This window comes from Muscardinus avellanarius (genome assembly GCF_963383645.1).
Source record: "Muscardinus avellanarius genome assembly, chromosome: 19".
NCBI classification, from domain to species: Eukaryota; Metazoa; Chordata; class Mammalia; order Rodentia; family Gliridae; genus Muscardinus; species Muscardinus avellanarius.
In genome coordinates this window covers 735,994-1,312,709 of record NC_137805.1, presented here as the reverse complement: position 1 = coordinate 1,312,709, position 576,716 = coordinate 735,994, and the positions used below count along the sequence as shown (strand labels likewise).

Genomic DNA, 576,716 nt, shown 5'->3' with positions numbered 1-576,716 from the left:
CCTTACCTCAGGGCAGGCTCCGATACCGGCCTCACTGGCCCCAGCACCGGCCTAACCCCTCGCAGGCTCCGATCCCGGCCTCGGAGGCCCCAACACTGGTAATGCCTCACGGCAGGCTCTGATGCCGGCCTCGCTGGCCCCAGCACCGGCCTAACCCCTCGACAGGCTCTTATCCTGGCCTCAGAGGCCCCAATACCGGCCTTGCCTCACGGCAGGCTCCGATGCCGGCCTCACTGGCCCCAGCACCGGCCTAACCCCTCGGCATGCTCCGATCCAGGCCTCGGAGGCCCCAGCACTGGTCATGCCTCACGGCAGGCTCCGCTGCCGGCCTCGTTGGCCCCAGCACCGGCCTAACCCCTCGGCAGGCTCTTATCCTGGCCTCGAGGCCCCAGTAACGGCCTTGCCTCAAGGCAGGCTCCGATGCCGGCCTCGCTGGCCCCAGCACCAGCCTAACCCCTCGGCAGGCTCCGATCCTGGCCTCGGAGGCCCCAGCACTGGTCATGCCTCACGGCAGGCTCCGATGCCGGCCTCGCTGGCCCCAGCACCGGCCTAACCCCTCGACAGGCTCTTATCCTGGCCTTGGAGGCCCCAGTACCGGCCATGCCTCAAGACAGGCTCCGATGCCGGCCTCGCTGGCCCCAGCACCGGCCTAACCCCTTGGCAGGCTCCGATCCCGGATTTGGCGGCCCCAGCACTGGTCATGCATCAAGGCAGGCTCCGATGCCGGCCTCGCTGGCCCCAGCACCGGCCTAACCCCTCAGCAGGCTCTTATCCTGGCCTCGGAGACCCCAGCACTGGTCATGCCTCACGGCAGGCTCCGATGCCGGCCTCGCTGGCCCCAGCACCGGCCTAATCCCTCGGCAGGCTCTTATCCTGGCCTCGGAGGCCCCAGTACCGGCCTTGCCTCACGGCAGGCTCTGATGCCGGCCTCACTGGCCCCAGCAGCGGCCTAACCCCTCGGCAGGCTCCGATCCCGGCCTCAGAGGCCCCAGTACCGGCCTTGCCTCAAGGCAGGCTCCGATGCCGGCCTCGCTGGCCCCAGCACTGGCCTAACCCCTTGGCAGGCTCCGATCACGGATTTGGAGGCCCCAGTACCGGCCTTACCTCAAGGCAGGCTCCGATGCCGGCCTCACTGGCCCCAGCACCGGCCTAACCCCTCGGCAGGCTCTTATCTTGGCCTCGGAGGCCCCAGTACCGGCCTTGCCTCAAGGCAGGCTCCGATGCCGGCCTCACTGGCCCCAGCAGCGGCCTAACCCCTCGGCAGGCTCCGATCCCGGCCTCGGAGGCCCCAGCACTGGTCATGCCTCAAGGCAGGCTCCGATGCCAGCCTCGCTGGCCCCAGCACCGGCCTAACCCCTCGGCAGGCTATTATCCTGGCCTCGGAGGCCCAGGTACCGGCCTTGCCTCATGGCAGGCTCTGATGCCAGCCTCGCTGGCCCCAGCACCGGCCTAACCCCTCAGCAGGCTCCGGTCCCGTCCTCGGGGGCCCAACACTGGCCTTGCCTCACAACAGGCTCCGATGCCGGGCTCGCTGACCCCAGCACCGGCCTAACCCCTCAGCAAGTTCCGGACCCGACCTCGGAGGCCCTAGCACAAGCCTTGCATCATGGCAGGCTCCAATGCTGGCCTCCCTGGCCCCAGCATCAGTCTAACCCCTCTGCAGGTTCCAATTCCAGCCACAGAGGCCTCAGAAGTGGCCTTGCCTCACAGCAAGCTCCGATGTCGGCCACTGGCCCCGGCACCCGCCTAACCCCTCAGCAGGTTCCGATCACTGTCTCTGTGGTTATTATTTCAAAGGTTCCAGTTGTAATGTATCAGATCTCTGCCTCCCCCGAATATTGGCCACTGGCATTGCCACTGCCTCCACCGTTTCAAATCCTTCCCAGGCTCTTTTTCCACTCTGAATGTTGTCCAGTGTTCCTAAGCATGCGTGATGGTAGCATTCGACATTTGGTATAATTTCTCCAAAAAAATAAAGTTGGTAAGATCCGGTTTCTGCTTCTCCTGAATACAAGTCTCCACCACCATTGCGGAGAACTCTTTCAACACCGCATTTCTCCTTGGTCTCCGCTAAACTCTCTCCTTATATGTGATGTCTGAGATTCTTAACAATATAGAAAAATAGCAGTCCTCTTTCAAGGCGAATTTTTCCATAAGTTCCAGTGCATTTAGATAAGTTTTGTCTGCATCTCCAGTGTCCTGGCATCCATAACGGCTTTCTTACCACCTCTCCGATATTTTTCTTTATCTTTTTCTGTTCTGGGCCCGGTTTCTCCAGGGGTCTGGCGTGCTACTCGCAGTTTGGCCAGGGGCCTAGAATCCCGCGACCCGGGCCCCAGCTGGCGTGCCCCGCGCGAGACCCCTGCCCAGAACCCAGCATCTTACTGGGCCTGGTTTCTCCAGGGGTCTGGCGTGCTACTCGCAGTTCTGCCTGGGGCCCAGAGTCCCGCGACCCGGGCCCCATCTGGCGTGCCCAGCCCGCGACCCCCGCCCAGAACCCAGCGTCTTACTGGGCCTGGTTTCTCCAGGGGTCTGGCGTGCTATGCGCAGTTCGGCCGGGACCCAGAGTCCCGCGACCCGGGCCCCAGCTGGCGTGCCCTGTGCTCGACCCCCGCCCAGAACCCAGCGTCTTACTGTGCCTGGTTTCTCCAGGGGTCTGGCGTGCTATGCGCAGTTCGGCCGGGGCCCAGAGTCCCGTGACCCGGGCCCCATCTGGCGTGCCCCGCCCGCGACCCCCGCCCAGCTGGGTGTTGGATTTTGTCAAATGCTTTTTCAGCATCTACTGTTATGATCATGTGGGGTTTTTTTCTCAGTTGTATTTATGTGGTGAATAATGTGCATTGATTTGTATATGTTGAACCAGCCTTGCTTTTCTGGGATGTAACCAACTTGGTCATGGTGTACAATTTTCTTGATATGGATTTGAATAAGCATAGGTAGTATTTTGCTTAGAATTTCCGCATCTATGTTCATTAAAGATATTGATCTGTAATTTTTATTTCTTTAGGTATCTTTATTTGGTTTGGGGGTTAATGTGATACTGGCCTCGAGAAGGAATTTGGGAGAATTCCATCTCTTTCAATTTTCCAGAACAAGTTGTGAAGTATTGGGATTAGATCTTCACTGAAGATTTTGTAGAATACAGCTAGAAACCCATCAGGACCTGGGCTTTCCTTTGATGGCAGAATTTTTATTGCTTTTTTTATTTTTTGCTTGCTATTGGTTGATTTAGGCTTGCTATGTCCTCTTGGTTCAATTTAGGTAGGTTTTATGTGCTTAGAAATCTATCAATTTCTTCCATGTTTTCCACTCTATTGGAGTATAAATTTTCAAAATAGTTTCTGATAATCCTTTTAATTTCTCCATGGTCTTTGGTGATGTCTCCTTTTTTTATTTCTGATTTTAATAATTTGATTTGATTCTTTTTGTTAGGTTGGCCAGGGGTTTGTCAATCTTATTAATTTTTTTTAAAAAACACCAGCTTTTTGTTTTGTTGATTCTTTGAATTGTTTGTTGTTGTTGTTGTTCTCTATTTCATTTATTTCTGCTTGATTTTAATAATTTCCTGCCTTCTGCTGGCTACCATTGACTGTTGCAGTCTTTCTAGATCCTTGAGATGTGTCAGTAGGTTGTTTACTTGGCAACTCTCTGTTCTTCTTATGTGGGAATTCAATGCTATAAACTTTCCTCTTAACATGGCTTTCAAAATGTCCCATAGATTTTGGTAAGTTGTGTCTCTATTTTCATTTAATTCCAGAAATTTCTTTATTTCTCCCCTTATTTCTGATCTTACCTGCTCATCATCCAATCTCCATGTGTTTAAATAGTTTCTTTTGGTCTTCCTATTGTTGAATTCTAATTTCATTCCATTGTGGTCTGAATTATATTACATCGTTTGAATTTGCTGGTGCTTGTTTTGTGGCCCAGGATGTGACCTATTTTGAAGAAGATTCCATGGGCTCCTAAGAATGTATATTCTGTTGTTCCTGGTTGAAATATTCTGTATATGTCTATCAGGTAAGTCATTGTCTTTACAAGGTAGTAGCTTTGCTGTCACTGCAAAATTTTATGTTCCAAAAATTTATGAATTATTTGTGATAAGTCATTTTTTACTTTGTAAACTAGTTAATTACATCATATGAACTGCATTTGAGTAGGCAATTTTATGACCCATAAGCAGAGGCCAGCCATTGGCACATGTCAGTTTATTACAGATTGGCAGTCGAGAGCATTACAAAGAATGAGAAATCTAATTTAGCTTTTAAAACATAATAATTTATCAGCTCCTTTTACTACCATTTATGAACTCTTTACCTTTCAAATAAAAAGTTACTTCCCATTTAAAAACTGAATGGTCTGTTTATTTAAATATAACCTATTAGGTTTTGAGAAAAGTTTTGAGTAAAAATTACTCACAAATTCACCTCCTCCGGAGATAACATTGGTAGCACTTTTACTTTCAGTAGAGCTTGGGAGTAATGATTGAATGAAATGTGTTGTATTAGAGAAGGGTGATATATTTAGTTAAGAATAAACACAAGGCTCAGTTGCAGAGCACTCACCTTTCAGGTGGAGACCTTGGGTTTCATCCCCAGAACCTACAAAATTAAAGAGAGAATAAATATGTAAATAAAAATTTATAAACATATAAATATAAATTTGTAGGTTAAATTGGGATTAAATTTTGTATGTGTTTAATGTGAAGAAGACTAGAATGTCAGGAACGAAGAACAGATAAGCAAAGAGAGTCTGTACAATATTTCTATTTTTGAGATAATAAAAAAATAAAATGAGCCAGATATTAGTTGTGGAGGTAAATCACCTGAAGCAGAGGTCCACAGTTGTCTGAGATGGAACCAAGCAGGTATTAGGTACAACTCCTTTTTGTCCTAATTACATGGCCCGGCTCCTCATTTATTTATTTGCAAGTGAAACACTTATATACCATTCACTATGTGCCACATACTTCTTTCAATGTTTCCAAATTACAGAGAAGGAAATTGGAACACAAAGAGGTAAAGGAATTTGCCCACACAGTTGGTACGTGGTAAATCAGGACAATCGGCCCAGTCTAATCCCTGAGTCTGTGCTCATAGCTATTCACTCTGGCTTCTGATATAGAAATTATTTTTGGTGGTACTGGGGTTCCTTGAAACTCCTCTACCTCTGGTCTACATTCCCAGACCTATTTTATATTTTTATTTGGAAACAGGGTCTCTTAAGCCACCGTGGCTGGCTTTGAACCAGCACGATCCTCCTGTCTCCACCTCCCAAGCATGGGGATTACAAGTGTGCACCACCACGCCTGCCCTGATATAGAAATTTTAAATATTAGGTCATGAGCAATATTGGTGAGGGGCCTCACTAAGTTGTTGAGGCTGTGATTCTATCCAAATATGAATGTGCTTAATATTAACAATCTGAATAATAGTTCAGTGTATGATTGCATCTTTGTGTACTTAAATATTGACTGTTAGAAATTTTATGGATTGTGATATTTTCATGTCAAAAGTAATGTGGCAATGAACCATCCTTTTTATTGGTGTATTATTGTCATAAATCTTAATGGGATATAAGATAGTAGAGGCATACACACACACATCACTCATTTAGCCCTTCTCCAATTCCCACACCATTCCCTTCCATCCCTCCTTCTCATGTTTGGCTTAGTGATTGACTTTGATATATTTATGAATGTACATTATGTACACTAGGAAATTTTCCTCTTCCCCCATCCCATTCCCCTTAGTTAGGTCACCTTATTTGCTCAAATATGGTTTTTCCTTCTTCAGCTAGAGTTCCTCCTGTGACCCATTTTTCCCTAGCTTTCACATATTAGGGGTAGGATCTGATTAGCATAATGTTCTCCAATTTCATTAATTTTCTTGCAAATGACATAATTTTGTTCTTTATGGCTGAGTAAAATTTCATTATGTACATATCTCATAGTTTTGTAATCAATTCATCTTTTGATGGACATTTTGGCTGGTTCTATACTTTGGCTAATGATGGATTGTGCAGCTTTGAACATAGATACACATACATTAGTTTGGTTGTTTGGTTTCCATTCTTTTGAGTAGATATCCAGAAGTCATAATGTTGGATCATATGGTAGGTTCATTCTCATTTTTCTGAGAATCCTTCATACTGTTTTCCAGAGTGGTTGCACTAATTTGCAATCCCACCAACAACAGGTGGCCGGTATCACTGGTGCTGATTTTCAATGCTTTCCACAGACCCTGAGCTTATCTCTCCCCACCTCCATAGGTGGTGAATACTTCTGGGACCAGACCCAGTGTATCCATAGGAGTTTGAATTCTCCACAGCTAGGGCTGTGTTGATCTGACATCTCCCCAGATACCATAGGCCCTATTAGGGCACTGTACCCTGTGGACTGTAGGCTTCTTTGTCTAATTGGCCCTGGGGGCCATGTCAGACAGCAGACTCCATTCCCACCCTCACCGGGGTGAACCACAAAGTCTCAGATCCTGGCAGTCTGAGTCTATCGCTAGCTGCACAGATGCCTGAGGCCACACCAAGCAATCTCCCACAAGAATGACAAGTTTACTTACAGTATTGTTGAATGCTTCTGTGGATCTTCAGAGACCACATGGAGCTCTACCGCCACTGCCACAGGTCTATCTGGGGTCTACACAGAATGATCTCTGTGGATCATGGGACAGAGAGTCATCTGCTTACAATTCCACTGAGCTGAAACTTCTTACTTCACTTCAAGGCTTTCTGCTGGGGGTGGGGGGGGGTCTCTGACACTGCTGTGACTTCTGCAGCCACAGCCATTGGAGGCAAATGAGGAACTTTTCTGCTCTCTGTTCTGCCTTCTAGGTTTTTATTTTTCTGGTGTCTTTCAATTCTCAGTGCTTTGTTCAGTTTTATTCTGTTTGTTATCTCTTGAAAAGATTCTGTTTTTATGTTGATAAAGATCAAGTGTCATCAGTACTGAGATATGCTGCTTCCCTTGGTTGCCATTTTCTCAGAAGTCTCTATATTTTTCCTCCAGTCCTAGCCCCTGGGAGCTTCACTTTCAGCTGGCATGGTTGACATTCACCAATGGGATGAAACTATTCTTATTTATAAGAATTAGTACATACTACATTCCACATGTAATGGGAAAAACTGGAAAAAATAATAAACCTAACATAGGCAACTATTTATTATCCAAGTGATTGCAATTATCAAACACAAGTTGTTTTGTTTTGATAGAAGGCATAGTTTGAGGATAAGTATTCAAAAGATGTATGATAAGAACAATATTATAATTGAATTGCATGTGATTTCAATGTGCCATTTTATCTTAAACTATTGGTAGGATATAATCATATTCATCAAAGACTTGTCACATGGTAAGAGGAAAAATGAAGTGACAGGGAATAGCTCCAGGTGCCAGCAATGCCATAAAACTCAATAGACACTAGAAAGTGATGAATGCAAAACCTGATCCACTGATTAAATAATGAATCTTGTTCAGTGTGCTTTTCACTAGAATGATAGCCTTTCTTTACATGAATGAACCATAAATTAATTCTTATATTTCTTCTTATAAATAAATGAACTACCTGCTCAGGTTTTTTTAAAGAGACCAACAAGATCTCCAGAGTAGGCCCATGAAGAAAAAAATTGGTTGGCACCTCCTTGGGGTACACAAGGAAGCCACTTTCCTAAGAGGTGAGGGAGTACAAAATCAGATAAGACTGGTTTCATCAGAAGACTACCAAAAAAGCTTAGCTCCTGTTAGCGCCTGTTTCTAAAATTATTTCAGTCTTAAAAATATCTTTCCTCTCACTAATATACTACTAATACCACCACTAATCTATTATAGCAGATAACATTTGTTTTGCTGTTGCTATATACTGATTACCCTATAAAATTTTGCATATATAAACTTGTTAGCTGGGTGTGGTGGTGCATGCTTGTAATCCCAGTATTCAGGAGGCTGAGATTGGATGATCACAATTTGCGGACAGCCTCAGCTACTTAGTGCCCTCTGCAACTCAGTGCGACCCTGTTTCAAAATAAAGAATAAAAAGTAGGGCAGGGGGTGGGGGTTGGAGGTCGAAAGTCCCTGGGTTCCATCCCCAGACCTGCAAAACAAACAAACAAAAAACCATAAACTTGTTGTTATGCCTTTCCTCAAACCAGGGATAGGATATTTTATTGCATCTTTAAAGGGTAAAGAAATAGAGGCTCAAAGGACCTTGACTACACAGGGTCACACAACTACTGTGAATGAAGCAGATGAACTGATAATAACTTTATTTTAAAAACTATTAAAGGTTGTTCAATAATTTATTTGGGTAACAACATAAAAGTTGAATTTCCACATCTGAAATACAAGGTAAGTAGGAGAATTTCCAAAATGATTAGTGTTCATTAACAAAGTTCTAACTTAAGCATCCTTAAGTTCCCAACAATTCAGGATAAAGTTAATCCCAGAACTCAGGAAACTCATAAGGATGTGAACCTATTGCAAAGGTTAAAACACATCAAAGGAAAACTTGAATCTTTCCTTGGAACTATAAGCCTGTCCCGAGGATCCAGACTCATATTCATAGTCTTGCTAATCAAAAATCCCTTTGTATGAGTTGGGTTTAAAATTTTCTCACGTGGTCACTTAAACTACTCAACAAAGAGACCAGGACAGGTCAAATGTGAAACTTCTGAAAGTGAAGAATCAAAACACTCTTTGAAAAATCAGATTGGTAGTACTGCATCTCCCTCTAGCTCCTAAAGCAAACCTCAATTCAGTGAGACCCAAGAAAATCCAGCTCTGTGGAAGGAAGGGCTCATGTCTCTTCCTATTCGTCCAAGTCCTGTCCAAATTCTGGATCAGCACATGAACTGACCTCATTTGGAGTGGAAGCCACTGTTTGCTAGTGGTCCGTAAAGAGTGAAGTACAAATACTGAAAATGTTTAGAAATTTTTATGTCAATTCATCATTGCCACATGTTATGGTAATTATATTACAATGCACTCCAAAATATAGTAGTCTAAAATGAAAATCCATAACTGGGCTATGGTGGCACACACTTGTAATCCCAGTACTTGGGAGGTTGAGATAGGAGGATCACAGGTTCCTGGCCAGTATCAGCAACTTAGTGAGGCCCTCTGAAATGTAGTGAGACCCTGTTTCAAAATAAAGAATAAAATAGGACTAGGGGTGTGACTCAGAAGTAGAATGCCCCTGGGTTCCATCCCTGCTACTACAATAAAATAAAATAAATGAAATGAAATGAAAATCCATTATCATCACTTGTGGTTGTGTGTGTTGCCTGGGATCAGCTGATAATTTCTCATGTGAGGTCTATCATGTGTCTCCTGTCATATGGCAGCTAAAGCTGGAACTAACTACAGGCACACTGGGCTAGATTTCCAAGATGTTTTTGCATTCAAACATCTGGCACTTCATTTGGCATGGCTGGGACATCTGGAGGCTGTGTAGGGCATCAGTTTCCATGCAGCTTCTGTATGTGGTGTTTAGTATTCTTTTCAGTGATATTAGTCAGACCTCTGAACCTGGTGGCTGGGTGCCAATGACAGAGGTGGGAACTGCAAGGCTTCTAATGACCTTGTCTCATAAATCACAGTATCACCTCACTACATCCTATTGTTCTCTTGTATCTGCCGGGCCCATTCAGTTGCAAGAGGAGAGGGCCATAGAAGGACACAAATACCAGAAAGTGTCATTTATTAAGGCCATTTTTGGAAATTAGCTATCATCATGATATCCAAGTGCATGATCAGTGGACACATTTTGTTGAACTGTGTATAAACCAATACAGGAGTGGGACATGTATGGTTTACATTACTTATTAGTAATTGGGACCAGGTATCGTCTCAAATCATGTGAGAACTATTTTACATCTTCTTCCTGCTGCAGCCTTACTTGTTCTTAATTCTATAACTGCACTCAACATTGGTTTTCAAACCCAATGCAATCATGTGATTCTCATGCATGAATTATTTTTTTCTCCAGCAACTCCCTGCAAGTGGATCCTTCCACCATTTTTTAAAAAATCTCAAACTAAATATTCTTTATATGCTCCCCTTCTGCATGACCTCTTTTATTGTTGGCTTTAATTTAATTCATCTTCAATCAAGCCCTGCATTATAGTACTAGACAGTCAGTACTCTAATTACAGACACCTATGCTTTCTGTTTATTTATACTTCATGAAATTCTCCTTTTAAAAATTAAAATTCTGAGCCAGGTGTGGTGGCTCAAGCTTGTAATCCCAGTACTTGAGAAGCTGAGACAGCAGGATTGCACCGGTTCAAAGCCAGCCTCAGCTATTTAGTGCGGCTCTCAGCAACTTAGTGAGACCTTTTTCCAAATAAAGTATAAAATAGGTATGGGAGTATAGCCCAGAGGTAGAAAAGCCCTGGGTTCCACCCCCAGTACCACCAACAGAAACAAATTAAAATTCTGAAGCAGCCTTCTATAATATCATTATATCATTTTTTCTCTTCTGTTACATAAGAGTTTGAGAATACAGAGCTCTCTATTTAAAAAATTAACATTTTTTTATTATGAGAAATTTCAGACATACCTGGCAGTTGAACAGTAAAACCACCTTCTCCCATTTCCCACTGTGATCAATCATTCAGACATTTGTCCACTGATTTTTATTTTTAAAACTCCATTGTCCATTTCTGTTGGGCTGGAGGAAAAGATAGAGCAAACTATTCTTACTCACACACACACACACAGAACATAGAAAGGATCAAAATTTCTAATCAATGGTCAAGTCAGAAGATAAAGTCCTAAATATAGGTTTTAAGAAAGATGTTAATATAAGGGTTTGGGATGAACACTTGCCTAGCATGTACAAAGCCCTGGGTTCATTCCCGAGCAAAGAAAAAAAATTAATGTGACACAATGATGGGGAATATACTGTGTTGCTCGCAACAATTTGTGGCCCCCTCGATATGATATTCAGTCTCAGGGGAAGCACAGTGTTGCCTCATTCTGGAAAGACTAATTGTATTTCTAGATGTACATGGATTTGATAGGGTCAAACAAAAATTTGAAATGTGAAGTTACTATTGATCCATTTGCAAAGCAAAATTGCTTTCTGTAAGTGATTCTTAGCTAAAGAACATTTTAAACAACCTGTATTTCTAAGGCAAATGTGTACATTTTACTAAGTCAAGAGAACACTTGGGAGAACACAATGCCACTCTTCAAATACTTCAAGAACTCTCCTACCAAAGAGATATTACACTTAATCTACTCTTATCCCAAGGTCAGAACTAGGGCAAAACAGTAAATGTTGCTGGGAAGTAAGTAGATTTCACATCAGTTAAAGAAAAGGCAGCACAATTGTCAATAGTTAAATTGTGAAAACAACCCAGGCGTCCATCTTGATGAATAGACAAAGAAACATGGTATACATGCACAACAAAGTTCTACGTAGCCATAAAGAACAAAATCATCTTATTTGCAGGGAAATTGATGGAAATATTAAGCTAATTGAGATCATCTAGTCTCAGAAAAATAAAGGGCTGTGTTTATTCTCAGATGTGGAAGCCAGAGAGAAAATAGGATATATAAGGGATTTGGGGTAAATATAGAGGGAGAACATGGGAAGAGTGGAAGCAGATTGAGGGAAAAGGATGAGAAGGAAGACTGAGTAAAGAAACAGTTCAAAGAATTCTTTGGCATTGGTATTACTATCAGTTCTGCCAGCATGTACAAGGAGAGAAAACGCTGCACAGGGTGAAATGTGGAGGGAAGTTACCAAGAGCTACATGCGTGTGTGCTCGTAGCACTTTGATATATAATTGCAATGCGCTAAAAAAGTATTTTTAAAATTTAGCATTTCTCTAAAGTAGATAGGGCTGTCAGGTGAGTACATGAACTTCCAATCATGGGAAAAGCTAAACATAGTTTTAATAACTGCTTTTGGGGGAGGCCTAAGAGGTATTTATTTAGTATAATGGTCCCTAAGCTTGTGTGTGTGTGTGTGTGTGTGTGTGTGTGTCTGTGTGCACAAGCATGTGTGTGTTTGTTCATGGCAAACATTGAAAAATAAAATTATTGGTGACACCAGAAGAGATTAAAAGAGTCAAAATATCTTTAAATATTGTTAACATAGTATAATCATCCCTGTAGCTTAATCACACCCCAAGTCACTTTAAAATTTTGGGAAATTGTATACATTGTTTTCTTCAGGAACCTTCTAGGAACTGTTTGCATTGAACTTTTTATTGTCACAAAAAAATCTTACTTGGAATTCAGAGGTAAAATTTCAGGATGTTGCCATTTTAGTATAAGTATATAAGTATTATATAAGTATATAAGTATATAAGTATATAAGTATATAAGTATATAAGTATTAGTATTAGTATAAGTATATTTAGTATATCACTAGTGCTAGGTTGATGCTGCTCTGCACCATTTATCATTGGTATAAACCCAGTTTACTACAGCTAAACCTTCCATCAATGGTATTGCTATTATTGATAGAAAAATTTGCCAGTACATGCGAAGGCTGTCAGGACACTAGAATGCTTTACCAGGCTCTGATCATTCCTAAGCGTTTTAAGTTACTTTTAAATTTAATAAAAGTCAGGTGAGAAATGCTTTTATTTTATTATTTTTGTTCAAAGGCTTAAATAAGTACAAAAATCTTAAACAGAAGTTACATGAATGAAATGACATCTACACAGAAGTCATTGATCACTATAGCTTTGAAGAATATGTTTTACCCTTTTTTTAATATTTATTTATTTATTTATTTATTTATTTATTTTGCTATTCTGGGGGTGGAACCCAGGGGCATTATACCTCCAAGCCACACTCTCAGACCTATTTTTTTTTTTATTCTTTATTTTAAGACTGGGTCTCACTAAGTTGGGGACAGCCTCACTAAGTAGCTGAGGCAGCTGCAAACCTTCGATCCTACTGTCTCAGCCTCCCGAATGCTGGGATTGCAAGTGTTTGTCACAATGCCTAGCTTACCTGGTTTTTAAGAGTACATGGTACAGGTCTTGAGTGAGAAAATGGAGTCGTGGAAGAATATTTGCTTTGCTCTCTTCTCTCATCTCTAGTTGAAATTTACATGTTAAAAAATAACCCTGGAGCATCAGCATATTGTATCTGATGCTTTAATGTGATTGTCTGACAACTTCAGTTTTCTCTAATGACAAAAGTAATCAATTATCTGTGTATAAAATTGTAAAAAAAAAGAGATAAGGACAAAAAGAAATCTTCAGCAACCCTTATCATTCAGAGATCATCTTTGTTCACATATTGGTAAATTTTCTTAGATGTTGAACCTAAATTTTATTGGATTTGCAGAAGTACATTGTGTTCAGGATAAAGAGTTATTAATAAGTCAGAAAACCAACTCCTCTGTATATATTATTGCTGCTGCTATGGAAACCAACATCTGACCTGAATGTAATAAGCAAGCTATTTGACAAGAAGGAAATGTGAGTTGGCAGTGCCATGGCGGGACACTGGGAGAAAGGGGCCTGTGCTCTTTGTAGGCTTCCTGTAACCAAATAAAGACATCAATCAGTAGGAAGATGCAGTGAGCACTGGTATCATTCACCAGGCCTGGCTTGAACAGAGGGCGGCCTTGCCTGACCTTTCACAATACCCAGCATTGAGCCCAACCTCCTGAGGTTTTTCACCAATCAGGTCTGCACTGAAGCCCGAAACCGATCAGCAGGGCAGATGCACTCTAAGCATCTGCTAATGGATGAGCAAAACAGTAAGAGTGAGCAAAACTGAAATGGCCTTTCCCCATACCCTGTCTCTTTCACTCATAAATGGGCCTTAATGGGCCCTGTGCTTTTTATTATGACAATAAATACAAAATATTTAACAAACTGGTTTTGTTTTCCCTAAAAAACACATCTCCCTGGCTCCAGGAAAGCCCTCAGAATCATGAGTTTTGAACATAGTATTGAAATTCTAATGAGAGTCATTAGGTACTCCTTAGCAAGAGTGTGTCTGGCTTTGGGCTATAATCTAAATAATGAAAGCAGCTTTGAAACTAAATGGCTATCCCAAATTCATCCTATAAAGTGTTAGAGTAAAACTTCTAAGTGTAATTTTTCTAAGACCTTACATGAGATCTCTGTCACTGACAGTTGCAAATTTTCTTTTCAAAGAATTATTTTGTGGCTTCAAGGAACTATTTTTGGTAGAGAATAAGAAAATAAAACTAGTAGGAAAATGTGAGATGCTAATAACGTCTCTCTCTCTCTCTCTCTCCGCCTCTCTTTCTTCTTAGATTGAACCCAGGGGCATTCTACCTCTGAGCTACATCCTCAGCTCTTTTTAATTTATTTCATTTTAACAGGGTCTCATTAAGTTGTTGAGGATGACCTCAGCCCTGTGATCTACCTGTCTCAGGCTCCCAAGTATTGAAATTATACACATGTGTCACCATTCTTGGCTCAGACTTATAAGCTTTTGTAGACAGTTATTATAGAGGAATTGGGAGCAACACAGTTCTATTATCAGTCACATTAAAAAAGCTTCTTGAGGCGGGCGTGTTGGAGCACGCTTGTAATCCCAGCATTCAGGAGGCTGAGACTGGAGGATTGTGGTTCATACTTAGTGAGGCCCTCTGCAACTCGGTTTCAAAATAAAGAATAAAGACCCGGTTTTAAAATAAAGAATAAAAAATAGGGCAGGGGGTATAGCTTGGAGGTCAAACGCCCCTGAGTTCCATCCCCAGACCCACAAAAAAGAAAAGCTGCTTAACACCTTATGAGGTCTCATTTGTCCTCTCTCAGCCATAATCTGAAAGGTATGGTTCTTTCTCCAATCTTAGAAGGATCAGCCCATTGTCTTGACAATCCAAAGCTTCAAGTAAAACACCAGCTGCAGCTTCCCCTTGTCAATGATTATATAAAATGAAACAGTGCTACTCTTATCACCTATATGTATTTGAGCTCCTGTTGGAGAATGTGCCCAACTTTATGGCTTATGCTGTAAACCATATTGTGGTATTCAGCAGATATCACAATGTTGGATAATAATTTTATGTGCAAGATATTAATTGTATTTTAATATAGCTTTTGAAAGTTGGTAAATTCCTTTATTAGGAGGTTTTTTAAAATTTGTGTATCTTTGCCGGGCGTGGTGGCACACGCTTGTAATCCCAGCATTCGGGAGGCTGAGACCGGAGGATCGCGGTTTGCGGACAGCCTCAGCTACTTAGTGAGGCCCTCTGCAACTCAGTGAGACCTGGTTTCAAAATAAAGAATAAAAAATAGGGCAGGGTGGTATAGCTTGGAGGTCAAATGACCCTGTGTTCCATCCCCAGACCCGCACAAAAAAAAAAAAGAAAAAAAATTGTGTGTTTTTTGTTTTCTTTAATTTTCTGTTCTCCTGTGGTGAGAAGGTTTTTTATTTGTGGGGTATTGAAGATTAAACCTAGGGCCTTTCCCATGCTAGTTAAGCACTCTACCTCTAAGCTACACTCTCAGCTCTTTTTTTTTTTTTATTTCAAACAAGGTCTCACTTGCCTTTGCTGGACTCCAATTTACAATCCTCCTGACTCAGCCTCGTAAGTAGTAGGATTATAGATGTGCTTCATTAGGTCCATCTGGTGAGCAGAATTCTCAAAAGATATCCTAGATCTCTCAGCTCCAGTGTAAACCTTCTCTCCTTGAGTGTAGGCAGGACCTGAGCACACTACAGAGTATCATTCTTAAAATAAACCTATTAAACATTATATAGAAAAGGTGAAAAAGTTTTTAAGATACAGTTAATGTCATTCATTAGCTGATTTTGGATTAATCAAAGGGAGATGACCCAGTGGGTCTGATCTACCCGGGTGATCTGAGTGAAGTTAGAAGTCAGAGGCCTGATCTTGCTGGTTTCAAACATGAGAACTACCATAATGTCTACAGTTTTAAAAATTAAATTCAGCCAATGTCTTGAATGATCTTGGAAGAGGACTCCAAGAATTAGAAGAAACTGTAGTCCTAGCTGACATTTAGAACTCAGCCTCTTGATACCCAAGCAGAGGATTCAGCTAAGCTACATCCAAACTCCTACCCTACAAATACTGAAATCATAAATCGTTCTCATGTTAAGCCACTAAATGTGTATCTGTGTTTTTTTTATAGTGTAACAGAAAACTAACTCATATTCTTTCTCATACATGCACACACGCATACAAACACACATACAACATCTAAGCCAGCAGAAATATTAAAGAAAAAGTTTCTTCAGAAGTAGCTCTCAGTTGGAAAATTATCCACATTTCTGTGGCAAATAGAGGAGAGGCCTCTCTCTCCTGCTGTGGGCACCTCTGATACAGTGGTACTCAATATTAACCATGAGCAAGTTATAACATTTTGTGTCTGGTTCTTCTGCCTAAGCCTGATTACTAAAATATTTGGCTAATAGAACTGCTTAACTCATGTCCTTGTTCATCTTGATGTGCATTCCAGAGCTCTGCCCTTTGACTAAATTTTTTACTTCATTCTAGTAAGCTAGGGACTTTGAGAAATAAAACATCTCCTAATGAGACCATCTTATGGTCCTGTTATATTATACTTAGAACATGTGAAGCCCCAGGAGAAGGTCATAAAATCCTAATCATTACAGAATGGTGTAGTAATTATAAATGAGAGCTCTAGGGTCAGACTTAAAATTAAATTTAAGACATTTCTCAGGAACTTGAGCAGGTTACTAAGTTCCCTGTGCTACAGTCTCTTCAATTATAAAAAATGAAGCACGTGAGCTGGGCGCGGTGGCACATACTTATAATCTCAGCATTCGGGAGGCTGGGACGGGGGATCGTGGTTTGCGGACAGCCTTAGCTACTTAGTGAGGCCCTTTGCAACTCAGTGAGACCCTGTTTCAAAATAAAGAATAAAAAATAGGGCTGGGGGTGTAGCTTGGAGGTAGAATCCCCCTGGGTTCCATCCCCAGTAGCACAAAAAATGAAGCATGTGTTAATAGCTTTTTGTTTCTGTATCAAAATACCTGAAATTAAATTGAAAAGAGGACAGTCTTTACTTCATGGATCCAGAAAGCAAAGATAGAACGAAAAAGGGGCTGAGGTCCCAATATCCCCATCTGAGGCATGCCCCAAGTGAACATACTTCCTCCCCTTAGGATCCAGCTCTTAAAGTTTCCTCCACTTCCCCATAACGCCACATGCTAGCAGCCCAGTATTTAACATATAAGTTCTTGGGGACATTCAAGATCCAAACTGGAGCAAGGTGCCTGTCTCATCTGGTTGAGAGTTGGTGGAGATAATGCTTGTGAAACTCCCACACATAGATGACGGACCATTCAGGAAGTCTTCATGGGAATTTACTGATGCTTCTTCAGTCTAGACTCAAATTAAAGGCCTCCTTCTCATCCTTAGTCTTCTAAAGCTTAGTAACTGCAAGACTCAGTACTTGAACCTTTCTGGCATTGGCCATTGGTTGCATCAAGAACAGGGCCAGAACCAGGTATGATGGTGCATTTTTGTAATCCCAGTACTTGGGAGGCTGCTACAGGAAGACTGAAGTTTTAAGGCTGGCTAGTAACTTATTGAGGCCCTCGGAAACTTAGTGAGCCCTGTTTCAAAATAAAAAAGTTTAAAAAAGGGTTGCAGACATAGCTCAGAGGTAGAATGCCCCATGTTCAAACCTCAGTTTGAACCCTCAACATACAGCAGGGCCAGGAAACCATTGGGTTGATAGCTTCTTGTCTAAATAGATATCAAAGTATGGAAACACCTGGAGGCTTTACACACACACACACACACACACACACACACACACACACACAACACATACATGGGGATATTAAGTATCAGGCAAGTCACTGGTCCCATGCTAAACCAAAGTCCCCTTTCATTTTTTACAAAGTGCTACTCAAACTGGAACCAAGAACCTGAAAGACGAATATGCAGAACTGAAGCAGCCTTTGTCCACTTGCTGTTGTGTATTACACATGAGCAATTTAAAAGAATACCGTGGAAGATCATCTGTGCAGCTAGAGGCATTTTTCCATAGAGACTTTGGAAAGAAGAGATAAATTATCCTAACTTTTAACATATAATTTGTTCATTCTGCTACAGTGTGTGTGATTCTTAACCAGAGTGTCTCCAGATCTTTAAGTCATCCATAGGTAGAAATTGCCCTCCAACGCGGTCTAACCAACACATTTATACATATTCATAACAGTCACATAATCACATCACGTGTTAAGCTCTACATAGCCAAAGCCCAAGAAACAGTCCTACCTCTTCTCTCACTTAAAAAAAAAAAAAATCTAAGCCAGCGTGGTGGTGCACACTTGTAATCCCAGCATTTGGGAGGCTAAGACCAAAGGATCGCAGTTCTTGGACAGCCTCAGCTACTTAGTGAGGCCCTCTTCAACTCAATGAGACCTGGTTTCAAAATAAAGAATAAAATAAGGGCTGGTGGTGTAGCTCAGAGGTATAATGTCCCTGGGTTCCATCCCCAGTACCAAAAAAAGAAAAGAAAAGCTTCAACAGTGTGGGACCTTCATCTGGGTCATGAAAGAGAGGACACTGATAACAACACCAGTGAGACTCGAATAGAGCATGAAGTTTAGCTCAGAGCATTGCACTCACATCAACCTTCTGGTCAATATACGGACCACAGTTATCTACAATGGCAATATTGGAGGAACTGGGTGAAGGTGGTACTGAAATACTCTACATTAGTTATGCAACATTTGTGTAAGTTTAGGATTATTTCAAAATAAAACATTTAAGAATTACATTTGAGAGCTGAAGAAACTAAGAACATACCAACATTATCATAATTTGTTTGTAGAATAGCTTGATAAAAAGTAGTTCAGTGTAATTATTTTTCTTCGAAATCCTGTACATTTTGTGATTTTAAAATGTTATCCTGAGCAGGGATCCATATTTTTTCTCACACTGCCAAAGAATTACAGAGATAAAGATGAAGAATTCCTGACTGCAGGAAATTAAAGCTAAAGATACCAAATGCCAAGCTCGTGTGGTGGCATATACCTCTAAATCCCAGTTCTTGGGAGGCTGAGACAGGAGGAGCACCAGTGTGAGTACAGCTGGTGGTAATGCAGAGAGACCCTGTCTCAAAATAAAAATAATTAGAGCTGATAGTATAGCTCAGAGGTAGAATGACTTTGTGTTCAATCCCGTGTGTGTGTGTGTGTGTGTGTGTGTGTGTGTGTGTGTGTGTGTGAGAGAGAGAGAGAGAGAGAGAGAGAGAGAGAGAGAGAGAGAGAGACAGAGACAGAGAGAGAGACAGAGAAGAGATACTCAATTCAGAACACATGGCTACAGGAACCTCTTTACTTTGGCTTTAGTTTCGATTAAGTTGGCTTGAATCCAAGGTCTTTATTTTAGCATCCTTCTATTGCACTCTACAAAATATATTGCTGAGGGCACCTGAACCAGAATGACAGCTGAGACCAATGCACCAAAAGCCTCTGCTCCACTCCCATTCCCCATCTAAACATTCACGCACAGAAACTTTGTCCTTCTGCCAGGCAATTATGCAAAAACAACCTTGTAGATGCTACTGGCCACATCTGCAGGTTCTGGTGATGGAGCCAAATAAACAGAAGAATCTCATTGGAAGCAAAGTGATAATATCCCCTTAGGAATGGATATTTCTCCAAAAGCTACCTGATACAAGGGACAAGAGAAAAAAAGAAGGGCAAGAAATAAGAAAAGGATGAAGAATTTAGGTGGGATCCTCAGATCTATTCTAAGGATAGCCATGAATTCTTCCCTTAAAAAGAAATGGACATCTGGGCACCAAACCTACTTCCCTTTGCTCTCTTCTTTTGGTCTGAGGAGGCCTTAAAAATCTTACTGGAATATACTTCAGTGCCTCTGAATTAAAACAGGTTTGCTCTACTCAGTACTAAAACAGCTCTTTAAAAATAATCTAATAAAATTTAATGGAAAAAGTACAAGCTGTAGTGGTGATTTAGATTTGACTAACATGTACAACAGTATCAAGCCACTGCTGTCAGGAGAGGTGGGAATGTGCACAATCTTTCCTCTTCAACTCCATCACTCAGTCTTTCCAGGCGGGAATGCCTCTGAACTTTGCCTCTATCTGGCCAGTTATAAATATATGTTCAGAAGCTACAGCTATGAGATCATTACTATCTGTGAGAGCTAGCAATGTTCCTACAGATTCAAACTCCAGAGTGGCAAAAGGGAAATCTTAAAAGGTTTTGGAGATCATAAAGAAGGTATTTAGAAGAAGCACATTTTATTTGTACATTACAAGAGGTTTAAGGACTTTCTAAGTTCTCACCAACCTCCCATACAACATAGACCTTATATCTAGCTATGTGCTTTTTCTACTGGATAGAACTTAAAACGAGGCAAATGTATTTCAGTTACTCTCCAAAGAACCCCTGAACTATGTGATGAAAATGAAGGTGAACTCCTGTTACATGCCAGACAGTGTACTAAAGGCTTTATATGCATTACCTCCTATTGCTATATTCTTAAGAGCTGAGTACTACTGGTCCAGTGTTACAGAAACCTGTGAGTTCTTTGTGGAATAAGTTTCTCTATTTAATACTAAGCCACAGGGAGTGTAGCATTGCTACCTAGGCCCTGTCTTCAAGTGCTTGGCACTCTAAGTCCTTATCTTCTTGGAAATCATAAATTTCTTTTCAAATGAATCCATGCTGTCCTAAGAAAATAATCTCATAAGTATCTTCACATAAGAGATGCCATAAAACTAACATATTTAAAGCTGGTGACATTTTTTATCCATGCAAATTTATTGTGAATAATTTTTCAGATCAATATATTACAGAAAAGAGTTAAAGAACCTGCCAGTTTATGACAGCAAAGATAAACACACCATGAACTTAAAAACAGTGGTGTTGTCTCTGAAACACTGATGCTGGTGAATGTCCTTGTAATGAGCTGGGAGGATAAACACCTCTTTAGGAATTCTCACCAACTCTGAAACTAGTAAAGGGAGCCTGAGAAGTTCAAAGTAAGGATGGCAGGTCTTGGAACATTTCTAGGAAGCTTCCCTTGGGGATCATTCAAGCAACGTGGAGTGTGGGCTGAAGAGAGGATCTTTCCAATACAAGACTGGGCTTTAGGTCTGGAAGCATCAAGAGCCCAGTCAAAATGTTAATATTTTAGCCAAGCGTGGTGGTGCACAATTGTAATCCAAACACTTGGGAGGCTGAGACAGGAGAATTGCTCAGGTTCAAAGCCAGCCTCAGCTACTTAGTGAGGCTCTCAGAAACTTAGCGAGACCCTGCTTCCAAATAAAATATAAAATAGGTCTGGGGGTATAGCCCGGAGGTAGAAAGCCCCTCCCTGGGTTCCACCCCCAGTACCACAAAAAAAGTTATTTTTATTAAGTAGAGTTAATAAATACATTAACATATTAACATATTTTATTAAGTAGAGTTAATAAAAATATTAACATTTTCATTATGGATTCTATTTACTACTTTACTAGAGTAAAATAAAATATCCATGAAAATTAAAGGTTGACATTAGAGGAAGGAGATCGGGGGAGAAAGGAGAGGAGAAAAGGAGGAGGCACTGGGTAATAAAATTGATCAAATTGTATCTATGCATTAGAAATATGTAATTATATATTATACAATTAAACACAAAATTATAGTATGTATAATATACTTATACATATACAATTAAATACATAATTATAGTATGTATAATCATAAATCACCAATAAAAACCCTTAAAATAACCCAAATGAAAAAACTTTCATAGGTTCCCAAATATAATCTTTATTCCTATAAAGTTTAAAGTCCCTCAACATTAAATTTAGTGAAACTTAACTCATAAAGTTGGATAATAATTCTAATGTCCACCTTCTTTAAAAGAAATTACAATAAAGGGCTAAATCCATACTCAGTAAGAACATAGAATTCTTTTTTCAAAGTAATTGTACAATATTAGGTCTATCTTTAGATTTTTATTCTGTAAAATGAATTTTAATCATTTGATAAATTTTATGCAGGGTTACTGAATAATACACTTTTATTATCATTATTGATTAATAAATTACTCAGAAAAAAGTAGTCTGGCAAAATTTTCATACATATTTGAAAGGCTAGTCAACTGAATGTGATCTCTCACTGGTTTGAATCCGTGATGCAAGTTTCTTATCCTGCAAGCATTTATTACATATATACTATGCAATGAGCACTTTGCAGATGTTATAACAAATACCTCACACTCCTACCACAGAGAGAATTTTTTAGCCTTTTATACTTGCATTTTTTGCATGCTAATGGTCTTTGATCCAGGTGATCCAGGCCTTTGTTCCAGGTGAGAGGTAGATATCTAATTTCAGTGTTCTACATATGAATATCCAGTTTTCCCCACACCATTTGCTGAAAAGGCTGCCTTTTCTCCAGCATATATTTTGGCTTTTTTGTTGAAAACCTACTACTCAGTAGTGAGTACATACACTACTAAGTATATGCATTTGTTTCTCTATCTTCTCTTTATTCTGTTGATCTTGTAGGAGGCAGGGCCACTGGAGGCAAGCACAGCACATGCAGATGCATGGAGAAGAGATGGCAATACCTGGAACAAGCCAAGGGTCCAAGGTTGATTCCACCTGTCACACGCAGTACACAGGTGTGAAACTGGAGAAAGAAAGCCACTGTATCCTGTGCTCTGTGTACTGTGAAGTTGGATTTTGCACCATTTCTTTATGGAGTGTCCTTCAACCTTCCTTCTCAAAAGAGTGTCCTCCTTCTGCCCAGCCTCCCTAAACCCACAATGGATATTCTTTCATGTCTGTTTGGCTTTAATCCTAGCTGTTCTTTCTCTTCTAATTCTTCCTCACGTAGGGAAGCAGAAAGCCCAGATTTCATTTGAGGAATATGTACCCACATGTATCTCAATTCCCCAGGTGTGCGACTTTAGCCCCAGTCTAAGTTGCATCCTAGGCAGCTTGCAGGACCAAACCTGGGAGGGACCATGGCAAGAACCCAGCCAGGTCAGGGAACCTGATGGTGTCTCAGTCTATGCTTGGGCTCTGTGTCCTGCTTCTCTCCATGTGACAGCTTTGTTTTCTCCCCCACCATGGCTGATGACAGTCGCCCAGTTTTATATTTTGCAGCTTCATGGAGAGATTTAGAATTTTCCCTTTTATCTCCCTCTGGAAGGATTTGTTGGCCTACTTTGTCTCAATCAAAAGCTCGAAGTAATAAGACAGCAACCCAAAGTTGCCAGTTGGATCATGGGGTTTGGTCTCCCTTGATCCTGCTCCTGAGGGAAGGGAGGTGGAAGGTAGCCTCAGAGATCTTTGGCACTTACTGTCACCATTTTTTATCATTATATAAAAGCAAGTATGTTACTGAATTCACTGAGTACTAAATTATTTCTGGGATTTTGAACAGTTGCCCCTCGCTTTCTGTTTTAATCAGAAGCTCACTGGCCAAAGTATCAGCCCTCCTGCTTTCATCTTTTCTACGTTCTTTTTTCTTCTCTACTACCCCCTCCCTGGATTCTGACTCAAGCTGCCCTGCCTTTCTTGCTCTAATATATTATTAGCTGACACCATTCACCACCTTCTGATTTCTGGCTTCTACCTCTTAATTAGCACCTTTGTACAACTTATTAAGGCAGAATATAATGGCGACAGACATCACATTGCCTTATTAACTAGGTCCTTGTCTAGGTCAACATTCTCACGCAGAACAACTGACCACTCAACGTAGAGGAAGATTTATTTCAGACATTTCAGGTTTAGTCCATTTACAGTTCAGCTCCTTAGGGGTTCTGTGAGCTCTGGATGTGGTGGTGGAAAGCAGAGAGGGGGAGAGCAAGGGCTCTGCTCTCACATGATGGAGGCAAAAAGTGAGAAAGCAAACGAGGGGGCTAAAAGACACAAGTGCAGTCCCGAAGGCCACACCTCAGAGATCCACCGTGTCCAGCCACAGGCCACCTGCCTAGGTTTCCACCCAGTAAAATACATCACAATGGATTTATGCACTGACAAGACTGCAGCCTTCATTACTCAAACACATCAACTCACAACATTAATTCATGTACTCTTTGAGGGACATTCTATACCTGGCCATACCAATCCTATGGCATGGTTCTTGCTTTATACTTCCTTCTACCGTTTCTCATAGCAGAATGTTAAGTATATCAGGTTTTCCACATAGCAAAGCATCACAAAGCTCAGCAGCTTAAATAAGTGCCATTTAGTTTTCTATGTACTTCTATGAATTGAAAATATGACTCAGGCTTTGCTGGGCTGTTCTGCGGGCCTGGTGTAGCTCACTTACACAGATGTGGCTTCTTTTCCTATGGTGGCTCTACTTCTGGGTGTTGACTAGAGTGAAGGGATGGCTGAGCCCAGTGCCTCTCATCACCCCACAGGTGATTCTCGGCTCGTTTAGAGCTGATAACATGTTTCCATGTTTCACATTCACATTGTGTCACAGTCACTGTTGTCCCTTGGACTAAAGCAATTCAGATGGTCAAAATCAGTCCATGTGGGAGAGAATAGTGACAGGGCTATAAAGAGAGGAAGAACTTCTGCCCATTTTCATAATTTAATACATAGGTATATCCTAAATTCTTATAAACATATATCTGCCCACTTAAGTTGTTGTTTTCTTCATTTAAAAACCTGGTTATTAAAAAGATCAGTGTGGGTTCTTCTATAAAAATATTTTTCCTCTGTAGCCACCTCTGTCGCCATAATCTATTTTTTACTGGTCCTTAATATTCCATTTGTTGTATTTTCTCTTTCCCCACCCCAATTTCTCATTTGAGTCTTGCTTGATCCTGTCATTGACTGGCTGGAATATGTTTATCACTTTGAAGTTGGATCCTATACTGTAAAAGTGTGTGTTTTTAATGTGCCTGGTAAATAGAGAAACATTTCTCTTATGCCAAACTTCAACTCCTTATAATCCAAGAACTTATTCTTCAGATTTGAGTCAGAAAAAAATGGAAATAAACTGATATGCTAATTGCATCAATGTTCTATGCTTGTAAAAACCAATTCCAATACTGGTCAGATGGGGCATTTATTACTTGAAATATATACTTTCTGCACCTTCTTTGAAGCTCACTCTGGAATACTATTTTGAAGTAGTGAAGCATTCAGAGTAGTAAAGAACTACGTCTTTTAGAGTGTCCACCCAGAAGCTAGGGGTGTTGCCATTAGTCATTATTTGTGATATATGCCTACACCTGCCAGGGCAGGCCCAAATACATCAACCAACACTTTAGGTCAATATAATACCTAAACTACTTTGACCAATCTTTAATCAATATAAAATTTTGTTCATTTCTTTTAATGGCCCTATTTGGAGAAATAAATTATACATCCAGAAAAATTATTCACATATGTTTCTGGAGAGGCTATGTCAAATTTCAGGCCTTTGGAAAACAAAGGCCAAAATAGTAACTTAAGAGATTATCTTAAGAAGATCTATAGGTGTCAAACTTACACAGACTGCTCAATCGGCTCCTAGCATATTGGTCCAGTCTCCATATTAAACCTTATCTTCTGTCACTCAATAGTGAGTTCTGTTTCTCTGATCAAATGACTGCTAACACAAACATTTCCCTCTTGCCTAGAATTTTACCAATGTGTGCTACCTGAAGCACTGGGAAGAAGTGCACACTGCCATGGTTCAGGCTCTCTCAGATGCATATTCCAAGATAAGTACTTGGGAATAGACAGTTTATTTGGGAGATGGTCCCATGAACCCCAATAAGGGAGTAAATAAGGTAAGCCAGGAAAGAAATCAAATCCAATTAAGATAGGTCAATAAGTGCTACCCTTGTCAACCTCAGACAAAACCCCAGTGCCTGCCCACCTAATCCCATTCTCTGTAGGGTGAGGGTTGCCCAAGGGTGTTGACTCCTTCATATTACCTGGGGTCCTGCTTGCAGCTGTACAAACTCCATGGACACTAGAGACAGCCCTTGGACAGATGGACATAGACAGAGCTGCACATCTAAGAGTGTGGGATCAATGACACCAGCTACATATAATTATTCTAATAAATAAACCCAGGACAGAAAATCAGCAAACCTGAACTTAGACCAAGCCTAAATTTTTTTTTCAGATCACATCCTTAATGATCTATTTTCTTTCTGATTCTGATTCTCACTCCCTGAAGATTTCTCCTTTAAAAAAACACACGCCAGCCGGACATGGTGGTGCACACTTGTAATCCCTGAATTTGGGAAGCTGAGATAGGAGAATTGTGGTTTGCAGACAGCCTCGGGTACTTAGTGAGGCCCTCCACAACTCAGTGAGACCCTATTTCAAAATAAAAAATAAAAAATAGGACTGGGGTGTAGCTCATAGGTAGAATGCCCCTGGGTTCCATCCTGTATCACAAAAAAATAAATAAATAAAAATTTAAGAAATCACATGCATTCAAGACCTTTTCTTTGGGCTTTGTTAAGGAAACTGATCTAAGACAATGCCTTTTGGTATGTCTTTTAGTATTGCCTAAGCACCCAGCACATGTTCCAAAATGTAGCTATGCATGGGATGAATACACACTTAGATATTTTATCCAGATGTGGTAGCACACATTTATAATCCCAGTACTTGGGAAGCTGAAACAGATAATTATGGTTTTGAGGCCAGCTGCAGCAATTTAACAAGACCTTGTTTCAAATTAAAAATGAATGGGTAGGGAGGGGAAGATGGCAACCCAGTAAAGCAGCTTCTCTGAGTACTGCTGACACTTGATCTCCATAGCATCAAAAATAACACCTTACAGAGCCATAAAATACTATCAATAGAGAAATAAAGGCTATAAATACAAGAGACAGAATAAAAAGAAGACTACAACAACCAGAGAAGCAGAAAAGAAACCAGCCCACTGCGGCAGCAGCCACCATGCCGCTGTCATCTTGCCTCACAGAACCAGGGAGGAAAAACAAAGGAGCTGAAGTGACCAGTTGCAATCCAGTCAGATATAATTCAGCAGTTCTTTCAATGCAAAGATGAGCTAAAATTTTCAGAGGCCAAGCCCATCACATTTTCCAGGGATTCAGAGTGGAGCTCAAAACCAGACAGGAGATTCGCCAGGCTCATGGTGGCAGTGACACCATATTGCCAGCAGTGGTGGTGAGTTCACCACACACAGGAGAGCTCCAGCCCAGCACGCACTACAATCATAAGTGAAATTCTGTCCCCTACAAAAGAAATCCCAGCATTGCATTCTCAAGAACTCAACTAGCTTTGATAAACTCCCTGGGTTGAGATCTAGCAGTTCAACGCAGTGCAGGAGTAGGGGTGGCAGAAATTACTACACCCTAGTCGCAGTTCCCTGAAGAAAAGCCCCCAGCCTGGCACCCTCAGAGTCTGGCGTAGCTGTGACTAACTCCGTGAGTCTGAAACTTTGCAATACAACACAGGGAAGGAGATTACCACTGGTGGCGGAGATTACCACAACACCCAGAGTCCAGAGCACAATAAGTGAAGTTGTGGTGAACTGGAAAGAACTCAGAGAAGATGGGAGTGAGATCTGCTGCTGATTATATGAGAAGCTCAGATACTCAGGCTCAGATCAGTGGAAAGTGTGGGGGAAATCTTATGCTTAACTCTAAACCCAATGAGTAGGCTCACTGGGAACACCACAGACATCCTAATTGTGGTGAACAGGAAGAAGTCAGACTAGCCCAGCTATAGCTGTGGAGAACTGAGACTCCTACACTGAGTTTGATCTCAGAGGTATATGCTACCAACAGAGGCAGGGATAGACCTAGACTCCAAATCTGTAAAAAGTGTGGCAGGGGCCTTCACTCAATATTAAATCCAACCACATTTATATTGACCAGCTGCATAGACTGAAAAGACTCAGAGAACCAGACTCACAGAGGGAAAGGTGCCAGTAGCACTCAGTATCTACACAGAGAAAGACTGCTAAATTCATTTGTAGAGTTGCATCAATTTGTTGTTGAGATTGTTTGGTTTTTTTTGTTCTTGTTTTGTCTGTGTAAACCTGATTGGTTTTTTGGATTTTTCTTCTGTTTTTGGAGGGGGGTTGTGTTTTTTTGTGTTTTTGTTTTGTTTTGTTTCTATGAGCTTTGTTTTGCTTTGTTTGTTTTTGTTGTTTTTTAACCCTCATACCAAATCCTCTCCCAAGCTTCTTTCCTTGTACAAATCTACTCTCTCCTCTCTATCCCTCTTCTATCTTTTCTCTTCTTTTTATCGCTCCACTTTTTTGTATTAAATCCAATTCATATCACTATACCAGAAACTCTACATTGGTTACTAGAATTCTGCAACACTGATACTATCTCTAATCTCTAGCATATACTACCTTACCAAACTCATATACTCATACAATTTCACCCTATCTTCCATTTACCCTATTCTTCCATTTACTTCCTCCTTACTCAACCTTCACTGTTGCCTTTGAATATACTAGCTGACACCTAGACACTGAGAGAAATATACCAAAGGCGACAGGTACAAACTTCTGATCTCATAAGAAGGAGGAACAACAGTGGAGCAATGAGCTCTCACAACTCTACAATAACAGAACCTGATAAAATGCAGAAATGCAGAGATTTCCAGATGATCAAATCATGAATTTAACTGTAGAAATAATACAAAATTTTAGAAAATAAATTAGAGAGAGTCTGAAAGAAATAAAGAATTAAATTATTGAAGTAAAGGCATCAATTCAAACTATAAACAATCAATTAGACCACATGGAGAATAGAATCTTGCTCCTAGAAGATAATCACTCCAAAAATGAACATATAGTTTAAAACATAGAAAAAACAGTTCATCAACAGGAATTGGACATTGAAGAAATATGGGACTATCTTAAGAAATCTAACCTAAGAATTATCAGCATAGAGGAGGAAAAAGAAGGTGAAATAAAAGAGATCAACAATCCCTTTAAAGAAGTAATAGCAGAAAATTGTCCAAACATAGAGCAAGAAGTTGATACACAGGTTCAGGAAACTTACAGAGCTCCCTTTAGACAAGATCCAAGAGAAGGTTCCCCACACCACATAATAGTCAAAATAACCAATGTGGAATCCAAGGAGAGAATCTTAAAGGCCACACAAAAAAGGCCAAGTGACATTCAGGGGCAGACCAATTAGAATCATTCCAGATTTTCCAAGCCAAGTCATGAAAGCCAGAAGGGTCTGGAGTAAAATATTCAGAACTCTGAAAGAAAACAAATTCCAGCCCAAAATTTTCTACTCAAGAAAACTATCTTTCAAATTATATGGGGAAATAAGAAGCTTCCATGACAAACAGAAGCTGAAGGAAATTATGTCTTCAAAACTAGCACTAGAGAAAATACTCAAAGAGATTAACTAATAAGAAGAAATAAATAATTCATGCCAGAACCAGAGAAACAAGAACTTCCATCAAGCAGACAACTAAGCAAAAAAGAATAAATACTATTTCAAACATAAATAAAATCTTAACATGTTACAAATTAAAAATCATCTCTCAGTGATCACACCAAATATAAATGGCATCAATTCCCCAATTAAAAGACATAAAGTGGCAAAATGGATTAAAAAGCAGAACCCATATATCTGCTGCTTGCAAGAAAACACCTTACTAGTAAAGATAGTAGCAAACTTAAGGTAAAGGGCTGGAGCAAGGTAATCCATGCCAACAGAACTCAAAGACAAGCAGGAGTAGCAACTATGATATCAGACAAGTTAGACTTCAAGCCCAAGCTTATTAGAAGAGAAAAAAAGGTCATTTTTTTTTTTACTGGTAAAAGAAATAATCCAACAAGAGGAAATAACAATAATCAATATTTATGCCCTAAACTTAGGTGCAGCTATTTTCATACTTTACTCTGTAACATTAAAATAGACATAAGTTCCAATACAATAATACTGGGAGACTTCAACACCCCTCTCACTCCATTAGACCAATCTTCTAGACGAAAGGTCAGTAAAGATGCCTCAGACCTAAAAAACACCATTAATCAAATGGACCTGTTGGACACACATAGATTATTTCACTTGACTACAGTGGAGTTCACATTTTTCTCAACTGCTCACGGAAACTTCTCCAAAATTGATCACATCCTGGGCCACAAAGTGAGCACTAGCAAATTTAAAAAATGTGACATACTTCCCTGTGTCTTTTCAGACCATAATGGAATGAAATTAGAAATCAACTATAAGAAGACCCAGAGAAACCACAAAAACATGTGGAGACTGAACACCACACTTCTGAATGAAGAATGGGTCATAGAAGGCATAAGAGGTGAAATAAAGAAATTTCTAGTAACAAATGAAAATAAAAATACAACATATCAAAACCTCTGGGACACTTTGAAGGCAGTATTAAAAGGAAACTTTGTAGCACTCAGTGCTCACATAAGAAAAACAGAAAATCATCCAATAACCTAATGACATACCTCAAAGCCATAGAAAAACAGGAAAAAATCTAACTCCAAAGCCAGCAAAAGACAGGAAATTATTAAAATCAGATCAGAAAATAACAAAGTAGAGAATAAAAAAATACAGAAAATCAACAAAACCAAAAGCTGGTTTCTCAAAAAACTTAAAAAAGAGAGACAAACCACTAGCCATCCTAACTAAAAAAAAAAAAAAAAAAAAGAGAGAGCATCAACCCACTATGAAGAGATGAAAAAGGATACATTACTACTGAAAGTACAGAAATCCAGAGGATTATTAGAAACTACTTTGAACAACTATACTAACAAAGTGGAAAACCTGGAGGAAATTGACAACTTTCTAATAAATACAACCTCTCTAAACTGAGTCAAGAAGATATAGAACACTTAAACCAACCAAAAACAATCAGAGATTAAAACAGCAATAAAGAGCTTACCATCAAAGAAAAGCCCAGGACCAGATGGTTTCCCAAGTGAATTCTATAAAACATTTATAGAAGAGATAATCCCAATACTCCTCAATCTACTTCATAAAATAGAAAAAATGGAACTCTCCCAAATACATTCTATCAAGCCAACATCACATTAATACCAAAATCAAATAAAGACAGTTCAAGGAAGGATATCTACAGGCCTAAATTTTTGATGAATTTGGGTTTTTTTTCCCTTTGATGAATTTTAATGCAAAACTGCTAAATAAAATACTAGCAACATGCACTCAAAACACATAAAGAAAATCATACACCATGACCAGGTAGGGTTCATCCCAAGGATGCAAGGCTGGTTCAACATACAAAAATCAATCCATGTAATTCATCAAACAGAACCAAAGACAAAAATTACATGAACATTTCAATAGATGCTGAAAAGCATTTGATAAAATCGAACATCCATTTATGATAAAATCACTGCAGAGAATCGGAATAGAAGGAACATATCTCAACATCATAAAGGCAATCTACAATAAGCCCACAACCATCATATTAAATGGGGAAAAACTTCAAGATTTCCCCCTAAAAACAGGAACAAGACAAGGATGTCCATTATCACCACTTCTCTTCAACAGAGTACTTGAGACTCTAGCCAGAGCAATAAGGCAAGAAAAGGAAATCAAAGTACTACAAACAGGAAAAGAAGAACTCAAACTTTCACTATTTGCAGATGACATGATACTATACCTAGAAGACCCAACAAATTCAATCAAAAGACTTATAGAACTAATAAACAAATTCCACAAAGTATCTGAAAATCAATCTAAAAAAATCAGAAGCTTTTCTGTACACCAACTGTAAATCCACTGAAAAGGAAATTCAGAAAATACTTCCACTCAGGATTTCCCCCCCACAAAAAATAAAATACTTAGGAATAAACTTTACCAAGGAGGTAAAAGATCTCTACAAGAAATATAATAAAACATTGAAAAAAGAAATCAAAGATCTTGGAAAATGGAAAATCTGCCATATTCATGGATAGGCAGAATAAATATCATTAAAATGGCCATCTTTCCAAAAGTTATCTACAGATTCAACACAATGCTCATTAAATTACCAAGATCATTCCTCACAGATATACAAAAAAACAGTCCTTAAATTCATTTGGAACAACAAAAAGCCCAGAATAGCCAAAGTAGTTCTCAGCAACAAAAACCATGTAGTAGGAATTACAATACCTGAATTTAAACTATACTACAAAGCCATTGTAATAAAACAGCATGGTACTGGCACAGAAACAGATAAATGGAGCAAAATAGAAGATCCAGAAACAAATCCACACACTTACAGCCAATTGACTTTTGACAAAGGAGCCAAAAACATACACTGGGAAAAAGACACCCTGTTCAACAAACCTTTTGGCAAAACTGGTTAACCATATGCAGAAAATTGGAAATTAATTCCACTTTCTCACCCTGCACAAGAGTCAATTCAAGATGGATCAAAGACTTGGAAATTAGACCAGAGACCTTGAAGCTCCTTGAAGAGGGCATAGGTCCAACACTGCAACACATAGGCACAGATAAACACTTTCTCAACATGACCCCAAAGGCACAACAAACCAAAAAGCGAATCAATACATGGGATTGCATGAAACTGAAGAGCTTCTGAACAGCAAAGGAAACTGTCAAGAACCTCAATTGAGACCCAACAGAATGGGAGAAGATTTTTGCCACCTACTCTTCTGATAGAGGACTAATAGCTAGAATATATAGAGAACTCAAGAAACTCAGCACTAAAAAAAAAAACAAAACAAATAATTCTATCAAAAAATGGGCAAGTGAAAGAAGAAATTCAAATGGCCAATAAAGTCATTAAAAATGCTCGACATCATTAGTAATCAGAGAGATGCAAATCAAAACTCCCTGAGATTTCAACTTACCCCAACTAGAATGGCAACCATTCAAAACACAAAGAAAAACAAATGCTGGAAAGGATGTGGAGAAGTGGGTACTCTAAAACATTGTGGGTGGGATTGCAAGTTAGTGCAACCATTTTGTAAAACAGTATGGAGAATCCTCAGAAGAATGGGAACAAATTTACCATTCGATCCAGCAATCCCACTTCTGGGTATCTACCCAAAAGGAAGGAAAACAAACTACCAAACTAATGCATTTTTATCTATGTTCATAGCTGCACAATTCACCATAGCCAAACTATGGAACCAGCCAAGATGTCCATCTACAGATGAATGGATTACAAAACTGTGGGATATGTACACAATGGAATTTTACTCAGCCATTAAAAAACACAACTGCAGCATTTACAGGGAAATGGATAGATCTTGAGGACATGCTAAGTGAGATTAGTCAGTCACAAAAAGTAAGGAATCGGATGTTTTCCCTAATATATGAAAGCTAAGGTGAAAGGGGTCATAGGAGGAACTCCAGGTGAAAAAGAAGCAAATAATCAACCTAACTGTGGGGATGGGAGGGACGGAGAAACAAACTCTTTAAAGTGCACGGTGTACTTATTCATATCACAGTCAACCACTAAGCCAAGCAGGAGAGGGAGGGATGGGAACGGAGTGGGGTGGGGACTGGGAGGGGCTGGCTGGGGGCTGTGTGCATTTATGTCTACACAAGTTTTATGCTTCATCATGATGTGTAAATACAATGCACCAATAAAAATTTTTAAATGAATGGGTATATAGCTTGGAAGTAGAATGCCTGTGGGTAAAATCTTCCTTACCCCCCCTAAAAGAAACCTTGGTGTTTTGGTTTTTTTTTAACCAATGAGGAATACTAGGTTCCTTCTCAAAGCTTGTAGATAGTAGCCTTGGTTATCTGAAGAATTTACTCCATCTTGCCCACAGGGTATCATGACTTCTTGTTCAATATCTAATAGAACAATACAGCTTAAAAGGCAAAAAGAAAAAAGGAGGACAAGTGCTGTTTCAGGACTGTGATATATTTATGTGGCAAGTTTAAGCAGGATCCTGCATCAGAAGTCTGTCTGGAAATCCTGTTAATAACTTGATATTTTTACATCTTCTTCCCCCTGGTAACAAAGAGCCATTGATCAGTCAAGTATCCTTGACAATGTTTGAAGCTGCCACTTCCATCACAGGAAATGAAGAATGAAGGAAGATAGAGGAATTGGACCAAACACATGTTCAAGCATGTTTCTCAGAAAGACAAAGCTTCACGCATGGCGCTCACTAGAGCATCTGAGCTACAAGGTGCATTTTGGTTTGCTTCCTGAAGCAGTCCATCTTTATCATTCCATCCTGATCTACAGGTCCCATCGATTCTTTTCTGTTTCCAAATGCTTTCTTCAGCCTCTCTATGTTCAGATTGCTGTCTTTCCCTAAATGAATGTCTATAGTTTGGGAGCCTAACCCTAATACAGAGGAAGAAAAACTAAAAAGATAAAAATATCCACCTCTCATTGACACCCAGAAAAATGCATGATGACAACTGCGATTTTCTACAAGGCTGTGAACTCTTACTTGCATGGCACTTATTATCAGTGTCCTGGTTCTGTATGATAGCTCTGTGGGTTTTTTCCATAACTATGTATTACATTGGCACTGTTTGCCGCTATATAAATCTCCAGACACTAAATTCTGCTCTGCAATTCCCAGGGTTGTTCATTTATTATTAATTATGACTATTATTTATATAGAACTGAAGACTTTTACGTCAAAGCTGAGGCCCAGATGGAACACAAAACAGTGCAAGGATTAGCTCAGCAGCAAAGAACATCAGGAATCGGTGTCCCTGTCCCTCCCTACCTCTCCCTCTCACACAAAGGTAGAGGTGATGATGTGAGTAGGTATAGTCAGCAAGCTGAGGGAGGAACAGGTCTTGCATGACTTTTATCTTCTGACAAGTTACCTTTTGAAGCAGAGCATGCAGCTCAGAAGCACAGGGCAATGCATTCTGAAATTTTTATAGCCAGAACAATAGATATTTTCTGCATGAATTTACTCATTTATTTGGCAGCCAGCCAACCATTGAGTTTGACTACAAGATAGGTGTAAAGAATACAGAGATGATCAAAGCAGACATAACCTCTACCTTACTGGAACTTGCTTTCAAGGTCACACCTGAGGACCGGACAGGGTGATAGAAAGAACTGGATGGGAATGGAAAGGATGACAAAGCAGGGTGGCCAGTGTGGCAGGAGTGGAATAAGAAATTAGACAATTAGTCAACAGCAAAAACAGCATGAACGTCCTTTTTCATGGATAGCCATTCTATCTCATAATGGAAGTTTTATAACCCTATATTTTTGTTTTCATTTTCTCTTGGAAAGGGAACTCTGAGGGACTCTAACATCAGTGGAGTCTGGTATCAACTTTATTTAACAAATACTATCCTGATTTACTACATTCCGGAGGGTTTTCCACACATATATTCCCATCATAGTTACATCAGCTTCTAAAGGTAGAAACTATTATTTTTCTCATCTCATAAGTTGGGAAATGCATAAAATGATACCATCCTACTGATATTTAAAGGAGATATATCTGAGGTCCTCCCAAACTCAGACAACCTGGATCCAGAATGAGCCTCTCAAATACAACATATTCTGACCTGAAGACCACAGTCCTGCCCTTTGCTTTTTCTTACAGAAAGTTATTCTTGAAATGTATTGCATGTTGCCTGTTTGCCTAGTGCTAAGAACAGAGATAGAAAGAAAACTAATGGCCACTAGGGATTGAGGTCCTAGATGAAGAAATAGTGCACAAATGAAGAGAAAGGGATGGAGAAAAGCCAGGAGAGGTGTGGCCCTTCATCTCAAAGCAGCCGAGGATGGATTCTAACTGAATCTTTCAGATTATATTGCTGTAGAGACTGAGAGAATCCAGGGATTTGTTCAGCTCAGTGTTCAGGGAAGCTTTCTCTAAAGTTTTTCATTTGAGCTAAGCCTTAGCAAAAATCACAAACCTTTTGAGATTCTCAACTGGATCTTTGAGATCCAGGGCAGTAGCATATGCCAATGTATTGCCAGAGAAATGGCAGCAGGATGTGGTAAAGGTTTTGCCAACCTTATATGTCTATGTCTTCCCCAGGGATATTAGAACATTAAAATTTCAAACATTGTGTTGGGCAAACAAATAAGCATGCTGGCTTGATTTGGACATATTAGGGTTGGTTATTCATCCTTGGCCTTAAAGGATAAAAAAAAATTATTGGGAAAAAACACATGTAGATGAGTGCCTTATTCTGAATTTACCCCCCAAACCAAACCTGAGATGGGGGTTTGGCTGTGAGTGGCTTACCTGGGAGGTGGAAGAAGCATAGTGGGGAGAGAGGAATGCCACAGGGAAGGATGGGTAAATGCCACAGGGAAGGATAGCCACCTCTGTGGGAAACTAGAAGAGGAGACCTCTGGGAAAAGTGAGGATCCTGGGTAAGACACATTACAGAATTACCCTGACGATATAGGTGTATACATACCTGTTCCCAGCAGCTACCAATTCAGATATGAACCAATGCTTGGCAGGCACAGAGACCTCTAGCAGAGAGAGAAAGTTCTCCAGGACAGAACATGGGGAGAGCAGCTGACTGCTGGCCAGGTGCAAGAAATGTTAAGGTTAAAGGATATTTGCAGGGCACCAATAATAGGTTGCACTGGGTGTTCTTGTTGTAGAGGAAACTCAGAGTAGCCAAGCCAAAGCAGAGCGTGCAGGGCTTGTTTGCAGGGTACCAGAATCTGGGCAGGCACCTGAAGGATAATTGGCCAAGTAGGTCTTCTCAGCACTTTGAAGATTGCTGAGAATTAAATTGTGGCTGCCACATAGGCAGTAGAACCAGGTTCGTGGTGATTGGTGGCACCCTATGCAGCCTGATCCCAGACTCCTTGTCTCCCAGGATCCCCTGGACTTTTGTATTGCATGAACCTGATTCTCCAGGCTCTTCTGTTCCTGGGGAGTTTCTTCTACTAAAGTTGCTTTCCCATTGAAATGAGTCAAAGTCCACATCTATTTCTTGCATCTGTGGACCTGACTAGTAAAGATGTAGGACAAGAAAGCTTTCTTGAGGAAAATTATGAAGCTAAATTTTGGATACTAAGAATAGAAGCAGAATTGTGAGATACATCAAGAAATGCAAGTCTAGGGACAAGGTATGAGAATTTGACAGGTGAGAAAAATAGACCCTCAATACAACCAGCTAGGGTGTACCTGGGGAGAATTCTTGCATGAAAAGGGACCAGAGTTCTGACAGGCCCTACAGAAGGTAGCAGAGAAAGAGTTATATTTAGTCAAGATTCTTCATACCAGAATTTCTATAAGAAGTATGAGCTTTTCAGGGGTGACTCTAAGTTGACAATGAGAAAGAAGGGGGTTATTTTCTCCCATTTGATTTTCTCAGATACCTAACGGGCTTTATTGGAATACTCAGCTTCCTTCTTAGCATTTTGTAACTGATGGGAGAATTGGTTTTGTTTATGGTTTTTATCCTTTTGGTGTTATGTACCTAATCTGGCAGGTTTAACAAAATGGCTTGAAATCCAACTATCTCAGCTTTTATTTATTTATTTATTTATTTATTTATTTATTTTTGAGGATGGAACCCAGGGGCATTTGACCTCCAAGCTATACCCCCTGCCCTATTTTTTATTCTTTATTTTGAAACAGGGTCTCACTAAGTTGCCAGAGGGCCTCACTAAGTAGCTGAGGCTGTCCACGAACCACAATCCTCCAGTCTCAGCCTCCCAAATGCTGGGATTACAAGCATGTGCCACCACGTCCAGCTCAACTATCTCACCTTTTAGATGATGCATGAAAGACTACCATTGTAGTCTTATGGTACAAAGCCTCCAAATGCAAAATGATCACCCAGAGTGGTGACATTGATTAAACAGTAGCATCTATCCTTTAGAGATTATTGTGAAATTTAGGTGCCAAACAAAAGTAGATGTACAGGTTACAAGTAGATTCTTTTATTCAATTTTAGAAAATAGTTCAAGAGAAAGCTAAAACTTGTAATAGAGAGGAACCTTAGAAATGGAGGGAGGAAGTGAGGTCTTTGGTTTCGGTTCTACTATCAAGAAAAAGATCAGAAAAAACTGATGTACTTTTCTGGATCTCAGTCTCGTGAATCCAGGGAGAATCAGCTCCAGGAAGTAGACATTTTGAATTTCCCTCCCTCTTAGGGATAAATGCTATCAAGACCAAGCTTAGATAATTTTACCAAAACATTTGTTTAATTGATGTATTAGTGAGGTCATAAATGTTAAATACTTTATTGACTCTTAATGTATACATAGATCAGAAGATTGTATTATACCTCATAAATATACATAATTGTCCATTAAAATAAGATTTAAAATACACTGTATAAACATGAATGATTACTGTACTGGATTATGTATTGGATTATGCCTTATTTTGAATAAAAATAGGAATCCAGGGATCAGATAGATGAGCACATAATGTCATTATGTAAACTGGTCTCATTATAACTGGTCTCCCTTGTTTTTGCATCAATAGGAAATATGCACACGCTTTTAGCCAGTAAGACATTTTAAAAAATCAGTAACAATGATTAAGGTGATAGCATGAAATTAGAAAACATTTCAAAAGTTTTATCACATTAATTAATTAAGAGGAAAATCATATGACTATCTTAAAAAATTTGAAAAGCAAACTCCACCCCCACCTTCGCCAGAGTGAACTGCAGTCTCAGACCCTGCAAGCTTGCTGTGTGGATCCCTGCGACTGCACTGGGTGATCTCCTGGTGGGCATGGCAGATTTACTTAAGGTGTTGTTGAGTGCCTCTCTGGTTCTCTGGAAGGCACAGTGAGCTCAGCCTAGTGCTGCACAGGAGGAGTGGATGCCTTACAATTTTGATGAGCTGCAACTACTTAGTTCATTTCAAGTTTGCTTTTTGTTGTTGTTGTTGTTGTTGTTGTTGTTGTTGTTGTTGGGGATTTCTTTCTTTAGTCAGAACACTGTTTTCAGGGAAAAAAGTGTCACGGATCGAGTGTCAGCAGGACCAATATGTGCTGCTTCCCTCAGTCACCATCTTCCAGGAAGTTCTAAAACCTTATTAAAATGTAAACATTTGCCAGGCGTCATGCTGCATGTTTGTAATCCCAGCATTCGGGAAGCTGAGACAGGAGAATCGCAGTTCACGGCCAGCCTCAGTTACTTAATGAGGCCTTTGGCAATTCAGTGAGACCCTGTTTCAAAATAATGGATGAAAAATAGGGCTGGGGTATGTCTCAGAGGTAGAATCCCCCTGGGTTTCATCCCCAGTACCACACACACACACAAATGTAACATCTTACATGAAAGTTAATGAATGAATGATGCCAAGATCATAAATAAAAGTAATATTTTACTGAGCTGAGTCTCTACTCCATAAAACAGTATGGGGCAGCTCTAGTTATTTACTATCTGAGAAAATTATGGTGAGCAAAGGTAATTAAATATTGCTAGAGTCCCATGGTTGTCATCAGGGATTTAAATCCAATTCTCTGTAATTGTGGACATGTGTAGAATCTATAGCAGGTTTAGTTCTTTGATGAGGAAAGCTTCAAGGCCTGTAGTGGAAAGCCATAGAAGCAGCAGGTACCATCAAAATGTGGAACCTGGAAGACTGCTGGCTGGTTATGATTCTGAGATTGGTGTTAAAGGCTAAAGAACTAATGTGATGTTTCTAATCACAGAGTCATGCTGTTAGCAATTAGGACTGCATTGCAGGAATTACTGCAATGATCTCTGCACCTGAGATAAAATTTAGCTAATTTGCCACTCATATTTTAATTTCCATCAATTAGAGAAATAAATTGCCAATAAAAGTTCATCTTAGAATCATCTTAGAAAAGAGTTTGTTTTAAAGTACTTCGGTGAAAGTATAGTGAAGAGCTTCTTAAGTGAATGCTAATTTATCAAGGAGAGAGAGAGAGAGAAAGAGAGAGAGAGAGAGAGAGAGAGAGAGAGAGAGAGAGAGAGAGAGGATATTGCTCCAAACAACAGCAGAATGGGGATTGAAAATTTTCTAGGGTCTTCTGAAACAAAGATTTTTATTTCACAATGGAAAACTAAAAATTAGGTTTAGAACATAGAAATAAACTCACATGAATAATTGATCAAGCATCAATACTTTTACAAAGTATTTTAATTAAGCAATTAATTATACTTTTATTGGGGCAATACAGTCAGAGACTGACATTTGTGTTCTCACATATATATGTATTGTCAATAGAAGTGCTTTTTAAATTGATCCTTCCTTCCCCTAGACCACCTTCAGCTCCACTGGAATTTCTCCTCCATTATCTGAATTCTCTCTGGTATCCAGGTTACTCCTTAGCTTCCACATATGAAAAAAAATATTACCCTTCACTTTCTGTGACTGGCTAATCTCACTTAACATAATGTTATCCAGGTGTCTTCATTTTCTTAAAATAAAATTATTTTGTTCTTTTTTTATTGATGAGTGGAATTCAATCCATTGTGTGTATATCCCATCATACCTAGTTTACTTCCATGGACTACTGTGAATATGTGTGTGTGTGTGTGTGTGTGTGTGTGTGTGTGTGTGTGTGTATATATATATATATATATATATATATATATATATATATATATACTATAATATTCTGATTTCAATTGTTTTGGAAAAATACTCAGGAGTGGTATTGCTGGATCATATGGTAGATCCATTCATAATTTTCCGAGGAATTTGATCTCCTTAAGTAGCTTCACTAATTTGCAATCCCACCAAAAGTACAGATGAGTTCCTATTTTCCCACATCCTTGCCAGAATTTACTGATGTTTAAGTTCTTCATGATGGCCATTCTAATTTAGTTTAGATGAAAGTTCAGTGTAGTTTTAATTTGCATTTCTCTGATTGCTAATGATGTTGAACATTTTTTAATGTATTTATTGGTCATTTGAATTTCTTCTTTTCTTTTTATAAAGATCTCCCGATTATTTTTTTTTCAATGCTGAGGATGGAACCCAGGGGTATCCTACCTCCAAGCAACAGCTCAAGCCCTATTTTTTATTCTTTATTTTGAAACAGGGTCTCATTGAGTTGCAAAGGTCCTCACTAAGTAGCTGAGGCTGGCTGCAAACTGCGATCCTGCTGTCTCAGCCTCCTGAATGCTGGAATTACAAGTGTGCGCCACCACACCCAGCTTCCCTCTTTAGACTCTTGATGGTTTCTTTTGATAAGCAGAAACTTCAGTTTAATGCCATCTCATTTATTTATTCTTGATTTAATTTTCTGAGCTTTTGGAGTCTTATTGAGAAAGTTTCTACCTACTTCTACATTGGAGTGTTTGACTTATACTCTTCTGTAGTCATTTTATAGTATTTATTCTGCCTATCGGAAAGCATGGGAGATCTATCTTCTAAGATCCTCAATTTCTTTCTTTGGTATTTTATAATTCTCCTTGAAAAGGCCTTTGACCTCCTTGGTTAGATTTATTCCAAGGTATTTTGGTATTTTTGAGGTTAGAGTGCATGAAAATTTTTTCTAGATTTCTTTTTCAGTTAACTTATGATTGACAAATAAAAACGGATTTTTAGATTGATTTTGTACCAGATACTTTAATTAATTTGTTAATCAGCTCTAGAAATATTTTGGGTAAGTTTTTGGGTCTGCTAAATATAAAATATCTCATCTGCAAAAGGATAATTTTAATTTTTTTTCTATTTGAATATTTTTGCTATCCTTCTGTTGTCTATTGCTTTGGCAAGAGTCTCGGGGACTATATTGAAAAGAAATGGTAATAATCAATATAATTATTATTATTTAGCCAGGCGTGGTGGCGCACGCTTGTAATCCCCACACTTGGGAGGCAGAGACAGGAGGATCGTGCAGGTTCAAAGCCAGCCGTGCTGGCTTGAGACCCTGTTTTCACATTAAAAAAAAGTAAAAAATAGGCCTGAGAGTGTAGTCCGTGGGAGTGTATCCCGGAGGTAGAAGGGCTTCCAGGAACCCCAGTACCACCAATAATAATAATAATAATAATAATAATAATAATAATAATAACTATTATTATTATTATTTATAATTTCTGATGATCCTCTGAATTTTATTATTGTCTGTAGTGATGTATCCTTTTTAATTTCTGAGTTTAAAAATTTTGGTGATTTTAAATCATGTGATTTTTGTCCTCAGTTCTACTTATGTGGTGAATGACATATATTGATTTGTATATATTGAACTAGCCTTGCATCCCTAAAACAAAACCAACTTGGTCATGGTGTACAACTCAAACACTGCTAGAAATGAGTTTTTAGTCTTCCAAGCCTGCCTGATGGTTGGCTGAGTTATTTCACCCCACAGTCCTGTAGTGACAGCTGGAGACCCTGTGGGGACATGGCAAACTGATAACTCTAGATCCTGCCTATCTGAGTGTCCCTAAGGACTGTTTTCCAATTAACATTTCTGTATGTCCAACTGTTGTGCCCCCACCCCCACTTCCAGAGTAATAATTGTAATGCTGGTACAATTAATAAACTCATGCAAGCCAGGCGTGGTGGCGCACTCTTGTAATATCCGTGCTTGAGAGGCAGAGACAGGAGGATCACGCAGGTTCAAAGCCAGCCGCGCTGGCTTAAGAGACCCTATTTCCAAATAAAAATATATTAAAAAATAGGTCTGGGAGTGTAGCCCGGAAGTAGAAGGGCTTCCAGGAGTCCCAGTACCACCAAAATAAATAAATAAATAAACTCATGCATATATTATAATATTGCTGGAGCATATAGTAGATACCACCAAAAGTATAGAAGAGTTTCTATTTTCCCATGTCCTTGCCATCATTCGTTGATGCATATATTCTACTGGGATAATTAATAAAATGGTCTTGGCATGAGTGTCATTTGTCCCTGCAGAAAGCGATAAGTTTGGCTGTAGATCCAAGAATGTGCTAGGTGATTTGTTTGATCTGTAGATTCAGTGTTGTCTTGAAGAGCCAGGAGGTAGCCCCTGGGTTCTCTGCAGGATGATCTTTTCATTTCTTGATGTAAGCTCAACCATAGCAGTAGGAGTTCATTGGGCACTTTGGGTGGGTGGTCTGGAGAGTCACAGTCTTGAGGGATTCAAGTGTGAAGAGAGAAATCCAAGTGCCTTTGATTATTGTTCTCTTCAGTCATTGGCTTCAATCTAGGTTCTGCTTCTTTTTTTTTTTTTTTTTTTTGCTGGAGTTAGTCTCTAAAAGCCGCTAGTCTTAGATTTTAATTTTCTGAATTTGGGTTCACCAAGATGTCACTGCCTCCACTTTCCACCCATGAGATGCGACTCAGGGAAACTTTTCAGTCATCTGATTTCAGTACTGCATTAAATTCCACCATATTTCGACTATATTTTCTATTGAGTTCTGATTGCTTTTCTTCTCTTTCCAAGAAGTAATTTTTTTCTTCTGGTTGAGTTCTCAAGTGTCAGAGCATAACATACTATATTTTTTTTTATTCTGTCAGGCTTAAGTTGGCAAACCTATGTATTCCCAAGAACACATCCTTCTAGATATGGCTTCTGTTTAGACCCCCCTTCCTCCTGCACCCATGCATACTAAGTGTACGCTTATGCATTAACCCAGCTATAATGTAGGTAAGAAATAGGTCTGGGTTATAAAAAATACAATTTGCCTGATTAAATAAGTAAATAGATAGACTCCCCCTTCCCAGCCTATCTTCAATCCATAAACCATATCATGCAAGCTCTTGAACATTTTTTTCCTAAGTGACCAGTGACTACCCAGAGATATTTATGGCACAAACACCTAAATAAAAAGAAACTGGTTAGACCTAGTTCTGGACTAAAAGGAATGGTATGGATTGGATTAATTTTAAGACATCAATTTTCTATTTTGTATAATGCAGTCAAAATTAAGCAGCTTATTTTCATTTCCAGCTTTGTGAAGAAACAACATGCATTATTTAAAGAGCAACAACAAAAATAAACCCTTGTAAATATTGCACAGCCATTTGCAAGCAGAAGATTAATATAATAATAAGCCTTAAATATAGAAAACAGTGAAATGCAAACCTGGCTGGGAGAAATTGCCTTTCTTTTGCATGAGAGTCACAAGAGACTGGAAAGCAAATTATTTTCTTGGCTTTGGGTCCTTAAGGGCATCAAAGCTTGATGAAAAACATTATCATGGAAAGTCTTAATGTACCTTATTATTTCATTTCTCTCCAATGAATTCTCTGGAATCAATAAAGGTATTTAACAGTTAAGAATTTTATTAGGCTGCACTGAAATACCAGGAATCTCTTAGATTTTTATAGCACCTATCTTCAGCAAGTTCTTTTGAAACAATCATAGAGATGAATAGGTTCTCCTGCTGTGTGAACCTAGTGAATCATGTTCATTTAGGATGTTTTTCTCTTTTTGGACTCACTGAGCCTTTGGTAGGATGAATCTTATTCAAGTAGTAGTATGCCCTCAAAGAGGAGCAGCAAGGATCTTTGTAATATTTAGCAGGAAAAATAAGACAGGGAGATAGAGAAAGTTGACTAAGTTTGAAAGGCAAGAATGCAAAAGAGTCACAAGCCTGGGAACAATCATTTCATGAAAGAAATAGCTAAAGGAGCTGATAGTTCATGTAAGGGCATTTCCCATTGGGACTGTTTATTCTAAGAGTTGACCTTGAAGGGGAAAATTCTGATTGGCAGAAATGATAATTGAGAGTATTTTAAGAAGTATCCAAGGGTGAGGGAATATTTGTGTTGATTATGCATTTCTTACAATACTTGTCTATTTCAAATTCCTTCATGAAGACAATGATTAATGATGAAATGTAAGGATCTGAATAAGTATCATCAGATAAAATAAATGAAATGAAGGTCAATGTTCTAGCAATGCTGGGATATCAGTTTGATCTGTAGAAGTACCTGCTATACATAATTTTCTCACCTTGCCTACTTTGTAAACCACATATCCATGAAGATCCTATAACTAGAATTATTACTTTTTTGCTGATATAAATAGAATTTTAGGGGGAAGGGAGTGCTAAGGATTTTCCTGGAGCTTTATACCTCCGATCCACATCTCCAGCCTTATTTTTTTAATAGGATGTACCCTTGGGAGAGTTGCCTTGTTAGTTGGGTAGGTAGAAACAGCCTTGCAGCCAGAACTATTGGAATGAGTACAGGATAAGAACCTTCCTACCCAAAACTATCTAACCACTAATAGCAGTTGTGATAAAGGTCTGAACACATTGTTTTACACTGTAAGATTTTGTACTATGACTACAGCTTGAAAAGACATAGGGAGAAGAGGCTGGAAAGGAAAGTCTTCATAAGGAATGAAGGCAAATTCTCTGGGAGGTTATGTTCTTCATGAGAGAAAGTAAAATTGTTTTCCATACATGCTTTCACACATAAACATTTTGCCTTGTCAGGGCTATTTTCATCCTTTTCCCAGATAAAGTAATCTAGGTTATTTGCCTGATGACATGTCAGTCTTAAGATGGTTCTAAAATATTCCTTAATGAGTTGAGGTAGTTACAATAGTTACATCAGGACTTCTTTCTTATTATTTGCTAAACAGGCTTTACCTTGGATCTCACCTGTATGTTTGGTTGGTCCAAGATATCCCTAATTTATTCCTGTTATCCAGTTATAATTATTAACAATATCTCCTTTCCCTGTTAAAGTGTTCTGGCTTGGATACTAAATGATATAGGCATTAATTTTTTTTTTTTTTGGTGGTACTGGGGGTGGAACTCTGAGGCTTTTCTACCTCCAGGTTATACTCCAGGCCTTATTTTATACTTTATTTGGAAACAGGGTCTCACTAAATTACTGAGAACATCACTAAGTAGCTGAGGCTGGCTTGTAACCTGTGTGATCTTCCTGTCTCAGCCTCCCAAGCACTGGGATTACAAGCATGTACCACCACACCTGGCGACATTCAAATTTTACCATGTTGCTTCCAAGAAGTTCTGATTATCTGGTTCTAGATAATGAGTTTAAATTTTTGTACTTGTTAAAGCTGAAAAAAATGAAGTAGTTTGGGAACCTGTGTACATAAAGAGCACAAGAAACACAAAAGTAAAATAATCTCCCCATTTCATTATAAAATATCCATTAACTGGGTACATGGCAAGTCAAAAGTAGAATTAATTTTCCTCATTTGTCCCTGGGACAAGGTCTTGTCATGGTGATGGAGTGAAACTCATCCCAGGGATGACTTTGAGGTGTCAATCGTATTTGTGTGTGTGTGTGCGTGCGCGTGCGTGTGTGTGTGGGGGGGGGGCGTGTGTGGGCGTGTGTGTGGTACTGGGGAAGGAAATCAGGGGCATTCTACCTCTAAGCTACACCCCCAGCCCTATTTTTAATTCTTTATTTTGAAACAGGGTCGGTCTCACTTAGTGGCCTCACTAAGTAGTAGCTGAGATTGTCTGCAAACTTGGATTCTCTGTCTCAGCCTCCCAAATGCTGGGATTATAAGCATGCACCACCACACCCCCCTCATATATTTTTATTATTCAAATATCTGGTCAAAAAAAGTAGTCAAGACTATTGTAGACACTTTGAATCTAACCACATCAATATCCTGAAATGCAGATGATCTGTAAAACTGGTCTTTCCTGGTTTCTTTTCCTAACTTCTCTACTCCAGGCTTCCACCCCCCAATTCTTCATACCTTAAAATTACAAGAAGTAAATAAGAAGCCTAGTTTATATCATTTTTACTAATGGTAAAATTAGAAATATGTAAATCATAACTTTCAAAATGAACCAATTATTTAAATAGTAATGTAGAAACAAGTATTATTAACATGTAACTTATTATCTTGACTTTGTCAATGAGTTCAGAGACTGGTTTGAAGCAGGAGATGTAAATTTGATAGACATTAGACCCATCCAGTTTGTAGAATAATATACTATGCAACTTCACATAATCTTAAAAAGGAGTAATGGTAAGATGTTCTAGGAACTATTTAAAGGAAAAGAGTACTTCTTTCAGGTTAATTTTCTTACGCTCCTGGCCACCAGCAACTTCACCTGAAGACTGGATTACAAACAGGAGCAGAAAACATGTCTCTGGACTTTTGCACTGCTGCTGTAGTCACACTGTGTTTGCTGTGAATGCTTTGTTTGTTGTGCACCTGGAAACAATGACACATTCTGCACACAGGCATTAATCATCGCTGCTAACTACTAGACTTGAAAACAGATGGTGAAACCCAGAGTTTTGATTACAGTGTGGGTAGAGGTCATGGGTGGATTCTATTTATTTTAAAAGTCTTTTTATCTTAGCCAAAAGCAGCAGAACAATCCTGTAATACTAGTACTTGAAGGCTGAGACAGGATTGCAGGTTCAAAGCCAGCATAAAAAATTTAAAAGAGTGGAGGACGTGGCTCAGTTTTAGAGTGCCCCGAGTTTAATTCTCATTAACACACACACACACACACACACACACACACACACACACACACACTCTTTTCTTTTTCTTTGGATTTCATATTCCTGCTGAAAGGATGATTGTTATAGCAGCATTTAAAAGATACACCTGAGTCAGGTGTGATGGTACATGTTTGTAATCCCAGTATCTGGGAGGCTGAGACAGAAGGATCAAAGGTTTGAGGACAGCCTCAGCAACTTAGTGAGACTCAATTTCAAAATAAAAAATACAATAGGGCCAAGGGTATATCTTAGAAGTAGAGTGCCCCTGGGTTCAATCTCCAGTAACACACACACACACACACACACACACACACACACACAAGTAACTATGTTTATGTGTATAGATGTGCCAATGTAAAATAAGCTTTGCTCTATAAGTTAAATTTTCTCAAAGATTAATAAGTATGCTCCTACTTGAGGTGATTTCAACATATATATATTTTTTAATTTTTATATTGGTGCATCCTATTCATACATCATAATGGAGTAAACAACTTGTGTAGAAATACATGCACACATCACTCAGCCCCTACCCAATCCCCACCTCATTCCTTTCCCATCCCTCCTTCCCATGTATGGCTTTAGTGGGTGACTATGATATGAATAAGTACATCATGTGATTTAGAGAGTTTCCTTCTTCCCCCTCTGATCTCCTCAGTTAGGTTGTCTTATTTGTTCCTCTATAGGATTTCCTTATTCATCGAGAGTTTCTCCAATGGCCCATTCTTCCTTATCATTCACATATTAGGGAAAGCATCCGATTTCTTATTTTTTGTAATTGATCATCTCACTTAGCATAATGTCCTACAGTTATATACATTTCCCTGTAAATTATGCAGTTGTATTTTTTAGTGGCTGAGTAAAATTCCATTGTGTATATATCCCACAGTTTTGTCATCCATTCATCTGTTGAGGGACATCTTGGCTGTTTCCACACTTTGGCTATGGTGAATTGTGCAGCTGTGAACATAGATACACATGCATTAGTTTGGTACTTTGGTTTCCTATCTTTTGGGTAGATACCCAGAAGTGGTATTGCTCGATCAAATGGTAGATTTGTTCCCATTCTTCTGAGGATTCTCCATACTGTTTTCCAAAGTGGTTGCACTAATTTGCAGTCCCACCAATAATGTTTTAGAGTTCCCACTTCTCCACATCCTCGTCAGCATCTGTTGTTGTTTGTGTTTTGAATGATTGCCGTTCTAGTTGGAGTTAGGTGAAATCTCAAGGTAGGTTTGATTTGCATCTCTCTGATTGCCAGTGATGTTGAGAATTTTTTCATGCATTTATTGGCCATTTGAATTTCTTCTTTCATGAAGTGTCTATTTAGTTCGCGTGCCCATTTTGTTATTGGATGCTTTGTTTTCTTAGAGTTGAGTTTCTTGAGTTCTCTATATTCTAGATATTAGTCCTCTATCAGAAGAGTAGGTGGCAAAAATCTTCTCCCATTCTGTTGGCTCTCGATTGAGATTCTTGATAGTTTCCTTTGCTGAACAGAAGCTCTTCAGTTTCATGCAATCCCATGTATTTATTTGCCTTTTAGTTTGTTGTGCCTTTGGGGTCATGTTGAGAAAGTTTTTATCTGTGCTTATGTGTTGCAGTGTTGGACCTATGCCCTTTTCAAGGAGCTTCAAGGTCTCTGGTCTAATTTTCAAGTCTTTGATCCATCTTGAATTGACTCTTGTGCAGGGTGAAAAAGTAGGATTAATTTCCAATTTTCTGCATATGGTTAACCAGTTTTGCCAAAAAGTTTGTTGAACAGGGTCTCTTTTTTCCAGTGTATGTTTTTGGCTCCTTTGTCAAAAGTCAATTGGCTGTAAGTGTGTGGACTTGTTTCTGGATCTTCTATTTTGCTCCATTGCTCTATGTATCTGTTTTTGTGCCACAACTATGCTCTTTTTATTACAGTGACTTTGTAGTAGAGTTTAAATTCAGGTATTGTAATTCCTCATACATGGTTTTTGTTGCTGAGAACTACTTTGGCTATTCTGGGATTTTTGTTGTTTCAAATGAATATAAGGACTGATTTTTCTATGTCTGTGAGGAATGATCTTGGTAATTTAATGGGCGTTACGTTGAATCTGTAGATCACTTTTGGAAAGATGGCCATTTTAATGATATTTATTCTGCCTATCCAGGAACATGGCAGATCTTTCCATCTTTTAAGATTGAATTTCCATCTTTTATGATTTGATTCTCTGCAGTGCTTTATCAAGATTTTTATTAAGTTTTTTATTTCTTTTTTAAATGTTTTAAAATTTTCTTTGTGGACATTTTTTACCTCTTTGGTTAAGTTGATTCCTAAGTGTTTTATTTTTCCATGAAAAATTCTAAGTGGAAGTGTTTTCTGATTTTCTTTTTCAGTGGATTTATGGTTGGTGTACAGAAAAGCTTGTGATTTTTTAAGATTTATTTTATATCCAGACACTTTGCTGAATTTGTTGATGAGTTCTATAAGCCTTTTGGTTGAGTTTGTTTGGTGTTCTAAGTATAGGATCATGTCATCTGCAAAGAGTGAATATTTGATTTCTTTTTTTCCTATTTGTACTCATTTGATTTCCTTTTCTTGCCATATTGCTCTGGCTAGGGTCTCAAATACTGTATTGAAGAGAAGTGGTCATAATGGACATCCTTATCTTGTTCCTGTTTTTAGGGGGAAATCTTGAAGTTTTTCCCCATTTAATATGATGTTGGCTGTGGGCTTATTGTAGACTGCCTTTATGATGTTGAGGTATATTTCTTCTGTTTTGATTCTCTACAGTGCTTTTATAAAAAATGGATGTTCGATTTTATCAAATGGTGTTTCAGCATCTATTGAGATGATCATGTGGTTTTTGTCTTTGGTTCTGTTTATATGATGAATTACATGGCTTGATTTTCATATGTTTAATCAGCCTTGCATGCCTGGAATGAACCCTTCCTGGTCATGGTGTATGATTTTCTTTATGTGGTTTTGAATGTATGTTGCTAGTATTATGTTTAGCAGTTTTGCATTCAGATTCATCAAAGATTTAGGCCTGTAGTTCTCCTTCCTTGAATTACCTTTATTTGGTTTTGGTATTAATGTCAAGGTAGCTTCCTAGAATGTATTTGGGATAATCCCTTTTTTTTCTATTTCACCAAATTGATTGAGGAGTATTGGGATTATGTCTTCTATAAATGTTTTATAGAATTCACTTGGGAAACCATCTAGTCCTGGGCTTTTATTTGATGGTAGGCTTTTTATTGCTGTTTCAATCTCTTTGATTGTTATTGTTTTTTTTAATTTTCTATATCTTCTTGACTCAGTTTAGGGAGGTTGTAGTTATCTAGAAATTTGTCGATTTACTCCAGATTTTCCATTTTGTTGGAGTATAGTTTTTCAAAATAGTTTCTGATAATCCTCTGGAATTCTACACTGTCAGTAGTAATATATCCTTTTTCATCTCCTATCTTCATAATTTGGGCTGATTCTCATTCTCTCTCTCTCTCTCTCTCTCTCTCTCTCTCTCTCTCTTTGTTAGGTTGGCTAGTGTTTTATCTATTCTTGTTAATATTTTCGAGAAACCAGCTTTTGGTCTTGTTGATTTTCTGTATTTTTTTATTCTCTGTTTTGTTGATTTCTGCTCTAATTTTAATAATTTCCTGTCATCTGCTGGCTCTGGTGTTATATTGTTCAAAGCAATATATATATTGCTTTGAGGTGTGTCATTAGGTTATTTATTTGATGATTTTCTGTTTTTCTTATGTGAGCACTCAGTGTTATAATTTTTCCTCTTAATACTGCCTTCAAAGTGTCCCAGAAGTTTTGATATGTTGTATTTTTATTTTTATTTATTTCCAGAAATTTCTTGATTTCAACTCTTACATCTTCCATGACCCATTCTTCATTCAGAAGTGTGGTGTTCAGTCTCCACATGTTTTTGTGGTTTCTCTAGGTCTTCTTATAGTTGATTTCTAATTTCATTCCATTATGGTCTGAAAAGACACAGGGAAGTATGTCACATTTTTTTAATTTGCTAGTGCTCACTTTGTGCCCCACGATGTGATCAATTTTGGAGAAGGTTCCATGAGCAGCTGAGAAAAATATGATTTATGCTGTAGTTGGATGAAATATTCTATATGTGTCTAACAGGTCCACATGATTAATGGTGTTCTTTAGGTCTGAGGCATCTTTACTGACCTTTTGTCTAGAAGATCGGTTTAATGGTGTGAGAGGGGTGTTGAAGTCTCCCAGTATTATTGTATTGGGATGTATGTGTGACATAATGTCACAGAGAGTTTTTTTTATGAAAGTTTGGAGCATAAATGTTGATTATTGTTATTTCCTCTTGCTGTATTGTTCCTTTTACCAGTAAAAAAATGACCTTCTTTCTCTCTTCTAAAAAGCTTGGGCTTGAAGTCTAACTTGTCTGTTATCATAGTTGCTAATCCTGTTTGTCTTTGAGTTCCATTGGCATGGATTACCTTACTCCAGGCCTTTTCTTTAAGTTTGCTACTATCTTTACTTGTAAGGTGTGTTTCTTGCAAGCAGCCTATAGATGGGTTCTGTTTTTTAATACATTTTGCCACTTTATGTCTTTTTATTGGGGAGTTGATGCCATTTACATTCAGTTTGATTATTGAGAGATGATCTTGAATTCCTAACATGTTAGAATTTTATTTTGTTTGAAATACTGTTTGTTCTTTGCTTAGTTGTCTCCTAAATGGAAATTCTTGTTTCTTTGGTTCTGGCATGTATTACTTATTTCTTCTTTGTAGTTAATCTCTTTGACTATTTTCTCTAGTGCCAGTTTTAAGACATAAATTAGTTCATCTTCTGTTTGTCATGGAAGCTTCTTATTTCTCCATCTAATTTTAAAGATAATTTTGTTGTGCAGGAAATTTTTGGCTGGAAGTTGTTTTCTTTCAGAGTTTGGAATATGTTACTCCAGGCCCTTCTGGCTTTTATGACTTGGTTTGGGAAGTCTGGAGTGATTCTAATTGGTTTGCCTCTGAATGTCACTTGGCCTTTTGTTTTTGTTGCCTTTAAGATTCTCCCCTTGTCTTCTACATTGGTCATTTTGACTATTATGTAATGTGGGAAACCTTTTCTCTGATCTTGTCTAAAGGGAATTCTATAAGTTTCCTGAACCTATGCATCAACCTCTTGCTCTATTTTTGGAAAATTTCCTTCCATTTCTTCTTTGAAGAGATTGCTGATCCCTTTTGTTTCACCTTCTTTTCCCTCCTCTATGCCAATTATTCTTAGGTTATCTTTCTTAAGATGGACCCATATTTCTTTAATGTCCAATTCCTGCTGTTGAATTGTTTTTTCTGTTATAAACTATGCATTCATTTTTGGAGTGATTATCTTCTAGGAATGAGATTCTATTCTCCATGTGTCTAATTGATTTTTTATAGTTTGAATTGATGCCTTTACTTCACTGATTTCATCCTTTATTTCTTTCAGACTCTCTCTCTAAATTCTTTTTTAAAATCCCATATTATTTCTACAGTTACATTACTGATTTGATCTTTTGGTGATCTCTGGATTTCTTTGTTATCAGGTTCTGTTATTGTGAGGTTATGGGAGCTCACTGCTCCATTCTTGTTCCTCCTTCCCATGATTTCAGAAGTTTGTACCTGTTGCTTATGATAGATTTCTCTTAGACTCTGTGTGTTGATACCAAGTGCCACTGGCACCTTTCCCTCTGTGAGTCTGGTTCTCTAAGTCTTCTCAGTCTATGCAGATGGTCAATATCAATGGGGCTGAATTTAATACTGAGTGAAGGTCACCCTCCACACTTTACACAGATTTGGAGTCTAGGTCTCTCCCTGCCTCTGTTTGTAGTGTGTGCCTCTGAGACCAAACTCAATGTAGGAGTCTCTGCTCTCCACAGCTAGGGCTGGGCTAGTCTGACTTCTCCCTATTAACCACAATTGGAATGTCTGTGGTATTCCTGGAGATATTACTCATTAGGTTTTGTGTTAAGCATAAGACCCCCACACACTTTCCACTGATCAGAGCCTGAGTCTGTTGAAACTTCTGATATGATCAACAGCAGATTCTACTCCCACCTTCTCTGGGTTCTTCTCCATTTCACCACAACCTCCCTTATTGTGCTCTGGATCTCTGGAGGGTGTGGTAATCTCAGCCACCACCACCCCTTCCCTGGGTTATATCACAATGTCTCAAATCCAGGGAGTTAGTCATAGTTGCCCAAGACCCTGGGGGTGCCAGGCTGGGTGTTTTTCCACAAGAAATTGTGACTAGGATGTGGTCAACTCTATCACCACTACTCCTTCACTGGGTTGAACTGCAAGATCTCAGACCCAGGGAATTTATTAAAGCTGCCTGAGTCCCTGGGGGTGCAGCGCTGGAATTTCTCCTGTAGGGGCCACAATTTCACTTATAATTTTTGTGCATGCTGGTCTGGAAGTTTCATGGATGTGGTGAACTCGCAGCTGCTGGCAATATGGCCCTGCTGCCATGCCCTCGGCCATGAGGCTGGCATATTTCTTTTCTTTTTTTGAGCTCCACTCTGAATCTCTGGAAGGTGTGATGGGCTTGGCCACTGGAAGTTTTAGCCGGTCTTTGTACTGGAAGAACTGATGAATTACAACTGACTGGTCTGCAAATGATCACTTCAGCTTCTTGTTTTCCTTTTTGTCTCTGGAGTCTGGTGCTGTGAGGGAATATGGTGTCAATGCAGAGGCCACCACCACAGGTGGGCAGGTTTCTTTTCTGCTCTCTGGTTGTTCTTCTAGTCTTTTTCTCTGTCCCTTGTAGTTAAAGCTTTTATTCCTCTATTGATAGTATTTCCTGGCTATGTAAGGCATTATTTTTTAAGCAATGGAGAATGAGTGTCAGGAGGACTCGTAGACATTGCTTTTCTCAGTCACCATCTTCCCTGTCTTTCAACAGATATTTTTAGAAGAGATACTTTTACCAAAAAAAATTTAAGAATTTCAATCACTCAAATGACTAATTCCAAGTCTCTGAAACACTTTCCATCAATCAAGCCCATTCTCTCTTTCCGTACTCCATTTCCCTTGTTATAAAAGTACCTGGTAAAAGGTGTGGATTCATACTGGATACTGCCATACTACCATGCTACTCTTTTGGCAACAATGATGGATTTATTGTCTGATTTATTATTTTTTAAAAAAAATATTTTCATTAGTGCATTGTAATTATACATCATAGCAAGATTCAAAGGTGTATTTTCTTCCACATCCCACCCTGCCCCCCTCCTGCCTTCCTGTACATGTTATTGAGCTTGGTAGTGATGCTTTTATATAGAGCCATAAAATTATATGAACTATTTCCTGACTCAGGCTTCCTTTTCCCCCTTCCTACTTCCCTTACCCAATGCCCTTCCACTGTCCTACTGGTCTCTCTCCTCCTTTTTCTTGTTTGCTTTATTCTTAAGGTTCTCCTGTAAGTCATTTGTAAGCAGAATTAAGTCTGCTGGTTTTGTATCATTGTGAATTTCCTAGTTTTCTCTCCCATCTTCTCTTTTTTCAGTCACCCTTACTGTATTTTTAAGCATTTTGAAAAAGTTTAATATCAGTTAGATCTTTAAGAGCTGCTTGGTTGATAACCCATTTCAACTGTGCTCAGAAAACAAATGCAATTGCCAAAATGGTTCACAGCAAACCTTGACTCATTCCACTACATGTGTCCCTATTTTGTTTGAGAATTAACTGTTTACAAGGAAATTTCAGAGCCATTTTTCACACTAAAAAATTAACATTGGATCTGGACTCACCTGGTGAAAGCCAGGTCTCTAGTACTTTATATGTCAGAATCTATTCCCCAACACACTGAAAGTGGAGAAAGTACCACCATCAGTTCCACACATTTAGTTATTAGAAGGCAAAGGAGAGAAGGAGAGAGAAGGAGAGAGAGGAGAGAGAGAGAGGAAGAGAGAGAGAGAGAGAGAGAGAGAGAGAGAGAGAGAGAGAGAGAGAGAGGAGAGAAGAGAGAAGAAAGACACACACAGACCTTATCACATGAAAGAGCCACATCTATCACTTTAAAAAACCTTTATTACTGTTAAGAAGCAGACCTTTTGAACCTCCTAATGATTTTATTAGGTATTAAGATAACTGAATAAGCCCCTTTTTAGTGCCTGATGTAAATAATCTGGCTTTTAAACCTCTCTAAAGAGGTTAAATAAATGTGAAATGATATGTTAATAAAAATAAGATTAAGTGTTTTTTTTATTTTACAAAAGTGATAATGCTCAGTTGTCTTACGAAGAATACAACTGTGAGTTGAATCTTTGAGAATCAAATCCAAAAATACTCATTCTAAAAACATGATAGCATCCAACCAACTGGAATTTGTACTTCCACGGAAACTACACACTCTTCACACAACATCCCAGTGTTAATCACACACCCCTTCTGGACAACTCACCAACAAAAGGGCTTGAGAGCTTTGGACCTTGAAACATTTGGACCTCCTTTGCATTTCTGTATAAAGATGAGCATACTGCCACCTCGCAGGCAGAAGAACATGTGTCTAGCCAGCAGTGAAGTTCTGTTTCATGAGGCTATGTGAAATGTGATCAATATTTGTGTTCCTCTAATATTCATATGTTGGAAATTTAATCACAGTATGATGAAATTTGGAGATAGAACCACCAACTTAGACAATTAAGTCATGAGGTTAGAGAATCTCTTGGATATTATGAGTGTCCTAAGAAGAGACTGGAGAGTTCTTTTTAGGGCACTAATCTCCACCTTGTGAAGATACAAGAAGTCTGATGTCTGCCACCAAGAAAAAGGCCCTTATCTGAACCTGGCCATGCTCATCATGAGATCTAAAAGTCAGAGGGACCCCAGGCATTGGTGAGAAGAGACAATCCATTCCCAATCCTGCCCATAGAATCTCTAAGCAGAATCAAATGGTTGTTTTATCCCATTAAGTGGTGGAGTAGTATTTTATGAAGCAATAGTAACTGGGGCTTAGACTTAACTTGTTTGCAAGCTTGAAAACAGAGTCATATTTATCCTGGGGTTTTTTATGGACCATAAAAACCTCTCCTCTCTACAAGTTGAGAGCTTAAGTGGGAACCAACTTGGAATTACATGGGCTCAAAGTGGCTCACAATAAAGATGTGGCTTTCTTCTGAAGCACTAATGTTCAAAAGTAAATAAAGGTCAATTTTATATTTCCTTAAAGCAATTTCTCAATACTAATACCTTGAAGGATTGAATTATCTTTGAAGAAAACCTTAAAAGAGTGATGAGTCTTCCCTGCCTTATACAAATCTGATACATACCTTTATCACCTCTTCTACTGTTTTGTCTTACCCCATGTCATCACCAGCATACGACCTTCTCCTAGAGCCATTGATGCTCAGATTTGGACTGAGCCTTCTGATTGAAACCTTTTTCCATACACATAACTGAAAAGAAAAAAGTCACTAATTCCCTCCCTTCTCCATCCTCACATGAGTAAAGTGATGACATATGCCTCAAACTATTCTTTGGCTTTTTCTCCTCTATAGGGGTCAGGTGGCTCAAGGAGACACCTACAGTGTTTCATTCACATCCAGGTGATTAGCTTCTCCACACACAGCTTCTCCCAAATCCACCCCTATGTAGTTTGGTGGTAAGTGATGCCCACATGCCCAGTTGCCCCTTTATAACCCCAGTGAGGAACAGGCCTCTTCAATTTCCTTTGCCCATCAATCTGAGAAAGCAGAAAACACAATTTCCTCCTACATCAGGCTACAGAGAAAGTGCATCTTGTTTGGAATCAGACACTTGCTCCAGAGGATGACAGTTTGATTCTAATCCCCAGGAGTCAAAAAAGCAATCAAAGCAGGAAGCAGATACAAAGCTCTCACCCTTCAGGCCACCAAACGGAGTTGCTCTTAGGTCAGCTCATCCTGGGAAAAGGAGAAAAACATTTGATGAAATGGCAAATTTCAGTGACAACAGAAAAAACACCTGCATTATAGATGGAAGTTCTCTGGAGAAGACAAAGGAAATATTCAAAGGCCAAGGAATGATTTAAGACGAAGAAAACAACTATAAACAACAATAAAATCTTCAAATATTATCTATAAAGTGGTTGCTTATTACCACTCTTGTTTGAATTGAGCCATCTTTATCAAAAGGTACAGGGACAGTAACAAAGTAACATTTCCCCAAGGTTTTACCCACATAATAAGCCTATTGGGCTGTTTTCAGCCACGTTCAATTTATAGAAAATAACATTGGTCCAGGAATCAAAATATTCTGGTACTATCAGGTAGCAAGCATGGTAGAAACACATGGCAGAGGTCCAGCGTGGTGGCACATGCTTGTAATCCTCGTGCTTGGGAGGCAGAGACAGGAGGATCATGCAGGTTCAAAGCCAGCTGCGCTGGCTTAAGAGACCCTGTTTCTGAATAAAAATATATTTAAAAAATAGGTCTGGGAGTGTAGCCCGGAGGTAGAAGGGCTTCCAGGAACCCCAGTACCACACAAAAAAAGAAACACAAAAAGAAACACATGGCAGGTATTTCTACTCTCGATCACACAAGGATCTTCCCATTTGCTGTTTGATTCTCTCATTTGTAAAATGCTAGGGTAGAGCTCTGATCCCCCACTTTGGCATTCTCCATGCACCCATGGGGAGCCAACACCGTGCATGTGGAAAAGAAATGTCAGCATACTGGCATCTGGGCTAATGAGAAGATCCATTAATTATGTTTTACGTGAAATGTGAAATTCAAGGAAAACACCAGGGGATATTAGCATTGCTAAGCAGTGTCTTGTGTCATTTTAAAAAATATGTTCATTCCTGCTCTATTGCTAATCATTATAGAGAATCTGGGTAATTAGTTAACATCTCCTAGCCTCATTACTTTAGTTTTGTGTTTGTAACATGCTGCTCTTGGTCTTCATGACCTCTGAAGAATGCTACAAACCAGTGGACTATTTGTGAGTGTACACTAAGGCAAAATCAACAACCTGTTATCTACACTTCTACTCCTAGGTATAAACTAAAGAAAATGTATTGTTTACAGAATTAAATGTTTGGTTCGCATAAGCAGAGAGCATTAGCCAGAGTTTCTGCTCTGCTTTGAGCCATTATAGAAATAGGATGGTTGGTTATGGTACTTTTATGAGGAACACTGTAAATGTATACATTCAGTGATCATCATAGTACAGTTATAGGTTTCAAATGTTCACATCTTAAGTTTTTAAATTTAAACATCTAAAATTTTTAAAATTTAAAATAGGTGTATTCATGTAGCAAAAAACAAGGAGACTCTTTGGAGGTGAATTTATGGGTTTCCAAACTGAATATCATAAGCAAATTGGAGGATATAAAACGGCCTCCTGTTTTACAATAGTTCTTTGTGGAGTCAAGTATAGCACAGGCTTACTATCCCTTCTCTCTCTTTTGTAGTATACTGGGCATGAAGAATGGTGTAAAGGTTACCATTCCCTGACTTGTACCCATAAAGATTGGCTCAGGTCTTCTTTATCCCTAAACCTATCAAAATCAGAGAGAGAGAAGGTGACAGATGACAGAGTATACTGTTTTTTTCTCAGACACTTGTCGCATGCAGATCTTCTGTTTTCTCCTGTTTAAGACCTAAAATAAGGTAATGATTGAGAAACTCTCTATCTATGGGTTTCATCTTGGGTTTGAATCCCAGATACTATTGCTCTATCTTGAGTCTTTCTGCAAATTACTGAACATTTCTGTTTCTCGCTTTTCTCATCTTTAAATGAGAATCAGTTTAACTTACTTCCTGGGATTTCTTTGTGGATTAAGTTAAATTAGATGAGTAAAACATGGAAAGTCCTTGCATTTATGTTGTCAGCTACCCAGTGTATGTTTGGTACTCAGTCAGGATTATCACTGCTGTGACACAATAAGCCATACCACACACAATTTAGAGGAAGGAAGATTGATTTGCTCACAGTTTTGGAGATTTCAGTGTTCAGTTCATGTCAGGCTGGATTTGCAGAGCTCAAGGCAGGAAGAAGAAAAAAGGAGAGAACAAGGCCCCTATACCACAGAGCCTGGAACCAAGGTGACACAAAGACACAAGCACAGTCTCTAAGGCCACATCCCCAGGGACTTACCTCCTCTAGCCATATCTAGAGTAAATACCTACCTACCTAGGTTACCACCCAGTAAATTTATTGCAATCCTCATGACTGAATTATATCACCTTGAACATTATTACATGAGTCCTTCAGAGAACATTCTATTCTAACCATAATACCAGTAATAAATAGAAAAATTGGATTTGGTCCCATATATTCCTGGCCATTTGACTATATCACACTCATGTCTAGAACCTGCAAATGTCTAGAGCATGCAAGTAGTTTCTTATTAAGGTGATATTCTAGTTTTTAAAGGCATTTTCTTGTTCCTGTTGTATTTTTAGCAAAGTTTGATTAATGCACTATAAGTGATGCATATACAGTTTTCCAATTAGGGTAATTGCTATTTCATATTATAATCACAATTTTATGCAGATAGTGGGCTGGGAGGCTTTCCTACGTCCTTGCAGATTCACTGTCCACTTCTTTCCACTCTGATCTGTATTACCTGTTAAACTAAAAACACTTTTATGGGAGCAAGAAGGCCTGAAATCTAAAGACCAGTAGGTTTGCCTTTTCCCAATCATGCTGTGTTAATGACTGAAATTGATTTTCCAAGAGTCAAAATTAAGCAGTAAGAGATGATTAAATAAATCTCTCTTGGATACTTATAATTAAAATAAAAAATTCTTGTTTTATATTATAATAAGAGAGCATTTAAAATCTTATAGGAAAATATGACCAAGGAGATATGACCAAAGACCATGCTTTTAGGTGCCCTAGGACAGAAACACATGTTCAAAGGTTGGATTTTTAAAGTTCTGGAGATAAAAAGTAAGGCTAAGTGCTTAAAAGTGCAAAATGGGTATTTTTAGCTGTGGAAATGTGTAATGGAAAAAACAGGTAGGGGGGAATTGATTAGGTAGGCAGAAAGAGAGCAAATATCTGAGTAAACACAGTATATTTGCATGGGCAGAACCAGGGAAAGAAAAGGGGAAATAAAAGGCAAGGCAAAAATAAAATTACTTTCTACAGGTGCCATAAATTTTGCGTAAAGAGAATATATTTGGGGGGTGACCCCCTAGAATGCCCTTCCTTATTTAATAAAATTTTATCCACAAAATAAAATATTAATAAAATTTTAATAAAAGCTTACCTGAAGGCTCGGCTCAGTTTCATAGTTTATTCTTCAACTGGCTGACATTGCTGTAGTCAACCAATCTCTTAGAAATTCACTTCACCAGGGCGGGGGTCGCGGGCTGGGCACGCCAGATGGGGCCCGGGTCGCGGGACTCTGGGACCCTGCCGAACTGCGCGTAGCACGCCAGACCCCTGGAGAAACCAGGCCCAGTAAGACGCTGGGTTCTGGGCAGGGGTTGCGCGCGGCGCACAAAAGCCGGGGCCTGGGTCGCGGGACCCTGGGCCCCAGGCCGAACTGCGCGTAGCACGCCAGACCCCTGGAGAAACCAGGCCCAGAACAGAAAAAGATAAAGAAAAATATCGGAGAGGTGGTAAGAAAGCCGTTATGGATGCCAGGACACTGGAGATGCAGACAAAACTTATCTAAATGCACTGGAACTTATGGAAAAATTCGCCGTGAAAGAGGACTGCTATTTCTCTATATTGTTAAGAATCTCAGACATCACATATAAGGAGAGAGTTTAGCGGAGACCAAGGAGAAATGCGGTGTTGAAAGAGTTCTTCGCGATGGTGGTGGAGACTTGTATTCAGGAGAAGCAGAAACCGGATCTTACCAACTTTATTTTTTTGGAGAAATTACACTAAATGTCGAATGCTACCATCACGCATGCTTAGGAACACTGGACAACTTTCAGAGTGGAAAAAGAGCCTGGGAAGGATTTGAAACGGTGGAGGCAGTGACAATGCCAGTGGCCAATATTCGGGGGAGGCAGAGATCTGATACATTACAACTGGAACCTTTGAAATAATAACCACAGAGACAGTGATCAGAACCTGCTGAGGGGTTAGGCGGGCGCTGGGGCCAGTGGCCGACATCTGAGCTTGCTGTGAGGCAAGGCCACTACTGAGGCCTCCGTGGCCAGGATTGGAACCTGCAGAGGGGTTAGACCGATGCTGGGGCCAGCGAGGCCGGCATTGGAGCCTGCCATGATGCAAGGCTTGTGCTAGGGCCTCCGAGGTCGGGTCCGGAACTTGCTGAGGGGTTAGGCCGGTGCTGGGGTCAGCGAGGCCGGCATCGGAGCCTGCCGTGAGGCAAGGCCAGTGTTGGGGCCCCCGAGGACGGGACCGGAGCCTGCTGAGGGGTTAGGCCGGTGCTGGGGCCAGCGAGGCTGGCATCAGAGCCTGCCATGAGGCAAGGCCGGTACTTGGGCCTCCGAGGCCAGGATAAGAGCCTGCCGAGGGGTTAGGCCGGTGCTGGGGCCTCCGAGGCCAGGATAAGAGCCTGCTGAGGGATTAGGCCGGTGCTGGGGCCAGCGAGGCCGGCATTGGAGCCTGCCTTGAGGCATGACCAGTGCTGGGGCCTCCGAGGCCGGGATCGGAGCCTGCCGAGGGGTTAGGCCGCTGCTGGGGCCAGTGAGGCCGGCATCGGAGCCTGCCTTGAGGCAAGGCCGGTACTGGGGCCTCCGAGGTTAGGACAAGAGCTTGCCGAGGGGTTAGGCCGGTGCTGGGGCCAGCGAGGCCGGCATCGGAGCCTGCCGTGAGGCATGACCAGTGCTGGGGCCGCTGAGGCCGGGATCGGAGCCTGCCGAGGGGTTAGGCCGCTGCTGGGGCCAGCGAGGCCGGCATCGGAGCCTGCCGTGAGGCAAGGCCGGTACTGGGGCCTCTGAGGCCGGGATCGGAGCCTGCCAAGGGGTTAGGCCGCTGCTGGGGCCAGCGAGGCCGGCATTGGAGCCTGCCGTGAGGCAAGGCCGGTACTGGGGCCTCCGAGGCCAGGATAAGAGCCTGCCGAGGGTTTAGGCCGGTGCTGGGGCCAGCGAGGCCGGCATCGGAGCCTGCCGTGAGGCATGACCAGTGCTGGGGCCGCTGAGGCCGGGATCGGAGCCTGCCGAGGGGTTAGGCCGCTGCTGGGGCCAGCGAGGCCGGCATCGGAGCCTGCCGTGAGGCAAGGCCGGTACTGGGGCCTCCGAGGCCAGGATAAGAGCCTGCTGAGGGGTTAGGCCGGTGCTGGGGCCAGCGAGGCCGGCATCGGAGCCTGCCTTGAGGCAAGGCTGGTACTGGGGCCTCCGAGGCCAGGATAAGAGCCTGCCGAGGGATTAGGCCGGTGCTGGGGCCAGCAAGGCCGGCATCGGAGCCTGCCGTGAGGCAAGGCCGGTACTGGGGCCTCCGAGGCCAGGATAAGAGCTTGCCGAGGGGTTAGGCCGCTGCTGGGGCCAACGAGGCCGGCAGCGGAGCCTGCCGTGAGGCATGACCAGTGCTGGGGCCTCCGAGGCCGGGATCGGAGCATGCCGCGGGGTTAGGCCGGTGCTGGGGCCAGTGAGGCCGGCATCGGAGCCTGCCGTGAGGCAAGGCCGGTACTGGGGCCTCCGAGGCCAGGATAAGAGTCTGCCAAGGGGTTAGGCCGGTGCTGGGGCCAGCGAGGCCGGCATCGGAGCCTGCCTTGAGGCATGACCAGTGCTGGGGCCTCCGAGGCCGGGATCGGAGCCTGCCGAGGGGTTAGGCCGCTGCTGGGGCCAGCGAGGCCGGCATCGGAGCCTGCCGTGAGGCAAGGCCGGTACTGGGGCCTCTGAGGCCGGGATCGGAGCCTGCCGAGGGGTTAGGCCGCTGCTGGGGCCAGTGAGGCCGGCATCGGAGCCTGCCGTGAGGCAAGGCCGGTACTGGGGCCTCTAGGCCAGGATAAGAGCCTGCCGAGGGGTTAGGCCGGTGCTGGGGCCAGCTAGGCCGGCATCGGAGCCTGCTGTGAGGCAAGGCCGGTACTGGGGCCTCCGAGGCCAGGATAAGAGCTTGCCGAGGGGTTAGGCCGGTGCTGGGGCCAACAAGGCCGGCAGCGGAGCCTGCCGTGAGGCATGACCAGTGCTAGGGCCTCCGAGGCCGGGATCGGAGCATGCCGAGGGGTTAGGCCGGTGCTGGGGCCAGCGAGGCCGGCATCGGAGCCTGCCGTGAGGCAAGGCCGGTACTGGGGCCTCCGAGGCCAGGATAAGAGCCTGCCAAGGGGTTAGGCCGGTGCTGGGGCCAGCGAGGCCGGCATCGGAGCCTGCCTTGAGGCATGACCAGTGCTGGGGCCTCTGAGGCCGGGATCGGAGCCTGCCGAGGGGTTAGGCCGCTGCTGCGTCCAGCGAGGCCAGCATCGGAGCCTGCCGTGAGGCAAGGCCGGTACTGGGGCCTCCGAGGCCAGGATAAGAGCCTGCTGAGGGGTCAGGCCAGTGCTGGGGCCAGTGAGGCCGGCATCGGAGCCTGCCTTGAGGCAAGGCCGGTAATGGGGCCTCGAGGCCAGGATAAGAGCCTGCCGAGGGATTAGGCCGGTGCTGGGGCCAGCGAGGCCGGCATCGGAGCCTGCTGTGAGGCAAGGCCGGTACTGGGGCCTCCGAGGCCAGGATAAGAGCTTGCCGAGGGGTTAGGCCGGTGCTGGGGCCAACGAGGCCGGCAGCGGAGCCTGCCGTGAGGCATGACCAGTGCTGGGGCCTCCGAGGCCGGGATCGGAGCATGCCGAGGGGTTAGGCCGGTGCTGGGGCCAGCGAGGCCGGCATCGGAGCCTGCCTTGAGGCAAGGCCGGTACTGGGGCCACTGAGGCCGGGATCGGAGCCTGCCGAGGGGTTAGGCCACTGCTGGGGCCAGCGAGGCCAGCATCGGAGCCTGCCGTGAGGCAAGGCCGGTACTGGGGCCTCCGAGGCCAGGACAAGAGCCTGCCGAGGGTTTAGGCAGGTGCTGGGGCCAGCGAGGCCTGCATCGGAGCCTGCCTTGAGGCATGACCAGTGCTGGGGCCTCTGAGGCCGGGATTGGAGCCTGCCGAGGGGTTAGGCTGCTGCTGGGGCCAGCGAGGCCGGCATCGGAGCCTGCCTTGAGGCAAGGCCGGTACTGGGGCCTCTGAGGCCGGGATCGGAGCCTGCCGAGGGGTTAGGCCACTGCTGGGGCCAGTGAGGCCGGCATCGGAGCCTGCCGTGAGGCAAGGCCGGTACTGGGGCCTCCGAGGCCAGGATAAGAGCCTGCTGAGGGGTTAGGCTGGTGCTGGGGCCAGCGAGGCCGGCATCGGAGCCTGCCTTGAGGTAAGGCCGGTACTGGGGCCTCGAGGCCAGGATAAGAGCCTGCCGAGGGGTTAGGCCGGTGCTGGGGCCAGTGAGGCCGGCATCGGAGCCTGCCGTGAGGCATTACCAGTGTTGGGGCCTCCGAGGCCGGGACTGGAATCCTGCCAAGGGGTTAGACTGGTGCAGGGGCCAATGGCCAGCATCGGAGCCTGGCGTGAGGCAAGTTCACTCCTGCGGCCTCCAAGGTCGGGACAAAAGCCAGCTTAGGGGTTTGACCGGTTTAGGGGCCAGCGAGACCAGAACTGGGTCCTCCCATGAGGCAAGGCCGCTGCGTGAGCCAGCGAGGTCTGGATCAGTCCACTGAGTAGCCAGGGCACTACTGGGACCATCAAGAGTGGGATTGGTACTTGCAACGCAGCATGCACAGAGAAATATCGCAGAAAATATAAATCAGACGCTTCCCTTAATCAGCAATAACTAGGAGGAAACGGGCAACAGGAAGAGGTTGAGCTATAGAAAGGGCCCTATAGTGAAGCAACTAATGTGACCAATCAGAGGGTATGTAATACTGGAGGACGGAGCCTCTTTAAAATGCAGGAGGTACATAAACAAATGTATCAAAGTAAATCACCAAAGAAGTGTGGGATGGAGGGAGGGGGAGGGAATGGGACGGGGGCTGCAGGAGGGCTAATTGGATGATGTGTGCTTGTATATCCTCTCAAGTCTTGTACTCCAATGTGATTGATATATGACTACAATGCACCAATTTAAAAAATAAATTAATTAAAAAAAAAAAAGGAGGATTAGTAGAAATTGTTGACACAATATAGAAGGGCTAAAGGCAGAAAACAGGTTGGAAAAGAGCATTTGTGGGATCCTGGAACAAGAGTTTTAACATTAAAGAGATAAGTGTTTTACAAGAAAAAAAAATATATATATATATAAATATATGATAGTTTCACCTAAAAAAAAAGAAAAAATATTCTCTGGTAAGAAAGAAAGCAAAAAGAAATATTGAAATGTTATCCTTAAGTTATCAAAAGCTTGGCATCAGACAAATGAAACTGTTATGTGAGATTATCATTTTTTAATTTTGGATAAATTGCTATAATACTAGATGTCAACCACTAAGCCAAGTATGGGAAGGAGGGATGGGGAGAGAATGGGGTGGGGATCGGGTGGGGGCTGACTGGCGATGTGTGCATGTAAGTCTACAAAAGTTTTTTTTTGTATCCCACTATGATGTATGAATACAGTGCACCAATAAAAAATTAAAAAAAAAAAAAAAAAAAAAAAGAAATTCACTTCACCATGCCTTTCAGAATAAAGCCCCACTTCCTGGCTTTAGATTCACACTTTGTGGCATTCACCTGTCCGGCTTTTCTTCAGCCCCACTTACTCACTGGCAGTTCATTCTCATGTCATGCTATGCCTGAGTTGCTCTACTTCCTCTGCCAGAAATATCCGCATCGTCCTGCTGTCCCATTCTTCTTGCTTATTAAACTGCACCCCAAGACAATTGATGCATTAAGAGGCCAAGAGAACACATTAACTTCCATAGCACCATAACTTAGCAACACTAAAGTTAAAGCCTTTGTTAGATATAAAATATCCTCCCAAAAGCTCATAGATTGGTGTTCAGAGTTGATGAAATTGAGTCTTGAGGGTTGTAATCTCATCAGTAGGCAAATTCACTATTTAGTAGTAATAAAGGATTTATTTATCTGGGTAGTGTGGCCTGATGGGGTGTGGCTAGAGAAGGTGTGTTTCTTGTGGTGTGGCTTTAGGGATTGTGTGTATCTTTGAATCCCTTTGCTTGTAGTGAGAATGTTGACTAAGACATTCTTTTGATGAGACTAAGCTGATGCTTCATGGGGAAGGGCTTAATTTTTGTGGATGACCATTTATTTTGTGGCTATGGTAGACTGAGTCACTGCTATGCACTATTTAGATGGCTCAGGCTGGCAGAGGATTCAGTGCTCAGCTCTCAGGAAACTGGGTCACCTGTGATACCATGTCAAATCTTCAAGAATCCACAGTTTGGGGAGGGAGTGTGCTGGGCACCGCAATCAAATGAATTTACTGCTGGTAGATGGCGATTTGTTGCATTTTGCATTCTCTGATGTACAATGTCTTTGATTGCTAGCACTACCATTTCAGGTTTGACATCTTTTTATGGGGAACATCTGTGGCATGCAGCATATCTCTTCATACCAGCAAAAAAGCAGACAAGGCGCAGCTAATTATTTTTAATTCAGATTGTACAGTGACATATACATACCAGTTATGCTTCAGCTAGTTATGCTTGAATCATCTTTTAACTTTAACAAATCCTTGCTTCTTATCCAGTTTCTTTCTCTTGTTTGTTCTCTCTCATACCTTTGTGTCCACCTGAACTTCTTGGGGTTCTGAGTTGAAACCAAAAAGATGGTTATTTCTCATTTTATTGAGGGACCTGGCTTTTTAAATATGGCTAAGCAGGAAAGCCAAGCATGGCTCAGCAGGACCACCCTTCCCACAGTTGTGCCTGTGCTTCTGTAAATGTCTTTCTTTTGACATTTTCTGTCATTATTGCCATCTGAGACCCTGCCATAGTCCTCAGGAGGTCCCACGGGGGAAAGAAGACAAATAAATATCTCTATATCAAAACAGTTTTTATTTATCTTATTAGTACCAAGGAATGAAGTCAGGGACATTCTACCTCTGAATTACACCCTCACCCCTTTTTATTTTTTACTTTTTTTTCTCGTAAGTATCTTTTATTTTTTTTCAATCAATGTATGTTTTATTTCTAAAAAAAAAAAATCGGTCTCCTCTCAGTTAGATTGACAAGAAGTTCAATGGATCAGTCTATTAGTTGGAAAATTTCGACTTTTGGCATGCCAAACAGAAGACAACAACCAAGTGTATTTGGAATGATGGTCAAGGATTTGATTTCAGCGCTCTTTACTTTGTGGAATTGGTGTCAGTTTGCTTCTGGTATTCATTAGATTCTATCTTGGTTATTCCATTTAAAAGGTATCTTTAGATGTACAAAGACCTCATTGAAAAATAGTGAATTTCAACGAGGCAGTCAATAGAGGAGTTATCCTTTTCCTTTTTATTAATTTTTATTTTTTAACAATTTTTTATTGAACATAAATAGTATACATTTAAACTATATTTGGTGCCCTCTCTCACCCCTTTTTAATTTTTAATTTTGAAACAGGGTATTACCACCCTGAGGGGAGCTTTGAAGCTGTGATTCTCCTGTCTCAGCCTTCCAACTACCGAGCTAGCTGAGGGGAGCCTTGAAGCTGTGATTCTCCTGTCTCAGCCTTCCAACTACCGAAAAAACAGAAATGCACCTCCACACCTGGCTCACAATGACTTTTATTTTTTTAATTAGTCTTTACCAGAAATAATACCAAATGAGTCCCTGTGAGAAGAATTTCAAGCATCAATATTGGTTTTTTGAGAAGCAAAGGAGTATTAGCTCCTCAGCACTGTACTGACGTCCAAATATTAGTTCTAGTTAATGTGCTATTGTTGCAGAATCCTGAGCAAGATGGTTTATAGCTCTGGCCATAGTTGTTTTAGTATAAAAGAAGGAAATATATACCAAATGGTATGCACATTGTTATAGGTCTAAAACTCTGCATAGTAGTGAATGGAAATTTCTAGAACAACTATATTTCCCATACCTTGATTTAGAACATAGCACAGAGCCACTAACAAGGCAATATGCTCTGGAGATGTGTGATTACATCTGGGAATGCCTTGACTAATAGAATATGGCAGACAATACATATCTCCATGCCCAGTTCATAAGAGCAGATTACACATTCTGTCTATTGAAATATTTAAGACTGCTTTCCCAAAGAGAGCCAGTTGCCTCATAAGTGACAGAAGTGTGACATCCCAGAGACCACCATGCCATGAGAAGCCCAAGCCAACATGCTTTGGAGGTTGAGACAATATGTGGAAAGAGAAACAGGCCAAGGAGCTCAGGGACCTAGTATGTGGGTGAAGAAGCCATCCTAGATATAAATCTTCCAACACCTGGTAGGAAGATTTGTAATCTAAAATAGAGAATATGTTGAACCTCAAGATGCTTTGTTCAGCCCGGCATGGTGGCGCAGGCTTGTGATCCCGGCATTTGCGAGGCTAAGACAGGAGGATCTGGGTTTGCGGCCAGCCTCAGCTACTTAGTGAGGTCCCCTGCAACTCAGTGAGACCCTGTTTCAAAATAAAGAATAAGAAATAGGGCTAGGGGTGTAGCTCGAAGGTAGAATGTCCCTGGGTTCCATCCCCAGTACCGCAAAAAAAAAAAAAAAGGATGGTTTGTTCAGCTTGATTCTTTTCAAGTACTGTGTATAGTTTTATGTCTATATTCATAAGTCTTGGTGTGTAGTTTTAATTTCTTATAATGTTAAGCTGGTTTTGGTATTAGGGTAGAAATAGCCTCATAGATCAAGGTAGAAAGTGCTCACTATATTTCTAGATGATACTGTAGAGAATTGGTATTGTTTCCTTTTTATGAACTTGGCAAAATTTACTAGTGAAAAGATTAATTATTGATTCAATTTACTTAATAGCTATAGGGCTGTTTAAGTTATCTATATTTCATTAAATGAATTTGGTAGGTAGTATCTTTCAAGAAATTGGTCCAATTTGTGCAAATTATCAAATTTGTGATTACAGTATTGTTTATACTATTTCTTTATTTTTCATTTAATGTGGATAATTCATTTCTGACATTAGTAAATTTTTATCTTCTTTTTTTGATTAGCGTTGCAAGAGGCTTATGAATTTATTGTTCTTTTCCAAGAACCAGCTCTTTATTTAATCAATTTTTGTTATTTCCTTGTTTTCTCTTGCATTGATTTCTGCTCTAATTTTTTTTAAGTGCAATAACTTTTACTTTTAATTGTGGTACTAGGGATTGAAGAGACATTCTACCTCCAAGTTACACCCCAGCCCTCTTTTATTTTAATTTTTAAAACAATATATTGTTAGGTTCATTAGAGTTTCACTACTTGCTGAGGCTGTCCTTGAACCTGTGATCCTCCTATCTCAGCTCCCCAAGCACTGGGATTATAGCTGTGCACTAGTCATCAACTTTTTTATTTTTTAAGTGGTGCATTATTATCATACAGCATGATGAAGTTCAGAGCAACAGAGACAAACATGCACCTTCCCTTTAGTTTCCCTTTCCACCTTGCTCCCCCTGTCAATACTCAATATTGAAATTGCCATTTTGTGTATGTACATTATTTCCCTTGAAGTGTTTTCTTTGTCAAATACCCCTTCCTGCACACAGCTCCCTCCATAGGCCCCCTCCAGCACTCCACTGAGGTTTTTTCCCTTTATTTAGAGTCCCTTTTGTATCCCAGAAAAACATCTGACTCTTCATTTCTGTGACTGAACAATTTCACTTAGCGTAATATTCTCTAATTTCATAGTTTCCTGAAAGTGACACGATTGTGTTCTTCTTTATGGCTAAGCAGAATTCCATCATGTGTATATCCCTAATTTTAATCTATTCATCCTTTGTTAGACACCTAGGCTGTTTCTATAATTTGGCTATTGTGAATTGTGCTGCTATAAACACAGATATGCATGCATCACTATAGTAATCTTGTTTCAACCAACAATGTATCAAAGCTACTATTTGGTTGAAGTTAGATGAAATCTCAGTGCACTTTTGATTTGCATCTCTCGATTGCTATGATGCTGAACATTTTTTATATTTTATTGGCCATTTGTATTTCTTTATTTATGAAGTGTCTAATTAGTTTACTCACTCTATATTTGGGCATTTTTTAGTGTTAACTTTCTTAAATTCATTGTATCTTCTAGATGTTGATTCTCTATCAGAGAGTAGCTGGCAAAGATCTCTCATTCGAAAATCTTAATAATACTTAAAAATGGCACATTGTAATCATACATCATGATGACGTTCAGAGAAGCAGAGACAGGCATGCACACAGTGTTTTGTGACCTTCCCTCCAGCTTCCACCTCACGCCCTCCTCACTTAAAAATTAAAGTAATTTTAATTTTTAAGATTATTGCTTTCTCTTAAGGTTCTTGATGATTTCCTTTGCTGCACAGAAGATTTTTAGTTTATTGCAATCCAATTTATTAATTCTCATTTCAATTTCTTGTGCCTTCGGGGTCTTATCACTAAGACTGGTAATTTCTACCAGTGGTTAGATTGATTCTGTGCTCCTAGTAATTTCAGTCTGCAGTGTAATTTCCAGGTCTTTGATCCATCTTCAGTTAACTTTTTTGCAGGATGAGATGGGTTGTAATTCCATTGTTCTACAAATGAATAGGTTTTTAAATTTTTTTTTTTATTGGTGCGTTGTAGTCATACATCTTAATGGGGTAAAGATGAAAAGCTTATCTTTTCTCCAGTATATATATCTGGCACCTTTGTCAAAATTAATTGCCAGTTTGTAGATTTGTTTCTGAATCTTCTGTTATGTTTCATTGGTACAGGTGTCTGTTTTGGGCCAATCTTTTATAATTTTTTAAACAAGATTAGGTGTCAAGTACCCATTTTTTTTTTTTTTTCGGGTCTGGGGATGAAACCCAGGGGCTTCGACCTCCGAGCTACAGCCCCTGCCCTATTTTTTATTCTTTATTTTGAAACCGGGTCTCACTGAGTTGCGGAGGGCCTCACTAAGTAGCTGAGGCTGGCGGTGAACCTTGATCCTGTGGTCTCTGCCTCCCGAATGCTGGGATTACAAGCGTGCACCACCACGCCCCGCTTGTCAAGTGCCTTTTCAGCTTCTATTGACATCATCATGTGCACTGCCATCTTTAATCCGTCTCTTTACATCTATTTTTTAGTTTTCTCTGGTTGAATCTTAGGTTGTTTTACATATCTTTCTTTTTATCTCATATATGTATTTGATGTTATGAAATTCCTCTCTAAGCACTTTCAGTGCCTCCTACAATTTTGATGTTTTATTTTCATTTTATTTAGTTCAAATAGTTTTATGCATATTTCTCTTGTTTTTAATTCATTGTTTAATTTAGATGTGTGTTTATTCTTCATATATTTGGTGATTTTTTTTTCAAATATATTTCTCTTATTGATTTCTCTTATTCTATTTCTTATATATATATTTCTTATATATATATGATTTATCTTATGTATTTCTCTTATTAACTCCATTATGGTCTGAGAACATTTGTCAATTTATCATGGTGTAGTATCATTCTTTATCCTTGACAATTTTTTTTTCATGGTACTGGGGTTCCTGGAAACCCTTCTACCTCTGGGCTACACTCCCAGACCTATTTTATATATTTTTTTAAATTTGGAAACAGGGTCTCTTAAGCCAGCCTTGTTGGCTTCAAACTAGCGCGGTCCTCCTGTCTCTGCCTCCCAAGCGCAGGGATTACAAGCATGCGCCACCATGCCGGGCAACAATTTTTCTTGTTTTAAACACTGCTTTATATAAAATTAATATAGTTACTTCAGTATTTTGTGTGTGTGTGTGTGTGTGTGTGTGTGTGTGTGTGTGTGTGTGATACTAGAAATTGAACTCAGGGCTGTACCTCTGAGCTACTTCTATATCAGCATCCCAAGTATATGCTACCATCCCCAGTTTGATTAGCATTAGAAGGCAATATTTTTCTCTATTCTCTAATTTTAACTTTCAGTATTGATATTTAAAGTGGGTTTCTTCCCCTAAGCAGCAAAAACTAGGAGGAAAGGGGCAACAGGAAGAGGTCGAGCTATAGAAAGGGCCCTATAGTGAAGCAACTAAGGTGACCAATCAGAGGGTATGGAATAGGGGAGGATGGAGCCTCTGTAAAACACAGGAGGTACATAAACAAATGTACCAAAGTTAATCACCAAACAAGCATGGGATCGAGGGAGGGGGAGGGAATGGGAAGGGGGCTGGATGAGGGCTAATTGGATGATGTGTGCTTGTATATCCTCTCAAGTCTTGTATTCCAGTGTGATATATGATTACAATGTATCAATAAAAAATAAATAAATAAATAAATAAATAAATAAATAAAGTGGGTTCATGCAAACAACAAAAAGGTTTTGTTTTCTTTGTTCTTATCAGATAATTTCTGTCATTGAGTTGGTGTATTTAGATTGCTTATTTAAAGAGATTGTTGGCATATTAATTTAACAGCAGCCTCAACTAAAAGAGAACATTCTTTAAGTACGAGGTCTTACTACTCATCAAGGCAGAGTACAGTTTCATTTAAGAAGAATCACTAGAATCTTTAAAAAAAAATAATATCCAGTGGCTCTACCTGAATATATTTAAGACTGAATTGTAAAAGTTTGAACAGATGAAAGATTACTTTTCCTTCTTCACCTACTTTGTTGACGTTTGTTACCGTTGTAATTGTCATTGCAGTGAATAAAAGAAAAATGACAATGTGAAATAGAAGATGGTAAACAATTGCCTTTTTATGTCAGAAAGTTTCCTTTGCGCATGGACCTACCTACTTCTGAGTAGGCACTTTGAACTATTCCGTATATGTACAGAATAGGAGACCCTGGAAATCCTCTCTGTAAACGCCTTGTTGACTTATTTTCCCAGGACCTTAAAAAAAGATTGAAAAATTAAAATTGCTTTTATTGTATGGTTTGCCAAGAAATTAGAAAGTTTCATAAATAGAGCAATTATTTTACACTTTTTATACTTTTATTTGTGCATTGTAATTATACATCATAGTGAGGTTCAAAGTGATACAAACATGCATGCCAAGAACAGTTGGTATGTTTCCCTCTGGATCCCACCTCACTGCCCACACCTCCCTATGCATATTACAGAGATTGGTAGTGATACCTTTATAAAATGGCATATCTAAGACTCCAGGGTGTATATATGCTACATTTTCTTTATCTGTTTAGCTGTAGATGGACAGCTAATTTGGTTCCATAATTTGGCTATTGTGAATTGTGCCTTTATAAAATAAATGTGCCTGTATCAATATAAAAAACTTTCTCTATCTCAGCAGAAATAGAAAACCCAATAGCAAAAGGTAGTCTGTAGTAATAGACATTAGGAAAGCTACTTCATACACAGCCCCCATCAGATTTTGTCTTCCTCTGCTCTGGGCTTCCTTTTGCCTTCCATCTATCCCAGTCCTCCTGATTTCTCTTGTTAGATTCTGGGGCGTGTGACATCACCCAAGTGAAATGATTTCTAGAATCCAAGCAATTTTAGATCTAGCAAAGAGAGACACAATACTTGTTTCTCGAAAAGCCAATGCTCTGTAGGAGTTACATGACCTGCCCAAGTTTGTAAAGCACAAGCGAAGCCAGACCTAACAGCTTTTCTCCTTGCTGCCATCTTTCTTTTATAATCACAGACCAACCAGTATATTAGAATGTCGAGTCCCTCCCACAAGTATGGACCTGGCTCTCTAGTTTTATTTTATTGGCAAAAGGAGAGGTCTGAAGGAAGCTTGAGTCACTTTTTATTTCAGCATGTTCTCTCTAGTTAAGCTGTCCTTTGAGTCACGTGTTGTTTTTTCCTTTGGGCCTTTAATTGCTGTGGCACGATGTATAAAAATAACTCAAGTTCTTAACATGAGTACTTGCGGCAAGAACACTTGATTATATCTCTCTTCATCTCTGAAAAGACTTTTCCTCCTTGGGGGCTTTTCTTCTTTGTGGGGAAAGTCAGCTTCTACCTTAGGGTAGCCCAGGTACAGACCTTCTGCTTATATAAAAATCCCTCTTTCCTCTGCAGACAAAATTGGCTCTGGCTCTGTGGCAAAGCTGTGACCATGCTGACTGCTTCTTGAATGGGGTCAGAGTAAGGCAGCCTCTCTATGAGACTCCCTGGCTCCTGGCTGGGCTATGTCCCATGGCTATAGTTTAGGAGCTGGCTGCACTGGTTTATTTTTCTCCTTTTGAGTTTAGTGCTTCTGTCCAGCTTTTATCCTGGGGATGTTTGTTTACTGTATCCAATCCTCTAACTCAGTCAATATTTGTTTTCTGCATCATTAACCCTCTTCCCTTGCTAGGTATTAACCTCATTTTTACATTTCTTGCTCACTTTCATTCCCTTTTAATTCTCCCACTGTTAAATTTATTTTAATATTCTGTAACAAAAATTACCATTTATTTTATCTAGGATCCCATCATCTGACTCCTGACTCTAAATCCCCCTTACTTCCTCTATATAGCCACGTGTTGCCTGAAAGCATAAATCATGAACTTTTTGACACGTTCCTTTTTCTTTTTTTAATTTTTGGTATAAGGCTTTCTAATTAATTTTATCTCTTGATGAAGGCAGAGCCCACCTGGAAAACCTCAAAGGCTATGAAGCTGTCACTTAGCAACAATACCTTCTAAGTTTATTAGCTTCAAAGAATTGCCCCCCTCTGAATGTTGCCTCTGGAATCAGTGGCTTAAGAACTTTTCTGCCTCTGACATCAATAAGAAATGATGCGGACTTCACACCTGTTGTTCCCTTTGCTTAGAAATCTGGGCTTCTACTTCTAGTTTAATTTTTCCTCAGAGCTCAAGTTGTGAATGAGCATCATGACCATGGAGAAGAATGCCTTAGCCCTACATATACCAAAGTATAATTATGTTAATACACTTTGATCAGTCCTCAAGTCTCTAATCCAGAACTCTCCTTTGGATTCCAAACTTTGATACCCAGTAGGCATCTTAAATAAGCACAAGAGAACTCATCTTTGCTTCGCCCCACCTTGTTTATTCCTTAGTGTCTTCCATTTCAAGAAATGCACCACTATTTACTCAACTATATACGCTGCATCACTCAAACCAAGAATCTTAAAGTCTCTAAGGCTGGAATTGGTAGAATATAGCTTGAGGTGGGCATTCTTGTCCACATGATAATGATACATTCTTTTTTTTGGGGGGGAGAGAGAAACATTCATTCTTTAATCATTAAGTATGACATTAGTGATGATTTTTATTTTTTTAATTGGTATATTGTAATCATGTATCACATTGAAATACAAGACTTGAGAGGATATACAAGCACACATCATCCAATTAGCCCTCATCCAGCCCCCATCCCATTCCCTCCCCCTCCCTCGATCCCATGCTTGTTTGGTGATTAACTGTGATACATTTGTTTATGTACCTCCTGTGTTTTAAAGAGGCTCCATCCTCACCTATTCCATATTCTAATGAAGGCCCCAAGGAAAATGCTATAAGGCTACAAGGGAAGCTGGACAGGGCAGGAGACAGAGCTGGCAAAGCTGTGAGTGTAGCTGAACCTGGCTTCAGCCTGATGGCACAGGGAGCTGTGCACTTGGCAACACAGCTTTGTCTTAGCTCCAGGCAAGGGGGCTGGGCTTTGTTATCCCCATATGAGTGTATCACTGTGATAAGCTTTGTTCTCCCACCCAACATTTCTAGGCTCAATTTAATGAGGCTGATTCTTCCAAGAAGGCAGCAGCTGAGCAGCATAAGAAAGCAACACTATCAACACCTGGAGAAGGGTGTGCCCATCTGGTGTGAGGTAAAGGTGAGCTCCAGCAGTGTCCTATATCCTCCTGGATTCTCTTCCTCTTCTCACTGAGCTGTTCCCCCATTCAACCAGTCAGCAAGTCCTGAGACCTCAACCTTCAGTTGTATCCCAGAACACCCTTCTTCTCGCTATCTTAACCAAGATCATCTAAATGCAAACCACTTTTTTTCACCTGGTCTATGGTGGGTCCTTTTCTCGGTAGTTGTACATCAGAAAAGTAGATATTTGCTCTTGTAGGATTATGATAGCTCCCATTATCTAACCTGGATGGATGAGACTGAGTGGACCAGAAATTCCAAAGAAATAACATATCTGTCCCTCTGTATGGTTCCATACCCATGAATTTGATTAACTATAGATTAAAAAGCAATCAAATTTTCACTGAATATGTACAGACATCTTATCATTATTTCCTAAACAATACCATTTAAAATAATTAACATAGGATGTATATCATGTTAGGTATTGTAAGTCATCTAGGGATGATTTGAATATGCAGGAGTATATGCATATGCTATATACCAGTACAATATAACTTTATATAAAAGACTTAGCATCTTGGATTTTGATAGCTTCAAGTGTCCTAGAATAAATCCTCTGCAGAAACTGAGCTACAACTGTATCCCACAGGAGCAGTTGGTCAACTAAGGAAGGCACACACAAAGGAGATTACACAGGGAACATCAAAGCAGTGGAGTAAAAGCAGGCTGCAAGTTCCACCTCCTCTGTATTCAGGAATTAGAAGGAGCTGATTATTGAAATGGGAGACTGAGGGAATGTGCTGGGGTCCAGTATTCCACCGATGGAGACTTGGAGAGGTTCAGAGATTCTGATCACTGGAACAGACAGTTATAGGGAGTTCATAGGTTCCCAATCTGCCCTGGTGTCTCTGGTGAGGAGGCAGGCAAGGAGTGGTGAAAGGGAAGAGAAGATGATAAAACACTGGGTAAATTTCTACAGAGATGGTATTAGAAGAGAAAATTAGACTGAACTTAGTTGATAAAAAAAATTACAGGGGTATCTGCTTCTCTTAGTTGGCTTCTCTTAGTTGCTTCTCTTAGTTCTCTTAGTGAATTCAAGGCTGAAGCGTGCAGCTTTGGGAAAGATAATTTCCTGCATCTTCATCTCCCTTGTAGATAGCAACAGATATTGTCATGGAGGAATGCCTGTGAAACGAGATGTCTGAATAATATATAGTGAGATCACTGCCAGCTGAAGGCTGCTGAGATCTACCCAGAGCAGAGCAGGGTGGGGCACATCATTAAAGTGCATTGGAGCCCTGTGCTCTCCCTTGTACCATGTTTGGAGGTTGTCCTGGACACACACTCACACACACACACACACACACACACACACACAGAGTTCTGTTACTCACACTATGAAGAATTCTGCTGGCTGTGGCAAGAACATGGGCATTGTCATCTCTGTGTAAGCAGACTCACATGGGCTCATGGAGGAGCTCACAAAAGCTACATTAGCAGTGCTGGAGAAGGTCAGGGTGATGACTTGTAACAGCCATGTGCACCTGGGCTCACAAGCTCACACAGCAGAAGGAAGGGACCATGCCACCAAAAATGCACCAGTGCCCTGGATAAATGGTCCTAACATAGCTGCATGAGTGCATCCCAGAGCTGGACAGGGTGAAAAATGAAGACAGACTCTGAAACCAGAGATCCATGCAATTTTTTCTCTTTTGAAGTAGAATACTGACCCAGTGCAGTGTGAGTTGAGTGGTCACCCACTGGACACCTAGAGATATTGAAAGGACTCATCCTCAAGGCACAAACATTTCCCACCCACAACACCTGACACAGTCCCAGTCTGAAAGAACCTGACAATCTCTACCTTAAAAACCTCATCAAGGAAAAATTTTAATATTTTTAATGCTAGTTTTCTATTTTGCTTATATTGTCTGCAGTGCTGGGTTGTTTTGATTCCCCTATTTGTTATTGTATACTTTTATATGTATTTTCTTCTGTTTTTAAAATCAACTCACTAATTTTATGTATTCTCTTTTCTTCTTCATCATCATCCTCTTTTTCTCTACCTCCTCCTGACCCCCCCCCCTGCATTCTGCACTGGGGATTGAATCCAGGGAAATTCTACCTATAGCTATGCCCCCAATCCTATTTTAAATTTTTAAACAGGGTCTCACTAAGTTGCAGAAGACCTCATTAAATTTCTGAGGCTGGTCTCAACCCTGCAATCCTCCTGTCTCTCTCTCTCTCTCTCTCTCTCTCTCTCTCTCTCTCTCTCTCTCTCCTCTTAAATGCATTAATTGGGTGTTCTTTTCTTATATTTTTTCTTATTTTTATACTTTATCTTTTTCTTCATATTCATTCTTTTATCCTCTTCCTTTTATTTTTCTTCTTTATTTCTATGTTCTCTATAGTTTAAAAATAATTTTGCAATCTTTGTTTGTTACCTATTTAGGTTATTATTATATTATTACTACCTGTGTCTTCTCTTTGGTTAGCAGAATTGTAGAGAACATTTTTGACATGGTGCTATTGTATATAGTTTGATTTCCAGATGTCGCTGATATTACTGGTTGTTATCCTCTCCTTTCGAGGCAGTACTATGGATTGATCATATTACCATGAACATGTTGAGTAGATCCTTTGACACTGAAAAATGCCTCTGACATGAGGCACATACTCATTGAAAAGACACTCATGTAACAGCAGAAGATATATTCTTTCCATAAATCTCAACATAGAAATATAGGAGACATGAGAAGATAAGGTAATAAAATGCCTCCAAAAGTCCATCACCTTTTGGTAACTGAACCAAATATTAAAGTGCAGAAAATGCTGAAGAATTAAAACAAGACCTAAAAAATGAACTAATGAAGATAAAATATGATATGAAAGAGCATATTAATGAGACAGAGATCCTAAAGAAGAACCAATCAGAAATCTTAGAAATAAGAAATAGTTTACTAAATAAGAACTCAGTGGAAATTCTCATCAGTGGACTATTTCAAGCAGAAGAAAGTACATCAGAGTTTGACACAAAGTTGGGTAAATTAGAACACTCACAAAGTAATAAAGGGAAAAGTAAGAAACTATGATCAAAAATTTTAAGAGCTTTGGTACAACAGTAAAAGGCTAAACTTAAAACACAGGTCTTGAGAAAGGAGAGGAAATACATATTAAAGTCACAGAAAATTTGTTCAATATAATAACAGCAAAAATATTACCCTAATCTTTGGAATGAGATGTACATAGAAGTACTGGAGGAATTCAGAATCTTTAATAGACATGACAAGGACTGTTCCATAACATATTATAATTAAAATGCCCAAAACTCAGAATACAAACATAATAGTAAAAGCTGTAAGAAAGAGTTGCCAAGTCACTCAAAAATAAACCCACCAGACTTCCGGGAAGATGGCGACCGAGAAAAGCGGGGCTTAAGAGCCCCACTAACAACCAATCTCCATTATCGCAAAATCAGCGCCTTTCATAGCCAGAAAACACCATCACCAGTGAAACAAAAAATCACCAGGCTCCAGAGAGAAAGCGGACTGAGAACAGAGCCACAGAGGAGATAACCAGCCTCACGCCCGAGGACGCGGCAGACGCGGCAGCAGCGCCATACTGCCGGCGGAACCGGCGAATTCACGGGACGGCTACAGCAAGCCGAGGTGAGCCACTGCGGAACAGCCAGGCAGAATTTCTCCGCGCAGAGAGCATCTAAAGCTCCCAGTGGCCGAGCTCAGCACACGCTGCAGGGATTCAGAGTGGAAATCAAAACCAAGAAGAAAAATACCAGCCCCACAGCCGAGGCCGTAGCAGCGGCGCCATATTGCCACCGGTGGCAGCAGCAGAGAATTCACCAAATCCAGTACAGCTACATCTGCGTACTCAAGAACAGTGAGTCAAATTGCGGGCCACAGAGGAGAAATCCCAGTACTGTACTCCCTGGGACTTGACCCAGTGGGGGAGGGGCGGTGGCAGAGATATCACACCATAGGAGAACGTGCAACCTGGCACCCCCCACAGTCTAAAGCAGTCTCTATTGACTCTCTGGGTCGGAGACTCTGTGATAAAACACAGTAAAGAGGTAGTGGGGTCTGAGATACTACTGACTCGAGATCCAGAACACCTTAAGTGAAGTCATAGTGACCCAAGGGAAGAACCCAGAGAAGGTACAAACATCCGAAATCATGGGAAAGAGGAATAATACTGGAGCAATAAATGCCCACAACCCCACAACATCAGAACCCGATAAAACTGAAAATCAGAGATTTCTAGAAGATCAAATCAGGAAAATAACTGTAGAAATAATAGAGGTGCTTTGAAAAGAACTCAGAGAGAGCCAAAAAGAGATAAAGGATTCAATTAATGAAGTAAAGGCCTCAATTCAAAGCACAAACAACCGATTAGAACACATGGAGAACAGAATCTCACTCTTAGAAGATGAGCAATCCAAAAATGAACGCATAGTTTCTAATCTAGAAAAAAATATCCGACAGCAGGAATCTGATATTGAAGAAATATGGGCCCATTTTAAGAGAGCTAACCTAAGAATAATTGGAATAGAGGAGGGAAAAGAAAGTGAAACTAAAGGGATCAACAATCTCTTCAAGGAAGTAATAGCAGAAAATTTTCCAGACATAGAGCAAGAGGTTGATACACAGGTCCAGGAAACTTATAGAACTCCCTTTAGACAGGATCGAAGAAGAGGATCCTCACGCCACATAATTGTCAAAATGACCAGTGTGGAAGCCAAGCAGAGAATCTTAAAGGCAACAAAAGCAAAGGGCCAAGTGACATTCAGAGGCAAGCCAATTAGAATCACTCCAGACTTCCCAAACCAAGTCATGAGAGCCAGAAGGGCTTGGAGTAACATATTCCAAACTCTGAAAGAAAACAACTTCCAGCCCAAAATTTCCTACCCAGCAAAACTTTCTATCAAATTAGATGGAGAAATAAGAAGCTTCCATGACAAACAGAAACTGAAGGAATTTATGTCTTCAAAACCAGCACTAGAGAAAATACTCAAAGAGATTAACTACGAAGAAGAAATAGGTAACACACACCAGAACTAGAGAAACAAGAGTTTCCATCCAACAGACAACTAAGATTGGTTATCTGTGGAGATTCATTATTTATGTTAGTCTTTTACCTATCTCTAAATGGTATTGTTTGCCTTTATTGTTGTTAATTTTTAGGATGTCTAGTTGGAATATTAATATACCTTCAGATATAGCATTTGGAAATATTTTATCTCATTCTATTAGTAACTGTTAACTCTGTTTACATTGTCTTTGGATATACAATTTTTTTTTTATTTTTTAGGGAGTTTGTATACTCCTCTGTTGCCTGTGCCATTGAAATCATAACCAAGAAATCACTGCCAATTTCAATGTTGTGAGGTTTAATGATCCAGATTTTCTCCTAAAAGTTTATAGTCTTAAGATTTATATTTAGGTCTATTATCTATTTTGAGTTAATATTTGTATATGGGATTAGGTAAGGGTCCAATTTTATTCTTTTCCATGTAATTATTATTTTTTAACAATATTTAGTTAAATGATTAACATTTCCACCACCAAATGTTTGTGAAAACCTTGTCAAAAATAACTTGACAATATAGGGAAGAATTTAGCTCTAGGATTTTATTTAACTCCAATGGTTTATATATATGCCTTTAGACAGTACTACACTGTTTCAATTATTGTAGCTTTATATGGTTTGAAATCAGAAAATATATATCTTCTAGCTTTGTTCTTTTTCAAGATCGTTTTGGGTACCTAGAGTCCATATTCCATATTAGGATAGATTTTTTTCTGAAAAATAAATATATAAATATATGATAGTTTCACCTAAAAAATAGGAAAAAAATTCTCTGGTAAGAAAGAAAGCAAAAAGAAATATTGAAATGTTATCTTTAAGTCATCAAAAGCTTGGTATCAGACAAATGAAACTGTTATGTGAGATTATCATTTTTAATTTTAGATAAATTACCATAATACTAGATGTCAACTACTAAGCCAAGCATGGGAGGGAGGGATAGGGAGAGAATGGGGTGGGGTTTGGGTGGGGGCTGACTGGAAAAAGTGTGCATGTATGTCTACAAAAGTATGTATCCTACTTTGATGTATGAATACAGTGCTCCAATAAAAATAAATAAATAAAAAATAATAATAAACCCACCAGAATAAATGTCTATGCAGAAGTACTAGGAGGACATGAAATGATGTATTTTAAGCCATGAACATTAAAAAACAATCTAGATTACTATATCCAATAAACAAATGAAAGGACCTGGAGAACATTATGTTAAGTGAGGTTAACCAATCACAGAGAGTGAATGATCATATTTTTTTCTTATGCCACAATGAAACTCACATTCTGTAAAACTAATATGCAATAATAAAAAAGTGATGGGGAAAGGCATTGAGAGAGACCCCAGAGGTCTTGATCAGAGAATAATTCACATCCCTTTGACAAGACAAATCTCAAATCCCACGTTAACCTCTGCTATTTAAGTCATCGATTGAAATGCCTCATTACTCTGTTCTGATTCTGTTCATCAAGTTCATGGTAGGCATAAAGAATCAGTTTGTATATGTAGTACTAGGGATTGAATCCAAGGGTACTCTATCTCTGAGCTACACCCCTAGCCCTTTTAATTTTTTGTTTGTTTGTTTTTGAAACAGGGTCTTCACTAGATTGTTGATAGCCCCACTCAATTACTGAGGCTGTCCTCAAACCTGCTATCCTCCTCGAAGGTCCAGTGAATCTGTAATCCAGGCATGCACCATCATGCCTAGCTGGCATAATTTAAATAGTCCTATATCAATGAAACTTTATTTTCACTGGGACAGTAATGGCTTTACTATCCCATCTTGATACAAAAGGCCAGCCAATGATAAACTTTCTAACCTGCATGCCTGAGAGCAGATTAAAGTCATGGATCCTGGGTTGTGGAAAATTTGCCAGGATGAATTATGTTACATTTCTAAAACATGACCATGTCGGGCGTGGTGGCGCACGTTTGTAATCCCCGCGTTTGGGAGGCGGAGACAGGAGGATCGCGCAGGTTCGAAGCCAGCCGTGCGCTGGCTTAGGAGACCCTGTTTCCAAAATGAAAATGTAAAAATAGGTCTGGGAGTGTAGCCCAGAGGTAGAAGGGCTTCCAGGAACCCCAGTACCACCAAAAAAAAAAAAAAAATGACCATATCAAGTTATCTAGGTCCACAGGGTATTCCAGAACCAAGATCCTTGCAACTACCTCTCACCTGGTCATCTTGCCTTCACCTTTGCCTCCTACCTGTGATGTACTCTTCATCACAGTGACCTCATCATGTCAGCTCTTTAATCAAACTCTGTCTTACTGATGATTAAAGCTAGTGGCCTTTCAGTAGCCAACCAGCTCTCATCTGATTTATCTATCTGTTTTTCCTCTGACCTCATTTAATTTCTAGATGATTTTGTCCAAACCATGCTGATTTCTTGCTCAGTCCCCACCCCACTCCTTGAGGACTTATCTGTCCCCATTATCTGGAATGCCAGTTTCCCATTTGTTGTGTCTCACATGTGTTGTGTCTTTTTCTTCTTTGGGTCTTTGTTCAATATTACCTTCTCAGTGAACCTTCCCTATACACACTTTCTGTACTTTCAGAAAGTGTAAATCCATCCTATGCATTTTCTCTCTACTACTTTATTCTTCTAAAGGACTCAAACCACCCTATGATACCGTGTCTGTCTCTTATATGACTCCATGTACTAGTATTTTTATAGAAAAATATTTTTTTATCTGTCTATTCACTTGTTCATCATGTCCTCAATGTCCAGAATCATGTCTGGCCTGTAGTACATATCCAATAAATATTTTTGAGTGAATTAAATATTGACAAATATTGATGACTTCCAGATTTCAACCTACAATCCAAACTACTCTCTTTAGACTTAGAAACCAATCCATCTAACAAATATCTCAAATTTGAAGACCCATTAACCCTTCAGATATTACAAAATAAAAAATTACCATCTCTCCTCCAGATCCATTGTTTCTGCTATATTTTCTGGTAGGAATGACATCACTATCTATCCAGATTCTCAAACTCAGAGTCAATGCCAACCACACCCTCCTGACTGGCTACTAAGAGCTACCATGTCTCCGAACCTTCTCATTCTTACTATTGTGCTTTCAGCATTTCATACCTAACCAATCACAGAAGACTTCCCCAAAAGATACTCTCAGTCCACAGGATTGCCCCTTCTGACTCATTTCCAGTGTTATCACACTATATATACCTACAAGGCAATATAGCCACATGCCCCTCTTCAGAAGTCATTGCTGTCTCCTCCATCTCCAAGATATTCAAACCTGAAATTATGATCTTGGGGGATAGTAAGTAGGATAATAACACATCATATTTTCTCCCCAGTACATCCACCTGGCTGTGTTGCTGGAGTGAGTAGACATATTTATCTCTTCTCTTCATCTCAGAACTGCTGATCTCAAACCAATGCCATGATCTTAAAAGAACAGGGGCTTAATGAGAACCTGTGGCGTGAAAAACCTCCCAAATCCCAGACACTGAACTCTATGCTGCTATATTTGATCACCAAATCTATCTTGCCATCCCCACCTGTTATCTTGCTCTGTTCTCCCCATTCTTCCATCTGTTTGGGAGTACTTGCACTACACAATGCTACTGGTATCCAAATAATCACAGAAGATTCTGACAATGTAAAATACTGAAAGTTCAGAACAAAATGATTAATTCATTTAGAACCAATATGGCAGTTCAAGTCTTTTCATTGTATATATCCATACAGATACTTATCTATATATCTACAGATATCTATCATCTATCTGCATGTGATTTAGATATGTGACATATAGAAAGAGGAAAAAGAGACTGAGTGGGAGGGTTACAAAGAATAAATCCATATGGTTATGAACGTAGACAAGTCCCAAGTCCTGCAGGATGAGTTGACAAGCTTGAGAGCCAGGACAGCTGAAGTTTTAGTTCTGGTATGAAGGCTAGGATGATCTAATGTTTTGTTTCAAGTCTAAAGGCAAAAAAAAAATCTCTTACTTGGGGAAAAGTAAGCATTTTGTTCTATTTGGGTCTTCAACTCATTGGATGAAGTCCATTCATATTAGAGATATCAATCTGTTTTATTGAATATCCTGATTTAAATGTGAATTTCATACAAAACACCACAGACACACCAAGATTTATGTTTGCCCAAATACCCAGGAACCCATGATCCAGTCAAAATAGCACATACGAATAATAATCACAGATACCAATTATCATATACATATTTGGACCTCCTTTGACCAGTTCTTGGAACTTCTCTCTTCTGAGTGCTATGGTGTGTATCTGGGCTTCTCTTAAGAAGTTTCCTCGAGACTACTGGGGCCACATTGCTCATGGAACAGAGAGGCTGCAATCAGAGAGCTTACCTTCCTCGTGTAGCCTGCCTCATGGTGATTGCACCTAACTTATGGTGTAGGAGAATGAAACTCTACTTCCTTATTTCAAGTTAGACCTTCTTAGTTCCCTTACTGGGTCTGTCTGGCATGAACACATCTATAACTTGCACATAAATTTTTGTCTCAGATTCAGCTGTCCTTAAGACAGCAGGTGTTCTCATATTACCTTGTTGGTTTTGATAGAGGTGCCGACTTTTGAAGTTGGTTACTGATCAGACTTTTAGAAGACAATCCAAAGTGTCCTAAAGCTTAAAATGTCTTCAAAAGGTCAATTAAAAAACATCCTTTGTAAGCCGGGTGTGGTGGTGCACGCTTGTAATCCCTGCCCTAGAACACGCAGATTCGAAGCCAGCCTTGCTGGCTTAAGAGACGCTGATATATATATATATATATATATATATATATATATATATATATATATATATATATATATATATATATATAGTCTGGGAGTGTAGCCTGGAGGTAGAAAGGTTCCATCCCCAGAACCACCAAAAAAAAAAAAAATTCTTTGTATCCCAGCATGGTTGTGCTCACCTGTGCTCAGTACTTGGGAGGCTGAGAAGGGAGGATCCCAGGTTTTAGGTCAACACAGAGCAACATAGTGAGACTCTGTTTTAAAATAAAATAGAATTAGTGTTAGAACATCTCTGACTTTAATCTCAAGTACACCCCTCCACACACAATTCTGTGTTTGGTATAACTAAAAATCCCACCAAAGAGTTTGGAAGGTATAAACTCTTGGAGTCAGGGAGAATCTCTAATCCTGGTCTTCTGGCATAAATAACATCAACCTAGTTACAATGTTATCTGAAAATTAGCCCCTTTCCCTCAGATGTCCCAGAGTAAGAGTTTGGTATAGGCTTGCATTTGTTAAACAGTGTGCTTTACTGTAAAATGAAAGCAACAGGGAAGAAGTCACCTCTGATAATAATAACATCCAGTTAGAATTTAATCTACACACATGCTGATTTATCTTATAAGAGCAGGTTGCCTAAGAGTTATGTCTTTCTTTTCCAGAGCCCCTGATGATTGCAAGGGGTAATTACTGAAATGGCTCATCTCTGCTCATCACATGGATGCTTTGCATATCTTGAGATGACTTAAACCTTGGAGTCCCTGGATTTCACCTGAAGATAGCTGGGAGTGAGAAACCCACTTTAAAAAGTGGGATATGCCTTTTCTTCAATCATCTGTATGAGCATACCATAATTGCCGTTTTGCTCTTTTCTCTGTATGCAGAGGCCCAGAGGACTAAAAATAATATGACTTCAGTAGGTCTCATAAGTTTTTCAAATCTCCGTTTTTGCGTGTATAAAATGAATGGCTGGACAAGGCTTCTTCCTGATTGCTTCTAGCCCAAATACTCCAAGTCAGCCTTGTCTGAGGATACTGATGTGGCAGCTGCTTTCTCAGGAAATGTTAGCAGAGTTCTTGGAAGAAGATGAGGCTGGAAAAGTGGCTCCTCCAAGGCCCCTCTAAATCCATGGCTAACCAAGAGCCAGCTGCACTTAATGACTGCATTTATGTTACTCAAAGGCACCACCATAGTCATTGTTTCTGTGATTTCCCTTAGTGGGGGAAGTAAAATGCACCCTAGAGTAGTGTTTTCAAGATACCTTGGTTCCAAGGTATTCTTGCTGATGGTATAAAATTGTGTTTTTATTTAAAGTAAATTTCCAGTTGGCTGCATTTATGCCGCCTCTGATACCTGTTCAGTGCTTTGAACACAGTTTCCTTCTCCAGTTCCGTAAAGTGAGTGGGAGGCTATATGGTGAACATTGTGTGCTCCTGGTTTGAAAGAGAAAGAAGCTGAGGTTCTGTGCAGTTCTGCAGGAATGTTGAAACTAAGCCATGAAGACTGTGTGGAGGGCAAGCAGTACTTGCATGTAAGTGGGCTGGAATTTTTCTTGATGAAAGTGCACTGGGAACCCCTGGTTTTAACCTCAAAAGCTCCTCATCTCTACTGCCTCTTACAGGTCAAATATTCCAAGAATTGTACTTCTAGTAAGTGAATAGTCATTATTTCTGATGAGGTTAACACAGAGAAGCCCATCCCTCAAATCCCTCTACTTGTCTGGATGGGAGCTTTCCAAGGTGCTAAAGAGGAAGAAAATAACACTGTGCAAGCTAGGAAAGTTCAGAAAATGAAATAACAAGCTCTTAGAACTCCTTCAGGACAATAGGCCCAAGTGGGATAGATGGTTACCCCTGAAGAACAAAATCTATTGGGTAAGAAGATCCCAGCAAGAGCTTCTCTGTGATCCTTTTTCTGCTCCCTACAGTGCATGTTTTCTACCACTCTAGTTAGTCTTAGGCTGGTATTTGTTCACCAAAAATCACCTAATATTAAAGTTACTATGCAGTAGATTGTTGAAATAATAGCAGCTTAATCTACACTCTTAGGTAGTTTCCTCCCACACTGATTCTGAGTTCAACCATATGACTTTCTTTGATCATTAGGAAATTAGAAAATGATGCAGAAGAAATACTTTCCCATTGGGGCACCATTGCTTGCTGCTTCAGGGGCTCTAAAATTGTCATGAAAATCCATATTAGCCTGCTGGATGATGGAAGGCCACGCGAAACAGGTACAGTATATTCCAGAAGACTCCATTCTAGACTAACCAGACCTCAACCAGTTGAGCTGTTGATCACAGACATATGACAAGCCCAGCTGAGACCATAACATACTCTCAATTGAGCCTATTCCAAACTGCTAATCCACAGAGCCATGACATAAATAAATGGTCAGGCTAATAAGTTTGAAAAGTTTGCTACACAGCAGAAATCCTGAAATACTGTGGGATGTTGTAAAGACTAGAAGATATGGTCCATAAATCAGTACAATATTTGGCACATAGAAAATATTCAGTATCAGATAGATGGTAACTAGCACTATCTTCTTTGGTCAGAGTGAAGAAGAAACAAGGATATTCATTCCTTCAAGCGTTCCTACACTCTGACCATGTGAGTCACCCTGCACAAACGAAGTGATAACAGAACTGTGTCCGTGAGTGCAAAGCTACTTGATAACCTAATATTTTAATATTCCACTGAGGCTTCTTCACAGTATGTACCTGAAGAACAGGAATGATTATTACATGGAAAACCTTGTTCTGACCCCTACGATGAAGCAGGTAGGTTTGATTTCTTGTTACCAAGGCAACCTTTCTCAGTAAGCCTTGAGAAGATAATTGCTCTGTGTGAAGACTTCTGTGTGGCATCACAACCAAGATGTTTCACAGACAATGCATTTACATAAGAAACAACAGACATGGAGTCACCTTGATGTGGGGAAACATAAACATATAAAAGAAGCTAATCAGCACTCATTTATGGAAACTGCGCCTCAATATGTAAGAAAGACATTAGAGCTATAAGGATTTTTAAAAATAAACTTGTCAAACTTTCCCACTTTACAAATGATGAAACTGGGACCCCCCAAAACTGAACTATAAGCTCAATGTGTCAGAGCATATTAAAAGTAGAACTAGGACTAAAGCTTGATCTCCTATAAGTTAATTGATAGAAGCAAGAAACTCTGGAGCACCATTGCACAGGATAGTGACTACAGATAACGATTGTGTATACACATCTCAAAAAGCTAAAAATAAATTTGAAAGTTTTTAACACAAAGCCGATTGAAGAGATAAGTATGTTTAATCTGACCTAGACATCATAGAATATATACATGTATCAAAACCTACATGGTATCCCCATTAATATGTAGAGCTTTTATGTACCAGTTAAAATTTTTTGTGTGTACCAGTTAAAATTTTTTTTAATTTCAAAAAGAATTGGGTCCTTTGACTCCACATCCAGTGTCCTTTCACCATTTTGTGTATTTTATGGCTATGTGCCCATGATCAGAATGCAATTTTAAAACACAATATCAGTTTCAATTCTTTAAGGACAAAAACAATTCAAAACTATAAAAAGCACAAATTAAAGTATAATAGTCACTTCATCCAGAAACAATTATGATTAATTTTATATATTATTCCAATCACCTTTCTACAGATTAAATCCTGTATTTTTAAAAGAGGTTAAAAAAATCATGGTGTATCATAATTTGACCTACTTTTCATTTAATACTTGAAGTATGTGTTAAGTGCTGTTAAAAATGTATTTACAGTATTATCTTGTTCTCATATTTTATCTCCCACCACAGTGGCTTTTACACATGAAGACTCAGTGAACTTTAAAATTGAGACTACCCTGTATGTCTTTTGCACACAAAGTAAGCTTCAATTATTGCCAGACACAATTGTAGAGAGTCCTGGAATCCAAAAAGAGAAAACTGCTTAGGTCATAGCCTAAGGAAAATAAGTCAATATCTACATCTATTAGACATCAGGAAGGGAGTGCACCAGGTGCTGTATGCATGTATGTTTCTATATCTCTGAACCTCGTCAGCATGGACAATTGCAATGCACCAATAACATTACATTAAAATAAAATAAAATTGCCTTTACTGGTTTTGCCTACTAAATGGGAATAGATTAAATAATCTGACAACAAATTGTATTAGAAATCTTGTAGTGGGAAAGAAAACCAGCATTTCCTTGTATTGCTAGTGGGAAGAAAAATTGATGCAGTCTCTATGAAAAGAATTTTTTTAATTACAAGTGCATGGAACTTTCAATTCAGCAATATCTTCATAATTCTTGAAAATATCATTCATACTCATCTTTTCAAATGCAAAATAATATGTACTTGAAGTTAATGACTGCATCATAGTTCCTAATCGAGAGAGATTTGAAACATCTTGCATGCTCATAAATAGGTATCAGTGGCTTATCCATAGAACCCATGGAATGCAAAACCATATGGACAAAAGACTTCAGCTTTATTTGTTCTGATATGTGGCAAGCTTTAAGATTTAATGTAAGTGGGAAAAGGAAAAAATAGGATGATAGTGTGTTGCCATTTTTGTGAGATGAAAATTGCATCAAAGAGCTCTTGAATACTCAAGAGACACCTTTGTCATTCAGAATCTTGGATGCCATGGTAACTGATCTCCTTGAACAGTTAGCAACTTGGGTCCAAGTTTTGACAAATCTTCACCAATTCACAGAAAACAAGTTGTGCTTGTCACAACAAATTTGGTGTTGATACAACAACCTTTTTTGCTCTTTTCCTTCTGATCCAGAGGCTATTTTCCTTATAAAATTGGGCAAATTCAGTAGTGCTTAAGACTAGAAAATGATAACTTCTGTGTGAAAATAATACCCTGATTCTCCAGGTCAACACATTTGGCCTTTTATAAGCAAGCTCTTTGACCTGACCCCTAACTCATCACACAGGAATCTAACCAAATAATGATGTTAAAAATAAAGGGGGTATTAACTCGCCATCTTCTCAGTTGTGGATTATTGAAGGATGCATACGATTTGGGCAGAGTTCTCATACAAATAGAACCTGAACTGAGACAGGGGAGCCTGGACTTACAACCTAGTTATACCTGTGATGAGCAAAGTGTTTTCCCTAACGTCCAAAAGAGATCAGCTTCAATTTGTGCCAGATGCAATTGCAGTGAGTTTTGAAATTCAAAAAGAGAAAACTTTGCCTGTTTTCCAAGTAGTCTCCGACCTTTAAAGGGTAAAGCAATAAGTCTAATGTTAAATAAAAGAATCCAACTGGCTGCCGACAGTTACTACCAGCTCTGTTATGCTGAAGGCTGGCCCATGAGTCAGGGAACTAGGAGGCGTGATGCTACCCTTCTCCAAATTCTGTCTTTATCTCTTCCCTTTATATTGCCATTTGTGCATATGCGTGTGTGTGTGTGTGTGTGTGTGTGTGTGTGTGTGTGTTACTGGGGATTGAACCCAGAGCCATTCTACCACTGAGCTACATCCCCAGCCCTATTTTTGTTTTTTATTCTTTATTTTGAAATGGGGTCTTAGCTGGGCATGGTGACACACGCTTGTAATCCCAGCATTTGGGAGGCTGAGACAGGAGGATCGCAGTTTGTGGCCAGCCTCAGCTACTTAGTGAGGCCCTTGCAATTCAGTGAGACTCTGTTTCAAAAATAAAGATAAAAAATAGGGATGGGAGTGCACTCAGTGGTAGAATGCTTCTGGGTTCCATCTCCAGTACCGCAAAAATAAATAAATAAATAAATAAAATAAAATAAAATAAAATAAAATAAAGAAATCGGGGTCTTACTAAGTTGTAGAGGGCCTCACTAAATTGCTGTGGCTGGCCACAAGCCTGCAATCCTCCTCTCAGTCTCCCAACCACTGGGATTACAAGTGTGTGCCACCATGCCTGGCTACCTCACCATTCCTATAACACAGAATTAGCAAATACTGATGTCTTCTGCACATTCTTATCTTCCATGATATGTACAGTACATATAAATCATAGCTGCACATGAATCTACAACTCTTCAGAGTTTAGTGCTGTTGAAGCTGATTCTATTTAATTAAAATTGTTTTCTCCTATATGTGCATGAATTGCTGGAGGCAAGACACTCAAAACCCATGTTCTTCAAATTAAAGATTTGCATTAATCTTTGTGTCACCTGGTTGATTCCCTGTGACAGATATTATCAGGATCTATCTCTTCCCTAACCTATTTACTGAAAGCAAATACCAGCGATTCTATCCCCGGGAGATGTTTCTTCCTCAGATAAGTCCAAAACTGCCCAAGTCAGTATTTTTGGAAGCAGTCCTCAACCAGGGATGACCATGCAGTGGGCCCATAAAGATCTTGGTTTTCTCATTTTACACTTGTGTGCTACACAGTCTTTCAGAGTTCCTCAGGTACATTACACCCAAGCTGGCCCAACTAGGAGCCTTTTGAGCAGATGCAAATACAGCAAAGATCAATGGTATAGTAAAAAAGGTTCTTTCTAGTAGTATGGTAAAATAAAATACCAGGAGAAAACCTAGTTGTTAATACATGTATTACCCAACACTGGATTTTAAAAATAAGAATCATGAATAAGCTCATTGATGAAAAAATATTGGAAGGATTTGAAGAGTAGAATTAACAGCCCCAGTTTAAAAAAAAGAAAGCAATACTAGAACTAGAATTTTCTCTGTATCTCTGATATTGGATGCTCTAAGCCTTGAATTTCAGTAAGATCTACTTTAGGGAATAGGAAAAATAACTTGGGTCTTAACTGGGTAGAGGTTCTAATGGAAGATCCAACACAAGGTGGGTCCTTTAGAAGACAATGCTCTCAGGTATAGACAAGGAAATAAAACAACCTTCCAAGGAGGTGGTTAAATAAAAACAGAAACAAAACAGGAATTATTTTCCTGATTCTAAAAATAATACAATACACTCAAGTAAAATTACAGTCCCAAGTAAGATGTGACATTTATTGTCACTCAGATAAATACATGCTCTGTGAAGTCTTCAATCATTCTGAGATCTTTTTAAAAAATTTGTATTGGTGCATTGTAGTCATACATCTTAATGGAGTACAAGATGGTGGAGGCATACATGCACACATCACCCAATTAGCCCTTACCCAATTCCTGTCCCATTTCCTCCCTCTCCCTTCTTGTCATGCTTGGCTTATAAACTCTAGATGAAGAAGGAGATACTACAGATGAGCATATCAGGTGACCTGAGGGAATGGGAAAGGGAAAGAGGAAAATTCTCTAATATTCATAATAAACATTAACAAACATATCAAAGTCAATCATTATGCCTGAGGTTTTTTTGTTTGTTTGTTTTTGCAGTTCTAGAGATGAAACCCAGGAGAATTGTACCTCTGCTATACCCCCAGCCCTATTTTTTATTCTTTATTTTGAAACAGTGTCTCACTGAGTTGCAAAGGGCCTCACTAAGTAGTAGCTGAGTCTGTCTGTGAACCATGATTCTCCTATCTCAGCCTCCTGAATTCTGGGATTACAAGTGTGTGCCACCATGCATGGTTAAGCCTGAGATCTTATCTCAGTTCTGAGGCAGGAAGTGTTTCCTATGAGTCTGTGTTCTAAGAGTCAGGTGCATTGTCCACCCCACTACAGATGACCACAGTCCCATTAATGGGGAAGGCCTCTTCACTCCGTTGAATATCTGGAAAGTGACTGGTTTGAAATTGTGTGTGTGGGGGGGGTGTTAAAACATAGGAGGCCAATATATTAACTGAAATTTCAGGATCCCAGAAAGATGAATGTTTCTATGCAATGAAGAACTAGATTTGATAGAAAAGTAAAGCAAATACCGTTCTAATTGACTGGAACTTCTCCAAGTCCCTCCATGAGAAACATGGAGCTTTTAAAGATGAAAACTTAGTTTTGTGTTCTTTGGGATGAATCCTTAGCATATAAAGAAGTTCTTTGGATGATCTCAGTCTTCATTTTCTATTACTTTCATAACAAATGACTGAAAACCAAGTGGCCTATAGAATACAAGTCAGAAACCCAGCCTGGGTTGTCTGGGCTAGAATCAGGGGGTCATCAGGACTCTGTTCCGTGCTGGTGGCTTTAAGAGAACATTTATTTCCTTATTATCTACTTGTGGACAGATCAGTCCTCTTGATTGTAGGCCTGGGAGCTGAGAGCTATGTCCAGCTTCTAACAGCCATCTGCACCCCTTGTCCCACAAATTCCTTTCTCCATCTTCAGAGTCAGCAATGGCAGGTGAGTCTCCCTCGTGCTTCCAGTATCTCCTCTTTTATCTTTCTCTCTCCCAGCTAGGAAAAGTTCTCTACTTTTAAGGACTGGGGCCCTGGATTATCCCAGATATTCTTTCATATCTCACAAGTTCCAATGATTATTGGGTGGAGGTTATTCTGCTAAACACAGGAAGACAAAAGGATATGATCCTTCCACAATTTAAGTCTCGAGTTTGGGACCAAGTTTTCATTCAAGCTGCAGGAATGCCTTTCAGTGGCAGAAGAGGAGTGATATTTCTCTTCCTATTACTGCTATATAGGGGAACCTTTAATGCTCCCTAGATGCCAAGATCCAAGCCTTTGGGCAAGGAAAGTCACAAAAGCAGAGCAATCTTTACTGGGCAGAGAGATGTTGCATTTGCTTACATGACTGATGGCTAAAGAACTCTTCTGTGATTTCTTCAGAAGTCTCTCATGGGACATTTGTTTTCTACAGGTCTTTTGAACAGAGAAGGTTTGTTCCTATTCAGTACAAATGCCTCTAGGAAGGAATTCAGGAAGTCTGCCTGGGGGGCTCAAGCAGGTGGCCACAGGTGAAGGTACAAGCAGGACCTCAACTGTGGGAAATGGGGCTCTAGGGAGAACACAGTCAGCAACTGGGGTGTGTGCAATCAGGGGTTTAGCAGAGGCTCAGCTGCACAGGCCCAGTTCTGACACAAGAGAATTTGAAGGCAAGCAACTTATTTGACAGGTTCCTGCAACACTGGCAGAGAAATGGGGATGTTATTTAAGGTAGAGAAGGCATATAAAGGACGTGTCAAGCCTACAGAGTGGGAGAAGCTATTCCTCTAGTCAGAATGTGAGAAGTTTCTCTATACTATCTGGAATATATGATGAACCCAAAATGTTAATAATAAAAACAAATAACCTAATCAAAATGAACAACTGAAATGAATAGACATTCCTAGAAAGAAATACACATAGCTAACAGTTAACAAAATTATTTAAAAATGTTCAACATCTTTAGCACAGGGAAATGCAAATCAAAATGACACTGAGATTCCATCTAACTCCAGTTAGAATGGCAAACATCAAGAATACAAACAATGATAAATGATGGCAAGGATGTGGGGAAATAGGAACTTTATACACTGTTGGCAATATTATATATTAATATAACCACTATGGAGATCAGTATGGAGGTTCCTCAAAAGACAAAACATGAAACCACCATATGACACAGCTAAGCCACTCCTCAGAATCTCTCCAAGAAAATTAAAGTAAGAATACAATAGCAATAAATGCAAATGCAAGTTTATAGCAGCATAATTCACAATAGCCAAATTGTAGAACCAACCTAGATGTTCATCAACAGTTTAATGAATGGAATGCATAGCATATACACTCAACGAAATTTTACCCAGCCATGAAGAAGAGCACAATTGTGTCATCTGCAGGAAAATGGATAGAAGTAGAGAATATTCTGCTAAGTGAGGTCAGCCAGTCTCAGAAAGTCACAGGCTACATGTCTTCTCTCATATGTGGTAGCTAGAGAGAAAATAAGAAACAAAAGGGACTTCAGATAAATGAGGAGAGAAACCAGAAGAATAGTTGAAGAGGTATGGGGAAGAGAAACAGAAATCTTCATGAAAGACAGTTCAAATAATGCCATGTCCATATAAGAAGGGATCTCCACCAATCACACTAACTTGTACAGAGAGGGAGGAGGGGGAAGCAGGATGGGATGTAAAAGACATCAAGTGCTTGTACTTTGTATCATTTTGAACCTCACTACAATGAATAATTACAATGCACCAATAATTACAATGCATCTTTTTTGCATATAAGAAAGACATGTCAATAAGTCAGCTATAGGATGAACAACTGAAACTGCATCCCGTGGGAGAGGCTAGAGAGACTGTGGATGCAATTCAAGGTGCACTCCCCTGAGAGGAGAGGGAGCTGGGGTACTGTAAACACTTTCCTGTCACTCATTTGCTGAGTGACTGCCCCAAACACTCCTGGCCTGTGTGGGCAAAGCAGCCTTGTGAAAAATCCTCAGTCACAGAAGTGCAAAGCAGGCAGCACACTGACTGGCAGAGCTCTGGCCAAACAACAATGGACCTGGGGCTGGAGGGTGATGGAGGGAAGAGTACCGGTAAAATGTGCACGCTGGTGTCAAGCCTAGAGCTCTTTGGAGATGGACTGTGACCCCAATTCCAAATGGGGATGACTCGAAGTGGAAAAGAGCATTTCAAAGTGGAGGAACAGAAGGTTCAAAAGGCCAAGAGTGTATCACTGTAACCCGGGAGGCAGTAGAAAGCAGAGTGAGCCCAGACCTCATTTAGGCCACATCAATGGGAAGGAGAACTATGGGGATCGGCAAGGCAGAAGCAAGCAAAGCCTTTGCAGACAAAGATGGAGTGTGAGCCGCAGCTCCAGGATGGGTCGAGTTCATAAGACTCTTTCAGTAATTTGTTTCAGTAACCTCTCTTGGCTGTGATGTTTAATCAAAGCCAGGAGGAAAACTGAGAGGGAAAATAGATGTTCCCGGGAAATGGGAGAGAGAAATGAGTGTCTCCCATGGCTCACCCTCAACATGGCTACTGGGCTGCCTCCGAAGCACATGACCCATGCTATCAAAGAGCCTGGCGTTGCTGTGTGCTGAGATCCTCTCAGGAGAGAAGATCCCACGGCGTTATTTCAGGGCTGAAATGGCTTTCTCAGCTCCCTTTTCTTAATTTGCTAGAGACTAGTCCCGAGAAAATAATTAGAGCTCTTTCAATAATGTGTTTGTTTTACCACTTTCAATTAAGGACAAGAATAGAGTGAGAGGAAAAGAGAGCACACAACAGGGAGGCTTGTTTTCAGGCCACCCTCCCTCCATGCACACTTGCACAGCCTTCTTTGGTTATTTGAAACTAATGAGTCCCCAAGGTCATTTATTTTAAGCAACACACACACACACACACACACACACACACACACACACACACAGCAGAGATGAAGAAACAAGTGTACATGCAAGGAGTACCAAGGATAAGCAGCAGCACCAAAACTAAGAGAAGGTTTTAGGACAGATTCTCCCCTGGATCCCTCAGGGGCAGCAGGGTGCTGCTCACACCTCGGCTTTGAACTCTAGCCATGGGCCCTGTGAGAGAATCAAATGTCTGTTGTTTGTGATAAGAAATTAATATTGTGATCATGTCATAAAACTTACAAAATAGATGACCTCATTTTGTAAAACTTTAAGACCAGTTAACAATAAAAAGAAATAAACATTAAAATACAGATGAATATCAAAACAATTATGGTGAGTGAAAGAGGATGGATGTAAAGAAGCACTGAGCACCATGAACCAACCTAGAGTGGCAGCAGGTGGTTGCCTGGAGCAGGGTCCCAGGAGGGGCAGGAAGGGCCAGAGGGGGGTTAGACACACAGATCATTGGCCAGTTCATTATTTTAAATACTTTTTTGGTTTGAAACAGGATCTTAGTAGGGTGTTGGGAGTCGAGTGCTGAAGCATCCTCAGACCTGTGCTCTTCCTTTCTCAGGCTCTCAAGAACTGAGATTAGAGGTGAGTGCCACCATGCCAGGAAGCCTCCATCTTTTTGCAGCATTTTCTCTCAAGTGTCTCTGTCCCCATGTCTTTCTTCTTATAAGAACACAAGTCACATCTACTTAAGGACCATCCCCTATTCCAGCATGACCTCATCTTTACTAGTGATACCTGCAAGGATGCTATTTTCAAATAAGTTCACATGCTGAGCTATTGGACAGGACATGATGGAACTGTGAGGGACAGGGGTAGTAGTGACGCTAACTCGTACAGCCATTCTTTCCCATTAAACTTTATATGGCTCTGTTAAATTAGCAGAAAAATATGGTGATTTTTTAAAAATTTCAAAGTATCTTGAAATAATTTTCTTTTGGTACCAGGGATGGAACCCAGAGGCATTGTACCTCTGAGCTACACCCCCAGCCCTATTTGTTTTTGTCTTTTTTATTTTTGAAACAGGGTCTCCCTGAATTGCAAAGGGCCTTGCTAAGTAGCTGAGGCCATCCACGAACCATGATCCTCCGGTCTCCACCTCCTGAATGCTGGGATTACAAGCGTGCACCACTACGCCTGGCTATCTTGTGATAATTTGAGTCCAGAATCACATTTTCCAAGGTGAGTGCCAAATAATTGCATATGGAATCACTTTCTCTAAGGATAGGATAGTGTGGTCAAATAAGTCTGGTGAATCTGGTTTGACAGGTGTTATTATTTGAAGACACAGCAAATCTTTAACATGCATAATTGAAATAACCTGGGCTCTTTCACCACTGCTTTCATAAGAACTACAAAAGGATTGGAAAGCAACTTTTTTTTTTTGGTACTAGGGATGGAACCTGGGGGCATTCTACCTCTGAAGTACACTTCTATCCCTTTTTCTTATTCTTTACTTTGAAACAGGCTCTCACTAAGTTACAGAGGGTCTCACTAAGTAGCTGAGGTTGGCCAGGAACGTGTGATTCTCCTGTCTCTGCCTCCCAAATACTGGGATCACAAGTGTGTACCACCATGGAAAGCAATTTAAATCACTACAGCAGAACTTTCTAAAAAAAAAAAAACACCAAGGGGAAATACTATATGACATACTATAAAAATGCCCCCAAATCTTCCCTGTTTCCCCAAAGCCAACTGATCGCCTCTTAGCAGCTGCACCCCAAATTGTAGTCTCAGCAACTTGTAAGGCTCTCTTAAAAATCCATGTCCAATTCTTCCCTGAATGAGAATCTAAACTAATGTCTTCTCTTTTGTTCCCCCTGTATCTCCCCTCCCCAAATGCATTTTGCTACTTTTATATGCATCACAGTGAGACTGAATGTGGTACAAACATACATGCATGCATTACCTGACACGTTTCTCTCTAAAGACACCTTTCACTGCTCCCCCTTTCTCCCTCCCAATACAGGTTATAGTGAAATTGGTTGGGAAACTTCTTGTAATACACAGCATTGTGGCCACTTTATATAGCACACAAAGCCTCAATTTGGAAGTTAATATGGCTGGTCCTGACGGCACATTGGGGGCGGGAGGAGGTGGTAGTAAATGGGGTATTTCTTCATCCTTTCTCTACACAGTCTCTGGGCTGCACTCACACACACACACACACACACACTTCACATAAAGTTTGAAATGATAAACATCTATGTATTAAAAGGACTAATTTCTGAGCAGCAAAGCTAATTTTGAGCTTTACATTTTTCGTATTCTCTAATTTTTTACATTGATTATTTTTACTTTTATAGTGAGGAGAAAAACAAGAAAGATGCTTTCATTGAAATAAAATGCATTTCTCTCACATATATGAGGTTGTTTACTCAACATAATTGTGCTTGAGTTTACTGTTATGAAATGCAACAAGGATATTTTTATATTAACTGTAATTTGGTTTCAATTCTGAATTAGATAGCTTTACATATGAATATGTCCATGACAATTTCTAAGCTATCTGTGAGCCAGGCCACTTGTAAATGAGTCAATTTATATTCTCACAATGTAACTCACATTTTTAGTGGTTATAAACAGATTGTAAGTAAATGTATAGTTACACACTTAAAATTTGTCACTACAACAAATATTGTCCACTCAAGCAATAGGAAAACATCCTTAACAGTGAAGTGGCTTCAGTTCCTGATAACATAGCTTGCTTAGTGATATTTGATATGTACATTGTTTCTACACTTTCGAACAATATGAACAGATTGTAGTCTGTATGTTTATTATTTAAGTAAATATTCAGTGAGTTTGCATCAATTCTTCCTAAATTCCATAAGGAGAAAATCTAACTGTTCATCTATTGATGAGACGGGGAAAGGAGCAAGGGCTAAATGGTCAGTGCATATAATGCAATATAATTGTCCACCTTGGGTGTCATGGAGCTTAGAGATGTAATATAACTGTGCAGGAAGAATAATCTGGTGTAGCATTATCTTTTAATTGGAGTTTCTATTTCAGTCACTGTTTCATTTGCCCACCATAATAGCTAAAACACTATCAATTGGCAGGAGAATCATTGTTGGCTTGGACAGTAGACAATAGGACACATGCAAGTGTTTTATTTCCAAAGAGGCTTGAAAAGAAATTTAGGATTTTGTCCAGATTTTTGCTTGGTGAACAAATTAGATATAAATATTGCTAACTGCATTTAAACCAGATTTAAATGCAGATCTCTCAGACACCTGAAAGATGTTTCCCAATTCTTTTCTCTGCTTCTCCCATTTCTAGCTAAAGTTTAACCTTTTTTTTTTAATAAGTTGAACAGTGTATTTTCCTGGAAACAGCAAATGTGGAAACATCAACATGGATCCCCTGTGTTTGTTAGGAGCAATGACCAAAACATTAATACATAAAATGTGAGCAAGCAACTTTGTCCTTACATGAATGCAGAGTGACATTTCCGATGGTTCAAAACAGAAATGAGAAATACTGAGCCCGGGCAGCCTGGAGAACTGTATTTACATCCACTCTTTATGAGTCCACATGAAATATGAAAGAATATTTTGTCAATAGCCTTTTGCTCCCAAATGCTCTAAATGTCATGTAAAGACAATAAAATATGTGTGCAAACAGATTTCTTCTTTTTAAAATAAATCTAGTTGAGTACTTCATAAAATATCAATAGAGGCAAATAACAAAAATTGCAACAAATTAAAATTTGAATGACTAGAAAAGATTTGGGAGGAAAACATTAAAAATAGAAAAAGTCTGCCTTTAGATAATTTTCCTGTGGTTGTTTTTGTTATTGTCATTGTAATTTGGAACAAACACAAATGATACTTCAGAAGAAAAGGACACAATTCTTATTTATTTGTTGGTGCAGTTAGTTATGCATCTTAATAGGATACAACTTGATAGAGGTCTACAGGCACACATCACTTACTTAGCCCTTCTCCACTCCTCCACATACCCTTCCCTCTCCCTCCTGCTCATGTTTGGCTTAATAATTGACTTTCATATGGTTGTGAATGTACATGGGGAATTTTCTTCTTCTCCTCTCCCATCCCCCTCAGTTAGGTCACCTTATTTGCTCACATAAGTTTCCTTCTTCATCTACAGTTCTTCCTGTGATCCTTTTTCTTTCTATATTACACCTTTCAGGACGGGAATCTGATTTTTTACTTTTGGGACTGACTAATCTGACTTAGCATTGTGTTCTCCATTTCTATCCATTCCACTGAAAATGACATAATTGTGTTTTACCTGATGGCTGAGTAAAATTTAATTGTGTGCATAGCCCATAGTTTGGTAATGGTGAATTAGGTGGCTATAAACAAAGACACACATGCATTAGTGTGGTAGTTTGGTTTCCATTCTTTTGGGTCGATACCCAGAAATGGCATTGCTGGATTATATGGTAGGTACATTCTCATTCTTCTGAGGACCTTTCATACTGTTTTCCAAAGTTGTCACACTAATTTTCAATCCTAACAACAATGTACTAGATTTTCCACTTGTCCACATCCTTGCCAGCACTTATTGTTTGTGTTTTGAGTGATTGATATTCTAATTCAGATTAGGTGAAATCTCAGGGTAGTTTTTATTTGCATCACCCTGATTGCCAATGATGTTGAACAATACATGACTTCAAACTATACTACAAAGCCATAGTAATAAAACAGTATGGTACTGGTACAAAAACAGACGCATAGACCAATGGAGCAGAAGAGAAGACTAAAAAACAAACTTACAGCTCATTGATTTTTGACAGAGGGAAAAAACATACAGGGGAAAAAGAGAGCCTCTTCAACCAGTGGTGTTGGCAAAACTGGTTAACCATATGCAGAAAAATTAAAATAAACCCCACCTTCTCACCCTCCCAAGAGTCAATTCAAGAAGGATAAAAGACTTGGAAATCAGACCAGAGACCTTGCAGCTCCTTGAAAAGGGCATAGGTCCAATACTTTAAACACAGGCACAGGTAAAAACCTTATCAACAAGACCCCAAAGGCACAAGAAATTAAAGGAATGTGGAATTGCATTAAACTGAAGACCTTCTGTAAAACAAAGACAACTATCAAGAACCTCAACAGAGAACCAACAGGATGGGAGAAAATTTTGCCGACTACTCCTCTGACAGAGGACTAATATCTAGAATATACAGAGAACTCTAGAAACTCACAGCTAAGAAAACAACCTAATCAAAACATGGGCAAGTGAACTAAACACAGTACCACAAAAACAACAACAACAACAAATCCGAATTCATAAGTGAGTCCAAGCATAGTACATAGTTTTTGTAAGAAACAGGAATAACTTTAAAAAGTAAACACTTGTTGACTGTTTACTGATCCATTTGCAAGATTATTCTTTCATCCTATACACAGAAATGACTTAGGTGGTCTAGACACAGTGAGATATAAACATCTGAATCTTTAAGATTTTTACAAATAATTCTAATGATAAGCTTGAGAACTACTGTTTCAGAACTCTGCTTTTCAAGGTTTTAGTTTTTTAAGAAAGGTATATGAGAGGGGATTTACTAGGTAATTGGATCATAAGAGTATGGCATCTGAGAAGTCCTATAACAGGTCGTCTTCAGGCTGAAGTAACCAGCAAGCTGGTAGTATGGCTCAGTTCAAGTCAGAAGGTTGTTTTTGTTTAATGTTTGTTTATTGTGGTACTGGGAATGGAACCCAGGGGCATTCTACCTCTAAGCTACACTCCTAGCCCTACCTTTTATTCTTTATCTTGAAACAGAGTTTCACTGATTTGCAAAAGGCCTCACTACATAGCCGAGGCTGGCTGCAAACCAGGTTCCTCCTCTTTCAGCCTCCCAAATGTGGGATTACACGCATGGGCCACCACGCCCGGCTCAGTACTTGGTTTGATGCTTAAATCCTAAGAACCCATGGATGGAGCCACAGGTCCAGAGGCTGAAGAGCCTTGTCGTGCAGAACTGAGAACCCCTAATCAAAATAAAATGGCTGTCTTATGCCATTATATTTCAGGGCAGCTTGTTTTGCCTTAAACAGTTATGACTTTCTTACATAATTCATTGTTACTTTATCAGGCTTTCAAGATAATTGAATCATTAAATCTGAAGCTGTAAATTAAGGTGTTTAGAAATCCACATTTACAGTTTATAGTTGCTATAGTACAATAAAAATCGACAGATGCCAGCTTTTTGTCACAGTGACCAAAATACCTGACATGAACGAGCTAAAGGAAAAAAGATTCCCTTTGGTTCACAATCACAGCTTCAGAGGTTTCAGTCCATGGTCAGCCAGTGCCATTGCTACAGGCCTGGAGTGAGGCTGGGTATCACAGTGAAAAAGTATGGCAGAGGAGAGCCACTGGCACTCCAATGAAAGGAGTGAGAGAGAGAAAGAGGAGAGAGAACTATCAAGGAAGCAACCAGGGACAAGATACAGTCCCCAAGATTCACCTCTAGGGACCTTCCAACCAACCATGGCTGGGTGTTGACTTGCTCCAACCCACTTGTAGTGTCCACCACCTCCCAGCAGCCCATTCATATTATGAATCCATCAGATGGATAAATCCATGGATGAGGCCAGAGACCTCAGGATCCAGCCACATCCCCAAAGCCACACCTCTGGGCATCACTGCTTTATGGACCAAGTCAGCAATATATGAGCTTTGGGCAATATTAGAGACGCAACCCATAACAGTGAGTTTAAAATAAAAGAAAAACTATAAATATAAGCCACTGCATTTAGAGTGTAATTGCTAACCATACATTAAATGAGCATACCAATGATAAAGGACAAAGAAATTGTGAATATCAAAGTAAAATTTAGACTCAGTGTAGTATAGAAAACTAGGGAAACGCTTGGTTAGATTTTAAAAACTGACCTACTTAGAGATATCAAAGGCACAATTATGGCTAAAGCTTAATTTTCAAATGACAAAAATATCTAGCCACAATGTATTCAAGCAAAATACAGACAAATAGGTAAACTAATTAGAAGGATTTAATTTTCATACCATTTGTTTATGCATGTAATATTGTTATACTTACCTCTTCCTTTTCCTTTAATATGAAAAATGCAAATTTATGAGTTGAAAAGAGTGTGGGGAAAAAGAGCTTAGAGGAAAAAAAAAAAAATATATATATATATATATATATATATATATATATATATAGTCAGTTCTGCATGTGCATTTTAGCACCTTAAAATATTTAATGAGTTCCTAACATTTACAATTTTAGAAAACTACAAATCTGAGGGTAGCTTATGAATATAATAAGCATGCAAATCAATCACATCATATTGAGTTTCTAGTTTAATTCCTTTCTTTGTTGTTGTTTTGTTTTGTTGTTTATTTTCTCTCATGAATGAAAGAACAAAAAACCAGGAGGTAAATGGGCTGAAGGGAGAGGGCTCATAATAGCCAGCTTCCCCTTCATTCACCTCTCTTTTTAAAGCTTTATTATCTATTGATGAGCCCCAAAGCAGAATAATTTTCTTTGTACTTCCTCTATATGTTTTTCTAATAATCAGTGAATATTAGGAAAATATTATTTCACCTTGCTTCTAAATTTGGTTTTGAAAATCTGTTCCCCTTAGAATCTTCAAACAATTAGCTGGGCGTCGTTCAAAGTCAACTGCACTGGTTTAAGAGACCCTGTTTCTAAATTTTTTTTAAAAAGTATAAAATAGGTCTGAGAGTGTAGCCCGGAGGTAGAAAGGCTTCCAGGGGGGGAAAAAAATCTTAAAACAAGATACAAACCTTTTTTTTTTTTTTTTTTTTTGTGGGTCTGGGGATGGAACCCAGGGACATTCGACCTCTGAAGAACACCCCCTGTTCTATTTTTAATTCTTTATTTTGAAACAGGGTCTCACTAAGTTGCAGAGGGCCTCACTAAATAGCTGAGGCTGTCCGCAAACCGCGATCCTCCGGTCTCTACCTCCCGAATTCTGGAATTACAAGCATGTGCCGCCACGCCCGACTATACAAAGCCTTTTGAAAACCCATATAGTTACAGCTTTTCTGATACTATTCGCATACCTTTGTTCTTTAAACTCAAGCCAAAGGCCATTTCTTTTGTATTAACATTTCTGGGAAAGAATACCTACGCACTTTTGCTGCTCATCGCTTGTTTGTAAACTTGCTAGATGTCATAAAGTTAAGCCCAAAATTCACAGATGTTTTTCCTTTCTTCATTAAGATTAGTAGACATATTAAGATTCCATCTCTAAAAGAATGAGACATAGGATTTCACATGCCTCACGAGAAAACGTGTATTTAACAGAATTGACCAAGAATAGCAAAACCCGAATATAAATGAAAAGGAGGCTCAAATTTTAGTCAGGTGGTTCCTCTTCAACAAGCTGTCCAATAGTCAGCAACACTGATCCCATCGGAAAGGAATTGTAGGCACAACATAGACTTGGATTACTGAGAGAAGAGTGTGGAGTATTTGGCCCAAGGAGCAAAAAACACTTCTACAACTATTTAATATTGCTACATCCTACCTAGTTAAACAAAAGGAGATGGCCTTAGCTGGAGCATTATTTGAAATAAACAAAGCAGATATACACTATCTACAAAAAGAGCTTTCTACACAGGGTGGGAGCGTGGTGTAAAGGATCCTTTAACTAAAATAATTCGCTGTGCTCCCTACATCCAATTTTTAATAATATATATTTACATCCAGCAACACTCAATCACCAAGATACAGATTTAGCAGGGATAGGAAGAATCCAAGCATCCTCTTTAGCATCCATGGGTCACTCAAATGCCCAATCAGAACGGAAGACATGTTTAGGAGCAGGGAGCCTTTTACATTTTTATTTTTATTTATTGATTTATTCATTTATTTATTTTGGGTATGGAGATTAAACCCAGGGGCTAGACCCTGTTTGTATTTATTATCTTGAAACAAGGATTCATTAAGTTGCTGAGGCTGGCCTCTAACTTGGCATTCTTTTGTCCTTGGAGTTCTCCAAGTACTGGGATTACAAGCATGTGTCACCATGTCCAGTTAGGAGAGAGCCTTTGCTGTCTTGGAGAAGATCTATAAGAGGAAAAAGAAAACATTCTAAATGCCACTGTGCTGAGATACCATGCCAGATGTGATAGCAGGTATATAAAAAGGAGAAAGTGAAATTTAGAGCTTTTAAGCATTTCTTTTTTTACTTATGGAATTTTCGTCTCTGAAAAGCTGGTTAGGGAAACGTGTGGAATATAGCGAGTCTTGTTTTTCTTCTCTAAATTTTACCTCTAAGACTCAGTTCCAATCTCTTTGAATCCAAGTAATTTGAACTGTGGATTTATGTGGATCTGGAGAAAGTACAGGAATAATAAATGTTTCTGAGATCGCTAGAAGTTAAATCAAGTAGCATATTTGGGTACCAGAGCATCATCTCCAGTCTAAGAGGCTAAAATCTGCAAAAACATCTAATGAAGGGAAGGTTCAGTTCGCAATTTGTTTTCAGGAAACAGGGATGCACCTGCTGCTTATTTATGTTTTTCCAAATGCAGGTGTTTAGAGTCTAAATTTAAGCTGGCTGGCATTTCTTTCTGACAAGCTGTGCTCAGAAGCTCTGAGTCTTAACCCAACATATGGGCAGGCAAGGCTTTAACCCAGGACATGAATCAAATGTATGGCCATTGCAGTCTGCTCCAGAGTTTTGCCTTTTCAAGAATGTTCTATAGTTGGATTAATACAATACATAATCTTTTTTTCTGGTATTGGGGATGGAACCCTTCTACCTCTGGGCTACACTCCCAGACCTATTTTTATTTGGAAACAGGGTCTCTTAAGCCAGCGAGGCTGGCTTTGAACCTGCATGATCCTCCTGTCTCCACCTCCCAAGCGTGGGCATTACAGCGTGCGCCACCACGCCCGGCACACTACATAATCTTTACAGATGGGCTTCTTTCATTTATTAATGCTCATTGTAGTTTCCTCTATGTCTTTTCTTGGTTGGAAAGTGCATTTCTCCTTAGCACCCCATGGTCTGGAGGTGCCAATTTATTGATCCAATCACCTATTAAAAATGTCTTGGTTGCTTCCAAGTTTGGGCAGTTATTAATAAAATTACTATAAACATCTGCATGTCAGTTTTTATGTGGAGATAAGTTTTCAGTTCCTTTGGGTAAATACCAAATGATTGTTGTAGTGCATGGTAAGAGTAACTTAAACTTTGTAAGAAACTCTAGTAGTGCTTACATCACCACCAGCAAAGAGTGAGAGTTCCTCTTGCTCCACAGCTTCCTCAGCATCTGATGATGTCAGTCGTCTGGATTTTGACCATCCTAATAGATTAGTGGTGGTATGTCATTGTTGCTTTAACTTGCATTTTCTGATAACATTTAATGTGCAGCATGTATTCATTTTTATGTGCCATAGTTCCTTATTTTATTGCCAATTATCTATGAATGTTCCACAACTTCCTTTTCCATTCACCTTTCCATGGGTGTTTGCAATGATTTCGATGTGGGCTATTAATATACAGCTTTGTGAACATCCATGTCATTTGCAAGGTTTTCTATGGACACATGCTTTCGTTTCCCTTAGGTTTTTACAAGTGGAATGGTCAGTGGTATGACAGGTGTCATTTCACTTTTTAAAGAATTGCCAAACTGTTTTCAATGGTTTTCTCCAGATCTTTGTTCAGATTGTCTTAACTCTCTTATCACTCCTCTTTTGACTGATTCTGGACGAGATACAGATTTCTTTTTTTTACAATTTTCCACTAACGCACTTCATGTTCGGGCTCTCACCTCCTGCTACCATGCTATTCCTTGTTCGAGCCAGACACACTCCTCACTCAGTGCTATTCCTCTTCCCAGAACATTGTTTCCACCAAGAGTGGATCCCCCTCCTCCTTACTTGGGTTTCCACTCAACTGGCACCTTAATAGAGAGGTCTTTCCCTAGTGGTATCTGCAAAATAATCTCTTGCTGTCATTTTCTTACCACAGAACCAGATTAATTCTTTTTAGTATTTGTTTATTTTCCTGCTTCTTCAAGGTTTTTAAAAATATACTCTTTTCTATGCATTGTGACCGTACATTGTTAGGTGATTCAGAGTGACTGAAACATGCATACACGCACACAACATTTAGTGTTTCCTTCCGAATCTCACTCCCTTGAGATAGGAACTGGTAACTTCATCTATGTATGTACAAAGTATTATTTGAACTGATTCCTTAGTATTCATTACCTCACACTCAGGTAATATGTTTCTTATTGTCTGTCTCCTCCCATTAAAATTTAACGTGTATAAGAGAAAGAGCTTTGATTGTAATCATTGCTGTTCCCCAGCACTGAACACAGTGTGGGCCCTCAATAACCCCTTTTGTGGGATGAATGCTTTACTAAACCATTCCTGTTTTCCACCAAGTCCTAAGAACTTCTGAACAACCACATTTATAAATGTCTTCGGAAATGAATGAACAAGAAAAAGCTTCAGAAACAGTCGGATAAAACCACTTCTTTTCAAAGATGAGAATCTGAAACCCAGTGTGGGGTGAGTAAAGTGTCCAAGAACGCACAGCTATTCATTGCACGGTTGCTTTCGGCAGAAAATAAAAAACCCCGGCTGAAGCTGTTTACCAGCCTCACAAAGGAAGGCGCCCATGCTGCGTGCGAGCTCTCCTGATTTCAATGGCATCTGCAAGGCTCCACGGGAAGCAGGTGCAGCCGCCTGGCTTTGTTTTCTCACCGGCCAAAGCAATATGTGGCCTCGACCTAAGCATGTTTCTAAAGAAGGGACCAGGCAAGTGGAGAACAGACGGTCTCTCTGTCCCTCCTCCTTGCTGTTATTATATTTGGCTGTACAGAAGGATTAAATAAATATCTGTAAAATAAATTACTCTGATGCCCCTAGAGCCAGAAGTGGGACAGCATGAGAGAGCATGTCCCAGCGCTGGAGTCCTTAAGCCTGGCTTCTCTCCCCAGGAACAAGTGTTTCTGTGCCCTCCCACCTCCTTACCACACATCTGTACTCCCAGAATACCGTGTGCTACAATGACAAATGATTTCCAACTCTTCTGATAACGGAGCTTTATTCTCAAAGAATCCTGATTAGCATCTCATGGATCCTTTCCAACAACTCTGTGAGAAATACTTCCATAATATTGAATCATAAAGCAAGAGACAGTTTTGACCAATCTCCATGGAATGCCTTCAATTTACAAGGGAGGGGACTGCAGTCTAGAAAGTTTACATGACAGATCTGTTGGGATCATCTATCTGGTTATGGCAGAGCATGCCCCAGATCTTGGACTTTTTCATTATTAGACCAGGCTGCCTATTGAATTACACAAGTTTGTGTTTCTGAAGAAGAATAAAATTCTATTGCATCATTCCTATGCTATGTAATATTCCTGAGGTGCTCATAGTAAATGATAAACTTTGCAAAACAAGTTTTGTGATGATTTATTTAATGAAATCCAGCATACACAGACTATTTATGTATTATATATATTAATATGTATATGAAGCTTTATATATACAAGGTATAGAGAATAATATATCGAATACCATGTACCTATCAGCCAGCTTATAAAGCAAAAATAACCTCCTATGTATATACCACAATATATAATCCTCCTACACAACCCACCCTAAAGTGTTACCATTCTAATTTTAATTTCCTTATTACTTTAAAATGAATGTATGTTCCTTGACTGATTATGTTTCCTCTTCATGAGCAGTTGACTGCTCATGTAGTTAGCCAGTTTTTTTATTGGACTGCTCTTCCTGAGTTTTCTATGTATTCTGACATTGGATCTCAATCATATACATTGATATACATTTCACATAACTTTTTCCTTACTCTGTCACTTCTTTTAATGTTTTATATTGAACTATAAGAAACAAAGGTGTTTGGGGTTTTTTTCTAGTAAGGTTTTATTACTTTCTCTTTCAAGGTTGTGATTTATAACTCTAAGAAATTCTTTCCTACCCCAAGACCATAAAGATATTCTTCTAGTTTCTTCAAAAAGCATTTACTTTTTATATTTGAGTCTTTAGCCCAACCTGGAGTGTGGAGGAGGACCCAGGCCTGTAAGGTGTGGCTGGAGAAGGTGTGTTCCTGGAGCTGCAACTCTGGGGATTATATACAGCTCCTCCTCCTTTTCCTGTTGTGAAAGGAAAGCTCTCCCTCATTCCACTTCCGGCAGCTGCCATGCCCTGAAATCCATGGTTCCCAGCCTCACATAGGCTGAACCCAGAACTTCTATATATAATTTTTTTCCTCTAAGTTATAGGATCAGGTCACAGATTATAGCTGTGAAAATGCTAATAATATCCTCAGCCTCTCAAGCACTGGGACTACACGAGTGAGCCACCATGCCCACACCCAGCTATGGGTCCTCTCTTCTCTTCCATTGTGGATATTCTGAGACATAATAGCAGACTGCATTTTATGTTTCTTATTAACAAAATATTTAAATCTGGGTGATATTATACCATTTCCTCTATTTTGTACATATTTTATAATTTCTAAAATAATGTGATAAACAAGTAGCTGTGTCTTAGAATTTCAAATGCTTTGTTGTACTTCAGTTACTGCTTTAGGCCTCCAGATCTTTCCATTTTTGTCTTCTTTTAAAGTATTCTTCTTCCCATTCAGTATTCATTGCCCTGGCTATGGATAGGGTTCTCCCTTAACCCATAAGAAGAATTGACTGATGGCCCTCAGGCTGAGCTGGCTCTTGGCCTACATCTCCTTCTAGCAAAGACCTACCCCTAGTACCTCACTGTGTGAGTCAAATTTTCATCACTGTGGAAAAATACCTGAGAAAAGCAACTTTAAAAAGGAACGATTGATCTTGGCTCACAGTTTCAGAGGCCCAAAGTCAGCTGGCTCCATTGCCTTGGGACTGATGTGAAGCAGAGCATCATTGCAGAAGAACCTGTGCACAGGGCCTGCACAGCCCATGGCAGGTGGGAAGCAGAATGAGAAAGAGAGGGAAGAAATGGCCAGGAAAAGATATCGTCAGTTCCCAAAGACATACCCTCAAGGGCCCACTGCCTTCAGCAAGGCCCCATCTCTTACAGTGTCTACCACATCCCAGCAGTGTACTCAGCTATGGATGAGGATAAGGCTTTCATGATCTAATTACTTCTCCAAATCTCCTCCTCTCAACACTGCTGCATTGAGAACCAACCTGACTGTTGTTTTCAGCAGTTTGTGGTAACTCATAATCTTCCTGACTGTAGCTTTCTAGAAATCTAACTACATGTGGGAAATAATTAAGATAATTTTCTAAAAACACTAAGAAAAACAGCACAGGAGCTATCTACAAAGAAGACAGCACAGTTCAGCAAAGAGCTCGAAGACAACATGACCTGCCCCACCTTGATGACAGTTTGCAATGCACTTCAGAAGAATAATGATCCTTTTACAGCACAATCAATTAAGAGTCAAAGCATATGGATCGTGTCTATTTTGAATGGTGCAGTATATTATTTTTGTTTCCCCAGTCAAGAACAAGTATTTTTTTAGTTGTTATTCTAAATTTTTACCAACAGAGGTTAAAGCCAGATAACAGAATGATGATTCTCTTTGCCGTTTACTATTACATAGCGTCTCTACTTTGATTTCTCCAAAGAAGTAGCGAGATGCTAATTGTAACAAAATGAAAGAACAGCCTATGATCTTAATAAATACCAGGTAGTCATGGACATTATCTTCAGTTTATAGAACCCAGGGCCCAGAGATCCAGCAAAAGGTCACAGGGTCAGCTGCACGATTTCCTGACTGAATCCGTCTCTGGGTTTTCAGTTAGTACTATATCCCAATTAGAACGAACCAAACAGATAGTATGCAATGCCTTTTTGGGAATAGAAGCAAACCTAGACAATTTTTAAAGTGAACTACACATGGAATTGGTGAAGAATTAGAGGAAGACTCCAGGCATTTTTGCTGTGGAATACCCATGCTTCAGATGGTATCACAGGCGATGATTAGGACTAAATTTTCTACCCAGCATCTGAAAAATGTCCTTATCTACCTATTTAGCACGGTATGAGACTAGAGAACGCAGTGAGGTAGAACATGTGGTTTGATAAAAATTGGTAAAAATGGTGCCAGAGGCGAGGGGGGAAGCAAAAACAGATGTGTAAGCATGTATAATCAGAAAGACATTATGTACATAATCCTAGCAGCTTTATTCAATGGCTGGTTCCATTTCAGTAATCATGTTGGTAGATGAGTTAATTGCTAATTTGTTAAATATTCATAACCAGCAATTTCTGCTAAATGACAATGAACTGTCACAGTCAAAAGAATTACAGATTCCCATGTAACATGATTTCATTGGTTACCTCCTGTCATTGCCCTCAAATCATATCTGCCCACTTTGTGCCTATGGCACAGGCAGTAAAGAGCAGGTCATACGCCCAGATGCGGGGGTGCAGAGAGCAAGCAGGGTCCTGTCAGTTGGACACCACGTGGAATACGAAGGGGGATGTCTGGAATTTCAAGTTTAAAGCTCTTCAATGCAAAGGCTTTTGCAAGTAGGCTTGAGAAGTACATTGCTCAGGGTTCTACTCCATCCTCAACTTTTCAATGTAAACACTGTAATGTTCAGGCCGAAAAACCAGACGAATAGCTCAAAAGTCTTTTCACTAGTAATTGTTCTGTTGAGACTTTCTAGTCCAGATTGCCGTGCACAGACAAGCAGCATCACCTGAGAGCATATTGGACCCAAAGCATCTCAAGCCCCAACTCAGACCCGCTGAGCCAGCATCTGCATTTTAACAGGACTTGAAACTCCAGGTGACTCTTATGCACTGAATTCCAAAGAAAAGCACTTCAGATTTTTCAAGTGAAATAATACCTTCTGTGATTCCAGATCACATGAGCATAGAAAAGCATGTGATTCCAATTTTCAGGAGACTTGCTACTCCCCAAAGTGGATTTGGAGGCTAGCTCATCTGTTAGCACATCTTCCTCGGAGTGACAGAAGCTACCGTCGTAACTAAGGCTGGTATTTTTCCTTTATCCACATATGGGAATCTCTCTTTGTCAGATGTCATGTTGCACATGGTGGTTTAGATTACTCATTTCATGTGACACAAAGTACATTTTGTAGGTTAATTTTCATGTAACCTCACTCTTTGCCAGGCAGTTTTCTCACTCAATCACCATCTGCTTATGTCTTTATATACATGCCTGGTCACTGACAATTCTGCATTTGTTATTTGTTAATTTCAGATTAGTCTCTTCATAGGAATTTGCCCTTTTATTTATCTTACATTTACCATGGCAGTTGCAATTGGTCAACCAAGTCATTGCCCAAGCACTCACAGCCACAATTAATTAATCATTCTTTATCAAGCATCTACTAAATGCCAGGTTCATTATTAAGCACTGCATGTATATTATCCCTAATTCCCTCATTAAATCAGCTGCATAGGTAGTAGTTGCCCCATATACAGATGGAAAAAAATAGCCATAGAGCTTATTTGTACAGAGCCACACAGAAAATAACTGATGAAGTCTAAGGAAAGAACAAGTGAGCCTGAGTCTAATTTGGCTTCTTTTCACTGCCACACACTCTCTTATTATATCTGGCAATTTCTATCATTTACAATCACAGTACTGCATGTGTCATATTAATTATTCCTCCTACATGCCAAGAGTATGTAGGAACAGGTATATAGAGATAATGTTTACATAACTTTTCTCATTAAAATAACTATAAACATATGGGACTAAAGACACTTTGAGACATTACATTATTATGTGGTATGCATACTTTTAATTTGGAAAGAGAAATGATCATTTTTTCTTCACTTTGACTCTCAGTTTTTAAGTACCATGTTTAAGAAGGCAGATAAATGTGTAGTGCATATTTAAAGTGTCTTTATTCCCATATATTTATAGTTATTTTAATGAGAGAAATTATGTAAGCATTATCTATATATACTATATCTCTTCCAAAGAGCAGCAAGTGATTTGAATTCATGCCTTAGTTCTTTGGTAACACAAGTTTGATCAACTTTGATCTACTATCACTAGCTTGCTAAGATCTAGATAACTATTTTGGAGGTCACCTGATATTGGAAGAGAAAGCAGTAGGAATAATGTGATAACAATATTTTGAAACATGGGCTAGGTTTTACAGGAGAATTCCAGCAAGATATCACACACAGTTGTTGAGGGTAGGGGGTCCAGGACTTCAAGGACAGGCAATATTCCACAGGTCTCTGTGCTGGCTTTGGTAATATCTCAAATGAAGCAAGAATTATGTTTGTGTATCTTTCAAAAACCGATTAATATTCAATCTTATACATAAAATAAGTAACTATGCATAAATGAGAAAGTCTGTATTTTACACCAATTTTAGTATACATCAAATATCCAGTTGTAGTTTTCAATTAACAATACAACATCTTGGCAAACCTTCCATATCAGAATATATGCAGTATTATGTTTTAAGATGCCGTAATTTAATTTACTCTCCACTGATGGGCATTTGGGTTTTGTTTCCAATCTTAATTTCTAACCAAAAGTGCTGCCGTGTGTAATTTTGATGTAACAGGCTGAAAGACAGTCCCCCAAAGATATCAGCCCTCATTTCTGGAACCTTTAAATGTCATCAAATATGGCAAAGATGTTGCAGGTTTAAATTAACTCTCATGACATGAGAAGATTATTTTATATTTCCCAGATTGGCCTCAAATGCCAATATATCCTTAAAGAAACTGAGGGGATTATGCTAATTACATGTATCATTAAAGAAACAGAGGGAATTACACTGAAAGTTCAGGGAAGTCAGGAGATGAAGAGATATTTGGAATTGGTGGCCTTAAAGACTGGAGCCACAAGGCTGCAAATGAAGTACAAAAGCTACCAGAGACTCTCCTAGAGCTTCCCTGCGACCTGGCCCTGTCAGCACCTTGCTTCAACCCCGGGGTGCTGATTTCAGACTTCTGGACTCCAATGATAGAAGAAAATAAATCCTGCTGTATTAAACCACTAACTGTGTGATCAGTAATTTTAGCAGCCATAGGAAACAAATACATTGGACATGTGTATTTACAGATGTACATGTGCATTTACAGATGGATGAATCTGTAAATAATTTTCCCAAAGAAGGAAGCCTATGTATGTGCATTTATAATCTTCGTGGATTGCTGATTGCTCCACATGGATGTGGCATTTGACATTCCCAGTAGCAAAATAGAAGACTTTCTATATCCTGACACAACGTTATTAAATGCTTTGATTATAGCTTCTTAAAATTTTTTGGCTCTAAGGATTTAACCCAGGGGTCTTCCTCTGGGCTATACCCCCAGCTCTTTATTTTTTATTTTGAAACAGTCGTGTTCAGTTTCTGAGAGTCTTGCTAAGTTCCTGAGGCTGGTGTTAAACCTTATCTCTGTCTCCCAAGCACTGGCATAGTCCACCACACCCAACTGATTATAACACTTAAAATAATATCCTAATTGTGGTTTTAATTTAAATTTTGTTTTTTGTGAGTTATATAGGCATGTTATTGATGAATCATATGTATTTCTTTTCTTTGAAATATCTACTTACAACCATCGCCATTTTTCTATCAGGATTTTTACTTAATTTAATAAATTTGCAGGTAATTAACTCTTTACGTCTGCGTTGCAATTTGTTTTTATTTGCTTATCATGTTGGCTTTGGACATCTTCCCCAACACTAATATTGTTTTCTTTGGATATTTTCTTCTAAGTATTTATTGTTTTAGCTTTAATATGTAAATCTATGGTTTTAAATTTATTGAGGTATATGGCATGAGAGATATATTAAACTTTGTTTTCTTGGTGTCCTGATACTACTAGTATTGATGATTCATTTTTTAATCCTTTATATATTTATTTGGTGTCTTTCTCTCTCCTCCTCCCTCCCTCCCTCAATCTTCTTCCATTACTCTATTGGTTTTTCTCCCAATTTTTATGCAGCCCTTGTTTTTTTTTCCTTTTTTCTCCTGAGCTCCCATGTATGTGGCCCTTTACTTTCTGAGTCTGGCTGATCTCACTTACCATGATGCTCTCTAGTCCCATTCAATTTCTTACAAATCACATAGTTTTGTTCTCTTTTATAGCTGAGTAAAACTCTGTTGTTTAGTTGTAACTTTTTTTTTATTCGTTCATCTGTATAAACATTTAAAATGAAATAAATAAAGCAAGATGTAAGAACTGAATTCTGACCCTATCCCCATGAGTTCCTGGCTCCAGGCTGCTGTGACAGGCACTTGGGCACTGTGGCATTGGGAAATCCCCACAGACAAGCCACACGCTGCACTCGGACAGGTGTCTTCTGCTGTTGTCCCTCCAGTAATCTGGGACTGCAACAGAAGGGCCGGCTGGGGGAAACTAGAGAGCATCCCCACATACTCTAGAGCCTGAGGAGAAAGATTATTTCCATGCAAGGGACCAGGAAAAGGCAGGACAGGACAATTATGAAAGTACTTGAAAGGGAAATGAAGAAAAAACATCACGTTTTTGCCAGTGTTTATAAAAGTGCAAAATGACATTTGGGGCTGGTGATGTGGCCAAGCATAGCCACAGGATGTCTCAGGAATCCTCTAAGCTTTCCACCACAGGAACCATGAAATCTCTAAAGCTGTCCAGGGAGGGAAAAATAAGCTGGGACATAAGGGTCACAAGTAACCAGGATCAAAGACAGGAATTGTGTTAAAAACAGCAGCAGGACATGCTGACCTCTGCTTCCCACAGATCCAGATGCAAGAGGGAAGATGTAAAGAATTTTCTCTGACATTCCTTCCCTGTGGTGGTTTGCAATTTTTTTTTGCTGCTCTTTTATGCTGTGTACAACTTCTTGAAAGCTTTTTGTTGATTCATTGTTTAAGTGTCTTTTAATGCTTAGGCATGCACAGATGATTTGATGTATGCAGGTCTTTTCCTGAAAAAAATAAAGTTGGTTAGATGTCAGTGACAGTCAAATGCAGGCAGGAGAGACAAGCTCACCTCTAGTTTTATTAATATGGAAGAAGCACCTGTCAATCAGCTTCATGATCACATTGGCCTGAGGCATTGTCTCAGAAGCTGATGGCTTTATACAGGGGTACCCATGTGTTACAGGACCTACCCAGGCTAAAAGATGAACCTTTCCATTCTTCAGCAGAAAGGGATGCACCCTCGTAGTTATTCTAAATGGGCCCCACATCAAGAGACCCTATTAAAATTAGCTACAAAAGAGAGATAAATTTTTTCTTCTTTTTTTCTTTTAAGCAGAATGGACTATTCACTGAATTCAGGAAATTGTACAGCTCCTAGGAAACCATATAAGTGGAAGATTTGCCCCAGGTCTTCTGGAAGAGGAAGAAGATCAGAGGAGGAGAAGCTACACACACCACCGCTTAGAGCCACTAAGTCAAATTGCAAACTAACAATAAAGACTTCCCATGACAAAGTTTTTCATCCCTGACAGTTTTGTACATTGAACTATTAACTCTTCCTTTAAAGGGTTATATATGTTTTGATAGAACTGTGAAGAGCATGAGCTGGAGGGCTTTGGGCTTCTGGAATAAAAGTAAAAGATGAGATTGAGAATTCTGCAACTTGGAATCTGAAAATTCACATTCTTGATGATTGTTCTTGCATGTGTGTACATATACACCTACATGCACACATACACACATGCGGTACCTTTTTTTTACACATTGCATAATCAAGAACTGGTTAAATTGAATAGTGTTTTCTCCACAAGTACCTTTTCCTTTATAACTCTGATGCTATCATATCTTTCTTTCCTTTATTGGAGTAAGAAAAAAGTATCCATTCACAGAAAGATAAAGAAAAAAATTGGAGATAACATCAAAATGTGATATCATATCTGTTAGATATATAATGACCCCTAAAGAATTCAGTCATGAGAGTTGTAATCCCAGAAGTGGCTTGTAGGTTGTGGTTGGAGGATGGTCCCTGGGGATTATCTCAGTGGTGCCTCCTCTCCCTGCTCACTCTCTTGCTTCTAGTCTTCATGATGTAAAGAGCACAGCCCTGCGCTCTCCCTCTGCCTCTTGCCTCCATGCTCTGGGACTGGTGGTCCCCAGTCTCACATGCACTGATCCCATACAATAAAAATATAATTCTTTCCTCTAAGTTATGTAGTCAGATATTTAGATTGTGACTGTAAGAATGCTGATGGATACAATGTCCAAAGTATTGATCAATCTTGCAAATTTTGATATTAATAAAAATAAGGATAACACAGAAATAAGAAAGCTAAAGGTACACACACACACACACACACACACACACACACACAGAGATTCCCTTCTTATCTGGCTTTGTTTCTACACACAATATATTTTGGTTTTATTGGCTGATCTCTCCTTTAAGTATCATATTGTAAAACTTCGAGAGGTCAAGATGAAATATCAGGGACGATTTATTTTCTCAGGCAAAACAACTAGAAAGAGTTACGCTTTAAGGAACAATGATTTTCAAGACACTAGATAGTAGGCAATGAAGGAAAATGATCCTCAGGAAAAGGAAAACAATGAAAGTCACTTCTACAATTTCCTTCATTTTATCATTTGAGGAAGTTTCAAACTGTGACATAGTAAAGGGAAATTGTGGTAGAAACCAGCAGACTGTGCTCAATTTAAGAACCCAAGGCAATAAAAATCTATATGATAAAATACTCAAAGAGTGAGATCACTCAGAGAACTGCAAAGATTTGCAGAGAACCTGCTCAAACATTCAGCAAAGTTCTCATGAGCAGACATGAAATTTCCTAAAACCAGAAAAACAAGCATATTAAAAGATTAGAAGGAGGAAGTTCACAGGACCAGGAATACTGCCTTTTGCCCACCAGCCGGGTTGGAAGGCCTCAAATTATAGTAGCCTTGGGTAATGTGCTCTGGAAGGCTTTTCCTTGGTGGCTGAGAAAAGTTAACTACTCTTGCCTTGCAAAATAGATTTTAAAAGTAAGATCTAAAAGGGCAGAAAATGTTTTCAAATAACCAAATTACCTACTATAAAAGATCTTGAGAAAATTTATAGAAATAAAACAACCAACACCATCAAGATAAAATCTATAGTGTATGTCATCTAGTCTATGATTGTCAGACATGAATGTTTCTTAAAATATCTATAGTAAGGAGAAAAAAAAGTCTCAAAAGTGACCCAGAACTGCCCCCCATGTTGAAATCAGCACCTAAGGAAAATAAATAAAACTATATTTATAATCATACTTCAGATGTTCAAAAGTTAAGTAGAATTTCAGAAAAGATAAAAAATCACAATCCAACTTCTGGAGATAAAAATTGTAATATCTGAGATGAAAATGCACTGAATGTCAACAGATCCAACCTTGCAGAAAAAATTAATAAACCTGAATTCAGACGCTATCCAAAATGAACAAATAAAAATAAAAGAGTGATGTTCCATTATTTTTTGCTTATTCTCTTGGTTAAAAGCAAATCACAAGTTGCATTTGTTTTGGGAGATGGCATTATGTAATTACATAGCAATAGATATTACATTGTTTGTTCATAATATTATTAAGAAAACTGAAATGGCACAGTACTTGAGAGGCTGACACAGGAGGATTGCTGACTTGAGGCTAGCCTCAGCAACTTGGAAGACCCTGTTTTCAAAACAAAAAAAGGGATGAAGGTGTAGCTCAGGAGTAGAATACCCCTGGGTTCAATCACCAGTGCCACAAACAAGCAAAGGACATGGACTTATTAATATGAGACAAAGTAGATGTCAAAGCAAAGAATAGTATCAGAGATAAGAGCTGTGGATATAGATCATTGATAGATTATTTGCCTAGCATCCACAAGATTCTAGGATTAATCTCCAGCACTGCAAAATAAATACTTAAATAATAAAAGATATCATCAGAGATACATAAATAACAAAAAGATATTATCAGAGATAAAGCTAGTTTACCAAAATAACAAAAAATCCTATACTTTACCTAGTACATTACCTATTATAGTACCCAGTAGAAGTCCAGACCGTGGAAGAAAACAACTTCCAAACAAAACTGCTATATCCAGCAAGGTTATTATTCAAAATTGATGAAAAAACAAGTGTTTCAAGAGAAGCAGAATCTCAAAAAATTCATGAATACAAAGCCAACACTAGAGAAAATACTTAAAGAAATACATAATAAGGAAGAAAAAAGAAGCAAATTTCAGAACCAGAGAAGAGATGAATTGATCAACAGGGCAAAGAAGAAATAACATCATATCAAACAGAAGCTAGAACACAAAATAGCAGAAGACAAAAATATTTCAATAATAACCCTGAATGACAAAGGTCTTAACTCACCAGTTAAAAGACATAGACTGGCAATGTGGATTAAAAATATAATCAAAATATATGCTGCTTGCAAGAACTTAACATCCAGCTAAAGATATTCATAAGCTGAAAGTGAAAGGATAGAAAAAGATTTATCATGCCAATGAACTAAAAATGAGCAGAGGTGATATCCAACAAAACAGACGTTAAGCTAAAACACATCAGAAGAGAAAAAGGAGGGCACTACCTTTTATTAAAAGGAACAATATGCTTATGCCCTAAATGTGGGTGCATACACATTTGTAAAATAAACTCTTCAGGACTTCAGATCTCAAACAGACTCAAATACAATAATATTGGGAGACTTCAATATACCATTAACACCACTAGATCTATCTTTAAGGCATAAGATGAGGACTCTTCAGAGCTAAAGAAAACTAGAAACAAAATGAATGTAATAGACATATACAGAATATTTCAACCAGGAATATCAGAATACACAGTCTTCTCAGCAACCCATGGAACCTTCTCTAAAATAAATCACATCCTGGGCCACAAAGCAAGCACCACCAAATTCAAAAGATGTAATAAAATTCCCTGCATCTTTTCATATCACAATGGAATGTCCAATACCAAAATCTATGGGACACTTTGAAGGTCATGTTAAGAAGATAGTTTATAGCATAAGAAGAACAGAGTCATCAAGTAAACAACCTAATGGCACATCGCAAGGATGTAAACAACAGCAGCAGTCTAATCCCAAAGCCAACAGAAGTCAGGGAATAATTAAATCAGAGCAAAAATAAATGAAATAGAAAATAAAAATTCAAAGAATCAACAAAACAAAAAGCTGGTGTTTTGAAAAGATTAATAAGATTGACAAGCCCCCAGCCAACCTAACCAAAGGAGAGAATCAACTCAAATCATTAAAATCAGGAATAAAAAAAGAGACATCACCATAGACAGTGGGGAAATTCAAAGGATTAGCAGAAACTATTATGAAAATTTTTACTCTAATAGATTGGAAAATACGGAAGAAATTTATAGACTTCTAAGCACATATAACCTACCTAAATTGAACCAAGAGTACATAGCAAGCCTAAACCAACCAATAGTAAGCAAAGAAATAGAAACAGCAATAAAAATTCTTGCATCAAAGAAAAGCCCAGGCCCAGACAGGTTTCCAGTTGAATTCTACAAAACCTTCAGAGAAGAACTAACCCAATACTTCCCAACTTGTTCCAGGAAATTGAAAGAGATGGAGTTCTCCTAAACCCCTTCTACAAGGCCAGTATCACATTAATACCAAAACTAAATAAAGATACTTCAAGATAAGAAAGTTACAAAGCATAGATGCAATATTCTAAGCAAAATACTAGTTATAATATACGCACATTCAAAATACACATTCAGAACCATATCAAGAGAGCTGTACACCACACCTAGTTGGTTTCATTCCAGAAAAGCAAGGCTGGTTCAACATATGCAATTCACCACATAAATAGAACTGAGAACAAAACCACATGATCATATCAATACTGTAAAAATCATTTGACAAAATCCAACAACCATTTATGTTAAAAATGCTGCAGAAAATTGGAATAGAAGGAACATATCTCAACATCATTAAGGCAATATTCAATAAACCCAAATCCAACCTCATATTGAATGGAGAAAAAAACTGCAAATTTCCTCTAAAATCAGGAACAAAACAAGAATGTCCACTATCAACACTCTTTTCAAAATAGTCCTCAAAACTCTTGCCAAAGCAATAGGACAAGAGAAGGATATCAAAGGAATTCAAATAGGAAATGAGGAATTAAAATTATCCTTGTTTGCAAGTGACACAATTCTTTAGAAGATCCAAAGAACTCAACCAAAAGTCTACTGGAGCTGATTAACCAATTCAGCAAAGTGATGGGATACAAAATTTACAAAAAACTGATTTTGTAAATTGGTTGCTTTTCTATATACCAACAATGAATCCACAATTAAAAAAATAAAGAAAATAATTCCATTCACAATAACCTCAAAGCCAATAAAATATCTAGGAATAAACCTAACAAAAGATGTAAAAGACTTCTACACCATAAAACATTAAAGAAAGAACTTGAAGAAGACCTTGGAAGATGGAAAGATTTCACTTGCTCATAGATAGGCAGAATAAATATAATCAAAATGGCCATTCTGCCAAAAGTGGTCTACAGATTCAAAGCAGTTCCTATATAAAAAACCAATGACAGACTTCTAGGAAGATGGCGACCGAGAAAAGCGGGGCTTAAGAGCCCCGCTAACAACCAATCTCCATTACCACAAAATCAGCGCCTTTCATAGCCAGAAAACACCATCACCAGACCAAAAAAAAAAAAAAAAAAAAATCACCAGGCTCCAGAGAGAAAGCGGACTGAGAACAGAGCTCAGAGCCACAGAGGAGATACACCGGCCTCACGCCTGAGGACGCGGCAGCAGTGCCATACTGCCGGCGGCAGCGGCGAATTCACCAGACGGCTACAGCAAGCCAAGGTGAGCCGCTGCGAAAAAGCCAGGCGGGATCTTTCGGCACAGGGAGCATCTAAAGCTCCCAGTGGCTGAGCTCAGAACATGCTGCAAGAACTCAGAGTGGAACTCAAAACCAAGAAGAAATAAGCCAGCCTCATGGCCGAGGGTGTGGCAGCAGCACCATTTTGTCACCGGCGGCAGCAGCAGCAAATTCAACGATTCCAGTACAGCTACATCTGCGAACTCAAGAACAGTGAGTCAAATTGCAGGCCACAGAGGATAAATCCCAGTACTGTACTTCCTGGGACTTGACCCAGTGGGGGAGTGGCAGTGGCAGAGACATCATACCATAGGAGAACGTGCAACCTGGCACCCCCCATAATTTAAAGCAGCCTCTATCGACTCCCTGGGTCGGAGATTCTGTGATACAACCCAGTAAAGGAGTAGTGGGGTCTGAGATACTACAGACTCGAGATCCAGAGCACCTTAAGTGAAGTCATAGTGACCCAAGGGAAGAACCCAGAGAAGGCACAAACTTCAGAAATCATGGGAAAGAGGAATTACATTGGAGCAATGAATGCCCACAACCCCACAACATCAGAACCCGATAAAACTGAAAATCAGAGATTTCTAGAAGATCAAATCGAGAAAATAACTGTAGAAATAATAGAGGTGCTTCGAAAAGAATTCAGAGAGAGCCAAAAAGAGATAAAGGATGCAATTAATGAAGTAAAGGCCTCAATTCAAAGCACAAACAACCGATTAGACCTCATGGAGAACAGAATCTCGCTCTTAGAAGATGATCATTCCAAAAATGAACGCATAGTTTCTAATCTAGAAAAAAATATCCGACAGCAGGAATCTGACATTGAAGAAATATGGGCCCATTTTAAGAGAGCTAACCTAAGAATAATTGGAATAGAGGAGGGGAAAGAAAGTGAAACCAAAGGGATCAACAATCTCTTCAAGGAAGTAATAGCAGAAAATTTTCCAAACATAGAGCAAGAGGTTGATACACAGACCCAGGAAACTTATAGAACTCCCTTTAGACAGGATCGGAGAAGAGGATGCCCACGCCACATAATTGTCAAAATGACCAATGTGGAAGCCAAGCAGAGAATCTTAAAGGCAACAAAAACAAAGGGCCAAGTGACATTCAGAGGCAAGCCAATTAGAATCACTCCAGATTTCCCAAACCAAGTCATGAGAGCCAGAAGGGCTTGGAGTAACATATTCCAAACTCTGAAAGAAAACAACTTCCATCCCAAAATTTCCTACCCAGCAAAACTTTCTATCAAATTAGATGGAGAAATAAGAAGCTTCCATGACAAACAGAAACTGAAGGAATTTATGTCTTCAAAACCAGCGCTAGAAAAAATACTCAAAGAGATTGACTACAAAGAAGAAATAGGTAACACACACCAGAACCAGAGAAACAAGAGTTTCCATCCAACAGACAACTAAGATTGGGTATCTGTGGAGATTCATTATTTATGTTAGTCTTTTACCTATCTCTAAATTGTATTGTTTGCCTTTATTGTTGTTAATTTTTAGGATTTCTAGTTGGAATATTAATATACCTTCAGATATAGCATTTGGAAATATTTTATTCCATTCTATCAGTAACTTTTAACTCTGTTTACATTGTCTTTGGATATACAATATTTTTTTAGGGAGTTTGTATACTCTTCTGTTGCCTGTGCCATTGAAATCATAGCCAAGAAATCACTGCCAATTTCAATGTTGTGAGGTTTTATGACCCAAATTTTCTCCTAAAAGTTTATAGTCTTAAGATTTATATTTAGGTCTTTTATCTATTTTGAGTTAATACTTGTATATGGGATTAGGTAAGGGTCCAATTTTATTCTTTTCCATGTAAGTATTATTTTTCAACAATATTTAGTTAAAAGATTATTATTTCCACCACCAAATGTTCGTGGAAACCTTGTCAAAAAAAAAACTTGACAATATAGGGAAGAATTTAGCTATAGACTTTTATTTAACTCCAATGGTTTATATATCTGCCTTTAGAACAGTACTACACTGTTTCAATTATTGTAGCTTTATATGGTTTGAAATCAGAAAATATATATCTTCTAGCTTTGTTCTTTTTCAAGATCGTTTTGGGTATCTAGGATCCATATTCCATATTAGGATAGATTTTTTTCTGAAAAATAAATATATAAATATATGATAGTTTCATCTAAAAAATTAGAAAAAAATATTCTCTGGCAAGAAAGAAAGCAAAAAGAAATATTGAAATGTTATCTTTAAGTCATCAAAAGCTTGGTATCAGACAAATGAAACTGTTATGTGAGATTATCATTTTTAATTTTGGATAAATTGCTATAATACTAGATGTCAACCACTAAGCCAAGCATGGGAAGGAGGGATGGGAGGGAATGGGGTGGGGATCGGGTGGGGGCTGACTGGGGGATGTGTGCATGTATGTCTACAATAGTTTGTCTCCCACTAAGATGTATGAATACAGTGCACCAATAAAAAAAAAAACCAATGACATTCTTCATAGACCTAGAAAAATCAGTCATGAATTTTATATGAAGAAAGACCCAAAATAGCCAAGCCAGTTCTCAGCAATAAGAACCATGCAGGAGGCATCACAATCCCTGACTTCAAATTATAGTACAGAGCAATAATAGTTGAAACAGCATGGTATTGGCACAACAGGCATACAGACCAGTAGAAGAATAAAAGGTACAGAAACAAATCCACACACTTATAGTTAATTGATCTTTGACAAAGGGGCCAAACTCATATGCTAGAGAAAAGACAGGCTTTTCAACAAATGGTGCTGGGAGAACTGGCTATCCATTTGTAGAAAGATGTAACTAAATCCTTACTTCTCGCCATGTACTCGAGATGGATCAAAGACTTGGAAATTAGACCAGAGGACTGTGATGCTATTAGAGGAAGGCATAGAGGTCCAACAATCCAACATATAGGTACAAGTAGTAACTTTCTCAACAAGACCTCCAAATCGCAGGAAATTAAAACAAGAATGAGATGGCATCAAACTAAAAAGTTTCTGCTCATCAAAGGAAACTATCAAGAATCTAAAGAGAATCAGATGCTTTCCCTAATATGTGAAAGCTAAGGAGAAATTGGTCATAGGAGGAACTCTAGATGAAAAAGGAAATCCTAGAGAGGAGCAAACAAGACAACCTAAATGAGGAGATGAGAGGGGGGGATGAAGGAAATTCTCTAAAACACACAATGTATTTAAACATATCGAAGTCAACCACTAAGTCAAGCAAGGGAAGGCAGGATGGGGAGGGAATGGGGTGGGTATTGGGTAGGGGCTAAATGGGGTGATGTGTGCATGTATGTACACACAAGTTTTTTACCCCAATATGATGTATGAATATAATGCACCAATAAAAATTTTAAAAAAGAATCTAAAGAGAAGCCAGGCATGGTTGTGCACTCTTGTAATCCCAGTATTTAGGAGGCTGAGACAGGAGGATCATGGTTCTTGGACTGCCTCAGCTACTTAGTGAGACCCTTGCAACTCAGTGAGAGCCTGTTTCAAAATAGAGAATAAAAAATAGGGCTGGAAGTATCGCTTGGAGGTAGAATTCCCAGTATTGCAAAAAAAAAAAAAAAATCTAAAGAGAAAGCTGACAGAATGGGAGAGGATCTTTACCAGCTGCCACTATAATAGAGGGCTAATATCCAGAATCTACAAAGGACTCAAAAGACTCTACACTAGCAAAACAAATAACCCAATCAAGAAATGGGTTACTGAATTGAATAGACACTTCACAAAAGAGATACAAATGGCCAATGGATAAATGAAAAAATGGTCAACATCATTAGCCATCAGGGAGATACTAATCAAAACTACACTGATATTTCATCTAACCCCAATCAGAGTGGCAAACATAAAGAAATCAAATAACAACAATGCTGGCAAGGATTTGGGGAAAGAGGAACTCTTTTATACTCTTAGTGGGAGTGCAAACTAGTTCAGCTGCTATGGAGATCAGTGTGGAGATTCCTTAGAAAACTGGAAATGGATCCACCATATGATTCAGCTATACCCCTCCTGGGTATCTTCCCAAATGGTTGAAATCAGATGAAACATATAGGCACAGGTAGATGTATGCCCTCCTCAGAGCTTCATAGTCACACCCTCCTTGGATCTAACTTCCAGGTGTTTGATCCATCTTGAGTTCTGTTCAGGGTAAGAGTTAAAGATTTAGTTACATTTTTTCTACAAGTGGATAGCCAGTTTTTCCAGCCCCATTTATTAAAAGGGATATCTTTGACAAAATGTTTCTCCCATTATGTTGGCTCTCAGTTGAGGTTTTTGATAGCTTCCTTTGCTTTACAAAAGCAAAGAGTTTAATGTAATCCCATGTATTAATCCTCCTTTAATTTCTTGTGCCTTTGGGGTCTTGTTGATAATGGTTTTATCTGTGCCTATGTGTTGAAGTGTTGAACCTATGCCCTCTTCAAGGAGCTGCAAAGTTTCTGACCTGATTTTCAAGTTCTTGATCCTTCTTGCATTGTCTCTTGTGCAGGGTGTGAAAGTGGGAATTATTTCCACTTTTCTGCATATGATTAAACAGTTTTGCCAACAGCATTTTTTGAAGAGGCTATCTTTTTTTCAGTGTATGTTTTTGGCCCTTTGTCAAAAATCAGTTGGCCATAAATGTACAGATTGATTTTAGTCTTATATTTTGCTCCATTGGTCTATGTGTCTTTTTTGTGCCAGTACTATACTATTTGCAAAGCTATTACTATGGCTTTGTAATATAATTTGAAGTCAGGTATTGTGATGCCTGATGCATGGTTTTTGTTGCTGAGAACTACTTTGGCTATTCTGGGGCTTTTGTTGTTCTGAATAAAATTAAGAACTGATTTTTTAGAAGAAACTCAAATGGCCAATAAATGTATGAAAAAATGCTCAACATCATTAGCATTCAGAGAGATGCACATCAAAAATACCTTGAGATTTTACCTAATTCCAACTAGAATGGCCATCATTAAAAACACAACAACAAATACTGGTGAGGATGTGGAAAAGTGGTAACTCTAATACATTGTTGGTGACATTGCAAATTAGTGCAACCACTTTGGAAAACAGTATAGAGACCCCTCAGAAGAATGAGAATAAATCTACCATATGATACAGCAATACCAATTCTGGGTATCTACCCCGAAGAAGGGAAACCAAAATACCCAACTAATGCATGCATACTTATGCTCATAGCTGCACAATTCACCATAGCCAAACTATGGAATCAGCCAAGATGTCCAAAAACAGATTAATGGATTACAAAACTATGGAATATTACTCATAAAGAAGAACAATATGTGTATACCTGTGAATATATACCAACATTAATCTGGGTACTCTGTACTGGGAGGGAATGGGGTGGGGGCACCAAGAGCATGTGCCTGTATGTCATTGTCAGCATGTGTTGCATTATGATGTGAGACTATAATGCACAAATAAAATCACAGAAATGAATAAATTAAAATTAAAATTAAAAAACAAGAACTAATAAATGGGATAGCATTAAATTTAAAAGTTTCTATATGGCAAAAGAAACCATAAAGACTCTATAGAAAAAGCATACAGAATGGGAGTGGATCTTCATCATCTACCCATCTGACAAAGGTCTAATATGTAGACTATATAGAGCTTTAAAAGCTTAATACTAAAAAAATTATAAAATGAGCAACTTAACTGAATAGATATTTTTCAAAATAAGAAATACAAATGTCCAACAAATATATGAAAAAAATGTTCATCATCTTTAGCCATCAGAGAAATGCAAATCAAAACTACAATGGGATTCCATTTCACTCCAGTTAGAATGTAAATCATCAAGAACAAGTAATAATAAATGCTGGAGAGGATGTGGGGAAATAGGAACCCTATTATACTGTTGGTGAGACTGCAAACTAGTATATCACTTTGGAAATCAGTGTGGAGATTTCTCAGAATATTGGGAACTGAACTACCATATGATCCAGCAATAGCACTCTTGGGCATCTTCCCAAAGAAGATGAAATCAGAATATTATAATCATATTTGCTTATCCATGTTTGTAGCAGCACAATTTACAATAACCAAAATATGGAACCAGCCCAGGTGTCCATCATTGGATGACTGGATCACAAAACTTTCATGTATACATACAATGAAATTTTATTCAGCCATAAAGAACAAAATCATATCATTTGTAGGAAAATGGATGGAACTTGAGAATATTATGCTAGGTGAATACAGCCAGTCCCAAGAAGCGAGTAGATGTATTTTCTCATATGTGGAAGCTAGAGAGATACTTGAAAATAAGGGCAATATGGTATTCTGTACTCCAATATGATGTAAAGTTGCAATGCATCCAGTAAAAATATATAAATTAGGTAATTGATAAGGTCTACCTATCATAAGTTGCATTAAGATTCTCCAGTTTCTTTTCTACCACATAATTCAGTTTTTATTTACAGTATTGAACTTTCAAAATGTAAATGTTTTACTGAGCCAAATTTATTTATTTTCCCATATGTTTTCTGTCTTTAACACTTGTTGGGTCCTTTCCAAGCCTAATGCTATAGAATTATTAAACAATATCTCCTGGAATCATTTGGGATCCTTGATAACACATTAAATATTTGCACTGTGCTTGGAATTTACTTTGGTATAAAATAAGTGTTTTGTCTTCTCTTAAATAAGCCAGTAACTGTACTGAAACATTTCTCGAGACCTATCTTTCCCTTACTGCAAAAACAAAAATTTATCTCTAATTAACTTTAAAAATAAAAGTTTCTTTTTAAAAAATTAACATAAATTAGCCATGATAAAGAATTCACCTGCTCAAGCTTTCTTTATTCTTTGCTCTCAGTTGAGATTTTTTCTCTCTCTCCCCCTCTCTCTCTTTCTTTCTCTTTTTTCCACCAAGTCCACCTCTAACTTTCATGATTTCAGAGGAAACTTTTGTAGTCTCATGTTCATATTTCAGCCTCCCAACATGGCAACATCACATGCCCTAAACTTTCAAGGCATCAACTGCATCAGATGCCCCTTTATTTCCACAATATGTTATTAATTCTAGGCCTCCTTGAAGTTCTTTGCCCACACTCACCCCAGCCTTTCATTTCTCCTGTCCCTTACTTCACAGTATTTTTTCAGATGCCTTCCAGACTAGTCACTGGCTTTTCATCAGACTTATTGAGATACAACTGAAATACAGTAAAGTTCACATTCTTGGCATACAGTTTTATGAGATTAGAGAAATGCATAACATTGCATAACCTTCACCACAATTGAGATCTTAAAATGTCTCATCACACCATAAATTCCCTTGTAACCATCTGTAGTCAACCTCTTTCTCCACCCCCATCCCTGGCGCTACTGATCTGGTTTCTGTCCCTGTGTTTTTACTTTATCCAGAGTGTCGTATAAATGGAATCATACATTATGGAGCCTTTTTAGCTGAGCTCTTTCCACTTAGCATACTGCATTTGAGATATATCCAAGTTGTTTCATGTATCAACAGTTCTTTCCTTTTTGTGTTTTTTCTTTTATTTTTCTTTGCATTATTCTACTTGCTAAGCCCTCTATTACATTAACAAATGAAAATACAGTAGTATATATCCATGGTTTGATTTTTTATCTCAAAGGGAAAAGTTCCATTTTTTTTGCTAGACAAGCTGATGTTTGCCTTAGGTTTTAGTTAAGATACCTTTAACCCGATTAATGAAATCTACTATTTTGCTACTTTGCTAAACACTTTTGTTATTTTGTTTTTTATCATGAATGCTTGTTGTGAACATTTGGTGTGCAAAAGAGTTTTAGATGGGGGAAAAAAAGAAAGATCAGAGGGGTCTTGAATATCTATTAAAATGTCTCCACCTTGCATTCTCTATTATTTATTTCACAACTCTAAAATCATAGAAGACCAGCAGAAGTCCAGTCAGATGTTATTTGCTCTGTGGATATTGATCACATTTGCACTTAGTTGTCAGTGTATCGTTGCTTATCCATCTAGAAATACATGGTAGTTTGACTTCTCCTTTAAACATCTTACTAGTTCACTCAATCAAAGAGTTAAATAAATCTTTGACAGCTGCATCATTTCATATTTTGTTATAAAATATGCTTTAACAGTTGTGAACTATTCTTGGCCATCATAAATACTCAATAAGTATTATTATCCTATTATTATCTTATTATTTGATTAGCATTTTAAGTGTGACTCTTGAATCACACTTTAAATTTCACCTAGGAAGGATGAACTCTGAGGATGGCACTCATGTGCCCAGTCACTTCAGATGTCCCTCCCTCCAATCTTTGAACACTTCCCAGCAGTGAGGCACAGTGTTAGTTGTTAGGTATACAATAAAATAACTTCCCCTCTCCCCATTTTCTCCTGCATTATGTTGAATGCTGGTTCCTGAAAATATCTCCAAAGCCATCTGTTAAGAAAAGTTTAGAAATTTGCTTTCATGCAGAGTGAGAGCATTACCTTGAAAGTCAGTGTCATTTGAGAGGGAGCAAGACAAAGTAGGGACACTTAAGAAGATGTGATGATTAACCTGGACAACCATTGGTGGGAGGGGGGAAGGAAAAAAGGGGGTGGGGGAGAGGGCACCAAATATAGTTTAAATGTACACCATTTATGTTCAATAAAAAATTTTTTTAAAAAATTTTAAAAAGGACTTCCGGGAAGATGGCGACCGAGAAAAGCAGGGCTTAAGAGCCCCGCTAACAACTAATCTCCATTACCACAAAATCAGCGACTTTCATAGCCAGAAAACACCATCACCAGAGAAACAAAAAAATCACCAGGCTCCAGAGAGAAAGTGGACTGAGAACAGAGCTCAGAGCCACAGAGGAGATACACTGGCCTCACACCCGAGGACGCGGCAGCAGCGCCATACTGCCAGCGGCAGCTGTGAATTCACCAGACGGCTACAGCAAGGCAAGGTGAGCCACAGCGGAACAGCCAGGCGGGATCTTTCGGCGCAGGGAGCATCTAAAGCTCCCAGTGGCTGAGCTCAGCACACGCTGCAGGGACTCAGAGTGGAACTCAAAAACAGAGAAGAAAAAATATGCAAGCCTCACGGCCGAGGGCATGGCAGTGGCGCCATATGACACCAGTGGCAGAAGCAGTGAATTCACCGAGTCCAGTACAGCTACATCTGCGTACTCAAGAACAGTGAGTCAAATTGCGGGCCAAGAGGAGAAATCCCAGTACTGTACTTCCTGGGACTTGACCCAGTGGGGGAGGGGCGGTGGCAGAGATATCACACCATAGGAGAATGTGCAACCTGACACCCCTCATAGTTTAAAGCAGCCTCTATCGACTCCCTGGGTCGGAGATTCTGTGATACAACCCAGTAAAGGAGTAGTGGGGTCTGAGATACTACAGACTCGAGATCCAGAGCACCTTAAGTAAAGTCATAGTGACCCAAGGGAAGAACCCAGAGAAGGCACAAACTTCAGAAATCATGGGAAAGAGGAATTACATTGGAGCAATGAATGCCCACAACCCCACAACATCAGAACCCGATAAAACTGAAAATCAGAGATTTCTGGAAGATCAAATCGGGAAAATAACTGTAGAAATAATAGAGGTGCTTCGAAAAGAACTCAGAGAGAGCCAAAAAGAGATAAAGGATGCAATTAATGAAGTAAAGGCCTCAATTCAAAGCACTAACAACCGATTGGACCTCATGGAGAACAGAATCTCGCTCTTAGAAGATGATCATTCCAAAAATGAACGCATAGTTTCTAATCTAGAAAAAAATATCCGACAGCAGGAATCTGACATTGAAGAAATATGGGCCCATTTTAAGAGAGCTAACCTAAGAATAATTGGAATAGAGGAGGGGAAAGAAAGTGAAACCAAAGGGATCAACAATCTCTTCAAGGAAGTAATAGCAGAAAATTTTCCAAACATAGAGCAAGAGGTTGATACACAGATCCAGGAAACTTATAGAACTCCCTTTAGACAGGATCGGAGAAGAGGATCCCCACGCCACATAATTGTCAAAATGACCAATGTGGAAGCCAAGCAGAGAATCTTAAAGGCAACAAAAACAAAGGGCCAAGTGACATTCAGAGGCAAGCCAATTAGAATCACTCCAGACTTCCCAAACCAAGTCATGAGAGCCAGAAGGGCTTGGAGTAACATATTCCAAACTCTGAAAGAAAACAACTTCCATCCCAAAATTTCCTACCCAGCAAAACTTTCTATCAAATTAGATGGAGAAATAAGAAGCTTCCATGACAAACAGAAACTGAAGGAATTTATGTCTTCAAAACCAGCGCTAGAAAAAATACTCAAAGAGATTGACTACAAAGAAGAAATAGGTAACACACACCAGAACCAGAGAAACAAGAGTTTCCATCCAACAGACAACTAAGATTGGGTATCTGTGGAGATTCATTATTTATGTTAGTCTTTTACCTATCTCTAAATTGTATTGTTTGCCTTTATTGTTGTTAATTTTTAGGATTTCTAGTTGGAATATTAATATACCTTCAGATATAGCATTTGGAAATATTTTATTCCATTCTATCAGTAACTTTTAACTCTGTTTACATTGTCTTTGGATATACAATATTTTTTTAGGGAGTTTGTATACTCTTCTGTTGCCTGTGCCATTGAAATCATAGCCAAGAAATCACTGCCAATTTCAATGTTGTGAGGTTTTATGACCCAAATTTTCTCCTAAAAGTTTATAGTCTTAAGATTTATATTTAGGTCTTTTATCTATTTTGAGTTAATACTTGTATATGGGATTAGGTAAGGGTCCAATTTTATTCTTTTCCATGTAAGTATTATTTTTCAACAATATTTAGTTAAAAGATTATTATTTCCACCACCAAATGTTCGTGGAAACCTTGTCAAAAATAACTTGACAATATAGGGAAGAATTTAGCTATAGACTTTTATTTAACTCCAATGGTTTATATATCTGCCTTTAGAACAGTACTACACTGTTTCAATTATTGTAGCTTTATATGGTTTGAAATCAGAAAATATATATCTTCTAGCTTTGTTCTTTTTCAAGATCGTTTTGGGTATCTAGAGTCCATATTCCATATTAGGATAGATTTTTTTTGAAAAATATATATATGATAGTTTCATTTAAAAAAAATAGAAAAAATATTCTCTGGTAAGAAAGAAAGCAAAAAGAAATATTGAAATGTTTTCTTTAAGTCATCAAAAGCTTGGTATCAGACAAATGAAACTGTTATGTGAGATTATCATTTTTAATTTTGGATAAATTGCTATAATACTAGATGTCAACCACTAAGCCAAGCATGGGAAGGAGGGATGGGGAGGGAATGGGGTGGGGATCGGGTGGGGGCTGACTGGGCGATGTGTGCATGTATGTCTACAAAAGTTTGTATCTCACTAAGATGTATGAATACAGTGCACCAATAAAAAAAATTTTTTTAAATTTTAAAAAGCCGGGCGTGGTGGCGCACGCTTGTAATCCCCGCACTTGGGAGGTAGAGACAGGAGGATCGCGCAGGTTTGAAGCCAGCCGCGCGCACTGGCTTAGGAGACCCTGTTTCCATATAAAAATATAAAAATAAGTCTGGGAGTATAGTCGGAAGTAGAAGGGCTTCTAGGAACCCCAGTACCACCAAAAAAAAAAAATTTAAAAAAGAAGATGTAGACCAGTTGGACATGGTGGCGCACGCTTGTAATCCCAGCATTCAGGAGGATTGTGGTTCACGGACAGCCTCAGCTACTTAGTGAGGCCCTCTGCAACTCACTAAGACCCGATTTCAAAATAAAAAGACTAAAAAATAGGGCAAGGGGTGTAGCTTGGAGGCCGAATGCCCCTTGATTCCATCCCCATACCTGCAAGAAGAAGAAGGATGAGGAGGAGGAGGAGGAGGAGGAGGAGGAGGGGGAGGAGGAGGAGGAGGAGGAGGAGGAGGAGGATGTGAAGCCTAGTTTAAGGTGATTCTTTCAATGGGGTTGGTGGGTCTGCTTAGAAATGGGTACGGATCATGCTATAATAGTGTATGATTGGCAGAGGCAGCAGGCTAGTGAATTTGTGGTGAGAGATTCAAAGCCTTGAAGTATAAAGTACCATGTAAAGCTGGGCATGGGTACACATCTGTAAGCCCAGTACTTGGGAGGCTGAGACAGAGGATCACAGCTTCAAGAACAGCCTTGGCAAGTAGTGAGGCTTTCATAAACCTAATGAGACCCTATTTCAAAATAAAATAGGGCTGGGAGTGTAGCTTAGAGATAGAATGCCTCTGGGCTCAATCTCCAGTACCAAAAACAAACAAACAAACTGTCATGTGATGTTGTCTAATGAGGAGCTGATAGATTGTTTAGGAAGTTTCTAGAAAGACCAGTAAAGATGTTGTGCCACTTCTTGGGGCAGAGTCTCCTAGTAAAGTGTTGGCACCTGGAAGAAGACAGCAGAGCAGTAAGGTCATGCTGATGGAAGTCCTGGGCTGTGAGGGTGAAGATGTAGTCTTTTTTTTTTCTGTACTGCTCATCATCCACTGTCTACTTGTGATCATTTTATTTCTGGTACAAGTATCTAAATAATAATAATAACAACTACAGCAACAACAACAACCACTGTGTATATCCCATGCTTATTTGAGTCAGGTCCTAACCCCAATTAGAACTCTGAGACATTGTTAGTGGGATTGAAAATTAATGCAGCCACTTGGAGATCAATGTAGAGGGTTCTCAGAATTATAATAATAAACCTACCATATGATTGAGATATATATCCCAAAAGAATTGAAACCACACTACCATGCATATCTATGTTTAAAGCAGCAAACTTCACAATAGCCAAGTTATAAAATCAGCCTATCAACAAATGAATGGGTTACAAAATTATGAAGTATATATGATGGAATTCTACTCAGTCAAAAAGAACAAAATTACGTCATTTGCAGGAAAATAAATGGAACTGAAGAACGTTGTGCTAAGTGAGATTAGTCAGTCACAAAACATGAAAGGTGAGATATTTTCCCTTATATGGGAAAGTTGGATAGAAACTGGGATACAGGAAGGACTCTAGACAAAAAAGGAGAAATCCTAATGGAGTGATGAAGGAGAGGGGGCCTATGGGAGAAAGGCGGATGGTGGGGAAACTTGACTGAAGAAAACACTTCCAAGGACATGATGTGTAAACACAGAGTTATCAATGCCAATCCCAATGGCGTGCACAGGAGATGAGGGAGGGTGGGCGTTGGAGAAGGTGCACCTAGTGCCCTGTGCATGAATCTTTCCATCTGAACTTCATCATGATGTATGGTTACAATGCACCAATTTAAAAAGGAAAAGAAATAACCCTCTGTGACTCTGAACGTGGCTTTATAAGGTGGAACGCATTATTTCTACTTTAAAGATGATGAGGAAACTGAAATGACAGAATACAACTGAATGTAAGATGACAGGCTGTAAAGTCTACACCAAGCTCCATAGCTAAACGGAACACTTCTAAATTCCAAGTAAAGGCCGTGATTCTACCTAGTACAGTCTGAGTACATTGATTAATAGGTTCACACCAAGTGCTTTCCAAGGATGAAGACAGAGAGATGAGTTGCCCAAAGTAACCCTGAGAAGCCTTCCAAAGTAGGGGCATCTTCTGACCCTCAGTTGAACTTATTTCCATTAGCCACAGCTGCTGTTTACTTGGCTGACCAGGAAGGGTATGGCACGTTTTTACTTCTGTTTTAATGACTGAAGACTTAAAGCTCCCACAGTCACTCAGTCCTTGCTTTGACTGCATAACACACACAGTGAAAGCAAGAGGAGTCTATTTAAGCCACGACATTGGTTCGGCCTAGATGCATTAAAAGCCCAAAGAGAGGTGGAAGCCTTCCTTTGCAAGCTTTTCCCATTATATACAAAAGATCATTGATCCCCAGGGTGATGTAGAGGGAAAAAATGAATTTAGAGACAAAAACAGACAAGGAAAGAGAAGAAAATTTACAATCATATGGACTTTTCACCCCAGTGGTCATGAAATTTTCAGTTCTTGGATATGAGGTCTTGTCTGTCTTTTTTCTTTTATCGGGAACAAATTAATAAGCACATGTACCACAGTGTCATCTAAGCATGATACTCTGTCACTGACGAGATTTGTCTGGTTCATCTCCTTCTGCTGCATCCAGGTTGCCCAGGAACTCTGGAATCCACCTCTGATCTTATTCTCCCATTGGGAATCAAGTTTCTCCTGATGTGTCATGTCAGGTTTTGGAAAATAAATCAAAGTGCAAGAATCAGTGAAGTTTATATTAATTTGTGTGGGATAAATAACATAATAGAAATTTTTTAATTCGTAAAGCAAGGGGAATTTTTTTCACAAATAAAAGGAGAATAATCTCTTGGATTTACACTAAAACATGAATTCTAAAAATTTATAGCACCATTGTATTTTATTTGCAAGTAAAAATGAGAATGAAACTATTTATAGTTTGGAAATTTTCTAGAACTGGCAATGGAAATAGAAAATGGCTAAGGATTACAAAATGCCTTATCAGGGAGGGGACTTGTTTCTGACCAGAATGGTTTTTCAAGTGTCTTACACACTCTTTAGTTCTGCGTGAAATTGATTTAATATATTCCCTTCAAAAAATTAAAAGTGTAAATTATAAGGATTCCAACTTTCAGTAATGAGTGACTAGACTACATTACTTTAACTAAAATATATAAGAAAAAATACACGAAACATCATAAGCATATAAAAAACTAAGAAGACAGTGACGAATTATTAACAAGACAATGAGGAACAAGGTGTAGGAAATGGAAGCAATCCAGTGAGGTGAGCCGAGTACTCCGGGCCACTTCCATCTGGAGGGCAACTGCTCATCCTGGGAGCGTCTGCACTGCACTTTGGATGACCTCACCAGGTTAAGGGAGCATCCTGGCCCTGCCCACAAAACTACTTTCATAACTGTACTTCCTATGTTCAAAAATTAAGAAGAGACATGAAAGATTTTTATTAAATCACAATCCAACTTCTAGAGATTCAGATCTACATGTGGGTCTCACATTTTAGGGTTAGGGTAATATCGAGTCTATAAGGCTTTACCCAGACTGTAGAATGGCTTCAACCCCTCAGGGAAATTCAGGAAATAAACCTTAAAATTGGGTTAAGATTATCTTTGAGTGCCCCTAGGCAAAAACTTGGAAAGCCTTTGGAGGGAGAAAAATGAGTGATCCTATTCTGAAAATTATTTCTACAAAAAAACTTTTTAAACACAATGTCTAACATGAAGTCGAAGACAAGTATAGAAAAACAGAAGACACAATAAGAATCAGCTAAAACAGTAAGTAGGAATAAATGAGAATATATGATTATCGAGGAAAGAGATAAATATTTGGAATATTTCTGGTGGCAATGACTATCTAATACAGTAATAATAAGAATACTATTGCAATTTTAAATAAACAAAGAAGTTAAAGGCAATTAAAATTTCCTCCAGTTGTAGAATGGAGTATTTTGGTTTGGTTTGGTTTGGTACTGGGTATTGAACCCAAGAGGTTTCATTCTATCTCTGAGCTACACCCTCAGGCCGAAATTTTTTAAAAGTTTATTTTTTTTATTTTGAAACAGACTCGCTAAGTTTCTGAGTGTCTTGCTAAATTGCTGAGGCTAGCCTCAAACCTGCAATCCTTCCAACTCAGCCTCCCAAGTATGGATGTGTGCTGCCATGCCTGGCTAGACTTGTGTTTGCTACCTAATTGAAGACTATAGAGCAGAAGTCAGCAAACCTTGACCCAGGGTTCAGTTCTGGCCTATGACCTGCTGTTTTATGAAAAGCAAGCTAAAAGTGGTTTTTACATTTTTAAAGTCTTATTTTGTTAAAAAAAAAAAAACATGACTATGTGAAATCTTACATGACCTGGCATATTTATTCTATGATCCTTTGCAGAAAAAATTTGACCCTTTCTACGGAGAAGTGAAAATGAATGAAAAGCAGGTAGCTATGACAACATGGTTGACTCTTCAACACACTTTACTAGGCCAAAACAGAACAAAACAAAAGATCCAAAAAATAAGCTCCAGTATGATTCCATTGATCTACGTGTAAAAATAAGTCAGAACTCTAACTTGGGGATGGAGTCTCAGGTGGTGAGACTACAAAGAGAAGCAAGGAAGTGGACGCCATGAAGGCCAGGAGAATGGCCACTGTGGGTGGGAGAGGGGTGTGAAAGCGATGGGCAGGGTGGGGCAGCACGATTAACAAGCAGTGCGAACATTCCATCTCTCTCTCTGTGCAACTATTATTTTAGTATTTTGCAGTAATTTGTTAAAGCGCACATTTTGCTTTACTCTTTTTCTACATGTGTACTCCATTATGGATTGATTGATTGATTGATTGATTGATTTTTCAGTGCTAGGAATTGAACCTGCGTGGCTGGGGTATGCTAGACAAGCTTCTTACCCCTAAACTACACTCCCAGCCTATATTCTATTTCATACTAAAACGTTTAAGAGATGAATTTTATATAAGTTAAAAGGAAAGGGAAAAGGAAAAAAGGAGGAAGGGAAGAAGAAAAGGAGGAAGGAAGGAAGGTAAACTAAAAATTTAGTCTTAAATGGAAAAAATAATCCTACGCAACATTTTCAAATACCTCTAGATTTGGTAGGTAATTTCATAGGAAATGACTGCCCATTTTATGTTTATAAAGGACTTAGCTTAGAGAAAAGGTCAGTGTTCTTGCTGTGAATGAAATATTCATGAGTATAGCTTTGGCTTTTTTTGTTTCCCCACCTGTGCAAGCTCCCACCTTGCAATGTGCTAACAACCTGCCTCGCTCTCTCTGGTCTCAGTGCCTTTCAGGGACATTTTCATTACATCCTCTCTAAAAGAACTGAGGTTTCTCCCCAAGTTGTCAAGGCCTTCCTTGCTATTTTTAAATTTCTCTTTCTCTCTGAAAAGATTCCACTTACTTTTACTGTACTGACAAGTGATAAGAATAATGAATGACACTTTCAGAACATGTGCCACAAGAATTTTAGGCTGCCATACTGCACAATTCTAAGGGGGGGAGTCATGTCATGGCAATTCCTACGATTGTGCAGGGCCCCGACTGAAAAATTTATGAAGCAACCTGGCTGGCACTGCATGAAGATGTAGTATTAAGATTTCCATGGGTTTCAAGTAAAAGGGAATTGGTAAAATCTATTGCATACAAAATTTAAGTTAAATAATAAATGAATTTCTTGCTCCAGAAATTCCAAAATAGTAGTAGGAACCATGCATTTGTACTGCTGCTCATAGTACAAGGTTAGAGCTAATTTATGTACCATCTAAACTTTCATATTAATTGTTGGAGTTGGTGCTCACAGTTAAATCTAATGACAGAAGTCAATGTAATTATATATATGTAAACTGTATCAGACAGAGCTGAGCTTAAGTCTGAGCACTTTTACTGATTATGTGATCTTGTGCTAATCTTTCTGAGTCTTGTATTCTTTAGCTTAAAAGAAGTGTGATGACAGTAAGAAGTCTCATTTATAATAGAGAATTGAGATTATTATGTATGTGGCATACATAATTCACAGTCACTATTAGATACTATTTTCATTATCTGTTTCCAGATTCTTACTTGCCTTCAAAAACATGTCATTCCTTGTGCATCTCTGCAGATCACCAGTCCAGCCCTAAATGTGATCTTCTGTCTCTCCTAGTCCTACAGCCCCTGACATGTGGCACTGCCACACCCACCAGGCAATCACCATCTACTTGTCTTTTCCCTCCTTAGACTCTCCCAAGCCTCCTCTGGGAAATATATATCCATGTTGCCTCCTCCACCTGAGCTCTCTGAAGAGAAGACATCTGCTCACCTGGATCAACTGATGGAGTGAGCAGTGACTTTTCTAGGGGAAAAACATTCCAGGAAGAGAAAATGATATGCACGAAAGCCCTGAGAATGATGACCTTGAGGACCAATAAGGAGACAGGGAACCCTTGCTGAGTGCTAGGAGATGTGACTTGATCAGCCATAGGCTGGATCATGTAACAGCCTTCTCTGTGTCCCATGAGCAGAGGGTGACATTTTTATAGCATCACACTCTAGAAGGAGGCAGAATAGATGACCACTGCAGCTTTTATATCTTCTCCCCCCAAAAGCCATCTATGTCTCCCTTCTCTCTGCTCTTCTCCTCTGTGCTGTCTTTACCCCCAGGCCATAAAATCATGATCATAAATAGACTCTGACTGGTAGTGATGGCATACGCTTGTAAGGCTTGAGAGGCTGAGACAGAGAATCGCGGTTCAAGGACAGCCTCAGCTACTTAGTGAGTACTCCACCACTTAGTGAGACTCTGTTTCAAAATAAAGAAATAAAAAACAGAGCTGGAAGTGTAGCTCAGAGGGGAACAGTACTGCCTGATAATAAATAAATAAATAAATAATAAATAAATAAATAAATAATAAATACATTCTGCCCTGAAATGCCCCTTTCAAATCTTTCATCAAAACACTGTGAGGTTTCGCCGGACATGGTGGTGCACACTTGTAATCCCTGCGCTTGGGAGGCAGAGACAGGAGGATGGCACAGGTTCGAAGCCAGCCATGCGCGCTGGCTTAGGAGACCCTGTTTCCAAATACAAATGTAAAAATAGGTCTGGGGGTGTAGCCCGGAGGTAGAAGGGCTTCCAGGAACCCCAGTACTGCCAAAAAAAAAAAAAACATTGTGAGGTTCCAATGTGCATTGCCCCCATATTTTTAATTTTTAAAATTGTTTAAAAATGATACCATGTTTAAAAAAATCTTGGGTTGCTTGCACAATCACTGGTATGAAGAATCACTTTAAGTGGTAATTAATTGGGTGCATTAGTAAACGGGATCTTCCTTCTTTCTGGTAATTCTCCAGCATTACCTGGATTGGCTAGGTATCTCTTGATGTGATTCAGGAATCTTCCTTGACAGCCCTTTTGATTCTTTTATTTCAGTGTTCGAATGTGACACTGAAAGTTGATATATGAGTCCAGATTCAAAATGTGAAAACGAGCATATCTCCTACATTCCTTCTCTCTCTACCTTCTGCCTTTTCCGGGCTCAGTGTTCAGTTTAAGTTGTGGATGTTTGGTTTGTTATGTTTTGAAGTTTAAGTCACATCTGAATGCTTGCCCTCCAGCTATCTCTAGCGGTACTCCTCCCTCTCGAACAAGACCAATAAGCCAGATGCCTTGTCACGCCTACTTGCCTTTGGCTCTAAGAAAATTCTCCCCAAATGCAGCCTTAAATGTTCTGCCCTAAAATTCGCCCTGCACCTCTCTTCGGTCCTTCAGGAGGTCTGTTGCACGCGGGTAGGCTCTAACATGCCACCTGCCACAGGTGTTTCTCCTCGGAAACCCCACAGAAGAGAGGCCAAGCGGTTCTGTGTCCTGTTGTGTGATTCGTTATGGTTTGAACCTGGCCACAGTTTTTACGTCCTGATGTGAATTCCATTTCCTTTTGCTTATCCTGCCTGTTAACTTTCTGCCTGGTAAAATTGTGAATTCCCAATGAAAGCAATCTACAATTGATTAGACCCAGGCCACTTGGCAATTTCTTTCTAATCTCTTTTATTGTGCTTTCCATAAAAATGACAGCCCCGGTATAAATTCTAGTTTAAATCAATACCAGTAGGTACTAATCTCTTCACAGCACTGGAGATGAAAATGTCAAATAGTAACTGCTGGGCATTAGTACTCTCACTGTAAATCATTAAAAATTAAAGCAACATCAAATTGATTTTATTTTCATCATTGAAAGAAATCTCAGATTCATTTTTTTCCATTGAGTTATTCTTTATTTTTTCTTTTCACTTGGAGTCTTGTTGGATGAGATTGATAAACTGAGTTGGGAATAGGAAATGTGTTGATGTCTCCTGGCAAAATACATAGGACCCAAAGCCATAATAGGAGGATTCTTGGGATAAGAGGTTGATAAATATATTTAAGTTACATTTTACTCCTTCTTCATATAATTCTTTAATAAAGTGGAAATACTGGTAAAATCGAGAAAAAATTCCTAGCCATTCCTCTCCCATCCTTGAAGCTACTGACAAAGGCAACACAAGTTATATTAGATGATGATCCCCTAGGGGTTGGCTGCCTGGAACCTGAGCTCTTCCCAACCACAATGCAGACAAGCACACAGCTCCAGCGTTCAGTCTCCAAGCGACCCTGAAACAATAGGGCAGCCAGTTTTTAACTTCAGGATGAATGGCATTAAGCATTTTGTCCAGTTTCCCACCATATTCATTATATTATATAAGAAATCTATCCTTGGAAAACTGAACAACCAAGTCAAGCAAAACAAAAGATCTCTTGATACTTAATCTGTGTCTTGTTGTTGCATCATGAAAATATAAGGACTATATCTACATCAAGCACAGAACAGACGGAAATCTGGTGTTCATAAAAATAATTAGTACACAGAGTTCATATGCGCTAATGAGATACAGAAGTGATAAGATAGTACCAATTTTATAGATAAGACAATTTAACTAGCTTGTTTGGCCATTAATTTGTGTTTCAAATTTACTTCTAGACAAAATACATTTTATGGTTTTTGTATGTTTCCCTGCCATAAAGAATGCTAATTAGCAATGAAATGCCCAGAAGAGTGGCGAGAAAAAAATACATTCTGCGGATAAAGAAGATCACAATGTTGGGAGCCAACCTTTGCATAATGGAAGATCTGGGATATTTCTAATTTCTCCCAAGATTTCTGCAAACCCTGTTTAGTTCGTGAAATAATTCATCATTTTAAGTTCATCAATAGCAATTCTTAAGGTGGAAAGCTTTCAAAATTACCTGTCTCTTCCCATGAGCTTAAGTGTTGAAGAAACAACAAATGCAAGTAAGCCTGCTCAGTTCTGAAAGACTGTTGACATGAAAAAACAGAGAGAATGTAATACACTTTCTAACTTCTGAAGACATGTCAGAAATCAAAAACTTGGCATGAATTCTCCCAACTTATAAATTTGACAGTTAATTTAAAACAGCTTAATCACATCTGTAGACCACCAGTGTTAGACCTCTAACTAAAGAATAAAAATCTTTAGGGTTTAGGTGTGTGTGTGTGTGTGTGTGTGTGTGTGTGTGTGGTGCTGAGGATGGAACCCAGGGGTCTTCTACCTTCAGGCTATACTCCCAGACTTATTTTATATTTTATTTGGCAACGGTCTCACTAAGTTGCTGAAAGCCTCACTAAGTTGCTGAGAGCCTCACTAAGTAGTTGAGGCTGGCTTTGAACCTGTGCGATCCTCCTGTCTCAGCCTCCCAAGTACTGGGATTACAAGCATGCGGCAACATGCCTGGCTTAATCTAGGTTTTATTAAGAAATGGTGAGCCATTTAGGGAGACCTGATCTCTTTTATTTATTTATTTATTTATTTATTTATTTATATCTTGAAATAGGGCCTCACAGCCTCACATGCTTGTAATCCTAGTATTTGAGAGACTGAGATAGGAGGAGCTCAGGTTCCAGGCTAGCCTCAGCAATTTAGTGAGACCCTGCATCAAAATAAAAAATAAAATAGAGCTGGGGATGAAGCTCAGAGGTAGAATGCCCCTGGATTCAATCCCTAGTACCAGATCCTGAGTCTGATCTCTTGACAGCTTGCATTTACCAGTGAGCAAATGCTCGCTGATTTCATGGGTATGTGTCACACGGAAGAATGAATTTATATCAGAAACAGAGAGGTTGGCATTGGATGGCAGGTGCCGGAGAGCAGGCCGGAGTCTGGAATAGACAGTGACGTGGGAATTGAATTGGGGTTGCCCCTAGTTAAGCTGTGCAAACATCAGTGAATCACTCAAGTTCTTGTAGAGTCTTTCTCATTTGTGAATTGGGAATAAAAATACTCAGTTCACTCGACCCACAGCTTTATCATGATAGAGGGTAAAGAAAACATAAAAAGTTTCATAGTAGAAATACATAAGAGAGTCCACCCCCTGACCCTCTTTAGGATGGAGGTCCAAAACTCAGAACTGGAACTTTTAGCTGTACAACTGAAGAAGAGAGACAAATGTGCAAGGGATAAAAATAAGAACAATGAAGGGTGTTGACACACCCATCCTTCATTGAGGTGCGTGCCCACTCTCCAAGGCTGCTCCAGGGCCTCTTTCAGGTACTGCTTCTGGATATTAGAACTGTTTTGTTTACACAGGGAGCCAGACCTGGGTTGCGGGTGGCAAGTGTATCCCAGTGAGCAGTGAGTGAACTAGTTCTTAGCAATGACAGCTCCTCTTTGGCTCCAGCTGAGAGGAGTTCTGAGATGTGGTTGATGCCCAGGGCTCCCTGCAGGGCCAGGCCAGTGAGAAGCCTGTATGAAACCACACTAGGTTTCTGGTCCCTCCCCTGCCCCTTTGTGCCCTGTCCACTCCCTTATCAGTCTCAAGGAGCATGTATCACAAATCACTGACACAAGAAAACTTCTTTTGGTCTGCTTCTAAGAATCTACCCTAAAACACCCCAGATTTCTTGAAACTGTATCAATATATATATATATATATATATATATATATATATATATATATGCACACATACACACACATACATACACATACATATATATTTGTATATATATACATATATATATACAGACATATATATACAGACATAAAGACATATATATATATATATACATATATATATATATATATACACACATATATATGTATGTGTGTGTGTATATATATTTTTCTCTTCTCTATTTGGGAGGATACTTGAAATTGAATCCAGAAAAATTCTACCTTGGAGCTATGCTTTATTTTTGTTTTATTTTGAAACAGGATCTTATTAAATTGTTGAGGATCTCACTAAGTTGGTGAGGCTGGCTTCAAACCTGCCATGGTTACAGGGGTGTGCCACCATACCGGGCTTATTTTTAAATTAAAAATATAAAGTACAGCTGGACGTGGTGGTGCAAGCTTGTAATCCCAGCGCTTGGGAGGCTGAGACAGGAGGATCTCACAGGTTCGAAGCCAGCCTCAGCTACTGAGTGAGGCTCTCAGCAACTTAGGTAGACCCTGTTTCCATATAAAGTATAAAAATAGGTCTGGGAGTATAGCCTGGAGGTAGAAAAGCCTTTGGGTTCCACTCCCAGTACCACAAAAAAATAAATAAATAAAATAAAGTACATTTTCTGTAAAAGAGAGAGAAAGAAGAGAGTGCTAACTACATTTCATCCAAACTTTATAGCATTTTTATAAATCACATTTTTTTGTTTCAATTGGGAGGTAAAATACTCGAAAAAGATTACATTTGTACCAAATGCATAAAGACCTCTTTTCTTGTCATGATTTCCTAAACAATAGACTACAACCATTTACATACATTTGCATTGTGTTTGGTATTATAAGTAATCTAGAGATGATTTAAAGTATAAAGGAGGATGATGCAGGTTATGCAAAAATGTTAAACCATTTTATATAAGAGACGCACATCAATGGATTCTGGTGTCCATAAAGGGTTCTGGAATCAAACACTCAGGAATGTAGAAAAAGTGCAATAGTTACATCCCTCACAGCATCATGTCCAACCAAATAGTAGTGAGTGGCACTAATATCTCAGTGCAATTAGATACATCTAAGCCTTAGACGGGATACAATCTTTTAAGAATAAAGCAGAGCACAGCTGGATGTAGTGGCACAGGCTTGTAGTCCTAGTACTTGGGGGGCTGAGAGGAGTATCGCAGGTTTGTGGTCAGTCTCTGCTACTTAGTGAGGCCCTCTGCAACTTAGTGACACCCTGTTTCAAAATAAAGAATAAGAAATGGGGCTGGGGGCGTAACTCAGATATAGAATGCCCCTGGGTTCCATCCCCAGTACTTAAAAAAAAAAAGAAAGAAAGAAGAAGAACGAAGAGCAGAGCCATTTTAACTTATAAATTAGAGGTGAGGTATACTAAGTCATGACTTAGGTTTAGGGATCAGATATGTTTCTCCCTACAAAGAGATAAGCGAGGAGGCATTAAAATTGCCTTACTTAACTTTGCAAGCATGGTGGCACACTCTTGCATTCTCAGCACTTGGGAGGCTGAGAGAGGAGGATCACAGGTTCACAGCCAGCCTCAGAAACGTAGCAAGAACCTCAGAAACTTAGTGAGACCCTGGTTCAGTATAAGAAATAAAACAGGGCTGGGGGTAGCTTGGAGGTAGCATGTCTATGAATTAAATCCCCAGTAACACGTTAATAATAGTAATAATAATTAATAATTATTATTATTACTTTTCCCCTATTCCAAAATCAAGAAAATGTTTTTGCAATAACATTAGCTCCATCAGTTAACCAATTCCACAGTGATTTGCAAACGCACACATACACTATTGAACTAACAGGTATTTGTGAGCCTATTTGTAGCATAAACAATGCTGAAGTCATAATGCATTTTTCAAAATAACTGTTGAGGCCCCAGGCCGAACTGCGCGTAGCACGCCAGGCCCCTGGAGAAACCGGGCCCAGTAAGACGCTGGGTTCTGAGCGGGGGTCGCGGGCGGGGCACGCCAGATGGGGCCCGGGTCACGGGACTCTGGGCCCCAGGCCAAACTGCGAGTAGCACGCCAGACCCCTAGAGAAACCGGGCCCAGAACAGAAAGAGATAAAGAAAAATATCAGAGAGGAGATAAGAAAGCCGTTATGGATGCCAGGACACTGGAGATGCAGACAAAACTTATCTAAATGCACTGGAACTTATGGAAAAATTCGCCATGAAAGAGGACTGCTATTTCTCTATATTGTTAAGAATCTCAGACATCACATATAAGGAGAGAGTTTATCGGAGACCAAGGAGAAATGCGGTGTTGAAAGAGTTCTCCGCGATGGTGGTGGAGACTTGTATTCAGGAGAAGCAGAAACTGGATCCTACCAACCTTATTTTCTGGAGAAATTACACCAAATGTCGAATGCTACCATCACGCATGCTTAGGAACACTGGACAACATTCAGAGTGGAAAAAGAGCCTGGGAAGGATTTGAAACGGTGGAGGCAGTGGCAATGCCAGTGGCCAATATTCGGGGGAGGCAGAGATCTGATACATTACAACTGGAACCTTTGAAATAATACCCACAGAGACAGTGATCGGAACCTGCTGAGGGGTTAGGCGGGCGCCGGGGCCAGTGGCCGACATCGGAGCTTGCTGTGAGGCAAGGCCACTACTGAGGCCTCCGTGGCCGGGATTGGAACCTGCAGAGGGGTTAGACCGAAGCTGGGGCCAGCGAGGCCGGCATTGGAGCCTGCCATGAGGCAAGGCTTATGCTAGGGCCTCCGAGGTCGGGTCTGGAACTTGCTGAGGGGTTAGGCTGGTGCTGGGGTCAGCGAGGCCAGCATTGGAGCCTGCCGTGAGGCAAGGCCAGTGTTGGGGCCCCCGAGGACAGGACCAGAGCCTGCTGAGGGGTTAGGTCGGTGCTGGGGCCAGAGAGGCTGGCATCAGAGCCTGCCATGAGGCAAGGCCGGTACTCGGGCCTCCGAGGCCAGGATAAGAGCCTGCCGAGGGGTTAGGCCGGTGCTGGGGCCGGTGAGGCCGGCATCGGAGCCTGCCTTGAGGCATGACCAGTGCTGGGGCCTCCGAGGCCGGGATCGGAGCCTGCCGAGGGGTTAGGCCGGTGCTGGGGCCAGCGAGGCCGGCATCGGAGCCTGCCTTGAGGCAAGGCCGGTACTGGGGCCTCGAGGCCAGGATAAGAGCCAGCCGAGGGGTTAGGCCGGTGCTGGGGCCAGCGAGGCCGGCATCGGAGCCTGCTGTGAGGCAAGGCCGGTACTGGGGCCTCCGAGGCCAGGATAAGAGCCTGCCGAGGGGTTAGGCCGGTGCTGGGGCCAGCGAGGCCGGCATCGGAGCCTGCCGTGAGGCATGACCAGTGCTGGGGTCTCCGAGGCCGGGATCGGAGCCTGCCGAGGGGTTAGGCCGGTGCTGGGGCCAGCGAGGCCGGCATCGGAGCCTGCCTTGATGCATGACCAGTGTTGGGGCCTCCAAATCCGGGATCGGAGCCTGCCAAGGGGTTAGGCCGGTGCTGGGGCCAGCGAGGCCGGCATCGGAGCCTGCCTTGAGGCAAGGCAGGTACTGGGGCCTCCGAGGCCAGGATAAGAGCCTGCCGAGGGGTTAGGCCGGTGCTGGGGCCAGCGAGGCCGGCATCGGAGCCTGCCGTGAGGCATGACCAGTGCTGGGGTCTCCGAGGCCGGGATCGGAGCCTGCCGAGGGGTTAGGCTGGTGCTGGGGCCAGCGACGCCGGCATCGGAGCCTGCCTTGAGGCAAGGCCGGTACTGGGGCCTCCGAGGCCAGGATAAGAGCCTGCTGAGGGGTTAGGCCGGTGCTGGGGCCAGCGAGGCCGGCATCGGAACCTGCCGTGAGGCATGACCAGTGCTGGGGCCTCCGAGGCCGGGATCGGAGCCTGCCGAGGGGTTAGGCCGGTGCTGGGGCCAGTGAGGCTGGCATAGGAGCCTGCCGTGAGGCAAGGCTGGTACTGGGGCCTCCGAGGCCAGGATAAGAGCCTGCCGAGGGGTTAGGCTGGTGCTGGGGCCAACAAGGCCGGCATTGGAGCCTGCGATGAGGCTAGGCCGGTGCTGGGGATCCGAGGCCGGGATTGGAATCCTGCCAAGGGGTTAGACCGGTGCAGGGGCCAATGGTCAGCATCGGAGCCTGGCGTGAGGCAAGTTCACTCCTGCGGCCTCCAAGGCTGGGACCAAAGCCAGCTTAGGGGTTAGACCGGTTCAGGGGCCAGCGAGACCAGAACTGGGGCCTCCCATGAGGCAAGGCCGCTGCTTGAGCCAGCGAGGTCTGGATCAGTCCACTGAGTAGCCAGGCCACTACTGGGATAATCAAGAGTGGGATTGGTACTTGCAACGCAGCATGCACAGAGAAATATCGCAGAAAATATAAATCATACGCTTCTCTTAATCAGCAATAACTAGGAGGATAAGGGCAACAGGAAGAGGTTGAGCTATAGAAAGGGCCCTATAGTGAAGCAACTAATGTGACCAATCAGAAGGTATGTAATACTGGAGGACGGAGCCTCTTTAAAACACAGGAGGTACATAAACAAATGTATCAAAGTAAATCACCAAAGAAGTGCGGGATGGAGGGAGGGGGAGAGAATGGGATGGGGGCTGGAGGAGGGCTAATTGGATGATGTGTGCTTGTATATCCTCTCAAGTCTTGTACTCCAATGTGATTGATATATTACTACAATGCACCAATTTAAAAAATAAATTGATAAAATAAATAAATAAATAAAAGAAACTTAAAAAAAAAACAAAATAACTGTTGAGAATGAGAGATAGTTCAGATGTATTTGATTATAATTACCAAAAATGAGTGTAAAATCCACTTTGATGAGACCTCCAGAAATGAGAGAAATTAGTTGAGGAAAAAAACAATAGTCCACAGGAAGTAAGAGTATTCAATGTTTATTGCTGACTAAATAATTAATAAATAAGTATGTCTTTAAGAATATTCAACAAGAATTCCAAATTGTCCCACTATGTGTGGAGATGGAGTGGGGGGTAAAACAAAGATTGATTCATTTTTCCCCTAGAGCAAAGATACATTATTAATAAGCTTCAGGCTTTGAAAGGGATCAATAAGCTCAGTTGGTTTTAACATATCACGAACCAACTCCTAACAAAACAGAATGTTTCCCTTTCAAACCAGTAGTATATCACTAAAATCATAAAAGAAGGAAAAACAAAAATAGCCCAAATGAGTGACTAAAATATGGAGTTTTAATTTTATTTCAACTGATGCGATGTTTTGATGCGTGTACACACTGAATAATGTTTAGATCGGGTTAAACATCCCTATCTCCTTAAGCATTTATCTTTTCACGGTGAAAACATCTAAATCATTTCTCATAGCTTTTGGAAATAAACAGTATATAGTTGTTATCTACAGTCACCCTAGCGTGCAATAGCTCTGTATTCTTATCCAAATGTAAGTTGGGACCCTTGACCAACCTCTCCCCATCTCTCTGTACTTACTAGGGGGAGTCGTACAACTTGCTCATTTCTTCAAAACAATTAATCTCAGCTAAAGTATATATTGGCCACCTAAGTCCTTAAAACATTTAAAAATATTTCATCATATTGTTTTAACTATTATTTAATGGTATATTTTGTATTATATGTAATATGTTAGTAGCTATGTGCATATGAATACTGCATACAGAAACATACACATTAGGTTGAAACTTAAAGTATTTTGTTGATAGGATAGGTGAACAAAAAAGTTTTGTGTACAGGATGAAGGCCAACTTTCTCCTTGGTAATCAGTGCCTGTTCATAATCTGGCCCAAGCTCCATTCTAGCCTCTTCACCCTTCCATCTCTTAGACCTCAGTTCTAACTTTATTGTCTCCTTAGTCCTTATTCTCACCCCTGCATTGATAGCAACTGCTGAAACAACATTCTCATCACTAGGCCCTCACCTGCTTTCTTCAAGGTTTGCCTCCTCCGGGAAGCCCTCCCTACAAATTTCAGTATCTTTACACTGATTTGAACTGTTGCATGCATCCACTTTTCAGCCAATAGTTACTTTTTCATGTGTCCCAACTTTGTCTTCCCAGTTGGGTATTAGGCTCCAAAGAAAGTAAACAGATCATGGCTGATGTTATTCTGGAAGCCTCTTTTATAAAAAAAAGTATATATTATGGCACCATAAATAAATATCTGTTAATGAAAATCTGGCTCATTGACAATTTATCTACACAGTGGATGCAATGAACTCAGAGTTCACTTTTCCTACTTCAGTTTTGATGACCACACCTAGTAAAGCATGATCTCTGTGAAGTCTGATGGTCCTCAGTTTTCCTACCAAGACAACAGGATCATAATGACCAATACTTAGAGTTGTGATTATTAAATAAGAAAAATAATAAGCATAACTGTTCTTTGCTGTCAATGTTTAACTCCAAAAAGCCTTCTGCTAGCAACCTTTAACAAAAATTCAAGACAAGAATGGCTCGTAAGTTCTCCATGGTCTAGACCATACAGAACAATAGTACTTTTTTGTTGTTTTCACTGGGGATGAAATCAGGAGCATTATACTTCCAACCTATACTCCCAGCCTTTTTAAATTTTATAACAAGGACTTGATAAGTTGCTGAGGGTCTTGGACTAACTTGCTGAGGCTGGCCTCAAACCTGCAATCCTTAGCTCTCAGCTTCCCAAGTACTGGGATGACAGGGTTGTACCAAAATACTCAGCTTGTAAAGAACCAGCCAAGATGTCCATCAACAGATGAATGGATTACAAAACTGTGGGATATATACACAATGGAATTTTATTCAGCCATGAAAAAAAACTCAACTACATCATTTTCAGGGAAATGGATGGAACTGGAGGACATTATGCTAAGTGAGATTGGTCAGTTACAAAAATTAAGAAATCAGATGCTTTCCCTAATATGTAAGAGTTAGGGAGAAATGGGTCATAGGAGGAACTCTTGAAAAAAGAAATCCTATAGAGGAGCAAACAAGACAACCTAAAGGAGGAGAAAGGAGGGGGGAAGAGGAAAATCTCTAAAACACACAATGTACTTAAACATATCGAAGTCAATCACTAAGCCAAGCAAGGGAGGGAGGGACGGGGAGGGAATGGGGTGGGAATTGGGTGGGGGTTAAATCAGTGATGTGTACATGTATGTACACACAAGTTTTTTTTACCCCAATATGATGTTTGAATATGATGTACCAATAAAACAATTAAAAAAGAACAACTCTGATTGGAAGATGCTCAGCAAATCTAAGGGGTTCTAGATGAAGGGCTCCTCTGTTACTATGAAAAATAAACTCTAAGTCTGTTTTCTCCCATTTTAATCCCCCTTATGTTATAGTGGGGAAAGTATAAGTTTCTGTCAAATTCTATAGTCACTTAATGAATAACTCCAAATTTTAAAAGCATTGATTTTGCTTTTTCATCAACCCCAAACAGCCAACGCTCTCTTCTCCGTTTCCCACCAAATCCCAGGCCCGTTAGGTGACTCAGTGCAGAATGGTATCCACGTTTCCACTCAGTGACCCACCACAGCTCTTGGGTGTGGCCTCTTCTGATGTGTGGCCAAGCTTTGCCAGTCTCCTCCTGCAGCATCCAATAGGAACAGCCCAGACCACACCCCCAAGCTAAACCACAGAGGTGGGATAGTTAAGGTGAAGGGAGTGGAGAAGCCATACAGAAAAGAGGCTAAGAGCTGATGTTCCTAAACTTTCAAACTCAATTATAAGGAATTGTTCCCCATAGCAGGAGGAAGTATCCACAGTTGAAAAAATAGTTGTAAAAAAAAAAAAAAAACAAGATACAGAAAAAAAAAAAAAGAAAAGGCACTTGACTGACTTTGATTTAAGCCATACATTGAAGGAGTCTCAGCCCCAAAGCAACCAGGTCTCCATTCTGCTGCTCAGTCCTTCCAACCCAGTATGAACCCAGAAGCCTCAGACTGCAGACTCATTTAAGACTTTGTCTTTCATTTGCCCACCCTTGATCTGAAAAGCTTTGGTGCTTACACAAATCGAGGCAGAATTCAGTTGCTGGAAATAATTGACATTCTTTGTTCTGTGGCTTCTCTTCATTGAACATGTGTGCTGCTTTTATAAATTGTGAAGATAATTTAGCAACCTGAGATTGTGATCTGGCTGGGTGATCCCTTGTCATATGTTTTATTGCCACCAAACTCAAGAAAGAGGAGAGAAAAGAACATTCACAATCTGTCTCCTGGAACCATTGCCTTTCCCTTGCCCAGAGTCAAGGGGAAGGCAACACAGTCTCTCTTGTCTTCCAGGAATCTATCTTCCATGTTAACACATGCAGCCAAGTCACAGCCAGGATGCTATTTTTTTCAGGGTACCAGTGTAGGGATATTGGAATAGCATCCTTTCTGCCCTGCCAGGCAACACTTGCCCACTAGGTCTCTGAATATTCTCAAAGTCCAGGTTTCTGGGAAGGTTGAAGGGTGATATTTCCAAAGGTATTAATATTGCCAAAGATACTCAGTAAAGTAAATTTCCCAAGAAAGGGATTCAGGGATAAATTGAAGAGAAAGAGAGAAGGATTTCCTCAATAGCTGTTTTTCTTGTCTCCAGGGAAGCCTGAATGCCTGAGGGGTCAGCTGCAAGGAAATTCATTGCAATTAGAAAAATATTTTGAGCATCTTTATGTCTGTATCTTTAAGCAAAACTCTTGAATAATGGTATATTTCTTTGCCTATAGATGGCTTAATTCAAAGTACCCAGCTTTGACTCAAGAGAATTATATCCCTTTGTACTTAATGGAACTCTCAGGGAAACTGAGATTCAGAGAGGTTAAGTAACTAGCTCAAGATCACATAGTTTAGAAATTATGGAATCCAGATTTTAGTCTAAGTGTGTTTAACTCAAAAGAACAAGCCTATTTATTCTCCTGCCCACCAAGAGAGTTAAGGAAAAGCAACTTGGCTAAGATCTAGGACTTCTTGATCTGGATCCCTGGATTTGAATTCTGATTCTTCCACTTAGTACATCCTTGATCTTGGGCAGGGGAGAAATTTAGCCTCTCTCTTCCCTGGTTTTGCCATATGTAAAATGGAAACAAGAAAAGTATGTACTTCAAAGAGTTATTTAAGTATTGAGTAACCAGTATATAAAACTTATAACAACACTTGATTTATAGTGAGCACTCATGGAATAATTTATTCAGTTAGTCATTTTAGCTATATTTTATAATTATATTTATGAGCAAAGTTCTTGAATGATGGTATAATTTTTTGCCAAAAGAGTATTCAATTCAAAGTACCTAGCTTGGTTCTGAGCTCATAGGCACTCAACAGATAGGCAAATGGTCAACTTGAGAGAACTATTCAAATCAGAAGATATTCCCTATCCAGTAATAAAATCTGCAAAGATGTAAGTCCCCATGTTTTGCATCTCTGGAAAATGCAATGCAATGGGAACGTAGAGGAAAGTGATCAGATCTCATTACAATCTGACACTGCACCAGAGAGATACATCTTGAGGACCACCATGGATTTGGATTATGCAAATCTGAGAGAGATAATTGGAGAAGGCCCTGCATCTGGGGTAGCTTATCTGAGCTAATACAATTCTGTGAAGATTTGCTGGTGGGTACAGTACACAGGAGTCTAGAAATGAAGGTAGGTATGAGTGATAATATCCAAGACTTTCAGTTACATTGGGGAAACCAGGCCACTCAACCCTATTGAGGTTCAGGATAACTTAATTCTGGTCCCAGGGACTTGAAAAGATTCCTGTTCCCTGGAGATAGATATATATTATATACATACATACACATATCCTAAATATATATTTGTGTATTATATATATATATTATTCTTATCTAGAAACCAGGATAACCTTATGACCAGATAGCTCATGTATTCCAAATTAATAAATTTGGGAAAAGAATGAGTAACAAAAAGTGGCCAAACTTCTCATCACCACTTGAACAAGGCAGGAATCTGGGTCCTGAGGTCCTTCATCTTTTTGTCATCACATCCAGAGACTTTCAGAAACTGGAGGTGAAAGCAAGAAGTAGAAGACAAGGTGACTTTCAAGTACTGTGTTTACAAGTGATGAGAAGTGACAGTAAGGCTCTACTATGTGTTCTGAGAACTTGGTCACAAATGGAGGAGGCAGCTCCTGCTTCTGTTTGCTGGTCTCATAGGAACGATATTCTCCTTACTGAAATCTGTTTCATGTTCCTTTTCCCATGTTCATACCAGTGTCTCTATTCCAAGGACCAGTTTCCAGAAGTCACTGAAATTTTTCATTATTATTAAAATCTACATTTTCAACTGAAGATTTTTAATATCAGAGTTGCAAAGCTTCTCAAAACCTTCAGATAAACTTTTCTCATTGATTGTATATTTAATAGTTTCTGAGAAACTATACATAATTTGATTCCATTAAGAATGATCACCTAATTTCTTTTCATCTTACCAGTTTTCAACAATTCTTTCTCATGTTTACAACATGGAACATAATTTTTGGCACACACTACTAAATATAGTAGTGGAAGAAATAAAAGACACTCAGTCCCACATTTATATGTAGACATTTGGGGTGTTTCCAACTTGTGGACTTAAGAGTAATTTTAACCCTGACCTCTTACTTTGAAACTGCTTCTCCAACTTCTCACATTTGTATCTATCTCCATGGTAAATTGTCTCCGCATGGTAATGTGCTCAGATCAATTCCCAGTAGCAGTAATGCTAGTATCAATCATGGACAAACATGTAATAGCTAGGAGACAAATGGGATACTCCCCTTTCTTCTCTTAGCCTGGTACATTTTGCTCTTTTGGAAGATACATTAAGTATAAAGTAATTTCCAGGGAAGTCTGAAAGCATATCAGTTAGGCACTCAGAATTCTTTCCGCTCACCTGAGCTGCAGAGAGAGAAGTGTGCAGCCCTGTGGATTATGCCAGCACCGTGGACAGAGCTCACTGCACTGACCTGTGGGTGGTGCTTCCAAATGCTGTTCATAGGACCCTGTAACATTCACCCCACCTCCTTATACCTCTTCATCTTTTTTTTTTTTTTTTTGATACTGAGGATGGAACCCAGGGGCATTCTACCTCCAAGCTGCATCCTCAGCCCTATTTTTTGTTCATTATTTTGAAACAGGGTCTCACTGAGTTGCAAAGGGCCTCAATAAGTAGCTGAGGCTGGCTTCAAACCTGCGCAATCCTCCTGTCTCAGCCTCCCAAATGCTGGGTTTACAAATGTGTGCCACCATGCCTGCCTTTACCCTCATCTTACACATTCTCTCTCCCTCTCTCTTGTGTATTGTGATTGTAAATTATAATGGGGCCCAGTATGATAGAAACACATGCACACAGCACTTGTGTGTTTCCCTCTGGGACGTGTCCCCCTTCCACCTCCCCATACACAAGATTAAAAATGGTGTGATAACTTTATATGTGAACATAGGATTATTTGACCTCAAGCTTCCTCAATCAACTCTCCCCTTTCCCCTCCCCACCTCCCTCCCCAGATCCCCTTCGACTATTCTTCATATCTCCTCTTATTTATTTGAAGTCCTTTTTGTTTCTCAACTTTCACACATGAGTGAAAAAAATATGGCCCTTCATTTTCTGAGAGTCTCTAATCCCATTTAGCATAATATTTTCTAGTTCCACCCATTTTCCTGCAAATGACATAATTTGTTCTTTTTATGGCTGAGTAAAATTCCACTGTGTGTATGAATCATATCCCCACATATTTTCTTTAGCAAGCTCTAGCCCTTGGATATTAGGATTTACAGGTGTATTTGTTTATTTGTTTGTTTTTTCACAATTTAAATTCTGATTCTTTGGTTTGGTCTTGGGGATTTTTCCTAAAAATTTAGATTTTTCCCATGCCTCTTAACATGACTTTCTTTAATATTTTTACTTGTACTGATATGTGATTAATTTTTTCTTTTATGTTGTGTCATTTTGTTTTGCTTGTATTGGCTACTGTATTCACCAGCCAACCTCTCAGAAGGCTGAGATTCATTTTGGTTCTATTCATCACAAGTGCTGTATTTAAATATGTGATAAATTGAGTATACATGTATTCCATGTCCTGAAAATATAGACCATGTATTATGTTTTACAGAGGTAATTTGTAAGCAAGGTTGTCCACCAGAAAGAAATGGTATGCATAGATGGAGTCACTGAGAAGAGTTTTTTAAATTACTGTTTTCAAATGAATAAGGGGATCAAAAAATCCAATAAAGCAAAGTGAAGTCCCTGGGACTACCAATATACTGAATCCATTATTTTATTAGACCTAAAAACTAAGGAGGAAAGGTGGCTAATGGAATCTGGAGAAGCTCCTGGAGATGCTACATCATTTGATAAAGGGATGAAGTCCATTTGTGATGAGCCACCCCTGAGGGTTGTGGGAAATAGAAACCTAAGGTGATTTCCTCCTCCACTCTCCAATCTGTAAACAGTACCTTCTGTGGCTGGATCCAGTCAGAAGCTATAAAGCAATGAGGATGGAGAAATATGAGGAGGAAGCAGAAATAGGTTATATATATATATTGCATTATTTGACTCCACATAATAACAACATTGAAAAATTAAAACAATATTGTAAACTTGGATCACATTTAGAACCCATTTTATCCATATTTATTTGGTGGCTGACCCTCATAGTTCTTCTGCTAGGATCCTTTGTCCTCTCCTGAGTATAAAAGACAATCATTCTTCATGAGATTCCCCACATGGTACCACTCACCCCTGAAAAAATGAAGCAAAACATAAGTGAGAAGTTTACCACTGCCTAAACTTCACCGTAAATGAAATGGTTTCAGACCAATATATTCTGCCATATGTGCACAATCGACTTTCACATTCTACCAAAATATTTTCTTAATTTATCCAATAACTTGGCTCTTAAAATTTTCCTTGACTAAGGTTGAGAATACCCCTTAAAATCAATAAACAGCCACAGTGCTATGGTTTCTAAAAAATTGCCCCAGTTAAAAGACGCAAGCTCATGTTCCTTATTTATTCATCTGTTCTTGCCAAGGAAACTTGCCAGCTCCTCCTGGCAACGTCTCCTGGGGAAAATGAGAGGAAAAATAATAAGGGCACCTTGAAGAAACAATATAATTATACATGGGGTACTCTGGTCAATGGGGAAAGTTGAGATGATTTTGTCATCTCATGTGGAAATGAGAACAAAGTCCTTTCTCTGCCAGTGAAGCATAAATGAAGACACATTCTAGCATTATGCCTATCTTTTCAAAATTTTTATCACTCTGTGAATCCTGACATTTACGTACTGATACATGGTACAGTGACTAACAGGCTTTTCCTCATGAAGATTATAAACCCATGATTTGGCTCTGCCACCCCCATACTCTAGCCAGCTGCGTCAACACCTCATTGGCAAGTCACCAGACATATGTTAGGGGCATGGTATACCATTGGCTAAGGGTTATAATTGCTATTGGGCCTGCACACAAATTAATTAATGCTCACAAATAATCAGTGCATCAAATGTCACTCTCTCTACCCAACATTTACAGGGTATGTTAGGATAGTTCCTGACCATTGACAAAAATTGAGTGATGTTTTACTCAACATCCTTCATGCACCTCTGCTTCATAAGTTACCCCTTACCTAAGGCATAGTTTATGTATGATGAACATGAATTATAATAAACATTTGTAGCTTTTACCTAACATTCTAGCCCCTTTCTTTAGGGAGGACTCCCCTATTTTATGCTTTTATTTGTGCATTGTAATTGTACATCATGCTGATACAAGCTTACATGCACACATTTTCACTCCCATGACTCCCCTCCCTGTACATATTAGTGAGATTGGGAGTGATACTTTCATATGTGGACATGACATTATTTGAACTCTTTTCTTCCCCAAGCTTTCTTTATTCCCCTCCCAACCCCTTTCACTGTTCTACAGACTCTTTCATCATTTTTCCAAAGTCCCTTCTGTTTCCTATTTTCTCTCAAGCTTATGCATATGAGAAAAAACATACAACCCTTGACTTTTAAGATTGGCTAATCTCATTTAGCACAACATTCTCCACCTCCATCCATCTCCTTACAAATGACATATTTTGTTCTTTATGGCTGAGTAAAACTCTAGTGTGTATACATATCACATTTTCTTTATCCACTCATCTGTCAAGAGACACCTAGGTTGGTTCCAGAACTTGGCTGTTGTGAATCGTGCTGCTGTAATAGCTGAGTCATAGTGTGGTTCTATTCCTAGTCTCTTGAAGAGCCTCCATACTGACCGTTAAAGTGGTCATACTTACTTACAATCCCACCAACAGTATAGAAGAGAGACTATTTCCTCACATTCTGACCAGCATTTATTACTGTTTGCATTCTTAGTTATTGCCATCCCTGGGTTTTTTTGTGTGTGTGGTACTGAGGTTCCTGGAAACCCTTCTACCTCTGGACTACACTCCCAGACCTATTTTTATACTTTTTTATACTTTTTTATTTGGAAACAGGGTCTTTTAAGCCAGTGCGGCTGGCTTCGAACCTACACCATCCTCTCATCTCTGCCTCCCAAGCGCGGGGATTACAAGTGTGCGCCACCATGACTGGCCCCAACTGGTATTAAATAGAACCTCTATGTAGCTTTTAATTTTTCCTAATATGATTTAAAAAAAAAAAACTTCTCCATTCTCACCCTCTGTGCTAAATTCAAGTATCAGCTCCATGAAAAGAGACACTACATAGACCTGGCTAGGTAGCTGATTCTTGGAAAGTAATTGTTCACATGGTACAAGCTAAGTTAATAAGTTGCTATCCCAACATTTTATAAGAGTTATTAAAAAATAGAAATTCTTGGAGCCAGGCATGGTGGTGCACACTTGTAATCCCAGCGCTTGGAAGGCTAAAACAGGAGGATTGTGTAGATTTTAAGCCAGCCTCAGCTAATTAGTGAAGTGCACAGCAACTTAGTGAGACCCTGTTTCCAAATAAAATATAAAATTAGTCTGGGAGTGTAGCCCAAACGTAGAAAGCCCCTGGGTTCCAAGCCCAATACCACACACAAAAATCCTTTTTCCTCTGAGGTTAAACCACCAAACAGAACGATTGACTCTAAAAAGATGCATCCATCTTGAATCTGTATCTAACTCTTGACTCTTGAAGGATGTAAAATGAGGAATTTCTCTCACTGTTTACGCCAGAGTTGTAGTTCTATTTCTTATAACCCAAAGAAAGAGTATTTATTAATACAAATGGGAAACTATGATTTGAAATGTGTTCAAGTCTAAGGACATGCTACTATATTCCATAACCTATTATCAACTCTGAGCTTTATACATTTTTTATGGTCATATCTGAGCTGATCCATTTCAAAGCCAGTTAAGCCTTACATCTGTTGTCATTAAACTGACTATTGTCATTCAAGTCAGATTCAGACATTGGCAAAGCTTACTTGGCTTCTCTGAATAAAATGTCCAAAAGGACATCCACTACAATCCTTTGGGCCTCTAAGGGAAGAGTGATTCATTCTTCCATACAGAAATAATATGATTAAGATTCCCTTTCTCAATACTTTAGAAAAATATGGCCCAAATGCATTATAGATATTAATTTTTCAAATTAACCCTGCAAATGGCTTCTAAACTAATCATTTAGATGGTATATGTTTGTGAAAATACACTCGTTAATAAAATGTTCTGTAGGTGTTTGGTATTTCTCTGGACGTTGCTTGATAATATTGTAGTTTAGGTTACTATTCACCAAGAGAACATTCTCTTCCCTCGTCCTCCCACTATGGCTAGTGTTCAGCTTGGTCATACGGTTTGCTTTGTGTTTTGTTTTGTGGTAGTAAGTATTGAACCCAGGAGTATTCTACCCATGAGGTACACTTCCATACCTATTTAAATTTTTATTTTGAAACAGGGCCTCACTAGGTTGGTAAGAATCTCATTACTTGCTAAAACTGTCCTCAAACCTGTGATCCTTCTGTCTCAGATTCCCAAGTACTGGGATTACAGGTGTGTGCCACCAAACCCAGATATAAGATTTTCTTTGGCCATTTGAATTTATGTATAGAATGCAGCAGAGGCCATAAATATTTTTCCTAGCTTGGCTTGGGTTTTGACTGTCCTTAATAAGCTATAAGAGGGGACGTAGCTGAAGACTGGGCAATGGCAGATCTGGAGGCCTCTCTCCAGCCAGACTGCGGCCACCATGCCCCCACAGGAGAGCAAGCCTGGGTGGCGGGCTCCAGAGTCCTGAAGTGAAGAGTGCTGGGAGCTAAATGAGACCTTAGAAAGAGTCCTGTGAACCATAACAAACTACTGCAGCCTCTTCCCTGGCCCTGGACTCTAAATCTAAGCTGCCTTTGCCAGGCACCCCAGAAGCAGGTCCACTTGGTATAATGCTCTTTGAGGAATAGCGCGGGCCAGGATTTTCCCTCTTCACCACTGCCACCAAGGCAGGGGATAGCCCTGGGCTGCAGGTTCAAGGGTGCTGATTCTGCCTAACATTGCCTCCTTTCCACCACTGCAGGAATAGAAGGGTCTAAGACCTCCAGTGGCACCATGCAGCTCCATTACTTGCCACAACCCAGGTGAAACCAGGAGAGACCCAGGAGAAAGAGGCTAACTCAGGAAATGAGCCATTTATTGAAACTCGCCAGGATGGTATCTCTCGAAGATTCAACCCCTCCAGCCAGTCCATCCAGGCCAATCTCGTGCTAAGTACCACTGTGGAAGACCAGCATGGCCTTCCCTTGGGAGAGGTACCCTCGGGAGGTCAGGCTAGGAGTGGGTACACGCCTTGAGGCCCCTCAGCCGGTGCTTGAGAGTCTCTGCCACTGGCAGCACAGTAGGTGGAAGAGGCCTCTCTGCTCCCTCACGTGGCCTGTGGGTGGGGGCTGTCTGCAGGATGATGTCTACAGAAAGTGCTAACAGCTTCACTCTGACTGGGGAGGCATCTGATGGCAGCACAATGTAGAACCTCAGCTGAAGACTGAAGGTCACTGGAGGCCAAGCTGATGTGGATCACCTGCTGTGTGAGGAATGCACAGACACTCTCTTAGACCAGCTGGACTCTCAGCTCAACGTCACTGAAAATGAGTGTCAGAACTACAGATGCTGGTTGGAGATCCTAGAGCAAATGAATGAGAATGACAGCAAACAGCTTCAGAGGGAGCTAAAGGAGCTGACATTAGAGGAGGAGAGGTTGATCCAGGAGCTGGAAGATGTGGAAAAGAACTGCAAGGTAGTGACAGAAAATCTGGAGAATGTTCAGGCTGAGGCAGAGAGGCTGGATCAGAGAGAATACAGTGAATTTTTGTGTATGTGTAGGGGTGGAACCCAGGGGCTTTCTACCTCCGGGCTATTCTCCCAGCCCTATTTTATATTTTATTTGGAAACAGGGTCTCACTAAGTTGCTGAGAGCCTCATGAAGTAGCTGAGGTTGGCTTTGAACCTGTGCGATCCTCCTGTCTCAGCCTCCCAAGCACAGGGATTACAAGCATGAATCACCACGCCCAGCAGAATACAGTGAACTTAAACAAAAACAACTGGAGCTGAATCAGCGGAATAGTGTAGAAGACCAGACGCTCTATGCCCAGACGCCGCTGGACAAGCTTCCATATCTGGCACAGTGGACAGTTTGGCACAATTAACAACTTCAGACTGGGTCGCTTGCCTAATGTTCCTGTGGAATGGAAAGAGATAAACGCTGCTTGGGGCCAGACAGTCTTGCTGCTTCATGCGCTGGCCAATAAGATGGGTCTGAAATTTCAGAGGTATCGACTTGCCTTTGACAGACAAATCTAAGGAGCTGCCATTATATTGTTCTGGGGGACTGAGGTTTTTCTGGGACAACAAGGTTGACCATGCAATCATGGGTTTCCTGGACTATGTGCCACAATTCAAAGAAGAATAGGAGAAAGGCAAGACATGGTTTCCCTACCTTATAGGATGCATGTGGAGAAAGGTAAGACTGACGACACAGGGGACAGAGGCGGCTCCTATTCCATCAAAACCCAGTTTAACTCTGAGGAACAGTGAACAAAAGCTCTCAAGTTCATGCTGACAAATCTTAAGTAGGATATTGCTTGGATTTCCTCACAATTTTATAACAAATGACTTTCTTTCCTTTAGGTGGTTGTTTGCCTTAAAGGCTTTAAATTTTGTTTTATTTGAATAAAAGTTTTAAATTTGGTAATAATAAACAGCACATGTTTACAATACCAAGAGACAAAATCCACAAAACCACTTTATTTTAAAATATCATATGACAGTTTCTAGAGCTACAACATGCCATGTATAGCTACTCGCCTTTGCCAGTTTTGACTCCTAACCCCATGTCTTCTTTTTTTATCTCTCCTCCTAAAACAACTAATTTAAGTTAGCTTTTTTTAAAAAACTGAGTTGAACTGAGATTGATGTGTTTTCACTGGATTTTATCTCTCTCAACTTCATGCACTTAAAAAATGAAATTCAATCTTTTGTCTCCACTGAGACAATGAGATGTTTGAAACACAGTTGGACAGAGTAGGACGTGACACTTGGGCACTGCCTGGTCACTGTGTGATGTGATCAGAAGCCTGGAACCTAATGCTTCTTCCCACTTGGTTCTAGTGCTGAATGTCTATTTTGCTCTGTGTTAGAGTTATGAAATGGTGTTTGATACTGTTTGAGACATTATGGAGAAATTTAATTATTTGTAATAAAAGATTTGCTACAGTCTAATAACTGCTAAGAGGTGCACTGTTGGGTTTTTCTTTAACTAAAATAAAGTACTTTTTATTCTGGGGAAAAAATAAGCTATAAGAAAACTTTACTGTGGGAAACTTCTGTCACTTCAGATGAAGTGGATGTGGAACAGACCTAAACCAAACACAGACTAGAACAAAGCCAAGCCCACCTGCAGCCTAAAGTAAAGTCACCACCCGGCAAGCCCAGCCTAGATCAGCCAAATCACAAAGTAGGACACTGCTGTGAACCATTAAATATAGGATGCTTTGTTACACATTAAATATGTGTAACATATTTTTTTTACTTTGTTACACAGCTTCACCATGGCACTAGCTGGCTGTTACACCTTGTATACCATGTGCTTCATGTGCATTTCGTCGTTCATCCAGACAGTCTACCTTAAGGGATAGCGGCTTTTTCTAGAATATTATCATTGAATATTAAAAATAAACATGATCTTGGACACAATTGGCCTACTAAGTAATCCCCATCCCCAGCTTACAAGATGGGGAAGTGACTAAATGACACAGAGCCACAGTCAAACAGGGGAACCCCCACTTCCAGACCCATGACCTTCATAGGATGCCACCCTTATATCCTCTGGGCATTAGCAGATGAATGCATGCTCTGCCTGAACCTTTCCTTCTCTCATTTTGGTAACATTGCTTTATCTTCTCCTGGAATTCTTTCATAGACTGCAAGCAGCAAGGTACAAAATGTAAAAACTAATTGTACTGGATGTTTTGCAAAGGTTTACTTTACTGAGAAGGGAAGTAGTGCCAATTTGAGATGTGGGCAAAAAGTGTGCCTTTCCCTGAGTTTGTACTCTGGAAATCTGAGTATAATGTTTTTACATATTTAATAATAATTTAGAAAATATATTTTATTTCCATTTACTTGAGTGCATTCTTTTAAACACATTGTTAAAAATCTCAGCCAGATGTGGTGGTGCATGCCTATAATTCCAATATTTGGGAGGCTGAGACAGACAGGAGAATGGCAGGTTCAGGGTCGAAGGCAGCCTCAGAAACTTAGTCTCTCAGCAACTTAAAGAGACCTTGTTTCCAAATAAAAATAAAAAATAGGGCTGGATGTGCAGCCTGGAGGTAGAAGACCCCTGAGTTCTAGCCCCAATATGTGTCTGTCTGTCTGTCTGTCTGTCTGTCTGTCTGTCTCTCTCTCTCTCTCTCTCTCTCTCTCTCTCTCTCTCTCAAAATAAATTAAGACCTCATAAGCTATCTAAACCCAAATCACAAACTTAGGTGAGGTTAGGAACCGGTCAGGAATGTAAACTCCACCAATCAGGAAGCTAGGTAGGAATTCCCCACACTGGTAGCTTATATTAACTATATTGACAAATCTTCGGTTATTGAAAAAAGATACTACATCTTTCATGATAAATTTTTAGTTTTAAAAAATAGTGACTATTTTTATTGTCATCTTGATTCAGATAAAACATACCTACAAGCCAGGCACCACTAGTATGTAAATATTAGCATAACTCAATGCATAATCAAGGGTGTAGCTAGAAATTTAATTTACCCTAAATAGGATATGGTTATGCACACCTATAATCCCAGTACTCAGGAGGCTGGGATAGAAGGATTTAAGGTTTGAAACCAGCCTCAACAACTTATCCAGACTTTCAGCAACCTAGCAAAACACTCTTTCAAAAAAAAAATAACAAAAAGCCGGGCGTGGTGGCGCAACACTTGTAATCCCTGTGCTTGGGAGGCTGAGACAGGAGGATTGCACAGGTTCGAAGCCAGCTTCAGCTACTTAATGAGGTTATTGGCAACTTAGTGGGACCCTGTTTCCAAATAAAATATAAAATGGTTTGGGAGTATAGCTCGGAAGTAGAAACCCCCTGGGTTCCACCCCCAGTACCACCAAAAACAAACAAACAAAAAATGGCTGGGGGTATAGCTGGGAGGTACTAAATGCCTCTGAGTTAAATTGCCAGTACCACAGAAAGAAAAAATAAATTAGGTATACCCTGATGAACTAAAAGAGATGAATCCACAAAGCCACTAGAGATTGTATCAAATGTCTAGTTTTAGCAATATATGTTTGAGCCAGGCATGGTGGTGCACACTTGTAATCCCAGCATTTGGGAGGCTGAGACTGGAGGACCGTGGTTCATGGACAGCCTCAGCTACTTAGTGAGGCCCTTTGCAACTCAGTGAGACCCTGTTTCAAAATAAAGAATAAAAAATTGGGTAGGGGTTGTAGCTCGGAGGTCAAATGCCTCTGGGTTCCATCCCAGACCAGCAAAAAAAAAAAAGAGCCAGGCATGGTGGCGCACGCTTGTAATTTCTGTACTTGGGAGGCTGAGACAGGAGAATCGCACAGGTTCGAAGCCAGGCTCAGCTACTTAGTGAGGCTCTCAGCAACTTAGTGAGACACTGTTTCCAAATAAAATATAAAAAAGGTATGGGAGTATAGCCGAGAGGTAGAAAGCCTCTGGGTTCCACCCCCAGTACCACCAAAAAAAAAAGAAAAGAAAAGAAAAGAAAAGAAATATATGTTTGTAAGGATGTTTTTGGATCATCAACAATCAGAGATGCAAATCAAAACTACACTGAGGCCGTCAAGAGTGGGATCGAAACTTGCAATGTGACATACACAGAAATATCACAGGAAATAAAAAACCAGATGCTTTCCCTAATATGCAAAGTAGGAAGAAATAGGTAATAGGAGGAGATCTAGTTGAAGAAAGGGCCCTACAGAGGAGCAATTAAGGTGACCAATCAGAGGGGATGGGATGGGGGAGGATGGAATATTTTTAAAATTCATGATGTACATAAACAAATGTATCAAAGTTAATCAATCAAGCATGGGATCAAGGGAGGGGGAGGGAATGGGATGGGGATTGGATAAGGGCTAATTGGATGCTGTGTGCTTGTATATTCTCACAAGTCTTGTATTCCATTGTGATGTATGATTACAATGCATATATATATATATATATATATATATATATATATATATATATATCCTGAGATTCCATCCCCATTAGAATGGCAATAATTAAGAAGTCAAACAACAATAAATGCTGATAAGAATTTGAGGAGCGGACTTCTGAGAACATGACAATGGAGGGAAGCAGCATATACCAGTCCTGCTGACACCCAAGCTCCATTGCTTAAAAACAGTGCTATACAAAGCCAGAAAATATTATCAGTAGATAACTAACATGATAGGTACAAAGCAACAGGAAAGGAAAGGTTAGAAGACTGATCAGAGAGCAGAAAAGAAACTCGCTGCCTTGTGGCCAAGGGTACCACAGCAATGCCACCTTGCCTCATTGCATCCTGCTCCAGAGACAAACAGCAAAACAACCAAGGACTTGAAGTGAGCAGCTGCAGATCACTGGAGTTGTAAGCCATTAGTTCTTCCTGTGCAAAAACTGGCTACAGCAAACAACAGAGCAAAGAAGAAGAAACACTACCTCAAACAGAAGTTAAATCTCAATATGTTAGGAATTAAAAATCATCTTTTAATAATTACACTGAACATAAATGGCATGGTATTACATGAAACTGAAGAGCTTCTGTACAGCAAAGGAAACTTTCAAGAACCTCAATTGAAAGTCAACAGAATTGGAGAAGTTTTTGCCACCTACTCCTCTAATAGAGGACTAATATCTAGAATACATAGAGAACTCAAGAAACTCAGCACTATGAAAACAAATAACCCAATAAAAAATTCCCATGTGAATTAAATAGATACTTCACAAAATTCAAATGGCCAATAAAAGCATAAAAAATGCTCAACATCATTAGCAATAAGAGAGATGCAAATCAAAACTACCCTAGATTTTATCTAACTCAAACTAGAATGGCAATCATTCAAAACACAATAACAAATGCTGGCAAGAATATGGAGACATGAGAACTCTAATACATTGTTGGTGGTATTGAAAATTAGTGCATCCACTTTGGAAAACAGTATGGAGAATCCTCAGAAGAGGATTCTGAGTAACTACCCAAAAGACATGCTAAGTGAGATTAGTCAATCACAAAAAAATAAGAAATTGGATGCTTTCTCTAATATGCAAAAGCTAAGAATAAATGATTAACAGGAGGAACACTAGATGAAGAAGAGGATTCTGTAGATGAGCAAATAAGGTGACCTAACTGAGGGGATTAGAGGGAGGAAGAGGGAACCTCTAAAGCATATCAATCACTAAGCCAAGCATAGGAAGGAGGAATGGAGAGGGAATGGGGATTGAGAAAGGGCTAATTGGGTGATGTGTGCATGTCTCCACCAGTCTTTTATCCCATTAAGATGTATGAGTACATGCACCAATAAAAAAATTAAAACAAGTTTACTTTTCCATTCTTCCTGAAATCATTCTGCACATTTCAAATATATGACAATACTTTCATTAGGCTGTAATGATTCTCTATTATATTCACTTCCAATTTTTTTTTCCAGTACTGCGGATGGAATCCAGGGGCATTCTACCTCCATGCTACATCCCCAGCCCTATGTTTTTCTTTATTTTGAAACAGGATCTCACTTAGTTGCAAAAGGTCCTCACTAAGAAGTAGCTGAGGCTGTCCATTAACCACAATCCTCCTGTCTCAGCCTTTCAAATGCTGAGATTACAAGCATGTGCCACCACACCTGGCCAAAATCTTAAAGTAAATTCTTTCTACTGATTATGTTGTTCTTCCCCTAGAAATTTTTCCTAAGGTTTCTAAAACACTGACACTTGATAGATTTCTCCCTTTTTTATATCAATCATAAAGGTTTTTTAATCATCAGATAATGTTTATTTTTCAAAATTTCACCTCATCTTTTCTGTGGTATTTATCTATACAATTGCATTTTCTGTAACTTAAAACTTAGGTGCCTAGGACATCAAGTTAACTATCAAGTTAGTTTCTTGATATATGCCCTCACCTTCTAAACCATTGGATTTAGTTGGTCTTGCCTCCAGCTCCTACAGCTTTTCCCAAACATACCTTTCCCTTACATGACTTAACTCTATTTTTTCTTCATTTGAAAATTCTCAGCTGACTTTTAGGGGATAAATCATGGTGCTTTACCAAGTGTTTTATTATTAAGGCACTGCATCTACAATGCTCTGGGTTATACTCATTTTGTAACTTCATCAATAAAGCATCAAGTCTATTTAGATTAATCAGCTCTTCATAAACAAAAGTTACTCCTTGCTTCATTATATTCCAGGACAGTGAAAATTTATTTCTCGTGCTAATTTAGGTTCCATTATTTTCATAGAATTTGAAGTAGCTAAACAATGAGGACCTAGGGCCGTTTTAATCTTCTTTTGAAAATTAAATACACATTGCTATTCACTATCTTTAGATTCCTCCTCAGGTCTACAGGATTACAAAATAATGTTTGCTGATTTGGAAAATTAATTAGTTATTTCTTAGCGCTTATTGAAACATTGCTTATTGTCTGTACAAAGTGATTACCTATTCAAAAATTCTTTACCCTGTATTATTTATTATTTTTAAAAGACAGCAAAGTTTCCTCAATTTTTTTCAAATAATTAGAGAAAATATTTTAATAAATCAATTTCTTTTATACTTTTAAAACTATGTATAATGTAGGGATTACTTTGAATGAAAAAAATACATGGCTTGTTAGCTAATACATGGTAGATTCATTCCCAGTTTTCTGAGGAATCACCACACTGATCTCCATAGTGGTTGCACTAATTTTCAATCCCACTAACAGTGCATACGATTTTATTTCCTCACATACTTTCTTTTTAAACTTTTACTGGTACAATGTAGTCATACATCTTAATAGGATACAAGATGTTGGAGACATACATGCACACATCACCCAATTAGCCCTTACCCAATGCCCACCCCATTCCTTTCCCCTTCCCTCCTTCTCATGTTTGGCTTAGTGATTGTTGATATGTTTGTTAAAGTACATCATGTAAATTCAAGAACTTCCCTCTTCACCCCTCCCATCCCTTCAGTTAGGTCGCCTTATTTGCTCATTTATAGTACTTCCTTCTTCAACTATAGTTCCTCCTATGACACATTTTCTCTCTAGCTTCTATGTATTAGGGAAATCATTTGATTTTTTATTTTTTGTGACTGACTAATCTCACTTAGTTCATAAATGATCTAATTGTGTTTTTCTTTATGGCTGAGTAAAATTTAATTCTGTACATATCCTACAGTTTTGTAATCCACCCATCTGTTGATGGACATCTTGTCTGGTTCCAGAGTTTAGCAACAGTGAATTGTGCAGCTATGAACATAGATATGCATGCATTAGTTTGGTAGTCTGGTAGTTTTGTAGTTTGGTTTCCTTTCTTTTGGGTAGATACACAGAAGTGGTATTGCTCGATCAAAAGGTAACTTTGTTCCCATTCTGAGGATTCTCCATACTGTTTTCCAAAGTGGTTGCACTAATTTGCAATCCCACCAACAGTGTTTTAGAGTTCCCGCTTCTCCACGTCCTCACCAGCATTTGATGTTGTTTGCGTTTTGAATGATTGCCATTCTAGTTGGAGGTAGGTGAACTCTCAGGGTAGTTTTGATTTGCATCTCTCTGATTTCCAATGATGTTGAACATTTTTTCATTCATTTATTGGCCATTTTAATTTCTTCTTTTGTGAAGTGTCTATTTAATTCACTTGGCCATTTTTTGATTGGATTATTTGTTTTCATAGTGTTGAGTTTCTTGAGTTCTCTATGTATTCTAGATATTAGTTCTCTATCGAAGGAATAGGTAGCAAAAATCGCCCATTCTATTAACTCTTGACTGAGGTTCATGACAGTTTCCTTTTCTGTACAGAAGCTCTTCAGTTTCATGCAATCTCATGTTCTGGTTTGCCATTTAGTTTGTTGTGCCTTTGGGGTCTTGTTGAGAAAGTGTTTCTCTGTGCCTATGTGTTGCAGTGTTGGACCTATGCTCTCTTCAAGGAGACTCAAGGTCTCTGGCCTAATTTCCAAGTCTTTGATCCATCTCAAATTGACTCTTGTACAGAGTGAGAAAGTGGGATTTATTTCCATTTTTCTGCATATGGTTAACCAGTTTTGCCAACACCATTTGTTGACCAGGCTATCTTTTTTCCAGTGGATGTTTTTAGCCCTTTTGTAAAAAATCAATTGGCTGTGTGTAGGTTTGTTTCTGGGTCTTCTATTCTGCTCCATTGGTCTATGTATCAGTTTTTGTGCCAGTACTATACTGTTTTTTTTATTACAATGGCTTTGTAGTATAAAGTCAGGTATTGTGATTCCTCCTGTATGGTTTTTGTTGCTGAGAACTACTTTGGCTATTCTGGGTTTTAGTTGTTCCAAATGAACTTAAGGACTGATTTTTCTATGTCTGTCAGGAATGATCTTGGTAATTTAATGGACATTGCATTGAATCTGTAGATCACTTTTGGAAGTATGACCATTTTGACAATATTTATTCTGCCTATCTATGAACATGGATATTGTTTCCATCTTCTAAGATCTTCTTTGATTTCTTTCTTCAATGTTTTATAATTTTCTTTGTAGAGGTCTTTTACCTCCTCGTATTTTTATTTATTTAGTATATTCCTAAATATTTTTTTGTGGGAAATCCTGAATGGAAGTGTTTTCTGTATTTCTTTTTCAGTGAATTTATGGTTGGTATACAGAAAAGCTTCTGGTTTTTTATGATTGATTGATTTTTAATTCCTAACATGTTGAGATTTTACTTCTGTTTGAAATACTGTTTGTTCTTCTTTGCTTAGTTGTCTGCTCAATGGAAATTCTTGTTTCTCTGGTTCTGGTGTGTATTACTTGTTTCTTCTTTGTAGTTAATCTCTTTGAGTATTTTCTTAGTGCTGGTATTGAAGACATAAATTCCTTCAGCTTCTGTTTGTCATGGAAGATTTTTATTTCCCCATCTAATTTGAGAAATAGTTTTGCTGGGTAGAAAATTTGAGGTTGCAAGTTGTTTTCTTTCAGAATTTGGAATATGTTACTCCAGGTTCCTCTAGCTTTCATGACTTGTTTGGGGATCTCTGGAGTGATTCTAATTGGTTTGCCTCTGAATGTCACTTGGTCTTTTGATTTTTGTTGCCTTTAAGATTGTCTCGTTGCCTTCTACATTGGTCAGTTTGATGTTTATGTGGCATGGGGAACTTTTTCTCTCATTTTATCTAAAGGGGATTCTGTAAGTTTCCTGTATCTGTTACTGACCTCTTGCTCTATGTTTAGAAAATTTTCTGCAGTTACTTCTTTGAAAAGATTATTGATCCCTTTGGTTTCACTTTCTTTTCCCTCCTCTATGCCAACTATTCTTAGGTTAGCTCTTTTAAGATGGGCCCATATTTCTTCAATGTCCAAATTCTGCTGTTGAGTTGTTTTTTCTTTTTCTTTTTTTTTTTTTTTTGTGGTACTGGGGTTCCTGGAAGCCCTTCTATCTCCGGGCTACACTCCCAGACCTATTTTTACATTTTTATTTGGAAACAGAGTCTCCTAAGCCAGCGCACGCAGCTAGCTTCGAAACTGCGCGATCCTCCTGTCTCTGCCTCCCAAGCGCGGGGATTAAAAGCGTGCGCCACCACACCCGGAGAGTTGTTTTTTCTAAGTTATAAATTATGCATTCATTTTTGGAGTGATCATCTTCTAGGAGCGAGATTCTATTATCCATGTGGACTAATTGTTTATAGTTTGAGTTGATGCCTTTCTTCAGACTTTATTTCTTTCAGACTCTCTCTAAATTCTTTTGGGATGTCCTGTATTATTTCTACAGTTACATTCCTGATTTGACCTTCTGAAGATCTCTGAAATTCTGTGTTATCAGATTCTGTTATTGTAGTATTGTGGTAGCTCATTGCTCCCTTTTTGTTCCTCCTTCTCATGATTTCAGTTTGTAGCTGTTTATTTTGATAGATTTCTCTCCATTTCTATGTGTCAGCTGGTATATCCAAGAGCATGTTTTATTTTAGTTAACAGTAAAGGTTGAGTAAGGAGGAAAGTGATTGAGTAAATGGAAGAATAGATAAAGTCCCAGATAGGGCCGAATAGAACAAGAGTATGAGATTTGTAAGGTAGTATGTACTAGAGATTAGAGATAGTAAAAATGTAGTTGTATTCTAGTAACCAATGTAGAGTTTCTGGTATCGTGATATGAAGTGGATTTAATATAAGACAAGAGAGAGATAAAAAGAGGAATAAAGATAGAAAAGGGATAGAAAGAAGAGAGTAGGTATGTTCAAGGGAAGAAGCTTGGGAGAGGGTTTTGGAAGATGGCTAAAAAAAGAAATATCCAGGCATACACACTTATACACACACAAAGAACAAAAAACCCAAACAACCCCAAGAACAAATTAATGCAACTCTACAAATAAATGATTATTCAGCAGATAGATCCTCTGCAGTCTCTCTCTGTGCAGATACCAAGTGCCACCAGCACCTTTCTCCCTGTGGACCTGGTTCTCTGAGTCTTTCTCAGCCTATGCAGATGGTTGGTCTCAATGGGGCTGGATGTAGTATTAAGCACAAGTCACCCTCCATGCTTTCCACAGATTTGGAGTCTCCATCTCTTCCTCCCTCCTTTGGTGGTGTATGCCTCTGAGACCAAACTCAAATGTAGGAGTCTGTTCTCCACAACTAGGGCTGGACTAGTCTGACCAGATTGGGAGGTCTGTGGTGATCCCGGAGATCCTACTCTTTGGTTTGGTGTTAATCATAGGTCTCTCCCTACACTTTCCGCTGATCAGAGTCTGAGTCTGTCTGAGCCTCTGCTATGTCCAACAGCAGACCACCCTCCCACCTTCTCTGGGTTGTGTCACAAAGTCTCAGACCCAGGGAGTTTATTGGGGCTGTGTGAGTTCCTGGAGGCACTGGGCTGAATGTTTTCCCACAGGAACTGCAACTTCACTTATGGTGTTGTAAGTGCCACTCTGGATCTCTGGAAAGTATGGTAATCTGTGCTGCGACTACTCCTTCATTGGGTTGAACTGCAAAATCTCAGGAAGTTTATCCTGGGGTGGTACAGCACTGGGAGTTCTCCTGCGAGGACCGCAGTTTCACTTAAAATTTTGGCTTATACTGGTCTGGATCTCTGGTGGGCATGATGAGCTCAGCTGCCACTGGCAAGATGGTGCCATTGCAGCACCCTTGGTCATAAAGAGTGAAGCTTTCTTTTCTGGTGTTAAGCTCTGCTCTGAATTCCTGGAGGATGTGGTGGGCTCAGCCACTGGAAGTTGTACCAGGTCTTTGCACAGGAAAAACCAATAAATTATGACTGACTGATCTGTAGCTGTTCACTTCAGGTCCTTTTTTTCCCTCTTGCCTCGGAAGTCTGGTGCTGTGAGCTAAGATGGCACCAGCGTGGTGCCCGCTGCCACAAGTTGGGCGGGTTTCTTTTATGCTCTCTGGTCAGTCTTCTAGTCTTCTTTTTCTCTGTCCCTTGTATTTATTGTTTTTATTCCTCTACTGATCGTATCTTCTGGCTTTGTAGAGCACTGTTTTTGAGGCAATGGAGACTGAGTGTCAGCAGGACTCTTAAGCACTGTTTCTCTCAGTTGCCATCTTCCTAGAAGTCCCCCGAAAAGTAAAATCTAATATTTTAACAAAGCTATATTTTAAATAGTGATCTTCAGTTGTAAATATCATTTTCATCTCCTGACCATACTCCATCCAATGTAAGATAGATCAACACAAAAGTTAGATCTTTTTTCTAATAGTCCAAAGAACATCCAAAGGTCCAGCAGCCTTCCTAGGGCTGGTTCTGATTTGTCCTCTGCTCTCATGCCTACAGTAGGTTTTCCTTGACCTTAATGCTGTATGAATTCAATCTTCCCTCTGGCAGTACATCTGGATGGGAGAATATAATTCTGTATCAAGCAGTTTGAATTCTTTTAACCACCCACAGAAGTACTGGTTTACAGTTAGAAATCCATAAAATGGGCTGGGGGTGGTGACACACGCTTGTAATCCCCACGCTTGGGAGGCAGAGACAGGAAAATGGCGCAGATTCGAAGCCAGCCATGCGTGATGGCTTAGGAGACCCTGTTTCCAAATAAAAATGTAAAGATAGGTCTGGGAGTGTAGCCCAGAGGTAGAAGGGCTTCCAGGAACCCCAGTACCACCACCAAAAAAAAAAGAAATCCATAAAATGGGAATATTCTGGTGTTTACAAGACATCTTCAAAGAGACAATAGTGTCTGTGGCACATCTCAAGCATAACCAAATACACCAGAGGTAGAATAGTAAATAAACAAAAAGAAACTCAAGATATTGATGGCTTTTATGTCTGGTACTATCTGTACCCATTATTTTCTAAAGTGAACAAAATTAATAAATATATAAGAAAGTTTACAGAAAGAAGTTAAGTCTGTTGGTCACCATAATATTATGAAATCAAATGACTGTCTTCAACATTTCTCAAGCTACTGATTATGCTTTCTACATCATAGTTTGTGCTTTAGTATCTCTTTGACTTATATGCTTTTGGATTTGGAGAGTTTCTAATCCAGTTGTCTCTTTTGACAGATGAAAAGACATGGCTTTGAGAGGTGCCCTGGCTTGGCCCCACTGGCATACATGGCCAGTGACAGCAGAGCCAGAAAGTGGCTGCTGGAACAGTTCTCAAACATGCCACTGTCATTCCCTCCTGTTTGCATTCTAGCTCCAAAATTGCTATTGGTATTAGAAAAAAAAGGAGCTTGAGAAATGGTTATCTCAAAGAGCAATATGTGTGCACACATGGATGTATATTTGCATTTTAAATACCAATAGGATGTATCAATACATTTCCTCCACTGGGTTACTACATCACATTAACAATTTAGCACTTGCATCATGAAAAAGAATTTTCTTTTTGTTTTCTTTGCTCCTCTGACAATATAATGATGAGCTATATTCTATTTAATCTATTAATAGTTACTTCTTTTAACTAGTCATCTAGTTGTACTAAGTTTGTACCCAATTTGACATGGTGTTAATGATATAAAGTGTAGACATATGTCTTAGTCATTTTCTGTTGCTTACAAAATACCTGAGACCAGACATTTACAAAGAATAGAAGTTTATTTAGCTCCCAGTTCTGGCGTGGAAGCTGGAAAGTCTAAGAGCATGATGTTGGCATCTGGTGAGGCTTCTTGCTGTATTATATACATGGAAGACAACATGGCATGGTGAGACAGACCAAGCTAGCCGGAAAAAGCTCATTTTTATAGTAAAACCATTCCCAAAGTAACTCACTAACCCTTTAATCCACAAGTGAATTAATTCGTTCCTGAGGAGCAGAGCTCTCAACCCAATCATGTCTTAAAGGTCCTACCTCCCAGCACCTTCATGATGCAAATTGAAATCAAATTTCACCATGAGTCAGACATAGTGGCCATGCTTGTAATCCTAATACTTGGGAGGCTGAGAAAAGAGGATCGCGGTTCATGGCCAGCCTTAGCTACTTAGGCCCTTTGCAACTCAGTGAGACCCTCTTTCAAAATAAAAAATAGAAAATAGGGCTGGGGGTGTAGCTCGGAGGTAGAATGCCTCTAAGTTCCATCCCCAGTAACACACACACACACACACACACACACACACACACACACACACAGATTTCACCATGAATTCCATGGGAGACAAACCATATTTAAACCATGGCAATATACAAAATTCAACACTCACTAGCATTTCATCTTTGGAATTTATTTAGGAAATGAAGGACTGCTCTGTGGTTGTGAAAGGAAAATTAATAAATATCTCAAAATAGATGGTAATTTCATGTTCATTTTCATAGATTTAGCTATATTAGCAGTGCTATTTCTGGACACCAATAATCTTCCAAATTTACTTATTGACTATTTTTCTGAAGACTTAGATTTTTATCTCTGTTGCTGCTTTCTAATGCTCTCCATAATTGTGAGTCTATCTAATGCAATTTTCACATTTAATGCTATTTTTCTCAAATGACAATATACAGCAAGAAAAATCATATGGTATTGCTCCATTCCAACCTGCTACTTTGGTTTAAAATATGGGTAAAATTCAAGGAAGGAAAAGAAAAAGTTGAAGGTCTCTGAGTAAGAAAACCTTGTGTTATAGTCAAACAAATGGACTGAGTAAGAAAACCTTGTGTTATAGTCAAACAAATGGACTGAGGTGTTAATCTGGGGAGGAAGAAAAGGATTTTAAAAAATCTTGGAAGAGATGAGTCCATGGGCAATAACAAACTCAGGCACTCAGAGCTGCTCTGTTTCCTTTTATTAATACTCACCCAGAAACTATCTCCAGTCTAGCCCTTTTATGTTTAGCACTGTCCTACCATCCTCTCAGTATCTCACTTAATTTTCTTAAAGGAATTGAATAATAATTAATAATAATAATAATAATAATAATAATGGCATACAGATTTTTACTTTATAATCAGAACCTTTAGCAATGCCCATATTTTTATTTGGCAATGTGTGGAAGGGTTCTGAGATAAGCTACTATGTTAACGACCACTATCTGATGGCTGTGACCTATAGTATAAAGTGTATTTATTTTTACCAACTCTGTGTGTGTGTGTGTGTGTGTGTGTGTGTGTGTGGTGTGACTTCATGCTAAAATGAAAGAGGAAAGGTCAAATGCACACGTGTGTATAATATTCTCCTACCTCTTCCTCTTCCTCTCCTCCTCCTCCTCCTCCTCCTCCTTCTTCTTCTTCTTCCTCTCTCTCTCTCTCTCTCTCTTCCTCTCCCTCTCCCTCTCCCTCTCCCTCTCCCTCTCTGTCTCTATCTCCAACCCCCCTCTTCTGCCTATACATAAGCCCTAAGAAAAAGTCTCCCATCTCTTATACAAACAAAGCAGGATTTTGAACTTGGGTGCCAAACGATAAACAAGAGCAAAGAAAACACCGTAACTCAACAACTCAACAGTACTTAAGTTGCTTAAGAACAATCGCCCTCATTTCTTTCCAGGCAGAGCATGTCTTCCTCCCACTCAGCAAGAAAAGGAAGCCAGTCAGCAATTAACAAAGATGAGCCTGAGAGCAGGTTTCTAACTGGCTACCACAGTCGACTGCACTACCACCACTCGGCCTGAACTCGCCTCCAGGAGAGGATGCTCAGCCAGTCTTACTCGGAGGCTGGGATCCTGGCCATACCTCCCTAAACTCGAACCTTGGTCGTCCATGCGCTGAGCAAATTCCTTGGTCGTCCATGCGCTGAGCAAATTCCACAAGTCTGAGAGTACACCTCCAGGCGTGTCACCCCGGGAGGTGGTCTTGGAGGTGCCTCCGGGACTCCTGGAGGAGTCTCCTCTACTCCTCTAATCATCGTCTCGAATGGGGGCCGGCTATCTCCAGGCTTAGCCCCTAACCTGCCGGGAGCCTAGGAAAAACAACTCAGTCCTGCACTCTCGCCCCCAGAAGTCACCCTTAGAAGGCGGCTTTCCCAATACCCACAGAGCCAGGAGGGATCTAACCTTTCCTGGGATTTGCCCCGAGGGGCGGGAAGAACGTTAATATCCGCTTTGTTTTTGGAAAAAGGGAAAGCAAGTGAGGGTGTGTGTGTGTGTGTGTGTGTGTGTGTGTGTGTGTGTGTGTGTGTGTGTGTGTGTGTGTGTGAGAGAGAGAGAGAGAGAGAGAGAGAGAGAGAGAGAGAGAGAGAGAGAGAGAGAGAGAGAGAGAGTGTTGTTTTGCAGCGAAGAAGAAAAAAATTGAGCGGAGAGGAGGAACTGGGAGAGGCTGGTGCCCCCGCTCCCTTGGGGGCTCAGCGCTGCACGCGCCGTAATTCCCTTTCTGGAACCTTACAGATCTCCACAATGACATCACTCGGCGCCGCCGGCCTGCTTGCGGCTGGGGGGATTTTCCTGCTCGCGCCGGGCGCGGGAGGCGGGCTGGCTGCGCGGGGCGGGCGGGGCTCGCGGTGCCCCCCGCGGGCGGAGGCGGCCGGGCCGGCCGGGGGCGGGCGGGGGCGGGCGGGGGGCGGCCCGGGGCGGGGCCCGCCGCTTCCCCGGCCTTCATTGGCCGCTGGCGGGCGCACGTCACCCAGGCTGGCGCTCGCCTGCGGCCCCCGTGGAATTGAAGCCGAGGAGGAGCTGAAATTGCAGATTTAGCATCAAGCACAGACCTACATCGCTCTTTCTCTCGGGCACACACAGCTCCTCACATTCGCACCCCAGCCAGCCGGGCCGCCCGACTGCACGGACTCCCCGCCAGCCAGACGCCGAGGAGGACGCACACTGATTTGCTGCTGCCCCTATCCAGTCTCCTTCTTGATACAAAGATTTTTAAAAACAACAACAAAACTCTCTGTCTCTATTTTCCACTGGCACCTGCCCTCCGGGCTCCCTGCTCCTCCAGCCTGCGCGCCTCCTGGCCCCACTTTTCACTCCCAAAGAAGGATGAAGGGTGGCTGTGGCTCCCAGTGCAAGGCGGCCGCTGGGCTCCTCCTCTGTGTCGCGGTTTTTGCATCTGCCGAGAGACCGATCTTCACGAATCATTTTCTTGTGGAGTTGCATAAAGGGGGAGAGGAGGAAGCTCTCCAAGTTGCAGCCGAACACGGCTTTGGAGTACGAAAGGTAAGATTTCCCGTGGTTTCGCTTGTTTCAAAACGAGGGGAGCCCTGCGCAATCTCGTTGCAGATTTGCAAGTTTTCTCCCTTTCTCCTGCGATGCAGATATTCTGCTATCGGCTCTTAAACACAAAACTGCCTCCGGTGAGCTTCCCCGGGTTATATAATTAAAACGCCCTTCATCTGCACTAGTAAGGTCATCAAAATAATTTACTGCTCTTTAACTTGGTGGCAAAAATAGGATAACGCCTTGCAAAAGATGCCGTGCGCCCGGAGTACTGTCCGAGGTACCAAGTTCTCTAGGCGGCTCGGAGATGGAGGGACGAAGCGCTGAGCAGCTGAGCTTGACGGCTGCTTTGCCAGGGATGTCCCCCCCACCCCCATCCCCCGGAGAAAGAATAGTTTCCCACCGACCGGACTAGAAAATTGTACATTGCGATTCACCCCCGCGCTTCTCCGAGCGACCCCGCGCCTGGAGGACTTCCCTCCCAGTAACCCGGGTCCCTGCTCTTCCGAGGACAAGAGCTTCCAGCCTCTAGGAGATCTGGAAACGGGAACTGGCTTCTATCCAGAATCCTGGAGGGACTTCGGCTCCCTCGTCCCCCGCCCACGACCACCTACCCCAGCGCACTCCAGGTTACCTTCCTGATTATCGGCTCCCAGCTGCGCTGTAGGAGTCGCGCGCCTGAGAGGTAGATTTTGAGGGGGATTCCCTGCGGAGAAGTAGAGGTGTCCTGTCCTGCCTGTGGGCGGACAGCCTGGCTTTCCCGGGAGAGCGCGGGGATCCCCGTTCCCAGAAGTTGTCAGAGTTCAACTGTTTAGGTAGCTGGATGAGACTAGGGCCCTCGGGCGCCTCGGGCTGAGGGACTGCAGGGTGCCCATCCTTGGACGGCTCCGCTGGACCAGATCTCGAGTGTCCTTATGAGACCTGGCGCCCGTGGGTGGAGTGAGCCGGGGGAGAAGCTGGGGCAAGGGGAATCCGATGGACAGAGGGATGGGAAGCGGTTGGGCTACCCGAGAGTCTGTGAGGTTCCCGGTCCGCCTCCTTCCTCGGGATCCTTTGCAGAGACCTCGGATGCTTTGGGCTGACACTTTTGCCAGTGGAAGCCGCACTAAGAGAGCGAGCTCTAAGAGTCTCCTTTACTCGACTTCCCGCGCCTCTCGCCTCTCTCCAGCCAGGGCGAGGGCGTCTCAGGTGCTGCGGCCGGCTCTCCTGCCCCCACAGGGTTCCACCCCAGGTGGGCTTGGCCACGAGTTTGACCCGGGTCTGAGAGGAGGCGCTGAGTTCCCCTGGGGCGAGCAGGTGGGTCCCGAGAGGAGAACTTGCCGCTCCAGGCAGCGTGGGTGGAGCAGGGGAGGGACATGCGGGCGGGAAGCAGCGCTGTCCTGCTGGCCCAGGGCCTGGAGGCTGTTTCCAGAGTGTTTCAAACACCATAAACAATCAGGCCCTCATTCTTCCTCCCTACCCCAGACTTGGCAAAACCCAGGACCCGGGCGCCATTATCAAATATAATTGTGATTTTTAGAAACTGGCAGTGACTGGGAACTTTTGTGTGCTGGCGTCTTTATATACGTTCTTATTTAATTCTCTTCACCACTTGGAGGAAGCTGCTATTGTTATTAGCCTATGGGACCAGGAGAAAATCGGCTCAGACCAACACCAAGGTTAAAACAAGCCAGGCTTTAAACGCAGATTTTTCAGTCTACCCTGTGCTCTTTGCCCCCCTTAGTCCACAGCAAACCAAGCTAGGGTTGCGCCTTATTCAGACCTCCTCGTGGCTCCCTTCCTCTACCCCAACCTTCTTCAGGTTATCACTGGCTTGCTTTCTTCTCTTCTACCCCTTCCCTTGAAAATACGCCCTTAGGATCTGATCTCAGAAACCTAACCCAGTCTAGGTGAGGTTAAGAGATGATGGCTTAACTTCCTCATTCTTCAAGAAGGTTGTTTTTCAGTAGGCATAAACAGCTTAATGAGGGGCTCACGTTTTTGACGACCGCATTCAATCCAGAGAGTGTAGAGACCATCTCTTTGTATACAAGTCATCTCAACAGATTTACCTTGGAACCACAGGAAACCTTATTTTCAGGTAAAATCAGATAAAATATGTTTATCCCTCGTTCCTCCTTGGAGAAGAGCCCACTGGCTTTGATCATAGCTTCAAGCCACAATTTCCCATTTGAGAAGAATGAGCTTGTTCCTTCCTTACCTCTCCATAAGCTCTCAGGTAGTACCTCCTGAACAGATCTAGTGATTTTTGTCCCGATATACACTTAGGTCAAGCAGTCTGAATAGATACTTCTGACAGGTGAGTTGGCATGGTGCAGTGTGGGTCTGGAATGAGCCCTCTGTCTTTCCTCCTTTGTATCCACCCTCAAGACCTAGATCTGAACCTTCCCACAACAGTCTTCTTCTCTAAACGCCTACGGGGTCGATCAATAAAGCCTACACTATAAAATCTAGTATACTGGATCACTTGTCCTCAGTCATTTCCTGTATTAAGTAAAGATGAGTGTGGGTATTGTTTCCCTCTAGAAAGTTAAATATTTAAAAATTAAATATTGATATTATCTATATTTCTGATTTTCTCACCATAGCCTGCATAATACTGTGTTTATCATCCTTGGAAGCAACTTTCGCTGCTGTACTTAATATTCTAGGTATTCCAAGCACTGTCCTGTGTTGCTTGTGTTATACTGCTCTTTGGCTGACTTGTTATTTGTTTTGCTTTTTAAACCCCGGCATGTACCCTTCTCCTCCTGTGGGTCTGAGCAGCCTTCCAACTCCCTTCCACACCATGCTTACTCAGTGTCAGGCACCACGTTGGAAGGGGCAGCGGGACGAGCTGGAGCAAGCTTCTGATTTACTAAGTTATCCCACTCAACCTCCAAAACCTTGTGATGGAAATCACTGGCATCAGCCCTAGTTCTCAGATGGAAATTTTAAAGCTCTAAGAGGTTAAGTAACTGCTTATAGCTGCAAATGAAAGAATTCTAATTTAAAACAAACTTAGCATGGCTGAAAATAGTTATATATGTCATGCTATTCCCAGGAAGTCTCCCCTGACCAGCAAGAACACTGCCTTTGGAACAACATTTTACAGCACTGATATTTTCCCTTTTATTTCTTTTATATTTTTCTATATTTACCATTTATTTAATATGAATATGTGAACATATGTGATCAACTAAGGTAGACTATAAATCTCCCAAAATAAGAAATGAAATACTATGTTTTAAAGCCATGATAATCTTGTAAGATGTCTTATATATGAGACAGAATAGTGTTTGTCAATTACTTAATTATCTTATTCTTAGATGACCATTACCAGACACTTGTTTTTCCTTTTTGTGTGTGTGTGTGTGTGGTTCTTGGGGGTGGAACCCAGGGGCTTTCTACCTCTGGGCTACACCATCAGCCCTATTTTATAACTTATTTGAAACAGGGTCTCACTAAGTTATTGAGAGTTACTGAGAGCCTCACTAAGTAGCTGAGGCTGGCTTCGAACCTGTGCAATCCTCCTGTCTCAGTCTCCCAAGTGCTGGGATTACAAGCATGTGCCACCTATGCCCACCTTGTTTTCCCTTTAAGCTGGAATATATATATATATATATATATATATATATATATATATATATATATATAATCTTTACCTCAAAAAGATCTGTGAAGAGCCAGGCATGGTGACACATGCCTATAATCCCAGTAGGAGGCTGAGATAGGAGGATGGCAGATCAGATGGTCAACCTCGGCATTTAGCAAGGCCCTAGCAACTTAACAAGACTCTGTTTCTAAATTAAAAATAATAATAATAAGCCAGGCGTGGTGGTACAAGCTTGTAACCCAGTATTAGGTAGGCTGAGACAAGAGGATAGCAGTAGATGGAAAGCTTCAGCTACTTAGGCCTTTACAACTCAGTGAGACCCTGTTTCAAAAATAAAGAATAAAATGTAGGGCTTGGGGTATGGCTTTGAGGTAGAATGACCCTGGGTTCCATCCCCAGTACCTCAAAAGAAAAAAAAGAAAGAAATTAATTAATATGTGCATGTGCGCACACACACGTTAAGAGTAACATTTTCTATTTTTATCGTAACTTGACTCTTGCCCCCAAACCTGTGTTCATCAGAGAAAATATGTAAGTCTTAGGGTTTGAGCTTAGAATACTGACAGAGCCATGGTTCCAAAGAGTGCCTTTGAATATGCAGCACACTATTAATTGTAGTTCTCTTGAAGCAGAGACAAAAATTATTTATTGAGGCAATGTACTGGGAATTTCTAAAAATTAAGAGTTAAGGTTTTTAAAAAAGACATTTTTGTCTTATTATAGTTGTTCTGTTTTTTGTTTTTTTTTATCCACATAGGACTAGTGTTGAAATGTTACAGAGGCAAAATCACCTAAAAATTTTTATATGTGAGAATTTTTTAGTTCTAAAATTAATATAATGATTATATAATGATAGCAAGTAATAAAAATAAATTTCTGATCACTGTGACTTTTTTATGGATGCTTAATATAATTTAGGAAACAGCGCAGCTTAATATTTTCACCAAGCACCCAGATCATGAAACAATATTGTCAGCCTCCACAAAGCCCCTTCTTTCTAGACTGGGTAGTTATCAGCTTTGATTATTACAAATATTGCTTTGGTGGATATCAAAGAACCATTGGCCTTTCATATCCACACAGTTTTATATACTTAGATTCAACCAGTTATGAATAGAAAATATTTTCTAGTGCTATGTCTATACTGAACATGTACAGACATTTTTCATTGTTATTATTTCCTAAAAATACAGCATATCAAATATTTGGTAGCATTTACATTGAATTATGTATTATAAGTAATTACAGATGACCTGCAGTATGAATAGAAGAATGTGTGTGAGGAATACTTAAGAGGCTAGAGCATCTGAGGATTTGGGTAACTACAGGGGGTTCTGGAACCAGTCCTCCTCAAATATAAAGGAGCAGCTATTACATGTATTTTATTAATAAACGTATATATGCCTTTTTCTTGTGAATTCACAGAATGGAACTGTTGAGTAAGAGTATGCACACATCCGGCTTTAAGGTACTGCTTTATACTGTTTTCAGTTGCTACATTACAAAGCACAGAAACCACACAGATCTGTTACTCTATGATTTTTTTTTTTTTTTTTGGCAAGGAGCCTGATGCTTTCTATCTGAGCCCTTTCTAAAGCCTTCACAAGCTGAATCCAGGTATCAGCCTGCTGTGTCTTCATCTAATAAGTATGACCAGGGAGCAGCTCACTTCTGGGTATAATCAGGTTTTCAGGAGAATGTCATTCCTGATAGTTTTAGGCCTGAATTCTTCCTTTTCTTGCTTGTTGCAGGGCAAGGACAACTCTCTGGGAGGCTACCGTTAAGAAATCACAGAAAACAGACCTCAGACCCTCTCACCCTTCATGTCTCTTCTTACTTTGGGAAGGCCCCGTTGCTTTTTTTCAGATTAATATGATTAGCTCAGGACCACCAGGATACTCTATCTTCTGATTCTTTTGATTAACTCAAAGCCAACAGATTTGAGACACTAATTCCATTTGATGCATCCCTTCAAGTCTGTTGTCTGAGCTACTCTGAAGGCTGAGGTAGGATTACTTGAACCTAGGAATTGGAGGTTAGCCTGGAGCTACATAGAAAGACAATTTTCAAAAGGTATAAAAAATATGGTGGTTGTGAAAAATAAGTAAATGTAGTGTATGTGAGAAGTGAAATCCATCACCTTGCACTGCTAACACTCTCAAGGGGAGGTGATTATTCGGGGCATATACACCAGGGAACACAAATTTGGGGGAGCATCTCAGAATTCTGCCTATTACAAGCATCCACACAGATTTCTGAAGTAGTTATGTCCTTTTATATTGCCACTAGAAGTATGTGAGAATTCCAGTCACTTCACATTCTCATCAACATTTGATATTTGATACCTGTTCCTGGTAAGTCACTCTGGTGAATACATAGTAGAATTTCATTGTGATGTCATTGGCATTTCCCAATGACCAACTGAAGTTGAATGTCTCTTATAGGCTTGTTGATGATTTGAATATACTCTTTTTTATACTATTTGTTCAAGATTTTTCTTCTAAACATTTTTTATTTGGGGCTGTCCATCTTCATTTTTTATTTGTAAGATTTCTTTACCTATTATGTATATGAATTTTGTCATATATACATATTTTAGCTATCTGCTCCCAATTATTTAATGGCACCTTAATGTTCTAACAGTATTGGATCTGGATATAACTCTCACCTCATTATGTAGTTCATTGTCAGTAAAAGCAAGAGTGCTCTAGCAGTGTCCCCCATCTCCTATCCCATTCTCTTAAGATCGACATGGTTTGGAGAAGAAAAAAAGAAAGCATAAAAACAAGACAGAAATTTGATCCTAAGTGTTTCCAAAAAGATTCATAACTAAAAAGCTTATAGACAGTGCTGAGGACTTCCGGGAAGATGGCAACAGAAAAAAGCGGGGCTTATGAGCCCCGCTAACAACCAATCTCTATTACCACAAAATCAGCGCCTTTCATAGCCAGAAAACACCATCAGCAGAGAAACAAAAAATGTAATTTCAAGGGACAGAGAAAAAGAGGGCTGGAAAAACGAGACACCAGAAACCAGACCACAGTGCTGCAGCCGGAGCCGCGGCGTGAAGCGGTGGGTGCCATTTTCCCTTGCAGCACCAGGCTCCAGAGAGGAGGGGAACTCATAACTGAGCTCAGAACCAGAGAGGAGATACGCCGGCCTCACGCCCAAGGATGCGGGTAGTAGCACCTTACTGCCGGCGGCAACGGCGAGCTCACCGGACAGTACCAGACCAACGCACTCAACAGCCCACCAGACTCCAGAGAGACACAGCGGACAGCAAGCCGAGGTGAGCCGCTGCAGATCAGCCGGGAGGAATTTGGCAGATTTCTTGGCGCAGGGATCATCTAAAGCTCCCAGAGGCTGGGCTCAGCACACCCTGCAGGGACTCAGAGTGGAGCTCAAAAACAGAAAAGAAATACACCAGCCTCATGGCCAAGGGCGTGGCAGTGGTGCCATATTGCCACCGGCGGCAGCAGCAGCAAATTTACCGAGTCCACGACAGCTCCATCTGCGCACTCAACAGCAGTGAGTAAAATTGTGGCCCCTAGAGGAGAAATCCCAGTACTGTACTCCCAGGGACTTGACCCAGTGGGGGAGTGGCAGTGGCAGAGATATCACACCATAGGAGAACGCCCAACCTGACACCCCCCCATGGTCAAAAGGAGCCTCGATTGACTCCCAGGGTCTGAGACTCTGCGATACAACCCAGTAAAGGAGTAGTGGTGACTGAGATACCACAGACTCTAGATCCAGAGCACCTTAAGTGAAGTTGTAGTGACCCAGGGAAGAACCCAGAGAAGGCACAAACTTCCTAAATCATGGGAAAGAGGAATAACAATGGAGCAATGAATGCCCACAACCCCACAACATCAGAACCTGATAAAACAGAAATTCAGAGATTTCTAGATCAAATCAGGAAAATAACTGTAGAAATAATAGAGGTGTTTCGAAAAGAATTCAGAGAGAGCCAAAGAGAGATAAAGGATGCAATTAATGAAGTAAAGGCCTCAATTCAAAGTACAAACAACCAATTAGACCACATGGAGAATAGAATCTCACTCCTAGAAGATGATCATTCAAAAAATTTCTAATTTAGAAAAAAAAATCCGACAGCAAGAATCTGACAATGAAGAAATATGGGCCCATTTTAAGAGAGCTAACCTAAGAATAATTGGAATAGAGGAGGGAGAAGAAGGTGAAAACAAAGGGATCAACAATCTTTTTAAGGAAGTAATAGCAGAATATTTTCCAAACGTGGAGCAAGAGGTCGATACATAGGTCCATGAAACTTATAGAACTCCCTTTAGAGAGGATCAGAGAAGAGGATCCCCACACCACATAATTGTCAAAATGACCAATGTGGAAGCCAAGCAGAGAATCTTAAAGGCAACAAAAACAAAGGGCCAAGTGACATTCAGAGGCAAACCAATTAGAATCACTCCAGACTTCCCAAACCAAGTCATGAGAGCCAGAAGGGCTTGGAGTAACATATTCCAAACTCTGAAAGAAAACAACTTCCAGCCAAAAATTTCCTACCCAGAAAAACTTTCTATCAAATTAGATGGGGAAATAAGAAGCTTCCATGACAAAAAGAAACTGAAGGAATTTATGTCTTCAAAACCAGCGCTAGAGAAAATACTCAAAGAGATTAACTACAAAGAAGAAATAGGTAACACACACCAGAACCAGAGAAACAAGAGTTTCCATCCAACAGACAACTAAGATTGGTTATCTGTGGAGATTCATTATTTATGTTAGTCTTTTACCTATCTCTAAATTGTATTGTTTGCTTTTACTGTTACTAATTTTTAGGATTTCTAGTTGGACTATTAATATACCTTCGGATATAGCATTTGGAAATATTTTATCCCATTCTATCAGTAACTTTTAACTCTGTTTACATTGTCTTTGGATATACAATTTTTTTTTATTTTTTAGGGAGTTTGTTTACCCTTCTGTTGCCTGTGCCATTGAAATCATATCCAAGAAATCACTGCCAATTTCAATGTTGTGAGGTTTTATGACTCAAATTTTCTTCTAAAAGTTTATAGTCTTAAAATTTATGTTTAGTCTTTTATCTATTTTGAGTTAATATTTTTTATTTGTTTGTTTGTTTCTTGTGACCCAGATTTTCTTCTAAAAGTTTATAGTCTTAAGATTTATATTTAGGTCTTTTATCTATTTTGAGTGACCAGAGTGTTCTTTATTCATTTGGATCTTCAGTTGCACATAATTTGTTCTTTCGTCTGACACCAGTCATAACTAGCACAATACTCACTATAACCAATGCCTCTTTTATGGCTGAAGAAGACCAGAAACAGAAATGTTGAAAGACAAAGATGAGATTATTTTTAAGTCAGAGAGCACTGAATTTTTTTTTCTTTTTTGTGGTACTGGGGTTCCTGGAAGCCCTTCTCCGGGCTACACTCCCAGACCTATTTTATTTTTGTATTTTTGGAAACAGGTTCTCTTTAAGCCAGCGCAGCTGGCTTGGAACCTGCGCGATCTTCCTGTCTCCGCCTCCCAAGCGCGGGGATTACAAGCGTGCGCCACCACACCTGGCGAGCACTGAAAATTTAACTGGGTTACTATATCTGTCCAAGGCTCGCTAACTTCTGAAAATGGTTAATAAAAATATGGCATTGTGGCATTCACCTGTTGTCCAAGCTACTTTGGAGGCAGGAGGACCACTTGAGCCCAGGATTTGGAGGCTAGCCCAGACCATATAACAAGATCTTGTTTTAAAAACAATTTTAAAAAGTGATTTAAATATATAGCAACTTGTAAAATAGGTAAATGTTGTGCATGTAAAGATCTGAGTACAATGGGTGCATAGAATAAAATAGTTGTTTTCACTAGTAGTAATAACAACAAGGTGGTGGCCCAAGGGAACTCTTTACTCAAGGAAGCCATGGTAGATTGTACTTTTGTTTGAGTGACAGTGAATTAGAAAAGAAATATACCCCCATCCCCATGACAGCCTATCCATGAGTTCTCATGGTCCATGACCTGACCCAAATAATTCCATGGACTTAATTTACTGAAGAACATGGTAACTATTACAACCAATCACTGTCTTTCTTAGACAACTTAACTGGAAAGTTGCTATAAACAGAAAACTACAATATAGTTGCTATGAGAGAATATATAGAGAACATGGAGATTCAGGTATTTTATCTGAGTTTCTAGTGTATTTCCAACCTCATTTCCCAGCAAAATACCCCTGTGACAAAGGTTTAAGCGCTTATCACTACACTTACTTCCCCTTCTTTATGGACAAGGACAGCTCTCAACCTGCCTTGCAGATAAATGTAATCATGTGACAGTCTTAGTCCAGGTGATATAAGCAGAACTGATGTGTACTTCTTTCATACCTGATGTATAAAAGCTCCATACCAAATGATGTGCAGTGTTCCTCTTTCTTCTGAGGCTTGATATTGTTAAGAACAGCAACTTTTGGAAGTCAAATGCCCAAAGAGAGAAAAATCACGAGATGAAAAAAGTCTGTGTTGCCTATTCCTAACTTAAAAGAACTTCTATGAATGAAAAACTCTTTTTTAGTAGGGCAATTGATATTTGGATGTTTGCCTATAAAAGGCCATCCTTACCCAAACTATATGCTGTTAATAAATACCTTTTTTTCTTATATTTCTGGAGTGAATCTCTAAATTGTCCAATGAGATCAAGCCAAATCATAACAAAAAATAATCTTTCAAAGCCTTGTGAGGGAAGGCTCATATTTTTATCTTATGTTGCCAACCAACTTTATGATTTTTAAAATTTTACTCCTTCATGATGAATATTAAACCCTTTCAATGTTCTGTCCTTTTGCTGGCAGCCAATATATCCTATGTGCAACAGGTGCTTAATACACATTTCTTGACTAATGTATACACTTAGACCACAAAATGGTGATTTGGCTATAAGCTCTGACAGAATGTGGTTGAAGAACTATGCTTCAAGAAACCATCCCTGTATGATCTGATTCTCTATGGGCAACAACAGGTCAGCCAGGAAATAGAAGTAAATGGCAATCAGCAAGAGGGTAGCCGTTATCTTTCTGTCCTCTAAAATTCCAAACTTAGAAATTATCAATAGTAGGGTAGAGAAGCTCTTTGAGCAGAGAAAAAAGAAGTCTGCATTAAAAACATGATCAAGCTGGCATGGAATACATTTGTAATCCCAGTACTTGTTAAACTGAGACAGGAGGGTTAAAGGGTCAAAGTCAGCCTCAGCTACTTAACGAGGCCCTCTACAACTTAGTGAGGCCCTCTTTCAAAATAATGGATTAAGAGACTGACGCACTGCCTACTGCGCTAAGAAAGCAGCGCACGCTTGTAATCCCCGTTCTTGGGAGGCAGAGACAGGAGGATCGCGCAGGTTCCAAGCCAGCCGGGCTGGCTTAAAGAGACCCTGTTTCCAAAAATACAAAAAGAAAATAGGTCTTGGAGTGTAGCCGGGAGGTAGAAGGGCTTCCAGAAACCCCAGTACTACTACTACTACTACTACTACTACTACTACTACTAATACTAATACTAATAATAATAATTAATAATAGGTTAAAAATAGAGCTGGGGGGTATAGCTCAGAGATAGAACGCCCCTGAGTTCAATACACAGTACTGCAAAAAACAAGAAAAAAGAAAAAGAAAAATGCAATATTAGAGGGGGTATTAAACCTCTTTTTCTAAACTGAGTGAATATCTAAAAATCAACTTTTATTGCAAAAGTTTGTTTTATTTTTTTATATTTATTTATTTTATTTTATTTTTTTATTAATTTATTTTTTAAATTGGTGCATTGTAGTCATATATCAATCACATTGGAGTACAAGACTTGAGAGGATATACAAGCACACATCATCCAATTAGCCCTCCTCCAGCCCCCATCCCATTCCCTCCCCCTCCCTCCATCCCACGCTTCTTTGGTGATTTACTCTGATACATTTGTTTATGTACCTCCTGTGTTTTAAAGAGGCTCCGTCCTCCAGCATTACATACCCTCTGATTGGTCACATTAGTTGCTTCACTATAGGGACCTTTCTATAGCTCAACCTCTTCCTGTTGCCCTTTTCCTCCTAGTTATTGCTGATTAAGAGAAGCGTCTGATTTATATTTTCTGCGATATTTCTCTGTGCATGCTGCGTTGCAAGTACCGATCCCACTCTTGATGGTCCCAGTAGTGGCCTGACTACTCAGTGGACTGATTCAGACCTCGCTGACTCAAGCAGCGGCCTTGCCTCGTGGGAGGCTCCGAGGCTGGCATTGGAGCCTGCCATGAGGCAAGGCTGGTACTGGGGCCTCCTAGGCCGGGATCGGAGCCTGCCGTGAGGCAAGGCCGGTACTGGGACCTCCGAGGCCGTTATAAGAGCCTGCCAAGGGGTTAGGCCGGTGCTGGGGCCAGCGAGGCTGGCATCGGAGCCTGCCGTGAGGCGAGGCCAGCATCGGAGCCTGCCGTGAGACATGGTCAGTGCTGGGGCCTCCTAGGCTGGGAAAGGAACCTGCAGAGGGGTTAGGCCGGTGCTGGGGCCAACGAGGCCGGCATTGGAGCCTGCCGTGAGGCTAGGCCGGTGCTGGGGCCTCCGAGTCCAGGATTGGAATCCTGCCAAGGGGTTAGACCGGTGCAGGGGCCAATGGCCAGCATCGGAGCCTGGCATGAGGCAAGTTCACTCCTGCGGCCTCCAAGGCCGGGACCAAAGCCAGCTTAGGGGTTAGACCGGTGCAGGGGTAAGCGAGACCAAAAGTTTGTTTTAGCTGCAGATCATAATGCACAGAAGACACTGAGGCTATAAAGTTTTTGATAATTATATATTCAGCTGCAACTGCTCAAGGAAATCAGTCTCAAAGAATAAACCATGCAACCTGAAGTTTTAACTTTTCCTCCTTACTAGTATACTTTGAGCTCATTGTTTAAATTTAAGCCATTATTTCAAAGTTAAAGCTTTTATTGAATTTGTAGATTATTATTTGAGATCCAAATAATCACCTGATAGCTTAAAAATAGGAGTTACAGTTGGACTTCATTGACTGATTAATTGCAATACATTTTATTGAAATATATTTCATAATGTAGCAAAAAGTTCATTACCTGGCTGATAAGAAGACAAGAAATTACATCTGCGTTAACTCTGCTGTCCTAAATGTACTAGTTGTGTATTAATAGATGGTTTCTACATGAGGCATATATCAAAAGAAATAAACTACCTTGACTAATTGCTTTTACCCTAAAGTTAATTTTAATGTAGCTTTTTTGGATAATGTTTGTGATGTGCTGAGATGTTTTGATGAATATAACTGAATATATAAAACTCTTACACTGTATTGAAATTATGACACAAAATCTAAATTTTCTGAAATAGAGCAAAATAGACTTTGAAAATCTTACAGGATATTGAGAGAAGGTAAATGGAAACAGGAAGGAACTATGATACAGGGATCTGTCTTATTTATAACTAAATCAAATTCTATACATATTCAATTCTCCTAATTTCATTTTTTTTTTCAAAGTACTTAGTAGCCAGGTGCAGTGGCTCACACTTGTAATCTCAGCATTCAGAGACAGAAGGATTGCGGTTCTCAGCCAGCCTCAGCTACTTAGACCCTTTGCAACTCAATGAGACCCTGTTTCAAAATAAAGAATAAAATATAAGGCCGGGGGCTTAGCTCGGAGGTAGAATGCTAGTTCCATCCCCAGTACAGCAAAAATTTTAAAGTACTTAGTAATACCAAAAATAGCACTAAAAGAAATAGCATTTTTAAAAAGGTATCCCAAATTTCACTACTCATAAATAACAATTTCTATTAGACAAATTTTACTACAGTTGTTTCTGTATCAATAGATATAAAGAGAATAAAGATGGGCAATTTTTTTACAATATATGATCATATCATATATTTTTTCAGCTTTAAATTATTATTTAACTTTTAGAATTTAACAGAAGAAAAAGTGAATGGAAAACTAAGAAAATTGGTAAACTTCAAATAAATTTGTCACACAAAACTATAACATTGTCTGACAGATCTCTCTAATGTTAAAGAAAAAATATATATATATTTAGGAATTTGTGATTATATATTTTACACATGAGTAGGTGAATAATTATTATATTTATTTAATTACAAGTTCAATTATTTAATTATGTATTTAAGTGACATATACCCAGAGCTTGGCAAAATGTAGAAATTAGCATCTTAACACTTTCTCTCATATTCCATTTTTCTATATCCTGACATTTGTTAGGTATATTTTATATTATGTTACATATAAATATTGACTTTCTACTTATCACCATAATCCATAGTGTTGTTTATATTTATTGTAAGCATAGTGTTATATATTTATTATAATAAATATATCATATGTATATATTTATTATAATATATTTAATAAATATTATTAAATGTATATACTTATATTAAACAAAACACATATTAAATATATATTTATTATAATTATTATGTATTATAAATATATATATTAAATATATATTTATTATAAGCATAGTGTTGCTTATATATATTATATATCATAACATTTATTAGGTATATTTTATATTATGTTACATATAAATATTGACTTTCTACTTATCACCATAATTCAGTGTTGCTTATATTTATTATACCTTAAAATTTCTTATTCGGAGCCTGCCGTGAGTCATGGCCAGTGCTGGGGCCTCTGAGGTCGGGATCGGAGCCTGCTGAGGGGTTAGGCCGGTGCTGAGACCAGCGAGGCTGGCATCGGAGCCTGCCGTGAGGCAAGGCCACTATTGTGGCCTCCGAGGCTGGGATCGAAGCCAGCTGAGGGGTTAGGCCGGTGTGGGGGCCAGCAAGACCAGAACCGGGGCCTCCCATGAGGCAAGGCCGCTGCTTGAGCCAGCGAGGTCTGGATCAGTCCACTGAGTAGCCAGGCCACTACTGGGGCTGTCAAGATTGTGATCGGTACTTGCAACGCAGCATGCACAGAGAAATATCGCAGAAAATATAAATCAGACACTTTCCCTAATCAACAATAACTAGGAGGAAAGGGGCAACAGGAAGAGGTTGAGCTATAGAAAGGGCCCTATAGTGATGCAACTAATGTGACCAATCAGAGGGTATGGAATAGTGGAGGACAGAGCCTCTTTAAAACACAGGAGGTACATAAACAAATGTATCAAAGTTAATCACCAAAGAAACTTGGGATGGAGGGAGGGGGAGGGAAAGGGATGGGGGCTGGATGAGGGCTAATTGGATGATGTGTGCTTGTATATCCTCTCAAGTCTTGTACTCCAATGTGATTGATATAAGACTACAATGCACCAATTTAAAAAATAAATTAATTAATTAAAAAAAAATTCTTATTTCATCACAAATCTTTTGGCAGAACTTCTTCAGTCCCAAATTCTTTATTATCATTCATTTTTTGTTTTATTGAAAAAGGGAATAGCCTAAGCAATAAGAAAACAGTTCTCCATTTGAGATTAAAGGAAAAGAAATGGATCCACAAAGAGGAAAGCAGCAAAGTCAATTTAAAGTGAGGAAAGGGGGTGGGGCTTCAAGAAAGATAAAATTCACCAGGCATGGTGGTGCACGCTTGTAATCCCCGCATTTGGGAAGCAGAGACAGGAGGATGTCACAGGTTCGAAGCCAGCCATGCTGGTTTAAGAGAGCCTGTTTCCAAATAAAAATATAAAATAGGTCTGGCAGTGTAGCCTAGAGGTAGAAGGGTTTCCAGGAACCCCAGTACTATAAAAAAAAATAGAAAAGAAGAAAGGAAGAAAGAAAGAAAGAAAGAAAGAAAGAAAGAAAGAAAGAAAGAAAGAAAGAAAGAAAGAAAGAAGAAAGAAAGGAAGAAAGAAATTGATTCAGGGGCACTATGAATTAGAATAGAAGAGAGAGACGACAAAGGACAGACAGTGATTCCTGGCAGTTCTGGAGGCCAGGACTAATTAAGTGGGAGAGAACAGATGTATAGGAGCACAACATTCAGATTGGTGTGGGAGTAGAAGAGAAAGGGAGTATAATAAATAGGATCTCAGTGAAACAGTAGAACAAGTACATTTGGGAATAATAGGAAGAGAGCAAAAAGGTTAAAAGCTAGGGTTAGAGAGTGGGGTGAAGAGAAGATACAAGGTCATCAAGAAACTGAAAGACAACACACAAAGAGCCATCCTTGCACACCAAGGAAGACGGTTGAGCAAAACATAGAGGAGAGGTCCTGGAACAAAACATCAGAGAACTGTGGACATGATGGGGAAAGGAACGACAGGAGAGGAGACAACGCTTGAATTGTTAAAGAAGGAGAATCAAGTGTGTGCAGAAATGTGAAAGGATGGAGGATAGGAACCTGAAGGAGGAAGGAAAGAAGCAACCAGCCAGCCATGGCCACTGCCTTTAGAGAGGAAGCCATTGAAATGAAGGCATTTCCTAGGCCCACTGGAAAAGGAGGAGTACATTAGTTTGGATCTCCTGGAGTGTGCCTTGGGACAATGCAAGTGGTTTATTCAAAAAATAATTCCTGAAAATACTGATAGAAGAGTGGGGAATTGGGATACAGAAAAGAAAGCAAGCAGAAAGTATGCATCACAGAACAAATTCTCACTATAGATATCTATAGCTCAGTCCCACAGGAAAACCAAGAGCTGGTTTAACACATGTCCCTCAGAGCTGTCCTGCCCAAGGAGGGGGGGGGTATTAATTATTTTGGTTTTTAGTTTGGGTTTTTGGGGTGTGTGTGTATGGGTTGCTGAGGATTAAACACAGGGGTATTCTACCTCCAAACTACACTTTTAGCCTTATTTTTTTTTTAATTTTGAAACAGGATCTCACTAAGTTGCTGATGGCCTCACTAAGTTGCTGAGACTTGTTTCAAACGTGCAATCCTCTTGTGTCAATTTCCTAAGTACTGGGATTACAGGCTTGTTCTACCTTGTCTATCTCAGAGCTGGGACATTTACATGTCTGTTTACTACAGACATTGATTGAAGATTGATACTTACTCTGGGTTGGTGTTAACTCTTCATTCTCAGAGCAGAATTTGGCCATCCCCCCAAAAAAGTAATTCACCAAGAGATGCAGGGATCAGCATGCAAGGTCCAGAGGGATCCGAGCAGGAAAGTAAAAGTGTCTATTCTAAAAGGAATCTGAATTGTGGAAGGTGCAGCAGGTAGAGGTATCCAATGTCAGCAATTCTTTCAAGGGATATAGTGGGAAAGGGTGGTGGTGGGGAGTAGTTATAATAACTTGATGTAGTTGCAATGATTTATATGAATAATGACTTTCAAACTCTTGTCAGACCACTTGGAAATTGCTACCTCACCAAAATATTGTGACAACAACAAGCTAACTAAGTCGGTATTACTCTAACTGATTTATTCAGTCATTTACATTTTTACAAATAATAACTGCAATTATGGAATTATAGCCTGTCAACAGGAAAGGATCTCAGAAAGACATTAGCTTCACCCTTCATTTTACACATGTGGACCAAGAGATCAAACAGTGTATTTGCATTCTTAACTACTTCCCAAAAGCTTTAAAATCCAGTTTGCTTATTGGTCATGCTGCAAATCATGTACTATTGGAACCACTGCATCAAATTTCAGACTAAATGAAACAGTCAAGTGAGCCATCTGAGACTCCTATTGGCAATTAGCATCATTGACCACATCTATTCATTTCATATCTTCCTGACATACCTGTCACCATTTTGTTCCTACACTTTTTTTTTTATAAATTCCAGTTTTCCAAATATAGCTGCTCATAGATTCAGGGGCCCCATACCAATTACAACTTATTGGATTTACATTTGGTGAGAAAGAGAATAGGAATTTGTAATTTTTTACTATCCCCTTAGTGACCAACATAGTGCTATACAATTAATAAGTACTCAATAAACATCAAAATAAATAATTATAAACCCCTCCCAAAGGTTTAGTGCTGACATTTGATGCTCAGCATAGGGCTGACAGACATGTCATGAGATGCTGCAATAAGGAAGACCAAAAGTGATGGAAAAGGTTATGTGAATATCCTAATTTTGTGTCTGTGCTAAATGGCTTCCATTAATTAATTGCCTATAGTAGCATAACCTTTTGTGAGTTAATGGTTAATTAAAAAGCCATTGGCAGAGGATAAAAAGTCAGCAAATCTTATTCTTCTTTGACCTTAATTTGTCCTACACTTCTGTTAAGGGAAGAGAATTTACTTTCATCCAGTGGCTACCAATTCTCTTCAATAATGGTGGAAATTCAAACAAGGTAGTTGACATCCAATAATCAATTCTAGTTAGTTCCTGTTGGTTGTGTTTCTAAGTATTGTCAGCCAAGAATGAGAGACCAAGAGAGACATTTCAGAGTCCAAGATGTAGGAAGAAGAATGGAACAAGCCATTTGCAATCTCATAAAATCTCAAAAGGAAGGGAGGACAGAATAAGGATGAAGGGAATCTTAAAGGTGTGTCTTCAGTGAAGTTTGGCATGAATCCAAACTTGGAGGTAACAGTTGACACCAGAAATAAACTTCCCTGGCCATTAATTGGAAAGGACCAAAGGAGCATTATGAGAATTTCAAAGCAATGAGCAATGAAGTTAACAAGTTGTACTATCATGCCAGGGGAAAGAATGGTGCAGAATATTCAGCTCATGGAACAAATTCATACTGAGTACATTTAATAATCATGTACAAGTTCAGTCACAGCAAAGTATACACCCAAGCTCAGAGTTAGTATGAGGAGGGACTAATCAAGTGAATGAATTCAGGGAGACATGAACAAAATGCAGAGTATTACTGCAGTATTTTACTACTGGACCCTCTAAAAGTTACAGTATCTCTGAGTTGTCCCATTAAAAGGCGAGAATTCTGGGAGATTTAACCACCCACTGCCATTTCCCCTTGATTGAGGGTTGCTCCTGGGGTACTTTTTAGTACTTCTGTGGCTGCCCCAAGTAAATCAAGCATGCTCCCTTAGCTAGGGAACATCCATTACACAGAGAGGTGCATGAAGAAAGATTACATGTGTAGGTACTGTCTACAGATGACTCAATGGCAAGCCAAAGGGATTCAAGAAGCCCTGCTACAGAGAAGTTCGATAAAACCCAGGTCCTGGCATCAAGGAAGTACAAGTGAATGGGAGTTCTTTGCAAATAAGTAGGATACTGACAAGCTTTGTTATGGACTTAAAATATAGTACCTGGGAGGATATTATGGTTGGCAAAATTGGGGACTTCACATAGATGGCAGGGTTAAAGTCAAGGTAATTTACATTGAGGCTTATTATTTCAATAGGTTAAAAGGAAAGGAGGATTATAAAGGGAAATATGGATGTACAACAAAGTGCCCAGGGATTCCAGGACTGTATGTAGTTTTATCTGGCTACATGCCAATAAACCAAGAGCTTAGTCTAAAAAAGTATACTGGGGCTACCTCATGCCAAGTTAACCAAACCAAGCTGAGGAGTTTATATTTCACAGGTAGGTAGAAAGTAGCATTGAAGGGTATTTGGAAAATATGATGAAATCTCCATATACAGGAAATCCTAGGATAATAAATTGAGGTCATACAGAGTTGGAGAAACATACATCTCAGCCTGGCTCCTTTTTCCAATGGAATTTCTAAAACCCTGGTTGCAGATAATGCCCTTTAATAGATATTACCAGGAAATCAGATTATGCATCTTTAATCCCATTGCCAAAGACTGATGACATTGATGATACTAATGGCTTAATTAATTACTGTCCTTAAAGCCTAAAAGAATGGCTGTTAAAAACAGCCAATTCTATCCATGAAGTTTAAAGCTAAGTACAAAATAACTAATGCATCCTACATCTTCCCCCAACAGATAGTCACATGAATCTAGAACAGACCCCTAACTTAGAAGCTAAAGGGAAAGAAAGGACAGGAATGTATTGTTGTGATCCCTGACAGGTAGATTACTTCCTGATACTCCAAAGAAATAATGCTTGTTTTTAAATTTCCTTTGTGGGAAGACATGGAATTTTTCCCAAGTCTGACAATGGACTGCTTTGAGTGAGGTTGAGTCAGGTGCCCTCCACCTGCATTATTACCTGGTTATCATTCTAGACATATATATGTATATATAATCTCGATTGTTTAGTTCTTGGGGATGAATCATAGTTTGAATCCATGCAGATTGTTAACTAAATACTATAATAAAGATTAAACCATGAATACACTGCTACTTCATACTGTTGTGCTCCTGGTTTTAAGGCAGAGTGACTCCTAGAGTCATTGAAAGGGATGTATGAATACATTGCACTAATAAAAAATAAATTAAAAAAATAAGTAAATAATAAATAACAAAAAAGAAAGAAAGGGTTGAGTGTTATCCATGAAAGGTAAATAATTCGGAATGGCTTAGAAGCAGGCAAGGTGGACCTATAGCTAGGTGTCCCAAGACAGGTCAGTGCCTTTTAATTTCTTTTTTGGTCTTCCTCCTTAATCTGCTAGTTTTGAAAGAACATCCAACTATATTTTCTTGTTTTCTTAACAAGTTTTTTTTTTAACCTAATGGAGATGAGGCAAATTGAAAGGAAGGCCTGTATAGACAAAAACATAGCACATTCAAGTTCACATACAGGAGGCATATTATCCATTCTTTAGGTATTTGACAAGACTTCACCTCACCTGATGTGTCTGTACATCCAGCCCTTAAAAATACTTGTTTTAGCCGGGCGTGGTGGCGCACTCCTGTAATCCCCGCGCTTGGGAAGCTGAGACAGGAGAATCGCGCAGGTTCGAAGCTAGCCTCAGCTGGCTTAAGAGACCCTGTTTCCAAATAAAATATATAAAAAATAGGTCTGGGAGTGTAGCCCGGAGGTAGAAGGCCCCTGGGCTCCATCCCCAGTACTACCAAAAAATAAAAAATAAAAAATACTTGTTTTATGGTTGGAGTTTTGAAAACTCTTAACAATTGGTTTCTTGTTCTGCATGCAAAGGACCTTCTCAGGCCACGTCAAGCTTGTAACACACCCTAATGAGTTGAAGCTGAATGCTATCTTCTTTTGCATCTACTTACTCAGAGAAACCATGTCCTCCCTCCATAGGACTCCCCCTGAAGACACTTATAAACATTTAAACTCCTCTGTCACATAAAAGCCATCTGTTTAAAAAAGCTGTCAAAACGTCCACTCCTCCAGTAAAATTGTATTTACTTTATTCATTTGAATAATGTGGCTTGTTTGCCTTCTGTATAAAATTATCTTGTGCTGTTTTCCACTGGCTTCCATATAAAAATGAGAGGACATGCCGGGCATGGTGTTGCACGCTTGTAATCTCTGTGCTTGGGAGGCTGAGACAGGAGGATTGCACAGGTTCGAAGCCAGCCTCAGCTACTTAGTGAGGCTCTCAGCAACTTGGTGGGATCTTGTTTCCAAATAAAATATAAAATAGGTCCGGGAGTATAGCCTCTGGGTTCCACCCCCAGTGCCACCAAAAAAAAAAAAAAGAGAGAGAGAGAGAGAGAGAGAGAGAGAGAGAGAGAGAGAGAGAGAGAGGACAATAGATAATTTCCAACCAGGGGGCATTCTGGAAAGAACTGGTCTGTACACTTCAAAAATATTCAGGTCGTGATGAAAGACAAAGACAGACTAAGTAACTCTTTCACATTAAAAGATAAAAGACAACTACAAGCAACATGTAGTATTAGATTTCTTTTCTTTTCTAATAAGAGTGGGCTTGAAGTCTAACTTGTCTGATAACAATAGTTGCTACTCCTGCTTGTCTTCAAGTTCCATTGGCATGGATTACATTCTCTAGCTCTTTACCTTTAGTTTGTTACTATCTTTACTTGTAAGGTGTGTTTCTTGCAGGCAGCAAATAGATAGATTCCGGTTTTTAATCCATTTTTCCACTTTATGTTTTTTTATTGGGGAGTTGAAGCCATTTACATTCGGTGTGATTATTGAGAGATGATTTTTAATTCCTAACATGTTGAGATTTTACTTCTGTTTGAAATACTGTTTGTTCTTCTTTGCTTAGTTGTCTGCTGGATGGAAATTCTTGTTTCCCTGGTTCTGGCGTATATTATTTCTTCTTTACAGTTAATCTCTTTGAGTATTTTCTCTAGTGCTGGTTTGGAAGTCATAAATTCCTTCAGTTTCTATTTTTTTGTGGAAGATTTTTATTTCTCTGTCTAATTTGAGAGATAATTTTGCTGGGTAAGAAATTTTTGGCTGCAAGTTGTTTTCTTTCAGAATTTAGAATATGTTACTCTGGGCCTTGCTGGCTTTCATGACTTGGTTTGGGAACTCTGGAGTGATTCTAATTGTTTTGCTCCTGAATGGCACTTGGTCTTTTGTTTTTATTGCCTTTAAGATTCTCTCCTTGATTTCTATGTTTATAGTTTATCAGTGGTATGTTGAACCTTTTCTCTGATCTTGTCTGAAGGGGGTTCTATAAATATCCTGTACGTGCTTATTGACCTTTTGTTCTATGTTGGAAAAAACTTTCTGATATTACTTCTCTGAAAAGATTGTTGATTCATTTGGTTTCACCTTCTTTTCCCTCTTCAATGCCATTTATTCTTAGGTTAGCTCTTTTAAAATGGGCCCATATTTCTTCCATGTCCAATTTATGCTGTCAAATTGTTTTTCCTAAGTTATATATTGTGTGTTCACTTTTGGAATGATCATCTTCTAGGGGCAAGATTCTATTCTCCATTTGGTCTAATTGTTGATAGTTTGATTTGATGCTTTCATTTTAATGATTGCATCCTTTGTTTCTTTCAAACTCTCTAAATTCTTTTCAGAAGTCCTGTATTATTTCTACAATTATATTTCTGATTTGACCTCCTGGAAATCTCTGTAATTCTTTGTTATCAGATTCTGTTATTGTAGTGTTGTGGGAGCTCATTGCTTCCTTGTTATTCCTACTCATGATTTCAGAAGTTTGTATCTGTTGATTTTGATAGATTTATTTCAGTCTCTAGGTGTCAGCTGGTATACCCAAGGGCAAGTTGTGTTATATTCAACAATGAAGTTTGAGTGAGGAGGGAAATAAAATTGTAAATGCAAGAATAGGGTAAAGACACAAATAGGAATGAATAGAATGAGAGTATGAATTTGGTAAGGTAGTGTATAGTACAGATTAGAGATAATGAATATGTAATAGTATTTTAGTAACCAATGTAGAGTCTTTAGTATAATGATATGAAATGGATTTAATACAAGACAGAGAAAAGAAAAGAGAAAAAAGAAAAAAAAGGGATGGAGAGAAGAGAGTAGGTATGTACAAGGGAAAAGCATGGAAGAGGTGTTGGGAAGAGAGCAAACAAACATACACAGCTGGGTGTGGTGGTGCACACTTGTAATCCCAGCATTCAGGAGGCTGAGACAGGAGGATCATGGTTTGAGGACAGCCTCAGCTACTTAGTGTGGTACTTTGCAACTCAGTGAGACCCTGTTTCAAAATAAATAATAAAAATATAGGGCTGGGGGTGTAGCTCAAAGGTACAATGCCCTGTGTTCCATCTCTAGTACACACACACACACACACACACACACACACACACACACGCAAGCATACACACTTACACACAAAAAACCAAAACCCAAAAAACAAAACAACAACTACAAAATAATGCAAAAGCCTCTGCAGTCTTTCTCTGTGCAGACACCGAGTACCACCAGCACTTTTCCTGCTGTAAGCCTGGTTCTCTGAATCTGTCTCAGTTTATGCAGATGGCCGGTATCAATGGGGGCTGGATTTCATGTTAAACATAGTCTCCCTCCATGCTTTCCAGGATGTAGAGCCTTGGTCTCTCCCTGTTTGTATTGGCGATTGATACCTCTGGGACTAAACCCAATGTAAGAGTCTCTGTTCTCCACAATGAAGGTTGGGCTGGTCTGACTTCTTCCAGTTGACCATGATTGGGTGGTCCGTGGAGCTCCTGGAGATCCTACTATTTGGATCTAGTATTAAGCATAGGTCTCATTCTGTGCTTTCCACTAATTCAGAGCCTGAGTCTGTCTGAGCCTCTACTGTGTCCAGAAACCCCTACATTCACTGGGTTGAAGTGAAAAGTCTTAGACCCAGGAGTTTATCACGGCTGTGAAAGTCCTTGAAGGCACCATATTTGGTGTTATTTTGAGGGGACAGAGATGGAGGCTTCACTTACTGTGTTATTGAGCACCGCTCTGGATCTCTGGAGGGCATGGTGAGCTCGGCCACCACTGCTGCAAGTTGTAACCGGTGTTTGTGCGGGAGGAAGTGATGGCTTACAATCCTGAGGAGCTGCAGCTGCTTACTTCAAGTCCTTGGTTGTTTTCCTGTGATTCTCTGGAATTGGGTACAGTGAGGCAAGATGGTGCTGCTGTGGTACCCATTGCCATGAGGCAGGCGGGTTTGTTTTCTGCTCTCTAATCAATTTTCTATACTTTTTTGCCTGCCACTTTTGTTCTTTTTAAAGTTGTGGTGTTTTCTGGCTTTTGTAAGAATGCTGTTTTTAAGGCAATGAATATCAGGTGTCAGCAGGTCTGGTATGTGCTACTTCCCTCAGTTGTCCAGAAGTCCCAGATTTATTTTCTAAAGAGGATATTATTAAAATAATTGACAAAATATTCATGATGTTCATAAATTTTAAGATTATATCAATGTTAATTTATGGTTATCATATGTACTCTTGTTCATAGGTAACAATTTACAATTTACTCTCAAACAGCTTCACAAAATTAATATGTGTATTTAGAAAAAAATTATAAAGAAATTTCAGTAAAATGTTAATAATTTGTTTCTCTGGATTGCAGATCACTAAGAGTTCTCTGTATTGTTTTTGCAACTTTTTGGTAAGTCTAAAATTGTTTCAAGCCAGGCGTGGTGACACATACTTGTAATCCCAGCATTTGGGAGGCTGAGACAGGAGGATCACAGTTTGCATGCAGAGAGCCTCAGCTACTTAGTGAGGCCCTTTGCAACTCAGTGAGACCTTGTTTCAAAAAATAAAGAATAAAAAATAGGGATGGGGGTGTTGCTCAGAGGTAGAATTCCCTTGGGTTCCATCTCCAGTGCAATAAATAAATAAATAAATAAATAAATAAATATATTTTTGTTGCATATCATTTTTTTGTACATGGAACTCGGTGGCATTCTACCTCCAAGGTAGACCTCTAGCTCATTTTTTTTACTTTTATTTTGAAACAGGGTCTCACTAGGTTGCTGAAGCTGGCCTTGATTCTGCAACCTCCTTGGCTCAGCTTCCCAAGAAATGGGATTACAGGTGTGTGTCACCATGCCTGGTTGTATGTCACATTTTTTAAAGTGTAAAAAGCACATTGCAGAAAATAACATGGAGAACTAAACAGGAAACAACTAAATCATTCAAAATTTTACCACCTATTTTTAAAAATGAGGTGAAAATTCAGTGCACATCCTTTTACCTGGGAACCCTACTTGCACATGCCATTATGTTTCCCTCCCCCCCCAAAAAACAGTATATTGTGAGTGTTCTCATGTCAATAAAAATGCAGCATCATTTTTAAAGGTGAACTTTCAGCTCTCATTTTTTTTAAAGTGCAACGAATTTCCTGTATGAACTCTCTTCATTCATAACAAGTTCTATGCTCTCTCTAACTTTATACTAGTGATACTGAGGTTTACATTTTTTTGTGTGTGTGGTACCAGGGATTTACCCAGGGGCATTCTACCTTCAAGCTACATCCCAGCACTATTTTCATTCTTTATTTTGAAACAAGGACTACTAAATTGCAGAAGGCCTCACTAAGCAGCTGAGGCTGGCTGTGAACTTTGATTCTCCTATTTCAGCCTCCCAAGTACTGGGATTACAAGTGTGCACCACCATGCCTGGCTTGAGGTACCCCCCCCACACACACACAAATATATATATTTGTGTGTGTGTGTGTGTGTGTGTGTGTGTGTGTGTGTGTGTGGTACTGGGGTTCCTGGAAGCCTTTCTACCTCTGGGCTACACTCCCAGACCTATTTTTACATTTTTATTTGGAAACAAGGTCTCCTAAGCCAGCGCGTGTGGCTAGCTTCAAACATGTGTGATCCTCCTGTCTCTGCCTCCCAAGCGTGGGGATTACAAGCGTGTGCCACCACGCCCAACAAGGTTTATATTTTAATATGTAATTTGTTCTTGATACCATTGCTCTAAGGTAACAAATTAAAATAATGAAAAAGTAGAAAAAAGGAAAGAAGGAAAAGAAGGAAGGAAGGAAGGAAGGAAGGAAGGAAGGAAGGAAGGATGGATAAAGGAAAAGTCAAGCACAATTTCTTTCCTCCAGCCTTATTATCTTTGTGAATTTAATAAAGCCCAATTAACAATCCATATTTAATACTGACTTGGCCAAAGTCAATCTCTTCCTTTAGGTTAGATCCTGAAGGGACCACTTGATTGTAAAGAAGTCCTCTTGTAATATCATGTTAGAAATATACTTTTAACCCCTTCTTGTTTTTGTCATTTAGAGATAAATTCTTAAGCTAATGTTTGGATTAATGTCTCTTTTCTTTCATATCCACCCAGAAAGCTTGGACTTAACTACAGACAATAGTAACAGTCTCAGCCCTGTCATTGATTAGATTTCTTCCTAGAATACCTGAGGGTAGTTCTACTCCTGGTTCAATCTCATGAGCTTAACCCCAAACCTCTTAAGAGTTCTTAACCTTCTGTCAGGTGCTTAATAGAGGCTGACAATGAAGAAAAGACAGGACTATTCAGAACTAGCAAGTACAATACACATCAGTTAAGTTATAGGTCCCAAATGCAGCTTTGCTTGTTCAGTTCAGTACTTTTGATATGTCTTGAGAAGTGGTGTGTGTGTCTCAGTTTACCATAGATATCACCTCTCCTTATTGTCTTATTCATGAGTCACATACTGGCATTGTCTGGTTGACACAAACACACTAAATGTTTTAAATATGCCCAAGGAATGTCATGCCCAGAGAAACTTAATTATCCACATTGAGTCACACAACTACTTAGCAACTCATAATTTTTTAAATTCACTCAAGTTTTGATAAAATGGATATACTGTCAGACACTGGTGAGCAAAACAGTTATTATCCCTGAGGAACTTATAGTTATTTCCAGGTCTGTCTTCTGAGAGAACATTCTTTTTTAAAAATCATTTTATTATACATTTATTGGTGCATTATAATCTCACATCCTAGTGCAATTCATAGTGATAGTGAAGTGCATGCATACAGCCCTTGGCAGGCTTCCCCTGGCTCCTTCCTATACCCTTCTCCATACATGATGGTGCCAAGTGTGGTGGTACACATCTGCAATCTCAGTACTTGGAAGGCTGATACAGGAAAATTGTGGGTTTGTGGCTAGCCTCAGCAACTTTCTGAGACCCTGTTTCAAAAATTTTAAAACATAATGTAAAATAGGGGACTTCCAGGAAGATGGCAGCCAAAGGAAGCAGGTTATTTCAGTCCTCCTGACACTTGATCTCTATTGCCATGAAAACAGCTTCTTGACAAGAGAAAAAAAACAGTATAAAATTGAACAGAGCAAATGAAAATTAAAAGGCAGCATAAACAAAGCTAAAAGGAAGAATACAGAACAGAGAAGTAACCTGACAGCCTCCATGGCTGCACCCACAAGGGCCCCAGTGGTGCCATATTGCCTAACCATACTGAGACTGCTGGCACTGAGGATCCCAAAGACCCCCAGAAAAAAGTCAATAATTTGATGTGAAGTAAATGGGTTTAACTCATCAGAAATGTAAGCAGTTGGCTCAACCCACATTCCACAGAGATCCCACTGGACTCTGGCTACAACCTGCAGCAGCCACAACTGAAATCACTGCATCCTCAAAAGATTCAGAGCAGCATCAACAACACCATAATGAACTAGCCATCCCCCAGGAAACCATTCAGCATGGGACTCGCACAGCAAGCAATAGAGTCACAGGGTCTGAGACTTTGCAGTTTACCATGATGAAGGTGGGAGTAGAGTCTGCTATATGACCCAGCAGAGGCACGAATTAGCACACATCCCACAGGACCAATCAGGCAAAAATGCCTACAGTCTCCAGGGTGCAGTAGGGCCTCCAGAGATCACCTCAGACAACCCAAGTATGGTGACCAGGGAGAAGTCAGACCAACCCAGCCCTATTTGTGGAGAATATTGACCTCCATGTATACACTGAGTCTACTTCCAACAGTACCCTCCACCTATATTTGTGGGAGAGACGCAAGCCCAGGGTCTTTGGAAAGCCTGGAGACCCACACTTACACTAGATCCAGGCCCAGTGATGTGGGCTGCCTGCAAAGACTGAGAAAGTCTCACAGACAGGCCCTTGTTGAGAGCTCAGAGACCCAGGCTTGCAGTGGAAGAGGTGTTGGTAGCATTCAGTACCTACACAGACAGACATACCAGACCAGGTTTCCAATCATTGAAGCACACCAAAAAGTGGGGCTACAAACCGACATTATCACTATAAGTTTTAGAGCAAATGAGAGTGCTTGGAACATGCTTAAAAACCTGATATAGAAAGTGAATCTTAAACAGTAGAAAGAATCCATGAAGAACAGGAAGACTGCAAAGGTCAAGTGGGCTCAGAATTCATATATTTGTAAGGTTGTTTCATTTTCTTGTTTTGTGTGTGTGAGTGTGTGTGTGTGTGTGTGTGTGTGTGTGTGTGTGAGAGAGAGAGAGAGAGAGAGAGAGAGAGATTGTCGTTTGCTCTTTTCCCCACCCCTTTTACAAGCTTCTTCCCTCTTTTCTGTCTACTCTTCTCTTTGTTTCTTTTTTTTTCTTTCCCTTTACTTTGCCTTGCATTAAATCCATTTCATTTCACTATACATAAATACATTGGTTATTAGAATCCCTTTATATATATATATACAATATCTCTAATTTCTACTATATATAACCTTGCCACACTCAAACTCTCATTTTACTTGATCTCCTACTTTACCCTATTCTTGCATTTACTACTTCAATACCTTCCTCCTCACTCAACCTTCACTATTGAATACAACTTGCCCTTGTACATACCAGTTGACACCTACAGAATGAGATAAATCTATCAAAATCAACAAAGATACAAACTTAAGAAACCTTAAATGATAAGGAGAAAAAACAAGGAAGAAATGAGCTCCCCAAACCCCACAATATAAGAACCTGACAACATAGAATTGCAGAGATCTCCAGAAAGACAAATCAGAATTTCAGTAGAAATGATACTGGATTTCTGAAAAGAATTAAAGAGAGCCTGAAAGACATAAAAGAACAAATAAAAAATCTGACACTCAGAATAGGAATCACAAAGAAGCTCTGAAGGAAGTCAAAGATGCAATTGTTGAAAGAAAGGCATAAATACTATAAAGTATAGATTAGACCACATAGAAAATAGAATATCACTCTTAGAAGATGATCACTACAAAAATGAATACATAGTATATAATTTAGGAAAAAACAATTTGAGAGCATGAATTGGACATGGGCCCATTTTTAAAAATAAAGGCATAGGAGAGGAAATAGAGGGTGAAACTAAAAAGATCAACACTCTTTTTGAAGAAATAATATCAGAAAAATTTCCAAATATAGAAAAAGAGGTCAATACACAGGGATAGTAAACATATAGAACTCCCCTCCTTTAGACAAGATAAGAGAAAAGGTTCACCAGACCACATAATAGTGAAACTGACTAATGTAGAGGCCAAGGAGAGAATCTTAAAGGCAACAAAGGCAAAAGACTAAGTGACTTTCAGAGACAAACCAATTAAAATCACTCCAGACTTTCCAAACCAAGTCATAAAAGCCAGGAGAGCCTGGAACAACACATTCCAAACTCTGAAAGAAAACAGCTTGCAGCCCCCAATTTTCTACCCAGCAGAACTATCTCTCAAATACAACAGGAAAATAATAATCTTCCATGGCAGTTGATAGGTGCATACTAAAGGTGAAGAGTTGGAGTAAGGGAATCCATGCCAAAGGGACTTGAAGAGAAGCAAGAGTAGCAACTATGATATTAGACAAATTAGACTTCAGGCCCAAATTTATCAGAAGAGAAAAAAAGCAGGCCATTTTTTTTTTACTGGTAAAAGGAACAATCCAGCAAGAGGAAATACCAATAGTTAATATTTATGCTCCAAACATAGGTAAAGCCACTTTAATAAGACAAACATAGATCCTAATACAATAATACTGGGATACTTCAAAATTCTTCTCACACTGCTAGATCAATCTAAACAAAAGTCAGTAAGAAGCCTCAGAGCTTAAGAACACCATAAACCAAATGGGCCTATTAGACACATACATAATATTCCACCCAACTACAGCAGAGTTCACATTTTTTTCAGCTGCTCATGGAACCTTCTCCAAAATAGATGACATCCCACGACACAAAAGAAGCACTATCAAATTTTTAAAAAGTGACATTCTCCCCTGTATCTTTTCAGACCACAATGAAATGAAAATATAAATCAACTATAAGAAAACCAAGAGTAACCACATAAACATGTAAAGATTTAACACCATATTACTGAAGGAGGATAGGTTATAGAAGAAGTAAGGAATGAAATAGAGAAATTCCTAGAAACAAATGATAATAGAGATACAACATATCAAAACCTCTGGTACATCTTGAAGGCTGTCTTAAGAGGAAAGTTCATAGCACTGAGTGCTCACATTAGAAGACTAGAAAATCACCGAATATCCTAATGACACACCTCAAAGCCCTTGAAAAACAAGAACACTCTAACCCCAAAGCCAGTAGAAAACAGGAAATTATTAAAATTGGAGGAGAGACCAATGAAAGAGAGAATAAAACAGGAAATATAGAAAATAATAATACAGAAAATCAACAAAACCAAAAACTGGTTTCTTGAAAAAATAAATAAGATAGATAAACCACTAGCCATCCTAACCAAAAAAGAGACAATCCAAATTATGAAAATAAGAGATGAAAAAGGAGATATTATTGTCAAAGGTGTAGAAATCCAGAGGATTATCAGAAACTTTTGAAAAACTATACACCAAAACAATGAAAAATCTGAAAGAAATTGACAAATTTCTAGATAAATACAACCGTTCTAAACTGAGTCAAGAAGATATAGAAAATTTAAACTGGGAAATAACAATAAAAGAGATTGATGCATCCATAAAAAGCCTACCATCAAACAAAAGCCCAGAACTAGTTGGTTTCCCAAGTGAATTTTATAAAACTTTTACAGAAGAACTAATCCTAATACTCTTCAATCTTTTTCATGAAATAGGAAAAAACAGGACTTCCAAGTACATTCTATGAAGCTAATTAAGACAGCTTAAGGAAAGAAAACTACAGGCTATATTGTTTATGAACTTAGTTGCAAAACTGCTAAATAAAATACTAGCAACATAAACCACATCAAGAAAACCATAAACAATCTCTCTTATACATACAATCTCTCTTATCAGAAGAAAAAAGCAAGTCATTTTTTACTGAAAAGAAGAACAATCCAGCAATAGGAAATAATGAAAGTCAATATTAATGCCCCAAACATAGGTGCAGCCACCTTAATAAAACAAAATTTTTATAACATTAAGACACACAGATCATAATAAAATAATACTAGGAGACTTCAACATTCCTCTCACACAGCTAGATTGATCTTCTAAACAAAAGGTCAATAAAGAAGCCTCAGACTTTAAGAACAACATAAACCAAATGGGCCTATTAGACACATACAGAATGTCTAAGTAGGTTTCATTTCAGAAATGCAAGGCTGGTTCAACATACAAAAAACAATCCATTTAATTCACCACATAAGCAGAACCAAAGACAAAAATCACATGATCATTTCAATAGACACTGAAAAAGCATTCAAAAAAATCCAACACCCATTTATGCTAAAAGCACTGCAAAAAATTGGTATAAAAGCAATATACCTCAATATCATAAAGGCAATATACAATAGGCCCAAAACCAACCTCATATTAAATGGAGAAAAACTGTGAGAAATTTCTCTAAAAACAGGAACAAGACAAGAATATTCATTATCACCGCTTCTCAATATAGTCCTTGAAGAAAGAGAAGGAAATCAAAGGACTATAAGTAGGAAAAGTCAGACTAAACTATCCCTATTTACAGCTGACTTGATACTATACTTAGAAGACCCAACAAATTCAACCAAAAAGCTTATAGAACTGATTAAGAAAATCAGAAAACTGTCTGGATGCAAAATAAGTCTTAAAAAAATTAGAAGCTTTCCTGAATGCCAACCATATGTTACTAGCCACACAAATAACAATTGCCAAACTGTGGAAGCAGTCATGATGTCTATCAACAAATGAATGGGCTACAAAATTACGGGATATGTACACAATGGAATTTTACTCAGCCATAAAGAAGAACAAAATCATTTCATTTGCAGGGAGATGGATGAAACTGAAGAACATGATGCTAAGTGAGATTAGTCAGTCACAGAAAGTAAAAAATTAGATACTCTCTCTAATATGCAGAAGCTAAGAGTGAAAGGATCATAGGACGAACTCTAGTCGAAGAAGGAGAACCCATAGATGAGCAAATAAGGCAACCTGAGGGTGATAGGAGGAAAGAGGGAAATTCCCTGATGCTCATGATGTACATTCACAAGCATATCAATGCCAATCACTAAGCCAAACATGAGAAGAAGGGAGGGAGAAGGGAATGGTGTGGGAATTGGGGAAGGGCTAAATTAGTGATGTGTTGTGCGTGTATGCCTCTATCATCTTATACTTCATTAAGATGTATGACTACAATGCATCAATTAATAAAATAAAATAGGGCTGAAAGGTAGAATAGCCCCATGTTTAATCTCCAGCACTAGAAAAAGTATAATATATATATATATATATATATATATATATATATATATATAACATATATGTACATATATACATATATATATAATTGGTGAATTTTAATTATATATAATAGTAGGCTTCAATGTGATATTTGTACCAGCATCATTTAGTCAATTCCTTCTCACCATTTCCCGCCATCCTTCCCTTTCTCCCTCCTCTTGTCCCCTTCCTCTGTTCTATTGCTGTCCTTTTTATTTTTATGAAGTTCCTTTCCCCCCCTTTTTTCATTCTAGCTTACAAATAGAAGGGAAAAGATAAGTATGACCCTTGACTTTCTGAGTCCTGCTAATTTTGCTTAGCATGATGTTCTTCATCTTCATTCATTTTTCTGCAACTGTTTAGTTTCAGAGAACATTCTTTCAGCATACCAAGATAACTTTGAAAAATGAAGATTTAAGCATGTGTCAGTAGCTCAGTTTTCTCTATTCAGTTTAGATGCTTCTGACCCATTTTTACATGCAAAGCTAGCTTATATACACATTTCCTGGTAAGCATGAGGCATTTTCTTACTGGGAAGTATCTGTGGTCCACTTGGTTGTGGGTTAAGTTGGCTCTGCTGAAATTGGTCAACCATATTCAGTTGGAAGGTTAACAATGAGTACAAGACAAGACAGACAATCAGAGAAATTAATTACCATTAAGAGAAATTCAGACTTCCTGCTTTAAGCATAGGCTGGCAAATGCAAAATGCCCTTCATTAAATACCTGAATTAATGGCCCTTCACTCTCTGCAATGGGAGCTGGTTGGGTTCATCCATTCCCAGGGTTGTATGATCTAAAGTGGATCTGAGGAGTAAAATCTGTCCCCTCTGGTCCTGCTGTCAATCAAACTATTCCTACCCTTACCTTGGATGGCAGCAGTGTTTTCATAGTTAAAAGATAGGTCTGCTTGAAAAAAATGTTTTTTAATTTACAATGGAAATGGATGTGTGTGTGTGTGTGTGTGTGTGTGTGTGTGTGTGTGTGTGTACATGGGAGGGGACTAGGAATCAAACCCAGAGCATTCTATGCCTATGCTACACCCTCCAGATCTATTTTATTATTTTATTTTATTTTGAAACAGGGTCTCACTAAGTTGTAGAGGGCCTGGCTAAGTTGTTGAGGCTGGGCACAAAGCTCTGATCCTTCTGTCTCAGCCTCCCAAGTACTGTGATTACAAGACTATGCATGAAACTGAAGAACTCCTGTACAGCAAAGGAAACTATCAAGAACCTCAACTGACAGCCAACAGAATGGGAGAAGACTTTTACTACCTACTCCTCTGATAGAGGACTAATATCTAGAATATACAGAAAACTCAAGGCACTCAATACTATTTGTGGAAAGTTGGTGACCAAGAAAAGCAGTGTTTACAAGTCCCACTAACAATCGATTTCTATTGCAACGAAAGCAGTGCTTTTCATAGCCAGAAAACACATCAGCAGAGAAATAACTGTAAATATAAGGGACAGAGAAAAAGAAGACTAGAAGAACAAGCAGACACCAGAAAAGAAACCAGCTTATGTTGTGGCGGCAGAGCCATGCCGGCGCCATCTTGCCTTGCAGCACCAGGCTCCAGAAAATAAAGGAACTCAGAATGGAGCTCAAAACCAGAAAAGAAATATGCCAGCTTCATGGCAGAGGGTGCGGCAGCAGCGTCATATTGCCAGCAGCGGCAGCAAGTTCACCGCACCCACGACAGCTCCAGAGCAGCGCACTCAACAACCCACCAAACTCTAAGAAGAAAGGTAAACAAGGAGCTGAAGTGAGCAGCTGCGGATCATATGGGTGTAATTCAGCAGTTTTTTCAGTGAAAAGAATGTCTAAACCTCCCAGTGGCCAAGCTCATCACGCCCTCCAGAAACTCAGAATGGAGCTCAAAACCAGAAAAGAAATACACCAACGTCACAGCCGAGGGCATGGCAGCAGTGCCATATTGCCAGTGGCAGCGGCAAGTTCACCGCACCAGCGATAGCTCCAGATCAGCGCACTCAATAACTGTAAGTGAAATTGTGGTCCCTAAAGGAGAAATCCCAGTACTGCACCCCCAGGGATTTGTGCAGCTTTGACAATCTCCCTGGGTCTGAGATTTTGCAGCCCAACTCAGTGAAGGAGTACCAGTGGCAGAGATATCACACCCTAGTCACAGCTCCCTGTGGGAAAACACTCAGCATAGCACCTCCCTGGTCTCAAGCAGCCTCGATTAACTCCTTGGTTCTGAGACTTTACAATACAACCCAGGAAAGGAGTAGTGGTGACTGAAATTCCCACAGACTCAAGATCCAGAGCACCCTGAGTGAAGTCGTAGTGACCCAGGGAAGAACCCAGAGAAGGCACAAACTTATGAAATCATGGGAAAGAGGAATAAAAATGGAGCAATAATGCCCACAACCCCACAACATCAGAACCTGATAACACAGAAGTCCAGAGATCTATAGAAGACCAAATCAGGAATAGAAATGTAGAAATAATATAGGACCTTCAAAAAAGAATTTAGAGAGAGTTTAAAAGAAATAAAATATGCAATCATTGAAATAAAGGCCTCAGTTCAAAGTATAAATAATCAATTAGACCACATGGAGAATAGAATCTCACTTCTAGAAAATGATCAGTCCCAAAACAAACACATAGATTATAATTTGGAAAAAAATACAATGGCAGGATTTGACATTGAAAAAATATGGGCCAATTTTAAGAGAGCTAACTTAAGAATAATTGGAATATAGGAAGGAAAAGAGGGGAAACCAAAGGGATCAATAATCTCTTCAAGGAAATAATAGCAGAAAATTTTCCAAACACAGAGTAAGAGGTCGATACACAGGTCCAGGAAACTTATAGAACTCCATTTAGACAGGATCGGAGAACAGGTTCCCCATGCCACATAATTGTCAAAATGACCAATGTGGAAGCCAAGCAGAGAATCTTAAAGGCAACAAAAACAAAAGGCCAAGTGACATTCAGAGGCAAACCAATTAGAATCACTCCAGACTTCCCAAACCAAGTCATGAAAGCCAGAAGGGCATGGAGTAACATATTCCAAACTCTGAAAGAAAAAAATTTCCAGCCCCAAATTTTCTACCCAGTAAAACTATCGATCAAATTAGATGGTGAAATAAGAAGCTTCCATGACAAACAGAAACTGAAGGAATGTATGTCTTCAAAACCAGCACTAGAGAAAATACTCAAGGAGATTAACTACAAAGAAGAAATAGGTAATACACGCCAGAAACAAAGAAACAAGATTTTCCATCCAGCAGACAACTAAGCAAAGAAGAATAAACAGTATCTCAAACAGAAATAAAATCTTAAAAAGTTAGGAATTAAAAATTATCTCTCAGTAATCACACTGAATGTAAATGGCCTCAACTCACCAATAAAAAGACATAAAGTGGCAAAATGGATTAAAAACCAGAATCCATCCATCTGCTGTTTACAAGAAACACACCTTACAAGGAAAGATAGGAATAGACTCAAGGTAAAGGGCTGGAGAAAGGTAATCCATGCCAATAGAACTCGAAGGCAAGCAAGAGTAGCAACTATGATATAAGACAAGTTAGACTTCAAATCCAAACATATTAGAAGAGACAAAGAAGGTCATATTTTACTGGTAAAAGGAATAATCCAGCAAGAGGAAATAACAATAATAAACATCTATGCCCCAAACATAGGTGCAGCACTTTCATAAATCAAATTTTTGTGACATGAAGTCACACATAAATCCCAATACAATAATACTGGGAGACGTCAACATACCTCTCACAACATTAAACTGATCTTCCAGACAAAATGTCACTAAGATGCCTCAGAACTAAAGAACACCATTAGTCAAATGGACCTACTGGGCACAAATAGAATATTTCACCCAACTACACCAGAGTTTACATTTTACTCAGCTCTTCACAGAACCTTCTCCAAAATAGTTCACATCCTGGGACACAAAATGAGCAATAGCAAATTCAAAAAATGTTACATAATTCCCTGTATCATTTCAGACCATAAAGGAACGGAACTAGAAATCAACTATAAAAAGCCCCAGAGAAACAACGTAACCATGTGGAGACTGAACACCACACTTCTGAATGAAAAATGGGTTATAGAAGATGTAAGAGGTAAAAATCAAGAAATTTCTAGAAACAAATGAAAATAAAGATACAACATGTCAAAACCTCTGGGACACTTTGAAGGCAGTATTAAGAGGAAAATTTATAGCACTGAGTGCTCACATAAGAAAAACATAAAATCTTCAAATAAATAACCTAATGACACACCTCAGAGCCCTTGAAAAGCAGGAACAATCAAACTGCAAAGCCAGCAGAAGACAGGAAAATATTAAAAGTAGAGCAGAAATTAGTGAAATAGAGAATAAAAAACAATGCAGAAAATCAACAAAACCAAAAGCTGGTTTCTTGAAAAAATTAACAAGATAGATAAACCACTAGCCAATATAATTTTAAAAAAAAGAGAGAGAGAATCAACCCAAATTATGAAGATAAGATATGAAAAAGGAGACATTACTACTGATAGTGTAGAAATATGGAGGATTATCAGAAACTACTTTGAAACACTATACTCCAACAAAATGGAAAATCTGGAGGAAATTGACAACTTCCTTGATAAATATAACCTTCCTAAACTGAGTCAAGAAGATATAGAACACTTAAACAAACCAATAGCAATCAAAGAGATTGAAACAGCAATAAAGAGCTTATCATCAAGGAAAATCCCAGGACCAGATGGTTTTCCACATGAATTCTATAAAACCTTTATAGAAGAGCTAACCCCAATACTCCTCAAACTATTTCACGAAATAGAAAAAACCCAGACTCTCCCAAATACATTCTATGAAGCCAACATCACACTAATTCCCAAACTGAATAAAGACATTTCAAGGAAGGAAAACTACAGGCCTATATCTCTGATGAACTTGGATGCAAAACTATTAAAATACTAGCAACATGCATTCAAAACCACATATAAAAATCATACACCATGACCAGGTAGAGTTCATCCCAGGGATGCAAGGCTGGTTCAACATATGATAATCAATCCATGTAATTCATCATATAAACAGAATCAAAGACAAAAATCATATGATCATTTCAATAGATGCTGAAAACATTTGATAAAATCCAACATCTATTTATGATAAAACACTGCAGAGAATTGGAATAGAAGGAATATATCTCAACCTCATAAAGGCAATCTACAATAAGCCCACTGCTAACATCATATTAAATGGGGAAAAACTTCAAGAATTCCCCCTAAAAACAGGAACAAGACAAGGATGTCTATTATCACCACTTCTCTTTAATATAGTACTAGAGACTCTAGCCAGAGCAATAAGGCAAGAAAAGGAAATCAAAGGAGTACAAATAGGAAAAGAAGAACTCAAACTTTCACTATTTGCAAATGACATGATTCTATATTTAGAAAACCCAACAAACTCAACCAAAAGGCTTATAGAATTTATGAACAAATTCAGCAAAGTGTCTGGATACAAAATCAACCTCAAAAAATCAGAAGCTTTCCTGTACACCAACCATAAATCCACTGAAAATTTCAGAAAACACTTGCACTGAGGATCTCCCACACACAAAAAAAAATACTTAGGAATAAACTTAACCAAGGAGGTAAAGGATCTCTACAAAGAAAATTATAAAACATTGAAAAAAGAAATTTGGAATAACAAAAAGCCCAGAATAGCCAAAGTAGTTCTCAGCAACAAAAAACAATGCAGGAGGAATCACAATACCTGACTTTAAACTATACTACAAAACCATTCTAATAAAACCAGCATGGTACTGGCACAAAAACAGATACATAGACCAATGGAGAAGAATAGAAGACCCAGAAACAAATCCACATACTTTCAGCCAATTGATTTTTAACAAAGGGGCCAAAAACATACACTGGGAAAAAGATAGCCTGTTCAACTAATGGTTTTGGCAAAACTCGTTAACCATATGCAGAAGAGTGGAAATTAATCCCACTTTCTCACCCTACACAAGAGTCAATTCAAAATGAATCAAAAGAGCTTCTGCACTACAAAGGAAACTGTCAAGAACCTCAATCAAGAGCCAACAGAATGGGAGAAGATTTTTGCCACCTACATCTGTGATAGAGACTAATATCTAGAATACACAGAGAACTAAAGAAATTCAACACTAGAAAAACAAATCATCCAACAACAAAATGGGCAAGCGAACTAAATAAACACTTCACGAAAGAAGAAATTCAAATGGCCAATAAATGCATGAAAAAATGCTCAACATCACTGGCAATCAGAGAGATGCAAATCAATACTACCCTGGGATTTCACCTAACTCCAACTAGAATGGCAATCATTCAAAACACAAACAACAACAGATGCTGGCAAGGATGTGGAGAAGTGGGAACTCTAAAACATTGTTGGTGGGATTGCAAATTAGTGCAACCACTTTGGAAAACAGTAAGGAGAATCCTCAGAAGAATAGGAACAAATCTACCACTTGACCCAGCAGTATCACTTCTGGATATCTACCCAAAAGAAAGGAAACCAAACTACCAAACTAATGCATGTGTATCTATGTTCATAGCTGCACAATTCACCATAGCCAAACTATGGAACCAGCCAAGATATCCATCAACAGATGAATGGATTACAAAACTGTGGGATATGTACACAATGGAATTTTACTCAGTCATCAAAAAAAACTCAATTATATCATTTTCAGGGAAATGGATGGAACTGGAGGACATTATGCTAAGTGAGTTTAGTCAGTCACAAAAAATAAGAAATCAGATGCCTTCCCTAATATGTGAAAGCTAAGGAAAAATGGATCATAGGAGGAACTCTAGATGAAAAAGGAAATCCTATAGAGGAGCAAACAAGACAACCTAAATGAGAGGATGGGAGGGGAGAAGAAGGAAATTCTCTAAAACACACAATGTACTTAAACATATTGAATTCAACCACTAAGCCAAGCAAGGGCTGGAGGGATGGGGAGGGAATGGGGTAGGAATGGGGTAGGAATGGGTAGGGGTTAAATCAGTGATGTGCACATGTATGTCCACACAAGTTTTTTACCCCGATATGATGTATGAATATTATGCACCAATAAAAAATTTTTTAAAAAGGCAAATTAAAAAAAAGAAACTCAGCACTAAGAACACAAATAACCCAATCAAAAAATAGCCAAGTGAATTAAATAGACACTTAATGAAAGAAGAAATTCAAATGGCCAATACATGCATGAAAAAATGCTCAACATCATTAGCAATCAGAGAGATGCAAATCAAAACTACCCTAGATTTTATCTAACTCCAACTATAACAGCAATCATTCAAAACACAAACAGCAACGAATGCTGTCGAGGATGTGGAGAAGTAGGAACTCTAAAACATTGCTGATGGGATTGCAAATTAGTACAACTACTTTGGAAAACAGTATGGAGGATCCTCAGAAAAATGGGAATGAACTTACCATATGATCCAGCAATACCACTTCTGGGTATCTACCCAAAAGAAAGGAAACCAAACTACCAAACTAATGCATGTGTATCCATGTTCATAGCTGCACAATTCACCATTGCCAAACTGGAACCAGCCAAGATGTCCATCAACAGATGAATGGATTACAAAACTGGGGGATATGTACACAATGGAATTTTACCCAGCCATAAAGAAAAACACAATTACATCATTTACAGAGAAATGGATGGAGCTGGAGGACATTATACTAAGTGAGGTTAGTCAGTCACAAAAATAAGAAATTGGATGTTTTTTCTAATATGCAAAAGCTAGGGAGAAATGGGTAACAGGAGAAACTCTAGATAAAGAAGGAGATCCTATAGAGGAGCAAATAAGGCAACCTAACGGGATGGGAGGGAGGAAGAGGGAAACTTTCTAAAGCACACAATGTACTTAAACATATCTAAGTCAATCACTAAGCGAGGCATGGGAAGGCAGGATGGGGAGGGAATGGGGTGGGAATTGGGTACAGGCTAATTGGTGATGTGTGTGTATGTATGCCTCCACCATCTCTTATACCATCAAGATGTATGACTACAATGCACCAATAAAAAATTTTAAAAAATTAAAAAAAGAGTATGCCACTGTGCTTGACCTGCAAACAGATTTTAATATGTCTGTTACATTAAATGTATTCACCTTTTGTTGTTAATTGGGAAATAAAACCACTCTGGAAACTTCTCTCCTTCACTTTGCTTTGAAGTTGACATTCAGACCTGTCTGCTAGTAGCCTCAGAACTCTTACTGAAGCCCTTGCAGACGGTTCAGAGAAATCAACAGTGGTCTCTAGGCAGACATCAGTAACATGCAGGACTCATCCCCAGATTGACCTAGGAGGAGACAAGTCCCATGGTGGAAAGAAATTGTGAGGAGAACCAGGTGTGGTGGTGCATGCTTGTATTCCCCGTGCTTGCGACTGTGTAGTTTCAAAGCCAGCCTTGCTGGCTTAAGAGACCTTGTTTCCAAATAAAATATAAATAGGTCTGGGAGTGTACCCCGGAGGTAGAAGGGTTCCATCCCACCATAATAATAATAATAATAATAATAATAATAATAATAATAATAAATTGTGAGGAGAGTGAAAAGTGGGAGGAAGACCACAGAAGCAACAGCCAGACCTGTCAGAAGAGCGTCTCTGAATCTCGGTCACTTTGTATTTCAGTTTGGGATGATAGCAGAGGGAATGGTCATGCCTGTGGGTGAGGCAGGACAAGCACCTGGAGCGCTGTGGCCAGTGGATCTCTTCTTCTAGCTGCTCTGCGGGGTACTGGCAGCACCCTGGCTTGAGTCCTCACACGGAGGATAGACAGCTTCTCTAGTGCAACAGTGGCTCAGTTAGCAAATCCAAACCTATTTGCATGTGTGTTCTGCCACCTAAGAGAGACGGACATCATTGTCCTGAGGCATCAGACAGCACTTTGCAAGTGCACAGACAGCCAAAATCAGACTTCTTAGCAACCAGAGCTGTGCATTAAATTCAGGGGTATTCTACCTCTGAGCTACACCCTCACTCTTATTTTTTTATTATTTTTTCAAATAGAGTCTTACTAAGCTGCTGAGGGTCTAAGTTGCTGAGGCTGGTTTCAAACCAGGGGTCCTCCTGTCTCAGCCTCCCAAGCACTGGAATTACAAGTGTGCACCACCACGCCTGAGGAGGTGTTCTTTACCTGTCATTCTCTATGCCTGCTTTTTGTCCATTTTTCTTTCCAAAGCAAAACAGGAAGAAGTGACAGGATTCAAACAGCTGAGATATGTGATCCAAGGCCTGGGCTTTAAGGAAGAGGAACTTTTCCTTGGGAGAGGGACTCAGTGGGAAAGTGCAAGGCCTCCTGGGCCCCAGGCATGGATGTGAGGCCCAGAACTTCTGTCACATTTCAGCCAACCTAGTAGAGAGGCGAGTCTAAACGCTTGCACTCATTAGTCCAGATGAACCACTAGAACTTTCAGGCCGAGGCAAAGCTTTCAGAAGCTGGTCTGTGCTATCTATGGCAGTCTTCTGGCCTCTCTTAGTTCTCCTCTTTCTATCTGGCCCCAGAAACCGCCATCCTTTCAGGAACTCTCAGCTGAGGCACTAGGTTTCCAGACTCTGTATGATGCTCCTCCTCTGCGAGATAATAGCACTTTCATGAAGCTAAGCCCTCTCTCTCTCTCTCTCTCTCTCTCTCTCTCTCTCTCTCTCTCTCTCTCTCTCTCTCTCTCTCTCTCTCTCTCTCTCTCATCAGGACAGACAGAGATGGGACCTCTGAGGCAAGGGAGAGGCCTCTTGATGGTGTCTAAATCACATCAACCAGCCCTGCCTCTCCTACAGATGTTCTGCTTGTCCTGTGCTGTCTTTCCTCTCCTCTACCTAATTCACAGCTGAGATCTCTAGTCCTCTTTCTTGGTTTCTGTAATGTTATATTTCTCTTGATTTCATAATACAGTTTTCCTTTCTGTTTTTTCATTCACTGGCCTCTAGAGCCCTAGACACACAGGTGCACACAGGCACCTGGGCCACTGTCAGTTCCCTTTCCTTCCCATCCTTACCACAGAGTGTCATACCTTGCACATAAAATTACACATAACCAAGGGAAATCAGGAATGGCCTCTGGGAATGTCAGAACAATGCAGAGCCTATCACTGTTCATGAAATGCAGCCCCCGAATGGCAATGACAAGCAATTATCAGCCAGTTTGCAATTGTTAGTATATTGTTTCATCTTCCAGGTTTTATTGTTTAACTTCTCCCCCTCAAAACCTCCCAACCCCCATACTGGGGATTGAACCCAGGAGCATTCTACCTCCAAGCTACACCCCAGCCCTGATTTGTTTTCTCTTTATTTTGAAACAGAGTCTCACTAAGTTACAGAGGGCCTCACTAAGTAGCTGAGGCTGGCTGGAAACCTGTGATCCTACTGTCTCAGCCTCCTGAGTACTAGGATTACCAGCCTGCAGCCACCATGCCCAGTTGAAAGTAACTTCGTTTTTTTGTTTTTGTTTTTGTTTTTTGGTGGTACTGGGGCTCCTGGAAGCTCTTCTATCTTCAGGCTACACTCCCAGACCTTTTTTTTTTTTTTTTTTTTGAAACAGGGTCTCTTAAGCCAGCATGGCTGGCTTCGAACCTGTGCAATCCTCCTGTCTCCCTGTCTCTGCCTCCCAAGCGCGGGATTCTAAGTGTGCACCACCACACCGGGCGAAAGTAACTTCTTTTTAAAACAAAATTACAAATATCTTTTTTAATATATAATGACTTCCAGTGTTCTAGTAAACTAGACTACCCGGGAAGCCTGACCCAGGGTCATGAAAAAACACAAGGGACAGACACAAAGTGGCTGTGGAAAAACAGTGGTTCTGATCCAGTGAGTCTTCCAGGAGTTCTGGGTCCCAGAATCTGTGATAAACAGTGAGCTCTCCTGAGAACAAGTAAATGCACAGAAACACAAAACTGGGGGTAGAGGACATGGGCTCCCTTTGGAACATCCACAGATTCCCTAAGGAGAGTGGACTCTGTCTAAAGGCAGGCAGACAATGGGCTCCAGGAGAATTCAACACCTTTTTATCTGTTCACAGTTGTTTGCCAGTTCCCTGGGCTTCCCTGCTGCTGGGAGAAGGGAGTATGTGGGTTCAGCTGGGAGTCATAGTTATCAGTAGGAAAGGAAGCAAGAAAGAAAAAAAAGAGGCAGAGAGAAGTGTTGCTGGGATCTATAAATTTTTGCAGCATAATGAGAATTTCTAAAAACTCTGCAAGTCTAAGTTAACAGCATTATTATACTGTCACCCAGCCTGAATCTTCAAGCTGACAATTTGCTATAGTCTTTTTCCACTTCCTTTTCTCCTTTTTTCCTGGAACCATGCATATTTTGTTTTAAGAGAACAAGGTGATGATAAAAGTGTGTGTGTGTGTGTGTGTGTGTGTGTGTGTGTGTGTGTGTGTGTTTTGTAGTACTGGGGATTGAACTCAGGAGCATTCTACCTTCGAGCTACACCCCCAGTCCTATTTTTTTATTGTTTATTTTTTAACAGGGTCTCATTAAGTTGCAGAAGACTTCACTAAGTAGCCGAGGCTGGCCCTGAACCTGTGATCCTGTCTCATCCTCCCAAACACTGGGATTTCTAGCATGTGCCACCATGCCTGGCTCCCTACCACTGTTTTTAATGTCTTTTCTATTTTTAACACGAACACTCTACTTAGAAACTGAAGAATACATCAGTCAGCATTACATCACTGAGGTCTGTGTGGGTGGCAGGTGCCTTCTACTCCAAGGCACACAGCATCTGTCCTTCCTTCTCTAGAGTGGAGCTTATGCTCGCACAGTGTTCTCAAATAGCTGCCTGCTGGATGCTCAGAGAACAGGGGATCTGGAGTTTGCACTCTAAAGATGAGAAGCAAAAAAGATAGAGAAGGGCTGGGTGTGGTGGCACATGCTTGTAATCCTAGCATTTGGGAGGCTGAGACCAGAGGATCGTGGTTTGCACGCAGTTTCAGCTACTTAGTGAGACCCTCTGAAACTCAGTGAGACCCTGTTTCAAAATAAAGAATAAAAAAAATTAGGCAGGGGGTATAGCTCAGAGGTCAAATGCCTCTGGGTTCTATTCCCAGAACTGAAAATAAAAGATAGAGAAAAGGGTAGGCTGGCACAGGGTTTCTGATATTAGCTTCATGAGACCAATTAGTTCAGTTTTCTTCCACAGCTAAGACAGCTCTTCTTACTAAACAATCCAGAATTATAATGTTACTGTAGCGGGATGTCATCCACAGCCTGCTTGTCACTGAGTCCTACTCATCTTTGTCCTGAATTCCAAGCCAGCGGACCCATAGCCATGATTATAAAGGAAGATGGGACGTAGAACAGGGACACAGTAGCAGTAGCAGTAGTGGAGAGGGTGCTGGATGAGCTCTCAGGAGATCTGGCATTTCTGCTGAGAATCTTCTGTGCTCCACAAGCACTACCCCTCTTTGAGCCACAGCCTCTGTCTCTATAAAAAGAGGCAGACTGAGCCAGAAGGTATAACTCAAGTGCCTCAGGTAACATGACCATGGAGAATGACTTAGATGTGTGACAGTCAGTAGTGGCAGGACCTATGACTTGAAACTAGTAATTATGTGGCTTCCTGGGGACATTCAAATTTAAATTTAAAAATATTTTTACGTTTTTAACTTGCAATTTGAAAATAATTTTAGGTTTTAGGATATGTTGCAAAAATGACACAGATTCACTCACATTCGTGGCATTATTCATAATAACCAAAACACAAGTGTCCATTAGTGGATGACTAGGTAAGCAAAACATGATGTCTATATACAAAGCAGTATTATTCAGTATTAAAAGGAAGAAAATCTGGTACATGCTACAACATACATGGACCTGGAAGAAATTATTCTTAAGTGAAATAAGCCAGATATGAGGTCAAATATCGTATGATTCCACTTACAGGAGACATCTAGAGTAAGTTACGTTCATGGAGAGAGGGGGAAGTGAATTGGGGGCTGTTGTTTATGATTATGAGATAGCTCTGGAATTGATGGTTGGCGACAGTTGTACAATGTGAATGTACTTAATAATACTCAATTATATATTTGAAGTGGCAAAAATGGGAAATTTGATGTCATATATAACATATACATGTGGTTAATATGTGATATATGGTTAATATATAATATTAAAAATATTGCTTTAAGACAAAAAACACACAGAATTCCCATATATACTTAATCCAGCCTCCCCAAAGTTAACATCTTATATAACCATAATATCATTATCAAAGCCAGAAAATAAACATGGATATAATACAATTAGCTAATCTGCAAGCCTACTTGCAGAATGCCTACTTGCAAATGTCCTACTAAATGTATTTCATTTTATGTCTCCCTGGTCTCCAATTTGGAAGAGTTCTGCAGTCTTTTATGAATATGATGACTTTAAAGAGCACTGGTCAGTTATAGATTTATTTGATATTTCTACCTGATTGAGTACACATATTTTTGGTGAGAGAAAATTATATAAATGAGGCTGTGTCCTTCTCAGTGTATCATATCATTAGGCCCATGATTTTGATGTGTCTCATCACTTGATGAGGTTAATTTAGGTCACTTGGCTAAGGTAGCATCTGCTAGGGTTCTCCACTTAAAAAATAATTTCTCTTTATCCATCATTATATTTCACCCATTAATTTTAGCAAGTACTGCGGATGCTTACCAACTACAATTATTTTATGGTATGTTAGTTTTTCATTGCAATGACCAAAACACTTGACTTGAATTTTTTTTAAAAAAAGGAAAGATTTGTTTTGGCTCATGGATTGAGACGTTTCCATCTACTGTACGCTGGCTGCATCACTCTGGGCGAGAGGGAAGGCAGAAGAATATCATGATAAAAGTGTAGTGGAGAAAAGCTGCTCAGCTAATGAGAGCCAGGGAGGAGAGAGAGAGAGAGAGAGAGAGAGAGAGAGAGAGAGAGAGAGAGAGAGAGAGAGAGAGAGAGAGAGAGAGAAAGGGACCCTCCTGGGGCACATCTCCAGAGATGTAACTTCCTCCAGCTTGGCCCACCTTCTAAATTTTCTACTACTTTCCAATGATGTCATCAGTGGTGTTGGTCCACTGATGAGGTCAGCCCCCTCATAATCCAGTCACTTCCCCAAGTCCCACCCTCTGAGCACTGCTGCACTGGGGACCAATCAACACCTGAGCCTTATGGTGTTTCCTAAATGATGATATTCAACTTTCATCATTAATTCTAAATTTATTAATTAAAATTCCACTATAAAATATTTCTCATTGCCTTCATTCAAATTTAATTTCTAAAAATAAGTAATATAAACACAGAATGATAAAATATGTTTTTTCAATGCCTCCTGGCATAAACCCCAAGTTCCTTTCTTTTTTTTTTTTTTTTTTTTTTTGGTGGTACTGGGGTTCCTGGAAACCCTCTACCTCCGGGCTACACTCCCATACCTATTTTATATTTTATTTGGAAGCAGGGTCTCTTAAGCCAGCGCGGCTGGCTTCAAACCTACACTATCCTCCTGTCTCCGCCTCCCAAGTGCAGGGATTACAACCGTATGCCACCACGCCCAGCCCCAACTTCCTTTCTAGAGTTAAAATTCTTAGATTTATACTGCCTTTCGTAATAAAAAAAAAAAAAACCTCTGAGTTTATACCACCTCACAGGGGTCAAGGGCATAAGTATTTGGACAGAAAAATACTTCACCTAACCTATATTTTCTTTCTCTCCCTCCACTTATTAAAAAAATCAAATCTTAGCATCGCCCTACATATATAAGTGGGGTTAAGTAGAAAAAGTATTTTAAAAAAACCATCGAGTCTGAAACATACACATTAAATATGGTAAATTTTCCCTGAAGAATGTGGTTTCTAATGAACAGGAAGATTCTAGAAGATTCTTAGAAGAATAAATAGATAAAATTTATTCTTAGAAGAATAGATAAAATTCTTAGAAAAATAAATAGATAAAAATTATTCTAGAAGATTTTTATTTGTATACTGGTACCTTAGTAACATTATTTATGACCTTGAAATCCACCGTAGATCTGATGATATAACTTCATCTCTCTCTCTTTGGTAGGGCCCCCTATTTGAGTTGATGCATCTTGGGATGATAAATTGACAGACAACTAATATTGTCATTTTGAGTTGCAAAAACTGACAAGATAAAATGCCTTTTGTTGTTGTTGTTAGCTACTTGTTTCATGCTAGCTATTTCTGAGTAACAAACCAACTTAAAGTTCCATGGTATAAAACAACCTCCATTTTATTATGCTCACCAATTTGGGGATCATAAATTCAGATAGGGCCTAAACAAGATGCCTAGTCTAACCCACATGTTTCAGGGACTCAGATGGGAACAACTGGATCACTAGAGGAAAATTGGAAGGGATAAGTCTGCAATCATGCAGAAGTTTCTTCACTTATTTACTTAGTACTAAATTGGACTGAAGGCTTGGATCATCCAGGACTGTCAGCTAAAGCATTACATGTCTCTCTGTGTGGCTTGAGCTTCCTCATAGCCTGGCAGCTTGAGGGATGATGAACTTCTTAAATGGTAAGTCAGGATATTAAGAGCAAGTGTTAATAGGACCAAGTAGAAGTCTCACATCCTCTTATGACATAGATTCAGAGGTCATATGGCATCATTGTTACCATGCATTTTGTGTTTGCTTTTGAGAAGGGGTGTAGCTACATTCCCCAGGCTGATCTGGAACTTGTGGGCTAAAGTGATCCTTTTGCCTTCACCTCCTGAGTAGCTGGGACTACAGGTGCTGCCACTGCATCCTGCTCCAGCACACTCCTTTAATCAAAGAAGTCACATTTCTCAACTCAAAGTTGGGACAATAGACCTCATCTCTTGATAAGAGAGTATCAAAAAATTGCAGATATCTTGTCTTATAGACATATCCTTTGAAATGGAAACATTAATAAAAATGTAATATATTCTTTTAGTTTGAATGCCCTTTTCTGACTGAAGAAAAATTTAAGAAACATTCCTTGAGCATCCTTCTAACTAAAATAATCTCTTTTTTGGATTCCTAGGGCACCTATATCATAATTCTGTAATAGCACATTGCACTTTAACAATAAAAAATAGTATCTAACAATTACTGTGTGCCATTATTTTTAACATTTTTATGTATTATTCCACTTAATTCCCATGGAAATACTGCAACAAGAAAAATCTCCCATTTAATAATTATTTAACATCAGAAGGGTTAATTTGCCAAAAGCCATATACCCATTAAGTGGAAGAGTCAGAACTTACACCTCTCATATTATTATCATCATAAAATGTCATGAATTGTCTCTACTAGCACTTTTTATTAATATTGCTTTTTGTATAATATATCCACCTCTTTTTGGTGCTGTTTGCATAATATATCTATTTGCATTATTATATTTTCAACCTATATGTGTATTTGAATCTAACATGTTTCTTTTATAGACAGCATATGGTTGAATCAGAGGCTGTATGTTTTTTTTCCATGTGCTCTGTCAATCCCTACCCTTTGATTAAAAATTTCAGGCCTTTTCCACATAAAGTAATAAAGTCAAAGTTTTAAAAAATGAGACAAATGAAAAACAAAATCATATGGCTTACACAAAGGGTAAAGAAAAAATCAAACAATAAAAACCTTCTGAAGAAGTATAGATGTTGAACTTACTAGACAAAGTCTTAAAAATCAGCATTTAAAAATATACTCAATGAAATAAACAATACCATGTCTAAAGAATCAGGAGGAAATGTGAGAAAAATAAATCATCAACTAGATAATATAAATGATCTCTCCCTTGTGCTTGCTTAGCTTACTAGTCAGATGATGATTGAACAAAAATTTCTTAAAGATCTTTCATTGATAAGGGGTCTCTGGCATTCCTGGGGGCTCTGTGTGTATCTGTGACCACCGAATGGTGTTCAATTCCTGTTTTCATAAAGCCTCAAGATTAGCAAGAGTGAAATATGAACATTTATCATCTTCTTAAGTATTTTCTGGTTTGGGGCACAGCTATCTACTTGTGAAATGCCTTTCTAAGTCTCTAGAAATATATTGTAACTTTATAAAACCTCTAAGGATGCTGGGCGTGGTGGTCCATTGTTGTAATCCCTGCGCTTGGGAGGTGGAGACAGGAAGATCACCCAAGTTTGAAGAGACCCTGTTTCCAAATAAAAATAAAAAACAGGTGTCTGGGAGTGTAGCCTGGAGGTAGAAGGGTTTCCAGGAACCCCAGTACCACATACACACACACACACACTCCTCTAAGGATATCTCATTATCTGTGTAGTTCATTTGTTTATTCATTCATTCATTTTATTGGTGTACTGTAGTCATACATCCTAATGGGATGCAAGACTAGGTAGAGGCATACATGCAAATATTACTCATTTAGCCTTTCCCTAATTCTGACCCGACTCCCTCCCCCTACCTCCTTCTCATGTTTGGTTTACTGATTGACTTTGATATATTTGTGAATATGCACATTATGCACATTAGAAAATTTTCCTCTTCCTCCCTCCCATCACTCTGTTAGGTTGCCTTAATTGCTCATCTAAGGCTTCTCCATCTTTGTCTCCTATCACCAATTCCTCCTATCACCAATTTTCTCCTTAGCTTCTGAATATTATGTAAAGCATCTGATTCTTTACGTTTTGTGAGTAACTAATCTCACTTAACATAATGTTCTCCAGTTCCGTCCATTTCCCCACAAATGATGCAAATTTTGTTCTTCTTTATGGTTGAGTAAATTCCATCTTGTACATATCCCATAGTTTTGCATTCATTTATCTGTTGATAGACATCATGGCTGCTTCCACAGTTTGGCAATTGTGAATTGTATGACTAGGAACATAGATACGCATGCATTAGTTTGGTAATTTGGTTTCCATTCTTTTGTATAGATACCCAGGAGTAGTATTGCTGGATCATATGGTAGGTTTGTTCCCATTCTTCTGAAGATCCTCCATAGTCTTTTACGAAGTGGTTGTATTAATTAGCAATTCCACCAACAATCTATTGGAGTTTCCGCTTCTCAACACCCTCACCATTATTTGTTGTTGTTTGTGTTATTAATGATTGCCATTCTAATTGGGGTTAGGTGAAATTTCAGGGTAGTTTTGATTTGTATCTCTTTGATTGCTAATGATGTTGGACATTTTTTATACATTTATTGGCCATTTGAATTTCTGCTTTCATGAAGTGTCCATTCTGTCACTTGCCCATTTTTTGATTGGGTTATTTGTTTTCTTAGCAGTGATTTTCTTGAGTTCTCTGTATATTGTAGATATTAGTTCCCCATCAGAGGAGTAGTTGGCAAAAATTATCCCCCATTCTATTGGCTCTCTGTTGAGGTTCTTGTGAGTTTCCTTTGCTGTACAGAGCTCTTTAATTCAACCCCATGTATTGATCCTTCTCTTATTCTGTACCTTTGGGGTATAGCTGAGAAAGTTTTTACCTGCACCTATGCATTAAAGTGTAAAACCTACACCATCTTCAAGGAGCTGCCACTCTTTGATCCATCTTAAATAGATGAGAAAGTAGGGTTTATGTCCATTTTTCTGCCTATGGTTAACCATTTTGCCAACACCATTTATTGAACAGGCACTCTTTTTTCCAGTGTATGTTTTTGGCTCCTTGGTCAAAAATCAATTGGCTCTAAGTATACAGATTTGTTTCTGAGTCTTCTATTCTGCTTCATTAATCTATGTGTCTGTTTTTGTGCCAGTGCCATGCTTTTTTTATTACTATGGCTTTTCAGTATAGTTTGAAGTCAGGTATTGTGATGCCTCCTGCATGGTTCTAGTTGCTGAAAACTAGTCTGTCTATTCTGTGATGTTGTTGTTCCAAATGAATTTAAGGACTGATTTTTCTATGTCCATGACCTTTTTAATTTTATTTAAATTTTAATTGAATTGAATTGAATATGTGGATCACTTTTGGAAGAATGGCCATTTTTATTATATTTATTCTGCCTATCTAAAAGCATGGAAGATTTTACCAATCCTAAGGTTTTCTTTGACTTCTTTCTTCAATTTTTTTTTTTTTTTGAGGTACTGGGGATGAAACCCAGAGGCATTCTAACTCTGAGCTACACACTCCCAGCCATATTTTTTTATTCTTTATTTTGGAAATAGGATCTCATTAAGTTGCCGAAGTCTCACTAAGTAGCTGAGGATGTCCACAAACTGTGATCCTCTCAGCCTTCCAAATGCTGGGATTACAAGCATGCACTACCACTCCCGGCTTCTTCAATGTTTTATAATTTTGTTTGTACAGGTCTTTTGCCTCCTTGGTTAGGTTTATTCCTAAGTATTTTATTTTTTGTGGAATATCCTGAGTGGAAGTGTTTTCTGGATTTATTTTTCAGTGGCTTTATGGTTGGCATTCAGGAAAGATTCTAATTTTTTAAGATTTATTTTGTATCCAGACAGTTTTCTGAATTTGTTAATCAGTTCTATAAGCTTTTTGGTTGAGTTTGTTGGGTCTTCTAAGTATAGTATCATGTCATCTGCAAATAGGGATAGTTTTAGTCCTTCTTTTCTTACTTAGAGTCCTTTGATTTCCTTCTCTCGCCTCAAGTACTATATTGAAAAGAATTGGTGGTATCTTGTCTTGTTCCTGTTTTTAGAGAGATTTCTCACAGTTTTTCTCCATTTAATATGATGTTGGCTGTGGGCCAATTGTATACTGCCTTTATGATGTTGAAGTATGTTCCTTTTATACCAATTTTCTGCACTGCTTATAGCATAAATGGGTGTTGGATTTTGTTGAATGCTTTTTCAATGCCTATTGAAATTATCGTGTGATTTTTGTCTTTGGTTCTGTTTATGTGGTGAATTAAATGGATTGTTTTTTGTATGTTGAACCAGCCTTGCATCTCTGGGATGAACCCTACTTAGTTATAGTGTATGATTTTCTTGATGTGGTTTTGAATGAGTGTTGCTCATATTTCATTTAGTGGTTTTGCATCTAAATTCATCAACCTTATAGTCTTATAGTTTTCTTATCTTGAGCTATCTTTTCTTGGTTTTGTGATGTTGGCTTCATAAAGTATATTTGAGATATTCCCATTGCTTTCTATTTCATGGAATAGATTAGGGCATAATGAGACTAGTTCCTATATAAAGGTTTTATAAATTTATTTTTATTGGGTAGTTGAGTTCATCTATATTTAGAGAGATTATTGAGAGATGATTTTTAATTTCTAACATTTTGAGTTTTAACTTCTTTTTGTGGTAGTATTTGTTCTTTGTTTAGTTGTTTAATGAAAATTATTATTTCTACAGTTCTGGCATTTATTACTTATTTCTTCTTTGTAATTAATCTCTGAATATTTTCTCTAGTGCTCTTTTGGAAGACAAATTATTTCTGCTTTTGTTTGTCTTGGAAGATTTTTATTTCCTTGTTGAATATGAGAGATATTTTTGCTGGGTAAGAAATATTTGGCTGCAAATTGTTTTCTTTCAGAGTTTGGAATTTGCTGCTCCAGGTCCTCCTTGCTGTCATGACTTTGGGAATTCTGGAGTGATTCTAAATATTTTGCCTCTAAATGTAATTTAACATTTTACTTTTGCCACCTTTAAGATTCTTTCCTTGGTCTCTAAGTTAGTCAATTTGACTATTATGTGGTGTGGTGAATCTTTTCTCTGATCTGTCTAAAGGGGATTGTATAGGTTTCTTGTGTGTCAAACTCTTTTTCTATGTTTGGATAATTTTCTGATATTACTTCTATGCCTATTATTCTTAGGTTTAGTCTTAGGTTTAAAATCAGTCCATTGCTGTCAAATTGTTTTTTCTAAATTATATATTATGTGTTCATTTTTGGAGTACCCATTCTCTAAGGGTGATATTCTATTTTCCATGTGGTCTAGCCTACTGTTTATTGTTTGTATTGATGCCTTCACTTCAATGATTGTATCTTCCACTTTCTTAAGGCTTCTTTTTTATTCCTGTTCAGGGTGTTTATTTATTTCAGGATCTCTTTCTGAATTCTTTTCAGAGGTCTTGTATCATTTCTATTATTATAATTATTCATTATAATTAATTAATTATATTAATTTATTCTGAATTGTCCCTCTGGAAATTTCTGCAATTCTATGTTGGCTTCTATTATTGCGGCATTTTGGAAGCTTTTTTTTTTTTTTGGCTATTCTTCCTTCTCATTATTTCTGGCTTCTTAAGTGTATATCTTTGTTGTTTATGACAGCTCTCTTTCTGTATGTAGGTTTCTTATGTCTGTTTTCTCTTTACTAATAGTATCTTATTATAGGGGCAGATATTTACCACCAGGTTTACCTTATAATTAAATAGCCTCTACTATGTGGTTATTCTCTGATATATATATATATATATATATATATATATATATATTCACACTTTGATACTAACCTTAAGTCACACTTTGATACTAACCTTAAAAACTGTGTCCCCATCATCCCATTGTTGTCCTACCTGTAGATCATCAATGCTGGGTTGTGGTTACTCTTGGGTTCCTTCTGCCCACTGCAATGGTGGCATTGATGGGTTTCAGATATTAAGGTCAGGTGTTCTGCCTGTTACCTCCTTTATAAGGAGTTGGCTCAGAGGTATGAGCAGCGCAGTTTGTGACTTTTACATTTTTAAACCTCATTGTGCAAGCTGTTAGAGACTTTTGGGGAGGAACTTACTTTATCATTCCTGACTGAAGATCTCTTTCATCCTAATATGCAGTTTGTTTTGTTTTGTTTTTGTTTTTGTTTTTGTTTTTGTTTTTGGTGGTATTGGGGTTCCTGGAAACCCTTCTACCTCCGGCTACACTCCCAGACCTATTTTACATATTTTTTTTTAATTTGGAAACAGGGTCTCTTAAAGCCAGCATGGCTGGCTTCAAACCTGTGCGATCCTTCTGTCTCCAGCTCCCAAGCACGGGAATTACAAGCATGCGCCACCACGCCTGGCTATGCAGTTTATCTTTAACTGTAAAAATAACAATGAAAGAAAGAAAGATCTTAATATATATTAGTAATGAAAATGCTAAATATATCGTAGTACATCTCATATAATAGAATACAGCCACTACCAATAAAGACATTGAAGGTGAAAATTTAACCCCACACATGCGTGTAATCTCAGAACTTGGGAGGCTGAGTCAGGAGGATCCAGGTTTGCAGCCAGCCTCAGCTACTTAGTGAGGACTTTCACAACTAGTGAGATCCTGTTTCAAATTAAAGGATAAAAAGTAGGGCTGAGGGTATACCTCAGAGGTAAAATGTCCCTGAGCTAAATCTCCATCACTACAAAAAAAAAAGAAAATGAAAGTTTATATTGTCTAAGTGAAATCCCATTTTATATAATAATATGTTTTCTGTGTGTGAGGGGAGCATGTGTAAACAAAGAGAAAGACCTGAAATTAACTCATTTTACTATTTATAAAATAGTACTTTATAGTTTACTGTTGGGAGTGAGTAAGCCTGGAGTTAAAAAAAAAGATAAATTTCTAAATCAAATAATTCTAAAAAGGAATACATGAATGAATTTTACTTTATTGCTATTGTTTTTCTTTGTTTTTCAAATTTACCATAAGGTACTTTTATGTTTAATGACAATGTTACCTAAGAAATATTTGGGCCACACTAAATTTCTACATGATAAATTCCAAAGAGGCCCCACTTAATTTGGAAAGCCTTACTTTCAAAGGATTTGCATTCCTTTTACTTTAATTTAAAATACTGGATGGCAACACACACATCTAAATTTCAGCAGAAAATATGTTGAGTGGTAAAATAATTTTCATTTAGAGACTTCTCTGAAAATCTCATGAAAACATGTATCCTCTCTCCAGGAAAAAATATATAAATAAGCTCATCCTTTGCCTATAATTTTCAAGCATTTTATTAAATTAATTGATAAAGTTAAGAAATGCAAACAACATAGTTTCATCAGTATGAGAACATGTGGAGAAATGGCAGAGATCTAGGAATTTCAAAGCTTCACACAGATATAGAGGGGAAAAAGAGATCCAGAGACCCATAGGGGAAGTCATTTGTTCAAGGTCACGCTGTTAGCTGGTAACAGACATGAGCTGTATCCTGGTCTCCCAAATACCAGATCAAGGTTCTTCTTCAAGTGACTTTGAATTTCATAAATTTCAGACCTCAATGGGTTTCCTTGGATTCTTACAGACCCATCATCAAGAGACAAACTCTCATCTCTGTGATTTCTGTAACTGGCTCTGACACTTATATATAAGTCCAAGCATCTTCAAGACAGAAAGAGGAAAACTTCTCTTGTCATCCAACAGGCACTTAGCAGATTTGGATGACTGCCCTGTCAGAGAGAGCCCAGTGCACAGGACAGACAATCAATCTCTAAAGAAAGGGCTGTTCACAACACGACTCTGAAGCCACCAATTCTCATTTGGTGTGGGTGTGGATACAAAGACAGGTTCCACGGAGAAGAAGAGGGAATGAAAGGATGTGTGGAAACTAAAGCTGGAGGAAATAATAGAAAACATTTAGGTGGGAAAAGGGAATGAGCACCAAATAAGCGAAGGCAAGGAGAAGGAAAACAGTGCAAAGATGAGGAAAGAGGGTGGAGTCTAGTAGGAGGTTTGCCAGTGGTTTTCATACATTCATCCCCAGCCTAGAAAGTCCCTGCAGGCAGTGCCAGCTTGAGTTTACCCTGTCCCTGGGCCAACCCAGAAGTTAACTACACCTCATGTCTGTTTGGCTCTCCACAGCTCCCCTTCACAGAAGGCCTGTACCACTTTTATCACAATGGCCTAGCGAAGGCCAAAAGAAGACGCAGCCTACACCACAAGCAGCAGCTGGAGAGAGACCCCAGGGTGAGTTCCCTCTAGAAACCTGCCCCCCAGTCTTTACACCCACTGCTGAGCTCACTCAGCAGACAGAGAATTTGTAGTAAAGTCATGTAACAAATCATGATGGCCAAATGGATCCTTCTCAGAGTGACACTAGGAACTCTTGGCTTCTATCTTGTGAGTAATAAATAGTCCAGTACACCTTTGTAGGAGGAGAAAACGAGGACGTCACCCCTTCACCGCTTCTCCTTTCCTGAGTAATCACGTAAGGATGTCTAGTTGCCTGACATGTTTTAGCCTATGATTAATGGTAAGACACCAAGCAGTTTAATGCCATTTTATGAAGTTTTCTACTGGCAAATCCATATGCTCTGAGGAGGTTTCCATGACCCATGTTGCGAATGGCAAAATGAGTGGGCCAATAAGCGATCAGCTCATGACAGGCCGCGAGTCTCTCAGTCTCTATGTATGGCTGCAGCCACCAGACTACATCAGACTTTCTTTATGCAAGTATTTTCTTGCACTGACCTAATCAACCCATATGCCTCAGCTTTCTTCTTGATGTTAATGAACCCCCATTTTTTAAAATCCTTAGTCTTTTCTATACTCTTGGACTCCAAATCTCATTTTCTGTTCCCTCTTACAGCTCAAATTAAACTTTTCCCCAGTCAAATATATCGTGCTTATTTCCTGCTTTTCAGAACAGAAACTTGGATCATCATTGAATCCTCTTCTTCCCATTTCTACCATCTTCATGCACTTGGGTAGATCCTCTGTCTTAGTGAGGTGTGTAAAGAAATAAGCCTTCAGGAAAGTTGATCTCTATACATTGAAGGCTGTGTAAACTTTTCCCAGAACTCTAGGAGAAAACCTGAGGAAAAGTGGGTCAAATATGTGAGTTAGGAATTTGTGCTTGGACCCCTTTTGAGTGAATGGGATCTGGAAATTCATTCTTTTGGGAATTTTCATGTGAACTTTTTCTGGGTTTAATTTGGGCTTTTAACTAAAGAAAATAAAGGTACACTAGTAGATCACCAACTGACAGGCCACAGGCAATTTTTCTTTAACTCCTCAACCCAGGTCTTCTCACGTTGCCTAGAGTGGAGCTTCTGCTCCGAGACGCTACTTTATCACTGATTCTTCATTTAAAGAAAGTGGCTATGCTGCCAGACAATGCCAAGAATTTTTAAAATTGGCACCACTATCTAAGTGAGAATTTCTCTTTTCTGTGTGATAGCAACCATGGCTTTGGCTGTACTAATTCAGTGCCTGAGAATACCCTTGGGTGACCATATGCACAGGGATCTTAACCTGTCCAATCTGGGAATCCAAGGTGGGTACCAACAGAAAAAAAAAAAACACTCCGATACATTGTGATATTGGTTTCCTTACATTTCAACCCCGTCCCCTGATCTTACTTTTAATGGCTCAATTGTTTTCCTTTTGTTCAAATATTTTTTTTTTTTTGGTGGTACTGGGGTTCCTGGAAGCCCTTCTACCTCGGGGCTACACTCTCAGACCCATTTTTACATTTTTATTTGGAAACAGGGTCTCCTAAACCAGCGCACGCGCGGCTGGCTTCGAACCTGCGCGATCCTCCTGTCTCTGCCTCCCAAGCGCGGGGATTACAAGCGTGCGCCACCACGCCCAGCGTCAAATATTTTGTTTTTAATAATCCTATTGGTTTATCTTCCATGATTAAAGATATTGCCCCAAGATCACACAGAAAGAAATGCTGTAAAGGAACTAGAGGGAAAAGGAAAGAGATTTTTCACATGCTTGGGCTAGGAAAAAAACTGAGAAAGTAAAACTGAAAGGTCATTGTTATGCCAGGCATGGTGGTGCATGCCTGTAATACCAGTACTTGGGAGGCTGAGACAAGAGGATCTTAGGTTCACAGCCAGCCTCATCAAATTTGTGAGGCCCTCCACAACTTAGTGAAACCCTGTTTCAAAATAAAAAATAGAAACGGCTGGAGGGTGTAGCTCAAGGCAGAATCCCCCCAAGTTTAATCCCTAGTATAACACACACACACACACACACACACACACACACACACACACACGGCCATTGTTTGAGTCAGAGAGAATATTGAGGGGCTAAGATTATTTCTGCACTTTTTGAAATGATCTCTGAGGTGTTTGTTCTTGAAATATGGTCTGATTTTTTTCAAAAGAGAAGAAAATGAGATCTATTGGGAAATCAGGGAAAAAATCAGACTTTGGTGGTTCCAATAATTTGTCTTTCTTTTTAAAAAAAATACCTATTATCTCTAAAACAGACATCCATCCCCACCTTATCAGCCATTTATTTTAAGGGTCTTAGTAGTCAATTTCCTGTACCTTTTAGAAGTAACCATTTGCCCTGCCCTTGAAGGCCAACAGAAAACAGTAGTAAAACCTTCTCATCATGGCTACACATCAGGGATGTTGTCAATAATACATTCTAGGAAAATAAATAAATCACAAAAACCTTATAATTTTTTACAAAAAAAAGAAAAATAAACTGCTAGTGGTGACTACTTCATTTCAAAATGTTAGATTAATGCCTGTGTCTCTCCTTTACAGTGCTCTTAGGTCATCTAATTTGGGCACCTGCTGATTAGCAAAATATGATGGCAACTATAGTAAACAAAAATCATTGACTGCAAACAGTGCAAGAGTAGCAATATAAGGAGTGTCCCAGTGAGTTTACAGGCTTTTAAAAGTGCAAATATTCCCAGAGGGGATAGTCCAATCTGAGAGTTTGCAACCACATTCAAATAGATTTCAAAAATAAGGTAAATAACAGAGAGAACACAGAAATAACCAAGTAGTCAGAAAATTGATGGTCTAGGCTTTTATCCCTTAAATAAGTGTTGCACGCCATCTTTTTTTTTTTTTTTCAGTACTAGGGGTTGAACCCAGGTTCATTCTATCGCTGCGCTACACCCCTAGCCCTATATTTTATTCTTTATTTTGAAATAGGGTCTCACTAAGTTGTAGAGGGCTCACTAAGTAGCTGAGGCTGGCCATGAACCTGTGATCCTCCTGTCTCAGATTTACAAATACTGGCATTATAAGTGTGTGCCACCATGCCTGGTGCAAGCTATCTTTTATGAACCAAGAGATCACAAATAAGTTTTTTTTTTTTATCATTCTGTGAACGATGTTGTCTCCTAGATCCAACAGCTCTAACCATGCATGCACCCTCAACTCAGCTCCCTTATCCTTTCTGTCCCTGCAATATCCCTCGGACTCTCTTACTCACTGTCCATGGGCTGGTGAAGGAATATATGAAGCAAAGTGGACCGTGTACATGCCCGAAGAATGGTCTAAGCTGTTCCCAGCTCTCAGTGCTGAACATACCTAGGTAGTTTTTGGCCAAAGAAACCAGAAAGATCTCCTACCAACACAACAGATAAAGAAGAAATATATAGAGGGCCCAGGTAGCTTTTTATATTTTGACTTTAGAACAGAAATTTTAATTATGTCCATCCCTCACTTAGCAATTAATTTTTTTGTGTGTATGTGGGTCTGGGGATGGAACCCAGGGGCATTCTGCCTCCGAGCTACACCCCCTGCCCTATTTTTTATTCTTTATTTTGAAACCGGGTTTCACTGAGTTGCAAAGGGCCTCACTAAGTAGCTGAGGCTGTCTGCGAACCGCGATCCTCCTGTCTCAGCCTCCCAAATGCTGCGATTACAAGTGTGCGCCACCACGCCCGGCTTAGCAATTAATTTTTGTGGTTAAAAAAAACGGGAAAAATCTAGAAAGGTATCATAAAGTGCTGATCTTAATGTGTTCATCTTTGTTCCTCAGCATGCAAGATATTGATTCTTTTAAAGGTATTCTTTTGTCTTTCCAAATATTTCTGCTAAAAGATGAGCACACTGCTGAATATCATTATTTAGATAAAAATAAAAGGCATATCTGGTTTAGTTCTGAAATATCTTACATATAATACATCTGAGCAGATAGTAGCTGCCTACTAAATGAGAATTCGCTGCCTACTAAATATTTTTTCCTCAGAGATTTAGCTCATGCAATAGTATTGTTCTTCTCGTCTTCTGTTTTTACTATTGTAAAATGTGAATCTAAGAAACATAACTATAATCTTTTCTCTAGCTTCTCCTTTAGGTATGTTCACAATTATGGCTAAAGGAAACCTTAATTGCCATCTCAGTATTTTCAAGTCATATCTCTAACAATCCCATGAAGAATCAGTTCATAGTCCTATTAAATTTTTTATTGGTGCATTGTCATACATCTCAGTGGAATACACCGTGGTGGGGGCACACACGCACACATCACTCATTTAGCCGTGTCCCAGTTCCCACCCCACTGCCTCCCCTTCTTCCTTTCTTCTTCTCCTGTTTGCTTTATTGATTGGTTTTGATGTTTGTGAATGGACTTCCTACACATTAGGGAATCTCCCTCTTCCCAGTTTCTAATCTCTAATGTCCAGTATACTCCGTTCTTGATCATATTCTCAGTCATGGCATGACAAGCAGAGCAAGGACAATGGGCCTGGAAAGAATCAATAGCTAGAATAAGTTGAATATTTAATAAATAAATTCAAAGTTGGGATGAAATGATAAGATAGTCATTTCAAGGTCAGGGTTAAAAACACTCACCGCCCAAAACCTATGTGAGATTTGTTCAACTTCAGCTAGATCATTGTCAATAAATCTTGATGCCAAGCTATGAGAGCCCTGGCAATTCTACTAGTAAGCAAAAATATGCTTGAGAATATACTTAGTATTTGTCTTACAGTTCTGTTGGACCTTTGAAATACTGTTAAAATGAAGTACTTTTAAAAAATCAGGAAGACCACATCATCCTATGATAAGTGCATACTGGTTGAAGGGAAGCCAGATAATTTAGTGAAGAAATGACTGGGAAGTTGAAGCAGGAGGATCCAGGTTCAAAGATAGCCTCAGCAAGTACAAGATTCTAAGCAACCTAGCAAAACCCTTTCCCTTATTCAAAACAAAAATAAAAAGGACTGGGTGTGTAGCTCAGAGGTAGAATGCCTCTGTGTTCAATCCCCAATACCACAAAGGAAAAAAAGAGAAAGGGAAAAGAAAGAAATGACCTCTGCTCACTTTAGCAGCAAATATACTAGATTTAGAATGATGCAGACACAAATAGTATATCCCTAGTGTAAGGGTGGCATGCAAATTCATGAAGCATATATATAAAAAGAAATATCCTGAACTTCACTTGTTGAGGGAAGATACATTTATTTATTATTTTATTTATTTATTTATTTATTTATTTATTTATTTATTTATTTATTTATTTTTTGGTGGTACTGTGGTTCCTGGAAGCCCTTCTACTTTCGGGCTACACTCCCAGACCTATTTTATACTTTTTTATTTTTTGGAAACAGGGTGTCTTACACCAGCGCGGCTGGCTTCGATCCTGCGCGATCCTCCTGTCTCCGCCTCCCGAGCAGGGGGATTACAAGTGTTTGCCACCACGCCCGGCGGGAAGATACATTTGATTTAGGAATTACAAACATTTATTTCCTTTTCTAATCAATTTTACTAGATCATACAATTATCCCTCACAATCATTTTTAAGCCTGTTACAATTTTACAACTCAATGAAAAGTTCCCTGTTTCCTGAATCTCAAAGAATGGATGATGTCTAAGCATCTGAGATGCAGCTGAGAGCTGACTGATTCCAAATGTTAGCCTGACATGATGGCATACACCTGTAATTTCAGTAGTTGGGAAGATGAGGCAGGAAGTTCACAGATTCAAAGCCAGCTTTGGCAATTTAGCAAGGCCTTCAGAAATTTAGTGAGACCCCGTTTCAAAATAAAAATAAAAAAGAACTGGGAATGTAGTTCAGAGGTAGAATATTGCTAGATTTAATCCCTGCCCCCCGTCTCTCACATACATTCTCCTCTCTCTCTCTCTCTCTCTCTCTCTCTCTCTCTCTCTCTCTCTCTCTCTCTCTCTCTCTCTCCTCTCTTACTATTGTTTAAAAAATGAAGTTATACCCGGGCATGATGACACACAGTTGTAATCCCAGCATTTGGGTGGCTGAGACTGGAGGATCTCAGTTCGCAGACAGCCTCAGCTACTTAGTGAGGCCCTCTTGCAACTCAGTGAGACCCTGTTTCAAAAATAAAGAATAAATAAATAGAGCTGGGTTGTAGCTCAGAGGTAGAATACCCCTTGGTTCAATCCCCAGTACCACACACACACACAAAAAGTGAGCCAGACGTGGTAGTGCACGCTTGTAATCCCAGTACTTGGAAGGCTAAGACAGAAGGACTGCATGGGTTCGAAGCCAGCCTTAGCTGCTTAGTGAGGCTCTCAGAAATTTAGTGAGACCCTGTTTCCAAACAAAATATAAAACAGGTCTGGGAGTATAGCTCAGAGGTTGAAAGCCCCTGGGTTCCATTCCCAGTACCACAAAAAAAAAGTGAATTTATGACACAAGCTTAATGCATATATGTGAATTTAGTGATCTCAGCAATAAATGGAAAAGTTTAAAAGGAGAGGAAAATAGACAGGGAGGGCATGTTAGCTTACTCCCTGCCCACTCTCAAACGACCTGAGGTGGTCATGAGCAGAAGCACAAGTCAGAAAGCATGGAGTTGGCGGCAGGTCATGGATGACTATCACAGAGGGGGCATTTCACCTTTCTGGGTAAGAAATAATAATCACATTTCAAGATAGTACAAAATATTTCCTGAACACAAGAAAACTTCTTTCTCTGCTGTGCTACCAGATTCCCAAACCCCCAACTTGAGAGGTCTGAAGGAATTGTCAAAGTAAATTTCAGCCACACATAAGTTCCACCTCACATACTTTAGTGTTCAACCCCTAAGGTATAACCTCTCTAGGAAAAAGTAACTAAAGATGGTGTCTTGACATGGACTTCTTGGAAACAGAGTCTGAGATGGCAGGCTACACACAGTAGGTTTTTGAGAAATGAGAAAAATAGGCTTGCACAAGATAAGCTGATTGGAAGTGTGCTTATAACAGATGCCTCAGTTAATCCTACCAGAAACTCAGAAGAGATGGCCCTTCAGAGTTACCCAACTCAAAGCAAAAGGTTTTGTGCAAGGGACATTTCCAGAATGGGACTTGAACTACCAATGGCAATTCTTAATGAAAGACAAACTCTGAGCCATCTTGAACAGCTGGAAGAGATGTGGGGTGGCCCTGGGAAGGAGATGTGGGCACATATCACAGAGCTCCAGAGCCCACTTATCCTCAGTTATCTTTCTCAAAAGAGGCAAATAATATTTAATTAAGAAGACATTTTCTGGGAGTTTACTCTATGGAGGTATCATCCTCAGGGATGTCTGGGAGCACAGAAATGAATTAACACACATGCCATTGTGGAGAGCTTACAGTCTTGGAGCAGCGTGGTTATACTTCATGGGCCTCCACCTCTGTCCCATTCTTATTGCATTTTCCTGGCTTGTTGACACAGGTCAGCAATGTCCTTAGGAAGACCGTTGCTGATAAACAATTCTGCACAGGTAAAGAGAGCTCCAGGTTATTCGAAGTTGACATACCTTCCAGGTTCAGGGGCTCCCCAACACAGTCCAAGTCCAGCTCTCCACTCCACCCCCTCTGCTCTCCTCCACAGGCTTCATTAAACTCAGAGGAAAAAAACATGAATCTATGTCCCTATGACCTTGGCCACATTCCATGCCCAGTTAGAAGACCTAAGTATAGCACTTTTTTTTTTAAATTTCGCCTCCCATCTGGTGACCAAATCCATTTTATAGATACCAGGTTGAGAGGTCAGCAGGTGTTCGTAAGTGATGCGTTTTGAGAGTGACTTGGCAGCATCAGGAGAAATGTGGTGAGAAGAATTAGAGGGAAACGATGCATCGATGGCTGCCCCAGCCTGTGGAAAGAGCTCGGCTGCCCTAACCCCTTGGTTTATTATGCAGCAGAGAGCCTGCAGCATCTCCTCTGGGCATTGCAGATGTGCCTGGCTTCCTGCCTCAAAGAGCTGCTGTTCATGCTATAATTAACTATTTGTGGGGAACCAGGGAGAATTATTTACTACAGCTTTAGAAAGGCTGGGAAAGCTGCTAATGAGTAAGCCTGGTTGTTTTCCTAGACATGAGCACATTTTAAATGATGGCTACTGCTGGCGTTGCTGTGCTTCCTGATGGAGAATCAGGAACACTCCACGGGTTATGCCAGCAAGCTCAGAGAGCTCTAGGAAGTTTCGACTTTCTTTGAGAGAATTATAACAAGCCCTGGTATAGAGAAAACAATGTGGAGAGAAGTATCTCTCATCATCTTTCTAACTACAAGTGAAAATTTCAAATGGTGGGCTAGCAAACTTTTATGATTTCCTGGAAAAATCTTAACTGAATGTAGGGAAAATTTGTTCTGACCTAACTGGCCCCTTTCCCAAAGTGCAAATGGCAATGTTCATTTATATAAAATGCCTCTGTTGTATTCTGCATGTAACTCCCTTACCTAGCTTCCTAAAAGAAAACCATTGATTCATTCAACAACCACAACAAAAAAATTATTGTGCCCAAACTACATGCTGTGCAGTGGGTTGGGCTCTGATATATAACAGTGGACAAAATAAAGTAATCCCATGAAACATGGGTGCTAGAGGGGATAAAGAAGAGAAACAAAAAGATAAATAAAGCAATTGCATGACTTGTGCTTAAATAAAGTATTGTGGGTGGGAATGAACAGAGCAGCGTAAGGGCAGGGGAGCATCATGCACCATGGGGGGGGGGGAGTGTTTCTATTTTATAAAAATTGTCCAGGAGACATAGAAACCAGATATAGTACTCCCAGTACTTAAGAGGCTGAAATAAAAGGATTGAAAGTTTGAGGCCAGCCTCAGAAACATGGCAAGACCCTGTTTCAAAGTAAAAAATCAAAAAGGCTGAAGGTATAACATCTCTGGGTTCAATATCCAGTACTGCAGGGGAAAAAAAAGCATCAGTGGTTGGCTACTATGTTATGGTGATATTTGATATAAACTGGAAGGAAATAGGGAAGATATATGGATCTGGAGGAAGGACATTCCAAGTAGAGAAAACAGCAAGAGGAAAGGCCTAGAGCCCAGGGCACACTCGGTGTGTTCTAGGATAGCAAGAATGCCAGGAAGACAGTGGAGAAGTGAGCCAAAGAGAACTGGGAAAGACATGAGGTCAGAGTGGAGACAGGGAACAAGACCATGGGCAGTGTTAACAGTCAAGGTAAGAGTTTTGGATTGACTCTGAGTGAGGTGGGATTTCTCTGCTTCTGTACAAATACTCAATTAAAGGATGGGGCTGGAGGGGGACAACTGGAAGTTAGGGAGATAAGTACAAGATGACTGCAACATTTTAGACAAGAAAGGCTGTTGGCTTAGGTAAAAATGGTGGATGTAGTAAGAAGCAAGTCATACTTGGAGATGTGCTATGAATAGAAGGTCTTCAAATTTCCTTATGGATTTAATGATGGATTAGATGAGACATGAGAGAGAAAGGGAGAAGGGAAATGTGATTCCAGAGTTCTTGGCCTGATTTGTTATAGGATGGAAACAGCACTTAGGGGAAAGATAGTGGGAGGCTCAGGGCAATAGGTAGAGAATGTAAGAATTTGTTTTTAAGCACGTTAACATGTGAGGTTTCATTAAGTATCCAAATAGAGGTGTAAAATGGACCTAAAGATCTAGAAGAGAGGTCATAGTTGGAGATATCAATTGGGAGTCATCCACATATTGATACACCCAATGCCATGACAGTAGCAGTTGAGATTGAAGTTGAAGAGCAGTTGAAGAAATGATTATAGATAGAGAAGAGAAGTTGTGTGAGATTGAGCCATAGGGCACCTTAAAATGTATCCAGAAGACAACAGGGACCCACAGAGGAGACAGTTAAGTGGCAAGTAACGTGCTAGAAGGATCAGAGGTCGAGAGAAGACAAATCAGTCATCCACATTTTACAAGAGTAAATTAGCCATCCCTATAATTTCCCCTCTCTATTTTTTAAACATTTTATCAATGAATATCCAAGTTCATGGTGCATGCATGAGATAATAAATTAAAATAGTGGCATGACTTTTATTTTAACTGGATGCCACTGTGTTTGGGCTGTACAGTGTACATTTAGGCATGGAGTTACATTTGATCTAGAATGATGAATACCAGACTCTTAAGAACTCATGTATAGTTGACAGTATATCAGAGATGAAGCTTGGGTTTACCAGCTGCCTGGAAGATTCACCAGGAAACAGCCTCTATTTGATATGGCAAGAGGAGAACCTGAGTTAGGCAGTTTTGTTTAATTTTAAGAAATTATACAATGCCAAGAGAAAACTCAAGTTTCACTCTACAAAAAGGAAAAAAAGATAACATTAACTTCCAATTAAGGAAAATAAAAAGCCAAGTTGTGTTGATTCAATGCTTCTCACATTTTCATCAATGTCAGAATTTCTTAAAATAAATTCTTTGTTAAGATTCAAAAGTCTATTGAGAAAGTAATTTCTCACTCCTCAAACCAGTGCTCCAAAATGAATTTTAGTCAGTGTTTAGCTGAAAGAGACCATAATTGGCTGAAAGAGACCATAATTGTTCCTTAACAGTTACATAAATTATTAGTTAAATATCTATCTAACTACTCAATATTTCTGAAATAGTATTTTGAAAGACAAAAGTGGGTTTAAAGTTGCCAAAGTCTCAGGAATATTTTTACAATACTTTTCAGACCTCTGTTCAGTTATTTTTAAATTGGTTTAACTATTTTTTATTATGCCTATTGACATGTCTATGATCACATCTCTATCTATAAACAGGCTTCACGTTTTTAAATCTAAATCAAGGGAATTTTGAAAATAAGTGAAATTGAATATCTGTCATTTCCAGTCATTTCAAAGTCGTGTGAGTTCAGGGGAGGACAAGAAGAGTGAAGCTGGATCTAGAAATGGTAAACAGCAGTTAGACAAGGAGATTCATGTCTGAATAACAACCCAATTGCTGGAGTTTATCTAATTGGTTTGCCATTATCTGTACTGAAAACGTTGTGTTTTCCATCTTCTCTATGGCAAGCATGTCCCATTTAGCAATAAAAAAGCATATTGCCTGAGAGAAAAACAGGTAAGACAAAACAATTTTCCATTTTCCATTCCCTTGACAAAGGAGAACAGTCCACCCCAAGTATAAAGAATGTTTTAATGGATGTAGTTTGTAAGTATGCCTCATTGAATGAACATGAGAAAGCCCCCCCAGAGGACCAGAGGAGCAACTGAAGAAGAGCAATTAAAGCAGTTAAAACCTATTCTGTGGAAAGACTCAAATAATTTTCCATCAAGGAGAAGAGGACTATGCGTGGGAGTCCAACTGGAGGTCATTCTCGGGTTTTGGTAGCTGCTTTGAAATCAATCAACTGTCTCCTTGAGCATGTCACTTTCTCCCCAGCCTCCATCCCCTCATCTATGTTATGAAGAATGTGAATCAGTTAGTTGGTCTCTAAATGCCCCTTACACATTCGTATCTCTGATTCAAGAAGCAAACCTGAGCCTCTCCACTTGGTTAAGGTCAAAACCAGGATGAAAACCCAGAAATTCTTGATAGTTCATGTCCCTCCTTTATATATCTTTATTTTCCTCTAAGAAATGGATAATTTTCTTTAAACAAATATTCTGAAGTGTTTGGAGAACTAGCATTTACAGATAGAACTTTTATTTATATCATCTTATCTTTGATTTTTTGTGCTTTTATTAGTGCATTATAGTCTCACATCATAATGTAAATAATTTTAACAATGACACATACACACACTCTCGGTGTCCTCCTCCCCATTTCTCTATCTCCAATTATGGAGTACCCAGGTTGACACTGGTATGTATTCACATGTATACTCATAGTCAGTGGTAGTATTTCCTTTAATGAACCTAAGTCTTCCTCCCTCCCCTTATATCTCCTCCCTGGATCCCCTGAGGTTTCTCCTCATCATCTGAAATCTTGTATCCCAATTATTCCCTATCCTGCACATATTAAAGAAACCATATGACCCTTCACTCTCTGTGACTGGCTAATCTCACTTAACATAATGTTCTCCAGGACCTTCCATTTTCTTGCAACTGATGTGATTATATTTTTCTTTATTGCTGAGTAGAATTCCATTGTGTGTATTTCCCATAATTTTGGAATCCATTCATCTGTTGATGAATACCTAGGTTGGTCCCATGGTTTGGCTATTGTTAATTGTGCTACTATGAACATGGGGAGTTATATATGAGTGTAGTTCTCTCATTTCAACCTTTTTGGACAGATACCCAGTAGTGGTATGACCAGATCATAGGGTGGACCCATTCCCAGTTTTCTAAGGACTCTCCACACTGATTTCCATAGTGAATGGACTAGTTTGCAATCCAACAACAATGTAGAAGAGTGCCTATTTCCTCTTAGCTTCACCAACATTTATTGTTATTTGACTTCTTGAGGGTTGCCATTCTGATTGGGATTAGATGGGATTTCAGTGTAGTTTTTATTTGCATCTTTCTGGTTGTTAATGATGTTTACATTTTTTTCAAGTATCTATGGGCCATTTGTAGTTCCTCTCTTGTGAAATATCTATCCAATTCAGTTTCCCATTTCTGTATTGAGTTATTTGTTTTTCTAGTGTAAAAATGTTTAAGTTCTTTTTATATTCTAGATATTAGACTTCTGTCAGAGGGATAGCTGTAGGCTTTTTCTTTAGACTCTTGATGATTTCCCTTGATGAATAGAAACTTTTTAGTTTGATACCATCCCACTTATTAATTCTTGTTTTAATTTTCTGAGCTTTGAGGGGCTTGTTGAGGAAGTTTCTACCTGTTGGAGTGTTTACCCTATACCCTCCTCTAACAGCTTCATAGACTATGGTCTAATTTCCAGGTCTTTGACTCATCTCAATTTGATTTCTGTGTAGGGTGAGAGGTAAGTATTTAGTTCTATTTTCTTACAAGTGGATAGCCAGTTTTTCTAGGACTCTTTATTGAAAAGGCTATCTTTTCTCTAGTGTATGCATTTGGCCCCTTTGCTGAAGATCAGTTGACTGTAAGTGTGTGGATTAGTTTCTCTATCTTCTGTTCCATTGTTATGTGTGCCTATTTGGGAGCTATAATCATGCTGTTTCTTTAAATATTTTTATTGGTGCATTGTAGTCATACATCTTAATGGGATAAAAGACTTGTGGAGAGATACATGCACACATCATCCAATTAGCCTATACCCAACCTCCCCCAAATCCCTCCCCATGTCCCCTTCCCACTCTTGGCTTAGTGATTGACTTTGATATGTTTGTTTAAGTACTTTATGTGCTTTTTTTTGGTGGTACTGAGGGTGGAACCCAGAGGCTTTCTACCTCCAAGATATACTCCCAGAACTATTTTCTAGTTTATTTGGAAACAGGGTCTCACTAAGTTCCTGAGAACCTCACTAAGTAGCTGAGGCTGGCTTCGAACCTGTGCGATCCTCCTGTCTCAGCCTCCCAAGCGCAGGGATTACAAGAGTGCGCCACCACGCCCGGCTTACATTTTGTGCTTTAGAGAGTTTCCCTCTCCCCCCCTCATTTCCTAAGCTAGGTCATCTTATTTGCTCCTCTATAGGATCTCCTTCTTCATCTAGAGTTCCTCCTGTTACCCATTTCTCCCTAGCTTTCACATATTAGGAAAAGCATCCAATTTCTTATTTTTTGTGACTGACTAAACTCACTTATCATAATGTCCTCCAGTTCCATCCATTTCCCTGTAAATGATGTAATTGTGTTTTTGTTTATGGCTGGGTAAAATTCCACTGTGTACATATCCCACAGTTTTGTAATCCACTCATCTGTTGATGGACATCTTGGCTGCTTCCATGGTTTGGCAATGGTGACTTGTGTAGCTGTGAACATAGATATGCATGCATTAGTTTGGTAGTTTGGTTTCCGTTCTTTTAGGTAGATACCCAGAAGTGGTATTGCTGGATTAAATGAAGTTCATTCCCATTCTTCTGAGGATCTTTCATACCGTTTTCCAAAGTGGTTGCACTAATTCTCAATCCCATCAACAGTGTTTAAGTTCTTACTTCTCCACATCCTCACCAGCATTCATTGCTGTTTGTGTTTTGAATGATTGCCATTCTAGTTAGAGTTAAGTGAAATCTCAGGGTATTTTTGATTTGTATCTCTCTGATTGCCAATGATGTTGCACATTTTATCATGCATTTATTGGCCATTTGAATTTTTTCATGTAGTTTCTATTTAATTCACTTGGCCTTTTTTTTATTGGGTTGTTTTCTTAGTACTGAGTTTCTTGAGTTCTCTGTATATTCTAGATATTAGTCCTCTATCAGAGGAGTAGGTGGCAAAAATATCCCATTTTGTTGACTCTTGATTGAGGTTCTTGACAGTTTCCTTTGCTGTACAGAAGCTCTTCAGTTTCATGCAATCGTGTGTATTGATTCGCCTTTTAGTTTCTTGTGCCTTTGGGGTTTTTATCTGTGCCTTTGTGTTGCAGTGTTGGACCTATGACCTCTTCAAGGAGCCTCAAAATCTCTGGTCTAATTTTCAAGTCTTTGGTCCATCTCGAATTGACTCTTGTGCAGGGCGAGAAAGTGGGATTTATTTCCATTTTTCTGCATGTGGTGAACTAGTTTTGCCAACACCATTTTTTGAATAGGCTATTTTTTTTTCCAGTGTGTTTTTGGCCCCTTTGTCAAAAATCAATTGGCTGTGTGTGGATTTGTTTCTGAGTCTTCTATTCTGCTCCATTGTTCTATGTATCTGTTTTTGTGCCAGTACCATGCTGTTTTTATTACTTTGGTTTGTAGTGTAGTTTAAAGTCAGGTATTGTGATTTTTCCTGCATGGTTTTTGTTACTGAGAACTACTTTGGCTATTCTTGGTTTTTTGTTGTTCCAAATGAAGATAAGGACTTTTTTTCTATGTCTGTGAAAAATGATCTTGGTAATTTAATGGGCATTGCATTGAATCTGTAGATCACTTTTGGAAGTATGGCCATTTTGATTATATTTATTCTGCCTATCCATAAGCATGGAAGATCTTTCCATCTTCTAAGGTCTTCTTTGATTTTTCTTTTCAATGTTTTATAATTTTCTTTGTAGAGGTCTTTTACCTCATTGGTTATATTTATTTCTAAATATTTTAGATTTTAGTGGGAAATACTGAGTGGAAGTGTTTTCTGAATTTCTTTTTAAGTGGATTTATGGTTGGTGTACAGAAAAGCTTCTGATTTTTTTAAGATTGATTTTGTATCCAGACACTGCTGAATTTGTTCATCAGTTCTATAAAACTTTTGGTTGAGTTTGTTGGGTCTTCTATGTATAGTATCATGTCATCTGCAAATAGTAAAAGTTTGAGTTCTTCTTTTCCTATTTGTACTCCTTTGATTTCCTTTTCTTGCCTTATTGCTCTGGCTAGAGTCTGATGTACTATATTGAAGAGAGTGCTGATAATGGACATCCTTATCTTGTTCTTGCTTTTAGGGGAAATTCTTGAAGGTTTTCCCCATTTAATATGATGTTGGCTGTGGGCTTATTATAGATTGCCTTTATGATGTTGAGATATATTCTTTCTATTCCAATTCTCTACAGTGCTTTTTATCATAAATGGATGTTGGACTTTATCAAATGCATTTGAGCGTCTATTGAAATGATCATGTGATTTTTGTCTTTGGTTCTACTTATATGATGAATTACAAAGACTGATTTTCGTATGTTGAACCAGCCTTGCATCCCTGAGATGAACCCTACCTGGTCATGATGAATGATTTTCTTGATGTGGTTTTGAATGCATGTTGCTAGTATTTTGTTTAGCATTATCATGCTATTTTATTACTATAACTATGTACTATAATTTGAAGTCAGGAATTGTGATTCCTCCTGCATAGTTCTTGTTACTGAGAACTAACTGCTTTGGCTATTCTGGGTCTTTTTCCATATGAAGTTTATGGGATTGCATTGATTCTGTAGATCAGTTTTGGTAGAATGGCCATTTTGATGATATTTATTCTGCCTATCCAAGAGCAAGGAAGATCTGTCAATCTTCCAAGGTCGTCTTCAATTTCTTTCTTTAACGTTTTATAATTTTCATTATAGAGGTCATTCATTGGTTAACTTTATTCCTAGGTATTTTATTGGATTTGAGGTTCTTGTGAATGGGATTGTTTTCTGTATTTCTTTCTCTATAAATTTATGGTTGGCAAATAGAAAACCTACTGCTTTTTTTAAGTTGATTTTGTATCCCACTACTTTGCTGTATTGGTTAATCAGCTCTAGTAATATTTTGATTGAGTTTTTTGGTAGTCTTATCTTTTAGAAGATGATTTCAAATCCCATATTGTTTAGCAGAGCTATAAAATTCTCTTTTCTCTTTCTTTCTTTATCTCAAGATAAATATCAGATAATAAGATAGAGGTTATTCATCAACCTCCAAGATAATAGCTTCACTACTGTGTTTTATAAATTGTGATTCAATTTGGTGTTAAGATTTCATTTGGTGTGATGGGTGTGGAGAAATGGGGGTCCTTCAAATATAAAGTTTAAAAACCATTGTTTTTTTATTTTTTGCGGGTCTGGGAATGGAACCCAGGGGCATTCGATATCTGAGCCACCCCCCCTCCTATTTTTTATTCTTTGTTTTGAAATAGGGTCTCACTAAGTTGCAGAGGGCCTCACTCAGTAGGTGAGGCTATCTTTGAACCACAGTTCTCCAGTCTCAGCCTCCCCAATGCTGGGAGTACAAGCATGTGCCACCATGGCCAGCTTAAAAACCATTAATTTTTTTAATAAGCCTTTTCTGTGCCTGACTGATATCACTTAACATAATGTTCTCCAGGTCTTTCCATCTTCTTGTGAATGACATGATTTTCTTCTTCTTTATAGCTGAGTAAACTTCCATTGTGTGTATTTCCCATAATTTTGCAATCCATTCATCTGTTGATGGAGACCTAGGTTGGTTTCCTATTTTAGCTATTATGAATTGTGCTGCTATGTACATGGGTATGCATGTGTTTCTGTAGTCCTCTGATTTCAACCCCTTTGGACAAATACCCAAGAGTGGTATAGCTGGATCATATGGTGGATCCATTCCCAGTTTTCTAAGGAATCTCCACACTGATCTCTATAGCATCTAAACTAGTTCACACTCCCACCAACAGTGTAAAAGAGTTTCTCTTTCCCACATCTTCATCAGCATTTGTTGTTATTTGATTTCTTTATGCTTGCCACTCTGATTGGGGTTAGATGGAATCTCAGCGTAGTTTTGATTTGCATCTCTCTGATGGCTAATGATGTTGACATATGTTTTCTCTAATATGCCAAACTAGAGAATATTAGAAATAGCAGTGGGACTCCAGATAATGGAGAAGAAACCTCAGCAAAACTAGAATGGAAGGATAAAAGAGGAAGAAGGCTGAGGTTGATTAATGGAGGAGCTACATCCAAATATGTGTAGAAGTATGAATATAGCATGGCTCACCTGGACACTCATTGTTGGGAGGGGTGGTAAAGGAAATGGCAGGGGGGGGAGGGCACAAAAGAAATTAAAGAAAAGAAACAAAATAAATAAATAAATAATCCCTATTCTTGGTCCTAAAACAAGTGACTTAGGTTAACTTCTTGAATTTTTCATCTTGTTAAAATTAATTTTGACCTGTCCAAATTTTACTGGATCCTGACTCATTCTCTTTCCATTTTTCCTGTTATTTATTATTTTGATCAACATCAATATCCCCTGACAGTTATTTTTTAAAAGCTTGAATGGACAAAAAAAATTACAAAACTGAAAACCTTTTGTCCATAATTAAGTTTATAAAGATAGACACTGCCAGGTGTAGTGGTGCATGTTTATAATCCCCGTGCTTGGGAGGCTGAGACAGGAGGATCACGCAGATTCGAAGCCAGCTTAATTGGCTTAAGAGACCCTGTTTCCAAATAAAAATATAAAAATAGGTCTGGGACTATTGCATAGACTCTCAATTAATTCTTCACTGATCCTTCTGCATGACCCAACACTATAAAAATGTAGTGCCAATTATGATAGTGTTTTTTATAATGTATTATGTTGGAATCCTTAAGTTTTCTACCAGAATGTTGTAATTAATAAAAATATTAGAATAAGCTAGGTTATGCTACAGAAGCAAATTTGGCCCTAAATCCCAATGGCTTAACATAAAAATGCTTCCTTCTCACTGGTGCTATACTGTGGTTAACATAATCTTTCAGCAGCTGATGATAATGAAGGTTCTGCCATCTTGACAGGCCATTATTCTACCAAATGGCTTCTGGGCAGTAGAAGCCTGAAGAACTCACCCAACTCAGAAATGCCTTAGCTTAGAGACAGCACATATCACTCTCCTCCAATTTGCCACAAATAGGCAATATAAAGGGGATGAAAAGTGTAGCTCTTCCTTATGCTCATAAAGAAGAGACAAACAATATTGGAAGTAGGAGAAGATTCTTACACAGTGCTTCCTTTTTTATTAAAAAATAAAACTATGAATAAAAGTATGTCCTGTTCCTGTGGGTGACTTTTTGGGCGATTAAGACTTTCCCTTAAGTTCAACACTCTGTTTTAAATTATACTGGCAACAAACACTGCAGGCTCTGTCTAATGGAAAAGTCTAGGGCATGGGGCTCAATGTGGCACTTGTACTTTCCTAAGATGGTTAGAACAATCTATCTAATTGCAGGTGACTCTTCATCCCTCCTTTATCAAAAGTAGAACCCATTTTTCCACTCGAAATCTCTGTGACTTTTTCTAGAGGGCACTGTGATGGTTTAATGCTGTGCTAATTTTAGGTAGAACCCTCAGCTGACTCCACAGTTTCTACCTCTCACTCTTAGAAGTCATCTGCCCTGTAGAGAGTGTGACCAACCTGAGAACACCATGCTGCAAGCAGGCTAAGCCAGGTAGAGAGGTTGATAAGCCACACCGGGAGAGAGGCCAGGGAGCACAGAGATACCAGGCCAGTGAGTGAAGACGCCATCTTGAAGGAGGATCTTTTAGCTCCAGTGACTCCAACTGCTGCTACCTGAAGTCAGATCACCCAGTCACCTCCCTTCTGAATCCCTGACCCAAATAAGACGGGGTTGCTTCAAGCCACTGACTTTTGGCATAGTTAATTAAATACAGCAACAGGTAACAATACAAATAGATTTTCCTACCTGTTCAGGTGGAGTTGAATGGTGGAGAGTAAATTCTTAGCACAGACCATGGCAAAGCAGGCTGATGGAGGAAGCTCAAAGATACTGCATTCCAGCTCCCCACGGCAGATCTGCACTGTTTTTAAGTTGGTTTCTTTATTTCTTTGACTATTATTGTTCCCCTTTGTTATTTATATTTTGTGTGTGAACTTGGTTTAGTTTTATAGTTCTATAAAAACTATAAACATTAGGAGTTGCTATAGGTCAAATATTGACTTTCCCAAAAGGCTCACATGTTACAGGCCTGTTTCCCAGGGTGGCACTATTGGAAGTGGTGGAGTGTTCAGGTGAAGCCTTATGGAAGGTTTCTAGAACATTGGGAAAGTACCCTTGAAAGGGAGAGTGGCCTTCCTCTTCCTTTCTTGCTTCTGTGTGTGTGTGTGTGTGTGTGTGTGTGTGTGTGTGTGTGTGTGTATTTTGAAATGGAACCCAGGGACATTTGACTTCTGAGCTACATCCCCTGCCCTATTTTTTTTTAATTCTTTATTTTGAGACAGGGTCTCACTAAGTTGCAGAGGACCTCACTAAGTAGCTGAGGCTGTCCATGAACTGCGATCCTACGGTCTCAGCTTCCAGAATTCTGGGATTACAAGAATAAGCCACCATGCCCAGCTCTTTCTTTGTTTCTTGGCTCATGATATAAGTGATTTTGTGCCACTACATGCTCCTACCATGATGCACTAACTCATCACAAGCCCTAAATTGACTGTGAAATGGAACCTCCAAAACTGTGGGCCTAAAAGAACCTTGTCTCTTTGTAAGTGAAAATTTCTCAGGTCTTGTGTTGTACTGGAGAACTGGTCAACACAGGAGTTGTTGCCAAATTTTATTTTGTACATATTTTAAATAATATATAATAGTGAGAAACCAATGAAAAATAATTTCCCCTACAAAGGAGCCCATTCCTTACTCGAGTTTAAGAAATCAAGACATTTTAAAATAATCTAAAAGAAGTAGGCTTTGCAAAAACATGTGAACTTTGGTCTGAAACAAACTCAGTGAGTTCCTGGTAGTACAAGGATGGTAGCAGGTACTGCATGAAGGATAGCATGCAGAGTAGAAGAAGTAGAGGATAGAATTTGGAGCAGTGAGTTATTTTTTAAATTTCTTAGTCTTTGTTATTTGGTTTGGTTTGGTTTGATTTGGTACTGGTGATTGAACCCAGGGCCATTTTACCTCTAGACTACATCCTCAGCCCTATTTTTTTTTCAAGACTGCATCTTCCTAAGTTTGCTGAGACTGGCCTGGAACCTGTGATCCTCCTGTCTCAGCCTCCCAAGTCATGGGCTTACAGGAATGCACCACCATGCCCAGCACCACTTAGCTTTTATGGCCCTTTATGACCCCATTTGTGAGTTGATAAATGATATGGGCTGTTCTTATTTCATGGGGTTACTGTGACCATCAAATAAAATGGAGAGTGCACACTGTGAAGTCCTACTAATGCTCACAGAGAAATCCAGGGCCCTGTTTTAAATGGTGTGCTGACAAATCTAAAAATAGATCACAACTGTGTGGGAACTGAGTTTAAAAGAACCTCATACAAATTATTTTTTAATTCAAATAACAAATTACATGGGATTTAAATCTTCTTTGAAGTGGAGAGGAAACTTGCAGTCTGCTGGGCTTTCTCACATACCGTGATCTTGGGTTGGGGTAGATTTAGAGCTTGCTTGCCTCTCTCTAAATTTCTGTAACCTCCTACTCTCTCTTCAGAGTGTAAACTCCTAGCCAAGACTATGAACTTTGGGTAAATTTGTATTGGGGGGTACTTGGGAGAATGCTCTCCCTTTGTGTTACACATCCCCAGCCTATTTTTTAAATTTTGAAACAGGGTATTGCTAAGTTGCTGAGGCTGGCCTTTAACCTGCAATCTGTCTCAGCCTCTCAAGTACAGGCTTGCACCACCATGCCTGGTGATAAATTTTGATTTTAATCTCAGGTATATCATTCCACTTTTCAATTATTTGACTTTTCATAGAACTGCATGTAAGATATGGCTAATAAGAGTAGCACTTCTCTCCTTCAACAGTTTTACACGTGTGTCTCAGTAAACTGCTCACTGTGTAATCCAAACAATTGGCCACACAATTTAGAGGAAAGGAGATGTATTTGTTCGCAGTTTTTGCATATTTCAGGTTTAGCCCATTTGAGACTGGGGTCCGTGGGCCTCAGGGCATAGCCACAGTGGTGGGAAGCAGAGAGAGAGAGAGAGAGAGAGAGAGAGAGAGAGAGAGAGAGAGAGAGAGAGAGAGAGCAAGGGCTCTTCTCTCACATTATAGAGGCCTGAAGCAAGAGGTCATGCAAAGAAGTCCAAAGACAAAATCACCGTCCCATAGGAACCCAGCTTCTCCAGCCACACTCCACCTGCCTAGGTTACCATCCAAGTGAATACACTCCATTATATATACATACACATATGTGTGTATGTGTGTGTGTGTATGCACATCTTTTACCACAGGATTGTCTTTGAACCCTTCAGTTCCTCTCTCCTCCCCAAAAGAAATCAGTTGTCAGCTTCCTGTGTGGGTTTCAGACATTTTATTACATATCAACTTGGATATATGCAAGGAGATATATGGAAGGAGAGAGATTGTGTGTGTGTATGTGTACCCAAAAAATTAAGCAAAATTGAATGATGTTGTATTTTCTTTCTTTCTTTCTTCCTTTCTTTCTTTCTTTCTTTCTTTCTTTCTTCCTTTCCTTCTTTCTTTCTTTCTTTTCTGTAATTATACATCATGGTGAAGTTCAGAATGATAGAGATGTACATGCACATAGCCCTAGGTGAACCTTCCTCAGCTCTCACCCTTACCCTCCCTGTGCAGGACATTGGGGTTGGCATTCATAAATGTGTGTGTGTATCATGACCATTAGAGTGTTTCCTTCATCAGGTTTCCCTTCCTTAGGTCCCCTTCATCACTCCATGAGGGTTTCTTCTTCTTTATCTAGAGTTTCATCTGTATCTCAATTTTTTCCTAGTTTCCACCTATGAGGGAAGACATCTGATCTTTCACTTTTTGTGACTAATTAATCTCACTTAGCATAATATTCTCCAGTTCCATACATTTCCCTGCAAATGACATAGTTTTGTTCTTTCTTATGACTGAGTTCCATTGTGTATATACTATTTTTCAAAATATTTTTCTATTTAATAGTATCTCTTAGACAACTTGACTTATAAGTACACATACATTGGAGTTTTTTCCAATGAATTATTGCATAGTGTTTCAAACTAGATGCATGTTGCTTATTGAACTACTATTCACCTTTTTTTTTTTTTTTTTTTTTGGTGGTGGTACTGGGGATGGAACCCTTCTATGTCTGGGCTACACTCCGCCTCCCAAGCACAGGGATTACAAGTGTGTGCCACCACGCCCAGCTACTATTCACCTTTTGATGAAACATTAAGTGGTTTCAAGATTTGACTTCATAAATAACATTTCATGACTCTCCATACATGTAATTGTTTCTTTAGGTTAGCCACCACAAATCACCACAAATGGACTTTATAAGGGCAAAGTTGTGCTTTGGTCCTGGACTGGTCATTATACTTTATCCCCAAATGATGCCACACATACATTAGATATGGGCCCTTTGTGTTTCTGAAAGTGTGGCAGGAGTCTCCTCCTCATCCTCAGAGTCACCTGGAGGAGGATTAGTAGTGCCCTTACTAGTTATGCTTGTCCCATATAATTTCATCCCTCCTGGGTATAAACTCATGAGGTATTGAAACATTTGATAATCTGGTGCTTCTAGTACCAACAGTCACTTACATGCTAAGACCAGCAGACTAGATGTGGCACCTTGTCATAGCACTCACTGGTATGTGGCGATGACTTCTGATAGTCATAGGGGACCCATGCCACATACCGGGCCATACATAATAAGGAAAATTCATCAGCATTTATTAGATCCACTTAAGAAAAATAAAAGATTTTCCATTAATTCCTCCAGTCAGAAAGTGATAATTAGCCTGTTTATGGACTTTTAAGATAATAATGACACCTAACTAATTAATTGTCAAGCTCCATGTCCCAGTAGGGCTTCTAGCCAACCAAATAAGTGTATTTGAAAGGAAAATGTGGTAGGTAACAGTTTAAAGACTCTATGTGTGCTCCAAAAATATTTGATTTTCTTTCCAGTAGTCTCACTGGATATTCCTCTCAGCCCACTACACTTTCATCTGCCCAGCAGGTCTTAGAAATGATAAGACAACACCTTATCATTGGAACCTTATCATGGAACCAAATCTAATCTCCTGCCATCTTTACCTTCTCCTTCATTTCCTTGGAGACATCTTCCATCTCCCTCTTGAAAGAAAATCTTTTTACTTGAATGTTTAGTCACCCATGTGAGGTTTACCATCAAGACTCTCCCCCTGTGGGTTCAAACTCCTTCTCAGAGAGCTTACTGCCCATGTTAACCTCCTTCCAAGACAACCTCTTTGTCCTCCCAACTGGGCAATGGAATTAGACTTCTCCCTTATCTGAAATGACCCTCCACATAATATCAGCCCTCCTGGAACACCCTTCTTATCTGAACAAGACTTCTCCCCAACCTGAATGAATAGAGAAGTCCCGAAGAAAAGCCAAGGAACTTTCTAGTGCAGTGTTCCTGTTCCCTTGGGGCACACCTCATATAAACTAAATACTCAATTTGGCTACTTTATAAATACAACTATTTTCACCACTTGCTGTTCCCATGGTGATGTTGAAACTGTCCAGAGTACCTCTTACCTGGCTATTTCACCAGTTTAGGGCAACCATATATAAATGTTTCTCTGTATTCTAATTAATCTTCCCAATTCACATGAAAAGCTGGTATGGCCTCACATTTATGGCCAGTCTTTTATTATTCATCATCAACCCTCCATATCTATGAGCTCCACATCCACAAATTCAACCAACCACAAATTGAAATGTTCAGAAAAAAGTTTCATCTGTACTAATCAGGTACAGATTTTCCCCTTGTTTTTTACTGTTGTTGTTGTTGTGATGATGATGATGATGATGATGATGATGATGATGATGATGATGTGGTACTGGGATTGAACCCAGGTGCATTCTACCTTTGAGCTATACCCTCCAGCCCTATTTTTTATTCTTTAATTATTGTATTTTATTTATTTTTGTATGTGGCTCTGGGAATGGAACCCAGAGGCATTCAACTTCCGAGCTACAACTCCTGCCCTATTTTTTATTCTTTATTTTGAAACAGGGTTTCACTAAGTTACAAAGTGCCTCCCTAAGTAGCTGAGGCTGTCCATGAACTGGGATCCTCTGGTCTCAGCCTCCCAAATGCTGGGATTACAAGCGTGCGCCACCATGCCTGGCTTTATTCTTTATTTTTGAAACAGAGTCTCACTAAGTTGTGGAGGGCCTCAGTAAGTAGCTGAGGCTGGCCGTGAACCCACAATCCTCCTGTCTCAGTCTCCCAAATACTGGGATTAGAAGTGTGCACCACCATACCTGGCTCCCTTGTTATTATTATCTAAACAACAGAATATAGAAATTATTTACACAGAAACAACATTGTGTTATACATGACAAGTAATTTGGAGATGATTGAAAATATATGGGAGCATATGCATAAATTAAATATGAATAATACCTCATTTTATATAAGAGACTTGAGTACCTGCCAATGTGAATGTTTATACTGGATTCTGGAACCAAAGTCCATGGATTGCAAGAAATGACTGTGCTCATGTTTATGTTGCTGCTTCCTGTCTGTCCTTTGATTCCCTAGGAATTCTTGGTCTCGTGCAGCAAGTAGAAGCGTGATTGCCTTTTCTTGGAGGAACAGGACTGCCTCTAAACTCTGCTCATGGCCTTACCATTCTCTCCTAATCCCCTGCTCACTGCTTCTTCCTATGGACAAAGGCCTTCTTTAGGAATGGCAGGGAAGCTGTGACCTCACCAGAATATTTCTAGTATGATGATCCAATAAGCTACTTGGCTAATTACGTTCAGAAAACACCATCTCCCTACATTATTCTTAAGTTTCCAGGCTCTCAGTACCATGAACACAATGCACAGCAGTTCTGTCTTGGCCCTCCACTGAGGAGACTCCTGTCTTTAAATGAAGTTAAGGATGGATATATGTAGATACAGATGTTTTAAGGATTCAAACTCATACAGATATAGAGACAGACATAGATTTATATTCTTAGCTTCATGGAAAAACAAGAGTCTCTTCAGTAGATAGCTTTATCTCTTTATATTTATATGTATATATTAGGATATATATATTATGTATATCTATAGAGATAGATGATAGAAGATAGATAGGTAGGTAGATAGATAGACAGATGCCATTCTATAATATCGAAGGATTTGGAGGAGTTAGAGGAGGCAGAAAGTAACTCCCAGACTACCATTTGTTTGATTCCTACATAACCTTAAGTAAAAACGCCCGTGTCTTTCATTGGCTGTGTTTACTTTTAAACCCAATAGTGCCTTTAGTCTATGGAGTATTCTTTTCAAAGACTTACTTAAGAAAAGACAGGGAAGTGCCCTTTGCTGTATCAAATGCAGATGAGTTCGTGTAACACCTCCTCAGGTAAAAGGAGCATCTCCAAATGAGACCTGGAGAGCAACCACATTAACTAAAGAGCATCTCCAAATGAGACCTAGAGAGCAAGCACATTAACTAAAGGAAAGGTATTTTGTTTTGTTTTGTTTTTTTCTAAGAAGTGCTAATGGACAAGAGAAAGAGGCTCATTAGTGGTAATATTTCCTCGGAAAGGGCATGCATGCTATGAATAAAAGTGTGCCAGGCTTTTCTTTTTTCTTTAATAAATTGAGACCTTTTGTCTTTTTTCATATTAATAATACAGGCTGGAGAGAACAAGTCAGAAGGTGTCTCATAGATAAGTAACTATGATTTGAAGATTATTCAATCACTGGTTTCTTATTTCTATCTCTTCTGGGAAGGATTATTCTTCATTGCTTATTTCCTCGCCCAAAGAATAGTTAGGACCAGGAGTCACTCTATGGAGTGAGATCTAAGTGGAAAGACTGGGGATCTCTTCAGGGAGTACACTTAAGTGTGGTGACTCATTAGCCCATTTAACTGAAAGACTGATTTTCAAGATACCTTCTACAGGCCCCACCCAATGAAGCGACTGAACAGGAGCACTCTGATTTTGTTTTTGTAGTTCTAGGAATTGAACCCAGAAGTATTCTAACTGAGATACACCCTCAGTTTTTTTGTGGAATTTGTTTGTTTGTTTATTTTGTTTTGTGTTTGGAACAGTATATTTCTAAATGCTGAGGCTGGCCACAAACTTGCAATCCTCCTTTCTCAGTCTCTCAAGTACTAGTATGACAAGTGTGCACCACCTCCCCTGACTAGTCCCTGACCACTTTATTCAAGATAATACATTCAAGCAGGAAGGACAAAAAAAAAAAAAAAAAACATGCTACAAAAACACATGGAAGGAAAGATAGATAGACAAATAAATGACTGATGATAGAGATATGGACAGATATGTAGATATGTAAGCATGTAGATGAAGAGATTAGAGGACAGATGTGTTGCACTCAGTTGTTCCAGCTGGCCCTCAGCACCCAGGAGGGACTGTTTCCAGGACACCCACCACCAAGGAGATCATGTCAGTCAGTTTTCATCAATGTGAAATAACTAAAAGAAAAGTTTATTTTAACTCATTATTTCAGAGGGTTTAGACCATGGTTGGCTGATGCTAAAAAAAAAACATCATGGTAGAAGGACATGGTGGAGGAAGGTTGTTCAACTTATGGCAGACAGGAAGAAGAGAGAGGGAGAGAGGAAAAGGGAGAGGGAGAAAGAAAGAGAAGGAGGGAAAGGGGGAGAGAGAGAAAAAGGGAAAGAGAGGTAAAGGGAGAGGGAGAGAGAGGGAGGAAGAAAGAGAGGGAGAGGGAAATGGAGAGGGAGAGAGAGAAGAGAGAGAAGAGAGAGGACGCAAGACAGACAAGGAAGGGACAGGGACACGAGGGACAAGATAGTTCCCGAGGCCCCACTCACAGTGATCTACTTCCTTCTCCTCCCAGTATTTCAAGCAAATTATTAAACAATTTAAGGGATTGCTGGGCATGGTGGCACTCGCTTGTAATCCCTGCTTGGGAGGTGGAGACAGGAGGATCATGCAGGTTGGAAGCCAGCCTCTCTGGCTTAAGAGACCCTGTTTCCAAATAAAATATAAAATAGATCTGGGAGTGTAGCCTGGAGGTAGAAGGGTTCCATCCCCACTACCACCAAAAATACATACATACATACATACATACATACACAGACAATTTAAGGGATCAATTCACTGATGAGATTAGAATAGCTCTTATGATCTGATCATTTCCCTAAAGCTCCGCCTCTAGACATTGCTACACTGGGAATCAAACCTTCAACACATAAACTTTTGGGGGATAATCCAGATCCAGTACAAATATTCAAATCTCCTTATGCCCAGCTCCCTTGCACAAATGATGCAGTATTTGCATACAGCTTATCACAGCCTTCTACACACTTTAAATCATCCAAGGCAAATGGAAATACCAATGTAAATGTTACCATTGTTGGACAAGATTGTTTAGGGAATGATGTCTAGGAAAAAAATTCTGTACATGTTCAGTAAAGATGCAATTTTTAAAAAGTAATATTTTCCATCTGTGGTTGGTTGAATCTATGGATGAAAATCTGAATATGGAAGACAAACTATCTTCACACACGGGGGCATGAGAAGTGAGTTAGAATCCTTAAGATTTTAAGGAGACATAGAGTGATACTTAGGATTTGCATGATAGTTGAGATCCCACTTGAAACACATATTGCTGCGCTCCAGCATGGAGTTACACAAAGCCTCAGACTCTTCATAAGACATGAGGCAGCTCAGCACATACAGAGACAGCTGGACCAAGGGCAACCCGAGGCTGGGCTTCCACACATCCCACATCTACGTGCTGGGGACTTAGATGTGGACAAATGAGCACTTACAAGACTGCTGAGACCGGTTCTGGTTTCTAAGTGTTTCCCTCTCCATCCAGAATCTGACTACTGTATGGCTCCCAGGGTAACCATTTTTTTAAAAGTACTTAAAGTTTCACTTTCTGGGATTAAAAAACACACCAGTAATCCTGACATACCAGGGTAAGAAGCAGGAAAACATTCAGCCTTAGGTGCTGGCACTTCAGCTTCCACCCAAATTAAGCCAGGAGCCTCGCCTAGCCCCAGTCAGCTGGAGCAGAAATGATGCCTCTCTTGATGGGTACGGGCAAGCAAAACAAGCCTCCCGGAAATTTCCTGACATTGCTTAGATGACACAGTTTATCATGGCACATGTCATGGCTGGAATCCACATCTCCCATGTCTCATGTGTGTGACTCCAGACACATTCTCTATTGATATTTATATCTTTTACAGTAAACTGTAAAAGTAATCCATGTAACCCTGGTTCTCTGGAGCTTTTGTCAAATCAACTCCGCCCCTATCGTTGCCATCTCACAGGGTTTGGGAGTTTACACCTCTCTTCCATCCTCCTCTGCACTGTGTGAGATGGGGCAGAAAGGTGTGGCCAGCCCCTCAGGAGCTCTGTTCCCACTTAATGCAAAGACAGTTTGCAGGTCTAGCAGCCAGGAGGGAATCCCATCCAAATCTCCAGGCTTGCCCCATACACATGGCCTCTGATTACTTCTTAACTATTAGGGCTCACCTGCTGGTTAAGAAGTAATCTGGAACTTCCCAGATTACAGTAATCTGGAACTACCCCTCTTAGGGACTGTGATGCAGCATGCTGTTGGCCATGCCTTCCTTGCTGTATGTGAAAGCAGTTCCTGATTTCTCCCAGGCTGCACCCTTGCCACTACCGCTGCGATCGGCTTTTCTTGTGGAAGTCACCCATTGCTCCTCAGGTGTGTACAGACTGCCAGCCTCTCCACAGTTCTTAAGGACCCTGTGTTTTAAGCTCCTTCTGCAGACAGGGTGGCCCCAGGAGAGCAAGAGCTTCAAACCGAAGCTCCAAGGAAGTGTCAAAACTCGTGCAAATCCTGGATTGGCTCTATCCCGGGCAGTCGCAATCCATCACAACTCTTAAGGAATCAAGAGTGGAATCTTCCTCTAGATCTATAAATTTGGCCACAACCAACTTCATCCATGATTCGGCACATCGTAGCTCCCCTTGGGGGGGGAGGGGGGGCAATACTAATAGCCTAAGGGGACACCTGAAAAAAATGCTTCCTATCAAACTCCCCGGGAACTGCTGCTAATATTCCAGATTACCATAACTATAGCTTTGCCTTCCGTGTTTTCAGCTAAATTGCATTTTATGTGAATTTTAATTGATGGAAAATATAATTTTCAAAGCCTGCATACATAAAAGGCAAAGGTGGTCAGGACAATCTTCCAAATATTGTGTCAGAAAATAAAGTCTTACAGTCATTATTGTGCTGTTTTTATTTTCTCCAAAGCGAACAAGCTTTTGATAATAAAGGGTTATCCTGAAGCTCCAATGCCCTCCCCCCAAAATGGCAGTAAAAGAACTTACTATTTAATACATGTGACTTCTTGGAAATCATCTGAAATAAAAACAAGCCAGAATCAGCATATTAGTGTCTAACAAAACCCAGATGTCTCTTGAATAAAAGGTTAATCAAATGTTAATGCTACATGAAAGAGTTTAAAAGGCAGGAGGAAGAATTTTGGAGATAAATGAGGAAATTGGATGCAGCCTCCATATGACTTGGGAGAGCCAGCTTTATGTGCAGAATTTTTTTTTAAGGAAATTAACCTTTTCTTTAGTGCTAGAAGGTGTCAGATGCTTTATAAGAAAGATACTAAATATCATTACAGGAGCTTAAGCTTCAAATAAAAAGCAAACCACTAAGATGTGCTTGGAGGGAAAAAAATATAGTAGTTGCTGTATTACCCTTTGGTCATATTTTGGTAGACATTTATATATTAATCCTGGAGTTGTCAGGAATTCAATAAGAATTTGCAATGTTTTTAAGCCAGCTTCTTTGCTTCACAAACCATAGAACAGTCCAGGCATCATTCCCTAGCACCCTTCATCCTTGACTCTACCTTGAAGAAAGGGATTGTGCTCACAGCCTGTCTTATTCAAGGTTCTCCTGGGAAACTGATCGATAGGGTGGAAAGAGTGATCCTAAGGAACCAGCTTATGTGGTGTGGGTGCTGGCAAGTTTGAAGTCTGCAGGACAGGCTGGATATGCCAGCAAGAATTAAGGCTGCAGCTTGTGTTCTAACACATGTTAGAAGCTGAATTTCCTCCTCCTCTTAGAACCTCATTCTTTTCTCCTAATGCCACAAACTGGATGAGAATCAATCACCCATATTATGAGGGTAATCTATTCTACTCAAGTCTGCTAATTTAAATATTAATCACATCTAAAAAACACCTTCAAAGCCAGGCGTGGTGGCGCACACTTGTAATCCCAGTATTTGGAAGGCTGAGACAGGAGGATCACGGTTCGTGGACAGCCTCAGTGACTTAGTAAGGCCCTTCCCAACTTAGTTAGACCTTGTTTCAAAATAAAGAATAAAAAATAGGACTGGGGGTGTAACTCAGAGGTAGAATGCCCCTGGGTTCCATCCCCAGACCCACAAAAAAGAAAGAAAGAAAGAAAGAAAGAAAGAAAGAAAGAAAGAAAGAAAGAAAGAAAGAAAGAAAGAAGAAAAAATAAAAGAGAGAAAGAAAGACCTTCAGGCCAACAGCTAAACTGTTGATGAAATATCTGGGCACCTTGGCATCACATGATCCAGAGGGCAAAGCAAGGAAATCAGCAAGCACTGATGGGCAGAAGTGCTGGGGAGGGCTGTGGAGAGGGTGAGGAAGAATATATCAGAGCAAAAATAAAATAAGTACTTGTCAATACTTTTCCGTAAGGACCTGGGTTGTGTGTGTGTGTGTGTGTGTGTGTGTGTGTGTGTGTGTGTGTGCACATACACATACACTGAAGTAAGGAGGGAACAACAGAGTCATAAAAAAATAAACAGTTCAAGGGAAGAAGTGTTTCTTCTTTCCTGCCCTGTATCATTTGTAACTTCAGCATAGGTTCAAATGTAGTCATACTTCTTGTTTTAAAATATATTTTTACTGAGCCGGGCATGGTGGCGCACGCTTGTAATCCTCACGCTTGGGAGGTAGAGACAGGAGGATCGTGCAGGTTCGAAGTCAGCCATGCTGGCTTAAGAGACTCTGTTTCCAAATTTTAAAAAAAGTATAAAAATTGGTCTGGGAGCGTAGTCCAGAGGTAGAAGGGTTTCCAGGAACCCCAGTACCACCAATATATATATATATATATATATATATTTTTTTTTTTTTTTTAACTGGAGCTAGGTTTACTCCTGTAATCCCAGTACTTGGAAAGCTGAAGCAGGAGGATTGCAGGTTCAAGACCAGCCTCAGCAACTTAGCTAGATTCTCAGCAACCAAGTAAGTCCCTATTTCAAAATAAAATGTTAAAAAAAGGGCTGGGGGTGTAGCTTGAAGGTTGAATGCCTCTGGGTTCAATCACCTGTAAAACACACACACATACACACACACACACACACACACACACACACAATATAGATGTAGATATGATAGATCAGATGATAGATGATAGATAAGGTGCATTGTAATTGTACATCAGAATGAGGTCCAGCGTGATAGAAACACAACGCACACAGTACTTGGTCTATTTTCCTCCAGACCCTACTCTGCTCCTTCCTCCTACCCATATATAACGTTGAAATTGGTATTGATCACTTCATATATGAACACAGCAATATCTGAACTACTTTCTTCTCTCTTTTTTTAACTCTCACCTCTTCCTCAAATCCCATTTCCTACTAGTATTGCCCTTATTTATCTGAAATCCTTTTGTTTTATAATTTCTCTCTAGCCTCTACTAATAAGAGAAAACATACAACTCTTTACTTCGAGGCTGGCTAATCTCACTTAGCATAATATTCCCTAGTTCCATTCATTTTCCTGCAGATTACACAGTTTTGTTCTTCTTTATAGCTAAGTAAAATTCCACTCTGTATATAGACTATGTTTTCTTTAGCCATTCATCTGTTGAAGCAGACCTAGGCTGGTTTCATAGTTTGGCTATTGTGATGTGTGCACCTATAAACACGGATATGCATCTATCACCATGGTATTCTGACTTCAATTTCCTTGGAGAGATTCCCCAAGAGTGGTCATATGGGTCATATTGTGACTCATTTACTTTTTAACCAGTGGCTTGAGCATCCCCAAAGGTTACTAGGAGGAAGGCCTCTTTTTCAAGAACGCTGGTGCTCTGGAGGCAGAACATAGGTGACACTGTCCTTTCTCAGCCTTGCACCAAGCCTGCAATTTCTTCCCACCTGACCCCTGGCCAAACAGCATCCCCCAAACCATCCTAGCAGGATGGGCAGGAGGAATTGTTAGCCTCCCTAGACCCTGGGCCTCCTCTTGTACCTGGCCTTAAGGCTTGTCTGCCTTTCTGCTCAAGGTGGCCTTACTTTGCAGGCACTTGTGCCCTGGTCTTACATGCAATGGACGAGCCTTCCAGTGGATCCTGAAAGAGTGACCTGACTGGGAATCTGCGTTTGGATGTTTTTCTTTCTTACCTGGAACACCCTGCCTTCCTCATGGAAAGTGACGTAGCTCCCACCCCACCCAAGGGCCAGCTCTGCAGTGTGGACCACACAGCCCTTTGCTCTTCCCTTTTTCAAGCCACCTGACCAAGTTGGGACCTGTCATGAGGCCAGCTTGGTCAGGTCCAGAAACAGAGTGTTCTGTTCTCTAAAAGTCCCTTCTTGATTCGGCACAAAGGCCCTCACCAGATACCAGTGCCATCCTCTTGGGATTCTCTGCCTCTGAAACCGTGAGCCAAATAAACTCTTATTTGCAAATTACCTGGTCTATTGTATTCTGTTATAGAAGCAGAATATGCTCCAGGCCCACTCTACCACCAATGGCTACAGTGACACAGTTCCTGCAGTACCAGGTGAATTGTGCCCTGCAAGGTCCATAGGTTTAAGTTCTAGCCCTCAGGTACTCGGAATAGGATTGTATTTGGAGACGGGCACTTAAAAGGACTAAGTTAAAATGAGGTCACAAGTGTGAGCCCTAATTCATTATGACTGGTGTCCTTGTAAGAAGAGAAAACAAAAACACAGAGACACCAGGGAGACCTTGTGAAGATGCAAGAAGAAACAATCATCCTCAAGCAGAAAGAAATGCCCCAAACATCCAGCCATGTTGACACCTCGGTCTCAAACTCTGGCCATCAGAACTGTTAGAAAATAAGTTCTACATTTTTCCTCATCTTAACTACATTTTCACCACATTATTTATCTTTATGTATTGATGCTTTGCAGTTATACATCTTAACAAAGTACAAGATGTTAGAGGTATACACGCACACATCACTTTAGCCCTTATCCAATTCCCAGCCCGTTCCCTCCCCCTCCCTCCTTCTCATGTTTGGCTTAGTGATTGATATGTTTGTGAATGTACATCATGTACATTAGGGAATTTCCCTCTTACCCCTCCCACCACCCCCAGTTAGACCTCCTTATTCATTCATCTATGGTTTCTCCTTCATCTAGAGTTCTTCCTATGACCCTTTTTCTCTCTAGCCTTTTAATATTAGGCAGAGAATCCCATGTTTTACTTTTTGTGACTAATCTCAGCATAATGTTCTTTACATCATTTCCCTGTAAATGACACAATTTTGCTGAGTAAAATTCCATTGTTTACATATCCCACAGTTTTGTAATCCATTCATCTGTTGATGGACATCTTGGCTGGTTCCATAGTTTGGCTATGGTGAATTGTGCAGCTATGAACATAGTTACACATGCATTAGTTTGGTAGTTTGGTTTCCATTCTTTCGGGTAGATACCCAGAAGTGGTATTGCTGGATCATATGGTGGGTTCGTTCCCATTCTTCTGAAGATCTTTCATGGTGTTTTCCTAAGTGGTTGCACTAATTTGTTTATTTTAGTTTTCTTTATAATGTGGTTTTCTAAAGCTGTGTTATTCCCTATTTTATGGCTATAGCATCACTTTTGAACAATTTCACGGATTTGGAACAATGGCCATTTCTAATTTCTTATACTTTTTGGTGCATTATGATTAAACTTCAGAATAAGAGCAAAAGTGATGCAAACATACATGTACACATCACTCAGTATGTTTTCCTTTGAATCCCATCTCACTTTCTCCTCTTTCCCTGTACATGCTGGTGAGATTGGTAGTGATTTTTTTTTTTTTTTTTTTTGCAGTACTGGGGATGGAACTCAGGGACATTCTACCTCCAAGCTACACCCCCAGCTCTATTTTTTTTATTCTTTAATTTGAAACAGTGTCTCACTGAGTTGCAGAGGGCCTCACTAAGTAGCTGAGGCTGTCCATGAACCTCAATCCTCCTGTCTCAGCCTCCCAAATGCTGGGATTACAAGCGTGCACCGCCACACATGGCTGGTAGTGATTTTTTTATACTAAATGAACTTTCAGGAACACTCTTGTAAATAAATTTTGGTATATACTTTTTAATACACTTCTGATTATTTACAGAAGAGTAATTTCTAGAAATAGGAGTGTTAATCGGTTTGCCCATTTTCTAGGTTTTAAGTACATTCTTATCAGCAGAGTATTATTATAATCTTTCATCTTCAGTTCAGCAGGCCAAAGAAAGCATCTTACTTAATCTGCTTAGTATGTGTTTGATTTTTAATGAAAGTAGACTTCCGCTTTGGGTTTCCCAGCCATTTTCCTCTCTTTGGGGATGAGAAGGCAATAACTGAGCCTGGCACACAGTAGGTCTTTAATCAGAGACAGATGAGCGACCAACTTTTTATGGCCTTGTCATCTTTTGGAGTTTTTGTCTTCTTTTTAAGGATTTTATGATCCCACTTTATAGGATGAACAGTAACCTTTTTCTAACATTTATTTGAATTTCAATAATCATGTGCATAATCACTGATTAACACCATGGGCCCCACCTGAGTTTAATTCTCCCTACCACCACAGAAGGAGAAGTGATCACCTATTCACAAGGAGAAAATCAAGTCTCCCAGAGGTTAAGAAACTTGCCCTAGATACTCTCAAGAAACAGCAGAGCCCAACTCTGTAATGCCATAAGTCTTCAAATGCCCCTTTTTAAAACTATATTTATGTGGGAGTTTTGAACTATAATTTACCTATATTAAAAGTAATATGTATGTATATACAGGTATTAAGTTTTTTTTTAAAGGCTTCTCATTTGCCTATTTTCACCCTACTTCTTTCTCTTTCTTCCTTCTTTCTTTCTTTCTTTCTTTCTTTCTTTCTTTCTTTCTTTCTTTCTTTCTTTCTTTCTTTCTTTCTCTTTATTTATTGCAGTACTGGGGATGGAACCCAGGGGCATTCTACCTCCAAGCTACACCCCCAGCCCTATTTTTGATTCTTTATTTTGAAACAGAGTCTCACTGAGTTGCAAAGGGCCTCACTAAGTAACTGGGGCTGTCCTCGAACTGCGATCCTCCTGTCTCAGCCTCCTGAATGCTGGGATTACAAGCGTGCGCCACCATGCCCAGCTCCCTACTTCTTTAAATAACCACTATGATTAATATTTTAGACAATCTTCCTGAGAGTCTTTATATTTAGTACAAAATATGAAAATATATTCTTTTACGCAAATAATGGCAGTCTATAAATAGCAATGTGTATTTTCTTCCGTAGCGCATGAGCAGCTTTCTTGTTCCTTTTACAGATGGCGTTGTATTGTTGTATTGCGTGAATGTGTCATATTATACTCTGCCAGTTCAAATGTCAGTTAGCATTTGGGCTGCTACCAATCTTTTGCTACAAATTAGAATGATGTGTTTATTGTTTTTCACATGTGCGAGTTCATCTGTAGGGTAAATGACCAGAAATTGAAAGTTATATCAAAGACATATCCATTTGTAAGTTGATAGTTGTTACCAGATTGTCCTGATCACATTTGTAACACATAATTATGATGCTTTTTGAGGTATAGGTTATGATTTTATCAGTTAGAAATTAATAAGTAATAGAAGCCTAGCCACAATATGATAAAGATAAGGATTTTGTTGTCTCACAACAAACAGAATCTGGGAGCGAATGATGCAGAGCTCATAGGACAGTCTTATGAAGTCATAAGGACCTCAGGTTCCTACATTTTTTTCTCTATTATTCTGAACATGTGATTTCCAATCTCAAAGTCACAAAATGGCTGCTGAAACTTCATTTTCACATCTTTATTAAAGACAAAAAGATCAAGAAAAACCTCAGATAAGAAATGGCTTTTAGTATGACTACAATGCACCAATAATTTTTGTGTGTGTGTGGTACCAGGGATGGAACCCTCTACCTCCGGGCTACACTCCCAGACCATATATATATATATATATATATATATATATATATATATATATATATAATGATTTTTTTGAAACAGGGTCTCTTAAGCCAGAGAGGATGGCTTCAAACCTGCACTATCCTGTCTCCGCCTCCCAAGCCCAGGGGTTATAAGTGTGTACCACCACACCCAGCCACCAATAAAAAAATTTTAAAAAAGAAATGGCTTTCATAGAAGTCCAAAAAGATTATTGCTGGTAGCTATTGGCCAGAAATCCTGGGATATATAACTTTTTGTGTATTTTATTTTGACTAAGCATAATGCTGTCCTCAATAATAGAAAGATTCTATTAAGACGTAGAATGGAAAATATGGGAATTGAGTAATAAAGCAACAATTTCTTCTGTTGTTGTGTATCTTGGCCTTTTCTTTATAGACAACCATTCCAAAATCAAATAAACATTACTCACATTTCCTCTTACCCTTGTAGGGCCTCAATTCTAACTCTAATTTGTTTTTTATTTATTTTCACATGTGGTAATTTTTTTCTATAAGTATTTTTCTTTCTGTAGGAAGAAAAGAAGCCAAGCATGGTGCCATAATCCTGTAATCCCAATACTTGGGAGACTGAGAGAGAAGTATTGCAGATTTGAGAACAGCCTCAGCAGCACAGTGAAACCCTGTTTCAAAATAAAAGTAAAATAGGTAGGGCTGGGAGTATAGCTTGAAGGTAGAATATCCCTGGGTTCAATTCCCAGTAACACACACATACACACACACACACACACACACACACACACACGCAATAAAAGAAGGCCTTATGCCGGGCGTGGTGGCGCACGCTTGTAATCCCCGCGCTTGGGAGGCGGAGACAGGAGGATCACACAGGTTCGAAGCCAACCATGCTGGTTTAAGAGACCCTGTTTCCAAATAAAAACATAAAAAATAGGTCTGGGAGTGTAGCCAGAGGTAGAAGGGCTTCCAGGAACCCCAGTACCACCAAAAAAAAAGGCCTTATAAAAAGATCTTTAATTCAGTCCTTCAAAAAAGTGTAAGAAGCACTACCTCTATAGTATCCTCTATACCTCTATAGTATACCTCTACAGTATGCAAGATAAAGTCATAATATTATACAAACAAGCTGATTTCAAATATTAATATTCATTTGCATGGTTACTATTTCCATATATGATGCAGTACAGAAGTTTCTTTTGCATTATGCTAATTGACTCAATATCATTTATTGATTAATTTGTTTACCCAGCCCTGATTTGCAATTATATACAAAGGATTTTAAATAAAGCACTTGGGATAAGTTTTCCCTGAGCTTATAGGTGATTGCAAAGAGAAAAAAATCAACACCTTTACAATACTGTAGATCTTTTTCCAGGACTATTATAGCTGAGTTGTTATTGTAGATACTTTTTTCTTATGTTTCTAATACCATTACTACTATATGGAAAAGCTATAAAATTTTTAAATGTTGATTTTCTCCAGCATGTTGAACTCCTATTAATTATAACTTGTAAAATAATTCTCTTGAATTTTCTAAGAAAACCCTGTTTCAAAATTAAAAAATAAAATAAGTTGAATGTCCTTGGGCTCAATCCCTGCACTGCAACATAATAATAATTATGTTTCTACAAGATGATATTGAGGTTTTCTTCTAAACAAAATTTTAATAATTTTGTACTGGTGAATTGTAATTGTACATGTTGGTGAGATTCATAGTGTTGTACTCGTATAAGTCATAGCATTGTTTGGTCTGTTTTCTTCCGCCAAGCCTCCCACTTCTCTCCTCTTCTCCCTCTTCCATCCCCTTCTATGGGCCTCTCTCCTAACTTTCATAAAGTCTTTTCCTTCCCCTTTTTCTCTCTGTTTTACCTATATGAGATTATGCAGCCCTTGGTTTTCTGAGTCTGTCTGATCTCACTTAGCATGATTAACCAATTAATTTAATAAAGTATGTTATATTCATAGGTTTCCTAATATTAAAAGCATTTCCAAATTACTACATTAAATTTTACTTTATTGTGTGATTATGCTCTTGTACCCTGAATTCAATTTGTTGATACTTCCTTTAAAGCTTGAAAACTCTACATTCCTCAGAGTATTTGTCTCTAGTCTCCTTTTCTCTCAGTCTTTTTCTCAGGAATTGTTAAGCAGATAAAACTGAAAACATCCTCTGTTCCTGTGCTTTTTAACAACTTAAATAGCAAAGAAACAGCACACTACTTGAAGGTTACTACAGCTCATGCTAAATCTGAGGTGGTTGGATCCTTTCTGAAGTTTACCTTTGATGTCTCAATTTCTTTTAAGCATAATGTCTACTCAGCTGTCTACCACTCACTGAGCAAATTTTAGCAATTTATATATTTCTTGAAGAGTACTTATTCATCTCAATTATGAAATTTGTTGCTACAAACTTGTATGTCATATTTTTGTATCACTAGAAAGTCCTTTCAGTATCTGTAATGACATGTTTTTATTCTTAATGGGATGTGCTGCTATTTTATCTTTCTCGTTTTCATAATAGTTTTAAAGGGCTTGTCTGTTGGATTGGTTCTTTCGAAGAATCAAACTTTGACTTTCTTATCAATACTACTCTTTGGAGGGGATGGGGCAGATTCTGTTTCCATTTGTGTGTTAATAATACCTCTCTCCTTTTTCCTTTTAAACTGTTGCTTTTGTTTCTTGGCTTGATGTTGTTACTGCGTTTATAAAAAAAAAGCCACATGTTTTATTAGTAAATAATATTTGGTTAAAATATCTCCTTTGAATCAAGTTTAGATTCATCTCATGGGCTTTGAAATGAGAGGGCCCATTCTGATTCTTTTCTAGGCAATCTATATATATATATATATTTTTTTTGGTGGTACTGGGGTTCTTGGAAGCCCTTCTACCTCCAGGCTACACTCCCAGACCTATTTTATATATTTTTTTTTAATTTGGAAACAGGGTCTCAAGCCAGCGCGGCTGGCTTCAAACCTGTACGATCTTCCTGTCTCTGCCTCCCAAGCACGGAGATTACAAGCGTGCGCCACCACGCCCGGCTATCTATCTATAATTATTTTAAACTGAATATTTGAAGAAAATGCACAACAGCTGCTTGATGATGGCGAAGCATTCACAGGATTATTAAATCCAAGATGTCCCCTGTGTGACACAAGTCCTCTCTCCTTGTGTTTGTCTCCTTGGCCTGCCAATTTCTCAAAGAAGGATCCAGTCTCTTCAGTTCTTCCCACGGAAGGACTGGTTTCTCCTATGTTCCTCGACACTGTGGCTTAGGTCTTCGGGAGCCAGGCTGAAGGCTGAATGTTCTGTCCCATAATGTGAAACAGCCTCCTTCTCCTTTGTACTTTTCACTTAGCCTGTGTCTCTGCTGATCTTCACCTGTCTGTCTGTTTTTGAGGGTATGGTCGTTTTGCGGTTCTTTAGAAGACTTTGCCATCCCTTCGGGAATTCATCCTTTCTCTTGCAGGTGTATCTCTTTGTCCACGGTAAATAACTGCCATTGGCAATTATTCGGTTTGGCAAGTTTCTCTCTCAGGAGGCACGTTAAGGCATCACCCTTCATGTCATTCACTGATCACATGGACCTTAGGGCTCAGTCAACGTTTCCACTGCTGCCATCCAAAAGGGCTGACCACACAACACAAAGGAAGAAAGACTTATTTGCTCAGTTTTTTTGAGTGGTAGGAGAGATTCCAGTTTAGTCCACGTGAGACTGGTGTCTGTACATCTCAGGGTTTGGCAGTTAGAAGCAGAGAGTGGGAGAAAGCAAAGCTTTGCTCATGGAGGCTGGAAGCAGAGCCAGCAAGCAAGGGGATTCCAAGACTCAAGCACAGGCCCTAAAACCTCCCCGAGGGGCTACTCTCTCTAACCACACCCCACCTGCCTATACCTCCATCCAAAGAAATCATTACAATGGACTTATGGATTTACCTACTGATGATATTACAACCTTCATGATCTTTAACTATGAAAATGAATAAATGGGCTCTTCAGAGGACATTTTGGGGGTTTGGGGTTTTTTTTTTAATTTTTTATTGAACATAAATGGTATACATTTAAACTATACTTGGTGCCCTCTCCCCCCGTCCCTGTTTTCCCTTCCCCCTCCCACTAATGAATGTCCAGGGTAACCATGCCATATTCATAATTTTACACATATTTGATGTACACCCTCATTAATCATGTTCAGTCTTCCTCCTACCCTATCTTTCCATTCAAGCTTTGCTGGTATTTCCCCTCCGTTACCTGGAGTCCCACTGGTATCCTCTACATTCCCTAGTTTGGGCATATTAGAGGGAACATATGTACCTTCTCCTTCTGTGATAGGCTGACCGCCCTTAACATAATGCTCTCCAGGACTTTCCATCTTCTTGCAAATTATATTATTTTGTTCTTCTTTATGGCTGAGTAGAATTCCATTGTATGTATTTCCCAGAGTTTTGCAGTCCGTTCATCTGTTGATGGAGACCTGGGTTGGTTCCATATTTTGGCTATTACAAATTGTGCTGCTATGAACATAGGTATGCATATGTTGCTATAGTTCTCTGGATTCAACCCTTTTGGAAAAATACCCAGGAGTGGTAGAGCTGGACCATATGGTGGATCTATTCCTAACTTTCTTAGGAATCTCCACACAGATCTCCATAGTGGCTGAACTAGTTTGTACTCCCACCAACAGTGTAAAAGAGTTCCTCTTTCCCCACATACTCACCAGCATTTGTTGTTATTTGATTTCTTTATGCTTGCCACTCTGACTGGGGTTAGATGGAATCTCAGTGTAGTTTTGATTTGCATCTCCCTGATGGCCAATGATGTAGAACATCTTTTCATGCATCTATTGGCCCTTTGTATCTCTTCTTTTGTGAAGTGTCTATTTCATTCATTTGCCCATTTCTTGATTGGGTTGTTTGTTTTGCTAGTGTAGAGTCTTTTGAGCTCTTTGTATATTCTGGATATTAGCCCCCTATCAGAATGGTGGCTGGTAAAGATCTTTTCCCACTCTGTAGGCTTCCTCTTTAGGTTATTGATAGTTTCCTTTGATGAGAAGAAACTTTTTTAGTTTGATGCTATCCCACTTGTTAATTCTTGCTTTAATTTCCTGAGCTTTGGAGGTTTTGTTGAGAAAGTTACTGCCTGTGCCAATATGTTGTAGTTTTGAACCTATGCTCTCCTCTACTAACTTCATAGTCTCAGGTCTAATTTCTAAGTCTTTGATCCATCTTGAGTTGATTCCTGTGCATGGTGAGATATAGGGGTTTAAATTCATCTTTTTATAAATGGTTAGCCAGTTCTCCCAGCACCACTTGTTGAAAAGGCTGTCTTTTCTGCAGCGTATGAGTTTGGCCCCTTTGTCAAAGATTAATTGACAGCCAGGAGTGGTGGTGCATGCTTGTAATCCCAGCATTTAGGAGGCTGAGACCAGAGGATCACGGTTCACGGACAGCCTCAGCTACTTAGTGAGGCCCTCTGCAACTCAGTGAGACCCGGTTTCAAAATAAAAAATAAAAAGTAGGGCAGGGCGTGTACCTTGGAGGTCGAATGCCCCTGGGTTCCATCCCCAAACCCGCAAAAAAAAAAAAATTTTTATTGACTAAAAATGTGTGGGTTTGTTTCTGTACCTTCTATTCTAATCCACTGGTCAGTGTATCTGTTATTGTGCCAGTACCATGCTGTTTTTACTACTATTGCTCTATAGTATAATTTGAAGTCTGGGATTGTGATGCCTCCTGCATGTTTCTTATTGCTGAGAATTGCTTTGGCTATTCTGGGTCTTTTCTTTCTCCATATAAAGTTCATGATTGATTTTTCTAGGTCTTCAGAAGACATTTTGTATCTGACCATATGACCTTACATCTCTCAATTTAAATCTGGTGTGCTTTATTTATTTATTTATTTGAGATAGTGGTTAAGGTTTTTATTTTCAAAACGAGATCATAACAGAAGACAAATAAGTTAGTTTTTTTGATAAGTTTAAATTCCAGGTCTTCTCTATAAGCAGGCCAGCTTCATATGTAAACACAATACTGCCCCAAACAAAAAACAGCAAGTATTTGGGGCAGTGTTGAAGACAAGGAACATGTACACAGTAAGGAGAAATCAAAGGTAATTCCTCTTTCCTTCCTCAGTAAGATGTAAGCTGTATAATGGTGTGAGGGTCATTTTAGTGTAATAAGCTCTTTTAACAGAAATTTTGAACTCTTCCAACTCCCCTCAAAAAAGTTTCAGATCTGGACCTAGACAAATAAAAATAACACTAATTTCTCATGCACCTCAAATCTATAATCTAAATATAATACCATCTCCTTTAACTCTAATAAAGCTTAACATTCTCTTAACTGTAAAACTGGGAGTGTATCTCAGTGGTGCATTTGCCTGGCATGTGCAAGACCCCCTGTTGCATCGCAGCACTGAAAAAGAAAAAAAAAAAAAGCTTAATATCCATTCATCAGTATCAAATCAGTACATTCTATTTTCTCCCTTAGGAGAGAAAACAGAGTTAAACTAATCTCACTTTAAAGTGCAAGAAGGGATATACAAGCCTAGTACTTGTTCTGTGATATATAAAAGAGGAGCATCCCTCCAACAGCAGTGGCCTGAGAGGCATTAAGAACTAACTGGCTGCAGGACAGAGCGCTCCATTGGGCTGAGCAAAGAGCAAGGCTCAGTTTCAGCCTAAAGATGAGAGTCGCTAAGTCTACCTGTTGGCTGTACTTAGATCTCAAGTCTGCTTCCGGGAAGAGTAAGGCTGCTGCTCTGGCTAGACTGGGCTGGTGCAACTGCTTATTGAGTTTTTGTCTCTCCACTCTGCAGCTTTAGTCTGTGGAGTACTTCTGCCACGCGGTGGTACTTGGTCTCCTCGGTGATGAGGCCCTTGTGAGGTGTGTAGCCTACATCTCAGCCCTGCCTATTGCTCAAAATGATGAATGCTGTCTTGGATCTGTTTTGTGACCAGAGAATTCATGATGGCATGGGTAGCTTTAGCCTTCACCTCTGAATCCTTGTCCGTACAGTCAGTGACTGTTACCAGGATCACAACAGCAGGGATACACTGGCCTCTCCTTCCTCCACCTTGGCGAGGTGCTGATAATTCGGCGGTGGGACTGGTTGGTGCCACACTCACAATGGCTTGGTTCTGGGCTGTGTCACAGCCTCTGGGAAGACACAGGTTGTCGGAGCCTCTCTAGTGTTGGAGTTCTGGCCACAGGTAACTTGGAGGAGCTGGCTCTTGGGTCTACAGGGCCTCTAGGCAAGATGTCCCTGCCCTTCTCCTTCTTCTCCTCTGTGCCCTCCTTCTCAAACTCCTACTACATTGATACAAGATCCCGCAGGTGCCTCTCTCTCTTCTCTCTTCTCTCTCTCTCTCTCTCTCTCTCTCTCTCTCTCTCTCTCTCTCTCTCTCTCTCTCTCTCTCTCTCTCTCTCTCTCTTCTCTCTCTCTCTCTCACCTCTTATCTTCCTTTCCTTTACTTCTTTCTCTCTCCTTGTTCTGTTCTCTGGGGTAATTTATTGAATTTATCTCCATTAATTTGATTTTAACAATCCATTTTTATTGCTCAATTAAATTTGGGATAGTAATTTGTCTTAACTTCCTGTTACTATAACAAAATACCTAATATCATCAACTTAAAAGGCAGAAGGTTTTATTTTGGCTCAAGGTCTTAGATGTTTCAATATGTGGTCACTTGACCCTGTTGTTTTGGACCTGTGGCAGCTCAGTACATCACTGCAGGAGCACATGGTGGGTAGGTCTGATCACTTCATGGAAGTCAGGAAGCAAAAACAAACAGAAAGGGGCCAGGGTTCAAATATCACCTCCAAGGGCACAGCCCCAGTTACCTAATTCACCTTCCACCAGGCTCCACCTACCAATGTTTTCACCATCTCCAGTAGCCCCAAGGGCACCAAGCCTTAAACACATGCCTTGAGAAAGACATTCCAGATCCTAGCATAATTGTTGTACATCTTTTAGAGGGTTTTCTGGGGGTTGTGGTACACTTTTTCCTCATAGTAAACGTACATATCCTTCAAGATTCATGGCGATTACCCCAAATTGTGAAAACCTCCCCCTGGTTTTTCAATGGCTTCAGTGTGGCCAACACAAATTCTGCTGACTGTTGTCCGGAGTTCAGTGTGGCACACACGTTAACTCATTAACTCCAGGGCACCCTGTGAGGATCAGCTGGTTACCACACAACACATGATTATTATTACTGACAGTTCACACATAAGTAGACTAGGCAAAGCCTAGACACCTCCCTGGCCCTCTGACTCCAGAGCCCAGGACATTTCCACTGTTTCAAGCTATGGCCATTTGTCCATGAATTTTCTAGTACCTGCCTCCTTTTCACTAATAAAAATGAAGCTGTATCCAGATTACTAACCAGTATGGCTATACCATGAACCTTCCTTGAATAAGAGATGATAGCCAGAGGCCCATGGTGGTACAGACCTGGGCTAAGAGCTGTGCCAGCCCTTCTGCCCCAGTGTCTGTCCATCCACGGAGGCTGGTGGGAGGACATGCGGACCCCAGCATCTGGTGGTGGGGTCACCTGGGGAAGGAGACACCTTTGGGCCAGAGACCCCATGTGGCAGTGGTAAAGGTGATGTCTGCAAGCAGGACATGGCTGTGTTTGCACAACTTTAGCACTCAGAGGCCCCCAGTGCCCAGAACAAGAGAGTGCTAATCAGTTACATAATCGTGAAACATAAATCACAGGGTTTTAAAAAAAAATATAAAACCATAAAGCAACATACCACTTTTTAAGGCAAAAATAAATGCCAAAAGCTGGCATACTGCCTGTGCAGATATCCCACCTGCTGCTGTGACAGGACCAATCATAACCTTCGTGATGCACCTGTCCTTCCCTAGACACACCTGTGCTCAGCTCAGCAGAAATCCCTCCTGCCTGGCCTCTGGGTTTCCGGCACAGCTGTATATTTTATCTCAGATGTATGTTCCCTTGGTTATTTCAGTCTAATTTGGAAGGGAGAGAAAGAAAGTAGTTGATCTCACATCATGATCTGGTGAATGTGTCTTATATTTCTGGTAGGTTTTATATTACTATTTGTATTATTGTTAGATAAAATTGTCTATATACTCTGCCTGAGTGAGGCCAGGTGAGGAAAGGTGGGTCCCAGCATCTGAGTGGGGTCATTTGGAGAAGGAGACACCTTTGGGCCAGAGACTGCATGTGTCAGTGGTAAAGGGGATGCCTGCAAGCTGGACATGGCTGTGTCTGCACAACCTTAGCACTTAGGGCCTTTAAGCCAGTATGAAAAGCTCAGATTTGCTTTGCAGAGGGAGGTGGGATGATTGGGGACTTGGAAGGGTCCAAAGGAGGGTGGACCCCCACCACCGTCTGCAGCAGCACTGGCTTCTGAGCCAGCAGGGCTGGGCAATCAGACTGAAGGTTAGTCTAGGGCCTTTTCCATGTGTCCTCCTGGATTCTTACACCTCCCTGGATTCTGCCCTTCATATGGCAGTGGAAAAATTTTGAGTCTCAGGTTGATATTATTTGGTGCAGAATCAACAATACCATGTCCTCACTGGGAATATCATTTCTTATCAATATAAAATCATTTTATTCAATGGTTTTTGCTTTCAAGCAATTGTTTTGCCTTCAAGTAATGGTTTTTGCCTTCAATTAATAAAATACTTTGTCCAATATTAATATATTAATACTGCTATCCCCATTATGAGCTTATTCTAATTTTTTTTTTTTGGTGTTAAAAATTGGGGGGCAGTTTTTGTTTGTTTGTTTGGTTTGTTGTTTTTTTTTTGTGTGTGTGTGTGTGGTACTGGGGATGAAACCCTTCTACCTCCAGGCTACACTTCCAGGCCTTTTTTTTATATTTTATTTGGAAACAGGGTCTCTCAAGCCAGCAAGGCTGGCTTCAAACCTGTGCGGTCCTCCTTTCTCTGCTTCCCAAGAGTGGGGATTACAAGGGTGCGCCACCACACCAGGCGAGAGGAGCAGTTTTTAATAGCATGCAGTTGATTTTGAATTTTGATCTAAACTAAAAGAACTTTGTTAATTAGAAATAAGAATTTAAATTAAGAAATAGTCTTTCTTTTAGTAAGGCCTTTCAAGGCATTCTTATTCATTATCAAAACTGAGACAGGAGGATCACAGGTCCAAGGCCTCAGTAACCTAGCAAGACTCTCACTAAACCAAGGAAACCCTGTCTTTATACAAAATAAAAAAGGGCTGGGAGTATAGCTTGGAGGTAGAATGCGCCTGGGTTCAACCCTTAATACCATGAAAAAAATTTAAAACATATTTGAACATATTATTCTCTTATCCCAAAATGGTAAGTATCAAACAGTATGTATTATACTGTCCCTTAATTAGATACTAAATTTCAACATACCATGACTTCCTCTTCACTTAGTGACTTTCCAACTTCAGTTGATATACTTGGGAGGTGGACACAGGAGGAGAACAGGTCTGAAGCCAGCCTCAGTAATTTTATGAAACGCCCTGTTTCAGAATATAAAATAAAAAAGGGATATGGGTATAACTCTGAAGAATGGCCTTGGGTTCAATTCCCAATACTACTACTACTGCTACTACTACTACTACTACTAATAATAATAATAATAATAATAATAATAATAATATGGGAGGCACAACTTCCCAGCCACACACTCATAGTTTCTATTTCTCAGCTTTAGAGTAATGATCCTTACCATGAAAGAGCAGGGTGATTTTTGCCCTCCAGGAACACTTGTCAATGTCTGGGACAGTTTTGATTGTCATTGGTGGGGTCTGGATATTGTCCCTGGTATCAAGTGCTGCATGGCACACAGGACAAGATCTATAACACAAAGTTATCCAGGCCCAACTACTAATAGTGTTAAGATGAAGAAACTCAGTTTGACAGAATTTATGCCTGCATTTAATATTACTAATTTTTAAAAATTATTATTACTTCCAATGCTTCCGTATCATCACTCTTAAGTTTTTTAATTGTTGTTTGTCCTTCAATTGGCTAAAATGTGTTTTAAAGTAATTTTTAGCCGGGCGTGGTGGCGCACGCTTGTAATCCCCGCGCTTGGGAGGCAGAGACAGGAGGATCGCGCAGGTTCGAAGCCAGCCTCGCGCGCTGGCTTAGGAGACCCTGTTTCCAAATAAAAATGTAAAAATAGGTCTGGGAGTATAGCCCGGAGATAGAAGGGCTTCCAGGAACCCCAGTACCACCAAAAAAAAAAGTAATTTTTATGTAGACTATAGAGAAGATGAACTATAGTTTGCTAGATCCCCAGTGTAGCCGCTTTTCTTCTTAATATCTTCATGGACAAATTCCCTGGAAGCAGATGGGCTGTTAGCTAATCATTCCTCCTCTGCTGAGCAGGGATATTTTTCTGGTAGATGTTTCCCCTCATATATTCATACTTAGTACACCTTCATTTGCTAATTTTCTGTCCTTATCTTGCTTTTTTCTCCATTAATATTGTCTATTTTGTAATATTTTATGCATATTAGCTTCTCATCTAATACATGTACTTACAAACATTTAATCTATGACATTTAAGATAACACTGACACCTTTTTTATATACAGAAGGATTGAATTTTCACTCTCCCTCTTTTTTATTTATTATCTCTTCCTTTGCTTTTTTTTTTTTTTTGCTAGAAAGTCCTTCTCTCTTCTAAGATTAGATATTTGCTTCATTTTCTCAAGTTATGGTTTTAGACATGATTATTTTAATCTACCAGATTCATTTTGGCATTTGTTGCAAAATACCCTCCAACTGTTGAGCAGCTCATCTTTCTCTTTCTAACTTGGACACTATCTCTATAACTTACTAACCACAAGGGTCTATTTCTGAGTTTATATATTGTTTCATCAAATGTATCTTTTTACATTAACCTCTTCATTTTAACTTGGCTCTATGCTGTGTTTCCATATGTGCCAGTCTTCCTTCATTACAATTACTATTAACAATTACCTTTTTAACTTTCTTTGTTTATTTAGTCTTTCAGAAAATCCCCAGAGTATCCAGCAGTGGTGGCTCACACTTGTAATCCCAGTACTTTGGAGACTGAGACAAGAGGATCGAGGGTTCAAGACCAGCCTCAGCTACTTAGTGTAGTGATGCCCTCTCGCCCTCCTCAACTTAGTGAGACTCTGTTTCAAAATAAAGAATAAAACATAGAGCTGGGGGTATAGTTTAGAGATAAAATGTCTCTGGGTTCAATCCCCACAACCACACATACACACACACACACACACACACACACACACACACACACAAAAAAAAAAAAAAAAAAAATATATATATATATATATATATATATATATATATATATATATATATATATATATATGGTTGACTTTGATTGTTCTCACAGAGGCAGGACTGTGTTTGTCTTGGTTTGTCCAACATCAAGATGTCCCTGAGAGATTGCTATAAGCATAGTTCAAGCCCAGATAAGGAAGATGTGAAAGTGTTCAGCTTGCCTTCCTTTCATTTATATGAAAGAAAAAACCCAGGGTAATTTTATCCAGTTCTGTGTTGTTGGGTTTTTTTTTGTTTGTTTGTTTGTTTGTTTGTTTTCCGGTAGTAGGGATGGAACCCAGGGACATTCTACCTCCAAGCTACACTTCCAGCCCTATTTTAGCCTTTTCTATTTTTGAAACAGGGTCTCACTGAGTTGCAAAGGGCCTCACTTAGTAGCTGAGGCTGTCGGAGAACCGCGATCCTCCCTGTGATCCTCTGTTCTCAGCCTCCCAAATGCTGGGATTACAAGTGTGCGCCACCATGCCCAGCATTTTATCCAGTTTATAAAATATACCCCTTAGGACTTTTGACTAGAGTTCCATTGCATTTCCCAAAATATGGAGACTTATTGCAACACTAGATATTACTGATCTATGTCTCCTGTCTTCTACATTTTTTACATCTTCATCTTTTTCTCTGAGTTCTGGAAGAATTTCTCAAGCCTGCCTTTTGTTTCACTATCTTATTTTCTACAGAATCTACCATTATTCTGGTGTGGCAATTTGTAATGAAATTCTGAGTGTGTCCTTCATGTAATCTTTTCTGATATCAAAGCATTTCCTCTTGGGTACTCTCAGCTCTACTTCATGAATTTGTTGGGGAATTAGAAAAACATGTGTTCATCCTCTTAGTCCTGGCTATAAGTGTGTTTGGGTGGAAAGCATTGGCTCTGGCTCTGTAGATGTTTTCTTAGGGCCTAGGGTTGACTTTGATTGTTCTCACAGAGGCAGGACTGTGTTTGTCTTGATTTGTCCAACATTGAGATCCCCTGAGATATTGCTATAAGCATAGTTCAAGGCCAGAAAAGGAAGACATGAAAATGTTCATCTTGCCTTCCTCGCCCTGAGCTGAGGCAGCCATGAGTCATCCATCAGGGCATCCATGGTTCACCAACTATAGCTGCCCTCATCAGAGGTCCGCAGCCTGCCCTCCTGACAGAGCCATCTGTGTCGACAGTAGCCCAGGCTCTGCACCTCGGTGGGCACCTTCTACTAAGTGGCATTGATGGGATTAAATGCATCTCCTGGGAGCCTGGCTGAGTGACAGGACATGGGCATCCTCTCCAGAGGTCCCTGCCCATCTGCACCTTTGAAAATAAACTTTTAAATAATTTTAAATTAAAATTTAATCAATTTAAAAGACTGCGCAGACCATGACTAACAAGATAAAGATAAAAAAGTTGTTTGATGTTAGGAATTTGGGGATAGGAATTTAGGACTTAGAAGAATAAAGTCCTGAAAAAAAGGCAGTGGTTTGAAGCCAATACCATAGATAAAATCTTAAATGTGAGTAAATCAAGCAGTGCTCCTAAGGAGGCATTTGACTGATTTGTCTAAATTCCAAAAAAGCTTTTATATTCAAATTGGCCACAGAAGAGGTTTTTTAATATTCTTCTTGGAAAAACAAGGTATACATTCTATTGGGGATACCTTTTCTTTGGATAGAAAAAGTCATGAAACCTAAACACACTAATATAATATAAACAGTTATAAACCTAAAATACACTATATTTTAAGGGAAAGTGTTGTTTTTTTCATTTCATTTCATTGCCCAGTTCTGTTTATAACCTTTTAAAAAGCTGAGTTTATAAACTATGTGATTATATGTCATCTTCCTACTTATTAGCAAGTTGTAAATTGCTTCCAATATAGTAGCTTAACTATTTTAATTCATATTGAGGAGTTTGAAGAAACATGGTTATTTGTGGCTTTATGTAATTTTTGGTGCTAATTACAGATACAGATATGGATAGATGTTTACAGCAAAGTTGTTATAAATACTCAAACTGAAAGATCTTCCACATCTATCAAGCCAGAATCCAAGAGATGCAAGAGTTTTAGAGATAAGCAAAAAAATGTAGACAGGTTAAAAAATAAAATCATATATTAGTCTGAGATCTCTCCATAGATTACTCCTGATGACCCAGCATTTTAGGCAACTCCTCAAGGGAGCAAGAATTTTCTTGCTGAGTTCTAGTAGTAGGCTCCTTGCTCAAGTCAAAGAGTTATCTGATGCTAACTTTTCCTCAGTCTTGGAATTCTATGACCCAGTATGGGCTCCACAACTTCTTTCCATCCCCTATCAGTCTCTGCAAGTTATTCTTTATTAATCTTCCTGAGAATATTGAAATCTCCCAACATTTCTTGGCAGATTGTTAGCTGTTGCTCAGTATTGCCTTTGGCATCCCAGTCATTCCCCCCACCACCACCACTTCATTTTTCTTCTTGCTGAAGCATGCTCTTTATTAGTTCTTTCAGTGAGGATTGTATATGCTTTGGGAGCTATTATTTGATTTTTCTCACTCTTGATTAATAGATTAGCTGAAAACTAAATTAAAGGTTCACCTCCTTTGTCTCAAGAGATGATGACACTCTTTCTCCTTAAGCTGTGGACAGCCCTCTCCCAGATCCTGGATTTGTCCTGGGAACCAGGATCCAGCCCACACTGTGAACCCTTGACTCCTGTCCTCACAAAGGCTTTGATGACCCACTTTGATGATTTTATCCAGCACTGATTAACATGGAAATCTTCAGGCCTCGCTATTTTCACAATACGTTGTTGCTATTTTTGTTTTCTGTTTCTTTTTTTGCATATAGTCGTATATTTAATAACGCATTTATCTTAATCTGTTGGCATAACAAAATACCTGAGACTGAGTGGCTTATAGAGAACAAAGTTTATTTGGCCCATAGTTCTAGAAGCATGTCACCATCATCTGCTTGGCATCTGGCGAGGGCCTTCTTGTTGCATTATAAAATGATAATGGAGGGTATCACATGGCAAGACAGCAAGTGCGCTAGCTAAGGTCTCTCTTCCTTTTCTTATGAGGCCACGGATGCTAATGTGGGGGGCCACCCTTATGACCTCCTCTAATTTTAATTACTTTCCTAAGGCCCCACCTCTGAATGTCATCAATATATAAATTTGGATGCTAAGTTACAGAAATATGAACTTTCAGGTACACATTCAAACCATAGTATCTTTTTTTATCAAGTTTATGTTTGGAATGGAAGAGAGAGATTCACAGTGGACTTGATCTGCCCTCTTGAAGCAGAACAACTGGGAAATTATAATACCTCCATCCTTCTGTGTCTTTTCCTCCCTAGTCATTTCCTCAAAATTCTGCTCTTTATTTGTTTGAACTTTCCCAAATCTCTAATGTCAAGTTGCCCGCCCCCATTAGCCAATACCTTGACAGGCAAGTAAATTGGTATTGCATTGGGGTTTAAACAAATGCCAGGTTCTGAGCCAGGTGTGGTGGTACACATTTGTAATCCCAGCATTCCAGAAACTGAGACATGAGGATCACAGTTCGCAGACAGCCTCAGCTATTTAGTAAGGCCCTCTGCAACTTAGTGAGACCCTGTTTCAAAATAAAGAATAAAAAATACAGCTCAGAGGTAGAATCCCCCTGAGTTCCATCCCCAGTACCACATAAAAAAGGTCTTTGAAAAAGACTCTCTAAACCTCCGTCTTATCACCTGCAAAATGGGTCTGATAAGCATAACAATTTCTTAAGGTGGCTTTGGAGAATTAATGATACATAGAAAGGCAAGTGCTTAGCACAATAGCTTGCACAAAACAAATGCTCAATATGTTATTTTACTGTGACCAATTGTGAAGTTTTATGTTTAGAGTCACATTAAGCTCCTGCTGCCTGGGTCTATTTCTACCACACAGCAGTCACTCAATAAATAATTATGAAGACATGAATAGCAGAAACAACTTGAAATCTTGAAAGAAACAACATAATAACACGTTATGAGGTAGGGGATTGAATTTCAGCAGAGCAGTCTTTGTTTAACTCTTTTACTCCATGACATCTTGTATTTTTAAGAATCAATTACTTCTTAATAGATGGAATATTCTGAAAGGACACACACAAACTCTTGTGGGAACATTGGCCCAGTAGTCCATGTCGCTGGTTCACTTTTCCCGTACTTTCTTTTTAATCTACTATTTCTTCTACTTGAAAATTTTGCTTTGGTTGTGTCATTTCCACAAGGCAGCTTTCACATTTTAAGGAACTCTGTGAACTTAGTGGGAAGTATTCCTATCTTTATTTTTTAGCACTACAGCTGCATAACAATGCACAACCGAGTTCCTTCTGTGACTCAGTTTCCCTGCCAATAAAGTACAAATCATATGGTGCCAACACTGGAGAGCCAGTTAATTTATATATTAACTTCATATATAAATGAAGTTAATATATGCCAAGCACTTGAAATCACTTGAAATAGGGCTTGGTGTATAAAATGCACTCAGTACAAATTGCTCACTAATATCAGCACTGCCCACGATACTCACAACAAAAAGATAGAAAAAAAAATCTTAAGAGGACATAGTGAGAGCCAAGCACATCTCCAATCCCAGTGCTTGGAAGGCTGAGACAGAAGACTTCAGGTTTGAGGTCAGCCTCAGCAACTTAGACCCTCAGCAACCTATGTTGACCCTATTTCAAAATTAAGGGTTAGGGTGTAGCTCAGATGTAGAATGCTTCTGGAGGTTCGATTCCCAGCACAAAAATAAGTAGATGATGATGCTGATGGCGATGATGATGATGAAGATAGAGAGATAGATAGAGAGATGAGAGAACTTGCAGTACTCGGAAACTGTATTAAAAATATGTATAAAAGTAATAGGACTCTGCTCTCCCGGCCTCTCCTGACTTCTGTGGTATTCCGTAAACTTCAACACATGTATTTAAAGAATAAGGATTAAATCGGGGTAGTTAGCATTTCTGTCTCTTATCATTTCCTCATGTTACAACCTTTGGGTTTCTTCCTTCCAGTTCTTTAGAAAATATATGATAGGCTATGTTTAATTATAGTCAGCCCACTGTGCTTCAGATACCAGAACGTGCTCCTTTGCCCCCCTCCCTCCCTGCCCCCTGCCCCCAGCCTCCGGTAATCACTGTTCTACATTCAGATCAACGTTTTTAGCTTCTGTGTATGAGAGAGATCATGTTGTCCCCTCATCTTTAAAATGGATATAATGTTAGATCCTGCAAAAGATCATTATAAAAATTAGAAAAAATATGAAGCACACTGCCTATTAAGTATGCTTTCAGGAAGGAAGGCTTAAACATAAACACAGAAATGCAGTTATTTTCTTTATATGTGCTTTGCATTCCAAGCATGCTGCATGGCATCTGTTATAGTAGGCACTCGTTAAATCTTTGTTAAACAAATAAATGAACAAAAAAGCTTTATTAACTCACCGAATGGGTAACTAATCAAACCTTTGCAGGTTTAGTACTCTGCCATATGTACAAACATGAAAAAGAATAGTACTGTAATTAAGTTGAGCATGATGCATTTAGTTACTGTTAGGCATTCTCATTGTGAATGCCAGTCTTTTCTGAGCCAGACGTTTTTCTGCAGACGTGTTATTCCCAAAATGAGGGCAGAATTTGCATGAAGAGTGTTTTGGTACCAAGCTCTGGACTTGCTGGGATGCACTCATTTATAGAGATCCCAACATACAGTTATACAGACAGTGCAATCTTCTTTTCCTTTAGCCAGAGTATTGGCAATACAGTTTTTGCAGAGTTCATGTGAACAACTTTATTTCCTCAAGTGTCTCCTGGTTTGTAGATAAATTATTATGTTAAGGAAAAGTGTTCTTTAGTCGGCAATGACACCTAACATGTGAAGTATACAAAACATAAAATTTGCCCTTTGCTGAGTGAGCCTCCATATGGGCTGGTAGAAAAGGCTGAAGTTTCCAGAAGAGGACCATTTGAATCATCTAGTAAAAGGTGGCCCCAGGCAGGGGATGACTCTGAGTATCTAGCTGGCCTCATATTTTCTCTAAGTCTGCATGTGAAACCTGTGAAGGTCAGGCCCTGCCCCAGCTTCATAAAGGTGGGGTGTTCATGAGAAGAGGCCAAGGAGATCCGAGTTCCTGGAAGAGTGATTACTCCACCTGTCAAAAGCCTGGCTAGAGCACTGAGGTCATTAACAGGAATACTTTCAGTGATTCTAGGAATATTTTAAGCCCTATGTAAAGAGTTTAGAAACTATATTGGTACTTTAAAAAAGCTTTGAAGCTGGGCACAGTGGCACATGCCTGTAACCCCAGTACTTGGGAGGCTGAGACAGGAGAATTGCAGGTTCGAGGCCAGCCTCATCAACTTAACAAAAACCCTTCAGCAACTTAGTGAGACCCTGTTTCAAAATAAAAATTAAAAGGGGCTGAGGGTATAACTCCAAAGTAAAATGACCACGGGTTCAAATACCACCCCCCAAAAAAAGTTTTGAAAATGAAAATGTCATGTTATCATGTATTTCTCATTTGGGTTGCAAATTTGGAAGGGAAAATAGTCTAGATACAATTGAGTCACTCATCCCATCCATTGAGGCTGGTATGAGTGGTGAATTTTTTTCAACATCACATCTAGTTAGTTCAACCTAGAAACGAGAGTGACAGTTATGTTACGTTGAAAGATTATTCCATATGCCTCGTGCAGAGTTCTTTTGCCGACTGGATCTTATTTAATTTGGTAAAGATTTGGAGGAACTCTCTTTCCAAACACTGAGAATACAAAGTAGAATAGAAAATAGCCTCTAACCTCAATGAATTTTCAAGTTAATGAACAAGGCTATCATAGAAATATTTGTTATAAGCTGTAAAAACATAGATGAAGAAGAATTAATTCTCCTTGGTGACCAGAGAGGAGCAAAGGACGGAGCCAAGATGAGATTTGAGATGAAAGCCTTGAGGGGTGGATGTGAGTGACTGGCACCTTCAGAGGTCATAAGCCATTAGGGAATGTGACAAGCAGCCTGAGAGATGGCGAGGGCCACATGTCCTAAGATGGTCAGCACAGGTGACAATTAACTACATTTTACACGTGGCTGGAGGGTACCGAGAGCGGATGCTGCCAGGTCTCTTGAGGCCTAATCCCCAAAATGGTACGCCATCATCATCTCTTCTCAGTGACCATAAAATGATAGGACATTAGTAGCAAGAAGAAATAAATGTTGTAATGAAGAGTGTACTGAGATTTATACACCAGAAGAGACTTCACTGATCCAAATATAATCCTCTCATTCTTACCAGGTTCCAAAAAGTTAATAGAAGAGCTGGAGTTTCAAGGCATTGTCCCATTTTATAAGAGTCTTTCCATTCCCCATACTGACCCTTGATCAAGGACACTGTGAAGCATTTGCTGCCTCTGAATGGGCTTAGGAATGGTAAGACACAGCTCTGGTTCCACCACTTCACCTGGAAACTGTGTCTGGAGGTTTGGTTGTTATCAGAAGGCAAAGACATTGATGAGGTCAAGCAAGCACGATAGTATTTCCTTTATGTGGAGGTTTGATTATCTGATACCCCATCCATTTAAAGGGGCTTGTTAAAATAATGATATGATCATTGCTAGCACTGGTAAGAACTGCCTTGTTCATCTTACCTTACTCACTAAATTGTCAAAATTAGATGTTGCCAATCTCTGCATGTGTAGTTATTCAAACTATTGAATAACTTCTATTGAATTACATTTCTACCGAAATGTAATTCTCAAAATTGATCTGTTCCTCACTGCAGTCATTTCCCTGAGACCAAGGACTAGGTCCCGCTCTTCTTCCTGTACCCAGTAGATCACATAGGACCCAGCACCATGCTGGCCATCAAAGAAACTCATAACATGAATGTATGAATAAGTGAATGGATGGAATTTTTTCTTGAGAATAGAGAAAAATAAAAAAAATCATAGAGATTCAACAACTAACGTGGCTTTAGATGATTAGATGCAGAGAAAAATCTCCTTTAAGATTCTCTAATTTCCTCATTGTGTATTAAATGAGCACCATAATGCAAACTCTCTGCCTTTAGTGGGGAAAAAAAAACTCATTTCTATTCTGCTTCCTTGTAGATTTTGAAAGATTTCCATTAAAAACATCTACTTTTTAAGTCCAGTGAGTGCCAAATAGATAAGTTCCATTTTCTATTTAAAAAATTCATTGAATTGGGATAATTTATTTTCTGGTAATTCCTGACAAATACTACATGACATGACCGTCTCATATGTACATCATTCTTAAAGAGCTTTACCATATATAACTCAACTGTTACCCCATTAGGAGCAGTGGAGAGGCAGTAGCATTATCACCTTTGAACTGAAGCAATTAGCTTCTGGTCCTCCAAGGTGACCCAGCAAGTAGATGACTGAACCTGAAAATGATGATTTATCATTTCAATCTGGAAGACTGTGAAGAAGTTCTCAGCTTTTAGGTGCACCTTGGCCCGTTAAAGTGCACATTGACAATGATGAATGTGCCTTTTCTTATGTGATTTATAATGGGTAGACCAGGGCTGGGACAGGAACGAGCTAGGTTTTCAAAAGCACACCCTCCCTCACTGCCCCACCCTGCCCTGCCCCGTCACCCTGCAAGGAATCAAGGCCCAAAAGAAATAAGAAATTGAAAGTCTTACAAGACATCAAACAGTGATTCCAAACCTGATGTGACAGGTTCAGGAATACCTCCAGAGAATATTTCTTTTTCTATTTCCCCCATCTATAGCTGGCATATCTTCTAAATGCCGTTGGAACCAGCTTGTTCAAAAGTTCTGTAGGGGCACCATCTATCTCTCTTCTGAATTCAGTGTGTACTCACAGCCCACTCAACCACAGAGGGACCAGGTGAACCAGGGACACTCAGCAGCTTGAAACCTCGCTGCTTTGCTCTGCAGCCTCTCGTCACAGATTCTCTATTTGGACTGCAGGCTCATCAGTCATCAAATGTTTTTCACAAAGCAACAAAACTGAAAGGCAGCCCCTAGTTTCTCAGTTTAAAGACCCCGTTTCCTTTCTTTCTTTCTCTCTCTTTCTTTCTTTCTTTCTTTGTTTGTTTATTTTTGGTGGTACTGGGCTTTCTACCTCCGGGCTATACTCCCAGATCTACTTTATACTTTATTTGGAAACAGGGTCTCACTGAGTTGCTGAGAGCCTCACTAGTAGCTGAGGCTGGCTTTGAACCTGTGCGATCCTCCTGTCTCAGCCTCCCAAGCTCTGGGATTACAAGCGTGTGCCACCCTGCCCTGCTAGAGGCTCCATTTTTACGAACTTCAAAACTCAGAAGTCACCTGTCCAATCCGATCTATCTGCTGGACCCCAATTCTGCGATCAGTGTGGGAGTGGTCACGGTGGTGACAGCTCCAAGGCTGAGAAACCAGGGACTTGGGTTCCTTGTTACCTCTTAAGAAGTGAGTCACCTCTCATCTCCCCCAGCACACTTCTCTTTGGAGGGCCAATAACAACCCATTCGTTAAGAACCATTTAATACTTTCCAAATATCCTCTCAAACCCATTAACTCATTTGATCCATATATCAACCCTGAAGATAGCAGAACAAATATTAGCATTTTTAATAAATGAGAAAGAGAGGCACAGAGTGTGCAAACAGCTAGCTTGAAGGCAAACAGAAAGCTGTGCACTGCCAAGACAACACAGGACCGGCCCCCGACTGGGGGATTTTCTGCTTTTCTATTCAGTTGTTCCTCAAGATGATGACAGAAATGTTGCAACCATAATGGAGCAGGGGCTGGTATGGAGAGATTACAAGAATATTTAAGCTACAGTCACCGACTTGGCCCTGAAGAAATTGCTATTAAATTGAGAAATAGAGCAGATACTGCTCTATGTATGGAATCTTAAAAGTATTATATTTATATGTCCCAAATCCAAGGTTTTTTTCCCTTTCTTTTCAGACTCCTCCCACAAGCACTAAATGTATTTCCTAAATGGAAAATCTGGTCCATTATTTGGATGGTTTGAAGTTGGGGTTCGCCCCTAGCCCTCAGGGAAACGGGGTGGCAATGTTGAAAGCAGGGCTTGATTGTAAGCTTAGTAGTGGATAAATCCATGGTAATGGACCCAAGAGAACAGTAAGCAGCTGGGTGGTGCCCAGGCTGTAGGGTGTGGCCAGAGAAGATGGGTGTCAGGGCTGCAGCCGTGGGGAGCCGGAGGTTCCTCCTCCCCTGGCTTCCTGTCTGGCTCAGCCACCATTTGAGAGTGAAGTCTTGTGCTCTCTCCCCCTTTCCCCGCTTCCTACCACCATAACCCCCCACCCCCAGCCACGGTTCCGGCCCCACATGGACTGAACTCAAAACTCCAAATCAATCTTCAAACTGTTAACAAATAAATATTATTCTTTCTTGGACTGTAGCAGTGACGATGCTCAGACAACTATCCTCGTTAAAGTGTTTTCTTCCCTGAATTTACCATCAATACAAATGCCAAACACTAAAAACACAAAGGAAACCCATGGGGAATGTTGTGTTTTCTAAACATACATTTTAAAAGTAAGACAAGGAAATTTTTTTATGGTACTGGGGTTCCTGGAAGCCCTTCTTCCTCCGGGCTACACTCCCAGACCTACTTTTTATTTTTGGAAACAGGGTCTCTTAAGCCAGCGCAGCTGGCTTCGAACCTGTGTGATCCTCCTGTCTCCGCCTCCCAAGCGCGGGGATTACAAGCATGCGCCACCACGCCCGGCTAGGAAATTTAAAAAGTAATTTAATAATGTGTTTTATTTAACCCAAAATATTCAAAATACTACCATTTTAATGTGTGATCCACATTCCAAAAATACATGCATGAAATAATTACATTCTTCTTTTCATCCTTAGTTTTCAAAATGCCCTGCGCATTTTCAACTTACAGCACACTAGAATCCATACCACCACGTTTCTGGTGTCACCTGTGGCCAGTGGCTGAGCACAGAGATACCAGAGAACAATAAGCTATTCTTCAAGTTTCATGAAACTGTCCCTTCAGAGATGTGCTCACTTTCCTCCTCCACCCTACTGCTCCTGACCTCCATCAACAATGGGGACCCCAAAAGCAATTCATATTTTCTCACAAGAAGGTCACCCGGCAACACTGAGCCCAGGAGGGAGCAGCTGGCATAAGACCTTCTCACAGCTTGCTTTGTGGGGAAAGCAGAGAGGTGGGCAAACAGAACGTGACTGAGCCCGCCGCCTCCTCCTCCAACCTTGCTCCCCAACTTGTCTGCATCCTGGAGAGGGAAGAGGCCTGCGGTTTCTTTCTGGGTCACTGCCTGGTGATTCACCCAACAATGGACCCTAATTTACAAGGTTTCTCTCTGCAAGTCAATTGCTACTGTCAGGCCAGCATTAATGGTAATGCCCACAAACTGGAAGATAAAAGGGTGGCTTGTTTGTTCAGTGGACCCATTGAAAATGCTAAGCCTGAACCCATTTGCAGAACATTTCCCAAAAGATAAATGAGACACAAATCATGTGTATCTGACTAAATGAATAGCTTGCATATACAAGGTAAACTCTTTTAACTCCATTTTTCAGGATACTGTGGTGACTAATGACAAGCTTTGTTTCTACCAAATACTAAGTGCTTTTTTCCAGTAGGAAGTGGACCTCAGTCAGCCTTTCTCTCGAAACCACCCCCACCCCAAAGAGACTAAAATGCTGCAAGGATTAATTTATATTGCCGGAAAAATGTACTAGTGATCAGAAACAACAAAGAGGCATTAAACTCTGTCTCGAAATAGCACCTCACTAAAGAAGTGGTGCTCCCATTTAGCAATCTTCAGGATTTCTTACGTTTTTTAGCTTCTTCTTCATGTAGCTTTTCATTCTATGTTTCATTAAGCATCGACTTTGTACTATCCATAGCAAACCAGAGTCAGACTTGAAAATGGTGCTGGAATATTTATTTTCAAATGCAGAATGCAAGTGGGAATGAATCAAGCCAGGAAGACTTCCCAAAACTACAGGATGTGAAATGTTGTCATTACAGGCAACTTTACCATCCATGAGGAAACCCTGTTGGCTTAGAAGCTGCAGACTAGAAGGGTTACTGCCTCCCGTGATAAGTTCAAGGAGGGATAGGTTTATGGCAGTGGCCCAAAGTGAGGGCCAGGTTGGTTTCTGGCTTGTCTCTGAAGGTGGGTTTGTTTTTTCTGTTTTTATTGCACATTAAACCATATTAGCCCAAAGACGTCAATTGTTACTTTTAAATGATTTTTAAAATTACATCTTGAGCAAGGGATGTTGATTTTTTCCTATTGATTTGTTTTTTTAATGACCCTTTCCATTCTCTTGCATCTGCTAGGTACAGACATCAAAAATTAAATTTTCATTTGTTGCCTTTGACAGTGTTATTAGGCACTTCTTAAAGGTTTCCTAATTTAAGTGTGACTTCTGTGCTTGCTGTGTCTAAAGATTCTTTTGCGTTGGCAAAATTGCTCTTTGAGGTTGTGCTGAATATTAGGAAGGGCTATCTGGGACAGGATTTGGATAAAGAGAAAGAAAAATAAAATAGGAAATTTGCCCTTTCAGAATCAAGAAAAGCATGACAAATAGTGGTTTGCACAAAGTTATCCATAGAATGGAAATATAGACTTGGCTGATCATTGGTTCTCCTCTGAACTAAGGATCCGGGCTCCCCCTCAGAGCGCTGCTGAGCTCTGCCATAACCCAAGTGAGCTGCCTTGGCTTCCCCTCTCCTGTGTGCCCACCACCCCAACAAATAGGCAGAGGCAGAGCCAGCAGCTCCAAGAGCCCCAAACAGGCAAGAGAAGGAGGTAGGTGCCTGAAACCAGGAATGTGCCCATCTTTCTTCATGTAACAGGCCAGGAGTGTCTCTTTAGTGAATAAATTAGCAAAAGAGAAATCAAATGTTGGGATAACACTAAGGCTTAATGTGACTTGCCATCAAGTCTTTTTGTAGCATGAGGCTTTTTGCTTTCCAGAATTGTCACACTTCCCCAGGGCTCCATCCTACAGTGGTCCCACCATGTCATGTAAATCTACATGATCCCAGCTTGGATCAGACACATCTGCCGGGCAAGATTGGCAGCAGAAGGCTCTGAGATTCCTTGGACATAGAAGCTCTGTCCCCTTCCTAGCATTAAAGGTTATCCACCAGGGATTCCCTGGCATTTTATTAACTACTCGATCGTTATTGCTGACAATTCAGTCGTTACCATGCAGAAGTTAACAACTGCCTCTCAGGTCTGACTGTCCGGGTCTGCTCCTAAATCTTGTCTTCGTTATGGTTCGTCCTGCAGAGTCCATCAGATTGGAATCACAGTAGCCCGACTTCACAGGGCTGTCCATGCATGGAAGGCGTGTGGACAAGCCGTGCTGGCTCAGTAAATATCAGCTATTATCCCCACAGACCCGCTGTCACACGCTGCTGTTCTCACTTCCATCCAGCTCACATATGACCCAGAGTACGGTGGGCATAATGAAAAGCACATTGGTGCAGTCACTTAGCCAAGTAACTCACATGTTTAAGAATTATATGTGTATGAGCCGGCCATGGTGCTACAGGCTTATAATCTCAGTACTTAGGAGGCTGAGACAGGAGGATTACGGGTTCACTGCCAGCCTCAACTACTTAGTGAGGCCCTCTGCAACTCGGTGAGGTCCTATGTCAAAGTAAAGGATAAACGCTGGGTGTAGCAGCAAATGTTTGTAATCCCAGCATTTGGGAGGCTGAGACAGGAGGATCGTGGTTCGTGGCCAGCCTCAGCTACTTAGTGTGACCCTGTGCAACTCAGTGATACCCTGTTTTAAAATAAAAAAATAAAATAAAATAGGGCTGGGGGTGTAGCTTGGAGATAGTATGGCCCTGAATTCAATCCCCAGTACCACAAAAAATTATATATGTATGTGTGAACTTGAATATACCCACATATGTGTACGTCAATCTCAGAGGCTTTTCAGTCTCTTGACAAGTTCATAAGCACGTGAAATACCACAGAGCAAGCAAGCACTCGTAACAACTTTCTTTTTTTTTTTTATTGGTGCACTGTATTCATACATCATAGTGGGATACAAACTTTTGTAGACATACATGCACACATCGCCCAGTCAGCCCCCACACAATCCCCACCCCATTCTCTCCCCATCCCTCCCTCCCATGCTTGGCTTAGTGGTTGACATCTATTATTATAGCAATTTATCCAAAATTAAAAATGATAATCTCACATAATAGTTTCATTTGTCTGATACCAAGCTTTTGATGGCTTAAAGATAACATTTCAATATTTCTTTTTACTTACTTTCTTACCAGAGAATATTTTTTTCTATTTTTTTAGGTGAAACTATCATATATTTATATATTTATTTTTCAGGAAAAAAAAATCTACCCTAATATGGAATATGGACTCTAGATACCCAAAACGATCTTGAAAAAGAACAAAGCTAGAAGATATATATTTTCTGATTTCAAACCATATAAAGCTACAATAATTGAAACAGTGTAGTACTATTCTAAAGGCAGATATATAAACCATTGGAGTTAAATAAAAGTCTAGAGCTAAATTCTTCCCTATATTGTCAAGTTATTTTTAACAAGGTTTCCACGAACATTTGGTGGTGGAAATAATAATCTTTTAAATAAATATTGTTGAAACATAATATTTACATGGAAAAGAATAAAGTTGGACCCTTACCTAATCCCATATACAAATATTAACTCAAAATAGATAAAAGACCTAAATATAAATCTTAAGACTATAAACTTTTAGGAGAAAATCTGGATCATAAAACCTCACAACATTGAAATTGGCAGTGATTTCTTGGATATGATTTCAATGGCACAGGCAACAGAAGAGTATACAAACTCCCTAAAAAATAAAAAAATATTATATGTCCAAAGACAATGTAAACAGAGTTAACAGTTACTAATAGAATGGGATAAAATATTTCCAAATGCTATATCTGAAGGTATATTAATATTCCAACTAGAAATCCTAAAAATTAACAACAATAAAGGCAAACAATACCATTTAGAGATAGGTAAAAGACTAACATAAATAATGAATCTCCACAGATAACCAATCTTAGTTGTCTGTTGGATGGAAAATCTTGTTTCTCTGGTTCTGGTGTGCGTTACCTATTTCTTCTTTGTAGTTAATCTCTTTGAATATTTTCTCTAGTGCTGGTTTTGAAGACATAAATTCCTTCGGTTTCTGTTTGTCATGGAAGCTTCTTATTTCTCCATCTAATTTGATAGAAAGTTTTGCTGGGTAGGAAATTTTTGGCTGGAAGTTGTTTTCTTTCAGAGTTTGGAATATGTTACCCCAAGCCCTTCTGGCTCTCATGACTTGTTTTGGGAAGTCTGGAGTGATTCTAATTGGTTTGCCTCTGAATGTCACTTGGCCCTTTGTTTTTGTTGCCTTTAAGATTCTCTGCTTGGTTTCCAATTGGTCATTTTGACAATTATGTGGCGTGGGGATCCTCTTCTCCGATCCTGTCTAAAGGGAGTTCTATAAGTTTCCTGGACCTGTGTATCAACCTCTTGCTCTATGTTTGGAAAATTTTCTGCTATTACTTCCTTGAAGAGATTGTTGATCCCTTTGGTTTCACTTTCTTTTCCCTCCTCTATTCCAATGATTCTTAGGTTAGCTCTCTTAAAATGGGCCCATATTTCTTCAATATCAGATTCCTGCTGTCGAATATTTTTTTCTAGATTAGAAACTATGCGTTCATTTTTGGAATGATCATCTTCTAAGAGCAAGATTCTGTTCTCCATGTGGTCTAATTGGTTGTTTGTGCTTTGAATTGAGGCCTTTACTTCATTAATTGCATCCTCTATCTCTTTTTGGCTCTCTCTGAGTTCTTTTCGAAGCACCTCTATTATTTCTACAGTTATTTTCCTGATTTGATCTTCTAGAAATCTCTTAATTTCTGTTTTATCGGGTTCTGATGTTGTGGGGTTGTGGGCATTCATTGCTCCAGTATTATTCCTCTTTCCCATGATTTAGGAAGTTTGTGCCTTCTCTGGGTTCTTCCCTTGGGTCACTATGACTTCACTTAAGGTGTTCTGGATCTCGAGTCAGTACTATCTAAGACCCCACTACTCCTTTACTGGGTTGTATCACAGAGTCTCCGACCCAGAGAGTCAATAGAGGCTGCTTTAGACTGTGGGGGGTGCCAGGTTGCACGTTCTCCTATGGTGTGATATCTCTGCCGCCGCCCCTCCCCCACTGGGTCAAGTCCCAGGGAGTACAGTACTGGGATTTCTCCTCTGTGGCCCGCAATTTGACTCACTGTTGTTGAGTACGCAGATGTAGCTGTACTGGATTCGGTGAATTCTCTGCTGCTGCCGCCGGTGGCCATATGGCGCCGCTGCTACGCCCTCGGCCGTGAGGCTGGCGTATTTCTTCTTTGTTTTGATTTCCCCTCTGAATCCCTGCAGCGTGTGCTGAGCTCAGCCACTGGGAGCTTTAGATTTTACCTGCGGCGAGAAATCCCGCCTGGCTGTTCCGCAGCGGCTCACCTCGGCTTGCTGTAGCCGTCCGGTGAAGTCGCTGCTGCCACCGGCAGTAAAGCGCTGCTGCCGCGTCCTCTGGTGTGAGGCTGGTGTATCTCCTCTGTGGCTCTGAGCTCTGTTCTCAGTCTGCTTTCTCTCTGGAGCCTGGTGATTTTTTTGTTTCTCTGGTTATGGTGTTTTCTGGCTATGAAAGGCGTTGATTTTGTGGTAATGGAGATTAGTTGTTTGCGGGGCTCTTAAGCCCCGCTTTTTTCGGTCGCCATCTTCCCGGAAGTCTCGTAACAACTTTCTTCAGAAACACACACCCGCCACTGGTTTCCATCTCTCCCCTGATTCTCTTCCTTTCTCCCCTACCAGAGCTTTCTGGACTCTTTTCCAAGCAAACTGCTCTCAAATCCCACTGATGGTTTAATTCTGATGGAACCTAAAGTACTGAGAACTTTGCACCCTTCACCAGGGTCCAGGATCAGGATGCATCTTACAGAGAAAGCACACATCACTACAACTGAGGCAGAGCCACCAGACAGTGCCAAGGCACACTGGATTGGCAAGCCAGCCGTGCCTCCCTTCCTTCACCACCTGCCTTCGTGTCTCTGGTGTTCAGATGTACAGTTCTGTGGTTCTGGTGTGTAATGTTGTAAAATGGCAGCTAGCTCATCACAGTGGGATGTGTAAGGAGATTTTCTGTTGCATAAGTAATTCTCAGGCCCCACACAGTCTAGTTTTCAAAATATCTAGCCCAGCAGCCAGAAACCATTAAAAAACTAATTCGAGTATTTTCTAACCTCTCTCAAAGCTAAAAGAAGCATTTTTCTTTTATCTTTTGTTTGTTCTTTTTTTTGGTGCATTATGACTATGCATAGTAGTGGGATTCGTTGTTACACATTTTTAAATGCATGAATATAGTTTTGTTGATTTCATTCCCCAGGGTCTCCACTTTCCCTCCTCTCCTCCCTTCCCCTTGATCCCTTTCTCTCCTCCACTGGCCTTCCTTCTATTTGCATAAGATGCCCACCTCGTTCTTTCTAAAGGAAGAATTTTTTCTTAAGTCCACTTTTCTTTCCTTTTTCTTTTCCTCATCTACTTAAGATTGTTATATCTTACTTGGCCCTCACATGCCCCTGTTCCCTGAAAACTGTCCAGAAAGGCTCAAGCATCTCTCTCCTCTCCTCTCCCCTTTCTTCTCCCCTCTCCTCTTCTTTCCTCTCCTCTTGTCTTCTCTCTTTCTTTCTCTCTATTTCTTTCTCTTTCTCTTCTTTCTCCTCTCTTTTCTTTTTCTTCATCTAGCTTTTAATTGGGTAAATCAACTTAGCTTCTCCACATGTATTAATTTTCTCTCAGCTTCCAAAATCTCCCTAAGAAAGAATTAGGGATCTGACTCATTTGTCCCTCAATACAAAGTGGTGGGAATGAGGGATAGAAATGTGAATACATAAATAATTTTTGCTCCTATTAACCTTACCTCCCTAGAAAACCTATGAACTCTGCAAATAGAAGTCAATTATTCCATTGAATTATCCAAAATTATTTCCATTTCTGCTCCTTTATTTTTTTTTTTACTAAAGTCTACATAATTTCTCAGAATTTCCCATTGTGTTGGCTGCCTGATTCTGACTGTGTTCATTGCATCCCTCTTGGCAAAGTTGGATTTGGAAAATCAGTAACTAAATCTTCATTTATTAGAAGTGGCTTTTTTTCTTTTCCTGGCAGCTGCCATCTGTTCCTCTCCACCTTGGTATAACCCTCCCCATCCCTCTCACATCCTCTTGAGATGTTTTCATTTTTGTTGCCCTTTATTTACCATGCATTAAATTGTTAGGTATTCTTTGAAAAAGAAGGAATAATAAGTCACTCAAAATAGAAAAGATAATAAAATATTATAGCAAAATAAAGAGACATGGGAAGAGCTTTATCAAAAGAACACAGAAACAATGCATGAAAGCTTGGAAGATAATAAATAAAATGATTTAAAATATTTAGATGCAGGAAAGACAATTAGAATGGCTGGAAAGAAGGAGAATAACCAAATAGCTAGAAAATAGCCTGTAGCAGAGAAGAAGGGCATATACATCAGAAAAGGGGGGAAAAGGTTTGCTTGATTTTATTTCACAGACAGTCCTTTAAAATTTCACGTACCATTCAAATTTGTTTTGGTGTGCCAGACATCTCCTGTGTCCATCCTAGGATTTGGATGTAACGTAGTTGGGCTCCTGGTTTTAAGATCTGCCAGCCAGCTTACATGCTGATTTATTGGCTTACAATGGCCTCCCGGCTGGAACACGGTTCTGAGTGCCAAAGAGAATTTAGAACAGAACAACACTTCCAGTTTCATTTCCATCCATAATGTAGTCCTAAACAATCCTGCTCCTTGAACCTGCACTCAGGACAACTGCACACCCCTGAGAGACTCTGCAGGGCTTCACATGTGCCGCTATGAGAGAGCAGGGATCTGGCTCTTGAGGAAGGCATATTTGAAATCCAAAATGTACCGAGGCTGACTTGTTTGTCATCACATTTTCCAATTGCCCAAATTCATATAGACCAAAACAATACTACCAACCCCTGTTTTAAAGGTAAAATGTACTCATAATTGTATATGAGCTGGATAATGTCAAGTGTCTATGATTGAAGCATGGGGTAGTTTTGGTTTTTTTTTTTGTTTTTTTTTTTTTTTTTACTTAAGTCAGGAAACAATGAGTATGTTTGTCATTTTCTAAACAGTATGGCCCCAGAATACTTGTGGCTGGGAGTCCTTCATCTCTGAGAGGCATTCCACCCACCAACCACCATCTGCAGGGATGCCTACAAATGTCAAAGTCCTGCTGGTTTTCTCCGAAGCCTGACTCCACTTTCGGCAGCTATGAATACTCTACAGGGCCACACTTGCCTTTCATTGTCAATTCTTTAGTGAGGCAGAGAGGAATACAACTGGTACTTTAGAAGAAAAGCCCACAGGAAGAGAATATATACAGTTGAAGCTGCCTCCATGAGGTCACCAGTTCAGCTGCAATCAGAACGAAGGGGGCAGCCGGTCCAGTGTGGTGGCAGACACTTATAATTCCAAAATTAGGAGGATTGAATTTCAAGGACAAGCTCAGCAACTTATCAAGAACCTGTTTCAAAATAAAAAATTAAAAAGGGGTTGGTGTTTTATATCAGAGGTAGAGTGTCCCTTGGTTCAAGCTCTAGCACCAAGGGGGAGAGTTGAACCCAGGGGTCTAGCACCAAGGGGGAGAATTGAACCCAGGGGTCTAGCACCAAGGGGGAGAATTGAACCCAGGGGCCTCTTATCAAAATGCAGAAGTTCATTTTGAGATTCTGGAGCCTGAGATGCTGCATGTGTAACAAGACCCCAGGTGAGGCAAACTCTGCTCCCTGAAGAGCTGCACCTGCACCGTTCTAGCAGTTGGTCTTTGTGTCCAGCTTCTCACCACTCATCTCTCTTCAGCCTCGCGGTGCACCTCTCCTCTGGGCATCTCCTCTCCGCACTGTGATAAGTCAGAATCTCACTGTGATGCCCTTCTAGGGACCACTCTCCCATTGCAAGTGCTGGATGGCAGGAGGCACTCGGTTCTCCTCTGTGGTGTTCCCAGAAATAATATAGGACTGACAGGACATAGTCTGAAGCCTAGAGGTCTACCCACAGACCGCAACCCAGGAGATTCCTCTTTGGAATCAGAGTCTTCTCTTCATAAGTAGAGTTATCACCCATTGAGGCAGAGAAGGACTGAATCCCCTGCTCCCCCACAAGCTGCTTCCTCTCAAAGGGTGTTTTACCCAGGGCAAGTTCCTCAGGAAGCACCAATAGATGGGTGTGGAAGTGAGACAGAAAAGAAAACGAAGGCATAAAGTATAGGTCTTTAAATTAAATATATAGATGCTTTTATTGGTGCATTGTAATTATACATCATAGTGAGATTCAGAGGAATAGAAACACACGTACGCACTGGACTGTGTGTTTCCCACCAGACCCCACCACTATGCCTCGCTGTCCCCATATAGATTATTGAGAATGGTTTTGATAACTTTGTAAATGTACATAGCATTATTTGCGCAGTTTCCTTCATTAAGTCTCCTTTTGTGGCATAAAAGTATATGTGCCACCACAGGGAACTGGGGCTCCAGCCTCCTGAGGTCTTCTGGGGAAACTGTAGAAGGGATCTCAGAGTCATCTCCTCCACCCCAGGGAGTCAGATACACCAGAACCTGTCAGGTCCTTCTTGGAAGTGCTCCAGCAAAATCAACTCTCCCCGACCTGGGGCTTTCTCAGGCACAGAACTAGTATGCCAGAGAACGGCCTGCAGACAGAGAGTCTCTGGAGTTTCCAGGAGTGTCCTCAGTGGGTAAAAGAGAATGCAGAGGGAAGATGAGTAAGGTTAGATTTCTCTGCTTTTGCAGAACTAGAGAACTGAAAGTTGGAAAAAACTTCAATCTATGAGGGTTATAACTACAACCAAGGCAAGCACTCAAAAGACCAAACTATTATTAAAAGAAATATATTCTTAAAAGAAGCAAAATATTATGCATCAAACAACACTTTGGATTAGTTTTTCTCTTCATCTATTGGTGATTTGGTATTTGGCTTATGGTATTATCGTACTTGTTATGCAAATCAGTTCCTGAGCTGCCTTAAATAAATTGTTGGCTTTCAATGCTTTCTACTCAGTAGAAACAAAAGGAAAGAGAAAATCTTTGCTGTCCATTAAGGAGAAATACAGTTGATCTTCCATATCCTCACAAGCAATTCAACCAATCACAGATTTAAAATATTTTGGGAAAAGTTGCATACATACCAAACATGTACAGACTTTTTTTCTTGTCACTATTCCCTAAACAAAAGAGTATAACAACTATTTACATAACATTGACTTTGTACAAGGTATTATAGTAATTTAGAGATGATTTTAAGTATATATTAGAGGATTATGTGTAGGTCGTATGAAAATAATACACCATTTTACATAAAAGACTTGAGTATCCAAGGATTTGGGTATGGGGGTGTGTGTTCAAAATCAACCCCTGAGGATACAAAAAAATGGCTATGTTAGATTTGGGTCTCATTCCGTTCCTGTCATTTCCCAGAATTGTGACCTTGGCCAAGTTATCATCTCCAAACTTCCATTTCCACACTTTTAAAAGGAATAGCAATCCTAACTGCACAGGGTTGTAGTGAGAAATAGGTGAAAGAAAGTACGACAAGCCCCTCACTCATGAAAGGCAAACAGATGTCGTCGTCCTCCTTCCTCACCCTCCAGTACTCTCCTCGCAGATGAAGACTAAAGTCGGGCTCCTTCATCAGTTTGTATTGAAGTCTTACTGTGTGTGAAATCTGAGATTACATAGGCTGTAAAGACCCTTTCCTTCTAGCAGCTTTCTTTTTCCGAGAAAGACAGACATATAAATAAGAAGCTCTAACAAAATCAGGTAGTGATAAGCACTGCTTTCAGTATAAAGAACACCGTGCTCTGATCTTTCAGAGAGAGAGAAATTACCCTCTATTTTCCTGTAATTTACATAACAGTCGTTGATTCCATAATTTATACTCAACTGCTTGAGTCTGCAAAATTCCCACCGACTGCCATGTTGAGCAAAATTGTATTACACACGAAGAAACCTTTGACTAACCTCCAATTCATTCTGACATTCCAAGGACCATGAGAAAGAGTTGAAAATAGCTTAAAAACTGCTGACTTGTATCAGGCACAGATTTATCCAGACAACACAAAGAGACAAGGTTTTCAAGGTGAGATTATTTTGTCAATTTGGGCATGACAAAGGAAGAAAACAGAAATTATTGTTCAAGCTTTGAAAATCCTTACACTGGAAATCATATACACTAATGATATTGGAGTAGGGAAGGAAACAAGCACTGGTAAAGCCTCTCCAGACGCCAGGTACCGTACTAGAGTGTTCATCATCATTTATTTTATTATTTTAACCTCCCAACTTCCCAAAGGCCACCAGGGAAACCTCTTGATTTAAAGCTGTATTTATCAGACTTAGTGCAGTCAAGGAAAATGGAACCTTGATAAAGAATGGTTTTAGGACTGAGCCGGGTGATTGGTAATGGGCCTTGCAAGATGGACAATGTTTTGAGATGGTAAAGTTCATAACATTATTATTTAGTTTGACGAAAACTCTGAGGTAAGGGTCTTGAAGGGAGTCTTGACTAGGAAGTTGTCAATCTTGATAAGTAAACTGTTTAGTTGATGTTATAGTATAAATTATTTCCCTCAAAAATCCTTATTATAACCCCCCCATTGCCTCTGAATGGGGGGGGGGCAGTTAAGGTTAAACGAGGCCATGAACATGGGCCCTAATCCAGTTAAACTAGTGTTTTGGTCAGTTCAGTGTTAGGGCATATATCAAGTAATGATTGTTATGTAATTAAGTGTTTCCAAAGCTCAGAGGTGGAAAACAACAGTCGCTGATTACTACTATTCCTCCATTTAAGGCTTGGCTGATGTGGCCTAAGCCTGCTGAGGGTAGTTCTCCAAGTGACTCTCATCCTTCTCATGCCACCAAGCGGCTAGCCTAGGTATGTTCCTCTCATGGCAATGGCAGAAACAAAGGAAGGTAAGTGGAATCATATTATTCCTTTTAATGCCCAGGCCCTGTCAATTTTGCCCATGTGCAAGTGGCTACCACAACTCAACAGAATCAAACTCAAAGTCAAGAGGTAGAAAAATAGACTCTACTCACAATGAGGCCAGAGAAAGTGTGTGGATTCAAGAAGATATGAAAATCCAAGGCCAGCAGTGCAATCTACCATGAGATTAGAGGCCACATAAATGACAAGTAGCATTGAGAAAATCAGATGACCAATAGCAGTCAAATCCTCAGCCACTGTAGAGGTTTAAATCTCTTCAAAAGTAGTCAGAACCAGTACTCCTAGAATTTTTTCAGGTCATCAACTGAAAAAAAAAAAAAAAAGTCTGAGAATTGTCACAGCCAAGAAGAACCTAAACAAAAAATGATAAATAAATGTAATATGGAATCTTAGATGGGGTCATGGGACAAAAAAAAAAACAGGTAAAAATTAAATATGGGCTCTAGTTAATAATACATTATAGAGGATAAGAAATGTTCCATTACTAATGTTGGATGTTAATAAGGGGGAAACTGAGTAAGAGGGATACAGAAACTCTGTACTTTCAACTTTTCTATAAATCTAAAACTATTCCAAAATAAGTTTAGTTAGATTAAAGAGCAATTAGTTATGGAATTTATGGAATGTTTGATCTCAAGAATCTTTTCTTATCCAGACTCTTCAGGTTCTTAACCTTATTACTGTCTTACAAATGTCAGGTTTGTTGCCTGGGGAGTGGAGAAGTCTTTTTGGAAACTTTGAGAACAGAAATGTATACCCATCTGAGACAGCTCCTTGGGGAAAGGTTGGAGGTGTGTGGAGAAGGCTACTGTCAGCATCACCAGTCAACCAGGAGAGAAGGCTGCTGCCCACAGCCACCTGGGCTCTGAGCTTCCAGCCCCACCGCCATGGCCTTCCAGCTCACTCTAACATGTTCTTATTTTTGTCTGCACACGTGTCCTCCACTCATTCTTTCTCTCTTATATTTTCTCCTATATCCAGAAACAAACCTAGATTAACTTCTATGACTTTAGACTAATATAAACAAAGTAGCTTAGAAATCCACAGATAAAGTGGGACCAGGACAAACCATTCAAATTTTATTATTTTTCAAAATCTAATGTAAGTCTTGCCTCCTTTCTTTGATGCTGCAGTCTTCATCAGCTGCATTTTATCTGAACACTGGAGACCCCTTTGTCTTATGAGCATACACCTTTAGGCTAGGTTGCTCAGCCTAACTACACATTACTTGAAGGCAGGTACTAACTTGAATATAACCTGCATTCTCTAAAGATTTGTTAAAATACTAGGTTATACGCCACCAACCCCAGCCCACCAAATATCCAAAGAGCGGTGGATACTCTCCGCCCTTTGCCTGGGCAGAGCAGGCTCTCTGAGGTTGCAGGCTGCTCACAAGCATAGCTTGCTGCCATGGTAACGTGGCATCCCTCAAGTACAGCACACTCCATGGGTCCTGGAGCAGCTGTTACCGCTGTGTCTCCACCCGTGTTGTTCTGCTTCCCCGAATTTTATATTGGCTGCATAATAACACAAATTAAGGTATTTGCTGGTTTCTATTACCATTTTTTTGGTAAATCACTTTTTCTGTATTAATGCATGGGAAAGAGACTGTCACCAAACATACCATTTATTTTACTGAGAAAAAGCTTTGAATACTCAGTCATGTTTTTCTAATACAATTCACTGCTTCCAAATTTATTTACTGCTGCCTCAATAAATCCAAGCCAGTCATGCTTTTATACACACACACTATGCTCATGTCAAGATGAAATTTGTGAATAGGCTAACTTTGTTGAATCCTGAGTCTGACTATGCACCTAGGACAGTTTTACTGAAGGGCTCTTTGCTAATGGAATGAATGCTCACAGAGAATTCTTCATCCTTGAAAGAATTCTAGTTTGGGGGTGACTGGAACATTAAGAGTTTACCATCTATTTCCAAAAGTTAATTTTCAAACAGCAGTTTGAAAGCATCTTTAAACTTAGGTTTTATGACAAATTTGGAAATATAATTTTATTGTTTTTTTTTGTCTGTGCCCTCTCCCTGAGAAGTTTTTGGAATCTGAGAGTTTATGTGAGAGATCTTCAGGATAGCATTTCCTCCGTGTGTGTGTGTGTGTGTGTGTGTGTGTGTGTGTGTGTGTTTTAATATATAATTGTATGTGACATATAATTATATAATATATAAAATTAATAAAATTATTCACTGTGTATATTATATCTTTACACATTATACAGTTATGATTATAAAATTAGACTTATTTTATATATTTAAAATTATAGATAATTATAAAATAATGCATTTGTATATTTAATAACTATAAAATTACAATTTTATAAAATTATGAATGTTTTACAAATTCAAAACTTTATTTGAAATGCATATGCATATTAGTAATAGAGACATCTGTAATGCAGCTAATTAACTGCAGCTTTAAATGTCAAACAACCCATGTGTTTCACTGATAAGCAGAACATTTGGTGAGCGAGAGCACTGCAAAAGGGAAAGGAAGAGAAGGAGGAAGAGGTTCAAAGCTGAAGGAGGATTTTGAGACTGTATTCCAACCCAAGACCCACTTTGTTGTCCTGGGTAAGTGAGATAGGAAGGGGACCTGACTTTGCCACCCTGTGGCTAAGCTGTAAGTAAAATGATGAGATGGAAGTGAACTCACTTGGACTGCTTGAGTGGTGGACAGCCACGAAATTACCCTGGCAGACTCACACACCTCAGTGCCAATTAGCAGCTAACCTTTACCAGTAAATGCAGAGCTAAGACATCCCATGAGCGCTCCTCCCTTCCCTACAGCCTCGCCTGGGGAATTATGCTCCCCAGTTCCCAGAACCCTGGTTGCCATTTCCTTTCCAGCTCCATTTGCAGGTTGGGAGTCCGTGTGCCTGGCTTTTTAACTAAAAATAATAACTAACATACTAAATGCAGTGCTGACTAAAAACAAACCATTATTCTTCTTTAATCACTTAGACCCAGTAATTTATCTTTGTATTTGGCAAGCCCTCTGAAAGAATAAATCAATATTAAATCTAAAATGTAATGACTTTCTGGTTTTGTGGAGAAAAACTAACCTACCAATGCATCACCAAAAGGTAGGAGCCAGATGACCTTGGGCTACTTTATAAGCTCCTATATTCTATCAGTGAAAAGAAAGAAATCAGAACTATTGCTGTTTATATTTGAGCTAACCCAAAGGCATCAGTACTTATTTAATTTTATTTTGAGACAGGATCTCACTAATTTGCCCAGGCTGGTCTTGAATTTGTGATACTCCTGCCTCAGCCTCCTGAGTAGCTGGGATTTCAGGTATGTGCCACTGTACTCAGCTAAGTATCACCTTAATTTTATCCAGAAATTAAATAATTTTCCCAGGTCATAGCCAAGAAGGGCCTGAGTCACAATGAGCCACCCATTAAACCCAGGTCTTCCCTCAGCAGGCTGGCTGCTTTTCTACTCTCCAGGTGTGATCTACCCAGAAAGTAAAGAATGATCTCTGCACTGAAAACACAATTAAAGAATCTCTAACTGAATTTTTGAAAGTCCCAATGTAATATTCAGTCCTTCTCAATATAAGCTCTAGCATTTGTAAAAACTCATAGGTACACTGACCTTACAAGAACTATATCTACTGTGAACTGCTCACATTAGCTTTTATTACTGAAGATAAGGTAAAAAATGACAACAGTGTTGGTTCATAGTCCTCAATGTACTTTTATGCCCATCATTTCTTATGACTAAGCAATCAAGGAGGGTGGCAGAAGTGTCCAAACCTACTTGATTGATGACAATTAAGATTCAGAAAAGTAAAATGATCAGGTAAAGATTAAACATGTCATCTAGGTTTAGGACTCAGAGAAATAAAGTAATTGGGTCTAATGAGAAAAACTGGAACCCAGGTCTTGTGTTTTACAGCATATGAGAAAGGCCTTGGCCCCGGCGTGGTGGTGCACGCTTGTAATCCCCGTGCTTGGGAGGCAGAGACAGGAGGATCACGCAGGTTCGAAGCCGCGAGCGCTGGCTTAGGAGACCCTGTTTCCAAATAAAAATGTAAAAATAGGTCTGGGAGTGTAGCCCGGAAGTAGAAGGGCTTCCAGGAACCCCAGTACCACCAAAAAAAAAAAAAGAAAGAAAAGAAAAGAAAGGCCTTGAACACTAGAAGTTGGATAAGGGTTCCTCCTTTTCTACTATCAAAACACTCCGCCTAGGGAGTAGACGTTTATGTGCAGTTCTGTTAAGTATAGTTCACACAGAGAATCTATTACATGCTAAGTACAGTTCTGAACTCTTTACATTTGTTAACTTACTTAATCTCACAGTTGTGCTATAAAGTTGTACATCAGCTCGGTATTTCTGCATGACAAAGTTTTCAGAGACAAAAGAGATTCATTTCTCTCTAATGTTCATGATTTGATGTGGTTCAGCTGATCTGAGACTTAGCTCTAAACCAAGAGATGGCTCCAAGTGTCTTTCTAAAGAACACAATTAAAATCATGCTTAATATTTTCACACTCAGTGGGCCTCATCCATAAATACTATCTCATCAGTCATTTGGAATGGGAATTGGACTGTTACATAGTTTGTTGGTGGGGTTTCAAATTAGTGCAACCACTTTGACAGTATGGAGGATCCTCAGAAGAATTGGAACAAGCTTACCATATGATCCAGCAATACCACTTCTGGGTATCTACCCAAAAGAAAGGAAACAAAACTACCAAATTAATGCATATGTATCTATATTAATAGCTGCACAATTCACCATTGCCAAACTATGGAAACAGCTAAGATGTCCATCAACAGATAAATAGATTACAAAACTATGGAATATGTACACAATGGAATTTTACTCAGCTATAAAGAAAAACACAATTATGTCATTTACAGGAAAGGGGAGGGAACATTATGCTAAGTGAAATTAGTCAGTCACAAAAAAATAAGAAATCAGATGCTCTCCCTAATATGCAGAAGCTAGGAAGAAAAAGAAGGACCTCTAGACAAAGAAGGAAAAACCATAGATGAGCACATAAGGCATCCTGAGGGGGATGGGAAGGGGTAAGAGGAAAATTCCCTAATGTACTTGATGTACATTAATAGACATATAAAGTCAATCACTAAGCCAAATATGAGAAGGAGGGCGGGGGAGGTAATGGGATGGGAATTGGGTACTAATGGGGTGATATGTACATGAATGCCTATATCATCTTGTACTCCACTAAGATATATGACTACAATGCACCAATAAAAAATTAAAAGAAAAAATACAGTAGTACATATTAAGTAAATTGATTTACAAAATGCTTTAATTAAATAGAATATTATGCATAAAAAAAGAAATGGGAGAACACCAAGAAGCAGAGAAATGTTCCCATGGCCACCTTTATCAAAGGATCAAGTAGAATTAAAAATAGGGCGTTTTATTGGCTAAGGGGGAGGTCTTGATTAAGCCATTATACAGCGAGGTGCAGCATTCACTATTACTCAACTGCTAAGAGGGCAATGGGTTTCTACCGTGATGTCCATGCACTTAGTTGTGTGAGCATTGCCTTCATTTTTATATGTATAATATAGGAACAGAAAAATTAAAAAGTGTGTGTGTGGGTGTGTGTGTGTGTGTGTGTGTGTGTGTGTGTGTGTGTAAAGACAGAATGGTGATGTAAATGTGGTGAAATGTTAATATTTAGAAAATCTGTACAGACTTCCGGGAAGATGGCGACCGAGAAAAGCGGGGCTTAAGAGCCCCGCTAACAACAAATCTCCATGACCACAAAATCAGCGCCTTTCATAGCCAGAAAACACCATCACCAGTGAAACAAAAAATCACCAGGCTCCAGAGAGAAAGTGGACTGAGAACAGAGCCACAGAGGAGATACACCGGCCTCATGCCCGAGGCCGCGGCAGACGCGGCAGCAGCGCCATACTGCCGGCGGCAGCGGTGATTCGCTGGACGGCTACAGCAAGCCGAGGTGAGCCGCTGCGGAACAGCCAGGTGGGATTTCTCCGAGCAGAGAGCATCTAAAGCTCCCAGTGGCTGAGCTCAGCACACGCTGCAGGGATTCAGAGTGGAAATCAAAACCAAGAAGAAAAACACCAGCCCCAAAGCCGAGGGCATAGCAGCGGCGACATATTGCCACCGGCGGCAGCAGCACCGAATTCAGCGAGGCCAGTACAGCTACATCTGCGTACTCAAGAACAGTGAGTCAAATTGCGGGCCACAGAGGAGAAATCCCAGTGCTGTACTCCCTGGGACTTGACCCAGTGGGGGAGGAGCGGTGGCAGAGATATCACACCATAGGAGAACGTGCAACCTGGCACCCCCCACAGTCTAAAGCAGCCTCTATCGACTCTCTGGGTCAGAGACTCTGTGATAAAAACCAGTAAAGGAGTAGTGGGGTCTGAGATACTACTGACTCGAGATCCAGAACACCTTAAGTGAAGTCATAATGACCCAAGGGAAGAACCCAGAGAAGGCACAAACTTCCTAAATCATGGGAAAGAGGAATAATACTGGAGCAATGAATGCCCACAACCCCACAACATCAGAACCCGATAAAACAGAAAACCAGAGATTTCTAGAAGATCAAATCAGGAAAATAACTGTAGAAATAATAGAGGTGCTTCGAAAAGAACTCAGAGAGAGCCAAAAAGAGATAAAGGATGCAATTAATGAAGTAAAGGCCTCAATTCAAAGCACAAACAACCGATTAGAACACATGGAGAACAGAATCTCACTCTTAGAAGATGAGCAATCCAAAAATGAACGCATACTTTCTAATCTAGAAAAAAATATCCGACAGCAGGAATCTGATATTGAAGAAATATGGGCCCATTTTAAGAGAGCTAACCTAAGAATAATTGGAATAGAGGAGGGAAAAGAAAGTGAAAACAAAGGGATCAACAATCTCTTCAAGGAAGTAATAGCAGAAAAATTTCCAGACATAGAGCAAGAGGTTGATACACAGGTCCAGGAAACTTATAGAACTCCCTTTAGACAGGATCGGAGAAGAGGATCCCCATGCCACATAATTGTCAAAATGACCAATGTGGAAGCCAAGCAGAGAATCTTAAAGGCAACAAAAACAAAAGCCCAAGTGACATTCAGAGGCAAACCAATTAGAATCACTCCAGACTTCCCAAACCAAGTTATGAGAGCCAGAAGGGCTTGGAGTAACATATTCCAAACTCTGAAAGAAAACAACTTCCAGCCAAAAATTTCCTACCCAGCAAAACTTTCTATCAAATTAGATGGAGAAATAAGAAGCTTCCATGACAAACAGAAACTGAAGGAATTTATGTCTTCAAAACCTGCGCTAGAGAAAATACTCAAAGAGATTAACTACAAAGAAGAAATAGGTAACACACTCCAGAACTAGAGAAACAAGATTTTCCATCCAACAGACAACTAAGATTAGTTATCTGTGGAGATTCATTATTTATGTTAGTCTTTTACCTATCTCTAAAGGGTATTGTTTGCCTTTATTGTTGTTAATTTTTAGGATGTCTAGTTGGAATATTAATATACCTTCAGATATAGCAATTGGAAATATTTTATCCCATTCTATTAGTAATTGTTAACTCTGTTTACATTGTCTTTGGATATACAATATTTTTTTTTAATTTTTTAGGGAGTTTGTATACTCCTCTGTTGCCTGTGCCATTGAAATCATATCCAAGAAATCACTGCCAATTTCAATGTTGTGAGGTTTTATGACCCAGATTTTCTCCTAAAAGTTTATAGTCTTAAGATTTATATTTAGGTCTATTATCTATTTTGAGTTAATATTTGTATATGGGACTAGGTAAGGGTCCAATTTTATTCTTTTCCATGTAATTATTATTTTTAACAATATTTAGTTAAAAGATTAATATTTCTACCACCAAATGTTTGTGAAAACCTTGTCAAAAATAACTTGACAATATAGGGAAGAATTTAGCTCTAAGCTTTTATTTAACTCCAGTGGTTTATATATCTGCCTTCAGAATAGTACTACACTGTTTCAATTATTGTAGCTTTCTATGGTTTGAAATCAGAAAATATATATCTTCTAGCTTTGTTCTTTTTTAAGATCGTTTTGGGTACCTAGAGTCCATATTTCACAGTAGGATAGATTTTTTTCTGAAAAATAAATATATAAATATATGATAGTTTCACCTAAAAAATAGAAAAAAAAATATTCTCTGGTAAGAAAGAATTCAAAAAGAAATATTGGAATGTTATCTTTAAGTCATCAAAAGCTTGGTATCAGACAAATGAAACTGTTATGTGAGATTATCATTTTTAATTTTAGATAAATTGCCATAATACTAGATGTCAACTACTAAGCCAAGCATGGGAGGAAGGGATAGGGAGAGAATGGGGTGGGGATTGTGTGGGGGCTGACTGGGAAAAGTGTGCATGTATGTCTACAAAAGTATGTATCCTACTATGATGTATGAATACAGTGCACCAATAAATGTATATATATATATATATATATATATATATATATATAATGAAAAAAAAGATGCTAAAAAAAAGAAAATCTGTACAAAGAATATGTGGAAATTCTAGGCACTATTTTTTCAAAATGTTGTATTATTTCAAAGTAAATAATAGAAAATATAATAAAAGCAAAATAGAGCTATCATGACTTATGACTTATGCTCCAAATGTATGCAATTGATTTACAAAATCTAATGTTTCAGTTCTGTTTTGGAGTATTGAAATAAGAGATAATAAGAGATACTGTGGAGATAAGTACTATGGAAATAAGAGATACTATGGAGTTATGGTGGTCATCAGGCATGGATGAAGAGCAGGAACATAAATTTCTTGGGCCTCCCAACTTGATGATCATCACAGCTAGGAAAGTCCTTCTTACCTCCAAATTCCCATTATATCATTTCTGTCTTGTGATATTAATGTTTATTTGCCAGTATTAAGAAACAGCTGGGTTGAGGGGATGAAAATACTAATTACTCTGATTTGACTGAAACACATTGTATACATGTATAAAAACATCGCACTTTACTCCATACATATGTACAATTAGAGATGTCAATCAGAAATTATTTTAAGTATAAAAAGTGGTTTAAGAGTACATCATCTGGAGCCAAATAACCAGGATTTAAATCCTCACTCATCTACTTTCTACACATGTGTATCACTCAGCTTTCTGCCCCTATGATAATACCTGGGGCTTAGAGGAGGAAATTTATCTTGATGTGAGCCTTTGGAGGTTGAATCTGTAGTCAACGAGCTCCCTTATTCTGAACTTGAGGCAGAATATCATGGCAGAAGGGCGTTGTTGGAGAAAGCTGCTCAGCTCCTGGAAGCCAGGAAGCAGAGAGAGAGAGAGAGTAGGGGCAGGACACAATATGGTCCCAAGGGCATGCCCCCCAGGACCCACTTCTTCATCTAGGCCCCACTCCCACGTCTTCACCACCTCCCAGTCCACCCAGCTATCAAAGGATTAATCCACCGAGGAGGTCAGAGCCCTTATAACCCAAAAGCCACACCTCTGAACATGCTGCACTGAGGGCCAAGCAGCCAACACAGAGGTTAAATAGCTTGCCCAAGGTAATACATTTGCCATTATTATTTACCAACCCATGTCCTCCATGCCTGGCTAGGTTTCTGCCCGCACAACATCTGGAAAACTACAGCACTTTTATGTTTCCCAAAGAAGGTCTTTAGGTAAGACATAGTCTGGCCTTGGGAGGACTAGGCTCCTCCTAATATGGACATATTATCTCTCACCAGACATCAAAGTCAGAATAAAAAGTCTCCAAGGATCACAGGACACTGAACTGTAATTTGTATTGTTTTGATTCCTTTCCATTGCCAAGGAGATTCAGAAAATTGTGGGTTTACGTGTACCAAATTAACTTGGGCAGGTCACTTACCTTCTGTAATCCCTGATTTCTGTATACACAGAGAACTCTTAGCAGTGTAGTACTTTTTCCCCAGTGGGCAATGAAGATCCCTTACTACGGGAGTGTTCCTGGGGCCATGTGTGGCCAATGAGTGTTTGTTCTTCACTCCAAAACTGGGGGCTCCCTGAAGGCTAATTTGGGGGCAGAGAAACAAACTGATGGTAAAGCTGAGGCTGATGAGAGCCAACAGGAAGGGGCCAAGATTGTAGAGGATAATATCTGAAAGAAAAGCTTCCAGGTACTGGCTCTGAGAGAAGAAATGAGGACTTTAAACACCACATCAGGTGGGCTTTACTTTTTCATTCCCATATGCATCAACCTGGGATGGAGATCTTTACTGCCACCAGAACTTCAGGAAAGCGGGTAGAAGAGCAGTGATTCACTTTTTATTTTTCTTGTTCCCAGTCATGTTGGATTTCCCCTGCAACTGATGAATTAGGAAGACATGTGGCATAGAGATGGGGATAGTCTGAAATCATAGTCTGATTTCAGACTATGACAAATCTGATACAAAACCAACAACTCTAGCCAGACGTCATGGCTCCTGCCTGTATTCCTAGTCCTTGGGAAGCTAAGACAGGAAGATTGCAGGTTCATAGCCAGCCTCAGCAGCTTAGTGAGGTCCTCTGCAAATTAATAAAATTTAAAACAGGGCTGAGGAACAAGGCACGGTGGTGCACGCTTGTAATCCTAGAATTTGGAAGGCGGAGACTGGAGGATTGTGGTTCGTGGACAGCCTCAGCTACTTAGCGAGGCCCTCCGCAATTCAGTGAGACCTTGTTTCAAAATAAAGAATAAAAAATAGGGTTGATGGTGTAGGTCAGAGGTTGAATGCCCCTGGTTTCCATCCCCAGTACTGCAAAAAAAAAAAAAAAAAAAAGAAGGGCTGAGGGTGTATCTCAGAGGCAAAAGGCCCCTGGGTTCAATCCCTAGTACCACTAAAAAAAATAAAACTAACAACTTTTAAATGGCTTGGCTTTGGGTGAATTATTCAAATTTTGTATCAATTTCTTCACTAAAAAAAATGGCATGTAATTGTTCTGATTAATATTGATGTGTAAGAAATTATCCCAAAGCAAGAGCAATCTTATTTGGTTGGTACTTTTTAGGACAAAATTTGGAAAGAGCTTAGTCCCTCTTGGAATGTCCCTTGGCAATGGAGTTTAAAACAGGGTTAGATATCCAAGGTGGTTTCTCACACAGCCACTGGCCGGGAGCCCCACCAAGGATGTTGGCCAGAGCACAGCCTCCAACATGGAGGTCTTGGGGTAGCTGGACTTCCTTATGGTGCCAGCTTCCCCTAGATAAACAAAGGGGGGCCTTTCCTGACCTACACTTGCTTGTCAGATAGCATCACTTCTACTATGCCCTATGGGCTGACTAGTTACAAATCCACCCAGATTAAGGGGAGGCACAAGGGTCCTACCTCTCAAAGACATTTTTAACACTTCCACAATAATACTCCCATAATATAAGATTATTGAATGGATTCAACATATAAGAATTGTAAGGACTCTTACATTTGATTCTATTATTGAAATTTTTATACTTATTTGCTTATAGCAGGATAACAGAGTGCTACATCTACTTACCGCAGAGTAGCAGAATGCTACTTTCCATCAGTTGGAGAGACACATGTCATAAGATAGAAGCCAGGTGCATGGTGTTGTTTCTTCAAGCTACTGTGTTATATAAGCCTAGTCACTTGAATCCAGGCTAGCAACTAGTTGAATGCCATGGATTGCTGAGACAAACTGCCAGCATACTTTCTCCAGGCTCCTCAGACCCACTGCTCTGCTTCTGTCCCCAGTGCTGTGCAAATGTTGCTGGATAGTAGGGGCTCTCTAAATGGGCAGAGATATTGATTTTCTTGTCCTACCTTTCTGAAAGCTCTTTGATTACCAGGTGCTGAGCAAACATGGGCACATGGCAGATCACAGAGTAACAGATCAAGTCAGGAGAAACAGAGGCAGTTGTGATTTCCCAAACACCAAGCTGGTTAAGTATCAGATACTCCTTCCCCCCCCCACAAACACAATCACACAGGTTTTATATTGGAAAGTGCACACCAGTGTTCACATTTCATTATTTGCTGATTGATAATCCAGCTGGCCCACATGGTACTGAGTAGTATCATGGAAGAGATTTCTAACTGATCTGTGGAAATGAAACTCTAGCTCTGTCTAAAGATAGCTGACTGTAGGCTGTAATGAACTGAGAGTTCATGTCAGGGTGGTGCCATGCATTTCAGAGGAAGGTGTATGTGTCAAGTGCAAAGTTGATTATATTCTTGGAGATGATTTTTTTTTAAAAAAAAGGTCTGTCCTCACCTGTCTTTAGCAACAGATAAATACAGATTAAGAAATGTCAAAAAAAAGAAATATCTGGGCTTCTTTGTCCATAAAAGATAGTTAAGAAACCACTCATTAATCCTACGTTACTACTGACACCCACACAAGAAGAGGAGTGGTTATCTTTGCCCAGAAAAATAGCCAGGGATGGCCTGGGGCAGTAGAAGGGAGGCAGATTGGAAGTCACTGCAGCTCACACCACTGGGGAGAAATCAGTGACTGGAACAGAAAGGGCATCCCCAGGACTGGGAGCCATTTATTTCCAATATGCAATTCCAGAAGGTCAGTACAGTGCCAGAGAACTTGCCTTGATGAACAACAAAGGAGAATCCCCAGAGAACAACACTTTTTCATGGTTTGTTCAGATTTTCTGAATTTAAGTGGATTTTTTGTGCTTTTATTGGTGCATTATAGTCTCACATCATAATGTAAATCATGCTGATAAAGACATACATGCTCATGCTCTTGGTGCCCTCCATTTCCCTTTCTCTCAATACAGATTGACATTGGTATATATTCCTGTGTATTCACATAATCTATAGTCTTCCTCCATTCCTACCCACCATGGCTCCACTGAGGTTTCTCATCATCATCTAGAGTCTCTTGTATCCCAATTACTCCCTTTCCTGTACATATTAAAGAAAACATATGACCCTTCACTCTCTGTGATTGGCTAATCTCACTGAACATAATGTTCTCCAGGTCCTTCCATTTTCTTGCAAACGATGCAATTTATATTGCTGAGTAGAATTCCATTGTTTGTATTTTCCATAATTTTGTAATTCATCTGTTGATGAACCCCTAGGTTGGTTCCATAGTTTGCCTATTGTGAACTGTGCTGCTATGAACATGGGAATGCATATATTACTGTAGTTCCCTGGTTTCAACCCCTTTGGAAAGATGCCCAGTTAGTGGTATGGCCAGATCATATGTGAATTTATTTCCACACTGATCTCCATAGTGGCTCGACTGACTAGTTTGCAATCCCATCAACAATGTAGAAGAGTGCCTATTTCTCTACATCCTCACCAACATTTATTGTTATTTGACTTGATGATTGTCATTTTGATTGGGGTTAGATGAAATCTTAATGTAGTTTTTATTTGCATCTCCCTGGTTGCTAATGATATTGAACATTTTTTCATGTATCTATTGGCCATTTGTATCTCCTCTTTTGTAAAATGTCTATCAATTCAGTTTCCCATTTCTTGATTGGGTTGTTTTTCTAGTGTAAAGTTTTTTAAGTTCTTTGTTACTCTAGATATTAGCCCTCTGTGAGAGAGATAGCTGGTAAAGATCTTCTCCCATTCTGTAGGCTTTCTCTTTAGACTCTTGTTTAAGTAGATTTTTTTTTTCTTTCAATACAATATGATGAAAACTGTAAGCCAGGCATGGTGGCACACGCTTGTAATCCCAGCATTCGGGGGGCGGAGACGGGAGGATCGTTGTTTCCAGACAGCCTCAGCTACTTAGTGAGGCCCTTCGCAACTCAGTGAGACCCTGTTTCAAAAATAAAAAGACTAAAAAAAAAAAATAGGGCTGGGGGTGTAGCTCAGAGATACAATGCCCCTGGGTTCCATTCGCAAAAAAAGAAAGAAAGAAAGAAAGAAAGAAAGAAAGAAAGAAAGAAAGAAAGAAAGAAAGAAAGAGGAAGGGAGGGAGGGAGGGAGGGAGGAAGGAAGGAAGGAAGGAAGGAAGGAAGGAAGGAAGGAAGGAAGGAAGAAAGAAAGAAAGAAAGAAAGAAAGAAAGAAAGAAAGAAAGAACTGTAGCAGAACATGTGCAGGCTCAGTTTGGGGTTTTTGTAATGATTGGGGGGGGGGTCCACAATGAGACAAGTTTTCCAAACTCTATTCTTAGAGAACATTTTCAGTACCTGCTTTGAAGAATATTCATTTTACCCCTAACTCAAATTAAGAACAGGATGAAGCAATTTCATTAAAAACCAGATGGTGCACACCTTTAATACCAGCTACTTTGGAGGTAGAGGCAGGAGGATTTCAAGTTCAAAGCCATTCTGGGCAACTTACTAAGACCTTGTCTCAAAATAAAATAAAATAAAATAAAAACGGCTAGAGATTTAGCTCAGTTGCAGAGTGGTTGCCTAGGATGCACAAACCCCTGGGTTCAATTTCCAGCACTGCTGAAAAAAGATAGAATAATAAATGAATAAATAAAAACTGGAAAATAAATTTGGCTTCTTTATCCAATTTCTAGAAGGAACAAAAAGAGAATGCCACCTTGTCTTATAAGTCATTTATTTTATTTTTCCAAGGATGAATAATAAAGTTGTTTAAAAGCATGGGAGAATCCAGGAGTGGTGGCATACGTCTGTAAGCCCAGTACTTGGCAAGCTGAGATATGAGGATTACAAGTCCAAGGCCTAGTGAGACTCTCAACAACCTAATGAGACCCTGTTTCAAAACAAAAACAAAAAAACAAACTTTTTGGTGGTACTGGGGGTGGAACCCAGAGGCTTTCTACCTCTGGGCTATACTCCCAGACTTATTTTATATTTTATTTGGAAACAGGGTCTCACTAAGTAGCTGAGGCTGGCTTCAAACCTGTGCGATCCTCCTGTCTCAGCCTCCCAAGCGCAGGGATAACAAGCGTGCACCACCACGCCCAGCAAAACAAATTTTTTAAAAAGATATGGAGGTTTAGCTTGGAAGTAGAATGCCCCTGGGTTCAATCTCTAGTACCTAAAATAAAATAAAAATTAAAACTTTGGAAAGGTGTGTCTAAATGTGTCTGCATAAGATAGGATCAGGCCACATTGGGACTCTGGCCAGCCACTGTCACCTGCCATGCATTTTGGGGTTTCCACACCTTGGGTCTCTCTGGCTCAGGCTCTTTCTTCTCAATGGAAACTTGTTTTTTGTTTCTTATTTTTTACTTTTTGGAATTTTTGTTGCTATTTTTGTTTTATAAGAACTTTTTATACTTTTATGCATGCATTGTAATTATACATCTTAGTGAAGTTCAAAGTCATACAAACAAATATGCACACAGGTCTTGGTTTTGTTTTAAGGTGGTTTTTATTTTTTAGCTGGATGTGGTAGTGCATGCTTGTAATCCCAGTACTTAGGAGCCTGAGACAGAAGGATCTCAGGTTGGAGGACAGACTCTCATCAACCTAGTGAGACATTAGGGTTGGGGTGTAGCGCAGAAGTAGAGTCCCACTGGGTTCAATCCCCAGTGCAAAAAAACTGATTCTTATTTTGTCTATTTTGTCAAGATCATTTTAAGAAGGTAGCAAACCTGAAGCTCCCCTTTCTCCTCAACATATAATTTCACTTTTAAAAAAAATCAATAAATACATTGCTCAACTAGTATATATTCTGAGCCACGCACCTTTAGGCAATTTTGCCTTTGTGTGAACATCATGGAGTATAACCATCTAAACAAAGATGGCTACGATATCATTAGGTGATGGAATCTTATGGGACAACTATCATGTCTGTGATTCATCATTGCCCAAAATGTTATTTCATACAGAACTGTATCTGTTAACTTTCTACCTTGTACCTGGCACTTTCAAGAACTCAGAAACTAAAAGATTAAGGGCTCATACCCAGATTGAGGGCTGGTACTGGAGGACATCATTGTTATTTTCAGGGAACTTGGGGAACCTTTGGAGGGTAAATAAATCCATTTCATTCATAGAATGATTTTAAAATGCTGCTTGTTGTCATTCAAAGGGGAAACAATCTCAAAATGCTACTGTAATCCCAATACTAGAGAGGCTGAGACAGGAGGATCTCAGGTTCAAGGCCAGCTTCAGCAACTTGGTGAGACTCTTAGAAACCTAGCAAGACACTGTTTCAAAACAAAAATAAAATTTTTAAAGGGCTGGAGGTAAAGCTCAGAGGTAGATTCGCCCCTGGGTTCAATTCCCAGTATCAAAAACAAAACAAACAAAAAATGCTAGTGATAGTTGAATTTCAAGCAGATCAATCCTCCTTAAAATTCAAGACACTACTATCAGAAAGGATACAAGAATGCTAACATAGCATTCTGCTTCTGAAATGATATTTCTGAACTCAATCAAGACAGGCCATGTATTTTTTCATTAAGAACATTTTTAGGGAGATCCATTCAACAAAAAACTTAGCAAGATTCTCCTGTAGAAGATTTCTTGGAGATACCTAGCACTTTTTAGCTTTCACAAGATGGTTTCCTCTTAGAAGTGATCGAATTTCACATTGTAAAACGAAACGTGATGTAGCTTTTTAAAATGCTGATGAGGCACAGGCAAGCTGGAGACTTTCATTTGCATATCTAACTGTAGGATGATTCAATTTGTGCTTGAAAATGAGGGCAAGTAAATGGAAATCACATTCCATCAAAGGATAACAGTAGGCTTGTCCTGAGTGGAAAAGATGGTAGAAGAGATGGTATGAAAATGCCTATAGCCACATTCTATTATGGAGCAGAATCATTTTTTCTTTTCTCTCAGAATGGAAAAAAAAAATTTTCCCACAGTTCAACTGAACTGTCCCCCAAGGAAATTACAGTTTAATGTCAATACAACATCAAAGTGCAAGGAATGCCCTGTGGTCTGCTTTCTAAATGACTGTCAGGTTCAATCAATCCATTTGGCAAAAAGAGTTGCCAAAAATAATGATGGCTGTCATCAGGGACTATAGTAGCAGATATCGAGTCGTTTGGAGAGTGGTTTATGGCATTGATATTTTGGCATAAAAACATTGAGATGTGGGTTAATATGCTGTAGGCAGAAGACACATGGGTCTCACTAAGTTGCTACAGCATGGGCCACCATGCCTGGCTAACCCTTACATCTTAAGCAGCTCCTAGCCTTTCCATCACACCTTGAGTCTCTTCAGCTGAGGCTCCAGAAATAATATTACAGAGACAAGCCATCCTACTCTGCCATCTCCAAATTCCTGACCCACATAATTTGTGAATAACATGAAATAGTTGCTTTAAGCCACAGCTTCCTGGGTCAATTTGTTATGCAGCAAAAGCAGCTGAAACTCAAACACTATGGCTTGAGTAATACTAATTGAATCTGCCATTTAGTGTTGGAGAGATGGCCTAACCCAGTTTGAGTTCTTTATTCCTTTATGTTTAATATTTATGTTGTTTTGTTTTATCTGCTTGGATACTTTTCGGATTTTATTCCATTGCTGCAATTCCATTGCAATTTCGAATTCCATTGCTGCAATTCAAATATGCCCTGGACTAAGGCTGAGTAGAGACCTAATGTTATTAATATTTCCCAGAATGTGGTGAACATTCCAGCCTATCTATGTGTTTTGCATTGTTTAGTACCGTAGTTTTTTCGTTTATCGTTGTTTACTTTTCAGGAATATTGTTAGGAGCATTCCCAGGCTAAAGAGCTGAATCCACTAGTACATTTGGAATACTGAGTTCAAGCTGTTCCCCTACTGCCCCTCTCCCATTATTCCTGCTCCAGTTCTAGGGACCAGCAATGAAAGTCAAGTAACCTTCTAATTATGGGTAGACTACAAGCTCAGTTTAGTATAGATTACAGTGGATACTGGGAAAACGGGGTGTCTTGAGTTAATACTTTGGACCTCTAGGTCTTAGTGTCTAAAAGTCAACATTTGTCTTTCTGAATATCCATGCAACCCAGCCCTACAATGTGTTCCTATTATGTAGGAACACCTGCCTCTTCTCAGGCCTCAGAAATGTATAGCTTTCTAGATATAAATTCCTAAGCAAGGGGTCTGCCCAAAATGCTAGCATAATAAACACAAATAGGGCACAAAGTCACACCTATTTCCCCTCCTCCTGAGGCCTATTAGTAAAGAGGTATTGAAACTTCTGAAGAAAGAGTACACAGTCAACTTGGAGATAGAGTCACCGCATCCCCAGTGAAGTATTATCTGATTTCAGACCTTTCCAATTTCACATTAGTATTTGGTACTGAGAAAGCGCTTAGGAACATTTCCATCTCCCAAACTGTTAGAAAAAAGAAGGGACACGGCTCAACAACATAAAGAGAAAGGTTTAATGCAAGCCTTGGAGGAACTCTTACTTGGCAGAAAATAAAGAGCCACTCATAGAGACTAGGGTGGTGTTTTTATGGGGTGACGGCAGGGGAAGGATTACTTCATAGAAGACCTAATTGAGGACTAGTATGGAGAGATGCTGATTGGCTCAAACTGGTGCAAATTTTCAATCCTTCATTAGCACATTGTGTCATAAGATGCCATTTGCAGTTGGTATAGTGCAAAGAGCAAGTGTCAGGTACCTCCCTGGTGGTTGGTGGGGGTCTAGTGGAAAGCACTGTCACAGGTATAGAAGGGTTTGTTCTTTGTGGGGTTTGTTGTTGTTGTTGTTGTTGTTGTTGCACTAGCTCAGAAAAGAAAAATTATAGCAGGCTGCTGCAGACTGCCTCCTACATTTTAAACTCTAGTTTATTAATGGAAAGGGACACTGTTTCTCTCTAGCTACTTTTTGTTGGCAAGGTGATAATTGTCCTAAGGAAGGGGAGAGGTTCTTCTTTGAGTCTAAAGGACAGCAGCCTCCACTTGCTTTAGATCATTGTTTGGGAGATTGCAATTATGTATTCAGTCAGGAATCTCTAGAAGAGACTTACAATGTATGGTAAGAACATCTTCCCGAAGACAAACATACCAAGAGGAACCAGGAAGGGAGCAAGCCATTATTGGAGGGGAGACCATGGTCTCATTATAGCTCTTTTGAGGATGTCCTTTTGCCTGGTGTTAGGTAAAGGAGCAGGGAGAGGTTTTTTGGCAATTTAGCAAGCAGAAGACAGGGTGCATAGGAGTTTATGGTCTTTAGTGGTAAGATGAATGTAGGGTTTGAGGATTATTTCATCAGGTTTGAAGGGTTATTGGGGCCCCATAATTGATCCTTGAGTGAGATATGAATAGGAGTATGGTGTCTGGCAATGACCAGGTGGTCGGCTTGCCAGACCTGGGATTTAATAGAGGAGGATTGCGGGGGTTGCATTTCCTGCCTGCATTGAAAGTTATAAGGATGGCTTTGGGTCAGTCCATCCAACCAGATGGAGGCCCCCAATTTATTTAAGAGTTCTCAACCTAATAGAGGAATAGAACAACTGATAATAACACAAAAGAGTACAGAAAAGAGCAGGCATCTGCAGGGGGTGTTCCTCAATGCCCTGAATGTGAATTACAGGTACAGAGGGTGAAACAAGGGGACCCCAAAATATAATCAGCACAGAGAAGTTAGTCCAGTATCCAGAAGAAAATAGATTTGCTTACCAGACACCATTCCAATTACCCCGGGCTATTGGACTCATTTGTTGTGGGGGCCACAGATCCCAGGCAACATCAGTCCATGGCTAGAGCCTGAGTGAGTCAAAGTCATTGGTTGGTGGACATTTTGATGGAGGACAAGATGGGTCTGAACTGGCCCACCGAGGGTCATTCCCACTTTTAATATCTCATTGGTCACAGAGAGGGCAGGCCTGAGTGGGCAGACTGAGGATGGGACAGGGGCCCAGGGGCCCTGAGGAGCTGCCACTATTGGCTTTTTGTTCCTGATTAGAGACAAGACATGTGGAAGCTTAAACCAGCATTTCATATTTAGGGTGGAGATATCTCTTCTTTGGGGCTCATTGTCCATTCTTTCTATCATCGAAGACCTTGATGGTGGCATTGAGGAGCTTCTAGCAGGGAGTTAAGGAAGTATTCTCAAGCCTTTTTAGCTTTTTACACATATCTGGAATTGATTGAGTGATGAAATGATGGTGCAAGAAATGTTGACTATCGTCCAGCTCAGGTTTGAAGTTTATATATTATACCATGGCCTCAGTTAAGGGAGAGAGGAAAAGGGCCAGGTTATCTGCTGTTAGGGTGGAGGTTTGGATAACGTAGAGGGCTTACCAGGTGAGATTGAAGAAGTAGGTGACCTGGAGAAACTCTTTATGAAAACTGGAAGGATATTTAAAAAGAATCATCAACATGGATGAATTCAGAGACAGACATTAAATGAAACATAGACCAAATGTTCTCAGCTCTTGTGACCTCTCAAAGGGGGAGGATGGGTCTGGCAGTGCAAAGTCATGTATGGGGAGGGGAAAGAGGAGGCAGAGAGTTGGAGTCTGAATGAGAGGCAGGTGGTCAGGGTTGGAGTCTGATTGAGATGAAGGGGATGGGCTATAGGGCTGGTGAGAGAAGGATTAAGTGGGGTGCAGGGGGTAAGGTGGGGGTTTATCAGCAGGTCATAGGAGGGGTGATATCGGGTGGTGTGGAGATCTTGGGAGGGGTGATTTAGGAGTAGAAGAGTCTGGGAAGGGGCAAAATATTTACAAAGACAGGACTTTCCTTTCTCTGGGATTCTGCCTCTTCTTTTTTTATTTTATTTATATGTGGAACATATTGAAAATGGTATACATTTAGACTGTGCTTGGTGCCCTCTCCCCCCCTCCCAACAATGAGTGTCCAGGTTAACCATACTATATTCATACTTTTACATATATTTGGATGTAGCTCCTCCATTAATCAACCTCAGCATTCTTTCTCTCCTATATCTGGAGTTTCTCTGGAATCCCCAATGTTCTCGAGTTTGGGCATATTAGAAGAAAACTAATATAAATTCCACCTTTTTTTTTTTTTTTTTGGTGGTACTGAGGGTGGAACCCAGAGGCTTTCTACGTCCAGGCTATACTCCCAGACCTATTTTATACTTTATTTGGAAACAGGGTCTCACTAAGTTGCTGAGAGCCTCACTAAGTAGCTGAGGCTGGCTTCGAACCCGTGCGATCTTCCTGTCTCAGCCTCCCAAGCACTGGGACTACAAGCGTGCGCCACCACGCCTGGCTATAAATTCCACCTCTTCTAAAGCCTCCAGTTTGAGTTAACTTTCTCAGCCACTGGTATGGATGCTACCCTCTCCCCTTAAACTGCTGGTCAGCTAAACTCTTACCCTTTCACTACGGCAGCTAGCTCTCCTCTTTCCTCAACCTGGTTACACAACTGATTTTTTTCAACTTACGAATCACATTTTACAGCTGTACACCAACCAGTTCTACCTGTTGCTGGCAGCCTTATTTGCTGAAGCTGGATTTGAACCCCAGGTCCTCCTGTCTCAGCTTCCCAAGTCCTGGGATTACAGGTGTGCCATCATGCCTCGCTAGTCGACCTGTTCTCTTCCCCACATCTCCCATTTCCCTCTCCCTCTCCTCAGGCCCCCTTCACTATTCTACTCTCTCCTCAATTCATGAGGTCCCTTTTCTTGCCCTCTTTCTAACTTCCACATATGAAAGAAAATAAACAGCCCTTGATTTTCTGAGTCTGGCTGATAGATGAGCGTATCATTGTGAATTCTATGAGGAGAATCATAGGAGAGAGAAGGGGAGGATAGGTGAAATATGGAGGAAAAACAGAAAAAAGTAATGGTGAGCACATACATGAATGTGTCTCTATGAATCTCACTGTTCTGTGCAGTTACAACACTCCAGTAAAAATTACAAAAAAAGAAATAACACTGACTTACCTTTTTACCACTCATTAAGTGCCCCCTCATCAATACTTTGCCAGCTAATAGCTCATCCCATAATGTGGCTGTTTTGTTTCTTTTCCCTAAAAAATTCTGGGCTCTCTATCTCCATCAAACTGCCTTCCTTTCCACACAGACCTCTTCTACAGAATTTACCAAAAATCAGCCTCACTTTCCAGCATGGCTATCAGCTCCCTGCCTGCAAGTGTTAAGCAGAATAATGACTTTCCCACCCCCAAAGATATCCATGTCCCAGCCCTAGAACCTGTGACTCTGTTTATATCACACAGCAAGGGGAAACTAAGGCCATGGCTGGGGTTAAGATTGCTAATGAAGTGGTTTTAAGATAGGAGGGTATCCTGAAATTGCCTAGATGGGCCCAACATAAGCACAAGCATCTTTATAAGAGGTAGTAAGGATGAGCCAGGCATGGTGGCGCATGCTTATAATCCAGAACTTGGGAGGCTGAGTCAGGAGGATTTTAGGTGTGCAACCAGCCTCAGCAACTTAGTGAGGCCCTCCGCAATTTAGTGAGACCTGGTTTCAACATAAAATGGGGCTGGGGTGTAGCTCAGAGGTAGAATGTCCCTGGGTTCAATCTCCAACACCAAAAAAAAAAAAAAAAAAAAGAGTAAGGGTGCTGCCATACAAGAACAAATAACAAATGTGACCACTATTGCTGCCTTTGAAGACAGAGCCAGAAGGCCATAAACAGGAATGCAGGAAGCCTCTAGAGGCTGCGAAAGGCAAGAACACACACTCTCCCCTCCCCCAGAGCTTCCAAGAGTAACACAACTCTGCTGACACCGTAATTTTAGAATTCTGACCTCCAGAACTCTAAAAAAATAAAACTCAAAGAGAAACAAATTTTATTCTTTTAAGGTATTAAGTTATTGCATCCGATGTAGAAAGCTGAGAAACTGCAGAATGAAAATGTGTTTCTCCTGGTATTTTTCAAAGGGCAGACCTGAGCCTAAGGATGGTTCTGTGCCTCACAGGAGTGTTATTGCAAAGTCCTCCATTCTGCCTCACCATACGGTGCTGGAGCTCATAAACGCCTGCCACTAGGTGCTGGGTGTATAAGTAGAGTGCAGTAAGAATCAGTGACTCTGACCGTTATCTTTGTTGGTGTTTTGTCAATCGTGGGCTGCTTAGCTTGATGTATAAATTGCTCTCCAGCTGTCCAGTACTGAGGATGCTTACCCCCCAGCTCCCAGCCCCAAATAGTTCACACATATGTCGACTGCAGTTTCAGTACACATTTCTTTTCTACCATGGAACTGTTTCAGTGGCAACTAATGAAATGCCAATGGGAGGAGAGAATCGACAAGGCTGTTGACGAAGGGGCTAACCTTTGAGGGAGATTAAAAATAGATGCCTTTGCAGAAGAAAGAATTGAGGCTTGAGCCCTCCCTTCCCTTTGACTCTTTAGTCCTTATCCTCATTGGAAAAGTAAACCTTCTTTTGCATTTATTCATTTAAGAAAAGGGGGTGGTGAGTTTTCAAGAAACCATTTGCATTCTGTAGCAGACTGCTTTTTATGTTTGGGCCCCCTGAAAACATATAAAGAAACCATCCTGAAACCTTAGTTATAGCAAATAAATGACTGGTGTATTCCTCCATGCTGGAGAGAGGCCCAGCATAAAGACTGTGTCTGGAAAAGCAGACCCTGGGGCTTCCTCCCAGTACCTTCTCACCTCCTTTGTATTATCCCTTCCTCTTGTGGCAACCCCAGTCTACGCCCTGAATGCTTTGTTACTGTTCTCTCCCAGCTTGCAGAAAACCACCCAAGACTTGCAATATTATCTTTCCAGTAAGCGTACGCCCCTTCCTTGTGCCAATATCTCATCGTCATCCAGGAAATCTGTCTCATTAGTGAGCTTGTGCGCCAGGGCGGGTAAGCGAGAACACCTGGAGATGTTGTTTTTCCCAGAGGACTTGCTTTCCAAATCTTTTAAATAGAGTCGCAATCAACCTGGATAATGAATGTTTAAAATTAAAGCTTAACCCTTCATGGCTATAATACAGTCACTGGGCCCGTGCTCAGGGGAGAACTATAGGAGGCTTTCCTTGTACCCTTCAAATTATTTTGTGTGCACTATCCTAAACACTGTCCTGATTCTTTCCTGATAGAGGAAATGGATTTCATGGATACACTGTTCATTATAATTAAATTAAGAGTATATTTCATAGCTCCTAACAAGAAAAGTTTAGTTTACCTGATCCTTGCCAATAAGCATCATCAATATGCTGTGTGATAGGTTTAACAAACTTTGTAGAGAAAGGGCTGGAAAGCAAATGTTTTAGACTTTTCTGACCACCTGATCTCATTGAGACAACTCAGCTTCACCATGTGTCATAAATGTAGCCATAGGTTCCAACCAACATTAATGACAAAACAGGTGGTGGCTGTGCTGGTCAAATCCCTGCTCTAGAGGAAGAATGCATGACTCAGAGAACTGGAGAGACCTACCTCATGACATGCGCAATGAGAAGCCAGCCATGCCAGGGCCTGGCACTGTCCTTTGTGAATCTAATACTAGCACTTGCGTACTGCATTGAGTTTGGGCATTATCTTCAGCCCTCAGGAGAGTTGTGACTCTGGGCCAAATTGACCATTTTCCACTCACCACTGCTCTTCATCACACACAGTTGTGAGGCAGCAGCTGGAGCTGGGGTACCATCATAAGCCTATGGTCGTAGCAACAAAATCAAGGTAACTGGCTGATGGAACCAAGCCAGGCAACCTTAATGCTACTGATTCTCTTCCATGAAGCTTACCAGCCAGAAATAGCAGAATATAGTGAAACTGCAGTATATCCTCAGAAGGATTCATCATGCTTTCCAGAGGCACATTGTTGAGCCCTCCCTCCTACAAAGACCAGAGACTAGGCGGCCCAGACACCTCTCCACCCAGCATCCTCTGGAATGTGTACACTATTATGGTGAAGGCTTTGCAAGATGAAGCTTCTGGAATTTGTGTTCCTGTGAGGTGCTGGGGTAATTTTTTTCCCAGCCAGGGCTGTGAGCATTCTCTCTGAGAACCCTGCTGGCCTGACTTCCCTTTTCCTCTAGGGCCTTCTTGAGGAGGTGAAGACTCAGCTGGTGCGCCAGATGTGAGGATGCCAGCTGGCCACAGCTGGAGCAGAAAGGAAAGAGCTTCCTTGTCCTGCTCCTTTCTGCACCCGATCCTCTTACTCTTTTCCCATTTGTCTTCCCAGGAGCCTTCTTTGTTGCAGTGAGGTCCTTCCACCCAGCTGTGATGGGCAATAGCCATCCATGGGCCCAGGCAGTCTATCTTGATTTCTACACTGTGTGTGTAGCCAGAGCTATTAGTATGTTACAGGAACTCAGCCTCGCTTTACCTCTTTTCTTCACTAGCCTCTCAGGGCACCATGTCATTTGACATGCGGGGGCATCTCTGGAAAATAGTCCTCTGCAGTACATCCCAGTCCAGCCAGCCCTTCCTCAACACCTGACATAGTACCTATAAATATTCTTTAATCCCCCCAAATACAATTGCTAAAATTTCCCCACCACTCCGGCAACAAGAACAAGAGCGAGTTCAATTTCAAACTAAGGCACAACCACAACCACGCTATTCAAGTCCCAGCAGATGTGGGAGCTGGGGTTTGTGCCCTAGTGGCATGCTCATTGGTTCCCTCTGCACTTTGCTCCACTGGAAACATCTTTTACTCTCTTCCTTAATTGTACTGATTTATCTCATGGGATCCTTGTAGACTGAGCTTTAGATGATAGATAGCAATTTGCTAATATCTTGTCACTGAGATGCAGTGACTGGAACTGTGGTCAGAGGCACACAGCCATATCCTCTCTTCGCAATTGATCCTTGTCATTCTTGCAAGATGGGCAGACCTCTCTAAATGAGGGCAATCAATAACTGTGTCTTCGGCCACGATTATGGCTTAACTCAGAGTCGGTGAAAAAGTTAAGCCGTGTGATTTGCACATAATTAGGCTTTCTGAAAAGTCATACCTACCTGCTCAAGGAGGAAAATAAGCATCCAGACTCCCTGACTGCTGGCCACCTGCTTCCCCTCCCTGCATTTGACCTCTCTGGGTCATATCTTCCCCCTCAGACCTCTCTCTTCCCAAGTCTCTGTCTGGATCTTGACAACCAAAGCCAGTCATCATAGTGAAACAGATGAACTAGAATGATGGAGCCTGAATGAAGTCCTTCCTTCATCATCTCCCACATCACTCCCTGCGTGGCTTGGGGGGATCCTTTCTTGATGACTCATGCTCAGCCCATCAGTTCAAACACTGGGACTGTTCCCTTCCTTGGGAAGGCAAAATAAAGAAGTGGAGCCCCACAGTGAAGCCCAGTGCAAACTTAGACTTGGAGTAATAATGGTGTCTCGGTGCAGTTTCCTCTGTTCTAACAATGTCTTGCTCTAGAGAGAAACGGTGACAATGGAAAATCACAGGCAGGCACAATTCTGACTTCAACTCTGAGTACAAAAGAGTTTTAGGGATATGATAACCAATTTATTTTGCTAACATTTTTGTTTTATTTTTTCCTCATTTGCAAAAGCAAATAGCATTTATTTTCTTCATTTGCAAAAATTGCAGCATTCGGGAGGATCGCGGTTCATGGACAGCCTCTGCTTTTTAGCGATACCCTTCACAACTCAGTGAGACTTTCTTTCAAAAAAAAGTAAAAAGACTAAAAAATAGAACTGGGGGTGTAGCTTGGAGGTGCAATGCCCATGGATTCCATTCCCAGTGCCGCAAACAAAAAGAAAAAAAATAGGAAATAGAGTTTTTATTTGGGTACAGCATAGATTTGCAAATTTGGAGATGTAGGTTTAGTCAGAAATAAAGTAAATGTTTTATCCAGGAAAGAAAGACTGATTAGATTCTTTTAAAAGGGGAGAAAATAATAGAGTGATGTGAAATAACTTGTGTTTAACAATTTTCAATTAGCTCTATTACACAAGTTATTCTGAACAACTTTAGATTGATGCTAGAGGTCTGTTCATACATTAAGCTATATGTAGTTGGTGCCCAAGGGCTATCGTGAGGATTTATCAGAAAGCAGTACATCTTTTGCAATAGTCAGTAGGTCAGCAGAAATTCTGTGGTTAGAAATTGTTGGAACATGTAGTCTTGTAAGCATATTCTTTCCAAATAGCATTCTTTACGTGTGTGTGTGTGTGTGTGTGTGTGTGTGTGTTTTACTGGAGAGTAAACCCAGAGACATCCTACCCCTGACATACACCCCTAACCCTTGTTTAATTTTTTTTTAAACAGGTTTTTGCTACGTTGCTGAGGCTGGACTCAAACCTATGATCATCCTGTCTCAGCCTCCCAAGTACTGGGATTATGGGCATGCACCACCACGCCCACCTCCAGATAGCATTCCTTATCTGAAATTTAAAGAGTGAGGAACTTGTACTTGTGAAACAAACTGCAGCCAAATGTGATCTCTGAGGCTCTCGGAGAAACATTACTTTCTCTTGACCATCTAATTTTTATTTCCATGGGCACTCGAGGTTAGGACATCAATGTATCTTTCAGGGTACAATTAAACCTATAACAATGCTAATTAAAATAACTCTTAGCCAGGTTCAGTGGTACACATCTGTAATTCCAGTACTTGGGAGGCAGGGACAGGAGGATTCCAGGTTTGTGACCAGCCTCAGCAAGTAAAACTCTCATCAACCCAGCAAGACCCTGTTTCAAAATAAAAATAAAATAGAGCTGGGGGTTTAGCTTGGAGGTAGAATGTCTCTGGGTTTACCAATACCAAAAAGAATTTTAGTGGTACAGAAAATAATGTTGCAGCCAGGCGTGGTGGTACACTTTTGTAATCCCAGCATTTGGGAGGCTGAGACAGGAGGATAGCAGGTTCACAGCCGGCCTCAGCTACTTAGTGAGGCCCTTCCCAACTTAGTGAGACCCTGTTTCAAAATGAAGAATAAAAAATAGGGCTAGGAGTATAGCTCAGAAGTGAAATGCCCCTGGGTTCAATCTTCAGTACCACAAAAGAAAAAAGAAAAAAAGAAGGAAGGAAGGAAAGAAGGAAGGAAGGAAGGAAGGAAGGAAGGGAGGAAGGAAGGAAGGGAGGGAGGGAGGAAGGAAGGAAGGAAGGAAGGAAGGGAGGAAGGAAGGGAGGAAGGGAGGAAGGGAGGAAGGAAGGAAGGAAGGAAGGAAGGAAGGAAGGAAGATAATATTGCAACACAATCAACAGCATTGTGAACAAATCAGAAGCAAAACCTAAGTTCAGGCTAATGCAGGGGCATTTATATTAGGGTCTGTTAAGGAAATGCAATAGCAGAGGACCGCACAATCCTGCAGCAATGGGACTGGGTTCTGAAGAAGAATGCCCAAGTTCTAAAAGACAAAACCGTTACTGTGCAGGTTGTTTTGCACAAATTACAGGGCACATGCGTTTATAGATCCAAAAGTCCTCTAGGTATTGCTACTCAGCCTACTGTTAGTCCCGTGTGAGTCAAAAGCAAGCATAGGTCAGGACATTGTGGTTTCTGTGATTTGGTCCAGTTTTAAATATTTGGTTGAAGCCGGGCATGGTGGCGCACGCTTGTAATCCCTGCGCTGGGGAGGCGGAGACAGGAGGATCGCGCAGGTTCGAAGCCAGTCGCACTGGCGTAAGAGACCCTGTTTCAAAAATATAAAATAGGTCTGGGAGTGTAGCACGGAGGTAGAAGGGCTTCCAGGAACCCCAGTACCACCAAAAATTAATTAATTAATTAATTAAAATAAATAAATATTCGGTTGAAGATAGACATAGTGGTGCACGCCTGCAATCCCAGTCTGCGGGAGGCTGAAACAGGAGGATTGCAGGTTTGAGGACAGCCTCAGCAATATAGCAAGATTCTCAGCAACCTAGTGAGATCCTGTTTCAAAATAAAAAATAAAATAGGCCTGGGGTGTAGCTCAGAGGTAGAATGCCCCTGGGTTCAATTCCCAGTGCCATAAAAATAAAACTCCCTTTATAGTTTTTTGACTCTCTTTGGGGGGCCATGAACCAAAGTGCAGCCATCTGATCACAGTTCACAGCATTGAGTATTTTCAGAAATATGGTAGTTTTGTGTTTAATGTTTATTTTCTTGTACTCACTTCAAGGGGAAAAAAATGTTTCCCGCCTCTTTGAAGGCACCTGGTTCTCCTTTCTCCTGGCCCCTCCTCACACAGCACGTTCAGTGCTAATTAACAGCTGTTTAATTATCATCTCAGCAGGGAAGTGATGATGGTTCAGGTCTTTGGCGAGTTCTATTCCTGGTTAAGCTGTCCCAGATACTGGAAGGTTGACAGTGTTGCCTGCCCTTAGGGACAAGCAGTGTGTCTTAGTGGAAAATTCTTAGCATTTACAATGGGCAAGCTAATGAATCTGCAATGTTTTTACATATTGGACAATGGTTTTGAAACCTTTGATCCCTCCCACTCACCATTTTGTTCCTAATGTAGTGTAACTGCCTTGTTAGCTGTAACACTATATGCAAATGTGCAGGGATATTTTCTGCTCCCTCTTGGTATGTTCCATATTGTAGACAGAAAATACTTGTTGAGTGAGAAATTCTCAGTTGAGGAGAAATAGAAAGGGTAAGGGGTGGGTAGATTTTCTTAGGTAACATTTGTGCACATATGTCAAAGTAAGGTAAAATCTGAGCCAGAATTGTAGATGATCTACCTGTTCATGTCCAATAAAATAATACCCAGTTACAAGTACTCCTCTTTTCCTTCTATACATTATTATATGTTTACTTGTGCACAGGTTTGTGTTAATGATCCAATTTGGGAAAGCATTCTGGAACTAAATGCTGACGTTAAAGGTACACTATCTTTGAGAAGGTGAGGAAGCTATGATGCCTCTCCTTGAGACTTGCACCTGTGTCCTTGAGATCACATCTAAATGGTAATAGCCAGAATCATTAGTGAAATGTCAAAACTCGGGACAGAAAAAGAGAATGCATCAGGTGGACTTCAAGTTAAAATGTAAGGAATATAGTTTTAGCACTCACAAATATTTCTCTGACATTAAGGCCTTTACACAACATAAAATGTTAACAGTGAACTCTTCCCCAGAGGTCTTTAAAAAATAGTTTATAACCTCATCTCACTGGTCATGCATGGTAGTCTCAATTATAATAGAAAACAATCTAAGTGATCAATAAGAGAGAGTTGTGTGAACTACAGCGCATAACTCTGTGGATGTGTATAAAATAGAACAGGATGGCTATGCTGTTGCAAATTAAAACTCTTATATAATCCCAGGAGGCTCCAGATTCATGACCAGCCTCAACTCAGTGAGGCCTTCCGTAACTTAGTAAGACCCTGTTTCAAAATAAGAAATAAATTAGGGCTGGAGGTTTAGTGCAGAAGTAGAATGCCTCTGTGTTCAAGCCCCAGAACCACCACACACACACACACACACACACACACACACACACACAAACACACACACACACACACACACACACACTAGTGAAGAAAGAATATGAGTTGGATTGAACTAGAATCCAAGAAAATAAAACAACAAGGCCACATGGTATTATTATGACTAAAACTGTTCTCTGGTTATTTATATGTAAAAGTTCTAAAAAGAACATATATTTAAAGGTGTGTGTCTCTCTTGAAGTACAGCTGTGATCTCCACTGAGGACAGGCAGAAAAATTAATAAATCTGAAAAGCTTCCTCCAGTCTTAGGATAAGTAAACTCCTGAGCTGAAGAAGAGGTATCTAGAGACTACAGCATTCCACTGGTTTCCATTAAAACCTCATTTATGGAATTAAAAAATTAATTTTATGAAAATGAATTAAAGCCATCTTTTCATTAGAGTGTACTTGGACTAATTGGATTTGGAGTGACTGCAGTAGCCATTCCTGCTCTGTTGTTTAAAAAGATGAATTCTTAGCCAGGCATGGTGGCACACTACTGTAATCCCAGTACTTGAGAAGCTGAGATGGGAGGATTGAAGATTTAAATCCAGCCTTGGCAATTTAGCAAGACTCTTAGCAACTTATCTAGACTCTGTTTTCAAATAAAAAATAAAATCAGGCCGGGGGTATAGCTCGGAGGTAGAATGCCCTGGGGTCTCATCCCCAGTATCACACACACACACACACACACACACACACACACACTGAAATCTTGTGTAAGTCTTTTTGTTTTTATGCTGCTAAGAAACAACACAGAGAGAAGAGTTTTTCCGATCTCCACAATGAAGTTGCTCTTGTTTCCTGAAGAAAAGGTGCTATCTCAAGTAAGTTATTTATAACAATAAAACCCATTTGAGAAGCCCTCTGTGGAAACCAGCCATGCCTCCCTTTAACGAGCAGAACAGATAAAGGCCTCATTGTAGGACCAAAATGGGAAGAGGCAATGTCTTCACTCAGGATCCTTCTTTCCCAAGCTGAAGCTACACTTTTGCTTAACTACTCGTTTCCACAGTAAATGGTTTCAAGAGAAGCATCTTATAAATATCTTTCCAGCTTGAGAACTAGAGAGCATGTGTATGCACATGTGTATGTGTGCATATGTGTGTGTGTTTGAATTGAAATTTACCTCCAATTCAAATTGACAACAGCTGTGTCCAGATTGTTTTTGCCATTATTCTAAAAAAAAATCACTAACATATTTTCTAAGTACTTCACTCTTTCTTTGGAGAAAATTTTGTTCAAGCTGTATCTCAGTGAGTGAGTGTCCCTTCTTCAAAGGCCCCCCAAGAACTCATAGAGCCAATGGCACATCTAACACTTCTTCTTCATGTGCATAGAGTGTCTGGTGGTTATAATTTTCTGGCAGGTGTGCCCAAGCCTTCATGGGTAGGTGTGTGACCAGAGGAGTCCAGGATGGCACGAGAGGGAGGAGTCTGGAGCAGCGTCTTCACTCTCCCTTCCTGCAAGCACTCTAGACTCACTCCTGCCACCTGGCTCTCATTCCGTGTTAGTTAGAGGGCTTGGTTTGCTTTTGGGAGGGGGTTATATTGGTGATTGGTCTCAGGGGCATTCTACTTCTAAGCTCCACTCTCAGTCCTTTTTAATTTTTATTTTGAAACAAGGTCTTGCTAAGTTGCTAAGGGCCTAGCAAAGTTTTGGCCTTAAACTAGCAATCCTCCTGTCTTAGTCTCCCAAATATTGGGATTACAGGTATATCCCACCATGCCCAGCTCTGTTACCAGTTAGAGTTCTTGATTACATGCAAGGGAAATGGATCTGGATTACTTCCATATTATGAAATTGTGGACAGAGCTCATGCATACTAGGAGGCAGTAGGATCAGCCTTGGAAGAGCTTCTGTGAGTGTGCAGCAATGGTAGCCTGGGTCTTCTGAAGGGAAAGTCTCATGAATGAACTCTGGGGTAGACAAATTCCAAGGATTCCTAAATCATCTTGTGAAGATTCAAATTCTAAGAAATAGATAGTTGAGGAACCCTCACCATCTTTATAGCAGGCCGGTGTCTAGACTTTTCCTTCCACCAACCCAAAACCCAGTGAGCTTAAGAAAGTCCCCAAATATGCTGGGGTAACTGAGAAGAAAAATGAATATTGGCCGGGCATGGTTGCACACACTTGTAATCCCCGCGCTTGGGAGGCAGAGACAGGAGGATCGCACAGGTTCGAAGCCAGCCGCGCTGGCTTAAAAGACCCTGTTTCCAAATTTTAAAAAGTATAAAATAGGTCTGGGAGTGTAGCCCTGAGGTAGAAGGGTTTCCAGGAGCCCCAGTACCACCAAAAAAAAAAAGAATATTGGACTACAAAACTAATAATAATAATAACAGCAATGAGAAGAAGAAGAGGAGCAGGACAAGAAGGAAGAGGAGGAGGAGGAGGAGGAGGAGGAGGAGGAGGAGGAGGAGGAGGAGAAGTAATCTAGCACACACCTTTGTATATACATGCCTAGTCCTGGAGTCTGACCTGCTTAACTGGCCATAGCTATTGGAGGAGGAAAGACACAGCCTCGAGGCTGCTTAACCTAACTCAACTCCCAAGTCTCATTTCCATCGGTGACCTCAGGGTCCTGATGCCAAAAATGAAATGCCCATAGGAGGACAGCAGCACCATCCATGAATTGGTTTTCAAAGGTCTCTCACTTACTTCCTTCTGGAGCTTTGCCGTGGTACTTGCTGGCTCTCCAGTAGGTAGCTTTGGTTTTGCTTTTTGGCTTGGAGCTTCTTTGGCTGATCCCCAGATATGATAAACAGTACTGTTCAACAAATGTCAACACTGGGAAGCCTTTCAGAAATAAGAGCTGAGCCATGCAGTCTTCAATTTCATTTTCTCCCTCCCAAATTCATGTCAATCTCCTTTCCTAGTAGGAATTTTCTGCTGTTTTTCTTTATTTCACTGAATGACCCCTGCCACTTTTATCTTCCTTGAGATAACTATTCTCAGTCTAATCCTTATTTTAAGGAAAATCACTTTGAGCCATCATCAAGTTTTCTTTGTTCAATACAACCACAATTAAATGCTTTTGGAAAATAATTATAAAGTGATAATCTCTACAAAATGTACTTTTGCTGAGAAAAAAAACATTATATACAAACAAAATTTCAATCTGTGGGCTGCCAGGCATAGTGGCTCACACCTGTAATCCCAAAATTTGGGAGGCTTAGACAGGAGGATCACAAGTTTGAGGCCAGCCTGGGCAACTGATCAAGACCCTGTTTTGAAGAAAAAAACCAAAATTTAAAAAAAAAATACAGATGGGGCAGAAAACCACTGGGTTTAATCCTCAGTACCACTAAAATATTTTTTAATTAGTGGAATGAATTTCAGAAGGGGTACTTGGGTTGCTACTTGGGTAATTTACTATTACTGTCATTCCAGGTAAAGCTGGCCTTGCAACAGGAAGGATTTGACCGAAAAAAGAGAGGGTACAGAGACATCAATGAGATTGACATCAACATGAATGATCCTCTTTTTACCAAGCAGTGGTATCTGGTAAGTGTCTCTGTTATTTCTAACACCTCATATGTTGAAACTGTATAAAAGACATGCTTCTATTTCCTCATTGAGATGTTAGCCAGCATCTGGTTTGATGCAAGACTCTGTGCCTCCTATATGCACTGAGTTTCTATTGGCACCAGACATCCTGCCCTTAATCCACTTTATTCTGGAACTGCTAACTAGCATAGTCCAGAGACTACAGTATCAAAAGCAGCATCTCCAATGCTTCCTTAAAAAATGGCAGAAAATCAGTTCTATGAGGCCTAGTTGATGCACAAGTTGAGGCCCTGAAACACAGTCTGTCAGTGAAGGAAGTATTTTTTGGAGTCACCCTACGGTACCTGATGATATATATAGATTGTTTGGATCATATTTAAAAGGAGATGGGTAGCCGGATGTGGTGGCGCACGCTTGTAATCCCAGTACTGGGGAGGCTGAGACCGGAGGATTGTGGTTCGCAGCCAGCCTTGCTACTTAGTGAGGCCCTCTGCAACCTAGTGAGACCCTGTTTCAAAATAAAGAATTTAAAAAAATAAGGGAGAGCGGGGCAAGATGGCGGCGACCACGGCCACTGAAATAAACTGCATTCCTCGGAGAAGCCCTGGACACCCGATTTTGGTTTAATACCTGATTGGGACAACTTAAGGAGACATTTCCAGCCATAATTTTCTACATAGAATTCAGGAAAGAGAGTGGATAATGGCAGAATTAGAAGCAAAAGGACAATGAGGCGCCTGCCATGCAAGAAAAGTGATATCTGGAAGAACACCCCAGAAGAGATTAGACAAAAGACCGCTTCAGCCACATATGCTGGGGACTCTTAACAGCACACCTTGTAAGAAAAATAATCCTGGCTTGGTGGAGGGTGCCCGGCAGCGCGGGTCCCGGCAGCGCGGGTCGGGAAGCCGAACTGTATGTCCCTGCAGCTCAGCGCAGGGATAGGAAGCCCAGCTGCATGCCCTGGAGCTCAATCCATGGACCTGAAGCCCAGCCAAGCGTCCTGGACGGGAAGCCCAGGTGCGCATCCCAGGAGCTCAGCGCATGGGCAGGAAGCCCAGCCGCGTGTCCTGGGAGCTCAGCACAGGGACAGAAAGCCCAGCTGCAGGTCCCAGGAGCTCAGCGCTCAGGCGGGAAGCCAGGCTACCACCACTCATGCTGGGGAATTGGGGACAACATGCTGTGTGAATAAGGTGCTCGGAAAAGAACCCAGAAGACTGTGGCAGCGGCAATGGTGGTTAGTATTGGGTAGAGGCAGAGATTCAATCCAATCTGCCTCATAAGTTTAAAGAAATACCCTCAAATGTATACTGCTACTACCGCATAAGCTCAGGAATTCTGGAAAACAAACTGTGTGGGAAAGGTGGTCAGGAGAAAACCAAGATGGCAGTTGAGGCAGCAGCGGCGGTGGTGACCGGAATTTGGAGGGGCAGACAGATCCAGTCCAGTCCACCTTGAAATTTTGAGGAAATCTCCCCAAAAGTAGACTGCTCCTGCAACACATGCTTTGGAATTCTGGACAACATGTTAAGTGGTAAAAGTGTTTGAGGAGTTTCAGAGGGAGTCCTGCGTAGTCGGAAATGGGCCACCATGCTGCATGTTCTTGGAGTCGTCAGCCCTCATAGCCACCACGCTCCTCTGCGCAGAGTAGGAGGCCAGGGTGCATTAGGAGCAGCAGAGCCTGCTCTCTGAAGTGAAGCTGTGGACCTCTGCCTTTGGAAGGAAGACAAAATTCATTGACACTAGGTATTTGGGGTCACAGCTTTCACAAAAGACATATACTGTTCTCTCATATTAAAAAAAAAAAAAAATTGAAGAACTCCGGGCAAGGTGACGCATGCTTGTAATCCCCGCACTTGGGAGGCGGAGACAGGAGTATCACCCAGGTTCGAGGCCAGCAAGGCCTCAAAATGCTTCAAAATGAAAATATATTTTAAAAAAATAGGTCTTCAGGAGTGTAGCACAGAGGTAGAAGGGTATCCAGGAACCCCCGTACCACAAAAAAAAGGTAGAAAAAAGGGAACATCTGTAGATGACCTCCTTATAGTTACAGAGACCAAAGCCCGATGCACAGCAAGGCCAGTGCCAGGGCCTGGGAGACCAGGCTAGAAGCCTGCCAGGTGGCTAGGCCAGTGCAGGGGCCAGAGAGGCCAAGATCAGAGCCTGCCATGAGGCAAGGCCAGTAATGGGGCCTCTGAGGTAGGGATCAGAGCCTGCCAAGGGATGAGGCCTGTGTTGGGGTCAGTGAGGCTGGGATCAGAACCAGCCATGAGGCAAGGCTGGAGCTGGGGCCTCCGAGGCCAGGATCGGAGCCTGCCAAAGGGTGAGGCCAGTGCTGAGGTCAGCTAGGCTGGGATCGGAGCCTGCCATGAGGCACGGCCGGTGCTGGGGCCTTGGAAGTCGGGATCAGAGCCTGCCAAGGGGTAAGGCTGGTGCTGGAGCCAGCGAGGCCGAGATTGGGGCCTGCCATGAGGCAAGGCCAGTGCTGGGGCCTCCGATGCTGGGATCAGAGCCTGCCGAGGGGTGAGGCCATTTGCAGGGCCAGTAAGGCCGGGATTGGAGCCTGCTGTGAGGCAAGGCTGGTGCTAGGGCCTCCGAGGCCAGGATCAGAGCCTGCCGAAGGGTGAGGCTGTTTCCAGGGCCAGTGAGATTGGGATCGGAGCCTGCCATGAGGCAAGGCCAGGGCTGGGGTTTCAAAGGCCAGGATGGGAGCCTGCTGAGGGGTGAGGCTGGTGTCAGGGCCAGTGAGGCCAGGATCTAAGCCTGCCATGAGGCAAGGCCAGTGCTGGGACCTTCAAGGCTGGGATCAGAGTCCGCTGAGGAGTGAGGCCAGTGCTGGGACCAGCAAAGGCCGGGATCGGAGCCTGCCATAAGGCAAGGCTGGTGCTGGGGCCTCCGAGGCTGGGATCAGAGCCTGATGAGGGGTTAGGCCGGTGTCAGGGCCAGCGAGGCTGGGATCGGAGTCTGCCGTGTGGCAAGGCTGGTTCTGGGGCCTTGGAGGCTGGGATTGGAGCCTGCCGAGGGGGTAAGGCCGGTGCCAGGACCAGCAAGGCCAGGATCAGAGCCTGCCATGAGGCAAGGCCTGTGCTAGGGCCTCTGAGGCTGGCATCGAAGCCTGCTGAGGGGTAAGGCCAGTGCTGGCAGTGAGGTAGGGATTGGGGCCTGTCATGAGGCAAGGCCGGTGCTGGAGCTTCAGAGGCCAGGATCAGAGCCTGCCGAGAGGTGAGGCCAGTGCCGGGGACAGCGAGGCTGGGATTGGGGCCTGCCATGAGGCATGGCCAGTGCTGGGGCCTCCAAGACCGGAATTGGAGCCTGCCTTGTGGTGAGGCCAGTCCTGGGGCCAGCAAAGCCAGAATCGGTGCCTGCCATGTCACCACATGGCTGTAGCTAGAGCCAACTAGGCTGGGATAGGAGCTTGCCTTAAGGCAAGGCCTGTGCTGGGGCCTCCGAGGCCAGGATGGAGCCTGTCATGAGGTAAGGCCAGTACTGGAGCCAGCAAGGCTGGGATTAGAGTCTGCTGGGTGGCCAGACTGGTGCTGGGGCCTTCAAGAGTGGGATCCGAACTTTCAATGCAGCATACACAGAGAAATATCACAGAAAACAAAAAAAAAAAAAAATCAGATAATTTCCCTAATATGCAAAAACTAGGAAGAAATGGGTAACAGGAGGAAATCTGGTTGAAGAAGGGGCCATATAGAGGAGCAATTAAGGTGACCAATCAGAGAGAATGGGATGGGGAAGATGGAATCTCTTTGCAACACATGATGTATGTAAACATATATATCAAAGTTAGTCACTAAATCAAGTATGGGATTGAGGGAGGGGGAGGGAGTGTGATGGGGATTGGATGATGTGTGCTTGGAAATCCTCACAAGTCTTGTATTCCATTGTGATGTTTGACTACAATTCACCAATAAAAATATATTATACATACATACATACATACATACATACATACATACATAAAAATAGGGCAGAGGGTGTAGCTCGGAGGTCAAATGCCCCTGGGTTCCATCCCTAGACCTGCAAAAAAAATAAATAAACAAAAGGAGATTGGTGACTCCAAACCAACCCAAACTGAAGGACATATTGTTGGGAAGAGTAACTGATATATAAGTGAGAATGAAGCTTTAAGATTAAAAGAGGATGAGCAAGGAAGAAAATGAAATCACAGCCCTACAAACTACTACATCATGGGAGTACCTCACACTTTCTTTACTGGAGCTTCAGATCTTGACTATGTCTTATGCTTTGAGGCACAGAATTCTGAAAATTTAGTATGGGTAGGTGAATAAGCTTATGCATGTTAGGATAGGTTAAGTATTTTGCAGTAATAAATATAAAATCAAAGCTTATGCAACATTGCTGCTACATAATCAATGCTTTGTAATCCCTCAGTCTGACCAAGCTCAATCTCAACCCCATCCCACCTACTCTCATAAGCATCTGAGTGAGGAAAAGGGGAAATTGTACACTGGCTCTTAAAACTTCTGCCTAGATGTGACAAATGGCACATAAGTTCGTGTGAACTTTGTCAAAACCAGTCACATCACCATTCTAACTTCAAAGGAAGTATAAGGTATAGTCTTGATTTGTGCCTGGGTGAATGACAGTGAGTTTTGAAGAGCCCTAATAACATTCATGGAATGTCTTGATACTACCAGAGAAGCCAGTGATCACTGTGGGCTTTGGCCTCTATAAGCTCTGACTTCACTATATTTTTTTTACAAGACATCTTTGAGAAAATCTGCACAGGACAAAAAATACAGAAGATAGCAGTGAAGAATTAATTCGGAATTTTCTTCATCTTTCTTTTTTTTATTTTTTAATCTTTTAGGGAGTATTAGAGCATTTGCTAAGGGTACCCTTCCTATTTTTAATTCAGTTCAACAAACACGTTTGAGCAAGACTTGGTATGATGGTATTAAAATTTCAAAGATAAATAGGATATTATTATTTAGTGAGAAATGATATCCAAATAAGAATAATCCAAGACAGTGTGTGCTGCATTCCAAATGTGAGATAAGCTAAATGCTTAATTTTATCACAGAGACAGTTTCTTGCAATGAAAACTCCAAGATTTTCATGTAGAATGAGTTTAAAAGACAGAAATCTAGTTGTTGCTGATGAGGGAATTTAAAAAGCATTTGCATATTTGCATAAAACAGAAAACATCAATTGTTATATGAGAAAAACGAAAAGGACGGCTGTCAGAGGTGCAGGAGAACACCAAAATACTGTGTCGTGAAAGAGGCGGCCTTAGGGCTGTCCCCAGAGCGTCACTGGCTGCAGAGAATGTCAAGGCAAAATTTACATGTGTGCTTTACAACACCATGCTAATGAAATTCTCTGCTTTGATATGGTATAGATCAACACCGGACAGGCCGACGGCACTCCTGGACTTGATTTGAACGTGGCAGAGGCTTGGGAGCTGGGTTACACAGGCAGAGGTGTGACCATTGGCATCATGGATGACGGTGAGTATTTTGACATTGGTATGTCATTTGGAAGCAAGAGTGTCTCGGCATGCCTTCAGAATATAAAGGGTCCACTGATTTGGAGATACTAATCAGAGTCGGAATTAGTATCTCTGAGGTTGGACCTGATGGCCCCACAACACTGTGACCAAATCCTCACCTGATGGCCACACAACACTGTGACCTCACCTTCCTCCAAATCAGTTGTCATTAACTTGATGACCTCCTTAACAAATATTGTTTGGAATTAATAAGTAAGAGACTAAACAAACAAATGATAATTGCTTATATTCAATCTTATTTTTCTTATTGGGCCATTACTTATACCTTACCTTAATATGTCTTCTAAAACCTATTTATATTTACCATCTTTTTCTCTAGATTCACACTACCCAAAGTTGTAGGCAATATGTGGTTACTTAAATTGAAAATTTAATTCATTAAAGCTAATTAAAATTAAAATTTAATTCTTAGCTGGGCATGGTGGCACACGCTTATAATCTCAGCATTTGAGAGGCTAAGACAAGGAAGATCGTGGTTCGAGGACAACCTCAGCTACTTACTGAGGCCCTTTGCAACTCAGTGAAACCATGTTTCAAAACTGGCTGGGGGTATAGCTCAGAGGGTCAAATACCCCTGAATTTTCATCCCCAGTATCCTCCCCCAAAAATTTAAGTCTTTAATCACACTAGATTCAGGTTTTGTGGATGTTTTCAAGGGTGATTATTTGTTTTGTTTTGGGTTGGATTTGGTTTGATTTTTGTGTGGTGTTGGATATCAATCCCAGGTACCTACCACATAAGAGGCATGTGCTCTACCCCTGAGCTTCACCCCAGCCCATCATGTCAAGTTCTTGCTAGCCACAGAGGCTATTTTAGCTACTGAAACATAGTTCAATTCCATTTCCATCATCACAAAAATTATAGTAGACAATGTAGCTCTCAATCCAGAGTTGGAGAAACTTTAACCGTAGAGCTACTTTTCGAATGAGCACTTGTAAATTACCCTTTCATAACCTTTTATTGTAAATACCCCCATCTCTTATTTTATCCTGTATGTCTGAAAAAGATTTCACAGAGCTTTAGTTTCTATAATTCAAAAACTTTCATCATTTTCATGCTGTAAAAATCTGAGAAATGGTGGTTTCCCAACTATGCATGTCCTTGACTCTACCAAGTTTCTATAGAATCACCACCACCCTGTTGCCATTTCTGGGGGAGGCGCTTCTCTTCATCAGCCAGCTGGACCCCTAGGAAAAAGCTCCCCTGTGCATTATGGGTCTCATTACATCCAAAGGCTGCAGAGATGAAGCAATGCAGCCTTTTCTTCCTGAAGATCCTCAAAGAACACTGCATTGACTAAAGCAAGCCTTTGAAGCAGAATTGATGGGGAAAACAAGGGAAGCCAATGTGCTTAAAATAAGTGTTGTTTTTGTATGGGCTCATTAAATATCAACACAAAAACAATACTTCAGTGTTCTAGGACATGTGAGACTTTTGAAATGGATGTAAAAGCTTTCTTCAGTGGCTAAGGGCTCTCACAGGAAGAAAGGAGCTCTGTACAAGAGCAGACATGGACAGATATCAGGGGCTGAGGTTTTTCTTTTTTCCTTTCTCACACTTTGGCTTGGAAACTTTACAAAGCACTCAGGGACAGTTCACCCAGGACAAAGAGTCAGAAAGGTTTGGGAGAAATATAGATTTGGTAGATATATTCTGAGGACCAATTCAAACAATATATCTAAGTTTCTTCTGCTTGGGATCAGAGAGACCACCCTAAAAGTGGCACTATGTGATGTCCATGCACACGGCTTTTATGAAAATGGTACCAGCACTGTAGATGCCTGTTTCAGAATTTTTCATCTGTATCTCCTTTCTGACACACCATCCTTTCCAAAGAGAAGGGAGGAAACAGTGGCTCCTGACCCTGTTGCACATTAAGGGGCCAAGCCCTCCAGAAAGTCCCAGAATTTCTTTATTGATCTCATTTTTTCTGAAGATCAGTGGGTTTGGGATCCCTAAAAGATTCTGCTCTCTGCCTCCTTCCATTAAAACTCCTGACAGCCGGGAGTGGCACACCCTTGTAATCCCAGAATTGAGGAGGCAGAGACCGGAGGATCGTGGTTCATGGAGAGCCTCAGCTACTTAGTGAGGCCCTCTGCAACTCAGTGAGACCCTGTTTCAAAATAATTTTAAACAATACGGCAGGAGGTGTACCTCGAAGGTCGAATGCCCCTAGGTTCCATCCCCAGACCCACATAAAAAAAAAAAAAAAACCCAACTCCTGAACTCCTGATAATGGAGAACCTCAGTGGATCCAGGGAAGAGGAAGAGGAAGACTGAGATCAATTAATGAAAATATTACCATCAGCCTGGTGTGGTGGTGCACGCTTGTAATCCCTGCGCTTGGGAGGCTGAGACAGGAGGATCACACAGGTTCAAAGCCAGCCTCAGCTACTTAGTGAGGATCTCAGCAACTTAGTGAGACCTTGTTTCCAAATAAAGTATAAAATAGGTCTGGGAGTATAGCCTGGAGGTAGACAAGCCGCTGGGTTCCACCTCCAGTACCACCAAGAAGAAAGAAAGAAAGAAAGAAAGAAAGAAAGAAAGAAAGAAAGAAAGAAAGAAAGAAAGAGAAAGAAAGAGAGAGAGAGAGAAAATACTACCATCGACTGTGTTTTTATGTGAATATACCAATGTCAGTCTCAGTACCCTGTGTTGGGAAGGGGGGTATTGGAGAGGCAAGGGAAAGACTCAGGTGCTGTGTGAATGTATGTCATTGTCAACATGAGTTACATTATGATGTGAGACCACAATACACCAATAAAAGCAGATTTTAAAAACTCCTGACTTCTACTGCTGCACAACAAATAACCCCCAAATTGAATGACTTTTTAACATGTTTCTCACAGCTGGACAGGGTTCAGTTGGATCAGTCTGCTGAAGTTTCACTGAGGCCTCGTGTAGCTAGAGTCGGAAGACAGCTGGGGCTGGAGCCTCCTAGAGGTCCAAATGGGATATTCAGATAGTTGAGTCCCCCCTCCTTCTCCATGTAGTCTCTTGGGGTCCTGCCTTTTCACGTGGGGTCCCCAGCACAGTAGCTGGATTTATTTTTGGTGCTCGGGACTCCAAGAGCAAATGTCCCAAGAGAGAAAGCTTCCAGTCCTCATAAAGGCTGGTCCCAGAGCGGACAAGACTTACACAGCCGGCCACTTCTGCTCACTGGATAGATAGATGCAGGACCAGTACAGATTCCAGGGGGCAGGGAGATAGTCTCTGCCTCCTGGTTCAAAGAGAGACAGTGGATTTGTGGCCATCTCTAACTCACTATGTGCTTATTGGATGTGATAGCTCAAGGAAAGAGCAATGCCAAATCCATTGTTGAAGCACAGTTGAGCACGTTTGGGACAAGAACAGCCTCCACACAAGGGTGAGGCCAGGCTCTCAGCAGTCTCTCACCATGTCACTGGGCATCTCTGGCCTAACGCCCAGAAGTGGCAAGACGAGAAACGTCAGTGCTAAATTTTCTTCTTTAGCTGCCTGCCTATGGGAATAGCATATCTTTTCCAAAATAAGGTGAAAGACTGACACAAAGGCTGACCTCAATGCCTAAAGATGAAAAATGTTGTTAAGATTTTATAAACATCAGCTATATGTTTAGGCCTGTGTGGAGATGTTTACTTGTCTGCATGTGGAAGGTTCTGTTTGTGCACAGCCCAGTTTTAATACCTGTCTATCCCTCTCTGGTCACTCAACTCAGAACTTGGCCATCACCCCTCTGCCACAGCTAGTGACATGACCAGTGCTTAGTAACTATTTTCTACCTTCACTTAGACACGATGCAATGCCATTACACATCACCAGGGCAGCTCCCATGGTTACCTGTTGCCCCAAGGGACAGAAAACATTTCTTAAGCATCAGCTGAGCATCCAAGCACAGACCCTGCTTAATGGTGACAACTCTGTCCTTTTTATTATAATGTTGGAAATATGACCTGGAAAATGGGATGTGACAATTATGAGAAACAAGAATGGACAAATGTCACCTAGCCCAGGCACAATGTAGGGCAAGTGACTGGCTTCTGAGGTCAAAGGCAGCCAGGGAAGGCCTTGATCATGGCCTCTCATCAATGTCAGATGGAGGCAAGGAAGTATAAGATCCAAGGCCAGGGAGGAAGGGCGAGAGAAAGCTTCAAGCTGAAGTAACAACAAAACTAACAATAAGACTAACATGTCCAGTAGTACTAGACACTGCTTAGGCATTTTGAAAACACAGCCATAGTGATTCTCTAAGGTTAGTACTGATTTTTTATCTCCCTCTTACATGTGAAGAATCTGAGGTTTAGGGAGGCAAGAAACGTCCTATCATATGACAATTCTAACCACCATCTCTGGTGCTTAAAACCCACCTCTCTATTCTGCCTACATGGTGGGACTTTGTCACTCCATGTGAGTGAATGTTCAAACTTAAGGACCAGACAGTCTTAAGGCTCAAAGAGCCAGACACTACCAAGATGTTTAGAACTCTGCATTACTTAAGAAAGCAATATGAAGGCCCAGCAAGCCGACTATTCCAGTTACTATTGCGACAAAACAGATGACCCCAACACTTAGCAGCTTAAATTAACTACTTCTGCTTGTGGCACAGGATTTGGGAAACACCTGACTGGCTGGGCATTTTTCACTTTAGGAACTCACATGCAGTTAATGTCAGCAATTAACTGCTGTGGTCATTTTAAGGCTCACCTGGACTGGGTATTCGAGGTGGCACGCTCCCATGGCTGGCAGCTGACGCTGGCAGCCACTGGAGCCCTACTGAAACTACACAGAGTGCCCTCACGTTGCATCTTTCTCTAATTTGACTTTGAGATCTCTCTCATATGAGTGACTATCAATTCTAGCCCACACTAACAAGTCTCCAAGGAAAACGGTTATAGGTGTTTGCAATGTGCCTGCCTCAATCTGTTCCTGCAGCTGTAACAAGAAACCTAAGACTGTGTCTGTTCTAAACAGTAAAAATTTATCTCTCACAGTTCTGGAGGCTGTGAAAAAAAAGCCCAAGACTGACATGCCCGAAGGTTCAGTGTCTGGTGAGGGCATGTTCTCTGCCTATGAGATGCACCTCGTCACATCCTCCGGGGCAATGATCCTCACTTGGAATAAGGGGCAACAAACAGAAGGAACTTGCTCCTTCACACCTTTTATAAAGCCATCCATCCATTTATGAGGGCAGTGTGCTCAGAAGTTAATCACCTTCTAATGATCTTATTTTGTACTACTGTTGTATTGGGGGATTAAGTTTCAACATGAATTTTATAAGGACAAAAAAACTCAATTCGTAGCACTCCACCCCAGGCCCCAACATTGATGTCCTTCTTACAGCAGAATACATTCATTCTATCCCAATATCCTCTCAAGTCTTAACTTGCTCTGGTACCAACATAAAATCTAAAGCCCAGAAACACATCTAAATATCAGCTAAATCAGATATGAGGCAAATTTCTCTCCACTTGTGAGCCTGTAAAATCAAACCATGCCTGGCATTCCTTGTTGAGAAACAAGCAAAAAAAAGGAAAAGAAAGAAAGATAAGAATACATTAATAATGTAAGAATGAAAAATAAGCTGATTAAGAATATGTATTCAGTATATTTCATCTCAGATGATAATCAAAAATGAAAGAGAATTAGAATATTATCTAATTATGAGCTTATAATTTTCATTCTGTAGTTCATTTTCATTATAACTTTTTCCTGAGTCCTGTCTATCATCTGCAGTTCTATCAATAATATTTTCTGTCTTAGACCAAAGCCCCCATTCTATCTTAACACTTTGTCTTCCCCTTAACCTAGTTAATGACTCATTACTTTAATTGGGCTAAATTTATCTTGCTTTAATTCTAATTTCCTTCTGGTCTCAAATGCTCTCCCTGTTCCAATATTTTCCCTTCACAGAGAAGAGACCACTTATTTTCTCCTAGCCAAATTGCACTATCAGAACATGGAACTTCTGGGCGTGGTGGCACACACCTGTAACTCCAGTACTTGGGAGGCTGAGACATGAGGATTACAGGGCCAGCCTCAACAACTTAGTGAGGCCCTCTGCAATTTACCCTGATTCAAGATAAAAAAAGAAAACAAAAAATGACTGGGAGTGTTTCTTGGAGGTAGAGTGTCCTGGGTTCAATCTTCACTATCACATAAAGAAAAAAAAAGAAGGAAGGAAACATGGAACCATGTTTTTAAAATTGGGTTTCAGAAAGAAAATGTATATTCTGTGTGTTTATACTTGTATGTCTCTTTTTAGCTGGCCTCTATGTTATAAAAATTTCTGCCCAAAAACATTAACCAATCTCAACAAATATATGTAATTTAATTTCAACACAATATTCTAAAACCAAGTAGGGTTTTAAAATGTTTTTACTCTTCTACATCATCTGTGTTCCTCTAGTGACATGTAGACAGTGTATACTAACGATGGTAATTTTTTTTTTTTTTTTTTTTTTTTTTTTTAGTGGTACTGGGGGTGGAACCTAGAGGCTTCTACCTCCGGGCTATACTTCCAGACCTTTTTTATATTTTATTTGGAAACAGGGTCTCACTAAGTTGCTGGAAGCCTCACTGAGTAGCTGAGGCCTGGCTTCGAACCCGTGCGATCCTCCTGTCTCAGCCTCCCAAGCACGGGGATTACAAGCGTGCACCACCACGCTCGGCTAACAATGGTAATTTAAAAAAAAAATGTAGCCAAGAGTGGTGGCGCATGCCTGTAATCCCAGTACTTGGAAAATTGAGACGGAAGAAAAAGGTTCAAGGACAACATCAGTAGTAAGATTTTTATCAACCTAGTGAGACCCTGTTTCAAAATAAAAATAAAAGAGGGTTGGGAGTATAGTTTGGGGACAGAGCACCCCCAAGTTCAATCCCCAATAACACACACACACAGCATATTGTTTACTACGAGCTAAACACCATCAAGATAAATGACAGCTTCCTTTCAAAGAGGAGGAAACCAAAGCTCAGAGAGAGATGGTGTCACTTGGCCAAAGCCACACCCAGATTACAGGCTCTGATCTTTGAATGGAACCACGTCTGTTGATCTCAAAGCCTGTCACACCCCCAGCTCCTCCCTACAGCCTAAATTGTCCATCTTTGAATTAGGGTCCAGAGCAAGGTTCAACCTCTTTTAAAACCATGAGTCTTAGTCATCTGCCCCTTTCCTCATGCAGAGCTTGGGAGGGAAGTGGAGGAAGAAGGTGTCGTGACTATGGGGACCAAGTGACTAGCTATACTCTCATGTACTATTGTTTACTGGCTCCCAGTGCAGAAATTATTCGTATAACTAGAAGAAAATGAAAGACAAATTTTATTTTAGAAATGTGCATCTTAGCCATACATAGTGGTGTATGCCTATAATCCCAATAGTTGGGAGGCTGAGACAGGAGAATAGCTGGTTGAAAGCCAGCCTCACAACTTAGCTGAGACTCTGTTCCCAAATAAATATAAAATAGGGGTATATAAGAGGTAGAATGCCTCTGGGTTCCATCTCCAGCACCACAAAAGAAAAAGAAAGGAAGGAAGAAAGGAAAGGAGGGAGGGAGGGAGGGAGGGAAGGCAAGAAAAATGCATCCTAAGACAAGTTCTGTCCAGCATTATAGTGCACACAGTGAAGAAGCCAGCACTGTTCAGCACTTAAAGATGTTTACAACTCTTGAGGACTGGATCCCAGTGTAGGTGCTAACACCTCAGCTGCTGGCCAAGCACACCCATGCATTGTTCCTTTAATCCCTGCCTGTTCTCACCTCCAGTCATTAAGAAGGAGGGAAGGAATCTCAAGAGGCTGGAAACTTGCCTGAGGTCCTGCTGCCAGACTGAGGGGGCTGGGGCCAGCTCTGCTCTCTGACTCAAGTACCTACTTCATGGTCATTACGATTGATCATCATATGAACTTGAGCGGATGTGTGCTTTCCCTCTCCTTTTCTGTTTGTTTGTTTTAGTTATTTTGCTGTAGTGGGAATTGAACCCAGGGATGCTTTACTACTGAGCCACATCCCCAGAAATTTTTATACACAGGGTCTCAAGCTGGCCTCAAACTTGTCATGCTCCTGTCTCAGCCTCCCAAGCTGCCCTGTTTCTCTGTATCTCAGAGAACTGGCTGCTCAGGTGAGGCTAAAAGGTGCCATGGCTCTGCAGACCTGCACAGGAGCATTTCAGCTGTCCATGCTCTTCCATCAAGATGTCTGAGGTCCAAGTGTCGGATGGAACTCAGCAGTACTGACAGATTCTGCTCCTGAATGACCCCTAGAGAAGACAGACCTGTATTCAAGAAAAAGCACAAGACTCCTGCTGGGAGAGCTGAAGGCTCAGCTTGCTGGGAAGCCATGCTCCAGAGACAAGTGTCAGCAACCGGCCATTAGCTGGAAACCCTTCACCCTTACTAGTAGCGTTTGTCAAGCCGCACTCCTCTCCCTTCTCCCATGCCAGAGTTTGCACTCCTATCCACTGCTGCTCCACCCTGTTAAGTGACCAGCATTTCTCCTCTCTAGGGCCAGACTCATTTCAGAACAAATGCCAATTGGTGCTTTTATACGTCAGGATTTCTGTACATCTCTTAGATCACTGCCTTGGCGAGTCATCCAGCTCACGACCACTAAACCCCTTCATACTGACATTTATTCTGAAACATTACCCGTAGACCCCAGGTCTAGGGCAGCTGCCTCTCCACTGAGCAGGGCCTTCTGCCTTCACACAGAAGGGAAAAGCAAGCCTGGGGCTTGGGACGGTGCCCACTCCCCATCCCCTGTGGCAAGTCTCCAGGCACAGCCCCAAAGGAAGGCACTTGCTAGAGCAGCTCCCTGGGGCCATGGCGGCAGGTATTAACCCTTGGTTCCTGTGTTGTTGTCTTTTCCTAGGGATTGACTATCTCCACCCGGACCTGGCCTCCAACTATGTAAGTACAGGCTGACTTTGGCAGGGGGGAAAGCATACTTTTAAGTGTTTTGGTGCCCTGGTTAATAGGAACAGCATGCATGCACAGAAGCTTACGTAAACAAACACATGCACATGCAGGAACACACTTGTAAAAATGCACACATACACATGTACTTGCAGACAGGCATGCATGGATGAGGAACCCATGAACACATTCAAACATACGCACAATAAATGTTCTCAATAAGACATTTATAGTCAGTACAAAGGAGCTCACACACTCATGCACACACTGCCCCCCCCCACACACACTATACAACAGCCAACAGCTCACCCTTTTAGAGCAACAAATCCAGCCCAAGGCAAACGACAGGACCCGAGGTCTGGCAGCAGGCAAAGGTGGTGGATTTGTGAGAGAAAAAGAAAGAAATCCGAAGTTGAAAAGAACAGAGTGCCAAGGAAACAGGTACAGGGAAGGATGGAGAAGAGAGAGACGTGGCAGGACTTCAACTCCGACTGACAATACCAGGTTGAAGGTGGAAAGGAGCCATTGGGTTCTGGCTGACTAAAGGAGGGGCAGAAAGCCAAACACCGCAGCAACCCACATGCAGTAGTCGCTTCATAGAAGTAAGAATATTCATCTTGCTTTACTCCTTTGGGTTGCTTCTGGCCACTTCACACTGACATGCCCCACGACATAGCATCACACTTGAAAAGCCTGGACAAGTAAGAACTGTTCACAGAGAATCGCAGTGCACACTGCTGGGTGAGAACCTTACTCTAATTATGACCCAGCAAGTCACATGCTGCTTTCCTGATGAAATCCACATGCCCTTTAAACAATCCATCACTTCCTTTTAACCCCAGAAAGTACAATTGTCACACATTGGTGGTGTGTTAACTTAAAATTATCCCAGCTACTATTAAACTATGCTTCCCTTCTAAACTCCAGATACCATCATAGTAGCCAAAGAGACTTCTATGTATGGATATAAAGGTTTAAATAGGAGAAAGGATGGTTAACAAGGAGAAAGTATCAGGGTCAATATTCTGGGTCCTTTACTCTGGGTGGGGTCTGTGTCTATATTGCAAAAAAAAGTAAGGATTTTCCATGTGTTTGGTGCACTACATGCTGGGAAACAGGCCAACAATGTTTTCATATTTACTGCATGGGTCTTGTAAATCTAGGAACATGCAAAGTGAGCTGAACATCTTTTTAATAGTTAAAAAAAAATGTGCCGGGCATGGTGGCACACGCTTGTAATCCCCGCGCTTGGGAGGCGGAGACAGGAGGATCACGCCGTGCAGGTTCGAAGCCAGCCGTGCTGGCTTAAGAGATCCTGTTTCCAAATAAAAAAGTATAAAAATAGGTCTGGGAGTGTATCCCAGAGGTAGAAGGGTTTCCAGGAACCCCAGCACCACCAAAAAAAAAAAAAAAAAAAAACTGGAGATGGATCATTGGTGCAGTCCAAGCATATGGCCCTGGCGAGAAATTATAAAAGTTAAACCAAAGCTATATTCCCAGTGAGGATAATCGACTCCCATAGAGATGATGATAAGGAACTGCCTGTGAGTTTCAACAGCCCTGTGGGTGGCACCTTCTCCTCCCCATCCTCCTGGATGTCTGCCCTACTGCTAACACATGTGGAGAGTGGAATACAGCTGCTAGACTGTTCAGTTTGCTTTCTTTTTTATGGTATTGATTGTTTATTTGTTTTGGAGGGGTTTTTTTTGGTGCTGAGGATGGAACCCAGGGGCATTCTACCTCCAAGCTGCACACCCAACCCTATTTTTTTATTCTTTATTTTTTTTAATTGGTGCATTGTAGTCATATATCACATTGGAGTACAAGACTTGAGAGGATATACAAGCACACATCATCCAATTAGCCCTCATCCAGCTCCCATCCCATTCCCTCCCCCTCCCTCGATCCCATGCTTGTTTGGTGATTAACTTTGATACATTTGTTTATGTGCCTCCTGAGTTTTAAAGAGGCTCCATCCTCCCCTATTCCATACCCTCTGATTGGTCACCTTAGTTGCTTCACTATAGGGCCCTTTCTATAGCTCGACCTCTTCCTGTTGCCCCTTTCCTCCTAGTTTTTGCTGATTAGGGGAAGCATTTGATTTTTATTTTCTGCGATATTTCTCTGTGCATGCCACGTTGCAAGTACTGATCCCACTCTTGACGGCCCCAGTAGTGGCCTGGCTACCCGGTGGACTAATCCAGACCTCGCTGGCTAAAGCAGTGGCCTTGCCTCATGGGAGACCCCGATTCTGATCTCACTGGCCCTAACACCAGCCTAACCCCTAGGCAGGCTCCGATCCCGGCCTCGGAGGCCCCAGCATGGACCTAGCCTCACGGCAAGCTCCGATCCTGGCCTCGCTGGCCCCAGCACCAGCCTAACCCCTCAGCAGGCTCCGATCCCGGCCTCGGAGGCCCCAGCACTGGCCTTGCCTAACGGTGAGCTCCGATCCCGGCCTTGCTGGCCCCGGCACCAGTCTAACCCTTCGGCAGGCTTCAATCCCAGCCTCGGAGGCCTCAGTAGCGGCCTTGCCTCACAGAAGACTCCGATGCTGGCTGCTGGTCCCGGCACCAGCCTAACCCCTTGGCAGGCTCCGATCCCAGCCTCGGAGGCCCCAGTAGCAGTCTTGCCTCACGGCAGCCTCCGATGCTGGCCATTGGCCCCGGCACCAGCCTAACCCCTCGGCAGGCTCCAATCCCAGCCTTGGAGGCCTCAGTAGCGGCCTTTCCTCACAGAAGACTCCGATGCTGGCTGCTGGTCCCAGCACCAGCCTAACCCCTTGGCAGGCTCCGATCCCAGCCACAGAGGCCCCAGCACCGGCCTTGCCTCACAGAAGGCCCCGATGCCGGCCGCTGGCCCCGGCACCGGCCTAGGCCCTCGGCAGGCTCTTATCCTGGCCTCGGAGGCCCCAGCACCGGCCTTGCCTCATGGCAGACTCCGATGTCAGCCTCGCTGGCCCCAGCACCAGCCTAACCCCTCAGCAGGCTCCGATCCTGGCCTTGGAGGCCTCAGTAGCAGCCTTGCCTCACAGCAGGCTCCAATGCTGGCCGCTGGCCCTGGCACTGGCCTAACCCCTCGGCAGGCTCCAATCCTGGCCTCGGAGGCCCCAGCACCAGCCTTTCCTCACGGTGAGCTCCAATCCTGGCCTTGCTGGCCCTGGCACCAGCCTAACCCCTTGGCAGGCTCCGATCCCGGCCTCGGAGGCCCCAGCACTGGCCTTGCCTCACAGCAGGATCCAATCCTGGCCTCACTGGCCCCAGCATCAGCCTAACCCCTTGGCAGGCTCTGATCTCGGCCTCGGAGGCCCCAGTAGTGGCCTTGATTCATGGCAGGCTCCGATGTCGGCCATTGGCCCCGGCACCGGCCTAACCCCTCAGCAGGTTCCGATCACTGTCTCGAAGCTCCAGCACCAGCCTTGCCTCACGGCAGGCTCCGATCCCAGCCTTGCTGGCCCCGGCACCGGCCTAACCCCTCGGCAGGCTCCGATCCTGGCCCCGAAGGCCCCAACACTCCCCTGAGTACTCCCCTGAGTACTGGCCACTGCCTCCACCATTTCAAATCCTTCCCAAGCTCTTTTTCCATTCTGAATGTTGTCCAGTGTTCCTAAGCATGCGTGACGGTAGCATTCGACATTTGGTGTAATTTCTCCAAAAAAATAAGGTTGGTAGGATCCGATTTCTGCTTCTCCTGAATACAAGTCTCCACCACCATTGCGGAGACAGCTTTCATCACTGCCTTTCTCCTTAGTCTCCGCTAAACTCTCTCCTTACAGGTGATGTCCAAGATTCTTAACAATATAGAGAAACAGCAGTCTTCCTTCACGGGGAATTTTTCCATAAGTTCCAGTGTATTTGGAAAAGTTTTGTCTACATCCCCAGTGTCCTGGCATCCGCCACGGCTTTCTTAACTCCTCTCGGATATTTTTCCTTTTTCTTTTTCTTTTTCTTTTCCTTTTCTTTCTTTTTTTTTTTTTTAATAAGAGAAGACAGTATATGTGGTTTGAGGAGGTAGTGGGATCAGGCACTCAGTAGCACTGTGACCCGATCGGTTTCCCCATGGGTCCAGCATGCTCCGCACTACTCCGCTTGGCACTCAGAGTCCCGCGACCCGGGCCCTGGCTAGCGTGCCCCATGCGACCCCCGCCTGGGACCCAAGGTACTGGGCCCGGTTTCTCCAGGGGTCTGGCATGCTATGCGCGGTCTGGCCCAGGGCCCAGGGTCCCACGACCCGGGCCCCGGCTTGCATGCCCTGCGCGACCCCCACCCAGGACCCAGGGTACTGGGCCCGGTTTCTCCAGGGGTCTGGTGTGCTACGTGTGGTCCGGCCCGGGGCCCAGAGTCCTGCGACCCAGGCCCGGCTCTTTATTTTGAAACAGGGTCTCACTGAGTTGTAAAGGGCCTCACTAAGTAGTTGAGGCTGGCCACGAACCGTGATCCTCCTGTTTCAGCCTCCTGGATGCTGGGATTACAAGTGTGTGCCACCACACCTGGCTATGGTATTGAGTTTTAACCCAGAGGCATTCTACCTCCAAGCTACACCCCAGCCCTTATTTTATTTTTAAAGAGTGATCTTACTAAGTTGTTGAGAGTCTCCCTACTTACTGAGGCTGCCTTCAAACCAGCAATCCTCCTGTTTCACCCTCCCAAGTACTGGGATTACACCGCCATGCCTAGTTCTACTCACTATCTTAAAGAAATTGCCCCAACACAATCCTTGCTTGCCTCTTCAGACTTGGCTAACTCTTCTAGCCCTCCATAACTGCAGAGCCTTGGAGATGTCTCTGAAGGGAGACTGAGAAACACATACATTGCAACTTTCCAACATTCTGATGTCGGAAGGCCTTTCTCACAGAGATATGGCAGGGAAACTGAGCTGCGGACCTGCAGACCAGCCTCAGAGAGCTGCTCTATACCACCAGGGGTGGGATTTCCCTCCATATCCAGGAGCCAGCACCTCCTGGCACAGCTACGAAGGGCTCTGCTCATCTTCAAAGTAAGCATTGCTCTGTCTTGCCACTTAGAGGACGCAGGATGGGTTGACTGCTTGGTGGGCTGATAAACTGATCTGCATAACCTTCTGACAGCTCATTCAGTCCAGTCCCACGAAGACCAAGGACACTGTGACTGACCTCTATGTCCTCAGCTTCTCTGTGCCCAACCAGGGACTTCCTGAAAGTCTGTTCTCAACTGTAGTTGTCAGCTTTAAAAGGGATGCTAAGCCAGGCATAGTGACACATGCCTATAATCTCAGTACTTGGGAGGCTGAGACAGAGGCTCACAGGTCTGAGGACAGCCTCATCAATGTAGTGAGACCTACATTAACTTAGTAAGAACTTGTTTCAAAATAAAAAATAAAATAGTGCTAAGGTGTAGCTTAGAGACAGAATGCCCCTGGGTTCAATCCCCAGTGCCACAAAATAAATAGAATAGATAGAAAGATCATATAGATTAGATAGATGATAGATACATAGAGATGATAGATAGATAGATAGATAGATAGATAGATAGATAGATAGATAGATGGTAGATAGGATGCTAACTCACCTGAGAAAATCCCCCAGGGCTCTGATGAGGTGCAGTGCAATGCTAGTAGACAGAATGACTGTTGGTCAAAAGCCCTTATCTGATATAAGGAAATGAAAAAGCCCCCAAATTGAGAGGTACTAACATCTCTCAGACCAATAATGTCAGAAATATACCTGGAGAGCTCTATTGGCTTTGAGCACTAGCTATTTGTCTTCATTTCTTTTCCCAAAAATTTGAAAAAGCATAAAATAGATTTGATACTAGTCATGATACTACCATGCCTAATATCTCGAATTTTCATTTCTATGTGTATATCTTAATGAAACTGGACTCTTGTCACATAGATAGTATCCCCCATGTACTTGATATGTCATGGAATTTTGATACTATTACATGATTTTAAAGGCTATGTAGCGTTATGTCTAATGGCATAGTTTACTTAAACATTCCAATCCCCAATTGTCAAACAGTTATGGTGTTTCTAGTGGGTGTTCACTCTTTGAGAGGGTGCAGCAGACTGACATCTTCATAGGGGGACTCTATAACTGGTAAGGACATCTGAAAGGACTGAAAATATTCATCCTGAAAAAAAGAAAACTTAAGAGACATGTTAAGAGTGTTTAAGTTCCAATTTGCTCAGTAATGTCTCCCAAGAAAGTTTCTGCCAATGAAAACTTCCCTTCCCTACAGAAGGGAAATTTTAGTTCAGTTAAAGGGAGATCTTCTACTGCTTAAAGTTAGTAAATAAAGGAAAGTAATTATCTAAAAATGTCCAAGAGAGGAATTGATGACCACTTGGCAGGGAAATTGTTGAAGAGATGATATCTACACTAACCTAAAGCTGTATAAGATCTAAAACTTGCATAGAAAATGGGATTTCTCTGTAAAAATACACATCTCTATGATTCCCATCCAGAGCAAGGACAAAGTCTTCAACGTTTATCAATCATTTGGAACCTTACAAAGAATGTGAATACATTTACACATAGCTGTGAAAACTTCTTGTCTCTTTGGAACAGGTGATCCAAGTGAACATAAAAAATGTGTGTGTGTGTGTGTGTGTGTGTGTGTGTGTGTGTGTGTGTGTGTGTGTTACTGGGGATTGAACACATCAGGAGTGGTCTATTCTCAACCTATACCCCTAGCTCTATTTTATTTTTCATTTGGAAAAAGGATCTCACTAAGTTGCTATGGCTGGCCTGGAACCTACAATCCTCCTAAGTCTCCCAAGTACTGGGAATATAGGCTTGCACCTCCATGCTTGGCCCAATTTATTCTTAACTCCTCAGCAGAGTACCAATCACAGTGTCTTTCTCACATTATGTAGAGTTGAGAGTGAAGCTACTAACCACAGTTATCTTCTTTATTTTTAATTAAGAATTTTATACTATCATTAACAGAATGAGATGGCAGTGGTGCAGACCAGCCCAGGAGAGCAATAAAATCAGTGGACACCGATAGGCTTGAAAACTGTGAGCAGAGGATTACCAGGCAGTGTCACACCTTGTTAAGTGGCTTAATAGCTCAGATGTGATGAGTTAGCCCAGAGACCTGCTAGGGTAAGGTACTTCAGGGAGGTCTTTGTTTGGGTTTCCCCAAAAGCGAACCCTGGGACAAGGTTTGGAACAAAAGTGGTTTATTTGGGAAGTGATCCCAGGAAGTAGAAGTAAAAAAAAAAGGGGGGGGGGACTAAAACAGAGAGTAGAAGGTCACTAATTAACAATGTGTTATCGAACAAGTCACTACTGTGGACAGCTAGAACTCAACCCCTCAGGGACTCTGGGGGATAGTGGAGAAAAGGTGTGTCAGAGTGATCTCACCTGGTACAGGGTGCCCGGGGAAGCTGAGGGATTTATACACCAACTCCGACAGTCATGAGCTGAGGGCTGGTCCCAGGAGATGCTCTTAACAGAGCACTTCTGCCTCCCTCCAGCCCAAGGGAGGGCTCTTGGAAGAGAAACATGGGGATAGGCAGCTGGAGCTCACCAGGAACATGAGGGTGTTGGGCCAAAAGGCTCTGTCGCAACATCTGCCACAGAGAGGATGCTTTGAATATCTCTTAAAGGTTAGCTGGACGTGATGGTGCATGCTTGTAATCCCAGTACATGGAAGGCTGAGACAGAAGGATCATGCAAGTTCAAAGCCAGCCCCAGCTACTTATTGAGGCTCTCAGCAAATTAGTGAGACCCTGTTTCAAAATAAAATATAAAATAGGTCTGTGAGTATAGCCTGGAGGTAGAAAAGCCTCTGGGTTCTATCCCTCAGTACCACAAAAAAGAAGAAGAAAATCTCTTAAAGGTTAAAATAAATATTTTGTGTTGGGTAAAACTTTTCTTGTTACTGCTTTATTTTCAGTGAAGAGGGAAAATTCTATCCAAGGCCCTTCAGAAAATTTTCTTCATTTTGTTAATTTATCTGTGTTTATTACTCTCATAGGCAAAATGTCACTTGGGCACTACATTTTGAAAAATTTCTTCATAATCAAAACAGGCCAAATGGCTCCCAATGCAGAACTGTTTTTCAAAGCTTGATTATTCCATATATTTAAAAAGAGACAAGAGTATGTTCTTTTGATCCAAATGAGAATTAAAATACTTTGAAAACTGCAAATCAATATATATCTGTAAATCATTAGTATTATTTTAATTCAAGAAGTCTACTTTGAGCTTGCAGAAATGTTAGGAACCAAAGAGAATAACAGCCACTTATTATTATTCTATTGTTCTATGATTGGGTTTAATATTAAGTGTCCAGTCCCACTGGTCAATGCTCATTATTACAAGTAATTAAAATTCTCCTTTTCCACCCCAATAATAATAACATGAAATGAATATTGTTGGAGAGACTATTTTAGATGAAGTTGAAGAGAGTTTCCTTTAAATCTATGCAACCCTGGATAGTTTCTCTAGCTTGGTACATTGCTATGTGTTGAGCCTGTGCAAGGTTGGCAAGTGCAAGCTCGGAGGGAGAGAGAAGAATGAGAGGCCAGAGGAGCCTGCAGGCCAGTAAGTACAGTGTGTGCAACCTGTCTTAAAAGTGAGGAGGAGGCAGCCAGGGAGATTGTTTATCTCTGTTCCATGCGCCACCCCATTCATGATGTTTGCAGACTTGTGTTCATGGTGCTGGTGCAAGCCTAGGGATTCTGCTAAGTCTACACACTAGAAGACAGGTCAGAAACAAATGGAGTGTGGCAGGGAGGCAGCTTCCAGAGCACAGGAGTGAAGGGCAGCGCCTCCACCTTCGTTTCAAAGGCCTACTTTGCTCAAGCTATGAAGGTAAAGAAATGGCTGGGTCTAAATAACCCGTGAAGAGTCTCCTCACTACATAGTGGGGTTTTCTCAGAGACAGACCACGAGACAAGTATTTTAAAGTGAGTACTATCAGTTCTCCATTTCCATGGGTTCCAACTGAACATATGCAGACTTCTTTTTTCTTGTCATTATTCCATAAGCACTGTAGTCTAATAGCTACTCACAAGCATTTACATCTTATTAGGTATTATAAGCAATCTAGAAATGGCAAGGTATATAAGAGGGTGTGCCTAGATTCTATGAAAATGCTAGACTACCTTATAAGGGACTTGAGCATCTGTGGATTTGGGTACTCTGGGGCATTTGGATGATCTGGAACCATTCCCATGAGGAACCAAGGAACAACTCTACTTCATTTGGGTGGAGGTTTCAAGATGCACCAGAAGGAGAGAAGGAAAGGAACAATGAAAAGAGAGGGCAGCCAAGGAAGGGCTTGGCATTGAGCTCATTGCCACTGAGGGCAGTGGGAGTCTCGATTCACTAAGGAACTCTAGGAAGCAGTGTAAACAAAGCCCACCTCAAATCCACATCAACTCTTGTCAATCACTGTTGAGAGATATTATAGAAATGCAGGCCTGATTGAAATGGAGAGAATGGGAGAAAAATCAAAACTTAAAATTCAAAGTACTGTTTCCACTGAGTATATATTGTTTTAGGGCAACCATAAAGTTGAAAACCTAGTCTCAACGTATGTACAGACTTCAAGCATTCCTCTATACCTACTGAATCAAAATCTTTAGATATTGGCCTTATAATATGCATTTCTTTAAAAATTTCCCAAGATTCTGATGAATAACCTGGTCAGTTAGCACTTCACTCATTCGTTCACTGAATTATTCATTCATCCAGTGGTGCTATTCACCTGTAACATATGACTACATCACAATTATATCCAAAGGTTTTTTTATTGAAAATGGTATACATTTAAACTGTGCTTGGTGCCCTCTCCCCCACCCACTGTTTTCCCTTTTCCCCCTCCCAACAATGAGTGTCCAGGTTAACCATGCTATGTTCATACTTTCACTCATATTAGACTGTAGCTCCTCCATTAATCAACCTCAGCCTTCTTCCTCTCCTATCCTTCCATTCTAGCTTTGCTGAGGTTTCCCCTCCATTTTCTGAGTCCCTCTGGAATCCCCAATGCTCCCTAGTTTGGGCATGTTAGAGAAAACACATGTCCCTTTTCTTTCTGTGCTTGGCTGATCTCACTTAACATAATGTTCTCCAGATCTTCTTGTGAATGGCATAATTTTGTTTTTCCTTATAGCTGAATAGAATTCCATTGTGTGTATTTCCCATAATTTTTCAACCCATTTATCTGTTCATAGAGACCTGGGTAGGTTCCATATTTTGACTATTACGAATTGTGCATCTATGAACATAGGTATGCATATGTTACTGTAGTTCTCTGATTTCAACCCCTTTGGAGTAGTAGAGCTGGATCAAATGGTGAATCTATTCCCAATTTTCTTTTTTTTTAATTTTTTATTGGTGCACTGTATTCATACATCATAGTGGGATACAAACTTTTGTAGACATACATGCACACATCACCCAGTCAGCCCCCACCCGATCCCCACCCCATTCCCTCCCCATCCCTCCCTCTCATGCTTGGCTTAGTGGTTGACATCTAGTATTATAGCAATTTATCCAAAATTAAAAATGATAATCTCACATAACAGTTTCATTTGTCTGATACCAAGTTTTGATGACTTAAAGATAACATTTCAATATTTCTTTTTACTTTCTTTCTTACCAGAGAATATTTTTTTCTATTTTTTTAGGTGAAACTATCATATATTTATATATTTATTTTTCAGAAAAAAATCTATCCTAATATGGAAAATGGACTCTAGATACCCAAAACGATCTTGAAAAAGAACAAAGCTAGAAGATATATATTTTCTGATTTCAAACCATATAAAGCTACAATAATTGAAACAGTGTAGTACTATTCTAAAAGCAGATATATAAACCATTGGAGTTAAATTAAAGCCTAGAGCTAAATTCTTCCCTATGTTGTCAAGTTATTTTTGACAAGGTTTCCACGAACATTTGGTGGTGGAAATAATAACTTTTAACTAAATATTGTTGAAAAATAATAATTACATGGAAAAGAATAAAATTGGACCCTTACCTAATCCCATATACAAATATTAACTCAAAATAGATAAAAGACCTAAATATAAATCTTAAGACTATAAACTTTTAGAAGAAAATCTGGGTCATAAAACCTCACAACATTGAAATTGGCAGTGATTTCTTGGATATGATTTCAATGGCACAGGCAACAGAAGAGTATACAAACTCCCTAAAAAAAAAAATATATTGTATATCCAAAGACAATGTAAACAGAGTTAAAAGTTACTGATAGAATGGGATAAAATATTTCCAAATGCTATATCTGAAGGTGTATTTATATTCTAACTAGACATCCTAAAAATTAACAACAATAAAGGCAAACAATACCATTTAGAGATAGGAAAAAGACTAACATAAATAATGAATCTCCACAGGTAACCAATCTTAGTTGTCTGTTGGATGGACAATCTTGTTTCTCTGGTTCTGGTGTGTGTTACCTATTTCTTCTTTGTAGTTAATCTCTTTGAGTATTTTCTCTAGTGCTGGTTTTGAAGACATAAATTCCTTCAGTTTCTGTTTGTCATGGAAGCTTCTTATTTCCCCATCTAATTGATGGATAGTTTTGCTAGGTAGGAAATTTTTGGCTGGAAGTTGTTTTCTTTCAGAGTTTGGAATATGTTACTTCAAGCCCTTCTGGCAATCATGACTTGGTTTGGGAAGTCTGGAGTGATTCTAATTGGTTTGCCTCTGAATGTCACTTGGCCCTTTGTTGTTGTTGCCTTTAAGATTCTCTGCTTGGCTTCCACATTGGTCATTTTGACAATTATGTGGCATGGGGATCCTCTTCTCCGATCCTGTCTAAAGGGAGTTCTATAAGTTTCCTGGACCTGTGTATCAACCTCTTGCTTTATGTTTGGAAAATTTTCTGCTATTACTTCCTTGAAGAGATTGTTGATCCCTTTGGTTTCACTTTCTTTTCCCTCCTCTATTCCAATTATTCTTAGGTTAGCTCTCTTAAAATGGACCCATATTTCTTCAATGTCAGATTCCTGCTGTCGGATATTTTTTTCTAGATTAGAAACTATGCGTTCATTTTTGGAATGATCATCTTCTAAGAGCGAGATTCTGTTCTCCATGTGGTCTAATCGGTTGTTTGTGCTTTGAATTGAGGCCTTTACTTCATTAATTGCATCCTTTATCTCTTTTTGGCTCTCTCTGAGTTCTTTTCGAAGTGCCTCTATTATTTCTACAGTTATTTTCCTGATTTGATCTTCTAGAAATCTCTGATTTTCTGTTTTATCGGGTTCTGATGTTTTGGGGTTGTGGGCATTCATTGCTCCAGTATTATTCCTCTTTCCCATGATTTAGGAAGTTTGTGTCTTCTCTGGGTTCTTCCCTTGGGTCACTATGACTTCACTTAAGGTGCTCTGGATCTCGAGTCAGTAGTATCTCAGACCCCACTACTCCTTTATTGGGTTGTATCACAGAGTCTCTGACCCAGAGAGTCGATAGAGGCTGCTTTAGACTGTGGGGGGTGCCAGGTAGCACGTTCTCCTATGGTGTGATATTTCTGCCGCCGCCCATCCCCCACTGGGTCAAGTCCCAGGGAGTACAGTACTGGGATTTCTCCTCTGTGGCCCGCAATTTGACTCACTGTTCTTTAGTACGCAGATGTAGCTGTACTGGACTCGGTGAATTCTCTGCTGCTGCCGCCGGTGGCAATATGGCGCTGCTGCTACACCCTCGGCCGTGAGGCTGGCGTATTTCTTCTTGGTTTTTAGTTCCACTCTGAATCCCTGCAGTGTGTGCTGAGCTCAGCCACTGGGAGCTTTAGATGCTCTCTGCGCCGAGAAATCCCACCTGGCTGTTCCGCAGTGGCTCACCTCGGCTTGCTGTAGCCGTCCGGCGAACTCACCGCTGCCGCCAGCAGTATGGCGCTGCTGCCGCGTCCTCGGGCGTGAGGCCGGTATATCTCCTCTGTGGCTCTGAGCTCTGTTCTCAGTTCGCTTTCTCTCTGGAGCCTGGTGATTTTTTTGTTTCTCTGGTGATGGTGTTTTCTGGCTATGAAAGGTGCTGATTTTGTGGTAATGGAGATTGGTTGTTAGCGGGGCTCTTAAGCCCCGCTTTTCTCGGTCACCATCTTCCTGGAAGTTCTATTCCCAATTTTCTAAGAAACCTCCACACTATCTCCATAGTGGCTGAACTAGTTTGCTCTCCCATCAACAGTGTAAAGGAGTTCCTCTTTCCCCACATCCTCACCAGCATTTGTTGTTATTTGATTTCTTTATGCTTGCCACTCTGATTGGGGTTAGATGGAATCTCAGTGTAGATCCATATATCCAAAGTTCTTTGTACTATAGTGGGTATTGTATATATATTTTATATCCCTCTTCATACTTAGGCATGGGGTTAATCAGGAATTTAATAAATATTTGTTAAATTGCATTGGATATTAACTCATCGATACTATTTTAGGGAAAAGCAAGAGTTAAGTAATATTTAGCCTCTGTTCATAATTACTGAAAACTACAGCATGCAGAACCCTCTTATTCCAAGCTCTCACTACCTCCTAGGTGGATTCCACTATTGCACTTCCCATAGTACATGACACTGATGAAAAAGAGGAGCATGGACCCTAACTGAGATGCCATAGATATAGACCTGAAGTGAATAGGATTCCCAAGGAAGGGGGCATCCAATGCAGATAACCATATTTAAGAGATATATAATTTCAATAAATAATAACCATTGCAGCCTTTCAGCTTGATGGATATATAATTAAGTCCCAAGATGGGAGAAGAAAAATTCAACTTTCTACTTCAGTTCAAAATTTGGAATATTGTTATACTCCAGGGTTATTATTTTGCCAAAAGAAGTGCTCATAAGGGGGGGGAAGAGTCAACCCCTAAGGACTTTCACTTTTGAATTCTTTTGATGGATCTTGATAGGAGACTGCATTGAAGAGGGGCCTGTGGAGACCTCTAAAGGGCTTCCAGTGCTGAGCCTGAAGGAAGCACCTTGATCAGGGTGCACACTGGGCTCCAGGTGGTGTGTGGCTGCCATGATGAAAGAGAGACTACTGGGGACTGCCTAGTTCTCAGCCCAGGATGACTCAGAGGCCAGGAAGACTGATCGCATATATTGCTCCAGGCTTTTAGAACTATTAATATTTAAATAAGCTTATTAATATTGCATATGAAATTAGGGTTTTAATAACCTTTGTGTCTAATTGAGAAGAAGGTGGTTTTTTTCAATGCACTTTTAAATGCTTACCAGATAATTGTGCACTTTATCACCAGGAGGCCAAACTGAATTCTACTAAGAATTTTTTTAAAAATCATTGGATAGACCTCTAGTCAAATGACTATTATCTGACTCAATCCATCTACTAGAGAAACTGTCTATTTTTACAGGGATATATTTTGGCATAAAAATGAGGAAAAATAAAATCTTGTTTGACAAAATGAAAATTTTTGTTTGGCACTAGAGTTAAAACTACATTCAAAAGCAAAGGAGGAAAATCTCGATAACTGATTTTTCTATATTGTTCAATTGATCGTGTTTTGTTCTGTTGAACCTGGTCAATACTTAAGATGTCCTGCTGGGTAAACACTGCTGTACAAGAGGCCAGGATTATAAAATGTAAAAGATCCAGTCCCTGCCCTCAGAGAGTTCACATACAGGTATATAATTTCAGTGAAATGCGCTCAGTACAATCTTAAAAATAAAACACCACCCACTTGAAAATGCAGCAGAATGAGCAAGATTAGCCCCAAAAGTTAGAGAAAGAAAGCTACTTAAATTCATTTAAAGAACAAGCAACAACTTACCACATTGGGGTCAACTTCTTATCGAAGGTGGATAAAGCATCAAAATTTATCTGGAAGACTGATCGGATATGATTCTGGACAAATGAGTGACGGATGTTCATCAGATTTCCTTCCACCAAGAGGCCTAGAATAAAAAGCCACAAAAATCATTTTCTCACTTCCAATTCCCTAAAGGCCTTTGACAGTCTTCTCGCTGAGACTTAAAAACCAGGATAATATCTTTCCATTCTTTTGCTCTTGAGAGAATCAGGTGGAGGACTCATTCCCCAGGGACATCATTGATACAGACTTTTTTCTATAAGAAAATGACTAAATTACGGTTGGATGGATGGGTGGATGAATACATGGAAGGATGGTAATAAAGCTATTAGGATTTCATTCAATTTATACCTAAATGTACCTGTTGAGAAAAGTGCAGCAATATTTACATCATGCAATAAGCCACAACAGAGCCATTTATGCAAATATAAAAACTATTTAATGCCAGGCATTGTGGTACACACTTGTGACCCTAGTATTTGAGAGGCTGAGACAGAAGACTACAGATTCCAGGACAGCTTCAGCAAGTAGCTAGACTCTCAGCAACCTAGGGAGATGTTTCAATATATATACAGGGAGAAGGTTGGGGGTGCAGCTCAGAGGTAGAATGCCTCTAATCCCCAGTACCGAAAAAGAAATTATATATGCCATCCATCACTTTTTCTTCACCTCCACTGTTCCTGATTCCTCACTATCAATGTGTGATCCCTGAATTTCCAAAATATGAAATATTACACTGTTTTTTTCTTTTTATGTTTCTATCTCAAAGAACTAAAAACTAGCCAGGCTTGGTGGCGCACGCTTGTAATCCAAGCATTTGAGGATCATGGTTCATGGACAGCCTCAGCTATGTAGCGAGGCCCTTTGATACTCAGTGAGACCCTGTTTCAAAAATAAAAAGACTACAAAATCGGGCTAGGGATGTAGTTTGGAGGTAGAATGGCCCTGGGTTCCATCCCCAGTACCGCAAAAAACAAACAAACAAACAGAATTAAAAACCGTTAGGTGGCCAAGACTTGCTTCAGAGAGACCTTATAAATTTACCGATTTTTTGCTAATCTGTGAAGAATGCCGCACTTTCCAGGGTGATATCCACATTGACTCTTTCCCTTTCTTCATGTGCCTATTTCCAATTATACTGTCACAGATCTGGGTGTGTGAGGTGGGCCTGCCCAGATTCCTGAACCTGTGTGCCCTATCCAGACGAACAGAACACTGAATCCATAGCAAAATGTGGCCTTCTAAAAGGCCTACATGTGTCTTGTTACCAAACAATGGAGCCCACGTAGGTATATCCACTAGTGCCCAGCCTGTGTGTGGTCACAGCCACGAGTTCAAATGTCGGGCCCATCTTCCATGTTCTGAGATGGCAACAAAGACTGAGAAGTAATGGTCAGGCCTCAATTAAAGTAATGATCAAATTCTGAGCCATGGAGTTTTCTGCTGTGTTTAGAGTTGTGTCTGTGAAGCATGAGGATGGAGCTTCCATTTCAACTAGATACTACTGGGAAGCTCACCAAGTACTGTGTGCAAGTATGTCACTATCACTACAAACTATATTATTATGTGGGGCTATAAAGCAGCAGTAAAAGTATAAAAAATAAAGATTGAAGCTGAGCATGGTGGTGCACACTTGTAATCCCAGTACTTGGGAGGCTGAGACATGAGGATCACAGGTTCGCAGCCAGCCTCAGCAACTTAGTGAAGCACTCTATAACTTAGACCCTGTATGATAATAAAAAATAATTAAATATGGCTGGGTGTGCAGCTCAGAGATGTAATGCCCCTGGGTTCAATCTCCAATACCACAGAAAATAAATAAAAATAAAATTGAGCTGAACCAATCCACCCAAAAGTAATAAAAAATAAAATGTCTCAATAATTTTTCCTAGAGGAGAAAGCCTATGTTGTAGGCAGAATTCTAAACTCATCCCCAAGATTCCCACCTCGTAATATCAACTCTCTATAGTTTCCTCATCTTGAGTGTGATAAAGAGCTATAAATGTGATAGAGATATCATTCCCACAATTAGGTGACAATATATGACAAAATCAAAGGGATTGTTTCAAATGTATTTAGGTACCTAATCAGTTAAATCTAAACTAATCAAAGAGGAGATTCTCTTGAGTAGGCCTAAACTAATTAGGTGAGTCCTTTGAAAGAGAGCTGCAGGTCAGAGAAAGAAGTCCAAGAGATTTAGCCAGGTGTGGTAGCACATGCCTGCAATACCAGTACATGGGAGGCCAAGACAGGAGGATCACAGGTTTGAGAATAGCTTCAGCTACACAGTGAGACTCTCGGCAACCTAGCAAGACCCTTTCAAAATAAAAAGGGCAGAAGGTATAGCTGGGAGGTAGAATGCACCTGGGTTCAATCCACAGTACCATAAACATACAAAATTAAAAAAAAAACAAGATTCTAATCAGAAGAGCCCCACTGGTTGACTTTGAAGAAGCACTAGCATGAGGCAAATAGAGCTGCCTGGAACATTGTTTATTTCACCAACAGAAGTGTTTGTGAGAGAAATGGTGGCCCTTCTAGAGCTGAGGGCATCGGTCCCACAACCTCAAACTACTGAACTAAACCAACGATCAGTGAATTCTTTTTTTTTTAATTTTTTATTGGTGCACTGTATTCATACATCATAGTGGGATACAAAAAAACTTTGTAGACATACATGCACACATTGCCCAGTCAGCCCCCACACAATTCCCACCCCATTCCCTCCCCATCCCTCCTTCCCATGCTTGGCTTAGCGGTTGACATCTAGTATTATAGCAATTTATCCAAAATTAAAAATGATAATCTCACATAACAGTTTCATTTGTCTGATACCAAACTTTTTTTAACTTAAAGATAACATTTCAATAATTCTTTTTGTTTTCTTTCTTACCAGAGAATTTTTTTTCTTTTTTTTTTTAGGTGAAACTATCATATATTTATATATTTATTTTTCAGAAAAAAATCTATCCTAATATGGAATATGGACTCTACATACCCAAAACGATCTCAAAAAAGAACAAAGCTAGAAGATATATATTTTCTGATTTCAAACCATATAAAGCTACAATAATTGAAACAGTGTAGTACTATTCTAAAGGCAGATATATAAACCATTGGAATTAAATAAAAGCCTAGAGCTAAATTCTTCCCTATATTGTCAAGTTATTTTTGACAAGGTTTCCACAAACATTTGGTGGAGGAAATAATAATCTTTTAACTAAATATTGTTGAAAAATAATAATTACATGGAAAAGAATAAAATTGGACCCTTACGAAATCCCATATACAAATATTAACTCAAAATAGATAAAAGACCTAAATATAAATCTTAAGACTATAAACTTTTAGAAGAAAATCTGGGTCATAAAACCTCACAACATTGAAATTGGCAGTGATTTCTTGGATATGATTTCAATGGCACAGGCAACAGAAGAGTATACAAACTCCCTAAAAAATAAAAAAAGTATTGTATATCCAAAGACAATGTAAACAGAGTTAAAAGTTACTGATAGAATGGGATAAAATATTTCCAAATGTTATATCTGAAGGTATATTAATATTCCAACTAGAAATCCTAAAAATTAACAACAATAAAAGCAAACAATACAATTTAGAGATAGGTAAAAGACTAAAATAAATAATGAATCTCCACAGATAACTAATCTTAGTTGTTTGTTGGATGGAAAATCTTGTTTCTCTAGTTCTGGTGTGTGTTACCTATTTCTTCTTTGTAGTTAATCTCTTTGAATATTTTCTCTAGCCCTGCTTTTGAAGACGTAAATTCCTTCAGTTTCTGTTTGTTGTGGAAGTTTCTTATTTCCCCATCTAATTTGATAGTTTTGCTGGGTAGGAAATTTTTGGCTGGAAGTTGTTTTCTTTCAGAGTTTGGAATATGTTACTCCAAGCCCTTCTGGCTCTCGTGACTTGGTTTGGGAAGTCTGGAGTGATTCTAATTGGTTTGCCTCTGAATGTCACTTGGCCCTTTGTTGTTGTTGCCTTTAAGATTCTCTGCTTGGCTTCCACATTGGTCATTTTGACAATTATGTGGCATGGGGATCCTCTTCTCCGATCCTGTCTAAAGGGAGTTCTATAAGTTTCCTGGACCTGTGTGTCAACCTCTTGCTCTATGTTTGGAAAATTTTCTGCTATTACTTCCTTGAAGAGATTGTTGATCCCTTTGGTTTCACCTTCTTTTCCCTCCTCTATTCCAATTATTCTTAGGTTAGCTCTCTTAAAATGGACCCATATTTCTTCAATGTCAGATTCCTGCTGTTGGATTTTTTTTTTCTAGATTAGAAACTATGCGTTCATTTTTGGAATGATCATCTTCTAAGAGCGAGATTCTGTTCTCCATGTGGTCTAATCAGTTGTTTGTACTTGAATTGAGGCCTTTACTTCATTAATTGCATCCTTTATCTCTTTTTGGCTCTCTCTCAATTCTTTTCGAAACACCTCTATTATTTCTACAGTTATTTTCCTGATTTGATCTTCTAGAAATCTCTGATTTTCTGTTTTATCGGTTTCTGATGTTGTGGGGTTGTGGGCATTCATTGCTCCATTGTTATTCCTCTTTCCCATGATTTTGGAAGTTTGTGCCTTCTCTGGGTTCTTCCCTTGGGTCACTATGACTTCACTTAAGGGTCTCTGGATCTCGAGTCTGTGGTATCTCAGTCCCCACTACTCCTTTACTGGGTTGTATCACAGAGTCTCAGACCCAGGGAGTCAATAGAGGCTGCTTTAGACTATGGGGGGGTACCAGGTTGGGCGTTCTCCTATGGTGTGATATCTCTGCCACCGCCACTCCCCCACTGGGTCAAGTCCCAGGGAGTACAGTACTGGGATTTCTCCTCTGGGGCCCGCAATTTGACTCACTGTTCTTGAGTACGCAGATGGAGCTGTAGTGGACTTGGTGAATTTTAGGCTGCCGCCGCCAGTGGCAATATGGCGCTGCTGCCACGCCCTCAGCCGTGAGGCTGGCATATTTCTTCTCTGGTTTGAGCTCCGCTCTGAGTCCCTGCAGCGTGTGCTGAGCCCAGCTACTGGGAGCGTTAGATGCTCCCTGCGCCGAAAAATCTGCCGAATCCCGCCTGGCTGTTCCACAGTGGCTCACCTCGGCTCGCTGTCCACTGCTTCTCTCTGGAGCCTGGTGGGCTGTTGAGTGCATTGGTCTGGAGCCGTAGCTGTCCGGTGAACTTGCCACTGCCACCGACAGTAAGGCGCTGCTGCCGTATCCTCAGCCGTGCAGCTGGCGTATCTCCTCTGTGGCTCTGAGCTCCGTTCTGAGTCCCCCTCCTCTCTGGGACCTGGTGCGGCAAGGAAAGATGGCGCCTGCTGCTCCGTGCCGTGGTTCCAGCCGCAGCACTGCGGTCTGGTTTCTTTCTGGTGTCCCGTTTTTCCAGCCCTCTTTTCTCTGTCTCTTGTAATTACATTTTTTTGTTTCTCTGGTGATGGTGTTTTCTGGCTATAAAAGGCGCTGATTTTGTGGTAATATTGATTGGTTGTTAGCGGGGCTCTTAAGCCCCGCTTTTCTTGGTCGCCATCTTCCTGGAAGTACCACAATCAGTGAATTCTAAGAGTACCTTGAGCCTTAGATAAGATAGCCCAGTTGACAGCTTGGTTTCCACCAGGTGAAACCTGAATAAAGAATCCAGTTGACCTATGTCCAGAAATGCTGAGGTAATAAATTTATATTATTTTAAGCCACTAACTTTGGAGTTATTTGCTATGTGGCAAGAGGAAATTAATATAACCTTTTTAACTATGATGGATATTTGAGCCTGAAGTGAGTAGCTTGCTTTTTCTCTGAGTTAATACAAAAAAACACTCTTCAGTTTCTATATTTTTAATATGCTTCATTTTAATCTCAAAAAATATGTGTACTTTTTATTTATTGCCATATGGTGCTCTTTCATAAATAAAAATGCTGCTATAACTAGAGGCTTAAAGAAATTCTGTGTAGGAGTTAAGAGCTCTGAAGCCATGTCCCCTGAATTCAAACCTCCCCCTATCTACTTGCTAACTATGTAACCTAGGGCAAGTCAATCTCTCTGTGCCTCAATTTCCTCATCTGTAAAAACTGATTAATTATAATAATTACTTTATTAGCTAGCTTCGTGTTACTACAACAAAATGCCCAAGGCAAATAACTTTATAAAGAGAAAAGACTCATTTAGCTCACAGTTTGGCGGTTCAGATTTCAAGATCAAGTGGACCCAATTGTTTTGGCTTCTGGTGTGAATGAGAATGGTGGGAATGTTTGTTGTAGTGACTGTCACATCTCAAGTCAAGAAAGAGAGGAGAGAGGATGAGTGGGTCCCACAATCCCTTTTGAAAACACTTCCTAATGACCTAACAACATCTCCCTAGGCCTCACTTTCTAGAGTTTCCACCACCTCCCAATAATGCCACCCTGGGACAAGCCTTTGGGGAATATTTAACATCCAACCCATTGCTTCAGCTTTACTGGTGATTGTGATCAGACCCTAGGACCTGCTCCTGACACATTTAATTGTGTGCCTGGAATTTAGTAGAGGAAGACTGAAGCCCATGCTCTAGCCTTCTCTTGCCTTGAGGATGTATGAGTTCTAGAAAGAACCTTGAAAAATGGAATGAAAGTGTTGATCTGTGTGGTAATCTAAGTTTTTATGTTTTCATTCCACTTTCCTTTTACCAAAGATTATACCAAACTTCCTGACAGCCTCCCTTTCTTTTGCTTTGACTCAGACTGTAAATCAGGTCCCAGACACTGCAGAATAAAAAATATTTAGGCCGGGCATGGTGGCGCACGCTTGTAATCCCTGCTCTTGGGAGGCTGAGACAGGAGGATTGCACAGGTTCGAAGCCAGCCTCAGCTACTTAGTGAGGCTCTCAGCAACTTAGTGAGACCCTGTTTCCAAATAAAATATAAAAATGGTCTGGGAGTATAGCCTGGAGGTAGAAAGCCTCTGGGTTCCACCCCCAGTACCATCAAAAAAAAAAAATTTAGCCTGTTGGCTATTTGACAAATTCTACCTTAGTTCTGAAGTTTACCTTCTAAATATATTCTGGTTAGACAGAGGCACACAGACCTAAGGGGAGCAGTGGGGCATGGCTGCCATGTGTCCTCACCGTTAGAGAACTCAGAGGTGTTTCATATGTGTGTATCCACAGTACAGCACAGCAAGATGAGGAATTTTAGTAAAAGAGATTACATTGGTTATTATGACTAATAGTAACTATCTAGCTGGATCTCCTGGAAGGAGACCAAGATGAGAATTCCTAAGAAAGTGGCTTTGCTGGGTGAGGACCTCAAAAGAAATGGGAGGAGGGAAGCAGGACAAGGCTTGGGTGTGGATACAGCTGGAGCCTAGCCTCAGCCTCATCCCACAGGGTCTCCAGAGTGTGAATCATGTCAAAAGAAGGTCGCTCTCTAAGAAAGAGAAATAGCATTTTGTCTCCCTGTGTCAGTCAGCCAGTGACTTCAGCTCTTCTGAAGAAGTATTCAGGTGTAACTTTCCAGGCTTGGTGACTCTCATTTGTAATTTTCAAGAGGAGAGAGCTATGAGCTTTCAGCAGCCAACACTCCCAGACCAGAAGTCCAGGTGCATCAGCCAATAAAGAGAATCCAGCCAGAGACACCACCATTAGCAACACACAGGTTGCCTGTTGACTATCTGTAGTCCTCTTGAATAAGGACCAGGCCCGTGCCGTAATATTTTCCATATCCTCAGTGTTCAGCACATAGCTTAAAATGGCATTATGCAATGACTGTTTGCTGAATGAATGAATGAATGAATGAATGAAGTCAAAAGAGAGATTTAAGTTCAATCACCAAGGGAGGGGCTCCATTGAAATTGAGGGTAGGAGGGACGACAGGATGACAGAATTGCCATGTTGTCAGCAGAATAATGGGCTCCAAAGATGTCCACACCAGAATCCCTGCACCCTGAGACTGTTATGTTATTTGGATGCAAAGGCACTCTGCCAGTGGAGATAAGATTGACTCAAGATAAGGAGTGTCCCAAGGTAGGAATCCTACATTTTTTAAAAGCCAGAGAGGAAAGTAGAAGACGATATAAAGAGGTGTAAAGATAAAAGAAGGAATAGACGAGACTCAAAAGCATTAGAAAGACTAACCTCACATGGCTGGCTCAGATGCTAACAGCCAGCAGGAAACAGGGCCTCAGTCTACCAGGAAGTGAATTCTGATAACTTGAATTAGCAACGAGACAGGTTTTCCCCACGAGTCATACAGTGAAGCACAGCCCTCATGTACCTTAAGTTTGGCCCAGTGAGACCCATATCAGAGTCTGACCTACAAGACCATCAAATAATAAGTGTGTGTGCTTTATCCCCATTTAAGAAACATATTACAACAGCCATGGACAGTGAACACAGGCTATCATCATTGAAAATCGTGTTTTCAGCCAGGCATCGTGGCGCACACCTGTACCCGGGAGGCTGAGACAGGAGAATCGCAGGCTTGAGGCCACCCTCAGCAACTTAGAAAGATGCTCAACAACCTAGTGAGACCCTGTTTCAAGACAGAAAATTAAAATAGGGTTGGAGATGTAGCTCAGAGTTGGAATGCACCTAGTATCACAAAAAAAGAAAGAAGGAAATAATAAAAGGAATGAAGGAGAATGAAAGGAGGGAAGGAAGGAAGGAAGGAAGGAGAAAAAATGAAAGGAGAAAAATAGAGGAAGGAGAAAAATAAGGAAAGAAGGAAGAGAGAATAGTAGTTTTCCTCCATCTGTCTGATCACTGCAGATCCAAACTTCACAAGAGGGGAGCCATTGTCTCTCAACCATTACCCCAGCAAACACAGTGAGAACATGGTTTAACCAGTCCTGAGGCCAGTAACAGCCTGGATGACCACAAATCTGTTCCCCATGGAAGTCCAGGAAATCAAAACCTCTCAGTAGACACAGTGAGGAAAAAAATATATAGACGTGGAGATGGTTCACATGTATAAAGTCCACTCCTAAGGACTTCTTATGGAAATAGATACATGGAGCTGTGCCCTCCCCATTCCTTCATCATGAGTGTTTTGAAGCTTAACCTGCCTCCGCTTTAGGTCATTTTAGTTTAGGCTTGCAGGCACTGCCAGTGTTCTCATCTCGTTTCAATTTCCCTAATCTACACAGCTGAATTGATTGCCCAGGGCCTGAGGGGAAGATGGCCTTCTCACCATGCTAATAGTAAGGCCATAGCAACTCAAGAGATTTGGGATGTGTTCTCACTCAGTCCCTCACTCTACAAAGGAGGAAACTGAGGCCCAGGGTGGGCAGTGATTTTTAGAGATCACACAGCAGATGGGAGCAGAGAGTTTTTGAACTCAGATCCCCATAGTGTCACCCTTACAACTGAGGCATGCATCTGGATGCTTCCAAGTATCCAGACAAAGCTGGCCTTAGCAGAGACCACATGCAGACCCTTCTGTGGCAGCTGCATGCTTCCTGACTGCCCAGCACTCCTTTCCCTCAGAGTCCTCCCAACCCCATCTCTGCCACCTACATCCCCTGCAGTCAACCACCACAGGGCATCTTGGAAGTGGCCGATGCTGCTCTGGTCCCCAGTACCATGTTTTCTGTGCCCCTTCCCCTGCTTTAATCTGTTTTTGCCCTCAACCAAGCACCTGCTCATCTCTGGAGACTTACCCCAAGACTACTAAACCCCTTTGACCCACACATATGGATATGTCTGGGGATTCACATCCCATCGTGGCATCCGTTAATCCGTGATTCTCTGTGGAGTGTGAAAGTTTAGCCACAGGTTGAGAAAACAGAGAGGTGTAACTAACCTCCAGCGCCCCCTGCAGGATTTTGCCTGAAATGATGCTTGGCTTGGCTTGGCCTGGCTTGCCTCAAGACTCCTTATACTGGTTTCTACTGGGAGCTTCTGGTTTCTACCTTCATAAATCACTGCCCAGCAGCCTTTACTCACCTCAGCAGTGGTTCCTAAGACTCCTGACCTTACTTTTGAGCTATCTGGAGCTACAGGCAAAGCAAAATTTTCCATTCTTTGTGTCCAGAGCAGAGAAAACCCATGACGTAGAAATAAGATTAACTTCTCAACCTACAGGAAATTATTTTTCACAAAGAAAGAACCCTTAATTACTAACCAATAATTAAAACCTGAAGCCAAGTACAGGCAGCCAAGCCTGGGCTCTTGGCAATGTTCCTTCACGTCATCTCTGGTTGGTGGAAAGATCTACAGCCAATGTGGTGCACACAGAACCTCTCCACGAGCTGTGAGAGAATCAGATGTATTACAGTGCGTGGGAGATGTTTTCATTATGCTATTGAAAAAGAAGGCTTGTGTTTTATACCTCCAGCACTGCCAGTGTTTTAAATAGGGGTTTCGTGTCAATCTAAGCTCTTCAGAATACACTGCTGCAAGGACTCCCATTGAGTCACCACAATTAACAAAAAGCATCATTTAAGCTTTAGGGTCCTCAGTTTTTCCATCTGTAAAGCAAGAAAAATTATATTTCCCAACAAGATTCTGACTGTCTTCAGAACCAGAAAGGTATATGGATGATTCTTAGTGCCAAAATGAATACTGTATCTTTGTTAATCTACCAAAAAATATAAATTGAGCCAGGCATGGTGGCACATGCTTGTAATCCCAGTATTTGGAAGGCTGAGACAGGAGGATTTCAGGTTAGAGACCAGGCTCAGGAACTTAGTGACACCCTGTTTCAACATAAAAAATAAAAAGGGCTGGGATTGTAGCCTGAGTTTAATCCTGGCAGCCCTCCAAAAAAAAAAAAAAAAAAAAAAAAAAATATATATATATATATATATATATATATATATATATATATATCCTTGCAATGCTAAAGGCATTGAAACTATTCTGGTATAGACACTGGACCACCCTTTCTTCTTGTCTTTGCCATAGCTCCACACACAGGCACACATGACTTCTCTCTATAGCTTGTAGACAATTGTTTGGCTTGGATCTAAAACGTCCCCCCAAAGCTCATGTGTTGAAGACTTGGTTTCCACTGCAAGTGGGGTTTTGGGGAGAGCACTGGATCATGAGGTTCTAATCTCATCAGTGAGTTGATCAGTTATTGATTAATTATTCAAATGGATTACTGGGAGGCAGTGGAAACTGTAGGCAGGTGGAACATGGTTGGAATATGTAACATGTCACTTATAACACACCCATGGGGACTATATTTTGTCCCCAGCCCCTTCCTCCCTCCCTCTCCTCCTTTTACTCCTCCTCCACCCCTCCTCCTCTCCCTCTCCTCCTTTTACTACTCCTCCTCCTCCTCCTCCTTCTCCTTCTTCTCCTTCTCCTTTTTCTTCTTTTCCTCCTCCTTATTTCCCTCTCTCTCTCACTCCCGCTCTCGCTCTTCTTCCTAGATGCCCTGAGAGGGGATGTTTTCCTCTGCAGCCCCCTTCAGCCAAGATGTCCTGCCTCACCTCAAGCCCAGAGCAATGACACCAGCTGACTACAAACTGAAACTTCTAAAACCTTGAGCCTAAACAAATCTTTCCCCCCTTAAGTTGTTTGTGTCAGGTATTTTTGGACACCGTGATAAAAAGCTAACACAAGGATGTTCTAGAAGACTCAGTGAAAATGAGCCAGTCCCTTTATAGGTGCCTACATAGCAATCAGATTGACACTGAGTCATTTAACATAATCAGTAAATTGTTGGGATTCTTACAGGCTCATTAAAAACAAATAATATATCCTCTGAATAAGACCCTGGCCAAGGTTCATAGATGCTTCAGTTAATCATTCACAAGAAGTCACAATTATCCAATGTTACATGACAGTTTTTCTAGGGAGTTCTGATTTGTTGCCTGCTTGGTTTGGCCCACAAATCTGTCTCCCTTCACATAGAGAGTGACTGCTGCTTAGCAGGGTGAGAGGACATATTTAATCTCCCACTTCTTCTCCCCGCCTTGGTTCTGTTTTGGCCCCTACTGTGTGATCTCTTCTATCTCTTTGACTTCTGAATAGCAAGAGTACTAGTACCCAACACTTGTTGAATATTTGCTGTGTGCCTAACCTTGAGTTTTATATAAATTACCACATTTAATCTGTGTATTAAATCAATGAAGTGGGCACTCTCTTATCCACTTCTTACAAAGAGGAGACTCAAGAACAGAGAGATTATCCATTTGTCCTGGCTTACACAGCCAGTAACACAATGTGAAGTTGGAAGGCTGAGACAGGAAGGCTGTCACACTGACTTCATTGGACCTGATGCCACTCGAATCTCCCCCATCCCAGCAAACCCCAGCAAATGGCACCACCTTGGACACAATGTCTCCAGCACTCCAGTCCCCCTTGACTGTCTTCCTCACTCGGGTCCACCATATGCCACACACCTGCTCCTCCCTCCCCACCATTTGCTTCCTGGATCCTACATTACTCTTTTCCTGGATCCCATGAAAGTTTCCTGCTTCCCCTCTTACCCTCTCTCTTTGTGGCTTTGGGAATTGAACATCTGAGCTAAACCCCCACTCCTTTTTTTGAAACAGGGTCTCACTAAGTTGCAGAGGCCTCAGTAAGTAGCTGAGGCTGGCTGTTAACTTACAATCCTCCTATCTCCTCCCTCTCTCTTCTCTCTCTCTCTCTCTCTCTCTCTCTCTCTCTCTCTCTCTCTCTCTCTCTCTCTCTCCCTCTCTCTCACCTCTCTCTCTCTTTCTCCCTCCCTCCCTCCCTCCCTCCCTCCCTATCTCTATCTCTCTATCTCCCCCCCACACACACTTCCTGCTTTCATGTCCTGAGATCCACATGCTGGACTCACATGGAATGAACTCCAATATCTCCAAGGAAAACTGTGAGTAAATAAATCTTCCTTGAAGTTATATGGTCAGGTTTTTAGATTATCATCGTGAAAATGCTGCCAGATATAACAGCCTGGTGTATTTCGAAAGTCTATGTACCCATGAAATCTTCACACTAATCAAAATGTAGAACATTTTCATTTCCTTGGAAAGTGTACCTATGATCTAATACCCTTATTGGTGCATTTCCACCTGTCTCAGGCAACCACTCTTCTGATCTCAATATATATATTATATATTGATATATAATATATACAATATATAATATTATATAATATATAATATATAATATATAATATTTTTTGGTTGCTATTGGTGTTGAACCCAGAGGCATTCTACCTCTAAGCTACACCCCAGCCCTATTTTATTCTTTATTTTGAAACAGAGTCTTGATAAGTTGAGGATGGCCTCATGAAGTTGATGAGGGTAGCTTTAGACCTGTGATCCTCTTGTCTCAGCCTCCCAAGTACTGAGATTACAAGAGCATGCCACTATGCCTGGCAGTGGTTGCTATATCTTTTTATTTGTGTGTGGTATTAGGGAAGGAACACAGGGCATCTCTGAGCTTTATTTTGAAACAAGGTCTCACTAAGTTGTGGAGGGCCTCACAAGTTGCTGAGGTTGGCTGCAAACCTGCAATTCTCCTGTCTCAGCCTCTCAAGTACTGGGATTACAAACATGTGCCACCATGCCTGGCTCTGATTTATACATTTTAACTATGTTTTAGAACTCCATGTAATAAAGAAAATATTTATATACTCTTGTGTTTGCCTTATTTATCTAACGTAATGTTTTGAGATTCATCTGCTTTATTGTGTTTGCTAGTTTTTTCCTTTTTTGTGTGTGAAGTATTATTCCATTGTATTTATTCCTTTGCTTATTGATGGAAGTTGGACTTACTCCCAGTTATTGCTACTATGAATAGATCTGCTATGTATGCATCTTTTTATGAACATATGTTTTCATTTCTCGAAGGCACATCCTTGGAAGTGGAATTGTTGGTCATATGCTAACTGTGTTTTACTTGATAAGAAAGTGCCAAGCTTTTTCCCAGAGGGATTGTACCACTGGGCATTTGCATAAGCAGTGTATGAGGTGTCAGGCAGGCTTTTCCTCCACCAATGCCCATCTTTAGGTATATCTGTAGGTATTTCCTTCTGAAAGAAAGGCCATGAAAACCTTTCAGCAGAGTAAACACTATACAGAGTCCTCACCCATTTCAGTACCCAACCCTCTGCACATTGTAGAGACACAAGGTAAATGAATCTTGGCCCCTGCCCCAGTAGCTGGGTCCAGAAGACTATTGTCTTTAGAGGTCCCTGGAGCTGCAAAGTCTAAGAAAAATTCTCCAGAAAAAGACTCTGGAAAAGTCTAAGAAACCTCCAGATCTCCGAAACAAACCTTCAGAAAAAGATCTCTAGGAAAAGGCTCCAGAAAAGTCTAGATAATTTCCAGGCCCGAGTATGTGCTTACACCCTTTCCACATGCTGAGGAGCATTTGTTTTTCAGGTTCAGCAGTTACCATGGTTCACTGAAGAGCGCACCCTTCCCTATAGTACCTGCTACATCACACGTATCATTATCATCTGGGCACATTTTTTCTGTATCATATCTGGTGCACCGATGACCCTGGCTATTCCCTCAGCATTTTTTAAAATGTGCTGTGCCAGTCCTGAGCTGCACATGCTGGATTTTATTTTTATGATTGTCCTATTTATATGGCAAGTGGGGTTTTTTGATTATGGTAGCAACAAACAGTTAACTTTAAAAATGATCTACTAAGTTAAAAAAGCGAATCAATTAGGTGAAATGATGAGATAAATTCATGAGATTCATGAGAATCCAGGTTGGATTTCATACATAGAAAAAAACCTCTATTCTGGTCTGATTCCTCATTAGCCACTGAAGAGTAAGCAGCTTGGGTGATCGTGACAACCTAAAGAGATTTACTAAGCGCCCGTTGTCACTCATATAATGAGCTGCACAGTAGATGTGGGTCCCTGCTTGGGACTGAACATCAGTGACACTGTTGCTAAATATATTCCCGTCAAAATCTATGATGTGAGAAAAATTCGAACAGCCAATTAATTTCCAGATCAGTGCTGTGCGGTTTCTAACTGAGCCTTACAGATGCTATTCAGAGCTCTCCGTGGGCTGGGCCCAGATCCTGCTGATATGATGGTGGGGTGAGGCGTTAATCTCTCTGCTGACTCTGCTCTGTTTTCCCCTTGAAGAGGGGCATGTTGTCCCCCTCCCCTTAAAGTTAAAGTGCCCCCAAAACTTTCCTGGGGTGCTAGGATGAAGCTGCACATCCTATGGCTCTCGGGGGCCACACCAATCTGTACTCTTCCTACTTCTACTTCTCATCTCCCCTTTTTCGTGTTAATAGGCTTCTCACTTCTCCCAACACAAACACTGGCCTTCCTCAGATCTGAACGTGCTGAGTATGTTTTCTCCTCGGTAGCTTTGTGCAGGCTGCTTGCTCTTCCTGCTACCTGACACCTGGCTACTCCTCCTCATCCCAAGGCATCAGTGCAGGGGTCTCTTCCCCAGGGAACAGTCCAGATTAGACCCCCATGTAGTCTTCCGCCATAGCAAAGCCCTGCATCTGTCAATAGCAGTCGTTTCTGTAGTGTTCTGCAGAGTCAATGTCAAGGTCCTTGAAGGTAGAAACTAGGTCTAATTTCAGCAGATACCCATATTTGCCTCCAAACTGGCTCCTGGTGATTCTTACCCCTTGTTATTCCTTGCATGTAAGCGCCCAGAGTGAGCACAAATCACACATCCACTAGGGTATGTGAAGCAGTGGTGTGTGACACCTGAGGCTAGATCGTGGAAGAGGTAGCTGCCTCCCCTTGCCCCTCTCTTGGCCATCTGCTCTGGGGAAGACAGCTGCCATGCTATAAGGACACTCAAAGAGCTCGTGGGAGGCCACATACAAGGAGGAACCCAGGCTCTGGCCGACAGTGATCACCATGTGGACCTTCTCGGAGCTGCATCCTCAGGCCCCTACTGAAACTTCAGATGACTGTAGTCCTGCTGGACTGTTTGACTTCAGTGCCACAGGAAGCCCTGGGACACCAGCCAAACTGATCCTGAATTCCTGACCCATAGAGACTGGGTGAGATAAAATTATGTGTTGTTTTACACTGTCCAGTTTTTGGGTAATTTGTTATGCAATGGTATGTAATCAGCATACTACAGTTCCTTGTATAGTGGTGTTGGGATTGAACCCAGGGGGCCATTCTACCTCCAGACTATACTCCCAGATCAATTTTATTTTGAATTTTGAAATAGAGTCTCACTAAGTTTCTGAGAACCTTTCTAAGTTGCTGAGGCTGGCTGTGAATTAGTGACCTTCCTGTGTCAGTCTCCTAAGTACTGGGATTACAGGTGTGTATCACCACTCCTGGCTAATAAATAGCTGTTGAATAAATAAGTAAAAACATACAAGTATCATTCTTTTACACTTGAGGAATGTACAGCTTAGAGGCTGATTAACTTATCCCAAATCACTGCAACAAAACAGCAGAGGAAGCGTTGGTCCCAGATCCACCTGCTTGCACGGTCTTTATTACTGCTGTTTCTGTTAGAATGCCTTATCTCCCCTGAAGAGAGAACCTTGACATCTAGCTGGCTAGAGTTTCCTTTTTTAGTACAGAATTTATAATGATTACACCATGAAAATCTCCTTAGAGCCTTTGCACTTTTACAATCTATTGGATATAGAGAAAACTATAGCTTCTTTTTTGAGATAGAAATAAAACACTTATGTATTGATATTAATGTGGTAAATTGTATAGCATAATATTTACCTTCTTAATCATTTATTTTTTGCAGTACTGGGGATGGAACCCAAGGGCATTCTATCTCTGAGCTACGCCCCCAGCCCTATTTTTTATTCTTTATTTTGAAACGGCCTCACTGAGTTGCAAAGGGCCTCACTAATAGCTGAGGCTGTCCACCAACTGCGATCCTCCTGGCTCAGCTTCCTGAATGCTGGGATTACAAGTGTGCGCCACCCCCCTGGCTCCTTCTTAGTCATTTTGAAGGTACAGTTCTCTAGTGCTTCAAGCAATCTCCAATTTTTTTTTTTTTTTTTGGTGTGTGTGTGGTTCTGGGAATTGAATGTAGGGGCATTCTACCTCTGAGCTATACCCTCAGCTCTATTTTTATTTTGAAAGAGGGTCTCACTAGGTTGAAGAGTCTCAGTTCTTGCCTAGGCTGTCTTTGAATCTGTGATCCTCCTGTCCCAGCCTCCCCAGTGCTAGGATTACAGGCATGTGCCACCATTCCAGATTTTTTTCATCTTGAGAAACTGAAACTCTATACCCATTAAACAACAATTTCTAATTTTCCCTTTCATTCCAGCCTCTGGAAACCACCATCTACTTCTGTTTCTATTATTTCAGCTAACTCTAGATGCCTTATATAAGTGAGATCACATAGTATTTGCCATTCTGTGGCTGGCTAATTTCACTTAGCGCCAAGTTCCTCAAGGTTCATACATGCAGAAACATGTGACAGGGCTCCTTTACCTTTTTAAGGTTGAACAATAATCTGTTGTGTGTTATATCATATTTTGCTTCTTTATTAACTGTCAGTGAGAACTTGGTTGATTCTGACCCTTGAATATTGCGAGTGAGGCTTCTATGGACACAGGTGTGCATTTTAATTTTGTCCTTTAGAGTTGCTTTTCTTGGACAGGTTTTATAATATACCTAGTCATAATTGTACTCTGTACATATACTACTGTTTAAATATAATTATAGTACATAAATATATTGTGTAAATAGATAACTATGCATATATTGGAAGAGCTTGCTCAAAAATTTTAGGACATTGCTCCACCTCCATCCTGGTGTTAGCACACAATCCCCACATCCTCCCCTCGTATGTTCTAACCTATATCTCAGCATCGCCCAGCAGAACTAAATTCCAGTTGTCCACAGTGGTAACTAACTTGTTACACACCCTGCATTGACCCCCTTCCTGTTTCACCAGCCTCCCTCCCATCTTCGCTTTCTGAGACCAAATCCTAAATAAACTGCTGGTCCATGATGGGACTCCATCTCTCAGTGGCAGCTTCTAAGGGACTCTGAAATGGAATATAAAGGAATGCAAAACTCTCTGAAACCAGCTGGCTGTGGTGCTGCATGCTTGTAATCCCGGTACTTGGAGGCTGAGATGGAAGGATCTCAGGTTTACAGCCAGCTTCAGCAAATTAGTGAGGTCGTCTGCAATTTAGTGAGACTGTTTCAAAATAAAAAATAAAATAGGGCTGGGGGTGTAGCTCAGAGGTAATGTATAGACAGCCGTGCATAGAAACGAGCTGTCATTCTCAAAAGCAAATTAAATGGACACAAAGTACTGGCCAATTTTATTTCCCTTACAACATCAATTCAGCTTCTTTTTCTTAATGAGTGATTGTATTGTAAGGGAGGAGTGTTTCATAAGATTTTAGAGTTACAACACAAGAAGCCAGTTTCCCCAGCTTACAAATGAGTCCCTGAGACTTTTAGCATTCCACTAGATGCCTCATAGAGGGTGGTGAGCACGACCGTGCCCCCATCACAGCTCTCTGAACTTATGTGTGGTTGTGTGTGTGTTTGTTTTGAGGGGGGCGAGGGTACTGGGGATAGAACCCAGAGGAATTCTATCTCTGAGATGCACCCTGACCTTTTTATTTTTTGATGTTGAAACAGGATCTCTCTAAGTTGTTGAGGCTGGCTGCAAAGTTGTGATCCTTCTGTTTCAGCATCCCAAGTACTGAACTTGTTTTTTTTTTTTTATTGGTGCACTGTATTCATACATCATAGTGGGATAAAAACTTTTGTAGACATACATGCACACATCGCCCAGTCAGCCCTCACCCGATCCCCACCCCATTCTCTCCCCATCCCTCCCTCCCATGCTTGGCTTAGTGGTTGACATCTAGTATTATAGCAATTTATCCAAAATTAAAAATGATAATGTCACATAACAGTTTCATTTGTCTGATACCAAGCTTTTGATGACTTAAAGATAACATTTCAATATTTCTTTTTACTTTCTTTCTTACCAGAGAATATTTTTTTTCTATTTTTTAGGTGAAACTATCATATATTTATATATTTATTTTTCAGAAAAAAAATCTATCCTAATATGGAAAATGGACTCTAGATACCCAAAATGATCTTGAAAAAGAACAAAGCTAGAAGATATATATTTTCTGATTTCAAACCATATAAAGCTACAATAATTGAAACAGTGTAGTACTATTCTAAAGGCAGATATATAAACCATTGGAATTAAATAAAAGCCTAGAGCTAAATTCTTCCCTATATTGTCAAGTTATTTTTAACAAGGTTTCCACGAACATTTGGTGGTGGAAATAATAATCTTTTAACTAAATATTGTTGAAAAATAATAATTACATGGAAAAGAATAAAGTTGGACCCTTACCTAATCCCATATACAAATATTAACTCAAAATAGATAAAAGACCTAAATATAAATCTTAAGACTATAAACTTTTAGAAGAAAATCTGGGTCATAAAACCTCACAACATTGAAATTGGCAGTGATTTCTTGGCTATGATTTCAATGGCACAGGCAACAGAAGAGTATACAAACTCCCTAAAAAAAATATTGTATATCCAAAGACAATGTAAACAGAGTTAAACGTTACTAATACAATGGGATAAAATATTTCCAAATGCTATATCTGAAGGTATATTAATATTCCAACTAGAAATCCTAAAAATTAACAACAATAAATGCAAACAATACCATTTAGAGATAGGTAGAAGACTAACATAAGTAATGAATCTCCACAAATAACCAATCTTAGTTGACTGTTGGATGGAAACTTTTGTTTCTCTGGTTCTGGTGTGTGTTACCTATTTCTTCTTTGTAGTTAATCTCTTTGAGTATTTTCTCTAGTGCTGGTTTTGAAGACATAAATTCCTTCAGTTTCTGTTTGTCATGGAAGCTTCTTATTTCTCCATCTAATTTGATAGAAAGTTTTGCTGGGTAGGAAATTTTTGGAAATTTTTGGCTGGAAGTTGTTTTCTTTCAGAGTTTGGAATATGTTACTCCAAGCCCTTCTGGCTCTCATGAACTTGTGTTTTTAACAAAACCATTTTTCTATGTCTTGATGAACAACTGGTTAAAGATTTTAGCAGAATTTCTTCTTCTTTTTTATTTTTGGTGGTACTGGGATTCCTGGAAGCCCTTCTACCTCTGGGCTACACTCCCATACCTATTTTTACATTTTTATTTGGAAACAGAGTCTCCTAAGCCAGCGCACGCGGCTGGCTTCGAACCTGTGCAATCCTCCTGTCTCTGCCTCCCAAGCGCGGGGATTACAAGTGTGCGCCACCACGCCCGGCTAGCAGAATTTCTGAAAGGGTCAAATAGTGAAAATCTTAAGCTTGGCAGGCTCCATGGTGTTGGTCACAGTTTGTTATTCTAACATGGGAAGACCCACAGATAAGGGGAAAATGCACAAAAGAGTATGGCTGTGTGCCAATAAAACTTTATTTCAAAAACAGGTTGTCAGCCTCTGGGTTATAGTTTGCCAGTCCCTAGACTGGATTATGGATAGACAAAGGTTCTTTCTGTTTATTAACTTTAGGAGAAATACTTAATTTTTTTTTTTTTTTGGTGGTACTGGGGTTCATGGAAACCCTTCTACCTCCGGGCTATGCTCCTAGACCTATTTTATATATTTTTTATTTGGAAACAGGGTCTCTTAACCCAGCGCGGCTGGCTTCAAACCTGTGTGATCCTCCTGTCTCCGCCTCCCAAGTGCAGGGATTATTAAGTGTGGGCCATTAAGTGTGGGATTATTAAGTGTGAGAGAGAGGGAGAGAGTCTCAGAGACAGAGAGAGGAATGGCTGTGCTCCCCACATCATGAAGGCCAGAAGCAGGAAAGAGCTCAAGGGGAGGAGGAACCATACAACCATATATAATCACTGAGCCACACCCCCAGGGACCCACCTCGTCCAATCACACTCTGACAGCCTAGCTACCATCCAGATAAATCTGTTACAATAGATTTACCCACTGCTGGCATTCCAACACTCATCACTCATTGACATCAACTCTGAATGTTAATAAATGAGCTCTTTGGGGAACATTTTTTATCTGGTTATAACATGACAGCCCTGGCCTCTAAAGAGCTTAGGCCAAGCTTAGAATGCAAAATACATCTAGTCCTCTCCAAGAGTTCTCACAGCCTTAGCAGTTCCGGCATCACTGAAAAGTTCCACAATCTAAAATCTCCTCTGTGACTCAACCCTTGTGAATCCCTATAAAAGATGATCAAGGTCAAAATAAAAAGCAAGTTACATGTATCCAATATACAATAGCAAAGAGTAAACATTTGCATTCCCAAAGGGAGAAATAAGGCCATAGAAAGAAGGGATGGGAGTAAAAGAGCAAGGAAAGCAGGCAGGACAAGCCTTTGATCTTGCAGCTCCTCTTTGGCATCCAGGGCACTTGGTGGTGAGACACAATCTCCAGTGGGCCTTGGCAAGCCCCTCCCCTGCAGCCTGGCTGATTGCAGTGGGTGGTTTACTGCTTCTTCCAGCCTGGCTCATTCCACATTTCTGGCATTTCTAAATTTAGGGGCCTTTTTTACAACTTGGCTTCACCCTCACAGTTTCAGAATTACCCCTTGTTGAGCCTGCTTTCAGGGATTCTGGCCCAACCACACATTGCCTGGCTTCCTAGGCCTTCCTTTGAAATCTGGGGGAATCACTCTATGGCACTCTTGTTCTAACAAAGCCAGCATTACATGGGCTTTGAGATGGGCCACGAACAGAAAAGGTAGTCATGTCCTCCTTAATCATAGCCCCTGAGACTGCTGCATCAGGCACCCACTGGCCCCCAACTCCATTTTTGCCACCCCTGGCCCCAACTCCATCTACCATTTTCATCATAGCCATTGCTGGCCCTACCTCCATCATGGCCAGTGCCTTCTCTTTCCTTTCAGCCATCTTACTTCCTTCCATGACATCATCTTTCTGAGCCTCAACTTTACACATGCCTTTCCAGCCAAACTGAAAATCTATAAAGTTTCTCTGCTTTGTTTTCTCCTCCCAAAATTTGGTGTACAATTCATTTAACACAGACATCAATATCTATAATGCAGTTTGAATATTTTGCTGTTTTGAAATTTCATCTGCCAATTTATTAATCAGTCTATCATTAAATTTGGCCTCAAACAAAATTTCAACACATGGGCAAAATGCAGATAGATTCTTGGCGAAAGTATGATACATATGGCCTCTACTCCACTTTTTTATGAAGTCCTCTTTTCACTACAAAATCTCCTGAGCACTGTGTCTACTCTCAGCATTTCTAGCCACATTCTGTCCTTTCCCCTTTCTTCTCACAAACAAGTTTCAAAGAGGCACAATTCACATGGTCATATTATAGTTTTAGATTTACCATGGGTCCTTTTTCTCAGCCCAGTATAGAAATAAAGAACCAGAAATCTCATTTGCAAAGCTAAGATGTTTATTGCAAAGCAAAATTTAAAAAGGCACCACACTAAAGAGAAATGTGTTGGAGCACTTGAAATGAGATACTTCTGCTTTCTGGACCTTCAAGGTTTATATCTAAGTCCTATTTCTTTATCTCATGAGAGCCAGCAGCTAGAGCTGGTCAGGCCCATCACAACAGGTATTTTTATCAGCAACTGGATGTGGGGATACATGGTGTTTCTCAATTCCTCTTTAAGTCCTGCTTCAAAATAAAAAACCAAAAATATAGGAATGGGGTGAAGTTTGGAGGTATAATGCCCCTGGGTTCCATCCCCAGTGCTGCAAATATAATAAAATAAAATAAAAAGACTAAAAAATAGGACTGGGGTGTAGCTCAGAGGTATAATGCCTCTGGGTTCCATCCCCAGTACCACCAAAATATCATTATAAAATCTCTTCAATGAGCCAGATGTGGTGGTGCACACCTGTAATTCCAGTACTTGGAAGGCTGATACAGGAGGATCACAAGTTTGACGACAGCTTCAGCAACGTAGCAGTCAGGGTAGGGGTGTGGCTCAGAGGTAAAATGAATGTTCCTGGGTTCAGTCCCCAGCACAAAAAAACAAACAAAAAAACCCTCTTAATGAGATTTATGAAAGCTGAATGGCTATGACATGAACATTTACTGGTTAATAGAGTTAGGGATATAAACGGTATTTTATTGTGTCTGCTGCTGTAATTAACCAGAACTGAAGAGGAATTGAAAGGGACCTCCCTTGCAGCCAGTTGTAGACTTAATGTTGAGTAGTTAGCTGATGGTAAAGGCCAGAAGGCAAGAAAGGCTGGGGAAAGGATACAGCTCTCATACTGTGCTGGGGTCCCAGAAGCAGGAACTTCCATGTTGTGGAGGCATCCAGAAGACCCCAAGTCTCCTGTATCTCACCCTTCTGGAAACAGGCCATTTCCTATAGCCCCCAAGGCATTTATTTCCTTAAATGTAGCTCATCTCTACAGTATGATCCCGATGGAAGTATGAGACAGAATGATCCTGATGGAAGCTGTTTCTGACCCTGAGATGAAATGTTGAAACAGGAAAATACCAAGGTCAGCATCCTGCGGATCACATGAGAGAATTCAAAACCCACTAGGAATCAATTTTGCCAATTTTTTAAAAATAACTCTTTGAGTCAGACAAAGTGATATACACCTGTAATCCCAGTACGTGAGAAGCCTAGCCAAGAGGATCAAAGGTTCAAGGCCGGCCTCAGCATCTTAATGAGACCCTGTTTCAAAATAGAAAAGGAGCTGGGGTGTAGCTTAGAAGTAGAATGTCCCAGTACTCCCTCCCCTCCTCAATAAAACACTTGATAATAAGTCAAAAATTGGCAGGAAAGACAGCACATTCCAAAGTTATGACTAGAAATCATTTATAATTCTCTACCAAGATAATATCTCATTAACACATAGAATTAGTCTGGCAGTCAATTGCTATTACTTAACTGGTTTTATTTAAAATGACTTTTTTGGATACAGCATTTTGTGAATTTTTGACAAAAAATGTTAAAAATCATGTAAACAGCACCAAAACTAAAGGACACAATATTCCCATCACTGTCAAAAAGTCCCCTCATGCAGAAACTTGTGGTCAACCCTTCCCTAGCTCCATCCTCCGTCCCTGGCAACCACTGATCTTTTTTATAAACCTATACTTTTGTTTCTTCTAGAATGTCATAAAATAGATTTATACAGGTCCTTTTTGGAATGGAGGGCTGGGAATCAAACCCAGGGCCTTGTGCATTCTGAGCATGTGTCCTACCATTGGGCTATACCCCCAACTCCTAGTTTTTTGCAATACCGGAACTGAATCCAGGGCATTCTACCACTAAGATATACATACCAGCCCTTTTATATTTTTCACTTTGAAATAGGGTCTTGCTGTTACCCTAAATTCAAGGCCTTGAACTTGACATCCTTCTGTCTCAGCTTTGCAAGCACTGAGAATACAGGTGCACCTGGATAGCCTTCCTTTAAGGTGCAGCTGTTTCTGTGCATTCAGCCATTCGTGTACTCATTTATATCAGTACTAACATTCCTTTTATTGCTGTGTAATATTCCATGGTTCGGTTTTATACGCCACCTTTTGTTTATTCTCCAGTTAGCAGGCATTTGGATGAGTTCCAGTTTAGCAACTGGAAATAAAATTTCCAGATACATCCACACACAGGTTTTGATGTGGAATTAAGGTCTCTATTTTGGGATTCCTGGGAAGTATGGTAAGCTAAATGATATTTATCTCTAGAAAATGTAACTTTCCTTTTGAGAAAGTGCTTCTCTGTGAATATTGTTCTGGTTTATGCTGCACTGATCTAGGAGTGAGCAGGCTGTTGTCTGGCCGTCTGACCGTCCATTCCAGATGTGTCCACAGCATTGTGTAAGAACTTGGGCTGTGCACTGGTGCCTTCAGTCCAGAAAGTCTGCAAAATCACTTGTCCATTTTTATTTGCAGTCCTACGCCAAACTAAGTCAAGATGCTTCGTTCAATTTCCTGTTTTTTCTCATCAATTTTTGTATCTTAAAGATTACTTAAGATTTCTAAGCAAATAGATCTCAAGAGGGTGTGTGTGTGTGTGTGTGTGTGTGTGTGTGTGTGTGTGTGTGTGGTACTGGGGTTCCTGGAAACCCTTCTACTTCCGGGCTACACTCCCAGACCTATTTTATATTTTTTATTTAGAAACAGGGTCTCTTAATCCAGAAAGGCTGGCTTCGAACATGCACGATCCTACTGTCTCTGCCTCCCAAACATGGGGATTACAAGCATGCGCCACCACGCCCGGCTCTCAAGAGTTTTTAACTGAATAAAATAAACAAATTGTTCCGACTTTCTTCCATTTGAAATTTTTTTTGAAAATATATGCAGTTCACAAAGTTGAACACTAAATGTGAGTTTATAATTTAAGACTATGTTCCAAGAGAGCTTTTTAAGAAAAGTTGAAATTATCAGTCCTTATTATACTTTAACTCATAGACATACTGTTTGATGATTTATCTTCTAAGAGGAGAATACTTTTTATATTTGTCTTCTCTCCTATCACAGTAGAACTTGGCTAAGCATTTGGTTTGGGCTGGGGGTCTGCTGCTTGCAGCTCACCTCATGATGCCGATCTCATCTCAGCTGTATCAGGTTTATAATGCCTCTATTTTTATCTCTAGCATCAGCTTATTTCATCTTCCAGTTTTTCATTTATTCTAAAATAACAATAGCAAAATGCAATTAAAATGTGCAAATAAAGCCTCTTGCAACCTTGCTATAGCTAAATGTGTTATAAATAAGAATAATATAATGTTTCCAAGAGGTTAACAGCTTGAAGTCTCTTGAAGCATACTCATGTTGTTCTGCCCAATTCCAAAAATGATCCTATTTTAATAATTTTATTAATACACAAAGCGTGAACAAGCTCTTCCTGATAGTTCGCATAATGTCAGATGATGCTGGAATCAACAAAACAATGCAAATGAATACAGGCTGCACATTCTTGTATTCATTCATTCAACACATTTATCGACCATCTACTATATGCATAATGGTCTCAAATTAAAGAACCAGATCCATGTTCTTGACCTGTACAAGATGGAAAAGTGAGGTTGGCATTATGAAGGTGCTTCTATCTACGACACAGTATCACACAGGGAGGGTCCTTTCTAGATCAGAAAGTATCTGGGCTCTATCAGAGAAAAAAGCATTTCAGAGAGGTGGGAAGAAGGGAGATGGCGCAATGGATATCTGCAGGGGAATGGGGAAAGACCGTGCCACTGGGCAGTGCTACTGGAGCCACAGACTAGCTTCCTAGGACTTCCGTAAGGAACCACCACACACTGGGTGGCTGTAAACCCATGTATTTTCTCAAGGTTGTGGAGGCCAAAGTCCAAGCTCAAGGTTTTGGCAGGGTTGTCCTTCTGAAGGAACCTGCCCCAGGCTTCCCAAAGTCTTATGGTGGTTTCTGGCAGCCCTTGGTATTTAGCTTGTGGATGCACCACTCCAGTCTCTTCCTGAACGCCAATGCACACGACCTCCTGATGGAACCTCGAGCTCAGAGCCGTTGTGTGATTAATGTAGATACTGGTGTTTTGTCTTGTAGCAACTTAATAAGGTACGTGCACAGCCTCCAAACGCGGCCTGTAATCACTTTCTCACAGTTTATGAATTATGAAGTTGGATTCCCATCACAAGTGCTGTCAAAGATTGTTGGCTTCGAAACCAATTAAAATGATGAATAGCTGTGAAAAGAAGTAGAAGAGCATTTCATCCTTTTCCAGAACAGTCGGGGATCGGTCCTATTTTTTTTTTTTTTGTCACATTTCACATTAGTAAGGAACATAAAATTGGTCTCATTCAAAGGTAAGACTCACACAACTTGTTCATGAAAAGGAACTGGACCACTTAGCATTTTTTTTTCCAGCTCTAAATGTTGAGACATTTGCAACATGCTTGTGCTTCCTGTCCACTCATTTCCTAAGGTCATGACCCTGTATTTTCATCTTCTCCTCTGGGAGAGGTTATGCTGAAGAATTAGCAAAGCAGAAATTCAATGTTTTAAGTGGGGGAGGAGGGGAATAAGTAAAGATTACTAACACAGTGTTGTGAAAGTGGATGGACGGCAATAGCCTGAGTTCCTTCTCTTTCCTTAGCCCCAGTCTTACTACTGTTTAGTGTATTTTAGGTCTTCCTGTTCCCACTTGAGCATTCCAGGCTAAGCAAGGTGCCTGTAGTTTCACAATATATTTATTTTCTGCCCTTAATCATCAACATGCACTACAAATATCAGGCAGGACAGAGACAGAGAGAAGAGAATGAGATTCTGAATCAGACATTCTCTCATTGCAAAGACTAACTCAAGCACTTCTAGGTGAAAAAATCTCAAGCAAAGCATATCACCTCCTTCAATCTTGGTTTTCTTATCTGTAAAATGGGAGTTGCCACCCACACTCAATTCTCAAAAACACCGGGAGGTTCAAAAGAGATTCACTCATGCTGAATTATACAGATAGGTGATTCGCCTATGAAACATCTATGTGTGTAGATCCTAGCAGATCCCTGTGTGGGGAAAAAGCCATCATGCAAGATGTGTTTAAGACAAAGTTCTCAATAAATGATATTTGGATAGAAAAACCCCTTTCAAGGCGTGACTCAGCTATTAGCGAACTCATTTTCACTATTTTTAGGGCCGATGAAGGAAAGGCAGTTTATACTGGAGTTTTGTAATCAGTCTGGGGTGCAGGGCACATAAACTAGTGTTTCCATCTCTCAAAGGACATCTGGTCTCAAAGGCCAGTAGACCTCCCGGCATTCAAAGGCCAGCAGACACCCACAGCAGGACTGGGCTGCCACGCCCTTGAGCAGGTCTGGGGATCTGCAATGGAGAGCACCCAGACAGAGGTGTTTACTTTGTACCTGGTCACTCTGACAACACAAATGTAGACCCTGGTTGCCACCTTATCTTCTGGTTCCTCCTTTAGAGACCTGCCTCTGCTCTCCTTCTCCGTACATGGCGGCTATTGTGCACTGCTGGCCGAACCCTCAGCCTTGGAAACAGCAAGGGTCAGGTGTGAACTGGCTTTTGAACCAGGTACTGACCTGTCCACCTTCCACCATGCAAGCTTCTCATAAGCCCATCTCTGGCTGACCTCCCAGAGTGCACCCCACCCTGAGCCTTGCCATGCCCTCTTATTAAATGATCAGGGCTAAAATCTGATTCTGTGTGTGTGTGTGTGTGTGTGTGTGTGTTGTTGTTGTTGTTGTTGTTGATGATGATGATGATGGTGATGATGATGATGATGATGATGATGATGATGATGATGATACTGAAGATTAAACCCTAGGGCATTCTACCACCAGCCCTGTTTTATTTTTATTCTGAAACAGGGTCTTGCTAGGTTGATGAGCATTTCACTACTCGCTGATCCTCCTGTCTCAGCCTCCCCGAGTACTGGCATCCTAGGTGTGTGCCACCATGCCCAGCCTAATGCCTTTCTAAATGCCACGTTTTTTTTCTTCAACCTCAAATTGGCCAGGGATTCAGTACTGCCCTCTTCTTACACACAGGTGATATAGTGACTCCCAGCACTGCTGCTAGCTGTTTTTTTTTTTTTCTTTTCCTTAAGAAATAAATTTAATTCTAGTAGTTTGGGTAGGCAATGCCTTCATGCAAGTTCAAAAAATTCAGTTACAAAAGAAGGGCCGCATGCAAGCTGCTTGAATGCAGCTCAGGGTCAAGTTTGTCATGCTGGGCGGCACAGATGGAACTCGGTGGAGAGAGACACAGGACACTGAGCAAACTCAGCAGAGCCTGCATGGGCTGGGGGAACTCTTGGGCAGTTGCCTAAGTGGGACACACAAGCTTAAGTCTACCTCAATGGAGTTGAAAAAGCCAGCCAATGACAGTGCGCAGAAGTACAGCACACTTATAGATCCCTACATACACTTTTGTTTTTTAAAATATCATTGGCACATTGTATTTGCTCATCATATTGAGTATCAGTGTGATAGAACATACATGCACTCAGCACTTAGTGGGTTTCCCTCCAGATCCCACCCCAATCCCTGCCCTCTCCATTCACAAAATTAAAATTGGTTTTGAGAACTTTGGAAATCTAAGTAGGATTTTTAACTGTTTCCTTCATCAAGTCTCCCTTTCCCTCATCCTTCTTCCCAGAGTCTCCTCCCACTGTCCTCCTGGTCTCTCCCTCACTTGTCTAAGGTCCCTTTCGTTTCCCAGTTTCCCTCAGCCTCCATATATGAGATAAAAGATATGACCCTTGAATTTCTGAGACTAACCAGTCTCACTTAGCATGATATCCTCTATTCCAGGCATTTCCCTGCAAGTGACATCATTTTGTTCTTTTTTATAACTAAATAAAATTCTATGGTGTGTATATGCCACAGTTTCATATAGCATCTTCATTTTTACTAAATACAAATTATAGCTCACTCTGTTGTTAAACTTTAGTTTGCCTAAATCATTGTGAGGGTACTAAAACATATCATTTCTTTTTAGAAAAGGGGTAGGATGGGGTGGGGTTAAGATACAAACACATTTAAAAGGAATGCTTTGACTATTGTTGTTGTTAAGAGATTTGGAATTTCATCTGTCCATTACTGAGTGTATTTTTAATGTTTTGACTGAATCTTTATTTTAAACAGCAGGAGGTAAAAATAATTCAGACCTTAATATACATTAAATTTTATTTAATAGCAGAGAACCCTTTACTCTGAACTTTTGTCCTTGTTTCTTGAAAAATCAATTCCCCAAACAACCCTTACCTGCCAAAAGCATAACAAATTCAATAATGTTACGCACAATAATTACACACTTTACTTACCTACTCTTGTTTTCTCCTTTAGTACCAAAGGAATTCATTGTGATGATTATCTTCTCAGAAATGACGTTTTTCATAGGAAAAACTTCAGTGTGACACATGCTATGAAGTTCTTATGCTCCCAAAATACTACCTTTCAGTTTTTACTATTATAGAGTTCTTTAACTTTTTCCAACGTACATTTTCTTCTGTTAAAGCAAGTAATATTTGGAAGGACGATGTACTGAATTTAATCATAGGTAGCTTATCAAAGTCCATTTATTTCTTTCAAAGGATTGAGGTGAGAGGAGGAGAAGGGAAGGTGGGAGGGAATCGTGAAAGAGATATTATGAAGGAATAAAGAGAAAGTGAGGAGCCCAAAGGCAAACCCAGCATCCACAGTATGTGTAAAGGGGTCAGTGTGTGCACCAATGCCTTGGTGACCCTGCTAAAATGCAGATTCAGTCTACCTGGATGGGTACTGATATTTTGCAATTCCTAACAAGTTCTCAGGTAATACCTGTGCTACTGATTCACAGAACGCACTTTAAGCAATAACATGAACTAGGACATGAGCTATTAACAAAAGTATTAGTTCAGTGGCTCTCAACCTTGTCCATACATCAGAATTGCTTGAAGTTTTATTTGTTTGTTTTAAATTACCGATGTGTAGCAGGCATGGTGGCGCACGCTTGTAATCCCCACGCTTGGGAGGCAGAGACAGGAGGATCACGCAGGTTCAAAGCCAGCCGCACTGGCTTATGAGACCCTGTTTCCAAAAATAAAATAGGTCTGGGAGTGTAGCTCGGAAGTAGAAGGGCTTCCAGGAACCCCAGTACCACCCCCAAAAAAAAAAAATTACTGATGTGCAAACTCCACCCCATTAAAACAGGATTCAAGGATTTGATCAATCATTAGTATATCTGAAAGTTCCCCAGGTAATTCTCAAGTGCTGCCTGAGTAAAACTACTGTTTGTTGATAACTAAAGACTTCATTAAAAAAATTCCATAACTAATGTATTAGCTAATGGGGCTGGTAAAATACCCCGGCTATCTTCTTCCTCAATATTGACTTGCTATTGCAACCATGCCTGGAAAATAATTGGTACTCAATGTTTGTACAGTGAAAAACAATTGTCTGAATGCATATATGAATGGAGAGTTTTGAAAGCCATCCTGTCTACAGAAAAAAAAAAAAAAGATTGAAGCCATAATGTCAAAATGCAAGTGGCAGGATTGAGATTTGAGGACGAAACGTTTTTATCGTTACTTTCCCAAATCCCCCACATACTTAATTCTTGGGCCACCTTCCAAGCTGACTCTGCTGATAACTGGAGAAGTCAAAGCTATAAATTTTGCCTTTTTCTCAGTGTTCCCCAAATATACATCAGTCACAACACACCTTCACAATTTTTGTAACTTGTGGTGTAATTTACCTAGTATGTTTGTTTCCTTAAATTGACTCGCTTTTTTAACAACTGAATACATATATTTTTAAGGGAAAGCTATAAATCACTATTTCAAAGATGAAAATAATCAATATCCCTTAATTTTGGAGGATCTGTCAAAGGAAATACCATGCCAGCTGTTGCAGTTGAAATGTGTTTGGTGTGTGAGGGGAGAAGTAATTCCCCCACCACAACCACACAAACAGGAAAAACAGAGAAAAACTGCGGATTCTTGTTCTAAGTATAAATACACATTAGCCCAAACTCTTGCTGAAGATTTAAAGAAGTTTATTAAAAAATGGAAATACAGTAAATAGAAATACAGCCCCATGCCAAGATGGCATGAGGGGATGACTCGAATGAATACACCAAAGGGCTTACACGTGGACCGGACTTTTATACCCATGACCTCCATCTTGTTTGCGTGACTCTGATGTAGTGAACGTCCCTGTAAGGTACCTCCCCTTAACCCTATAAGGTACCTCTCCCAACCAGGTGTGGCAAGGCAGCTCCTTTCCTGAAGGGCAAGGTCAAACCCTGCCCTATCCTCCCTAGATAATCTTGTAGATCTCTTTAGAAAACAGAAGTCCTAGCTCTCCTCTATTGACTTGTTAATTATTTTGAGCTAGATTAATTTACATTGGAATAACTGCCTGTTTTAGGCAGAGGTCAAGTCCTTGCACAGATCTGCCCCTCACCCATGTCTGCCTCCATTTTGATACAACTATTTTTGAAATATCAATTATTTTCTTTTGAAATATATTAATAATCACAGCTTTCCCAAATCTTCCTAGGCCATTCCCAATACTGGTACACCAGCAACTGGAGCTGGGGGTTTCTGCTACCAACACTTGCCCATCTCAGATAAGTATTAGTAGGTATAGGAGTGGTCATGGTATGGGAGCATCAACAGAGACTTTACCATTGGCCTAATAAGAATGATTGAGCCAGGTGTTATAGCTCATGCTTGTGATCCTAGCACTTGGGAGGCTGAGACAGGAGGATAGCAAGTCCAAGGCCAGCCTCAGCAACTTAGCAATACCCACAGAAACTTAGTGAGACCCTATTTCGAAATTCAAAATAAACATATGGAAAGAATTATTGGAAGAATGTTAAAGCCACAGTGCTGTCCTGCAATGCCAGTTTATTTTAGGTGTGGAGTAAGTAGCACAAGTAAAAAAAAAAAAAAAAAAAAAAAAAAGTCTTTAGTCATCTTTTCACTACTATAATGAGATAATAACTTAAAAAAGGAAAAATTTGTTTTGGCTCACAGTTTTGTAGGTTTTCATCTGTGGCGGGCCAGCTCCATTGCCTTTGGGCCTGTGTTAAGTACAGGGAGGGTGTGGTGGAACAAAGCTGCTTACCTCATGGCCTGAAGCAAAATAGAAAAAGAGGAGGTCCCATAATCCCTTTCAAAGCACACCCACAAAGACCTAAATATTCCAATAGGCCCTACCTCTTAAAGGTTCCACCACCTCCTAATAACACTATGGCATGGGGACCTAGTCCTTAACACAAAGGCTTTTTGAAGGACACTCCACATTACAACTACTGCAGTGTCTTATGAAATTCCAATTCCAGCCAATGAGTTTTAAGCTATGCTTAGAAATGCCAGGGCCACCAGGTAGTGCCAAGGAGGTTCAAAGGAAAAAAAAAGATTTCCAAAATTTTATTTTCTGAGGAATCCAGTCATCAGTGTCTTCTTATCTAGACTATAATTTTTATTTTAAAAATTTATTTCTACAAGGAACAGCATCATCAATAGAAAACAAATAGATTGAATCCTGTTGTCAAAAGCAGTATAATTACCTTGGAGCAAGAAGGATTGGTCTATCTTCACACTTTCCTTTATTATCTGTATGAACTTGAGCAAGATTTCACCCACTCTGTGTCTCAGTTTCCTAGTTCACAAAATGGGGTTGATAATAAGCATCCTACTCACATAAGGACATCATAAAGAGAAGCGAATGCATATAAAACCTGGGGAAAAGTCCCAGGCACAAAATAAGCACTTAATATGTTCCATCTGTTGTTACTATGTCAAAAAGCTTTCACTAAACAAAAGGTTATGCAATAAAAAAGATGGCTTCCTTCTCGGGTGCCATTTGAAGTGTTTCCTTCAACTCTTTCTTCCCTTCCCCACCTTCTAGATCTGCTTCATCACTGCTCTGAGGCTACTCCTCCTTTATCTTGTGTCCCTTTTGTGTCTCAATTTCTCTCCAAAACCCACATATGAGAGACAATATATTTCCCTTCATTTTTTGTGACTTGCTAATTTAAGCATAATATTCTTTAGTTCCATTCATTTTTCTACAGAAAAAAACATAATTTTGTTCATTATTGCACTTCTAGTGAAGAATGGTTTCAATGAATAATTCAATTGTGTATATCCCATAATTTTATAATTTATCATCTCTTGATGAACACCTAGGCTGGTTCAATAATTTGGCTATTGTGAATTGTGCTGCTATAAACATAGATATGTATGCATTACTATAATGTTCTGGTTTCAAGGCCTTTGGAAAGAGACCCAGGTATGTGGTATAGCTTGATCATATGGTGGATACATTCCAGGTTTTCTGAGGAATCTCCACACTATTTCCAAAGATGCTGCACTAATTTTCTCTATTGTTGGTTTGGTAGACATGAATTCTTTTAGTTTTTGCTTGTCTGAGAAGAATTTTATTTCTCTTTCAATTTTTGAAAAATACTTTTGATGGATAAAGTAGTCTTGACTCAAGTCTAGAATAATTCTTATTGTTTTACCTCTTAATGTCACCTAGCATTTTGTTCTCAATATATTTAATATTGTCTCCTTGACCATATATATATATATATATATATATATATATATATATATATATATTTCTGATTATTATGTGGGGTGAAAAGGTTATTTGATCTTGTTAAATTGGAGTTCTGTATGTGAGGTTCTGTATGTGAGTATCCATCTTGTTTTATAACTTTGGGTAATTCTCTGATATTATTTATCTGAAGAGGCTTTAAATTCCTTTGGTCTGTGATTCTAGACCCTCTTCTATACCTACTACTCTTAAATTCTATACCTACTACTCTTAAATCTATACCTACTACTCTTAAATTTGGTTATTTAATATTATTGCAAAAGTCTTGAATGTTCTGGTCATGTTGTTTGCTTGTCTTCTCTACATTGTTGTGTATTCTGTTTTCCATGTGGTCTAGTCTACCAGTGATGGTTTCTAATGAAAATTTTATTTCATTTATTGTGTTCTTGATTTCCTTCAGAGCCTTTTTTTTTGGTGTGTGTGTGGGGGGGGGGTACTGGGGTGGAACTCAGGAGCTTTTCTACCTCTGGGCTATACTCCCAGACCTATTTTATACTTTATTTGGAAACAGGTCTCACTAAGTTGCTGAGAGCCTCACTAAGTAGCCAAGGCTGACTTTGAACCTGTGGGATCCTCTGTCTCAGCCTCCCAAGCACTGGGATTACAAGCATGCGCCACCACGCCAAACTCAGAGCCTCCTTTTGATTCTTATTCAGGATGTCAATCTCTTTATTGATATGTTCTTTCATATCTTGTACACTTTTTCTGATTTTATTTCTAAGTTCATGTGTTGGTGGTTTCCATTGTGGAGTTGGGAAGGCTCACTCTTTCCTTAATAGTGTTCTTTCTTGTAATTTCAAGATTCTTACATTTTTATCTCTTTTGTGTTAGCCTTCTTTCTCTCTTTGTGTAGAAGTGTTATATCTAATTATTGTCCCTTTATGATATACCCTGTGCTGGAAGTAAATATTTACCTCAACATATGTCTTAAGTAGGGCTAAAGTAGGCAGCCTCTGACTTGGCCACCATCTAATGTCCTCATGGAGTCTATACACAGTCAGATAGAGGTGGTAGCATTTTGAACTCGTGGGAGTGTCTACCTGAGTTGTATTACCCCAAGGAGACACTAGCTGCTATGGCTGCTAAGTTCACTTTAGACTGTGCTCCATAAAGGTTACATGAGACCCTACAATCTGCAGAGGTCCTGCATCAACCTAGGTTGTATTGTCCCAGTGGGACTCCCTGCTGCCCTACTAGCAGTGGTCACTTGAGACTGGACCTTTGGGAGAACAGACTCCACCAGCTAGAGACTGCAGTGTTATATCCCCGTTGTCCTGACACTGAGGTCCCATGTGCCCCTGTACTTCTTCAGCAAGGCCGTGCAGCATCTACAGCCCTCAGTGAGGGGAGCCAGCCCCCCCAACCTCGATATGCTGGTCTCTGAATAACCTCCTGCTGCCATGTGAACAGGGACCACACTCAGTGCGATTAGTAATCATGACTTCCTACTGAGTTTTTTACCCTAAGATATCAGTGCTGCAGTTTACAGCTTTGGTTTCTGACTAGCCCCAAGGGGTTGGAGAGATGGCCACTTCTACGTCCCACCCCTAGAAAATATAGGAACTGTCAGCAATTCATATTTCCACCATATCTGATCATTACCTCCCAGGCTCTGCAGCAGTCCTCTGCAAACTCAAAAACCCCACAAGTTTGGTTATTGTCGTGGAAGACCCTCCACAGCCTTGCAGGCTCACACTGAGATGGACCATGAATTCAGTCAAGATGAAATAGTTTGGAGCCTCTCTGGTCTCTGCAGGAAGGGTCTGCATCCTTGTAGCTCCACTGTGTTCTTCCACAGCCGTACGGGAATAGTCTCTGAGCAGCCTGGCTTGGCAATCTAGAAATTCGTGGGCGGGGAGAACAAGATATGCCTGTTCTTTTATGTTGGTTCTCTGCAGCAACTAAGTTGACAGGATTCAGTTTTTTCCTGGAGTTCTTCTCCTGGGGTTGGGGTTGGGAAGGAAGCCCCATCTCTAGCCTGCAGGAATCAGAGCTATGCGGCCATGTTTTGTAAGTGAACCTGTCCTGCTGAGTTCATGAGGAGCCTGCAATCCTCCTGTCTCCGTCTCAGCACATTGCCTTTTTATACTTAACAATATTTTTTAAGAATGAGTTTGTTGCCAGCCTCATATCTCATTTTTTGCCAGAGTTTCAATGTTGCATCTTATGAGTACACTATTATTTAACTCGGATAATTAGGTCGTTTCTAGTCTTTCACTAGTCTTACAATCATAACTGTCATGAATACACTTAAACATACATCTTTTATATGGATGTAAGTATATTTTCAGGGTAGATTCTTATAAGTAAGATGACTGGGTCAAATAGTTCACTTTTTATTTTGATAGATTTTGCCAAATCTCTCTTTAGAAAGTTTCTCTTCAGAAACTTTACACACCAACAAACCATGTACATAAATGCCTGTGTTCGTTCTCAATGGTTCTAAATCTATATAGGTTACTATAACAAAGTTTCTTAGACTGGACAATTTATAAATAACAAAAATTTCTCTCTCACAGTTTTAGAATCTTAAAGTCCCAGATTATGGTGTCAGCAGCTTTGGTGTCTGATGAGGACTGTTCCTTAAAGAGATTTCTTCTTCCTCCATCCTCATATGGTAGAAGGGAAAAAACTCCTTCAATCCTTTTATTAGGGAACTAATCCCATTCATAAGGAAATTCTGCCCTCATGACCCTGGTCACCAGAAACCACACCAACACATCAGGAATTATATTTCAACATATGAATATTGAAAGGAAAAACACATTCAGACCAAAGAACTGAGAAAGGCATTGGCAGTGAATCACAATCATCAAAAGATTAAAAATACACATTTGTGAAACCATAATGTCGTCTTGACATTGTGCAATAACAAAATATAGTGGCAGGCAGGGACTTAAAAGATATTTCAGCATATCTGCAACAGCCCTAACCTGGTAAATACGTATTTATGACAAGCTCACAGGTACTGCTAATAATACTGTGGTTTGTACTACATTCTGAGCAGAAGGAAATGCAATGTTAACAGTAATGACTGAAAATAAAGATGTAAAACATTTCCTCCCAAGTTTCATGCTTTTAGGGAAGTGTTTAAAATTCATGTGTGGAAAGTGGTCTTACTCTAACCTAATATACTTCCCAGCCTATCTAAAATAGCAAGACAAACCAAGAAGACATACACGAACAACAATTTCTGTAAAGACTACCCTCTTTTTTTTAATGCTGAAAACGTGTGCCCCACAAAATTTTGGGAAAATATCTAACAAAACAAGAGATTGTAAATTCCTTTAAAAAATTAAAGGCACCCTTTATTTTGGCCACTGTTTTACTTATTTATGAATATTATTATTGTTATCTTTTCTTATGCTCAGTGTTTAAAACTTCTCCCAGATCATTACATAAGAATGGCAATGAGGGACACAGTATTGAGTTGCCCTGTTTTGAAAATATAAAAAGTCCAGATGTCCAGTAAATGGCTTGAGACATGATGAGTCCATGTTTCCTGACTAATTTTTTTTTTTTTTTTGGTGGTACTGGGGTTCCTGGAAACCCTTCTACCTCTGGGCTACACTCCCAGACCTATTTTTTTATTTGGAAACAGGGTCTCTTAAGCCAGCGAGACTGGATACAAACCTGTGTGATCCTCCTGTCTCCCCCTCCCAAGCGCGAGGATTACAAGTATGTGCAACCACACCCGGCTTTTCCTGACTATTAAGGTGCATCATTCCCCTTGTCTGCATAGAGCCTCAGTAACTAGAAACTAGAAATTGATAGAATTTCCAGGAGTGAGAAGGAGGTATTGAATCCACAATCAGAAAACACCGTGTCATGCCAGGCGTGGTGGCGTACAGTTGTAATCCCAGCACTTGGAAGGCTGAGACAGGAGAATTGCACAGGTTCAAAGCCAGACTCAACTACTTAGTGAGGCTCTCAGCAACTTAGTGAGACCCTGTTTCCAAATAAATTATTAAAAATTAGCTCTGGGAGTATAGCCTGGAGGTAGAAAAGCCCCTGGGTTCCACCCCCAGTACCACCAAAAGAAGGAGGAGGAGGAGGACGAGGAGGAGGAAGAGGAGGAGGAAGAGGAGGAGGAAGAGGAGGCACTAATACATGATTCTGGAAACCTTAGGAGTATAGAAAAATATTTCAAACAAATTTCCAACTATGCATTGTTTTTCTTAATTTTTAAGTGCTAGGGAAATGTTAAATTTCATTATGTTTTACAACCATGCTTAATATAGACATAAATCCCTTTAATATTAGTTTCAGTCAAAAGTGAGCTGAACATTATTGCTAGGCAGTGCATGAGGGAAAATTATCTGAGGGAAATCAAAATAGGCACAGTTGGGAATGTTCAGCCATGACCATATTAGCTGCAAGTAGGCACAATGGCAAAATTCTTTAGGCTTTAATGGACTGGGCTATTTTGTTGCTCAGTTTCCATGCAGATGAGCTTTGTTCTGGGGCAGCTGAGAGTCTGTCTAGGGAAGCTCATTACTCTCTTATTGGTCCATGAGCACAGTACAATTTCAGCTCATATTGATGCACTGCTGCTCCTAGCTGGGTTATTTGTAAAATGCCTTCAGGGAAAGGAACAATCCAGAACAGAGGGACAAATACAGCTCCTTCTTCTGCATTCCCATGGCTGTGGGATTGCATTGACAATTAATCATATGCCGGCGTTTACTCATGATCATAAGCACCTATTGAAATGTTATTTAAATTTTGTATTATTTGATGTTTCACAGAAGACACTGTATCACCCTGGTTCCATTTCTCTGAGGTCTGGGCTTGTATGTGACCATAATTATAGAGGTTTATTTGTTGGCATCGCTCTTAGATGTGCCAGTATACTCCTAATGCATTTGTACAAATTTTTTTAAATGATGCCACCTACCAGAGGGTGAATTGCAAAATAGCACTCTTCTTCCAAACAAACAAATCAGAAAAGGTGCCCTCTCTGGGCAGACAAATGAGAAAAAGGCAGCCCCTCTGGGCTAACCAAGTCACTTTTAAAGCTCTGCCCTGAAGCACATAGCATCACAAGCCATACCCCAAGGTGTTCCCTTTAGGCAGGTTCCCTATGCAAAGCATGACCTGCACACTCTACTTGACAGCCCTGATTACAGAAACCACCTCCTCAATTGTGTAGTCAAACCACCAAGTTTTCCCTTCACAAATAGCTAAAAGTAGCTGTCCAATCACATCAGCAGATGCCCATATTAAATCACCTTTGCCTATTAAGTCACCTTTGATTGACATGAGACATGGCAGGAGTAAACTTTAAGATCCTCACAAAGAAGAAATAGGTAACACTCACCAGAACCAGAGAAACAAGAGTTTCCATCCAACAGACAACTAAGATTGGTTATCTGTGGAGATTCATTACTTATGTTAGTCTTTTACCTATCTCTAAATTGTATTGTTTGCCTTTATTGTTGTTAATTTTTAGGATTTCTAGTTGGAATATTAATATACCTTCAGATATAGCATTTGGAAATATTTTATCCAATTCTATTAGTAACTTTTAACTCTGTTTACATTGTCTTTGGATATACAATATTTTATTTTATTTTTTAGGGAGTTTGTATATTCTTCTGTTGCCTGTGCCATTGAAATCATATCCAAGAAATCACTGCCAATTTCAATGTTGTGAGGTTTTATGACCCAGATTTTCTCCTAAAAGTTTATAGTCTTAAGATTTATATTTAGGTCTTTTATCTAGTTTGAGTTAATAATTGTATGTGGGATTAGGTAAGGGTCCAATTTTATTCTTTTCCATGTAATTATTATTTTTCAACAATATTTAGTTAAAAGATTATTATTTCCACCACCAAATCTTCGTGGAAACCTTGTCAAAAATAACTTGACAATATAGGGAAGAAGTTAGCTCTAGGCTTGTATTTAACTCCAATGGTCTATATATCTGCCTTTAGAACAGTACTACACTGTTTCAATTATTGTAGCTTTATATGGTTTGAAATCAGAAAATATACATCTTCTTGCTTTGTTTTTGCTTCGAGATTGTTTTGGGTATCTAGAGTCCATATTCCATATCAGGATAGATTTTTTTCTGAAAAATAAATATATGATAGTTTCACCTAAAAAAAAGAAAAAAATATTCTCTGGTAAGAAAGAAAGCAAAAAGAAATATTGAAATGTTATCTTTAAGTCATCAAAAGCTTGGTATCAGACAAATGAAACTGTTATGTGAGATTATCATTTTTAATTTTGGATAAATTGCTATAATACTAGATGTCAACCACTAAGCCAAGCATGGGAGGGAGGGATGGGGAGAGAATGGGGTGGGGATCGGGTGGGGGCTGACTGGGCGATGTGTGCATGTATGTCTACAAAAGTTTGTATCCCAATATGATGTATGAATACAGTGCACCAATAAAATAAAATTAAAAAAAAAAGATCCTCACAATATAATCTCACTAGTTCACATTAGATTCCTTTTCAGCAGCCTCAAGCCACCTAGAGAGAACAGAACATGGCAAAACCCCAGAGCAAAGGGGCTGCCCAGGAAGACATGGGCTGGGTGAGATGTTGCCGTGTAGGCTACCAGATGAGTGTCAGAGAGCAGAAGTGGCCTAGAACATGTGTCAGCCATTGGCAGTCTTTTTCCAACAAAAGACCTGGTAGTGAATATTGCCACAGGCAATTTATAAACAAATATATGTGGCTGTATTCCAACAAAACTTTATTCATAAAAAGCAATCAGCGGCCATATTTGGCCCATGAATTACATTTTGTGACTATTGCTGTAGGTAATGGAAAAAAGGGAAGGGCATACCAGTACTTGAGAGGCTGATACAGAAAGATTGCAAGTTCAAGGCCAGCCTCAGCAACTGAGCTAGGGACTCAGCAACACGGTGAGATCCTATTTCAAAAATAAGAAATAAAATAGGGCTCAGAAGTAGAATGCTCCTGATTTCAATCCTGAGTACAGAAAAAAAGAAATTCACAAAGGAGGTAAGAGAATGCCTACCCCAAATCCATCCCTACATTCATTTTTATCGTCATAATAACAGAGTGGTAACCCTTGTGTCAACAGCATCTTTTAAATGAGTAGGCTAAAGTTTCAAAAATATTAAGACATTTTCAAACCAAGTGTGGTGGTGCACACTTGTAATCCCAGTACCTGAGAGGCTGGAACAGGAGGGTCACAGGTTTCATAGCCAGCCTCAGGTACTTAGTGAGGCCCTCTGCAATTTAGTAGGAACTTGTTTAAAAATAAATAAAAAATAAGATGGGGGTATAGTTTGGAGGTAAAATGTTCCTGGGTCCAATTCCCAGTTCCACAAAAATAATAAATAAATAAATAAATTAAAGACATATTTCAAAGCCAAAACGAGGTCTCTCTAACTTTAACACTTCTCTTCCTTCCCCTCTACCACGCTGGTATCTGCAGGCACATGTATCCTATGCGTCCCAGGGAGGGTGGTCACAGAGGCATTAGATTCCAGATATGGAGGTAGAAATGAGAGCACCAGAGCCAGATTCAATCTCAGGAGCCTCCAATGCTGTGAGTGTGAAAGCCCTAGGAGTGGTCGCCCTGGGCTCAGGCACCCCGACTTCCCTCTGAGATCAGCCACAGCACCTGGAGTGTGTACCGTCATGCATGTCCTTGACGGCCACATGTGCAGCCCCCAGATAAAAGTCAAGCACTTTGTGGAAATAAGAACCACACTTGTCTTTTCTTAGCTTCATATGAATTTAGGTCTTCTACTTTAAAAGTGCAAACAATAGACAAGTCCATAATCACTAAATTTTCTAGCTAAGAGCAAGCACATCCGTGCTTTCTGACTCTGTATTCAAATATTCAAAAATTAAGTCTTTGGGTTATTAAATATCAGAGGTTGAGTTTTTCCCTTGTCCTCAACATTTGGGGGAGAGGGATACTGGGGATTGAACCCAAGGGCATTCCACCTCTACCCATTTTATTTTTTATGTTCAAACAGGGTCTCACTAAGTTGCTGAGGCTGACTGCAAACTTGCAATCCTTCTGTCCCAGCCTCCCAATTACAGGCATGTGCTCAACTTTTATAAGAAAAATAAGACATGATCAAAAATTTCTCCCAGAAATAATTTCCAGGGAAGCCCTGAGGTCAATTTGGATTCAGTCATCAGCTCCTGATCTCCATGCCCCCTCTGTGGGAAGAGCCCCAGATCTCTCTGAGAAGGACACCTCACCATGCCCCCATTGCCCTCCAACAACACAGCTCGGAAGAAGGAAGCGGCCCTCAGAACTCTCCCTGTGGGCCTCACACTGGCTACTAGTGCCATGTTCCCTCACCTTAGGCCAGGGAATTTTAATTCCCAGATTTAACAGAGGCTTCTGAATCTGCTGTTTAAATATCAACCTCAGGTTTGGGGCCCAGAACAAAAGCTCTTGACCTGTGCTTCCTGCCCCAGTAACTCTTCCTAAGAATGCTCTTACTTCTGAAAACCTAAGAGGTCAAAGGTACAGAACATACTTTAAAAAGACAAATAAGTTCCCACTTCCAAATAGTATCCCTGAAAATAACTAAAATCCAAAAGACATTTGGATTCAAAGGGGAAGAAAATGCCAAATCTAAGAGGGTCTCCAAAAGACAAGGACTGTAAATTATATACAAAATTAAACATTGCAACTAAGAAGGGATCTAAATGAAGGATCCCTGGAAAAAACTGGGAACTCGCCAAGCATTAAGGCCAGGAGGCCTCCTTTCTAGAGGCCTGGTGTTTGGTGAAGATCTAGACCCTGGAATAAAGAATATATGTGTTCAAGATTCAAGGGGAAATGACCAGGCCAAATTTCAGGGGACTCCCTGAAAGTAAATTACATTTACTTAAATAAACTTGTACAGGATGAGTACCCCTCACTCAAACCATTTGGGGCCACAGGGTTTGGGATTTTTAGATTTGGGGATATTTTAATATAGATAATGAGATTATCCAGGAAGAACCCAAGTCTACACATGAAAATCATTCATGTTTTGTATATACACGTTGGGCACTTAGCCTGGAGGTAATCTTATTCAATATTTTTTTGCACTTGCATCTTTATTACAACTAAACATATGAGGGCAGGAGGTCAGTATGGGATTTTCCATACCATATCAACATTCAGTAAGTTTCCAGATTTGAAATTACAGATTTCAGATTATGGATGTTTAACCTGCACTACAATTGTGATCATTGCAAACACTGGTGATGAACAGTCCTTGGATGCTCAGACAAATCAAAACAAAAATTAATGGAATTAGTTGATTTGGTGTGTGTGTGTGTGTGTGTGTGTGTGTGTGTGTGTGTGTGTGTTACTGAGAATAATAAACTCAGGCATTCTACCTCCGAGCTACACTCCCAACCCAATATTATTTTTTATTTTAAAACATAGCCCCATTAAGTTGCAGAGACTTATGAGGTTGCAGAGACTCATGAGGTTGCTGAGACTGGCCATGAACCTGCAATCCTCCTGTCTCAGCCTCCCAAATACTGAGATTACAAGCATGCCCAGCTCTCAATTTGATCTTTAAACCATTATGCTACTGATACATTAGGTTTAAAAACTAAAGTGTGTCAAAAATAAAAATATTTTACCTTGGAAAAAATAACAAGTTCTAAAAATGTCCCAGGACCCATGAAATCAAGAATACCAAAGATATCTGGGAGTGGTGGTGCACGCTTGTAATCCCAGCGTTTAGGAGGCTGAGACAGGAGGATCACACAGGTTCAAAGCCAGCCTCAGCTACTTAGTGAGGCTCTTGACAACTTAGGGTAATCCTGTTTCCAAATAAAATATAAAAAATAGGTCTGGGAGTATAGCCCGGAGGTAGAAAGCCTCTGGGTTCCACCCCTAGTACCATGAAAAAAAAAAAAAAAAAGAATACCAAAGATAAATTGTGTGTGTTTTGTTGCATACCTGTAATCCCAGTACTAAAGAGGCTGAGAGAGGAGATTCACAGGTTAAAAGCCAGTCTCAGCAATTTATCAAGCTCTCAGCAACTTAAGAGTGACCCCATTTCCAAATAAAAATAATATAGGGTAGAAGGGTGCAGCTCAAATCTGAGGTTCAATACCAAGGAAACAAAGAAGGAAGACAGGCTGACTGGCCAAAGCCAAAATGCAAATCTAACTCAGTATTCCCTGGCCTGATGTGTACTGTGCACCAAGAATCTACCTACAGCCCAAAAACAGTAGGAGAGAAGACCCTCCAGAGCTCAGCCCCTCTGGGCAAACAGAGAAAGCAATGGAGTAGAAGTGGATTTTGTGCCAAATCAGAGTGGCTTACTTCCAAACATAAATAAAAACAAAAGACCAACTGGAGACTTAAATGTAAAGAAATAATCGTGAAGTCACTTAATGCTAAAGCAAGTACGTAATTGATTTACATGGGAAAAGACTCTCAACTTAAAAAAATGAAGGTGTAGGACTACATTAATTTTACATTCGTTGCCACCTACTGTGGGGTGTAAGAGAGTGCACTTATCATGGTTTGTAATTCTTTTCATTTGTTTGATTGATGTTTGTTCCCCAATTAGGCTATAAGCTGCAGGATGCCACACGTTTTCCTGTTCCGAGCAGTCTCTGACATTGGAGTCTTGATATTTGTTCAGTAAATAAATGAGGTCAATCACAGTCGATGTGAAGAGTTTACGGGGGAGTTTAAGAGCATAAGAGAAAGAAGACGAGCCTCCTTTCGGTCTGACCTAGGAGCTGGAATTGAGCCTTTGGTTCTTTTGACCTAATGAAATATTTTGTGTTTTTTCAGAACGCCGAGGCAAGTTATGATTTCAGCAGCAACGACCCCTACCCCTACCCCCGATATACAGATGACTGGTTTAACAGGTAAACTGGGGGTCTGAGGAATTTAGGAGGCATGGAAGATTGAGCCCCAATGTATTTTATCTCTGAGCTACACCACCAGCCCTATTTTATTTTTTATTTTGAGACAAAGATTCACTAAGTTGCTGAGGCTGGCATTGAACCTGTGAACCTCCTGTCTCAGCCTACCAATTACAGGCATTTACCACTCTTCCTGGCTTTCTGGGGATCTTTGAGCTTAGACTTTGGGGTTTTATTTTTTGCTTTGATTTGTTTAAAGCTTTGAAGGGTTCGAGACTCGCCCACCAACCCAAATAACGAAGGACTCACAAATCAAGCAGGGTTTATTGTGCTACAGCTCTGTCCCGGCAAGCCAGGGGTCGAGACCAAGACACTAACCACCCAGCACCCTAAAGGGAGTTATAGGCTGCCAGAGAGTTGCCCTGGCCAAGCCGCAGTCCCTTAAGCAGGTGAGGGGGTGTGGTCGAGGCTGGACCCCGAGCTCACTGAGGGCTCTGAATTTATAGCCAGATTAGGGAGTGGTTACATACATCGAAGCCCGCCAAGAACAAGATACATCCAATCAAATAAATTGGTAAACAAGTACAACCAATAATTTTAAAAACAAGCACACACATCTAAATCACAGCAAATAATTTCAAAGAGCTGCCTTTTTATGTCATTGCCCGCCAAGAGTCTGAGGCGGGGTATGCACCCATGCTTCAGGGGCTATCTCTGACTAGCAGATGTTTCCTAATAAATGAGAAAGTTACAAGCTTCTCAGAGCAAAGGAACTTATAAAACTATCTAAACTTTCTATAGCATTCATATATATATTCCAAAAACACTTTAAACATCAGACACTTTTCAAGCATTTCAAACATGAAAGGTTACTCTTAACATTTTTAAGAAAAGGAACTATGTCCGGACATTCTCTAATCCTATATGTAAGCAATTTACAAAAGCCAAGAGCAAGCAAATTATTAATAAAAACAGGAACTTGTCAATCAACTCAAATCTTACCGATTATTGCTTAGAGCAAGCAAATTATTAATAAAAACAGGAACTATAGGACAGATGCCAGACATATTAGAACTTGAGCAGGCAGTTATAGAAAAACAGGAACTTACAGGTTAACTATATTCTAAATCCTAAATCCAAATGTCTCAATTCTTTTAAAGTCACTCTTAACATTACCTAAAACATTATCGACCTCATTCTAACTTAATTCTACATCTTAACTCTGTATCCTACTATTTTAATCCTGTAAGGGGAGAGGGCTTTTCTAACTGAATTCTATTGATGGGGGGTTTTCTTATACAACATTCCTACAAGCTTGACTATCACCAGCAAGATCATCCCAATGCTTCAACAAATTGTATTGTGATTTTTCTTCTTAGTGGCTACAATCTCCAAATTTACAGGTGTTTTAAATATTAAAAATCATCCTTTGACTGTTTTCTTCTGTTGAACTAGAAATCATTTGATACTTTAATGTATCAAAGAAAGAAGATAGGAATAATATTTTTTCAACCTATAATACAGTGATTAATATAGTGATTCAAAAGAAAAAAAAATACTGATTTCACTTGATCTGTTGAAACTAAGTAAAGAAAGTTTGTCCCGTGGGATGAGTCTGTCTCTGTATGTTTTTGAAAAACATTTCTGCTCTGACCTCAGAGGAGCTCACATTGCCCCTTCAACAAAATAGTAACTATGATTGGAGGAGGCTTGAAGTATTGCCTGGGGCAAAGTTTCTACCATGTAAAACCACCCAAATGGTTCATGCCAAAGTTATTCTTTTGTTCACCCTGTTTTGATACTAAACATGTAAATGTGGACTTTTTTTCTTCAAGTAAATATCTTGCTTTTTTTCTTCAAGTAAATATCTTCCTTTTCTATAAGAAAATTTTCTTATATAAGAAATGTAAAACTTAAACCAGGCGTGATGGCACACACTTGTAATCCCTGCGCTTGGGAGGCGGAGACAGGAGGATCATGCAGGTTTGAAGCCAGCCGCACTGGCTTAAGAGACCCTGTTTCCAAATAAAAATATAAAATAGGTCTGGGAGTGTAGCCCTAAGGTAGAAGGGCTTCCAGGAACCCCAGTACCACCAAAAAAAAAGAAAGAAAGAAAATTAAGAAGTGCACCTTTCTCAATAAGATATTGTAATTTTTAAAACTAGTATGAGGAAAGGCTGATCAGTGGGTACTAAGCTTCAGTTAGATTGGAGTAAAAAAAGAGCTGGTGTTCCATTGTGCAGTAGGGTGACTATATATAGCAATCATGTACTGTATATTTTACATAGCTAGAATTTCCTCTAAAATCTAGAGTTTTCATTTAAAATATTTTGATTTTAAATGTCTTTACCAGAAAGGAATGATTAAATGTTTGAGAAGATAGATACATCTAAACTGACTTAAATATTATATAATATACATTTATTGAAACAACATATGGCAGCCATTAATACATATAATTTTGTTTCATATATTAGTTAAAAATATATTTAACTAAATTTTTTAAACAAAAAATAACAAATCTAGTGTTCCTACTTATTGATGTCCTTGGTTGAAGTTCATAAAAGTATATAAACTTCAATTAATGTTTGTAGAGCTCTTTGTATCCATTGCTTTGATTTCTCTTTAACAACCTAAGTTATAGATAAAACAAAGCATCTTGTTTGGTTTAGTGAGAAGGAAACCATCTCAAAAAGGTTGAAGGGCTTCAAGTCAAAACCAATGTTAGACCCATATACTTTAATGTTTCTAAGTCAAAATCTGTACAATTCTAAATATCATTTTTATTATTTCACACAAGAAGCATGATGTCCAGAGAGTGGCAGGGACAGATCCTCAGTGGACCAGGTGGCCTAGACTCAGACTTTATGGTCAGAAAGTTTTCCAGAGAATGTTAAGGTTAGCGACAAGGCACAGAGGTTACCAGGTTAAAGAAAATCATAAAGATGAAGTTTAAATTGGAAATATTTTCAAAACATCATTGCTGATGCCTCACAGCACAGTTCACTCACTACTGACTTCAGTTGCAGCCTGAAACTCTTTGTGCAGTGCCTGGAAGTGTGCATTTGAAAGGAGAGAATGTCTGAGAACATTGTGCCTGGAGTGTACTCATGACTTATAGCCCCAAATCCCAGCATCCTCTTAGCAACTAAGTCTCTCTGGACACAGGAATATAAAGTTAGCAACAAAAATATCACTAAAGCTGGAGTTAGACATAATTGGCAATGATAGTTGCAACCTCCTTTTGGAAAGGGCCTGGCTTTGGCCTGATTAAGTAACTACCAACTCTCCGAATGAATACTGAAAAGGGCAGGAGCAACTGATCTGCCAACTATTTGCTATCTCTCTGGATCTAGTATGTGCTAAATTAATTTTTGTGGGTTGATCCAAGACCAAAAATATAACTCAGCAGAACATCGTTGTTTTTGTTGCTGTTGTTGGTTTGTTTGTTAATTTTTATTGGCATATTAGCATTATATATCATAGTGGGATTCATAGTGACATATCCATATAGACACATGGCATAATTTTGTCTGTTTCCCCCATACCTTCCTTTTTCTTGGTCCTCTTTCTCTACAATACTGGTCTTTCTTTTTTTTTTTTTTTTCAGTACTGGGTCATTGTACCTCCAAGCTATATCCCCAGCCCTATTTTTTTATTCTTTATTTTGAAACAGGGTCTGAGTTTCAAAGGGCCTCACTAAGTAGCTGAGGCTGTCCACAAACTGCGATCCTCCTGTCTCAGCCTCCCAAATGCTGGGATTACAAGTGTGCTACACCATGCCTGGAGCCTCTCTTCCATTTATCATGGAGTCACTTTTGTTTCCTTTTCCAACAGAAACTCTGTGTTTCAAATCCAAACACAATCTCAATCAAACCTTCTTGTGTCACCGATGTGCTGTACAAATGCTTTTATTGAAAATGCCTTCTTTCTTAAATATTTTCATTTGCAAACTTGCTCTTGAAAGTACAATTTTAAACTGGCTAAAAACCTCTAATTTGAACTAAATTGGTGTTTTTGCATAATAAAAAAATTCATTGTCAGCAGTGAGAATTCCCATGTCCAATCACCTCAAGACATAAGTCACAATGACTCAGGCAAGCACGATCCTTGTGTCTTTGTAAGAAAATGATTCCTGAGTGTCCACTTTGACCAATAAATGGGTTTTTCACAATTATCAAGTCATTTTCAAATATCCTTCTGTGCCACGGCTTATTAATACAAAGACTGGGTGTCAGCCAGCTCAAAACACAGCTGTTATTGCACCAGATCATGGGAAGAGGATAGGTCTAGAGGTCAAGCCCACAGCACTGGGGGAATCCTTGGTCCAAAGGGTTAGCACCATCTTAGAGATGATCTCTGCTTGGCGTAAGAAAGACTCAAATAAAGCATCCTTCCCATAAGCGTAAGATGTGCTAACCAGAGAAAAGTCCCTCTGGGATGAAATGATGGTATGTCCAGTATTTTCTTCAGTGCTCCTTATATCTTGAGTTAGTAGGTTGGAGAGTGTGTTGGAGAGTTGAGGAGATAAAAATGGTCACAGATTAGTCATTGTAAAGCCAGGGGATGGGTACATGGGAGTTCACCCTGTTTTCATATATCTTTGATATTTTCTGTAAGGAGTGAACTTAAAGTGCATAGGTCATAAAAAGAGGCATTGAATAGGCCCGGGACTTGGGCTCAGTATTCATGAAACTACTAGTTTGGTGTGCAGACTTCCAAGGATCCTGAAATGTCATATGAAGAGGAAATGCACTCCCAAAGCACTGCAGCGCACAGGCGGCACAGGCGGGAGAGGCGCGCACAGAGGCAGTGAGCAGCCAGCTCGCGTTAACCCTGCAGTCAGGGCTCTGCCTGTCTTCACTCAGTTTAGTCTCATAATAACCCTCTGCATAGATATTTCCTAAATCGTCCTCATTTTGGAAACTGAGGCACGGAGAAAGGTGGAAAAACAGGAAAGTACAGGAAGGTAGGTGGTTTGGGGGACTGCTCTTGGAGTTAGAGACCAGGGCCAGAGACAACTTCCCAAAAAGGGCTCATGGCAGAAGTGGGAGAGGGAAATTTTTGGCAGTCTACTCAAAGAAAGAAGAGATGGAGGGGCTGCGTACGTGAGAAAGTAGCCGGGGACGTGGATGAGAATCGCTGACCCGCTCTGAATGTGCTCCTCGTCGCCCTTGGCTGATGAGGGATCTGCCATTGATCCTGCAGAAGCCTCTGGTCAGCCGTGCAGCCCAGAAGCATGCCTCAGATCCTCGGGTGTTCTTTGCCTGGACATGGATACCAAGTGCCCCATCTCTGTTCAGCAGACTTGGAGCTCTTGGGGCTAAAAGACTAATTGATGCTAACCTGGGATGGGCTTGTTGCTGTAGACTGTCACAGCCACACTGCCTGCTGCAGAGGCTAGTTAAAACACAGCAACAAGCCAGGCATGGTGGCACAAGCATGTCATCCCAGCATTCGAGAGGCTGAGACCGGAGGATCTGGGTTTGCGGACAGCCTCAGCTACTTAGTGAGGCCCTTTGCAACTCGGTGAGACCCTGTTTCAAAATAAAGAATAAAAAATAGGTCTGGGGGTGTCGCTCAGAGGTAGAATGCCCCTGGGTTCTGTCCCCGGTACTGGGGGGGAAAAAAGCATTAATTGTTGACAGAAAATGACAAAAACTTTCCATCCTCACTGCTGCAGAAAACAGAAAATAAGATTCACTACAAGGAACACCCTCCAACAAGCAAGAAAAATGTTCTCCTCAGGCAGGAAACTGAGTTCACTAGCAGCACTCCCCCTTGGGCTTTCCTGACATGTTAAGCCATCACAGCATGCTTACTCATTACCTTGCTTTCCTTCAAGTGTATATTTGCTTAAGAACATATTTATTTATTTATTCATTCATTCATTCATTTATTTAGTTTGTGGTACTGGGGATGGAATTCAGGGGCATTCTAGCTCTGAGCTATACCCCCAGCCCTATTTTTTTTTCTTCTTTTATTTTTGAAACAGGGTCTCACTGAGTTGCAAAGGGCCTCACTAAGTAGTAGCTGAGGCTGTCCTCAAACCCTAATCCTCCCGTCTCAGCCTCCCAAATCCTGGGATTACAAGCGTGTGTCACCATGCCCGACAAGAACATATTTAAAACACCAAGCCACCGGGCGTGGTGGCGCACGCTTGTAATCCCCGCGCTTGGGAGGCAGAGACAGGAGGATCGTGCAGGCTCGAAGCCAGCCGCACGTGCTGGCTTAGGAGATCCTGTTTCCAAATAAAAAATATAAAAATAGGTCTGGGAGTGTAGCCCGGAGGTGGAAGGGCTTCCAGGAACCCCAGTACCACCAAAAAAAAAAAAAAAAACACCAAGCCAAGGACTCATAAAAACAAAATTCATACATATGCAGGAATATATCTCTTTTAGGGAATATGTATATTACAATAATGTCTTGCCTGTGCTTGGTTTGATTTTGTAGAATTGTTCCTAAGCAAAGCCAGCGTATTTATTCTTTGGTGAACTATTTAATAATTATATAAAGCATTAAAGCTCCAGGGATATCATTAAGCACAGCTGAAAATTTGCAAATGGATTATAATTTTTCCCAATTCTGCTTGCAATCAGAAAAACACATTTGGCAAAAAATAAAATAAAATAAAATAAAATAAAATAAGAAGAAGAATAACCCAAATAGCAAAAAGGTAGAAAATGTTACACATTTAACAAGCACCAACATTGTGCGAAGCAGACGTAATTGATTTGCTGTGGGGCGTTAGGATCTAGCATCACATCTTTTTTTTTCTTGCTGGCATTCACTAAATATTGATCGGCTGAATGATGGATAGGTGGCCTGCCTCTTCAGCCATGCTGAGGTGCCATGTGTCCCTGACATCGGTCTGTTTTAAAGCTACCTGCTACTCACAGGTCTCGTGGTCCACATTCTGTCAATAATCTTGCAGCCCTGCTCAGTTTTAGGTCAGTGCTTGATGATGCATCACAGATCTGTATTCCACTGCTGTGCTGTTATCCATAAAAATTCCTGTTGCATAGCGTTTCTTTGACAGGCATTCACCACCAAATGTCATCCCTGCCATTGGCAATATTTATGAAGCACCCGAGGATGTAGCACACTCTATCTATTAAACGCTAAGGAGTAAGGTCCTGAATTAAATGCAGTTCCTGGCTGCAAAATGTTTACTATAATTTCAAAAACAGAGAAGACATTTATTACCCAAGCAACCAGAACAGGGGGAAGAAAGAAGGGTAAAGGATTGTTGAAGAACATGGGTCTCAATATGAGCCAGTTTGATGGATAGCATTAGTTAAATCAGGAAGACTTTGGGGGATTGGCTTTTTCTTATTAAAAGTCATATTTCATTTTAAAGAACCTTATGTATCCAGCCATGGAATAAATGTGAGAAAAATGGCCTTCTCTGGCTGGCTGTTTCCACCCTGATGTAAATTGATACTTTACCCTGGTGACAGGTAATGGTTTAGGAGGAGATGAACATCTTTTGCTTCTGCCTTTATGAACTAATTCTGAAATTGCCTCCTAGATAATAAAATTCAAACTGTTTTCAAAGAGCTAACCTAAATTTTTTCATGGTAGCTTCGAGATTACCTTATAATAGACATTAACTTAAAGGTTGCTGTGTGTGACTCGTCCTCTCTACATTCAAACGAGAATACAATGAAATCCATCAGAGTGTAATTTGGGTAGCTATTAGATCCATTTGAGATATACTATAGTATTTTAATATTTCAACTCTAGTCTTCTACCTGAATTAGACAAATTTTCAGTATTTAAATTTCCCCTCCTACTAAAATAAATATATATGATACAGAGTTAGGGGGTATGAAGAAAAAAATTTTTATTGCATTAAGTATACCTGTGTGTTTGGTATAATCATTGTTTCTTTGGAAGGTAATATCTGCATGCTATCTTATTGTGTGGCAATAATTCCTTTCTCATTAACTTTATTTTATACTTTTATTAATACCATGTAATTATATATTACAGTGAGGTTCAAAGTGATACAAATATACATGCACACAGCACTTCGTGTGCTTTCTTCCACATCTCACCTCGCTCCCTGCCACTACCCGTACCCCCTACATCAATATGTAAAATCGGCAGTGATACATTCCTGTATTCATCTAACTCCAGTTAGAGTAGCAATCATCAAGAATACAAGCAATTATAAGTGCTAGCAAGGAAATGGGGGAATAGGAACTCTCATACAGTGTTGATGGGACCACAAATTAGTACTACAGTAGAAAAGTTACTGAAATGGAGGTTTATATATCCCAGCAACTGCCTGAGGAATAGGCCATAAGTCATGTATAGTTGTAATGTAAGTCCTAAGTCACACAGAGTGTTAACATAAGTCGTAAGTCACATAGATTGTAACTTGTTCAGGAATTTCCTCCAGTCACTGGCTGCCATGTCTCAGTGGCAGTAAGCCCGCCTGCCTAATTCTGCCCTTTGTTCTATAAAATGAGAGCTCATGTGGATTTGGGGGTCAGAGCTTTTCAGGAGCTAACTCATGTCTGCCAGTGTAATAAACTTCTTGTTCTCCACCCTAATTGGCTTTGGGTCCATTATTCCCAGAGAATTTCTACAACACAAGCAATAATTCCTTTCTTAAGAGAGAAAATACAGCCAATTATAATGAACAGATGTAGTGTTACATGAATTGTTTGTTTGATCCAGAATGAGTGATCTGGAATTCATTTCCCTTTCTTATAAAATAGGACTAATATTCTCAACTTGAAGACTTTCATTAGGGGTTAGAGATGTACACAGAGGGCACGTTGGTAGACAGATGGCACCCAGTAGGCATTCCCTAAGTGGCATAAAACATAATTGTGAATTTCAGTAAAGAATTTCTACAGGCAATAAGTCAAGGATTCCCCAACTTTATAGAAAAGTATGAGAGTTTATGCCAAATGGATGGCCCAGACATCAGCACTCATCTGAGCTTTTGACAGACTAGATAATGCTCGGCATAAGGACAAACTTTCTGGCAAGTGTCTAGTACCTGTTGTTCTACCTTGCTGATTAAAAACAGAGTTGCATTCAAGAAACCTTGTATGTGTGAGGCAAGATCAGTTGATTAGGAAAATGAAGAGGCCTAACAGCCTCAAAAACATGGGAGCTGCCCCTTGCGTTCATAGAAGACTCTGCATTGTTTTGCCCCAGAGCCAGGGTTTCCCTAGGAGCAGCATGGTACCTTCTCACTTACCACCTCATCTGTCCCATTCTGTCTCACCTACTCTAATGAGTAGGTCTTACATTAGCGAGCCCACTGGACATTAGTCAGCATACATGGTTCATGCCAAATCAACTGGGGATCATTACATTTCAGCTCTGATTATATCTAACTCTGAAACTTCTATCTCTGAAGACATAGCTGAAAATACTATAGCTGGCCACTGAGGGACTTTGGCTGTTTAAATAATATTTAGAAGTGCTATGTGCATGTATGTCTGTACTATACTATGATGTGAAAGTCCAATGCACCAATAAACATATTAATATTGGAGGAATATTAATATTGGAGGAAAAACATATTAATATTGGAGGAATATTAATATTGGAGGAAAAAAACAGCATCCTGTAAACTGGCCACATGGCCCCTTGCTATGCTGACTGAATCTGCCTTCTCCCCAGAATCTCTGGGAATCCAGAATTTAAGGCCAGAAAAAGTCTTGGAAGAATCACCTAGTGCCTGTCATTCTTAATCTGGTTAGCCTCAAAGGTTCTATAGACCTTTTTGAAATTGTATGCAGAATGCAGCCAGTGTCTTGCTTTTTCATCCCTAGATGAAAGTGGGGGCTTGAAGTATGCAGTAATGGCAGGGTCCCATGAAGGCAAGTCACCATCACCCTGTCTGGACAGGCAGCATTGCATCCCTGTGTACTGCAACAGCCTTGGAAGTAAGCAGCACCACGATTCTAGCGCTTCCAACATTCAGAATGGTTCCAACTATATTGGGTTTCATTTTTGAGAAAACCTGTGTATTTTCTGCAGGTATATACTTCAAATTTTAAAGATCAAATGTTAAGGTTTAAAACGTTCTTAGAAAAAAAAATGAAGAAGTCCAGTGGCAAGAGAAGGAGGAGTAAAGAGAATGTTGAAAACTGAGTGGGCTACAGGCTGGCTTAACCCCAGCTGAACCATAAAAAATAAAATTAAATTGTTTCCAGCTGGTAGAATTGAAGAAACTGCCTCCAAATTATTTTGACATGATATCTAACTTACCTTTATTTTTTCCACAGCCATGGAACCCGATGTGCAGGAGAAGTTTCAGCTGCAGCCAACAACAATATCTGTGGGGTCGGGGTGGCATACAACTCCAAGGTTGCAGGTAAGATGGCTGCCAGCCAGCAGGTGCTATGCTAGACAGGCCCAGACAGTATCATTCTCTGGTCTTTAGACTAACAGGGCCCAGCAAAAAGACCCCACTGGGACAAGATAGCTAGGATTCATGAATGAGCAAGAGTTAAAAAAAAAACTAAAAAATTGTAGCCTGCCCAGCAATATCAATACATCCTTAATTTTTAAATTTAAGATACAGAAAGCATATAGATCATAAACATATAGCTCAATAAATTTTCACAAATGTAGCAGCATCCATGTAGCCATCAAAAACACAAAAATGACCAAAGCCCTTCTCAAAACCCCAGTCACTACCCACACGTGTACCCAAGAATACCCACAATCATGTTTTCCATCAGCAAAAATTGGTAATTTCCATGTTTTGAAATTTATATAGATGAAATTGTACAGTTGCTATTCTTTGTGTCAATGTCAATAACATTTTAATGAGACTTCAAATATGAGATTTTAATTTAATGAGACTACTTAATTTAATGAGACAATAGAATATAAGAAGTCCTTACAAAGAGGAAAAGATAAACATTTATGAGATTCACAATTTTCAAAGATAAAAGCAAACTAGTACCTGTGAGGTAGACTGACTGAGGCATGCTAAACAGAGGGAAACATGATTCCTGCAGATCCTCAAATCAAGACTAAGAAAATACAATTATTAAATTGACCCATGCCTCCCAATCAATTATGACCCTAGAAATGATCTTATCATTGGCAACACTAGAGATATAATCTTCATGTCTTCAAAATAATGATTATTAAACACCTACTATATTCCAAGTATTAAGGCTCTATTGGTCAGAGCAGTGCATGTTATATACACTAGAGAAAAACACAGATGTGGAGTTAACAGTAAGAGTACAATGTGATAATTAATAAATCATAGGTATTTATAAGGCGCAATATGCTCACAGAGAGACTGGAAGAAGCAGCATAATGTGAGGGAATTTTTCTCAAAGGACATAAAACATCATGGGAAGTAATCTGGTTAGAAAAGGAAGATAGGGGGTGAGGAGTTCCAAGAATAAGAAATACATCTTTCCTCTTCTCTATATGTCCTAGTTTACTCATTTACTTGTCAATTCATGTATACGTTATTTTATCAGAATGTATTTACAAGCGTGCACACCCAGTACCACTACCAAAAAATATATATATTTACAGATATTTACTAGTTATCTTCCATGTTTCTGGCTCAGTTTTAGTTACTTGGAATGACAGAGTGATGAGATAGACATCTTTATAAATGATGATTATCATCTGGTCATTTTTATATTGAAAAATGTATAATGACTCTTTCTTGTTGATGCTAGTTTGTACAAGCTGAGGCAATTGAACCTTAGCTACAAAACTATTTCTACTGGAAATAAGGTCATAGATTCATAGATGGTTGAGATAGGACACATTCCCAGATCTTCAATTTTCTTTGGCTTTTCTTCTGAAATAAAATTTCCTGGGAAGAATCTATGATCATTAAAAATATAGGACTTCTGGAAAGATGGCAACTGAGTAAAGCAGCATTTACAAGTACTGCTAACATTTGATCTCTATTGCCACAAAATCAGCACTTTTCATAACTAAAAAACACTACCGGCAGAGAAATAAAAAGTGGAAACACAAGGGCCAGAGAAAAAGAAGACTAGAAGAACAACCAGAGACCAGAAAAGAAACCAGCCCATGTTGCAGAGTCACACTGGCGCCATCATGCCTCACAGCACCAGGCTCCAGAGAGGAAAGGTAAACAAGGAGCTGAAGTGAGCAGCTGCGGATCATTTGGGTATAATTCAGCAGTTCTTTCAGCAAAAAGAACGTCGTCTAAAATTTCCAGTGGCCAAGCTCATCACACCTTCCAGGGACTCAGAATGGAGCTCAAAACCAGAAAATAAAGTGGATCAGTGAGAAGATGGCAACCGAGAAAAGGGGCGTTTACATGTCCCACTAACAATGGATCTCTATTACCACAAAATCAGCACTTTTCATAGCCAGAAAACACCATCAGCCAAGAAAGAAAAACTGTAAATACAAGCGAAAAAGAAAAAGAAAGCTGGAAGAACAACCAGACACCAGAAAATAAACCAGCCCCCAGTGCCGCCACGGCGCCATCTTCCCTCGCAGCACCAGGCTCCAGAGAGGAGGGGGACTCAGAATGGAGCTCAAAACCACAGAGCATATACGCCGGCCTCACAACCGAGGGCGCGCCGCAGCAGCGCCATACTGCCAGTTGCGGCAGAGAGTCAGATCAGCACACTCACCAGGCAATCCACCAGGCTCCAGAGAGGAGGGGTGGACAGGGAGCTGAGGTGAGCAGCTGCAGAACAATTGGGTGTAATTCAGCAGTTTTTTCAGTGCAAGGAGCATCTAAAGCTCCCAGGGGCCGGGCTCAGCACACCCTCCAGGGACTCAGAACGGAGCTCAAAACCAGAAAAGAAATACACCAGCCTCACGGCTGAGGGCATGACAGTGGCGCCATATTGTCAGCAGCAGCGGCAGCAAGTTCACCGAATCCGCAACAGATCAAGATCACTGCACTCAACAATTGTGAGTCAAATTGCAGCCCCTAAAGGATAAATCCCATTATGCATCCCCAGGGACCTGCATGGCTTTGATAATCTCCCTGGGTCTGAGATTTTGCAGTCCAACCCAGTGAAAGAGTAGCAGTGGCAGATATACCACACCCTAGTAGCAGCTCCCTGTGGGAAAACACCCAGCGTGGCACACCCATGGTCTCATGCAGCCTCAATTAACTCCCTGGGTCTGAGACTTTGCGATACAACCCAGTAAAGGAGTAAGGGTGACTGAGGTTACCACAGACGTGAGATCCAGAGCATCCTAAGTGAAGTCATAGTGATGCGGGGAAGAACCCAGAGAAGGCACAAACTTCTGAAATCATGAGAAAGAGAAATAAAAATGGAGCAATGAAAGCCCACAACCCCACAACATCAGAACCTGATAGAACAGAAATTCAGAGATCTCTAGAAGATCAAATCAGGAAAATAACTGTAGGAATAATACAGGACCTTCAAAAAAAATTTAAAGAGAGTCTAAAAGAGATAAATGATGCAATTATTGAAGTAAAGGTCTCAATTCAAAGTATAAATAATCGATTAGACCATATAGAGAATAGAATCTCACTCCCAGAAGAGGATCACTCCAAAAACGAATGCATAATTTATAACTTAGAAAAAAATCAGAGAACAAGAATCTGACATTGAAGAAATATGGACCCATTTTAAGAGAGCTAACCTAAGGATAATCAGAATAGAGGAAGGAAAAGAAGGTGAAACCAAAGGGATCAATAATCTCTTCAAGGAAGTAATAGCAGAAAATTTTCCAAACATAGAGCAAGAGGTCGATACACAGGTCCAAAAAAACCTATAAAATTTAGACAGAATCAGAGAAAAGGTTCCCCACACCACATAATTGTCAAAATGACCAATGTGGAAGCCAAGCAGAGAATCTTAAAGGCAACAAAAACAAAGGGCCAAGTGACATTCAGAGGCAAACCAATTAGAATCACTACAGACTTCCCAAACCAAGTCATGAGAGCCAGAAGGGCTTGGAGTAACATTCTAAACTCTGAAAGAAAACAACTTCCAACCAAAAATTTCCTACCCAAGCAAAACTTTCTATCAGATTAGATGGGAAAATAAGAAGCTTCCATGACAAACAGAAACTGAAGGAATTTATGTCTTCAAAACCAGCGCTAGAGAAAATACTCAAAGAGATTAACTACAAAGAAGAAATAGGTAACACACACCAGAACCAGAGAAACAAGAGTTTCCATCCAACAGACAACTAAGCAAAGAAGAATAAACAGTATTTCAAACAGAAATAAAATCTTAACATGTTAGGAATTAAACGTTATCTCTCAATAATCACACTGAATGTAAGTGGCCTCAATTCCCCAATAAAAAGACATGAAGTGGCAAAAAGGATTAAAAACCAGAATCCATTTATCTGCTGCTTACAAGAAACACACCTTACAAGTAAAGATATGAACAAACTCAAGGTAAAGGGCTGGAGCAAAGTAATCCATGCTAATGGAACTTGAAGGCAAGCAGAAGTAGCAACTATGATATTAGACAAGTTAGACTTCAAACCCAAACTTATTAGAAGAGACAAAGAAGGTCATATTTTACTGGTAAAAGAAATAATCCAGCAAGAGGAAATAACAATAATCAACATCTATGTTCCAAACATATGTGCAGCTACTTTCATAAATCAAACTCTTTGTGACATGAAGTCACACAAAAATCCTAATACAATAATACTGGGGGACGTCAAAACACCTCTCAAAACACAAGACCAATCGTCCAGACAAAAGGTCAGTAAAGATGTCTCAGAACTAAACAATGCCATTAATCAAATGCACCTATTGGACACATATAGAATATTTCACCCAAAAACAGTGGAGTTTACATTTTTCTCAGCTGCTCATGGAACCTTCTCTAAAATAGATCACATCCTGGGACACAAATGAGCACTAAAAAATTCAAAAATGTTACATACTTCCCTGTGTCATCTAAGACTATAATGGAATAAAACTAGAAATTAGCTATAAAAAGACCCAGAGAAGCAACGTAAACATCTGGAGACTGAACACCACACTTCTGAATGAAGAATGGGTCATAGAAGATGTAAGAGTTAAAATCAAGAAATTACTAGAAACAAATGAAAATAAAGATACAACATATCAAAACCTCTGGGACACACTGACAGCAGTATTAAGAGGAAAATTTCTAGCACTGAGTGCTCATATAAGTAAAACAGAAAATCTTCAAATAAATAATCTAACGACACACCTCAAAGCCCTTGAAAAGCAGGAACAATTGAACCTCAAAGCCAGTAGAAGACAGGAAATTTTTAAAATAAGAGCAGAAATTAACAAAAGAGAGAAATTATAAAATTACAAATTTTAATTGTTTCTTGAAAAAATTAACAATATAGATCAACCACTAGCCAACCTAACTAAAAAATAGAATCAACCCAAATTATGAAGATAAGACATGAAAAAGGAGTGTGTAGAAATTCAGAGGATTATCAGAAACTACTTTAAAAAACTGTATTTGAACAAAATGGAAAATCCAGAGGAAACTGACAACTTCCTAGATAAATACAACCTTCCTAAACTGAGTCAAGAAGATATAGAACACTTAAACCAACCAATAACAATCAAAGAGATTGAAACAGCAATAAAGATCTTACCATCAAAGAAAAGCCCAGAACCAGATGGTTTCCCAAGTGAATTCTATAAAACCTTTATAGAAGAGCTAACCCCAATACTCCTCAAACTATTTTGTGAAATAGAAAAAACCGGGAATCTCCGAAATACATTCTATGAAGCCAACATCACACTAATACTCAAACTGAATAAAGACAGTTCAAGGAAAGAAGACTACAGGCCTATATCTCTGATGAACTTGGATGCAAAACTATTGAACAAAATACTAGAAACCTACATTCAAAACCACATAAGAAAATCATACACCATGACCAGGTAGGGTTCATCCCAGGGATTCAAGGCTGGTTCAACATACAAAAATCAATCCATGTAATTCACCATATAAACAGAATCAAAGACAAAAATCACATGATCATTTTAATAGAAGCTGAAAAAGGATTTGATAAAATTCAACATGTATTTATGATAAAAAAAAAAAACACTGAAGAGAATTGGAATAGAAGAAACATATCTCAACATCATAAAGACAATCTACAATAAGCCCACAGCCAACATCATATTAAATAGGGAAAAACTTCAAGAATTCCCCCTAAAACAGGAATGAGGCAAGGATGTCCATTGTCACTACTTCTCTTTAATACAGTACTAGAGACTCTAGCCAGAGCAATAAGGCAATAAAAGGAAATCAAAGGAGTACAAATAGGAAAAGAAGAACTCAAACTTTCACTATTTGCAGATGACATGATACTATATTTAGAAAACCCAACAAACTCAACCTAAAGGCTTATAGAACTGATCAACAAATTCAGCAAAGTATCTGATACAAAATCAATCTTAAAAAATGAGAAGCTTTCCTGGACACCAACCATAAATGTACTGAAAAAGAAATTCAGAAAACACTTCTACTCAGGATCTCCCACAAAAAAAAAAAAAAAAACTTAGGAATAAACTTAACCAAAGAGGTTAAAGATCTCTACAAAGAAAATTATAAAACATTGAAAAAAGAAATTGAAGAAGATCTTAGAAGATGGAAAGATGTTTCATATTCATGGATTGGCAGAATGAATAACATTAAAATGGCCATCTTTAACGCAATGCCCATTAAACTACCAAGATCAATCCTCACAGACATAGAAAAATCAATCCTTAAATTTATTTGGACAAAGACTTGGAAATTAAACCAGAGACTTTGAAGCTCCTTGAAGAGGGCATAGGTCCAACACTACAACACATAGGCACAGACAAACATTTCCTCAACAAGACCCCAAAAGCACAACAAATTAAAAGGAGAATCAATACATGGGATTGCATGAAACTGAAGAGCTTCTGTTCAGCAAAGGAAACTATCAAGAATCTCAATCGAGAGCCAACAGAATGGGAGAAGATTTTTGCCACCTACACCACTGATAGAGGACTAATATCTAGAATATACAGAGAACTCAAGAAACTCAACACTAAGAAAACAAAACATCCAATAACAAAATGGGCAAATGAACTAAATAGACACTTCACAAAAGAAGACATTCAAATGGCCAATAAATGCATGAAAAAATGCTCAACATCACTGGCAATCAGAGAGATGCAAATCAAAACTACCCTGAGATTTCACCTAACTCCAACTAGAATGGCCATCATTCAAAACACAAACAACAACAGATGCTGGCGAGGATGTGGAGAAGTGGGAACTCTAAGACATTGTTGGTGGGATTGCAAATTAGTGCAACCACTTTGGAAAACAGTATGGAGAATCCTCAGAAGAATGGGAACAAATCTACCATTTGATCCAGCAATACCACTGTTGGGTATCTACCCAAAAGAAAAGAAACCAAACTATCAAACTAATGCATGTGTATCTATGTTCATAGCTGCACAATTCACCATAGCCAAACTATGGAACCAGCCAAGATGTCCATCAACAGATGAATGGATTACAAAACTGTGGGATATGTACACAATGGAATTTTACTCAGCCATCAAAAAAAACTCAATTACATCATTTTCAGGGAAATGGATGGAGCTGGAGGACATTATGCTAAGTGAGATTAGTCAGGCACAAAAAATAAGAAATCAGATGCTTTCCCTAATATGTGAGAGTTAGGGAGAAATGGGTCATAGGAGGAACTCTTGGAAGAGCATCAGTAACTTTTAACTCTGTTTACATTGTCTTTGGATATACAATATTTTTTTATTTTTTAAGGGAGTTTATTTACCCTTTTGTTGCCTGTGCCATTGAAATCATATCCAAGAAATCACTTCCAATTTCAATGTTGTGAGGTTTTATGACCCAGATTTTCTTCTAAAAGCTGATAGTATTAAGATTTATATTTAGGTCCTTTATCTATTTTGAGTTAATATTTGTATATGTGTTAGGTAAGGGTCCAATTTTATTATTTTTCATTTATTATTATTTTTCAACAATATTTAGTTAAAAGACTAGTATTTCCTCCACCAAAAGTTCATGGAAACCTTGTCAAAAATAACTTGACAATGTATGGAAGAATTTATCTCTAGGCTTTTATTTAGCTCCAATGGTTTATATATCTGCCTTTAGAACAGTACTACACTGTTTCAATTATTGTAGCTTTATATGGTTTGAAATCAGAAAATATACATCTTCTAGCTTTGTTCTTCTTTGAGACTGTTTTGGGTATCTAGAGCCCATATTCCATATCAGGATAGATTTTTTTTTCTGAAAAATAAATAAATAAATGTATGATAGTTTCACCTAAAAAAAAAAAGAAAAAAAAATATTCTCTGGTAAGAAAGAAAGCAAAAAGAAATATTGAAATGTTATCTTTAAGTCATCAAAAGTTTGGTACCAGACAAATGAAACTGTTATGTGAGATTATCAATGTTAATATTGTATAAATTGCTATAATACTAGATGTCAACCACTAAGCCAAGCGTGGGAAGGAGGGATGGGGAGGGAATGGGGTGGGGATCGGGTAGGGGCTAACTGGGCGATGTGTGCATGTATGTCTACAAAAGTATCTTATTTATACCACTATGATGTATGAATACATTGCACCAATAAAAAATAAATTTAAAAAAAATAAAAAATAAAAAATATATTAAAAAAAAAAAAAAATTTATTTGGAACATCAAAAAGCCCAGAACAGCCAAAGTAGTTCTCAGCAACAAAAACCATCCAGGAGGAATCACAATATCTGAATTTAAACTATACTACAAAGCCATTGTAATAAAACAGCATGGTACTGGCACAAAAACAGATACATAGACCAATGGAGCAGAATAGAAGACCCAGAAACAAGTCCACACACTTTCAGCCAATTGATTTTTGACAAAGGGGCCAAAAGCATATACTGGAAAAAAAGACAGCCTGTTCAACAAATGGTGTTGGCAAAATTGGTTAACCATATGCAGAAAATTGGAAATAAATCCCACTTTCTCACCCTGCACAAGAGTCAATTCAAGATGAATCAAAGACTTGGAAATCAAACCAGAGACCTTGATGCTCCCTGAAGAGGACATAGGTCCAACACTGCAACACATAGGTACAGATAAACAGTTTCTCAACAAGACCCCAAAGGCACAACAAATTAAAAGGAAAATCAATACGTGGGATTGCATGAAACTGAAGAGCTTCTGTTCAGCAAAGGAAACTATCAAGAACCTCAACCGAGAGCCAACAGAATGGGAGAAGATTTTTGCCACCTATACCTCCAATAGAGGACTAATATCTAGAATATAAAGAGAACTCAAGAAACTCCACACTAAGAAAACAAAGCATCCATAACAAAATGGGCAAGCGAACTAGACACTTCACGGAAGAAGAAATTCAAATGGCCAATAAATGCACGAAGAAATGCTCCACATCATTGGCAACCAGAGAGATACAAATTAAAACTACCCTGAGATTTCACCTAACTCCAACTAGAATGGCAATCATTCAAAATACAAACAACAATAGTGCTGGCGAGGATGTGGAGAAGTGGGAACTCTAAAATATTGTTGGTGGGATTGCAAATTAGTGCAACTACTTTGGAAAACAGTATGGAGAATCCTCAAAAGAATGGGAATAAATCTACCATTTGATCCAGCAATACCACTTCTGGGTATCTACCCAAAAGAAAGGAAACCAAACTACCAAACTAATGCATGTGTATCTATGTTCATAGCTGCACAATTCACCATAGCCAAACTATGGAACGAGCCAAGATGTCCATCAATAGATGAATGGATTACAAAACTGTGGGATATGTACACAATGGAATTTTACTCAGCTATTAAAAAACTCAGTTACATCATTTTCAGGGAAATGGATGTAACTGAAGGACATTATGCTATGTGGGATTAGTCAGTCACAAAAAATAATAAATCAAATGCTTTCCCTAATATGTGAGAGTTAGGGAGAAATGGGTCATAGGAGGAACTCCAGATGAAAAAGGAAATACTATAGATGAGCAAACAAGACAACCTAAAGGAGGAGAAAGGAGGGGGGAAGAGGAAAATCTCTAAAACACACAATGTACTTAAACATATCAAGGTCAACCACTAAGCCAAACAAGGGAAGGGAATGGGGTGGGAATTGGTTAGGGGTTAAATCAGTGATGTGTACATGTATGTACACGCAAGTTTTTCTTACCCCAATATGATATATGAATATAATGCACCAATAAAAATTAAAGAAAAAAAAAAAAGAAATACACCAGCCTCATGGCTGAGGGCAGGTCAGCAACGCCATATTGCCAGCAGCGGCAGTGAGTTCACCACGCCTGCAACAGCTCCAGATCAGCACACACAATAACTGTAAGTAAAATTGTGGCCCCCTACAGGAGAAATCCCAGCACTGCACCCCCAGGGACTTATGGAGCTTTAATAATCTCCCTGAGTCTGAGATTTTTTAGGCCAACCCAGTGAAGGAGTAGAGGTGGCAGAGATACCACACTCTAGTCACAGCTCCCCATGGAAAAACGCCCAGCTCAGCACCTCCACGGTCTCGCACAGCCTCGATTAACTTTAAGATACAACCCAGTAAAGGAGTAGTAGAGGCTGAGATTATCACAAACTCGAGATCCAGAGCACCCTAAGTGAAGTCATGGTGGCCTGGGGAAGAACCCAGAGAAGGCACAAACTTCTGAAATCATGGGAAAGAGGAACAACAGTAGAGCAATGAATGCCCACAACCCCATAATACCAGAACCTGATAACACAGAAATTCAGAGATCTCCTGAAGATCAAATCAGGAATATAACTGTAGAAATAATACAGGACTTTCAAAAAGAATTTAGACAAAGTCTAAAAAAAAATAAAGGATGCAATCATTGAAGTAAAGGCATCAATTCAAAGTATAAACAATCGATTAGACCACAGGGAGAATAGAATCTTGCTCCTAGAAGATGATCACTCCAAAAATGAATGCATAATTTATTACTTAGAAAAAAAATCAGGACTTCTGGGAAGATGGCGACGGAGAAAAGCAGGGCTATGAGCCCCGCTAACAACCAATCTCTATTACTACAAAATCAGCACCTTTCATAGCCAGAAAATACCATCAGCAGAGAAACAAAAAATGTAATTACAAGGGACAGAGAAAAAGAGGGCTGGAAAAATGAGACACCAGAAAGATACCAGACCGCAGTGCTGCGGCCAGAGCCGCAGTGCGGAACGGCGGCGTGGGCGCCATCTTCCCTTGCAGCACCAGGCCCCAGAGAGGAGGGAGACTCAGAACAGAGCTCAGAACCAGAGAGGAGATATGCCGGCCTCACTTCTGAGGACGCGGCAGCAGCACCTTACTGCCAGTGGCAATGGCGAGTTCACCGGACGGTACAGACCAACACACTCAACAGCCCACCAGACTCCAGAGAGGAGTGGCAGACAGCGAGCCGAGGTGAGCCACTGCGGAACAGCCGGGTGGTATTCGGCAGATTTTTCGGCGCAGGGAGCATCTAAAGCTCCCAGTGGCTGGGCTCAGCACACCCTGCAGGGACTCAGAGAGGAGCTCAAAACCAGAGAAGAAATATGTCAGCCTCACGGCGGAGGGCGTAGCAGCAGCGCCATATTGCTACCAGCGGCAGCAGCAGCAAATTCACTGAGTCCACTACAGCTCCATCAGCCCACTCAACAACCGTGAGTCAAATTGCGGCCCCTAGAGGAGAAATCCCAGTACTGCATTCCCAGGGACTTGACCCAGTGGGAGAGGGCAGTGGCAGAGATATCACACCATAAGAGAACGCCCAACCTGGCACCCCCCATAGTCTAAAGCAGCCTCAATTGACTCCCTGGGTCTGAGACTCTGCGATACAACCCAGTAAAGGAGTAGTGGGGACTGAGATACCGCAGACTCGAGATCCAGAGCACCTTAAGTGAAGTCATAGTGACACAAGGGAAGAACCCAGAGAAGGCACAAACTTCCGAAATCATGGGAAAGAGGAATAACACTGGAGCAATGAATGCCCACAACCCCACAACATCAGAACCCGATAAAACAGAAAATCAGAGACTTCTAGAAGATCAAATCAGGAAAATAACTGTAGAAATAATAGAGGTGCTTCGAAAAGAACTCAGAGAGAGCCAAAAAGAGATAAAGGATGCAATTAATGAAGTAAAGGCCTCAATTCAAAGTACAAACAACCGATTAGACCACATGGAGAATAGAATCTCGCTCCTAGATGATCACTCCAAAAATGAACGCATAGTTTCTAATCTAGAAAAAAATATCCGACAGCAGGAATCTGACATTAAAGAAATATGGGCCCATTTTAAGAGAGCTAACCTAAGAATAATTGGAATAGAGGAGGGAAAAGAAGGTGAAACCAAAGGGATCAACAATCTCTTCAAGGAAGTAATAACAGAGAATTTTCAAAACATAGAACAAGAGGTCAATACACAGGTCCAAAAAAACCTATAAAATTACATTTAGACAGAATCAGAGAAAAGGTTCCCCACACCACATAATTGTCAAAATGACCAATGTGGAAGCCAAGCAGAGAATCTTAAAGGCAACAAAAACAAAGGGCCAAGTGACATTCAGAGGCAAACCAATTAGAATCACTACAGACTTCCCAAACCAAGTCATGAGAGCCAGAAGGGCTTAGAGTAACATATTCCAAACTCTGAAAGAAAACGACTTCCAACCAAAAATTTCCTACCCAGCAAAACTTTCTATCAGATTAGATGGGAAAATAAGAAGCTTCCATGACAAACAGAAACTGAAGGAATTTATGTCTTCAAAACCAGCGCTAGAGAAAATACTCAAAGAGATTAACTACAAAGAAGAAATAGGTAACACACACCAGAACCAGAGAAACAAGAGTTTCCATCCAACAGACAACTAAGCAAAGAAGAATAAACAGTATTTCAAACAGAAATAAAATCTTAACATGTTAGGAATTAAACGTTATCTCTCAATAATCACACTGAATGTAAGTGGCCTCAATTCCCCAATAAAAAGACATGAAGTGGCAAAAAGGATTAAAAACCAGAATCCATTTATCTGCTGCTTACAAGAAACACACATTACAAGTAAAGATAGTAACAAACTCAAGGTAAAGGGCTGGAGCAAGGTAATTCATGTTAAGTAGCCATCCTAACAAATGTGAAGTAGTATTTCACTATAGTTTTTATTTGTTATTTCCTTAATGATTAATTATATTTTTATAATGATGAGTGATATTCATGTGTTTATTGGTCATATAAAATCTTTGGAGATTCATTATCTATTTTAGTCTTTTACCTATTTCTAAATTGTATTGTTTGCTTTTATTGTTGCTAAATTTAGGATTTCTATTTGGAATATTAATATACCTTCAGATATAGTATTTGGAAATATTTTTTCCCATTCTATCAGTAACTTTTAATTTTGTTTACATTGTCTTTGGATGTACAATATTTTTCTATTTTTTATGAAGTTTGTTTGTTTATTCTTTTCTTGCCTGTGCCTTTGGAATCATATCCAAGAAATCACTGCCAATTTCAATGTTGCAAAGTTTTATGACCCTGGTTTTCTTCCAAAAGTTTATAGTCTTAAGATTTACATTTAGGTCTTTTACCTATTTTTAGTTAATATTTGTATATTGTGTTAGTTAAGGGCCCAATTTTATTCTTTTCCATGTAGTTATTATTTTTCAACAATATTTAGTGAAAAGATTATTATTCCTTCACCAAATGTTCTTGGAAACCTTGTCAAAAATATCTTGACCATATATGGAAGAAAAAGAAAACAAACATATCGAAGTTAATCAGGGAGCCGGGCGTGGTGGCGCGTGCTTATAATCCCGCGCTTGGAAGGCTGAGACAGGAGGATTGCACAGGTTCGAAACCAGCCTCAGCTACTTAGAGAAGCACTCAGCAACTTAGTGAGACCCTGTTTCCAATAAAATATAAAATAGGTCCTTAAGTATAGCCCGGAGGTAAAAAGCCTCTGGGTTCCACCCCCAGTACTACCAAAAAAAAAAAAAAAAAAAACAAAGTTAATCAGGAAACCAAGCATGGGAAGGAGGGAGGGGGAGGGAAGGGTTAGGGATTGAGTAGGGCCTGATTGGATGATGTGTGCATGTATATCTCCACAAGTTTTTTATCCCATTAAGATGTATGGCTACAACACACCAATAAAAATTTATTTAACAAAAATATATATATACAAATTATTTTTGAAGATGCTCAGATCTCTTCTAAATGTTTAGCTCAATGGATATCATCTTTAAGGAGATATATCCAACCCAGAATCTTTTCTTAAATTTAATTGGACTAGATATTTAATAATTTCCACTTTACAGGGGCTTTAGAAATGGGAATGGAAAGTCACTGAAAATTTAGAAAACAACACCCTCTCACCCAGCAAAGAGAGAGGATGAGAGAATCATTAGCTTTCAACAAGATGCCTGAGAATGGAGTAGCCCTGGCTTGTTCCAAGTTTTGCATCAAATTGCTTCTTAATTTATTCAGCTGAGTCATTCAACCTTGTGTGTTTTTTTTTTTCCTTAACAACTGTCTTGATATATTTTTTCCTAGCAATTTAATGGAACCATAAACCTACTTTGTGCTGACACTTGCGTTTCCAGGGACCTAAATAAAGCAAATGTAACCTACACAATCCTAACATTAACTGTTCCCAGCACTGTTTGCTGAATGTCTTGACTGAGCAGGGTGCAGAATTCCACAAAGGAATACAGCTGGAGGTTTCTGAAGTGTAAATAGAGGAAGCTTTGCCCCTTGGGTTGCAGTTCTTTTTGCATGTATTCAAAATACAAGCATTAATATGTCAGGAGCCATTATGGGCTCAGGAGAAAGAGTGTCATTTGGTTAATATTTTAAAAGCCAGGCTCACACCTCGGGTGGTATCTGAGGCTAGGTAGAATCTCTGCTTGCTGTAGAGAACTGTAGGCAACTGAAATTTTCAAACTTGAATCTCACACTCACAATGATTGTCTTCTAAATAGTTTTGAAGGCTCTGCACACCCCAAAAAAATGGCTTTTTGAACTAAGGGTTTGTAGAATGACAGCCTGCAAAAGTAGCAAGTTGAAGGAAGCTCATGATTTTCAGGAATGGTTGGTGTGGGGTGGGGAGTGGGGGGTCCTGGTCTCCCTCTTCTCTTTCTTCTCTCTTATTTACATTCTGAAAATATCTACAATGGTCATCAAAAGTACCTAATTAGACTGGTGTGATGGCAGATGCCTGTAATCCCACTACTGGGGTGACAGAGACAGGAAAATCAAAAGTTCAAGGCCAGCAACTTAGATAGTTTCAAAATAAAAAATAAAAGGTCTTGGAGTATATCTTGGAAGTAGAATGCCTCTGAGTTCAATCCTCAGTATCCTTTAAAAAAAAAAAAAAGAGTACCTATTCTCTTTGGGTTCTCTGAAAATAAAATCTGAAACAATAACTTGGGCGCAAGCAATTTATTTGGGAGGTGATCCCAGGAGGCCGAGTGAGGAACTGGGGAAGGAAGAGAGACTAACAGAGCAGGCGATGAGCTGCTCAGCTTCAAAGACATCAGGGGCTCAATTCTGCAGGTGGCCCTCTGAGGGACCGCGACAAACACCCCTCAGAATTGCCCCCCACATACAAGGGAAGGAAGTTGAGGGTTAGCTCATCGAGTCATTGGTTGGGAGTGGCTCCTGGACACTGTCCATGCCCAGCTCACTAGGAGAAATAGAACTGCCCAGGCCGAGAGATGCAGATGGCAGCTGGCAGGAGGAGTGCGTGCCTGCCCTGACGCCCGCAGCCTGAGGACACTCTAGTCCTAACTGCACAAGGGCTGGGACGCTCTAATCTGTGCGCTTTAGGGCAGCCCCCACCCTGTGACCTCAGTCCCAGGAGGCTAAAATGAATTCTACTTGAGGAAAACGGACAGTTACTCAAGGATTGCAAACAAAAAGTTCACCACGCTCCTCAGCCTTTAGGGAGGATATTTTACTTATTTCAGCACACAATGCCGAAAGTTGGCTGATTTTTAATTGCTCACTATAAATGATCCACTCTCCAGACTCTTCATTTCAGGAGCTTTCTGAGCTGGGGAGGGCTAAAACGCCGCCTAGTGGTCACCTAAGATTATTGCCTGCGCTTCTGTTCAGACACTTGGCTCATCTTTTTAAATCAGATTTGATTTCTTTTTCTTGATTTTCAGGCATTCTCGGTATGTTGTAGATATGGTCCCTGCATTAATTTTAGCAGTGCAAATAAACCCCCAAGCCTTTCACATGAGGCCAATAGTCCATCTAGATCCCACCTTTATATGTAGTGCTAGCTGGGGATCCAGTTTTATTTTTCTCCAGTGAATGAATGTTCCTCAACACGATCTATACAATAACTCATCCTGCCCTGTGATTTGTGGAACTACTCTGCTTGATATTAAGTTCCCAAGTATACATGGGCCAATCAAATATACCAATACATGGGCCAATAAATATACCAATCAAATAAAAATCTCCTAGCAGCGCCGGGCATGGTGGCACACGCTTGCAATCCCCGAGTTTGGGAGGAAGAGACAGGAGGACCCCGCAGGTTCTAAACCAGCTGCCCTGGCTTAAGAGACCCTGTTTCCAAATTTTAAAAATGTAAAAAATTTCTTGGAGTGTAGCCCAGAGGTAGAAGGGTTTCCAGGAACCCCAGTACCACCAAAAAAAAAAAAAAAAAAAAAAAAAAAACTTTCTAGCAAATATAAATTAGAAAGTATATATGGGTGTGGTGGTTTATACCTATAATCTAAAAAAGATAACCCAATTCTTTTCTTTTTTATTTTTTAAACTAATATCTGACATCTTTGATAAGAGGGATTGTAAAAAAAAATTGAAAAATGTGTTACTTAAAATCCACAAAACATATCCGGGCATGGTGTGCACACTTGTAATAAGTACTTGGGAGGCTGAGACAGAAGGATCATAGGTTTGGGGCCAGGCTCAGCTACTGAAGGAGGCCCTCACAACATAGTGAGACCTTGTTTCAAAATAAAGAATAAAAAGTAGGTCTGGAGCTGTAGCTCAGAGGTAGAATGCCCCTGGATTCAATCCTCAGTATCACAAAATAATTAATTAATTAATTCACAAAACCAAATAAATGTGCAACAAGTGAAAAATACTGAAACTCCCAAATAACACTGCTTACAAATTTGTGAAATTTACACTTCTGAAAGGTCAAGAATGCGCCAAGCTTTTGGGAGATGCTGTCTCTTGCCTTGAGTCCATTTGTGTGGTCCATGATTAATGGGGCTTCCTGCTGTCTCTGAGGGGATCCAGGCTGAGCCAGCAGACGAAGCATCTTCCCTCATGCCAGCTCACAGATGAGGACACACAGACAGTGGGCAAATAAGCAAGACAGCATTGAACAACCGTTTGTGCTATGAACAAAATAAAGCAAGGTGGCGGTGTAACCAGGTATCAAGGGAGGGAGGGAGCAACTCGAGGCGAGCTCCTCGCTTCTACAGCATCCAGGGCTTCTGCAGAGACAGAGCAGCCCCGGCCCAGGCGGGTTGGTCCTTTCCTGCCTTCCTTTAAAAACCAGAGCACATAGACTGACACGCTGGACTTCAGGATAAGGTCGCTTTCAATGTTTTCACACACACACACACACACACACACACACACACACACACACACATTTAAGGAGCTAGATATGCGTACGCTGATTTAAACATTTCATAATGTATACAAATACCAGAGCATCACATCACATCCCATAAATATGCTTAAATTTTATGCACCAATAATTTTTTTGGTGGTACTGGGTATTGAACCCAGAGGCATTCTAGCTTCAAGCTACACCCCAGCCTTTATTTCTTATTTGGAAACAGGATCTTGCTAGGTTGATGAGAGTCTCACCACTTGCTGAGGCTGGTGTCAAACCTGTGATCCTCTTTCTCAGCCTCCCAACTAGTGGGATTATATGCATGTGCCACCCCACCCAGTTTATACACCGATGATTTAAAAGTAATTTGTAAAAAGATTTAAAGCTACACTGTCAAAATACACTGAAATTTCTTTATCAGCAATGAATTGCATTCCTACATTATTGTTATTATTATTATTAGCCTATAAGTCTCAGAATATTTCAGTGAGTTCACACATATTTTATCTGGTGTTTTAATTAAGCCAGTATAAAATCTCAATAAGCACTATGATTACTGAGTTTTCAGATTTTATACCAGGGTGTGCATGAACTTGCTCCTTAGCATCCAGGGCTAGTATCCATGAGCTCAGAAAGTGGCAATTATTAGCAGGTAAGACCTCTAAATGCATGGGAAGGGACAGCAGAGCCATCTCTGGCCATTAATGCGATGCACAGGCCCGCCTGGGCAGGAGGACAGGACTGAGATGCCTGATGTGCAGTCTGCATCTGTCCTCCCATCCTTCCCAGTGAAGACACTGGCTTTTAGATCCTTTGATCTCTCCTCCCCCCACTTCTCTCTCCTCTTTCTTTTCTATCTCTCTCTTTCTCCCTCTCCCTCTCTCCTCTATCTCGTCTCTCTCTGCCCCCCCACCACTATATCTTCTGGGGCATCCAAGAGCAAAAAGGCTCAGCCCTCCCTAAAAACCCTCAGGTTAGCTGAGTGTGGTGGCACATGCTTATAATCCCAGCGCTTGGGAGGCTGAGGCAGGAGGATCACACAGGTTCGAAGCCAGCCTCAGCTACTTAGTGAGGCTCTCAGCAACTTAGTGAGACCCTGTTTCCAAATAAAATATAAAATAGATCTGGGAGTATAGCCTGAAGTTAGAAAGCTCCTGGGTTCCACCCCTAGTACCACCAAAAAACAAAAAATGAATACTGTGCCTCATTCAATTAATGCGTGCCTCATTCCTCCTGAGTGAGGAGGAAATGTCAGATGACTGGCTCCAGAACATGAATAAGCCTGTCTCCCAATCTGTGGCCACCCTGGCCGCTCTTAATACTCAAGATGTCAGAAGGTTAATATACATCCACTCTCACATTCTTGTGCAGCATAAAGAGAGCCGTGACCGGGTGAAGAGGACAAGAGGCCGAGGGACAAGAGCCACAGGGGAGGCGGGGGACGCGCTGGACGCACCACACTGGTTCTGACAAAACCCAGGGCTGCGCTGGTTGGCCAGTGGGACACCAGGCCTACCTTGGCCAGGGCTGAATTTCCCTCACCTTCACGCTGAGATGAGCTGTTCAGTGTCAGTTCTTTAGGTGCTAGATAAATTCAAGAGAAAATGAGCTTTCTCCCTGCAGGGAAAAGAATGCTGGCCTGGACTCCCAGGGTGAGCGTGACTTTGCTCAGAGTGAGGCTGACTTTGCGTCAAAGTTGCGCGATTCAGTGTGTTCTGTGTCCCGCTGTCCATCTTCATCGAACCAATTTTTTCAGTTAATAAAATAGAAGTGGAGCCTAAGCAAAATGCAGAGTTTTAAACTTTTCCTATCTCCAAACCAAAGACAAGGTTTATTCTAGATCAGCTTTCTCTAAGAAAAACGATATTAAATTGTTTGTTGTTGTTGTTGTTTGTTTTGTTTGGGTTTGTTTTTTTGGTGGCACTGGGGTTCCTGGAAGCCCTTCTCCAGGCTACACTCCCAGACCTATTTTCTTATTTTTGGAAACAGGGTCTCTTAAACCCGTGCGGCTGGCTTCAAACCTGCGCCATCCTCCTGACTCCGCCTCCCAAGCGCGGGGATTACAATCGTGCACCACCGCGCCCGGATATGATGTTAAATTGTAATTGGGTGTTTGGTCATAAAAATAGGGACCTGACACAGGTTAATGGTACAGAATGGACAATCTGGATCTGTTATTCTTTGTCCCGAACCTGTTATTTCTGCTAGGGAGAAAATCAACTAAATAAGGTAATAACACCAGACATTGATTTCCCAAAAATGTGTCAAGCTGAAGAGAAATGACAAGCATCATGCTGGTCCCAGGGACACAGATGTGAACAAAGTCGATGCATCCCCTGAACCCAAAAGCCTGCGCATTGATGGTATCGTGCACACCCCAATAAACAAAGTGATAGGAGGCTCAAAGTGCACCATGGGAAACTGCAATCCAAGGACCAGAGGTGAACTGTGGTCACTTTTCCCCTGAGCTGTGAAAGTAGTAGACTCCTAAGAAAGAAAACAATTTCATGTCAATTTCTTGTGTCCCAGAAAAACCTGTGTGGTCTTTATTCAAATAGATTCTAGAGATCAGTGCCTGAGAAACAATGTCCTTTGACCATGCAAAACAAGAAAGCTGTGTCAGGTGTGTCAGATTTTGGCTGTGCATGGCCCAACCCCTTCATTCCATAATTCCTGTATTAGTCTGTTTTCTGTTACTGTAACAAAATCCTAGAGACTTGGAAATGTATAAAGAAATGATGTTTATGTAGCTCACAGTTTTGAAAGGTTATAGAACAAGATTGGGCTGACCCATTGGTTTTGGCCACTGGCCATGGCAGATAACAGGTTGCACATAAAGAGAAATCACATGGTAGGAGAGGAAGCCAGAGAGCAGGGATGATCCATCAGTGTGTGTGTGTGTGTGTGTGTGTGTGTGTGTGTGTGTCACTGGAGATTGAACCCAGAGGCATTCAAACTCCCAGCCCAATTTTATTTCTTATTTGGAAACAGGGTCTCACTAAGTTGTGGAGGGCCTCGCTAAGTTGTGGAGGCTGGCCTTGAACCTGCGATCTTCCTGTCTCAGCCTCCCAAGTACTATAATTACAAGCATGTGCCACCACACCCAACTTCACTGCTCTTTTTTTAACAATCTATTCTCATGGGAGCCAACTGGAATTCCACAAGAACTGAACTGGTTTAATCCCTGCCAAGGACAGTGCTCCTGATGCCCTAGTCACCCTCCTCCAGGCCCCCCTTCAACCTCCTCCACCTCCACCTCCCACATCACCACCCTGGGTAGGAAGCCTCCAGCACGTGAACCTGTGGGACACACTCAACCCGTCTCCTAACTAAAGCAATTCCCACAGACAGGAAGACTCAGGCCAGCTTCCCAACACTCGGTGCTTCTTGCCACGGAATAGGGTATCAAAGCTGTAGAGGGCAACAGGGCCCAGTCAGCAAGTTTCCGAGGGTAGTGGCGGGTAGACGAGGCCCATCCCTCCGGCTGCTGGCAAGTTAACCTCAGTGGACAGCCAGAGGGTGGTTGAGCGGGCAGTCCTAGACTGTAGGCTTTGCTCATTTCCAACTTCCTGGAAAGAAATCACTCCTGCAGAGCATTTCAGAGTAACACAGACTTTACTAAGAGACCATGGGTGAGAGAGGAGGGACGTGCCACTCAGTCCATTGCTAACACGGTTACAGAGACATCCAAACTACTGCTCCTTTTAGAGATAAAAATTCTCAGCACCATCCCCCAAGGGGTTTCCACTGCCCCCTCATTTTTATTTTATGGTCTCCAATTGCACCTGAGGCTACTGCTGCCCTCTGGGTCACTCCAGCATCCACCATCACCACCACTGCGGGCAGCTCCTCCAACTTTGGGAATCTATGGTTAGAATATCCTGCTCAACGTCCCTGCGCTCCCCGGCATCCCTTCTCAGTGACAAGACAAGAGATCCCCCTTCCCTAATCCTGCCCCTTGTACTGTCCTTGCCCCTGGCCCTGGCCCTGCCCCTGCCCTCTGGAATTTCTCCTTCATATCAACCTCAGCACCCCCACCTGCCGTGCCCAGTAGCTCTATTTCTCTTCTGAGCCTTGGCCCTTGTCAGCACTCATGCTGGAGGCTGAGCCTCCACCCAGAAACAGGCTTCTCAAGGAATCTTTTCAACAAAGATGATCTCTCCCCACTAGGAATCTCGGTAAATTTGCTAGGGGAATATGATTTTCTTCAAATGGTTATATAAGGAAAGGCAGGGCTAGATCCAAAGAAGAGTATGTGGGATTCAGTGTCTCTTTTGATCCTTGGGCTCCACAGTGCTCCCGAGAGCACCTGAGTCTCCAACTCTGCACTGAGCTCTTCACCACCTTTGGGGTCCCAACGCCGTGTTCTCTGCTCACACCTGTCCACAGGTATCCGGATGTTGGACCAGCCGTTCATGACAGACATCATCGAGGCCTCCTCCATCAGCCACATGCCTCAGCTGATCGACATCTACAGTGCCAGCTGGGGTCCCACAGACAACGGGAAGACAGTGGACGGGCCCCGAGAACTCACACTTCAGGCCATGGCTGACGGTGTAAACAAGGTAAAGACATCCCCACCACCATGAAGCCCCCATCCACTTACCAGGTGGGACACAGTGGACAAGGCCGTGGTGGCCACGCCTTGGACAAAGAGGCCAGGCCCGGGGCAGAGGCCGGCTGTTATGCTCTGTGAGGTGTCAGGCCTGAGAGAGACCCGACCACAGAGCGGGTGCTGTGCTGTGAAGGAAGGGAGGCATGGGGAGGCTTCAGACGTGCCGTGGCCTGATCCCTGTGGAGGAGGAAGGGAAGAGAGCTAGAAGGGGAGTCTCAGACCGCAGCCCCATCCAGGCCGTTTCTGCTGAACCAGCAGGCGGTCCTCACTTCAGAGCACCCATGGTGCAGGAAGCACCCTCCATGCCTGCAGGAAGGAGTATCTCAGTCACACTGAGTGGTGATGGAGGGCGTGGCACCCAAGAGTGACTCTGTGAAGCTCCTGTAACAGAATCTGAGCAGGGAGTTTCTAGCCATGGAGTCCTGCTTAGCCCAGGAATGAACAAAGCCAAGGAGCGGGCCAGAGATGGACCCGCCAAAGAAAGGGCTGCCAGGAGACGTGGGAGGCAGCCACGTAGGGTCAGGAGGCTCCTCCTCTGGGACTTCAGGGCAGGGCCCACCACAGCAGGGCAGGAGCCCAGGCTTAGGGGTCAGAGTGCTCCGGGGGTCAGCGCTGGAGCGAGTGACACAATCTGGCCGAGTCTATTTTCTTGCCTGTCAAAAGGTCTTCAAGTAGAATCCCTCGTGGGATGGGATCAGGACCCCCATAAGGTGTAACTTTGGAAGAGCCTGGCACTAGAAACACCCAGAAAATAATGAGTTCTTGTTCTCGTGGCTACTCACACATAGCTGGCCATTCCAAGGCTTTGTGGCATGACATGCCCATTGGAGGCTTGTGGACCCCACACAGCAACAGGGACAGGGCAGGTTGGAGATGGCTTGGCTCTGCTCCGCAGTTCCTGGGGCCTAAAGTGCCCGAGCATCGGTGACTAGGCTGTGACTAAGCTCCAGGTGCAGCCACTACCTGCTGGGGAGTATGAGAAATGCAGTGTCAGCCCCTCCTTGCCCATGTGACGACTCCGCATCTGAACATTAGGCATCAAAGATTCAGAGGTGTTAGCCGGGCATGGTGGTGCACTCTTAGAATCCTAGTATTTGGGAGGCTGAGACAGGAAGATTGCAGTTTTCAGGCCAGCCTCAGCATAACTTAGTAAGGCCCTCTGCAACTCAGTGAGACCATATTTTAAAATAAAAAACATAAGAAGGGTGGAGGGTGTAGCTCAGAGGTAGGACGCCCCTGGGTGCAATCGCCAGTACCAAAAAGATAAAAATTCAGAGGTGCTGCTCTAAATGAGCTCTAAAATCCAATAAGATCCAAATCACAGAACCCTAAGGGCCAGAGGCCCTAAGTCAGATGTTTTTTAAACCCACAATAAATAGAAAAAGGTAGTAGTGGCTGTGACCTTCCAGAAGCCACAGCGGCGTACTGCTTCCTCAGGGCGATGTGTTGGATGATCTGGGGATGGCGCCACAGCCACTAGTTGGTGTTGTATGAACCTGTTGTCCAGGTATCTCAACTACAGACATTCCTTGCAAAGATGCCCAAGATGTGATTTCCTGAAAAAGATGCTCATGGCAGTCCTTGGGCAGGTCCTCAGCCCAGGAATGGAGGAACATCCTGGGCTCTGCTGTCCCGGCTGGCCGCTCTCAGCCTGTCTGTTTCTCTCCAGCTGCGTGTCTCCTGTTCTCCCATCCACCTTCCCTCCCTCGAGCCTTACACTAAGGTGATACTCACAGTTGGACTCGGCCCTCAGCACCCTGGCTCCTTACAACCTGCAGCCTCTGCGCTAACTGCTAGCCGCCCCAACCCGGGCTTTTGTTACCACGGGGAACTGTTCCGTGAGAGGCAGGCGAGAGGCTGTGCTCTACTGCTCCTCCTGCTCCATAAATACTCGGAGGCTGGCAGGAATAGATTTTATTAATATGTTATATACATAAAGCCAGCTTTGAAGGAAGGCAGAGGAAACTTATGTATCAAGTCATCACACTCAGAAACTCAAGAACACAGGACAGCTTTAAAAGAGGCAGCAAAGTGGACAAAAGGCAGGAAGTAAACATGTGAAATTTATTTTTTTTATAATTTTTTTTATTGGTGCACTGTATTCATACATCATAGTGGGATACAAACTTTTGTAGACATACATGCACACATCGCCCAGTCAGCCCCCACCCGATCCCCACCCCATTCTCTCCCCATCCCTCCCTCCCATGCTTGGCTTAGTGGTTGACATCTAGAATTACAGCAATTTATCCAAAATTAAAAATGATAATCTCACATAACAGTTTCATTTGTCTGATACCAAGCTTTTGATGACTTAAAGATAACATTTCAATATTTCTTTTTACTTTCTTTCTTACCAGAGAATATTTTTTTTCTTGCTATTTTTTTTAGGTGAAACTATCATATATTTATATATTTATTTTTCAGAAAAAAAATCTATCTTAATATGGAATATGGACTCTAGATACCCAAAACGATCTTGAAAAAGAACAAAGCTAGAAGATATATATTTTCTGATTTCAAACCATATAAAGCTACAATAATTGAAACAGTGTAGTACTATTCTAAAGGCAGATATATAAACCATTGGAGTTAAAGCCTAGAGCTAAATTCTTCCCTATATTGTCAAGTTATTTTTGACAAGGTTTCCACGAACATTTGGTGGTGGAAATAATAATCTTTTAACTAAATATTGTTGAAACATAATAATTACATGGAAAAGAATAAAGTTGGACCCTTACCTAATCCCATATACAAATATTAACTCAAAATAGATAAAAGACCTAAATATAAATCTTAAGACTATAAACTTTTAGGAGAAAATCTGGGTCGTAAAACCTCACAACATTGAAATTGGCAGTGATTTCTTGGATATGATTTCAATGGCACAGGCAACAGAAGAGTATACAAACTCCCTAAAAAATAAAAAAAAATATTGTATATCCAAAGACAATGTAAACAGAGTTAACAGTTACTAATAGCATGCGATAAAATATTTCCAAATGCTATATCTGAAGGTATATTAATATTCCAACTAGAAATCCTAAAAATTAACAACAATAAAGGCAAACAATACCCTTTAGAGATAGGTAAAAGACTAACATAAATAATGAATCTCCACAGATAACCAATCTTAGTTGTCTGTTGGATGGAAAATCTTGTTTCTCTGGTTCTGGTGTGTGTTACCTATTTCTTCTTTGTAGTTAATCTCTTTGAGTATTTTCTCTAGTGCTGGTTTTGAAGACATAAATTCCTTCAGTTTCTGTTTGTCATGGAAGCTTCTTATATCTCTATCTAATTTGATAGAAAGTTTTGCTGGGTAGGAAATTTTTGGCTGCAAGTTGTTTTCTTTCAGAGTTTGGAATATGTTACTCCAAGCCCTTCTGGCTCTCATGACTTGGTTTGGGAAGTCTGGAGTGATTCTAATTGGTTTGCCTCTGAATGTCACTTGGCCCTTTGTTTTTGTTGCCTTTAAGATTCTCTGCTTGGCTTCCACATTGGTCATTTTGACAATTATGTGGCGTGGGGACCCTCTTCTCCGATCCTGTCTAAAGGGAGTTCTATAAGTTTCCTGGACCTGTGTATCAACCTCTTGCTCTATGTTTGGAAAATTTTCTGCTATTACTTCCTTGAAGAGATTGTTGATCCCTTTGGTTTCACTTTCTTTTCCCTCCTCTATTCCAAGTATTCTTAGGTTAGCTCTCTTAAAATGGGCCCATATTTCTTCAATATCAGATTCCTGCTGTCGGATATTTTTTCCTAGATTAGAAACTATGCGTTCATTTTTGGAATGATCATCTTCTAAGAGCGAGATTCTGTTCTCCATGTGGTCTAATCGGTTGTTTGTGCTTTGAATTGAGGCCTTTACTTCATTAATTGCATCCTTTATCTCTTTTTGGCTCTCTCTGAGTTCTTTTCGAAGCACCTCTATTATTTCTACAGTTATTTTCCTGATTTGATCTTCTAGAAATCTCTGATTTTCTGTTTTATCGGGTTCTGATGTTTTGGGGTTGTGGGCATTGATTGTTCCAGTATTATTCCTCTTTCCCATGATTTCGGAAGTTTGTGCCTTCTCTGGCTTCTTCCCTTGGGTCACTATGACTTCACTTAAGGTGTTCTGGATCTCAAGTCAGTAGTATCTCAGACCCCACTACTCCTTTACTGGGTTGTATCACAGAGTCTCCGACCCAGAGAGTCGATAGAGGCTGCTTTAGACTGTGGGGGGTGCCAGGTTGCACGTTCTCCTATGGTGTGATATCTCTGCCACCGCCACTCCCCCACTGGGTCAAGTCCCAGGGAGTACAGTACTGGGATTTCTCCTCTGTGGCCCGCAATTTGACTCACTGTTCTTGAGTACGCAGATGTAGCTGTACTGGACTCGGTGAATTTGCTGCTGCTGCCGCCGGTGGCAATATGGCGCCGCTGCTATGCCCTCGGCCATGAGGCTGGCGTATTTCTTCTTGGTTTTGATTTCCACTCTGAATCCCTGCAGCGTGTGCTGAGCTCAGCCACTGGGAGCTTTAGATTTTACCTGCGGCGAGAAATCCCGTCTGGCTGTTCCGCAGCAGCTCACCTCGACTTGCTGTGGACGTCTGGTGAATTCGCCGCTGCCGCCGGCAGTATGACGCTGCTGCCGCGTCCTCGGGCGTGAGGCCAGTGTATCTCCTCTGTGGCTCTGAGCTCTGTTCTCAGTCTGCTTTCTCTCTGGAGCCTGGTGATTTTTTTGTTTCTCTGGTGATGTTGTTTTCTGGCTATGAAAGGCGCTGATTTTGTGGTAATGGAGATTGGTTGTTAGCGGGGCTCTTAAGCCCCGCTTTTCTCGGTCGCCATCTTCCCGGAAGTCACATGTGAAATTTAGATAGCCGGGCCGGGCGTGGTGACGCACGCTTGTGATCCCAGCATTCGGGAGGCTGAGACAGGAGGATCTGGGTCGTAGCCAGCCTTGGCTACTTACTGAGGTCCTTTGCAGCTCAGTGAGGTTTTATTCCAAAATAAAGAATAAAAAATAGGGCTGGGGGTGTAGCTCAGAGGTAGAATGCCCCTGGGTTCCATCCTCAGTAACACACACACACACACACACACACACACACACACACACTTCAGAAGGAATCTGTTTCACTACAGGTTTGGCCTCCAATCAGGGGACACATCCTCCCCCAGACTAAGTTCAACACTAAGAAACGTGGTTCTGTTGGAAAGGCTCAGAATTTGAAGGGTCAGAGGACAGTCAGAAGGTTCCCAACACCCTCTCTTTCTTTCCTACTTCAAATAACATCAGATGGTAGCCATCTACCATTTCACACAACTTCAGCCCTTGGATGGAGAAGTTTCTTCTGCATTGCTGAATTATTTCACAGTCTGCATAGAAATATAAGACCACATTCTCCTCTTTAGTTTGGATGCTGAACTGTGCACCCAAACATTCATACATTCAAGTCTTAACCCCTAGCACTTCAAAATGTGACATTATTTGAAAACATGGTGATTGCAGATAGAATAAGATGAGGTCATACTGAAGTCTGATCTCTTCCGTAGCCAAGATGACTGAGAGTTGACCCAGTGAGAGCTTCTCCCCTACCCTTTGGGACCGCCTGTGTCCTTCTTCTTCTGGTCTCTAGCATCGTTACTTCAAAGAAGCAAGCATGCAAACATTCTTACGATGTACTCTCAGGAAACAGAAATGTTCCTGAGTTAGGAACGAGGCAGTGCTGGAGCTGACTCCTCCCGGTGCCACACTGGTGGCTTAAAATGACATATGGAAATTGAGAAACACAAACAAAGACCATTTGTGTTTTATTCCTAAATGAAAGAGTCTGAGAGGAGTCTGCCGATTGCCCGGAAATAGTGCTTACACTTTCTTTTTTAAATCTTTGCATCCTGCACATATTTTTTTTGGGGGGGTGGGGGGACTGAGAGTAATGATACAAAGGGAGAGGAAAAAGAAGAGAAGAAAAAGAAACCTTTTTACCAAGACACACTGTTTGTTACAGACCCCACCATTCCCAACTACATGACACCTACTTTATGTATAAACATTACCCACTTGACTCCTTGAGATCTGAATTTACATCACCCAAGTTTGCTCAATAAAGACTTGTGGTCGGCTGCAAGGCATGAACACAAAGGAAGAAATGAAGGACATCCCTTCGTTTATTTTCATCTTTTGCTCTTTACATTTGTAGCTTATATGTTGGGTTAACAGCTAAAGCATTGTTCACTTAACAGCTTGAAAGTGGGTGAGAGAGACCCCTGAATTCTGAGATAGTCCAATAACATTTCTTAGTTTGAAATCTCCCAGAAGCAGACCTGAGACAAGTTCAAGATGTTTATTGGGGAGGTGAAGGGAATACAAGAAGTAAATGGGGAGGCACAGTAGGAAACAGAAGGGGTCAGTCCAGGCTGTGTATCCAAGCCGGTCACCAGCATGAGCAACTGGAAGCAGGGGAATCTGTACTGCAATAAAAGCAGCCCACTGAGGTTTATTCCCAAGGAGAGGAAATGCCCTGGCACTTTAGCCAGAGGACAAGTGCACAGAGCAGCTATTGGCCTCTTGGTAGGGATGCATGTGCTGCTATCTGGGAATTTCCAGGAGCAGGAGATTTCACAGCCCAAGAAATATGGACAGTCACTGCTGGCAGCTCAAACAGCCCAAGTGCAGTTCGAGCTAAGCCTCATCTGAGATGTAGAGTCCTCACTCTCTAGATAAATAAGGCAATGTGTTTGCCGATCAGAAAAAGGATGCAAGCCCGGTAAAGAGACTGGAGGCGCAACAGACAGGCACCGATGGGCACACCGGTTTAAGCTGCAGCATCTGGTTTTGCTCTGACCACCAGAGGGAGCTGGCACACTAGAAAGCCCTGGAGGTGGCAGTTGGCTCCTGCAGTTCTTCCTACCTGGAGCAAATGCTACCACAAAGGGCAACTCTAGCTCACACTTGGCTCGTTCCGATGGCTACACCCAAGCACTATTATTTTCCAGAGTCACTCTTAGAAGGAATGTCTTGGGAATATTTTAAACGAGGCTACAGGAAGTCCTCTGAGGTACAGATGAGACAGAACATTGACTGTTTATTCCCTGGGGTGCTGCAAAGGGCAGGTCCCAGGTCTTTTTCAGACTGGAGTGTACAAAGAGGGGCCTCCTGCGTGACAGTGGCTCAAAAACCACCATCCGGCAGGAGGGCCAGAGGGCGTCCTGGGAAGACGCTGACTATGCCAGCGTGGGCCTCCTGGCTGCTGAGACGTAATCAGAGTGTGGGTTGGACACCATGGCAGCAGGAACAGGCAACGGGTGCCTCCTGCAAAGGAGTTTTCAGGAATATTCCATGAGCCTGATATTTGCTCTGTAGCCAGACGAAGGTTTGCTGTCCCCGCATGGAATCTGCCAGTGAACCCCTGAAATGCTTATTGACATTCCAGTTTCTTCTTTCATTCTGGGGATAAAGATAAATGAAATAAAAGGCCAATGGGTTTCAGGTGATCTTTCCCCAGACACAGCTAACGATGGCCAGGTGAGCTACCAGTGCACAGTCTTTTCCTATTGGCTTCTTTCACTTTCAATTAGTAAAATGCAATTTTTTTAGTACTAGGAATTGAACTCAGGGGAGCTCTACCTCTGAGTTATACTCTCAGCCCTCTTTATTTATTTTAAAACAGAGTCTTGCTAAGTAGCTGGTCTCACTAAGTTGCTAAGGGTGGCCTTGAACCTGAGATCCTCTTATCTCAGCCTCCTTTTTACAGGTGTGTGATATTGCACAGAGTTGTTTTTTGGTTTTTTTGTTTGTTTGTTTGTTTGTTTTGTTTTTGTTTTTCCCAACAGGCTCTCTCTAAGTTGCTGAGGCTGGCCAAGAACATGTGATTCTCTTGTCTCAGCTTCCCACGTGCTGGGATTATAGGTGTGCACCACCGTGTCAAGCAACATATGCATCTAAGTTTTCTCTGTCTTTTTATGGTTTGATAGATTATTTCTTCTTATCATTGAATAACATTCCATTGCCGTATGTATCACTGTTTCTTTATCCAGTCACCTACTTGAGGGCATCTTGGTTGCTTCTGGTTTTGACAATTATGAATAAGACTGTTGCAATAAGCATCCATGTGCAAGTTCTATCTGTACTTAAGTTTACAGCTCTTTTGCATAAGTAAGAAGCACAACTTCTGAGTCATATGGTAAGAGTATATTAAGTTTTGTAAGACACCACAAAACTACCCTCCAAAGAGGCTGCCGACCCCCAGTGCGTTCCCGCCAGCGATGAAGGCGCTCCTGCTGTTCCACGCCCTCGCCAGCACTGGGTCTTGTCAATATTCTCAACGTGGGTCTCTCACAGATGGATAATGGTATCTTCTTTGCTGAGTTGTATATTCAAGAGCTCTTAGCCTTTGCCCATGTTTCCTTTATGATATTCTTTTTATTATTTGAAAAAGCTCTTGAATATACACCTCACCAAATAGGATACATAAATGACAATCCGCATATGTAAAGATGCTCCAAATTCTACTTCATCGAGAATAGGGAAATGAAATCAACAGAAGATACCATTACCCAGCCGTGAGAGGCCCAGGTTGCAGAACTGACAGAGCCAAGTGCCGGTGAGAGCGTGGAGCAGCAGCAGCAGCGCTCACCGCCGGCGGGACGCGCTGGGAGTCGGCAGCCTCTTGGAGGGTAGTTGGGTGAATAACCAATTAACAGAAAGAAGAATATCATGAAGGAAACATGGGCAAATGCTATTATTTCTGGGACTTGGGGATTTGATAAGTTATTCACAATTGGCACGAACACAAGTGAGCACTAGAAATGCAAAAAGATAAAGTCAACCTGTAGTGAAATCATATATACCTCAAAACAGTGAGGTGCCATTTTTGTGCATCAAGCTGAGAAAACTACCTTTAAAGAAGAGTAATTCTAAATCCTTAACCAAGCTGGATGTGATGGCGCACACTTGTTAATCCTAGTACTTAGAAGGCTGAGACAAGAGGATTGTAGGTTCAAGGCCACCCTCAGCTACTTAGTGAGGTCCTCTGCAACTTAGTGAGACCCTGTTTCAAATAATTAAAAATAGGGCTGGGGTTGTAGCTTGGAGGTAGAATGCCCCTGGGTTCAATCCCCAGTTCCTCAAAAAACTTAAAATTAAAATTAAAAAATAAAAATTAAAAAAATCCATAACCAGATGATCTGAACATAGAATTCTCATGCACTTATGATGAAAATAGAAATTTTAACAATGTCTATAAAGAGCCATAATATGGTAATGTGGACCAAGAATCTCCAAATATTCATTTCTTTTTATCTAAATTATTTCTTTTGAGAAAGTAAAGATTTAAAAAGACATACATATAATTATGTTCACTTTAAACATAAAGCAGATAGTGTGTGTGTGTGTGTGTGTGTGTGTGTGTGTGTGTGTGTCATACTTGGGATTGAACCCCAAGGAAATTCTATCTCCAAGCTACACCCCAGCTATAGTTTATCGTTTAATTTGAAACATGGTCTCCCTAAGCTTTAGAAGTCTAACTTGCTGAACTTGGCTCTGAATCTGTAATCCTCCTGTCTTAGCTTTCCAAGTACTGAAATTATGTGTGCCACCACGCCTGGCCATGAGGCAGATTTTTTAAACTAGAAATAGGCCGGGCATGATGGCACACACTTGTAATCCCAGCATTTGGGAGGCAGAGATGGGAAGATCATGGTTCAGCTACTTAGTGAGGCCCCTTGCAACTCAGTGAAACCCTATTTCAAAATAAAGAATAAAAAATAGGGCAGAGGGTGTAGCTCAGAGGTCAAATGCCCCTGGGTTCCATCCCCAGTACCACACACACACACACACACAAAAAAAAAAAAAAAAAAAAACTAGAAATAACTATTTAAAGCAATTTGAAATTTTAAAAATTTCCAAAATGAACAGTGCAGCCAGGTGGGCATGCTGCTTCTTTCACTGACAACCTCACACACAGTTCTACCTTCCCCAGCCCATCTCCATCTCGGGGCAGGCTCCCAAATCCCCTTTTCTCCCTCCAGCTCCCAAGGTCTTAAAAAATTCTATAGTGACATGTGCTATAGTAACATGTATTGGAATCATGTTAAATTTAACAGATTAATGTAAGTAAAATTGATGTGTCTGGGACACTATCTTACTATTCAAGAAATGTAGTCCATGGGGTCAAGTCTTTGTCTGTGCCCCTCCACACAGATTCATAGTTTTATTTAACACTTAGCTTTTCTTTTTCCAATTTGTTGAATTTATTTAATTTCTTCCTTTAAGTATTTCATCCTTTGTGGGCTGCCTTAAGAATTCAATAGGTTAAAATGCAAAGTACTTACAGCAGTCTCCAGAATTCAGGTGCTACAGAAGTTTGCTATGGTTAGCATCCTGAGTTTCTGTCACTTTATCCTCTACCTGATTATTTTCTGAATGTGGGTCATACTTACTCTATCTAGGTTTCAGTCTAGCCCCCGCTTAGGTGAAGCGTGGGGATAAAATCGGATCTTGGGGCATCATTTCAACAGATGATCTTGGGATATCATTTTGGAGCTGTGGCACCAGAGTAACAGCTCAGTCTCCTAACCACCTCTTGGCCTCTTCCAGGTTGCCTTCCCCACTCAGTTCTACGCCCCAAACTAAGATTTTCTCCTTACTGATCCATCTTTCCCAGAAGCAAAGGATCATTTGTTGCTATAACGCAATTATTACAAGCAAATATATAATTATTACCTCGTGTGTTCTATCTGGCTTAGGAAAACAAAATTTAATATCCCTAGGAAACAAATTTAGTAGCTCAAAATAACAACAACCATTTCATTTTGCACATGGCCGGGGGGGGGGGGGCTATAGGTCAGCTAGGTTGTTCTGCTCATCTGGGCCAGTCTTGATGAAACTCAGCTGGCTTTGCTCATACATCTGTAGCCAGCTGGAGGAATTAGACATTGAATGGTCTAGAAATGCTCTCATGTGTCACTGGTGCTATCAGGTGGGGCAGTGAATTCAACGGAGCCATGTGTCTGTCATCAACCAGCAAGCTAACTCAAGTTTATTGTCTTGGTGCCGCTGTCCAAGAGCCAGCAGAAGCCTCTTAGACAAAGCAAGACATGAAACCATCCTAGATTCAAAGAGTAGAAAAGAAAGCCCTCCTGTTGGTGGGTAGAACTGCAAAGTCATACTGCAAAAGGCACAGACAGTCACAGTCAGCCCACCATGCCCCTGCATTGAGAAGGCTCAGCCTGACTTCCTCCTAGCAGAGGTCGCTCCGCCTCGCTCCTGCCCACTGGTGGACTGGTCCAGGCAAGGCTCTGCATGTGGTCCATCTGGACAGCTTTTCCCAGTTCACATCAGTTTCACTCCCAGAACATGCCATTTCTTGACACTGATCCCAAATTCAAGTCTGATCACATGATCCTCCACACCAACTGTAGAGATGATCCATTTTTCCCTCTGTCCTGGTTTCTGAGAACAGTGGCTTATTTGAGTGAAATTTTTCAGTAGTACAGGTTTGCCAAGATGCTGAAGACAATTCCCAGGTCATAGTTGAATAAATATTTATTGACTAGTCAATCAAGCACAGGCTACTCCCAATCCTGTTAGAAGCAATTCAGAATGTCATTTCTCATGGTCAGGAGGAAGACAGACCTCACAGGTAATCCAGGCTGGCATCTCCAGGGCAAACCTCTGAATCAGGACCTTGGGACCCAGTGGCCATGCAGAGACACTGTCTGTCAATGCCTCTGTCTTCACACTCTGGAGTGTCACCAGGCTGCCCTCTGACCTCTCACAGCAGGGATGCTCTTCTCTTTCCCCCCCCCCCAGCCTGACAGTGAATACAAGGCGACCCCCATCCATGGCTGTGAGGGGAGGGAGGAGGAAGCAAGAAGTGAATGGCCAGGGCTGGGTGGGTTTTCTCCTGGGGTGGGCAGGAGAAAATTCATTGAAGACAAGGAAAGAAAATGAAAAGATAAAAACACTAAGAATAGCAGAGTGTGCTGCATGCTTGTAATCCCAGTATTTGGGAGGCTGAGACAGGAGGTTCGTGGTTCGAGGCCAGCCTTGGCTACTTAGTGAGGACCTTTGCAACTCAGTGAGACCCTGTTTCAAAATAAAGAATAAAAAATAGGGCTGAGGATGTAGCTTGGAGGCAGAAAGCCCCTGGGTTCCATCCCTAGTACTGTGAAAAAGAAAAAATAAAACACTAAGAATATTGTTTGAACAGAAGAGCAATACCAACTGTAGGTACTTATAACAAAGGTAGTTAGTAACTACATATAATTCAAGTTTCCTTTACTGAATGTTTTACTGTATCGTATTAGAATTTATCTTTATATTTCAATTTCCCTTAGCACAGGTGAAATGTCATATGATACTCTATTTAACAGAATTCTAGTATAATCCAATTGGTTGAAAAATCAAAAACTATGTATCTACACACATTTACATAAAATATTTTCATATATTTCCAGGTAACTCTATAATATAATAAAATCATATTTTATTATTATAATATCTACATATAAATATATGACATATAGGTAAGTATCAATATGTATATAATCATACATATTCACTGAAAAATTACATATAACAATGAGATAATAATGATTACCTCTAGATTTCTTCATTTTCCTTTCCATATACTTGGGAATAAGCATGTAAAGCTTGTACCTTTTTTGTTTTGTTTGTGTGTGTGTGTGTGTGTGTGTGTGTGTGTGTGTTAGAGAGATGCTGAAGATTGATTCATTGATTCCAGGGGCATTCTGCCTCCAAGCTACACCCCCAGGCCTGTTTCTTTTTTGTAATATGTATGTATGTATGTATGTATGTATGTATGTATGTATTATGTCTGTGGGAATGAGGATTAAACCCAGGGGCATTCTACCTCTGAGCTACACTCCCAGCCATATATTTATTTTTATTTGAAACCGGGTTTTGCCAGGTTGTTGAGGGACTAGCTAAATTGCTCAGACTATCTTCAAACCTGGGAGCCGCCTGTCTCCGCTCCCAAGCACTACACCACCTCGCCCCACTTCAAGGCTTTTCTTAGGCTGCCCAGTTGGATGTGGTGGCACAGGCTTGTAATCCCAGTCCTTGGGAAGCTGAGACAGGAGGATTGCAGGTTTGAGGGCAGCCTCACAAGCAGTAAGATTCTCATCAACCTACCAAGACCCTGTTTCAAAATAAAAATTAAATAGGGTTGAAAGTGTAGCTGGGTGGTAGAATTCCCCTGGGTTCAATCCCTAGTACAAAAAAAAAAAAAAAAAAATGCTCCTTTGTAAAATTTAAGGAGATTCTCCCTCTTTTCTTCCCTGGTTATCCCAGGTTAAATTGCAAAGCCAGGTGTTTTTTATATTGGATCCTCCTGGGGGGAAGTTCCCCCTATGGCCCATCAGAAGGAACAGTTTCTGGTCCAGAGTAAAGAGCATGTAGAGACTCTGATTCAATTGCTGAAGCAGGCCAATACCTACCCTCCATGGCCGGGCCCTGACCCGGGCTGCCGCTGCCCATCCAGGCCAGGACAGACCCCTCGCAGCCCGCTTCGGGCGTCAGCATCTCCCTTACTCTCCCAGGGCCGCGGGGGGAAAGGCAGCATCTACGTGTGGGCCTCTGGGGATGGCGGCAGCTACGACGACTGCAACTGCGATGGCTACGCCTCCAGCATGTGGACCATTTCCATCAACTCGGCCATCAACGACGGTAGGACCGCTCTGTACGACGAGAGCTGCTCCTCCACGCTGGCGTCCACCTTCAGCAACGGCAGGAAAAGGAACCCGGAGGCCGGAGTGGTAAGCGAGGCCGCTTCCTGTCCTGCTTCCTCATGGCCACGCCCCTGGGTGACAGGCTGGGTTGCACCAAGTCTCCCCTTCCCGCCAAGGGTTTGCACAGGTTGGGAAGGGAGATCTGTCTTCTTCATGCCGGGATGAGCATGATATGGAGGCAGAGACCTTCCACAGAGAAGCTGGAAGGAAGAATGCCCGCTCCTTTTCCTTAAATACTCTTGTTACTGTTGGGGCATGATGACCTCTGGTTTGTCAATGCATTGCCCCAGCGCATCGTTTACAAGAATAAGGAATTTTAGGTATTGAGACATCACACCACAAACCCACTTGAGCCAAGAATCCATCCACATGTCATAGTAATTTAAAGATAGCATCTCTGGATGGACTCTTCGCATCTATAAACCCCTACTCTGGCACACCTGTGTATTTTTCTCAGGGAATGTGTGGATTTCATGTGGGTTTTGGGGGGTTTTTTTGTTTTGTTTTATGTTTTTGCAGTACTGGGGATAAAACCCAGGGGCATCTACCTCCTAGCTACACCCCCATCCCTATTTTTTATTCTTTATTTTGAAACAGGGTCTCACTGAGTTGCAAAGGGCCTCACTAAGTAGCTGAGGCTGTCTGTGAACCACAATCCTCCTGTTTCAGCCTCCCAAATGCTGGGATTACAAGTGTGGGCCATCATGCCTGGCTGAATTTCATGTTTTAAAATTGCATTTGTGAGTCAGGTGTGGTGGCACATGCTTGTAATCCCAGCATTTGGGAGGCTGAGACAGGAGGATCACAGTTTGTGGATAGCCTCGGGTACTTAGCTCAGTGACACCCTGTTTCAAAATAAAAATAAAAAAATAGGGCTGGAGGTATAGCTTAAAGGTAGAATACCCCTGATTTTCATCCCCAGTACCACCAAAAAAAATGGATTTGTGATTTTTGTGTGTGTGTATGGTACTGGGGGTGGAACCCAGAGGCTTTCTACCTCCGGGCTATACTCCCAAACCTTTTTTATATATATTTTATTTGGAAACAAGGTCTCACTAAGTTGCTGAGAGCCTCACTAAGTAGCTGAGGCTGGTTTCAAACCCATGTGATCCTCCTGTCTCAGCCTCCCAAGCGCGGGGATCACAAGCGTGCGCCACCACGTCCAGCTAAGATTTGTGATTTTAAAAAGCAAAAAGGTGAAGAATCAGATTTAGGCAATAAGACTTCCTTCCTGGGCAACAAGGTGTATTGGTAAACTTTTCAAGCTCCTTAGAAATATGTAGTCAAAAGAGCAGAATTAACCTTGGTGAATCTTTCTTCTCTGTTTATTTTACTTACATATCAGTCTTTCCTCAGAGCCCCAAACCAGGAATTTAGTATGTTGTTCAGCAGTCATGGCTGAGTGACATCTTGGGGCACCACCCTCCTTCATGGGGCTTCCCAAGAGAGGGGGGCAAGACTCAGAACTGAATCAGAACCACCTTGTGTTTTGATCTCAGGTTCTCCTCTGGGCTCTCAGCTTGGTGACATGGCCGGGCTGCTCTGTGAGCCAGGAAAATCCCTGTACATAGAAGAGAATCAGACTCTGTCATCCTGGCCCTCTCCTGAGTCCTCTCGGATTGTTTTCTCCCTAAAAACGAGCTGTGGAGGTGATTACCCATATGGCAGCCTGCCTTGGCTTGACGGATCTCAGAATCTCATCGTAAATTTTAGATGTAGGGAAATTTCTCTTAATCTTCAGAACTAGGCATAGTGTAAATAAGAGACGATGCCCTGATTCGCATTGTTTGGGGATTCACAATAGTGTGATTTATTCACTTACTCCTCATTATCTTCCCTTCCAGGCCACCACTGATTTGTATGGCAACTGCACACTGAGGCATTCTGGGACATCTGCAGCTGCTCCCGAGGCAGCTGGCGTGTTTGCACTGGCTTTGGAGGCTAAGTATGTTTGCATCTCTGGGCCCAGGGCCAGCTCTGAAAGGTAGACTAACATGTGCCTCTCTACCCACATACCAGATGTCCATGGAGGCAGAAGTGGGTGTGAAAGCCTCTGAATAGTCAGGCTATGAATCCTGTGGGACATTTCTAAATGACCCATGATCCTAAATGACACACACATGCACACACCCACACACACACCCCATAAAACTACATCCTCAAAAAAGCAGAGGACTCCAACACCCAGTAGTGCTTACCAACAGATACCAAATAAGGGCACATAGATGTAGGATATATATTTCCTTATTTTCTTTGACTCAAATAATACAACTAGCTAAATTAAAAAATTACCAAGCTAAGTATCTTGCAAGGCATTTCAGAACATTCAGCCAACAGCATGCTCCTACTCAAAATTAAAGAATAAAACGTAGGGCTGGAGGTATAGCTCAGAGGTAGAATGCCCCTGGGTTCTATCCTCAGTACTGAAAAAAAATAGTAAATTCAATTTTTAACACTGAGAAAGGTGAGCAAAGCCATTCAGTGTAGAACAACAAATGAACTTTATTGGGAAACTCTCAAATGACAGATAAGAGGAGACTCTTATCTCACGAAAGACCACATGTTGCTACTGCTGCATACCCTTGGATTTGAACAAGTGGAGGCACCTGCCCATCTGCTTCTCTACCTTCTCCCAGTAAAGCCAGGGGTTGGCCTTATGTTTTGAGGAATGAACGCTTGGGCTTCAGAGACCACACATATGGTATAAAAGAATGCAGAACCAGAAACTTGTGAGAAGTTGGACTCAGGCTTCTGGGGAGGAGTTCCATTTCCCTACCATGACAGCAGTTGCTAGGCAACTACAGCTTCTAACATCAATCCCCGAGCAACCTTGCTTGTATCTCTACATATGCAGTGCATTGCAAATGTTGGTTCCCAGTATAGAGACTTATCCAGTCCAAACTTCTGATTCAAGCAGATAAGAAATAATTGTTCTCTGACAGGCAAGATCCTAAATTGAAAAAGACTTCTCTCTTTAGACCAGGCTAAACTTTGACTCTTCCCACAAAAAGTCAGGTGGAAAATTTAAGACATCAAGAAAGTGACTGGTTGAATCTTAACATTACATTAACTGATAGATAATGATTAACCGTCCTATTAAGCACAGAAAACAAAATTTACTCATATATAACATGCATTTCCAGGAGATGAAAGTGCTGGTCTCAGGGCCCAAGTGGCCCTGGAGTCTAAGCTAGCTTTGCTCAACTTTCTGGTTCTGCACAAATCATTCACCATCAGCATAAGTGTGCTTTCCAAGAAGTCCCACCCAGTAGCTCCTGATTATTTCTCATTGGCCAAAATTGCCACATGACCTCCCCATATTGCAATGGAACCTGGAAAATATAGTTTTATAGCCAACCATATTGTTGTTCTGAATAAAACTGAGGTTTTCTTAATAAGGAAGGAATGAAAGGTGGAAGGGCAACCACTAGTGTCTTCACTCACCATCTCTGGATCTCTCCTGTCTTATCTGTGAAATAATCAAAGTTAGATCATCCATAAGGTTCAAATGGCTTTCTGGAATATCATAGCTTTGAATCAGAAATATAATTTTTTAGAAGAGTGTGTTAATTGGATGTGTGGTAGTCTTAAAGTTGAATACACTGAAAAATGTCTACACATATTTTTAAATATTGTTAATGATACTGTAATTGGAAAATAGTATCTATTCTCTTCTAATTTACTCTAATTTTAATATATGGGATAGATTTTATTACCAATAATAATAAACTCTTTAATGAGCAGTTCTAGATACTTTGCATATATGATCTACATTTATACTCTGCAACAAATACACAAAACTTTATCCCCTCTTTAAAGATATGAAGACTGTAGCTTGGATTATTAAAGCTATGTGTCCAAGTTCACACAGTTGGATTTAAACCCTATGGAGCCAGTGCTGTGGTCTTTGCTCAGCTCAACTATTGACCTAGAAGATATACTGCCCCATGGAAAAAACAAGTGCCCCTGGAATTGGTGGGGAAAAAACAAGTCCAGTGGAATTAAAATCTCTGGACCCTGGCATCATTAGTTTTTCACCATCCCCAGATGTTGCAGCCAACATTGGGAAGTACCATCTTAGAACAAAGTGCTCCAAAATCAATGTGCAGAAGAAACATCGAGGGAGTGATCTTACATACAAATGGTCAGCACAGCACATTTTCACAGTGGACATGGAAGATACTTTAGTGGCTACCAACTCTCAGGTCATTTATATCCTCATTTGTCAACACTGCTGGGATTAATAAACTCAGAAGCTCATTCCAACAGAGGACTATATGTCCCAGTTATGTCTTGAATCTTCCCAAATATACCCTAACCATCCTTTGAACTTTTTTCTTAAAAGAAGAAAGTCTGCCTTTCAGAAACATATGGGTCATTAGAACACTCTGATTCAAAGCTTCAAACCAATAAGCATTTCATGTACTGAAACTTTACCAAGAAGAGTCGTTGTCTGTCCTTTGAATAGTTTGAATTCTGAATAGAATGTTCAGGAACTTGCTGATATTTTTTACTGTGACCTTCAGTGGAAAATGAAATCTGCACTGCAACCCAATACACACAAACACACACACACACACACACACACACACACACACACACACACACAGAAAGTTTCATGAAAAATATCAATATGAGAATATCACATGCAATTTACCCTGTTATTCTCTTCTGTTATATTCCACTTATTTTTTAAATGATAGCTCTGCCCATTGAATCACTGGTTTTCAGTGTGGCTATCTTTTTGGGAGATCTGGGAAATGTTAACAATTTTCATTGCCTAGGTCGCATTCCTGGAAATTCTGATTTAACTTGTCTGGCATGTGGCCTGAACAAAGGGATTTTAAATAACACCCCAAAAATGTTAATGTGCAGCCCAGGAAGATCACCTATGCAGTATACTGATTTCCTGGCTCACAAATAGGCCATGACCTGCACTTTGAAAAACTGCCACTGAATAATAATAGACACTAGTTTTTAAAGACCATAGTGTTTGTAAGCAAACTGATTTTTTCCAGTGAATAGTATGCCAAGGACTGATGTGGGCACTAGAGGTACTAATATGGTGAAGATATTACATCTGCCCTTGAAGATCTGATAGCCTCATTTTCAAAAATGGAGTACACCCATATAAGGAGCATCCTGGTACAGAAAAAGACCTGCCAGTCCCCACTAGCCCTCCAGGTCCCCTTCTAGTCATGATTCCACAACCAGTCATCACCTGGTTTCCAACAGTTTAGGATGGTTGTTCCTATCTTTATACTTTAAGCTGATTAAATCATATAGTCTATTCTCTGTGTTGCTCTGTTTTCCCTTGCTACAACAAAACACCTGACACTACCTATTGATAAAGAAAAAAGGTTTCTCTCACCATTTTGAAAAGTCCAAGATTAGCCAGGTGTGGTGGTGCACACTTGTAATTCCAGTTCTTGGGAGGCTAAGCTAGGAAGATCACAGGTTCACAGCCAGCCTCAGCAATTTTGTGAGGCCCTCCACAGTTTAGTAAGACCGTTTCTCAAAAATAAAAAAGAATAAAATAGGTCTTGGGTGTAGCTTAGAGGTAGAATGTTCCTGGGTTCCATCCCCAATACTACAAAAAAAAAAAAAAAAGAAAAGAAAAAAGAAAAAGAAAGAAAAGTCCAAGATTAAATGGCTCCTCAGTTTGGTCTCTGGTGAGGAACCTTGACTATATCATATATAGCAGGCGATGTCACAGTGGGCGCACTTGTGAGGAGAGATCACATGGATAAACAGGCAGCCATAGAATGGAAAGGAGCCAGTCTTGCTGTTTTATAACAATCCACCCTCAAGAATTAGCCAGGGTCCCACAAGTATGGGACCTACATTAATTCATCCTGAGGGCTGACCCACTGACCCAGTCACCTCCCACTAGGTTCTACCTTCTAAAAAGGCCCCACACCTCCCAAGATCACCACACTAAGGACCAAGCCTCGCATGGGAACCCACAGGGTCACGCTGCAGCCATGCCCGAGCCTTCGTCAGATGTGGCCACATTATTCGAAATGATCGTAGGTCGCTCACTCTTGGCTGCATGGTGTGCACATTCTATATGCTACACCTCAATGGTTTATTCATTCTGCTGTGGATGAACATTTGGGCCTTTGCAGTTCGGGGCCACGAACACTCTCATATCTGGCGAAGACACACATATGAACAAACACACACCCATGTGTTGGTATTTGTGTTTCTCAATAAATCATTTTAAGTAAGAAAGGCAAAAAAAAATATTTTTAATTGGCATATACAATGGTTCTAAATAGTGCTTGGACACCTGTCATTGAATCCCAAAACCTCCTGGGTCTGTGTCCTGGGCGTTACTTACCTTATTCATTGTGTCTCTCCTCTGCTCTGCCGCTTGTCCTCTGTGTCCTCTGCCTTCTGCTCCCAGCCTGGGTCTGACCTGGCGAGATATGCAGCATCTGACCGTGCTCACCTCCAAACGGAACCAGCTTCACGACGAGGTCCATCAGTGGCGGCGTAACGGGGTCGGCCTAGAGTTTAATCACCTCTTTGGCTATGGGGTCCTTGATGCAGGCGCCATGGTGAAAATGGCTAAAGACTGGAAAACCGTGCCCGAGAGGTTCCACTGTGTGGGAGGCTCCGTGCAGGACCCTGAGTAAGTAGGGCCGGTGGTTCTTCTGTTGCAAATGGAAAGTGGGCCAGAGATAGTGCAATGACACGGGCACTGCTGTCAGAGTCCCTGCCCATGGCAGGGAAAGCAGGCTTCAGTTGGAGGACAACCAGCTTCCAGGCACAGGTGCAGAGCTGAACGACTCCAGAGAGTGCCATTGCAGAGAACGCAGCTGTGTGACTCTACACTCAGACTCTGAGGTGTGAGCTCAATCTGTTTCAGTGGCTTAAACCAGCATTTTTAAAGTGTGCAAATCAACCAGCGCAACCAGGACGGAGATCAATAAACAACGTAATCAATATCCTGGCAGGACCCCTATCCCCTCTTTTTGTAGCTATCTGTTACCAAAACTTGGGTTCAGATTTTGTTTTCACTGGCTTAGACATCTTTGACCTCTCTAAAACCTTTTTTGGCCATATTCAGCCTTTCCTTCCTGACCTCCTTTGGCAATATGAAGTTTGTACACCCTATTTCAGTGTAATGCTTTTAATCTTATTATGTAAAATGATTACAAAGAAAGCAAATTATATTGAATGCCAGTTAGAAAAAATGTTTTAAAAGGCAAGTTTGTGATGAAATTTGGTGTGTGTATGTGCATGCACACATGTGCATTCAACCTCTGAGCTACACCCCTGGCCCCTTGTGTTTTTTATTCTGAAACAGGATTATTGCTGAAGGTCTTGCTAAACTGCTAAGGCTACCCTCCTGCCTCAGCCTCCCAAATAATGGGATTACAGGCATGCACGACCACACCCAAGTATACAAATTCTTTTTTTTATCAATACCTTAAGCAAAAGGCTCTGGTGGCAAATCTAATGTCCACAATAACTTCAGAGCAGTGATGATGACTAAAAGGCTCCTATGAGACCCATGCAGGGACTGGGATGGGAAGTGGACATCTCTAGGCTCTGACAAGGTGTGGGGAAGCACTAGTAGTGTTCTGCAGTGTGACCTGCACTTGCAAATGAAATAGAAACTAAGTATAGGTTAGTGACCATTAAGATGCCGATCTTTTATAATTCAAATTATCAGACTCCCTGAATTCTATCTGATCTGTGGGCCCCTAAATAAGAGTATTTTCTCTCATGCCTTGCCAGTAAATGGTGGTAATGTCTTTTTCCTCACCAGGTTTCTGGGAGGAAAGCTTAGCGACACACAGTGTAAAGCTGGTACTTAACAAAGGGAACTTTTCCTCTCCCTTTCATCTACATGTGTGGAAATAGATAATAATTTAGGATGTAAGATGAAATGATTGCCTGATTTCTACATGAATTCCAAACAGTCTATTCCCCTGACCTAAAGCATCCTCTCACAGACAAGCATCCTCCCTTGGATATGCACCCCTCCATGGACCAGCATCCTTTCCTAGGTGGACATCATGAGCAAGCATCCTTCCATGGACCAGCATCCTCCCTAGGCAAACACCATGAGCGTGCATCCTCCCATAGTAAATGAGCATCCTTTCTGGAGCATCCACATCATCCGCTCACTGAACTCCCAGAGTGGCACCAAGTGAATCATTGCAGAGCTCTGTTTTTTCCTATAGACTACTCCAGTCAACCACTGCTGGAGCTCTACTGCTTGGAATATTCATTTCTGTCACGTGAGCCAAGGACCCTGCAGATCCTGAGTTTTTGAGCTGAGGTCTCACTCCAACAGAATGAGCTCCACTGGGCTCAGTCCCTTGTTGCAAAGAGGAAGACTTAGCTGGGTGTGATGGTGCATGCCTGTAATCCCAGGACTTGGGAGGCTGAGACAGGATCACAGAATAGAGGCCAAACTCAGCAAGTTAGCAAGATTCTCTGCAACCTAGGGAGATCATGCTTCAAAACAAACAAAAAAAAATTTTTTTTAAAGGGCTGGGGATGTAGCTCAGAGGTAGAATGCGAGAGAGAGAGAGAGAGAGAGAGAGAGAGAGACTGAATGCTGTCCACACCTTTATAGACCAGCGCTTCCCTCATGACAATGTTACTGGAGTATTATCCACATTTACTTGCAAATCAGCTGTATTCTCAATTATCAAAAAGCTAGCTCTATTAAATATTTAGGAGAATAGTTTGCAATATCCTGGGACCTTCTCACTAAAAGTTTATTTTGTCTCAGACCTTACTTTCTAAAACAAGCCTGATGGGCACTGTGTGTTTGTGTTAGAGGGCCAGAGGGAGACACCATGAGAGGGAGGGAAGAGAGCGAGAATGGAATCATGAGATGAACGGCAGGTGGTCTCCAGTGTCACACCAATGTAGCATTGGGGCTAGAGGGAACGCTGAAATTAATGCCCATTATCTAAAGAATCTGAGACCCAGAGATGGGATTGTCCCAGCACTTCACAACTAGCCAGGAACCATATCCACTCTCAAAAGCATTGTTGCCAATGAAAGGAAATGAGAAAGCTACCCTGGCATAGATTTTGTTGGGTTTCTAGTGCCTAGAACACTTAGACACTTAGACACATAATCAGTACTTTTTGAGCAACAAAGAAATATATTCATCAAGCATTACCTGGACATCAAAACTATAGTGTCTAAAGGGTGTCCGCTGGAGCAGAAGGGAGCCTGGAAGTCATGGGAGGCACGGCGCTGCATTCCCTCAGCCCCTCGGCCCCCTCACCCGCCTGCCCATTCTAACTTGTTCTCAGAGCAAGGGAGTCAGGCCTGGGGCAGATACGCTTACTGAAGAACTCAGAGTCTGGCCAGGAGTGTTAGAGGGCAGCCCAGCACTGGCTGTACCACTTGGCAGGGTCACCTTGAGCTATGCTTTCAAGCGGCTCAGATAAAGGAATTCACAGCCCTGGCAACTGCCACTTTCAATGTCAAGCAGGGCCACTCGGGAATGGTGTGTGAGGTGAAGAAAACGATGATCGTCAGGTTTATGGGCTTCCTTAGCATTTATCTTCCCAGAGAAGGAGTCAATTTGAAAAGCAGTTTTTCTATGGAGACTCTATTGAGATAGCGTGATCAGCTACACCTGCCACGTGGAATGAGCAGGACTAGCCGTCACCCACCACAGCAGAAGCCCACAGCTCAGGCCACGCCACCCTACTGTGCACCCCAAGAGAACTGTCCATGTGACTCCCTTTAAAGCTATGACAGAATGTGTGCTCCAACTGTAAATCTTAAGTGAATTTAGAAATGCATGTTTAAACCTAGTATGAATGTCAGAAGTATCAGAGATGAGGAGAAAGAGCATGCCCGGCCACGTGATGACCTCGCGGCCACAGACAGCGCTGCTGAGCCAGTGTCTTCCTGTGTGGGTCGCAGAGGAAACTTAACAATGGCCCCCACTGAGGGTTATCATGCAGCTTCCGTATTGCTGGTATTTAAAGAACTTGAAAGTGACTGTTACTATTAGTATTATTAATGACTAACAAGACAACCACAACCTCAAAACTACAGTTAGGATCCACTCCGCACACCGCATTCTGCTGGCCCCCAGGAGGGAACACGTTTCTAGGAACAAGACAACTGACCACTTTCTTACAATGACTTTCAATAGACTAAAGATATAACCATCCCCGAATCTCCAGGTTTACCTTTTATAGGATTTGAACATTAGGTTTCTGCATGTCTCTAAGGTCGAAGATTACCTCTTATACCTCTTGGTGCCTGCCTAATGATATATCTGCAGTAAACAAATTCCAGAATGTGGCCTTGTTATAAAATAAAAATAAGTTAGAGCTGGAGGTGCAGCTCAGAGGTGGAGCACCCGAGTCCAATCCTCAGGAACACAATAAATAAATTAATTAATTAAATAAATAAGCTGTCCTGCTTACTGCGTGAGACAGAGGCCAGAGGGGGCAGTAGGACGTAAAACAATAACCAGCAAGCTCTACTGTTGCCCAGTTTCCCATCCAGGGATCATTCTGCAGATCTCTGCCTTCTTGACACCCAGCACAAGGCTGGAGTCCGGACACACGCCCGCAGTCACCTGTGACAGTTGGCTCAGCAATCTGGTCTCTGAAATGTCTGCAGCGCATCATCTGTACAGTGAAGAGGTGGCGCACTGCTGCTTCTCTTCCTTCCAGTTTCTCTTTGGAAGAAAAAGTGCATTTTGATAATGATGCTCTGCTGCTCACATGCAGGGCAGCCTCTCCCCTGGCCCAAGCCCTGGCTATTCTATGTGATCCAGCCTGCAATTTAAATGTTTACACTTTATTTTATTTTATTTTATTTTATTTATTTTGGTGGTACCTGGGTTCCTGGAAGCCCTTCTACCTCCGGGCTATACTCCTGGAAGCCCTTCCACCTCCGGGCTATACTCCCAGACCTATTTTTATACTTTTTTTGTTTTTGGAAACAGGGTTTTGCGGCTGGCTTAGAACCAGTGCAATCCTCCTGTCTCCACCTCCCGAGCGTGGGGATTACAAGCGTGCGCCACCACGCCCGGCACTACACTTTATTCTTACAAAAAGTATTTCCCCTGCAACTTTGTGTGGTGCTCAGTATTCTAGGAACATGATTGGAAGCATGTCCTTGCTGTAAAAATCATTTAATATGCCATCATTATGTACAGCATTAAATGCATTTTATGTCATCGGAAATTTTATGAAATATTTGAAAGTGAATTCATACTTTGCTAAGGCACATTAAGGATTATCCTGAGAAACCTTGCTTTAAACGAAATGCAGTTATGTTTATTTGTAATTGCCAGGGAACAGTTTGCAAAATTGTGTCTTGTCCTATTCCCTACCACCAGAGCACTTGTTAATTTCAACTGTGATAGTTGGCAATTATAGCTTCTATATCATTGTCTATTATGAATAGTCAATGAGAGATGATTAATATGCATGAGCAGATACACACACACACACACACACACACACACACACACACACACCGTATGCATTGGGGCAGACTCCAGGTGTCCGAGTGGCTCGCTGTGTAACCCTGTGTGTGGCATTGAGTGTGCACGCTGCAAGGTAGGGCAGGGCAGCGTGGAGGGCCAGAGAGGTTCTGCAGCTGAGAGCAGCGCAGTTGTGCAGTGTCCTGCGCAGCTCACCTGAGGCTGGGGAGAGCCCTTCAACGTCTGCACGCTAAGGGACATGCTCTTCCCAGATGCTGAAGCCAAACTCTGACACTTCTTTAAAAATGGGATGCATCCTGTGCAGCCTGCAGAAGCAAGAGGAGCAGTACAAATTACGAAGTTTTGTCTGGTAATGTGCTGTGTCTCCTTGTGTAAACATGCGCAGGGGCCCGCCCGCCAAACGGAACTTCTAGGGCAGGGATAGACAGCTTTTGTGTGAGTGTTTTGCATACTAAATGAGCCAGCATTTTAGACGGCTCTGTATATTTTCCCCAAAGTCTCTTAGAAAATGTCCCTTCCAGCAGCCTGTCTTTGAGAATCTAAATAGATGTTGATGCTCCTAAAATAGGCTTCAAGCAGTGATGTCACAAAGCTCCCAAACAACTCATCTCTCTCCGGAGTGGCAGACTCCAAGGGTCAAATAGTGTCTGGCACCCTCTGAACAGTTTGGGAGGGCAGGGCAGTGGCAGATGCTCGCGGGGTTTGTCTGTGTCTACACGTGGTTGCAGGTGCTTTTCTCGAGGGAGCAGGAGCCTCTGCTGACTTGACTTCTCTTGCTGTTTTTATAAATTCTGTGAAAATGCTGAGACCTGAAGGCAGGTGGTTTGGCCTGAGCTCTCCTCATTCCTGGCTGGTTCCATAGTTTGCAACTGTGAATTGTGCAGCTCTGAACATAGATACACATGCATTAGTTTGGTAGTTTGGTTTCCATTCTTTTGGATAGATACCCAGAAGTAGGATTGCTGGATCACATGGTAGGTCTGTTCCCATTCTTCTGAGGATCCTCCATACTGTTTTCCAAAGTGTTTGCACTAATTTGTAATCCCATGAACAATATATTAGAGTTCCTTCTTCTCCACATCCTCACCAGAATTTTTTGTTTGTGGTTTTTTTTTTTATGAGCAACTGACAAAGTTTATTCTCTAAAACCAAGATTTTATACCCTTCTCCAGTGAAATTAATCATCAGATCCCAGTGGAAAAGTGTAAACACCAAAGAACAATAGTGGGGTATTAAGTGAAGGACATGTAAATCACCAATCATAAGCAAGACAAAAGGAAGACTTGTGACATCACAGGTCTTGTGATTAGCCCCATGATTACAGGTCTTGTTTTTAAGATCAGCCCCCTGGCTTGTAGGTGGGCCTTAGAGGGCAAATTCGGGAAGGACAATGGTCACACTCAGAGTTTTGGAGAATTTGACCTTTCCTGGAATCTCCTTTAACTCTTTCGGAACCTTTTGTTCCTCGGGCTTTGTCCGTGTCCTCCGTCAAGGGACCATATCTGAAGCCTGTTACATTTATGATATCGCCTAGCCCAGTTAATAGTACATTGAGTTGGTCATGGGATAACCTCTTCTACATGGTCTGGAGTAGAGAGTACATGGTAAAGAATAAACCAGCATCACATATATCAAAGGACTTTTATCCCAAATATCTAAAGAACTCTTAGAAATAAATGTGAATGGGGTGGGTGAGGGGATGGGGTGGGAGCTAGGGGAAGGCTCACCAAGGTCTGTGTGCATATATGCCTCTTATCACTCTGAACTTCATCATGATATATGATTATAATGCACCAATTAAAAAAAGATCCTACAAAAAGGAGCAAAAAATTTTGTACAGGCATTGCTCAAAAGAAGTTATCTGGATGACCCAAAGCACATGATATTAATGTGCTGCATTATTAGTCATCAGGGGAATGCAAATTAAAACAACAATAAAATACTTATGCTTGTTAACTTGGTTAAAATCTTTTTTTTCTTTCAGATGAGTTTTTATTTTTTTATTATTTTTTTAAATTTTTTTAATGGTGCATTATATTCATACAACATATTGGGGTAAAAAACTTGTGTGTACAAACATGTACTCATTGCTGATATAACCCCTACCCAATTCCCACCCCATTCCCTCCCCGTCCCTCCCTCCCTTGCTTGGCTTAGTGATATGCTTAAGTACTGTTTGTGTTTTTAAAGATTTCCATTCTAATAGGGGTTAGATGAAATCTCAGGGTAGTTTTGATTTGCATCTTCTCAATTGCTAATGATGTTGAAAGCTTGTTCATACATTTATTTGCCATTTGTATTTCTTTTTCTTGTGTGTGAAGTATCTAGTTCACTTGCCCATTTCTTGATTGGATTATGTGTGGGTTTGTTGTTTTTTGTTTTGTTTTGTTTTGTTTTGGCATTATTTTTTTTTTAGTTCTCTGTATGTTCTATATATTAGTCCTCTATCAGAGCAGTAGCTGCCAAATCTCCCCCATTCTGTTGGCTGTCTGATGAGTTCTTGATAGTTTCCTTTGTTTTACAGAAGCTCTTCAGTTTAATGCAATGCCATGTATTGATCCTCCTTTTAATTTCTTGTGTCTTTAGGATCTTATTAAGAAAGTTTTTACCCATGCTCATGAGTGTTGTTCCCATGCCCTCTTCAAGTAGCTGCAAAGTCTTTGGTCTAACTTCCAAGTCTTTGATCCATCTTGAATTGAAAAAGTGGGGCTTATTTTCATTTTTCTGCATATGGATAACCAGTTTTGCCAACACCATTTGTTGAGGAGGCTATCTTTTTCCCAGTTTATGTTTTTGGCCCTTTTGTCAAAAATCAGTTGGCTGTTAAGTGTATGGATTTGTTGCTGATTCTCCTATTCTGCTCCATTGGTCTATGTGTCTGTTTTTGTGACAGTACCATGCTGTATTTATTACCATGGCTTTGTGGTATAGTTTGAAGTCAGGTATTGTGATGCCTCCTACCTAGTTCTTGTTGCTAAGAACTACTTGGATATTCTGGGTTTTTTGTTGTTCCATATGGATTTAAGGACTGACTTTTCTATGTCTGTGAGGAATGACCTTAATAATGTAATGAGTATTGCACTGAATCTGTAGATCACTCTGGGAAGAATGGCCATTTTGATGATATTTATTTTGCCTATCCAAGAATATGAAAGATCTTTCTATCTCCTAAGATCTTCTTTGATTTTTTTTCAATGTTACACAATTTTATTTGTAGAGGTCCTTGGCTAGGTTTATTCCTAAGTATCTAATTTTTGTGTGGGATATCTGGATTTGGGAGTGTTTTCTGGATTTCCTTTTTAGTGGATTTATGGTTGACATACAGGAAAGCTTCTAAATTTTAAGATTGATTTTGTATCCAGACATTTTGCTGAATATGTTGATCAGTTCTATATGCTTTCTGGTTAAGTTTGTTGGGTCTTCTAAGTATAGTATCATGTCATCTGCAAATAAGGTTAGTTTTAATTCTTCTATCCCCATTTGTACTTCTTTGATTTTCTTCTCTTGCCCTATTGCTCTGGATAGAGTCTCAAGTACTAATTTGTTTTGTTGTTGTTGTTGTTGTTGTTGTTGTTGTTGTTGTTGTTGTTGTTTGGGGGTTTTTTGGTGGTACTGGGGGTGGAACCCAGAGGCTTTCTACCTCTGGGCTATACTCCCAGACCTATTTTTTTATATTTTATTTGGGAACAGGGTCTCACTAAGTTGCTGAGAGCCTCACTAAGTAGCTGAGGCTGACTTCGAACCTGTGCGATCCTCCTGTCTCAGCCTCCCAAGCACGGGGATTACAAGCGTGCGCCACCACACCCGGCTCAAGTACTAATTTGAAAAGAAGTGGTAATAATGAACATACTTGGCTTGTTCCTATTTTTAGGAGTAACGCTTACAGTTTCTCCCCATTTAATATGCTGCTGACTGTGGGCCTATTGTAGATTGCCTTTATGATATTGTGGTATGGTCCTTCTATTCCAATTCCCTGCAGTGCTTTTAGCACAAATGGGTGTTGAATTTTGTCAAATATGTTTTTCAGCATCTATTGAAATGATCATGTGATTTTTGTCTTTGGTTCTGTTTATGTGATGAATTATAGGTATTGTTTTTGTATGTTGAACCAGCCTTGCATCCCTGGGATGAACCCTACTTAATCATGGTATATGATTTTCTTGATGTGGTTTTAAATGCATGTTGCTAGTATTTTGTTTAGCAGTTTTGTGTCTAAGTTCATCAACAATATAGGCCTATAGTTTTCTTGAGCTGTCTTTATTTGGTTTGGGTATTAATGTGATGCTGGCTTCATACAATATATTTGTGAGAGTCCCATTTCTTTCTATTTAACAGAATAGGTTGAGTAATATTGGTATTAGCTCTTCTGTAAAGGTTTTATAAAATTCACTTGGGAAGCCATCTGGTCCTGGGCTTTTGTTTGATGGTAGGCTCTTTATTGTTGCTTCAATCTGTTTAATTGCTATTGGTCAGTTTAAATTTTCTATATCTTCTTGACTCAGTTTAGGAAGGTTGTATGTATCTAGAAATTTGTCAATTTCTTTCAGATTTTCCATTTTGTTGGAGTATAGTTTTTCAAAGTAGTTTCTGATAATCCTCTGGATTTTCACACTGGTAGTGGCAATATCTTCTTTTTCATCTTCTATTTTCATAATTTGGATTGATTCTCTTTCTTTTGGTTAGGTTGGTTAGTAGTTTATCTATATTGTTAATTTTTTTTTGAGAAACCAGCTTTTGGTTTCGTTGATTTTATGTATTTTTATTCTCTACTTCATTGATTTCTGCTCTTATTTTAGTAATTTTCTGTCTTCTATTGTCTTTGGGATTAGACTGTTCCTGTTTTTCAAGGGCTTTGAGGTGTGCCATTAGGTAATTTATTTGGTGATTTCTGCCCTTATATGGGCACTCAGTGCTATGAATTTTTCTCTTACCACTGCCTTCAAGTGTCCCAGTGGTTTTTTTTATGTTGTGTCTCTATTTTCTTTTGTTTTTAGGAATTTCTTAATTTCAACCCTTACTTCATCTATGACCTATTCCTCATTCAGTAGTGTGGTGTTCAGTCTCCATGTGTTTATGTGGTTACTCTGGGTCTTCTTATAGTTGATTTATAGTTTCATTCCATTGTGGTCTGAAAAGATGCAGGAGAGTATGTCACAGTTTTTGAATTTGCTAGTGCTTACTTCGTGGCCCAGGATGTGGTCTATTATGGAGAAAGTTCTGTGAGAAGCTGAGAAAAATATAAACTCTGCTGTGATTAGGTGGAATATTCTATCTGTGTCTAATAGGTCCATTTGGTTGATAGTGTTCTTTAGGTCTGAGGCATCTTTATTGACCTTTTGTCTAAAAGGTTGATCTAATGGTGTGAAAGGAGTGTTTAAGTCTCCCAGTATTATTGTATTGGGATCTATGTGTGACTTAATATCACAAAGAGTTCATTTTATAAAGGTTGCTGCACCTATGTTTAGGGCATAAATGTTGGCTATCTTTATTTCCTTTTGCTGTATTCTTCCTTTTACCAATGAAAAATGATCTATTTTGTCTCTTCTGATAAACTTGGGCTCAAAGTCTAACTTTTCTGATACCATAGTTGGTACTCTTGCTTTTCTTTAAGTTATTTTGGCAGGAATTGCCTTGCTCTAGCCCTTCACCTTTAGTTTGTGACTATCTTTACTTATAAGGTGTATTTCTTGTAGGCAGTATATAGGTGGATTCTTGTTTTTAACCCATTTTGCCACCTTATGTCTTTTGTGTGTGTGTGTGTGTGTGTGTGTGTGTGTGTGTGTGTGTGTGTGGTGGTGGTGGTGGTGGTGGTGGTGGTGGTGGTGGTGGTGGTGGTACTGGGGTTCCTGGAAACCCTTTACCTCCGGACTACAATCCCAGACCTATTTTATACTTTTTATTTGGAAACAGGGTCTCCTAAGCCAGCGAGACTGGCTTCGAACCTGTACAATCCTCCTGTCTCCGCCTCCCAAGTGCAGGGATTACAAGCATGCACCACCATACCCAGCACCTTATGTCTTTTTATTGGGCATTTGGGGCCATTTATGTTCAGCATGATTATTGAAAGATGATTTTTAATTCCTAACATATTGAATTTTAACTTCTGTTTGAGGTAGTATTTGTTCTTTGCTTAGTTTTTTGTTTGATGGAAATTATTGTTACTCTGGTCTGGAGTTTATTACTTATTTCTTCTTTATATTTAATCTCTGAATATTTTCCCCAGTTCTGGCTTAGAACACACAAATTCTTTCAGCTTCTATTTGTTGCAGAATATTTTTATTTACTTGTCAAATTTGAAAGATATCTTTGCTAGATAGAAAATTTGGGACTGCAAGTTGTTTCTTTCAGAGTTTGAAATTTGTTGCTCCAGGCACTCCTGGATTTCATAACTTGGTTTGGGAAGTCTGCAATGATTCTGATTTGTTTGTTTCTGAATATCTTTTGCTTTTGTTGCCTTTAAGATTCTTTCATTGGCTTCTATGTTAGTCAGTTTGATTACTATGCAGTGTGGTGAACCTTTTCTCTGATCTCTTCCAAAAGGGGTTCTATAAGTTTTCTGTACCTGCATATCAATCTCTTTTTCTATGTTTGGAAAATTTTCTGGTTTTACTTCTTTGAAGAATGTTGATCCCTTTGGTTTCACCTTCTATTCCCTCTTCTACGCTTAGTATTCTTAGGTTAGTTCTTTTAAAATACCCAGTCGCCGGGTATGGTGGCACACGCTTGTAATCCCCACTCTTGGGAGGCGGAGACAGGAGGATTGCGCAGGTTCAAAGCCAGCCACGCTGGCTTAAGAGACCCTGTTTCCAAATATAAAAAAGTATAAAATAGGCCTGGGAGTGTAGCCCGGAGGTAGAAGGGCTTCCAGGAACCCCAGTACCACCAAAAATAAATAAAAATTAAAAAAAATAAAATATACCCAGTCTTTTCAATGTCCAATTCGTTCTGTCAAATTGTTTTTTTCTAAGTTAAAGTTCTGATTTGTCCTTCTGGTGATCTCTAAAATTCTGTGTTGCCGGGTTGTGTTATTATGGGGTTGTGGGAGCTCATTGCTTCCTTGCTATTTTTCCTTCTCATGATTTCAGGTTTCTTAAGTTTGTATCTTTGTTGCTTTTGAAAGCTTTCTCTCACTCTGTAGGTGTCAGCTGGTGTATACAAGGGAAAATTGGGTTGTATTCAGTGGTGAAGGTATAGTGAAGAGGAATGTGCTGAAGTAGTAAATGCAAAGACAGGGTAAAGTAGCAGATGTGACAAGATAGAATGAGAGTTTGAGTATAGTAAGACAAGAGATATATAATAAAGACAAGAGATAGTTAATATGTAGGAGGATTACAGTAACCAGTGTAGAGTATTAGTTATAGTGATATAAAGTAGATTTAATATAAGACCAAGAAAAGAAAGAAAAAAGGATGAAGAGAGAAAAAGAAAGAGGGAAGAACCTTGGAAAGGGGTGGAAAGAGAGCAAACAAACAAGCACACACAGAAGATGAAACAAAACAAAACAATAACAAAATTAAACAACTCTACAAATATATGAATACTGAGCAGACTTGGCATCTGCATAGAGTCTTTCAGCCGCTTAAGGTTCACTTTCTTTTTTTATTAAGGTTCATTTTCTATAATAGGTTCTGGAGCAAGTTCCAAGCACTCTCATTTGCCTTGTAACCATGGTAATTATGTCAGTTTGTAACCCTGATTTTTGGTTTCCTTCAGTGATTTGGACCCTGGTCTGATGTCTCTGTCTGTTCATGCACCAAGTGCCACCAGCACCTTTCCCACTGCAAGCCTGGGTCTTTGAGCTCTCAAAAAGGGCCCATCTCTGAGACTCTCTGTTTATGCAGGTGGCTGATATCACTGGGATGGATCTAGTGTATGCACCACTCTCCAGGCTTTCCACAGACCCTGAGCCTGCATCTCTCCCTACCTACCTAGGCAGCAGGTGCCTCTGGGAGCAGACCCATTGTATAGGTAGGAGTCCATGTTCTCCACAGATAGGGCTGGGTTTATCTGACTTCCCCCTGGTCACCAGAATTGGGTGGTCTGTGGCAATCTCTGGAAACCCTACTAGGATACTGTGCCTTTCTGCCCTTTGGCCTAGAGACTGTCTGCTAGTCCATGCCTCTACTGTCCAACAGCAGACTCTATCCTCAACCTCACCAGGGTGAACCACAACGTCTCAGACCCTGGAAGTCTATTGCTTGCTGTGTGAGTTCCTGCAGCTGCTCTGGGTGGGCTCCCATTGGGACAGCTGGTTCACTCACAGTGTTGTTGAGCACCGCTCTGGATATCTGGAGGATGCAGTGAGCTTGGCCACAGCTGCTGCAGGTTCTAGCCAGAGCTCAGGTAGTAGAGTCTCTGTGGAACAAGGGACAAGGAGACATCTGCTTACAATTCCAATGAGCTGCAGCCGCTTACTTAAGTTGTTGGCTTTTTTGCTGAGGGTCTCTGGAGACCACAGTGCCAGAAGTCCTGACATGGCTAGGCAGATGGTGCTGCCGTGACCCCCACACGTGCAGTCATTAGAGGCAGGCAGGGTACTTTTCTGTCCTCTGTTCGCTTTTTAGCTTTGTTCCCATCACCTTTCAATTTCATTGTTCTGTTCAATTTTATACAGGTTTCTTTCTCTTGTCAAGACACTGTTTTCATGTCAATAGAGATTGCGTGTCAGCAGGACTGAGATGTGCTGCTTCCCTTGGTTGCCATCTTCCGGGAAGTCCTAATTATATATCTTATTAAGAATCAAACTCATACAAACAGACATGCACACAGGTCTTGGTGTAAGTCCCTTCAGGTCCCACTCGGCTACCTACCACTTCCCCTAAAATAACAATTAGACTGGTAGTGATACCGGCATACACAAGCACAGCATAATTGGACCTGTTTCTTTCATCAGCTCTTTTTCCTTTTCCCTATCTCTTTCTACTAAATGTATATTTTAAAGAGACACTTAGTGCCAAGCATGGTGTCACATGATTGTAATCCCAGTACAGAAAGGAGGATCAATGATTTGTGGCCAGCCTCAGCAACTTGTGAGGCCCTCTGCAACTTAGTGAGATCCTATTTCAAAATAAAGAATAAAATAGGGTTGAGGGTAAATCTCAGAGGTAGAATGGCTCTGGGTTCAATTCCCAGTACCACAATAAATACATAAATACATAAATAAATACATAAATAAATAAATAAAAATAGATTTAAGAATTCGATTAGCAGCCAGAAATGGTGGTTCACATTTGTAATCCCAGTACTTTGGAGGCTGAGACAGGAGGATTGCAGGTTCGTGGCCATCCTCAGCTACTTAGGGAGGTAGGCCTTTTGAAACTTAGACCCTGTTTCAAAATAAAGAATAAAAAATAGGGCTAGGTGTGTGACTTGGAGGTAGAATGCCCCCTGGGTTCCATCCCCAATACCGCAAAAAAAAAAAAAAAAAAAAAAAAATGTGGTTATTAGCAGTCAGTTGGGTGTTGTTTTTGCAAGTGCCATCAGAAGGCACAAACCATTAAAGCTACACACAACTGAGAGCTGGCTGCTTCTTTGGACAATACCTAATGATTTAATGACCAGGGTGACAAGAGGTGTGTCTGTCTACAGAGCTGCTGCCTTTTGCAGTGAGACACAGAAAGAATCCAAACAAATCTCGAGACGTTGGGCCCCTGTATGCAAAAACTCAAACATTTGAAATAAGTCTTAGAAATGCATTCTTTCACCAAACACTTGATGAAATTAATAATTGTGTTTTTGCTCTTGTTATGCAAGCCTTATTAGGGCAAATAAGTTAAGGTTCTGATAAATTACAGTTCCAGAAGGACCAGTACAACTGGTTTCAGTAAGCCTTTGTAATGGCAGCACAAAGAGGCTCAGATTTTATCCTTGCCTCATCCAGAGAATTCAGAGATGCTCTTCATTAGGGCCACTGGCAAGTTGCCTACAGTTTCTTTGGGGAGCTGCTGTGAGTTTAATAATACAAATCGATGGCTCTGCCTCTTGTTGCACTTATACCTTATTGTACCTTTAAGCACATTAGAACAACAGCACTCTGCAGGACAGGAACATACCTGTCTAAAAGGGCATTGCAAAGAGCTCAGTGGTCAGTGCCAGGCACTGATGTATGCACCAGGATATTTAGGGACACTTGAGTACTTCTAAGGAGAAAACAAGGCAAGCCTCCTGCTTACCTAGGGTTGTAAGATCTGTCCATTAGCTGTAGCTCTTTGTGCTTTTCTGGTAACTGTGGTGTCCTGGGTGGGGGATTGAGACAGGGCCTATACCTGCTGGAAATTTGATGTGTGTGTGTGTGTGTGTGTGTGTTACTGGAGATTGAACACAGAGGCATTCTACCTCCAAGCTACACACCCAGTCCTATTTTTTATTCTTTATCTTTTTGAAACAGGATTTTGCTAAGTTGCAGAGGGCCTCACTAAGTAGAGGAGGCTGGCCATGAACCTGTGGTCCTCCTGTCTCAGCCTCCCAAGTACTGGGATTACAAGCGTGCGCCACCACAACCAGCTCTTGACATTTAAGTTAGCAGTTGCTTCACCCCCTGGGGAATCCCAGCCTGTCTTGGGTGAATGTGTATACTGACTGGTTAAGGTGAGAGGAGGGGGAGAAGGAAAGAAAGATGCTTGAAGGTTATCAAGGGTGCAAATCTTTGACTTGGATAAAATAATTGGCACAGAGGATCTCATGTTCCAGGGGTAATGTCATAGGAAACTTCACAGCTCAGGGCTGGAATTCTGCTAAGGTAGGCATCAGCTTATGGGGTAGCAGAGGGGGCCACGGGGATGAGAAGGTCTGTGGCTCTGTGGCTTGGTGCCAGTGACTTCAACCTTGACCAGACAAGTGCCTTCCATACTCTTTATGCAATGAGGCCTTTGGATGTACATAGGCAACAAGGGAGAAAATTCTCACTGGGACTTAGGAGTCAAACTAGAAACTGTAACAAATAAATTTTCCTGAAGTCTACATGCGGATTTTCAAGGTGACAAGAAAAAGTGAATTTTAAAATTGCAGTAGTGCTGGGCGTGGTAGAAGGCACAACGCCAGCCTCAGCAATGTAGTGAGATGCTCAGCAACCCAAAGGGACCCTCGTTCAAACAAAATTTTAGTAAAAAGAACTGGTGGTGTAGACTGGAGGTAGAATTGCCTCTGAGTGTAATCTCCTGTGCCACAAAGAAAAAATAATAAGTTTCCTTGCACCATCTACAATATTATGTGTTGTGCATTTACAATGTGCTGATATGGTTCTAGGTACCAGCCATCCAGGGTAAGTTTTCCTATTACATCCATGCAGCACTACAAAGAAACAGATGATACTATTAACTCTTCCTCAAAAATAATAATGTAACCCACAAAGGAATTATAAGTGGGGCTGGTAGTCACATCTGTTTTGTGGTTCCCAAGTCTGCATCTTTTCTTGTCTAAATCCTTTTCAGCAATATTGGCAAATAGATGACCATATTGTATGGAGTGCCTGGACAAACTGGTGTGTGTGTGTGGGTGTGTGGGTGTGTGTGTGTGGGTGTGTGTGGGGGGGGGGGGGTGTGTGTGTGTGTGTGTGGGTGTGTGTGTGTGTGTGTATGTGAGAGAGAGAGAGAGAGAGAAAGAGAGGGATCATTAGTTAGTTAATTAGTTAGTTAGTTAGTTAGTTAGTTACTGGGGAATGAACCCAGGGATGTTCTCCCTCTGAACTATACTCCCAGATCTATTTTTTTTTTTTTTTTGGTTGTACTGGGGATGGAACCCTTCTACCTCCAGGCTACACTCCCAGACCTATTTTATATTATTTTATTTGGAAACAGGGTCTCTTAAGCCAGCAAGGCTGGCTTCAAACCTGTGAATCCTCCTGTCTCCACCTCCCAAGTGCGGGGATTACAAGTGTGCACCACCACGCCCGGCTGCTCCCAGCTCTATTTTTTATTTTGAAATGGAGTCTCACCAACTTGCTGAGGACCTCTCTAAATTGCTGAGGCTGGCCTCAAACCTGTGATCCTCTGTCTCAGGCTCCCAAGTACTAGAATTACCATTGTGTGCCCCCATGCCCAGCTTGGGGGCTTTTTTAACTTGCTCTTTCCTTTTTTGCAGCTCAAGACCCTGCATTCTTAAATAGGCCCCCACGTGCTTGTCGCCTCTTGGAAAGGGCACCTCTGGTCCCTTGTCAGAGGAGAATTTTGTGGGAAAAATGAAATGAGCCCAGGAGAAACACAAAGTTCACATTAACTTCCAGAACAACTTTCAGGACAGATGACTTCAGAGAACTCATGTCCTTTGGGCTCCCAAATAACAGGAAATAAGATACAAGATTCAGTTGTGAGTCAACATAGGGTACAGGTCTGTGACCCTAGCACTTGGGAGGCTGAGACAGGAGGGTTTCAGATTTGAAGCCAGACTCAGTAACTCAGTGAGACCCTCCTTCAGCAACTTGGTTTCAAATTAAAAAAAAAAAAGAGCTTGGAGGTAGAACAGTCCTGGGTTCAATTTCCAGTACTACCACCAACAAAAGAAGGTCATTAGTTTTAAGAAGCAAAAACACTTTACCCAATAACCAGGTCTTGCCAGAAAGTAGCTGTACCTCTCCATTCCAACTGATTAACCATTGGCTAGACAAACCCAGATGTCTAGAATGCATATGAGTCAGAATGAACAAGTTTGTGGTGCAGTCCAGAAGGCTACTACATAGTCGTGTGTGTGTGTGTGTGTGTGTGTGTGTGTGTGTGTGTGTGTGTTACTGAGGATTGAACCCAGGGGCATTGTACCTCTGAGCTACACCTCAGCCCTATTTTTTATTATCTTTATTTTGAAACAGAGACTCACTAAGTTTCAGAGGGCCTCACTAAGTAATTGAGGCTGGCCTCAAACTCAGATCCTCCTGTCTCAGCCTCCCAAATACTAGAATTGCAAGTGTGAGCCACCACATCCTGTTCCACACAATCTTAAGTGCAGGACTCAGTTAGATGGGTTTACTGCTGTCCAGCCAAGTAACTGGACTCTGCTGAAAACCAGTGGGGTCATGGTGTGATGACACACAGAGTCAATGTCAGTTAATTGGATGAACATGAGTTTGACCTCCCCACAGCAGAGCTGAAGCTGGCAGAGTTTTCCTGCAAGTAGGGCAGGAAAGTGTTTGTTTAAATACCCTGTCAATGCTAAAAAGCATTATTTTAGAACCTATTTTATGTTTAAATTCAGATAGGTAAAGCAGGTTTAAAAAAATAAATCCCAAGCTAGGTGTGGTGGGGCATGCCTGTGATCCCAGTACTTAGGAGGCAGAGAGAGGAGGGTTGCAGGCTCCAGGCCAGCCCCACAATTTAACAAGATTCTTAGCAACCTAGTGAGGCCCTGTTTCAAACTAAAAAATAATAATAATAAAATAGGAAGGCGGGCCTGGTAGCACATGCTCATAATCCCAGTACTTGGGAGGTTGTGACAGGAGGATCTCCATTTGCGAATAGCCTCAGCTACTTAAGTGAGGCCCTCTGCAACTTAGTGAGACTTTGTTTCAAAATAAAGACTAAAAAATAGAGCTGTGGGTGTCCTTTGAAGGTAGAATGCCCCTGGGTGCCATCTCCAGTACACACACACACACACACACACACACACACACACACACACACGGCTAGGTATGTAACTCAGAGGTAGAATGCCCCTGGATTCAATCTGTCTCTTCCCACTTTGCCTTGACTGAGTGCCAACTCTGCCTATGGCTGAAGACATTACTTGTGGATCACAAACCAGACTGAAATTAATAAATGAAAATGAATGTCAGGACTAGGACCAGGCCTGACTTCTCTTCTTTCTACCTGTATTCTCATCAGGATAAAAAGCTTTCGGGGACCGTGAGTGAGCTTTCCTGCTTTTCCCTTAGGAGTGCAGACTACTAGCCACCAAACCGATTTAGTGGCCTTCCTTCTGTATCTTTCCATAATGCCCTGAAACACACTGTATTCCTCCCCTGAGCACTCCCACAAAGTCCTATATAGCACATGCTAACTTAAAAGATCCATGCTATATGAACCTCCAAGGTACGTTAAAGTATAGATACTGGCCAATTTTCCAAGTGTTTTAGTGGAACTAAGTCAAGAACAATGAGTTTAACATCATGATTGGCACCAAGCATAATGTCGACCTGGCCATGTGGAGATATTTTGAGCACTCCATGTCCTAAGAGAAGAAATATGCACGGCTTGTGTCTTTTCACAATGTCAGCTTTATTGGTCATAAAGCAAAAGGGGTAATCACTGCACAATGTTCAAGTCTATCCCTGGCAGACTTTGGTCAAATGGGGAGTCAAAGCATCATACACACAAATTTTAAGTTCACATTCACACAGTTCACTCATTATCAGTTTAAAGTCCTCTGTGAAGCAGAAGGGTTCCTGTGACCTAGTTGTTCTCAATGGGCCCACTCCAGGCAAGGAACTCTCGGGCCTCTGAAGCTCCTAACTCTCTTGTCTGGGTGGCAGGCCAGAGGGGCTTGCATCTCTGCTTAGGGCCGGGGACCTTGGTGCCAGATGGTCAGCCATCACTTCAGGCATACTCCTTTGGATAATGGGCTCAACGGAGTTCATGGCTCCATGGCAATCGCTTCCCTCACTTGCATTTAGCTGGCCTCAAGTCCTTCTTTCCATAGAGTCTTTTTGTGTTTTCATGGCTGAACTGTTGACCTTTCTTCTAATTGGAGCAGGTCACTTTCTTCCAATTGCTTGCTTACACTTATATGACATTTGTTTACAACTATCCTATAGTATTCCATTCCATAATATTTGCTTACAACTATGCTATAATATTCTATATCACTATTAATCAAACTTACTGTTAAACTGTAGATGGCTCAGAGGGGACTTAGGAGGTGCTGGAGGGGCATCAACACCTACCGCATTCCCAAGCAAGTAGACTCAGCAGGGCTCTGAGTCTGCATAATCTGCTCAGACTCCCAGAGCTGTGTGCAAATTAAACCCAGGCCTATCCAATTAACCCCAAAGCTCTTTGCACTACCTGCGGCTGCCTTTGAATCCTCTCACAAGCTATGCACAGCTTCCTTACCATATCTCCTCCTCCCTTTGCCCTCAGGAAAATACCATCCACTGGCAAGCTGGTGCTGACTCTCACCACTGACGCGTGTGAGGGGAAGGAGAACTTCGTCCGCTACCTCGAGCATGTCCAAGCTGTGATCACGGTCAACGCAACCAGGAGGGGAGACCTAAATATCAACATGACTTCCCCCATGGGTACCAAATCCATCTTGCTGAGCCGGCGTCCAAGGGATGATGACTCGAAGGTGGGATTTGACAAGTGGCCTTTTATGACCACCCATACCTGGGGGGAAGATGCCCGAGGAACCTGGACCCTGGAGCTGGGGTTTGTGGGCAGCACACCCCAGAAAGGGGTGCTAAAGGAGTGGACCCTGATGTTACATGGCACGCAGAGCGCCCCTTACATCGACCAGGTGGTGAGGGATTACCAGTCCAAGCTGGCCATGTCCAAGAAGCAAGAGCTAGAGGAAGAGCTGGACGAAGCTGTGGAGAGAAGCCTCAAGAGCATCCTCAGCAAGAACTAGTGCCGCGCTTCTGTTCCCGCCACCTCCCCCGCTCTGCCTCGGTCCTGGCTTCGTGTTTCTGGCAGGCATCTAGCACTTACCGTCACCCCACAGAGCAATTCCACCTTCTTGACCTGCAGCTTTGTTCACTGTTGATGATTATTTTCATGACAATGGAAGCAACCTTTTTAATTCTATGCCCCAAATATAGTGTTCCCACCAACACCTCTGTCCCATGTGTGACTCTACATTATTTCTGCCATTTAAATGGGTAATAACCTGCAAACAAAACTGACTGCTGTCCCCTCGATTTTTTTCCCCATATCTGAAAGGGGGGGAGAAATGCATGCGAAAAACCACACGCAGAACCTGAGAAGTTCAGCTGTGGTCTCAGCAGATGAACTGTTACATAACAAGAAAATTAAAAGTGAGTCAGAGGGTGAGCTCCGCAGCACCTCAAAGCACAGGGGAAGGTATAAATCCTTAAGGGAAGGATGCTATGAATTTAACAAGATTTGTCAAGGATGTAGATTAAGGTGACATGATGAGAAAGAGGTCATCCATAGAAAGCCCGAATTAACGGATGAGGGAAAGAGATTCCAAAATGAGCATTGGAAATTATCCACTAAGTCTGTAATTCATCCTGCTCAGCCAGCATGATATAAAAGCTAAATAGCTTGGTTTTCATTCACCAACTGCTGCTCTGAGCTATAGTAAAATCTGCTAGAGATGCCCAAATTCGTTCCAGATGTACAGAATTCATACCCCTTCCCAATTTTCTGGAGTTCCACATAGAACTATCCAAGAAAAAAAGAAGGCTGATCTAGTGGCATGTCTGTAAAGAGGAATTTGCTGCTTTTTAAAATAAGACCATTCCCTTTCCTCAGTCACTTTGGGGCTTCTTGACCTAAGTGAGAGGTAAGGTGGAAATTTATATATATAATCTATTTAGACTTTAATTTCTCAAAAGTATCATTAGAGAGTAATATCCAAGAAAGGTGGTGCATTCCCGTACTGGTAGTACTTGGGAGGCTGAGCCACAAGGATCACAGGTTCAAGGTCAACCTCATCAACTCAGAGCCCCCCTCTGCAACTTACTGAGGCTTTGTTTCAAAATAAAAAATAAAATAGTGCTGGTGGTGTAGATCAGAGGTAGAATGACCTTGGGCAAAATCCCCAGTACCAAATAATAATAATAATCTTACTCTCTCACGTTTCGATTCCATTGATGTGTAGGGCAAAAGGCCTCTGTTCTGGAAGAGGCATGTGAGGGCAAAGAGGGCATACTGGAACTTAGAGGCCGCCATCTCCTGCCCTCCACCTGCGAGGAGCCTCTTCTGCAGAGGGCCACCCCTCCCAGTAACTTGAGGCCCTAAGGAGGCAAAAGGAGACCTCTATTAGAACAGCTAGTACCACAAAGAGCACAGAGTTGCCATGTTGGCAATTTAGGAATCCTTGAGGACATTTAACGTGCAACTCAAAGGTGACAGCTGTCAACTTCCAGTGACACCATTTCATAATCAAATTGATATTTCCAAAGTGACTTGTCACTTGTGCTTCCAGCCAAGGGTCGCCTTCTTACCCTGATCCCAGAGCCCAGTCATCCCCCAAAAATGGTTCCTTGTCACCCACTCCTGGCTCCACCCCTCCCCGCCTACGGGAGCATGTGCCTAGCCTGGGGTCCCTTTCCTCAAGCCAGCAGTGTAGGAGCACAGGTTCCATCCCCCAAAGGTGGCAACTTTAAGAGGGAATTCTAGAAATATCACTTTCTTTTCTCCCCCATATTGGCTTGAATTTCTGTCTTCTTTAACACCTGTGACTTCCCCTGCATCACCCTTTCAGGTGTAATAATATTTATGATTTTAAAGGAAAATTTATTAATTGTTGCAAAGGTCTTTTTAAACCAGTTTAAAAGAAAAATAAATGGAACTCATTGAAAATTTATTTCACATTAATGATCTGAATATAAACCAAAGGACATGATGTGCACACATATGTATGAGTGCACACCAAAATATATATACATATGTAGACTATATACATGTGTGTATGTATGTGTATATATATATACACTTGTATAAATGTATATACACACATATACCTAAAATGTGTGTATGTGTATTTACTGAAAAAACAGACACCATATTCATCTCTAAAAGAATATTCAGAGAATATCAAGATGAGTCTGGCTGAAGAAAAAGGCCGATGGAAATTCAGGTGAAAATGTTCATCAATTCCCATTACATCACCTCTGTAATTTTGCAGCTCTCTGTATAAACATTAAATGTCTTATATAAGCAGCAAAAATATAAAATAGTTGTCCATATTTTCACAGTTGTGATATAATTTATGAAATTAGAGAGTAACTTATCAGCTTCCTAATAGAAATGGCAAGTTTTGATATGAGTATACAGTATATAAAATATATAGTGCTATATATAAATATTTGGTCTCTCTTTTTTTGCATCAGTGTTAACACTAAACTATGTCTAGCTAGTGATGTTTTTATGATATCCCTAATCTTAATGCAAGAGACAGTTACTTATAGTCATTTATTTTTAGAAAAATGAAATAAGCGAACAGCAATTCATCAGGTTAATATTGTTACTCCCCATGACAAAATTTTATAAGTAAACTTAAAAAGATATGTTGTAAATTAGGAGGCTGAACAATAAAATATTACCTTCCAGAAATTTTGTGGGATGTACTATATCTGACATGAAGACACGTGGCATCCATTGTAGAGGCAGATAACAGAAAGTTGTTGGTGACACATCGAAAAGCCTGCTTTAATCCAGGTGCAGTGGCGCATGTTTGTAATCCTGTTAGTTGGGAGACTGAGACAGGAGGATCGCAGGTTCATGGCTAGCCTCAGTAACTTGTGAGGCTCTCTACGATTTAGTGAGACCCTGTTTCAAAATAAAGAATGAAATAGAGCTGGAGGTATAGCTCAGAGGTAAAATGCCCCTGGGTTCAATCCCCAGTTCTGCAAAATTAGATAAATAAATAACCTGCTTTAGTAAATATGCATGAAAGATGCATAATTAGTATATAAATCATACACCAACTATGATCAACAGCAACGTTTGTCAAACTCCAGTTACATCCATTAGTGGATTGTAAAATCAATTTCAGAATTCAATACCAAGCCAGACACAGTGGTGCATGCCTATCACTCCAGTACCTGAGAGGCTGAGACGGGAGGAGTGAAGTTTCAAGGCCTGCCTCAGAGACTTAGCAAGGCTCTCAGCAACTTAATGAGACTGTTTCCAAATAAAACATAAAATAAGGTGGAGGATAGCTCAGAGATAGAACATCCCTGGGTTCAATCACCAGTACAAAGAAAAGTCAACACAGAATTTGTAATATAATAGGAGAGAGTAAAGTATAGTAGATTAAACTACTTGATATATATTAAGGATAAGTATTATTTCTTGAAATATTTAGAAGGGAATAATGGTACATGCTTGTAATCCTAGTACTTGGGAGGCTGAGACAGGAGAATCACAGGTACATGGCCAGCTGAACTTAGTGAGACTCTTATTCTTTCAAAATATAGAATAAAAAATAGGACTGGGGGTATAGCTCAGAAGTAGAATGCCCCTAGGCTCAATCCCCAATATCAAAAAAAAAGAAGAAAAATTTGTTTCCAGGGTGTGTGCACATTTTTTATCTGTCTGTGTGTACTGGTTCACATGTAAAATAAATTTCTTATTGGGGGCCATGGTAAAAAAATAAACCTTTTAGAAACTCCATTCTAGAGTACATTAAGGCAGAACAGACCAAGTTATATATAGTAACAGCCTCAAAACCTCCAATTCTAATGAAAGTTAAGGTAACACCCCAGGACACAGGGCCCCAGCTAGAGACTCACGGATCCAGGATGCTTCAGTCTTGGTGTTTATGATCAGAACATGAGGCTGTTACAATACTATGCAGAAGAGAATCCTGGGAAGACTCTTGTCAACTCCCCCACATTCACCCCACGGGCCAATCCTGGCTATCTTCACTGAGTCTAATCAGGGCTGTATCCAGTGTGGGGAGAGCAGCTCGGTACACAGTCAGAGCTGTGGCCTGAGGAACTCCCAGTGTCACTGGGCAGGGGAGGAGAGATGCCAGTCAGCTGTCTTGGGTTGGGTTTTCCAAGGAGCTGAGCCCAAGACCAGGAGTCAAGGCAATGGGTTAGTGGAAATGAAGCTTCAGTGGGCAGGGAAAGTGACTAGGAGGGGAGGGAGAGCAGCAGAACACCATGATCCGCGGGGCTCTTTGTGGACATCCGGGCTTCAAACCCACTGGAGACCTCCAAGAGACTGCTGGATAGGCCTCCAGGTTGGCCTCCAGAAGGCAAGAGAGCTGGGGTGCTTATCCACCGGGCCCACCACCCCTGCAGAGGGCTGCTCCCAGAGACAAGAACTTCCTAGGGCCCCCAGCCCGCCCAGGGTAGACCCCTAAGGCAGAGCCACATGTGCCTGAGTTTAGGTATGAAAAGAACACCCATGCATCCCAGGCAGGTGCCCTGGGCATTGACGTGGATAGGCGCTGCGACTGCACTTCCTGGGAGGAGCATCTCCCTCCAGAGGATGCTCAGGGAGGAGGAAGCAAAGGCGCTGCCATCCAGGCAATGGGGAGCCTGCTCCTGCTCCAAGTCACTGTGTTTTCCTTCAAAGTGTTGTCTCTATATCATTTTCTTATTTAGTTATCTCCTTGCTTGTGTATTTTCTTGCTCCTCCACCAGAATGTCAGATCTTTGTGCACAGAGCCACATCTGATTCTGGAATGCAGGCGGTGTCCGCAATATTGGGGGGTAGCCTACATAGCACAGACCTTGGAGTCAGCCCTGGATTCAAATCTTAGACCTACGTTAGGGGCCGTGTGGCCAGAGCAGGTCATCTCCCTGCAGCGCCAGTCACCTCTTGGCTGTGTAACTGAATGCTGGTACCTGCCCCAATTTGCTGAATCAAGTAATTGAGACAAGCCTTTGGGAGGAAGGAAAAAGAAATGCATTGATTTGCTATCAAACTGGAGAAGCCATGAGCTTCAAAGAATCAAACCCTGGATTCTCCCTGAACAAAGGAATCAAGTCTAAGAGTCAGCTCTTCGGTGTCCCCATGTGCTGGTGAGAAGAGACACCATTCATGTCTAAGTCATTTTTGAGTCGGTTCTTCCTCAAACTCACAGCAGTCCGGTCTTCATTCCTTTGGTCAACAAACTGATAAGAGCCTGTCACTTGATAACAAGAGGAGGAAGAAAGAGGCAGGAGGAAAGCGTCAGCTCTGACACAGGCCGCATCACAGGTGGAGAAGGGGTTCGTGCGTGTGTCACTCACTGGACAGTGCTATCCTGCTCTGTTGGGTTCTGTCCAGCTCTGACTATCTCTGTCCAGGTGGCCAGAGGACACTGCCAAGAAGGCAGAGGGACTGCTGGGCTTCCAGGTGCAGAGGTGGCGGTCATCTGGCCAGCTGTACAGCACAGCTCAGGGCTCCGGTCCTCCTGGCCCCACCTTGCTAGCCTAAGAAAGGACAACAGTGCTTGGTGGCCGTGCCTGTGAGCCCAGGCTGCAAGCCACCCACCTCTTCCCTTCTCTCCTCCATCCCACCCTGCTTGGTCCCAGGGGTAGACAGTACAGCATGCAGGCCTGACTGTGTAGCCTTGGCCAAGTCACCCAGCCCCCGGGAGCCTCGTCTAAAGTAAGGCCTCTCAGGTCTGCAGGAAAGGCTTTACCCCCAGGATGTCTGCCTTGGAATCAGCCAACTATGACTGTACTTCTGAAACTGTGATTGCAGATAAACCTTCCCTCCTCTCCAGGGTATGTGCCAGGTATTTAGGTCCACAGTTATGCAAAAGCAGACTCAACAGAAGTGTTCTGAAGTGGCTATCAGTGCTGAATAGTCACCAGGGCCCAAATGCATACATCCTGGGGTCCAGATGTTAGTTTCTATCATTCTGTCTTAAGCTTTTAAGTTACAAATATCTCAGATGAAATTGGACATGCAGGGTGTTATGGCTATAGATGAATTATAAATATTTCAAACTGTGGAATGAAATGGATTTTTCATTCATCTTTTAGAAAGAACAATAAAAACATATTTATTTTTTGAAATCAAAACCTCAAATATATTCAGAACAAAATTGTTCAAAGGTATAAATAGAAATGAAAAGTGACTCCATTTAGTATTCTGTAATTTATAACAAAAAATAATAGTATGTCATTTGTGACTGTTGAATTTCCCTCATAATGTATATCTATCTTGCCAGATGCCTTTATAAGCCAATGTAATAATCTACTTAAGCGCATTATTCAGCATCTATAGTATTTTATCAGCTTTGCAAAGGAGTAATTTTCTAAATTGCTACAAGTTAAAACTTATTTTTCACTTTTAATGGAAAAATAGATGTGTAAAGACAATGTATGCCTTTTTATAGGCTGTGGGTATAGCTAGGTGGTTCAGTGCAGATTTAGCATACACAAAGCCCTGGGTTTGATCCCGACACCAAGAAAACATTTTTTTTAAAGATTGGGGTTTGGAGTAATTTTTATTTCTTAGGATGTGACACAATAAACGCTCACATGTGACGGGGCTCAATGACTAACTGAAATCCCTAATGATATGGGGAATCTCCCCTTAACCCTCTTTAGCACTTTATGATCGATGCATATTTAGTTTGCTTTTTAAGACTTGACCAAGGTTTCCATCTCTGAAAAAATGATCACTGTCTCATGCAGAAGGGCACTTGGCGTATGCTGTGGTAGAAGGCACTGAGGTCCCACCTGCCTGTGTCCTCTTGACCCTTGCTATGCCCATGCGTTTCCAGGCCTGACTTGCCAAGGCTGCCTCCTGTACTTCTTTGCTTGAAGGCTTTCCTGGAGGCTGGAGTTAAAATCCAGACAGCACGCCACTCAATGGCAACAGAAACTAGATCCGTGTCCTGGCTCCCTTGCCCCACACTGAGGGTACCTCCGAGGCACCTGCTCTACGCTGGCTGCCAAGATGCACCACAGAATTCAGCTCCTCTGGGCCTTCTTGCAGACCCCTGGACTGACTGTCTCCATCTGTGCTCCAAACTAGTGCTTCCTGGGATAGAATTCCAAAGACACGTTTTATATTTAAATGTTTCCTTTGGAGCCAGGTGGGGTGGTACATGCCTGTAATCTCAGTATTTAGAAGGCTAAGAAATAAGGATTGCAGGTTCGAGGCCAGCCTCAGTAACTTAGTAAGACCCTCATCAACTTAGTGAGACCCTCATCAACTTAGCAAGACCCTATTTCAAAATAAAAAATAAAATAAGGCTGAGGTGTAGCTTGAAGGTAGAATGTCATTGGGTTGAATCCCCAGTACTACACACAAAAATAAATTTAAAAAATTAAACACACACACATACACACACACACACACACACACACACACACACACACACACACCTCTCCTTCAGGATCAGCTTCCAGGGGAACCCAGCCCAGGACAGATACTTTTAGTCAGTTTATCTCTAACAAAAGTGCAAAAGTGCAAGCCCGTGCCTGCAATGAAAGGAAAATGACCAATGTCATCAATTAGCATCTTCCTGTGGGAAATCCTGACGCTATCTGAGATTTTAATGAATCTCTCCATGAACCACAATGAAGTGTATGTCTCTCTCCTGAATGAAGAGGTGCCAGTGGCCCTTAAACAGAGCATCCACATTCTGAGTACAGCGGGCCCGCCCACATCCCCAGTCCTAGGAATTAGACAAGGGATACAGTGCAGGCAAAGCAAACGTTTTAATGAAGGTTCACTGGCAACACCAGATGGGCCACTACGACCTAATCCAAACAGGAACCCTCACTCTTTTTATCATCTGTTCTAAAATGTCAAAGCATGTCCCCACAGCAGCCCCTGGGACACTCTCCGCCACACCTGGGCATTTTAGGTGCCCTTCTCTGCCAACTTCTGGTTTGCCTTTGTCTTCCCAATCACGGTCTCCACGATGACAGCGGTTTCCTCGTAGGTCTCAATACTCTCTGTTGAAATCTTCTCAATGGACTCCACCACTTCCACCTTTTTAAAAGCCAGCGCTCTGGGCGGGGCCTTCCCCAGCAAGCTGCTGCTCTCGCTCGCAGGCCCTTGCGGCCCACCCTCACTGGCCCCAGGCCTCTGAGGCTGGGGTGTAGACGGTCTCTCCGGGTCGGGTATGATCACAGGGCAGGGTCTCCTGCACCTCGCATCTTCCTTCTGGCTGCTGTCACCCTTCTCCCCAGGGCCTTTCAGTTCCTTGGAATGCGTCTCATTCTCCTTGTCCGTAGCCTGCTGGTTGCTGGAAGGACCACCTCCTCTCCCCTGAGGACCCTCCTGGCCATTCTCTAAGGGTGGTGTGGGCTGCTCAGGAGAGGGCTCCGCATGGCCATCCCGCTGCATGGAGTCTTCTTCAATGGAGACCACCACTCCGTCTCTGGCGGGGATGGAGGAGGAATAGAACTCAGGGTCCACATAACTGGCCTCCCCCGTGACCAGCACATGCCGCCCTTTGGTGTAGAGGCCGGCAGGAGGCTCAGGCATGGGCTCCACAGGCCCCCTCACTCTCTCCTTGACCATCTCGCACAGTTTCCCAAAGGCTTTGCTTATCTGTCCCCCATCCGGCACATCCTCCGGACGCCCTTCTTGTGCTGGGGGACTTGCTTCCTCACGCCCTGGTTTCAGCTTAGGTTCACCTTCCTCTTTAAGTACAATCTGCACTGGCTTTGAATCTTCTGGAGTTTTCAGAGCCACATCTTCCAGAGTTTCATCTGCTTTCTCTTGAGCCATGACCTCCTTTCTCTTTGGGATGGTCTTAGGGGACCCTTTTTGTCTTGGTTTTGCTGTTGTTATATCCTGCACAGCCTTAGTGAAATCTAAAAAAAGAAAAAAGGCAGTAAGTGTAATTGTGAATGAAAGGAAATAAAAATGTATTTGTTAAAAAATATGCTAGCCAGGCACAATGGCTGATGCCCATAATCCCAATACTTAGAAGTCTGTAACAGGAGGATTGCAGGTTCTAGGGCAGCCTCAGCAACATAGTGAGGCCCTGTTTCAAAATAAAATATTTTAAAAGGGAACTAGGGGTGTAACTCAGAGATAGAATGCCCCTGGGTCTAATCTTACATACAGAAAAAAGGAGAGAGGGAGGAAAAGAGGGAGGAGTTAACTGTATTAGAAATAAATGTCTGCCAGGCGTGGTGGCGCACGCTTGTAATCCCCGCGCTTGGGAGGCAGAGACAGGTGGGTCGCACAGGTTTGAAGCCAGCCACGCATGCTGGCTTAGGAGACCCTGTTTCCAAATAAAAAATATAAAAATAGGTCTGGGAGTGTAGCCCGGAAGTAGAAGGGCTTCCAGGAACCCAGTACCACCAAAAAAAAAAAAAAAGAAAGAAAGAAATGTCTAGCACTAGGATAGGGCTTACTATATATGGTCAAAAGCAATGGGGGAAAAGCCTGGTTCTGTTGCTCCACAGCCCGTGGTGGGGTTCTAGCTCTGCCAACCCGATGTGGAAATTTGGACAAGTCATTCAGTCCTCGGAGTTTCTCCAAAGGGAAAAGAAAATGCTGTGTTCTCTAAAGCGCACAGCTCACCACCACACTGGATAACTCATAGACACATGCCTCTGCTGTCACACTTGGAGCAGCACTCCTATCCCACCCGGCCAGCACTGAGCTCACAGTGGGACCCGCATTACACGGGGCACTCAATCCACACAGTTGCTCTCTCTGACAGCAGAGCCTCCTCGGCCTCTGATGTGGTCAGTCAGATGGCTTCAGGGTCAGAAACAGGATCTCCATTCACCATGTAACTCCCTCACTCCACATTAATCACCACATCCTAAATAAAAATGACCACCCCCTTGGTCAGTACCCCCTTCCCCAGGCCAAAAGAAGAAGTGATGGTGTTAAATTCAGAAGCAACAGGAATCCCCTGTTCCCATGTACTCCTCATTCATTCCCACTGGCCTTCAGGAAAACTAGAAGTTAAAGAAAACACACAAGAGTTACCCTGCAAAATCTCTGAGGCTTTCTAGCATCACTCCCGTAGTGATTTTGGAACTTTTTTTTATCTCAAAGGTCTTCTCCATCCCTCCCACCAGTAACCCTGGAACTGAGATGGACAAAGCACCAGCACCTCACTAGGCCAACCCACAATGGGAGAAGGGTGAGTGGGAAACAAATGGCAGTCATAGTCATGAGCCATAAAGCAAAAGAGGACACAGAGCGGGACGTCACGGGAGGGCTGTGTTGGAGTGAGCTGCAGAATTACAGGGCTCCACGGGAAAGACAAGGCAGGACCCCCTGTTCAAAGCTTGGTAATAACCAAGCCAGGCGCGGTGGTGCACGCCTGTAATCCCAGTAGTGAGACTCTCATCAACCTAGTGAAACCTTGTTTCCAAATAAGAAATAAAATCGGGCTGGGAGTGTAATGCTAAGGCATTATGGCTCTGGGTTCCATCCCCAGTACCACACACACACAAAAAAAGAAAGCCATTACCAATTTCAGGGCAATAACAACAAAATATCCAACCATACTTAGACTTTCTGAGTGTCTGCCCTAAGGAGGGACAGGGGATCTCTGAGCTGATCCTGGGCTGTGGCCACAGGAATGTAGTCTTTCCAATGATGTTCTGACTCCAGAATCCCATTTGTAAAAAAAAAAAAAAAAAAAAGAATCCCCCTGAGCTGTCTATGAAACATGAATTTAAAGGCCTATAAGATCCAGCATCCCACTTATGAATGTTTCTCCCAAAGATTCACAATCAGTGTGCCCAAGAGCCATCTGCATCCCCATGTTTCTTGCAGCACTATTGACAATGGCCAAGATACAGAACCCATCTCAATGTCCATCAACAGGTGAGTGGGTAAGGAAACTGTGGTGTATAAATACTCAAAGGGATACTATTCAGCCTTTTAAGAGAAGGGAATCCTGCCGAGACAACGTGGGTGACCTGGGAACATTATGCTGAGTGAAATGAGCCCAACACAAGAAGACAAGCTCTGGATGATCTCTCTTATGCATGGAGGGAGTCTAAGAAATGCAACTCACAGGCGGTGATCCCCAAGGCTAGGGGTGAGCAGGTTGGGGAGATGAGCAAAGGGTACAATATCTCTGGCAGAAGAAATACTTTTGTCCTATTGGACAATGGTGAATATAGTTAAGAACAGTACCTTTCAAAACTGCTGGAAATAAATATCAAATGTTCTCACTATAAAATAAATGCTAGATGATGGATATGTTAACTAGATTGATTTAATTATTCTACCTTGTATCCATAAATTGTTATAATACTTTGTACCCATAAATTTATACAAATTACCAATCTATTATTTAAAAATAAAAATAAAGATCTGGATGTGGTAGCACACACCTATAATCCCAGTACTTGGGAGGCTAGCAGGAAGATCAAACATTCAAGGACAGCCTCAGCAATGTAGTGAAACTCTCAGCAACCTAGCAAGACCCTGATTTAAAACAAAAGGTATGGCCGGGCGTGGTGGTGCACACTTGTAATCCCTGCGCTTGGGAGGCAGAGACAGGAGGATGGCACAGGTTCGAAGTCAGCCACGCTGGCTTAAGAGACTCTGTTTCCAAATTTTAAAAAAAGTATAAAATAGGTCTGGGAGTGTAGCCCGGAGGTAGAAGAGCTTCCAGGAACCCCAGTACCACCAAAAAAACAAAAACAAAAACAAAAAAAAACAACAACAAAAAAGGTATGAGCATCAACATGACTATCTTCTCTTCTTTCCCAAAATGCTGCAGTTGTTCAGAATGGGGAGGTGCAGAGGTAATCTGCTGTGTCGCAGTGAGTAAACCATTTCAAAAGATCAAATGTGGAAGGCAGAAACCACATTTGCCAACCACGCTGTTTCTGCTCAGCTCTTTGTGATGTTTGTATGGTGAGATGGGGTCTCACTATGTCGCCCAGGCTGATTTCAAATGCCTGGGTTCCAACTAGCGCCTTGGCTCAGCCCTTGGCTCAGCCTCTTGAGTAGCTGGGGCTACAGGCATGCCACCACGCTCAGCTTCTGCTCAGTTTTGACGGGAAGAGAGAATGAACAGTAAATAAGCTTCTATTCTGTACCAGAAACTGGGTTGATCGCCTTTGCAAAGAGCAGTTCATTTAATTTAGGGGGAAATACAATTCAGTGTCCTCTTCTTGCCACAGTGAAGGAACAGGAAGCTAATCCTGAACTGTATTTCTTCCCCCGATTAAATGCCTATATTCAGGGTAACATTCCCAAGGTGGGCTATCTCCCCAGGTGCTTTATCTTCTTATGAACTTCTTGGGCTTAAAGAAGCCAAATATTAAAGATTCAAAACCTAACCAGAGCCTGATAGAGTGGCATAGGCCTGTGATCCCCAGTACTTGAGAGATTGAGACAAGAGGAGTGCAAGTTCAAGGCCAGCCTCAGCAACTTAATGAGACCTTGTTTCAAATTTTTAAAAAATTTAAAAGGGCTTGAGGTATATCTGTATTGTTTTGTTTGGGGGGGGAGTTGTTTTTGTTTTTGTTTCTGGTAGTAGGGATTGAATGCCTATGGGTTCAATCCCCAGTACCAAAAGAAATAATGAAAAATTGGGGCTGGGGGTGTTGCTCAGGGGTAGAGCACATGCTCCGCATGTTTGTGGCCCTCGGTCCAATCCCCAACACTAACACAAATAAAAATTAAATAAGTAAATGAATAAGTGAATGAATAAACAAACAAACTTACTTCTCCTCTGCTCAGTCACTTAGTTTCTAAAGGAGCAAACCAGAGCAAGAGGGAAAGAGATCTTCCTCATAAAATGATTTAATTTCCAGACAGAGAAGAAGGGAGCATGCATATTATAATCAGGAAGAAAGCCATTTGGTTTTGGTTTGGGGTTTTTGTTTTTCCATTTTTGCCAAGACACAAAAAAGCAGATCCAGGGTTACCTGTCCCACCAGATCCAAGGCTGAGAGTGGCCCCATGGCTCGGGGTGAACAGGGCGATGGGCGTCTCCATGAAGGCAGAGGTCAGCCTAGCAGAAAGAACCAGAGAGAGAGAGTGGTGCCATCTTGAGTTCATTAGATACCTGGGGAGGGGCTCTCTAATCGTGAACAAAAATGAAGACAGCTTTCTCTAAGTCAAAGCGCTCAAGAATTCAATGTAATTCTGCATCACATATGCATTCATACACTAGATGAGGACGTAAAAGCTTATTTCTTTGGCCTCAAGTCATAAACCACAAAACAGAGCTATGGAAACATCATACAGTGATTATTTATCATCTAAACCCTACTTCTCCGTTGGACAGTGGGTTTTGTGTTGTTTTTACTTTTAATTAAAGAGTAACCAATCCAGGCTGAAATATTTAGGGTAAACAGGTTATGACAGCCCCAACTCATGTTTTTAAAATCTGGGTACTCTGTATTGGAAGGGAAGGAAGGGGGGGGCACCAAGAGTGTGTGCATGTATGTCACTGTCAACATGATTTGCATTCTGATGTAAGACTATAATGCACCAATAAAAGGAAAAAATAATATATGTATTGCCAGCTGTGGTGGTGCACCCCTGTAATCCCAGTGCTTGGGAGGCTGAGATAGGAGGATTCCAGGTTCAAAACCATCCATGGCAATTTAATGAGGCCCTTAAAGATTTAGCGAGAGCCTGTTTCAAAATCAATTTTTTTTTTTTTTTTTTTTTTTTTGGTGGTACTGGGGTTCCTGGAAACCCTTCTACCTCCAGGCTACACTCCCAGACCTATTTTTTATATTTTTTATTTGGAAACAGGGTCTCTTAAGCCAACAAGGCTGGCTTCGAACCAGTGTGATCTTCCTGTCTCTGCCTCCCAACCACTGGGATTACATGCATGCGCCACCACGCCTACCTATCAAAATCAATTTTAAAAAAGGGCTAGTGGCATAACTCAGAACATTCCTGTGTTCCTCAGTACCATACTAATACACACAAAAAGTATTAAACCATTTGGGATTAAATGTAAACAACTGGTTACTCCAGATAAAGAGTATTCAGGAGTTCTTTGTTTTATTCTTGCAATGTTTCTAACAATTTGAACTGTATCAAAATTCAAATGTATAGGCCGGGCGTGGTGGCGCACGCTTGTAATCCCCGCGCTTGGGAGGCAGAGACAGGAGGATCGCACAGGTTTGAAGCCAGCCGCGCTGGCGTAAGAGACCCTGTTTCAAAAAAGGTCTGGGAGTGTAGCCCGGAGGTAGAAGGGCTTCCAGGAACCCCAGTACCACCAAAAAAAAAAAAAAAAAAAAAAAAAAATTCAAATGTATAAGCAACCAATCAATGAGGTATTTAATTAACTTTCCATGATGCCGTTTCCAAAACCAAAATCTTCACAATGACATTTAAATGCAGTTTAAGACTTATTTTCATAAACGTACTCTTGAAGCACTAACCGTGATGTAAATACAATATATACAAGACATATTCTCTGGAGAGAGCAGAGAGGAGAACCTTGCGTGGCCACACCTGTTGCCTTCGATCTCAATGATCCGATGGTAGCGGTCCAGCTCATTCCTCAGGGTCTGCTGGGCCACGGCCAGCTGCCGGCAGTCGTAGGAAGACTTCTCCAGCGTCCGCTCTGCCTCCTCAATCTCCTTCCGCAGGCTCTCGATCTGCTCGTTGTAAAGCTGAATCTCATCGTCGTAGCACTCATGAGCATTTTTAATAGCTTGCTCCAGGGTCATCGTCTGCGGGCAAAGACATGCTGCAAAGAAATTCATGCCACCCCGCCCCACCCAAGACCAGACTTGGTCAGAGAAACCTCATCTGGGTGTATGAAATTCTACTTGTTTTGTTTGTTTTGCTGTCAGTTAAAGATCAGCAGAGACTGTTTTTGGAATCTTTGAGACCAAAAAGCAGTTGGAAAACTGAGCTCCTGTCTCCTTGTGGGAACACCAGCCCCCTCTGGGGTTAGCCCACAAGGAATCCTGTCCCAATGGCGGACTGAAGAAGACAGACCCAGAAAACAGAAGGAAATTTGCTATCTACAAATTAATATGTACAATTCAGATAAAGTACATTCTTCGTACTTTTATGACAGCATAAATCTGATAGACAAAACTAGAAGTAAAAAGAAGAGCACATACTAAATAGATAAGATGCAACTTTTACTGAAATGATTAAGAATAAAAAAGACCAGGGATGGTGGTGCATACCTGTAATCCCAGTACTTGGGAGGCTGAGACAGGAGGAGCACGGGTTTGAGAACAACCTCAGCAAGTAGTGAGGCTCACATCAACCTAGTGAGACCCTGTTTCAAAATAAGAAATTAAAATTAGACAGGGGGTGTAGCTCGAAGGTAGAATGCCTTTGGGTTCAATCCCTGGTATCACTTTGTCACCCTCCCCAAAAAGAGAGTAAAAGTGTTTCCATGCTTTCATTCTTTCACTAGAGTGCTTTAGTTTTCTCCCAAGTTTCAATCAGCAGAACTGACAAGTTGACAGGTGGAGTTTTTAAATTGTGTGTGTGGGTGTGTGTGTACATGCATATTAGTGCATGCACATGTTTGTATATATATATATATATATATAGATAGATAGATATAAAATAACCTTAGATGCTTTGGTATGCATGAAGCCCTGGGGTTGATGCCAGCACTGAAAATTAAAACAAACAAAAAAGAAAGAATGTTAGAGACACACCATTTTATATATTAAGCACGGAAAATAAGAATTAAGGGAGGAAAATAGAAAAAGGTAGTTTTATATTCCCTCTAAGAGGTCCTGGCATTACTAAAGACCCACAAATGCACTTGCTCACAGGCTCCATAGCTCCACAACCTCTCTAAGTAGGAAAGAATTTGACATTCCTGATCCTCAAAGACCAAAGTGCTGGGCACAGTGACACCTACACACAATCCCAGAAACTCCAGAGGCTGAGACAGGAGGATCACAAGTTTCATGGCCAGCTTCAGCAACTTAGTGAGACCCTATTTCAAAACAAAAAAATATATACCACCCATAGTGAAGAAATCCAAAGGAGTATCAGAAACTACTTTGAAAAACTGTACTCAAACAAAACAGAAAATCTGGAAGAAATTGACAAATTTCTAGATACATACAACCTTCCTACACTGAGTCAAGAAGATATAGAAAATATAAACCAACCAATAGCAAATAAAGACATTGAAGCAGCAATAAAGAGCCTCCCATCAAAGAAAAACCCAGGACCAGATGGTTTCCCAAGTGAATATTATAAAACCTTTATAGAAGAGCTAATCGGATACTCCTCAATTTATTTCATGAAATAGAAAGAAACAGGACTCTCCCAAATACATTTTATGAAGCCAGCATCACATTAAAATCAAAACCAGCCGGGCGTGGTGGCGCACGCTTGTAATCCCCGCGCTTGGGAGGCAGAGACAGGAGGATCGCGCAGGTTCGAAGCCAGCCGCGCGCGCTGGTTTAGGAGACCCTGTTTCCAAATAAAAATGTAAAAATAGGTCTGGGAGAGTAGCCCAGAGGTAGAAGGGCTTCCAGGAACCCCAGTACCACCACCAAAAAAAAAAAATCAAAACCAAATAAAGATAGCTCAAGGAAAAAAATGCCAGCCTATATCATTGATGAGTTTGTATACAAAACTGCTAAACAAAATACTAGCAGCACGCATTCAAAACCACATCAAGAAAACCATACACATGACCAACTAGGGTTCATCCCAGGGATGCAAGGCTGGTTCAACATACGAAAATCAATCCATGTAATTCATCATATAAACAGAACTAAAGACAAAAATCACATGATCATTTCAATAGATGCTGAAAAAGCATTTGATAAAATCTGCACTGCAGAGAATCAAAATAGAAGGAACATACCTCAACATCATAAAGGCAATCTACAATAGGTCCACAGCCAACATCATATTAAATGGGGAAAAACTGAGAATTCCCCGCAAAAATAGGAACATGACAAGGATGTCCATTACCACCATTTCTTTTCAACATAGTACTTGAGACTCTAGCCAGAGCAATAAGGCAAGAGAAGAAAAAAAAGGAATACAAATACGAAAAGAACAACTCAAACTTTCACTATTTGCAGATGACATGCTACTATACTTAGAAGTCCCAATAAACTCAACCGAAAGGCTTATAGAACTAATCAACATATTCAGCAACTTATACATTTCAGCAATTGATAAAAAAAATCAATCTTAAAAATTCAGAAGCTTGTCTATATACCAACCATAAATCCACTGGAAAAGAAATCCAGAAAGCACTTCCATTTAGGATATCCCACAAAAAAAAAAAAATACTTAGGAATAAACATAACCAAGGAGGTAAAAAAACTTCTACAAAGAAAATTATAAAACATTAAAAAAGAAATCAAAGAAGACCTTAGAAGATGAAAAGATCTTCCTTGTTCATGAATAGACAGAATAAATATCATCAAAATGGCCATACTTCCAAAAGTGATCTACAGATTCAATGCAAAACCCATTAAATTGCCAAGGTCACTGACATCTGAATCACAGTAGGCCATACCGAGACTCAGTCTCATCCCACTATCAGAATAGCAGAATGGGAGGCTGACCCCCTTGAGAATTCCCCGAATTTGTGTTCAAAGAACGCAAAACTGGAATTCAGGATTCAGATTCAGTGTGTGTGAATGCCAAGTGCATGTGTGTGACTGAAATGGATACCAAAGTCAAACTCAGTCTGTAGATTGAAATGGGAAGAAAAAACCTAAATCATAACAATCTTGGCCATGGATGTAAGTTCCCCTTGAAGTGTTCTTTGATTCCTCACATCTAGTCCCTGCTTTTTGGTTGGGGGGGCATTCAGTTGGTTTTCTTTGTAGGAACTTCTGTGGCACCTCTCTTTCTGGGATCATAGTTAAGTAGAAACCAGGGAATCTCATCTGGGGGACATGTCCCCAACTGTAAATGCAGGTTCTTGTCCCACTGGCTGACCTGTTGTCTGAAAATTCTCATCCATCTGTCTGTGGGCCTGTCTGATTGACTCAGTCTGTGTATGGGTCTATTTGTATCTGTTTTCCCTTTGTGCAATGTCACTCTCTGTCTGTGTCACTCTCTGCTACGAGAGGGTCTCTTTGAGGGTTGCTTATGATTGTAGGGGTAAGAGTAAAATTTAAAAAAAAAACAGGAGATTAAATAAATCACAGAGGGTTTAAGAAAATTTCAAATGATTTGTTGAAAATAAGACATATAAAAGAAATTTTATATATGTAGTAAGTCTGGCTGCAATTGAGAGGAATTATTTAAAGGGTTTTCTAAAAGTCACATTTAATGCTTAGATTCTATGCTTAAAACAATTATATTTTCTTAAGACATTAATCTGCTCTTGTTAAAATTTTCAAAACCTAGCCTTAAGAGCAAGACTTTGGCATTTTTATTAAGACAATTTCCTATGTTCTTCATATTTAAAAAATAAGTTTTCTGCTTTTTGTGACATTTATTAAGAAACCTGTAGGCCAAGCATGGTGGTGCACACCTGTAATCCCAGCTTTTGGGAGGCTGAAAAAGGAGGATTGTGGTTCGTGGACAGCCTCAGCTACTTAGTGAGGCCCTTTGCAACTCAGTGAGACCCTGCTTCAAAATAAAAAAATAGCCAGGTGTGGTGGCACATGCTTGTAATCCCCGTGCTTGGGAGGCTGAGACAGGAGGATCACGCAGGTTCGAAGCCAGCCTCAGCAACTTAGTGAGGCTCTCAGCAACTTAGTGAGACCCTGTTTCCAAATAAAGTATAAAATAGGACTGAGAGTATAGCCCGGAGATAGAAAGTCCCTGGGTTCCACTCCCAGTACCACAAAATAAATAAATATATATATATATATATATATATATATATATATATATATGGTTGGGGGTAGCTCGGAGGAAAAATGACCCTGGGTTTCATCCCCAGTAACACACACACACACACACACACACACACACACACACACACACACTTGCGTTTAAAAGAAAAGGTTTTATGTGTGTTTTTTTTCAAGATAATCTCTTTAGTTTATTAGGCCTTTTTGGTACTTAATAAACTGCATTTTAGCAGAGTCAGAGTTTGAATGTCTGTGTTTTACAGCTGTTAAATGATCACTTAATAACTAAAGTTATTTGCGCCACTTGAGTCCTTACATATATGCTTGGTAAACCATTCAAATGGGAGGCACAGGTGGAGAATACTGGAGGTTTATCCAGAGAAATGAAAGCACCATATGGAAAAGGTAGTAAAGAAAGGGGAAAGGATCATATTAGAGTGAGGAAAGCATTTAAAATGGGCCATTCCCAAGAATAGAAAGGTGGCCTGGGCCAATAGGGTTACACTCCACAGATGGGCTCTGGAGCAATTCCTTTCTGAGAAAGGAAAATGGCACAAAGTGTTCCAAGTAGAGTCTTGCAGTCCCTTTGGACACCTTCTGTATAAGCATTACATTTGGTGACTGACTACTCCCTTCACATTGCAGCTTAGGGATCCCTTTTTCCACAAGGGAGGAGATCAAAGTGAACGGGGATCTACAGTCTGGTCTGCTTCTGCTGACCCCATTTGCTAATCTAGCTAGCTCTGATGAATAAACAACTATTACTTTGGGTTACTATATGTATTTGACACCCTCTATACCTCTGACTATAGAGTTGTATACATCTGAAGGCTAGGTATGCTATGCATCTGAGGTTTATCTAAATGTTTCATAAAAGGCCAGGCATGGCGGTACACACTTGTAATCCCAGCAGTCAGGAGGCAGAGACTAGAAGATAGCAGTTCGTGGCCAGGCTCGGCTACTTAGGCCCTTCGCAACTCAGTGAGACCCTGTTTCAAAAATAAAAGACTAAAAAATAGGGTTGAAGGTGTAGCTCAGAGGTAGAATGCCCCTGGGTTCCATCCCCAATACCACAAAATAAATAAATAAATGTTTCATAAAAACTTATAAAGTTAAATATATGGATTTTATATGCATGCAAAGTAACCAGTAAGTGATCTCTTTATGCAGTGTGCATTATCTCTGATGTGTAATATCATTCAAAAGCTCTGTCATTTAAGATCTAGTTTACATCTGTTTACTTTGACTGAAAGTTTTATTTTTGTATAAAAGACATACAGTTTCCCATCAGATAATAAGCCTATTTTATCAGTTACACTGATCTCTAAACTTATAAAGGGTCTAGAGCCACTTTTTGGCTTTTGTCAGGACTGTTAACCTACATAAATGGGTAATTATATTTTACTGAGCCATAAGTTCTCAATTTCACTCTAATAGTAAAGGTTAAGTTAATATATATGTTAACTTCTATGTAACTGTAATGTTAATTATTACTGGCTCTTTTATAAGTTAAATATATTATGTTTCCTAAGTGTCTTCGAAAATGCAAAGCACAGCAAGTGATGCTAATCTGCAGCCAAGGTTATAACCACTGATATAATTCATCTGCCTAATCTCACACTCCAGTGCATTTGGGATGGAGTCGCAGACAGTCCAGGGCATCCAGCCCGGGGTCCTTATACAGACACCTAGCTCAAATTAGTTCAAACCCCCCTCCGTGCCTGAAAGGTCCTATCTCCCAGATCTTAATTGCCAAAAGGCAGGACTCTCGTAGTCTGTCAGGAAATTGAAGGAAGCAGCCAGGTGAAGCCAATTTTGAAAAGTCCTCTGGAAGGACCAGATGTGCTGCCAATGTGAGTCCCACAGACACTACAGCAGTAAACCACACCAGCACCTTCAGCATCTCCTCACCCAGCACCACCGCCTGGCCCATCTGACTAGCCATCCAGTCCAATGAGCCAGACCCCAATTCCCCAACTGGTCAGCCCCACTTAAAGAAATGGTATCATCACACCATATCAATCCCAGTCAGAACAAGCTGAAAAATCAGGACTCCTGACCAATGCAAGACTGACAGGCCATCAACCAAGCCACAGTCACCCTAGATCATACAGAGCCTAACCCATACACATTCCTAAGTCTGCTCCCAGCCACTGCAATCTGGTTCACATGCCTGGATCTGAACAATGTCTTCTTCAGTATTCATCTGGCTCCTGTGCACCAAAAACTATTCACCTTTAAATGGGAGGGCTCAGAAACTAGAACCAAAACCAGTTCACCTGAATCCAATTGCCCCAGGATTTAAAAACTCTCCCGCCATTTTCAGACAAGGGACAGAACCTCAAATATTTTCCTTTCTGCACCTTAGGTTGTACCTTTCTCCAATATGTTGATGACCTCCACCTTGGACAGGAGAGTTGAAGGCTGTGCCAAAAAAAAAAAAAAAGACTAATTGCTCACCCTCCTGGAGTACTATGGTTATAAGGTCTCTAAGAAAGAAGGACCAGGTCTATCAACAAAAGGTGAAATATCTGGTTCACTATCCAGAGAGAAAAATAGGACTGCTGGGAGCAGAGCAAAAAAAAAAAAAAAAAAAAAAAAAGGCAATTCATGCCATCCCTATGCCTGCCAACTGGACAGCCCTCCAGAAAATTCTGGGAGCAGTAGGATTCTGTCACATCTGGATTTCTGCCGTGACAGCAAAACCCCTCTATCAACCTAAAAAGGGGGAAAAAGAACAACAGGCCTTTCAGTAATTCAAAAAGCAACTACAAACCACCCCCGCCCCAGGACTTCCAACTTGAAAAAAGCCTTTTACTTTGTTCATCTCCAAAAGACAGAAAACAACAGACAGAATTCTGGTTCAGCTGATTGTGTCTTGGTAATTGGAGTACAGAGCTGCTGAATGGATGTTATGCCTGTGGGCCCCTGCAGCAACTACTCTTCTCATTCAAGAAGCCAACAAGTTAACCCAGAGATTAAAAAATTGCAAAGGAAAGTCCCCATTCCATAGTCTTACTCATGAACTCTAGGGGGCACCATTGGCCAACCAGTGTCAGGCTCACAAAATATCAGAAAAAAATCATTCCCAGATATGGACCGCCCTTACACACAGGTTTAAACAAAAGACCAGCCTTCACCACAGAAGTCACTCAGGATGTGGCAATCACCTAGGGTGTTACTTGGAAGCTGCATTCCACAAATAGGCCACAAAGTTCAGACAAAAATTTAAAAAACAAACAGAACCATCAAAGCTGGGTTAGAAAAAAAATGTCAAAAGACCAAGATAACTTGGGTTCGAGCCTCACCCTTAGTCCTGCTCAAAACTAGATGCCCTCTCACCAAGATAACAGGGTATTCTCTCTATGAAATGATGTTTGCTTGACCCCCTCCGATTCTCCCAGGACTTCCAGGAAGACTGCTTAAAATTTAAAAAATTAAAATTCATAGGCTTATGAGGAAGTTAGAAGTCACACACAACTTACATAAAGGGTACTAGACAAGAAACCAACCCGTTTAACAACTTCTGTCCATCCCTATAAGCCAAGAGACTTAGTTTGGGTCAAAAATTAAAATCAAGCTCTCCTCAAGGCAAAAGGAAGGCGGCCCTTTAGTGCTATGCTTTTTACCCCAACAGCCAGCAGCCCCAGAGCCAGCAGCCCCAGAGCCAGCACACTGAGCTGCTCACAAAAGACCCAAAGAGACAAACAAGCCAATCCTGAAAAGACCACCTGCCTTGCTGCAGTCACATCTGGAAGCTGGCTGGTCTACACTTGGCTGAAGCTTCAGGAGTTTCACAACATATGCTGCAGAACCAGACTCTTAGTTTTCATGCCATAAGTACTGTGGAATTAACTTTACTGGTGGGGTGTATGGTGTTTCCGATTTTAGTACTTAAATGTATGTGATTTAACTTAACGCTGCTAAAATGAGAGAGCAGTTGACTGTTTTGTCATATAAAGAAAACTCTTAGTTTTACTACAGTCAGCTATCTGTATTTTCATCCATAATGTAACTATGACAGAAGATTGAGAATGCCTTGCTAAGTAAATTGAGAAGTCTCAGAAGGGGGAATTAGGCAGGCGCTGGGTTATGTCCTTGTCCTTGAAGATAACTTTTGTGTGTGTGTGCGGTACTGAGGACGGAACTCAGGGGCATTTTACCTCCGAGCTATACTCCAGCCCTAATTTTTCAGTATTCTTATTTTTTTATTATTTATTTATTTATTTATTGGTGGTATTGGGGTTCCTGGAAGCCCTTCTACCTCCGGGCTACGTTCCCAAGCCTATTTTATATTTTTTTTTATTTGGAAACAAGGTCTCTTTTTTTTTATTGGTGCATTATATTCATACATCATATTGGGGTAGAAAATTTGTGTGTATATACATGTACACACCACTGATTTAACCCCTACCCAATTCTCACCCCATTTCCTCCCCATCCCTCCCTCCCTTGCTCGGCTTAGTGGTTAACTTAGATATGTTTAAGTACACTGTGTGTTTTAGAGATTTTCCTTCTTTCTCCCTCCCGTCCCCTCATTTAGGTTGTCTTGTTTGCTCATCTATAGGTTTTCCTTTTTCATCTAGAGTTCCTCCTATGACCCATTTCTCCTTAGCTTTCACATATTAGGGAAAGCATCTGATTTCTTATTTTTGGTGACTGACTAATCTCACTTAGCATAATGTCCTCCAGTTCCATCCATTTCCCTGAAAATGATGTAATTGAATTTTTTTTAATGGCTGAGTAAAATTCCATTGTGTACATATCCCACAGTTTTGTAATCCATTCATCTGTTGATGGACATCCGAACTTCCGCGATCCTCCTGCCTCCGCGTCCCAAGCGCCGGGATTACAAGCGTGTGCCACCACGCCCGGCCTAGTCTTTTCATTTTTTTGAAACAGGGTCTCACTGCATTGCAAAGGGCCTTGCTAAGTAGCCGAAGCTGTGATCCTCTGGTCTCAGCCTCCCGAATGCTGGGAATACAAGCGTGCACCACCACACCCGGCTTTAAAGACAACTTTTGGCCAGAAGCCTGAAAACTAACCATTAGAATAAAACCTCTTTCCCATACCCCTCCCAAGGTGGACATCACTGGGAACCTCAGGGCAGCTATAGCTGCGTGATAAGGCTCATTACTGCTAAAGCAAAAACAGAAGGAAAGGGGAACAATGTATAAGCAACTGCTGCTCTGCTTCTACATCTTGCTTATGTCAGCAAAAAGTTTTCCACTCATCTTTTCCTTCTGAAAGTTGAGTTGGCAACTATATAAAAATCCTGTATGCCCTAAGCTCGAGCTCAGACCTGGAGCTTTGCTCTCTGAGCCTCACCAGTGAGTACACAGACCTGGTGTACCCTGATCTGGCCTCTGAATTTTGTTCTTCATGGACCAGAGTCTCCAACAAACAGGCCAACTCATCAAAGTCACAACAGCCTTGCTGGGAAGGCTGCTTTATTCTCAAAGCACAGATGAGGAAACTGAGGCACAAGGGTAAAGCAACTTGCCTGTAAATACCATAGCAGGATTCAAGCCCACTGGTACAGAGTCTGAGACACTTCTTAAAACTGTGGATCATCTCTGCCTCAGCATCTTTCCTACTATACATGAACAGTGCACACACACACACACACACACACACACACGCAGCCCCAGAAAACCACACTACCACAAATCAACAGGCAATCCACCTGTTATCATTGAAGACACTGGCCATTCAGTGTGACTTACAGACCCCTCCTTGACTGCTTTCACTTAGCAAACTTTTTTTTTTTTTTTTTTTTTTTTTTTTTTGCAGGTCTGGGGATGGAAACCCAGGGGCATTCTACCTCCAAGCTACACCCCCTGCCCTATTTTTTATTCTCTATTTTGAAACAGGGCCTCAGTAAGTTGCGGAGAGCCTCACTAAATAGCTGAGGCTGTCTGCAAACCACGAGCCCCTGGTCTAAGCCTCCCAAATGCTGAGACTAGAAGCGTGTGCCACCACGCCCGGCTACTTAGCAAACTTTTAAACTAAACCCAATAACAAAAGGTTGTCACCAAATGGAAACTGAGAACCCAAGAAAGTCATCTGTAATCTTCCTACTCTAAAGGGCAAATATGATATTTTTTATTTTTACATCTCAGAATTTGATGGGGCGTTGTTTGTGTTGTAGTGGTTGATTGGTGGGGGCTTTTTGTGGTGTATGTGTGTTTGTTAGTTTGTTGTTTGTTGTTTGTTTGAAGAAGAATGTATGTTTTCAAGGGTTGACATCCTTGGATCGAGTACAGTGGAAGGAATTCCTTTCCTGGACAGGAAGCTCCATGCCACCTTCCAGTCTTCAGCAAGCAGCTGATACCCATGTGTTATCCTGAATCAATCCAGATTCCATGATGTTTAATGAACTGACGACAGGATTCATAAAACTGTATTTCTGTTTATACCAATGTGGTTTTTATAGCTCAATAATTTTAACTATTCAAGAAAGGATATTCTGGGGGAAAATAAGAGTACCACTTGCATGAGCTCAGAAGGGCTGAGGGAAGCCCTAGCCTGAGTCATCGCTTTTCTGTATCAGGCACCATCTGGTACAGGCCTGGCTGTTGGAGAATGAGACATGGAGTTCACAGTCCAGGGGCAGAAAGGGTCCGGTCACAGAGACACATTCAGGGCATCTCTAGCACATGGAGAAGACTTCCAGGAGAAGGTGGGCCAGACCCAAGTACTGATAAAGGAAAGAAACTTTCAGAAAGAAGAAAAGTGATATGAAAATGGGCAAGAGTCAAGCCAGATGTGGTGGCACAGGCCTGTAATCACAGTTCTTGGGAGCTCAGGATCACAGGTTTGAGACCAGCCTTAGTAATATAGTGAGTCTGTCAGAAATTTACTGAGACTCTGTTTTAAAATTTAAGGCAATCTATAATAAGCCCACAGCCAACATCAGACTAAATGGGGAAAAACTTCAAAAATTCCCTCTAAAAACAGGAACAAGACAAGGATGTCCATTATCACCACTTCTCTTCCATATAGTACTAGAGACTCTAGCCAGAGCAATAAGATAAAAAAAGGAAATCAAAGTAATACAAATAGGTAAAGAACTCAAACTTTCACTATTTGCAGATGACATACTATATTTAGAAACCCAACAAATTCAACGAAAAGGCTTATAGAACTAATCGACAAATTCAGCAAAGTGTCTGGATACAAGATCAATCTTAAAAAATCAGAAACTTTTCTGTACACCAACCACAAATCTACTGAAAAAGAAATCCAGAAAACACTTCCAGCTGGGTGTGGTGGTGCACACTTGTAATCCCTGCGCTTGGGAGGCTGAGACAGGAGGATCGTGCAGGTTCGAAGCCAGCCTCAGCTACTTAGTGAGGCTTTCAGCAATTTAGTGAGACCCTGTTTCCAAATAAAATATTTTTTAAAAAGGTATGGGAGTATAGCCCAGAGGTAGAAAGCCTCTGGGTTCCACCCCCAGTAACACCAAAAAAAAGAAAAAAAGAAAAAAAAGAAAACACTTCCACTCAGGATCTCCTATAAAAAGAACAAAATACTTAGGAATAAACTTAACCAAGGAGGTAAAATATTTCTACAAAGAAAATTATAAAACACTGAAAAAAGAAATCGAAGAAGATCTTAGAAGATGGAAAGATCTTCCATGTTCATGGATTGGCAGAATAAATATCATTAAAATGGCCATCCTTCCAAAAGTGATCTGCAGATTCAATGCAATGCCCATTAAATTACCAAGATCATTTCTCACAGACATAGAAAAAACAGTCCTTAAAGCTGGGTGTGGTGGTGCACACTTGTAATCCCAGCATTTGAAAGGCTGAGACCTGGAGGATCGCGGTTCGCGGACAGCCTCAGCTACTTAGTGAGGCCCTCTGCAACTCAGTGAGACCCGGTTTCAAAATAAAGAATAAAAAATAGGGCAGGGGGTGTAGCTCGGAGGTCAAATGCTCCTGGGTTCCATCCCCAGACTCACACACACACAAAAAAAGATAAGATAAAACAGTCCTTAAATTTATTTGGAATAACAAAAAGCCCAGAATAGCCAACGTAGTTCTCAGCAACAAAAACCACGCAGGAGGAATCACAATATCTGACTTTAAACTAACTACAAAGCCACTGTAATAAAAACAACAAAGTACTGGCATAAAAATAGATACATCTACCAATGGAGCAGAATAGAAGACCCTGAAACAAGTCCACACACAGCCAACTGATTTTTGACAAAGGGGCCAAAAGCATACACCGGAAAAAAAGCCTGTTCAACAAATGGTGTTGGCAAAACTGGTTAACTATATGCAGAAAACTGGAAATTAATCCCACTTTCTCACCCTGCACAAGAGTCAATTCAAAATGGATCAAAGACTTGGAAATTAGACCAGAGACCTTGAGGCTCCTTGAAGAGGGCATAGGTACAACACTGCAACACATAGGCACAGATAAACACTTTCTCAACAAGACCCCAAAGGCACAACAAACTAAAAGGCGAATCAATATGTGGGATTGCATGAAACTGAAGAGCTTCTGTTCAGCAAAGGAAACTGTCAAGAACCTCAATTGAGAGCAAATAGAATGGGAGAAGATTTTTGCCACTTACTCCTCCGATAGAGGACTAATATCTAAAATATACAGAGAGCTCAAGAAACTCAACACTAAAAAAATATAATCCAATCAAAAAATGGGCAAGCGAACTAAATAAGATACCTCACGAAAGAAGAAATTCAAATGGCCAATAAATGCATGAAAAAATGTTGTACATCATTGGCAATCAGAGAGATGCAAATACCTGAGATTTCACCTTACCCCAACTAGAGTGGCAACCATTCAAAACGCAAACAACAACAGATGCTGGTGAGGATGTGGAGAAGTGGGAACTCTAAGACATTGTTGGTGGGATTGCAAATTAGTGCAACCACTTTGGAAAACAGTATGGAGAATCCTCAGAAGAATGGGAACAAATCTATTTGGTCCAGCAATACCACTTCTGGGTATCTACCCAAAAGAAAGTAAACCAAACTACCAAACCAATGCATGTGTATCTATGTTCATTGCTGCACAATTCACCATAGCCAAACTGTGGAACCAGCCAAGATGTCCATCAACAGATGAATGGATTACAAAACTGTGGGATACGTACTCAATGGAATTTCACTCAGCCATTAAGAAAACACAAGTGCAGCATTTACAGGGAACTGGATGGACCTGAGGACGTTCTGCTGAGCGAGACTCATCAGTCACAGACAGTAAGGAATCGGATGCTTTCCCTAATATGTGAAAGCTAAGGAGAAAGGGGTCATAGGAGGAATCCAGGTGAAAAAGGAGATCCTATAGAGGAGCAAGTAAGGCGACCTGAGGGGATGGGAGGGGGGCCTTTAAAGTGCATGATGTACTAATTCATATCACAGTCAGCCACTGGGCCAAGCATGGGAGGGAGGGGTAGGGAGGGAGTGGGGTGAGGCCTGGTGGAGGCTGGCTGGGTGGTGTGTGCATTTATTTCTACACAAGTTTTTTACCCCATTATGGTGTATAAATACAATGCACCAATAAAATATTTTAAAAAGACAAAAGAAAAAAGGAAATAAACAAATAAATAAATATATTAATTAATTAGTTAATTAATTAAAAGTTCTGGGTATGTAGCTTGGAGGTAGAATGGCTCTGGTTTCAATCTCAAGTACCAAAAAGGGTGGCGGAGTGGCAGGTGCCCGAAACTGCAGGATAGGTCAGAAGAGGAGGAGAAGGTAGCCAGGGTCAGCTTGAAGGTGGTGGCAGGGAGGACCCTGGAGAGAGAGGCAGGTGGAGTGTACTGGCCACGTGTTTGGCTTTTTTCTTTTCTTTTCTTTCCTTTTTTTTTTTTTTTTTTTTGAGCAAGGTAATTGCTTGTTTCTGCTTGGACCATCAGATCATCCAGTTTCTGTCTCCCCACTGAACTGGGCAGAAGCACACACAGGAGCTTGGCAGAGAGCCCCATCTGGAGCAGTGAGCTCCAGCCTCAGTCCTCTTAGGACCCTGATACTTTAAGGACTTTAAAAGGAGGGGGGACAGTACAAGGACTTTAAAAAAAGGAAAGGAAGAGGAGGAACCAATGACCTTCACTGATTATGATTATGCAGTCACTACATGGTGTCTTACCAAAAATCATCACTAGATGGTGCTAAGTAACTAAAGAAAACGGAGACCAGGCCATTCTCATTTTGCAATTAATATTTTTTCACTTCGCTATCACAGAAGCTGTGAGTGGATGCAGTTCAGGAAGCCAGAACTGCCTGTCCTTTCCCCTGCCCTGTGAGAAGTATCATCCCGAGGGTTCTCACTGCATGTCCAGATACCTGAAGGAAGAGCTTCCAGCTCGTCTCAGACTCTTGCTTCCATCCTGTGGCCCTGTGTCTCTGAAGCTTGAGCCTGTGGAATTACCTGAAGGGTATATTAAAACGGGGGTTGCCAGTCCCTGGCCTGGAGTCCCTGATGCCGTGGATCTGGGATATATCCATAACATTTTGCATTTCTTTAAGTGCTGAGGATTGAACACAGGGGTATTCTACCTCTAAGCTACACCCCCAGACCTATTTTATTTTATTTTATTTTTTTAATTTTGAAATAGGGCCTCGTTAAGTTGCTGGGGCTGGCCAGGAAAACTGCAATCCTCCTGTCTCAGCCTCCCAAGTGCTGGGATTATAAGCGTGCACCACCACACCCAGCACAAATCTGCATTTCTGACAAGTTCCCAGATGATGCCGATGTTGATGTTGCAGAGCCAAGGACCGCTCCCCGAGGAGCCCCCCCATGGAAGATTCTGGAACCATCAGAGCCCCTAGCCAGAGACAGAACCTGCTGCCACAGCCATGTTCTGCCATGCCACAGTTCTCTCCCCCCTAACCCCCCACCTCCCCTGCAGCACAGCGTGCACTACCTCCCTGAGAGGCTGTGCAGCCTCATCTCCCATGTCTCAGCTCAGCTCTTCCACATGGAAGCTACAGAATCTTTCACACTAGCAGAAAGCTAGCCAGTGACATTTTGAATGAGGCTGTGGAAGACACGAGCCTGGGATTCAGGGGTACCCGACCTGGAGCCTCTCCCATAACTGTGGGTTTTAAAGTGTGGTTCCACGCTTGGAAACCTGTGAAAATTGCACATTGTTGGGCTTCAGTCCTTACAGATTCAGAAGTTCCTGAGTGGGCCCAGCCACGGGGATTTAATTAAACCTAATTAAGTAAAATTGTGGTCCCTGTGACTTTCACCCCTTGGTGTTAGACTCATGAATATATTGTGTGGCACAGGGGACTTTGCAGATGTAGTTATGGTTCTTAATCAAGTAATCATGTGTGTGTGTGTGTGTGTGTGTGTGTGTGTGTGTGTGTGTAACTGGGGACTGAACCCAGGAGCATTCTACCTCTAATCTATACCTAAAGACCTATTTTATTTTATTCTTAAATAGGGTCTTGCTAAATCGAAAAGGGTCTCACTTAGTGGCTGGCTAGGAGCCTGTGATCTTCCAGTCTCTGCTTAACAGTGTTTGTTTGTTTGTTTGTTTGTTTGTTTGTTTTAAGAAAGTTATTCTAAATTAATCCTAGTTACATAAACCCTTAGAAGCAAAAGTCAGAGAAATGCAAAAGTAGATGTCAGGGGGGTTAGATGCATGAAGATTCCATGCACTGCTTTGAAGTTGGAGAGGCCTTGGGCCCAGCAATACAGGGAGCAGCAGCCAGCAAAGAAGTGGGGTCCTCAGTCCCACAGTGCACAGAAATATATTCTGACAAGACTTGAAGAATACAGGAAGCAAATGATCCCGTAAGAGCCTCCTGATAAGGTGACCAGACCATACCTTTATTTCAGGTTTGTGAGATCTAGGCAGAGAAACCAACTGAACCTACCCACAGAACGCTAAGAGAGTAAAGAAGTACTGTTTTAAGTACCTTATATGTGGTAATTCATTAAGGCAGCAGCCTTGCATTTCATTAAACCCATGAGTGGGTTTTGTTACTGAACACAGTCAGCTATCCACGGCTGTGGGCTCTGCACCACAGGTTCAATCAACCAAGAGCAAAAACACTTTCTTAAAAAATTTCATCTGAGCTGCAGTTACAAAAGTACTCTGCTGCAGGACATTTATAAAGGTGCCTTTCTCAGGCTAGGATGTTGTGATGCCATAACTGGAACATGATTTTTTCCAACTTCGATGCAAATTTATCATTGGTCTCACTTGTAATAATTACAGGGTTTCCTGCATTAGGTTGCAGCAGAAGCCTAACAGAATACTGTTCACTTAGGCAATAATTTAGACTTTATCTTATTTGTGATTACTACAGCTACAAGGTATAAGTTTACTGTCTTATTTAACTTTTATTAATCTAAATATTTTTACACTAACTTTCCAATAAAGCCCACTTTGAAAGCAAAAAAAAAATTTTTTTTAATTTAAAAAATTTCATCTGAGCCAGGTATGGCGGCACACCTCTGTAATTCCAATACTCAGTAGCCTGAGATAGGATTGCAAGTTCAAGACCAGCCTCAGCAACTTAACAAGACCCTGCTTCATAATTTAAAAGGCCAGGCGTGGTGGTACATGCTTGTAATCCCAGCATTAGGGAGGCTGAGACAGGAGGATTGTGGTTTGCAGACAGACTCAGCTTCTTTAGTGAGGCTCTTTGCAACTAGGTGAACCCCTGTTTCAAGATAAAGAATAAAAAATAGGGCTGGGGGTGTAGCTCAGAGGTAGAATGTCCTGGGTCCCATCCCCAGTACCACAAAAAAAAAAAAAAAAAAAAAAAAAAAGGGCTGAGGATATCATCTGGAGGTAGAATATGCCTCAGTTTAATTTCAGGTACCACCAAAAAAAAATTTAAAATTTCATCAGTACTGAACATGTACATTTTTTCTTATTCCTTTAATATTATAGTATAGCAACTACTTATATAGCATTAGGTATTATAAGTAATATAAAGATGATTTGAAGTACGCAGGAGGATGTGCATAAGTGATGCACCACTACTATGTCATTTTACATAAGGGACCTGAGCATCATGAATTTCGGAACCAGTGGAGCATCATGAACCAAAATCCCATGAGTACTGAAGTATGACCAGACAATCAATACAGAGGGCCCTGGACTTCCCATGGCTCAACTTACAATTCTTCTACTTTACCACGGCATAAAAGCAATAAGCATGCTGTAGAAACCATGCTTCTATTTTGCACTTTGCTCTTTTCCCAGGCTGGTGGCACTCAGCGTCATCCTCCTGTGATGCTGGGGAGTGGCTGAGGGCCGCGACTCTCGGTCAGCCAGTCACAGGGCAACAACGGGCCCTGTGGTGAGCAGTGTCAGTCACTAATGAGGAGATGCCACAGGTCAGCTGGGTCGATGCACGTTCAGCTTACGATATGTCACTTACAATGGCCTCATCAGGCTGTAAGCACATTGTAAGGAGCCTCGCTGTATCATATGGTATGATTTTATGGTTTGTAACTGCTTCAATATAATTGCTCTGCTTTTAGTTATTTCATGCCTTTAACAAGACTTTTTTCTGAGATGTTCACAGTCATCACCAGCCCACCAACGCCTGGGGTGGCAGAGGAGAAGGTCAGTCCCTGCTTTACAGAGACAGTGACACCAACATAAACTCGCGAGTCTCTCTGGAGCTGCAGGCGGTGGGAACAGACACAGACCCTTGTGCTTGTGTTCTCAGAACGAGGCTAATCCTTTCTTAGTTTTATATTCAACAAATACAGACGAGCACAGCGAGAGGGAAACACACACTTCTCGCTCCTGAGCTGGTTTTTTTTCTGTTTTTGTTCTCTTGTCCTTTAGGCATATCTGTTTAACCAAATATCAACTTCTTTTTTGACTGGGGAAATGTAAAGGTGCAGTGTTTTAACCAACCTACTCCATCGAAGTGGCTGCTGTCTGGTGATCAGGGAAGGAATCAGCTGATTAACCACAAAGTTCCTCAGCCAAGAAGGAAACCACAAAAGCAATCTGAGTTGAGTTTTCTCTTTTATTCTTTTCTTTCTTTTTTTTTTTTTTTTTTTTTTCCTTTTGGTACTGGAAAATAAACCCAGGTGAATTCTACCTCTGAACCATACCCCTAGTTTTGTTTTCTTTTATTTTCTTGGGTTTTTGTTTCTGTTTTTGTTTCTAGTTTTTGGTTTCTGTTTGTTTTGTTTTGTTTTGTTTTTGTAAGAGGATCTCACTAGTTGCTGGGGCCCGCCTCAAACCTGCAATCCTCCTGTCTCAACCTCCAAAGTACTGGGATTATAGGCGTGTGCCACTGTGCTTGACTTACGTTTTCAAATGAAGCTGCACCCAGAGGGTGACAGGGTGGAAACGTGAGCATTAAGCCAACAAGTTTCTAACTAGAGGCAAATACTGCCACAACCTCTTTCTAGTTTCATCATCCGATTACAAAGGAGAAGAAAAGCAGAAACCACAAGAGCTGAGCCATATGTAACTGCTTCCTCACCAAGGTTAACCTGGGCAAAACCAATTGCTAATGAAGTTAGGAGTCCTTACCGCTGATGGGGAAAGGGGTGGCTCAGGGGCCCCCAGTAACACCGCTGTGGGCTGGGCATTCAAGTGACCTCTATTTGCCCAGTACTCTTCCAGGCTGGACACTAACAGTCCTTCTTCCTGGGAGTCACCCTAGTCCAGGACAAAGCAGAGCACTTGGTCACCTGCTCAGAATGCTCTGATCCCACCATTTGTGGCAATTCACAGAGCTGCATACTTGTGTGTTCGTGTGGCATGTCAACAAGATGTGCACGAGACCCTGGCTTGTCCGCGTGGTGCAAATGCCCAATGGAGAGCGATGGACGAGTGAGGAGCCGTACCTGGGCCTGCAGCTCTGCTCTCTCTGCCTGCAGGTGGGAAAGCGCCTCCTGGCCATCCTCCAGCTGACTCTGCAGAGAAGCCACTTCCCGTTCCGTCAGGAGCTTCTCCTACACAAAGAAGGCCAGGCTCAGACAGGTGGGAGGAAGTGCAAAGACAAAAGTGGCAAGGAGGGTACAGGCCTTGTTACAGCTGAGTGCTCACGACCCTCCACGTTCATGAAAGCCCTAACCCCCAAGGTTAAGAGGAAGAACCTTTGGGCACTGACTAAGGTCAGATGAGTTCATGAAGGTGGAGCCCATGATGGGATGAGCGCCCTTTCTGAGATGAGAGGCACCAGGGTGCCATTGCTCTCCACCATGTGAGCACAGGGCAGGAGGGTGACCATGTGCAAGCCAGGAAGAGCCTTCAGCGGCTGCAGCTCCACAGCTCCTGGATCTTGGCCTTCAGCCTCCAGGACCACAGAATAAGTGGCAGTCTATGGGGCCCCTTGGAGCTGCCCACGCTGGCTCAGGTGGCTGCTGCACAAGCCTTCTCACAGGCCTTCTCACTTGGTCTTTAAAGTCTGAGCCACAGAGGGCTCCTGAGGAAGCAGAGACCAAGTATCAGGAGGCCTGAGGGCAGGCCTGGCCATGCCACAGTCTGGCTGAGAGACCCTGGAGACACATCTGCTTCCCTCCTGAGAAAACAGACACCTGGAATGAAGGCTTTCAGACACTGTTTCTGTGTCTGAGGATGAAGGTCAGTCTGAGCCCCGGGTATCGACCACGCTGCAGCATGGGGCAGGAGCCCTCGCACCCCAAAGTCTGAAGGGGGGAAGCATGCCCTGGTGAGGCTGCTGTGCATCCTATCAACACTCCATGGGATGGCCTGGAAGGAAATCCCCTCCAGCCCCACCTCACCCACCTATCCACTGTCTATTCAAAACACCAAACGGTATCACAAACGCCCCACTGCTCAGCAGCTCCAACACAGAACCGACCCGAAGCCACGCAGACTCAAGAACCAAGCCCACCAACTGCTCCCCATGGTCGGGCCCACGTGGGGAAGGCAGCCCCTGCTCCAAGCTCCTCACAAAGGGCCTGTTGCCATTGCCATCAACTTCCCTCCGAAGCCCATGTCATTTAGCCTGTGATCCCCGCCTGCTGGAGGGCGGTGTAACCTTTAGAAGGTAGAGCCTAGAGGAGGAAAGTGAGGTCGCCCAGAGTGCGCCCTGGGGGACTGTTATGGTTTGGATATGGAATGTTCCCCAAAAAGTGTTGGAATGCAGAAATGTTCAGAGGTGAAATAACAGAGTCAGGGCTCCAACCTCCTCAGTGGGTCAACTCATTGGTATAGATGCACTAGGTGTAAACTGTAGACAGGCAGGGTGTGGCTGAAGGGGCGCCTGGGGCGTGGCCTCACTGGCCCCGTCCCTCCCTCGCACTCTGTGCTTCCCCACTGACAGGCGCTGCGCAGTCCTCCACCATGGCCGGCCAACGTGTTTCTGCACAAAAGAAAATCTGAGCCGGATGACTAGGAAATGAATCTGGGAACCGCAAGCCAAATACACTTTTCCTCCTCTAAGCTGTGCTTGTCAGGCATTTTGGTCACAGTGATGACAAATCTGACCAAAACAGGGATAACAAAACCCTCATGTTTCCAAATGATGCGGATGCAATATATCAAAATAAGTCTGAGGAGTTTCTCTGGTCTTAGAACTCGGAAGGATTTTGTTACAGGGGACAGATGTTACAATTTTAAAAGAATTCTCCCACGTAAAATACTTTGAATTTGAGGGGAGAAGTGAATTTGAAAAACAAAAATAAGTTATCTGGAAACAAATCTCTGACAAAGAAAATTAAGGCTTTAGGAAAGCTATTTTGGGCTTTGGGGCAACCCCAGTTACATCAATGAAAGACAACAGGAACCTGAAATGGTAATTGTGGGCAATTTGGATAAAAATATCCCTACGAAGGCCAAAAAGAAGTTAACTTTCCTGCCTCTTAGATGATACATGGCAAGGCTCAAAAGTGCCTCTAAGGCAAATCTAGGGGTTATTACAGCTTTGATAAAACATTAAGTTAAAATGAAAAAGCTCAAGCAACCAGCAGCCCCAGCCTCGCTCTACAGCTCATCTGCACCCTGGCTGCCCAGAGAGCAGGGCTCCCCTTCCTGGGTGGACCACACATTGCCCTGGTCAATGAATGGCCTGAGCACGATTCTAGGAAATTCTAAGTGTCACCGGGGTTGAAAACCACTATCCTAGGTCATTCTAAAAAAAAAAAAAAAAAAATCAACTGACCAGTTCACCAAACCCAAACTCTTCATTAGCCTGTCCCAACCTCTGGAGAAGGGACATTCTGGCATTTTATTTATTCGTGTGTGTGTGTGTGTGTGTGTGTGTGTGTGTGTGTGTACACGTGCACGTGCACGTGCTAGGGATTAAATCCAGAGCTTCAAACATCCTAAGTCCACCCCAGCTGACATTTTAATTTGCATCCTTTTATTTTTATATGTAATATATTTATATACAGCACAAAATTCTATAAACCACAATAGAAAAAAAAAGTCAATATTCTGTTGAATAGCTAGAAAGCCTGAAGAAGAAAATTGGAGTATTATATTGGGAATAGCATTTCATATCCAAATTCCCAGGTTTTACAAACTGCTCTCCTTACTCTCATCACAACACTCATCATGCCACGAGCTCACATAATCATTAGCAAAGCCCAGTCTTGAAAATGTACTCACTAAGTCCTGAGACTCTCTGTACCTGCAATTTACAAACAAGAAAATGTGAGCCAGGTGTGCCGGCACACACCTGTAATCTCAGGACTTGGAAGGCTGAGACAGGAGGATTGCAGGTTTAAGGCTAGCCTCAACAACTTAGAGAGGCCCTGAGAAATTTAGTGAGACCCTGTTTAAAAAAAAAAATAGGGCTGGGGGTTTGTGACTAAGAGGCAGAATTCCAAGCCAGGCTTGGTAGCGCATGTTTGTAATCCCAGCATTTGGGAGGCTGAGACAGGAAGATTGCAGTTTGCGGACAGCCTCAGCTACTTAGTGAGGCCCTTTGCAAATCAGTGAGACCCTGTTTCAAAATAAAGAATAGCCGGGCGTGGTGGCGCACACTTGTAAATCCCAGCGCTTGGGAGGCTGACAGGAAGACCGCACAGGTTCAAAGCCAGCCTCAGCTACTTAGTGAGGCTCTCAGCAACTTAGTGTTTCCAAATAAAGTATAAAATACGTCTGAGAGTATAGCCCAGAGGTAGAAAAGCCCCTGGGTTCCACCCCCAGTACCACAAAAAGAAAAAAAAAGAGAAGAGAAAAGAAGAGAAGAGAGAAAGAAAGAAAGAAAGAATGAATGAACGAGCTGGGGGGGGTGTGGCTCCGAAGTAGAATGTCCCTGGGTTCAATCCCCAGTACCTCAAAAAGGCGGGGGGACCGGGCGAGGTGGTGCACGCGTGTATTCTCAGCATTCGGGAGGCTGAGACTGGAGGATCGCGGTTCACAGACAGCCTCAGCTACTTAGTGAGGCCTCTGCAACTCAGTGAGACCCTGTTTCAAAATAAAGGATAAAAAATAGGGTTGGGTGTAGCTCGGAGGTACAATGCCCCTGGGTTCCATCTCCAGACCCGCAAAAAAGGAGTGGAATATTATATACAATAAAATTTTACTGCCGGGCGTGGTGGCGCACGCTCGTCATCCCCGCGCTCGGGAGGCGGAGACAGGAGGATCGCGCAGGTTCCAAGCCAGCCGCGCTGGCGTAAGAGACCCTGTTTCAAAAATTTTAAAAATAGGTCTGGGAGTGTAGCCCGGATATAGAAGGGCTTCCAGGAACCCTAGTACCACAAAAAAAAAAAAAAAAAAAAATTTACTAAGCCATAAAGAAGAACAAAATTATGTAATTTGCAAAAAAAAAAAAGAAGTGGAACTAGAGAATATAATGCTAGGTGAGATCAGCCAGTCTTAGAAGGTCAAGGGTCATGTATTTTCTTTCATATGTGAAAGATAAACAGAAAACAGGAAAAAAAAAAAAAGACTTCAGATACATGAGGAGAGAGTAAAAGAATGGAAGGGGATTGGGGGAGGAAAGAGGGGAGGGAGAAAGGAGGACTGAGGAAAGAAACAGGTCAAATAGGCAGGAGGGGGAGTGGACGGGACCTGGAAGGACACACTGCTGTGTGTCTGCCTCACTTGAACCTCACTATAATGTACAATCACCTATGGTTAGAGATGGAGTGCCCCCTGAAGAGCTCATGTATTCCTGTTCAGGGTCGATGTGATTAAGGCATGAGGCTCGTCATCTCATCAGTGTGCGAGTCGTCTGTGATGGGTCTACTGGGGGCTGGAGAAGATGAGTCCCTGGGCTAGGCCTTGGGGACTGCGCTTCTGTCTTTGTGTCCCCTCTCTTGCTCTCTCTTGCCTCTGGCTTCCATGATGTGAGAGACTTGACTCCAGAATCTCCAAAAACTTGGAGCAAATAAATCTTCCTTCCTCTAAGTATATGGTCAGTAGCTTTGGATCACAGCAGTAAGAATGTTGACTGAGACAAATTACAATGTACTAACAAAAGTATAAAAAACAAAATTGATAAAGGGAATAAGAAAACAAACTTCTATGGTTTGTGTCTCCCAAAGTGCACTTGTTGGAAACTTAACACCCAGTGCAACAGGCCCAGGAGCTGAAGCCTAGTGGGAGCGGTGGGGCCACGGACACCCTCACGAGTGAGGAAGGCCATAAAGGTCACATGGCTTGCGAGGGTGGTCCCCCTCTTCTGCCCTTCAGCTCGTCCCTTCTCACCCTTCTGTTTCTGCCATGTAAGGATGTAGCAGAAGGCATTCATCAGAGGGTTTGACCTCTCGGCCTGCAGAACTGTAAGGAAGGAATTTATTTTCTGTACAAATTACCCGATCTCCTGTTTTCTGTTGTTATAGCACAAACGGACAAAAGCCATTCTCTAAAATGGGCAAGAGATGTGAGAAGATACATGAAAAATCTATAGGCATCAAATAAGCATATACAGGAACGCTGGGGTAGAGCTCAGAGCTAGAATGCCCTGGGTTCCATCTGAAGTACAAAGAAGGAAGAGGTGGAGAGGGGAGGCAGAGAGAGAAGTTTAATGAACTGTGCTGTGAAAGGTGTGGCCTCTGGGAGGTAAGTAGGATTAGATTAGACAGGTCCAGCAGGGTGGAGCCACCTGCTGATCCTGGTGGCCTTATGAGACGAGAGATCAAAGGGCACACACAGTCCCTGCCCCCTGCCCTGTGATGTGCTGCACCACCCCAGGACTCTGCCAACCAGAGGCCCTCACCAGATGTGCTGCCTTAACTTTGCACCTTCAGAGCCATGAGTCAAAATCAACCTCTTCTCTTTATAACCTACCCAGCCTGTGCCAATGTGCCATTAGTAACCAAAAACAGACCAATCATTTTAGAAAATAGTTTGATAAGAGAGACCAGGCCATAATTCCCAAGAGAAAATACCTAAAACAATGGTCAAGGGACACAGTCTAGGACCTAAATACCAGCATCCACAGCATGAGCAAAGAACAGAAGAAGAGACTTCAAATGTGAACACAGCACAGAAGTGGGGATGAGCTAACCCTCTGTGGTTCCCTCCACAGGTGACATCCCCTGTCCCTGGGTTTCTGCCACCAGTGAGGCCCACGGGGATGTAAAGAGAGTTTCCAGTTGTGCCCTCACCCCCAGGATTGACTTGGTTTCCCTCCCATTCTTACCTGCCTTATCCCACCAGTAAGAGTGGGTGTTTTCGGAGCAGTCTGGATGATCTGCTGCAAAATGCTGATATAGGTCTGAATTTCCAGAAGATTCTGTTGGGGGAGGGAAAGCACTCTCATTAGCCATTGAATCACCCTAGTTTGTCTCTCACCCTAGGTAAGTCCAGGAACAAACACCTTCATGTATTCTGCCATGACCGGGATGGGGCTGAGGATGAAAAGAGAGAGATGAGTTTGCTGCTGCTGCTGCTGCTGGGCCGCCACACGTGTCCACCATGGAGCAGGCGCTTGGTGTGGTGAGAGAGAGAGTGTGTGTGTGTGTGTGTGTGTGTGTGTATGTGTGTGTGTGTTACCCAGGGGTGTCCCACCTCTGCTCTGACCTACATCCTTTAGCCCTATTTTACTTTTTATCTGGAAACAGAATCTCACTAAATTGCTGAGGGACTTGCTACGTTGCTGAGGTTGGCCTAGAACCTGTGATCTTTCTGTCTCAGCCTCCCAAGTACTGAGATTACAGGCGTGCACCGCCATGCCAGGCTCACATCTCCTTTAATGTTCACAAGAACAATAGGGCAGATAAGTAAACCAAGGCCTGGTTCTTTTGCCATATCACCTCAGGTACATTAGCACTTTGCTCCTGTCTCACAGAGCCCTGCATATCAGAGGCACGAGAGAAGAGCAGAACAGCCTGGACAGGACAAAGGACTCTTCCTGACACCAGCACAAGGCAGTGTTTCAAAGAGAGGCTGGAGTTGGTCAGTCACGCCTGTTCTGCACGACTTACTGAATGTGTGTGGTCTCAGGCAAGACACTCAAACCTGATCCCTTCTATCAGCAGGCGCACCTGCCAGCCATGAGTGACAGTGAGAGAGAGAGACCACAGCCCTCTACAGACAGCAGCCTTGTCCTGCTCCAGGAGGCTGCAGGGCCCCACCCACCCCAAGCAGGCCAGCGACCAACCCAGCAGGATTGAACCTCCCACCCCCAGGTGCCAGCCCTGTGCTGTGCTTGGTACTCACACCCAGAGCTCCCGTGGAGAGCTGACACTGGGCTCCAGCTGAGACCACTGAGACCACACCTTGCTTGGCCCCTCCTGCCCCCTCCTGCTTCTTCTCCCTCAGAGCCCTCTACTACAGCGACTGCACAATGGTCACTCAGACTCTGCTTATATGAACGGACCTGAGACGCTGGGCTCCAACAGAAAATGCATGCAAGCTTTACATCATGAGCTACCCTCCTCATTACTGTCCTAAACACCTTTTAAAAGCTTTGAGCTAGACGGGCATGGTGGTACAAGCTGGTAATCCCAGTATATGGGAGGCTGGGACAGGAGTATCGCAATTTTGCGGCCAGCCTCAGCCACTTAGTAAGGCCCTCTGCAACTTAGTGAGACCTTGTGCATGGTGGTGCACGCTTGTAATCCCCGTGCTTGGGAGGCTGAGACACGAGTATCACCCAGGTTTGAAGCCAGCCTCAGCTACTTAGTGAGGCTCTCAGTAATTTAGTGAGACCTTGTTTCCAAATAAAATATAAAATAGGTCTGGGAGTATAGCCCAGAGGTAGAGAGCCCCTGGGTTCCACCTCCAGTACCACCAAAAATTAAAAAAAAATAAAAATAAATAAAAAATAGGGCTGGGAGTGAGGCGCAGAGGTAGAATGCCCAGTACTGGGGGGCGGGGGGGGAGCTTTGAGCTAGCTGGGCTCAAGAGCATATGCTAATAATGTCAGTACTTGGGAGGCTAAGACAGGAGGCTAGTCTCAGCAACTTAGCAAGAATCTGTTTAAAATAATAAAAAAAAAAAATTTCAAAGGGCTGGGGGTGAAAGCCCCTGAGTTCAATTCCCAGTGCAAGCAAACACCAATGCTCTGAGCTGCTTTGAAACTGCCCACAAGTATAGCTCCCAGGATTCCATGAAGGAAAAAGGCAAGAAGGCCAGTGGCGAAGGGAGAAGCGCTTCAGTGCACAGCACTGTTAGACCTTTGCACACACCTGGAGGAAAAGAATTGCAAGCTTGCTGAGCCCTTGCCAAGCTCCAGGTGGTATCTTGACAGCACTTGTCTTAGTCTGGGTTTCCCTGGAAACAAAACCCAAGATGAGGATCTGAGTAGGAATTTGGACGATGATGTCAGGAGATGACTCGGGAGGGCAGTGGAGAAGGGCGTGCCACCCATCAGTCCCCACCGTGGACACCTCTTTGGGGTATCAGAAGCCTGGGAGTCATTCCGCACAGGTGAGCAGAGTGGGGGTGTTTGTATACCACCTCCCATCAACCACTGACTCAGGCTGCTCCCAGGGGACAGAAGTGCCCCAGTGGGACCCAGCAGCCTTCAGCTGCCTGGAGAAGGCCCTCAGGCAAGGAGCTGCAATGGGAAACCAGAGCCCACTGGAGAGGTGCAGGGCAGGCACTCACAGGTCTGCTCCACTGGTCACCCCAGCTACTGCCCGGAAGTGAAGCAGGATAGAAAAGACAAGAAATAGGGAGAAAGGGAACATAAAGGAAGGAGAAGGAATATTTATTTTTTTTATATTGGAGATTGAATCCAGGTGCAGTCCACCTCCAAGCTATATCCCCAGTTGGCCCTTTTTACTTTTTGTTTTTTTGAAGCAGAATCTCACTAAGTTGTTGAGACCGGCCTCGAACCTGCTATCCTCCTACCTCAGAATCCTAAGTACTGAGATTACAGGTGTGTTCATTTTGAAGATGAAGAAGTAGCCGAAAGATCAGACCATCCACCCATGGTTACATAGCTCCAGGGTTTGATCAGTCAGGCCTCTGAGAATCTAGTGAGGATGGGCAAAGATCAGGACCATTTACTCAGGCGCGGAAGCTCCTGTATAAATGTGTTCAATTAACCAGCTCAGAGGCAGAGTTAAGAACTATAACACAATCCTTTTTATATATATATTTTCTGCATTTCTACATTTTCTGAGCTGAAACACTTGGACCATCTATAGCTTAATCAAGACAGAACTATCTAAATCACTTTGTAAATTATAATGTACAATATAGATACTAGTTCCCAACATGAGCCCCAACTCGTCTACTCTTGCCTCGGCTCCACACACATCTGGTTCAATAAGTGCTACCCAGTGACCAACCCACCCCCTGTTTGGTTCATGAACCATATACACACGGAGTAACACACTCCAGTCTCCATGTTCAGCCACAGAGCCCTGGGCTTGTCTGACCAAGCTCAAACTGGGTTTCTCAGGGAAGGGCTTCAGAAGGGTCCCTATTACCTTTTTGTACCTGTCCTTGGCCGCACTGATATCGTCCTGCAGAAACTGGGCTTCAAGCTGAAGGCGCAGGTTGTGCAACAAGACTTCATCAGCTTCCTGCAACGAGAGTCACACGTGCCAGGTGACATGGACCATCGTGGTATCAGGCCACAGGTTAAAGTCAGCCAGGGATACAGGCATGCAGCCCATGTTGGGGTTAATTAAAATGCACATTCCTGTTCAGCAGTTCTGGGAGAGGGTCTGAGATTCTGCATTCTAGCAAAGGACGGCTTAGCTGTTGCATTGGGTCTAGAACAGTAGTTCTCACCAGGGGGTGATTTGGCACCCAAGGGGGCATTTTGGCAATATCTGCAGACATTTGTGGGAACACTGGAGATTGAACGCAGGGACATTCTACCTCCCAGCACTCTACACCGCCTGATAATTTTTATTTTTTATATTGAAACAGGGTCTTGCTACATTGCTCGGGATCTTGCTAAGTTGCTGAGACTCAAACCTATAGTCCTCCAGTCTCAGCATCCCAAGTACTGGGATTGCAGTCATGCACTACCATGCTTGGCCTGCAGACTTTTTCTTTTTTTTTTTTCTTTCTTTTTTTTTTTTTTTTGCAGTACCCAGGGGCATTCTACCTCCCAGCTACATCTCCGGCCCTAATTTTTACTCTTTATTTTGAAACAGGGTCTCATTGAGTTGCAAAAGACCTCACTAAGTAGCTGATGCTAGCTGCGAGGTCCTTCTGTCTCAGCCTCCCAGATGCTGGGATTACAAGTGTGCACCACCACGCCCGGCTTAGACATTTTTACTCATCACCATTTGAGTGCTGGGGTGTATCTTCTGGCACCTAGGGGGCAAAATATCATATAATGCACAGGACAGCGCCCCTCCCATGTACACACATACAACAAAGAAAGCTCTAGCCTAAAAGATCAATATCGACAGGGTTTCAAAACCTTGATCTAGAAAGATTTGAGAGTTAGTATATGTTTACATACCAAATAACCTTACAATCTGAGCGGTATCTATATTTGATCTCTATCTTGTTGTCCATGATTTGAGGGTCTAAGTGTAAAATGGAAAGAGTTTTTCCTTAATACTGAACTTGAGTTTTAGTTATTTTCCCCCAAGAAACCTTGAAATGCAGTTTAACAAAAAATGCATTTTTAACAATTATTGTTGTTGTGAATAGCTTTCATTCCTTTTAAGGTAAAAATGACTCATCACAGGAAGGTTGAATTTTCTCACCAAATTTTCTGATGATTCATCTCATTGATCTGTTGGGTTAAACAAGCAGGTATAAAAGAACTGTTCATGCTCTTAAGATTGTGCCATGATGTGTGAAATTGGCTCAAATACTTCAGCATGTTCAGTGAACTATTACAGGTAAGCACTGGTTGGGTTCACCCAGGTTCCCCACTCCTACCCTGAACATCTCTGCCACACACACCTGCTAATACCTAAAGCTTTTATACACGGATTTCTACTGACTTATTAGTGACTTGTTAATCGGCATGATGAATATTAGTAGTGGACTCTCATGAATAAAAGTGGATATCTGGTTTGGCTAAAATAGTTAAAAGACACTGTCAGTGCATGGGTGGAAAGCTATGACAGTCAAGACAAGTGCACTGGCCAAGATATTTGGGGACACTGCCCATTGGCAGGTTTAGATTCTGCCATGGCCTTTGTGCTGTATTCTTCGGAAAGTCACGTGATGCCTTAATTTTTCTTGTAAAAGATCACTAGGAAGCTCTTCGCTTGTCTGATGCTGACACAGATGTGGGAATTCTGAGCCTGCTGCAGGATCTGCCTTGAGTCGGCATCCACGTGAGCGCTGTCTTCACCCTGTGACCCTGGGGAGCTGGGGCTTCATGGTCCTGCATCAGAGCAAATGTTCTGGGACACACTCTCACTCCCTGTGGGCACAAAGGCGCACTATGAAGTGACAAACCCCTGTAGCTGGCACCAATCCCTCAAGGGCCCTGGCTAAATCCAGGGTGGAGATGAGGCTATGTTAGGGGAAAACCTGGAGCCAATTTCTCTGGATGTTTTCTATCATCCCTCTGCCCTTTGTAAGCCTGCTGAGGATGGGGTGCGATGAGAAATTCTCAAGCATCTTAATTTTTACCAAAAAAATTCATCTACAATTATTGGAGCCAAGGGAGAAATGGAAATAGAACCCTTTGTGTTATTACTTAAGAGATCAAACATCCAGAACTTTAGAAAGAGAAGGAGCCCCAGGGGGTCATTGGTCCTCAAAGGTTTTCTTAATCAACAGGTGCCACCTTTCAAACAAAGTATCCCAAAGAAGAGAATGTATAAGATCAAAGCAGGAATGCTTTTTGGGGGGCAGTACACTGCTGGGGAGGGAACCCAGGGTCTGACCATGCTAAGCACACTTATCAATAAGCTACACACCAGCCAAAGCCCCTCTCCTTGAGGGCATAATGTTCAGAGGCCATCTTCCCAGAGCTCTGTTTCCTCAGAGGTGTTCACAAGACTACATAGAACCTGAGGGCTCTGAAAGAATATCTCAAAACCTAAAGTCTGCCTTTACAGAGGGAGGCTAAGGCCAGACGGATCGGGGCTCATTCAACCAGTTAACAAAGTTAGCAGATAGTAATGGGATGAGTCTGTCTTCAGCTTTTCTGTAGTCATGAGTTGGTGCCGAGTAGGAATCTATCCTGAGGGGTGCCTACCATCTTTCTCCACCTCCATGTCTGTCTGTCTGTCTGTCTGTCTGTCTCTCTCTCTCTCTCTCCTTTTTTTTTCTTTTTTCATACTTGGGATTGAGCCCAGGGGTATTCTACCTCTAACCTATACCCCCAGTCCTTTTTGCTTTTTTTTTTTAAACACAGTCATTAAGTTGCTGAAGATATCATGAAGTTGCTTAAGGCTGGCCTCAAACCTGCAACCATCCTGTCTCAGCCTCCCAAGGACTGGAATTACAGGCAGGCACCACCACACCCAGCCCACCCCGCTACACCCCCAGAATTTTTTGATTGTTTGATTGATTGAAACAAGGTCTAGTTAAGTTGCTGAGGGTTTTGCTAAATTGCTGAGGCTGGCCTCAAACCTGTGATCCTCCTGCCTCAGCATCCCAAATACTGGGAATACAGGTGTACAACACCATGCCTGACCCCCTCCATCTTAGGACCATGCCAAGACAACACTCCTGGGTCCAACCAGTCAAGCTTTGAAAACCACTTGTGATGATAATAAAAGGCTAGCTCATAGTTGTCCTTACAAGGGGGACTGAGCAGAAGCTTCCGCACCTGGTCATCACCTGACAAACTGTCCTGAAAGCCCCAAAGGTGAGTTGACGCCACTGGAATGTGCTGGCACACTGAGGAGAATTTGTTTTGGAAGTATTTTCTTTTGTTTGCACTGGAACTCAGAAATGTGTAGACGCTTGTGATTTTATTATGCTCGGGGTGCTGTCAGCTGAATTTCCAGTGCTTCACTAACAGAAGCATCTAGATTTTTCCCAAGTGAGAATCTGGGTCAATAGCCTAATTTTAGGAAACAATCCAACCTTACTATTGTGAATGTTCTAGATCTAGAACAGTGGTTCTCAAAGTGTGATCTTGGACCACACCACTTGGGAACTGATTAAAAATGCAAATACTCTGGTTGATTCCAAACCCAGTGGGACAGATCTGCTGGAGCCCAATCCAGGAATCTGGGTTTTCCATCCCCTCCAGGTGATGTGGATGCACAGGGATGCTTCAAAACCACTGGTCTAGAGCATTCAAAGTCATTTTTTGAGAAAGAAACCAGAGAAACAATGAGAGTTTTAAGCACCCTTTGAAAATCAGCCTTGACAGCCTATTCACAGGGATTCTAGAAACTCCATTAAAAATCCAGTTGCTAAGGAAGGGATTTGAGTTCATTAAAAATTGCTAGTTAGCTAGGATTTCGTTAAAAAAAAAAACACTTTTTCCTCAAACTTGGATGTCAAAAACCTTTCCAAAAATGTTGAGGCTGCTCCCCAGCCTGAGGGAGGCACCGGGCAAGCTCCAGGACCCTCCGTCCCCTTCCTCAGCCTCACTACCTTAGCTCTGCTCTCTCTCCCTCTGAATTCTTCTTGCTCTTTCTCCAAGCTTCTTTCCTTCAAGCCTTGCCACCCCTGCCTTCTCTAAAACTCTTCCTTTCCAGACCCCTCTCCTCTTCTCTGGAAGCTCATTCCAGCCTCACAGACTTCCTGAGCATGGGGAAGCAGTTATCTCCAAGTGTGGGAGCTTCATGTTCCACTCTTTCATCCCTAAACTCCTGGCCTCTTGCTTTCTTTCGCAGATGAGCTTAAGAGGCACATGAATTGTATAAAAAAGCATGTATATCAGCTGTTAAATATTTTTAATGGTTTGTAAGTGAAAATATTTAAGTAGAACTTATATCATTTTAAAATTCTGGGAGTGTGTGTGTGTGTGTGTGTGTGTGTGTGTGTGTGTGTTTTACTGAGAGTTGAACCCAGGGGTATTCTACCTCCAAGCTATACCTCCAGCCCTTTAAAAAACTTTTTTTTGAAACAGTGTCTTGCTTGGTTGCTGAGAGTGTCACTGCTTTGCTGAAGCTGCCCTTGAATCTTTGATTCTCCTATCTCAGACTCCCAAGTACAGGGATTACAGGTGTGTACCATCACACTCTGCTAAATTCTGGGGATTTTAAATAAAAAGGGAGATGGAAACTTTAAAAGTCTGTTCTTTGAAGTTTCCTTGAGATAAATATACCCAGGCTTTATCAGGAACAAATAGCCTCCTGTGTATATATTTAGTGACAATGAGTTCTAGAGATTAGCCAAATATTCAAGTCATCTGGAACTTTTGCTACAGATGAAGACTGGGAATGTGGATAACTTTGGCCATACCATGTATGTGGTATGTTGCGGAATTTATTTCCTTCAAAGGGCAGGGTGAGGAGTGGCTTGCTTTAGCTTATCTGCTTGCTAAGAACTCAGGAGCTTTGCTCTACAGGTTTAGTTATCTGGGCAGCCTGAGTGCGTGGCAGGCTTGTGAGAACAGCAGCAATCGGTGCTTTTCCACACGTTGTGGTATTTTCTAAACAAGAGTCAAACACTAGGTCAATGATTTCCCATTGCCACACCCAAGAATGAACTTCTGCAAGTTAAGACCATGAGAAATGGGTGCTGATTGAGTTGAGAGTCAAAACCATGTTGACTGGATGTACGTCAACAGCCAAAGACTTGTCAACCAAACTCACTCTCCGATCAGCTGACAAGATGGGAGTTCTGCTTTCCAGGTTAGCCTCTTCCTTCTCATCTGGATCTCAATGGGCACAAAACAAGAGGCCTGGGGTTCATCTGGCCAAATGCTTGAGGGGCTACCTTAGTCTGAGCTCTCCAGAAGCAGATCCCAAGGCAAAGCCTGATATATGCCATCTGCTTGAGCGGTGATTCCAAGGAGCGAAAGGAGCCAATAGGGTGTGTTAATGAGTAGCCCAGCATCACAGATGAGGGGTTCCGTCCTGCTTGGAGACCCTCTGAGGGGCTGTGTGGAATTCTGCTAGATTGTCGCCCTGGGGGTTGGGGCAGCTGTGGGACTCACCCACCCACTCATGCCCCTCAGTCGCTGAGTTCACTCCCAGGCGTGAATACCCAGTGCCTTGGGGCTATGCTACATGTGAGTCATGCACAATCCCCAGGACAGAAAGATCTCAGCTATACTCCAAGCCATTTTGATTTTTGTTTTGTTTTGTTTTGAAACAGAGTTGCTGGATTGCTGAGAGTCTTGCTAAATTGCTGAGGCTATTCTCAGACTTAGATCCTCCTGTCTCCGCCTCCCAAGTACGCTGTATACCAACACAAAAATTCACAACTACAAAAAAACACAAAAAAACCTATTCCTCCACATACCATCTAAAATCATCTCCATCTTCTATTCCACCAGGGTTATACGAGCCACATTTTGGAGAAAACAAAGCTGGCATCTCTCATATCAAGTGTTCCATACTAAGCACAAGCAACGATTGTGCACCACCATGTGAGAGGCGAGACACACATATTACTGTGTCCCTTAATTCTCACTGGACATATGGACATACTGCCATTCTGGGTGGAGGTGACTGTTATTATTTCCATTTCATAGATGAGGGAGGTGAGACTCAGAGAGAGGAGGCGACTCAGCCCCAGGAGCTCAAGGACCTTATTAACAGCCTACATTCATTCCTCTTTTGGACAGGTGGCCCCCTCGAAGGCAGGAGAGTCTAACCCTGGCTCAGGAAAGAGCCACATCAATCCCCTGTGCTGACGTTCACCAGCAGCCTCCACAGCTCCTCTTCCCAGAGCCTTCACAATATTTTTCTGTCATCAGAAACAAGAATGAGAGGAGCTACAGGTGTCAGAAGTATATCTGGATGATGTTGGATGCTAAAAAGATGAAATTCCTGGCTCTGACTTACAACGGAGGACCACCCCCACCCAGGCCAACCATGGACCTACCCTTGGGGTTTTCTGAAGCACATTCTCACCACCAGCCCTGTTTATATCAAGGGTTCTCATCCGTTCTCCCATTTGGTCTGGTTATAACAGCTGGCTGGCATAACTGCTGAGAGTGTCCCTTTCACACAGGTGTCCTGGTTTGGACAACGTGAAACAAGCTCTCCCCAAAAGGGGGCAACGTAAACAGATAAAACTGACAAAGTGCAATTCTACTTTCCTAGAGTCTAGTTCTGGTTTTTCCACCAAATGGCAGAATAATCCTAAACAACAAAGATTGGACCAAATCTAGGAAGTAGCAAATACCCAGTATTACCTCTGACTCTATGATGTGCTTGTCTGGAGTCACAAATGGAGTCTGCCTGGGCACAGAAGGGAGGGGCGGAGTGTTTGAGCATCACTTACAGTGAGGCCCAGAAGGGCCCTGGGGGATGAAGCCCATGTGCTCTAGACAAGCAGCCCACTCACCAGCTCTGATATTTGAGCTATGAAAGGATCCAAAAAGGACAGTGCTTAAAGCTACATGCCACTCCTGGTTTTGTTCTACCTTGTCCAGGATTATTCTGCTATTCATTAGGAGCGTTCTCCTGGGGACAACAAAAAAAATCTAGTTAGGTTGATGGAGGACTGGAAGAAGGAAATTGCCCCTGCAAAGAACCCTGCATGAGGCTTCCAGAAGCAGCTGAAAATCCTTGGCACCCTACACAGCTACTTTCCATGCTCCCAGAAGAGGAAACTTCAAGGGAAATGGAAATTTCTTCCTTCATGTCTTTAGTCTTTTCCTGTGGAAAAGCAATCTCAAGATTCTTGAGATTGTCAACAGAATGGAGAAGTATCATTTTGTCCAAATAACCAATGCCCAAAGCAGGTTCCTTTCTACATTAGCTATTAGGGATTAGTATTTCTGAATAGTAAAGAAGCAGCTGGTCACTGTAATGCTGGCACATTCTGACAGCCTAGTGCTATGATATGGTTTTAGTGTGTTGCCCAAGAGTTCAGATGTTGGGAGCTTGGTCCCCAGTGTGGCGGGCCATGTTAAGAGATGGCGCGGGACCTTCCTGAGATGGAGCATGTGGTCCTTCCCCTGGGGCTGGCCTCGCGTCTTGCGATGCAATCTCTCCATCTCACATAAGCTCACACAATGAGACTACCCACCATGAGGTAACCATGCCAGGGGAGCCTTCACCAGACCCAGCACCATGCCATTTGGATTTTCAGCCTCCAAAATTTTAAGGTAAGTAAACTTCATGTTTTCTGTTGTTTCAAATTACTCAGCCTCAAGTATTTCATTATAGTAATAGAAAATAGACTAATAGGCCCAGTATAACAGATAAGGTTTGTAGTCTATGTTTTGCTCGATACCATATGTCAAATGGCAGAGGGTACATGTATGAGTGTAAATACACAAAGACTTAGTTGAAATTAAGAAGTCAAGGAAGAAGATGACAGCAAAAGAAATAGGGAGATCCTGAAAAGCACGGAGGAGGTAAGCTTCTGAGCTTTAGTTCAATACTGCAATTAAGCGGCTTATTAACTCACCTTGTTAAGCCGTTCCAGCATGCCTTTTAGCACCAGCTGACATTCACACTCATTTTCATACCTATAAACGGGACACAGAGAAGTGGGGTGACTTCTACTATTTCATGAGTAGATCAAACAATCAGCCTTTAATAATCAGAAATAAATGATGCCCTCTCCTCTAAAGAGATATTCATTTTAATTTTCAAGAAGTAGCTGGTTCTGCATTTCTTTACCCACTGCTTCCCAGCGCTTTCTTACCCCGGCGCACACACAGGGAAAGTGTGAACAATGGTGCAGTCATGGGTAACTGGAAAAGACAATGGAACAGGAATCTCCAACACAGAGGCGCTGGCCCCCTCGCTCACCTCCCACCCAGCCCTCTAGGAATGAGGGGATGGTCACCTGGCATGCCTGCAACCCAGGCACAGACACAGCATGGGAGAGAGGGAGCCGTACATGGCCCTGAGGTGGACACTGCCAGCACTTCGCCCTGGGCCCGTGACATCACTCCTGATTGGCAAAGGCCTCCTCCAGGCTGGTGGGCAGCCGGGCTGAGGGCATCAGAGTCAGCGCCCCTGGGAGCAGCCCTGGACCTCCACGAGGCCTGTCGATGCATACACACCCAGCTTCCTCCCACCTCAGCAGAGAAAACCAAGGCATGTTCTACACCAGCGGGCTGGGCCCCGGCTGCCCACCACAGTGACTGGCTCAATGGCGCGCCCTATATCACTTGCTAACTCCCAGCCCCTTGAGGTCACCTCCCAAATGAACTAGTTGCCCTCAAATGCCCGTCCCAGGCTTGGTTCCAGAGGACTACAGGCTAAGAGAGGGGTGGGGTGAGGGCTCAGACGTGAATTCTGAGAGCATGCCACACTGCCTGGGTAGAGCAGGGAGGCTCCAATCAACACACACAGTCCATAAAGGAACTGATACTAGGAAAAGACCTAATTTTTGTCTCCTAGTCAATTTTTTTTTTTCTGGACATCTATAAAATGATAGGGATCTTTTTTTTTTTTTTTTGGTGGTGGTACTGGGGGTGGAACCCAGAGGCTTTCTACCTCCGGGCTATACTCCCAGACCTATTTTATATTTTATTTGGAAACAGGGTTTCACTAAGTTGCTGAGAGCCTCACTAAGTAGCTGAGGCTGGCTTCGAACCAGTGCGATCCTCCTGTCTCAGCCTCCCAAGCCTGGGGATTACAAGCGTGCGCCACCATGCCTGGCTAATGATAGGGATCTAAAATGCAGAGACCCAAGAAACCAAGACCCTACTCCTTCCCTTTTTTTACCTCTTCTAGGAGTTAGAGGCCTTGATGTTTGATGATCAGTAGGCTGCCTAGAAGGGAAACTACATTTCCCAGCCTTCCCTGCAGCCAGGTGTGGCTTTATGACCAAGCCAAAAGTATGGAATATATGTAGGCCTGTGTGGCCATGTCCACATGCCTCTGTGAAGCAGTGGGGCAGGGATGTCCTGTGCCTCTCTGTCAGCAACCCCTGACTATCCTGAGGCCTAGAACATAGGTTCTCCTGTTATTGCTTTTGTGTTTGTATTTTGAGGTGCTAGAGATAGAGCCCTGGGCCTCACACATGCTCTCTACCACTCTACCACTGGTCCTTTTATATTTTTGAGACAGGTTCTTGCTAAGTGCCCAGTCTGGCCTCAATTATGATCCTGTGTCAGAATTTCTTTCTTTTTAACTGAATAGTATCCCAATGTATGCAGAAAGCTCTGTGTGGCTTTGAAAGCTCATCTGTGTTCTATAAGCTGTACCTCCCTGTGCCTTGGAGAACATGGCTTCATCTAAATGAGGTCCTATCTCTGGGTCTCACTTTACAGGAATCCAGGAATGGGTTATCCAAGAAACTGGGCTCCCAAAGTACCAGGGCAAAAAAAAAAAAAAAAAAAAAAAAAAAAACACCTGAGTTCAAGAGACCTTTCCAGTCTCAGCTTCCCAGTGAAGGCCCCAACAGGTGATTTATAGGTCCCTTCTTCCAAATCTAGTTTTCTTTCTTTCTTTCTTTCTTTCTTTCTTTCTTTCTTTCTTTCTTTCTTTTTGTGTGTATGTGTATATGTTACTAGGCATTGAAGCCAAGAGCCCTGTAATACCACTGAGTAATATCTGCAGCTATTTCTATTTTTTTTTTTATTTTGACACAGGGTCCCACTAAGTTGCCCAGGCTGGCCTTGAACTTGCAATCCTTCTGCCTCAGCTTCCTGAGTAGCTCGGATTACAGACATGCACTATGCCCAGCTCAAATTTATTTCTGTGCAAAACCAGAAACAGAAGGACTAGTGGGAATTGAATCAGTGAATATATTTTGATAAATATGTTCAGTTCACAATACTGGATAACCTGCCCAAGATATGAGTTGAGAAGTGAAACTCAAATATAAAGTATGTTTGAGGTAATCCTTCTAGCTACCATATCATATACCAAGGGCTCCCAAACATGGCTGTTAGCTGGAACTACCAGTAGAGCTCCTTAAAAATGAACGTTCCTATAGGCAGAATAAATACTCTCAAAATGGCCATTCTACCAAAAGTGATCTACAGTCAATGCAATCCCTATCAAAATACCAATGTCATCCTTCACAGACCTAGAAAAATAAGTCATAAATTTCATATAAAAAAATAAAAGACCCAGAATAGCCAAAGCAATTCTCAGCAATAAGAACCATGTAGGAAGCATCACAATTCTAGATTTCAAATTATACTGCAGAACTATAGTTATAAAACCAGTATGGTATTGGCACAAAAACAGACACATAGACCAATGGAACAGAATAGAAAATGCAGAAACAAATCCACACACTTACAACCAATTGACTTTCAACAAAGTTGCCACATACATACATTGGAGAAAAGAAGGCCTTCTTTTTTTTTTTTGGGGGGGGGGGGTACTAGGGATGGAGCCCAGGGTCATTCGACCTCCAAGCTATACCCCCAACCCTATTTTTTATTATTTATTTTGAAACGGGGTCTCACTGAGTTGCAAAGGGCCTCACTAAGTAACTGAGGCTCCTGGCGAACCATGATCCTCCTGTCTCAGCCTCCCAAATGCTGGGACTACAAGCATGAGCCACCACACCCAGCTTAAAGATAGCCTTTTCAACAATAGTGTTGAAAAACTGGTTATCCAGTTGTAGAAAAATGGAACTAAATCCTTACCTCTCACCCTGCACAAGAGTCAACCAGAGATAGTTCAAAGACTTGGCAGTTAGACCATAGACTTTGAAGCTACTAGAGGAGGGCATAGTTCTATCACATAGGCACAGGTAGAAACTTCCTCAACAAGACCTCCCAAAATTCAGGAAATTAAAACAAGAATTAATGAATGAGATGGCATTAAATTTAAAAGTTTCTGCTCGTCAAAGAAAAGCAAGAGTCTAAAGAGAAAGCCTACAGAAAGGAAGAAGATCTTTGCCAGCTATCCTGATAGAGGACTAATACCTATTATATACAAAGAACTTAAAAAACTTCACACTAAAATAACTCAATAAAAATAGGCAATTGAATTTATAGACACTTCACTAAAAAAATACAGATGGCCAATAAATACATGAAAATATGATCAACATCACTAGTAATCAGGGAGATGTAAATCAAAACTATACTGAGATTCCATCTAACCCCAATCAGAATGTCAATCATTAAGAAGCCAAATAACAATAAATGTTGGCGAGAATGTGGGAAAATTGGAACTCTTCTACACTGTTGGTGGGAGTGCAAATTAGTACAGCCGCTCTGGAGATCAGTGTGGAGATTCCTCACAAAACTGGGAATGGATCCACCATACGATCTGGTTAATACTACTTTGGGTATCTTTTCAAAGGGGTTGAAATCAGAGAACTACAGTAACATATGCATACCCATGTCCACAGAAACACAATTCACAACAGCAAAACTATGGACCAACCCAGTGTCCATTAACAGATGAATGGACTACAAAATTATGGAATATCCACACAGTGGAATTCTACTCAACAACAAAGAGCAAAATTATGTCATTTGCAGGAAAATGGAAGGACCTGGAAAACATTATGTTAAATGAGATTAGCCAGTCACAGAAAATGGAAGGCCCATTATGTTTTCTCTAACATGCAGATGCTAAGGAGTAACTGGATACCAGAGGGACTCCAGACGATAAAGGAGAGCCTCAGTGGAACCAGGGAGGTGGTCTAGGGGAGGGAAGGGGGAAGAGTGAGGTTCACTGAAGGAATTACTACCATCGGTTATGTGTACATATGTGAAAATACCCATGTTGACCTCAGTATTCTATATGGGGCAGGGGGAGATGGGGAGTTGAGGGGCACCAAGTGCTGTGTGCATGTAGGTCATTGTCAACATGATTTATGATATGATATGAGACTCTCATGCACCATTAGAACATATAAGAAGTTTTAAAAAGAACACAAGAAATGAAAGTTCCTGGACCCCACTTGTGGTCCAGGACATCTATTTGTAAATTAATTGATATGATTTCTAAATGGATAAATCTTTTACATGGCTAAACAATTTTGAAAATATGTTTTAAGCAGATGTTCTATTAAAATCCCTCCCATTTGTTTCCCATTTGCCAGTCCCTACTCTCTCATCCCTCACAAGCAACCAGGGGAGTGGGGAATGAGTTTCCAGAAATTCTTTTCCCTTATGAATGCAAAAAAAAAAAAAAAAACCTCTGTATTTTTCCTCCTCTTTTTTTAAAAAGTAAATGATAACAGCATAATAGCATACTGTTCTTTTCACCATGGAATAGTATTCCATTGCATGCCTGAAGCACCATTTCATAACCTGTTTCTTATTAATAGGCATTTAGGTATTTCAGGGACTATACCATAGAATAAATCCCTTAAAGTGGCCTCCTGAGTCAAAAAGCACTCATCTTTCTGTAACTTAGATTATGGCAAATTTCTGAGTACCTCTTCTTTTTCTTTAACAGCTCCTAGGTGCTGTTAACACTGAATTCCATCTGTGAGGGAGGAGAGACCAAGCCTTGGACCAAGGCCTTTTAAATTGCAATTGTTAGCAGGGGCATGGTGGCCCACACTTGTAATCCCAGCGCTTGGGAGGCTGAGGCAGGAGGATCACACAGGTTCGAACCAGCCTCAGCTACTTAGTGAGGCTCTCAGCAACTTAGTGAGACCCTGTTTCCAAATAAAGTATAAAAATAGGTCTTAGAGTATAGCCGGGAGGTAGAAAAGCCCCTGGGTTCCACCCCCAGAACCACAAATAAATAAATAAATAAATAAATAAATAAATAAATAAATAAATAGAATTTCAATTGCTTAACTTCTTAAACTATGAATCACTGGGGATCTTGGTAAAACAGATTCTGACTCAAGGCTATGTGGTGGGCCCAAAGGGGCTAGTAAGCTCCCTGGTTATGCTGCTGCTGCGGCTGCTGATTCTTGGTCCACATTTGAGTAGCTAGACCCTGCGGGAGCACAGTAAAACATATTTCTCAGGTGCCAGGTGCGGTTCCATGAGACAGTTAGACCTAATTTCCTGTTCCCGCACATCATTTCACTAGCAGAGATGACCTTGCCCCTAAGCCCTACGTGTTCAGAGCCTCGATCTTCTCTCTAACATAGTGAAATAAGGATCAAAGCTGTGAGGATTTAATATCGGTACATCTCAAAACCACTGTGCTGCGTGAAAGACGCCAGACATATAAGAGTCCGTGCTGCGGTGAAATTCAAGAACAGGCAAACATAAACTGTATTGACAGAAATCATAACCCTGGCCGTCTGTGGCTTGGACAAGAGGACTAACCGGCAAAGGGCAGGGCTCTGGGGCAGTGTAAATAACGTCTTGTTTTGTGGTTACAAGGGCAAGTTTTGACACTTGTCAAAACTCACTGAGCTGTACACAAACATGTTTGTTGACTCTATGTAAGTTATACCTAAACTTAAGAATGTAAGTAGATGGCAGCGTGTTGTGTAGCAGCGCGGTGGGGCCCTCCTCCAGGACCCCAGCCGCACACCCGTGTCCTCGCGCGCCCCCTGCAGGGGTGGCTGGGCCTGGGAGGCTTGGGGGGCCTGGGAGGGCTGGGGGGGGCCTGGGGGCCTGGGGGACCTGGGGGGCCTGGGGGACCTGGGGGGACCTGGGAGACCTGGGGAACATGGGGGTACCTGGGGGTACCTGGGGGGCCTGCGAGGCCTGGGGGACCTGGGGGGCCTGGGGGGCCTGGGAGTCCTGGGGGGACCTGAGGGGACCCGGGGGGCCTGGGAGGCCTGGGGGGACCTGGGAGGCCTGGGAGGCCTGGGGGGACCTGGGAGGCCTGGGGGACCTGGGGGACCTGGGAAGCCTGGGGGGACCTGGGAGGCCTGGGGGGCCTGGGAGGACCTGGGGGACCTAGGGGACCTGGGGGGGCCTGGAGGGACCTGGGAGGCCTGGGGGGACCTGGGGGGCCTAGGGGGCCTGGGGGGACCTGGGAGGCCTGGGGGGACCTGGGGGGACCTGGGGGGCCTACGGGGCCTGGGGGGCCTGGGGGCCTGGGGGCCTAGGGGACCTGGGGGGCCTAGGGGACCTGGGAGGCCTGGGGGGCCTGGGGGACCTGGGGGGCCTGGAGGGACCTGGGGGACCTGGGGGGCCTGGGGGGACCTGGGGGGCCTGGGGGGCCTGGGGGTAACTGGGAGGCCTGGGGGCCTGGGGGACCTGGGGGACCTGGGGGGCCTGGGAGGCCTGGGGGCCTGGAGGATCTGGGAGGCCTGGGGGGCCTGGAGGACCTGGGGGGCCTGGAGGGACCTGGGGGACCTGGGGGGCCTGGGGGGCCTGGGCTTACTTGCTCCGGAGCTCGTCGAGCGCGCGCTGCGCCTCGGCCGCCTGGCGCTGCAGCCGGGCGCGCTCGGCCGCCAGATCCCGGGCGCGCAGGCGGTTGCCCTCGGCGTGGCGCGCCAGGGCGTCCTCGGGGCCGGCCCGCTCGCCCAGCCGCTGGAAGGCGTCCAGCTGCCGCCGCAGGCCGGCGTGGCGCTGCTCGAGCGCGCGGGCCCGCTGCACCTGGGCCGCCACGCGCTCGCCCAGGCCCCGCAGCGCGCCGTCCAGGGCCGGGCGCCCGGGCTCCGCCGCGCGCTCCAGCTGCGCCTGGCCGGCCTGGAACACGCAGCTGCGGCGGAACATGGTGCTGAGCGCCCGGGGCCGCCCGCCCGCCCGCTAAATAACGCGGGGCCGCGGCGCTGGCACCTTCCAGAGCGCATCAGCAGCGCGCCCCACAATGGCCGGATTAGCGGGCGGCGCCGGCTTTGTTCCGCGCTGTGAAGGCCGCGCTTTGGGGCTGGTGGAGGGCCGGGGAGGGAGCGCCGTGCTGGCCCGGGCAGCTCTCTCTGGACCCGCGGAGGCACCCAGGTCCTGCTAAACCTGAGCTCGCCCCAGAGTCAGGGCCTGATGCTGGGTTCTCTCCTCCCCTCCCTCTTTTTTCCCTCCTCCTCCTCCTCTTTCTCTCTCTCCCTCTCCCTCTCTCTCTCCCCCCATCTATCCCTCCCTCCTTCTCTCTCTCCTCAATTATGGAGCTTCCCAAAACCATTTTTTAATCTGATTATCTAAGCACTTCCTTTCCTCTCTGTGGTTCATAACCATAGGTACAAATAAAATGGCATGGGGTGGGAATTGGGGAAAGGGCTAAATAAGTAATGTGTGCATGAATGCCTCTACCATCCTATACTCCGTTAAGATGTAGGACTATAATGTAAAATTTAAAAAAAAATTTTTTTAATTCGGGAGCCGGGCGCGGTGGCGCACGCTTGTAATCCCAGCATTCGGGAGGCTGAGACCAGAGAATCGCGGTTCGCGGACAGCCTCAGCTATTTAGTGAGGCCTTCCGAAACCCAGTGGGACCCGGTTTCAAAATAAAGAATAAAAAAAAAAAAAAAAAAATAGAGCAGAGGGTGTAGCTCAGAGGTAGAATGCCCCTGGGTTCCATCCCCAGGCCCGCAAAAAAAAAAAAAAAAAAAAAACTCAGTGAGACCTTGTTTCCAAGACTAAAAAATAGGGCTGGGGTGTAGCTCGGAGATACAGTGCCCCTGGGTTCCATCCCCAGTACCGAATAAATAAATAATAAATAAATAAATATCTGTTATTAATTTTTTTGGGGGGTGGTACTGGGGTTCCTGGAAGCCCTTCTACCTCCGGGCTACACTCCCAGACCTATTTTTTACATTTTTATTTGGAAACAGGGTCTCCTAAGCCAGCGCGCATGGCTGGCTTCGAACCTGCGCGATTCTCTGTCTCCGCCTCCCAAGCGCGGGGATTACAAGCGTGCGCCACCACGCCCGGCCTAAATTTTTAAAAACGAAAATAAAATGGCATGACTCAGCCAGGCGTGGTGGCTCACGCTTGTAATCCCCGCGCTTGGGAGGCGGAGACAGGAGGATCACGCAGGTTCGAAGCCAGCCTCGCTGGCTTGAGAGACCCTGTTTCCAAATAAAAATATAAAAAATAGGTCTGGGAGTGTAGCCCAGAGGTAGAAGGGTTTCCAGGAACCCCAGTACCACCACAAAAAAAAAAAAAAAAGGCATGACTCAGTCAAGTGGGGAGGTGTGTTGCAAGTCATTTCTTAGTGATAATTGTACGTATTTGTGAAGAATCTACTCTCTACAGAATTTTGGAAACGTGAACAGTGATATTACAACGTCACTGTCAACCTTGATTTCATCATAGTGTGTGTGTGTGTGTGTGTGTGTGTGTGTGTGTGTGTGTGTGCGCGCGCGCGCGCGCATGTGCTAGAGTTTAAACCCAGGGGGTGTTCTACTTTCAAACTGCACCCCCAGCCCTATTTTCTTTCTTATTTTGAAACAGGGTCTTGCTTAATTGCTGAGGTTGGCCTCAAACCTAGTACCCTCTGTCCTCAGCCTCCCAAGAATTGGGATTTCAGATCTCTGCCCCCACTCCCAACTTGACATGCTTTCTTGAGTGGAAGAAACAATAGAATCTCACCGATGACATTGCTAATCGGCTCTTTGAACTAAAGAAAAATCCTTACAAACTAAATATTTAATAAATGGGCCAACTCTCAACTAAATTTTTGCCACTGTGTTTCATTAAAAATTTTTATGATAAAAAATAGTTAAATTTCACCAGGTGTGGTGGTGCACGCTTGTAACCCCCGCGCTTGGGAGGCGGAAACAGGAGGATCGCGCAGGTGGAGAACGCTGGGAATTGAGCCCAGGAGCATCCTACCTTCGAACTTTTATTTTTTTTTTTTTATTTTGAATCAGGGACTCATTAAGTTGCTGGAACTGGCCTCAAACCTGCGATTTTCCTTCCTCAGCCTCCCAAGTACTAGAATTACAGATGTGTACCACCACACCCAGCTTCCAGAATTTGTTTTTAATTATAACTCTACAACAGAATGAAAGGAAAGATTATAGTGGACAAGATATGTCAACAAGCTTCCAGAAGGCTAAACAGATTGACTAATGAAGAGCAGAGGAAAAAACTAAAATTAAGAGCCTGCAAAGGGGATGAGAAAGGAAACTTCTGGCTCATGCCTGAGAATCTCCAGAAAGATCAGGATCTAGATGCCTGATATCTCAGAAGGTGGAGAGGGGAGCAGAGCTAAAAGCTCAGGGCTGGCTGAGCATCTAGAGAAGAGCCTGCCAGATCTTTCAGATCTATGCCCTTGCTCCTACAGGACCGGGCGGCCCAGCCCTGAAGTGGGGGACCTAGAAGCCGTTCTGTGTGAGGCTCAACCACCACAGGCCTGAGTTCAAGTCCGCCAGGCATGGCCAAGGGCGGGTGAGGCAATGTGGAGACAGAGCGATTGAGGAAGCAGATAATAGAGTGGAGGGTGAACTGTGCCCTCCTCCTCCTCCTTCCTTCCCTTTCACCATTCACTCTCCAATATTTGTTTTCTGTCATATATCTCTCCAGGCAGGAGATTTGTGATTGTTCTCCAGAAAATCTGAAGAACTTCAGAGAAAAACCTCTCCAGTTGTGAATTTGGAATGTGACTGTTTGGCTTTTAGAGCCAACATGGAACATGGTTGTGTGGCCCAAGGCAATGCAAACCCAACTATAGATCATCAGGCTAAGGTCCATTTTAGGAGAAAATTTTACGCTTTGCAAGATAGAATTTTGGAAATCTCTCTTCTTCACTTAGATTAATATAAACTTAATGTTTTCCCCAAAAATGTAGATTCACCAAGATGTATAAGGTTTAAATAATTTATACTGTCCTGTACCAGGACAATGGTGCCTTCATGATCTCCTGACCCCATCTACTGATGCTATTTAAAATGTAGTTATGGCCCTTGCAGCACCAGGCTCCAGAGAAGAAAGAGACTCAGAACGGAGCTCAAAACCAGAAAAGAAATACACCAGCCTCACAGCCAAGGGTGCAGCAGCAGCACCATACTGCCAGCAGCAACAGCAAGTTCACTGTGTCTGCAACAGCTCCAGATCAGTGCACTCAACAATCCACCAGGCTCCAGAGAGGAAAGGTAAACAAGGAGCTGAAGTGAGCAGCTGTGGAACATCCAGGTGTAATTCAGCAGTTTTTTCAGCACAAAGGACTTCTAAAACTCCCCGTGGCCAAGCTCAGCAAGCCCTTCAGGGACTCAGAACAGAGCTCAAAACTAGAAAAGAAATACACCAGCCTCACGACCGAGGGTGTGGCAGCGGCACCATATTGCCAGTGGCTGCAGTGAGTTCATGGAGTCCGCGACAAGTCTAGATCAATGCACTCAAAAACCGTGAGTGAAATTGCGGCCCCTAAAGGAGAAATTCCAGTACTGCACCCCCAGGGATTTGTGCAGTTTTGATAATCTCCCTGGATCTGACATTTTGCAGTCCAACCCAGTGGGGGAGTGCCAGTGGCAGAGAAAGCACACCCTAGTCGCAGCTCTCTGTGGGAAAATGCCCAGCCTGGCACCCCCATGGTCTTGCAAAGCCTCGATTAACACCCTGGGTCTGAGACTTTGCAATACAACCTAGTAAAGGAGTAGTGGTGAATGAGATTACCACAGACTCCATATCGAGAGCACCCTAAGTGAAGTCATAGTGACCCAGGAAAGAACCCAGAGAAGGCACAAACTTCTGGAATCATGGGAAAGAGGAATAACAATGGAGCAATGAATGCCCACAATCCCACAACATCAGAACCTAATAACACAGAAATTCAGAGATCTCTAGAAGCTCAAATCAAGTATATAACTGTAGGAATAATACAGGACCTTCTAAAAGAGTTCAGAGAAAGTCTAAAAGAAATAAAGGATGCAATCAATGAAGTAAAGGCATCAATTCAAAGTATAAACAATCGATTAGACCACATGGAGAATCTTGCTCCTAGAAGATGATCACTCCAAAAATGAACGCATAGTTTATAATTTAGAAAAAAATCAACAGCAGGAATTTGACATTGAAGAAATATGGGCCCATCTTAAGAGAGCTAACCTAAGAATAATTTGAATAGAGGAGGGAAAAGAAGGTGAAACCAAAGGGATCAATAATCTCTTCAAGGAAATAATATGAGAAAATTTTCCAAACATAGAGCAAGAGGTCGATACACAGGTCCAGGAAACTTATAGAACTCCCTTATGACAAGATCAGAGAAGAGGTTTCCCATGCCACATAATTGTCAAAATGACCAATGTGGAAGCCAAGAAGAGAAGCTTAAAGGCAACAAAAACAAAGGTCTATTGACATTCAGAGGCAAACCAATTAGAATCACTCCAGACTTCCCAAACCAAGTCATGAAAGCCAGAAGGGCTTGGAGTAACATATTCCAAACTCTGAAGGAAAACAATTTCCAGCCAAAAATTTTCTACCCAGCAAAACTATCTATCAAATTAGATGGGGAAATAAGAAGCTTCCATGACAAACAGAAACTGAAGAAATTTATGTCTTCAAAACCAGGGCTAGAGAAAATACTCAAGGAAATTAACTACAAAGAAGAAATAGGTAATAAATGCCAGAACCAAAGAAACAATATTTTCCATCCAGCAGACAACTAAGCGAAGAAGAATAAACAGTATCTCAAACAGAAATAAAATCTTAACATGTTAGAAATTAAAATTAGCTCTCAATAATCACCCTGAAGCCGGGCATGGTGGTGCATGCTTGTAATCCCCATTATTGGGAGGTGGAGACAGGAGAATCACGCAGGTTAGAAGCCAACTGTGCTGCCTTAAGAGACCCTGTTTCCAGCCGTGCATGGTGGCACACGCTTGTAATCCCTGCACTTGGGAGGCTGAGACAGGAGGATCGCACAGGTTCAAAGCCAGCCTCAGCTACTTAGTGAGGCTCTCAGCAACTTAGTTAGACCATGTTTCCAAATAAAATATAAAATAGGTCTGGGAGTATAGCCCAGAGGTAGAAAGCCTCTGGGTTCCACCCCCAGTACCACAAAAAAAAAAAAAGAGACCCTGCTTCCAAATTTAAAAAGTATAAAAAATAGGTCTAGGAGTGTAGCGCAGAGGTAGATGGGCTTCCAGGAGCCCCAGTACCACCAAAACATAAACAAAACAAAACAAAATAAATAATCACGCTGAATACAAATGGCCTCAACTCCCCAATAAAAAGACATAAAGTGGCAAAATGGATTAAAAACCAGAATCCATCCATCTGCTGCTTACAAGAAACACACCTTACAAGTAAAGATAGGAACAAACTCAAGGTAAAGGGCTGGAGCAAAGTAATCCATACTAAGGAATCGAAGGCAAGCAGGAGTAGCAACTATGATATCAGACAAGTTAGACTTCAAACCCAAACTTATTAGAAGAGACAAAGAAGGTCATATTTTACTGGTAAAAGGAATAATACAGCAAGAGGAAATAACAATAATCAACATCTTTGCCCCAAACATAGGTGCAGCTACTTTCATAAATCAAACTCTTTGTGACATGAAGTCACACATAAATCCCAATACAATAATACTGGGAGACTTCAACACACCTCTCACAACATTAGACCTATCTTCCAAACAAAAGGTCAGTAAAGATGCCTCAGAACTAAAGAATAACATTAATCAAATGGACCTGTTGGACACATATAGAATATTTCACCCAACAACAGCTGAGTTTACATTTTTCTCAGCTGCTCACGGAACCTTCTCCAAAATAGATCACATCCTGGGACACAAAATGAGCACTAGAAAATTCAAAAAATGTTACATACTTTCATGTGTCATTTCAGACCAAAATGGAATGAAACTAGAAATCAACTATAAGAAGACCTAGAGAAACAACATAAACATGTGGAGACTGAACACCACACTTCTGAATGAAGAATGGGTCATAGAAGACATAAGAGGTGAAATCAAGAAATTTCTAGAAACAAATGAAAATAAAGATACAACATATCAAAACCTCTGGGACACTTTGAAGGCAATATTAAGAGGCAAATTTATAGCGCTGAGTGCTCACATAAGAAAAACAGAAAATCTTCAAATAAATAACCTAACAACACACCTCAAAGCCCTTAAAAAGCAGGAACAATTGAACCCCAAAGCCAGTAGAAGACAGGAAATTATTAAAATTAGAGCAGAAATTAACGAAATAGAGAATAAAAAAATACAGAAAATCAACAAAACCAAAAGCTGGTTTCTTGAAAAAATTAACAAGATTTTCATCCCAGGGGTGCAAGGCTGGTTTAACATACGAAAATCAATCCATGTAATTCACCATAAAAAGAATCAAAGACAAAACTCACATGATCATTTCAATAGATGCTGAAAAAGCACTTGATAGAATCTAACATCCATTTATGATAAAAACACTGCAGAAAATTGGAATAGAAGGAACATATCTCAACATCATAAAGGCAATCTACAAGCCCACTGCCATCATATTAAATGGGGAAAAGCTTCAAGAATTCCCCCTAAAAACAGGAATGAGAAAAGGATGTCCATTATCACCACTTCTCTTCAATATAGTACTAGAGACTCTAGCCAGAGCAATAAGGCAAGAAAAGGAAATCAAAGGAGTAAAACAGGAAAAGAAGAACTGAAACTTTCACTATTTGCAGATGACATGATACTATATTTAGAAAACCCAACAAACTCAACCAAAAGGCCTATAGATCAACAAATTCAGCAAAGTATCTGGATACAAAATCAATCTTAAAAAATCAGAAGCTTTCCTGGACACCAACCATAAATCCACTGAAAAAGAAATTCAGAAAACACTTCCACTCAGGATCTCCCACAAAAAAAAAAGAAAATACTTAGGAATAAACTTAACCAAGGAGGTAAAAGATCTCTATAAAGAGAATTATAAAACATTGAAAAAAGAAATTGAAGAAGATCTTAGAAGATGGAAAGATCTGCCACGTTCATGGATTGGCAGAATAAATATCATTAAAATGGCCATTCTTCCAAAAGTGATCTACAGATTCAACACAATGCCCATTAAACTACCAAGATCATTCCTCACAGACATAGAAAATTCAGTCCTTAAATTTATCTGGAATAACAAAAAGCCCAGAATAGCCAAAGTAATTCTCAGCAACAAAAAACATGCAGGAGGAATCACAATACCTGACTTTAAGCTATACTACAAAGCCATTGCAATAAAAACAGCATGGTACTGGCACAAAAACAGATACATAAGCTGGGCGTGGTCACGCACACTTGTAATCCCAGCATTCAGAAGTCTGAGACCTGGAGGATCGCGGTTCGTGGACAGCCTCAGCTACTTAGTGAGGCCCTCTGCAACTCAGTGAGACCTGGTTTCAAAATAAAGAATAAAAAAATAGGGCAGGGGGTGTAGCTTGGAGGTCAAATGCCCCTGGGTTCCATCACCAGACACACACACACACACACACACACACACACCCAGACACATAGACCAATGGAACAGAATAGAAGACCCAGAAACAAATCCACACACTTACAGCCAATTGATTTTTGACAAAGAGGCCAAAAGCATACACTGGGGAAAAAAAGACAGCCTGTTCAACAAATGGTGTTGGCAAAACTGGTTAACCATATGCAGAAAATTGGAAATTAATCCCACTTTCTCACCCTGTACAAGAAAAAAAAAAAAAAGAAAAGATAAAACAGTCCTTAAATTTATTTGGAATAACAAAAAGCCCAGAATAGCCAACGTAGTTCTCAGCAACAAAAACCACGCAGGAGGAATCACAATATCTGACTTTAAACTAACTACAGGACTTCCGGGAAGATGGCAACCGAGAAAAGCGGGGCTTAAGAGCCCCGCTAACAACAAATCTCCATTACCACAAAATCAGCGCCTTTCATAGCCAGAAAACACCATCACCAGAGGGAAAAAAAAATCACCAGGCTCCAGAAGGAAAGCGGATGAGAACAGAGCTACAGAGGAGATCCTCAAGCCCGAGGACGCGGCAGCAGCACCATGCTGCCAGCGGCACCGGCAAATACACGGGATGGCTACAGCAAGCCGAGGTGAGCCACTGCGGAACAGCCAGGCGGGATTTCTCGGCGCAGAAATCACCTAAAGCTCCCAGTGGCCGAGCTCAGCACACGCTGCAGGGATTCAGAGGGGAATTCAAAACCACGAAGAAAAACTCCAGCCCCACAGCTGAGGGCGTAGCAGCGGCGCCATATTGCCATCGGTGGCAGCAGCAGAGAATTCACCAAATCCAGTACAGCTACATCTGCGTACTCAAGAACAGTGAGTCAAATTGCGGGCCACAGAGGAGAAATCCCAGTACTGTACTCCCTGGGACTTGACCCAGTGGGGGAGGGGCGGTGGCAGAGATATCACACCATAGGAGAACGTACAACCTGGCACCCCCCACAGTCTAAAGCAGCCTCTATCGACTCTCTGGGTCGGAGACTCTGTGATACAACCCAGGAAAGGAGTAGTGGGGTCTGAGATACTACTGACTCGAGGTCCAGAACACCTTAAGTGAAGTCATAGTGACCCAAGGGAAGAACCCAGAGAAGGCACAAACATCCGAAATCATGGGAAAGAGGAATAATACTGGAGCAATGAATGCACACAACCCCACAACATCAGAACCCGATAAAACAGAAAATCAAAGATTTCTAGAAGATCAAATCAGGAAAATAACTGTAGAAATAATAGAGGTGCTGAGAAAAGAACTCAGAGAGAGCCAAAAAGAGATAAAGGATGCAATTAATGAAGTAAAGGCCTCAATTCAAAGCACAAACAACCGATTAGATCACATGGAGAACAGAATCTCGCTCTTAGAAGATGATCATTCCAAAAATGAACACATAGTTTCTAATCTAGAAAAAAATATCCGACAGCAGGAATCTGATATTGAAGAAATATGGGCCCATTTTAAGAGAGCTAACCTAAGAATAATTGGAATAGAGGAGGGAAAAGAAAGTGAAACCAAAGGGATCAACAATCTCTTCAAGGAAGTAATAGCAGAAAATTTTCCAGACATAGAGCAAGAGGTCGATACACAGGTCCAGGAAACTTATAGAACTCCCTTTAGACAGGATCGGAGAAGAGGATCCCTACGCCACATAATTGTCAAAATGACCAATGTGGAAGCCAAGCAGAGAATCTTAAAGGCAACAAAAGCAAAGGGCCAAGTGACATTCAGAGGCAAACCAATTAGAATCACTCCAGACTTCCCAAACCAAGTTATGAGAGCCAGAAGGGCTTGGAGTAACATATTCCCAATTCTGAAAGAAAACAACTTCCAGCCAAAAATTTCCTACCCAGCAAAACTTTCTATCAAATTAGATGGAAAAATAAGAAGCTTCCATGACAAACAGAAACTGAAGGAATTTATGTCTTCAAAACCAGCACTAGAGAAAATACTCAAAGAGATTAACTACAAAGAAGAAATAGGTAACACACACCAGAACCAGAGAAACAAGATTTTCCATCCAACAGACAACTAAGATTGGTTATCTGTGGAGATTCATTATTTATGTTAGTCTTTTACCTATCTCTAAAGGGTATTGTTTGCCTTTATTGTTGTTAATTTTTAGGATTTCTAGTTGGAATATTAATATACCTTCAGATATAGCATTTGGAAATATTTTATCCCATTCTATTAGCAACTGTTAACTCTGTTTACATTGTCTTTGGATATACAATATTTTTTTTATTTTTTAGGGAGTTTGTATACTCTTCTCTTGCCTGTGCCATTGAAATCATAACCAAGAAATCACTGCCAATTTCAGTGTTGTGAGGTTTTATGACCCAGATTTTCTCCTAAAAGTTTATAGTCTTAAGATTTATATTTAGGTCTTTTATCTATTTTGAGTTAATATTTGTATATGGGATTAGGTAAGGGTCTAACTTTATTCTTTTCCATGTAATTATTATGTTTCAACAATATTTAGTTAAAAGATTATTATTTCTACCACCAAATGTTCATGGAAACCTTTTCAAAAATAACTTGACAATATAGGGAAGAATTTAGCTCTAGACTTTTATTTAACTCCAATGGTTTATATATCTGCCTTTAGAATAGTACTACACTGTTTCAATTATTGTAGCTTTATATGGTTTGAAATCAGAAAATATAATCTTCTAGCTTTGTTCTTTTTCAAGATCGTTTTGGGTACCTAGAGTCCATATTCCATATTAGGATAGATTTTTTTTCTGAAAAATAAATATATAAATATATGATAGTTTCACCTAAAAAAATAGAAAAAAATATTCTCTGGTAAGAAAGAAAGCAAAAAGAAATATTGAAATGTTATCTTTACATCATCAAAAGCTTGGTATCAGACAAATGAAACTGTTATGTGAGATTATCATTTTTAATTTTGGATAAATTGCTATAATACTAGATATCAACCACTAAGCCAAGCATGGGAGGGAGGAATAGGGAGAGAATGGGGTGGGGATCGGGTGGGGGCTGACTGGGCATTGTGTGCATGTATGTCTACAAAAGTATGTATCCCACTATGATGGATGAATACAGTGCACCAATAAAAAATAAATAAATTAAAAATAAAAAATAAAAAAAATAAAAAATAAAAAAACTAACTACAAAGCCATTGTAATAAAAACAACAAAGTACTGGCATAAAAACAGATACATCTACCAATGGAGCAGAATAGAAGACCCTGAAACAAGTCCACACACAGCCAACTGATTTTTGACAAAGGGGCCAAAAGCATACATCAGAAAAAAAGATAGCCTGTTCAACAAATGGTGTTGGCAAAACTGGTTAACTATATGCAGAAAACTGGAAATTAATCCCACTTTCTCACCCTGCACAAGAGTCAATTCAAAATGGATCAAAGACTTGGAAATTAGACCAGAGACCTTGAGGCTCCTTGAAGAGGGCATAGGTCCAACACTGCAACACATAGGCACAGATAAAAACTTTCTCAACAAGACCCCAAAGGCACAACAAACTAAAAGGCGAATCAATATGTGGGATTGCATGAAACTGAAGAGCTTCAGTTCAGCAAAGGAAACTGTCAAAAACCTCAACCGAGAGCCAACAGAATGGGAGAATATTTTTGCCACTTACACCTCCGATAGAGGACTAATATCTAGAATATACAGAGAACTCAAGAAACTCAACACTAAGAAAACAAAGCATCCAATAACAAAATGGACAAATGAACTAAATAGACACTTCACGAAAGAAGAAATTCAAATGGCCAATAAATGCACGAAGAAATGCTCCACATCATTGGCAATCAGAGAGATGCAAATCAAAACTACCCTGAGATTTCACCTAATTCCAACTAGAATGGCAATCATTCAAAACACAAACAACAGATGCTGGCGAGGATGCGAAGAAGTGGGAACTCTAAGACATTGTTAGTGGGATTGCAAATTAGTGCAACCACTTTGGAAAACAGTATGGAGAATCCTCAGAAGAATAGGAGCAAATCTACCATTTGATTCAGCAATACCACTTCTGGGTCTCTACCAAAAGATAAGAAACCAAACTACCAAACTAATGCATGTGTATCTATATTCATAGCTGCACAATTCACCATAGCCAAACTATAGAACCAGCCAAGATGTTCATCAACAGATGAATGGATTACAAAACTGTGGGATATGTACACAGTGGAATTTTACTCAGCCATTAAAAAAACTCAATTACTTCATTTTCAGGTAAATGGATGGAACTGAACGACATTATGCTAAGTGAGATTAGTCAGTCACAAAAAATAAGAAATCAGATGCTTTCCCTAATATGTGAAAGCTAAGGAGAAATGGGTCATAGGAGGAACTCTAGATGAAAAAGGAAATCCTATAGATGAACAAACAAGACAACCTAAAGGAGGATAAAGGAGGGGGGAAGAAGGAAAATCTCTAAAACACACAATGTACTTAAACATATCGAAGTCAACCACTAAGCCAAGCAAGGGAAGGAGGGACGGGGAGGGCTGGGGTGGGAATTGGGTAGGGGTTAAATTGGTGATGTGTACTTGTATGTACACACAAGGTTTTTACCCCAATATGATGTATGAATATAATGGTCCAATAAATTTTTTTAATTTAAAAATTTAAAAATTTTTAAAAATGTAGTTATTCCGGGCATGGTGACACATGCTTGTAATCCCAGTATTTGGGAAGCTGAGACAGGAGGATCACAGTTCACAGATGGCCCCCGCTACTTATTGAGGCTCTTTGCAACTCAGTGAGACCCTGTTTCAAAATAAAGAATAAAAAAATAGGGCTGGAGGTATAGCTCAGAGGTAGAATTCCCCTGGGTTTCACCCCCAGTACTGAAAAAAAAAAAAAAAAAAAGCTCAACTATTTAGTGAGGCCCTCCACTACTTAGTGAGATCTGTTTCAAAATAAAGAATAAGCTTGGCGTGGTGGCACATGCCTGTAATCCCTGTATTTAGGAGGCTGAGACAAGAGGCTTGTGGTTCACAGACAGCCTCAGCTACATAGTGAGGCCCTTTGCAACTCAGTAAGACTCTGTTTCAAAATAAAGAATAAAACATAGGGCTGGTGGTGTAGTTCAAAGGTAGAAATACCTGGGTTCCATCCCCAGTACCGTAAAACAAACAAACAAAACAAAACAAACAGAAGGAAGGAAGGAAGGAAGGAAGGAAGGAAGGAAGGAAGGAAGGAAGGAAGGAAGGAAATAGGGCTGGGGTGTAGCTTGGAAAACTCTAAAAATAAAATGTGTATGTTTCTTCTAGAATGCTACTATAATTAGGTTTTTCATCTCCCAGAAAAAAGTTGATGGAACTAAAAAAAAAAATAACAAATGTGCTAATACACAACTGAATTTCCCTTCCAACTGGTTCATGGTTTGAACTCCCTAGAAGCAAACCCTGAGACAAGACTTAGGATGCCAACGCAGCTGTCCTCCATATCAGTGGCTCCATCACCAATGGATTTAACCAACCACAGGTTGAAAATATTAAAAAATTGCATATGTACAAACTTTTTTCTTGACATTATTCCCTAAACAATATGTGGTGACACGACACCTATTTCCATAGCTTTTACATTGTATTAGGCATTATAAGCAATGTAGAGATATTTAGAGTACACAGGTGGATGTGCATAGATTACAGGTCTCTACTATGTCATCTTACATAAGGGATCTGAGCATCGGATTTGGGTGTCTGAGGGGGGTCTTGGAATCAATCCCTGGTGGAAACCAAGACGTGGGGGTAGTTTATTTGTGGAGTGATCCCCGGAAACACCATTAAGAAGGTGGAGAGGGCGATAGAGAAGACAAAGTATGGACGGGAAGGTCTCCTGAGGAACAGCTGTTGAAATGATTAGGTCAGTTAGTGTCTTTATGAAACAAGCCTGCTTGTCCCTTTGACCACTGTGAAGACAAAAAGAGAGATTTATGAGTCAGGAAGCAGGTGTCACAAGAGAGTGAATCTGTCAGTGCCTTGAGCTTGGATTCTCAGACTTCACAAGTGTGAGAAACAAATTTTTGTTGTCTAAGTCCCCCACCCTGCTAGATAGCATTTTACTATTATATACCCAGTGGGCTAGGGGCTCAGCTCACCCACCCCATCCCTTTATGGTGACTGCATTTCCTGGACTTACCCTTATCTGTTTAAACAGATAGACAGGGTATGATATACACATCACAAACTCATGCAGGCTTCACAGAAGAAACAAAATACACATGGATATTAATATTTTCATATTTGTGAGATTAATAAAATTAGATATCAATTATATTCATTCTGCTTTTGTTTTACAAATCATATACACATATATACTTATGTATAGTTTTGTTTGGCAGTACTAAGGATTGAACCAGGGCTGCTTTACCACTGAGCTACATTCCAGCCCTTTTTATCTTTTGAGGCAAAGTCTCACTATGTTGCAGAGGCTGGCCTTGAATTTGCAATCCTCCTGCCTCAGCATCCCAAATCATCTGGATTATAGGTGTGTGCCACCACATCCAGCTTACAAATACCTTTAGAATACTTCATCTTGATTTGCGTTTCAATCAGAACTATATAGTCTTTATAGGCTTAACTTGTTTTTTGTTTTTTGGATTTTTTTTTTTTTTTTTTTTTTTGGTGGTACTGGGGTTCCTGGAAGACCTTCTACCTCTGGGCTACACTCCCAGACCTATTTTATACTTTTTTTTTTTTAAACAGGGTCTCTTAAAGCCAGCATGGCTGGCTTCGAACCTGCGCGATTCTCCTGTCTCCACCTCCCAAGCGCAGGGATTACAAGTGTGCACCACCACGCCCAGCTTAACTTGTTTTTATTAAGAGTATCTTTAATTATTGTGTCTTTAAATATTTCCAATGTCAATGGGCATCCCACAAATTGGCTCCTTCTAGCCTGTCCCAGATGCCCTTGAAAACATCTTTGCTGTTTGTTTGTTTGTTTGTTTGTTTGTTTATTATTTGCAGTACTGGGAATTGAACCCAGGGGCATTCTATCTCCAAGCTACACCCCCAGCCATATTTTTTATTCTTTATTTTGAAACATGGTCTCACTAAGTTGCAGGGGACCTCATTAAGTAGCTGAGGCTGGCCATGAACCTGTGATCCTTCTGTCTCAGCCCCCCAAGTACTGGGATCTTTGCTTTTTAGAAACAATATATAGTAGACACATCTGCCTTTTTGCTACTTCAACACATGGAACTCCTTTCTTCAAAGGAGTTCGATTTTCTTTATGTAACTAACTGATTTTGAAGCTGTTATCTGAGCCCTGAGAATTCACATAGGACTTGTACATACTGTTACGGCATTAGCCATTTTTAAGAATAATGGAGTTAGGATATGTATAATTTCAAATTAGGGATTAAAACTTGAGAAATTACTATGTTTTGCTTTTCATATAATGTGAATTTTTTTTTTTTTTGGTGGTACTGGGGTTCCTGGAAGCCCTTCTATCTCCGGGCTACACTCCCAGACCTATTTTATATTTTTGAAACAGGGTCTCTTACTCCAGCGCAGCTGGCTTCGAACCTGTGCGATCCTCCTGTCTCCGCCTCCCGAGCACTGGGATTACAAGCGTGTGCCACCACACCCAGCTAGCATGTGAATTTTTATCCACAAATATTTTCTTTTAAATATCTAAGAAAAATATTAAAATGACAAATTAAAGCTGGGCGTGGTGGCACACGCTTGTAATCCCAGCATTTGGGAGGCTGAGACTGAAGGATCGCGGTTCACAGACAGCCTCAGCTACTTAGTGAGGCCCTCTGCAACTCAGTGAGACCAGGTTTCAAAATAAAGAATAAAAAATAGGGCAGGAGGTGTAGCTCAGAAGTTGAATGCCCCTGGGTTCCACCCCCAGACCCCCCCCCCCACACACACACACAAAAAATTAACCAATTTTCTGGAAATGTATAAATGAATATTGAGGGAGGATTTATATTTCTTTTAGAAAGTTTGAAGAGATTAATAATAAGTCCCTAGAAAAATAAGCAAACAAAAACATGACAATTCCAGGGAAAACAAAAAAATATTGAGATGAAAAGGCAGGATAGGCAAAGTATCTTACCTGCCTCATTAGAAAACCATGTGCACATGATCATGTTGATGAAACACTAATTACTGCTTATCAAAAAATTCTATCACAAATAATTTGAAGAAAAAATAAGGTCTAATATAATTAAGAGAATAAATGAAAGGTCTATGTATAATAGAGTTCATTCCTCATCTTTCATAGTAAAATATAATACATAATGTCTACAATAGTTAAAGCAATAAATAACAGTATTAGCTTGTTATAGAAAGTAGAATTAATAAAAGCAACCAGGAGTTAAATGATTGGCTTTGGGGAGTAGGAGGGATAGAAAATATCAGAGAGTATGAGGAGTGGGACAGAAGGCCATTCTTTTATTATCAAATTAAACTCTATAGTGTTATATAAAACATTTTATACATTTCTTTGACAGAAAATACTAAAATTTAAAGTAAAGCAGGCTAGTGAATCAATTTAAGTAAACTAATTTACAATGAGGTAACAAATACTCTCCCAATCCTAGGGGCTTAAAAGAACCAAAGGTTTATTTATTGCTCATTGTGTATGTCCATCTAAGGCCAGCTGTGGCCTTTATACCATTTCCTTCTCATTCCGACACCCAGGCTACTGCAGCAGCCACCACCTCGAACTCTGTGGTCATCCATGAAGTGATAGCATGTACTAGCTTTTAAAGTTTCCATGCAATCACATTGAATGGGCCAAAGCAGGTCACTTGGCCCCACTGTACTTCAAGTACACAACATGCAATCCAATCCTAAACCAGGCATGGAGGCACACGCTAGTAATCCTAGTATTTAGAAGACTGAGTCAGGAGGATTACAGGTTTAAAGACCCCCTCAGCTACTTAGTGAGGCCCTCTGCAACTCAGTGAGACCCTGTTTCAAAATAAAGAATAAAAAATAGGACTGGGGGGGGTAGCTCCGAGGTAGAATGCCCCTGGGTTCCATCTCCAGTATCATAAAAAAAAAAAAATGCAATCCTACCATGTACCTAGAAAAAGCGAGAGTGAGCCATACCTTTCAAAAACACAAAAAAATACATCACTGGTGGGAGATTACTCAGTAGAAATAGAGATCTTATGCATGAAGAAGAAACCATTGCTAAGTGAGTATGCTAATTCAAGAGATGTGTTTGCAGAGAGAGATCCCAGAGGGCTTGGTGAACGACCAGCTGCAGGAGGATTCTCTAAATACAGTTGAGCAGCTCTAGTTTGGAGGTGGGGTGGGAAATGGATGTCCTGAGAGTCAGAAAGACCTGAAGTTAAATTCTGGTCCCATCACTTGGGAAAGTGGTTTGACCAATCTGGTCTACCAGCTAGGTACTGGTAAAATGAGAATAACTTATAGAAATAGGGTCGCCGTACTTCCCAGTTTGCCTGAGACAGACCACATTTTTACTCTCTATCTCAGCATGGTTATAGGAAGCACCTTCTTTTGCTTTTTTTTTTTTTTTAGGCTAGAAGATATATATTTTCTGATTTCAAGCCATATAAAGCTACAATAATTGAAACAGTGTAGTACTATTCTAAAGGCAGATATATAAACCACTGGAGTTAAATACAAGCCTAGAGCTAAATTCTTCCCTATATTGTCAAGTTATTTTTGACAAGGTTTCCACGAACATTTGGTGGTGGAAATAATAATCTTTTAACTATATATTGTTGAAAAATAATAATTACATGGAAAAGAATAAAATTGGACCCTTACCTAATCCCATATACAAATATTAACTCAAAATAGATAAAATACCTAAATATAAATCTTAAGACTATAAACTTTTAGGAGAAAATCTGGGTCATAAAACTTCACAACATTGAAATTGGCAGTGATTTCTTGGTTATGATTTCAATGGCACAGGCAAGAGAAGAGTATACAAACTCCCTAAAAAATAAAAAAAAATTGTATATCCAAAGACAATGTAAACAGAGTTAACAGTTGCTAATAGAATGGGATAAAATATTTCCAATTGCTATATCTGAAGGTATATTAATATTCCAACTAGAAATCCTAAAAATTAACAACAATAAAGGCAAACAATACCCTTTAGAGATAGGTAAAAGACTAACATAAATAATGAATCTCCACAGATAACCAATCTTAGTTGTCTGTTGGATGGAAAATCTTGTTTCTCTGGTTCTGGTGTGTGTTACCTATTTCTTCTTTGTAGTTAATCTCTTTGAGTATTTTCTCTAGTGCTGGTTTTGAAGACATAAATTCCTTCAGTTTCTGTTTGTCATGGAAGCTTCTTATTTCTCCATCTAATTTGATAGAAAGTTTTGCTGGGTAGGAAATTTTTGGCTGGAAGTTGTTTTCTTTCAGAATTGGGAATATGTTACTCCAAGCCCTTCTGGCTCTCATAACTTGGTTTGGGAAATCTGGAGTGATTCTAATTGGTTTGCCTCTGAATGTCACTTGGCCCTTTGCTTTTGTTGCCTTTAAGATTCTCTGCTTGGCTTCCACATTGGTCATTTTGACAATTATGTGGCGTGGGGATCCTCTTCTCCGATCCTGTCTAAAGGGAGTTCTATAAGTGTCCTGGACCTGTGTATCAACCTCTTGCTCTATGTCTGGAAAATTTTCTGCTATTACTTCCTTGAAGAGATTGTTGATCCCTTTGGTTTCACTTTCTTTTCCCTCCTCTATTCCAATTATTCTTAGGTTAGCTCTCTTAAAATGGGCCCATATTTCTTCAATATCAGATTCCTGCTGTTGGATATTTTTTTCTAGATTAGAAACTATGCGTTCATTTTTGGAATGATCATCTTCTAAGAGCGAGATTCTGTTCTCCATGTGTTCTAATCAGTTGTTTGTACTTTGAATTGAGGCCTTTACTTCATTAATTGCATCCTTTATCTCTTTTTGGCTCTCTCTGAGTTCTTTTCGAAGCACCTCTATTATTTCTACAGTTATTTTCCTGATTTGATCTTCTAGAAATCTCTGATTTTCTGTTTTATCGGGTTCTGATGTTGTGGGGTTGTGGGCAGCATTCATTGCTCCAGTATTATTCCTCTTTCCCATGATTTTGATGTTTGTGCCTTCTCTGGGTTCTTCCCTTGGGTCACTATGACTTCCCTTAAGGTGTTCTGGATCTCGAGTCAGTAGTATCTCAGATCCCGCTACTCCTTTACTGGGTTTTATCACAGAGTCTCCGACCCAGAGAGTCGATAGAGGCTGCTTTAGACTGTGGGGGGGTGCCAGGTTGCACGTTCTCCTATGGTGTGATATCTCTGCCACCGCCCCTCCCCCACTGGGTCAAGTCCCAGGGAGTACAGTACTGGGATTTCTCCTCTGTGGCCCGCAATTTGACTCACTGTTCTTGAGTACGCAGATGTAGCTGTACTGAATTCGGTGAATTCGGTGCTGCTGCCACCGGTGGCAATATGGCGCCGCTGCTACGCCCTCGGCTGTGGGGCTAAAGTTTTTCTTCTTGGTTTTGATTTCCACTCTGAATCCCTGCAGCTTGTGCTGAGCTCGGCCACTGGGAGCTTTAGGTGATTTCTGCGCCGAGAAATCCCGCCTGGCTGTTCCGCAGCGGCTCACCTCAGCTTGCTGTAGCCGTCCCGTGCATTCGCCGGTGCCGCCGGCAGTATGGCGCTGCTGCCGCGTCTTCGGGCTGAGGCCGGTGTATCTCCTCTGTGGGTCTGTTCTCAGTTCGCTTTCTCTCTGGAGCCTGGTGATTTTTTTGTTTCTCTGGTGATGGTGTTTTCTGGCTATGAAAGGCGCTGATTTTGTGGTAATGGAGATTTGTTGTTAGCGGGGCTCTTAAGCCCCGCTTTTCTCGGTCGCCATCTTCCCGGAAGCTCCCTGCTTTTTTTTTTTAACCTTTTTATTGGTGTATTGTAGTCATACATCTTAATGGTGTACAAGATGGTGGAGGCATACATCACCCAATTAGCCCTTACTCAATTCCCACCCCATTCTCTCCCCCTTCCTCCTTCTCATGTTTGGCTTAGTGATTGACTTTGATATGTTTATTAATGTACATCATGAACATTAGAGAATTTCCCTCTTTCCCCCTCTCATCCCCTCAGTTTGCCTTATTTGCTCACTTTAGTATCTCCTTCTTCGTCTAGAGTTTTTTGTTTTGTTTTGTTTGTTTTTGTTTGTTTGTTTTTGATGGTACTGGGGTAGAATCCAGGGGCTTTCTGCCTCCAGGCTATCCTCCCAGACCTATTTTATACTTTATTTGGAAACAGGGTCTCACTAAGTCGCTGAGAGCCTCACTAAGTAACTGAGACTGGCTTCGAACCTGTGCGATCCTCCTGTCTCAGCCTCCCAAGCGTGGGGATTATAAGCATGCAACACCACGCCCAGCTACTAGAGTTTCTTCTATGACCCATTTTCTCCCTAGCTTTCGCATATTAGGGAGAGCATACAATTTCTATTTTTTTGTGACTGACTGACCTCACTTAGCATAATGTTCTCCAGTTGCATCTATTTCCCTGTAAATGATGTAATTGTGTTTTTCTTTATAGCTGAGTAAAATTCCATACACCGCAATCTCTTTTGCTCTCTTATTCTGACCTGATAACTGGAATGCAATCATAAGGGGAACCTGAACTTAATCATAAGGAAACATCCAGATCAACGCCAGATAAGAAACATTCTAAAACCGGGCATGGTGGTGCACGCTTGTAATTCCAGCATTTGGGAGGCTGAGACAGGAGGATCCAGGTTCGCAGACAGCCTCAGCTACTTAGTGAGGCTCTTTGCAACTCAAGGTGACTCTGTTTCAAAAAAAAAAAAATAGGGCTGGGAGTATAGCTTGGAGGTAGAATGCCCCTGGGTTCCCTCCCCAGTACCAAAGAGAAGGAGGAGGAGGAGGAGGAGGAGAAGGAGAAACATTCTATTAATAAAAAGAAAGGGGGAGCTGGATGTGGTGGCACACGCTTGTAATCCCAGCATTCGGGAGGTGGAGACAAGAGGATTGGGGTTTCAATACAGCCTCAGCTACTTAGTGACTCAGTGAGACCCTGTTTCAAAAAATAAAAATACTAAAAAACATGACGGGCATGGTGGCACACGCTTGTAATCCCCCCGCTTGGGAGGCAGAAACAGGAGGATCTCACAGGTTCGAAGCCAGCAGCTCTGGCTTAAGAGACCCTGTTTCCAAATAAAAATATATATTAAAAAATAGGTCTGGGAGTGTAGCCTGACAGTAGAAGGGCTTCCAGGAACCCCAGTACCACCAAAACACAAAACAAAACAAAACAAAAAATACTAAAAAATAGGACAGGGGGTGTAGCTCAGAGGTACAATGCCCCTGGGTTCCATCCCTGGTACCACAAAAAAAAACAAGAAAGAAATAGAGAATAAAAAATAGGGCCGGGGTGTAGCCTGGAGGTACAATGCCCCTGGGTTCCATTCCCAGGACCAAAAAAATAAAATAAAATAAAATAAAAAGAAAGGAAAAGGCATTCTTTAAAAATGTAAGTATCATTGGGAGGCTGAGACAGGAGGATAGCACAAGTTTGAAGCCAGTGAGGTCCTCAGCAACTTAGTGAGACCCTGTTTCCAAATAAAGTATAAAATAGGTCTGAGAGTAGAGCCCAGAGGTAGAAAAATCCCCTGGGTTCCACCACCAGTACCACCACCAAAAAAAAAAAAAAAAAAAAAAAAGTAAGTATCATAAAAAGAACAGACTATAGAAATGTTCCAAATTAAAAGAGACTAGAAACATGACACTTAAATGCTATCTGGACCTGATAATGGAGAAGAAAAACGCTTCAAAGGTCATTGTTATATGCACTAAAGAGTCAGACTATGAGCAGTAGATTAGATAAAAATTTTTATTAGCCATATTGAATTAGCCAAAGCAAGTCACATGACCCCACTGCCCACAAGTACCCTAGGAAATGCAAACTTATACTCCTCTATGACTATACCACAGTAAACGTGAAATTATATCCTCATTCTTTGAAAATATACTCTGAACTATCTAGAGGAAGAGACCAATAACGTGTACATTTTATTTTTAATGATCCTGAAAAAATAACACATAGATATAAATACATATGTGAGGACAGAGAGAAAATTAAGCAAATATTAACAAGAGGTAAATCTAATTTAGGGCATATGGATGTTATTTGCACTATTTCTGAATTTTTTCCTAGAAAGTTTTAAATTATTTTCTTTCTTTCTTTCTTTCTTTCTTTCTTTCTTTCTTTCTTTCTTTTTTTTTTTTTCCAGTCCTGGGATGGAACCCATGGGCATTCTACCTCTAAGCTACATCCACAGCCCTATTTTTTATTCTTTATTTTGAAACAGGGTCTCACTGAGTTGCAAAGGACCTCACTAAGTAGCTGAGGCTGGCCTTGAACTATTCTCCTCCTGTCTCAGCCTCCCAAATGCTGGGATTACAAGCATGTGCCACTATGCCTGGCTAAAGTTTTAAATTATTTTCAAAAACATTTCTGAAAATAAATGATGACCTTATACATTAAGCACTTTGCAGTGTAAGCATTTAATTAATATTCCTTAATCTGAGTATGGTGGCACATGCCTGTAATCTGAGTATTTAGGAGGCCGAGACAGGAGGATCACAGGTTCAAGGTCAGTCTTTGCAATTTAGGGGGACTCTGTTTCAAAAATAAAATAGGGCTGAGGGTGTACCTCAGAGGTAAAATGTCCCTACATTCCATCCCAAGTACCAAAAAATAATAATAATATTCCTTGTTTGCTTTTTAGCCATTTATATGCATAAGAGCAAAGAGGGAAAAGAACAGAGACAAGTTTAGCGAGTTGCAAGAATAGAGGACAACTGTCTACATCCACTGATCAATTCTAATCACGTGAATATACTATGCTATAAATGAAAATATCCATAATAAACATGAAGGGGAACAGAAAAGTCAAATATCTGGTGCATGGTAATTAGAGTCACTAAATATATATCTACAGATTATAAATTAGTGAGATATACCAGGTTTTATGTACACATCTCTTTTCTCATTTAAAATCATTCAAATATGGAAGAAACTTTTTTTTTTTTTTTTTTTGCGGTACTGGGGATGGAACCTGGGGCATTCTACCTCTGAACGACACCCTCAGACCTATTTTTTATTTTTTATTTTGAAACAGGGTCTCACTGAGTTGCAAAGGGCCTCACTGAGTAGTTGAGGCTGGCCGCGAACTGCAATCCTCCTGTCTCAGCCTCCCAAATGCTGGGATTACAAGGATGCACCACCACCCTCGGCTCCAGCCCTATTTTAATTCTTTGTTTTGAAACAGGGTCTCACTGAGTTACAAAGGGTAATTCACTAAGTAGCTCACTGAGTAGCTGAGGCTGTCCATGAACCACGGCCCTCCTGTCTCAGCTCAGACCAATACCTCAAAGAGATGAGAGAGAGAGAGAGAGAGAGAGAGAGAGAGAGAGAGAGAGAGAGAAAGGCACTAATTTTTTTTAACTAGAGGTCTTTTCATATTATACAGACTGGCCCTGAACTCCTGGGCTCAAGAGATCTTCCTGCCTCAGCCTCCCACATAGCTGGGACTAGAGGTGCAAACCACTGCCCTAGCTAAATTGTTTACTTAACATTTTTCTACTGAACAGCCGTAAAGGAGCCTGGGTAATATAGGCTTTGACAGTTTGCCCTCTAGTCCATTTCATACTCCAGCATTTTTAGCCATCTCCTTTAGATTATCCTGTGTTTGCTTTAGGCCTTTCTACAGAAACAAAGGTTAAAGGCTCTGTGAGTTTCTGAGAGGGAGGTTCACATGGGTCTTTGCTGCATACTGGTGAGTGGCTTGCAACATAACGCAACAGTTAGCCAGTTTTTTAAATGACGGATTTGAGCCAAAGAACCCCTGAGGCCTCCTTACTGTTTGGTATGGGCAAACTGTGTCCCCAGAAAGCTCCTGTTGGAGTCCTACCTCAGAATGTGTATATATGTGTATATATATATGTGTGTGTGTGTGTGTATATATATATTTTTTTTGGGGGGGGTGGTACTGGGGGTGGAACCCAGAGGTTTTCTACCTCCGGGCTATACTCCCAGACCCATTTTTATATTTTATTTGGAAACAGGGTCTCACTAAGTTGCTGAAAGCCTCACAAAGTAGCTGAGGCTGGCTTCGAACCTGTGCGATCCTCCTGTCTCAGCCTCCCAAGCGCGGGGATTACAAGCATGAGCCACCACGCCCGGCGAATGTAGTTATATTTAGAGATGGGTTTTCTTGGTTTTTTTGTTTTGTTTTGTTTTTTTATTTTAGTGGTACTGGGGGTGGAACCCAGGGGCTTTCTACCTCCAGGCTATACTCCAGACCTATTTTATACTTTATTTGGAAACAGGGTCTCGCTAAGTTGCTAAGAGCCTCACGAAGTAGCTAAGGCTGGCTTCAAACCAGTGCAACCCTCCTGTCTCAGCCTCCCAAGGGCGGGGGATTACAAGCGTGCGCCACCACGCCTGGCTAAGATGGGGCCTTTTGAGAGGTAATTAAGATAAAATGACATCACCAGGACTGGTTCCCTTATAAGAAAATGAGATAGGACACAGATCATGCAAAGACAGGGAGAAACCCATTTAGAGGTCAAGGAGAGAGGCCGGGAAGACAGACAGCAACCCTGCCAACACTTCCATCTGGGTTATCTAGCCGCAAGACTATGAGAAGTATATTTGTGCTGCTTACCTTACTCGTCTGTGGTACTTCGTTTTTGCAACTTTAGCAAACGCATAGACTGCTCTAACGTTCTGAGTCTCGCTCCTTTGGGGCCCGTCCTTTTCCTAGAACGTGCACGTGTCTGTCACGAGGGGGCGATGATGCGCTAAAATTGAACGTGGTCCCCCGGATGACTGCAGAAGGAGCGAGCAGGATGATGCCTTCCTAGCACCCTGGACCAACTCGAAAATCTCAGTTTGAATGCGGCGGCCGGCCCTCCAGGAATGAAAGTGTAGAGTCCGGGCTTCCAGACCCTTGCTCCGTCTACCCAAGGACCTCCTCTAACCCGAGGAGCTCCATTAGGCCCCGACATCTAAAGACATGCTAGCGTCAGGCTCAGCGTTGCTGAAAGCAGAGTCAGCGTGAAGGGTGGAGACGATGGAGAAACGCTCAGAAGCAAGGCTTTCTTTCCAGCTGCACCCCCGGGCTGAATCTGAAAAGTTCCTAGAAAGAGAAGTCTGAGATTTAAACATTAGCAAAAACAGGAAGGAAGCCGGGTGTGGTGGCGCGCACTTGTAATCCCAGTATTTAGGAGGCTGATCCAGGAGGATCGCGGCCTCAGCTACCTAGTGAGGCCCTCTGCCAATTTAGTGATACTGTTTCAAAATTAAGAATAAAATATAGGACTGGGGTGGTAGCTTGGAGGTAGAATGACTCCGGGTTCAATCCTTAGTCACACACACACACACACACACACACACACACACACACACACACACGTGCGGGAAGGAGGGCAGAGTGTCCAACCTGTTTTCCTCAGGGTCTAAGGACAGAAACTGGAGCAAATAGCAGCATTCATGTGATGGCAATTGCATTCCTGGTTCTTTAACTGATGAGAACCAACAAAAAGCAGGGCAAGTAAACGCACGGCAGAGCCAGGTGTGGTGGTGCAGGCCTGTATACCAGTGCTTGGGAGGCTGAGACCAGAGGTCACAGGTTCGAGGCCCTCAGCAACTTAACAAGACTGTTTCAAAATAAAAAATAAGCCGGCGCGGTGGCGCACACTTGTAATCTCCCCGCTTGGGAGACAGAGACAGGAGGATCGTGCAGGTTCAAAGCCAGTCTCTCTCTGGCTTAAGAGACCCTGTTTCCAAATAAAGTATTTTTAAAAATAGGTCTGGGAGTGTAGCCCGGAGGTAGAAGGGTTTCCAGGAACCCCAGTACCACCAAAAACAAATAAATAATTAAAAAATAAAATAAAATAGGTCTTGGAGGTCTTTATTAGGGGTAAAATGTTCCTGGGTTCAATCACCAATTCCAGGAAAAAAAAAAAAAAAAAAAAAAAAAACTGTGTGTGTGTTACTGGGAATTGAGCCCAGGGACATTCTACCTCCAAGCTCTATTTTACTTTACTTTTTACTTTGAAACAGGATCCTACTAGACTGATGAGAGTCTTACTAGTTGCTAAGGCTGTCATCAAACCTGTGATCTTCCTGTCTACGTCTCCTAAGTTAAAAAAAAATTAAAAAAAATTTTTTTTTGCAGTACTGGGGATGCAACGGGGGCATTCTACCTCCTAGCTATACCCTCAGCCTTATTTTTTATTTTTAAATTTGAAACAGGGTCTCACTAAGTAGCTGAGGACCTCACTAAGTAGCTGAGGCTGGCCACGAACCTGCGATCCTCCTGTCTCAGCCTCCCAAGTACTGGAGAAAAAAATCAACTTTAACAAAAGAAAACATAACATTCCCAAATCCTAAACACTTCAGGGAAAACTGACCTTATAGAAGTGGTTTTGTTTTGTTTGTTTGTTTGTTTGTTTTTCAGTAGTAAGGATTGAATCTGGGGTCTTATGTATGCTAGACAGGCACTCTGCCATTGCCCAGGCTGGCCTAAAACTTGCTTCCCAAATTGCTGAGCTTATAGGCCACCCCTCAAAGGTGATAATATATATATATATGCCTTTTCTTTTCCGTGTGTGTGTGTGTGTGTGTGTGTGTGTGTGTGTGTGTGTTACCGGAGATTGAACCCAGGAGCATTCTACTTCTGAGATATACCCTCAGCTTTATTTGTTTTTTTTATTTTGAAACAGGGCCTCACTAAGTTGCTGAGACTTACTTGCCTTAAACCTGCAATCCTCCTGTCTCAAGCCTCCCAAGTCCTGGGATTACAAACATGTGCCACCTTGCCTGGCTGATAATAGATATTTCTTAATTACAGCAATAAAATACATAAATTATTTGATTCACCAGATGTTCATGGTCTCAGCATCCAGGAGTTTCTTGACAACTAAGGTGGTTTAACATCTACCATAACACTATTAACGGTGGTTGGGGTCTTGACACACATCTGGACTTGCCTTCGCTGCACATAGGACAATAGGGCACAGCCTTGGAATCAACTGTCACACCAGCTCATCATCATTCTGGATATGCATAAGAAGTGGCCTGCTCGTGACCTCTGGGATGCAGAAATGAGTCGCTGTCTCAGCAGGCGCCATCCTCAGGACTGATAATGGAGAAGTCCCATTCACAGTTATAATTTCCGTGGATATAAATCTAGCCATGGGATTCATATTTCTGCTGGGTGCTTCTCTTTAAGATATCATTAAACAGACCTACCACCATCTCAAGCCTAGGCAGCCTCCATCTGAACCACAGCCTCTCTTCTTCCAGGAATGGTTTGATGTATTACCAAGCCATAGCTGGCTGACTGGCCTGTACACACTGCCCTCAAAGAAACATGTCTCAAACTCTGCTTTGAACCAAACAGGAGACGAATCACAAGGAACTAGACACATACACATCTGTGATAGCATTTCTGGTCAAAATTTGCATTTGTAGATTTCGTTTTCTTTTTTTCTTTTTTGGAGCATTGGGGATTGAAGCCAGGGCATTCTACTCCCTCCCCCCTCACCCCATACACCCCAGCTCTATTTTTTTTTTTTTTTATCTTGAGACAGGGTCTTGCTAGGTTGCTGAAGTTGGTCATGAATCTGCAATCCTCCAGTCTCAGCTTCCCAAGTACAGGCACACTCATAGATTTAAATGTGTATCTGGAATATCCATTGTTTTTATAGGTCCAGGTCTACTTTCCTATGATATCAACAGGAACCAGTTAAATTACTTCACAAGAGAACACATTCTATCTACCAAAGTTTACCAATTTCTCAGCTTTGACTTGGCATTGGGAAGAACTATTTTCAAACTGTTTTATCAGCTATTTTCAAATTTTGCACACAGTTTAAGAGTACAGTAAAGAATATTTTTTTAAAAAAAAAACTACACATTTTTAAGCCCTAACCTTTCAGATATAAACTTCACAAGAAGTATTTTTTTTAATTTTCTGGCAAGGGATTGAACCAAAAGGCATTCTACCCCTGAGATATATCCACACTACAATTTTAGTTTTATTTTGAGACAAGATCTCACTCTGGTGCTGAGACTGGCCTCAACCCTGTGATTGTTCTGACTCAGCCTTCCAGGTGCAGGTTACAGGCATGTACCTAGGCGTGCACCCCACTCTGACCCATGAAAAGCTTGATTTTGAAACAGGTTCTGGCTAAGACACTGTAAGTCTTGCTAAGTTGCTGAGGCTGGCCTCAAGCTACAATTCTTCTGTCTCAGCCTCCAAAGTACTAAGGTTCCAGGTGTGAACCACCATGACTCTCAGACAGAACACTGAACAAGAGAATCTAGATATAAAAGAGAACAGAAGCTGAGACAGAGGACCACAGGTTCCAGGCCAGCCTTAGCAACTCAGTGAGACTCTGATTCAAAATAAAAAATAAAAAGGGCCTGGGGTAAAAAAACAAAACAAAGAATGAATCTTAGATAAAACTTGAAAGATAAAATTGTTGGATGTTGGGTCATCTTGAAACTTTTTTTTTTTTTTTTTTTTTTTTTTGCAGTACTGAGGGTTGAACCCAGGAGCATTCTACCTCTGAGATACACCCCAATCCTATTTTATTTTTTATTTTGATACAAGGTCTTGCTAAGTTGCTGAGGTTGACCTCAAACCTGCAATTCTCCTGTCTCAGCCTCCCAAGTACTGGGATTGCAGGCATGTACACCATGCCAGGCTCATCTTGAAACTTAAAAGGGAAGCTGGGAGCTGGGCGTGGTAGCTCACGCTTGTAATCTCTGTGCTTAGGAGGCTGAGACAGGAGGATCGTGCAGGTTCGAAGCCAGCCTCAGCTACTTAGTGAGGCTCTCAGCAACTTAGTGAGACTCTGTTTCCAAATAAAATATAAAATAGGTCTGGGAGTATAGGCCGGAGGTAGAAAGCCTCTGGGTTCCACCTCCAGTACCACAAAAAAAGAAAAGAAAAAGAGAGAAGCTGGGTACCATGTAACCAGGGGTGAAGCCTGGCAAAGCCTCTCATTGGCAGCTCTAAGGGAGGCCTGGCCTCTCACTCCACATCCACTGACTGGGCTGTTTGAAAAGGCACAAATTTAGTAGCAGCCCCATGCAGGAACTAACTCTGCTCTCCAGTATCACTGTCCACGGTGATGGCCAGGTTTCTGCCATCTGTCATCATCAGGAAATACATGGGACAGAACAAAACCACATCTAGTAAGAAGGAACCTGTCAGCAGAATGGCTACAGTTATGACACATGAAAAGAGAAAATTAATTCACAAAGGAGCTTTCTATTTTAAAAAGATGGAGAAAAATAGAAAGCAGTGTTCTTAAGTGCTAGGTAATGAAAGTACTTCCTGGGAACCCTCAGGCTATGGCTTTTAGATGCAGGCCTAAAGCATAGTGCCTTCCAGAGAGCCTGTCCAGGGGAGTCTCTCTCTTTGTGTTGAAGCCCAGGGCTATGAGAGGTCCTTGTCTCTAAAATGCCCTGGGATTGTCCTCTGTGACCTCATTATACAATTTGACAAGGAAAATTAAAGGGGATGTTTGGGGCCAAATTCTCCCAGGGTATGCTATTTTTCCCAGGTCACCTGAGGTCTTGGGTGCTAGGGCTTGAGTGCGTCCTCACAAAGCTTCCTGTACTGGAAGCTTCAATCCTCTGTGTGTCAGCCTTTGAAGGTCGGGTCTAGTGAGAGGTGTGGCATGGAAGGGGTTAAGAATGAATTACGAGTGCCTGTCCCTAAGAATGGGCTGGTTACCACTGGGCCTTGGCACCCTTCTCTCTCTTCCACGTGCCCCACATGGAAGAAACTTTTAGCATTTTCTCCCAGTCTCTGAGAGCTCAAAGAAGAGAATCAGTCTTCCTGAGTATGTTATTTCAAATGAGGTCTTGAGTGAAATACCCAGCTTAAAATTTTTCAGGTAAAATTAGTCTATATTGTGAGAAAGTGGTTTGTTTTTATTTCTAGTCAGCTCAAGAAGTTTCTGAAAATTAATTTATAAATTATATTTGAAAGTTAAAAGGCCCCCAAATTGTTTGGGGCCATTTCAAAACCTGAGGAAGTCAAGTAGTAAACTAAGTATATCCCTCTAAAGAGAGGATAGATATATCCCCAAAATAATTTAGGCCCAGCTGGAGAAAATTGTCTCTATTTTAGTGGAGAGAGAAACAGCAAGCCATGGCTAATCTCGTGATATTTTTTTCTCCTGAAATAAGGGCAGATTATCAGCTCTGTTGTTTTTGGCCAAGTGTTCTATCAAAACAAAAATTTTGCAACTGCAATGACCTAACTTGGGAACGATTTTATAACATTTTCTAGAGACCACAAAACATTTGTTTTACTCTTTCTGAAGACCAACAGGAGAGGCCAGAGGAGAGCATAATATTTTGCCATGTAACAAGAAAAAAAGTTGACAAGGAGAGCAGCTAGAAGAACATTTCGGTTCAAATAAGAGTCATCCAGAGCCTGTGGAATGGTGTGGAATTCATTCAAATCAGAAATGAATGTGCCTCACTCAACAACAACCAGCTAATATCGTGCATCTGTTCAACTGAGTATTGGGCATAAATGGTGATCTTTATTTATCATGCAAAATCAATTTTAAGCTCGGAGACTCGTTTTGACAAAAACAGTAGGAGTGGTGGTTAGCTGCAAAAGCAGACATTTTAGAAGAGCCAAGAGGCTGAACTTGATGTGGTTGGGAGAAGAAAGGCTTCTTGCCAGCGACTCCGATTTCGGTGGGATGAGGGCAAACAACATTCCATTATTATTGCTGAGAGATTATAAAAAAATTCTCTTAGCACATCCATCAGCAAAATCCATTACCAACGAGTTCTCAAAAGCCTATTAAACGTGTAGCAGTGAAGATATTTGAAGTAAATTGATCTGCTGTGTCCCAGGACATATAGTGATTTAAACCATGGGCACTTGAGTGAAACAGTCTAGTTTAAATCCTTCATGACCCATGAGTTATGTGACCTCAGACAAGATACTTAACCTTGCTAAGCCTCACATGCCGCATGTAGTAAACGGGAGGTGACAGTGGTGTCCAAAAGATCGATGCTAGGGCTACGTGATGTGCTTAGGACGCTGTCTAGACATGACAAGGGCTAAATTAAATATTAAGCATTATTTTTGCATATGCAATGTTAAACTTTTGTCTTAGCTTGGAATCCTGCAGAAGCCACCCCTGATGCAAGGATTCCAGTATGAATAGTGTATTTGAGATGTGATCCCCGCACACCAAGAGACAAATGGGGAAGTGGAGCCTGGCAGGGAGGACGCCCAGTAAAGGGACTTTGGCCACGATGACCACCAGTGCCAACCAGAGCTCAAGTAAGCTCCAGGAGACAGAACACACACCCAAGAGAAACAGCCCAGCCACGCGCTGTGGGAGCTGGGTACTTCGGGCACCATTTGCTTGCCCTTCACCACCAAGAACTGCTCCTGAGAGCACAAGGCCACAGGACAGGAGTGAGAGGCATTCCGGGAAGCAGACCTCAGCCTGTAGAGGACATCAGCCA

The 576,716-nt window shown here is 41.0% G+C and overlaps 2 protein-coding genes and 1 pseudogene across 4 annotated transcripts; 2 read left to right on the top strand and 1 right to left on the bottom strand.

The window, feature by feature from the left end:
• Positions 1–161,634: 161,634 nt before the first annotated feature.
• On the top strand, positions 161,635–163,180 carry LOC308277135 (beclin-1-like; annotated as a pseudogene). Its single transcript has 3 exons — positions 161,635–161,852; positions 161,969–162,381; positions 162,581–163,180. The product of its transcript is annotated as a beclin-1-like (transcript).
• Positions 163,181–179,109: 15,929 nt separating this feature from the next.
• On the top strand, positions 179,110–487,928 carry PCSK2 (proprotein convertase subtilisin/kexin type 2; the record flags this gene model as incomplete). Of its 2 annotated transcripts, XM_080716066.1 has the most annotated exons (12): positions 179,110–179,286; positions 235,362–235,466; positions 340,899–341,012; positions 346,384–346,492; positions 355,398–355,435; positions 414,924–415,000; positions 425,254–425,342; positions 446,965–447,140; positions 460,736–460,951; positions 462,769–462,869; positions 467,334–467,561; positions 487,442–487,928. In XM_080716066.1, 12 exons carry the CDS (start codon positions 179,110–179,112, stop codon positions 487,926–487,928), a joined length of 1,917 nt encoding a protein of 638 aa, XP_080572192.1. The 2 variants fall into 2 exon arrangements, with proteins under 2 accessions (XP_080572192.1, XP_080572193.1); XM_080716067.1 differs by lacking the exon at positions 235,362–235,466.
• Positions 487,929–495,808: 7,880 nt separating this feature from the next.
• On the bottom strand, positions 495,809–545,540 carry BFSP1 (beaded filament structural protein 1; the record flags this gene model as incomplete). The annotated part of the gene is made up of 8 exons (XM_080716612.1): positions 495,809–496,770; positions 500,818–500,903; positions 502,367–502,587; positions 521,491–521,598; positions 527,208–527,300; positions 530,449–530,544; positions 538,439–538,499; positions 545,206–545,540. The coding sequence occupies 8 exons, from the start codon at positions 545,538–545,540 to the stop codon at positions 495,809–495,811; spliced, it is 1,962 nt and encodes a 653-aa protein (XP_080572738.1).
• Positions 545,541–576,716: the final 31,176 nt, after the last annotated feature.